The 576,716-nt window shown below is 45.9% G+C and overlaps 1 protein-coding gene and 1 long non-coding RNA gene across 2 annotated transcripts; both read left to right on the forward strand.

Annotated features, from left to right (window-relative positions):
• The first annotated feature begins 51,633 nt into the window (after nt 1-51,633).
• On the forward strand, nt 51,634-452,818 carry CHRNB2 (cholinergic receptor nicotinic beta 2 subunit). Its single transcript, XM_069652039.1, has 6 exons — nt 51,634-52,550; nt 211,754-211,899; nt 379,288-379,332; nt 379,767-379,876; nt 387,227-388,202; nt 447,377-452,818. The coding sequence occupies exons 1-6, from the start codon at nt 52,508-52,510 to the stop codon at nt 447,545-447,547; spliced, it is 1,491 nt and encodes a 496-aa protein (XP_069508140.1). The 5' UTR covers nt 51,634-52,507; the 3' UTR covers nt 447,548-452,818.
• Nucleotides 452,819-520,596: 67,778 nt separating this feature from the next.
• LOC138564981 (uncharacterized) lies at nt 520,597-553,336 on the forward strand. The gene is made up of 2 exons (XR_011300955.1): nt 520,597-520,731; nt 552,846-553,336. It is a non-coding gene; the product is annotated as an uncharacterized lncRNA (long non-coding RNA).
• The last annotated feature ends 23,380 nt before the right edge of the window (nt 553,337-576,716 follow it).

Raw genomic sequence — 576,716 nt, forward strand, 5'->3', positions numbered from 1 at the left:
TTTAGCACGTAAGAATTGGCTGTAAGGCAGATTGTTCTTTAGGTGTTTCGGGTGAAAGCTCCTGTAGTGTAAGCTATTGTTGACATCAGTGGGTTTGGTAAATAAATTAGTGACAATCACTGCATCTTTAAGTTCAAGTTCAAGTTCAACATTAGGTGATCCAATCTCCATTGTAAATTTGATCCTCTCATTGACTGTGTTGATATACTGTAGGAATCTTTCAAGTTGTGCCTTGTCTCCTCTCCAAATTACAAAAACATCATCAATATATCTCATCCAGCATATCAGTCTGTACTATATTTCAAAATGTATACACTTCTTGTTTAAGGACATGGCACTATATGACGATCAACAATTGATATTATTGCTGAATATAGACTGGCATGCATTAATAAATCTTATGTTTCTTGAAATCAATTACTAAGTGATTTGTTTATTACTATTGAAAATAAGCACTCAGTGAATACTTGAGTGACTATGACTTTATAAGTATAACACAATTGGTGATGAACCAGTAAGCTATTTTTTCAAAAACTTTTCAAAACACTTTTTTTACACCTACTCTGGTTTATTGTATTATAAACAATTTATTTTCAAATGGTTACATTGACATCTATTCTAAAAAACTTGATCTACTCTTTGTAAATTACTGTTTGCCATTGGCAATAACCCGAGTGTGCAGGGGACGCGAGTGTTCCAAAGCCCGTGGACACTTTTCTTCTCTTGTTATGTACCACTACCTAGTGTCAAGGCAGTGTTTTTCTCCTCTGCATCTCACTAAATCTTTATGAGGATTACAAAAATCAGTATTTAGATTCTGGTGTGCATACTGTGTCCATCTTTTTCTTAAATATATACAATTCTACAGCTGTAACACAAATATTATTAGATCTCATTAAAGTGCATCAGCTATACTGTCAAAATGTCACACAGATCAATAAAGAGGAAACCAGCAGTAGAGAGAGGAAGAAAAGCAAGATGGTTGAACAATTGGCAGAATACTGGCCCCTACCAACTAGGCACAGTTAGTCTGTGTGGAGATCCCCCCACCTGGGCAACCTGTAAAGCAAAGATGTATCACAAGCCCAATCCATATATTGTTCTATGAGTCTTATTTCCCTCTACAATAGTTCTACAGCCCCAATGTACCTGGAATTGTAGCATTCATCGACAGGAAATCGACGGCCCTTCTTGAGTGCCCTCCCTTTAAGGCAGGAGGCACGGGTCATCGAACGTCTGATGGAGAACAGGGTGAACTACGGCCGTGAAGTGGCAGCTTCTTTCCTAGTGGTGCTCGTCGACGACGGAGCATTGGCGTCCTGCAAGGAAGAGGCGTGCCGGGCACCTCATTGACGATAGTTCTGGACCGCAAAGAGATGATGAAGAACTGTGGCCCAGCAAGGGCGTCGAGTCGTCGGCATCTCTGTGGTCTTTAGGTGGCGGGAAACCCACTGGCGGATGCTCCTCGGTGCATCGACGGTCAGGCCTTCTCCAGCGGGATAAAGTGGGCGGCGATGCAGACGAGAGCGTCCTTGGCTCAAATGAAGTTCTTAGGCAAACGGGAGCACGGCGGCTCCGGTCGGCGATGGCGGTCGTCGACAGTGGCGTACAACAGTCCGGGCGCTTCTCTTTGGGATTCCACGGCAGTCCCCTTCTCCGGTTGGCAGCCTGTCGCAGGTCTGTCTACCATGGAGCTTTGGCAAAGGTCAGCTGGTGCACGATGGTCCCTCGTAGCTCGGGAAGAGGGCGCCTTACCAGGTCCTCTCTGGGTCAGTCCTTGGAGACACAGCAGCTTTCAGATTGTGAAGGAGAGCAACAGCAATTCTTCTCGTCCAGCAGGGCTTCAAGGTTAAGCTTCAGTTTTACTCCAGTTACTCTTCGTAGTGGACTTCAGCTTCTGAACACCAATTCTAGCAGTGAGAGGCCCCCAGATATACTAGTTGATCTCCCATTCATTCTGCTGGGTCACACTCAGGCAACCAATCGGACAGAAGGGCATTGATGCAGGCAGGCATCCAATCAGATGCATACTGCATTCAGTACAAACAAAACACCTTTGGGGATGTAAGAGGATTATGAGCCCTCTTTTTGGCACAACCTCTATACTTTGTAGGCGAAGCCTAGAACAACAGACAAAAGAGTGCCAAAGGGCTTGATTTGATCCCTTTCCAATTAGTGTCCCAATGCTTGTAGCATTAATCACCAGTTACTGATTAAATTCCAAACAAATTTACAAAAGATATATATCATTTATTAGTCTTCATCATCATTAAAATAACTTTGAGTTTGTTCATAGTCAACATTAAAAACTTCGACAACCAGACAACTAGTATAAAGTGCAAATTCTAGTAACATGTACCTCTTCACAATTTGAGAGTAAAACAGCAGAATAATCAAAAAAATATATAAAGTATTCACCACAGATACCAAGAAATAATAAACAGTGTGAAAAACAGGAGTGAATAAAGATTGCGGTCACTCCGGGGTAATGTTGTGCAAATGTCACCAAAATCAACCTAATCACTCACTACATTCGTTCTAATACTGCATTCAGGCCATTCACTCCTCTCCAGACACTCACAACAAGTTATGTATATTGGGACAAGTACCCAGCCATTCAACACTCCACACAGCATTCATACAAGTTTCGGGGAGGGCTGTCTCAGTCATTGTGTCAAACACCAGATACTAGACACCCACAACACAGAATGCGTATTCGTCACGCACTCCAGTCACCCAGGTCCCACCCACAGGGTGTACCCACAACATACAGTCACTGGGAAGACTCCAGCCAGTCTGGCCTGGACTTCACAACAACACCATATATGGAACTTCCACCCAACAGCCAGTCAGGGGGAAGGGACAGAATCAGGGCTTCCCAGGACTTTGGGAAAACAAGGTAACAGGCAATAGAAAGCAAGAGGCCATGGGGGCCATCTTGTTTACTATCAGGAATCAACGGATTCCAATGGCAGGGCCTGGGTATCCCAAAATGGAGGATACTCAGAGCACCTGTCAAATTCAGCATGGAGCTGCCACCAGCCCATAGCCTGCTCTGTGGGCCACACACAGGTGCTCGAAAACATACACTAGGGGCACAGGGTTGTACCCCCACCCATGGGTGCCATAAGGGTATCCCATGGGTCTGTACACCAAACCAAAAGAGAGAGCTGCACCGCCAGGAGTACCACATGGACTCCTGCGTGGAAAACACGACAGAACACACGATAAAAAGCAGTAAAGGACAAGGTAACGGAGGCCCTGTCCCTCCGATGCATTTCCAGCATCACAGTCACCCCCCCCAGACTGAGGTTAGGGGGCCTAATCTCCCACGAGATAGACACCCTCATCCAGACGGTCAACATACCTTCTGGAAAGGCCATCTGCGTTATCGTGACTCTTCCCTGGTCTATGCTCTATGGTGAAGTCTAGCCCTTGCAGGCTAATGGACCACCTGAGCAGTTTTGGGTTTTCCCCCTTCATCTGCATAAGCCAATTCAGGGGCTTATGATCTGTTTGGACCTTGAAGGTAGACCCTGTAAGGTAGGGCCTAAACCGCCTAAGGCTCAAAACTATGCTAAAACATTCCTTTTCAACAGTAGCCCACCTAAATTCTCTACCCTTGAGTTGTCTACTGATGAATATGATAGGATGTTCCCTTCCTTTGTCATCTAACTGGGACAAGACAGCTCCAATTCCGGTGTCGCAGGCATCTGTCTGAATGATTAAGGATCGACTGTAGTAAGGCGCACACAACACTGGTGCCCTACACAGACTTTCTTTCAAGCCATCAAAGGCCCTCTGACAGACTTCAGTCCAATTACCCTTCCTAGGTTGTTTGGGTGAAGTCAGAGCTGTCAGGGGTGCAGCTATGGTTCCATAGTCTGCATTAAATTGCGATAGTACCCAGTGAGGCCCAAAAAAGCTCTCACCAGGGTTTGAATAGTGGGAGTCTCCCAGTCACGTACATCCTGTACCTTACTGGGGAGAGGTTGGATTTGACCCCCTCCTACCTCATGACCAAGATATGTGACTTTCCCCTGAGCTATCTGGCACTTGGTGGCCTTGATAGTGAGGTTAGCCCTTTTCAGGTGGAACTGTAGACGGCAATGTCGTCTAAGTAAGCCACACAAAAGGCTTCCAGCCCACTGAGCGCATGATTGACCCATCTCTGGAAGGTGGCAGGGGCAATCTTCAACCCAAATGGCATGACCCTAAACTGGTAGAGTCCCTCTGGTGTTGAGAACGCCGTCTTTTCCTTGGCATGGTCCGTCAGAGCTATTTGCCAATAGCCTGAGGTAAGGTCAAAGGTGCTCACAAATTTGGCAGCACCTATGGTGTCCACAAGCTCATCAGCCCTGGGCAATGGGTGCGCATCAGTTTTGGTGACGGCATTGACTCCTCGGTAGTCCACACAGAACCTCCAATCCTTGGTACCTGCCTGGGAACTTGCCTTGGGGACAAGGACCACAGGACTGGACCAGGGACTGGTTGAGGGTTCAATAACACCCAGATCCAACATCTTGGTGACCTCAGCCTGGTTGTGGTTCTTAACTGTATCTGACATACGGTAGCACATGCTTTTGACAGGCACACTGTCAGCAGTGTCAATTTTGTGCCTTGTAAGGCCTGCTGTCAGTGAAAACAGAGAGGCATACTGCCGGAGCAAAGCCCTGCAGGCCTTCTGCTGCTCTGTCATAAGATCGGGAGAGAGATGTACTCCCTCCACTGAGCCATCCTGAGGGTTGCTATGCAGCAAATCAGGAAGGGGCTCAATCTCATCCTCTTACTCTGAAGCTAGCAAGAGACATGAGACTTCTGCCGCCTGTGGAAAGGCTTGAGCCTGTTAACATGGAATACATGAGGGGCTACCCCAGGGACTCCCATGTCAACCATATAATTGACTTCGCCCATCTTGTAGATGATCCTGAAGGGTCCAGTCCACTTGTCTGCCAAAGCTCTAGGCCTGGTAGGCTCCATCACAAGGATTTCCTGTCCCGGAGTCCAATCCACTTGCAAGGCTTTAAGGTCATGCCAGTACTTGTTCAATTCTTGGCTGGCCTTGAGATTTGCTGTTGCCTGACCCATCATCTGTGTCATCCTCCGTCTGAGGCCTAACACATAGTCCGCCACTTGCTTGGCGGGACCTGGAGGGGTGGCCTCCAAACCTTCTCTGATCAAGGCAAGGGGCCCCCTCACGGGATGTCCAAAGAGTAACTCAAAGGGGCTGAAACCAACACCCTCTTGAGGTACCTCTCTGTAAGAAAACAGCAGACGTGGCAGGAGGAGGTCCCATTTCCTCCTTAGGGGCTCTTCCGAAACACCTGCATACCCTTGAGAGTGTTATTAAATCTCTCAACCAGACCATTGGTCTGGGGATGGTAAGAGGTGGAGAACTTGTAGGTTACCCCGCACTCTTTCCACATGGTCTTCATGTAACTAGGCATGAAGTTGGATCCTCTGACAGAGACAACCTCCTTAGGGAATCCAACATGGGTGAAAATGCCCAGGAGAGCCCTGGCAACCACCTTGGCAGGGGTATATCCTCAGGGTACCTGGTGGCATGATCAACCAAGACCAGGATGAAATGATGTCCACCTGAAGTGGGAGGGTCAAGGGGACTGACAATGTTGATGCCCACCCTCTCAAACGGTGTGCCAACCACTGGCAATGGCTGCAGTGGGACAATTACACTGCCTCCAGTCTTGCCAGACAACTGACAAGTTGGGCAGGTCCTACAGTGGGACTCCACGTCTACTCCCATCCGGGGCCAGTAGAAATGGGCAGAGAGCCTCTGCTTAGTCTTCTTGGTCCCAAGATGACCAGCTAATGGCACCTCATGCGCCAACTGCAGCAGGAAGGGCCTGTAAACCTGGGGTACCACCAACCTCTTGAGGGCACCAGGTTCAGGCTTAGTGGGCTCACTAACAAGGAGCTCACCCTCCCAATAAATCTGGAAGGTCCTAGCACTTCTCCTTGTGCCTGGGACAGGGCCTGTTTCCTCAGACCCTCAAGAGAGTGGCACTCTCTCTGTCCCTTACAGACGTCTGCCCGGGAGGGTCCCCCTTCAGCTAACAAGCATTGAAGGTTGGGATGATCCTCCGGGTTGAGAGCCTCTCCCACAGGACAGTCTTCTGGCTCTTCTCCCACAGGAGTTGAAATGGGATTCACCACTGGAACCAGCCTGTCCGGAGCATGGATCCCAATGGGTGCTGTCGGAAAAGCGGGAAGAGCAGGGGCTCCCTCCACAGAGGTGGCCTTCTTACTCTTCCGTTTCCTTCACGCCTTGGGTTTCTCCGTCGGCGAGGGTACCGGACTCACAGCCGGACCCTATGTGACCTGCGATCGGGTGACCGCCACAGCAGCCATGGGTAGACCATCTGTGATCAACCCCAACTCGACCAAATCGTTCCCTAACAAAATGTTCGCAGGCACATTGTCCTGAACCAGGACCGGAAGCATCTCTGTCTAGTCTCCAAACGTAATGTTGACTAAGGCTACAGGCGATAATTTGGGAGGCCGACCAGCTAACCTGGTGGTTCTCAGAGGAGCACCTACATAGTCCGCTGGCTTGCGCAGGGTCCTGTCCACCACTGTCATGCTTGCCCCAGTGTCTCTCAAACCAGTAGAAGGCTGGCCATTCAAGAGGACACTTATCAAAAACCTACGAGTGTTCTGTGGGATAGTCGCCAGTACTTCTGCGTACTGTCCCAGACCCCAAGGGACACTAAGAAAATCTCTACAGGAGTACCGAAGGTGATCCCAGTAGAGGAGGGGAGGACAGTGGCCTCCACCTCAGGTACGGAGTAGGGGTAGGTCAGGCTGACAGCCTGGACTCCAAGTGCCTTACCCTTACACTTGGGGTCACCCCTTCGGTGATCCAGAGCCCCACAATCCCAACATGTGCCGGGAGTGCGGGGTACGGTACTGGAACCACTGGGATCCTGCTTTACAGCAGGCAGACCACTACTCTTACTCCCACCCCCAACAGACTTATCCCCACTAGGTTTTTGGGTCTTCGGAGAGGAAGGTTTTGGTTTACCCGACTGTAACTGCTTTTGGGATTCCTCAGCTTTCTGCGAGGCCCCCTTTTGTTTGTCCTTGTCCTTCCCACTGGAGTCCTTAGGGGACACCCGGTGGGAGACCCACTTGTCAGCCAACCTAGCCAGCTTAAAGGGGTCCAAAATGTTCAGGTCAGCAACATACTGACGCAGCTCTGCTGAACAGGCTTCCGAAAAATGCTCAAAAAACAAGAGGTGGGACAATTCAACTAAGTTTTCACTTTGTAACCATCAATCCACCCCATCATGTTCATGTGCGCAGCACTCACCCAGTCAATCCAAGACACATTCTCTCTTTTCTTAAAATCCCTGAACCGTTTAAGGTATTGGGTCGGTGTCTTGCCAAACTTGGCAATTAAAGCAGACTTCATGCACTTATACTGACCCCTTTCTTCCACACTCATTTTCAGAATACGGTCATATCCGGTTTGAGGCACTTTGCTTAACAAACACTTAGCCCAATCTCTCCTATCAACATCATGAATTGCACAAGCCATCTCAAACGCTTCAATCCATTGGAGGATATCAGAACCCTCTGCATACACACCAACCAAATCTTTCATAAACTTGGTTGCTGGGGATCTGACACTCTCAACTGGCTTCGCTGAAGTCTCCACTCGAGCTTTCTCTAACTGGATTCGCTGACATTCAGTGTCCTTGTCTATGAGTTCAAGATCCCTATTCTTGAGTTCCACTTGCTGTGCCAACTCCTCTTTCTTAAACTCAGCATCTATTTCCAACTCGCGATATTCAAAGGCCAATTTCATCCTTAATAACTCAAGCTCCAAGGAAGTGCTGGGGTTTGGAACAGAGGCAGCAGGATTGGTGGCATTCCCAGAATCAGATTTGGCGACAACCCCTGGGGTAGAGTCCTCATTGGTTTCATCCCTCCCTTCAAGAGTTTCACAATCAGTCTGGTAGTCCACCAGGGCAGCTTTTAGACTTATCCACAAAGTCTAACTCCCTGGCTTCGCAAGCACTCTGGAGAGCCTCTAAGCTCATCCGAGTCAATTTACCATTCGCAAGATTCCATTGCTTGTAATGCAGTTATCTTGCACACAACTAAACCTTAATTTAACATAGTGCAGATATCCTTCGTAAGTGGCACGGTTATACACTGATTCTGAAAACCATAAGCATCCCACTGCTGCCACCAGTGTAAAGACTGGAGGGGGGATCTGTACTTCTGCTCTCTATACGGTAGAGGAGAGGCACAGAGGACCCCAGCCAAGATTCTCTATAAGGTAGCAATGGACGAGCAATCAAGGCCTGGATTCTCAGGGGGTGATGCAGGTTGGTTCTTAAGTACAGTGTAGTCCCCAAGCCCCCACAAAGGAATGCCCACACACTGTATTGGTTAAAACACAATCTTTATATAATTATTAGTCAAAGTTATGTACACTATCACAATAACTCACTTTGCGCTCAGAAAATCAACAATGGTAAATATATACAGTTCTACAGTGGTACCACAAATATTATCAGATCTCATTAAAGTGCATCAACTATACTGTCAAAATGTCACACAGATCAATAAAGAGGAAACCAGCAGTAGAGCGAAGAAGGAAAGCAAGATGGTTGAACAATCGGCAGAATACTGGCCCCTACCAACTAGGCACAGTTCTGTGTGGAGATCCCCCCACCTGGGCAACCTGTAAAGCAAAGATGCATCACAAGCCCAGTCCATATATTGTTCTATGAGTCTTATTTACCTCTACAATAGTTCTACAGCCCCAATTTACCTGGAATTGTAGCGTTCGTCGACAGGAAATCGACGGCCCTTCTTGAGTGCCCTCCCTTTAAGGCAGGAGTCACGGGTTGTCGAACGTCCGATGGAGAACAGGGTGAACTACGGCGGTGAAGTTGCAGCTTCTTTCCTAGCGGTGCTCGTCGACGACAGAGTGTTGGCGTCCTGCAAGGAAGAGGCGTGCGGGGCACCTCGGTGACGATAGTTCTGGACCGCAAAGAGATGATGAAGAACTGTGGCCCAGCAAGGGCGTCGAGTCGTCGGCATCTCTGTGGTCTTTAGGTGGCGGGAAACCCACCGGCGGATGCTCCTCAGCGCGTTGACAGTCGGGCCTTCTCCAGCGGGATAAAGCGGGTGGCGATGCAGACGAGCGCGTCCTTGGATCAAATGAAGTTCTTAGGCAAACGGGAGCACGGCGGCTCCGGTCGGCGACGGCGGTCGTCGACAGTGGCGGACAACAGTCCGGGCGCTTCTCTTTGGGATTCCGCAGCAGTCCCTGTCTCCGGTCGGCAGCCTGCCGTAGGTCTGTCTACCAGGGGTCTTTGGCAAAGGTCAGCTGGTGCACGATGGTCCCTCGTAGCTCGGGAAGAGGGCGCCTTACCAGGTCCTCTCTGGGTCAGTCCTTGGGGACACAGCAGCTTTCAGATTGTGAAGGAGAGCAACAGCAATTCTTCTCGTCCAGCAGGGCTTCAAGGTTAAGCTTCAGTTTTACTCCAGTTACTCTTTGTAGTGGACTTCAGCTTCTGAACACCAATTCTAGCAGTGAGAGGCCCCCAGATATACTAGTTGATCTCCCATTCATTATGATGGGTCACACTCAGGCAACCAATTGGTCAGAAGGGCATTCATGCAGGCAGGCATCCAATCAGGTGCATAGTGCATTCAGGACATTAGCTCCTCTCCAGACACTCACAACAAGTTATGTGTATTGGGACAAGTACCCAGCCATTCAACACTCCACACTGAATTCATACCAGTTTCGGGCAGGCTGTCTCAATCTTTGTGTCAAACACCAGATACTAGACACCTACAACATAGAATACGTATTCGTCACACACTCCATTCACCCAGGTCCCACCCACAGGGTGTACCCACAACATACAGTCACTGGGAAGGCTCCAGCCAGTCTGGCCTAGACTTCACAGCAACACCATATATGGAACTTCCACCCAACAGCCGGTCAGGGGGAAAGGACAGAGTCAGGGCTTCCCAGGACTGTGGGAAAACAAGGTAACAGGCAATAGAAAGCAAGAGGCCACGGGGGCCATCTTGTTTCCTATCAGGAATCAACTGATTCCAATGGCAGGGTCTGGGTATCCAAAAATGGAGGATACTCAGAGCACCTGTCAAATTCAGCATGGAGCTGCTACCAGCCCATACCCTGCTCTGTGGGGGGCACTAGGGGCACAAGGTTGTACCCCCACCCATGGGTGCCATAAGGGTACAGACAGAACACACGATAAAAAGCAGTAAAGGACAAGGATACGGAGGCCCTCTCCCTCCGATGCTTTTCCAGCATCACAGGTGGACACTCCCATCCCCTGCACACCTATGGTACAGTCTAAAATGGCAGTCAACATTTTGTTTTAGTCTTTAGTTATAAGCAATTAGTGTTCTTTTTCTTGTTCGTTCTTTGTTCTCTCAAAGATACAATGGCCCTCATTAGAACACCGGAGGTAACCAATGGCGCTATTAGCACCATGGTTGCTGCAGGTATTGTAATGAGTCCGCCAATGGTAAATGGGGAAATACCGCCCATTCCAAGGTTGGCGGGGTGGTAATTCCCCATTTACCATTGGCCCTTCCCCATTCCCATTTTTGCCCCATAGGGCTCAATGGGACTGGGGAAGGCGGTAATTACGGTACCGCAAATTGCGGTACAGTAATTACCTCGGAAGTCCCTTTGCGGGTCCCTAATTTAACGGCTGGTCCAGACCAGCCGTTAAGGTCGGGAGCCGCAAAGGAACCTCATAATCAGGCGTTAAGGATTTAACGGCGCCGACACCTTTTACGATGCCGTTAAACCCTTATCGCCAGGGTCGTAATGACCCCCAATGTTTTCTAAGGTCAAAGTTTCATTCAATATTTTATAGTAAAAAAATATAAAATGATAATCAATTTTCAAACAAATAGTATAAACATCAAATTAATAATGCTCAACGCATTTCGGAAAAATCCCTTCTTCAGGAGTTAATTGTGAATTCTTCTCAAAATTTCCAGCTATATTTACAAAGTTAAGTCAAATAGATTCATCAATGTTCATAATGTTCATTCCAGGACACTCTATGTACATATATGTCTGTTCCTTATATGGGATTTAAGAATCTTTTCACCTGATTGGACTGTGAGATGGGTCGTCTTTCAATTTAATTCAGTATTCGTGGTTGGGTTGTGGTAATCTTCCTAGTTTACAGAGAAATTATAAATGGCTATAAAACTCTGTTCCTTATTTAATCACTCTGTCATTCTACAACATCAGATTGTATTTAGATGCTTACCTATTCAAGTGTAATCCTTCCTTTAATTATCATCAACCAATGTTGGCAGAAGTTCATATTCAATACCACCCTATAAGAGTAGGTGTACATCTCATCAATATAGAATCTATTGGCATCATATTAATTATTATCTATCAATTCAAATAATTGTGTAAAATTAATTCACTCAAGTCTCTGTGATGGTACTATATATATATCCACTCTAAAGTCTGATGTTTAGTTCTGATGTAAATCTCTCAGTGGTCTGAAGGAAACCTCTGCTTGTGATGAAATGAAACATCACAGAGTTGATCTAATACAGCTTAACCTCTATGTAGAGACCAAGTACAGTGTCTAGTCTCTTGTAAAAATATGTGGGCAATGCTCAGTCACTTACCAGGGAATCTGCATGTTCATAAGGAATATGTTCCTCGTGTGTTGAGCTTTTACATTAGCGGGTTGGCTAAAGTTAGACAGGATGACCAGCTCTTTGTGAGCTACACTGGTCATAGGAAAGACAGGCTGTTACCTAACAGACCTTATCTCGATGGATCATTTTATGTATCACTGAATGCTACACTTTGGCCGGCATGGATGTCCCTGATGGTTTGAGGGTGCATTCCAAGAGAGGAGTTGCTACTTCTTCAGCTGTTCAATGGGGGAGGGGGTGCCGTGCAGGACATTTGCATTGCTATAACCTGGTCTTCGCTGCATACCTTTACAAAGCATTACTGCCTTAATTCTGTGTCGGGTCAGGGGGCTAATTTTGGCAAAGCTGTTCTCCACAGCATAAATCAATAGGAAATTGTTTATTCCCGCCTCCATCTACAAACTGCTATGGGAGTCTATCAAGGATGAGGAACCTGTGATAGGACACAATCCCCTAGAAGAACAAATTGCCTTCCTCTGGTAATTTTCTTTCTGATGGATGTTCCTCCCATGGATTCCTCATCGCCCCCCCCACACCACTGCTCTGTTTTGGGGGGAATTCCATTGTTTACGTCTTCCTCTTTTTCAACGTCTGGGTCTCTTTGGCCTTCGAGAGAAAAAACATTAACTGAGGCAACAGGCACGGTGCATGCAACGATGCATTGCGTTCTGTGCTGTTGAAAAGTTTCCGAAGTTGCAAGCAGGATGTCGGATTGTTTAAAGATGAGGAAGCGGTGGGAGGAACAGCCATCAGAAAGAACATTACCATGGAATATGTATTTTGTTCTTTTCACTCTTAAGAGGCCTGAAGTTGTTGCCTCTTGGCAAATTGTTTTGGCACTACATAAAACTGCGATCTGCTATGATTAAAAGATAATGAAAATAGTATGCTTTTTTGGCATATGTCAGGTTTGTTGACCTAATTTCATTGGCAGATGTCAGCCGATGGCATCCATATTCCTCCTAGAGTAGCTGACATGTTTGCAATCCTCAGATATGGCGTGGAGGGTAGGATTTATAAATGAAAATTATTATCCTATACAAAACAAGCGACATTGAAAAGGCATTTGTCTATTTCGTGTGTGTGTCACTCAGGAATACAGGGAGAAAGGGCATTCCAAACAAGATCCTGTGGAAATATATCTCTTGTTTCCTCTAATTGAGTAGTTTATGGCAGAAGTCTGAAAAATGATAACGGTGGTGACTCAGACAGTTTTTCCCATACCCATGCCAAAAGGAATAGCCTATCCAATGCTTGTTTTGTTTCAATACAGCACTTCTTTATGTGGTCAGTGTTTTATGCACTCCCAATGCTGACACTAAAGCGAACTTGGGCACAGAGACCAACGGTGACTTGCCCAGGATCACACAATTTTGGAAATGTGGGGGGAATTCAGCTTTCCAGTTTCAAAATTATGCATGTGCGCCTTGAACGCTTGACGCAAATATCCCATACATCCGTTCAAATCTCATACAAATCTGAATTGTCATATCAAACAAACTTACCAAAGCTTCCCAGTCAAATATTTCTTGTGTCATGGGTAGAAATGTTTGGCATTGTTTATCCGGGGACAGGATGCAACATACTTTTTTTCATTGATTTGTGCTGTCTTTTAGAGAACCATCAGCCAGGGAATTATCATGTTTTGTAGTCTATGCTTTGGCTAACTTTTCTGTCTAACAACCAAGGCTCATAAGTGAAGCTGACAATGTACAAGATTATGGAAACATGTTCGGCAAAACAAGAATAGTTCCCTTATAGAGGAGACATTACCACAACCGGGAATTCATATCTTCAAAGGTTAATGCGGGAAAAACATTAGCGGTGCCTCTGTGTTATTATACAATGTGGAATGTAAAAAATAAGGCAGGATGCATGCTGTGAATTTAGATATGACAAGCTGACACACTTAATCGAACAATACATGCTTGTAGATTTCAAAAGAGATGTTGAACTGCTTAATTGTTTTAAGTGAAGGAGGCCAGACCTGTAAAAGCCTGTTGCCAGCCTCGGGGGCTGCAGACAGCTGTTGCATTTGCAGGTTCATTCCACCGAATGTTTACATCATTCTGATGTAAAGGAGGTGAGAATTGCCCTACAGGATGGCCTGACTTATGGGCCGGCAAGCGAATGGGAGGCACCACGGAGAAGGTACAGCAGCTCCAGGAGCCCTGTCCGATTTGGCAACCCACAGAAGAAAACAAACGTAACAAGCATTGGCAATGCCAACACTTTTAGCTTTTGGGTAGGTATGGGATAAGCATTTTCCATGCTCTGCCATTATGGTACTAACTGGCCGGTATTGGTAGCAGCTGCAAAATGGTGCGAGTACCCAAGGTTATAATAGTGTCTGGTACATGCATTTTTAATACCAATACACAAGCCAAACCTGTTGGCTTTGCCGATGCCTGCTTTCAACAGGACTGCAATGAAGTGCAAACATACTGGCACAGATCAAGTGGCTGAAGGCATGGTTGGTTAAGACCATTTTTATTACACCAGTATTCTATTTACAACTCAAATTAAGCCACTATCTTTCAGAAGGCTGCTTTGAAATAACACTGACAGGCACTTCAAGCACAAACTTCGATGTCACTTCTTGATAAATCTAGCTCAAAGAGATCCTAGCAGGCTGTCTGTTGGGCAGGAATGGCCATAGGGGAAAACATGGCTGTGGGAAGTCAATGGGTGGTAAATAATTAAACAGGACCTGCAAGCTTTGTATGCCTCATACTTCTTTTCCCCAATATCTGTACTCCAATTCATTAGTAGTGCGGTTTATAGATGGCGCGTTAGTACCGCTTAATAACCAAAACTAAAAGTGAATGGTCACTTCACTGGAGGAACCTTTAAGGAAGACATATATTGTTTTCAATTGCTTAGGTGCATGCCAATCCAGCCAAAGTAGATCAGAGATCAGGATTGCAGAAATTAGGATGGTACATTCTAAAATGTCTGAAGGAGAAGGGCATGTTTATGCAAGATAGATTCAGAGATAAAGTAGTTTGTGGCTGTGTCATGGACTCAAGATGTGCTCAAACGGACCCCTGAAACGTGTTGGCTTTTTGTCCCTGGGGGTATGTTCATCACCTACAAAACAATTCTGGGATTGGCCATGAGTGGCCAAGAGGGGCCAACCCAAATCACATCCACTCCACTGTTGAGATGCTCCACCTCTTATAAAACGCAGAAGACTCACCACGTCTACAAGCGGGATAAAATCCACCAAATCCATGCCGAACATGGCCACTTCTATGATATGATAGGTTATTTATACGCGCTTAATACCTGGAACTGGGGATTGAACCTGTGTTGTCCCGTGCCTTTTTGCTTCCAAGGCGAGCACGTTGCCCCTGAGCTATCCTCCCGTGATTTGGGAACTACACTGTGTCGATGCACACAGGCTACTCTTCAGCAGCTGACACCGAGCCTGCACGCAACTACGGCAAGGCCGTTACATTGCACAGAGCCTCATACGCAGACGTGCCTAGGGACCGACGAGAACAAAGACTGGCAGCCTGGCTGACACGGATAAACCTCTTCAGACAGCAGTTCCGTGCCTGGATTATCCTAATGAAATCTGAAAGGGAATTAACATCATAGGGAGAGAAAGCTGCCACGCTGTGACGCTTAATTTTCGGATCTTATCAGCGCGCTCGCTGAGTGATCTTTTAATTCCATCTCGTCGCCATGTTGAATTGCAGAGGCTCGCCAGGCTGAGGGAAGCATGTCCGCCTCATCATAAATCGCTGTCTCAATTAGCTGCCGGCAGGCAAGAGGCCCCCACGCCGGACGAATGGGGGCGTGGGGCACGTGCTCGCAGGGCCATAGCACGATGGATTTCGATCTCCTTATTAGAGGCCGCGGCAGTTCGGACTGATGGGATTTGGGGCTCTGTAGCGTAGTAACGGCATTCTTCACGGCAGAGCCATTACGTCGCTCTTACTGTGTCGCTTCGATTTTTCCGAACGATATTCGCGTTTTAGGCTGTCTTTGTTTTCGTTATTTGCAGAGATCGATGTGTGGGCGCTGACTATTGGAAAACTCATCGGCCTGCAAACATAGCCAGCGATCCAATTGTTCCCCAAAACGTTTTTCACAGAAACAGAGACAACAAAATAATGCAGGGATTTAATAAAAGTGGCTACATTCTGTTGAAAAAAGACTATCACGGAGAAGGGCTGGTGGGGGAGAACAGTAGGGGAGGGCAGAGGTTCAGGGGGTGCCCCTCTGAAAGGGGTGTGGCCTCAGGCTGAAGTGGCGTGATTCTTAATCCTGCTGGTGTAAGCAGTTACACATTTCCTCAAGATCGTCAGCTGCACTGCATTGTTAATCACTGTATGGCGTTTCTTTGTTCTTTTAACTTAAGGGCTCCAAAAAATAACCAATATTTGATTTCTCAATCTCCACCATAAACATTTTTTAGGAGCGATATTTTTAAAAGGCCATTATTTTTATCTGGCCACAATATTGAGCACTCTTTATTTTTTCTATGCTATTTCTACAATGAGGTGTTTTAAAAACAATATCACATGCAACCACTGGAAGCCAGAGACTGTGAGCACAACCTTTTCATGGAATGGGTGCTCACTGACACTGTTCCAGCGATTTTAAGTGGCAGCAGTGAGCATGTGCAGTCCAGGAGTTGCTAAATGGTGCTGGGACTGGATTAAAAAAGTCTCCTAAAACTACCTGCAAGGGCTAAAGACTTTACTTCCAGAGAAGGGAACTATGAAAGGAATAGGAATAACACATTATAGAGAGATGTTTTTGATAGAGGTGACTCCAGAAAAAGTAGGTCATGGATAGGGTTTACATAAAGGACAACTTCGCCTATAGCCTATAAATGCATGCGACTGCTGTCCATAAGGTGGTGTGTGAGCAAAATCGGTAAGATGATTCCAAGTAAGGCCTAGGGACTTTCCCGGCAGTGGCAGAGTGTGACAAATCAACTTCCAGGGTACCAGGGATCCAGGGGTGAATATCGTTTTCTAAACTGTGAATCAGCCCCACACGTCTAATACACCAGAAAGGAACTGAACAGATTGGAATAACAAGCAAAAATGTAAACCACCTTGTCCAATTTTGGTAACGTGGATGGAATGGCAGACTTATATCCGAAAGGTTGTGGATCGTTGGTTAGTTGCAACACAGCGAAAATACAATTATTACTCAATGAAAGAAGGGACTGTCCATTCAAGGTTGTCTCAAAAATATCTACTTTATTTATATCATAACAGACAGTTCTAGCAACAATACGAAATACAATTCACCCTGTAAAGGAATGCTTTGGACAGACAGTTTCAAAGAAGGAAAAGGGATGCACCCTGGATACTGACAGGAGGGTAGTCTGTATGGTTAATAACCACAACCGTTTAAGGTTTCTTGGCTTCAGCACAAAGGGACAATGGGTCTTGAAGGTACGCCCCTGCACGCTCACTCCAGAAAAAATATAACCTGTTAGTGGAAAAGGACCAAGACAATGCTTGCAAGGATAACAAGTATTTATTTCTACAAAGTAGAAGTGCACCAGCAAAGAACTCTGCAGTTGCTGAACGTTCTGGGCTCTGTAGGCACGTGCAGCACATTATAAGCACAAACAACATTACTGATGAGGTAATTGTATATAGTACAATTGTACAATCCTAATTGGAAGAGCTCTGCACATGTAAGGCCTGCTCCATATGGGATGCCAGGCCATTGGTCCATCTTCATCTGTCCATCTCCGTCCACTTGGGCACTGCTGGGCCCGTCATCCGCGGTGAAGTTGGCCTAGCAATTATTTGGCTACTAACACAAACAATGTTATTTTATCATTGTAACTGTGCACCGGGCAGATACAGAGGTGAGCTAGGGGGGAGAGCTGAGGTCACACTAACTCACATGCACCACTAATTTCCCAGACAGATCAGCAACTCCCAAGCTCCTCCACCTTCGTTTTGGACTATAATTTGCTGCCACCCTGCACCTCAATGCACAAATCACATGACCCATTTGTGAAGGTGCAATAGCCTTGCCTTCTGATCTTAGTGATCAATCAAGGGGTTTAATGTATTTGTGGTCGGTGGTCTGGGTTTGGATGGCCCTGTGGCATGCATGGGTCTCAGGATAAAAGCATTGCAAAGCTGTATTTCTCTTATGGGGATCATTGGGGACAGGAGGGCCTTGCTATCTGTCCTGTGGGGTGGTACTGCCAAAAGGCGTGCTGCTCCTTTCTCATGAACTTGCAGGACACATTATTCCATGGGCGTGAGGGCCTGTAACTTTTAGAACAATGGAGGATTTGGTGGACTCTGTGAGACATGCTGGGGTGGGGGCAAAATCTGCGGTCATGCAAGGGATCTAATACTAACACACATAATAGTGTTCCCTGCACTTGGGCCTAAGTTCCAAGATGGCTGCCATTAGCTAAAATGGCATTCACACCTGCATCTACTCTATAGACTCTAAAGCATGCACTAGAGTGACTGTGCACCCCTCTCTGTGTGCATCTCCCTCCCCCTACTCCCTGAATGTGCTCCCTAGCGTTTGTTTCTCATTCAATATTGCCTGGGGGGTGGGAAGACCCTCTCTCCTTCCCAACTTTGCCCCTTTCGTTAACCAAATTAACCAACTCCCCTGCAGTGTCATTGGCAACTAAGTTCCAGTATATGTTTTCCTCCCTTCTTTGCAACCTCTCCCTCCTCTGAGCTTCAAAATCTGTCTGGGACCCGCCATTCGGAACCCATGCTTTGCAAACATGCCATAAACTAGCTCCAGACCGGGCATACGCTTCTGGGGTGCATGTCATGTAAATGCATCCCCCATCTCCACCTGGGTCCACCCAGTGTTCAGTGTAATTTTTGGGCTCTGGCGGGGATATGGTAGTATGGTGGTTGTGCCGAGGGGTTGTAATGGATGCTCTAACTCTATCATGTGAGGTATGTTTGGGTCATTTGTCTGGGTACCACTTTCTGCGGTACCACAAGGTGTTTTGGATGTTACCCCAATTGAAACCATCATCATTGCGCTATTAGGCACTGCTATGGCACAGCACCGGAGACCCATTTGGCATGTGCAGAAAATGACCAACACAAAGACAATCACAGACACTAGCATCTTTATTGTCCCTACCCAGAATAGTGCCTAAGAAAAAATGGTGTAAAACCAATCTTCACTCTGTATTCCTGCTTCTTTCTTCATGCGCATACATAGATTGTGTACGGCTCCAATATGTGTGAGAGGGAGCAGTTCTCTGCATTTTCAGGAGGCGTGGATGTGCAGCTTGAGCCCCCAATCTTTTTGCACACGCCTCCTTCCATTGCTGTTATTAAATCGAGGACATATACCTTCTGCATTGTCATCAGCATCAGGACGCGCAAGCAGATCTGATGAGTCTTTGGACGGATAGTTAGCTGTTTTCTTCCTTCGTAGATTCTCACTTTTTTCTTTCCTCAGGAGGATGCAGAACTGTGGCTCTGGCAACAGGTTTCTTGTTTGCTCTTCAGTCATTGGGAAGGTGGTTGGGGCAAAAGTGGTTGTTGGCCCCTTACAGATGCTCTTCTGGGATTACAAGTAGAGCTGAGTGCAGCATTGCTGGCGAACAATAGCCCCTCCATAGGGGTGGGAGGTGCAAGTACGCTTGTTGGTCGTACACTGAGTAGTAATCCATCACTTCCGCCGTAACTCTCTTGAGATCAGGAATACGCAAAGTCTTGTTGCAATGTTCATTGGCCCCTACAAATATAGTTCCAGCACTATAAAAGTCAAGTTCACATCTTTCTTCTCTATGCACCTTCACTTGTTTTTCTATTGCTTCAATCCATGTTAGCTTTGTAATATGTTCAGTCCAAAATGGTGCATATGTCGCTTCTACCCGGGCCAGTGCCTCCTCTTCATACCCTATCGGGCCTTCTGCCATGCAGCTGATTGTAGTTTCCTGCCACTTATTATTCATGTACTTAAGTCCTTGTATTGCCAGCTATGACCTTCTTAGGCATTGGAGGCTTTTCGGATTATTGTTTCATTGTAGTTTGTCAGGGTCGATAACTTTGAGTCATAGATTGAGTGCCTGGAAAGTGCCTGTGAGCCTACATAGCGCAAGATGGACTATGCATTGGGCTTCTAGATTTGGTATTTCCTGTGACACTAGAACCTTGGGTGATCCTGACACATGCTGTATCAACGAACACACATAGCAACTACCATTCACTTTGCCTCTCCCCATTGAGCTCATGTCCGTGTACCAACTGTTAGACAATTCTGGGTGATGCACATCTTCTATGGCATCGAGACCAAACCCGTGGTAGGCGTCGTATTTCGCCTTTCGTGCTTGTCTCCTTGGGTGCACCTATGTATCCATTAATAACACCACTATTATTTGCATCAGTACGGTTTGTGTTATGAAAGGCATTGGTGAACCTTGAAAATAGTAGGGGCCTAATAATATATTCGAACAATCTGGTGTGTGTATTGTTATCATGTAAAGAATTATTATTATAGAGAGAATTGTTGCCATGTTGATGCTTAAAGTTGGGCATTAGTGACAATGCATATCCAGTTTCATTGGGGTGTGCATTTGATCTATTATATACAGAGGAATTGAAAAATGCTCCCCCAACCCCCTCTTTTATATACTACTCTCATATAAAACAAGCTCCAAAATAAATACCTAAAGTAAACATTCAAATAGCGAATATACCTGCTATAAAATGCATTGCACACATTTAAGAACACACAAACCTGGACATAATACTACAATTATAATACTTTCTAACATATAATGAGTCATTTGAGAGCGCTGGATCCATCCTTTCCAGTATCTGAAAGGCAAAAATGTGTACACAAAAAAGAAAGAGAGAGAGAGAGAGAGAGAGAGAGAGAGCTACAAAGAGAGGGTGGTTGCAAGAAAGTGCCTCCTGTGCAACTGTAACGTTCTCGAGCAGCTGTGCATGTGCACAGGTTAGGGCCAATTGAAATGTGTATGCTGGAAGTGAAAAGTGAAATGATCTACATATATACCAGCATTCTTTCAGGTTGCTGGGGCAATGTGCGAGGGTGCTTTTCAGACGTCATATAGGTGTATTCAATAACAGAGCTTCTTCACCTTAACCGCAAGAGAAGTAGAGAAAACTACCTCAAACGGTCCATTAAACCTGGGGCTGTCCCACCTACGGACAAAGGACCTTATGCAGACAAGTTCTCTGGGCAAGAGCGGGTGGGTGGGTTTAGTTTCATTATAAATGAAAGTAAACTAAGTGCAGCTCACGGAACAGCCCAGTGGGGTGAGGCAGGGTGCCTCTCATTGTACGCAATATTCCCGTAGTGAAACTTTGGCACGTGGTGCAATGAATGACCAGGCTTGGTAAACGTTCCTGGAGATATGGAACACACCAATCCTCCTGGATGTCAGCAGCAATGTGGTGTATAGAGTTGTGTGAGGGATGGTGCAGCTGGTCAAATGCTACTGTTAGCAGTTTGTGTGGCATTACCGTTTTCCTAGTGCATTCTTGCCTCCATAGTAAATCAGTAGGGGATTGCTTACACCCTCCTTTTGCCCATAACCTCTTTTCTTCCTTTAGGGCCCTTCGTTGTTATTCAATTATTTGTGTTGTGGGCAAGGTATTGTGCGGAGCAGGCGGTTGTTCAGTGGTGGGGCTAATAACATATTCAGCTTGTGTGGGCACTGGGAGATATGCTGCAATTTTGGCTGCTGTGTCTGCAGCAGCGTTTCTGAGTGACAGTATTGTAAGTGTGGGCGGCACACTTCACGACCGCCACCACAGAAGGTTGCGACAGTGTGAAAATCAATCAATCCAATAATGCGGCATGCTGTACTGGGGACCAGTCCACCCTACTAAAACCCCTGCTCTTCCATTGTGAGAGGCCGGCGTGCACTGTTGTGGTGACGTACGTCGGGTCGGAGTAAATGGTCACGTGACACCCCTGCATGACTAAAAGTGCTTTGATAAGCACTATGAGCTCTGCTACCTGAGCCAAATAGTGCATTGGTAGTCTTTTTTGGATCAATGTTTCATATTGGCCCTCGACTAGGCACATAACCGCTGCCACCGTATGTTTTAGGCCAGTGTCCTGGTCATTTCTCGCAGATCTGTAAGCGGAGAGCACCCCCCTCGAGTGGGCTGTCCTTCACATTGGGAATGTCATTCTCCTCCCCCTCGTACGTTGCACAGTAGTGTGTGGCCGAATCGTCATCAGTGCACATTTCTGTTATGAACGTTGCGAGATTGACTGTTTTGCACCATACAATTTGTATATTTGGGCTGGAGAGAATGACCTCATATGCAGATGCTCTTTGGGTACTTAGAGTAGATTTTGGTCGTTCAAAAATGGCAAAAATGGCAAAAATGGCATGTTCCACGTAGAGTGTAATGGAGCAACCATTACAATGGTGGGACTTTTCTCAATTGCAAATGTCGCTGCGGCAAGTGCCTGTTCGCAAGCAAACTCCCCCTGCATCACTGAGTCTAGCATGCCACTGTAATAAGCCAAAGGCTTTTGGCCCATTGTGCCTTTCTGTGTTAATACGCAGTTATGAGCTGGCTGTTAGAGTGTGTGAATAAGTAGAATTCCTGTGTATAATCTGGGGTCGCTAGCACAGGGGCAGTAGAAATCACTTCTTTGAGGTCATGGAAGCTGATGTAGTATTTTTTCAGTCCACACTATTCTATTGTCAGTCTTTTGTGCTTCTTTGAGGCTCTGTAAAAGCGGCCTGGTATATGCTGCATAATCAAGTACCCAGGCCCTGCAATAATTGCACAACCCTAGGAATTTCTGCATCTCCTTCACTGTCGTGGTCTGTGGGGTGGCGCACACAGAGGCAGCACGGTCTGGGATTATTCTTTTATCATTTGCTGATATTAAATGTCCTAGATACAAAACCTCTTGTAGACAGTACTGCAATTTTGCCTTCTCAACCTTGTACCCCTTGCAAGCCAGAAGCTGCAGGAGTGTAATGGAGACTTGCATGTAGCGCTGCTCATCGTCACTGCACACCAGCATGTCGTCCACGTACTGGATGATCGTGCTAGACACTTGTATGTTGCCCAAATCTGCATGGAGTATTCTGTTGAACATATTGGGGCTCTCGCAGTACCCCTGAGGCAATCTTGTGTGTTCGAACCTCCTACCCCCATGTGTAAAAGCGGTGAGGTACTATGAGTCTGGGTTTAATGGTATTGAGAAAAGGCATTTTTGACGTCCACTACCATGAAATGTGTTGCCTTTTTGGGAATGCTACACAAAATCGTGGCAGTGTTAAGAACCACATGAAACTCTTGCTGTACCACATCATTTAGGGGGTGAAAATCATGGATCATTGTCCAATTACCCCGTTGCCTTTTTTAATGGATAAATAGCTGTGTTAAATGGAGAGGTAGATGGTACTATTATCCCTTGTTTGAGGAGGGCACTTATGATATCCCTGATTCCCTCTTCCGCCTCTCAGGAGAGTGGATACTGGTTCACTCAGGGTAGTACTGCTCTGGATTTTAGTGTTATGTGTACTGAGGTCACACCTTATAAGAGCCCTACATCATGGGGGTTAGTGGTCCCCAATATTTCAGCCACCTGCTCCAAATATGTCTCAATGAACTGGGGCGGGGCCGCGAGGACTATCAGGGTCATTGGACCTCTCAGTACTGTGCCATTATTTCACTGGGGATGCAGATCGCTAGCACTATTTCTCCGTCCTGTGGCTTGTCCTCTAACAACTCTGTGTCAGTCACCTCCTTCAGAGGCACCGTGGGGTCAATGTAAAGCACTGTGTGCCACTCGCACCCTTCCTGGTCAGTCCTTATCACAACAATCATTTTGGCAGAAATCACCAAACCTTGCAAATCTAGGGACAGTATTGTACCTGCCGCCATTCGGGGGACACTACAGGGTCAAATATGAAATCTGTGGTCACTCGCCAGCACCCTTTGCCAATCTAAGCCCCCCAAACCGCCTTTCCACTTCTAAACCCACCTCTCCCATGTTACTGCCCTCCTTGTTTCCACTCCGGGCTGAGGTGTTGAGGCGCCCTCCCTACTGTTTTTGTCCTCCTGGCACCCATGGGTGGGGGTACAACCCTGTACCCCTAGTGCATGTTTTTGGGCACCTTTGTGTGGCACACAGAGCAGGGTATGGGCTGGTGACAGCTCCATGCTGAATTTGACAGGTGCTCTGAGTATCCTCCATTTTGGGATACCCTGTCCCTGCCATAGGAATCAGTGGATTCCTGATAGGAGACAAGATGGCCCATATGTTTTCCTAAAGTCCTGGGAAGCCGTGACTCTGACCCTTCCCCTGACTGGCTGTTGGGTGGAAGAACCATATATGGTATTGTGGGGAATAGTCCAGGCCAGACTGGATGGAGCCTTCCCAGTGACTGTATGTTGTGGGTATACCCTTGGGGTGGGACCTGCGTGAATGGAGTGTGTGACCAATATGAGTCCCTGTTATGGGTGTCTGGTATGTGTGTGTGTGACACAAAGAATGAGACAGCCCTGCCTGAAACTGACATGAATACAGTGTGGTCTGCTGAAAGGCTCTGTGCTTGCCCCATTCCACATTCCGTGTTATGGGTGTCTGGGTGGAAGTGAATGGCCTGAATGCACTGTGAGCCAGATTGGTTGCCTGGCTGCATGAATGCCCTTCTGACTGATTGCCTGACTGAGCTTGGCTCAGCAGTTTGAATAAGGGACAGATCTAGGTATCTGGGGACCTCTCACTTACCAAATTGTTCAGAAGCTGAAGTTAAAACTTGAAGCTGCTGATCCTTGAGGCCCAGCTGAAGACGAAGGTTTGCTGCTGCTCACTGTTGACAGAATCCAAAAGCTGCTGTGTCTGTCATGGACTGACCTAAGAGAGGACCTGTTTAGATGACTTCTCCCCAAGCTACGAGGGAACATTGTGCAGAAGCTGATCTTCATCAAGGCACCCTGGAAGTCAGTCCATAAAAAGGCTGTCGACCGGAGACTGGGTCCGCCAAGAAACTTTGAAGTAAAGCACCAGGACATCGAGGCCGTCAACGTCCTGGATCATTGTCCAATTACCCCGTCACCATCGACCGAGGTTCGGAGGATCGCCGTGACCTCGTCGACCAGACCTGCAACACTCCACCATTGCCTAAGAACAATTAAACCAAGGACTTGCTATCACTGTCGACTGCTTTTCCCACCAGAGAAAGTCGAGATCACCGACAACCAAGGAGAATCTGATGGTGGGTTTCCCGCCACTTGAAGTCTACAAAGATGCCGACGAGTGGAGCTCCAGTCATGGTTGAGTCCTGACTGTCGACACCAATGCTGACACCCGACACCCGCTGCCGGGCCTACGTTCATCACGAGTCCTCTTTGTGGCACCAAACTCTGTCATCGAGGTACACTGCAGGCCTCGTCTACGCAGGATGTCCACGACCAATCGTGGATGAGCACCGCGGAATTCGAAAGCTGCTGTCCTGTCAATGTGGTTCACATATTCGTCACGGCATCTCAACGACAGTGGCTCCTGCTTTAAAGGGAGTCCGCTCACAAGGAATCCGTCGACGAGCCATCGATGAAACTCTGCTAAACTCAGGTACATTAGGGTAGTGGAACATTTTTTACCATTTTACCAGGAAACAATACTATTTTAACATTAATGGACTGGGCTTGTTAATACACTTTATTACAGGTTGACCAGGTGGGGGATCCTCACACAGAACTGTGTCTTAGTAGCAAGAGGACCATTCTGCCATTGTTTAACCCAACCTGTCTTCCTTCCTACATCCTATGCTGATACACATTACTGTTTGATTTGTATGCCATTAGAAACAGTCAGCAGTTGGTGCATTTTAAAGGAGTCAACAGTGATGAGTGGTACCACATAGACATTGGGCCTCGTTACAAGTTTGCCGGTCCAGTAACAACGGTGCCGGTAAGCTACCGGCACCATTGTTACCGGACCGGCAAACTATGAGTCTGCTCGCGGGTGCCTGTCAGCCCGCCAGGTCTGACCTAGCGGGTGGAACGGCACCGGCGAGCAGACCATGTCGGAGGCACAGGCACCATTCATGAATGGTGCCGGTGTATCAGACTGCCACATTCCCATTGAGCCCTGTGGGGCTCAAATGGGAATGGGGAGAAATTATTACTGGCACCCGGCCATGGGCAATTACATAGAAAGGCATGCATACATATGTTTGTTTTTTTACTTTTACAGCTGCGACACTTCTTCCTATGGAAGGGATCAGTGGACTACACACCGGCCCACCCAAATTGAGCATACTAAAATAGAGAACAACATCCAGGTGAGTATTGTCTCTGAAACATGATAGATAGATATTGATTCTATAGAACCAGAATTCAAAGAAATTGTTTTGTACAATTCTCTATAGGAATGAGCAAGAGTATAAGGACAAGATTGAACTAAAAAGCTCCTGAGGAAGGGATTATACTCCCGAAACGCGTCGAGCGAATTTATGTGAAAAATGAACACTTGGATTCTACACAATTGTCTAAGAAATTGTTTTTCATATGTTGAACTAACTATGCTATGAGAACAAGAAATTGAGTATATGTTGAAATACATACTTTGATCATGAATAATTTTGAATAATATTTTTGGTTTAAATTGAATCGTAAGGATTACATTTTTTCTTTATATTTTATTAAAATTCTTACAACAAAAGAAATGTTCTGTAGTTGTTTAACACACATAGGGTGTGCAAGGGACGGGAGGGTTCCACACATTTGTGGACATCTGTTGGTTTGCATTGTATATACCACCCAGTGTCAGGGTTGGTTAATCTCTCTTGCACCCCATTAAAATCCACAAAACGTATTACTAACATAATTAAAATAAATTGAGGTGTGCACCTAGGCAACAAGGGACCGGTAATTGCCCATTGTCAGGTGCCGGTAATAAAAATGACTGCGGGGGCAGCTGTGCCGGTTTTTCCAGCACGGCTACCACTGGACTCATAATGAGGCCTATTGTATATATTTGTCATATTAGATTTGCGAAAGTTCAACGTGTGTTATTAATTGTGTATATATATTGAACCTTATTTTTATATAAAGAACTGTGTTAGCACATAACATAGTGTGTGGACATTCCTTTTTGGGGGGCTTGGGGTCTACACTGTACTTAAGAACCAGCCACCATCACCTCCTGAGATCTTAAGCCTTGGTTTCTCGTCCATAGCTACCATATAGAGAACTTGAGCTGGGGTGCTCTTTGCTTCTGCCCTGCCATATAGAGGGCAGGAGTACAGATACCCACTCCAGTCTTTACACCCACTCTCTTTCATCTCAATATGTACATCCTTTATTGCAGTACTGTTCAATCTATATAAAACGTCCCCCGCTCTCCACTCATCTAGCCCACTCCCCTTCGCTTCGCTCTGTGATGCTGGTAATCTTGCTAATTCTGTTCACGCTGATTCTGATGCTTTTCTGATTACTTCTGTCCTTTGCACTCCTGAGGCGGAGCAGTTACGGGAGTGGATATAAACGAGGGCAGAGGAGCCGTGGCTGCGGTTGACACATAGGTTGGGTTAGTGTATCCAATTGCTGGGCCGGCTGCCAATGGATAGATCCCTTTATATTCTGTCTGTGTCTCACTTCCTTTTGCTGGCGTGTGTCCTTCTGAGGTATACTGTGCCCCCTACCCCATCTGTGTCTTCCACATCCTCAATCATCTTCCACAAATCTAAAATGTATTTTCTGTTCTGTAGTTGCTTCCCCTTGTACTTTGCTGCTAGAAATGTAGTCATATGCTCCAAAATGCCCTAGTTGTGAGTGCCCTGCTCTGGCCAGGAGCAAGGCATCCCCCCTCGTGTTTTAACTACCCATTGCTTATGGTACTTCTCAGTTTTCTCCCGGTACAAGGGCAAAGCCTTGTGCATGCATTCTAAGGGTATCTCACCTCCCATTACAGCTATGTTGTGCGGTCTAAAGCATCCCAGCGCTTCTAATCGTGCGCTGCCCACGCTGCAAATGTCACAGTTAAGAATAAATTCATTGCTCCTACTCCCCATCAGTCCACGTTACTTTTCCTTCCCCTGCCTTTCACACACCCACTCTCCCAATCCACTCACTCAACACAAACCACTATTTTAACAGCGCCCCTCCTCGGGTCTTCATCTTAAACAAGAAAAAATTGCAATACACTAAAATAACATGGCAAAACACCAACCACTACTGTAGCCAAGCCCACTAATTATGCAGGGCTCCTATTTGTCTCCTTTTTCCTCTGGTACACAATATAAGTGGTACCAACTTCTCCCCAATTTCAGGGAGGCTCCCTACACTCCTGTTTTCCTTTCCGTAATGTCCTCCTTAAAAAATCAATAATGATAAAAGCCAAAAATCACACCCACACCATACAAACAACCTCGTAATCCGCTCACGCGCACACCACTCTTCCCCATATAACACTCCCTTCTTGTTATCACTTGCAAGGGTATACTCACATATGTAGAGCGCCAGGGGACCACTCCGGTGGTGATAGTGCGCGGTACAAATTTCCTTAAACATTAACATTAACATGTGTGTTCACCCACACTCCTCAGTCATAGGGTTCCAACAACGGCCTGCACTCTCCCTGGAGCCGCACCCCGCTTCAAAGAGCAGACAGGACTTCTGTAAAAACGGCTCCTGTACACCTCTGGGAATGACGCGTCTGGGGGCTAGTCACTGCAGGTGGGTGTGGCCCCTTCAGAGAAGTAGCCAGGAAGCCTACGTCAGTATGGGGATCACGTTGGGTTCACCAAATGAAAGCACCCCACTGCATCTCACTCCTGAAAAAATACAACCCACTAGGGAAAAGGGCCCAAGACAAGGATAACAAGTATTTATTTCTACAAAGTAAAAGTGCATCAGCAAAGAACTTGCTGCCGCCGAACGTTCTGGGCTTGGTAGGGACGTTCAGCACATTATATGCACAAACAAAGTCACTGATGATACAATTATATATTGTACAATTCTACAATCCTAATTGGAAGAGCTCTATACATGTAGGGCTGCTCCATATGGGATGCCAGGCCAGTGGTCCATCTTCATCTGTCCATCTCCATCCATGTGGGCGCTGCTGGGCTCGTCATCCGCGGTGAAGTTGGCCTAACAATTAATTGGCTACTAACACAATGTTATTTTATCGTTGTAACTGTGCACCTGGCAGATACAGAGATGAGCTTGGGGAGTGCTGAGGTCACACTTAGGCACATGCTCCACTCATTTCCCAGACAGATCAGCAACTCCCAAGGTCCTCCACCTTCGTTTTGGGCTATAATTTGCAGCCACCCTGCACCTCCCTGCACAAATCACGTGACCTATTTGTGAAGGCGCGATAGCCGTGCCTTCTGATCTTAGTGATCGATCCAGGGGTGTAACTGTTTTATGGTCGGTGTTCTGGGTTTGGATGGCCCTGTGGCATGCAGGGGTCTCAGGATAAAAGCATTGCAAAGCTGTATTTCTCATGTGGGGATCACTGGGGGCAGGAGGGCCTTGCTATCTGTCCCATGGGATGGTACTGCCAAGAGGCGAGCTGCTCCCTTCTCATGACCTTACAGAGCGCATTCTTGCCTGGGCACGAGAGCCTGTAACTTTTAGAACAATTAAGGATTTAATGGAATCTGTGAGACCTGGCGGGGGTGGGGTTGATGTCCGCGCTCATGCAAGGGATCTAATACTAACATACATAATAGTGTTCGCTGCACTTGGGCCTAAGTTCCAAGATGGCTGCTATTAGGTAAAATGGTGTTTACACCTGCATCTACTGTATAGCCTCTAATGATGGACTAGAGAGATTGTGCACGTCCCTCTGTGTGCACCCCCCCCTAGTCTCTGAATGTGCTCCCTAGCATTTATTTCTCATTCGATATCGCGTAGGGGTGTGGAAAGACCCTCTCTCCTTCCCAACATTCTTAATGTGTCTCTAGGGGCCTTCTGCAAAGGACCAGGTGGAAAAACCACAATGTACCTTGTGCTGTAGGTGTTCTTGGTGTTCGAGAGGGTTGAGTCCGCTTCAGGACGCTTTTCAGAGCTCTGTGATAGATTATGAGTCAGGCGTCAGCTGTGGGTAACCGGCAGCAAGTTGGTTCGGCGAGCAAAGCTGGATGAACGGCTGCACGCTGGCTTGCACGGCCGCAAAGGATCAGGAATCGTTGTCTCAGTGCTGAACGGTGGTTCTGAACACTGGCTGAGATGTAACGGATGTCTTATAGTGATAGTGGCTTGACAATGGTCAGCGTTGCCATCAGTTGCAGATCGAGGAACTCGATTGGCTTGAAAATGTCCTTTAAGGAGGACATCAGTAGATGCTTTTTGAGGCACTTCTCCCAGCTTCTTCAGTGGGCTTGTGTAGTCCTTTAAGGCGGACAGCCCACAGCTGTGGAGTGTGTTGCAGGCAGCTGTCTTTTCCTTGAGTGTAGATTCAGAGACCTTCTGGAACTTCCTATGCAGGAAGCTTGCTGCAGAGCCTAGTAGGGGGATGCTGTGTTCTGGTTGGGTACTGGTTCTGGAGCGGCTGGAGGGTCCTCTGAGTTCTGTATCTCCCTCTGTTCCCTAGGAGATGTTTAGGGAAGGGAATTGCTTCCCTCTTTAGATATCCTGGCCTTCCTTCACTGGAAGAAGATGTAAGGGGGACTGTACCTTCAGCCATGGTCCAAGGTGAGTTCTTCTTGCTGCTTCTTGCAAAGTCTTCAGATGATCTGCTAGAAAGGGGCTATGTCCTCTTTTAAAGCCAAGTGGGCCATAGTAATTGGTGTAGGCTAAGTCTACCTTAATGAACCAATCGTGGGGTCCCTACCAACAATCTCCTGTATGCATGAGGTCATAACCAGAGTGCTTTGCAACAGGAAAGGTAAAGGGGGGATAACAGGAAGAAGGTGTGCCCCAGAACTAAAATGGGAGGATCCTTCTCTCAGCAGAAAGATCTCTGGGTACACTCCCTTGTGATACTAAGTCCCACCCATCTTCTGGTCTGCTGTGATCAAAGAGTCTCTCTAGTTAATGGCTCTCTCTCTATTGTTTCTGATTAAAGTGTCAGGTCTCCCTTGAAGCTGCAGCGAAAGCAGACTCCCTGGCTCCTGCAAACCGCATTCTCGTACCTTATCAATGGGTCCCCTCTAGCGGGGTGGCCTACTGTTAACACAGATCCAGACATGACAGCTCAGTGGCATTGATACTGAGAGGAGGGAGCTGGCCTCAGGGTGACACAGTTGCATATGAAAGGTTGTTGGGTTTTCTGCCTGCTTTGTTATCCTCTGCAGCGAGGCCCCATGTGGGCGTGTTTGAAATACCCCCTGTTGGTATGCAAATTGCTGCCACCAACTGCAGGGCCTAACACAAGGGCAGGGTGGATCCATGGAGCCTTTGTTAGTTAATCAGGCTGACAAGAGCAGGAGGAAGGTTGGCCTTCCGCCTTCCTGGAGATAACTTTGTTCATTCCTCGGCTGTCACATTCCCACTAAATATGACAGGGGCGGACAGTGCCTGTAGGCGTTGTCCAGCCTGTAATACATGGGTCTATGATTTGTCATGTTGGGAGCATAGGAAAATGTGTGTGGCTCAGCCCCACACATTTTCCTGAGGTTGGTTTTCCATCATTCCATTCCATTAAAAATGTCAGAAAAGCCCAGGCGAGCGCACACCCACCGTGCGGATAATCGAATTCCTCAGACAGAGTTTGCCATGATCCTCACTAACACTTATACATCATGCTAGGTTTGGTTTCCACAGAAATGCTACAACTCGATTCTTATTATGCAGTGGTTCAAGTTGAGGCCTTAATCGATTGAAAGTCTAATGCTATAATTCACCACATCTGTTGCGGGCCCTTGGCTTCCCGAGGCTTCATAAATCTTGGTGGCCATCTTTAGTCCAGTTGAAAGTCCCGCCCTCCTTTCATAGCTTCTCCCTAGCTATTTGTAGCTCCTCAGCATCCTCGCAGACTCTGGCAATGCTGGTGTACTCTTTGCTGTAGATCTTCCCTTAGGGCGCGTGCGTGTCCATGGGAATGCTTGCTGACAGGAGGGATTCCAAAGATCTTCAGAGGCTAGGTTACTAAGCTCTGAGATGGAGTCTGGACTAGGATGGGGAGTCTGAGACTCTCCTCCCATGCCACCACCACGTAGCTCAGGCCTCGGGAAGCCAGGTCCTGGTAGACCAACTTCTGGGGTGTTTTTCAAAGACAGTAGACAGTGTGACCTGCCCCTTCCTGCATCCTCTGCAATGTATCCACCAAACGATCATCCTAATCGAATAACTGATACCCACACGACTGTAAAATCACACCCACCCCATGCTCGTGTATGCGCACCACCCAAATCTAGCCCCCACACTTCGCCCACTTGATACCACCGACTTCCCACCTTCACACGACACTGTACACTAAACCAGCCTCCGCAGCACCTGAACATATTGACAATCCAAATACACGTCAGGTATGTGCCCTACACGTAGCCACATCCAGGCCATGTGCTCCGGCCTGCTGATCACAGACACCCAGCAAAAACTAAAACAGATATCACACACAACACGTACATTCACTCATCTCCTTTCATTTGCACACAAGCAACAGTAACTTAGCTTCTGTCTGCATCGCACAACCAAATCCCACTGTAACCTTTACTCTGCCTCTCTGTTTACACTAACCTACCTGCACCCTTTTCTTGCAGGACCCAAATCGGCGAGAGACCATGACAGTGTCAGAAGCGCTTCAGCTGTGTTGAGCGCTTTGAAACGCGTGCCTGCGTAGAGGCGCTATATAAATAAACAATACAATACAAGCTGCTCTAAATAAAATTTAGCAACACCTAATCACAACACCACATCACATAACACAACACATATACCCTACTAGGCAAATGCCACAACACAGCGCACTGAATCACAACTCAATACCCAACATAATACATTGCACATCACGTACCACCACACGACCACAGAAAATACTATCACACACATACCATATAATGCACATTACACAAAACACAAGACACATAAGAAACAAAACTCGTAACACACAATGATCATACCGTACAAGAGACACCACGCTATTATACACATTGCACAGCATAATACAATGCACAAACCACAACTGACACACAACTAACATGCACATGTCATAGAGCGTACATGCCACACTCAACATAACACACATGCTACTCAATGCACATACCACAACAAAATGCACAAACCATACAACACACATACCACATTACAAAAAATGAACACACATACCACAAATTCCCCAAATCAAACAATGCACATACCACAACATACACCCCAGGACACATATACAAAACACACATACCATTATAGTGCAAATACCACAAGAGCAATAACACAGCATGCATACTACAACACATGTACACTGAGTGCAACACTGAGTGCACACACCAGATCATGCAGGCAATTGCAGCACAGTGCACAGAAATGTCAGCATTCACACAATACACACACAGAAATTAAACATGCACAGACACCCCATACAGTGCACAACCACAAACTACACATTGTACATACCCACCCACACTACACAGCATATGCACCTAAACCACATAGCACATATGCACACACCATGCTACAGCCACACACACCTACAGCACCCACGGGCAAGCAATGCAAGAGGGTGGAAATAACTGCTTGATGCACAATGGCCAAATACATTCCCAAGAATCCAGTACCTAAGAGAATCCTCTTAGAAACGCCTTAATTGGGCAGTTCTAACATGGCACGAAACCCATGCCTATCCCATTTAGTTGATGGGGCTTATTAATATGCACGAACTAGCATGTCCGCTAATGGCTATGGTTTGGGGGGGCCTCTATTCATCATTGGGAAGTATTTCTCTGCAATGCAGTGTTTTCATGCACATTTAAAAGATGGAAAAGACAGTGTGAAAAGATTTCATCACACGAAAGCTTTGCATGGTCTTTAAATGTGTAAAAACCGCATGCAAAGTCTGTGTGATCTCATTTTAGGTTATGCCTTCATAGAATGTGGGGGAAAATGCCCAACCGCTCAAGGACCAGATGAAGTGCTCTGCGGACCCCCAAACAACACAGGAGCGCCCCAATAAGCCCATAAATGCCCATACAGACCCAATTCAATATCAGCTGGAAGGGAAGCAGCAACAATACTATGGTTCACAATTTCTTCTACTTTTCATCACTGCTCTTATACTGTCCCCAACTGCCGTGACAACTGATATGCCACCAACCCCACCTGCACGCTTTGCCACCTACCTCCATGACTGTTGTGCAGTTCCTAGCTTCACCATCTGCCCCTGCTACTTGCCACACCCACACCTCTCCCCTTCCCCCAAGTACCCTCCTCCTGTGTAATCCGCTGCCATCTACAGGCAGCCAATTCTGTGCTCCCGTGACCATAACCTGTTTCCCTCTCTCAGCCAGATCAGCTGGCACGCCATCGGGCAGCCACCAGGGCAATGTCCAAGGGCAGAAAAGCAAGGTTCTCAGTTGATGAGCTGAAGGGCCTGGTGGATAAGGTTGTGAAGGCGGCACCATGCCTCTTTGAGAGGCAATATGGTGCTCAGTTTATCTGGTCTTTCCATCTAATGCCATTGCATCTAATTCCATTCCATCGAAATGTTTCCATCTAAAGAATGTCCATCAAATGCATATTTTTGGGGGGTAAAGGGTTAATGTTTGTTAGGTGCAATATAAAGAGTAAATTACAGGGGTTGGGGGGTGGACATCCCCCAAAAAAAAGCATTAGATGCAAAGTTTGTAGATGGAAAAAATTGGACTGAATGGCATTAGATGGAAAGACCATAAATCGGTGCTCAGTCAACATTGTAGAAACCCCCCAAAGCAGCCAGGCTGACATCCAGGAAAGCTGGCAGGGCATCCCGAGGTCTATGCAAAAGCTGGCCTCTGATCAGCACAAGTAGTGCCTAATCACCATAGGTGACTCCCCTGCCCCCAGAAATACGGTGATGGGAGAACAAAGCTATGACTGTCATCAACATGTCCAGCCTTGATGCAATTGGAGGACTTGGGAATGGAACTGAAGGTGTGTACATCAAATGCATGCATGGCAACAGACAGTGAGGTTAGTTGGCATGTGTGCAAGTGGCCAACAAAACCCATGCACGTTTGCACATGCACTGAAAGCAGTAAATTGTAAGGGGCCAATGTTCCCCTCTATTAGGTATGCTGATCTCCCTCTGGATCTCTTCTCTAAATACCCCCCCAGGAATATGACACCCAGCATGCTTCTTTGGATTAATCACAGTCTCAGGGATACAGAGCCCAGCCCACTTCCTTGCCACAATTACAGTCACTGGGATATAGCACCCAGGTTGCTATGTATATTCCTTCCTGGGGGGGGGGGTGGCACCTGCTTCACTTTTTACTGCTCCAGGGAATATGGGGCTAGCTCACCCATCGGGGATATAGTGCCCAGCTCGATGTAAAGGGATATACTGCCGAGCTCAGGGTTCAGCTATATTAAGCCAGCTCCCTTCTCACGGGTATAGTGCCCAGTGCACTGTCCAGCAGGTCTTTAAGGGATGTCCAGCGTTCCAACCTCTCTGGCCTAGTGGTCCTAACTCTTACCAGAACTCTAATCTCCTTCAGCTCTGCAGTGCAGCCTAGGTGAACCCGGTCCTTGCTCAGTCTTCCCTAAGTTTTGGCTGCCATGATCGCCGCAAGGATCCACTTGGTCCTTGGGTGGCTGTTTCTCCCACTTCTGCGTCTATCTCTAGTCCTTATATAGGCCTTTGGTCCTATGGAAAATCTCAAGAGGCCCTTGTATTAGTTACTTACCATGTTCCTTTGTGTGACGCTTACGAAGAGGCTATGTGCCCTAATGCTAGCATTATCTATTGATAATCTAATGCTATATTTAGTCACCAATATTGTGTGTCCATGTCTTCCCTTAATGTTCTAAACATTGGCGGCTAACTGCAGCCCAGGCGAAAATTCTGCTTCCCTCGCTCAGCTCCTCTCTAGCAGCTGCTTTTAGTTACTTAAGAACCTTGCAAGCTTTGGCAGCACTGGTGTCCTCTGTGCTGCAGATCTTGCCTTAGGGCTTGTGAAATGCCTGTGGGGATCCCTGCCATACAGAAGGGATGCTGCAGAGCTCTCCTGGCATCAACACATTTGTTGTCCATGTTCCCAATGTGGGGGTCTGTGACTCATTTCTCCCAAGGAGTCTGTCTATGATACAGAGCACTGCAGCACTACATCATTCTCCACAAGGCTTCTTCTCTTTACCTCCTGATTGCTTGATTTGGGTTTCCACGAGAGTCCCCAATGATATATCGGACCACACGGGGAGAGCTGCACATAGGTCCTGGTAGGCCAACTTTCCTGGGTGTTTGAATTCACGCCTTTTCTTGGGCTTGGGACAGTGTTTCGGCACATGGCTTAGACACTTAAACCAGGTGGAATTGTTCCCACTTGGCCACGTTCCGCCAGTGGAGGAATCTTCTAGCCTCAATGGTATGTCTTTTTCAAAGAGAGTAGACAGTGCAAACTGCTATGTTCTACATCCTCTGGGGCTTATCCACTAAACTCTGACACTAACAAATTAACTGGCACACACACAACTATACAATCACACCCATCACCTGCTCAATATAATACTACCTGCGCCACACAAATCGAGAACTTATTAACCCAAACTTTGCTCAATTGCTACCACTGACAATCACTTCCTCACATAACATACACTAAAAAGCAAGCAGGCAACAGACTGCAGTCTCACTAGCCCATCCACATTTTGACAACACAAATACACATGAAGTACATGCTCTACCCACAACCACATCCAGATAATGTGCCCTGGCCTGCTGTGTACTGTGGTAGGTCAGAAGGAGAAGACCGACTATAAGGTATCGTATCCAACTTGCTTTTTTCAAATAACAAAGAAAACTCCTCACTAACACTAGTCTATGAGATGCCCTACCTAACAAAACTAAGCTAGGGTGCTCATCGTCAGATGAGAAGTCCAAACATAATAGTCTGTCCTCCATCAAAACTAACCTAAGATGACCCTACCCCTAACTCTTATGCCTCTCTCTGTTCACTTGAGATCTCCCTGAAGAAACTTTTGAAATTAGGATCTAATTCCTGGAGTACCCACAAATTGCTATTTTCCAGACTTTCCACTACAGCACCACATAAAGGACAAAACCTTGAAAGAAGTGATCCTCTCTTCTCCATCACTGCCTCCTGGTGCTGTCAAAAACGGTGCACACATGTTGCTCCACAGTACCTTAGGGAGACAGGTCCGCCTCCCTTTCTGGCTCTTTTGCTCACAAAGGGACCTACTGCCTTCTTCATTCTAGCAAGATTGGCTCGTTTCACTGAGATGACATCAATATCACTGTTGTGCCGCACTTATGTAATTAGGTCAGCCGCTCACAGTGTTAGGTTCACCACTTTCCTCCAACAAAGTCCCGGTTAGCGCTTCTCTGGCCTGCACTGCTTAATTCTTATGATGCCACCTGGATACTGGCTCCTTCGCGGCCCCTCGCGGACACAACTGGCTCCTGCAGTTACTACTGTCCTTCCTTGGCCTGGGTTGGCTGTCCCTCGCAGACTCAAAACTTAGGCTTGAATGCCTCACGCAGCAAAGTTATTGACTGCCCCTTACAGACTCGGTGGGCCCTTGGCCCCGCAAAGTCGCTGTCTGCCCCTTGCAGACCCGATAGACCCCCAGGACCTGGTGCTGTCTCCTCACAACAGTGTCTGGGCCTCACTGGCCCCACTGCAGCCAACAGCACTCCTAATGTCTCTGTCTGCCCCTTTCAGGCCCGATAGGCCCCCAGGACATGGCAATGCCTCCTCACATCAATGGCTGGCCCTCAATGGCCCCACTGCAGCCTGCGGTGCTCCTACCTCGAGAGCATCCTTGTTGCCATTGTTGAGTTGGGTTCCTGGCCAAGAACGACACCGACACCAGTGTAGGAACAGGATACATCTTTACTGAGTTCCTGCTCCGGGTACACGGTACAGGACTACATTTAGGCCACATCAGGTAAGTTACATGGACAGACATCCACCGGCATCCTCTCTGTCAACCCATCTTCTCAACAGACCTTCACAGAACCATTCAGAACATAACATTCTCACACACAGCATTCCATGTCAGTCACTCCTAGCATACATGCAAACAGGGCAGGCACATGGAAAGACAAGACACAACAACCATTTAAGTGTTTTGTGATTCTTTTCATCAAAGGATGGTAACATCAAGGGAGCGGAAGACAGTTGCTCATCTCCTGTTCACCAGTGGAACAAGTGTCTTTATGTCAGAGATTGCCTTACACTCTTCCTTTGCACCCGGGCTACATCCCTCTCAATCTTGGTGCCACCTCCACCCGCCTCTTCGCTCTATCTAATATCACCTCCAATCTCCTCTGTATTTGATCCTCCTTTATCTCATACTTGGCCTCTTGTGGTACCTGCTTATTGGCTCCTTGTTACTTTTCACCTCCTTATTCTCCTCTACCTCCTTACACCCTTTCTGGTATTTCTCTTCACTGTGCCATTTTTCTCCTTCACCTCTTCCAAAAGCCTTGTGAGATCCATCCTTACCATCTCTTTATTCTCCACTACCTCTAACCCAGGGTTGTACAACTCTAGGCCTCGAGGGCTGGAATACCAGCAGGTTTGCAGAAGTTGCCTCATTAATATTCATGAGAACAAATGTGCAAACATTAAGAATCATATGCAAATTTATCTCATGAATATTAATTAGGGGTATCCTGAAAATCCAACATGTTTCCTGCTCTCAATCCCTGGAGATAGACAACGCTGTTGTAACCTCACTGCCTGCTCCATGGTCATCTCTCTCCGGCCTCCTTCCTCCTGCCCTCTGGCCACCTTGTCATAATCTGTGTGGGATTGATTATGGCTATTAGTGTTGTGGTGAAGGGCGGTGATGTCACTAACATTCTAGGTGGAATGTTGGTGTGGGGATGTCACTGGGACTCTAGGTGGAATGTTGGTGTAGGTTTGATTGCAATGTTCTACTGAGGGCAGTTAGACCTAAGATACTGGACCAGATGGATGTCCCAGTGCTTTCTCTACTTACTAACTAAGAGAATAAAACCTACATGTAAACTACTTACCTTCTGGTGTTCCTGATTGGCGAAGGAGGCTTAGTTTACCACACACCTCTCTCTAGCTTCCTGTCTCCTGCCCTTGCTCCTTCAATTCTTTCATCCAGCTTCCGCCACCACACATTCTCTACCCCAAACTCCCACTCTGCAACTCCGGAAACTCCCTTTCACTGTTGTGCTGGGAGATGGCCCTTTTATAGAACTGGCACTGAATGTCTGAATCCTGATTGGCTGAAGGGGTCATGTGACGGGCCTGGGCATGCTCAGTGCCAGAGATGCTTTGTAGTTCGGCCCTGCTGGAGGAAGTATTTTTGTACTGCAGCTGCTTTCTCTTGTCCCATTCCAGAATGTTCTCTCTGTTGGCTGTGCTACAGCTGCTGCTTTAATTCTCTGTTAATCGGAAGGTTTCCTCTGTATGGATCTGGATTGGGATGCCTCCTGTAGACCACAGGTGAGTGAGTGTGCTGTGTATTTTCATGGAGGAATGGGAAGGTTGAAAAGCCACTCCACGTGCATGTTGGGGTTTGTGGATATTTCTCCCATTGAGAGGAGGACCTGCAGGGATCACTTTCTCCATCGTCACTGCACCTGTACAGAAGACATGAGCTCTCCCCCCTTGCAGTTCCCACATGACTGTGCCGTGGCCGTGGTCTTCCCAAACGTTTTCCTGACTCCAGAACTGGAACTGTGTTTGCCTAGTCTGGTCTGGATTTCCCTTTTGGAGAAGCAAGCATTTAAGGGAGATGTCATTTTCCTTAGACTGGCCTGTTAACCGGGTTTGGATTACCTGGCCTTGGAACCTGTTCTTGAACTCACCTCCTGACTTTAGGGACCCAGCTAGGGTCCCTTCAAAGTCCTATTGCTTCCGGCTCCGTAGTTGACTCTCCTGAGTTTGGTCCAGATCTTGCCTCTAAAACCGAGGGGAATTCTGAGAGGAGTCGTTTTTGAATTTTGGATTTCCTAATTTAGGCAGCGTGGCATGGCATGGGGATGTAAACCTCTGTGTTACAGCAGGTTTCGAGGACCTGAGAATGTCGTGCCCATGTGACAATGACCGCGAGGTCACTTCATCACAAATTACACCATTGACTGAACGTAACTCCTGACCAGCTCCACATTAGATACAGAAGAAGAAGCAATGGGCCTCATTACAGGTATGGTAGTATCAGTAAAAAGTGGCAGTAACAGATTTACCACCACTCCAAACCCCAATACCACCACCTCTTCATCACTCGTAATATGGCAGATTTACCAACAAAATGAGTGGCAGTAATGGTAATGGATTGTTGGAAGCGGCTACGCCTTGTGGTGCGGCTTGACAGTTCTTTGTGATTACGCTACCAGGGCCTTTCCTCTAAGCTGCCGAGTTGTTGCAGTTGTGCTCCCGAGCAGCAGAGCGAACGTCAGAGTGAAAGTCGTAGGAACTCAAAGACCAGTATTGCTATTGGTGTTGGTTCTAGTTCTGGTGTTGGGCACCCGCTCCCCAACAACGCTTCATGATCTTAGGTAAGCAACATGCTCTTGAACTCGGGATAACTTTACTTCATTGGTAGTGACTCTGAGTGTTGGTGGCCTGGGGGGTTGTTACACCTTGTTTGACAGCTGTGCAAGGGGCTATGGTGCGCTATTATATCCTCTAAGGTACTAATTACCTGTATGCCTGGTGCCTATTGCAAGGACAGTGCTAGTGACAGCACTTGTTAGTGTGGCAGAGTGTTCTGGTGTGTGTAGAAAACCACTGTTGTTTCCTGAAGTGTGCTAACAGTGTGTCTTCACTGTCTGCTGTTCTGCTGGAGAAGTGGGAGGAGCTGCTACATAATACCGGCCACCCCGTGGAGCGAAGTGTGGCGGAGTGTCCCGGTGTTTCAGCTTTACGACGTGTAGAGGCAGCATCCTCTTGGATTTTCCTATGGATGACCAGCAGTTTCCAATCTTCTCCCCAAGGATTCGACTGCAGGTTAAAACTATGGTGAGCGGAAAGGGTGGACATTTATCAACTGCTGCCTTTGTAAGAACTAAGTCTGGGTCCTCTGCTATCCAGGAGCCCATATCAAAGCCTCCTTTCCCAGCCCATGCAGCTTACATTTGTGCTTGGCCCAATGCTGTAAAAAAGGGAACCGAATTCAACAGGCTCACATTGGCCTTGAAAAGGAAGATGGGGTCATCCACTACAAAAAGGGGGCGAACGCCAGCTGCAGAAAAAGTCAATTAGCCCTAGACGGGCGCTCGACCTTGCTAAGGACTTGGCATGTGTAAAGGAGGGCCAGCCTTCAAACACTCTAGAACTCACGGATGCAGAAATCCTGACGGTTCTAAGAGCGCCTGAACAAAGTGGGGGGAAAACTACTTAGAGGTCACCAGACTCGTTAAAGACCACGCAGGACTCGATGGTGTCAAGGCAGGAAGAAGTCAACGATCTTAAGGCCTCAAGCAGCAAATGGGCAACACTTGCTGCTTTGGAACTGTAAAGGGCGCCTCTTGGGGATCTTCTGTTTTCATTATCTACCAAGTGCCCCCTGCCAGAAGAGTCGCCAGGTCTGATTAAGGGCAAAAGCGTGGAGCCAGAAGTTATGTTAGCCTTGGCCCTGAAGGGGTCTTCTATTTGTGAGGTCTGGGCTACTGAACCAAGCCCTATCAAGGGCAATAACTTACCCCTTGGGAAGGGCTCAACCATGGGGGTTTAAAATATTGCGTCTATCTTAGAGCCAGTAAACCATCATGATGCTTTTATTAACCTGATATCCCTGAGCAAAGATACACGGATAGCATAGCATAATGGGGAGCCAGAGGCCCCACTTGAGGTCTCGTCCTCCATTTCTTCTTTGGAAGACCTTGTTTCTCGCTAAGAACTTTGAAAGGACCTACACTCATCCTCAACTCCACCGCATTTAATACACATCGCTCCTTGTTGGCTGCAATAACAACAAGCCTGTCGCCTTTCTTGAAATTGTACGACTCACTGAACGGAAACCTTAAGGACCACTCAACCCTATTGGCCCTTATTAACTCCAAATTGATTTATATGTAGAATTGCATTACTTCCCTGTAGTCAAGAGTTGACCAGGAAACTGAGTGCTCCAATCGAATCCAACAAAATCTTTCAACCGCACTTCAATTAGAAAGAGAGGAAAAGAAGCATCTTATGAACTCCCGTTTAGAACTACCATCAACCACCAACAAACCCCCCACGCAAGACCAGAAGATCATAAGAACGGATAAGGCGGTGACGAACGTGGGAAAAGAGACCACCCATGATCCCCCCATTGAGTTGGCAGTTAGTTGCAAGGAACCCCTGATGCGACAGCCCCTAGCACTAGATTAAGAAATAGAAGCTCAAACTACTTCTAGAGAGATCCACAGTAATGGGGAAAAGGAGGTGGCCCAGGCCAAATTTGCTGTTAAAGAAATGTTTCCTGAATCTCAATCAGGGGTGCGGGGGGGGGGGGGGGAATGTTTCCTTTACTATTTTCCAAAGGAGAAAAAAGCGTAAACGGCTAGACGTTTCCTACAAGGGCAGAAACTTACGATAGTTACCAAGCCATTTTTAAGGGACCTTTCCACACTCCCCGCAAAGGAAATCCTGAGCGAAAGAGTGCTTTTTGGGAGGCTGCGGGAGCAGAGCAAGCCGACTGAGGAATCAAAAATTAGAGAACTGCTGCTCTGCACTCCCCGCCTTGTTGGAAGACTTCCCAGGTCCCAAGGTTGGGGTCGACCCCAACATGTCTCTGTGGACGGTATACGATGGCTACAACAGCGAGGCGAAACCGAGGTCACCTACAGAGACTAGGAATTTCTTGAGGGATGAGGGTTTCCTATCTCTTTGTGTGGCCCTAAACAAAAATAGATCAGGAGTACAGTTCCAGACACTGGAAGACCGAAGGAGATTAACGGATCTTAAAAGCATTCTCCACTCTATTTTGCCCAAACGGAAAATGGAGGTGGCTTTGAAGCAGCTTCATACCAAGGATGGAAAAGCGTTTGAAGATCAACCTATTCACTTTTTCAAGTTTGAAAAAGGTGGAAAAAGACCTCCTAAGCGACCAAGAGGAAAAGAGACGCTCTCTCAAGCTAAGACTCGACAGGTTGCTTTCCACCAATGATGGGCTGAATCGAGCCAATGTAATAAAGTTGTTTCATCATATCCCTGATTTCCATTTTTTCTTCTCAGAGGACATAAAAATTGTTGACTTTTAAATTCAAGATCCATCAAATCATCACTTCATAGACAATCTCATCTATTGCTCCCATGGGGCTTTGACTTAAGCGAGCTCCCAGTACGAGAAAGCCTGACTAAGCCACGGGGGCATCCTCAGAACAAGCCCAAAAGCAGCTCAGCAGATACACAAAGTGAACTTTATAAAGGGACAGTGAGGTCCGGTCAACACAAGCAGAGTGCATGGCTACAAAATCTCCTAGCACAGTATCTATATGGGAGGGTCCTCTGAAAGTAACATTTGAAAGCTGGCATTTTGGGGTGCAAAAGATTTCTTTTTCACAAATCGACGAGAGACTGGAACCGAGAAACAACCAAAATGGAAAAAGGAAAAGCTCTCGATCTGAATTCACAACGAACACGTGGATTGAGCATAGGCTTTTGGAACACAAGAGGGTTCTCACATCTGGCAAGGGACAAGTACATAATCTCGGGAGAAATGGACATCCTTTGCTTACAAGAAACTTGCTTATCAACTTCATCTGTCTACGATGGCTACAGTTCTTACATCAACCCTGCATTTGTGGGGCAGAAAGGCAGGCCTTCTGCAGGCCTACTTACATTGCTAAAAAATGGAAGGGGTTTTTGCGTGGTTGATTACAAATGCCCAAATAGATTTGTCCAGGCTACTTGTGTGAGAATGGGAGGGCCCCCCAGAAGGGCCCCCCCAGACAACCATGCTTGGTTGCTCATCATAAAAATGTACTGGAACCCAAAGCGGATTGAGTCAAGCCGGTTTTTGCAGTCTGTTAACACCCTTATTAATGAATTCCACAGTAGGTTTTTGATTGACTTAATTTGTGTGGGTGGGGACCTTAATATGCCTTGTATGGGTCGAAGGGGAGAAAGGTTGGAGAAAACAGTGGCAGGCATCGAAATCAGAAACAAGAGGGCGGTGGAGTGGCTTGAGCTAATGGAAGCCTGTGACCTACATGTGGTCAAGGGTTATGATGAAGGGGGTGGTTACCCGGCTCCTACCTGGACAAATAGGGTGTATTTCTCCATGTTGGATTATGTTTTTGTTTCCTCCAAATCTTAACAAGCGAGTCATCTCTCTAGGAATCCATCCAAAAAAATGTAACGATCGTTCCTTCCTCAGACTCGTGATCCAAGAAATAGTGCCGCCCACACTGAAGGAACTCTGTAAATTCCCCCTGGAGATTTCCAAGGGAGGCAATAGGCTATGGTTAAGGAGGGAATACGTAAGAGCTCTACAATCAAACTTTGAAAAGTTGGTGGGTGGAAAGGATGGACTGAACTATATCCATCTGCTACACAAATTTAAAGTAACGAGTAACTCTTCGAAAAGTAGGGGAAGACCTCACATCCACACTTACGATGCCGAAATAGCAAGAGAGAAAAACTTCTTAAAAAGAGATGTAGGAGCTCTAAAACAAAAGAAGGGGGTAACAACAACTAGCTTGATCGCACTGAGAAAGCAAAAATGTAGGAACTGGGCAGCTGCTTATAAAGCTAAACTGCTACAGGCAGACTCGGAGGCCATGCTTGCCACGATAGTGAAAAGAGACACGTGTGCCACATGGGATTTGCTCAACCAATTGGGATCTGGGAAATTGATGCCAGTATCTAACATGGTACCAGAGGACAAATGACTAGCCCATTATGAGAACATCTTTGGCAAAAAGGAAGGGTCGTCTTTGTCTAACAACAAGCAAAAGGGGAGGTAGTCCCTATATTTCGACGAGAGTGATTTACTCACACTTAACAAGGCTAGTAGGTCCAGGGCCCCGGGCCCTGACGGAATCACAAACATGATGTTGAAAGATGTGCCTGAAGAATGGGCGGCCTTTATAAATCCCCTGTTCCAAAAAATCATGAGTTCAGAGACTATCCCAGAAATCATGGAATTCTGCAGTGTTCGTCCCGATCATCAAGGGAGGCGATAGGGCGGATTCCGAAAACTATCACCCTATCGCCCGCCTGAATGTGCTGGGGAAGATCTTTGGGGGGGAGGTCCTGCTATCCCATTTACAAAAATGGATAGCTATTGCTGACAGAGCTGACCCCAGACAAGCAGGATTCACAAAGGTTGTGGGTACAGATTTTAATTTGTTCCTGCTAAACATCTTGAAGGGCAAAGCTATGGAACAAGGGACCCGAATTTACATGGCCTTTGTAGATGTCCAAAAAGCATTTGACAGTGTAAAGAGGGAGAAGCTCTGGAGAGAAATTGAGGGGTGGAGCTGTCCTGAGAACCCGTTAGCAGCTATTAGATCATTATATTTTGATACAAATATCAAAATCAGGCTTAACGCGGAAGGGCTTCTGTCCTCCATTTGAAGAACCTGGTATACTTACCCAGTGGAATGATCACTGTAGATCCCTACTAAAATCGTTAGGCTGTACCACTGAACTTCTATTGACTAATCCAGATAAAGTCAAAGGGAAGATTTGGGAGCAAGACTGGATAAAAAAAACTTGAGGACAGAAACACCCATCGGTGGCAACGAGCACTGAGAAAAGAACACAAGGCATTTGGTACACGGCCTCTGTACTTAAAGCTCTTTCCATCTTCGTGGTACAGAGCTCAGTTCATGAGACTGAGATTCAATCTGCTTCCCACCAATTAAATTTTGAAGCAATATGGCAAATCAGAGGAGGATGTATGTAGGTTTTGCAAACATGAAGGCCAGGTAAACCCTGCGGCATATCTCAGTGGGCTGTCGGGGATTGGCTGAACTTAGAACCAAGTTCTTGGGAGAGTCCCTAAAAACAAAACAATGCACGGAGGCAGAGAGCTTTTGAATGCGTCTTTCGGGTGGAAAAGACTTTGGGTTAATTTGTGTTTCGATACAGTTTTTAAAATAAGTGCTCCATTTTCAATAAGAGGTGGACTTAATAGCTGAACGAATGTGTCTTAATTTGTGCTGATTGGTTCGGTCAGGGGATCAATTTGACAAGTTTTAAAGGAATTGATAAAAGTTTGTAATAAACTATGTAATCAATAAAAATTTAAAAAACATGTTTTAAAGTAATGGTAAACAATTCTGGTGAAATCATCAGAGAGATTCATAATGAGGCTCCATGTTTGTGTGAGGCCTAAGGTCAGAGAAATGCTGAACTTTACAGGTATTTACAAAGATGTGCCCAAGAATTACCTGCCCAGAACTCCCAAGGCGGAACGGTGAAGAGCAGAAACCGTACAAAATGCAGGATGTCTCAACATAGCTTGGCCATTTTACTTTAAGCATGGAGAGTGAATGCATTCTAGCCTTATATAGTTTGTGTAAATGTTTTTCTGTGGGAGGCAATATACAGAAATGTGCCTGTGTTCAATATATCGAATAACCCAGAGAAACGTTACAAATATCTAATCAACTCACATGGTAATATTTAGTTAAGCCAGTGATTGCATACAAAATGTGTTCCTGGTGGGATTCAATACTAAAGACTTGTTTTAAAAACCGACAAGTTAGCACTTGGTAACACATATTACATCTGTATTCCATTATAAATACCATCCCTGTCAATGACTGTCTTTTGAGGTCCTACACAAGTGTCTAATTTGTCCCACTTATCCCAACTGCACAGACATTCTCCCAACTGCATACGTTGTGTCCAACTGCATATTTTGTGTGCAACTGCATGATACAACAAAACGTCTGGCCACATTCATTTGCACGACTGCTGCATCACTGCACTATGCCACTCAACCAACTATGATGAGCAAAGACCATGGCCCTCATTACAACCCAGGCCTTAAGGGGTTAACGGCGCCGTAAAAGGTGGCGGCGCCGTTAAACCCTTAACGCCTGATTACGAGGTCCCTTTGCGGGTGGCACTTTAACGCCTGCTTTTAGCAGGCGTTAAAAAACCAATCCGCAAAGGGACTTTGGTGCTAAGTACGGTGCTGCAAATTGCGGCACCGTACTTAGCGCCTTCCCCATTCCCATTGAGCCCTATGGGGCAAAAATGGGAATGGTGAAGGGCCATGGCGGCATGGGGAATTACCGCCCCGCCAATGGCGGAGTCGGTAAGTTACCGGCATGGATCATGGTGCTATTAGCACCATGGTCCAACGCCTGGGTCGTAATGAGGGCCCATGTATTCACCATCACCAACCAAACCAACTGGTTTGGAAGAGAAACAGCAGCCTAGTAGCTATAACGAGGTGAATAATGCAAGTCATTTTTGGTTTTGGCACATATGTGGCTTCTTAAGTGTCAGCTTATGACCAAAACAATGCTACGGATAAGAGAGAGAAGGGAAAGGATGTTGAGAAGCAGAATATATGGTTGACATGGTAAATACAACAAAACTGCAGCACTCTCTCCCAGCAAAGTCACAGTCCTAGACTTTATCACAGTCCTAGTGAAAGTCCTAGTCCTCATCACAGTCATAGTCCTTATCACAGTCATATTCCTTGTCAGCCCTTATCCTTATCAGCCCAAGTCCTCGTCACAGTCCTAGTCCTTATCCTCTTCACAGTCATAGTCCTTATCACAGTCGTATTCCTTGTCAGCCCGTATCCTTATCAGCCCAAATCCTCGTCACAGTGCTATTCCTCATGACAATCATTGTCATAGTCCTAATCCTCACAGTCCTAGTTCTCATCATGTCCTTGCCATGCCCATACTCCTCTCAACAGTCAAAGTCCTTGTCACAGTCCTAGTACTCATCACAGTGCTGGTCACATTTATAGTCCTTGCCACAGAACAGACTTTGCCCTCGTCACAATCCTAATCATCATCACTGTCCTAATCATCATCAAGGTCACAGGCACGGTTTATGTTAATTAATTCCCAGTTTATTTTTCGCTGCTTTTTTTGCCAAAAAATGTTTTGCTGAAAAAAATCACCTTTATTTTTTATTTGGTGGGGGTTCCCCACAAGCTCCCTTGCCCTATGATTTATTCCCTATTCACCACCCCACCCTACACCTTATATGCCCTCCCCCTACCCCATATGTTTTGATGTTTTTTTCGGCAAAACATTTTCGGCAAAATGTGCCGTGGAAAGAAAAACGGGCGATGAATGAACGTCATACCACACACACGACCCTTATCATGGTCCCCGCCCCTGTTCTCATCAGAGTCCTTGCCACAGTCCTAAATCCAGTGCTCGAAGTCTACGAATAGAAGTAGTGGCACTATGGTCCCTGCTGGCCTGCCCCCGTCCCTACAAACCCCATCGCCACTCCCCCTCCCACGCGCTATCCAAACCCCCAAACAAACACACCTGCTGTTGAAGGGAACGTTCAGTGCAGCGCACTGAAATCCAAGTTTGAACTTCGCCCCACACTTTTATTTGAAAAGTAAACTATTTCGGAACGGTTTCTTTTTAAAATAAAAGCATAGGAACAGTAAAACTTAGGGGAGCACCGTTCCCACCTACTTCGAACACTGCCTAAATCACAGCCTCAGACCTCGTCACAGTCTTAGTCCTCCTTACCTCATTATAAGTTTGCCGGTCTGGGTACTACGGTACCAGTAAGCATGTCGGTATCGTAGTTCCCGGACCGGCAAACTATGAGTTCTGCTCGCGGGTGCCATTGCAGCCGCCTGGTCTAACCTGGCGGCCACAATGGCACCTACAAGCAGAGCATGTTGGATGCACCGGCACCGTTCATAAGGGTGCCGGTGCATCCGGCTTCCCCATTCCATTGATCCCTATTGGGCTCAATGGGAATGGGGAAGATTTTTTTCGGGCGCCCAGGAATGGGCAAATACCAGATCCGGCAAGGCTGTAATGACCCGGTAATTGCCCATTTCTGGGCGCCGAAAAAAAATATACTGGCGGCAGCCTCGTAATGAGGCCCAATCCCCATCAGACTCCAAGTAAAAGTACTGGTCAGAAATCTTAGTCCAAGTCCTTGCCACAGTCAAGGACCAAGCCTTCATCATAGCCCTAGTCCTCATTTCAATCCCTGACCGTCTTAGTCCTCATCAAAGAACTAGTCTCCCTTTAATTGCCCCTCGCATCCAATCTTAGTCCGAGTCTCAGTCACATTCAGTCTCAGGCAGTGTCTATGTCATAATCACTCTGTCAGTCTCTCTTTCTGTCTCTCTCACTCTGCCTCTCAGGCTGCCTCTATCTCTCTCTCCCGTCTCTCTCAGTATTGCTTCATCTTACTTTTGTCTTTACCTTCCCTATGTCCCTCTTTGCACCTCTTTGTCTCTATCTCTCTCACACTCTCTCTGCGTCACTCTTTCTCTCTTGCTTGCTTTCTCTTTCCTCCCCTCTCACTGAGGAGCATGGGAAGGCCATGAACAACATCAAGGTTACATGGAGTGTTTGGTAGGGTGCTGGACACCAGATGCATAAAATGTGAGGCACTCTATGGGAATGTAGCTTGGTTATGCCGATACACCCACCCACTAAAACATCATATGGACCTGCATGTGATAGTTCCACTTTTTGTGAGTGAGTGAGTGAGTGCCAGAGCCATGCTGTCTGGAGGATTTGATGTATGCATGAAACGTTAGCTTTGTTATTAAGTGTGAGCCACGTGGGCAAAAACTGAGTAGAGCAGCTGTTTCAGCTGCCCCATAGGTAAATGGTAAGGAATTAATATTTCTCAAATGTGCATGGACTAGAAATGGGTATGTAACTTTTACGCTATTGGATCCGCTTTACATCTGTTATAACTAACATGTGTACATGAATGTTGAGGCTCTCTTTGCATGGCTATGGCTGGTAGGCTGGACCTGGGTCTGGTTAAAGCACAATATTATCATTTTACGGAAAAACAGTTGCTATCAAGCAGTATGTGCCCTCCTGCACCTGGTCTTATATATCATGTATGTCTGTATTCTATTTTGAGTGGTAAGACCTATTTTTGGCCCAGTAGTGAATGTATTGTTTGGCGTTACACCGTTCTGATGGACACTGTGTATAGTTCATGGTAATTTGGGCTTTCAGGTGTGTTAACATTACTGGTGATGGCATGGTGTATGGTGCAGACATCAGACGCATCCTAGGGGCCCCTGTAGCAGGCAGTGCAAGCTGCAGACTTTGTGCATCAGCTGCCGATATAAAATGTTAGGAGCATTTAATCTGCCAACAGTGGCTAACAGCTTTCATAACAAAAGGCACATGATGAGTAGCTCTTCCGCCTGCATGTTCTTTGAGCTTGGCCAGTTCTTTATGGGGACACCACAGGTTCATGCCTATTTATATAAAAGGCAAGGCACACTAAAGGATAAAACTATTTCATTTGGCAGAGTTGGTTTGTATCTAGAATAGACTGAATTTGCACTGTGCCATCCCTGGTCACTTTGGCACATGAAAGACGTAAGATCCCGGCGGGTGAGAGGCAGGGCGAATATAGGTACTGCACCCTCGGGCCCCATTTCCATCAAGAAGCCATTTAAGGGTCCAACCAGAAGAAGCACCTGTTCTCTAACTCATTGGAGAGTATTGAGGGGGCCACAGAGGACAAGCTGGATCTTAATGCTCCTGCTTAGACGTGATGCAATGTCACCTCTAACGGCCGTGGATATGGTTAGCAGTCCTGGCATATCTGGAGCATCCTGCAAGTTGTGCTCAAACAGACCACAAGGCCATTCCAAGAAATAATCACATCCCTGCACCCATGCTGTATAACTGTCTGTAGTAATCTGGTTTACAGATTAGCAGTGAGTGTGAGGTCATCTGCAGTGGAATGTTTGTGTGGAAGGTTCTGCTGGGTGACGGTTGGTGAGAAAGAGAGAGAACCTGTGAGGAGTGAAGATAGGTGTGGGGGTGAGCCCGGTGTTTCCCTTGTCATCTTGTGTCCCCCACCATCCCCGTGTCTGGTGGAGGAGTACAGGACAAGGACAATAAAGAACCTGAGAACTTACTTGAAGTACTGGTGGTCCATCATTGTTAAACTGTCCTTAGTTTCTTCACTGAACTGTGCCTTCAATATTCGATCTCAAAGCAGATCTGAGTTTCTGTATTGTTTTTTTAACAAAAGTCTGGCCTCTGGCAGTATCGCTTGTGCATTAGGAGGGCATTTGACTTTATCCATGCCTGGAAGACTGGCGGCCCGAGGCGACAGAGAAGAAACCTGGGGACTCTAGAGACTCCGCTGAAGAGGAATTGCCAAGTTCAGCAGGACTTTAGGGTTCATCATCAATGGGGGCCAATGGAAGGGTAATCCATCTCAGGAATTCCTAGACCCAGGAGCCAGATTTCTCCCAACACAGGGTAAGGTACTGTGGCCAGAGGCACAAGCCGAGCAAGCCAAGCATGCCCCTGATTCTGCGATGAAGAAGAGTAGGACGTGGAGTAATGAGGATTACCCACAAGTGATCTGTTCATTATCAGTACATTCTGTAAATAGTAACTGTTATTATTACATGTATTGTGAACATACTGTGTAATTTATAAAACCAATGTATTTGTGTTTTATGTTTTTGTACTTTGATATGTGTGAGAAGTTGCTAAGTAAACTGTAACACACTAATAAAAACAAAATTATCATGGGCTGGCTAACGTACTCATCAGCACGTGGGGAAGTGTGTAATCATTAGAAGCAGGGTTAGAAACAGGGCTCATCGGCACCAGTGGTAGTGGATAGGGCTCATCATCAGGGGCAGAGGGCTCATTGTCAGCAGCCAGGCCAAGGGCAGAACTCAACATCAGCACCAAGGACAGAGCTCAACGGGAGCACCAGGCAGAACTCATCAGCACCAAGAGCTCGTGGAAAGAGCGCCCCCTCAGCACCATGGCTAGTGCGCCAGGGACAGGGTGCATCGTCAGCACCACGGGCAGGGTGCAAGCGCATGATCGGTATAAGGACAGACCTCTTCTTCAGCAAAGGGGAGCATCATCAGCAGCACCATGGACAGGGACGCATGTAATCACACGCACTGAGATCAACACCGGGAACACCGGCCTGAGCTCCTCGTCGGTAGCAAGTGCAGTGGGTAGAGTTCGCCAGCAGAAGCAGCGGCAGGTCAGCTGTTCACTGGCTGCGCTCTCAGAGGGGGAGCAGGGGGAGCACAGGGGGCTGGCTCCTCTGATGCTCTCCACTACCGGCTCGGATAGGCTGCAACATCCTGGCCGGCCTCTCTCCCTCCCTCCTCAGCGGGTTGTGCGGATCCATCGCCCCACACCCTGCCTTTGCCCCCACCCTCCCGCCTCTCACCTTGGGGAGAGGCTCCTCCGACGGACTGAGCCCGCCCCTTTTCTTCAGTCCTGCGTGGATCTCTTCTCCATCACTCCGAACGGCCGGTCTCTCGTGTGGGCCCTCTGCTAGCCCCCCCCATCCCCCACCCCACGCAGGCTGAGTGGATCCCGTTTCTGTGCGTACCCCCTGCCCCCAACTGGCTCCCGGCAGGCGTGTGCGTGTTTTCCCGTGGATGCGCTCCTGTCCCTCGCCAGGCTTGGGGTCTGTTGCTGTGGATCTCGCTTGCTCTGGAGACTGTGGATCCCCCTTCCCTGGGGGCTGCACCCCCCCAACCCCGCTCCCCACCGGCGTCCCCGGGGACAAGGCTTGCGTGGACCGTGGGAGCTGCGGCGCGGGTGGGATGCCCCTCCCGCAGTGAAGGTCCCTGCTCGCAGCAGAATGTCTCCCCTGCTCTGGCTCTGCCTCTGTGGATACCTGAGAAGTAAGTGTCTGCCCTCCCTTATACCCTTATACTGGTAGATATACCCCTCTCCGCACTCCCCTGCCCCCGAAGCACTCACTCCATCGATGCGAACCTGATCGCAATTCCAGGGTCTAACATTACCCGGCCTAATACAGTCTTTATGTGTTTGAACATGACATAATCTGGCAGGTGTGGTGGAAAGGAGATACTAGGTTGCAATCTAATGTGGCATACTATCATTTAACACAGCAGGCGAAATGATACAATACAAATGCACATAACGACGGACCATGACATAATCTGAGGTAATGCAACATAATCTTGCTGTTTTTTCCACAGCGCCCGGAAACTTCCTTTAAGCGGCACGCGGCGCTATATAAATATCGCCGTTGCTGGTGACACCCTTTTGGGCTCTGGGGACTGGATATCCTGAGAACTCGCAGACCCTCCCCACCCCCCACCCCCCAACAGTCGTTCAGACTGCTATTCGTATTATTAGGGGGTGTAGGGGTGTACAGAGCCGCGTGGATCATGCCGGGCCGAGGTCGGTGCTGTGCAGCGGGCCTGCCCGCTCTCTGTACTGCCCAAGGGCGAAGGGACATGCCAGGTTCCCTGTGAATACGGGGTCCAAGGCGGGCTGCGGGTGCGCTGCGGGTGCGCTGCTGAGCGGCGCGGAAGCCACCGGACCCGGCTCTGTCCGGGATGCGGAACCGCACCGGCCGGTTCCGCGTAAACGCATCGTTTGAAACTTGCATTTTTACTAAAATATGCGAACGCATTCTGCAGCGTGGACTCGGGGTGTCATTAGAGCCGGAGAGCCGCCTGGAAGTTATGCATTAGAAGCCTGTTTGTTGGCAGCCCCAAAGGGCCTGGGTGACAGCCTGCGGGGAAAGTGGGTCATTGAAAGCGCTGCCTTGTGTTGGAAGCGCTGCCTTGTGTTGGAAGCGCTGCAAAATCCATTGCACTCTGGACTCCTGCGGGGTATTGCAGAGGCACGAAATGCCCCAGCCCCCTCCCATCCCCCCTCCCCTGTCGTGTGGAATTCTATGGACACACACGTGTGTGTGTGTATGTGTTTGTGTAGGCAGTGCCTCTGTGCGTGGTAAAAGAGGGCTCGCATTGTTTACGTTGTGTGTCCGGGGGACTGGGGCCGATGTTGTGATGTGAATGTGTGTACGCAGATATTGTGCCCTCTGCACATATATGTATGCGAAGAAGTGCACTTTGCGTGCTGTCATACGGGGAGTGGTCATGCATTATGCTGTGCATGGTATAGACACATATGAGGGGAGGCCTATTATGCCGTATTGTTATGTGGTATATCGTGCAGTGCAAGAGTTGGGATTGCTGCCTTTTCAGTACATGATATTCGTGTGTGCAGTGAAGTTTTGCACTTCAGATGCGCCCGTTGTGGAGTGATGCAGTAAGATGATGTTAGTATGCGCAAAGACGTTTTGTGCCTATTGTGTCTATGTTGTGTGGGGCGCTTAGCCCGGCATTTATATGTTCAGTCGGGGTGTATGCCTTGTGTGTGTATGTATGTGTATTGAGTTTGGGCAGTGAGCATTAGGTACATATGCAGTATGGGGCAGTGTGTTCATTGTGTATATGTGGACTGGGGAAGTGCGCATGTCTGCATGCGAGTAGGCTTGCCTGCGCATTGTGTTGATGTGGCGTGCGGTGCTGGGTTTATTGTTGGTTTGTGGGTTGTGGTAATGTGCCTCTTCTGTGTATGTATGCCGAGTGGCGTAACGAGGCCGGTGCCTGCCTCGAGTAGCGCTCTGCGCGGTGCTCAGGTGCTTGCAAAGTGCAATAGTGTAGCTCGGGTCATAGGTTGTTTCTGCACGTTATGTTAGACCGTTTTTATGTAGCACAAAGTATGCAATGTTCCTGCATTCTTGGAGAGGCTGGCGTCTCTGTGAGAGGGACATAGTTCTTTTCAGCTGGTTAACCTCATGTGGTTTCAAGGTTGTGTTGTATACAATGTTTGGGTATGTGGCACAGGGTGGTCCGGCTTTGGGCCTTGCACAGCGCCTTGCTGCCCTTGCTGGTATAAGTTACTTCATATCATGATTATCTTTCGATGTGGAGTGAAGCAGTGGGAGTGCTTGTCTGTACGCAGGCTTAGAGAGCATGTGTTGTGTGTGTGCGAAGTAAGACAGTAGGCTTGATTGTGCATATTTGCAGATGGGCTGCTGCTTTCTAGTGTTTATGTGTAGTGGGGTAGTATGCTTTGTGTGGTATGTTGTGGGGCAATGGCGTGGACTAGTGTGCTTAGGTTTTCGTGGAGGGGAACATTGTAGATTGTGTGCGTGATGCATGGAGTGGGCCAGTGTGCATGATGTGTTATGCGGGGTGTACATTGTGTAGTATGTAGCTTGTGATGTGTGCATATCATGTGGAGCATTGTGTCCAGTTTTCATGTGTACCTATAGAGAGGGTGGTGTGTATGTGTCTGTTGAGAGGTACTTGGTAAGTGTCTGTGGACTGAGCAGTGTGCGTGGGATGGTACTTTGGGAGTGGAGTGGTGCACTGTTTAGCTTTGTAGAATTTTGGTTTATCCGGCAGGGGCTGGGGGGTTGGTGGCAAAAAAGTCCCAATGTAACCAGTGGCATAACACAACATTTGGGGGCCCCCCTGTGAGCCATGCTGAGGGCCTCCCCCTAACAACTCAGCAACAATTCACGGGTTGCGCCACACTCCCGGCCGGCCTAGACTCCCACGCTTGTGCAATACGCGCGAACGTGCTACTGCAGGGATACTATGCACACTGCACTAGGAGAAAGATATACATGTGTGTTGTAATGCATTATACCGCACACTTTCTGAGAAAAATTGGTTAATGGGCCAGAGTGTTTGCAATTGTTTTGTAGGGTAACACCAATCTACAGTAAAGCATGCTAGGCCACATTTAGACACACCTAGAGTGGTTGCACCAAAATGCCAGTCGAAGCAATAACACTTATCATGGTTATTTGATCACAGATGCCCAGAAAAATATACAATGCTGCAGGACTGCTTAATCAGAGATGCCCAGTTAAAAAAAGTCAAACCAAACTACGAAATTACTAGACTGGCTCCACCAAAATGCCTCTCTAGCCACTAATACCACATAACAAGCCTGCTTAGCCTGGACATGAATGACCATTATGATGTATCGCACCCCGTGTCCCAACCCTCAAAATAAGCTTCTCGGCCCAGAATTACCTCCACGTCCCTTTTTCTTGTCCTAGAGCTTACGTATGAGACTCATTGCCCCATTGGTAATTACTGGGAGGAGTAAGAGTGGGACTACAAGAAAAGGAGACTACAGGTAACTAAGCCATGCCTTACCTCCATTTCCCTCTACCTAATCCCAGTACTTGTGTATGAGTCAAAGTGCCTCATACACAAGTACTGGGACGAGGAAGACAAGGGCTATGAGTAATGATGTTCACCAATAAGAAACCAAGGTATTAAACATAACACCATTGAGCTGGCTGGGCTTCAGCCCCCCCCCCCACCTTGACATTTTGGGCTATGTTGACTCTACCTGACTGACATACAGAGCCATTGCCGGACAGAACAGGACAAAGATATTACACGGCACCTGGGTTACGCTGTTAACAAAGGCCCAGCAATTACTAAAGTAACGCATTTCAGTGTTAGTACCTGCATTCAAATGCATAATTCTTTAGGTAATTGAAATCTTGGTGTGGGTTTAGTACTTGCATGCCAGGGAATTCATTGGAAGGGTAGAGAGGGGACAGAGGGCTGCTTATTCTCACAGCAGTCTATATGTAGTTGCTTTCAGACTTAGAGAGAGGTAACTGCTTGTAACATTTAAGCTGCACTAGGTTTGTTTCATTAGTAGAATGCATAAAGAAGTTAGATGGACCACACAAATAAGTTTGCCCCTCCCCACCGCCTGTGAAGTTAGCACCTCTCCCAACATTTGAAGGGCTATCACCCCCTCTGCCGAAATTTAGGTTTCGCTGTGCCCCTGAACACAAGTACACACACCGTTCAACATACCCACACACACACCCAGCCACCCATACATTTAAGTGTGCACCCTTTTACCATACACTCACACAGGCAGCTACCTATACATTTAAGTGTATACCCTTTCCTCATTCAGGCACACCCAGGCAGCCACCCATACATTTAAGTGTGCATGCTTTCACCATACACTCGAACACACACACACATGTCATGGGGTTGAGGGATCCCTATTGCTTCAAAAAGAAATGGTTTCTTTTTGCAGTTACTCTGACTTCATAAAGTAATTATTTCCGTTAAGGACCAAACCATAATGGAAATAATGTCTTTATGAAGGCAGAGTGACTGTCATAGAGCTCCCCCACGCCATGACATGGAGGCCTCCATCTTAGAGGCTTCCATGTCATGTGGGGGAAAGGGGGACCCTCGGACCTCAAAAAGAAACAGTTTATTTTTGTAGTCACTCTGCCTTCATAATGAAATTTGTTCTGTTACGCTGTGTTTTGTCCAAGTCCTGTTACGCCAGCGATGTAAACATATGGGGACTTACACACAACTGGCCTTTCCTGGAGGAGGGGGGCTCAGCACCCGCATACTTGGTGCCCCTGGCAATGTGTGCGGTATGTTATGGTATTTTACTTGGTACGAATCACCACTGTCATTTTCATGGTCTCTAGGCGCTCCGGTAGATTTGAAAAGGAAGGAAGGCTTGGGTGCGGGGTTAGCTATTGGGATGGAGAAGGAGAGCGCAAGAGAGCTTTGTCATGTTGGAAGATTCATGTCGGAAAAACCGGTCAGTGTTTGTTCGGTATGCTTTGGTTGGTGAGGGTTCGGTGCTGTTTTTGTGTGTGAGTGTGTGCGGTGTTGTTTGCGTGTCTGTGGTTTAGTTTTGTGTATTGTGTTGGGTTGAGTTGGCTGTTGCAAAGTGTATGACTGTTTGTGGTGATTTCAAGTTTGAGCTGTGGTAGCGGTATGCGTGTGCTCAGTTCTATCTACCTATGCTTAGTTGTGGATGTGCAGAGTGGTGTGGGACAATATGCTTGTGTTTGTGAATTGGGCCAGTATGCTCATTTGTGTGTGCTGCATATGTATTGGGGCGATATTTGTGGTTGTGCGTACCATGTATGATGTGCCTGTGTTGATGTGACAAACGACCGTCCGTATCAACCAAGAGCATGTGCGCAACATAAGATGACGTTTCCTTAACCTCTCAGTGAAGCATGCTAGGAACCACAGGGAAGTCAAGTTCTCACCTGCGAGGGTGATTGACATGTGAGTGACAGGGCGTGGTACGCTAGTCAGTTCAGTCCTATTGTTCCTGTGACTCGCAACGCAACAACGCCTCTCAAGATCAGCCTGGCGCCTTTCTAGCGAGCCCCAGGCATGCTGCTGGTGCGCAATACTTTGCAGGCAGAACCATGCCATTTACCACGTCTGAAATCTGCCTATGTTTGTGATAACCTGTTACTCAGTGACTACAGCTCCTATAGAGGCCCTCTATATCTAAGGCTACACACAGCTTTCCTTATGATTTCCACACATTATTTTCAAAGCAGTGGTAAACGTCAGTCACACAATATGCGCCATTCTTTAAACGGCCTTTTGATTAGTCTGTTTAAGTCTTTCAAGAAGGAATAGGTGTAAAAACGTATAGGAAATGGTTTAGGCTCGTATCAATTGCCAATATATATATATTTTTTTTTTGCGAAAGGGAAACTAAGCAATAGTAACCCTAGAGGGTATGCACTCCACCCAATCAGCCGTCAACAATTAAGGCTGCACCCTATACAAAAACCTTCCAGACGTAAGTCAGTTCCTCATTATGTCCAGTTTATTAACTTCTTCACCATTTAAAAGTAAAACGAGAGAACCACGGTGCGACGCGTTTCGCAGCGTCCTAGCTGCTTGTTCACAAACAAAAATTCACACCACACAGTGGTGATCATATAAGAACACCTCATCTCCATGGTTTATGCTCCACAGTTGTCTCTTTTCTCTTTCACCAATATGCAACACGAATCGTTGTGTACAATGTAAAGTATAGAAACCATGGCAGCCATTTTACAATGGTTTGCATGCATCCAGTGGCATATAGTCATGGGTACAGAAACCCTATACCTAAGCACATAACATCAGGTAGGGAGTTACCCAAATATGTCCACCATGTTCCATATAGCTCCAAGTTGTCACCCAATTATTCCAAAACCGAACATCATTTCGAATTACTTCGTTTTAAAGTGCTTAATGCATGGAGATTTTAGCAGCCACAATTAGTATTCCCACAATAAAGTGCATAGTGCAATTATTATACAATGCATCAATTTTACTTACTTTACTTAGTGCATAAATATTATAGCTGCCATAATTATTATTACTATGATAAAGTGCTAAATGCAATGACTCTAAAAATTCTCTTATTCAATTTTGGTTGATCTATACATAGAACATTGGGAGAATTGGAAAACTTTTTTTCCTACACGGTGGACATACAGTAAACCTCCCTGTTCAAACTCAATGCACACAATTTGTCTGGTGCACGTGCGTCATACTTCCAATTATTTGAAGAAAATGCTGACAATGAAAGTGCATAGTGCTGACTTAGTCCATAGGATAAACAGTTGTCGAACCCAAATTCCCTAATATACTGGTATTCATGTGCTCTCAGGTTTTGGTACAATGTACTTTGGTTTGGGACAACTGTGTATACAACTAAAAGACCACAACGAGATATTAAAAACAGTTGTTAAAAGGCATAAAAGAAATATCTTAAAATGCTAAAATACTAAAGTGCTAAAACACAAAATACATGGAAGGAGTCTAGCAGCTAATTAGTTCAAATTCATATTCTGTAGTAAAAGGCAATCTTTTGCAAAATCTGTATATACTAACAGTACTTCATCGCGATGAGGACATATGGTACAGGAATAAATCCTCTGGCTTATACATTCAAGTCCCCAAATACATTTACAATTCCTCATCAAGGTTATGTCCCCTTTATTTTTTGGTATCGAGGTCTAGAATAAACCTTGTTTCCATTTGTCGAAGTTCAAGTTCTCGATTACCCACTCTGGGATTTCCCTTCACGTGATGCAAACCAAAAAATCTCAGACTGTCAATCTTCCCTTCATGAATTTCTCTAAAGTGTACTGCCATCGGGTACGATGCATCAAAGTTCTTTATAGCTCTCATGTGCTGTAACACTCTAAGTTTTAATTTACCAATAGTGCTCCCAATATACCAAAGATCACAGGAGCACATGAGAGCATATACCATGAATTCTGTGTTGCATGTCATTCTCGTCTTTAATTCAACCGTATGGCCTAAGATCGGAAGTACATAAGTAGTTAGTTTACGGCATGTTGACATGCCTTGAACTCCGTACACAGAAACCATTGATATTACCGGTTCCATGTAATAATGTTGCCACAAAAATCTCGCCATGCAAAAATATCGCCGAAAAATTGTCGTTTTTTGTGGCGACATTATTGCATGGAATATGCGGGGGACACCCCGGCAACCCCCAAACTTAATTGTTTGTCTTTTTACAATTTTTTTTTGCCCCTGTCGCCATATATATGGTCACCCAAATAATATCGCCACAACATTTTCCCGGCGATATTATTTACGGCGACCATATATATGGCGATATTATTACCTGATACCATATTACCAGTCAGCCAAGCGGCAGGGTTGACGTTTTGGTTATCGGGTGCATAAAACTGCTGACAAGTAAATCCTTGATGGAACAAGATTTTCTAAAAGTAATATTCACTCTTTCCTCGAGATGGGATGACAACATTTCATCTGACCGTGTTACATGCCAATGTCACTGAAGTATCTTGCGTACAATATTAGAATGTGTGCCATATGTGAGAATGAGTCGAATCACGTTATCTTTTTCTGTTTCTTCTGGTGTTCGATTTGTTAGAAGTAGAGTCGTTCAACTCAAATTCCGGGCTCTTAGATACGCTCTTTCCAGTATGGCTATATATATATATATATATATATGTAGATAATGATTTGTTATTTATATAGTGCTTTCGCCACAGTGCTGTGCAAAGAACATTTGTGCACGCCACGCATTTATCACTCAACCAAAGTAAGTTGACCCTCGGTTGGGTGATTCCTTGTGTACACACATATAATGAAATAAAGCATTCTTAAAACTTTAAATACTTGTACCTTGTTGCACAACTAGATCTTAGAAATGATCCGGCCATGTAACTAAATTGCGGCTGCAGCGCCACTGAACCAAAGAGTTGTATCCTGGCAACTCATTTAATCTCACGGGGCCTTCCCTTCCCAAATTGCCGACCCCTAGAAGCCATTTAGTGTACCATGAGCACTACTGCAAGCCTCGCTACAGTGTTGCTCTATAAATCATTGGGACTATTCATATAATGTACACCACAGTGCCATTTGTTTCTCAGCTCACACACGGAAATACGGCATGTTTTGTATTCTGTTTAATGATATGATATGATATGATATATGCCATTTGTAACGCACCTGTACACAGGTGTTTCTGGGCGCGACAAGACAAGGAGCGGGAAACAGGAGGAGGACAAAACAAGGATCTTACTAGGCCTTGTGTGATTCAGATTGCGCAAGTGCCGGGAAGGGGAGAAGTGCCAGGGGGGGGGAGAAGGCAACTGCTGCGAAGAATTTACGTTATATAACCATATCCTACTTGCACACCTGAAAGGCAGCACATGAAACATCTCAGATTTTGTTATCTGCAGTTTATTTCTTATGTTCATAGGCTGGAATTTGCCCCATTGAAAACACTCCCAATTGTGGGGGCAGAGGGTGGGGGATAACCAAACTCTGGTACATGGAGTTACAGTGATTTACCCATGATTGCACAATATGGTCAAGTGGAGGAGCCGGGACTAGATTCCAGGTCACTTGAGATCACAGTCACCAACCTAATCACAAGATCCCGAAGAGGTAGAGGCTTAGTGATCTCTCTGGCAGAGAGGATCTCTCAGGGTGCCAGCGCTTCTGTAAAGCTGGTAGGGCGGCTGTCGAGAAGGGGTACATTCCGCCAACGCATTACAGTATACTCACCCTTCCCCGCCAACATCCAAGTCCTGCTGCCTTCGTGGCGAGGCCCAGGCAGTACAGTATTGCACTCTTCTTGGTTTAGAGTACCCAACAGGTGGCATACCTCCCAACTCATCACACCTGGTGGGTGTTCATCCTCATGGCACGCCTTTTACTTGTCCCCTCCACCATGCCCCAGTACACTTCAGTGGGCACTCACCCACTGCAAAGACGATTCGATAGCTAGAGATTTACGATATGATGCAAGCTACCTTGTATCCAATGGAGACATGACGTGAGAGGAAGGCATTTGATGAGACTATTTGGCGTGCAATACAATTACCTGACATATGAGGCAGATATATGGCCGTTTGATTGTGCTAGCTGACAATGAGCAGCATTCAATGTGGGAACCTGGCATTTCATGTCAATAGCTGGGATATGATGTATACCTGGGCCTTTGGTGGTACTACGGCTAAGCAATGCGAGTGGCTGCCATTGTGGAAGTATTTGGCCATTTTATGGGAGTTCATGGCTTTTCATGGAGATGCCCGGCATCTGATTACAGTACCTGACATTTAGTAGTTTTGCATTTCGCAGTTTCTTCTGGAATTTTTTGGGCTACATGTGGAGCAGCAGTTATTCCCAGTTCACGGCACAGTGAATTCTGCCCTATTATATGTCCAGAATTAGCCCAGCCCAGCCATCGTGATGTTGATTAGGCACTTGCAAACGTCACTCGTGATGTCATTTGTGATGGGATAGGATATAAGGCTTTGGTCCAAGATGGCATTATGGTTGTATAGCTGCTATGGATATACCTTGAATAGCTAAGGCCTACCTTAACTGCGGGTTTCCCAGGACAACAGTTTCTTAAAGGGATGTTTTCTTAGATTCTTTGCACTTAATGTAAGAAAAGTTGTTTTCCAGACTGGCTGCTGCCATCACCTGGGGATTGGGGGTCGGGGGGGTGGTTATGGATTGCCCATCACGCTGACGGGAGTTACTGGCTTCCCCCATCAAGCCAGGGGGAGTGATTTGTATGCGCAACTCTGGCCATTGGTCCAAGGCAGCCTTTGCGCCTCTGAATATGGGAAGATTTTGTGGTCAATATCCCTTTGTGTTCGGACTGTCAGTAGCTCTGCACCATGCGCTCCCCACTCTCCCTTCCTCGTCTCCATTATCAGGCGACGTCTCCCAGTCTTATGTTTAGGAGCTGGCTCCAGGCGCAGGTGCATGTATGACAGACTTCCTTTAGCTTCCCTGGCCACCTAGCGCAGGCATGGCCGAGTGAGCGAAACAGAGTTCTTAGGGTGGGAGTGGAGTGGCTGACATACGAATAACATAGGAGGCCACAAATAGGTATTTCTTAAATACTTGATATCTATTTTAATGATGGTGCAGAAAATAAAATTATTGTAAGATAATAAATAGGCCGGTGCTGGAAGGTTATTGGTGATGGCCACACGTTGACATACAGTGCTTGAAACTCGGTCTTGGTAATCTGCTGGCCCGGTGGTTCGGCTCTACTGGCGACAGGGGTACTCGGTGCAGGGGTGGGTGCAGGCTCACATGTGAATGTTCGTCAGTGCTTGAGTGCTAAACCGAAATGTGATGGTTGGATGGTTTTGGATTAATCATAATCACTGATATTGTTCTGGGAAACCTTACATGTAATTGATTTTTAGTCCACCTGCACCATTAAAAAAAGAGAACATGCATATGCAAATCAGCGTTAGTTCTGCGACCAATGAGTGTAGCCCATCCCAAACTGTTTGGCCATGTCGCCTCTGCACAGGAACACAAGCAGCTACAGACTAGATATCCCTCTGCCGGGCCTCATCGGTGAGGTGCTGCTAAGCTGCATGTGGCCCAGTGAGCCAGGGGTCTACATGGGAGTATACCCTGTCTCATTCATAGATGTACACTGAAAGCAAAAACGTGATGGCCGGAAGGTTTTGAATTAACCACCGCCACTGCCATTGCTCTGTGGAATCGTCCATGCTATCATTTGCTAGCCATCTGCGCTGATCGACCACATCCTCTTTGCGTGTGAACAGAAGCAGCCCCACATATGTTTCAGCCTTTCTAATGCACAGTCAGACTGAAACATGTCTGGGGTTGTGTAGTATCATGCTAAGGGATGTGACATAGCAGTTTAGGCGTGTCCTCCTGCCCCCGTCCCACCCTCTTTTAGGGTTAGATAAACGATGTAATGGAAAGCTGCCCAGAGCAATTGACAGTGGTTTGCTTAAGAAATATGCCCTTAGTGCCACGGGCTTCCCCATATGCGGGTCGCCACTGCTGCACCTCCCTTGGTGACACCTGAAGAGGGTGAAGCATGCCTGTGGCTGCTTGTGGTCTCCTGCAGAAGGAATGTGAGCTGCTAGGTTGGGGTTGATAGTCGCTTTCGGGGAGGGGAACAGCTAGATTTGCACATGGTTTTTCCACTTCTTCAGTAGTTTTGGGGGCTGAAACTGAGGGGTTAGAAGGCCGCTAATAGCATCTGGATGCGTGGCTAAGTCAAGTATTTTCCTGCCATTCATTTTCGGTTTTGCGGGTGCAAAACCTTTGCACCACAATGGCGCTGGTTCTTGTGTTATTACTTGCTCTTACCCTGATGAAGACCACTTTCCCCAAAAAATATTGCAGAGTGTAGTGGTTGAAACATGTCGCGTCCGACATCATTTTATTCATACAAGGTGAATTGGACTTTGATTACAGGTAAACAAAATGGACGATCAATCTATAACCGTTTATCATGTGCTGCTGTGTATAATATTTTCATGATGTGATATAGACATTAGCCTTTATGTGCTTCTACTTAGTGTTGATGTGTGTCCTGGCATGAACGTAGTATGAGTGTAGATGAATGTATGTGATTTACTTTCATGTTTGTGTGCCATCCAGCATGAATAGTTACTGTTCTTTCCTGTGTTAAGTGAAGCTAATGTCTTTTTTTACATCATTGTATTAAAGATGATTTAGTAGGAATGATTTTTCTTCTCACAGTGTTATTTGCAACATTATATGTAAATATTGGGGTGCTTTATATTCTGTTTTCTTTTTGTTTAAAATTCCTATTGAAACTTTTCTGAGAAACCCCATGTCCACAAAAATATTGATTGCCCATTGGTTCCTGGAATGGGCCACCCCTGTGACTCTCATACACATTTAAAGTGAAACGGTGGATGGATCGGCCACAACCAAGTGAAGGCACACTCTTGATTCTAACACACGCTTTTCACAAAAGGTTGATGCAAATCATTGCAACCGTACAGGCTGCAACTGAAATAGAAACTGAATAGGAAACACGCACTCTGAAGCCACCCTGGAGATGCATCAACGCCAGGGAGTGGGGGTGTGGGGGGGGGGGCTGATGGAGCCATGTAAAGGGAAGAGTGTTCCTCTGGCCTGCGGCTGTGTGTGCTTCTGTTAGCAGGCGTCTGTATCTTTCCTGGAAGTGGCTTATTTTGGACTGGGACTATACGAAATGCAAATTAAGCTAAGCTCTCCCACCCTTTGTTGCTCGAGATATGCTCAAATTCTGTGAACCTTCTGCCAATAGGCCCTCACCCCCCACCAGCCCTTCCATACATATGTTGCTGGGCTATTTGCTGAGACCCCCACAATCTCCCAGCTGGCAGGAATTACTGGGGTGGATTCCACGAGCAAATAGCCAGGCTCTAGGCCCCAGCTCTGATTGCCTGAGAAATGGCTTAGAAGTGCTGTTGTTTGCCCTGAGAGGAAAAGACCACGGAGGTCGCATTGTGAACAGAACTTGTGCATGGTAGTTTGAAGCGTCAGACTGTTCTATGCAGCCCCTCGACAGCTCTATGCTGCCCCGTGCACACCAAGAAAGGATAAATTGGGGTTCTCCATGTTTCAAATGCCTGGGAACTCTTTCTCCCATCCAGGCCTCCCAGAACCCATAGCAAAGTATTTGGGGGAAAGGGAGGAGTTCCCAGGCAGCACCTTGCCCTTCCTCTATCAGTGTCTGATCCTTGTTCCACAATGTGTACAGTGTTCAGATAGGCCGAAATACACCAATAAAGAAAAAATACTCAATAATGGAGTAACTCCAAGTGCATGAGAAAACCCAGCATTATTCCAATACAAACTGTCACCGGAAGAGCGTACAATGGACAGTCTCAAAATGGCATTAGGAAAAACAAGGTTTTAAACCAAATGTACGTCATAGCTGATGTCATAGTAATCATGAAAAACGTGTCTCTTTTTTAATTGGTTAGTGGAATATAGGACATATAGTTACCTATAGGTGAACGTTTTACTATTGGACCTTATACAACTAATATAACTCCTCCTAGGTTCATCCTACCCCAAATGATACATTTCAAACTAGCATGCTATTGGTTGACACTTTACTACACTTGTCGATAAGAAGAACGCAATTCGATTGGTCAGTGGTTTGCTCATCCAACCTCAAGCACTTTTATGCTGTGCCAAGGTACGTGGTGGGTAAGGGGAGGTAGGCAAACCGCTATGATCCAGTTTAAGGAAGGTACTCCCTTCGTGTTCCCAGGCCTGAGGCCTCATCTGCCAGTCTGTTTTTTGCCTTGGCATGTTGTCTCAGTGTCTGGATGTACTATCGAATTGGCAGGTGTACTATATAATTTGGCCTAGAATGAACTACCATTGTTTCAGTCACGTGGTAGAGGACCGCTGTTCAGAGCTCAATTTCATTTATTTATTTGATTTTCTGCTGTTCTAGTGTATGTGTGCTTTCCTTCAGTGGACACTTTGGGGAGCTGTGTACTCATTTGTTATGGGATCACATGACGTGGTAGCTGCTTGCACCTGGCATTCAAGGATACTATTTCTCACTGCTACCAATCAAAACAAATTAACTTTAATCATTTCATGCTGTGTGTCCTGGGAAACCTTATCTGGTGCGATTTCAGCTTCTAAGCCGAACTCCCCTCTGCGCACTGACCTTGGTGTTTGGGGCTGCTGTCTGAGCCTCGTGAGGCTTAGAATTTCATGTTAAACAATTTTATATCTGGATGCAGCATTTCAGAATTTAGGCCTTACATGATTTGGTCTGAGTAATGGCAGCACTTTGGTTATTTCTCCATCATGTTAATGTTCTTTGTGTGTTTTGCATGCATGTCACAATTCATTTTTCTCTGCTTGTATATGCTGCAACCTCTCTCTGCCTAGTCATGTCAATACTACTTGCATTACCCCGTCTGGGTATTCTGAAACCCTCCTACTTATGTGAATGCAAACTACTTGTTTCCCTGCTTGTGTCGCACAACCTATTTTAGAATTCAAGGCGGCTGCGTAACCCTTAGTGTTTCACTGACTGTTTATTTACCGGTTCTCAGTTTATATCTTCGTTCATGCTCAGGGACGGGAGGAGGCGTGGCCAGACCTGGTGCAACTCTCATCTCCATTATCACACTCTCCCTCTGGTCAATTTATTGACCACACCTCCATTCTCCTTCATCCTGTTATACTCATACTGAGGTATTCATACTTTGTACCACCCCTCCCCCTCAAGCTACCTCCTTGTTCTATGTACTCCTCTGGCCCAACTGCCATAAAGAAGCAATCCCCATCTCCTTCACAATTGACCCAGTGCTGGGTGTAGTTTTCAGGGTCTGAAGGGGGGGTCGAACCTGGTACCTTGGGGTCCAATAGGTCTGCCGATGGCGTGCATTTGATGTGGTTCATCTGTTTGAGTGTGGATGTGTACCACATTATCTTTACCCAATATCACTGTCATCATGTACTTCCCTACAACCTTTTTCCCAGCTTTCCTACACTGTGCTAATATTTGCAGGACGCAAAGACCTGTTAGTACCAATACCAGAACTGCTATTACAATTTAAATGCATTAGCTAGCCAGCTAGGCACCCATGAGAACAGAGCTGTAAACTAGTCCATCCTCATCTTCAACTTCACCAGTTTACTGGACCATTTTTGTGTGCACATTTTGCAGGGAAGCTATCGCTTCTGTCAAGCTCCCATTCTGCTCATCGTGTGCTGCTGTGAATGTGCAGCAGCTTAAGACAATTATTTCACATACGCCACCCTCCATGGGAGTGAAGAGGTCAAGGACGTACCTATTTTTGAGGGTCATCAATATGACAGTTCTCAGCTTCTCCTTACTAGCATTGGGCCTTTTTTTCATGGCGTTTATGGCCTGCAGTAACTCCCATCTGGTTATCTGCAACCATTTGAAATTTGTGGCCATTTGCCAACCGGGGGTGAGAAGAGACACAAAGTATATTGATGCCTTGCTTAACAGCCTGTGTTCAGATGGGATAGCGTCCAATGCGTCATTGGATGTCGTTGAAAAGTAATTCTCTCTTTTTGTGCATTGTAGCATGTATTATACACTTTGGGCCTCATTACACGGTAGGCGGTGAGCCATAGTGCTATTAGCGCCATGGCTCATGCCGGTAAAATACCGGCACCGCCTTGGCGGAAAGGGGATTTACCGCCCCATTCCAAGGTTGGAGGGGCGGTAAATCCCCTTTCCGCCATTGCCCTTCCCCATTTCTGCCCCATAGGGCTCTATGGGACTGGGGAAGGCGCTAATTACGGCACCGCAATTTTGCGGTGCCGTAATTAGCTCCGAGGTCCCTTAGCGGGTTGGATTTTAACGCCTGCAAGAAGCAGGCGTTAAATCCTCCAACCCGCAAAGGGAGCTCGTAGTACGGCGGTAAGGGTTAACGGTCGCCGTTGCCATTAACGGTGACCGTTAACCCTTACCGCCGTCCGTGTAATGAGGCCCTTTATCTTTTCATTCCCTTTTTACCATAGGGTACATTCAGATTTGCACCACATCACTTTGAGGCATCACTAGTGCTGGTGCATGTAATCATGCTAGTGAGCACGTGCCACCCCAATTTGGCTGGAGCTGCATTTATGCCCATAAACCACAGGCCTAATAGTGGTCCATTCGTACTGCTGTGCCTAATTTCATGCCTGGCATATCCATGATGTGTTTGCATCCTATATTGTTCCCTAACTGCACTGTGCCATTATTTCCGAAACACAGCAATGGATTTTCTATCCTTGTTATGTGCACTGGCCCTTTTTCATCCTCCAACTGTGTTAACAGTCTGTCATATTTTTTCCATTCTTCGAGGCAAATCTTATTACAATATTCTACAGGTCCCCACGAGTACCCTATGACTGGTTCTGCTCTACATCCTACTGTCCCTTCTACCCAGCCTCGAGATATAAACACCTCACCTGATCTGTGTAACTGTTGTCTGTGCCAGCAAAATGGTATCTCTTTTCCTTGATTGTCAGTACATTTAAACAATGGATGGCCAGTTACTGTTATTTCGCCTCTTTGTGGACCTGACAATGTATATGTCATAACCTTGTTTACCATTGTCTTTTCTTTGATAGAATTATCATCATAAACGGAATCTGCTTTTGTCATCCATTTTATGGAAGCCAAACTTCCCTGGAATTGCTGCCTTATTTTTCATAATGCGATGTGAGATAAGCAATGTGCTGTAGTTACTGGTATTTCCTCGTCCACAAACAATCTGGAGACCCTCACGGCGCATGCAAGGAGTGAGCATTCAAAACAGTTTTATCCGATTTTTCCCTTCCCACCATAGTCATATGCCTGTACCAAAGGTTATACATTTTCTGAATATAACCTTAAAAGACGTCTCTCAGGAGGTATTCGCCCATTATACGCATCTCTCCTAACTCGTGTCATCTCTTTGCTCGTATTAACATCTACATTTATACTATTATTACTCATGTTATCTACATTAATACTATTATCACTAAAACATTTTACTGCCATTGTGTAGGCAAATAAAAAAATTAAAAGAATAAAGCGCCAATCATCATGGCAATGGAGTCCATTTTCTCCAAATGTATTTTCCACTGCACAAGTTGAGATATCAGAGAGACCATCACTTTTGCTCTTGAGAAGTACATTCCTTTGTCGTGCATCATCCAATTTTGCATTCCTGGTCAGCCCTCGATCTGATCTGTGTTCTGGTTACTTCTTCTTCTTCTTCTTCTTCTTCTTCTTCTTCTGGCTCCTCTTTGTCCGACAGGGGGGGCCGAGCCTATGTATTTTTTTTACATCACCTATGTGCACCCATGCTTTCTTTCTGTGCACTTTTACTGTGGTGGGGGTGGCATACTGGACAGAATATGATCCCTCAAACGTGGCTTTGCTACTTTTGATTGAAGTTCCTTATATATATCAAGTCACTGGGGAACAATTGCAAGGGTGGTATTGCAGCATTTACATCTGTAATTTCTTCTCTGTTGTCGTCGGTTGCTTCTTGGGCCCCCTGCCGCAACCTTATCTGTTGAGAATTTAATTTCAGACATTTAATCATGGCAGTTAAATAATCATGCATCTCATACCCAACACAGTTGTAGAACTCTCTGCGTCCAATCAAGTGCACGTGGGAGGAGCAATGGGACACACATTCTTCTGCCCATCACTATTTCATGGGGCGTGAGGTGTCAGTCTGAGCCTTGCTGATTATGTAAGGCAAAAGGAGCCTGGGGAAGGCAATGCAACCAATTTTTCTTTAGTGTATCCTTCAGTTTTGCAATGCATTCCTTCAGCAGGCCATTTAAATGTTCCACATCACCATTGGCCTGTGGGTGATAGCCAGAACAAAGCTTTTGCTAGAGGCCAAGCAGAGATGCTACTTCTGAAAACAGTTTGTTTACAACGTGTTGTCTGTTATCTGACCGCAGCACTTCGCACACTCCCCATCAGGTGAACCCCTCACCTACAAGGAACATAGCAGCCGACTTGGTGTCTGCATGGGTACATAGTCCTGCTTCAATCTAGCATGAAAAGGGACACACCACCACAATCAAGTATTGGTAATCATTACAAATGTGGAGCATATCGACTGCTTGTTCATATGGAAAATGTCCTCTCATCACTGGATCTAAGCTCCCACTGTAATATGCCATGGGTTTATACCCCATTGAAGTTTTTTGGAAGAGCACAGCCATCATCATGTATCTATTTGAGTATGAGAATAAATACAATTCTTCCTTGTAATCTGGTATGCCTTGCACAGGAGCTGTAATTATCGCTTGTTTCAGAGCCTCAAATACATTGATTATCTTGTCTGTCCATATTACAGGGCTCTTCTCTTTCTGTGCTTCTTACAATCCTTCTAAAAGTGGGCGAACATACATGCTGTAGTCAAAGACCCACATGCAACAATAATTACACAGCTGCAGAAATTGCTGTAAGTCGTTCACTGTCTCTGGACGCAGCATTTTTGCAATTGCTTTTGCTCTGTCAGGCATCACCCTCCTCCCTTCCTTTGATATAATCTGTCCCAAATGTAGTACCTCTTCCTGGCAATACTGCAATCTTTCTTTGTCCACTTTATATCCTTTCTCAGCCAATATTGTTAATAACGTTACTGAGTCTATCCCACACTCTTCCTCTGTGGTGCTGCACACTAGCAAATCGTCAACGTACTGTATAATCGTACTGGGTGTTTGTACATTGTATTGTATTTGTATTGTATTTGGTTATTTATATAGCGCTCTTTCCCCCACTTGTGTGTCCTCAATGCTCTTTTTTCTCAGTTGGAACGCCCTTGGAGACTGTAGTCGATGTGGTGGAAAATTCTAGGGAGTTTAGCTTAAGAGATGCATGTGTGCATGTTGCCGTTCTAGGACTTGGGTGGCTGGCAAGGCTCGAGTAAGCAGCTCCAGACGTGGGTGGGTGCTGTTGCGGGTTTGAGATAGATTGCTATTGATGAGAGAGTCTATGTGAGGCCAGCTATATCGGGTTCCTTTCGGGTGGTAGTCGCTGCATGCTAGTGCCAGAGGTGTTGAGGTACACCAGGTGTTTCAGTCTGGATGGCTATGTGTGATGCTAGACCGGATGTGCATAGCCATATCCGTATTCTATCATGCATGGATGCTTGGCCGTACCGTAAACTGCAAAATTGTTCGGTTGGTACGTTAATTGTCCAGGTCTAGATTTGAGGGTCCTATGCCAATGGGCCTGGGTTTCACAACGCTGCATGTTTCAGCATATAGTAAACAAAGATGGAGGCTACACATAGATTTGAAAATCCTGTATAGTGGACGAGAGGCCTAGGTTTCACAATGCAGTAAGTTTCAGCATATAGTAAGCAAGGATGGAGGCTACGCCTAGATTTGAGAATCCTGTATAGTGGAAGAGAGGCCTAGGTATCACAATGCAGTAGGTTCCAGCATGTAGTAAACAAAGATGGAGGGTACACCTAGATATGAGAATCCTGCATAGTGGGAGAGAGGCCTCGGTTTCAAATGCAGTGGGCTTCATCATATAATAAACAAGGAAGGAGGCTACACCTAGATTCAAGAATCCTCTATGTAGTGATAGAGGCCTAGGTTTCTCAACACCATAGGTTTCAGCATATAACACAGTGGGATTTTGTAATATAACAGTCATCAATGGTTTGTTATACCTAGATTTGGGAGTACCTTTGTAGTGGGAGATTGCTAATATTGAGAGTTCCCGGAGTGAGCGATGCAGGTTAATAGTTGCAGTGATTCCTTAGTGAGGGGCGTGTGCTACCCCAGGCTACTTATCTCATTGTTTGCGGTCTCTCATGTTGACCGCCGGGCGGGGGCGGGGTGAGAATGTTGCGGGTGTGCCAGAGCGAAAACTGCTGGCTTACCTGGAGTGCTTGTCGGTTGGAAGTGTTGTTGTGGGTGGGTTGACAGTGTTTAAGGTGTGCCACAACGAAGGCTGCTGGCTTACCTGGAGTACTTGTGGGGTGAGGGTGTTGTTGTATGATTGGTGGTGGTGTGTCAGGTGAAAATGCTGCGATAGCTGCCGGCCCCTGTGTTGTGATTGATGTAGGGGAGTTTATTAGTGGTGTATTCTCTGGGTGTAACGGATTAGGAGCATTGGGAAAAGCCAGGTTTTAAGGACCTTCCTGAATTTCAGGTGGATTTCAGTGTTGCGAATGTGTAGCGGTAGGGAATTCCAGATGATCAGCGCTTGGACGGAGAAGGAGGAACCACCAAGCCTTGTGGAGCTGTGGGGTGGGATCACTAGGCGAAATGCTGTGTGAGATCTGAGGTTCCTGAAAGGTTGGTAGGGGACAATTGTGTCTCGGAGGAATTCTGGGCTGGTGTTGTGGACTGTGCAGTGGTTGATACACATGGCTTTAAAGGTGGTGCACAATAGGGAGCCAGTGGACGACTCTCAGGGTAGGGCTGATGTGTTCTCTGGTGGGCAGGTTAATGAGCAGGCGTGCTGCCGCATTTTGGATTCTTTGGAGTTTTTTGTAGTTGGGATGCTGGGGCTCCTAGGTAGAGGCAGTTAGAGTAGTCTAGGTGGGACAGGATGATGGAATTAATGGCCAAGAAACGGTGAGGATAGGTGAGGTAGGGGAAAATCTGCCTGAGAATCCATAGGTGGAGGTCCATCAGTAGAACTCTGTTGAAGACACTGGGGGATTCACAGTACCCATGTGGGAGTCTTGTGTGGTGGAGTCGGATCCTGCAATACTTATACGCTGTGACATACTGAGAGTCTATGTGCAATGGAACGGAAAAGAAGGTGTTTTTTAGGTCATTTACTGTCAAATGTATGGCATTAGGTGGTATGTTACACAGAATTGGGTTGGGCACAACTGTAAATTCTACCTCTACGATATTGTTTAAGGGGTGTAAATCATGTACGAATCACCAAGACCTGCCGTTCACTTTTTTCACTGGGTACACTGCTGTGTTGCATGGGGATTCAGATGGCACAATAATCCCTTGCCACATCAACTCAGCAATTGTTTAATAAATGCCTTCATCTGCCTCACTTTACATTGGATACTGTTTAACTCAGGGTAAGATTGCTCCCTTCTTCAATTTTAATCGTACTGCTCCAATCCCTTTCAGCAGACCATCATTGGAGGGGCCGCTATGCCCTAGTACACTTGGTACTTTTGCCCGAGCTAGCCCTTTCTAGCCAACATTATTATCTGAGGTGTTCACCTGTACTGTATTTGCATTTGGTATGGAATGGAAATTATCGCAAATCACTTATTCATCTGTATCGCTATCTTCAAATAGCTCATCATCTGTCATGTCGCTCAACCGCTGTGTTGCATGCAGTGCTGTGGCCATGTACCAGCTAACACCTTCCTCATCTGTCTCATGTAACACTATGTCCTCTCACACAACTGCTGGTTCTAAATATATCATTATGATTTCCCCTTATGCCACATTTGTGGGCAATTTCTGTTCTAAACAAAAACTCTGTGGGTAATCTTCATAATTTATCCTGTATTCATGGAAGCCATCCTAACAACACCTGTACCCCATAAAGCCAAGGACCTGGCACAGCCCTCCTGTTGAATTGGGGCACCATTGCCTCTGACGCTGCATGTCCTTCGTGACCCGGGCCCAGGCTCCAATAGAGTTGCAGGCTCCCCCTGGAAGCAACTTCAGTCAGGTGGTGGTCTACCTACCTTTCTCCTTTGGAATCAGGAGGAAACCTCTGCCCCTCCCATGTCCCCTGAAGTGGTGGGCTGCTGAGCCAGCTAGCACCTCCACCAGCCTTGCAGATGTTTACCCAGGGAAAGGAATTAGCTGCTGTCACCTAGCCTTCTCTCCTGCAGCAAACTGAGTCCACATACAGCCCAACAAGCTCTTCCAGGGACCTTCCCCTTTTCACCGATGCCTGACTCCTCCGCTTGGGACCGAGATGTTCTGGCATGCCCTTATCCTTGGGCCGCTGATGTCTGTGTTCCTTCACAGTCCTTACTCGGCATATGGTGAACACAGCCCAGGGTGACAACACAGAGGTCCCACTTATGAGGCTTCCCTCCGTAGCACTGTGGATCTGACAGCAGCCGTCTCCCTGTGCCAGTGATGGGACTCCTCTGCCCGAGTTTGGGGCTTCCGAGACCACACCCCATGGTGCACCAGGGCAGATATTGCACCCTTCTCGCTGGGATCGGCCAGGATCCTACCTTTTGCAGGCTCCCACTCCTCCCGTTGTCTTACCGGGGAGACCCCACCTGTAATTTTGGGAGGCTGTCACTTGGATCTCCTCTGCGTTTCCCGCTCGGGCGGTGCTCGTGCAATGCTCCCTCACTGCGGCCCCTTATCTGTTCCTTTGGTGCAACCAGCCTAATCCTCGGGGTTGCCTCTCCCTCCTTCTGTTCAGTGCAGAACCTCACACTCATGTTTGCAGGCAGTTTATGGAGTCCCTCGTGATGGAGCCTCGCTGCTCACGTCGTTCCCCTCCCGTCCGCCATTTTGAAACAACTGGCTTGATGATTTTAAGACAAAATAGTGTTTATCCTTCCTTTGATTGGGCACTAGACTCCGGAAAACAGCACAGGTGAATTATAGCCCATGTGTTTTCCTGCTGTTCCCCACATCCTATTTGCACATATTTATGCTCTTGTTCTCTGCCTCCTTTTGAGAGTGAACTTCTCACGCATTCTGCATAATGTGTTTTAATAGTGATTTCGTATTTATTGATATATTGGTTCATCCCATGTGGTGCACTTGCTTTGCAAATCATGTTCATGGAACACCAATAACTAGCTTAGTTTTTGAATGGGGAATTTGCAGACAGCTTTGTGTAAAGCTATAAAAGTAAATATGCATTAAGTTCCTATCTGGTTAAGTGACAGAGTGTGGTTATTGGAAACCTGAGCCCCAATGGCGCCTCCCCCTTGATAAAATGACGTTGTCCTGGGGAAAGCACTGCTTTACAATGCCTCATTTTCCTTCATTTCTAGTTGCCATTTTAGTTCTGAAAAGGAGAGCATTTTTCAACTCCACCCTAAAAGAAAAAGGGCCTCATCACGACTTGGGCAGTAACGCCGGCGGTATTACCCTACCGCCGAACTCCCTGGCGCTAATAGCGCCGGATCACGAGTTCGGCGGTAATGTTAATCCCCATTCCCCATTGAGCCCATTCAGGAATGCCTCATTCCCCATTGGGCTCAATGGGGAAATTTCGCGCTAATACCGCCGGCAGATTTCCCGCCGGCGGTCTGAGCGCGAATTTTCGGTGGATTTCCCCCCAGCTAAGAGCTGGGGTGAAATCCGCCGAGGTCCTGATTTGGCGGACCCTTAAATCTGCTGGTAATAGCGCTACCGCCGGATTTAAGGGTTACCGCCAAAGTCGTGATGAGGCCCAAAGGCTTAATCATGAGTTTGGAAGTAAATTGGCCCAAATCCACCAATTTACTGTCACAATTGTTTACCGTTACCACCACTTGGTCCTGAAGAATTACCACAGGGTTATGAATGGTGGGACAGTGGCATTAGTCCACATTGTTGGAGTTGGTAGGACTCCATAGGGATTTTTGGTGGATGTGGTAAATCTGCCAATTTTGGTGGTAAAGTGTAGGATTTACCTACAGCATGTTGGTAAAGTGGAGGGGTTACCTCAAGCTTTTTGCTGCAGATGAATCGTCCACTTTACCTCCAAACTCGGTGCATTATAAGTGGCAGCAATTCCATTACCACCAAAACAATTATGGAATTACCACCACTCTTTTACTGCACAGTCAAACTTGCAATGCACATTTATGGTTAATTGGGTGAGTATTTATATATTTACTCCTATGAGACTAGGATGCCAATATTTTTTCAGGCGATTAATCATAAACTTGGAAACCTATCTTGACATCATTATTTGCTTGCTTGGTGTGCAAACGTGGCAGCCTTGCATTTCTCTATTTTCAGCATGCCCTGCAGAAGAGCGGTTTAAAGCTGGTGGGTCAGGCCAGATCATTGCAGCCAGGACACGTTAAGCAACGCCCTAGTGATAAAGCCCTTGACAGATTAAGACGCCAAGAGTCCGAACAGGACATGGAGGCATTGCAAGTATTACGGGATGAACTGCAGGCACTACGGTTGGGTGCTGCCTTGTTGAAACAAGAAAATAGCTGCCTCCGAGCAGCAATAGCACATGACGTTGCAGCAACAGCCTCCCCTTCTTAATACAATTAGTCTCTCTCAGCCGGTTTAGGACCAATTTCAGTTAGCATCAACTATCGAAGACTTTCCAATGTGCACAGGGTTTGGCTTGACCCGTTGCAGGACCATTTCCATTTCACAATTCCTTTTTACATTTTCCCCACCTTTCAGATTGATAGGATGGACAGAGACCTTGGAAAGAGCTCCTACAGCGCCGGACCACTCTGTTTATGGTATCTGTCTTGGCTTCAAAAGTTCTCTCACTCATCCGCTGTTTAATTATATTTGCGTCGCTTGTCACATACCCTTCACACACTGTTCTCTGCAGTTTTCTCTATACAATATTGCTGCTTGCAACCATGGCTTTAACACAGACTGTTCTGGTATCAGAGTGTGCGTTCATGCTCTGCTTTTTATCTGTGTGATGGAAGTCAGGTGTGTGTAACGATCAGTCATTTCCTGACCCTGCCTGACCATTGTATTGGGACATCTCAGGTATATGGCTCAGGTGTTAGTCTATTTTCTCTCACAGTGAGCGGTCATTGAGAAAATGTTTGTGTCGAAAAAAAAAGGGAGGGGGCTTGGGCTCCTAAGTATCCGACCTGGTAGGATGAGGAAAAGGTGTACAGGGAAGGGGATATCGCGTCTCGCCCTCCGGCGTCCCACTTCCACTCCCAAAAGAACCCTCATCCAGGTGATCCTCCCACACTGGTACACCCCCAGGAACTCGAGTCCTGCCCACCTGGATGACAAATCCCTGGGGATTAGCGGGTGAGACGCCTTCAGGTTTCTCACACTAGGAAACCACTGATGCCGGAAGATCACTGCATGCACTATTTAAGGCTGCTATTCTTTCTCCTTAGTGTGTCTTAACGCTCTGTGAAAAACCTAAGGGTGTTCTCACTTATAGGTGTTCGTCCTTTTTACGGATCTGCCCGGGTGCGAGGCTCTTCCCACCAGGCTGCAGACCCAGGATCGCATGGAGGTGCACTCCAGCCTGGCGAGGCTCTATTCATCATGGCCGCCACTGCCTGACCATGTCCTGCTTCTATTTGCCTGGAGGCAGATGCGATTGGTCTACTACCTACTGTAATCATGCAGTCAATGGAGCCGAATGGCGAACGCTGGCCTCCACCTAAGGTCCGCACATAAGGGGCAAGACAATTCCTGTCTGAGTCTGTCCGGGACCTGGCGGGCTCTGGCGGTGCTTCCCTACCACCTACCATGGCTGCAAACACTGGTTCGCTCCTTGCCACACGCTGTTAAGACTACCACCTACCATTTATGCCAATATCTAATGCAGCATTATGTTCATTTGAGCACATCCCCCATCCTCACCCCCTGCGACCGTTGCCTCGTCTGTTGCACCCACTGCATTGCTGTCTCTATGCTGGCCGACCACATTGCCAATTCCTCCCTATCATACAGGCATATGCAATCACTACCCTACCTATTCACATCCGCTGCTACTCTGTCCCCCTCCTGACTCCTACAGTAATTAGACAATTCACCTTTGCATCTAGTGCCCCACCTACAAACTTTGGGTCACACCCTCACCCGATCACAATCGTATCCCTTGCACCCGTTGTCCACCTTGCTCCACACTGAACTGCATCATTTGGACCTCCGCCTGATACAACAGTCTCCTGATCTAGATCACGTTACTCGGCTGCCATACCGCCATAACCTACTTTATTGTAAATGACAATCCTCTACTCCTACAAGAAAGACACTATACCTGCTACATTGTATCTGCATATGCTCTAGCCACTTTTAATGAACCAGTGCTCACCATGTTCTATGTATGCAGCCTGATGTAGTTCCCCGTAACATGAGGAGTTGCTTTCCCAGTCTGTATATCTGCACCTACCATGTCCAATGCGTGCAACCTGATGTAGCTCCCCGTAACATGAGGAGTAGCTTTCCCAGTCTTTATATCTGCACCTACCATGTCCTATGTATGCAACCTAATGTAGCTTCACCGTAACATGAGGAGTAGCTTTCCCAGTCTGTATATCTGCACCTACGATGTCCTATGTATGCAACCCAATGTAGCTCCCCGTAACATGAGGAGTAGGTTTCCCAGTCTGTATATCTGCACCTACAATGTCCTATGTATACACTTACTGTAACTAGCGCCCAGATGCCTCAGGGTTTTGTGCGCTGTAATAAATGATAAATAAATAAATAGAGGGGACTTACAAGCTAGGGAGGATCACCTGTGCAGGGGGCCCTTTCGGAATGCGGCAGGAACACCCTCAGGCGAGACATGGTATCCCCCCCTTTCCAACACACCCCTACCCGACATTTCCTCCACCTTCATAGGCTGTTGTGAGTCCTGTCACATTGGCCCCTCCCCAATTTCAACAGGTAGCAAGATAAGGGGGAATCATAGGAGAAACTGATAAGGAAACATTACAACTCCCATAATCCCATTCCCCTACTTAACTAACCAAAGGCTGAGACGAAGAAGATCATGTTGGGAGTCATGAGGATTACCCATAGGAATCTATGGGCAATGGATTCCTATGGGCAATCTCCCTTTTGTCCCGTTAACAAGGTCAGGCAGAGTCAGGCAGGGCTGGGCAACCACTCACACCTGACTCCTGTTAATTCTCCCAGCAAGTATAAAAGGTGAAGCACAGAGACACACTTTGAGCAAACTGGGGATGCTGGATGGTGCACAGAGGCCAGGAGGGAAGAACAGCAGCTGGAGGAACCCTGGAAGGGCTGCAGGAATAAGGACTGCCAGATCACTGAGCCTGTAAGTACTGGGGAGGCTGCCGTGTGGCGAGGGAGCTGTGACTCCAGGGAGCCAAGCCAGGGGCAGCTGGTATTGCCTGGTAGCGCACAAGCCTGAGCTCCTTCTCTTGGTAATATACTGGAGCCCGGGCCTTTGAGGGGCAGGTGGTGAGACCCTGACCTCAGAGACATCCCATTGAGACAATCTGCTACTCCCAAAACCACCAGAATGCCATTAAGGGAGCTGGCGAAGTGGGAGTAAAAGAAGAGTGGGGCATTGTGGAACTTGAAGTTGGAGACATTGCTTTAAGAGAAAGATCGCTTTGAACTTTGTTGATTGTGTTATGGAACTACCAAGACCAAGAGACACTGTGGCAAATACCATAAGGGAGAGATAAATTGAAAGTCAAAGTGGTCCTGCAGAGGTCTATGGAAAAAGCCTTGCACATTCGAAAGTCTTTGATATCAGTGGAAGGTTTCGAGCCTGACTGAGGGAGACCTGGAATATGAAATAAGATATGGGAAGGGAACCCCTAACGAATGTGAATAAAGCTTGGGGAAGAGAACTCCTGCAAGTGCTTTGATTGTGAGGTCCAAGCCCGACTGAGGGAGACCTACGTGATGTTGAATCAGGTACTCTTAGTGTTGAAAGGTCTGAGCCCGACAGAGGGAGACATATGTGAACCTTTGTTGAACTGTGAAATAATTTTGGAAGACTGGAAAAAGTAACTTTAACGTCGAAGGCCAAGCGGGCATCTACCCACGTTTTAAAACGCCTTCTTTTTGATAAGCTGAGCCAGAGTGTGTCATCCTGTTTACGGGGGCTGCCTTACTCTGTGCTGTCCAATGTGGGGAGGAGAGCTCACCCAGCCACCTTGATCTTTTAGGTCAGAACACTGAGTTTCCTTTGCATACACATTCCCCTTTACACACTTTGGGCCTCATTACGAGGTTGGAGAATAGCGCCATGGCTGCCTCCAAAACCTTACCAACTCCGCCCTGGTGAATGGAGCAATTACCGGTCCATTCCAAGTTTGGCGGGACCGGTAATTCACCATTCAACAGGGCCCTTCCCCATTCCCATTTGAGCCGCCATAGGGCTCAATGGGAATGGGGAAGGCGCTAATAACGGTACCGCAAATTGCGGTACCGTTATTAGCTCTAAAGTCCCTTTGCGGGTCCTGTCCTTAACGCCTGGAAAAACCAGGCGTTAAGGGAGGACCCGCAAAGGGAACTCGTAGTAGGGCGGTAAGGAATTACCGGCACCGGTGCCCTTACCGGTACCGGTAATCCCTTACCGGCCACACCGTAATGAGGCCCTTTGTGTATAAGAGATAGGGCAGGCATTAGGTTTTGTTAGTATAGGCCATTTTGATTTAACAACGACTGACTGGGACTGTGTTTTCTTTATTATTTGATGGTATAGACTACTCCCATCATAGCTATAGGGCAAAGTAGGAGTTTATCCAAACCCCAAGAAATGTAATACATGTTGAACTTGCATCCATTGTCTTGTCATCTGTACTGTTGATACCATGAATTCCTTACAGCTCCCATGGTTCAGACTCACTACTCTTCCTTTCCATGGTCTTTCTGGGTTACCTCCTTGCCTTATTGCTTGATGACTTGCTGTCTTCTCGTACCTGCCTGTTTGCTGTCCCTTCAGCCCTCTTGCTAGTTGCCTCTGTACTGCTAGCCTGCCTTTGATACCTCTACCAAAAGCACACAAATGCTCCGAGCGCGTTCCCTCTAAATCCCACTAAATCAGGGTTTATTGCCACTAGAGCAACTGGCATTTGCCGGTTTGCAGCTTCAGATTCATCCCAAATATAACAAGGCTCTAGGTCCTGTGCTTAACCTTCTGTCAACCGTCTATTGTAAAAACAATCCGAGTGATAACTCGAACATTAAAATCTATGTCTCTTTGTAAACACGTCTCAGACATACATGCCCTTCTCCTTCTTCATGATTTAGATGTCTTATGTCTGACTGAAGCCTGGTTGACTCAGGCGAGTGGCCCCATGGTTGAGATGGCTGTTCCTGAAGGATATCATATTATCTGTAATAACCGTGCCCATGGGCATGGGGATGGAGTGGCAGCTATCGTCAAAAAACTATTTGACTTCTTTGAGAAACCTAGTGAATGTGAGAATTGTGAAATACTCCACTTAAAAATCAATCCTACCCCATGTAACTGCCTTAGTATCATTATAGTCAACCGACCCCCCGGGGAGATGTCAGATTTTAATGAGAATTTAATTCAGGTGTTAAAACAACTACATGCCCCAACTGTTCTACCTTACTAGTGGGGGATATGAACCGTTGGCTTCATAATCCAAAGAACAAGGAGGCAATCAGTTTGGAAAGAGCACTTAATGAGATTAACTGACAGGCTGAGAATAACAAACCCACGGGCAACTCTGGCAATATTCTGGACTGGATCATTTAAAAAAAATCTGAAGGTTGAAATACAAAATACTGTTCCCTGCATATGGTCCGGCCATAGCATAATGAATTTCATGATCCAACTGGAGGAGACCGCCCCCAAAAAAAACAATTTGGCTAAAACGCTTTATAGCTGTAATTTTAAGAAAGTCAAAAGCTTGCATCTTCAAAGTTGCCTTCAAGGTATTTGTCACACAGTTTTGCTGTTGGCAACTACGGCGTCATTGGTCCCTGTGTGGGGTTCTGTTTCCAGGAGAAACGGAGAAAACAAGAAGAACCTGTGTCAACGGTCTAGTCGTTGCACGTTGTCATCAAGATCACGTGACTGATCATCTGACCCCTTTTAAGGAATCCGGAACTCTGTTCCGATGCGTCGCTACTACTATTAGTGGTGCTCCGTAAGTTCGCTCGCGAATAGAAACTACCCAAGTCCAACTGCTTTCTCTAATTTCTGTCCTGTATTAACGTTCCCTTGTTTCGCTCCTTTCCTTTCCCTTTCTTCCAGCAGCCTCGAGAACTCCCTCGTCCCGACTAGCTGAGCCGATTGCTCTGCTCTCTGTATAGGGCAACCCATCCGCCTAGCGGAAGTAAGTGCATTCCTAGGTCAGAACAGGTACCCCCTTCTTCCTTCTATTCGGACTTACCATTCTTCCCTTTTCAGTCACATTCCTCTGTGTTGGACTCTCCCCCCGTAAACAGCCGGAGAAGTTACATTCCCAAGGTTGTCACGTTTCCGGACCCGACGTTAGTATCAGACTTGATACCTGCATTTCATGTACTATCTCCTCAGTCTCCTTTCTCCCACTCACCTGTGCCTCTCATAATATAGATCTCCTGTTCACGCTGCTACCTAAGGAACGAGGGACCCCAAGTTCCACCATTTCCGAAGCAAGTGATCATCCTCAGCAAGACGAAGGATTCCTGTCATCCAGGGTTTTTTTTCCCCAGAGGGTTTCCCTGGGATTCGTGTTCTCCCCTACCAATTCTTATTATTTGGTACAGGGGGGAGCAGGAGTTTCGGGGGGATCCTTCCGGCGACCGTTGCAGCTCCAGATCCATTGACAACCGAACAGGTTAGTGTTTTTCCACTACGGAATTCAATTTGAGATTTCCTAGGCTTCTGGCTGGCATTTCCTGACAGAGTATTTACTCTAGGGGTTACAGTATTATTTCCACCACAAGTGATGCTGATCCCCCAGTACTTAGTGAAAACTTACAACAATGCCATGATAAAAATGCTGGATGAAATAGACCCATTTAAAAAGAAACTTGTGAGAGTAAACACCAACCATAAAAAATGGTATTCCCTTGATCTCGCCCCTCTGAAGAAACAGAAAAGGCATATCCTATCGCCCCTAACAAAGCTAAATGGAAGTTATTAGAGAAAGCCTATAAACACAACATCATTAGGGCCAAAAATAACTTCTTCAATGAAGAAATATCCAGGGTAAAAAAACTATTCAAAGAAACTCTTTGAGATTCTTAAACTTAAGGAGAATCGCGATGCCCAGGCTTTTGCTAAAACACGTAAGGTGGCCCATGATAATATTAAGCAAGAGTTAAAGAGTGGTTCCAATACTCTGACAATGACAACCCCGCCTTCATCTCACCACAAGGGGCAATCTCAATTCATGTTTAAACATGTGTCTAATCAAGAAATGGTCTCAGTGCTGGCTTGAATGCATCCTACATCTTGCCCAGAAAATGTCATCCCTGCCAAGCAAGTGTTGGACAATAAAGACACATTTAATCTGTTCTTTGTGAGATTGGTTAACTCCTCCTTTGACAAAAACATGGTCCCAGAAATAAAGTCGTGTCCATCACCCCACTGGTAAAGAAAGTGGATCTTGATCCTAAAGATGCAAGAAACCTTAGACCCATTACCAACTCAAACTTCCTACTCAAAGTCTTAGACAAAGTGGCTACCAGCCAATTTCAGACTTTCTTAGAAGCCACATAAGTATTGCACCACAAGCAATCTGGGTTTGGAGCACATCAAAGTACAGACACAGCACTGTTAGACCTGCAGACCAACATGCTTGAGTGCCTGGACGGAGGGAAAACTGTCCTCTTAGTCCTTCTCGATCTGTCCACGGCATTCGATCTGCTTCATCACGATCGTCTGCTATACTCTTTGAAAACACAGGGAAATGCGCTCCCCAGGCCGCTAGTTGGATTCTTTCTTTTTTGTCTAACAGAAAATCAACTGTGTGCAGGGAGAAGGCCTCCTCTAAATCAGCTTCTATTATCTGCGGCGTTCCTCAGGGGGCCTGTATCTCACCAACTTTGTTTAATTTGTATATAAGACCTCTCTGCAGTCTTTTAGAATCTCGGGAGGTCTTTTTTACCAACTACGCAGACGACATACAGCTAGCTGGTCCTGGAAATCAGTGGGAACTACGAGGTAGACACGAAGAATCTTAATACCATCTATAGGATCATTGAAAGGTGGATGTTGGAAAATTGGCTCTGTCTCAACGGAGCTAAGACCGAACCTTTGATATTCGGAAGTGCTGAGGCTAGAGCAAGATTATGGTCGCAGTACTCATCTTTTAGTATTAAGAATTGTACCATCCCAGTGGCCGGAAAGTGAAAACTTTGAGCGTACTTCTCGACTCATCACTGAGTGCCGAAACTCAGTCCAACTACATATCAGGAAACTGCCAATATCACCTGAAACTGTTAAAGAACATTAAACCTTTTTATTTTACGAGGCAAATTGTTCATTGGTGGCAAAAGCTCTAATTCTCTCGCGCCTCGACGATTTCAATACTTTGCTGATAGGGGCAAGTAAAAAACCTGCATCGACTCCAGACCCTCCAAAATGATGCAGTCCGCTTTGTTAAAGGAACTCCACGACGCAAACACATTACTGCCGCTAGGCAATCACTACATTGGCTCCCGGTCCATGCTCGGAACCAGTTTAAGACCGCCTTGTTGGGACATAAATGCCTGTACGGTAAGGTTCCAGCTTATTTAAAGGCTGGCATTACCTTACATGTGGCTAAACGTACCCTGCGTTTCACAAATACGGGTCTGATAAATTCCTACAAGGCCAGAAGGGCCAGAGGACTGGGTAAGGCTTTTCCCTGTCAGGCTGCACAATACTGGAACTTCCTGCCAAGTATCCAACACTTGGAAAAAAATATGATAACTTCTCAGAGATCCTTGAAAACGCTAATCTTTAGTTAGTCTCCCTATTCCTAGTGGTATTTTCTTCCTGCGATAAGGTGATGTTTCCTGTGGAGTCCCGTTCTTATATGTTTGTCCCCTTGTGTTTTTGTCCGCCCTGATGCTTGGTGGTTCCCAGCGTGTTATAAATAAATAAATAAAAAAGCTTCCCCCAGCCCTCCTTCTTTTCCAGATCTGCCAGAGCACAGGCGACCACGCAAGTGGCAGCAGTGCGCGGTGCAAAACCAATGAACATTACCGTTAACATTTATTGCAGCATTTTTGCCTCATTAAGAGGCCCCACCAAAATGACACAATAACTTACATTTTGTGCTGCAGAACTTGCATTTTTTCATGCCGCAAAATATTTCATGCCGCAATATCCTGGAGGGTTTGCTGAAGGTAACACAGATCTCTGCAGCAGGTGAACTGACCCCCTGTGCTATCTTATCAGACAGCGGTGTGTACTTCATCTGCCTGCAGAAATATGTTGACGAAATGTTTTTAAGAGGACTGAAAGCAGCTCAATAGTGCGATGTTAGTGCGCCCTGCACGACAGCAAAGGTGAGCATTGGAAGGGTTGTGTTCATGTCTGAGGACCGTGCCACCGTACGGCACAGTACAGTACAGAGATAACACTGCAGAGATCCGAACAGAGTTTCATTGCAGGGCTTTACGGATGTCTGAGTACCTGGCAGGCTAGTGCATACTGCAGGCCTGGGTACTGGCGCTTTGTTAGAGAAAGAGGACTCTCCTCACTGCTAGGGTAATAGTGCACATTGCAAGTCAGGAATTAAGTGAGTTGTGAGAGTTAGTTCTGAGAGTATCTCAGTGGTCCGCCACAACTGCACACTGCACGTTATGGCTGCAGTGCACGGGGACATCTCTGTATGTCTGTGTAAGTTCTGGCATTATTTTTCATAATACAGGGCAGGAGTCAGCCTGATAGCTCTGCTCATTTCCCAGTAATAGCATATCTACGTACACTGTCTCTGAGGCTAGCACTGCAAATAAAGGGGCTAGGTGGGTGTCTCAGTACTGGGATCCTAGATAGAAGTGCGCTGTAAGAACTCGTTGGGTGCTTTAGTATTGGGAGACAAGTGCATACTGAGTGCCAAAAAAGAGGTGCATTGCAAGAGCTCTATGGATGTCTCAGTCCCAGAGTGCATATGAGGTCAGTCTAGAGGTGCTTTATGAGAGTGTTAATGTGAATGAGTCCTAGGTCACTGTCGTGCTAGGTCAGTCTAAAAGAGTCCTCTTATACTTGAATTAGTCCAGCCAAGTGCTTTTCAAAACATTATTGTGTAATTCCACGCTTATCCATTATGTTCAGGAAACAATTTTATTCATGAAATGAGATCCACATAGTTACAGCCAACACGTGCTTCGACCCACCCGGGTCTTTGGTACATCTGTCAGCAGGAAGCACATAAAATGGGCAGCGATGGTCCAAGAATTTTATTGCAACAAGATAACAGTCGCCTGTCTTCCTTATTTTGAGCTTCGTTGCTCCATTTGCAAGACAGAGCCAGCGTATCTACATATTTATAAAAATATCATTGACACCTGCCGACTTAACAAGAGCACTGTCCATCAGTTAAGTAATCAAAAAACCTGAAAGTCAGTATGGTATAACAAAGACTGTAGAAGCTTGAAGTCCACGCTTTTGAGAATAGCAAAGGGTCTGAATCGAAATAATGCAGATCTGGGTCAAGCAAAGCCCCTATCCAAAAATGCCCTAAAAAATGCTTAAGCGGCATGGAAGCCTAAACGCTGGCAACAACAGGATGAGGCAGCTGAAAAACCAAAAAAAAAGGGAATTTTGGAAGATAGTTTCGTCTGGTACCCTCATCCCGAAACCCCACAGAGATAAATCGAACGAGTTCCCTGCTCTCTCAGCCTAGACCGACCACTTCTCAAGGCTGTACGGTCGCAGGGGAGACAGAATTGATGTAGAAACAGACAGCTGCCTATATCCAGCTTATGTAAACAATCGATCCTTCTTTCCGTTCTACGTCGATGAAATAAAGGAAGCCTTGTTTTCCATCCGTCCTGGGAAGGCTCCTTGACCCGACCAGGTGGTAACAGATATATTTCGGGCAGAACACCAAATATGGGTTCCTGTGTTCACTAAAATCTTTAACACACTCATGGCTAGATGGAAATTCCCAACAGCTGGAAGAGATCTATAATAATTCTGATTTTTTTAAAAGGAGTTAAACTAGATCCAAGCTGTTACAGGCCAATATTCCTGATCGATGCCACTGCAAAATGGCTAGGCAGGGCGATTTATCTCCATATAACAAACGGCGCAAATGAAAATTGCATACTATATGAGGACCAATATGGGTTCAGGGCTGGGGTCAGCATAGTGGAACAAATCCTGAACCTTAGTTTGTTCCTAGACAAGTATACTAAATGTTATGGCTGTCCAGTCTATCTGAGGTTTATGGATCTTAGTCAAGCCTTTGATAGGATAAATCGCGAAAAGCTGTGAAACCTATTTCAATCGATGGCCTTGCCAGCACCTATCTTGAAAATATTGATTTCCCTACATACAGGCCTGAAAGCAGCAGTGAGGTTGGAGAATGAACGAATATTTTCTTCATCATTCGACCTTCTATGAGGGGTCAGGCAAGTGTGTGTCATGGCCCCTGTATTGTTCAACCTCTATGTCTGCAATTTGGCGAATGAATTAAATGTAGCCACAAAGGACACACCCAGAGTTAGGGGGAGAAATATTACTGTCTTGTCTTATGCTGATAATGCAGTTTTTCCAGCTCGAAACCCGCTAGCATTACAGAAGCTTGTCCATGCCTACGTTAAATTCATGGACAGCAGAGCTCTGTCAGTAAACACAAAGAAATGGCAACTTATGTGCATCAGCAGGCAGACCAAAAATCGACCCCCTCATTTTCGCTTCCGGACATAAACTCGGTTGGGTGGAACAATGTACTTATTTAGGGGTTACCTTCAATAGTAGGGCAAATTGGGTTGACCGTTAAGCCTACACTTGATATTTACCAGGCTAAGCCTCTTGCATCATGTATTTATGGTGCAGAAGTGTGGGTCTTGTCATCCATTCAATCGATGCAGGCTAAAGAAAATAGCTTCTTGTGGAATATTTTGGGGGCTGTAAAGAGCACTTCAATTTATTTGCCCCTCTAAGAATTAAGCTTGAATTACATAGTTGATCTTATTAGTTTAAGACCCCTATTGTTCTAGATGAGAATTGAGAATATGGTCTCATACCGAGACTCATTTAACATATGAGATCCTGCAAGAACTCATATCTTCAGATATCTTTAGGAATATTAATTGGTTGAATAATCTGTGAAACATTTTGGGAGTCTTGATTTGTTAGGTTTCTCTGCTCCTCCGGCAAGCGTCTCTAGAGCTGATGTTGCAATGGTTAATGTTAAATGTTAAAGGTATTTCTACCACGCAACGTCACCAACGGAATTGGTCCGCAGGTGCTCAGACGGATCTGTAAAACAAGAAGGCGGGCGGGTTAGGTTAGTCGGGTGAAGAGGGAGTAGCAAAGTGAGAGAAGTGGTGTGCTGTTGGTGGCTTCAGTTCGTTTTTCACTGTGCGCTGAGCTTTGGTGTGAGTATTGGACCGGTGCAAGACCTTGTGTGCTGTTGGTGCGGTTTGTGTTTTGTTTGTTGTTGTTGCGGTGTGGTGAAGTGCATGCGGTTTGCTGGGCCAGAAATGGTTGTGTGGATTTTCGGGTGAATTAGGTTTGCAGAGATTTGAGCTTGAGTTAGTAGGTTATATTTCCTAGTACTTGCATGGTGTGGAAGAAATATATGGAGTATCGAAGGGATCTGCATGGCCGCATTGAGATAAAGAATTGGTCGGTCTTCAGGTAAAAAGATTTTGGTTGCACTGGACTAAATGCTGATTATATGCATTGCTTCCACCATAGGCGAATAAGGAGTATTTTGCTTCACCTTAGGACTAGCCATTTTCTATCATTGATCAAGGGTCACGGTAAATAACTACACAGAGCCGGATTTAACAATTTGCTGCCCTGCAATGTGATTATATTTTATGACATGGTCGATTTGATGTTTTTCTGTCCACTGTTTGATAAATCAAAGCAAACAATTTTAATACCAGCTTTAAGGAAGCCGAATTGCAGGTCGACAAGAGGCAAAGTGACTTATACTCTCTTTGACATTTAGAGAGGTAGCAGCGGCTGTGTATATGTTCTTAGAAGCTACAATACAGCTGCTTGCGGACAATTTGCCCATATGATTATGTTTGCAAAGATATCTATTGTTTGGATTTTTAATGTACTTTGTCTTTTTCTTCTTCCTTTTTAAATAGTTGTAATAATTAAATGTATTTCCAATGTTTAAATGTGTACAGAATGTTCTTATGTTGTCTTTTATGGAGTTTCTTACTTCGAAATAAAGATTAATTAGTTAATTCGTTAATTCATTCATCTGGGTCTTTCCCAAGGCCAAAAGAGTAATTATCTCTAAGATAAAGTGTGATGCTGGTCGTACCAATTCCTTAGTGTTCCTTCCTCTGAATATTCTCTTAAGGCGGGTAATTCTTCTTCTGAGAGTTTAGGGTGATTGATAATTGCTCATCATATAAATCCAAGGGTTATAGGATCAATTTCCAATTGGGTGGGTTCTGCTATATTCCATCTAGTTGTATGACTGTTCGTGTAGGTTCCAACAGGGCATCTGTATTTATATGAGGATGTATTCACATCTGGCCGCATTAGGCCCTGTCCTGGCATTCCGATTGATGATTGTGTGCTTTATGAGAGCACTGGGGATTATTAAGTACTGGGGAATCAGGGCATACAAAAATCAGGCAAGATGCACATAGTGTGAGCACTGTGACGCCGTGGGGCAGTGATACAAGTGCCTACCACAAGTTGCGAAAGAGGTGCATTTAAAGGTCTGTGCAATTGTCTCAGGACTATAATACCAAGTTGGACCAGAAGTCCGGCTAGAGGTACATTGTGAGAGGTTTGTGGATGTCCCGTGCTGGAATACAGGCGCATTCGGCAGTTCAGCAAAGAAGTGTTTTGCAGGAGTTCTACGCATGCATCAGAACACGCAAACACATTTAAGAGGCAAATCTGAATAGAGGTGCATTTTGAGAGGTCCCTGGATGCCTTAGTGGTGTGGCCACACAACATTAATAACATTTTTATAGCAAATCACAATGATCAGACAACAAATGGACAAAATCAATACATAACAGTGTCTCTGCTTATTAAAGTGCATTTGATAATATATCCATCAAAGTGGCTGACCAGTCTGAAGGTCAGTATAAAAAGAAATTACATGTCTGTGAGTAACAAAAGGTTAAATAGTCAGCACCCTAATATAAAATTAATATGTAACACCTGCAGGTGCGACAGTAGATGTCCATGTCCACTCGCAAAGTCAACCGTGATTAACCATGTAGCTCAACAAAAAGAAGAAATCAAACCTATCCCTGTGTGTGAATATAGTTCAGGCTAGTAGCCTAATTTGGAAGGAAGATTTGAGGAAGGTATGTACCCAAATTTGACCCCATCCAGTAAATAAATGTATGTTCCTATTTGTATCTTCATAGCGGTCAAAACAAGATCAAGGGGTAACTGTACAACTGGTACACCAAAATCCAATCTGATACACGTCCTGGTGAAGGCCTGAACATGAATTATTTAAGAAGAATGCCGGGAAGGGGCGTCACTTCAACTAAGGGCCGAAACACCTTGTGTCGACTAGATATTGCTAAAGATATCCTACCCAATTTGTGGAATGAAAAAAACATACCTAAACTGCAGGAAAATCTGAGCATGCTGAAGCCAATGTAAGAATTGTGATTAAAATTGAAAACAACTAGACCGAGAGCTGCCAAGAAGAAATATATGCTAGGCCTATCTGTGTGCCCATTCCTACCTGCAAGAATAGAATAAGTTTCCAAAAGAAAATGTACACTCCTTTGTGTACTGTAGACACAGCACTCTAATACACTAACCCCATATTCTTCGCACTTTGATGGATGTATTATCAAATGCACTTTAATGAGCAAGGAAACCGCTATGCATTGATTTTGTCAATTTGTTGTCTGATCATTGTGATTTGCTATAAAAAATGATATTAATGTTGTGTGGCTATTTGTGAATTTTTGTAGAAAGTATGAACTACTTCTATCGTTGTGTTGAATGCCACAAATGATTTTAGATTGATATGTTTTCTGTTTTGAATACATTTACTGTATGAACAAATAGAGGCGAAGTGCAGTATTTGTTTTTTATAAACTGCACCCTTTCATACCTAGGTTATCTCACTTGCACAAGAGAGGGAGGGGTAGCCTTACACTCGCTTGTGTTTTCTGTCAAAATATTAGCCCTGTTCTTGAGTAAGGCCCCGCCTTGAACAAAAAAATAGGGGCTGACCCACTGTTTATGAAGGTGTGGAGAGATTTACATCTGAAATGAACTAGCCGATAAACTCAAATATAGGTGGTAAATGTCCATTGACATAACCAAATTCGGATGCACCGGCCTCCTGAAAAGATGGCAGCGTAAAGATGACAACAGGGACATGTATGTGATTTTGGGAACCAAAAAAGAAACGGCTGCAAATTAAATAAACCTTTTTTAAATCAGAAATTAAGAGTGTGGCCCGCTTAGCTGAAATGTCAAATATGACTACGTTGAAACCAATGTCCTTTAAAGCGAGAGGTTGAGAAGGGAGCCTTCAGAAGTCCTGGCATTTTCTTTTGAATGTATGACTGATGTATGTAGAGCTGGGGCTGGAAAAGGTTGTATTGCTCATAGCTGCCTGTTCTGTGTTGGTTTTTATTTTCTCATTTCTGTTCTTCTTACTATTTTGTTTGTGATTGTATGGGTGATGGTGTTGGGTGACGTGGACCTCTCCAGTTAGCATGAGCTTGCGTTTGGAAAAGGGTTCGATACTCCTCTGGGTCAACTCATACCTTCATCCTGCTGAGGTCTTCAATTGCGACCCACACATATGGGTAATAATAATGCGAACTATAAACACGTGTCTCCAATCGCTCTGAACAGGGAGTTACCGGTATGCACAGCCATATATAATACCAGATAAATAATAATATATGTGGATAGGCTTTGGGTTATTACGGTTCACTAATTGTATTCGTCATATTTTAAAAACGTGTTTAAAGGGCATGTTGCGCAGCACCGGCTATGGCGTGTCAGAAAAAAGCCTTGCTTCCCCTGAATCATGTCCTAAGTGTTTCATTCGCATTTGCTGCCTCTGAAACGCTGGCAGTCCGCTGGGATTGGATGGGGCCAGTCACCTGTCAGTAGACGTGATTTCCAGACCGGCAGTGCCACCAAAAGTGAGGACGGGCTGTCCCCGGGTTTCAGAGCAGCCTGCTTGTCAGGAAATCAGCCCGATTGTGGCCTACCTCTGGTGTAGGCCTTAAACCCGAACTGAGACCTATACGGGGGCTCCGAGTCGCAGAAGCGAATGCCCAGAGTCCCGTGGCACCCCGCAGAGGGCAAGAGCGACAGCTGAAGCATGATATCTCCCCATGAATATTTCAGAGGCTGTAACCAAGAAGAACAGCGAGAGTTACTTGAGGTGATGCAGATAGTGCGGCGTGAGGCTCCGGCTTCTGACAAGGAAAACAGAAGTCATGGTCGGACCGTTTGGGGAGAAAATAGACGTTTCAATCGAGGCACGAGGGGCGTTCGCACCGGCACTAAACGACTGAACTGACAGCATAGCATATAATTGTAAAACCACATCTTTTGTGGTATGCAAAGAACACGGTAAATATATACTATACGTGGTGTAAATTGCAAACTAACAAGTGCATCCAGTGAAAATATGCAGTTTTTGATAAGGCCTCTGTGCTCGCTCACACCTGCACAATTTTCCTTACAAACACAGGTTCCCTTCTGGCTGCTGCAGGCACAGTTTATTCTGGCCTTGCTTTCCGATGCTGTGGCAGCAGTCAGCACACCACAGTGTCTTTAATGGTAGTAGTTAACTTACAGGTGCTCTGTAACAATGTCACAGTCTCAGGATTCTGTGCTGAGCCAGGGGGTCCTAGCTGTGCCTCAGAAAGAATTAATATGATTCCTTCCAGGGCCATTCATGTCCGCCCCCCCCAGGAATAGCCACACGAGCACACCATGTGGGCCATCAAAGACTCCACATGGGAGCCGCCGACCTTTACAACTGTTATTTTCTAGCCCATCTCTGCTGGAGCCACCCACCCTTTTTTTCTCAAGCTCATAGTATATTCTCAGTAATACAGTTTCCGGTCTCGTGACCACATTTCCTTTCCATTCTTTCTTGAGCCTTGTGGCCGGTCTCTTAACCTTTCATTGTATTCCTCCTCCATACACTTCTGCCTTCTGAATGCTTTGGTCACCCTCCCCTCGTTTACCCCTTGTACCCCATGTGGTGCAGGTGCCGGCAGGCATGGAGTGCCGGCCCCTACACCAAAGGCCCACAATGAAGGTCCCTGTCTGAGCCTGTTGGTGTACATGATGGAACTCCTCCATGTACTTCCACTCCTGGACTTCCACAGAAATGGTTCCCCTTGGACTTCCTCCCACCCTGATAAACAGGCTCAGTGTGCCCCAGCAAAAATGTCCATTTGTGGTGTTTCCATCCTGCAATCATGGGCTGATCCCATCATGCAGCTCGCCTGCTCAGCTGTGTTTGCCTGTTTAATGCCTCTCTTCTCAGGCCACCAGTGCCCTCTCCATCCCTATCTAATGACCAGGCTGCTTCTGCCTCTCCCTCGTAACCCCGTCCTTTCCTACTATATGCCTCACACACTTCACTATGAGAAACTCTGTCAGGCGCGTTCGATAGTCTTATTGTTCTGTTTGTTCGTCTTTACCCTCCCATCCTTCTCCCCCTTTCCTCTCTTCATGTATAGCTCTTGCATTATTGAAACCACAGTCAGGCACATACAATAATATTTTCTTTTATGTTGTAAACTTTTTGTGTTCCTTTTTGTATTATGTTGTACCTCTAAATGCATAGCACTTTCCCATTCTGAATGTTCCAATGCCGATTAAGAATGTCAATTACCTATTTCTTTTTTCTTAACTACTCACCCTCCCTGCCTTGGAGCGCTTTGAAACTCTTGTTAAGTGTATAGGCGCTATATAAATGACCAATAAATAAATAAATAATCTCTTGGCAGCCAGTACCCTTGTGGTTGGTGGCATGGAAGCACCAAGTAACTCTGCGCCTGAAGCCTGCGTGACAAACAGATGGAAAATAAGCAATATGGTAGCCACCCAAACAATCAAGAATTCAAGAAGTAAGGGTAGGCAGGTGGCTTAGGGATTGTGGCGCACAATAAGGAGGAACTTTCACCTCTGGACGCTGATAATTAAAGATCTCCCTGAGGATACCGCCCCTTTCCGCGACAATTTCCACTAAGGCCCCCCCTCCTGACTTACTTCCTTTCTTGGAGTCCCACCTCCTCCTCCGAATTGTCCCCACTCACTCCAGGAGTTTCATGGACCTACTTCCCAGCACAAATCCACCATTTCCCCACTCATCCGTAATGCGAGATAGGGAGTAATGCTGCATGGTTGTGAGCATCACTGCTAAGAGCAGTGTCCACCATGGTCTCCTTGCAGATGGCACAGGCACAGGCAGATCCTGTAGTCCCAAGAATGTTCAGCCAATCAGGACCCTTATGTCTTCCAGACTTGCTCCATGAGACACGCAAGTGAAATCCTTCAAGTCAAGGCTAGTGTGGCATTCCCTGCCCTAGTCATTGGCACATTGTGCAGTCACCCAGATCCTACGCGATGGCCTCCCCACAGGCAGATGATGCCTCTGCACTTACTATAAGGGTGACAAGACATCCCAGTTTTGGTGGGACTGTCTCAGTCAGTGCAGGAAATGGAACAAATGTACTGGGGGATCCCTCTCATACTTGGAGATCCGGGCCGTGGCCCCAGGCGAGGTCACACAATACAGTATCTCTTCATAAAACCCAATCCTGGCAATTTACAAAAGCGAAGAGCATTATGGGAACATTAGAATGTCCATAATGGAAGTTGGGCTGTGCAGTTGTGATTGGTCACACTACTCACCCTAAGAAAAGAAATTCTGTAGATTGCAGGACATATATACCAGTTTGGACTGCTACAACAAGCGAGTGAGGCTTTGCTTGTTGCTGTATTCAGTGTCCCATGCTGAGTCTATTGAAAGTGTCTGCTTGCTGAAGTGTGGGTTTCCTGTGCAAGTGATAACTTGCCCTCAGGAGAGATCTCACAGTTAGAATCCTGTTCTGAAGCCAAGTTATCACACGCACAAGCAACCTGTGCTTTAATGAGCAAAGGACTCCGCAGCTTTGCAGAGTCTTCTGAAAGCAGCCTCCTTGTTGAAGCGCGGGTTGCACATCTGTGTAATAACACTGCATGAGAGAAGATCTGTGAGTGTTATGGGCAAGTCCCTGGCTCTGAGCATTGGGCAGCGGTCGGCAAGGCTTGTCTTGCCGCCACGCTTCGCAGTCTTGTTCTGGCCCATTTCATGTGCTGGTCCTGGTATTTGTCCCTTGGTCCCTGCGTCCCATTGGTTTTTAAAGTTTTAAAGCCCTGTGCCGGGATTTGAGAGACTGGTGGCTAAGGTCACGTTATTTGCAGGGAACTGATTAACAAATCCTGAAATCAGGCCAGGCACCGCTCGCGATGCTCGATTTTCGCACCCCATACCACCCCCTCCTCCATGGATTCTCTCTTCCAATGAAAGTTCTGTGCTTACAATACACACCCGTAATTTGCGCTGGAACAGGCCACCGACACAGAAGTAGGGATATAGTTTAATTCGAGTCATATTTGTGTTTTAGCCTTTCTTTTGTGTTGTCTGCTGAAACGGTAGTCCTCTTTCTATGTTGATGGCCCGTCCTCGATTTTTATTGCAAAATCTGCTCACCCTACTTTATGGTAGCTAAGATCGAGAGTGGAGTCTGAGGAGCTGTTTCAAATCAGAAGGTCCTTTTTCCAGCTCTACCCCTGACCTTCCCCCTCCCCCCAACCCCCACTAAGCCCTTTTGGTCCATTCAGATGCACTCCTGAAAACAAACAAACCGCCTCATGAAGGGGCAGGTAGTCAACTTGTTTCCCATGTAAGCGTGAATGCTGGGTGATAACAGCGTTGATAGCAATTGCATCTGAAAGCCCAGAAAGGCACAGCTAAAGTTAACTACACAAATCGGAGTCTTCTCTTAAGACAATTAACCAAAAACACAAAATGAACACCACTTTCCAGGTCAACTGGCACATTTATTTCATGGGTATTTGCTTGTTGGCACAGACACAAGATATTCTGCATGTCTGTGGCAACTGATTTTGGTGTGTGCCGTTAGTCTTCTAGGCACTTTTATAGCTCCACCCCCTCCCCTGCCCCCTTGTTACTGATTACGCGTCTTTATAAGGTTTTGTATATTTGTAACTTTTGGTTTAGCATGTGAATTGTACACTTTTCAAGTCATCTCTATTATACATATTGTTCTAATGCCATGTCTGTTTTGTGTATGCTGCAAGGATGGCAGCGTTGAAATAAACATTTGTACGTTGAGAAAATATTGTTTTAGCTACTGAAAGCCATACAATAATAGATGTTTGCAACTTTGATAGCTCTGGATTGTACAGATATGCTTCTAATCCCAGCTCCACTATTGAACTAAAGTGTGATCTTGGGGAAATCATTCTACCTTTCTCTGCCCTGTCTGCCAAATAGAGAGGCCCTAAAATGTAGTCATTGTCACAGGATATCTATCTATCTATCTATCTATCTATCTATCTATCTATCTATCTATCTATCTATCTATCTGTACATAAGATGAAAGACTCAAGGCTAAATAGACTACAGCGTGGCTCCATATATAATGAGTGACTAATCATGTTTTCCACATCACAAAATAATGTGTCTCTGTTCGCTCATCGCAACTCTTTTGGTGTAACTTGCCATTATGTCCTTGAGCATCAACGATTGACCTAACTTTCCGTGATGTCAGTGCACATGTACATTAGGGGGCCCTGCGTGTCTTTTGCCTGGCAACTCCTAGCACTGGCCTGCAGCCAGGTTTTAAACCTTGACAGGTCACCTCAGCGCCAGCATTCAGGGGGTTTCAAATTGCGGATCAGCAGTTAGAAATGCTAATGAGGTTCATAAATAATGACTGTTCATGAATTAGCGTGCCTATCGCTGAGAGCAGTAAGGGGGAGTGATTTTCAAACTACACCCTTGTCCATAGCCGGGTAGCGAGCTGCAAAAGGGGTACACACGCCTGTCACCCATCTTGAACGAGTTGCACCCTCCGAACAAGCTCAATGATTTCTATCGACTTAAGTGGTGTCAGCCTTCCAGGAAGCCTTCACCACCCACTCAAAAAATGGTCTCCCCTTGACTACAACGGGATCACCTTTGAATACAGTAGTAGAACTGGTATAAGTAGGGGAGGGAGAATCCAGAAGGGGAGAATATAGACGAGTGGAGCAATCAGCGATTGGTGAGATGTAGTATTTAGGTCCTTCCTGACGTGTTGGATGTTGAGGCCCAATCGTATCTGCAAAGGTAGCCTGTGCTCTATTTTTCCCTTTTGCAGTTCTTTGTTTCCTGTTGTTTATGGTTCAAGGTTGTGGCTTCCAATGGTGCGCTGGCCTCTAGAGATGGTGAGTTTATCCGCTAAGTAGAGTGGTGGTTTGGTTGCGACCGATCTTTAGGCGATGCAGGCTGTCTTGAGCATGACGTCTGCTTGAAGGCGCAACCAGTGCAGCTCTATTTGAGGTTGGGGTGATGTGGTTGAATGCTCTTCGTCCTGCAAGCACGCTGGATGACTACTAGAGGGGCCAAAGTGACATCTGGTACTCCTATGAGTAGGTTGCTGCCACCGTCCATGTGGGAGATGACCAGGGCTTGAACAACTGTTCCAAAAATCAGGGCATGGATAGAAGGCTTGACTTTGCTGATGAGTGCAAGTTGGTACCATGCTGCTTGGGTGCTCCTGGTGATGTATAATATCAAAGGTCACTTCCAGTAGTAAAGCCAAGAGATTTTGCACTGGGCGAGAGCAGAGGGATAAATCCGATGAGCTATCAGTGAGCCAATTCTGGATTTGGACATGATTGGTGTGGTTTAATGGGAGTGTGCATTCAGCCTTTGTAAGGTTGAGCTTCCGATAGGTGCTTGAACATCCAGACTGGAATTGAGTTGATGGAAGTGGATGATGTAACTGATCTTTAGGTAAAGCTGTGTGCCATTGCATATTGGTATAACTTGATCTCTTGATATCAGTATTGGCGAGGAGTCCTCCACAGATTACACTTATTTATTTATTTATTTATTTTATTGTGCATTTGTTCGGTGCTTATACATCAAGTACGTTGTGTTTCAAAGCACCCACAGGGCAACAGTGAAGGAACATGGGAATGAAATGCAAATATAACAATGAAAGATAGAGGCGGACCTACTAAGTCTTGTGAGCATTCAGAACGTGCAAGAGAGAGAGAGAGAGAGAGAGAAGGGATGAGGGGGGATAAGTGCTAGGAGTACCACGGAGGAAAGTGCTAGGAAGCAAGCAGCTGTTAAGTGACTTGGTGAGAATGGTCAACTGCCAATAAATAAGTGCAAGCCTGTGATAGCATAGGCAAGTGGATGCCTGGGCAAGTGCTGAGACCAGGGGGAGGCTGAGGCAATTGGGTGTGGGAGGCCAGGACCCGGGTGGACACATAAGGGCCCTGAGTACCAATCCTAGCAACTGTGGGGTTTAACAGAAGAGGGAGGGAGGGAAGGAGGAGGTGAAAAGGAAGGTCTTGAAGAGCTTCTGGAATTTGAGGAGATCCAGCTCAAGACAAAGAGGAAGATGGGGCTGTTCCATAGGAGGGAGACAGCCGAGGAAAGAGATCGGCCACCAGCTTGCTGTTTAGTGAAGTGCTTGACACACAGAGAGTTGGTTCCAGAAGAGCGTAAAGATCTGGAGGGGGAGTATTTAGTGAGAGCCAGTTGTAGATAGTGTGGTCCCTGACCCCAGAAAGCCTTATGGATGATGCAGAGGGATTTGAATTTTATCCTTTCAGCAGCCGGGAGCCAGTGGAGAGATTTTAGGGCAGGAGAGATGCAGTCCCTGGGCTTGAGGCCAAGGATAAGTCTTGCAGCCCTATTCTGGATTAGCTGGAGGGGTCGTAGGGAAGAAGACGGTAGGTTAAGGAAGAGGCTATTGCATTAGTTTAGCCTAGAGAGAAACAGAGCACTAGAGAGATTGAGCTTCTGGTGGAAAGTGAGAAAAGGAAGTATTCCTTTGAGGTGGTGGAGTTGAAAGTGGGCCTTCTTGGCAAGGTCCTGAATGTGAGGGAGGAAGGAAAGAGAGGAGTCGAAGATGACTCCAAGATTTTTGGCTTGAGATGAAGGAGAAGGGGGGAGAGCCCTATGGAGGGTGGCCAGAGCGAAGGGAGGAAAGAGGGAGCGGGAGTCCCAATGGGAGGGATCTCAGTCTTGCTGGCATTGAGGCAGAGATCATTGGAGGCACACCAGGACTGGATGGCAGATAGGCATTCAGGAATGACGAAGAAAGTAAGGAGAGGATCAGAAGGAAGTTTAAAGAAGAGTTGTGTGTCATCTGCATAACACTGGAAGTTAGGGGAGAAGGTGGAAATGTGGTGTGCGAGTGGAGCAGAATAGATCTTAAAGAGCCAGGGAGAAAGGTTGGAGACCTGGGGTATGCTGCAGGTGGAGATAGAGGTGGGGGAGGAGAAGGAGCCCAGAATGACATAGGAATGATGATTGTTGAGGAAGGAGGTCAGCCAGTCCATTGCCCGCTCAGACATACCTAGGGTATTCTGGAGCCATTTTATGAGGATGGAGTGGTTGACCGTGTCAAATGCAGTGGAGAGATCAAGTAGATTGAAAACAGCTGGAGAGTTAGAATCAAGAGATGCGTGCAGCTCTTCACAGGTGTTCAGAAGAGCAGTTTCCGTGCCTCTGGATGCTCCGAATCCAGATTGATGGTTGTGTAGGCAACCATCAAGTTCAGTATGCTGGGTAAATTGGGGGAAGACCAGCTTCTCCAAGAGTTTCCCAAGGAAGGGGGTGATGGAGATGGGGCGGTGGTTGCCGTGCAAGATGGGTCTGAAGAAGGTTTTTTCAGGAGGGGGCCCACAAGGAAGTGCTTAAGGGAAGAGGGTAAAGATCCCGTAGAAAAAGAATGGTTGCAGAAATCAGCAAGTGCAGGGGCCAGAGAGCCAGTATTGTTCTTAATGGTTCTGGAGGAACAGGGCGAGACCTGTTTGAAGGAGACCTTTATGGACCAGACAACTCTGGTGACCTCACAGGTGTGATAGGAGATAAGGAGGGGAGAAAGGCAGAGGGGAGATGGGAGGCCAAAGGAGGCCGGGAGGCAGGGGAAGTAGAGGGGGAAAGGGAAGCAAGGGTGCTCAGGACATCCTGAGTTTTTGCAGTGAAGTATATCGCCAGTGTATTGTAACTGGACCTTTGAGGGAAGAGGTGTGGTGGAGACTGTGGAAGGGTTGGCTAGTTCCTTGCAGATTTGAAAGAGTTCAGCCATGTTGTTGGATGCACAAGAGAAGCGAGCCTGGATGTGGGCCCTTTTCTTGGAGTGAAAAGAGAGTCAGTGTTGCCTTTGGAGCAGGCGACTGGCCAGTTTGGCAGAGGGTGAGCCTGAGATCCGCCACTTCCGTTCCACAGCTCTGCACTTGTGTTTCAGGGCTGAAAGTTCAGAGTTGTACCAGGTATTACACTTGGAGGCATGTTTCAGGCAGATCCTCATGACTAGGGCAAGAGTGTCAAGAGTATTAGTGATGGCAAGATGGAAGTTGCTGAGAGCGGAGTCAGAGGTAGCGTCTGCAGTTGGAGGAGAGAGGGGATGAAGGTAGAAGGCCAAAGGCAGCAGCTGACACTTGTTTCATCATACGGATGTTCACAGGGCAGGTTGAGGTGCGGTCAGAGGGCAGAGAGGTCCCAGGTGAGAGGAGAGGAGAGAGTGATCTGACCAGGAGAGTGGGATGGTGAGTGAGGAGATTAGCAAACGATCAGTGTGGATGAAGGCATCGAGAGTGTGTCCAGCTGAGTGAGTAGGACAATGGGGGAGAAAGGAGAGGGAGAGCGAGGTGCAGTGGTCACAGGAGAGAGTGGATGCCCTGATTGAGGAGTCAAGGTGGATGTTCGAGTCACCCATGAGAAGGAGTTTGGAGGTAGTTGTGAGGAGAGAGGAGGAGAAATCAGCCCATTCAGAGGGGAACATGGTGGTAGAGCCAGGTGGCCTGTACATAGTGGCAGTTGTCAGGGAGGAAGTGGGAGAGATGACCAGCCTGCAGACCAGGCTTTTGAAGGAAGTGTAAGGCTGGATGGGTATGAGGGAAGAAGGGCCCCACCCAGGGAAGATCAGGGCAACCCCACAGCCACCCCGGTTAGGGCGAGGCTTGGAGAGGACCTTATAGCCATCAGGGAGAAGGGAGTCAAAAGCAGTGACTGAGCTGGTATTGAACAAAATCTCGGTAAGAGTGAGGATGTCGAGGTCAAGGTCTTCAAGGAGGAGGCAGATGTCAGCGGATTGTTTGATGACAGAACAAGCATTAAGTGTGGCTAGATGCAAGAGGTTACTGCCTTTGAAGGTTTTCGGCGCAGGGGTACAGGGGTGTGGTACAACAGTCAGAGGAGGGTGGACAGAGAGAGAGGAAGGAGTAGCATGTGTGGGAAGGAAGTTGATGTGGGACGGCAAGCGCCGGTCAAAGAGGAGGAGATTGGGTTGAGGATCCTGAGCCATGATAGTGCCATTGTGATAGACATTAATGATACACCTGGATGATGAGAAGCCCACCATGAGTACATCCCATCTAGTGCCACCATTAATGGGTGAAGATATGAGAGGAGAGCGAGTAGAGATAAGATGAGGAGTCCATGGATCCGGAGAGGGGACAGAAAAGAAGATATCAGTAAACAACTGTGTGGAAGTTGTGCTGACATAGGTGTCTGCGATTGGTAGGCTGGGTTTAGTGGTCAGGATGTCTTCTTTAAGCTTTTTACTTCCAGACTTCATTAGAGAGAGGATAGGTGATAGTATAGCTTTTAGAATAGATAGGGGATATGGTGAGTGCCATAGGGGCAGCACAGGATAGGTTGGAAGATAGAAGAGGGACTGCACTGCACAGCACAGCACAAGCACAAACTCGCCAGGCAGCCTAGAAGCCAGAGAAGCGTGACACAGAGGCAATGGAAGCACTTTAGTAACAGAAATTGGATGCAGACATGTTAAACACACCATGATTTACATTTCCAAAAACTACAGCAAAACAATGCAAAATGGGGTGCACAATGTTAAAAAACACACCGGGATTCAAATGTCCAAAAAGCACAGCAACATAATGCAAAATGGGGTACAGGATGTTAAAGAATACACCAGGATCTGAATTTCCCAAAAAAACAATAATACAATGTAAAATGGGGTGCAGCGATGTTAAACATACCAGGATTCACATTTCCAAAAAGCACAGCAAAACAATGCAAAATGGGGTGCAAGATGTTAAAAAAAACACACCAGGATTTGAATTTCCAAAAGCACGGCAAAACAATGTAAAAGGGGTGCAAGATGTTAAAAAACACACCAGGATTCGAATTTCCAGAAAGCACAGCAAAAAATGCATAATGGGGTAAAAACATACACAGAATTGATTAAGGAGATAGGATTTGTTTGGGACTGAGGCAGAATGGGCCTGATCACGACTTTGGCGGTAACCCTTAAAATCTGGCGGTAGCGCTATTACCGCCGGATTAAAGGGTCCGCCAAATCATGACTTCAGCAGATTTCGCCCTAGCTCTGAGCTGGGGGGAAATCCGCCGAAAATTTGCGCTATTACCGCTGGCGGGAAATCCGCCGGCGGTAAGAGCGTGAATTTCCCCATTGAGCCCAATGGGAAATGGGGCATTCCCGAATGGGCTCAATGGGGAATGGGGAATTACATTACCGCCGAACTCGTGATCTGGCGCTATTAGCACCGGGGAGTTTGGCGGTAGGGCTAATACCGCCAGCGGTAATACCGCCGGCGTTACTGCCAAAGTCGTGATCAGGCCCACACCCAGGTTCAGACAGCTGTGTGGGTTAGTTAAAAGACATAACAATGTCCAGGACAAGACTCACCGATGTTCGTGGTGAGAGAAGAAAGTACCAGGCACAAGTTCGAGGGGAAGTAAGGCTGCATGCTGGGTGGCTGTTCCATGTTGCGGGGGAACAGGCATGGGGTCCCTCAGTGCCCTCCGAGGCCCGGACAGGCACATATGTATAAGTAATGACTGTCAATACATGGTATGCGCTTCAGAAATAATTGCAGGCATTCACTCTCAGCCCTCCAGTAGTGTGTACGACCTCATATGGTATGCACCAGGGGCCACCTGCGCCGCGGCGCTGCTGCCGAGTGCCCGCTCTCCTCGTTTCTTCAGTGACTCTCTCGCCGCAATCTCTCTCTGCTGCCCCACTGCCACAGGCCTCCATCGTCACCGCGGCTCCCGGCAAGCGGCGCAGCAGTAAGCGGCATTCCAACAAGGGAAGCAGTAGTCCATCGTTGATACAGCAGCTCTCCCATCCAGCCACAGCGGTCGCCGTTCCTCACGCTGGAATCTGTTTGGACCCATCTGGATGGGTTGGTCTCTGTTGGAGCAGTATATGCTCTGAACTACTGCAAGACTGTTCCATCAAACCCCATTTGTGTGGTGAGGATTTTGAGGAGAGCTTCATGGCCATTGGTTTCCAAGACAGCATTGAGGTCATGGAGGGCGAGTAAGGAGAGGTGCCCCTTGTTCAAGATTTGCAGAGTGTCTTTGATAACTTGGATGGTGGCAGTCTCTGTGCTGCATCCTGGCTGGAAATCAGATTGGTAGCCCTGTATGTGATGGTGCTGTGTGATCCTTTTGTGATACTGGATGGTGTTCACAGTCGCTTTATGAGGAAGGGTATGTGCCGGATGGGGCAACAACTGGCTGGGTCATTTGGGTCCAGTGATGGGTTCTGCAGCTGAGGGAGGATGTGTCCTGTTTTCAGTACATCTGGGAAAGTCCCTTGTGTGAGAGATGCATTGATGATGTTGAGAAGTGGTGTAAGTGCTTCACCTTTGATGACCTTCATAAGGAATGTGGGCAGAATGTCATCTCTTTAGTTGCTGAGTTTGAGGGCTGTATGATTGTTGGGCAGGTCTGGAATAATGGTCCTGATTTTGGTCCATCTTAATATTTTCTTGGCTGATGTGGATGGGATGTCTGACAGCATACACTGAACAGTTGATGGCATGCACACTGGATTCAAGTATTTCCATAGGCGTTTCTGGCATGGTGCAAAGTACTACTAAACGAAAACTAAAAAAGAGGTGTGAAAAGGTAGATGACCCAACCATTTTGCAAATTTGAGATGACCAAGTACTTAGTCTGACATCACCTTGTCTAGATGCCAGAGAGCACTGCTTATGATAACCTGTGCCTTTTCAGCAATAAAATGTTGTCCATGGAACTCTTTGTAATTAAACCACTAATCCTATGCCTTTCAGTCGGATTCTTAATATACGTTCGTGTCAAGCATGATGCATGACACTTGACAGGTCTGATAATTTGTAGCATAGAGACTAGTAATCAGATGGCAACATCTGAAAGTGTTATCAAATGTTAGTGGCCGAGGGGGAAATGTAAGAATCCTGGGAGCCAGCCAGCTATGGACCCTGATGGCTCTCAGGTTCCCATGTGCCACGCAGGGTGCCATCTCTGCTCGCCCATGCTCTGTCTCTGTCCCTGCTCTCTCTCCCGAATCTCTTTCCCCCACTCTCTGCTTACCTGTGCTTGTCTCTCATCAACCACCAGACTCATATGTCTGCTTCCTCTTTCCTCTCCTGCCACATCAATACCCTGGCGTTACCATGCCCTATCAGGAATGGTTAAGCGGCGCCATGACTGTATATGTAATGTATACCTTTGTTCGGTTTTATGCCTTTCTAGCATTCTTTTCATTTGCATTTGATGTACAACTCCAAACCGGGCCACTACAGACCTTCTGTGAGGTGCCTGTTATCTCTGGGGACAACAAGTCTCTCCATCAGTGGCTATGGTAGGACTCAATTATGTGCCCTCAATGTTCTTTCCACTTCTATTGATAGCTCGTCTCTCGCTTATCAGAGTCAGAACATTGTTGCCCAGTGTGCTCTTCGTTGGCCACAATTATGTGCCCTCAATGTTCTTTCCACTTCTATTGATAGCTCGTCTCTCGCTTATCAGAGTCAGAACATTGTTGCCCAGTGTGCTCTTCGTTGGCCACAATTATGTGCCCTCAATGTTCTTTCCACTTCTATTGATAGCTCGTCTCTCGCTTATCAGAGTCAGAACATTGTTGCCCAGTGTGCTCTTCGTTGGCCACGTACCTTGTATTCATTGACTCATTTTGATTTGATTTTGATTATTTATATCACGCACCAAGACAGACTTAACTGTATCCGTGCGCAGATGGAAAAAAGAAAACCTCCCAAATGAGATACTGAGCAGATCATGTACACACGCTATCCCTGAGCTTGGACCGTTCTTGGTCCTCCTCCAATTCACACAGCCATTCTTCCTTTGTTATTGTCAACTCTGTGGTTATTACTTTTGCAACTATGCTTTTCTCCTCTGCAATCTGATCTGCCTCTACCAGTGGTAAAGGCATGCGTCACGGGAAATCTACGGTTGCATTCTGTGCCTCTGGGGTGTATTTCGCTTGATATGTATGCTCTTGTAGCCATAAGCACAGTCAATCAACACAGCCGGTGGCCAAGGATATCTCTTTGTTAGCACTTCAAAGAATGTTTTGGTCAGGGCCTATCCCGGCCGTTTCCCCAAATATACTTCCAGAAGTATTGCTTGCCCCATACACTTGCTAGTGACTCCCTTTTAATAACGGAGTAACAGGGCTCTGCATCACTAACTACTCTGGATGTGTGCAAGATAATCCTTCCCCTTTCTTCTGTTGGTTGTGATAATGCGGCATCCAACCCTTGGGTGCTCACTTCAACCATGAGCAATACTCTTAAATGTAGCTCGAAACCTTCCAATTTGGGAGCCCGACAGATTTCTTCATTTGTTCTCTCAGCAGCTCCCTCACATTAATTAGACCATTTGAATGACACACTCTTTCTTTTTAACGTCCACAAAGGGTGAGTCAACACTGCAAACTTCTTCAAAAATTTGCTCTGAACTTCAGCCACGTCAAGGAAGGAATGGACCGCCTCCTTGTTGGTGAGTATCAGTGCTTGCTTTATAGCCCTCATGAGGTCTTCATTTGGTCTGTACCAGGTACCAACCACAAGGTGACTCAAGTATTTTTCTTCCTTCACACAAAATGTACATTTTGTCATAACACTTCGTCTAGTTTGGTGCGATGTTTCTTCCTGCGTTTCCCATATGTCAGGACGTCATCCTGGTACACCAGTGTGTTGGAATGTTCTTAGGCAGGTGTGTCATTACTCTTTGAAAGACAGCCGCTTCAGAGGCCGGAACTAATAGTATTCTATGGTAGCAGTACAATCAAAAGGTTGTTATAAAGGACGTTAGGTGTTTACTATGCTTCCTTAGAGGGATTTGGTGGTATGCTGTGGATAGATTTTATATATATTGAAATTCAACTTTTCGCTAATAATGGCCATTTGTGAATTTGTTCACTATAATATTCTTGTTTAAGTCTCTTAGGTCCACACATATCATGACCTTCCTATTTTCCTTTCTTTCCACAACTATGGCACTCAGCTATTCATTCGACTCAATTGGTTCAGCAATGTTTTCTTTTACCAATCGCTGTAACACTTTTGCCACCCCATCTCTAAGGGTTAATGGAATACTTACTACCACAGGGTCTTTTTTAAGTTGATCCTATGTTCATTACCCCTGAGGTTATCAATTTTAGTGCAAAATATTTTAGGGTATTTCCCTTGTTCATGTTCTTGTGTAGCAAAGGCGCTTATGACCTGTTTGGCACCACTAGGTTTGTGTGTCATGCTTGATGCATCCTGATTCCTCCAAGCAATCACACTGAACCCTTTCTTTGCTACATGCACCTTCATTAGAGCAATGTGGTCCTTAAATGATGATACTGTTTGGACCTATCCCATCATTGGTGTTCTCAAGCCATCAAATCCTCCTAGATGCCTTATGTCCCACATCTTTAAGTGTGCTTTTATTCTTCTCTGTTGTAGTTCCTGCCTTCTATTCATTATGATAATCGCATCGGGCAAATACTGCCCACCATTAAGTTTCCACCTTGTCCATAAAATGATAGCTTGGAGATTGGTTACTTGGATGACGGTCTTCTATGGCCCCTCATGGTCCTGACTTGCTTGTAGTCCGATCTGTCTTGATCTTGTATATATGTGGTTTTCTTCGTCTGATGGCATACCACTGTGAAGTGCCTCCTCGTGCCGCAGGTCAAACATCTTTGTTTTGCCACTGGCTATGAGTGTGAATTGATGAAGTGACCTATCTACCCCATTGCCCGCATTCAATCTTATCTACTTTAGATTGTGTCTTTGTATTTGCTTTTTATTTCTTTCCACTATGTTCTGGTGCCTTCTGGATGACATTAACTTGTACTTGGGTTTCTGCAATCATCTTCTTCTCCTTTAACGCCCCTATGCATTGTTCTTTATCTCCTACTTTCTTGCCAGTAGCAATTCTTTCTTCTGGTGTGGGGTGGCCACACATCCAAAGTCCTTCCAGCACTGCGGCCACTGTGGCCATGCATGCCTCAAATATGTAGGGCAGTGCAAGTTAATGTAACCCTGATGTGTAGTTCTGAGTAGTTATTTCAGGGCTTTGTCATATGCATTCATCTTCTCTGTGGACAACTCTGCAGGAGTAAGTGGCGCTATTTTGGGAAAGTGCCTTTGACTCTCCAAAGCCAATGCATGAATAATTGAGGGCTTGTTTAATTGGTAGTAAGGCCCTCAGGATCCACAGCACTGGGCTCACTGTTCCAGTAGTCTCCCCATTTCACTCATAGGATGGTTGATTCTGTAGGGTAGGGAGAACATTCTCTGGTGTGGGCAGTCATTGTTTGCATATGTGTGTAATTTCTATAATAGTCTTGCAGATGGGATATGGATTGCAACAACCCTTCAAATATTGTGAAAGGAAGAGTTGTGGGTTTGTAGATAGACTATAAGGTTGTCTTGATGGGTTCTTAGTCACTTTACAGTACATTTGGTGGTGGGTACAAGGTGCATGTCACAATATGCCTTCGGGCACATGGTGGATACTGTCTGGATCAATGATGAAGAGCCATGCAACACTATAGCGGTGTGTAATAAAGTCAGCATCAAAGGTATGTCAATTGGGTCATAATTGCATATGATAGGACACCCGTAGCATACATCACAATGTGGTCTTTGGGCAAAAGCACAGGAGGGGGGTCCACTCGTACGTGCGCTGTGTGCGCACCTAGGAGGAGGCTCAACGCCGTGATGCATAACTCACCATCGTTTGCTGGGTGAATTGATGCATAACTCTAATAATGTAAAGGATGGCACCTGCATGCGGGGCTTGAACTATGTCATTGAAAAAAGTTTGAAAAGGAGGTGGGCGAGAACAGTGCTGAGTACAGTGACGCCAACTGCGATGGAAGAGCTGGTAGGTTTCCTTCGCTGCTGGCAGGAGCAGATGGCATCTTTGAATGCTTCTTCCCGTAAACATTCTGGGCTTCTCCAAGGTTGCTCGCCATGGAATCGCAGCTCGTCGCCAAGTGTAGTAGGTAGTAGTCTCTAGGTCATGTAGATAAAAAGATAATTTATTGATTGAAAGGACACTGTTTCAAGCTCTTCAAGTTACTGCTAGTTACCAAATGCCCTAATTTTCCCTCTATGAATCCTGGCTCCCCTTACAGTCCCGCTCTAGAAAGCGACCCTCTGCCATAGGCTTGGCACAGGAACAATTGATAATGCAATAGATGTCAAACTGGTAGAGCGTAGACTTGCAACACTCTTGAGTACCTTAGTCCTGGTCATGAGACATTGCTCCATGTTATTCCTCTTCCCACACTTGTCATTCAAACTACTTGATGTGTGCTATGTTTCTGCTGACTACGCCGTTGATACCTGTTGCTGTTACTTGCGCCTCTTGCCTGAGGGTTATTATAGTAAGCTTGACTTTCCTCGGCAATGCCTGTATTTACCAAGCCCAGTGGCTCCTTTTTCAATGTCAAGGCTTTCTTGTTGCGGCCATTGTGATGGCCATGTTGGGCTTTGACCAGCTCATTGTTGATACTGGCTGGTGACAATGGGGAATGGGCAGTGATGGTCATGGCAATGGTTAGCAGCCTCACAGAGGACCAGCTGGTGGAGGTGTGATATGATTGCATTTTATTTTTATTTATATAACGCTATACGCCAAAGGGCTGTACAGGAATAAAATAACTGGTGCAAATCTCGAGAAGGAAATGGAGAAACACAGTTTGAAAAGAAAGCAAATACATTTTTAGGCATGAGGGGAAAGCAGGTAGAGAAGAGAGGGATGGGAGAGAGAGAGGAAGCGCGTTCCAGTGTTTGGGGGTCAAGAGAGAAAAAGAATGGAAACAGGAGTTATCACAAGATGGGCGAGGAACAGTGCGTAGAAAGAGATTCAAGGCGAAGAGCGCGAGATGGGACATAGAAAGAAATAGAGAAAAGATAGGTTGGGGCAAGATTATGAAGACAAAGGAAGTTAAAGAGTAGATGTAATATGAAAGGGAGCCAGTGAAGTCAGGCAAGAGCAAAGGTGATAGAGTTGCTAGAAGAAAGGGAAAAAAGGAGATGTATAGAGGAGTTGTAAATAGAATGAAGGGAGGAGAGATGAGTAGCAAGGAGGCCACGTTGAAGAGAGGAACAGTAGAAGATACGGGAGAAAATAAAAGATGAAACTAGAATTTTAGTAGCAGGGAAGGAAAGGAAAGGACTAGTTTTGTATATTAAAAAGGTTAAACCGACAGGAGTGGGAAAGTGTACATACATGAGAAGAGAAGTAAAGGGAAGAGTCAAGAACACCAGATTACGAGCATGGTGAGAAATAGGAAGAGAAGAAGATGGAAAAGAGATGAAAGAAGGAACAAGGAAAGGAGGCAAAGCATTGGCAGGGAAAAAGAGAACTTCTGTCTTGGCGGGATTAAGATGGAGAAAGTGTGGCGACATCTAAGACTGAATAGCAAGAAGGCAAACGTTCAAGTTGCCATTGGCGTATGGTCAACATGGGGTGCTCCCGGTGTGACAGATTCCTTGGTTCTAAACGTAATCACGGAACTCCCTCACTTAAAACTGGGATCTATTGTCATTATTTACTTCCAGTGTATGCCATGAGTTGCAATCATTTTCTCAAGTTTGGGTAGAGCTGCTTCTGTGGATGTAGGTGCAGGAGCTCAACTTCAGGATACTATGGGAAGTCATTAGCTAAATATAATATCTCATGACTGACATTGAGAAGATCATGTACACCAGCAAGACCAATTTAAATTGTGTTTTGAAATATTTGCACGGCAATCGAAATGCAGAAATGTAGACTTTTGTATGGTCTGAGCTGGATATGGACTGTGATGGCCCTGGACCTATTTTCTAGCTTGTGCTGGTGATATCGAGATTAGAGGCCAAGTTTGGAGAAGAATTTCGTCTTGGTCGGATCCGCTGTGAAGTCTTCGATGGTTGGGGTGATATGTCATTGTTTCTTAATGTCTTTGTTTGAAAGCCACATGGCCACACAGATGGGCATCTATCCAGGCTGCTTGGCTTTTCATGGGATGATGCTTGGAGAGACCCAGGTGGTGGGACCAGAGACCTTCTTGAAGATACCTGGTGTTTCAGGTTTGTAGAGCTCCTCTTCTGCGCATGTAAAATAAGACCAGACAGTGGTGAAAGGATGCTGGCTGTACTAATGGGCGAATGTCAATATTGATGGGTTTACTTTTTAGGCAGCCACTGTCTGACAATAGAGAGCTACATTCTTCTGGGAGATTTTCTAGGTCAGAGGCATTTACCTGTAATTGAATGTTATCATGCCAAAGGCTTTGTTAGACCGTACAGTTCAGTAGCAGAGGTCACTCCCGCTATGAAAAATTCTGAACTTGCCATGGTTAATTGATGGGACCAACACGCCCATGAGGTGAACGGGGGTTTTGCTGCCATAGGTGAACATTGGTACAATGTAGCTGCGGACTTGGCGAGATGTGTATCGATTATGATGCTGGTAACACGCGGACTGAAGCTCCAGTATCTATGATTCTGATACCCATAGTCCGTGTGTGTGTACCTTGCATTTTGGCAGCTTCCTTCTCCTATTTTGTGCTTTTGTGACTCGTGGTTTATTTCATATATGAAGAAAACGTCACCGTCATTGCAGTCGTGTTCACTTTTGGGTATTTTGTCATTGGCAAGGGGTTCCGTTCTTGCTATAGTCGCCCTTCTCTTTGCTGCCCTTGGAGAGGTGGACTTTGAGCGGCAGACTTTCAAAAACGTGTCTGGCTTGTACCCGAAAGTGGCAGGTGGAGCCGGGAACTGGGCGTTCATTGAAGTCATGTATGATACCTGCGCAGTGCAAGCATGTCTGTTTCTTGTTGGGCTATTGTGTCCTTGATGGGTTGGCTTGCTTGACGAGCTTTCAAGCGTCTTGTGCTGGTGGGGGCGATAAATGCCACCCACGTGGCCTTTCTAAAGCTCTGTCCATGGCGTGTGCGCAGAAGTTTGCCAAGTTCGTGATTGCCAGCCATTTCCGGAACCTTCTGCGGAAAAAGGAGGAATTCTCGAAGAATGTTGCGCCGCAGCTTTACTGACATGTGCCCTTAAATGGTCTGGCCCTTTATTTGGAGTTTCCATTGACACGTTCACATGATTATGCGTGGGGGGTGGACACTTGTGTGAAAACGGTCCAGGGACTCGCTGGGGCAAAACTTGGTGTAGGCTCAATCTTTCTTAATCAGGTTGTTTGGAGGCTAGAAATATCTAGATATTTGTCAATGCAATAACATAGTTATCGCCTGCCCCATTGTTTGGAAGCATCTTGAAAAGTTTGGGTACCTCCTCTCCAGTGAGTTGCAGGAGTACTCAGTGCATGACTTCAGCATCTCCCTCCCTCTTGGGTTTGAAGTAGTGATCGCGGCAAATAGTTTCCCTGTTCTCGCAACCAACTACTGGAATGCCTTGCCGCCCGAACTCAGGACCGAGCCCTCACTATGGTCCTTCAGAAAAAAAACTGAAAACCTGGCTTTTTAACCAGGACCTCCCGATGCACAAATGTCCAAGCAAGGAATAATGCTCCAGAAATCAATGTACAAGTGTCCAAAGCAAGGTATAAATGCTAAAGCAACCAAGGCACAAGTAAGTGCTCAAGCCATCTATGTACAAGTAACCATATTATTTAACCTAGGCACAATCTATCAAGCAAAACCAAACAATGCATATGTAACCACTGGCATATAACACGTAACCTCATTCTTACGTTCATGCACAAGTTAACAAGCAAAGGATGTGCTACTGTATTCTTGAAGCAAGTCATGTATGTGTAACCGTTTTCATATGTGACCACATTCTTAAGTTAAGCGCCCAGATGCCTGAGGGCTAGGCGTGCTCTATAAATGTAATAAATAAATAAATAAACCAGCCAGAGCACCTTTCGTGATTTGAGAAGAGGCATCTGTCACCATATCAAGAGGTATCAGCCGTAGCCACAAGATGTTGTAGGGCCTGGCTGCTACAGTAGGTACTGTGGAAGCAGGGGCAGTCGCAGTGGTGGGGGAAGGCAATCCTGCATCACACAGGTTTGCGCTTGCTATCAGAGATGTGGTTTGCACTAGCATGAGTGCTGGACCAGGAGGCAAACGATGGTATGTGGCAAAACGCACAATTTACATTAGGGTGGTAGAGCCGATGGTTCAGATTTGGCCTGCAGAGCGAGTAGAAGTTCAAGGAGATGTGCGAAGCTAAGTGTGTCCGCAGGATGTGCATTCAAGGGGTGGCGTTGGGGACTGACCACATCCTTTCCAGTTGTTGTGTGCCTCACCGTGGGGCGCTTCCAGCACCAGCGAGGCAGCACTGCAGCGTACAACATAATGAGATGGAGATGCAGCGCCCAACTGTTGAAGTGTCATGGTCACCATTACCATCGGGACATGTGACTTCTGTTGACCTCCTCTGTTGCTTCTATGGGAGTTGGACAGGGCCAATTGGAGGTAGTATACACAACATGCATGATGTGCACTGAGCTTGAAATGTAGCTATTCACAGAGCCAGAATCATGCTGTCCAATACCTAAGTCACCAACAGGAGGTGCTAGGCTTTCAGTCTCACTCATGGCTGATGCACGTGTGCTACCGCTACAGGGCATCGGGTCTGTCAGGAAGCACCAGCACTCTATAGTGGAACTGCAGTTCATGCTGACCCTGCCGGATAAAAGGACTCTTAAAACACTCAATGGGCGAAGAGCACATGTTTTAATGACTTGAGCATGCTACACTGGCCTTGTGCTTTGTCCTGTGCTGTGCTGTGTATTTTTGGGAGGGTAGCTCAGGGGCAACGTGCTCGCCTTGGAAGCAAGACGACGCAGAGAAACACAGGTTCGATCTCCGGGTCCACGCTTACAAACTAAGTATTAAGTGTGTTATAAATAACCTATCATATCATATAATTATCCTGGCCCGCCATTCACTCTGCTGATCTTACTACGGATACAATGCCACATACATACAGGCAAAGCAAGCAATACATTCTACAATGTTGATTGCTCCTAGCTTGTGAGAGAGGCGAGTGCTACGCGTACAGCTTTGGTTTATTCTGTCCACAGCAATAAGAAATATAAAGAATATCTAGAAAACCCATAACCCCTCCCATCATGTGATACCCTGCCACAAGTGTCCCTGAGTGTCAACCCCACACGTGGGTCGGTCCCCCGCTTTCGTCTGCAACACTAGCCAGGATCTTCAAAGGTCTCCTGCATCAGGAAGAATAACACCACCAAACCGTCTATATTCGGCACGACCACCAAGGGGACCCAGGGACTCCCTCAGTAAAACTACTTTCCCGAATAGGATCCTTCTGTTGGAAATCACAAAGAAACACCATTAGGGAGTGAAACAAGGGAGGGTTAATACTCGCCTCTATGCCATTATCAGAACCCCAACTCTCCATTTAGGAGCAATCGACATTCTATATCATGACACAGAGCCTTCCTATTATGCACGTTCAAAGCCCCTCCGACATGGCTCATAATGTGGGCGCATTAGGTTTACAATAAAAATTTGACACTCATTTTTAGAAGGATGTCCTTCTTCCTCTCCTGAAGCATAGAGGCATTGACATATACCATATTTCGGAAATAAAGAAAATATTTTAGGATTGAACACCGTGCTAGAGACCGAACTACCAAGAGGTAGCTAGCTATATAGGAAGGGTAGGCCTAGGTTGTCTGGCCTACATCTTGCTCTTGGCCGAGGCATCCATTCTGCATCTTGAAACCAAGAAGGCCTCTCAGCTGGGTCCAGTGGATGGAAACCACCTGCAAGGGTCCTTGAATCTCCTAGTAAGTCAGCTACTAATGGGTTTGAGGACTATGTACCTGGGTCTGCTAGAGCTGGATCCACAGCTGCAAGCTTAGCTCTCTTGACCTGTTTCTGAACCTCCTCCAGGGCACAGGGTCTTGCAATTGCATGAAGTCCCAGTGCACAGGGGGTCACTGGACAGAGGAAAGCCACCACAGGGTGTCACCAGTTGCAGGGGGGTATTGTATTCAGCTTTAGAGACAGATCATGACTCCACATCTCCTTCTCCTGCCCCAAAGGTCTGTCTAGCCTGGGATATGTTTTGAATTTAGGAAGGAATCAGCCCTCCCACGTCTATCCCTAGGCATCCTTTTGACAGCAACGCATGCGGCGCGGAACTCGTTCAGCGAGCAGATCCACTAGGCAGACTGCATTTGATTCTGAATGGGCTTGACCTGGTGAAGTGGCAATTATGAATGGTGTAAAACGCCATATGTTGAAAAATATGATTGCTCTGAACTCACAGTTCCCTGCTTATGAATCTTGGGTGAAGTCGAAGTCAAACGGGGGATGTGCTTCAATTATCCGGCAGTGCAATTTTTCTGCCTGCTTTCAACTAAGCTTCTTCGGTGAAAGATAGTTGCCAAACTGCAAAGAAGCTCTCTAAGTCAAATAATGTAGAGAGAAACACATTTGGATGGGCCAATATGGGTTTCGATGTGATGCAGCTAACTCTGTTTCCTCACTGGCCATTTCCAGCAACAGATGGCCTGCTATTGATGGACACCAGCAACGTTCCCTCAACCAGGCGCACACATGTTGAGTGCCTGGTACCTGAGGCTTGAATCCAGCTTATTGACACTTTCATCCTTTCCAGGAAATCCTCCAAGTATCCAGGAATACCTCTACAAGGAAATAAAACACATTAAAATGTCTTTGTTTTTTTGTTTTTATTATTGGGCATTTGATAAAATAAAAAAAACAGCAATCTGATCGCATATTCAATACTTTAGACACAGTTTTATCTTTTCATTTGTATGTAATTTGCATAGGCATTCAAGGTGATTCTTGGAAGAGTTGGTAAATGGGCGTCAGGGCTTTTAAGAATATTCTGAACATGCGCTTTCCTGGTAAGGAGCAACTTTGATGCTCTGCATACAATACATTCTGCAGCACAGAATATATTGGTTCCTAAATGCTTTAAATCTTTTGAATGTTTTCCTTCTGCGAACCTAATAATTGCCAGCTTAAAAACAGTGTTTATAGCTGTAGTGGCACTGAAAACAAACAAGGTGTCTTCATGGGGGACAACGTAGTTCTCAGAACCATGGTTGCGTTCATAAATTGTGTGTACTTTTCATATAGTCCAAGCAATGCGGCAGCTACTGCTTTCCCCAATCCAACACGTGAGTCTTGAAGGCCTCTCTGTATTGCCTTTAACAAGGGGACACAGCTGGCTTTGCTGGTGGTCCCAATGTACCTTAAAAGCCTGTTGACTTTTCAAGGGCATCCAGCGATCTTTTTTGCCCTGTAAACTTTTCCAACAAAAGGGATATATTTAGGTGAATTTATTACCTGCATTTCTCTATTTCAATTTTAAACTTGGAAACCTAGCGAACATATTCCCTAATGCATAGTTAGTTATGTTAAAGAAAAGTAGTTGAGGCCTAGAGGTGACAAAGTATACATCCTGAGCTTTGTATTTAGTCCTGGTAGTAAGCTCAAATCTACTTTAGGAATGTTTGATATTCGGAAAGCAATATTATTGAGGATGCAGATCAAGTAGTCTGTTGTGGGAATAGATTTACATTTTCTAATGGCGGAATGATTTGAAACAAAAGTTTAATTCTTCTGTTTTAAACTGTAGTTCTTTTTCAATAAAATAAAAAAATAAAAATCTACTTTTGTCAATGTGCTGAAAGGTTGCAGTCTATGGGTCAATATAAATTACAGGCTGGGTGGGCAGCAAGAGTAGATTAAAATGACTGCAATCTGTCTCCATCCAGCGTGCATGTCTCGGGTTCTCGAGCCTGCCCTGAGGTAATAACCCTTTTAGAGGATGGTAGGAGAAGCTACCGCCCCTACTCACCCCCTCCCCATGCACAAGTCTGTTCACATTCTTGGATGCATGTTCGCCAATAAACACGTGCAGCAGGTAAGTGAGTACTCCCATCTCCTGCCAGCATCATTTATGAAGATGTGAGTCAGCCCTCTGAGATTCCCTTACCGGCCCTGCCTCCCTCATGAGGTCAGAAGGCGACACACGCTGTACAGGAAAAGGACCCTGTGGCTTGGTCCTCACGTTATCTCTCTTGTGTTTCCCCCAGGGGTTCTCTTTCCTCTCAATATGGGCTTGCGGCAGGGCTCCATCTCCACGTGTACCCCTCTGCCACAATGAACGCTCTAGCAAGCTCATGCCATCCATGGTGGCTGCTCAATAGGGGGTGTCGGAGCACCTTCCCTCCTTCCATTTTTTGGGACTCCATGGTTCTGTCAAAGTCACCGTTTCAATTAATTTGCAATATGAAGTGAATGCATTTCACTTGCTCCATAAGGCAAATGTAATCTTGGCATTTGCTTGAAAATAATCTACAAATATTTCAATTTTTTACAAATGGAGAGACTGATGTCCCCCACGCCGTGCGTAGCGTTGAGTATGGGCCAGGGCTGGGGAGAACCTGAATTGTGTGCAGCACTGTTAAGACATTCAGGAGACATGGGATTATGCCACAGATGTAATTGTGCTCAAAGGTCACTGGAAAATATTGTGACAGGGCCAGTGTTGTGGCCCTGTCAGGGTGGGGGGTCGGGGAGGAGGAGAATAGGAGTAGCTATTGGCATTGGGTGAAACTGAGATTATAATTAGAAGAATAGTAAGAGACAGGGAAGTAGAGTGAGAGGAAGGAGCTAAAGGAGGCAACAGAGGTACAGTGGTAGTTGGAGGTATGAGCACTAGTAAGAACAGGAGTAGGAAAGGAAGTAAGATTGAAGGGTGGAGGGTGAAAGACAGTTTGAGAGATTGGAGGGACAGCGACGTGGTGGGAGGGGAAACAGCTGAAAGAGACCAGTATAGTGATGGGTCAGATATGAGTGGGTGCAAGAGAAGCAAACGTGATACCGGGCGGAAGGAGTCACCATCCCTAACTCCCTAAAACTACTAAGTGTCTAGGTTAGGGAATGCCTAGAAGATCGTTAGGGAACCATGTAGCCATGGTCTTTGGGAAAACATATTTTGCCCCAGTCAGAAAAAAGTTAGGGGTTACTGATCAGAGAACTATTAACCCCCACCATTAGGGACACCTGGGTTAGGGAGGTGGGGATGAGAGCAGGGAAGCTCACTCAGAGAGGGACAGCCTTAGGGCCAATTCCCCTAGGACCCCGGTAGGCCCCCAAAGAACCTTGAAATTGGAAGCCATTCTGACAATCTGTAATTTTAATAAACACTCTTGGATTTACTCTAAGAGTCAGCACAATTCTTTGTGGTGGGCCACCCCACCACAATATGGACTGAGCTCACTGAAGGCTTCTTCACCCCTCCCTCTCCTTACGTGTCCCAGAAGGGGTGGGGTCAAAATGCTGACCAACACTGTTTTAAATTGGCAATACTGGCATGTTTTACCACAGAGAGAAGTGCTTGCCAATGGTTTACAGTAGCAATATATTTTGGGAAGAAGGATCATCAACGTGTTTTACAGTGGCAATGCTGAAATGCTTTTGGCATAGAGAACAGTCATGTGCATGTTTACTGTAGCAACACAGGCATATTTTGGGTGCAGAGAGTATAATCACATTTCACAGTGCAAATACATGTATATTTTGGGCACAGGGAGCATAACAATGTTTTGCAGTGTTAACACTGGTATATTCTGTGCAGAGAGAAAATTAACATATTGTGTAGCAGCAATACTGGCACATTCTGGTCAGAGAGAGCATGACAATGTTTTGCATTGGCAGCATGTTCATATTTTGGACACATATAGCATCAAGACATTGTAAACTGCCAACTGATAATAATGGCACATTGTAGGCAAAGGAAACACCTGCATTTCTTCAATGGCACTACTGACCTATTTTTGGCACAGAGAGCAGTATGTGCTAATGTTTTGTAGTAACAATACTGACATGCTTATAGTACAGTGAGGTTGACAATGTTTTACAATGGCAATAGTGCCATATTGTGGCCATAGAGAACAGTGTAGAACATGTTTTTCAGTGGTAATACTGGCTTATTTTGGGCACAGAGCATGAGCATCCTTTTACATGGCCGATACTGGCATATTTTGGGCATAGGGGCATGACATAACATAACAGGTGTATTTGTAGAGTACACGTACACCCCCAGAGGGATAGCCTCCTGCTATTGGCAGATACCAGATGTTTATTGTGTATGACAGTGTTTTACAATGGAAATACTGACATATACATTCTGGGCACAGTCAACTTGGACATCTTGCACAGTGGTAATACGGGCATGTCCTTGGCGCAGAAAGTATGAACATGTTTTGCAGTGGCAATGCTGGCATATTTTGGGCACATAGAGCATGCAAATGCTTACAGTGGCAATGCTATTGTATTTCAGGCAAAGTAAGCATTAGAATGTTTTACATCTGGACACAGAGTGTATGACAATATTTTAAAGTAGCAACACTGGCATATTAAAGACATTAAAGAAAATCGTGTTTACAGTTGCAATATTGCATATTATGGGCACAGAGAGCATGAACACATTTTAACAATGGCAAACCTGGCATTTATTGGGAACAGCCAGCATGCAGATATATTCTTGCAGTGACAATACTGACATATATTGTGGGCACAGGCATTTTGAAAGTGTTTTATAGGGGTATATTGTGCCTTTTAGTGAAACCTGTTGTCTGGTAAACTTGAATTGCTCCTATGCCACAAGCACCACAGTCCTACATTTGGGATGATTACAATGCGCACATTAACAGGAAAATGGTTATCCATGACATCTGGAACCCAGATCTCACCAAAACTATTTTTCAACATGGCTGATGAAACCCAACGCCAGCACTGGAGCAGACATCAGCCGTGCAGTGTTTGCAGAAAACATGTGAAGATGCTCTGGTGGTGGATTTTTCCAACACTATTTTCCTCTGGGAATCCCGGCGCCTCCTTCGTCCTTCTTCGCTCTATACTTTGCTTCAACATATCTCATTCTAGCAGATGTGCTTCCTCCGACATCACTTCTCAAATCTGGATCTGCCTCCCTTCCCCTTATCTTATCCACCCAAGACCATGTTGCATTCAACAGAGTACTGAAGGTCTTGCTCTCCTTGATCTGCTCTTCACATCTGGATTAATGGAAAGAGATCACCTTGGTGGTGAATGCTGCGCTATATAACTGTATAACTCTTGAGGTAGAAATAATATAATGCTACTTTCTGCCCATGATCAATAAAAGTTTGCCAGACAGTTTGTTACACCAAAAGGCCCTAAAAGGTTCTAAGCTCTGCTTATTTAGTGCTAAGAGACCAGCTCTGCTACTGTCCAATGTGGGATGTCCCAACTGTCTGCCTGAAGGGGAGATTGATTGAAAATCCAGAAATGAATATGCTGAGTATCTGCTCATTTTTTCACGGGGCAATTACTGTGATTTGTGCTGAATAGATAGTAAACATGGATGCATTGTTCTTATTAGGGCTGCAAAGATTTCTGTTTTCATGGGGAATTACGGCAATAGAAACAAACAGACCACAAGAGATCTCCAAGTATTTTATTTTAATCTTAGACAACATTAAGAGCTCTATTTAAATCTAGTGGTTGCACAACATAAGGTAGAAATGCGGCCCCCAAGACCATTATTAATTTCCCCCCAAGTGAACAGAGTTGTATAAGAACTACAGTCCCCTTCTGATTGTTTACTCTCTCAACTTTAGAGAACATACAAAGCAAGATAGGTAATAACATCGATTGACAATTCTTCACTCGTTGTGTTCATTTTTATAAATGGTAGAGGAACACAATTCCCATACCAAAAGATACAAAAAGACCACATTTTCTTCACATGACTATTTTATTTATGATGTTTTAGTTAGGAAACTGCATGACACAAAGTTGACATGGAGCATGTTAGTGGGTAAGTTAAGATGCAATTAAATTAATTCTCATCTAAATAAACTATTATTTATTTGGTTTCTTGTTTGGTTTAGTACATTTTAACCACTTAAGGCGTTTTATACTTGTACATAAAGAAAGGAATAATCATCAATCTTGCACACAACAGTATTTAACAACCAGCAGTAAAATATAAAATAAAAAAATACTTGTACTAATAAAAGAAATAACATCAATCTGAAACACAGGCAAAAACCAATTCAAGAGAATATAAGGTTTACAAATTCAGAAGGTCTAATATAAACTTGATAATGTACTACATTTTTGTAAAGTGATTTATCAGCGTAATGCCATTTCTGCAAAACAAGCTCCCAAATTAACTCACAAGATTCAACAAGTTTCGAAGGTTTGCCATATGCTAAAAGAAACTTTCTTCGAAGTAATAGAATGCTTTTGCATTCCAGAAGGTGGTGCTTTACAGTCTCCAATACATAGTTGCCACTAAGTCTACCGTATCTTATGTCCTGTTTCAAATCATCTCTTGTTCCCAGTACTTCCATTGTATTTACTGCGTTAAATGTTATACTTAAATATTCATGGTGAATCCAATTACCGGGAATTCCTTAATTTATATAGTTGATTTCTTTTCCACAGAGTATTGTGAATGGTACTCTCCAATTCAAGATTTGCTTGCCAAATTAATCAAGACTGGATCCTTATCTAAAGCAAAGATTATTTTTTTAGTGGTCAATTTATAACATGAATAAGAGATATTAGTAGGATCAATTTTCATACGCATTCACCAATTACTGGCTTCTTTGAATAAAACCATGGAGGCAGTGGCCCTCATTACGACCCTGGCGGATTTCGCGGTGCTAAATGCACCGCGAAGCACGGCGGAAAGCCGTCGATAGCGCCATGGGGGTTGGCGGATTTACCACCCCATGCCGACCTTGGCGGAGCGGTAAATCCCCAATCCCCATTTTACCCTTCCCCATTCCCATTCTTGCCCCATAGGGTATAATGGGAGTGGGGAAGGAGTTAATTACGCCGCCGTAAAGTACGGCGGCGTAATTAACAATGAGGTCCCTTAGCGCCATGGTTTTCTCCGCCCGGTAAAACCAGGCGGAGAAAACCTCCATGGCGCTAAGGGAACTCGTAGTACGGCGGACGGGATCCGCCGCGATTAGCGCTGGCGGAAACCCACTCCGCCAGGGTCCTAATGAGGGCCAGTGTCTTTCATGTCAAATTTATCATTATTAAAGGCAATGGCGCTTGTTAGGGAGACTTCTCTGTAAGTCTAATTTCCCAAACCTAGCGAGTCCCCCAGCAGCTTTGCTGGATTTTTGGGGTTTATTTTTTTCTCCTGCTAAGAGTGAGACTCTTTTCCTCCCACTCTTAGACATGATTTGAGGTGTTCCTTTGACTTTGTATGTGTTCTATGTTCTATGGGCTATGGGGTCCTTTACCCCATAGGGCTTCATGTGTTTTTGGTATATGGGTTACACAGCACACTCCGTGCCGTAATCCAGGGGTGTCGTAGCGACCCCCAAACATAGACTCCATACCCTGGGACTGACTACTGTCTCCCAGGGCATGTAAAGTCACCATTGGCTTTACTAGTCTCAAATTGTGAATGGAACCAGTACAAACCATCCTATTGTGGACGTACTGGTCGGGGCAATTCGATAGCCCCGGGGTCTGTTGTTTGAGGGGGCACTGTCCAGTCCCCGCCGACCGAGTTTTGGCTGGTGGCAGTGGATACTACTTTTTATATTCGATCGCGAATATATTCCTATGGGATTTTCCCATTTTTCCAGGCTACCACTTTTTAAAATAGCCTCGAACATACCGCTGGTTTATTAAATTAATATAAATTCACCGGTTGGTATTTTTTGCCAAAACTTGGTTCCAAAATGGCGTTTGTGTTCGCTTCTGTGACTCCAACCCAAGTCGAGCCCTTTGTTCCACTTTTGGCGGGCTTCTCCACAGAAGCCTCCAAAAGTGGTGCCACTCTGTCTGGGTACCACAGGGGGTGTGGGAGGGGGTTTAGGCACCCTGGACTGAATTGCCTTGGCAACTCAAGTCGCACTCGTGTGTGATTGGCCCAAGTGGTGAGCCGCCCGGCTCACCACTTAGCATGTTTGAGTGACAGCTAGGCTGGATGAATGGGGGTTTTCTGCATACAAGCAGGGCTTTGGGGACTGGAACTTGAGAAGTCGCTACAGGACCTAATGAATCCGAGGAGGGAGAAGCCGAGCCGACCTGCAACGACGACACCACTGGTGGAGCCCTGCTGGATAACCCCGCCCCAGGGCTTCCGCCAGGGGGTGGGGCGCGAGGCGTACGTGCTCCACCGTGACCACGACGCCTCGCTCCGTCTCCATGGTTACCCTTAAATACACAATTACCCACACCGCCAGTGCGCTGTACGCTGCACTTGCGGTCGAATTGTCCAACAAGTCGTTAGGTAAGTTCTGATACTCCCCAGTATCTATATGTTAGTCTGAATCGTGGAGGGAATCTCCCTGGTTCTTAAACTATGATTTGTTTCAGATTTTCACGTTTCGCTATCATGTGACGAGGCCAACCGAGCGTTCAGTAACTCAATTAAGGTATGCAGTACTTGCAAGCTTGACGAACAACTCACGTATCTTTTCGTAACGTAGAATACTAATTGAATTGCCTCTCTTTTTTCTTCTAAATTCCCATACGGATGTTTTCACGAATGGGTACGTGTTTTTCATTTATCACATTTAAATGCATGTTGCGATCATTGTCAATATAATTGTTATAATCAATGTTAATAGAACTGATAAGAAATATATCATGTTGTGCTATAATACTGCCCTGATGAAGGTTTTCACCGAAATGCATTGGCACTAACACCATAGTATTAGGGGCAATTTTCGATGTGTTATTTACTAAGAAGATTTTCATCCAACAGTTCAGAAATGTGCATTAAACATTTTCTGTCTTAACTCATTTAACTGAGATTTCTGATACCATGAGTATTTATTCAACAAACAGCAACCATTTATTGGGGCTAACTGAGAAGCGCCTTTCCTAACGAAGTGGATCCACTTTGTTTTTTGAAGATTATTGATGTTGCTAAGGCACCCAAAGGTCTCACTAAGATGTCTGGAGGCCCTGTCCAAATGGTTCCAATTCTACCAGCCCTCATTCAGTGTAATGACATGACAGTGTTGATTCCTGTCAGTGTTCAGACTGAGGTGCCTGGGAGAGTCATGTTGGGGAATGATCTAAGAACTCTAGGAGTAGTATCCAGTACCCCCAGGCCTCCCAGTATGGAGACCCAGAACCAAACCAAATTGGCTAGAGAGGCCACCTTAAGGAACCACTCTAAGCCTGTGGGAACCTCTACTGAGAACCCCACTACAAGCCCTGGTGTTGGTAAGTTGACCTCTGACCCAGGCAAATTTCAGGCTAAAATGTTAGGGAAATGGGAGCCCCAACCAAGCTCCATCATTGTCCCCCCAGTTTTAGAGTCTGTGACTCCCCCTGCTTCTGAGGAAGAGGTGGATAGACCTACTGGAACCCTAACTAGGCCTAAGAGAACTGGTTATTCTCAGTGCTGGTGGAAAACCAGAAAAGAAAAGTCTAAGGCCAAAAACCTTCAGACTGTTAGACCTTCCACAGAAGACTCCAACCCAATTTCTAGTCTTAAGGGGGAAACTCCTAAAGTAAGTAAAGGTAGATCTAAGAGGAAGGAGAAGCATGTACCTTGCTTATCTCCATCCCCTCCAACCAAGAGGCCTAAAACCCAACCTTCTCCCAACAGAGAGGTGTTGAGGACCTCTGGAGGCCCCTCTAGATCTAAGGGAATCCTTTATAAGGACCCCTTGAAAAAGCCTATCACAGGTTCAGAGGTTGTACCAACTTCTGAGGGACTGGTCAACCAGATCCCCTATAACTTTAAAAAGACTGATGTTCCTCAAAGGGTTTGTAGGTCATATAGCTTACAAAGGAAAGCCTTTGACTCTACCACTGAACATAAGTCAGGCTGTCACCACCAAAATGCTGATGGTCTCTCTAGGGTGTTTGTAACCGACTGGAGATTCATCCAGGAGTGGATTAAATTCTCCTGTCCCTTAGTCTGGGGGGGCGAGTGTTAGGGAGAATTCTCTGTAAGGCTAATTTCCCAAACCTAGTGAGTCCCCCAGCAGCTTTGCTGGTTTTTTGGGGTTTATTTTATCTCCTGCTAAGAGTGAGACTCTTTTCCTCCCACTCTTAGACATGATTTGAGGTGTTCCTTTGACTTTGTATGTGTTTTATGGGCTATGGGGTCCTTTACCCCATAGGGCTTCATGTGTTTTTGGTATATGGGTTACACAGCACCCTCCGTGCCGTAACCCAGGGGTGTCGTAGCGACCCCCAAACATAGACTCCATACCCTGGGACTGACTACTGTCTCCCAGGGCATGTAAAGTCACCATTGGCTTTACTAGTCTCAAATTGTGAACAGAACCAGTACAAACCATCCTATTGTGGATGTATTGGTCGGGGCAATTCGATTGCCCTGGGGTCTGTTGTTCGAGGGGGCACTGTCCAGTCCCCCCCGACCGAGTTTTGGCTGGTGGCAGTGGATACTACTTTTTATATTCGACCGCGAATATATTCCTATGGGATTTTACCATTGTTCGAAGCTACCACTTTTTAAAATAGCCTCGAACATACTGCCGGTTTATTAAATTAATATAAATTCACCGGTTGGTATTTTTTGCCGAAACTTGGTTCCAAAATGGCGTTTGTGTTCGCTTCTGTGACTCCAACCCAAGTCGAGCCCTTTGTTCCACTTTTTGGCGGGCTTCTCCACAGAAGCCTCCAAAAGTGGTGCCACTCTGTCTGGGTACCACAGGGTGTGTGGGAGGGGGTTTAGGCACCCTGGACTGAGTTGCCTCGGCAACTCAAGTTGCAATCTTGTGTGATTGGCCCAAGTGGTGAGCCGCCCGGCTCACCACTTAGCATGTTTGAGTGACAGCTAGGCTGGATGAATGGGGGTTTTCTGCATACAAGCAGGGCTTTGGGGACTGGAACTTGAGAAGTCGCCACAGGACCTAATGAATCCGAGGAGGGAGAAGCCGAGCCGACCTGCAACGACGACACCACCGGTGGAGCCCTGCTGAACCGTCTCACCACTTTTCCCGACGACAGAGAAGATCTCCAGTCCGGAGAGTCTTCTTTCTTTGACTGGTGGGGATAACCAGTTTGCCCGTCTTTTCGCCTTCCTGGACCATCTCGTGGCCACCTTGCCCGTGCCAAGCACCCCGGCAACCGGAATACCACAGTTTACCACTACCGTGAAGAAAAGAGTGGTACCTTGTAACCGGGAAACTCCGCGGCTGGTTTCTTCCCTGGCAGCGCAACGACCTTCAGCTTTCCTCCACGTCGAGACCGCCTCTTCCTCTGGACGAAACACTGACTTGCAATCGCTGCCAGGAACAACTGCCCCCGCTGGAGCGTTCTTCCCATTTTCAGGTACTGTGTCCCGCCTGGCTTCCCTTGCGACAGATCGTTCGGGGTGACAGTAAATCCTCGACTTTCTAACCTGGGCTAGCCTGGGACCTGTTAACTAACTTTTCCTGACTTGATCTCAATCTTTTGTGAACTTTCTACAAAGACTCTTTGGGCATAACCCCACTGTGTGATCCTGGACACATTTTGCTTGCTCTCTCTAAGAGTGGGCCTGGCATTTGAACTTCCTTGCTCTCCAGTAGACTTTGCCTAACCTGCCTCACTGTGTTTCTTTGAAAAGTATTGAAATTTGTGTGCTTTCATACCCCTGCCTTTTTCCCTCCCTTTTTTAATAACTTATTAGAGTGCCATCTTAGGTTAAGCGCTCACCTCTGTCTGAAAATAAGTGGTGTTTCTCATTAAGACTTGTCTAATATGTAATTAGGGTTGTATATATATAATAGTGACTGTGTGTTGAATTTACTTACCTCTTTGTGTGCTAGTGTAATTTACAAGTGTGTCTTTAAATAAATAATTATATACTTTTACACCAAAGCTCTGGTCAGTGTTTGCTTGTGCTACTGTATCTCTGTACCTATTGTGTATACTCTATATACTGCCTAACTCATCTTGAGAGACGTCTGACTGCTCAGCCACAGCTACCAGGTAAATCTGGGTGGTACAGACTGCTACCAATTGGGTTTACTGCCAACCACCTGTAGTCCTAAATCTTTTGCAGTGGTCCCTAAGGGAACTGCACAGGTTTCTGCCTAACAGCGCTTTAATGTAAGAGGTAATCTGGTGAGGAATTAATCAATTTCCAGAAAAGGTTTTGTTGTCGTACCTGAAGCAAGCTGGCAATACTGATAAGTCACAATTCTGTATATAAATATTCAATTGGCAAGTTGCCAGGGCATTTCAAGATGGTTCTAAGGCAAACATGTACTAGTCTCCCCAAATTTCTGCTCCATGGAGTATAACTGGAGGAATATTTGCTTTATATACATTGATGATAGGATGGAATCCAGGTGCGGCTTAGTCAGCAAGGAGACTTGTCTGAAAAGAGTGCAATGTAAATGAGGGGTTAGACAGGGATGTGTCCTTGCTCCATGGATCTTTAAGCAATGCCTGTCAGATGTGGCTGAGTACTTGAGGAACAATGGATTAATAGCTCCGAGAGTTGGAAATAATAGGATCATTTGGTTGGCATATGCTGATGATTTTTTATTGTTTGACTGCACGACAGTGGGCCTCCAGCGTGTTTTAGACACTTTTGCCAAATATGCCAATGAGAATGTTCTTATTATTAACCCAAATAAAACAAAAAATCTTTCATTCACCTTGTCCCCCTCGTGGCACATTGAAGGAACTTCGGTGTGCACCTCTACCAGTCTGACGTATCTGGGTTTCCATTTTGGGTCACATAACGGAATTAAAACCCTTTGGGATATCATATCGAATAAAGCGAAGCTCTTGGAATCTCAGATTGTGAAAATCGACCGAAAATTCAGTAGGTTCTCGATAAAACCAGCACTGATGGTCTGTCAGAGTAAGCTTGTTCCCAAATTAACATACGGCTTAGAACTAGGACCCTGTGCAGTGGAAAGAAAGTTGAATAAAAATAGAGGGCAGCATTTGGAGAAGGATCCTTGGTATTCCTAGGGCTGTTCCATTAGCTGCCATTAGGTTTGAGTTAGGCTATATATCACTTTGGGTCCAAACCCAATGAAGGATGTTAACACTCTATGCAAAAATTGTGGCTGCAATGCCGAATACCTTATATGAGATGCGAGGGTCTAACATAGAGTGCAATACATTCGTCCTACAATTCAAATAAAACTGTGAAAATATACTTCTAAACATTGATCCGGATCTGGTAACCCTAAATGACAACCCTATGTTAACCAAAAAACGGTTGTTGGACCACGATTGAATCCGAACGACAGAACATTTTCACGCATATAAAGCTCAATGAGGCATTTGGCACACAAACACAAGAAACGAGGATCCCTCTCTAAAATTCTACTCTTGTTCCCTAATCGATATTATTGTGGGATCTTGCTGAGGCTAAGATGGAATATCCTGTTGAGAAAAGATGCCCTAGTCAGAAGGAAACAAAAAAATGCCAAAAGATACTAAATGTAGGTTTTGTGAGGTGAAAGAAGCAACTGCAAAACATCTCATCCTAGAATGCAAGCCCTTGACTGATGTAAGGAATGTATTCTCAGACAGATTGAAGGTCTACTGGGATTGCTACGTCATCGACTCAATATGGAAACGTTGCCTCAGCATTCAAAATGTAGGTCAAGGGCTGGCACTCTCAGGCTTTTTAAAGAGTATTAAGATGGAGTATGGTATGAAAATGGCCTTGGCCTATATAGGTGGTCTATTATGACTAATCGTCATACCTTCCTCTTTCTACCCGATCTTCCAAACAGTCCACACCAATTTGTTGAAAACCAAACTAAAAGCCTACTTCCTCTTTTCTGAGTTACCCTCTTAATTTACCTCTTCCTTCAAGCTAACATTTTTCTTTTGCCTCTAATCACCCTCTGGCCCTCACTTTCTTCTCTGCCTCCACACTAGCACCTCATTCATTATGTTCACATCCCTAACACAGCTGGGAGTACCGCGTATCTCCACTTAAAAATGTCAAATGTTGGTTGTCCTCAATATATGTGTGTCCACCTATGTATTGTCCCCGGTGACTGTTACAATTACTCTCCTCTACAACCTGGTCAGAATGTCACTTGAACTCACCCCATTGTAAGAAGCTCACTGTTCCCGTCAAATTTGATTTCTTATCTATTGTATGTTCTTTTGTGATAAAAAGAGCATTGTTCCTCCCTGTATATAAATAAATTAATTAAATAAATAAATAAATACATGGGCTAAGTATACCCTTCTATCTAGCTCTTTACTTTTAGTTATAGTAGTATCATCGGTAGCCTGCCTTAGGCCATTAGTGTCAGGATACCCGCTAGAAAAGTGTGATGCATCTCCATGTTCAGGAGTGGTACAATGGGGCAATTTAGGGACTTTTAGGTAGCTGGACATATTCATGGTGGCAATCGTATCCAAATTGGCCACGTTCTGTATCAAGAGATAACAAAATCAATAATGGTTTCAGGCTAGACGTAGCTATGTGAAGAATGTGAAGAAGCAAGACAAAAATCATGCAGTATCTGAACCACATGAATATCTAATCACATACCAGAGCGTAAAGGCAAAGTTTGATGGAATAAGCACAGATTAGTACTTGGATTCAGATAACATCCATCACTAGTGCACAAATAAGGTTCTATGTGAAAATGCCCCCAGGAAGATGTAGTCATGTGAAAATGTAGCTAGCAAAAAGTTGTTTTAACAAATAGACTCATTCAGTACAACCAATGTCAGTGTGAAAATGTTGCCAGTAATAAGGTAGCCAAAAAACTATTTTTAAATACACAAAAGTACAAGTCTGTAATTTTAGCAATGGCCCAAACCTTTAATAAAACCCCCACAATCATCCTAACTTCGTTCCTGAACCTTCACCCAACCCTAATTACTACCCAAAACGCAAACGCTTCACTGCACTAAATTATTTGATTTGCATGCTACTCAATACAAAATCAATGGAAAATGAACAGTGAAACTAAACTCCGACCCCATTACATGCTCGCAACAAATGACACAGCCCTTGCCATGACCTTAACCCTTGCTCCAATCCTAGCCTTAGCCTAACTGTAACTCTAACACTTACCCTAATGCTTACTTTGCTCTAAACACTAGGTTTATCCTAACCCCTATCGTACGCCAACATCACTAGCCCTCCCCAACCTCCCTGTCCCTTTCTTTAACACTTACCCAAACCATTACTCTATTAGCCCTAGCCTAATCACAAAACCTATCTTTACACTTAACTCTGACACTCAATCTACCCTAACGAATAACCAAACCCCAACATCACCAGCCCTGCAGCAACCTGGCTGACCCAAACCCATACTCTAATTCTAACCAAAATCTTTACTCTAACCCGAAACTCTATCCTTACCCTAGTTCCTAGCCTAACTCTAAACCAGGTAATTACAAGCCCACAAAACCTTCCTTAACCCTAACAATTACCCTAGCCGCACTACATGTTTGGCTACTTTTCAGCTGCATTGTTTGACTACTTTTTGCTTGGCAACTTTTTTTACTGCAGAGGTATTTTCACCATTACTTTTCACTGACTACACTTTTTTCTGACAACATCACTGGATACCCAAACCATACTCTGTATACTGAGTTTTTCTTTGTAATACAGTCTTCGTTAGGGGGTCTCTATTGCTCGTGTTGGAGGACTGTCCATTCCTGTACAGCTCAGAGGAAGCAGTGCAGGATTGTATTCTCTAGTGTGCGAAGGAATACTGGCGCAAGGATCCGAATAGCTGCAGTAGAAGGTCACCCTTCCTGAGTGGAATTGCATAGGTGGGTTCCATGTGAGCGAAAAGCACATCAGTCCCTCAAACGTGGTAGTGTCATTGCAGATTCTGATGTGGGCAACAGATCTGTTCTTTATGTTGATGTATCAAGGTTGCATGTAACAGTAGGAGGGGAAAAGGATTGAATATCTTTAAGATCATCCATGCTTTTTTTCTTCCCTTTCTTATTGTTTTTGCATGGAGAAAGGTTCTTTTATTTGATGTGGACGAACTTTGCCATGTATTAGCTTTTTAGAATTCGAGTAATTGTCAATAAGATCATAATGTCCAAATCTGTTAGTGATCAGTGTAGAGGTTGCAGAATTTGTGATGATTGTTTGTGACCTTGTCTTGGGAATTGTGGAGATGTTTTTTCTTCTTATCTTTCCTGTTAGTGTTGTTACTCCTTCCATTTAGAGTGTCTTTGGAGTGGGGATAGGATGCGTATTGAACGTTTTTTCATCATTGATTATAATTGGTGTTCCATTCTTCTCGATATAGTTGGCACCATCAGTAGTCACAGCAAGTAAATCCAGAATTTCATGTTGTTATTAGGTTATCTACTCCCGGTAGATTTGCCAGATTTCTCCTGCGTTTACTAGTATAACAGCAGATTCAGGTTTTTCTTGCAGGACCCTAACAGAGTCCGAGATTACACTGGCTGATTTGTAATCGGTCAGCGTGGACTTAGATGTTCAATGATGGCGTTCAATAGAGAAGTCTGGTCAAATGTCATTTTGTGGAGATCTTCCCGCAATCTGACAGGAGATGTCAGTAAACAATCAAAGCTTGTAGTTGTGGGTGAGAAATATTGACATTTACATCAGGTGCATTATCGGCACCCGGTCCCTCAAATCCAGATAAAGTGGAGTAAGGAAAGGGATACTGGAGACTTTTATTCAGAAGGTCATTATCAGGATGGTGCTCCAGTATAGCATCTACTCAAAGTGGTTCACTTCTGGACTCTGTGTTAGGTAGATGTGAACTACATATGGCTGTGGTGGCTGAAGTAGTATTCAAAGTTGAAGGATTATCACACATAGTATTCACAATGGAAAGATTGCCACAAGGAATCGGTGTAGTCCAATTCTTTCCATCCACAAGGTTGAGAGAGGTTTCCTCAGCGGGTTTGATAGACAACAAGGAACACACCGTTGTGGTGATTTCTCTGTTTTGAGATAGGCTGCAACTTAAAAGTTTAGAAACCTGCATGTCAACAGGCGAGCATCAGCATTGTGACAGGGAGGTACTGATGCTTCAGCCGTTACAGCCACTATCGATTGCATCAGTGTGCTTTTCAAGCACGCAAGGGTGATAGGTAAAGTAACCTCAACCTTGTGGCTCTAGACTCAGGTAGCGGAGTGAAGTAGTTGGTCGTTGTAGTCACAGGAAGTTTGTATTGTTCTTTATTGCCCCAGATTGTTTGGATGTTGCTGATCTAAGTAGCCTAGGTTCATGCATTTATTTATTTATTTATTTAATTTGTTATATGCGCCCAGGACCCTGAGGTATCACAGCACTATTTATCACTGTCAGATGAAAGATTTAGCGAGGATGACAAAGCAGCTAGGACCATCAGAGTGTCGACACCTCCTGAGTATTTGTATGTTGGAAATTCAGCATCAGCGGCTGCAATGTCGCCAGCCGTCCTGTTTTTTGACAGCGTGATGGTGACAGGCTTTTGCGCGCTTCACCCGCACGCTGCTGCCGTGCCAGTTCAGCGCTGCAGCTGTCCTTATGAAGCCAGAAGGGGGAGGAGCAGTTCACAGCCTCCAATGAGCTCAGCAGTCGCTGCTCCGTCCCAGACGCAGGTAAGTTTCTGAATAAAAAATATTACTAATCAGTCATAGTAATAATGGAACTAGACAGAAAATAACTCCACAGATCCCACATTCTTATTTCAAAACAAACAATACTTCAAAAAGTGCCATTTGGTGTTGCATTTAAATGATAGCATGGTGGATTATTCTTAACTGCAGCAAGCAGTGCCTTTTATTGTTATGTTATGTTATGTTAATTTGCATTTATAAAGCGCTTTATGTATCATTGGTATGATCTCAAGGCGCTGGTAGGTTGAATGCCCTCAGGAACCGTAGTTCAAGTCAGTAGAGAGAGAGAGAGAGAGAAAGTCATAAGGTGCGTGGGTGCACCGGATAAGTGTGCAGCCGGTGTGGCAGTTGCATGATAGCTGCTTCATAGCGGTAGGTGAGGTGGTGGGGCAGTCAGTTGTATGTGTTCAATTCTGGAGGGTGGACGCCCAGACTGAATTCTGGCTGTGTTAGGCCTGAGGAGACGCATAAACTAGCGGTGTGTGCTAGCTGTGTTTAATTAGGATGATGTGGAGTATGTGGCTGGTGTTAGTATGAGAACAGCTATACCGAATGCGTCATAGTATCGCTGTGTTCTAATTGAGTGGTGGTGTATAGGAGAGAGTAAGCGTGGTGGAGTGATATGGTGGTTTTCAGTAAGGCGTTTACGATCGAGTTCTCGTCTGTACCATTTATTCTATCCATTTTATTCACTTTGTCCGTTCACTCGGTTTCATCTGTTCATACATTTTGTCTGGTTCATCATTTAGTTTACTAGTCTTTCCATCCATTCCATCATTCGATCTTTCATTTACATAGACTACTCCATCCAATCTGTTGATCTATTTCATCATTTCCATTTGTTTAGTGTGTTCCATCTGTTCTATCCTTTTTATTTGTTCGAATTGTTCCATGTGTTTTACTCGCTTCATCAGTTACATCTGGTCGATCCGTTCTATCCACTCTATCCGTTCCATCCACTCCATTTGCTCGATCCACTCCATTTGACCATCCACTCCATCCGTTCCATGCACTCCAGCTGTTCCATGTACTCCATCAGTTTCATGCACTCCCTCCGTTCCATGCACTCCCTCCGTTCCATGCACACTCTCTGTTCCATGCACTCTATTCATTCCATGCGCTCCCTTCGTTCTATGCACTCCATCCGTTCCATCCACTCCCTCCGTTCCATTGACACCAACCATTCCATGTGCTCCCTCCGTTCCATGCGCTCCCTTCGTTCTATGCATTCCATGTACTCCATCCACTCCATCTACTCTATCCGTTCCATCTACTCTATCTGTTCCATCCACCTTATCCGCTCCATTCACTTTATCCGTTCCATCTACTCCATCCGTTCCAATCTACTTTATCCATTCCATTCACTCCATCCGTTTCATCCACTCTATCCATTTCATCGACTCCATCCACTCCATCCGTTCCATCCATTCCATCCATTCCATCCGTTCCATCCGTTCCATCCACTCCATCCACTCCATCCGTTCCATCCGTTCCATACATTTCATCCACTCCATCCGTTTCATCCACTCCATTTGTTTCATCCACTCCATCCGTTTCATCCACTCTATCTGTTCCCTCCACTCCATCTGTTCCCTCCACTCCATCTGTTCCATCCACTCCATCTGTTCTATCCACTCCATCTGTTGTATCTACTCCATCTGTTCTCTCCACTCGGTTTGTTACACCCCCTCTGTTCGTTCCATCTGGTCTATCCGTTCCATTAACTCATCTGTTCAATCCACTTCACCTTTTCCATCTACTTCGTCGACTCTATCTGTTCCATCTATTCCAATCAGCTCTGTTTGTTCCATCTGCTCTATCGGTTCTATCCATTCCAGCTTTTCATTCAACTCCATCAGTTCCATCTATTCCATCTGCTCCTTCCACTCCTTCTGCTCCATCTACTCCTTCTGTTCTGTCCATTCCGTCTGTTCCATACACTCTACCTGTACCATTTACTTCATTTATTCCATCTACTCTAACAGATCGATCCCCTCTATCTGTTCCCTCCGCTCCATTTGTTTCACCAACTCCATCTGTACTGTCTACTGTATTTGTTTCGTCCACTGCATCTGTTCGGTCCATTTGATCTGTTCCATTTGTTAAAGCTACCCATTTTTCCATTCATTCAGTCTGCTCTGTAGTCTCACCCGTTCAATCCACTCATCTGTTTTATCTGTTCGACCTCTACCATCCGTTCGGTCAGTTCCATCTATTCATTAGTTCTACCACTCCATGCGTTCCATGCACTTCATCCGTTCTATGCACTCCATCCGTTCCACTCACTCCATCGGTCCCACCCTCTCCATTTGTTCTAACCAGTCTGCATGTTTAGTCTGTTCCATTTGCTGTGCCGCCAGTGCGTTTACTCCATTCTATCTGATTTATCTGTTCTATCCACTTCATCCTTTGGTTTTGACAAGTAGACATATTCCCGCTAGCTCTTCGTTCCATCCTTTGCATTCACTTTATCCGTCTGATTCATTCTGTGGGTTTGATCCGCTCTATCTGTTCTGTCAACTCCATCTGTTCCATCTACTGCCTCAGCTCAATCATCATTTCCATTCATTTCATTACTATATCCACTTTATCAGTCTACTCCATCCTTTCCACGCGTTCAATCTACTTTTCTGTTTCATTTATTTGGTCTGTACTTTATATTTCATCTGTTAGTTACATTTCATCTATTCAGGATACTTCTTTTAATCCTTCTTCCTCCAATTCTATCGGATTCTTCTTTCGTTCTGTCCACTTCTTCCGTTCTGTTCACTTCTACCGTTCTATTCACTTCTACCGTTCTATTCACTCGTTGCGTTCCATCCACTACAACCGTTCCATCCACTTCATCCGATTCATCCAATTCATCCGATCCATCCACTTCATCCGATCCATCCACTTCATCTGATCCATCCACTTCATCTGTTCCATCCGCTTTATCCGATCCATCCACTTCATCCGATCCATCCACTTTATCTGATCCATACAGTTCATCCATTCGATCCGCTTCATCCCTTTTATCCGCTTCATCCGTTACATCTACTGCATCCGCATCATCTGCTTCATCCGTTTTATCCACTGCATTCATTTCATCTGTTTCATCCACTACATTTGTTTCACCCACTGCATCTACCTAATTTCTTTCATCCCCTTGATTCCTTTCTTCCATTTCATTCATTCTATTCAGTTTATCCGTTTTAATTTACACTAGCAGTTTTTGGTTTCTGTTTGACTCGACCTGGTCTCGACGCTGGATTGTTATTTTTGATACAGCAGCCACGGGCTACTGTTTATTGTTGCTGTTATACTGTTTATGTTAAGAGTTGATCATTTAGGGGAAGAGCCACGTTTTCAGTATTTTGCGGAAAGACATGAGGTCTTCGGTGAGTCGGATGTGGGTTGGAAGTGAGTTCCACAGAGTGGGGGCCAGGGCTGAGAATGATGATCGCCTTAACCTGACTGAGTTGGTTTTTGGTATCACTAGGAGGCGGGCAGAGCTTGATCTTAGAGTGTGTGGTGGATGGTAGGGTTTCATTTTGTCTTGAAGATATTGAGGTCTAGTTTTGTGCATTGCTCGGTGAGAGATGCATAAGGTTTTGAAGGTCACCCTTCGGGCATCCGTAAGCCAGTGCAGAGTTTTGAGAGCTGGGGAGGTGTGATCTCTTGGGCCAAGTGCTAGTAGCAGTTTGGCTGCAGCATTTTGTGCTCTTTGTAGTTTAGTCAGGTGGTACGCATGGACTCCGAGGTAGAGGGGATTAGCATAGTCCAGTCTTGACATTACAATTGATTGGACCTCAGAGAGTCTTTTAGGAAAGGAGAGGTATGGAAAAATGCGCATAAGAACTTTGAGGTGGTAGTGGCAGGATTTAGAGACGTTGTTGACTTGGTGCGAGAGGGTTAGGTCAGAGTCGAGAGTGCATCGAAGGTTTTTTACTGAGGTTGAGGTTGTTGGGGAATTGCCCATGGCAGATGGCCAGGGTAGGGGGTGCGGAAGAAGTTCGGTGTTGCCACATACCATGATTTCAGTTTTGAAGGGGTTTAACAGGAGGTGGTTTGTGGTCATCCAGTGATCAATGCCAAGGAGGCAGGCAGCAAGGTCGGGTTTGCAGTTGGGTTTTGAATTAAGGAGTTTTAGGATTAGTTGGGTGTCGTTGGCGTAGTTGTAGCACAGGATATTGTGCAAGCGGATTATTCGTGGGAGGGTGGACATAAAGAGGTTGAACAGGAGGGCTGATAGGCATGCTCCTTATGGAACTCCGGTATTGAATGGTCGGGCGGGGGAAGCATAGGAGTTATTTGGTTTCTATTGTTGAGGAAGGATGCTATTCATTTGAGAGCGTTTCCACGGATTCCTAGGGAGCGGAGGCGGTCGAGGAGGATTGAGTGGTTGATTGTGTCAAAGGCGGCGGATAGGTCAAGAAGAATTAGTGCAGCGCATCCCGCAGAATCTGCAGTGTTTTTAAGGTCATGCCAGACTGAGGTTAGGGTGGTTTCGGTTACGTGTCAAGATCTGAAACCTGATTGAGCGGGGTCTGGGAGATTGTTGGCTTCAACAAAGGCATTTAGTTGGGAGTAGGCGGTTTGGTCAATGAGTTTAGCAAGGAACCCGGTGTTAGAGATGGGGCGGTAGTTTTTGGGATTGAGAGGGTCGCGGTAAGGTTTTTTTTAGAAGAGGCTTGACATGAGCGGTTTTGAACGCATCCGGAAAAATTCCAGAGGGAGTCGATTATGATGGTTCTTGCGTGTTCTCCTGCGCAGGTCGATGCAAATATTTCTTTGAGGGTTGTGGCTGGGCAGGGGTCTAGCGGGGAGCCGGATGGTTTGCGGGCAGAGAGAAGTTTGAGAAATTGGTCAGTTGATAGTGGAGTGAAAGAGTCGAAGGTCGGTTGGGTAGCGGTTACAGGCAGTGGGGCGGGAGGTAGGGTGGGTTGAGTGTGTGGTGGGAAAAACAGAATACTCTGAGCTCGAGCGCCGAAGGAAAGGAAAAGAAAGCAACCATTGCTTGGAAAGGAAGCAATTCATTTCATAAGCGGAAACACTGGCGATACTGGGATCTTGTGTTCCTGGAGAAGAAAAGGAAAGCAATCTGTACTGGGGGGGAGGGGTTAAGGGCATTCACCCCAGTGGGTTTATAAACAGGTTGAACAATAGTATGGGTTTAAAGGATAATGCACTAAAATGGACCGCTAGCTACCTCCAAGACTGGTCCATCTGGGCAAAGATTGGGGATTTCACATGCCCTGCAGAGTTCATTCTCCTGTGGAGTCCCTCACGGGTCCATCATTTCACCCACATCAGACTCTTGGCTGAACTTATTCCATGCTTTACAGCAACCTTCCAAATGATTCCTAGATATTGCTGCACTTTACGCTCAGGGAGGCGAACAATAACCCCATTACCACCTACCTGAAGGGAATACAGGGCTTTACAATAGACAATAACCTCGATTTGATGCCTGATAAAACTGAGATCATCCGTTTCAGACTACCAGACCACAGGTCCCTTCCATTCCGATGGCCTACCCACTGTGTATCTCCACCAATCGCAGCCCTGGAAGTGAACAAGTTTGGAATTATTGCCACTAGCCTCCTATCTTCTATCCCGCAAGTCATCCTCGTGTCACAAAAATTGCATTTCCAACTTCATGTGACCAAGGAACCCATCTTCTCTCTTGAATTTGCTGCAACATAAAACGTAATAGATAAACAGTATATTCTGAGCTATTATGATTTATTTGGATGAAAGTACAGCAATCGGCATTGAGGGATGGGGGGATATTTTACTGTACAGCCTTGTGATCATGGCCAAGCATTGTATTCGGGCATCATGCATGGATTCTTGACAGTGCAGCCTTGTGATCTTGGGGACTTCATATTTATTTAAGGGGTCTTCTGGAGAGTCATGTGTCACCATTTGGTCCACCTGGAGAGCTGGACACGAGGAAATTCTGGTCGATAAAATGTGTGGTTTGTTGGCCACCAGACAGATGTGAGGTGTGCTCGAACATGGGCCGAAAAGCAATGGGAGAGGGAGGGAATCATTACCGTCTATCCCTGTGATCCTCAAAAAAAACTAGAGCTCTACTGTCCCACAGGAAGGAAATCAATCAGCGTGAACAGGTGGAGGGATTCATTATAGTGCTATCTTGTGACCTTGGGCAAACAGCATATTTTGAGCTTTTGTGTCCCAACCATAGGGAGCAAAGCTGTCAGTAATGGGTGGTGGATTGGTTAATTACAGCACAGCCTTGTGATCTTAGCCAATATATTCGAAGATAGTGTGGTGTGTGTGAAGAAAAGGAAAGTGCCCAGCGCTGGAATGTGTAGGGATTCAAAGCAATTCAACTTTGTGATCTTGTACAAGCAGTATACTGTGAGCTCTGGTGTTCCAACCACATGAGGAAAGAAACCACCTGGCAGTCATTACTGGGAGTGGAGAGAGTCATTACAGTGCGGCCTTGTGATGCAGAGCAAACAGTGCATGTCAAGTTCGTGTATTTAAACCAATAGCAAGGAGACAGAAGGCAGCCAGCACAGTAGTACATCAGCTTAGACTTACATACGAACGCCCCCTTTTACATACGTATATATTCATTGTCAACATAGACACTCTCACCAACACCCACACTCTCTCCATCCCTGCCTGACAAATGGCTCAGACTTGGTAAACAATTCCAACCTCCCTGACGCAGCATATATTTCTCTCACGCTCAATCTATTTCTCTCTCTCTCTCCCGCGCTCTTCTCGTGAGCAAAAGCCCCTTCCCTTTGGGCATCTCGCAGATGCAGGAGTTTCCATGGTGACGGGCAGTGCAGTATTCATGAGTTGTGGCTGAGAGGCCGGCATGGGCGCCCTGAACTCTCTCTGCATGCTTGGTCAGAATCTCCTCGTTGTTTGGCGCTATCACGAACAGTGGAACGTGCCAGATTCTGATGACGTTATCCTGCCACAGAATGGGTCGATGGAGAATGTCTGGCTAGTGATTGGTTTGGGCAACACGTAGCCTGAGAATGGTTTTAACAAACACATTGTTACCCCACCATGGCACCCTAACCCGCTAAACACCGACCGTGGAATACCTGTTCACAAAACGCACGTCTCGGCAATACAGCAGACGCCAAACTGCACGAAAACCTAAAACCAGGCGAGATTGGGGAATAGGAGACGGCACCCAGCTCCATAACGCCAAACTAGTGGCATACGTGCGCTATATGAACAGCAGAAACATAACATATAAAAACGATCATCATGGCGTGACAAGTACAATAAAAACAATGACAGCTTTAATTCAAATTCATAATAATTATGAGGGGAACTCTAAGAATGGTATTCATTTTATAGTAATCATAATATCAATTACAATTTCGGATAAAAACCAAAATAATTACACTAACGTTTACGGTGGCTGTGCCAGAATGATCTGACATTAAATGTTATTACCACAGAAATATTCAGTTACCGGAAATGAAGCAGGAACGTGTCCCGCCTCCCGTCTCTCTGACCTGCTATGGCCGCTGGGGACCCTTTCAGTAGGAGGGGCGTCACTGTTTCCCTGAACTGGCGGAGCACGCACGCATGGGGAACGAGCGACGACCACCAAGAGCCGCAGCGAGCCCTTGGTGGATGCGGAGAGGGGGAGTTTGCACCTGTGCCCACAAAACATTGCCACTGTAAAGCACAAATTCATGCCAGCGGCAACAATATATGCTAGCGTTGCCATGATGACTGTGCCCTCAAAATATGCCAACTTGGTCCCTAGAAAGCGCATTTTCATGATTCCTGTGTGTACAATATATGCCTGAGTGGCCACTGTGAAACACACCTCCGCTTCTTAATCTACACAGTGCTCTGCTCATGTGGCCATTCTTATGCCTCGGCCCACATGTTCATGGTGTCTGTGCCCACGGTATGTAGCAGTGTTGCCCTGCTAAACTTTAAATGCACAGACAGCACATTTTCATGCTGAAAGAGTTCCTGACGGACGCTCACATCTCCTCCCCGTACACACACACACACAGCGGCACCCTTGTTTCCGGTCTGGCAAACTACGTGTTTGCCTGCCGGAGACACTGTTCCTGACAGGTCTGACCCTGCCGGGCGCAGCAGTCATGGTAAGCAAACCCATCAAGGAAACACTGGCACCGTTAGCATTAGTGCCGGTACTTCCGTGTCCCCACTTCTATGGGGATGGCGGTTAACACATTTACCACCGCCTGTCTTCCCGGCCGCCTGACTCATAATGAGCCGGTGGTACCAGGAAGTCAGGTACCAGTAAATTGTTATGGGTCTGGTGGCAACCTACCAGTAGTACCAACAGGCATCCCCTGGACACATCATGAGGCCCATTGTCTCTCTCTTAGTGATGGCCAAATGGTATTGGGGTAATGCCCTCTATAGCCCAACTGGTCAGCAGCTACTACCTGGTACACCAGCCTAACACTGCCAGACACAACCCAGAGAAAGCAGTCAAAATGGGAGTACTTTTTGCAAGTTACCCTTCACCTGAGCCTCATGTTGGACATGTGGTGAGGAAGCGAGATATTGTTTAGACCCTGAAAAGACTGAAAAGACCCTGGCATAGCCCAACTGGGTGGAAGCAGTTTTTTAACTAATGAATTAATTTATAATGCGCCGACAGCCCACAGGCATCAGGGCACAGTAAACAAAGACACGCTTAGACAGAACACGCTTAGACAGTACTGTGTTTAGTCTAAAAAAAGAAGCTGCGCTAAATACTTAATCCACTTGAAGAGTAAAGTTTTCAATGATTTCCAGGAGGATTTTACGTCAGTCTCTAGTCTAAGTGCGGGTGGGAACGTGTTGCAGAAAGATGACGCCTTTGCAGGGAATGATCTTCCTAGGCCGTTTGAGCGTTTGACACTTGGGCCCTTTATTTGTCCTTGGTTGGAGGAGCGTAGGGTTCTAGAAGGAAGAGAGGGAGGAAGCAGTGGTTTGAGGTAGTCGGGCTGTTCCAAAGATGCAGCGATGAACCATGGTGCCCATTTTGAAAAGTATGCGCTCTTGTATGGGCATCCAGTGGAGGTCCCTTCTGTGGTCTGAGATGTGGGTTCTTCTACTGACATTTTTGACAATACATACTGCATGTTTTGTATAATTTGACACTCCTTAAGGTTGAAAAGTGAGGCTCCACTTAAGGAGTTGCAGTAATCGAATCTCGTTAAAATGGTTGCTCGGGCGATAATAGCGTAATTCATTTCTGTAATGTAAGGTTGAATGTTCCTAAGTAGGCGTAGATGGTAATTGCAGTTCTGATTTACGTGGTTTATGTGAGCATCTGCATTTAAGGAGGCCTCTAATTGGACACCCAGGGTTTTTACCTTCTTTTGGACTTGGATTTCATTGTTTCCTATTTAGAAGCATTTATAGTCTGCACTGAGTTTCCCAGGCCTGCCAGGAGCCAAAGATCAGGAGCTCTGTTTTGCTGCCATTTAGGAATAGCCAGTTTTCTGACAGTCAGTTTTTGATTAGACTATAGATGTAGATCAAAGTGGTCGTGTCCTTGGCATGGTCACCACTGATTTCCATGAATAGTTGGGTGTCATCTGCATAGTTGTAAAATATGCAGCTAAGTTATCTAGCAGTGGCTCTTGGACAACGACGACTGGGCTATGCAAATAGGTCTAATCTATCCCTGCAATTTCTGCATGAAATGAACTTCCCAGATTTGGGCGTGCTACCTCAAGACTTGAACCACTAGTCATGACCTGAAGCCCCCAATCCATCTCTGTAATAGCATTCAGGATCCATTGGTTACCGGCAGATTAAAGGATACCCATGAGAGGCCCTATGAGCGCCCTCGCAAGGCTTTTTCTAATAAAGTCCCCGTCCAGCTCTTCCTTCCTGAAGAATATGCTTATTGCCAAGTGTCATCAAGATGCCTATCCTCCTTGGTGAGGAAGGATAGCTCAGGCGAAACGCGTTTGAAACCACTCGGTATGAAGCGCATTATAAAAGAACAATTATATTTATACCTTCATGTACCAACGCTTTTCAGCTACCCCCGCCCCTCCCCTCTACAAGAAGTGTTGTGCCCCTCACATCCATATCCAGGCAGAAACAAACAGGATCATCTTCCATTCTATACAAGGTTATAAAACAGCCTTTTCATACAACAATGTAGCACTTTACTCCCTACTCACCTCTAGCCTATAAAATGTTATTTGATGTAACATAACCAACAACTGCCATAATGTAACACTAGCCCTGGACCAAGGGCTGTATCCAACATTATGGACCTATAAGACCAAGCTAAAGGCCCAAGCGCAGCAGGGATGTTTATCAAGGTTTTCGGTGCCCATAATGCCTGGTAGGGCCTAAGGGCGGGTTCTAAAAATCTATTGTAAACCCAGGTGTGGCCCTTTCAAGTGAAAGAAAAAAGAGACAAAAGCACATAAATGGTGGAAACAAAAAATGCTTCTCTACCACTTTTGCTATGAATATGGGCAAGTAGGGAGCAGTTGTTACATTTTAAATCTGCTTCGGCAGTCAAGGCTAAGTAGCCGGAGGTACATGAGGGCCTGTTGACAACACAAAAAATCCCAGGGGGAATTGATATGATATGATATGGCATTAATTATGCGCCTGTACACAAGTGTTTCTAGGTGCGACAACCAGCTAATCACCCTGTACCGGCTGAACAGGGAGACCATTGCTGAGCTGCTCTTGAAAAAAGAGCTGTAGAGCTCAGTGCTCTAATGTCAGGAAGGATGGCATTCCATGCCCTGGGGGCTGCCATATAAAACGCACATTTGGAGGTCTGAGTCAGAGTGCATCTGGGGATTTTAAGTTGGTTGGTGTTATTAGATTGCAGGTTCCTCACATTGGCTTTATCGATCAGGGCTTTCTTCAAATAAGCATAGATACAGGAGGCTTTTTATCAATAGAATCCAGCAAGGTATGCATCCTGTAGTATTAATGCAGGATTATATGTAAAAGGTTCATGCAACCCAGAACAGACACAGAACTCACATTTGCTGCCTCACAGAACGCAAATGTGCTCAAGCATGGATAGAGGAGACCAATTGGAAGGAAGGAGAAAGCTACACATACCATAGCATGGATAGTGGATGCAGATTAGAAGCTAACAGGAAGGCATCCGTATCCAGAGATTAGAAGTGGGACATGGTTTTCAAATAGTGTTGCCATTAGAGATCAAAAGAATAAAGTGCCTGTGGTGTGCAATATATCAATGCTCGCTATTACAGTGGTAGCAACACTAGAGCCAGTGAAACCATTAGTGAGGCTGTTTGAAGATCACACCCTGAGATGGAAATATCTCTGAAGGGCTGACAATTTTGAAAGGTTTAGGTACTGGCAATTTCCAGAGGATAGGCAATACAAGATTAAATTAGATGCCCAGCATTACACACACTGGTTAAGGGGTGAATCTGGATTTGTGCCAACTCTGCAATTTCTTCATTTGAACACTTTCTTTTCTAATTCTTACCATGAACTAAAATAATATCATTTTATAAAACGGACTTGGAAAGTACACCAATCACACTAACAAACATGAACATTTTTCAAAACAAAATATTATAGAAGGGTGTAATACAGAATTATTCTAGCTTCATCCTCTCCATCATCAAGAGACATATATAAGTACCATTATACCAATCAGTGTGATTTAACAGATTTAATCTGATTTGGTCTTTTGCATTATAAAGCTTTATATACTTCCAAAACGCTGGCTTGTGAAATTGTCATTTATAAACGTGCAGAAAAACCTTTGACTTTTGTAACAAAAAACAGAGCATATTTTGTGTCATACCAGCAGACTTTAAAATATGCTTGCTCGAGTCCTTAACCATCTGGTCCGCTCCCTTCTGTCTACCACCCCTTCCACTCAAATGGCCTACATAAGAAGAAAGATCAAGTAATGGGCTAAACGATGCCACCGGCATGCGAGGAGGCAAACTTCACAGAAGACAGTACATTAATTACGAGATATTAGATGATTGACCAGGATCACTGTATTGTCTGCTGGCAAAGCCAGGATGCAAGCATGAATGCTTTGGTTCCAAATTCGGATACTTATTCATCTCTTGGACTAACAGTTTATACTCATCGTTGGAGGTGATTGCCTAGGTTTTACAACACCCCATATGAACAAACCAATTTCTAGACCTTTACCGTAAGGATGACATGTCCGTTTGTATAGCAACCTCTATCTGGTGCAGGTACATTGCTGATAGTAGCACCTGTTGTGCTGCAAGACCAAGTACATATGCAGGCAGGTTTATAAACTTCAGACATAGGAAAGGCTCAGCCAGCCTTACAGGAATGTGCCATTCTAGTCTTGCATAGAAACACATATCTCTGCAATGAGTGCTTAACACACTTAGCTAACTTCTGAACCATTGTGGCACTCAATTTACTAATATGCATTTCAAATTTGGTTATTGAACATGATCAACATAATTGCCACAGGAAGGAAAGAATGCTACAGGAGTTGTGCCGCAAAGAACACACAAACTATATATATCGCAGTGAACACAGAAAGAATTAAATGATAAATTGATTGAGGCAGAATTTACTTGTCAAAACAGACAGGCAATAGGTTTAGAGCCTCGGCACTATGCAATACAATATCCTGATGTGTGCTATTTAAGTCTGGTGAACAAAGGAACATTACTTCTTTAGATCAGGCAGACTTGTGAGGACCCTGGGCAAGTGCCCCTTTTGCCCTCCCATAAAAACATCTCTGAAGAGGAAGCATGAATTCTGCAAATATTGAAAGAAGCTACAGTGTAATCAGAAATTCCAAGGACAGCAAGCCTAATTCGAATTGTATTATTGGTGTAGGGGTTCCCATTGGTAGATTTAACGTTTGTTTCCAAATGCTACCCTCAATTTCCGTCTAAGGTATAAAAGCCGGGCTGGACAGGAAGCTTTAACATTGGTGCTCTTTACTTGTAGCTCCTTCAGATGTGGCCAGAGAGAATTATGTCCACAGATGGGCCACTGAGCCTGCAATTTCTCTTCAAGGTGGTGATATCTAGAAACTCTGACAATCTAGGCCTTTTCAATCAAGCATCAACAATTTTGGGATTTAACATTTTAAGGTACATATAAGAATATGTTTTAAGTAGAGGTTAATTATAAAATGATATCCCCAAAACTTAAAGCTAGACCGTCGCAACGCGGAATATCAGCTACACATATATCAAGGATAATAGGTTTGTGGAAAAGCAAACAAGGAAAGTGAGGAAAGGACAAGGTAGGAGGACACAACAATCATTGGCAAAGCCAATCATTTTGGCTTTTGCATAGGCATGGGATTGGCATTTTCCAGATACTGCCACAATAGTACTACCTTTCCATGAAATGGCAATACCTGTCAAATGATGGAAGCACCTAGGCATGTTACGGCTGAGCCTGGCAAACACCTAGCTAATGTCTATACAAGAGCAACATTGTTGCCTTTGCCGATGATTGCTTTTAGCAGGAATTCCATGCAAGGGACAGGTTCAAGGCCATACACATTGCTTCTACATTATGTGGTTGTAGGCACACTTGGTGAAACCATTTTTATCACTCCATGAGCTGATTTACAGCTGTAATTAAGCCATTACCTTTCAGAAGACTGCTTAGAAATACCACTGACATCCCGTTCAAAACATCACCTTAAAAGCTCAAAGAGATTCCAGCGGTGTGTGTGTTTGGGTGGGGGTGTGGAGGTAGTGGATGGGAATGACCAGTGGGAAAAGCATGGCCATGGCTAGTCCATGTGTGGGTAAAAAGCCAAACAGCATCCATATACTCACATCCCATCCCTCTCCTATCTTCATGTCCCATGTGAACAGTGCTGGTCTTATAGGCAGAGGTACAGCACCACATAATAGACAAAACTGAAAAAAAGGAGAGTGCAGTATGGTGATTGGGTATTGCGGAGAATCAGAAGGAGGACACAGACACTGTAAAGAAATGTTCTACTGTGTTGTCTATTAAAGAAAAAGAAGGCCTACCTTTCCCTATTACTACTGGGTGTCCCCCCACCCCATTTTTAGAACTAAGGTGTTCATCAGTCAGTGTGAATGTCCAAAGCAAGTCTGTCCGCTGTCCAAATCTAACCTATCTGACCCTGCCACTAGTATAACTAACTAAGACCAGGAGAATGCCTTCCTTCTCCTGGTTGCTGTGCTTTATTACAGGGCTTTTTTGGCTTTCTTGTTCCGCACAATAGACCAAGCGTAAATAGTCATTCACTGTCCTGTGGATTAAATGTTGCAGTTCATTTAGAGGACAAATCGTCTCTTTGTCCTCTTCCTTACAGATTGTTTAGTTCTAGTAAGGCTCTTGCTCTCTCTCCTCTTGGGCTCCAGACCCTCTTGTTCATTGTGCTCCACTCCGATATTTGATTGCTCAATTTCTCATTATACTTCACCTCTTACCAGAGTGATGTTTCATGTATGAGGCTCAACTTTCTGAGCGCACGGGTCCACACTCCCTAAGTATCTTTTTCTGTTACAATCTCATTCTTATCCTCCGGATATGTATTGGTCTTTCTGACCCCATGGGTCTGTATTCCTCAGGTTTCTCTCTTTGGTATAATTGCTTCCTTATTTCAAGGGTATGGATTGTCTTTTCTGACCCCTCTGCTCTGTGCTCCCCAAGTGTCGCTCTTTTGTATACTTTCTTTCTCATGTCCAGGGTATGGGTTGTCTTTTCTGACCCCACGGTTCGGTACTCCCCAAGTGTCTCTCAAGGTAACAAACGTCCAGCTTTATATCTTTCACCCTCTGTGGTTTTCTTGTTTCTCTCCATCTTATTAATATATTTATTTATTTTATTATTTATTTATTTATTTATTTGCCGGATTTTACAATATCAACAGAATACCAAACAAATTCAAAACATCAATTACAAAATATTCATGCATTGAGAAGACAAAAAAAAAACACTTTTTAAAAAAAAATCATTAAATCTCCCCCATATTTTATCATAAAAAGACAATTTGCATTTCAGTTTATAAACCAATTTTTCAATCCTTGAAAGCTTGTGCATTTCCTCTTTCCAATCATCAAATGAGGGAGAAATCCTACTTTTCCAGCCCCGAAGTATTAAGCGTTTGGCCACAATGGAACCCCTAATAAGACATTTTATGTGGGCAGAGCTGAGATCACAAATTCCAGAGTCATCTCCTAATATCATTGTCTTGAAATCTAAAATGGGATCCCCACCAGAAATTTGAATACAAGCATCACAAACTTCAGACTAGAAGCCAGAAACCCTGACACAACTCCATAACATATGTTGCAAGGAACCAACTGCTTGTATACAACCCCAACAGTTATCATTATCTACCATCCCTCTCTGAGGAAGTAAGATTTCAGCTCTATTTCTCTCACACATTATGATTCACGTATTTCATCTGACTTCATTAACACAGTTCTGGTTAATCAAATTAATTTCACCTCTTTAAGTATTAGTACTGGGACGAGTTTTGTTTCGCTTATAACAAGTCTCACTTGTCTTTACAGTATTCCCGTTCCCCGTATTAGCTTTGGTGTTCAGGGTCAACGTTGCTGGTACCTTTAGGACATTGGACTCTCTTTTGCATTCTTCGGGACACCACGGCTTACTTTCTGAGGCGTCTCTCTCATCCGCATTTCAATATTGCCTTCAGGATATCACTGGTGCCATGACTCGAATGGGGAGGTGGTTCCTCCCATTGGTGGCATCAGTGTCATTGCATGAGCAGGCTGCCCATCATGATTGCTTTATGGACACGCCACCATCAAACTCTCGGTTCATTCTTCCTCGGATTTTCTCCACTCTCACAGACAGGCCCTCCAGCATTTTTCACTTTCTCGTCGGAGCTGCTCAGGCTTTACGCGGGCACTGCTTTCTGCGATGCCCCTCCTCCTCTGAGCGGCCACCATAAAGGGAAGCCTCTTGGGCCATAGCAGGTGGAGAGGGTTGTAAATCCTTCATGGACTCCGAGGGAATCACTTTCAGGGAGGGGCGCTGGTGAGGGCACGAAAATTGAGAGGGCGCAGAGGGAAAAAGAAGGCTTGCCCGAGTTCCGGTGCCCACACTGAAAATAAGGGGTTTCCCAGGCAGCTGTCCCTCTTTCTTCACTGTGCCCGCCAGACGTTTGACCACCCTCCCACTCCACGTTGCTAGTTCTCAATGTGGCCAAACATTGGAATTTTTTGTGAATTTTAATGTCTGCCATTGTGTATCCGTTCACCTGCTGCAAACGTTTAAGGGGCCATCACAATGTTACATGGAGATGTGATGACCATGAACATTTCTGAACTTGCTATATGAACAACGTTATGCTATGGGTGAGGAGACCTCTCCTGTCCAATAGGCCAGCAAGCCAATGTGGATGGTTGGCTAGCCCATCGGGTTGCCCATCAGGGAGAAAGGAGGATCCCAGGCTTGGGTCTTCAACTGTCCACTTTGACATTTGACTTATCAATTCCCCTCGAGCAACTCAGACAGCTAGTAGCCCAGCAGGTTACTGGTGAGTCAGGAGGAGCTGTGGGGGACAAGGTTAAGTTATCTTGCTTGTAAGCTATAGCCATCAGTTGGGTTCCCTGTCAAGTTCTGCTTAATAATGTTGTGCCGTAAAATGTGGCCTGTTTATTTCCAAATGGATGTAATGGTTGGTTTCTTATCTGGTCTGCTTGAAGCCATGGTCATACGCGAGTGCACCCCCTATAAGTGTTTCTCTCAGGAACGGTGAGGTGCTCAACATATGCACCAATGTACCTGTCTTTCAAGCACATCCTCAACGTTGGCCACTATTGGGTAACCCCGCTTTGGACATTCTTTGAGGAATCCAGTAGAGTCTGAGGTTTGTTAGGTATTTTTTAAGTTAAGGTCCAAGGGCCGAGAGAATAGCTCAGGGGCAAAGTGCTTGCCCCACATCATTTTTCCCATCTCGCTATAGGAATGTTTTCCCACAAATCCTTGTTGCGTGAATCCCTGAGTGTGTCCCATTCCCCTGAAAGACATGTTTCAACAATTCAAGTTTGGAGCGAGACAGTGACTGGCAAAATGAAGGGCGCAAAGTCTGGGCTCTTCTTGAAACGCTCTGCCTTGACTGGTTAGAGCCATATGACACGTTTCCTTCAGGCATGCATCTCTGAATCTCGTCTCAACAGCGTGGAGCAAGCTGATTGGTTGAAATGCAGAAAGAAAAAGAAGGTAGCACTTTTTACAAAATTACCAGCGCCTGACTTCCCGGCTGCTGGAATCAAACAACGGTGTCAGTGCTCCCATGACAAGTCTGCCTACCGTGGCCGCTGCGCCCGGTAGGGTCAGACCTGTCGGGCACAGCGGCTCTGGCAGGCAGAAACAAGGGTGCCGGTGAGCTTACTGGCACCTTTGTTTCCAGACCGGCAAACTCCTAATGAGGCCCAATGAATCGATAGTTAGGTGATGGGCCAAGTGCAAACCATTCCATTTTGCAAGCCTGAGACGGAAACAGGAGGAAGCAGCCAGAATATGTAGGAGATCATATTTGAGTAATTAGAGCAGACAGCGGAACTCGAGCAGACGTTCAAGGAAAACATGTCTTCCAGTCAAGATAATAAAACGGACACTTCACAACTGGAAACTACATTTTAAACAGACTGCGTGGAATTCCTTCACCTTCTGGATCTGGTTTGGACGGTTTGTGGCTTTTAAAAAAAAACTCTGAAATAATGAGCGTAAATAATTCCCAGCTAACTCACTCGCCTCGTAACTGCGCCACTTTGAGTTTTCATGTGGAGAGACAAGCAAGGACAGGCCGCAAGCGACCATTGCTTGTCCATCAATGAGTCGCCTTCCTTGTCTGAAAGGCGCCCAACCAAGTGGGAGTTTCCTTAAGTGGGGCACTTTCAAGTGTAAACCCGCTTCTTCTCCACAAGGTGGCAGAACAGAGCAGGGAAGCTATGGCACAGCCCCTGTCAAGCATCTGGAGAGGAAGAGTGAGGCGGTCAGAGGTGTTCAGCTACTGCCCCAGTGGCGCTCTACATGCAAGACTAGGCCAGTGACTTTGATAGGTGGGTAGGGCTGAAACAGAGTCTGACATGCAAATGACTCTCTCCCAGCCCTGTCAGCCACTCTCTGTTGGGAACTCTCGCAATGTATCTCTAAACAGGTACACCATGGACTACAGTACATACAAGATGCAGGCTCTCAGCCTGTGCTGTCGGCATTCTTACGGGTTCTAGGTTACGATATTCCAATATATTTACCCGGGCATAAAAAGGAAGTGGTATAAACGAAAACTATTTGCATTTGTTTTAGCAATGTGTTTTTTTTGTTTCGTATTGGTTTAATAATAAGGTGGGAAACTATTCTTATACACCCGCCCAACGCCACACTCCTTAATGTGCACTAACCTGTTTCCAGCGGTAAAGTTAAGATGTAAACACAGAGGGACCCCTCTGTCTCCATCCTCAGTTCCCGTGGACCCAGAAGCATTCCTTCCGCCTTCCTGCGCCTTCTTTGCATTCTCTGAACCCTGCAGCTCGTGGCCGGAAGTGGTTTCCTTTTTGTTTTGACCTGATTTATTATTTTGTTAATACAGTTTCAAAGACAGGTTATTTGCGGTTAGGTATTTTCAGCTAAAGTTGTTTTTAACCTCTTCATTTTCATTATTGGTTACTTTTGTTGAGTACCATTCCTAAGGTCCTGATACATGTGTTAGTGTCAAACGCTGGACTGGCTATGGCGAGCCCAGCCATATGCAAATCTTGTAATGCAGTGCGTGGATTTCCTTCATCCCCAAATGCGTTGCCCATCTTGTCCTGACTAGTAATTTGTTCAAGTGGTTAAAGTGCTTCAGAATTTATGCGTCCGCCAAATGAGGTAATTGGAATCCATTGAACCAGAGAACTCCTCGTAATTGAGATGGCAGAGTGTTCAACATGGCTGCCTCCTTCCCTAATGGCCTTCGGCTCCCATCTACTGCTTTGCATCTGTACGCTGGAACCGCTGGATTCTACCTTGTTCTGTTGGGCCACGTGACGGATGCAACGACAACAAGCCAAAGCACCGAAACACCAATCCTCAGACCCAGCCGTCCAGTCCTCAAGCCCACAACCGTTCCCCCAACGTCATAAGTCCGGAACAGTTCAGATCATTGACTACCTTACGACATGCCACCGTCTACCAACCCCAATCAATAACGGCCGTTTCAGACTCAGAATCCCTTCATGCACCTGAGCGGGCAAACTTGCAGAGTGTCCTGCGTTGCCATTAATGGAGGCTCGGAATAAACCCACAATTCTCCAATTTCGTGGCTGTTAAGACAACACTTGACCATGGACGAACCCCCCCATGGATGCAAAGACTGCAACTCACAGACTGCGCTACTGTTAAGAGATGCCAGCCCAAAGGCAGGCTATGCACGCCCTGTGCAGCACTCCACTGCTCTTGAGCTAGTTCCGCCATTTAAACAAATACAAATAAAAGAACAAATAAAATCAATGTCATGCCACTGAGCATGCACAGTACTGGATTACTCGGGGGCCCCCCACCCAGGGTACCTCGCATTCACCCGTCGCCTGATGCCATTTCGCCTGGTGCTCCTTCTTGCCAAGAAGAAATCTTACCAATATCACCCCATGTGCCTTAATCTTCATGGGGTGCACTGCAACCTCTCACCCTCGTCATCAACCAAGACGGGAATTACCTTGATGCTGGGACATCAGCCATTGCAAAGTTTTGGAGGATCATGCTCTGGACTCCTAGGTTTGTGCCTCTAGTGCCAGGGACTAGTGCCCAGGGTCGGAATGGGACAAGAAATAGGCCCGGACACCCAAAATAAAAGAGGCCCACCCCTCGCCTAAAAAAAAAAAAAAATTGGCCCTCAAACCATCATCCGCGAGTCGCGTCAATTCATAGCTTTACAGAAAATGCTACTCATGGAGGGTTCGTGTGTCTGTTGCATGTTATGTTTTGTGTAAACACTTGAGAAAGTGATACCATTCCTTTTGTTATTTTTTAAAAAAACATCATCACATGGCTAAATACCTGTTTTGCAGAAGCAGACTCAAGGCATGTCTACTCGTTGCCACCAGTAATGAAAATAGAGTTTTCATTACTCCTCCGGTGTTCCCCCTATCCATCCCAAACCCACTTTTACACCCACCCCCTCGCCCCTAGGTGCATGCCCTATGTACAGTGCTCCATTACTTCCCAGTCAGGTTCATGTGTCATAAATCCCATGCATGCATACATACATAGATACAAGGATCCAGGTTTCAAGAAATCTACACAGGAATGAAGATTAAATGATGCTGTGAACTTGCATCTACAAAGCCAATAGTTTTGATTCTAGTAATGTGAAAAGTGCTTGAGGACGAAGGGGTGTAGAGAGAGGCAACATAAGTATGAAGGGGAAAACTAGAAAGGGCATTTGGAGGCATGGGCGAAGGCGGGGCGGGCGCCAGGATGCCACGCTTAAGGAAGCAGTGGGTAGGGAGAGACAGAGAGACGCCGACTGGGGGAGGGTGGCCTCAGCGAGCCAGAATCTGCTTGATATGCTCATGTACTTTCAGTACTGACATCATCTACACAGATGATGCTTCATGCTCAGTTATCAGCACACTAGCTCTGGGAAAAGCCTCATATGTCCATGCACCGCGACCATGCACCCGGGTATTGCCACCCAATGTTCAGCTGATAATACCACATTTCAAGTAATGGCCTCATGTGTTCGGTTACTCCGAAAATCGACCAGGTGATGCCGTTTCATACCCAGGCTCTCACATTGAAGTTAATGTATTTCAACCTGGGGCTGGGGAGGGTGGTGGGAGGGGCTTCTGGAGAGGGACATGACAGCAGTTGTGGGAGAGATCCCAGGGGGTTCAGGAATAGACAAAAGCTAGTGGGGTGGTTGCAGACACCTACCCTCTTCAGAGGGATCATTGCAATGGTAGCTCTGTCTTGTTCTGCTTTTTGCCACGATGTAAAAGGTACTTGCTACTTCTCACATCTCTGGTGAAACTGCAAAGGGCGAGTGTCAGAAAGGTTTAAGGAAGGATGGAGTGACTCTGGCATCAGGTGCCAGGCTAGCAGAGCTAAAAGTTAGCCTGTCTGATGGGGAAGCCGCCATGTCTCTTTCATTACCTCCCAGAAACCATTAAATGAGTGGATAGATAGACTGGAAGGTCTCTCTATAGGAACCAACAATGAAGACCGCATTGAAGTCCAGTGTTTCAGGCGCCCCAGGAGCTGTCGGGGATGGCGTACTGTCAAAGCATGCAACGTGACCCCAAAATAGTCCCATGCACTGACACAGTACAGGCTGAAAGTACCACTATAGAGGACATCATTGAGCGCCATTGTATGGTTGCGTGTTGCGCAGGCTGTAAAGGACACGCAGTTTAAACAATCCACCCTCTTTGCTGTGCCTGGAAAATACCAGTAAGAGGCTATAGAATAGTGTTATCCTGCAGCACTGGTCACAGTTACAGACACCACCTTCACTTCCAACCCTCCATTTTAGGTGATAACAATCACAGCTGACAAAGCGTAGCCCTACATGAACATAGCTGCACAGCTGGCTTACCAATACCTCTGGAAGGCTTGTAGGACTGGGGAAGCAATGAATGTCAGCCATGTCAAGCAGTGATGCATGAAGTGCCTAATCGGGTGTGGACCGGGAACCAAAAGAGCCCCTGGAAATAATGTTCAAACCCAACCCTTTTCCTATAGGAAAATTTAGAAATAAAATAGGTTGCCACACAAGAGGCCGAGGGTGAAGAGGCCTACCGGGAAATCTCCAGAGTTCCCTATAGGCCAGTCCAGCCCTGTGCCTAATGATGCCTGAGTCCTACCAGCTTTTGAAGGCACTGGCCTGCTCCCACATTCTCTAACGGCCAGTACGTGCCCGCCACTATGACTGCAATATTGTTCATACAAAAATGCACAATAGTGCATCAAGGCACACTAGCTTGGCTACATCGTGAGTTCTGCCTCTAACCCTCTTAAAACCCTGGTAAACAGATGACTTTCCAAGCTGCGTTCATTCAATAGGTGCCAATATTCTGTGATCACAGTTCACAGGTGCGTCTGAAGGGCTCTCACGAATAATCAATGTGCTCACCTTCACCGCACGAAGCAAATTGAAGATAAAAGCATGTGAAAGACATGAAGGGTCAACGGGAAGCACACCTTAAAATGCAACTTTGCAGTTACCAGAACACACACAAAAAACAAATAGGCCCTTGTAAGGCCGTTTTAGAGGGGACGTGTATTCTATCTAACCTCTGCCAATAAAATAGCTTTAATAGACATCGCTAGAGAGGGCACAAGGGGGCAATTGCACTGCTCCCTCCCCTAATTGGTTCTTTGACCCATTCCCCCAAGTGGTGCCCCGCCCCCTCTGGCAAAGTACACTTATTAGGAGCCCAAAAAGTGCTCCTACAGCTAGCCGTCCATGACGTGCTTACAGCCTATTTGCTTGCTTAGCCTGTTATTTCTTTTGACCTGAAGCAAACACCACTGGAACAGATGAGCCATGAATATAATTGAGGTGGGGGCCACCTTTGTTAAAAGCAGGCGTCCCACAAGCTGGGAACACTAATGTTTTCTAAATGTGCCACTCTCAATGCCATACAAACAACAAAAAGACATTTACAAAGTGAAAAATGTTTCTTAGACCTAAATGTTTCTTAGACCTAAATCGGATGGGGGCCGGTTCCTGAAGCCCACTCCTGGGCCGGACTCTGGACTCCAGCCCAGGCGTCGGCTTCAGGAACCAGCACCCACTGCCTCATCATGATTTCGGTGGACGGGCCAATCCGACCCTGCTAATGCCCTAGTGGTCTAGTGGCTATGCACTTTACTTTGGAACCTGGATACTTGGGTGTTAATCCAAGCTTGAGCACGTGGCCATATCTGTGTGATTTGGGGGTAAACCACTTCAGCTCGGTTGGCCTGAAACTGTGAGTGTGTCATAAAGGTATAAGGCTGTAGTATGCAGTGTGCTCTCTAGCGTTGCTGCAACTGGATGTTCCCAATACTCCGTATCACACCCTGCTTTCTGCAATCAGTTCTCAACAGTATTGTTCCGTCTGCAAGGCATGATGTTCCGGTTCTATGGGATATTTCTGCTTTTTAAGGCTGTACACCCAAAAGACGAATTTATTTTAGCCAATTTTGTGTAGCCTTCAAAAGCAAAACTATCACAAGTCTGGGGTCCGGGGAGATCCCCAACCCGCAGGGAACATGTTCCCCTGCCCACCCCACACTCTCTTAGAAATTGAGGAGTTCCACCCCCAAAGTACCCCTTTCCTCCGTTGCCAGGCTTCCCCCCAAAGCATTCCCCGTCTACCCCCACCACAGACACACTGATTCAGACACACAAGCACCCAAACACACACACACGTTTACATGTTTACCCGCTCCCCCGCCTCTCCCCCTCCTTTCTCCCCCACACACATTCCCACTGTTCCCCACAGCCACAGAGAAACACACAGACACACACGCACAACATTAAAAAAACACTTACCTGAGACGCCCGTGTCATATCGTGCGTCCAGGGGCGTGACAGTTCGATTTAGAAAGACGACAGCTCGGAGCAGTCGCCTGGCGGTCTTTCTAAATGGATCTTTTTTTCAATTTGGTTTTAATAATAAGACATTTTCACTCGCATCGATGTTCCAGATACGCCGGCTACAAATGTTCTCAGTAATGTCCCCCGCTGCTACCTGATGCATAGAGCAAGATCCCACTGGCCTGCGATTTTAGCCAACACCTTACAAAAAGCCTGACTACATGGATGTACCCCCTTGTGCACCTGTTGGGAGGCAGTGGCGTGTCCAGACTCTTTTGACTGGAGTGGCCCAAGTGGGGCACTGACTTACGCAGGGGTGGCATGAAGTACGAGCGCTCACACAGATAATGATCATAGTTTAGGCTAATGGGGTGGCACCTGTGGTGGCCAATCAGATTCCTGGGGTAGCACGTGCCACCACAGGCCACGCCGTGGACATGCGTCTGTTGTGGGGGTTAGTGGCAGCCCATCAGCACAGTTGTGGTGTCAACGAGCAGCCCAACAGCCTTTATATAATCCAAGTCGTGAAAGAGTTCAAGTGCCTGCCCTTCCAGACAAGTTGCAATCCGATTATACCACTTAGCAGGAAGCTTTGCTGTTACTCAGCCGTTGTCTGTTTGGCACTTGCTCTCCGGGAAAGCATGGGGACCTGCCAGCAAGAGCTGACTTCCTGCTAGCCGCCTGGCTCCCTTTCTTCAAATGTGGTTCGACGTAACAGGTGATCACAGCAGTGCATTGCTTCCGCCAAAAGTCTCTGGGTATTGTTATTTTTTATTTTAATCAGTATATCTGTCTCCCACCGGATTTACTCGCAGTTGTCAACAGGCCACATACCACCACGTGCGCGCCTTCTTCCATTGCTGACGATTTAGCAAGCAGCACTTTGCATGCTGGCTGGTAGCCCTGTTTCAAGACACACTGCTTTCAAAGACAGACACCGAAAATGTACCCACTCCCTTCCCTTTTCTCAACAAATGTTTGCCTCTCTTTGCCATATGTAGTGATTTTCCTGAGCTGGTATGTGATTGTGCTGACTGGGTGATGTCATAGAAATGGAATGTTGAGTGGAACGTGGAAGGGGAGTCATTTGAAAGGTAGTCAGTTGGGAGCCAGCTCGCCAGAGGGGCTGGTGGATGTCTTCATGTCTTGATCTAAGCTAAACTTATTAATCTGTACACAGTTCTCTTTTGATCAGTAAACTTGAGAACTATACCTGCCAGTGTCCGACTTTGATATGTGTCATCGTACTTGTCATTGGCATTTGTGATGTCAGCCGGCAGGCAATGTGCCCTTTGCAGCTGTTTAAGCCCCTTTATCCCAGCGGGCAGCCTCTGGGGGAGTTCTTTCTTTCTTGCCCTAGTGTGCAGCTGGATACAAACTACACTGCCAATGCACAATGGCTTGTTGAGCTGCCGGGCTGTGTTAAAGGATGCTTACATTGCGAAGGGTTTCATTGTCATGGCTTTAGTGGATATACGTGATCTTTTAGAAAATATTTTACCTAATGGAGAAGTGACCGAATTAGTTTGACATAAAAACAAATATCACTTTCTATTTTTTCTTCTTTTTTTGGTAAAATACGGGGGGGACCCTCGCAGCCCCCCCCCCCCGGATCTCCCCTCTTACCCCTCTCTAGCCTGACCCATAACCTTACCCCACACCTCACCTATCATGCACTATACAAATGCCACATTACCTACCATTTTCGGTCAAATAAATGCTGTCACTTCTTAGGTGAAATTGTATTCGGTGAAATCTACGGCAACAGGCATTAGTAGTGTAGTGCCTGCTCGCCTCTGTAAGGACATCTGCCATGAGAGCTGGGTTCCAATCTGACCTCATCCTATCCCTGTTGTAATTGCCTTTTTTATTGAGTTTTATATTTGTGTTTTTATTTTCCGGTCCACATACAGTACAAAAATATAGATAGACAATATGGGGTTGCAGCCCATGTACACAATGGCGGCAAACAGCCTCAAGGCTTGGTGCCAAGGAAATCTGCTGCCAAATGTGCAATGGCGACTAGGATCATCTTACCTAGTCCAGGGATCGAAGTGCCTAGGCCCAGAACCCATTGACAACCAATGCCATTTTGCCAGACAAAATTGTAATAATTAACAGTATTTTTCAAGGGGCAATTACTTTCATGGCAATGGATTTTTTCATGTCCTTCGTCTGAATTATTTAGGCTTGGGAGCAATTACTCTCAGGGCACGGAATGTTTGCATTTTTTTCATCTAAATAATTTCGGGCTACATCTATATAATGCACTTACCTGTGACACCAGCGCAGGGGCAATCCTGGGACCACCAGCAGCATATCATGAGCTACTATTAACCATTAGTACCCGGCGGATACACTTAACGTGATTGGCTCATTTCCATGTGTAATCCCGTGGACGCACATACGTGCCTGGGTTTGTTCCCGGTGTGGGGCGTGGCAGCCACTTATCCAATGAGGAGGCTCGAAACGGGGCAATCCCCGCGCAGAGCCTCCCCATGGCTGGAGGCTGCCTTCGTCCCCCACTGGGGACTCAGGTACGTTTTTTTTTCCTCCACCACCCTCCCCTGCAAACTATCCCCACTCCTCCCTCCCATCCCCACTTACCTTCTTTTTTCTTCTTTTCTCGGGAGCAAACGCGCTGGGAACACTTTTGTTCCCAGCGTGTCCACTCCCGATGGCCACCATGCAAAGGGAAAACATACTACGTTTTCCATTTCCCGGAAGCCATTTAATTTGATTTATTTTTTTCTGTTTCGAACAGAAAAAAATACCATTAGTAACCCGGTCTAACGGGCCAGGGTACTAATGGCAATAACCCCCTCGTCGCCGGACGAATACCGCCCGCGGTAATGCCTCCGGAGCTACGCCCGGGCCTGTAACTATGGGCCCCAGGGGCATTACCTAGGGTGGTATTGGCCCGCTGTCTCGTGGCTTATTGTCACATTGTTGGACCCTCCTGGCCAGCCAGCCCCCGGCCAAGCACCATGATGTGTGTGATAGGTGAGTTTGTGTGCCCCCTCAGGCTATGACATGTTCCTCTCATGCAACTGTGGGAGCATGGCTGATATGGAGTCATCTGTTAACCCCCTGCAAACTGCCCCCAACTTGATATGATATGATATGATATGGCATTTGTAACGCGCCTATACACAAGTGTTTCAAGGCTGGTGCCTTTTATCTCATGCAACCTAGTCTCTATCCTGTATGTAAGGCCTGCTGCACCTGATGGCGAAGCTCTTTCTGCACAGTCACTTGTGAGGACACACATTCATGGGATGGGGTGGCTCTCCTGCACCCTGCATGGTTACTGAGTCCATCATGTGGGGCCCTCGGCCTAAGGTCCACAGTACAGCAGCATCAGGTCAGGCGCACATATAAAACAGGGCCTTGTTGAATATTATTAGAATAGAACTACACATTTCTTTCATGCTCACTAATATCACTTGAGTACAACTCTCTACTGTGGAAAGGGAGGTCTCTGCTTCTATGGTCAGGTACATGTTGGGGTACGTGCTATTAAACCCGATTATTTGCATGGTGGCCAGTCAGGTGTACAGTAAGATGCACTCTGCGCTGTATGGTGCAATATCTCTTCATTTCGCAGTTCTTTGAAGATGTGCGACATAACCCTCCCTCCGGTCATTCTGCCAACCCATACAGTATAAGACTGTTTTAATTTTTAAAAAAATATATATAGTCATTTGGTTATCTTCTAACCTTTTACAAATGGTACACACAAATAAAGAAAAGAAAATATCAGCGAGATATATAATGAAACGTTAAAAAGACAGGTTACATAAACATCTGATTAACATCCAGCTTTTGATAAGAAAGTCGTGAAAGAAGGCAACAGATACATTTGAGAGAAAGAGAAAATCGGCAGAATATAAAATAATACATTAAAACCTTACATACATATCAAACTGATAACATTCATTTCATGGTTAAAATGTGTTGAGGATATATTAAACAATAATTCATTAAAGTTACAAGGATCTCACATAGCCTGTGATAGTGATGACTAAAGAGGTTGTGCGACCAGCTAAGCAAAGTTCCTAAAACACTTTGTTAAAATCTACAGTAAAAGATGATATATAGCGATTAATATGGATTTCTCGTTTCTTAAAGGGATCTAGACAGCGGCATAAATGTTCTAGGGTCTCCACTACCGAAGAAATTTTACAAAAGTGGCAGGTTGTAGTTAGTATAGTTATGGGGTTGTAGCGAAAAAGGATTTCTCTCGTTGGAATTCAGTTCCAGCGAAAGCGGATAAAGGTTTGCCTGATTGAGCGATGAGGATAAATAGTCAAGAAGGGTGCAATTATTGTAGCAGCTTTATAGTCTGATTTGAAATGCTTTAGCGAGACATAAGAATGCATGGTGGTAATTGTAGATGATCAATCTTGCCTGTAGAGTGTTTCCTTTACATTGTCTGGATTTATTAATAAGTCTCTAAGAGAAAGGCCTAAATCAGTAGGTATAGACAAGCATCCTTCTGAGAAAGGGCTAGATGACTTAGATGGCTAACACATTTGTTTGTTATCATGTCTTTAAGATCTTTATAACGACAAGAACTAATTTCAGAGGACATGATTTTGTAATAAAGAGACACATGTCTCCATAGCACTCTGGATTTTCAGGATTTTGATCGAGTTTACTCGGGGACCATGAGCTACTGCAAACTCGACAAAAGCTTTGAGCAAACACTGCAATCCGACTGGAGTGGTGTCAAAGATAGGGAATAACCAGCTAATTTTAAGATTGTCGTTTTCCGGGGTAGAAAGAGATGCTCCATTTAAGAAGTTTCCTTTATCACATAAGTATAGATTGAATAAACATGCTGCAAGTACGCAACCATGCCTTACTCCTTTGGTAGTTTTCATTTTTTGGGATAGGGTACTGCATGGCCTAGCTGAATTTGTATGTATGAATTGGTGTGTAGGGCTATTATTAGACGAAGAAGACCAGAAGGAATTCCCCATCTATGCAATTTGATCCACAATATATTTCAATCAACTGCATCGAAAGCAGCTGAGAGGTCTATCGTTGCCACAAATAAAGACTTCCTTACTCTGTACTTGGGATATAAGTGTTTTTAGGATGAAACCATATAAGGATGTATTATGATTTTCCTAAATCCTGTTTGCCACTTTGGGATCAAGCCAGCAGCAGATTGCCATGTTTCTAGATGTTCAAGCAGTATAGCTGAAAAGATTTTACGGTCAGCGTCTAGAATAACTATTGGACAATATTTGGGCGGGTCAGAGCATGAACCTCTCTTATAAATTGGGATTTTGTGGGCAGTGGACCAAGAAGGAGGAAAGGATTGTGTTGTTACTATGCTGGTGAAAATTATAGTTATAATAGTGGCCCAGGTTGCTGGATCTCCTTTGAAGAAGATATTGGTAAGGTTGTTGGGGCCAGGAGCACGAGATGGACTGGTGCGTTCGATAATACGGAACACTGATGCATAATCAAAGGTTAAGATCCAATCTTCATGGTAATTGTATTCGATTGCTAATGGAGAGTTCCTGACAGTTGTAGGGCCAGCAAGACGTTTTTCAAAGTGTGCAACTCTGTAATTGGAGCAGTTCTGAGTTCAGATTGGGTGTGATTTATTATGCAAGGCAGATAACATAGATTTCCGCATCATGCTGCATAAGTGATGCTCTATGCCCTTTCAGCCACAGTGTGTATCTATATTTAGCATATTTTATTTATTGATGAAGTTTTTCTGAATCCATTGTGATGCATCTTTCTTAGGGCTCTGACCTCAGCTTGAAGAGATCATTTGCGCTGCATTATTTCGCTGTTGTAAGAGTGATTGTGATTTTTGTTCAATTTTAGGTAATGAAAACTGGATTTATTAGGAACATATAATATTCCCCCCACAAACTCTTCAAAATTAGACTGGACAATTGAGTCAAATTGACAATCTAATGATGTATGATTAACATAATAATGTACTTTCAAGTTGACTTTCTGCACTCGAGTTGCATACCATCGAAGACAGTTTCCCGCTTGATTAATCGTCAGTGAAGGAGGAGAGGTTTGGGCTTAATTACTAAGAAGAGATGAAAATGAAAAGATGAAAGATAGATAACTATGATCGCTAAGATTATTATTGCATACCGCCAACATTATGCAACAATAAAAAAATTGGGAGGGTTGCAAACATATAACCTAAAGTTGAATATGTCTTGCCATTGGTCCAGGTGGGTTATGGGGTATATCGCCTATGGTCGAGCTATTGAGCATTACCAAACCTAGGTTTTCAAGCCTTTTTAATCACATTTATCAGGGATTATGGTTCATTGAGTGGTAATGAGTCGATCCAGTCAGAGGTGAAAGGGGGAGACATCAGGCATTGAGGTCAACCATTATGTTTACTTGACCCAAAGTGTTATGCTCGAGCCAGGTATTCACATGGAAACAGATTATATCTATGAAAATACTCAGTCTACTCAGGCCTGAATGCCAATAGATATTGAGTATGAAGATGTCCTAAGTAACGTCGAGTTTGATCTTGACATGGGTTATCAAGATGCCGAATAAAAGAGAATGAGCAGAAATTAGCGATATTGGGCTACATGTTTTGATCATCGTTAATAGGCTTGCCAAATGGCCTGCCTGAGAGGCCCTTTTGTTCAGGTTGGCACGCAATTGCATATCCGTCAAGGGCAGGGATTTGTAGCAACCAAGTTTCCTGTAGAACTATGAGAGTATGTTTTTTAATATAGATTACTTACTCCTGGATTGGATATGAAGGTTTTATGACCCCTGGTGTTCCAACAAAGGACGGGAATATGTAGATCTACTATAGGGACATCTAGAACGAGAGAATACCTTCTGGGGTATGTTTGGAAATGGTGATCAAGTCGTTTTTGTTGAACAGAATTGTGAATTTGTGCTACTATTGCGCAGAGAATGTTTTTGCCTTAGTTGCTCATTTTCCTTAAAAAGAGCTACAATCATGCCTTTTAAGGATTTTTCTTTAACAGTATTTGTCTAGTGTGGTAAAGGAGTCTCAGTGTGGACGGATAGGTCAAAGCCCATTCTTCTAATAGCATCTATTTCTTTAAAAAGGAGATCAAACACATAACTCGATGGGCCCTATTTCTATCTGCAAATAAAACACGATCAATGTCATTTCTGGTAAAAGAAGTCAAAGAAGTTAAGGAGCAAAACAATTCTAACACAGTAGATCGATTTAAGGTAACAGATTTTGGGTCGTATTGTCGCATAGGAATTGTTCAAGTGATTTGTCCTTAAATCGCTGTTGGTTTGATTAGTCAGTTGGTTAAGCACAATAGGACCCAAGGGTGTTCTTGCTCCAGCGATGACCCATTTTCTATTGGGAGCTGAAGGACTTGAAGAGGATGATGAACCGGATAATTTCTGTCGCAACCGCAAGGTCGTCAAATGGGGTATTTCGGTTGATGGTTGGGTTGCTGAGGCAGCATATGCTTGAATTTCAATGTGGAATGAATATTTCTGGAATGTTGATTTAAACAAAAGGCAGACCATGCTGTTAAAAGGTCCAAGTTAGAAGTAGATTTGGTATATTGGTTCTGATGCTTGTCTCTAATGTTAGAGCACTCCTTAACTTCAGGCATAGAGTCATTTTGCAGTTTCGATGGAAATCAAATAGGATCAAAAATGGGTGGAATTTGGTAAAGGTTTGATTTGATTGGCACACGATGCCGATGTGCTGGTAGACCCGTACCCGCCCATGAGAGTTCTGTCGCACGAGTTGGAAAAGGAGCAGCTTTTGGAAAGATGTGAAGTCTGATAGGAAGTGCCACCTCCTTATTAGTGCAAGGGATGTGATTGGGCTGGCAGTCAAATAGGTCAGAAGGCAAGATGGAATTTTTATTGAAAGAATTATGAGCCGCGTTAGGTGGAATAGGAAGAGGATTTTTTTTTTTTTCATTTGTCTGCTATTTCCGTTTTTTTAGGAACATGCGGACAACATTCTTAGAGGACTGTTGAGTTTTATTGGGCATAATAATATTTTTGGTTTTCCGTTGGTGTTTTCCAATTTTTTTTCATCAGGCATCTTAAGAGACTTTTCAGCAGCAATCCTTGGAGTGTTTAGAGTATTCTGTGGATCACCCCATTTGAGATTGGTGCAACCATTTTCATCACCGCTGTTGATTCTTTTAAATGAGTCAACTGAATCAGCAGTTGGTGTTTGCTAGTTCATTGGGCAATCAGATGATAGCATACATGGACGCTTGGGCTCAGGACCATTAGAAGAAGGCAAAACAGGGAGCAAAGGGATAGGTAAGGAAGCAATAGGGGTGGACGCTTCATGTTCCATGAGCTGAATCTCAGTAGTCAAGTCAATTTTTGCAGATTCAAAGGTTTTAGGGGACTGATGTCCAAAGCATCTAATGTGATTGCTCGCAGTCGAGTATAGTTTCACATTTTCAATACCAATGATTCTAATAAAACAGAATTCATCTTGGTTTCAGATTTTAAAGATTCGTAGAGTGAGACTAAAATTGCAAGCACTTGGTTGATTTCTCTCAGAGCGTCAGGTATGGAGAAATCGTCTGGTCCAGAAGAGTGTTTAAAGGCAGCAGGTAGGCGCCTGGCGAAGGAGAGATAGTGGATGCTGATGAAAAAGAGGAAAATGAAGAGTCCATAACGACTTCAGATTTATTATGGGATTCATTATGAGGTTCGACGAGAGGTGAGTAGAATAATGCTGATGGAGGCATGAGAGCAGCATGAACATTTAGATGATTGGAAAAAGGGTATTGATGCTGCTTGCTTCACACTTTTATCACCTGCTCCAATAGGAGTCGCATTATGAGAGAAATGGGATCTTGCGGTAATGGGGGCGTGACCGCGCGCAGCATATCTTGATCAGAGATTGGTAGATGTTCCAGTGGAAAGGTGGAGGGCGAGTCCATGCCAGGCAGAATCCCGCTCCCCAAAAGCATGTTACAAGTTGTGATTTTAAAAGGCTGATTATCTATGTAAATGAAATATAGCAGGTTGGGATCAGGGCTATGGATCGGGTAGCGCACACCTGAACCCGCAGCCACACTCCCATAAGTCCCAAATTTTTAGCCAAGGTTTATTTTAATCTGTTTGCTTTTACATAAGATAAGGGATATCAATTGGTCGATGATTAAAACAAAGAAAGCAATTGACTGACCTCCTTATAGGCGAGAGTGTTGTTACACACGCTGATTTCTTCCATGATTTGTATGCGTAAAACAAACACTGGTTCTGATAAGAAATCGGGGAACAGCAGTAAAGTGTTGTCGTTCTCCAGTTTCCTCCGGAAAGCGACTGAACACTTTGCTGAAACACTTCTCGCAAGGTTTTAAAGGAAATCAGTCTCAAAGGTGCAGGGATCCAAAAAGGCAGTGGATTCAGCATACGGCACAGGGAGCACACACGCGTGTAGGTAACAGCGAGATTTCCTCCGGGAACGTTCAAACATGACTGAAATGACGGTAGATTATAGCACACACATGCTGTACACATCACTAACATAGGTGTTGCCCCTTTGTACTTAATAAATGCCTTGCCATTCTGTCTAGGTTGCAGAATTATAATGCCTGCTGATGGCGGGCACCTCACTGTTTTACTTGTGCAGCTGGTTACAGGGCATGCGCTAGTCCTACTGGTTTTAGAAGTGCAAGCAACAGTTTGACAAGCAATCCCCTTATTCTACAACTGCGACCAGAACGAGTGGGGCGGTGCAGTAAAAACCGGCAATAATGCGCCAGTAATACCGTTATGGCTGCATTACTGCACTGCCCAACTATGAGTAAGGTGCTAAGGTGGAGGGAAAAACCTCCAGCAAGAAGCTGGAGGTAATTCCTCTGCCTTACCGTCCAAAAACGGCAAAATCAGCGGTAGTTCCACCAGCAGAATTACTGCTCGTGGTAATACCACTGAAATACCCCATGGAATCCTGTGGACTCCAATTAATGGGGACTAACATGGCCTACCACCACTTGTAATCAGGCTTTTATTCCGCTGGACCAAGTGGTGATAACGGTAATACTATTACGTGGTATCTTGGCAGATTTACTGCTGAGATCCACCAAACTTGTAATGAGGCCCAGTGTGTATTTTAGACAGAGCATTAGGTGTGTGGTATTTCTCTTCATAGCATACAGTTTCAGGGTGGTGGTTGAGCTCTGGTTGCACGGTAGTCTTGTGGTTTTGGAAAACATTTGTACAAGGTTCGGCTTGGCAAATGTTTTGACTTCACCTCCCATCAGCCCTGGCCAGCGTAGTCAATGGGAAGGGATCATGAGAGTGTTTGTCCAAAATATCTCGAGATCCGCATGGTAAAGCCATTTCCTAATTATTCTTTGTGGAGAGGAGTTTGTTCCGCACCCAGATGATAATGCCTCATGTTCCCCTGATGTTTAGTAATGTCAGTTGACGTGACCTTTTAAGGTTTCCTGCAGGTGTGCACACCTGGTACTCCTGATCAGAGCCGGAGATGCACTGAACAGTTCTTTTATTTAAAAATGATAATGGTCTGTTTGTTAGTTATATAGCATTTTCGCAAAAGCCCTTTACAGAGAACATATTTACTTAAAATTATCACCCAACCAAAGTTGGTACTCCTTTATCGGCATCCAAAGGATGAATGGCTGAGTTGGCCCTGCCGGATTTCGAACCAGCGACCTGCAGATCACACACTGATCACAGCAGTGAGTGCTTAACGCGCTGAGCTATCTTACTGGCTAATTATTATTTGCAACTCTTGTTTGAATAGAAATATATAAATAAATAAATAAATAAATAAATAAATAAATAAATGCATAAACAAATTAATGAGTGAGCCCACATTTATGCTAGGCCCACAGGGAGTACATTTCTTGCATGCTGGACTAATGTGGACGAGAGAGGGACTTGCTTGACTAAAGGGGGACTAACGGGAGAAGTAGTGCTGACAAAGGCATGTCGGGATGCAAAGAAGGCTATGCATGCCATTAAAGCATTCACCATAATAGACGGTTACTGTTTTGAAAATTGCATTATTATTACATTTCATGGTATTTGTCGGGTATTTTCCACTGTGGTTCTGGTGCGGTAATACCACTGTGTGCTACCTTTGTCCAGTTTTCCTCTGACCTTCATTCCTCCTATTGTCTCACATCCTCCTCTCCCAATAAATATTGCACTCCAATCGCCTAAAGTTGTTAGGTAACCTCCACCTATCCACTCTTCTCTTACTTCCATTTTGTTTCCCCACACCTTTAATAGAGCATCTCTCCCCATCGCCGCTTCTCACCCTCTTTGGTAGTAGGCTCTTCATCGCTCTATCATCTCTCTTCATTGCATTTTCTTTCTATTTCTCTATCAGTCCATCTCCATCAAACTTACATCTTACCCTCTGGCCAGTACTTGTTCTACCCCTAAGACTACCCCTCCTTCATCTCTTTATCCACCAAGCTTTGCATAGCTCCTTCCTTTTATCTTCTAACTCTGGTTGCCTCGTACTCTTCTTTCTTTTTTTCTTTTTCTTTCTTTCTTTTATTTACTCTTTCTTTTTATTCTTTTCCTTTTTTTTTCTTGGATCCTTTCTTCTTTCTTTCTTTTTCTATTTTCTTTCTTTTTCCTTATTTTCTTTATTTTCGTTTTTCTTTATATTTATTTTTTATTTCTTTGTTCTTTCTTTCGTACTACTGTTATTATTGTTTTTTTTAAAGTACCTCTTTCTTTAGTTCTACATCTCCTTCCTCTGCTTTATTTATTCTTAATTTTTTGTCTAGTTCTTTTCATCCTCTTTCTTCATCTAGCTTTGTAAATGTTTATTTTCTTTCTCTTTCACTCTGTATATCTTATTTCTTTTTCTTCACTTGTTTCCCTCTCCCTCCCTTCCTTTGGTACTCCAGTGACCTCTTTCATTGCTTATGCCTTTCTTTCTGTCCCTATCTTCCTTCACAGTTTTGTGATCCTGTCTTCCTCCCCAAAAGCCTTTTGTTCTCTTTCATTGACTACCATTCTCCACTTTTTCTCTTATTGGTTTTCTTTTTCCTTGCCCTGATTTCTCTTGAGCTATCTCTATTATCTCCTATATCTTTCTCTTTTGCCCCTCTTCGTCTCTACTCCAAGACCCTGGCAGTCTCATCTTTTTCTGGCATGTTTGTGACCCTTTGTCCTGGGACCTAGGCCTCAGATCATAGATGGTTATTTTACCATGAAGCTGGCGTTTATTGGATGGCCTATAAGCCATGCTAGGAGCCTGATCAGCAAAACCTTTTCCTGAAAGGGTAGTTGGGAATCGGGGGTCAGTGAAAGAGCAGTGACAGAGGTGGTTTCTAATGTGGCACCTTCAGTCTGCATCACAGTTAGTAGTTGCCACTGAATATTTTCATTAATATCTCCCTCAAATTAGTACAAGTGACCAAGTGTAAGCTAGCAAGCCCTAAGTAAGCAGTGGCCCCGGTAGGTTCCCCCACTGAAAATATTTGTAAACTAATATGATATGATATTTTATTTGTATCGCGCTCGTAGACAAGTGTTTCAGAGCGCGAGGTTGAAGTGGTGAATTTGACAACACATTTTTGTAAAAAATGTTCAATCCGTCAAAATACCATTGGTTCTGTAGGGTATCACAAGAAAACAACCCAGTAGATGCCTGATCACCAGCAGTACACAGGAACATTTTACAACATGTTAATTATGACTGTATGCCCGATATATGCAAGCATTTCCACCAAATTACTTTCATGAAGCTGTGCCCAAAAAATATGCAAGCATTAATACTGTAAATCAATTTGACGTGGCACCCACAATATAAAGTAGCATTGCTATTTTTATGGAGTTGCGTTCATTATATATGCCAGTGTTGCTACTATATGCAGCATTCATGATGCTGCACCGACAATATAAAGCAGGATCTGTGGCTCAGTGGTCTAATGCATACCCCACTGGAATCTATGATTCACCTCATGAGCAGAGGTTGGATTTTTAGCAGGTTCAGTCAGCCCTTCATCTTTCAGAGATTGATCAAATGAGTACCATTGAAATGTGGAATAATAAACATGTTATTCAACACCTAGAAACCTCCAGGTGAACTTTGCAAACATACCTTTTATGTTACATAATATATGTCAGCATTGCCAAATTATATCACTCATCATGCTGCACCCTCAATATATGCCAGCATTCCAACTGTAAATCACTTTCACCATGTTGCATTCACAATATAGGCCATCATTGCCACTTATATCTTTGTGATGCTGCACCCACAATAAATGCCATGATTGCCACTTCATACTCCTCATGCACACAATGTATGGGAGCATTGGTAATGTAAATCACGTTGATGTTGCACCAACTGTATTTGCCAGTATTGCCACTGTAAATCACTTTTCATGAAGCTGGGCCCACAATATATGCCAGTGGTTTCATTGCAAAACACTTTAATGAAGATGTGTCAATATCTGCCAATATTGCCACTGTAAATCCCTTTTCATGAAGGCACACACACAATATGTGACCCCATTACCACTATATGTCACATTCAGGATGTTCTTCCCTTAATGTGTGCCAGCATTTCCACTGTATACCTCTCTCATGAGGCTGCACCCAAACTATGTGGCAGGACCTACTCTGTAAATCCCTTTTAATGAAGTTGCGCCTGCAGTATTTGCCAGCATTTCCATTATATATAATGTTGGTGATGTTTTACCCACAATAGATGCCAGCATTGCCACTATATATAACATTCATGATGCTACACCCACAATATATGCCAGCATTCAGACTGTAAATCAAATTCCTTATGCCATGCCCACAATATATGTCAGCATTCATATCCATGATGTTGCATACTCAATTTATGATGGCATTGCCACTGTTATGTAGCGATAACTTACCACCTTCAGGCATCTTACAGCATTTTGCCACATACTGCAATGCCAGCAAAGAGCAAGGTTCAGAGAGATGCAGTAGACAGAGTCTGCATCAGTGCACATGGGAATACCTCTAAATGCCCTGCTATGTAGATTTGATGTGTAGGTGGCCCTGAGGAGACTGTCAAGTTAAACAATCTTCAATGTGTAAGTTCCTAACTGATACCAGCGCCCTGCGCCTGCTCTGCTGGCAGCCCTCCTGTGCTGTCAGTTTTCTTGTGGGGCTCCGCTGCTGTTGTGCAGACAGCGGCCTTGTGGAGAATCCTCTGCATATACCAGTCCCTCACTACCTTCTCCTGTGCTGCAGCAGACTTCTTGCATTTAAAAGGGGGAGCATGGTAAGCTACAAATAAATGCGACAGACCCTTGGAACTACTAGTTTACACAAAAAGCTTCAGATTGCAGAGAATGGAGGTCAAGTGGCTGGGGTTTGGGGGTCGAGTGGGGAGGTTAGAGCTAGTCCAGACAAAAACTGTTATTCTATTCATTTAATGCAAGTTAGAGGTTAGAATGTACCTATGTCTAGGAGGATTGACAGCAAGTCCAAGTGCTGGTGGGAGGGGCACAAGGAGGATCCAAATAGGTATGCGTTTGAAGACTGTTCCTTTTCCAACAATTCAGTCAGACCCATTGCCATTCTATCCACTGTAGGAAGTTCCTACTAAAACTCAGTGGCCTTCTCGCGAGATCGGGCAGGCTAGAATATTGTTCATTTTATTCAGTGAGACGAGGAGGCACAATTCTATCCAATCAAGGGGATGGGGGGTCATCATCAAATTCGAAGCCAATCAGGTAGAGTCTATTTAGTTCATCAAAACCTAGGCTGTCTGCCAGTGACAACCTGCCATTATCACTATGCCCTCCTTTACTTTACCCAATTACCATATTCTGGGGGACCGTCTCTGTGCTCTTCCCTTGTGCCCAGCGAGCATCTTCAGCACCCCTTTTCCATCCCCGAGTACCAGCCCCATCACCAACAGCCATTAAGGTAAGGGTTGACTTGCAATGCAGTGTGATCTCTTTTGTTACCTTCGTTAGCAGACCTCCTGGGACAGTGCAAGCACTGTGTAGCCTGGCTGCTGTACACTAAGTAGGAGAGTACTGGCAGTTTTCAGCAGAGCAGCCTGACTGTTAATGGGACATGACCATACCTTCTCAGCAGGACTGCTTTACTCTTATGTTAGTACTTTATTGACGGTTCATTTACAACCAACAAGGTATTTTGCACCGGTCCGCTATCTAGGAGGTAGCCCAGACTAAACCAAATTAGGAACAGCTATGCCTTCCATGGCCTTCAGACTCCATCCACGGTGGTCGGTTTATAGTGATAATTTCGAAAACAATAATGTCGAAAGTCATTATTTCGAAAAAAAAATGTCCCAAAAAAAATGTTGCATTTTTTTTTCAATACTTTTTTTTTCGAAATGGGGGGGGGGTTCTCCCCCCAACCCCCGTTTTTTGGATTTTTTTTTTTGTTTTAACCCTTTTCTTTAAACTCCCGGACCCCAAAATAAATATATAATTTTAAAAAACGGAATTCGACATTTTTTTTTTCGACATTTTTCTTTCGACATTTTTGTCATTCGACATTACTTTTTCGAAATTATGACTGACCACCACGGTGGTCCAAAGGGGACATTCTTCTAATTACTGGTGGCCACAGTCAAAATGGCTGTGAAGTCTTTTCTGACTGTGGCGTTGGGATATGCACTATTTTGAAGACCTTGATGCCCGATGGGGAAATAAGATGTACATTTTGAAATTGGGGGCACATAAAGGCTATTAATGATACAGGGCCAAATTCTAAAAAAAAATGGGCACCTCATTGGAGATGGCAAATTCACATAGAAAACACCAGAAAATGGGCAATTCGAAAAAGTGTGCAAATTGTGCACAAAAGAGGTGTAAACAAGAGGGCATTTAATGGCACATCTGATGAGATGAGCACATTTTTGCAGCATCTGTCAGATGCCAACTTGTTCTCTGCAAATGCTGACATGAGCATCACTTTGTGCCAAACAGGTGTGCATCTCCTCAGATACCCCAACAAACAGTGCGTCTACCCTAATAAACACAAGCAATGCATTTCAGACCAATGGTTTAATATTCATTCTCTTTTTTTGTCTTATGTTAATAATAAGTCTTAGAATAAGACAATGCATATTTTTTAACTTCTACTTTGTGGGGAGTTTGTAAAGTACGTCAGTTCACATGGGAATACGTGTATACCTTTTAAATGTCTCAGGTGATAGTTTTGCTATGCTATTTAGGAATGTCATGGAGCAATGTCTATGATTGTGTCGATGTAGATTAGAATTATGCATTTAATTCACATAATTGTGTAAAAAAACGGACAGTGTGATGGCTAGAGCGCCACATGGAAAGTGTTCTACTTCGTGATGTCTTCTCTCTGCTGTGCAAGTGTTCATGTATAATGAGACATGACTATATACACCCCGGAACATGTAGGGCGCATGTTGAAAGCCTTGCGCAGGGCCTGTGACTGTGAGGATAATGATATCACCACTGTGACGCCACTGGTGATCTGGAATGAGCCATTGGCAAAGTAATACAGGGCAGACAGTATCTTGACTAGTGGTAGCCTGGCATGGGTTACCATGTGTGAGGTAGGCCCCCCTCACCATCTCGAGTATGATATGGGGAGGGAAGCAGTACCTCTGGGTGACCTCTCCATCAGCCAATTAAAATACAGTATCCACCCACATATCAATTCCCTTCTCATCAGTTGGTGCAGCATCATGTTCCCTTCTGAATTGGCCATTTTGGAAGTGTGTACATGTCTCCCTGTGCCCTCTTGTTGGTTGTGATTGGGTTGCACTGTGTGCTTCTTTGTTAGATAGGTCACTTCCACTCTTTTCTGGCCACTTGCTCTACTTTTAATTGTTGAAGGGTATTTTTTGGAGCAAAGTCTGTGGTCTGCTTTTGTGAATCAGGATGTTGGTGCATCTTTGCTCACGTTCTATGGTCACACCCACTGTGTCTGCTTAAATAGGTGTATTTGCATGCATTCCTACCACTTTGCGTACTTTTGCTCACATATTGCACTCCTTTTATACACAAGAACATTTCAGAGATGCGCACTTCTGTGAATGTGGCACACGTGGAACAAGAAATGTTCAACATCATGAACGAGCTAAGAAACCCAACAGCATGCAACAACACACCCATGCCATCACAAAAACTATGCAATGGCCTTGAATCCCACTCCAAAAACAAAATCACAAACATCCAGCAAGTCATTAAGAACGTGCGTAAATACATCAACAACCACCATACCATCGGAACCATCTACAAGACTAAACAACTACTCACCAATTTCAACAGAATAATTCAACATCCTAATGAGCAAAAGCTTCCGAGGCGGTTCTCCAACAGACCCCTGCTCACCAGACATATACAAGACTATACTCACCTAGAAAACACCTCCACAATATTTCCTCAACCACTCACTAGCAACAGTAGCTGTACCATGAGCCTTCAAATCCGCATACATCAAGCCACTCCTTATAGACCCATCAGGGATTGCAGTAGACCTAACCAACTGCCGACCAATCTCAAACATCCCATACCCAGTGAAACTCCTAGAAAGCTACATTTCCGAACAAGTCCTGGAATATGTAGGAAAAAATGAGATAATAGACCAGACTCAAGTCAGCTTCAGACCCATGAGAGGAACAGAAACAGTATTACTATCAATATGGGATGATCTAAAAACCAACGCAGACTCTAACGTCAAATCAGCACTAATACTACTTGATCTATCAACAGCCTTTGATACAGTCCACCACGAAACACTCATCAAAAGACTCGAAGATATAGGAATCAGCAACACAGCGTTACATTGGCTGAAATCCTTCATGACAGAAAGAACGGAAACAACTTGGCTAACCCCTGTAAACTTAATCCCCCACACAACAACTTGCAGAGTCCCACAAGGCTCATCCCTCTCACTATTCAGCATATACATGACTCCTCTCGTCAACCTCATCAAAAGACACTGCCTCACCTGCTACAATTACACAGACGACACACAAAACATCTACAAAATGAATGCTAGCAAAGAACAAAACACAGCCCCTGCCAACTGCCTGACAGAAATAAACCATTGGATGAGTACCAACAGGCTTAAACTCAACCCGGACAAAACAGAAATCATGATCGTGCCCAATGACCCTGCCGAACAATCACCACATTCCATGGCCTACTGAATTGGGAAACCAACCAGAGTCATCCAACGTGGTCAAAAAACTCAGAATATTTATGGACGACATAACACTTGAGCTGCAAGTCAATGCAGCAGTAAAGAAATGCTTTTCCATCTGGACACAACCAAACTGATCTTTCCCTTTTTCGCCTTCCCACATAGACCACTCATTGTCATTTCTCTTGTCTTGTCAACAACATCTGTCTCGAAATGCCAGGCTACCTTATCAAAAAACTGCTATGAATACATAAAGCAGCAGCAAGACTACTCCTCAGACTACGAGAGAACCCATCACACCAGCACTGAGAACCCTACATTGGCTACCGGTCAAGAAACACATTTTCTTCAAAACGCTCTGCATAACACACAGAGCAATCCATGGACAAGGAGCAGAATTCATACAGGGAAAAATTCCATCACCAAACCAAACCGAACACTAAGGTCCAGCAACAACACTTGCCTAAACAACAGTCAAAGCGGAAATTTGGGGGAGCAGCGTTCTCCTGCATAGCGGTGAGACTTTGGAACTGGGTCCCAAAGGAAATTTGAACAACCAGAGATCACCTAAAGTTCAAAAAATGGTTATAAACATGGCTCTTTAATTCACCATGCTAAAGAGGAAACATCATCGAAGGGAAACTGCCAACACATCACAATAGAAACACCAAAAACAAATGAAACTTGATGAACTAAAACAGAACCAGCCAAAGAAATAAAGCCTTCTACCGCAAATCATCACATAATAATATTAACTCGGCAGTTCAACATAACCTTGCACAAAAGGACTCAGACGCTAATACTCTGCATCCTCATCCTCAAACACTGAACAAATCACACTCATACCTCTGCCACAGAGAAAGAAACCTAAAACCACCACAAAATATGCACCCTCCTCAACACCCAACAGAAAATTAAACCAATCCCACACAAATCACCCCATACACACTCATGCACCAAACACCTCATGTCTACAAACTAAAAACAACCCAGCACACAGTGACCGGCTTTTCCGAACTGACGCTACCACCAGCACATCAAAGCCTGCTTGTGCTTTTCCCTCTCAATCCCACTAACTAAACCCTCAACCCTCCTTCCTTTTCAGATCCACCAGAGCTCCTGGAGACCATGAAAATGGCAGCGGTGCACAGTATAAGTCACACTAACATAACATCTATATATGACGCATTTGTGGTGCATCTCACTTTTTTTATTATTTAGAATCTGGCCCATAGTATTCATTATTTATATCACAACTTTTTTGAAAGAACTTTTTACCTGTATTGAGAATGGTGGAAACCTTTTCTGGGGTGAGGTGGATCCACTTCTTTATGGGGGGCAACGTTTCTAAAAAAATATTACGACTATTGCTGTGCCAAAAATGTTAGTTCTGGTATTGTTTAAGAACTGTCCTCCCTCCTTCTACGCAATGTTTCTGGCTAGATACGACTCTCAGAGGAATGGTTTACAAAAGGCACGGCTCCACTTCTTCTTCTTCTTCTTAATTATCGGAAGCGTGGGCGGACCCACGCAGGCGCTTCCCCATCCTATAGGATGATGTGCACCGTACCCACTAATTATTATTTGCCTCCATTTAAGCTCACAGCTCCTCCCACCTCCCCGTCTGTCTCACAAAATCCAACATCACACTACTCCTCCTCCTGCCTCTCTCCCCACCACCCCCCAGTATAATCCTCTCACTCAGCTCAGCCACTCCCAACGCATTCAACCGAACCCTCATCAATTCTCTCTCCGTAACATGTCTTTCACACCTAATCAAAAAATGTCCCACCGTTTCAGGTACCCCACACACCGCACAATCCCTTGATTCACGCTTCCCTATTCGAAATAGACAGTCGTTCAGCCCCACATGACCTATCCTCAACCGATTCAGCATCACCTCCTCCCCCCTTCTCCATTCTGAACTCTCTGCATCCACCTTCACTGACACTTTCCCACGAACACCGAACATCCACCTGCCCTTCACCCCATTCACCCACCTCTCCTGCCATTCATCCAGGACCCGTCTCATCATCACAGCCTTCACCTCATCCACACTCAAAGGTAACCTCACATCAATCGCTCCCCTCCTCATACCCTCACCCGCCGCCAGATCCACCAACTAATTTCCCAAAATGCCACTGTGACTGGGAACCCACGCTAACTCCAAATCCATACCCCCACGCACACACCGATCAATCTTCATCCTAATGTCCAAAATCACATCCTTCCTATCACCATCCCCTGCCACAATCGCCTGTAACCCACTCAATGAATCTGAGAACACCACCACTTTCTCATACCTCAACTCATACACCCTGTCAATCACCATTGCAATCGCCACCAACTCAGCCGTACAAATAGACACATCATTCGTCAGTCGTCCTATTTTATACTCCCCAATGCTTTCTAGATAATACGCCATTCCCACTCTCCCAGACATAGGATCCTTTGAACCATCCGTAAACACCTTGTATCCTTCCTTTCTTGCCACATACTCCTGACCCAAAGCTTTAATCTCACCCCGCATACCTCTCTTCTTCGATACCACATTCGCCAACTCCAAACACACCTTTGGAGATCTCATCATCCACCTCGGCCTTCTCTCCAAATCCGTATCTGTCACAATCATCAAATCACCCACACCCCACTGCACTCCCTTCTCCCACATGTGAAACCCAAAAGTGCCCCCCTTCCTCCTCCACCGATCCCTGTAATAGTCAAACCTCCAGTTATACTTCAAACATTCACGCACCGGATGAGCCACACTCTTCGCACTACACTTCACCCACCATCTCATATTTAACGCATCCCTCCTCAACCCCAATGGCATCTCTCCCACAAGCACCTGAACCGCATTCACTGGGGAGGACCTCATCACACCCGAACACACTCTCAATGCCCTCGCCTGCACTCTATCTAACCGCAACTTCTGACTCGACGTATAACCCACTGAAACCTGACACCCAAAATCCATCACACTCAAAATCAACCCCTTATACAACATTCGTAAACACTTCTGTTGCGCACCCCATTCTTTCCCAGTCACCGCCCTCAACAAATTCAGCCTGCGTTTACACTTATCCACCACACCATCTACTTGCACATTCCAATTCAACTTTCTATCCAGAATCACCCCCAAGTACCGAAACTCTTCCATGCTCTTCACCCTCACACCTTTCAAAACCAAATTCAACTCCTGCTGCACTCTTTTCCTTGAGAACACCATACTCACACTCTTATCCACAGACACCGAGAAACCCCATTTCCCACACCACTCCTCCATGCGTACAATCGCAGCTTGCAACCGTCTCTGTACCAACAACAAACACCAGACCACACCATCATCCGCGAAGAAATCCACCTGACACCCAATTCCTGCCAAAGCTCGAATCAACCCATCCACCATCGCATTAAACAGCATCGCACTAATCACACTCCCCTGTGGTGTCCCATTCTCCATCTTCCAAACTTCAGACAGCACCCCCCCTCACTCTCACCTGAAATGTCCTATCTGCCAAAAATTCCTTGATCCACCGAAACATTCTTCCTTTCACACCCATCTCCAACAGTCTCACTAACAACCCTCCCTTCCACATCATATCATACGCCTTCTCCAAATCCAAAAAGAACGCTCCCACCAACTCTCCATCACATAATGCCTCCTCCACCCCAGTCACTAATCTCACTAATGGGTCAGCCACCGACCGATTCCTCCTGAACCCACTCTGAAAGTCACTCAAACATCCATTCGACTCCAAATATAACCCCAATCGCTCAACCACCATCCGTTCCATAATCTTACACAACACAACAGTCAACGCAATCGGTCTATATGACTTACACTCTGTAGGAACCTTGCCACCCTTCAAAATCGCCACTACAATCGCTCTTTTCCACATCTTCGGCAAAACTCCATTCTTCCAGATCTCATTAAACAACGCTAATACCTCCAACTTACATACCTCAGGCAACTTCTCCAAAAATACATACATAATTCCATCCACCCCAGGGCTAGACCACTTCCCCTTCCGAATCGCTCCATTCAACTCTACCATCGAAAATGAAACCTCATATTGCTCCTCCCAAGGCCCAACATTCGCCACCACCTCTCGTGTTTCCTCCTCTACCGCACCCATTCGTATCCTCACCTCTTCTGGGAAGTTCCTTGAACTGTGAATCCCCGCAAAGTATTCCCCCAACAAATTCGCCTTATCCCCATCCTCACTAATCACCTCTTCTCCTTTCAACAACACAGACATACCACCCTGCGACCTCATTAATCCGGACATCCGCTTGAACTGTTTCCAAACCTCACTCACACCAGAATCACTCCCCAGGGACCCACAATAGCCTCTCCAATATCCTCTCTTTCTTTCCCTAATCACCCTCTGCACCACCGCCTTAGCCTTTTTATATGCCACCAAATCCACCAACATTCCCGTTCTCACCGCTCTTGCTCTAGCCTTCTTTCGTGCCGCCACTGCTCTTGAACATTCCACTGACCACCAAGGAACCTCGATCTTCCCACCCTTCCCCTTCTCAACCTCCGGAATTGCTGCCACAGACGCTGCTTTCATTCCCTGCACCAGATGCTCATTCCATTCATCCAATCCCCCCTCTCTTCCCCTTGGACCAATCAAATCCCGACACACTCCTTTGTACACCTCCCAATCAGCCTTCTTAAAATTCAACCGACTCCCAGTCATACGTGATCTGATCCCTACCTCACCCCTTACAGTTACCAAAATAGCAGAATGATCACTCCCCATGTCTCCATCCTCACGCACCTTCCAATCACATTCTCCTGCAATTGCAGCAGTCACCCTGGTCAGATCCAAGCACGCCAGCTTCCCAGTCCTCACATCCAACCTCGTACCCGACCCATCATTCAGCAATACCAGACTCAATTCATCCGCCATGTCTTCCAACAATTCTCCATTCATATCTGTCCTATCACTACCCCACAACGTGTTGGCACTGTTAAAATCGCCACACAAAACACACGGTCCCACATGTCCTCTTATCACTCCAGTCAACACACCCACTTCCACTACCTCACACGGATTATAATAATTCAGCACCAATACTTCCGATCCTCCTACCCGAATCCCTACCCCAATCGCCTCTACTGCTCCATCCACCACAATCTCCCTTGCAATCAACCCCTTTCGAACTGCTAAAGCCACACCCCTCCTCCCCTCCAACCTATCCTTACGAAACAACTCAAAACCTGGTATCACAAATCTCAAATCACCCCTCAACCACGTCTCCTGAATACAAACCACGTCAACATTCAACTCCTCACACAACACGGCTTTCAACTCCTGTCCATTCCTCAACAAACTCCTCGCATTCCACTGCAAAATCCTCATGCCGGCACCCCATTCAGCTTCCGCACTTTAGCAACCTTCTTAAACACATCTTCTTCTGATACATCTACAACATTCAAAAACCTTCTCCCAGCTTCCACTACTCCTTTCGTAAGATCTGATGAACTGATGGACGCATTCCCCTGAACGAGATCCAACACATTCACTATAAAACACAAAAACTCAGTTTTTGGAACAACCACCATTTCTACACCTTTCATCTCACCCAACACTTTCTTTCTTCCCACAACCTCATCCACCACCAACTTTTTCTCACTCACCTCACTCACTACCCGTACCGGTTTCACCTTTGCAACAGCCTGCGCATAAGACAGACCTTCCGCCGCCCTCACCTGTACCACTTCTCTCGCCACCCTGTAACTCTCACATCCCCTAAACGCGGAAGAATGCTCCCCCCCACAATTCACATATTTCTCCGGAGTCCCCACCTTACATTCCTTTATATCATGCTCTCCACCACACCTCCCACAATGTCTCTCATTCCTGCATGCTCTCGCCACATGTCCAAATCGTTGACATTTATAACACCTTAATGGCATTGCCACATATGCTTTCACACGATACCTCTGATAAGCCATCTCCACCACCTCCGGACACTCCGTTCTCTCAAATCTCACTGCCACAGTTGTAGACACCACATTCCCATGTGCATCCCTCCTCCCCAACCTCCACGCCTCCACCACCCCTACTCCTGATAGTTGCTCCTCCACCTCAGACATACTCATAACCACTGGCACTCCATACAGCACTCCCTTACAAGACACTCCACTTTGATCAAACACTCTTACCGCATGCCTACCCAGACAATGCATCTCCAGAATCTTTGCTTTGCTAACAGCATCCGACCCCTCCACCAACAATCGACCCCCAGCCACCACTTGGACCCGGGAAACATCTCCCACTGCTGCCTTCAACCATCTAGCAATCTCCGTTGGATTCACCCCCAGAAACGTCTTGTTACGATTTTCAGGTTTCAACACTACCTTCCACACACTATCAGACTGCATCTTCTCTTCAGACATACTGCTCACTGAGGCTTCCAGCCCCTCCAATACGCATTTTTCTGAAGCCCCCGACCCTGAGATGTCCCGGACCAGCCCCCCTTCATCATCCCTCTGAGGGGATCTGCTGCGATGCCGTCCCTCATTTCTCCCCTTGCCACCCTCCACAGGTGTACATTTCACAGAAGAAGCCTTCCCCCTCTTTGTCTCCTCCTCCTCCACCCCCCCTTTCTTTCCAACCTTCCCTTTCCCCTTACCCAATCTTACCGCCTCCTCTGAGCACTCTCACTCCTTGCATCCGACTCCAGAGACCGCTCCTCATCCTCGAACCCAGCAACCTCCACCCAGTCACCGCTCCACCCTGCCTGAGTCCTCCTTCTCTGAAAGTCTCCTCTCCTCTGCAACAGAGCCTCCGTCCCTAGTTCCTGGTAGGGGGAACGGGCCTCTGCTAGCGTCCCTCCACCAGTTTAGGGACTGTTTGAAGGAAGGCGTTTTTCTGCTCTCGGCCACGATGCTCGATATTGCGGTTGGTTTCTTTCCCGCTCCGGCCGCGCAAGCTCTTGCCCTGCTGTCTGTGGCGCTACTGCCGTGTCGGCCGGCGCCACCTGCTGACCCGACGTCCTGTTTCACTTTCGCTTTCAATGCAGATGTCTGGCACCGTTCAATCTCACCTCATCTCCCAGGACTCACTCACGGCTCCACTTGCCATCTATGTTTCCAGGCGTGTACTTTCAACTGCAAAATGCATTCTGGGAGTTGCAGTGCGGAAACACAAAGGTGTGTACAAGCAATTGCTTTAGTCCTACGTCTATGGCCTGCCCCGTTGCTTTTTTTTAAAAAGTCTGGTCACCCTACATCAGTGTCACGTTTATCTCAGTGAGAAGGGTATCACCTCAGTTGCGTTCACCGCAAGGAATAAAGCGGAGCTACGTCCAAGAGTGAAAAACAGAAAGGCAGCCATTTAATCTGCTTGTAATAACTCAATCACACCGTCACCGCTCTTCGGCAGAGCCCCGGTAATGGGCCTCGGGAACGTGCTCGTAAGTGGAGGCATTATTGACCAGAACTGCCTATTAGTCTGCGTTATCTGTTGGCGGAAACCCAGCTTACAAATGGCCGCCTGTCAGCATACGACGCTCTGGCAAGATGCCCCGTCATCACTGGAGCAATCTGATGAGCATTACATGGCATGCTGTGCTAGCACAATATATCACTGTAGTGCCCAGGGAAAGGGGTCTACTTTTGTAGGGATTGACCTCACATTGGGTTGGGGCGTTCTCTGCATCTGCACCACAGGGAGGGGCTCATGGACCAGGATTTTCGTATGCACCGAATGCCTACAGTTCTGGTCGCCAGGGCCTTCAGACTTGTAAGGTGCATGAGGGTGGCACTGTGTGGGTGGCTGCACTAAACAACACGCATTGTTCTAGCCAACAGTTTTGGCTTTTGTATAGGGATATGATAGGCATTTGCCAGGCACTGACATAATGGTACTACCTGGCATTAAGATGATAACAGATGGCAAACGGCGTGAGTACCTGGGTGCATGATGGGAGCAGTTCTGACATTGGGCCAGAACTTCCCGGATTTGGTATCCGGCAAAAAATGTCTCGTATCCAGCGAACTCCATGTGCACGCTGTGTCTATCTTAGAATGCTGTAGTGCGTTGTGTAAGCCTTGCCGTTGTGCCGGGATTCGAACGGTGGCCCCTCGGCTCAGAGGCGAAACACTTCCCCACAAGACCACTTGCGTGTTTTAGCAGGAGCTTTGTGGAATTCCTTGTTAATGCTGCACTCTACAGGCTGTATTAATGGACATTTTGTTTAGCTTTATAACGGGTGCACATTTTATACTTTGATAAACAACATAAGAAACTGGGCTATTTTCAAGGTGTACATGATACATTTTTTGGAGTGGCTGAGATGCAAATATTTATGGGGATGAGTAAAATACCTCACTGTCTGCCCATCCCTCCTACCCTCTGACGTGCCACCACCTATACTCATCACCCACCCTCCCCCCACGGGTGGGATCCCCCAATAAAAACAGTCAATTTCCAGCACTGGATGGGAGTAGCTGGCAAATGCCTATCTAAATCATATTGGAGTCAAAGTTATTTGCTTTGCCAATGCTTGGTTTAACAGGAATTCAGTACAAGGAACAGATGTGAGGACACGCTTATAGCACCAAAATGATTACCCAATACATCCCAAAATCAGGCTACCTGCACACTTTTTTCCCCCGCAGATTCTGATTTCATGTAGCCTAGTTACTCATATGTGTCACTATTATTTGAGTCAATCTAATTCACTGTATCTTGCATGCAAGAGACATAATCAGTGGTAAGACCTTCGGACGCACGCATATCTCTGCCATAGGTGTGTTAACCCAGTGTAGGTGCACTGTAGGTGCATACTATTTATAATTGAGACAACTACAAGTCACAGAATGCAAAGTGTTGCTGGCTGTAAAGATAAAAATGTCTCAAGGTTGGCCAGTTCACAGCTTAGGTCATCACTTCGCCAAGTATTTTCTTTACAGAAAAGGGTGATATGGCATTGTGGCAATTTAAGACATCCCATACACATTTAGAACTCTGTAAAATAAGAAAAAGAAACAGAGAAATCTTTAGGTGTTTCATGCTCAGTTCTGAAGTAACCTTTTGTAGGATGCCTACATGCACACAGCAAGTATCACGATTTAGCCAGGCACCACAAGCACTAATACGGCAGTATGAATGATGACATTTTCATGACCAGTTAACACTGATATTCCTAACATAGGTCATGTATTTACATGGACTTAAACACTTTAGAGGAAGGGCGATATCCTGTAGGCACATTAAACGTTTGCTAGCGAAGCAAAACTGAAAGTCTTGCACTAATATGTGCAGAGCAAATGGCACATGCCTGTGGGAAAATACCACAGGTGCATGAAAGATAATATCACCTGGTTGCCACAGCTTCCCACGTATGAACATTATTACATCTATAAACATCAGTCAGCAGCATGCCCCATTCATTGAACCTAGCAGTTTCTGACGTTTATACTGGTTGTAGGAAAACATGGCTGAGGGCCTCCTTGGCCGAGGTTTTTTCATCACGCTAGCAGCTGATTTACAGCTGTGATTATCCCATTACCTTTCAGAAGGCTGCTTTCATGGATTCACATGCTCTTGAACATTCCTCATCGTCAGGCTGGGAATCCTCTGTAACATGAAAGCAGTTTCCCTTTACATTTTTAAATTTCTGAGCACTTTAGTGCTCTATTATAATTAATCTGGGTCATACTACCCACATCCAATTAGACAGGTCCCCTTAGCCCGTACCGCTGGTGGCCATCTTCGGATTTCTTACTGCACGTCAAGTGTTGGGAGTCCTTGAGAATTCTCTCTTCTAGAAATATGGCAATGTTTTCTCTATTTTTGCTATTTAATCCATCTAACCCTCAAGTTTGGTGCTGCATTGCTTCTTGCCCACAGCGGTGAAGGTTCGGCCCATTCCATTGCCTCTGGCATTCCTATCTTCCATCTGAGGCCCTTCGGGAGTCAGAAGAAATGACAGACACGAGGAAGAAAAGCCTTTTCAAATCCTCTTTGCTATGTAACCTGAAGAACGTTTGCATCGAAGATCTTCATGAGCAGTGTCTTAACTGTCTTTACCCAGACCACGACTTAACCAGCATTGCCATCTGCCAGTTCTCATCCAAAACCCACAAGGACTGCCACCGCTGGTTAGTGGCCTGGTTGGGTGAAGGTGCTGGGGCCTCTGACTCAGCTTCAGTCTGTAGTTGTGCCTTCGCCAATCAGAGCAGACCCCTAGAGCATACTCCCTCTTCCAAGAGGTTGAGGTCCCATGGAAAATCTTCCCAGAGAAAGAAGGCAAAAAAGGGACATGGGTTGCTCCTTCATCAACTGCCTCTTTGACGTCGCAATCTACACCTATGGCCACCTCGTTGACCACTTCAGTGCCCAGAATGCCTTTGTCGATAGTTTCATCATTGAAGCACTCATCAGAAAAGTGGCGCACAACCACTACAGTTCTTTCGTCAACTGCATCATCGTCGATGACCCCATCGATGACCCACAGTCACCCTAAATCCTTGTCAATGACAAAGTCCTCTTCGGCGACGACCAGCACGCCGTCAACCACCTCGTCATCAACCAAGACAACTATGTCTACGAGGAAACCCGTTACTTCCGCCCCCTCGACCTCTTCCTCGAAGACCGCGTTTTCTACAATCATGTCTTCTTTACCTTCTGCCCATCACCAACCACGTCTGCATCGTCAACGACTCCTGTTCAAAGGCCATTATCCACGTTTCCAAGGGGAGTTGCTGTGGATAGAGAGGGCCTCTCTGCACTGTCTTATCTTCCAAGGCTGACTTGTGCCCAGCCACTTATTCTTTGGCTCCTTATGCACCGCCTACAGTTCCATATCCTTCCATGGCACCTCCTGAGCAGATACCGCAAAAAGGAGTGCATTCAAAGCAGAAGAGGAAGTGGAAAAGTTGACTCCTATTGCCAACATGCCTGCCCCAGCTCCTCCAAAGCAAAAACGTCCTCTACTTGCTCCTTCACCAGTGACACCTAGCCCAGTGGACACCGCTTCCGGCTCCAGAGGTGTGTTAATGGATACATTGTCCACATTTCTGATAGTGCTTTAACAAGTGTAGGCATTTTTGTTCCTGTATGTTCTCCCTTTAAAAGTACAAATTAGATTCATAGACTTCCACCCCACTAAGGGATCAACCGTACCAGCACTGGCCAGGGAAGAACCATGCGCCACTCCCTCAAGGGCATTTAGCACTGCGGGGGACACTACAGGAACAACCAAACACGTTTTTGCTCCTTGGCAAACTTGGCGCCCTGCTAGGCGTGCTTCCGTCGCGGGATAAGTTGTAGGCATAGTTGGGCCAAAGGCAGGTGCTGCACGGGCACATTCCAAAGGCACCACTGGAGATGGGTTAATAGGTGGAACAGTGGAGGGCACAATGGGTCGAGGAAGTGCTGTGGGCTGATGTATGCCCCATTCTATGGGAGTTTGCGTAGCACCATCCACCCCCGCGGCCCAGACACCGCTCTGCCTGAATTCATCGACCCTCTCAAGGTGGTTGCTGAATAGATGATAGACAATTTGGCCAGAGACTCCAAACATTTGTCCATGTGTCCGGCCTCAGCCCTTATTGGTTCGTTCAACCCCCGGACGGCTGCTGCCAAGTCCAAAGGTCTCTCGTCCAGGCATGCCAATCGTGATGAAAAGGGGGAGAATGTCATAAATGAGTCTTCTAAGCCTAAAGATACGCAGCTAGTGCCACCAGAGCTTGTGCTAGCCCCAGGGCTCATACCTCGGCTGCCCAGGACAGGGAAGGGTGGAGCAATAGGACAGCTCTCATTCCGGTCCAGCATGCATGACCCCTCCCCCACAACAGAGCCTCTCTCCTCTGTGATAATATCCATCACAACGCGGATTGCAGTAAAAGGCCCAATCCTAGGATGCATTATTGCCTGCACTGACTGGATAGAGGCCAGGGAGGGCAGTGCCCCTTCCGGGACTGGGCAGTCCACAGTTCCATTGTCCTCTTCATCTTCTGGGCTCACAAACTCTCCACTCTCAGCTGCACTAGACTCGGCGTACCCTGACTCTAAAACAGCGTTCAACGGTGCGGGGGCAGACTCCAAGCAGTTTTCCAGATACAGACGATCAATAGAGCATTCTAGGACTTCCAGAATTGATCGATCGGATCTGGGGAGGTCATTTGTTTGGGGTACCTCTAATTGGGTCTCTTCAGATGAATAACAGGGGTTGGAACAAGATGCAGGGGATCCACAAAATGTACTGGGAGTACAGGCCATACTCCCAGGCCTCCGTGCAGGGTCCTGCAACTCCTCAGAGAAGAGAGGGAGAAGAATATATGGAATGGCTGGAGTAGACTCCGACGCCCTACCCAATGTTATAGGGTCTTGGGTGCCCTGACTGCCCCCCTAACCATCTGTCTGGCAATCAGGACCTATTCCCGTTGCTATTGGTGTAGTTGTTCCTATTGTTGCTGCTGCTGTTGCGGCCGTGTCTAATGTAGAGTTTTTTTTTTGCTTCTCAATGCCCACCTGATCGTGGACTGCATCAGTTTATCGCTCCCCTTCGCATTTGCCGCGGCCGCCAACGGTTTGCCGTGCCCACGGCCAGGCCGAGTGGCTAGCACGCTCTTCGGCCTTGGTTTCAGCGCCATCCGTCAAATGGTAGTTGGCCAATAAATCGATATGTACGGAAACAAAAGGCCTTAAGGCCTTAAGGCGAAATGGACTTTGAGCTGACTTTAAAATGGAAAATCAGCGGCCAGATCTGGACATCCCAAATAGACTAGGTAACCAAATTGGGGTGAAAAGTTACCTAAAGCCCTGCAAAAACCAAATGGATGGTAATAGTAAATGGCAGGTGTAAATGAAAGATGATTGCATGTCACCGTCGTTCAGAGCTAATAAGTAATGCCTAACCCCCACCTCCAATGCCAAGAAAGGAGATAGAGGAAGGATAGAAGAAATTGAGGTGTCAGTCTGAGATCTAAGAACTAGGGGTTACCACGACTCCACGACTCCGCCGCAGAATGAAAACAGTAGAAGGAAGAGCGGAAGCCAGGAGGCCGGAAAGCCACAAGAAGCTTAACAAAAGCTCACAGTCGGCCCAAACAACATAGCCATAGGTCCACAAAACCACGTACCATGTGAACTGCAATGCATATGCCGGTCCAAAGGAGACTCACTCCTCGCTCCACATCTCCTCTTCCCCGCCCAATTTTTTTCTCGGACAAACGAACGCTGGATGCTGACGCTGGATGCTGAGCGGCACAGACGGCACACAGACCACACACCGCGTCTCCAGGAAAATGCCAGGGAGCGCTCGAGGAAAGGACCTCACTCCTCGCTCGTTGCTCCACATACGTCACGTCAAGCTGCACTACCCAAACGTAGCTGCTTCCGACAGACCTTGCATTTCAGTGGCTGCATAGACAATGGTTGTCTTTACCATGGGAAAGCAGGTCAGTGGCTGCATAGCCATTGGTTGTCTTTACCATGGGAAAGCAGGTCAAGTCTCAAGCTTGCCTGACTTTTGAGAAGGGGACTCGCTTGAAATTAAACTCGCTCTTTGAACATCTGGGGAGCCCACTGCTTACTGTTGCCTCTGTGAGGGACGTTAAGGGCATATTCTCCAAGCGTAATCCATTCATGGATTGCCTGGGAAGCAAAGTAGGCTCTCTCGCTTGCAAGATGGATTTGCTGCAGGAACGGCTTGATAACCATGGCACCGCTGTGATGGCGGTTGACGCAAGAGATTGAAACCTTGAAGCTTATCAACACTCTGCGTCGTGGCTCTTACACTGACTTGAACCCACAGTGAGACACTTGCTGGAAAGAATGAATACTCGGAAGGTCAATGAAGTTTCTCTTGCATCCGGATTGTCGGCATGCTGGAATCATTGGGAACCACCAAAACTGCTTAATTTGTGAAGACTATGATTCAAGATCTGCTTGAGAAGCAGTGACTCTCCCCGCTCATTGTTATAGAAGGAGCCCGTCGCTCACTCAGACCCAAGTCACAGCGGAGTGCCTTGTCTCTCCCTTTTAACGCTAACATTCTCAATTTTAGGACAGAGACCAATTCCGTGGCTGGCCAGGGAAAAGGGGACACTACAGTACTAAAGCTCATCAACAGGTATTCACCAAGATTTTACAGCTGCGACCAAGCATTCTGCAGGTCTTTCAACATGGTGAGAACGTTTCTGCAGAGGCGTTGCTAAGGGAGGGGAGCCTAAGGGGCTATAGCCTCAGGTCTTTTGGTTGTAGCCCCGGAAAGAAGCTCAGGGGTTATAACCAAAAAGGTTAGCTAGCCCCCAGTCCCAACAGTCCCAAAATTAGCGTAGCCCCGGATCTTTTCCAGACCTAGCAACACCCCTGTTTCTGTGAAAAAGAAAGCCTCATTCCAAGTTCTATCTGGTCTGGGTGAAGGTTGACAGGAAACTGTACCTCTTTCCGACATCAGGGGATGCAATGACATTCTTGGCTACACATCCTCAGAAGAAAGTCTGAACTTTTCCTGACCATCGCCCGGCTGGGTCACCCTCATCATCCCCTTCACCAATGCAGCCGTGTGAGAGTTGAAAAGTGTATTGTTGGCTTTTTGTTCTTTATTCATTTGTGTTTGTAATTCCACGTACCCTGTCGATTGCCATATTCCAGCATTGTGATGGTGTGTAATATTGTGATCACAGCAAGGTTGTTCAGTTACTTCATGGCGTTGTGTGGTGGGCAGAGGGAGTTTTTTGATGGCTGCAGCAGTGGTTGCCTGTCATCATTTTTGGTTTTCTTGAGTGCGTGCTCAGGACAAATGGCTGTTGTATGGCTCAGATCAGTTGGCAAAGGGTAGGGGGAATGTTTTATTTTTCTTACACCTCAACATATGTGTTGTCAATTGTACGTAGGCTGCTGTTTCTTAATTTTAATCTTTCCTCATTACTGTTTCTCTCCTCTCTACGGTTATCCATTGGTAGTTTGAGCTTCCTGTCTCCTAGGCTTGGCTCATGGAATGTCGTGGGCCTTAATCACCTCATTGAGGCCAGAAAGTTTTATCGTACCTCGGTCGCCACCGCACAAACGTTGTCTTTCTGCGGGAGACACATTTGCCTGCAGACAGACAGCAAACCCTCGCTCGAGCATGGGGTCGCCGTGTTAATTTCCCAACCACTCTAGGCCTTCCAAGGAGTGGCCACCCTGATGAATCGTTAGGTGACCTTCAATGTCTCGACTGGCTACACATCTCCAGGGTTGTTTTTGGCTGGTAGCGGCTACCCTTGGGAAGACATATGTTCTCTTAGCTAAATTAGATGCAATGGAAAATAAATGAAAAGGCAGGCACACGTGGGCGAATCCTCTGCTGACTGGGGACCATTGGATGATATTGAAACATCACTGGAGAACTTTTCTCAGGCAACTAAATGTAACGTGGATTTTTGTTAGTAATGCCACCACAAAAAGGTGATTGGACGTGTTCTGGCTTTCATGGGATCACAGTTGGCATAAAGATCCTGCCGACATTCAACAGATCGAATGCTGGTGGTTTTTTCAGGAAAAGGTTATCAATGAGAGCTTCTTTCCCTGTTATAAGGTGCTCTACTCTACACTCACAGTTTTGGAGGTGAGAATTGTTGTTTTTCTTGATAGGCCTTCACGTCTCTTGCTTGAGGCGCATGCGGGTGAGGCTTTAAGTGACCCGATTACCGAGGCTGAGATCCGTAGGCCCATCGATAGGCTTGCCATGGGTTAAGCTGCTGGATCGCCAAGATCAATTCCTGATCCCTCAGCCTTCTTGCTTTTTTGATTCTTCACCAGCATCATCCCATGGCCCAAGCAGCATCGCTTATATTAGCTGCCGAAAAGGGACCTCTCCCCCATCCTTAGACGAATGGGTGTCTGCAATACCTTTCTTTCTATGGTCAATCCGGTGCACACAGATCCACTAGGTAGTGTATGCACAAACTACCTAATCTCCAAACCCTTGGCTCTGGAGAGAGGGCCTGGGGATAAATGGCCCTCCTTCCCTTGCCCCTTGCTTTTTAGTTTTGGCTATTAGGTGGCGCTAAAGCACCACCTATAAGCCAAAGCTATTGCATTAGAGTACAGCTAGGGAGAAATGACATATAAGGAGGAACACAAAGCTTGTAGGTGTTGTTTGGTTATTTACCCACCCGTTGACTGCCCATGGCCATGCTAATCCTATGACCATATCCACTCACTTTGTGCACCTCCCTGCCCAAAACACATCCTCCTGGGAACTCTTTCAGCTAGCTCTAGCAAGCCTTACCATCACACCTAGTGCTTGACGTGCCTGCAAGCGTTTTTTCAAAGCAATGTTCTGCTAGTTAATTACTTAATTGGAACTGTAAACGTGCTACTGGTGTAATAGAAAATGTCTTAATCAGGTCTGCCTTCAGCCTCTCGATTTACAGGTACTATGCATGTCCTTCAATGAAGTCCTGTTAAAAACAAGCATGGGCAAAGCCAACAGTTTTGGCTTGTTTAGGCATTTGCCAGACACTACTGTTATAATGTTCAGGTACTCGCACCACTTTACAACTGATACCATCGATGGCCAGTTAATAACACTAAAGCAGTGCCTGAAAAATGCCTTTCCTACGTGTGTCCTTCACTGAAGGCCTGTTAAAAACAAGCATTGTTAAAGCCAACAGTTTTGGCGCGTGCATAAGTATTAGTCATTTGCGAGGCACTGCTATTATATGCCTTTCCAATGCCTACACAAAAGAAAGCTAAAACTGCTGGCATTGCCAATGCTGGTTGCTATTGGGAGTGATCCACTCGCTGCTATTGTCAGAGAATTCCATATTGATGGAAGAATTTCTGTTAATTCCCAAAAACTGCTTCTCTCATGATATGCTTACAATATTTTTATATTTGTCCGGCACCCTCCACATAATATTGCTATGCTCTTTGATGTGGTTGAGGGTTTTGGTGGCTATTCTGGGCTTTAAACGGTGGCGACTTCCCTCTTTGTGGAGGGACCCCCTGTTACGTGGAGAATTTAAGGTTTTTGATACTTGGGGGTTGACATAAACAGAGACAGTATTTGCATGCTGGTTTAAGATGCTTATTGGTGACATATTGTCTATTAAAAGTGTATATTCCTTTGTTTTTTTAATTTGTTTCTTAATAAACCAATTAACATCCCAAAGGTCTTTTACTCAGAATTGTGCTGTATACTTCTATGTCTAAGTTGGGTGGACAAACTGGCTCAGGTAAATTGGAACTGGTTAAGCAAATAATTTACTGTAGGTGACCTGGCGCTCTCTGATTTGGAATTGTATTACTGCGTTTTTCAGGCCTTACATGTTTTCTACTGGTTTGATCCAGTTTTGGAAAGCCCACATGTTCTTTTGAGGCATTCTTCGGTATCATCGGATGATTTACAGCCGTCTTATTAGGTGTTGTGATGAATCTTGCGGAGTCCATACCGTTCAGTTTAAAGTCTCCTCCCATGTGGTCCGGGGATAGCAGTCGCTACCTTATACTGACCCTGGGGATGGTAACATGAGGGAGGATCACATGGAAGGAGATGGCTGTCAAGGGAGAGTGGTGACTCCAACAGGAGCAACGCAGTATTCTTCCCTTTACTGTGAAGAGGATCCCCTGATTCCAGAACCTCTAATGGCATATTGTCATTATTCAGAACCCTTCAATTGTAAGAACTTAAACCCTACCTCTGTTAATGCCTCTAAAACACATTTGACATCTGATGTTTATGATGATTGTAATGTAGATAAACGTTTTCCATTATGTAACTTGAAACAGTGTGAAAATCCTTTGGAATCCAATTCCCCGAAACCCTTGAGTACTGGGACGAAAAAGAGGAGCAGGGAGTTAAAGTGGAGTAATACTAATATCAAGTATAATGTGCTGCCAAGTTGTCAATCACTCAATCAGCTGCGCGGGACATTTAAACACAAAAATCACCTACAGGTTAGAAAAGGTGAAGAAATCGAAGCAAGCTGCAGAGAGCGCGGAGTGGGAAGTGGACCTGCAGGCAGAGACAGAATTATAGAGGCAAGCCACGCTGGGAAGCGGAGATGCACGCAGGAAGCCGCCGGGAGGTGCAAGGTGCCGGAGAAGAGGAACTCTGGTTATCTCGTAGTAGGAGCCATGGAGGGACCAGAAGATGAGAAATCTCCACTACAGCAGCGAAGAGTATGTGGTCCTGTGGAATATAAATGGTTCCATCGGCAGAGCAGTAAAAAGCTGACACAAGAACCAAGAGAGTTTTGGCCAAACAGGATAAGCCTACGAAACAGAACATCTCTGCCACAGCTGCACGTAGAGCCAGTGAGTTGGCCCAAAGGAGTTGGGGGCCCCAGGGTATACTCACAAGTTATTGAACACTCGGGTACCTATTTTGAATATCAACCAAGTAGATTTGAAGCACAAGGGCAAAAAGGGTACAACTCCCTGGATGTGAAATGTAAGTTTGGGGAAACTTGGAAACCACATTGCCATAAGCCAAAAGACTTTAAGGAAGAAATATAAGGGCAAAACCTGTACAGTTCTTATGTGAAGTATCAATTTGGGGAAACCTGTAACAATGATTGCCAAAAGCCAATCTATGTTAAGAAGGTCGTTGACAGACAGAACTAGAGCAAACCACCATTTGTGGGATGTTATTGTGGTGGAAGTTGGAACAAGTTTTAAATGCAGCCAACAAAGGTTCAACCAGCGAAGAAGTACAACTGAGTAATACTTTAAAAGGAAAGGGAACATTGCAGACACACCTGACACAAGATGCACATCAGGTAGTGAACCTTTTTGTGAGGTGATATTCCTGGCAGGTGTGTAAACCAGGATATATATTCAGTTGGGGAGTTCCTGGCAGGGGAGTATAGCAGGAAATCCAATCTTGTGTTAAAGGGATACTTTGTCATATTTATTTATTTATTGCTCACTTGTTAGGCGCTTATACCGGAATAAAATACTGTTTCAAAGCGCCCAAAACATTTATTGAAATGGAATATTCGCTTTGTCATGCTTAGAATTAGGAAAGACTTGTTCTTGCTAAATTCCAACCAGGGTGTGGAAAGGATATTTGTTTGGTCATTCTGAAAATCATAAAAGACTTTCTATTGGTATATTCCAACATGTGTTGTAGAAAGGAGGTTTTAAAGTAAAAGAGACAATTCTATTATCTTTAATAGAACTTTGGTGAAACAGAACATTCTAAACACTTTTCTTAAAACAGTTCAGGGGAAGGGACCAAACCCTGAACATATATATGTTATTGCACACTTTTGACACAAGGTCAATTTGCTTTAGTTTTAGTTTCATAGGCAGGGACATTCTCATTTAGATAGGGAAAGATAGGCCTTTATCCAACCTCATTTTCCTTTAATAAACATGGTTAATATTGAGAACATTGCAACTTTGTGTCTGCCTCTCATTGCTAACCCCTCACAGTGTCTTGTGAGACACATTTTGGGATGTCCCCCTGGCCCACAGAACTTGGTTCCAACTTGCACAAGAAGGGGGGTTGGAATTCCCATACGTCCCTTCCTTGCACATACCCAGGGTTCTGGGATTGGACCTCATTGGTGAAAAGCCATTTGGTGTTAGATAGGCTGGTGATCTTTCTTAATGTCTCTTTTTCTCACTGGAGAAGTTTAAGGCTTATAGACGTTTCTGTTCCCTCAATTCCCTCAATTCCTGCAGCGATCGCCCGCTTCACCTTTTGAAGTTCCTCACTTCTCTGTTTGCTGACGTGGAGCCGGCCTATCCAAGATGGCGGCTCTCACATTGTGCACCTGAGTGCTCCAACGCCGTTGCTTTGATAGGTTGAGGCATCACCATACCGGCCTATTGGAATGCCGGCAGGCTTTGCCGGCCCTCCTCCAAAGGCCCACTCCTGGCCCCGGCCTCCATCCACGCATCATTGGTCACAGCTGCTGGTCTGCTGCAGCACTTCCTCCCTGGCCACCGGGAGCCCCCCGCAACATCAAATGGAACGAAGGGCATCAGCTGCTGTGCGCACAATTGTGTGTTCTTTTTTCGACAGAAGTGCTTTTGCAACATCAAAGGAAGTACGTTAAGGCCCTCTGGGCTATTATAATCATTGTGCAAGTTCGCACTTTCATTGATAAGAAACTTTCCTTGGTGCCATTAACCATCGTTGAACATTTGCTGAAAAAAGGAAAAAGCATTATTGAAAAGGAATTTGTGTGTGGGAGTGCCAGCTTCACCTTTTGAAATTTCTCACTTCTCGGCTTGCTTGTGTGGAGCTGGCCACTCCAAGATGGTGGCTCTCACATTGTGCACCTGAGTGCTCTGACGCTGGGGCCTCTGATAGGTTGAGGCCATCACCATACCAGCCTATTGGAAAACCGGCATGCTTGGCCGGCCATCCTCCAAAGGCCCACTCATGGCACTTGCCTCCATCCACGCATCATTGCTCACAGCTGCTGGTCTGCTGCATTGCTTCCTCCCTGGCCACCAGAAACTCTCCGCAACATCAAACGGAAGAAGGGCATTAGCTGCTGTGCGCACAATTGCACATTCTCTTTTCTAGAGAAGTGCTTTTGCAACATCAAAGGAGCTAAGGTAAGCCCCTCTGGACTATTATAATCATTGCGCACGTTTGCACTTTCATCGATAAGAAACTTTCCCTGGTGCCTTTAACCATCATTCAGCATTTGCTGAAAAAAGAAAAAGCATTATTGAAGACGAATTCCTGTGGCGAGAGCCCTCTTCACCTTTGGAAGTTCCTCACTTCTCTGTTTGCTCGTGTGGAGCCGGCCACTCCACGATGGAGGCTCTTACATTGTGAACCTGAATGCTCTGAAGCTGTGGCCTCTGATAGGTTGAGGCCATCACCATACCGGCCTATTAGAAAGCCGACAGGCTTGGCCAGCCCTCCTCCAAAGGCCCACTCCTATGGCCCCTGTCTGCACCCTGTCCGCTGCCGGTACGCTGTCTGGGGACTACTTGCACCACTCTCACTTGGAGCATTCAGGATGCAGCTCCCACGCTCATCAGTGGAACCTGCACTACCATGACTTTTTCACCTCCATAGCAATGGGTAAGTCCCCTCCAATCTGGACACATTCCTACCCCTTTGACTCTCCCTCCTTCGATCTATCTCACCTTGTCCCCACACTTACAGCCTGTGATTCACTGTGTTTCCACCTACTGATCCAATTTGAATTTAGTTGTGTTGCCACCCACTGATCCAATTTGAATTTAGTTGTGTTTCCACCCACTGTTCCAATTTGAATTTAGTTGTGTTTCCACCTACTGTTCCAATTTGAATTTAGTTGTGTTTTCACCTACTTTTCCATTTTGAATTTAGTCGTGCCCTCGTGGTTCTATTGCGTGCTTTCTCTCTTGTACTTAGTTGGCCCACTGACTGCATTGTGCTACTCTGACACGTTGCTCCTATCCTGCCATCACCCTCGGCTTCTCCCCCACACCCCCCTCTACATCAAGCATGGCGCTCTCTGTTTCTCCTATCTGATCCAATTGTTTCTCCATTAACTATCCTTCCCTTCTCACTAAGTCTGGCAGGAAGAAGTTCAAAAGGGATATCTTGGTCTCTAACCCTGGTCTCCCTATCACAGACACTTATACTAGCGCCTTCTCCAGACAAACCATCACTGACATCCTCTTTGTCTTTCCCTCACCAGATCTATGGACTCTTCATATTATCTCTGTGCTCTCTCCTTTCTCTTCTTCTCCCATTAATGGTGGCACCCGCTGGGAGGCCCTCCTGGCCCATTTTGACTCCTCTAAGGTCATCATTAATGTCTACCTGAATGGCACCGTCTTGGTCAAAGGCCCTCAGGCCAACCTCCTTCTCTTTGATAGACGCTTCCCAAGCCTCATCAATGTCCTTTCTTCTCTGCTGTCCCCTCTCTCCATTACTCTGCTTCCCTCCCTCCCCCCTCTGACTCCCTCCGGCTACCTTGCCCTCACCTTCTTCCTCTCCTGCCCCCCCCCCTCGGACTCTATCTACACCTCCTTCTACTCCTCCGCAGGGCCTACCTCTGGTCTGTACCCCTCCCCAGAAGTCCTTCAAGGATGGCAACCTTCTCCATATTGCCACTCTAAACGCTCGCTCAGCCTTCAAACACTTCTCTGACATATGTCTCCTCTTAGAAAACTTGACCTTGATGTCCTCGGTCTCACTGAGACATGGTTCATGACCAGCTCTGTCACAAGTTTTGACACTCTCCTCCCTGATGGCTACAAGACCCTCTCCACACCCAGATCCAACCGGTCCGGTGGGGTTGTAGCCCCGATCTTCCCTCAGTGGTTTCTTGCCTCTGTCATTCCTATGCAGACCTTCTCCTCTTTCGAATGCCTTGTCTGCAGGCTTTCTCGCTTTCCTGGCCGCTCTCTTACTGTGGCTACCATCTATCAGCCACCTGGTTAGATCCCCTCCTTCCTGAGTGTGCGGTCCTCTCGTCCTCCCTCCTGGCCTCAACCACTCAACTCCTCCTTCTTGGTGACTTCAATATGCATCTGGATGCTCCCTGTTCCTCCTCTGTACTCTTTCGTGACCTCTGCAATTCACTTCTTCTTTCTATTCTCCCCTCTGGCACTACTCACTCCGCAGGGCAAACTTTGGATGCTCTGATCTCCTCCGACCTCCCCCTCTCCATTCCTCAGATCACTCCCCTCTCCTGGAGTGATCATTCCCTCCTTTCCTCCCATCTCTCCCTCTCCACCCCACAGGCCAAGCCAACTGCAACACTGCCACCTACCTTCTCGGTCATCCGACCCATGAAACATGTGTCAGTTGATGCTTTCACCTCCACTTTCTCTTCACCTCCTCCTCCTCTTCCTCCTCCTCTGGCTGACTCACATCCTGACACAGCCCTTTCCATGCTCTTCTCTTCTATCTCTGATGCTCTGGATGTTCCTGCCCCTGTCATGAGGATCTTCTTGAAGCTTGAAGCCAAGTGCAACTCTTGGTACCACTCTGACCTAGCTACCCTTAAACGTAAGTGTGGGGTGGCTGAGAGGAAATGGCATGCTTCTCGTACATCCTCTGACAAACTGGCCTGCTGCCTGCTCCAAAGGCATTACCGGCTCCTTGTCCGAACTAAGAAGAGAGCCCACATCCAAGCACGCGTCCCTGAGGCCTCCAACAACTCGGCCAAACTCTTTAAAATCTGCAAGGAGTTGGCCAACCCTGCTGCTGCCTCTACTTCTCCTGTCGCCTCCCAAGCCTTTTGCACAGCACTTGCATCTCATTTCACCTCAAAAACCCAGGACATGCTGTCCACCCTCCAGTCCTCTCCTCCTCTTCCCCCTTCGCTCTCCTCTACCTCTGGTCCTCCTACAGCTGCTCCCCTCCCACTTTCTCTTCCTTTCCTCTTTTCTCCCCTGACAAGGTTTCTAGACAAGTCCGATCTATGAAAGTTTCATCAAAACAGGTTCTTCACTGTCCGTCTAAAACCATCAAGGACCACATTGACACTCTTGCTCCTGCTCTGCCCAACTTCTGTAACCTCTGCTTTGCCTCTGGAGCCTTCCCCACACCTCTGAAGCACTCTCTTGTGCACCCTCTCCTCAAGAAACCCACAGCCGACCCCTCATGCCTGGCTAACTATTGCCTGATCTCCATCACTCCTTTTCTGGGCAAACTGCTCCAACTGGCCATCTCCCAGCTTAATCTTCACATCGATTCTGTTGGTTGTCTCGATGACAATCCTGCTCACCCATCTCTGTGATAACCTGGGCATCACCGATCAGGTCCTGGCCTGGTTGACCTCTTTCCTCTCTGATCGACCCTCCCAGGTCCAACTTGGGTCCTTCCTTTCCTCTATCTAACTCTGTACCTGTGGTGTTCCCCAGGTGTATAACCTCTTTCCCTGGCTTTTCAACCAATACCTGGCAACCCTTGTCCACTGCCTTGTCGCTCTATGCTCCAACTTTCAGTGCTATGCGGATGACACTCAGCTCGTCTTCAGACTTCCTTCTGGCACCGCCTCTCCTTCTCTCATCTTTGACTGTCTTTCTGCTATCAAGGAGTGGTGTGCCGCCAATGATCTGTGCCTTAATGCCAGCAAGACTAAGATTCTCATCATTGGCACACCTGCATCCTCCTTTCCTGTCACTCTCTGGCCGGCCTCCCTTGACCCTCTTCATGCTCCCACCTGTGAGGCTAAGAACCTCTTGGTCATTTTCGACTCCACACTCTCCTTTTCTCCTCACATCTCTGAGGTCTCCAATAAGTCATACTACCAACTGCACCTCCTCTGAGGTATTCTTCATTTCCTCTCCTTCCCTCAGAAGCTTACTGTCTCTCAAGCTCCAGTTCTCTATAGGCTTGACTATTACAACAGCCTCTTTCTAAATCTGCCTGCTTCTACTCTCCGTCCTCTGCAACTCATCCAGAACAGGACTGCGAGACTTGTCCTTGGCCTCAAGCCCTGGGATCATGTCTCTCCAGCCCAGACATATCTTCATTTGCTCCCAGTGGTTGCAAGGATCAAATTCAAGACCCTTTGCATTGTCCACAAGGTGTTCTGGGGCCAGGGTCCAAAATACCTTCAACTCTTCCTCTGTAAATACCTTCCCACTCGAGCTCTTCGCTCCTACACCTCCAACTTCCTCAGGGTCAGTCGCTTCTCCAAGCAACAAGTTGGCATAGAGCCTCCCTGCCACTCTAAAACTTGAGAAAAACCATCAACAGTTCCGGAAACACCTCAAGACCTTCCTCTTTGATTCTGCCTTCGCTCTTCCTCTCCCCTGCTGATCTGTCTGCTTCGGTACCCTGCACCTGGTTACCCTCAGACTTCCAGCCCAGGTACCTGCTGACCCATCCACTCACCCGCACTGTCTGCTGGCAACCCTGGCACTTGGCTCTGTATCTGTAACCGTACAGTCCCCTTACCTGCACTTATTGGACAGCCTTTGCCTGACGTTAAACCCTGCACTTGCCACCCTGCTGGCTGCACTATCAGGTGTTGTGTTTAATCCCTTGCTTATTAAGATCGTTGTTTTATCCTCCCTTTTTTCTCCATGCATCGTCGCACTCTGAAACACTTGTGTATGAGCGTGATACAAATAAAATATCATATCGTATCTCAATATTTTTTATTAGTGCTGATCAATAGGCGTTTTGTTTGCAGACAGAAAAAAGACATCTCTATGAATTATAGACACACACACTTTTACATTTTAAATTCCCACGTTGGGTTTGTCACATGCCTCAGAGCCTACACAGGATATTCCTGAGGTTTCAGATAAATGCGCCAGATGCGACATGCCGAGCACAGATTTCCTTCACCTAGCTTGGTTATGGTGCACGTAGGGCTCTTCTGCTTAGTGGGGAGCTGGTGTCATTTTCCCCTTTATTTGGTATCCTGAGGTTTGCTTGAGACCTTCTGAGAGGTTGTCACCATTTTGTTGACTTGGGACTTCTGTTGGCAAGAAGAATGCTTGGTTTCGTAGTCCTAATCTCGCTTGTGGGAGTGGCTGAGGGGGTTGTATACTAATTGACCTTTTCACAATTGACTTCGGGAGAATTGACATCGGGAGAATTGACCTAATTTAGAAGGTCAATTAGGACATATATGTGGGGGAAACCCATTCCAAAACCCCCTGCAACCCCCCACCCAATCCCCTTATATTATTTATAATCCAAAATCAACCCAATACAGATATAAAATAACTAAAATAATATAAAGGTCAATTGTGCAGAAGGTCATTTAGGACCACTATAATTAGGTCAATTGTGCAAAAGGTCAATTGTAAAAGGTCAGTTTGGGTAATACCGCTGAAGGGATATGGCATATTGCAATTTCATGGAGGTGACCTATTGTTCCCTGCAGCTGTTAGACCAAGGAACAGATGGAGCCTCTATTGTTACTTTGCTTTGAGTCATTCTAGGAGTGGTGTTCAGGAGCTGGTTCGGTTGGACCTTGTCCTTGTCACTACCCAGGGCAGTAGAGAGTCAGGCCATTCTAATATGATGATGCCATTGGCTGTGCTCGGTGCCCAAAAATGCTTATATGTGTAGTTATCCATGTTGAACCAGGACTGAACCATCCACCCCATGGCACACTTAGGAACTAAGTAACAGCAAACATATCATTCGACACAAAGAGGACACAACAGGAGGATCTCACCTTGAAGACCCTTTTCCAGCACATGCTGCCGACTAATCACTTAAGCCAAAATGTGGATTACTCCACAACCATGATAGCAGCAGCCGACAGGAGCAAAGCCTATTTCGTTGACAGTCAAACACTGCTCAAGCATGCTGCCAGAACCAGTAGCCCCAGACTTCACAAAAACATGTATGGAATTAATGGGTTCTTCATTGCTACTATAGAATGACTCAAAGAACACATTGGTGCCTTCAATGCTGCAGCCTCCCCTCTCACAATCCCACCACACCAAACATAACTATGGCCTGCCTCCTAAGGACCGTGCCGACATTTTAGCATCACTAGAATCTACCTCAAACAAGGGTGATGCTCTACCTGTCGACATCAAAAAACAGATCATGTGCATTCCTCTCACCCACTCCTCCAAATAGTGAATTCCCCACTCAATCAAGGCTTCCTTCCAAGCAGCCTATAAACAGGGCTAAAACAAGCACTTCTCTAAAATTCGAGACAAGATGATCTCGCTAGCTACCGGCCAGTCACTATCCTCCCATTCATTGGCAGAATCATTGGCACAGCAGCAGGCAGCCAACCCTGGGATCAGCTCAGCCATCTAGGTCTACTCTGTGACTACTGATCGGGATTCATGGGCGGATGCAGTCTGAAGACCACTACCATCCAGGTCATAGACATTGCTCTTCAGCTGCCTCCTGGAACTCCTTGGCCTCTCTGCCATGTTGGACAGGGTTGACAATGTGACATTAATCAGCCTTCTCACTAGTAGAATGGGTTTCACAGGCGCAGTCCGCAACCGGTTTGCCTCAGATAGATACCAAGCAGTCCAGACGGGCTATTCCTGGTTAGACCATCATCTGGTCAAGTGCGGAGTCCGACAAGGCTCAATCTCCAGTGAGCCAGTTATCTTCAATCTCTATAAGGTGCCTCTGTGATCACTTCTCGTCAGCCCCTTGGCCACACACGTATCCTCCCCACCCCCCAGGGGCCATTGGAAATGATGCTGCATGCTTCAACACATGATCAAAGAAAGTTGACCGCATTTCCCCCATCAGAGATCTGTACTGGTCACCTATCCCAGCCATGATACTCTTCATGCTGCCACAAAACATACCAGCCCTGGAAATAAGCTGAATAAAATAAAGTATAGTATTTGGAGAAGGATCCTTGGTATCCCTAAGGCTGTTCCTATAGCAGCTATCAGGTTTGAATTAGGCTATACATCACTCTGTGGCCATGTCCAATGGAGGATGTTAACACTCTATGCAAAGATTGTGGCTCCTATGCCGATAGCAGGGGTTAGAGTCAGGACTTATTGGACTTGATTTCTTATGCCACGCTTGGCAGATTTGAATGCTAGGGGACAAACCCTCATAGAAGCGACATCAGTGGCCTTCTTTATTGTAATTGCACAATGTAAAAGAGCTGAAATACTAACAGACTTGGCTGTATATGTGAAATAGGCCCAGCCTTGAAAAGGACCGAAGTGGGTCAAAACACGTGTTGGCTACCAGGAGGGCCGCACACATGACTAATTTATGCTGTATTAAATAACTAGCTCAATAGGGGCTCAAAACTGACTTCCAGGTTGTTTTTTTAATTATACATATTGTTGTAGGCTTCTAATATTCAGTACAGACTTATTGATCTATATGGGTTTATATTCCTGAAATTGTATGGAGGTGCAGCAGACTGGGTCTCACAAACCCGTCTCTTTTCTATTCTATATATTCATTACCTTAGCGCGCATTACCTGGTTAATCCCACAATACATATATTTTGAAGAGGTCACTGATACTCCCCCATTGATGGTGATGGGATTAGGATCTCTGGGGGGTGGAGGGGCAATCGGGATGAGTAGAGTTTTAAGAGTGGTATATAAAAGTAAGTAGATTTCCTTCGTAGCAGAGTTTAGGATTCAGAAAATAAGGTTGTATGATAGTTCGGAAGCTCCTGATTATAGTCCAACGGTGTGAGGGTGAAGGCACAGGATGGATATTTCTCTGGTGTCTGTGAACAGGTGGTGGGGCAACACAAATGAGAATGTCTCCGAAGGAGGTGGTGTATGCTAACATGAGGGTGGTGAAGGATTGGCGGGTGGGTAAGGTGAGTATGGTGTGGGCCCTAGTAAGCAGTTGGTGGACCACCAGGTAATGGAGAAGATCCAAGCTGAGTTAGGTAGGAAACCAAATATTCTCTCATGTCAACCTGTAGACTTTTCATCATGTTTTATGGGGAAAATAATTTCTTAGTCCAAGACAGGTGCAGGGCATTGCTTCCAGAGGAGCCTCAATTCAAAACCTACCCTCATTTAAAAATGCTGTAGTTCCTCCCAGCTTTCCTGTCTTTAAAATCTGGCAGTTTGGGGCTGTGGAGTTATTAGGGAAGGGTCTGCCCTCCTGTTCCCTTGTGCATTGGTTGAACACACCCAAGCAGTGCAGGAAGGTCTGAAAGCCTGAACACCCCTGAGCATAAGGCATACTTGGATCACTAGAACATTGCACAACTGCATGCTGGCCTTATAATGGACAACTGGCTTTTCTAGCCTGCCATGCAATGTTTTACAAACTTTACTCTAAGGTAATTCTCTCGCAGGGAAATAGTAAATTCTGCATTCGCACCCATGCAGGTATGGGACTCTGAATGATGAGCTGCACTCACTCCCTATTCCCTTCTGTTTCCACTGTATTCAAGTTGCACATAGTGCTTTCAAGTGATAATACTGGCATTCACTGTGGATACATATTCATGAACGTGTTACAGACAGGAACTGCTGGCATATTCTGTGGGTGTGGCTTCATGAAACAGACATAACATGCTTTAGTGGGTTATTGCTGACCTGGCACCATTGGGTTTTTTCATGTGTTACCCTAGAGATCCAGTCGTATATTGTATGGCTTTCTACCAATTTCTCTCAAAACCTATGCTGCAAAAGGCACTATTTCAACCCATAACTTTAAAAATGTTCTCGGGAGGAGGGGAACCCAACCTCACTCCCCTCCGGCCTAGAGGCTTGCATAACACACCACAACCCTGCAAATGCTTTAACACGAGGGTTATGCGCAGCGCTCTGCGGTTATCATCAATTAAACAGGATACTGTAACCCACTGCAAACCTGCTGCCAACTCAGACTGCACTCTACTTTCTTGAGTGCAGTCTGTTGTGAGCACCGGTTCATAAAGTGGGTGCAGGACTCGTGGCAGGTAAGTACTTAGTACTTAGTACTTTTATTTGTATCTTACAAGGTGTCATGGTCACTGCGCAGAGCGCACCACGCGCTAGTGTTCTATGTCTTGCGAGCCTTCCAAGTCTCGCGAAATGTCAGCTCAACAAACCTTCTTTTCTTAGATACTTGGCAGCATTGGTCCATAATGAAGTCATTATAGCGAGATGGTTTTCCTTCTCGTTCTGCTGGATCACGCACTCTTGCCGCTGTCACCTGTGCTTGCCTTCATGAATTCTCCGGCTGTCAGTGGCGAATGCTTACTTTCCTCAGGTGACCCTGCCAGCCAGCTATTCTGCGCACTATGGTCATGTGTCTCTTCTATGCTTGCTCTGTCTGCTATCTCTTCCTTACCTTTCTCACACCTATCCTCACCAATGGGATTCATATGCTGGCCTATGAAGGAAAATGTCTCTTCAGATTGCGTCTTCTCCGTATGTTTTGGCATGCAATGCCACGCTCCCCATAGTCCACTTTTTCCCGTCCCTAGCAAACAGGATTGGTTCCTGTCACTGCCACCCTCGTAGGTTGATGGTACTTGCACCCAGTCGTTCTGTCTTTGTGTGGCATCATTTCCAATATGTTCGCAAGCCCTGCGACACAACCTTCTCATCTGGCCAGCCACCCTCGATCCCGTTCTCTACCTGCAACATAGTTCGATCCTAGTCATTTCCTCTGCCCAACCTAACAGTGCTGGCCCCTTTTCAAAGAAATATATCTCTGTTCCGCCCTTCCTCCCTTCCAACTCTAGCGAGCCTTTAATTTATCCCAGCAGCTGAATGCCGGTCCCTCCAAATACTTGGGATTGTTCTCCTGCTTTGTGGACTGCAACCTTGTGTTCTCCGATCATTGCTTTATATATCGGCAATATGGTGACATCTGATCATGAGTTAGCCATGACTCTTGCTTCTTTCCCATCTGCCCTGAGTATTCACTGGGGTGCTTTCTCTTCTGCTTGTTCCCACGATCCTCATCTTGCATGCACTTCCCTTTCAGGTGATTCTCCATGAGAACTTCTGGCGGCTCTACTTTCCACTGCTGATATAGTCCTAACCCCTTTGGCAGAGTGCCCTATTCTTCTGCAGGCTGTGCCGCCTTTCTTCCAGCTGGACACATCCTCTCATGTGATAGGTGCCTGCTGCTGCTATGGCATCTTTTCCAGTCCTTCACTAGTGCCTTTCCTCCACCTTGACCTCCCCTGAATGGCAACGCATATATTTCACTGGTGGATATGTTTCCCGGAATTTCTTTTTGCCTCGGTGCTGTTTCTTCAGCCGCCCTGGTAATCTGAATCGCCTTGTCCAAGGTGACTTCTTTTTCTTGCATGAACCTATCTTGCACTTTCTTGTTATTTGTATGCACAGTCAACATGTCTCGAATCATGTTCTCTGCAACATTCCCAAATTCACACTGGTCCACCATCTCGTGCATTTCGGTGGTATAATCGCCTACTGGTTCTGCGCTGTCTTGTTTTCTCATATAAAATCGTAAAACTGTGCAAATCAATGTTCTGTTTATTGGTTGCTTCTCCGTGGACATCTTCGTCATCCACACTTCTTGTGGTTTCTGGGTGTAACCATGCACATATGCACTGCTCTTCCACACCTATTGCGTTCAGCAGCATGGCGTTCTTCCCTTTTGGAGTGCACCCTGTTGCCACTAGTGCTTCTACTCATGTGCCAAATAACGGTTCCCACTGAGGCCATGGTATGACTGGCCTACCTGGTGTTGGCAGAAAGTGTGGCAGTGGTCATGTTGCTCCTTGCATCTAGTGTAGTAATGATTTCCTTTAATGTAGGTCTTCGTAGTGCTGAGGGCCCCGCCTTATCATCAATTATGATGTGTGTACTGCTTCATAAATCAGGTGCAAGGCTAGTTGCAGGTAAGTACTAAGTACTTTCAATTGTAAATTACAAGGATTGCGTTTGCATACATACTTTAACAGCCGAAGTGGCTTGCGAGCAGTCTTTTCTCTTGCTTTGTACGTTATGGCTCCTGCGCACAGAGCTATGCTAGGGTGACTAGACATCCCGATTTTGCCGGGACTGTCCCGGTATTTGGTGCCCTGCCCTGTCCCCCTTTCCCAAGATTATTTTTCCACTGGAAACTGCAGTGGTCCCGGTTTTTGGTAGCAGGTCTTCGTAGCTGGCAGGCAGGAAAGCACAATCTCACACAGAAGAAATTCTGCATTTTACAAATTAGGATAGTGGTAGTTTGTGATAAATTAATTATAATGTGTCTTTCTTTGAACAGTAACACTTAAACCCCCTTCTCCTCTAAACAGGGCTGGCCTTAGCGGCAGCAGCGCCCTAGGCGAGGTTCTACCTCCTCGCTCCGGCACCTCGCAGGGAGCTAATCACTGGAATAGGGCGCTGATGCTAATGCATGAGCACCCTACTTCAATATAAACCGCCTCGCTCCCGCGTCGGGGCGAGGCGGTAATTATGTGAATAGGGTGCTGATGCTTTGCATCAGCACCCTATTGTTATTAAATGCGCCCTGCTGCTGCGGGCGCATTTAATAACAAAAGGGCACCTGCCGAGACTTCTCCCACTACGCCAGCTCGGGGGAGCCCTTGAAAGACTCCCCCGAGCTGGTGTGGTGGGAGGATAATGGCGCCCTGGGGGGGCATAGCTCCTGGGCAGTCACCCGGCCCACCCTGCCCTAAGGCCGGCCCTGCTTCCAAACGCAAGTGAAGTGAGTTGATAGCCACTTTCAAGAGTTAGTCCTACTTTTATGTTGGTTGTCCTGTCCTGCTTTTTACTTTTTAAATCTGGTCACCCAAGTTATGCACGCTCGCCTTCCTGGTCTCGCAAGCCTTCCTAGTCTCGCAAGACGTCCGTTTCACACAGTTACAATCATTTTGACACTGCACACGTTCAGCAATATCACACAGTGTGATGAAACACCCAGCATGCCAACCATGCACATAGTAAACGCATTCATGATGTTGTTATGGAAACTTGTAACACACAGATCCAGCGCCTTGCTGCATTGCACTTCCAGACACTCCACAGCGCTATAATACCATGCCTATGTCTGTTTCTCACTTCCAAGCAACATAACTAAATGGCTCCAGTAGCAAGGCCCACATGGACATCTATTATCCACTAATGTTCCGCCAACGCACCACAATCATGACCTACAATAGTGCCTACTTTTCCAGTATTGAGCCTCATAGGCAGCTCTGCTGATGCTCCATTGGCTGCTTCACTTCGCTGCTTCAGAAGAGAGACTTATATAAAGGCTGATTCATGGACCCCCAACTTTGAGATGTAACTTCGTGCTACATGTTACTACTGAACTCAGCCGCAACATTAAGGAACCTCAATCCTGACACAGAACGAATCTACTATTGTAGAACTATGAACCATACTCATCAGTGACAAAGTACCCCAACCTCGATCTCAAATTCATGGCACCTCTCACATAGTAGTACTTTATACTCTTTGGGCCTGATTCATGGACGTGCTTTATAATGGCGCAATCCCATAGAAAACCATTCTGCGAATCAGGCCTTTTGTGTCCCCTTTCACTCATGTTCCGGCACTCTGCTGTATCCCACAGAGAGCACCAAAATGACCTCGCCAACAGCATGCCCGCCCTTTGCACCTCCAGCTCATCTTGTCAGCCCAGTAATGGAGTACCTTTGCAGCCCTGATCTGCTGATGTTAGTCTACTGCAGCCGCACTGCTTCATTTAAGTACACCAACAGCACATTTTCTGTTATCAGGTGGTGCTTAAGCACCACCTATAAACTGAAACTATTGCATTGGTCTACAGTTAGGAGAGCAATGACATGTGCGGAGGAGGCACACACAGTGTGTGGTGCTGTTTGGTCAGTTATCCGCCCATTGACTGATAATCCCTATGGCCATTCCCACCCACTACCTACTACCCACTACCCACTACCTACTACCTACTACCTACTACCTACTACCTACCCTAAACACACCCTCCGGGATCAGTAATTCATGAATTCATCTTTTAATAGCAGAGATCACTATCTAAGCACAGGACCGGGATTCGAACCTGTGTTGCTCCACGGTGGCTTGCTTCCAAGACCCGCGCGTTTCCCCACCCCCCAACAACGTCTGCCAGTGTTTTTTCTAAGCATTGTGCTGAGTGTTGATGTCTTAATTGCAGCTGTAAATGGCTACGGATGTGACATTCAGCCACTTCATTTTGTATCTCTTCCATGCACTGACATCCTGTTAAAAAGAAGCAACAACAAAGCCGACAGTTTTGACTTGAGGTAATATATAAGCCTTTGACACGTACTGACATTATATGGCAATGTAGTAGCATATGAGTGCCTCCCATACTTACAAAAAAGGGTGGGCTTTGCCAATATGTGTTATCATCTGGAAATATAAAATCTACACTGCTCCTTTAATGCACTTCTTGATATCTAGCCAATCTGGAACCCCAACACTAGTCTACCAAATTGTACCTATAAGCCTGCGGCACAAGTCTGACATGTGACTGACTCCGCCCAGGCCCTACTTGCCTCTCAGAGGATAAGCCTGTGCGGAAAACTTCCTTACACACCTACCTGCCTGGATCTGACACAGTCTAATTGAAATATGTTATGGTATCTGTTATTTATTAAGTGCAAACTTGCGCCCCCTGAAGGCCTGGTGGCGCTGACTGGCCATCCTAGCTAAACATCTTCCCAGCCAAATTCAGGCTGTTAGTTCTAAAAGGATCTTTGCAGGAAATAAGAATGTTTTCAAAAGTTTTAGAGGTCCATAAAATTGTGCTTGAACCGAGACATGAGCCCCCACCGCCCCATTTCTACCAGCGGACTTTAGGAAGTGTTGGTTTTCTGAGCGAAGAGAGTGCCTGGGGCGTAGCTCGCCTTTCCTTGGAACACGGCCTTGTGTACTGAAGGCAGGCCTCGGCCATAACATGTTCAGGGGAACCATTGACAGGAATCAAGCAGCGCCGCTCTACTGCGCCCGCCCAGTTTTTCCCGCTCTACTGTGTCCGCCCACGTTTTTCCGAGGGTGGACGCTATCACCCCTGTGCCTTTTCATCGAATAAAAACACTTAGCTGTACACAATTAAATGCGGCCTCATACTCAGCCACAAGACCACACAAATCTCTGACCATGAAGCTGTAAAATAGGCTAGCTCATATCGACTGTCTGCTAGAGAGCATGTGTTTTTTTAGAGATTGTTAGGTTTAAAAGCAGCACACTACTTAGCTGGAAGGGTTACAGGAACATCTGTTCTCCTGGCTTATTAAAGGCAAAGGTTTGTCCTGTACAGTTTCTTCAATTGGGAAAGACAAATTGAATGACATTTTCTTTTTTCTCTTTAGGATATGTTTACATGCTGTGACGCCACTTCCCATTTCGTATATCGGAGTCTCCCCCTTTTTTTTTTTTTTTAGGACTTGAGCCCTAGAAGCCAATGAAGTCACTTTAATGCTGGAATAATATGGGATCTTTTAGGCGGCCTGAGGAGAACTCTCCCAAGGGAGCTCTGGATTCTTAGTCAGATGGCCGTAAGCTATTTATGCAGACATAAATAGATGAATTTGGAAAAATCGATTTGTGACATTTGCCGATTGAACCTGATGTTATGTTATGTTACTTTGCATTTATATACCATTGGCATGGTCTGAAGGCGCTGGTAGGTTGAACGCCCTTGGGAACCGAAGTTCAGGTCAGTAGAGAGAGTAGAGAGAGTCAAAAGTGCGTGTGAGCACCGGATATGTGTGCAGCTGATGTGGTATTCATGTGATAGCTGCTTCTTAGCGGTAGGTGTGGTGGTTGAGAGATCAAGAGTATGTGTTCGTTCTGGCAGGATTTATCCAGACCGATTGTGGCTGCGTTAGGCCTGAGGAGAACGCCTGGCTGGGGTGTTTAACCAGCAGTGTTTAGATATAGTGATGGGGAGTATGAGGCAGATGTTGGTATGAGAACAGTTATACCGAATGGTGTCGTAGTATCACTGTGTTCTAATTGAATGGTGGTGTAAAGAAGAGAGTAAGCGTGGTGATGGGTTATATGCTCTTCAAACGTTCCATGCATTCCAAATCATTTCATGTAAGTCGCACAATTCTTTGCACTCCAGTCCGCTCCATGCACTCCAGTCCACTCCATGCACTCCAGTCAACTCTATGCACTCCAGTCTGCTCCAAGCACTCCAGCCCGCTCCACACATTCTAGTCTGTTCCACGTACTACAGTCCGCTCCATGCAATCCAGTCCGTTCCATGTAATCCGATCCGGTCAGTGTATTTCTAAGTTGTTTTATCCACATATTTCCCTTTCCATCCACATATTTCACCCGTTTCATCCACATACGTCACTCGTTCTATCAACATACGTCACCCGTTCCATCCACATACATCACTCATTCTATCTACGTATGTCACCCATTCCATCCATAAACTTCACTCGTTCCATCCACTCTAGGCACACAGCGGCTCTACGTAGTCATCCGCTCAACGCACTCATCTGCTCTACGCACTCATCCGCTCTATGCACTCATCCGCTCTATGCACTCATCCGCTCTAAGCACTCATCCGCACTAGGTACTCATCCGCTCTAGGTACTCACCCTCTCCATGCACTCAGCCACTCTCATGCACCCCTCCACTCTCACGCACCTCTCCGCTTTCACGCACTTATTCGTTCTTACGTACTCGTCCATTCTACGTATTCATTCACTGGACACACTCCATCGTTCTTACACACTCCTCCGTTCTACACACTCTTCCGTTTTGTGCATTCTTCCGCTCTGCATAGTCTACCGCTCTGCACACTCTTCCGCTCTGCACACTCTTCTGCTGTTCACACCTATCACGCTCTGTGCACCTGTCACGTTCTGCGCATTCATCCGTTCTGCGCACCTATCCGTTCCCGACACATCCGTTCCCGACACTCATTCGCTGTATGCACTCGTTCCTTTCACGCACTCGTCTGCTATAAGCACTCATCTGCTCTACAAAGTCGTTCGCTAATACACACTCATCCGCTCCATACACTCATCCGCACAAAAACACTTATCTGCTCTATACATTCATCTGCTCTGTAGATTCATCTGCTCTATACATTCATCTGCTCTGTACATTCATCTGCTCTGTACACTCATCTGCTCTATACACTCATACACTCATCCGCTCATACACTCATCCACTCATCCACTCAGTATACTCATCCGCTCATACATTCATCCGCTCAATACACTCATCCGCTCAAAACACTCATCCGCTCAATACATTCATCCGCACTGCACATTCATCTGTTCTCTGTACTTGTGCATTCTACATACTTCTCCGCATTCATGCTCTCATCTGCCTTATACATTTGTCCGCTCTACACACTCATCCGCTCTACACTCGTCCCCTCTGCACATTCATCTCTATGCACTCCTGCGTTCTATACACTCCTACGCATTTACGCACTCATCTGCTCTACGCACTTGTCGCACTCGTCCGCTCTACAGATTCACCCGTTCTACACCGTATCCGCTCAACACACCCATCCGCACAACATACTCATTCGTTCTATATACTCATCCGGTCAGCACACTCATTTGCTCAACGCTATCATCCGCTCAGCACACTCATATCTTCCACGCACTTCATTTATTCAGATGATTTCGTCCGCTCCGTTGACTTCGTTCATTCCTCGTGCATTATCAATTTCAGGCCGTGTCACTAGTCATACGCACTGGATCAGTTCCGTGCTCTCTATCAGTTTCATACACCACACTCTTCTCATGTACCTGAATCGTCTATTCTGTGTTTTCCATTTATGCCATGCACTCATACAGTGTCATCTAACTGTGTATTCATTAGTCTCTTGTATTCATCTTTCCGTCCTCTACTCTTTATACCTTTCGCCCATTTTGTTCATTTTATTCATTGCACTCGTTACAGTCTCTTGTATTCATCTTTCCATTCTCTTCTCTTTATTCATTTTGTCCATTTTGTTCATTTTGTCCATTGCATTCATTACATCTATTTCATTAATTTAAACCTCATTACTGATTTTGTACGATTTCTTTTTTTATCCACTTCACTGCTTCGAACTACTTCACTCGTTCTATTCCGTTTGTCCTTTCAGTTTACATTAGCGGTTCTTAGTTGTCGCTTTCTCGCATGGATCTTGATGTTGTATTGTTATTTGTCTTATTGTTATTCAAGATCTAGTAGTTAGTTGGGTTGGTGTCTTTGATATGCTGTTATTTAGACTAAAAGCAAACAAGTAAAGACATTTCTTTTAGCCTGGAGAATTTGGGAGAATCATATTTTTACTACTGTATTCATTTGTGTAGCAGTGAGATCTAGGAGTCCAAAGTGACTCCCAGATTATTCACTGTGTCAGCAGCAGGGATCCCAGGGTGCTTAGCCTGAATGATGGCTGCCAGTCATGTAGTCACGAACCACGCGGAAGAAACTCTGTTTTGCTGGGAGTGAATTTTAGACGGTTGCTATGATCCATCTATTGCCCAATGGATGGAACATAAGTGTTAAGAGACAATAAAACGGCAGAAGTTGCTGAAAAACCCAACGACGTAGCAGGATATAACATGTCTTTTTTTATCCACTGGACATTGCTACTTGTAGTTTTACCATGCTGAACATGAAATCACCATTTCTTTGCCTTTGGATTTTGCAGGAACTCTGGCCACGGACACCGAAGAGAGGCTGGTGGAGCACCTTCTGGACCCATCTCGCTACAACAAGCTGATCCGGCCGGCCACCAATGGCTCGGAGCTGGTGACGGTGCAACTCATGGTCTCACTGGCCCAGCTCATCAGTGTGGTGAGTCCCACCTTCTTTGACCCCTTTCCTCGCTGCTCTCTGCTTGCAGTGGTTTTGGATGGCGGCGTTCCTTTTTGCACAGCAAACCTGTGTCTCAAACTCCTCTCCCAAAACCACACCACACACATCTTGCTTCCTTCCCCCCTCCCTAGAAAGGACACAATATAGAACTAAGGTTGACAAAATATGAAAGTTCCTTATGGCAGGAGTTCATCCCCATTATGTGGCTTCTACTATAGGGCCCCCCAACTTCTCATCACTTCCAGAAAAGTCCTCATACATGGACATACTCTTGCTGGAGTCCTCTGGTTCCACCCAGGGGCTCTAGCCCTCTTTACCCACAGAAGAGGACTTCCCCCCACAACCCGCTGCACATTTGCCCAGAGGAAACTCCTAAATAAACTTCCTGTCCACGGCTATTAAACATTGTATATGATGATCTGCCTGCTTGCCGATATCTAAACCATGTCAGAAACCTTCTCACACAATGCACCGAGGCCTCCAACATCAAGAGGCGCTCTTTGCAGAACAAAGAGACACTGGAGAGAAAGTTGCGTGACTTTCCTTTGCACCACACGTCCCCTGCCCCAAACTTGATGCCAAAAGCTATCAAAGCCATCCACTTGAAAGCACCTCAGAACAACTGCGAGTCACCACTTCAGAACCTCATTGCAATCAATCAGCACCCGCACCATAGCTCTGGCTTAGCTCCTGGCGGACACTGCGATGAATGCGCCCCTTGTTTTAGAGAAAGGGAGCATGATTACAATTCAAAACACTAACACCAACCCTGCAGAACATGGCCCACTTCACCACCAAAGCGTTGCCCACCTGACCGCCCTTAAAACCTTGAACGATCGCAAACCTTGCTGCACAACATAGCCTGCACCTCCAAGGCAAGAAACTCAGACCACTGCCTACTGCCCCGCTGTTTCAGTGCATAGCAATCAGCTCCCAGTTTTTATGGAAGAAGTCTGATAATTTAGCCCTATGTGTTGATAGTTTACAGCTCTTTTAAATGGTCTCCCGCCTAAAATTTACTTTCCCCTAAAGCAAGCCAGTGGGGGGAAAAAGAAGCTTCCCTTTTCCGGTACGACGTCCTTTCATCACCTGCAATTGCAACGCCAGCCATTTCAAAGTGTAAATTATAACGAAAACGTTCATCACATTTTTAAGGGGGCGGTTGTGTGGGAAAGGGCAGATAAGCGGTTGGGGGTAGGGAATAGGTAAAGATGGGTGGGGGAGGGGATTTTAGGGGTACACGTTCTAATGCCTGGCGTTGTAATTGCAGGCGAGGAAAGCACATGGAACCCTTTTCCTGTTGCATAATCTCCCTCTTAACTGATCTCAAATGTTGGACGATGTGCTTCAGTGTCCTACACTCGATGCTGTTCTATAGAATTTGAATCCTTTCCTCCCCTTTGCACCATTACTCTACACCAAGGCAGCCAAATCGTCCAACTACTAAAAATGTAAAAATGCAGTTAGGTCATCAGGGGACTATCAGTGGGGCTGAAATGTTACTTGATCAATGTGGACATGAAATAGGCTTTCCATCACTTAAGATTGACGGAGGCCGAGGGGTCATCCTTCCACTCCAACATATACCTCAGTGGTTTGTGATGGTTCTTGCAATGCTACTGTTCTGCATGCTTCCCCCAACTCCCAACAGAATCCCCAGACAAACTACGAAGAGCCCAAAACCACAGCCTCCGAAGGATGAGCCACATCTCCCTGGTGGTGACGTCCGCACACTAGCTACTGATGAAACAGTGCATTGATTTCGCAACTCTATGCTTGGTGCATGGCTCCTTCCTTGGGCTCGCCATGGGCTATCTTTCCAAAATACTCTCTTATTTTCTTTTCACTATGCATCGTTCAGACCAGGTCAAGATATATTGGGTGCATATCCCTCAATTTGCAAGGCTGCAGGTTCTTGAACTAACTACCTCCCAAAGCACATCCATATGCCGGCACACTTACCAATGTGTCGAAGATTTGCTTGTTCGGCCCTGCCTACGGACGCCGGCTGATAATCTGTGTCCTCTGCTCCCTCTAAGGTCTAAACAAGAAAGATAACATAACATACATGAATAAGGCCGGCCTCTGAAGTTACCACCCCAATAAAGACCTTCCCTTCATCCAGAAAATTGTTGTGAATGCTGTGGCAACGCCACTCCAAGATTACATCTGAAAGGGTAAACTTGTTGGCCCTACCAAGCACCCTTTGTTGAGAAGGCAACCCACAATATAGCCAAACAACTTCTGGTAGCACTCAATGCCACAGAAACCGCCCACTACTCTACCTGCCACCGGCCGTTGACGCCACTGAGCACAGTGTACTAGTAAACCTCTACAATGTCTGCAGGATTATGCGAAATGCTACCTTCCAATGACTCATCCCTTTCCTCAGCCATAGACATGTACTGGTGTGCTCTGGAAACTCTGCCCCATGTCTGACCACCCTCCACTGAGCATCCACTGCGGCTCTGTGACTTCCACTATATTATTTAAACTTTGTATGGAGTCCTTAGGAGAAATAATTGCCAATCACGGTGTTGCCATGCACCATTAGGGCACTAGTACTCTACAGTGCCTTTACATCCAGCTGTTTTTCAGTGATGAGCTGCGCATTGTGGGATTGGAGGTGGCTGGGAAATTCTCTGATCAGGATGCAAGCGCGATCCAGAGCGTGGGAATCCTAACTGAGAATGCACTGCTTTTTGGGATCTACAGGATTGAGGTGCAGTCTAAGGGTTGGTAGAGAGAGTGTGAGGTCATGCATGAGTGTTGCACTCGATTATAATACACCTCATTGACCAAGGAAATCTGGATTCTAGGCTCTGCTGAATAGAAATAAGACGAAAGAGGTCAGGCGACGTGGGCGCGAGTCATGGATAATCGACGCAAATGGGTTCCATGTAATAATGTCTCCGCAAATATGTCTCCTGACAAAAAAAGTAGCTGTTTTTCACTGAAAAATATTACATTGAACAAGCGGGGGACACCCCCGCGAACCCTGAGTTTTTGCTTTTTACAAGGGGAGCAGGGGACATCCCCGCAACCCGTCCCCATACATAATGTCACCATATATAATGTCGCCAATGGCTTTTCCCAGCGACATTATGTAAGGGGACATTACGTATGGGGACATTATTTCCTGATACCAGCAAATGGCCATGATACCCAGGACGAGTCCTGAAAAATGAAGGGGAAAGAAAGTGGTCATGAGGCGTGGTCATGAATCTGGATTGCAGCCTCAGAGGAATAACTATTTCTTACACTGGGTAGAGCTAGGACTCCAGCTCAGTGAAGGAGCTGACACTGCACGGTCCTTCGCGGATAACCTGTAAATGAGCTCCTCCAAAATTAAGCAGCTGCACCCTTTTCTACCCACGCCATGGTTGGTTGTGACAGTCTGTTTTGGCAGAGGAGAGAAGTGGGTTGTGGGGGTGGGTACAGAGAATGTGAGGTAGTTGTTGCAGGCGCACCCAGCTAGTCAAATTATGGGTGCTGCTTATTCGGTGGCGGCCCAGACCCTGAGGAGGTCTTGGTGGCTGATGCTCTAGCGGTGATGCACGCTAGTTGAGTTATGATGAGAGGAAGGTGAAGGTATTGGGGGTTGGGGATCCAGGATTATAAAGCAGTGTGAGGTCATCCACATTGTCTTTATTTGGGGGCTGCTGCTTTGATTACCAACTCACTGGCTCCTCAAGCTCTCTGAGATGGAATGATAATGTTTATTAACTGTTGTTTTGATTGGTTGCATTTCAACAGGGTCGTGAAATGATTCGTCCATTCATCAAAATGCTGCCTGGGACCACAATGGGTCGTGCAACCACAAGTTGTGTAATGGAAGTGAAAGAAAATGTTCCGAAAATAAGGGAACAAGTACCAAATGGAAAGGAAAGAGAGTGGTCATGAGACGAGGGACCGTGTGCCAAATAAAGGATAGACAATAAAAGTGGTCATAAATCCAGGTATCAAAGCCCAAGGAGAAATAACTATTCCTTACGCTGGGGCAGAGCGTAGACACCAGAAGAATGTGTCATAGGCAAAGTGACAAATTAGCCTGCTCATTAACCACTTGGTTGCTTGTTTTAAAACCAGGTATTTTGACCTCTGTATTCATTTCATACTCGATAAAAAATGTGGTAGAATTTGTATCCCAATGTGGTTTTTACGATAGCGCTGCCCAGACTTTGTGGGCGAGGGTCAGCATGCTTTACTAATGATGTAACTCTGAGGAGGAGACTACATGGCACGCTGAGTCACTGGCAGTCCTTCTTTGATTTCCACTGCACTATTGTAGTAGAAAGGCCCCCACGGAAGAGTCAATAGAACCCGGACATGGGGCAGCCCCGCAGCGAGTGGGCAAGGCGACAAATTATCCCACGCTTTAGCCACTTGACTGCTTCTTTTTATACCAGATAGTTTTATATCTGCATTCATTTTCTACTTCATTTAAAAGCTGGTAGGATTTGGATCTAAACTTGTTTTTTTAGGGATAAAGTGCCACAACTTTGTGAGAGAGTCAGTGGCAGATTTAAGCCGAAGAGCTCTGTGGGCAAGATTGACAGAGGAAAATGGGTAGGCAGAGATTAGGGTGGGAGGAGTTAATGGCTGCCACAGGTGGGACATTGCAGAACTTTAGCAACATATGTTGCATGCATCGTAGGTTCTCTTGTGTGCTATTCGTGTTGTGTGTTCAGAGTTATGCTCACCTCACCAGATCTTGCTGACATAAAGTGGCTTGTCCAGGATCACTCAATTTGCTCAAGTGGGAAAGCTGATTTACCCTTCTACCTGTTCATCCCTTTGAAAGTCTTCTGCTGGCACACACTCCCTCGTCATTTTCCATAAGACCCTCAATCCCCTCAGCTTCCATTCTCTACAGCTTCTCACCCCACATCCTTCTCACCTTCAATGCACAACTCTCATTAGATTCAATGCACTCTCCTCTTTCCTACAAGGAAATCTGATATTGACACAGCATAAAAAATGAAAACTGTTCTCTGCAGAACTCTAACAAAAGCCTGAGTGGTGAATCCTAATTCCCTAAGAATAAAATGTGTGCACCTTTTTTTTCAGCATATATGCATAAACTGACCTAGAAAAAAAACTGTACGAAGTCAGAGCAAAAGAGAAGAAAGACAAGTACTGTAGAAACATCAATCTGCTGATCTTCCCATCTGGTCTCCCCTTTCTGCTCCATCCCCTCTCCCTTCAAATGTTACACCCATTCACCTTCCACTGAGTACCCCTTATCACCATTCCCACTTACCACCACTCCAACGCACGTCCACCATGTCTTCAAGGCCCGGCGGGAGAGAATCAAGGTTGTGCCTCTTCTCCTCTGCGAGGACTGAGTAACGAGGGCCCCAGCCCATATTCCATCTCGGCTTCTGAGCGCTCCGACAATATGTCCCTGAGCATTGTGGCTGCTCCCAGCAGGCTGCTGCGGAGGAGGGGCTACTGGTCCGGGCATCTTGTTGTGAAGGACAGACCCACCCAGAATACTGCATCATGGAATGGGACATTTTGGGGCTTAATAAATAGCACAACATTGTAGTTTTGCAGTACATTTTGAGGGTGTGAAGGAGTACTACTATGCTGGCGAGAGTGCCATGATGCACAGCAGCAGCACTTGGAAATGTAACCAATATCCTCAGGGCATCATACACATGTGTTACTTTGCATGTTTAATATGAAGGGTTCCTGTTATTACATATGGAGAAAAACTAGTATATTATATCTTGAATGAGGCTTTCTTTAGAATATTGTACACTGAGATCTGAAACGCTTCCCAAGGGCGCACATACTTTTGGCAGGTAAGGTGAGGGGGGCCCCCACAACCTATGCAGTAAAGTTTTAAAAAGAAAAGGAATAAAAGCACCCTGCAGCACCCGTTCCCATGTACGTAAGTGAAGGGAACCGGCGTCGCAGAGGAATGGAGGAGTCTGCGGCACACAGCGAAGTGTTCCGCCAAAAGGTCATTTAGGGGTGGGGAGTTGCGGCGTACCAGAAATGTCAGCGGGAGAAAAAACGGAAGTCGCTTTCATTCAAATTACTTTCGTTTTTTTCTCCCTCTGACATTTCTGATTCGAACAAATCATTGACAACCCATTTATTACAAGTGTGAAGAAGCCCATTCGTCAAGGCAATGGATATCACGATGCATCCACTTTCTTGATACTGCCTTAATGCCTCTGGAAAAAGTTCTCCAAATACTACGTGGGAATGAAACTTGTGAGTCAGGATGCCGCACTAGGACACTTATCCACGGATCGCTCGAAATCAAAATGTTAGCACAAGTTCACCAGTCTGAGTAAACCAAGGACAGAACTCCGTCAGTGTCCATCAGTCTCGAACTAGGCCAATGGGCGAACCAAAAATGCAAAATGCCGGTGTGGGGCAGTTTTTTTTAAATCAAAGTGGGCCACTTTTTTCGTCAATGTGGGTCAGTTTGATGCGTTACTTCACTATGTGGCTAATAGTTTTGACCAGTGTTGCTGAGTAACCTTTCTTTAAAAAGCACAATTTTCAGCACATTTCATTAAAAAAACTTCCCCTTGGGTACTATTCAAACAGTGTCATAAAAGGAATGAATAGCTATTTGCAACTCTGGGCCACTTTTTCTTTGGTGCCCGAGACAGTTTTATGGCCCACTCCGACCCTGCTGTCCATCGGAACACTTTATGTACATGGATACTTACCCGTGCTTGAATGAAAATAGGCAGACATGTGTGCTATAATTTGTGATGAAAAAACCAAAGAAGAGTATTTTGGGTTTTTATACTTTTTTAACGACGGTTGTTAAAATTATAATCAAAGATTTGTTCAGAATTTCTTCTGGGTGTGGCAAGTGTGAGATATAGGAATGTGTCCAGAGGGGAATCTATGTCTATTATACCAAAGAAAGAAACCTGGCATATCCCCTTGGTATTCTGCTCATTTAGAGGATAGCTCAGGGGCAACGCGCTCACCTTGGAAGCAAGATGACACAGAGCAACACAGGTTCGATCCCTGGGTCCACGCTTACAAACCTCTGGGTATTAAACGCATTATAAATAACCAATTACATTAGAAGCAGGTGCTGGGTGTCCGCTGTTTGTAGTACTGCTTGTTTTTACATCAGGCATTACACATTTGGCAGGATTTGCATCCATCCGGACTCGGCCTTTAGGGGTGCCCCAGAATGTGTGGGTGTGTAACAGCATGTTTTGCTCCAATGCAGTGGTCGAAGTGTACCAAAAGGGGTAGTGGAAATATGTTCCCAGCTGGCTGGCTCCCTCTCTCCACAAACCCCCTCGCCACGCCCCTCTCCAACTCGCCATACAAACCCCTAAACAAATGCATCTGTTGTTTGAGGGAACGTTCAGTGCAGTGCACTGAAGTGCAAGTTTCAACTTCTTCCTACACTTTATTTTAAAATGAAACCATTCCAGTACAGTGTCTTTTTAAAGTAAACGTATAGGAACAGTAAAACGTCATTTAAAAAAGTCGAGGATCACGACTCGCAACCGCTCCCCCTCACTGCTCCAATGGAACACTCAGGAGGAGATGACAGGCACGCCGCTCGCCTTTATTTATTCTCACTGCACTATTGCCGTGCATTCTCGACCAGGAAGAGTGCATATCATCCGGGCACGGGGCGGGCCTGGAATGGGTGAGCAAGGCAACACATGATTCCACCCCTCAGCCTCTCGTTTTCAAGCAAGGTCGTTTTATCGCTATAACAGATTTATACTTCATTTTAAACTTGGTAGGACATTCATCGAAAATTGTTTTTTAGGGATAGAGTTCATGGGTGAGGTGCAGCATACTTGGCTGTTTATAAAACTATCAAGAGGAGATTATACAGCACCTGAGTCGATGAAGGATAGCTCAGGTGGAACGCGTTTGTCTTAGAAGCAAAACAAAGTGTCAACACAGGTTCGAATTCCAATCCCACACTTAGAAAGCACTCGAGGGTATTAAGTGCGTTATAAATGACAATAAAATAAATCAATAAAATGATTATCTTGTTTTCCCTGGACTGTTGCAATAGATAAATTCCATGAAAGAGTCAATATACCCCGAACATGAGTCAGCTGCGCAGTGAGCGCTCTGGGGGCGTGCCATGGATTCTGCCGTGGTTTATGGTCATAATCTCGAGAAAAAAAAATCTCAAAAAAAAAGTCGCATTTTTTTAATGATGTTTTTTATTCGAAATGGGGGGGTCCCCCCAACCCCCCTTTTTTTACATTTTTTTTTACCATTTTTTTTTAATCCCGGAACCCAAAATAAATATATAATTAAAAAAAGAGAATTTTTTTTTTCGATATTTTGACTGACCACCTTCTGCCATAAGGCTAAGATTGCAGATCTGCTATTTTACTTCTCGTTTGAATATTGCTTGTATGACACTGTGAAATCCAGACAGAGAACCTAAGCCACCCAGTTCCCCTTACAGACACTTCTCCACTGAATCACGCAGTGGCACCAATTTAAGATCTTTAAGCTCCATGCTATTGAATTCCAGATTAATGGTACATGACTTAATAACAGATAATGCTTTGGATATGCTCTGCCTCACTGAGATATAGCTGTCAGACTCCGATCTTTTTATGGTTATTATTTGTTAACACCAAAATATAACATCATAACCCACTCACAGTCAGGTAGAAGGACTGGAGGTGTGGACGTTATCAATAAACGAGTTAACAGCCCCTCTATATCAGGCACAGGATTTTTTCTGATAATCGTCCCATCACACACCAACACCTCTTTTTATTTAAATAATTGTTATTGAAATTGTGTAAATGGAATAATAGAATTCAACAAAATATAATAATATTTAGACACATTGTTAAATCTAATGCCAATGTTAAACAAAATATAATCTTGTTGAATAACAGCGATTCATTATCCTTCAATAAACTGATAAACAACATAACAGATGTGGCAAAAAACATTATAGAACCATGCGGAGAGGGGGTTAATAATACGAGATCTAAAATAATATTGTTATTCTGTACGAGTTCGTGGAGGTTTAGGGACATTTGAATTGCGATCAAAGTGTTGAATTCCAAAAATCGCATGGTTGTAATAGAAAACTTCAATTAATGGAACCCACGATATGGGCTCCGTTCTCCATCCTTTGGTAATTCCCCTCCATATCTTTCTGCTCTTGTGTCTTTTTACTCCCCTTCCTCTTTGCTTCATTCTCAATCTCTTCTTCTTTTAACTGTTCCACGCTCACCTTGGGCTCAGTCGCGTTTTCGTTAATTTTCTCTACTTACTCCTTTACAATGGAACGCGCTTCCACTTTCTTTTCGCTCTATTTCTTCTTATTCACTTTTTCGGGCTGCTCTTAAAGCCCATCTACTAAATCATGGCAATTTTCACTGTGGTCATTTTTAACTGGACTGTGATGTGATTGATGTTTTGTACAGCGCTTTGGCGCATACAAATATACTATCATTCAAATTTGTGCTGCTGAAGAGCTAAACTAGCAATGCAGGATTCAATTCTATGAGCAGCACACAATAAATTACGCCATTCATTAATGTTAAGGTTGTGTGCGTCTTGCCAATGTTAAATAATATCCTGGAATAAATAAATAAAATATATTTGATGAATTAATAAACGTAAGATCTGATGAAGCAACAGAATTAGTTACAATATTTTCCAGTGTTAGAAGGGTGCAGAATTTAAATATATCTGGCAATATAGGCCATATCAGTGACCAAAATCAGGTTGTCGAGAAACAAATATAGAAATACGTTGGGGGTAGAAAGAGCTCTATGCATTATAAAAATGATGGATTTTGTTATATTAGCTGCAACGTTGATATTAAAGATTCCGATCCATAATTTCTTCCAACATTCAATCAGAAGATCAAAGGACCCATCCGTTTCCCAAGACAGTTCAGTTTTAGACAGTTCTTCTATTGTCTTTTGCATGAACAAAGAATTATAAATAAATGACGCCCTGGTTGAAGTAGATTTTTTAAATATATCTCTGCGATGTGGAATCATTTTGGAATAAGAATCAGAGCCAATACCTCTTTTAATATATTGTTGAATTATAGACCCCCTGTCTTAAAAAAACTCTTTTGTCACCTAACTTTATGAAGCAGCAGAAGAAATGTTACTGTCAAACCCAAGAGTAGTAGTCTTGGGTGCCATGAACTTCTGGTGCAAACATACTAGTGAAGCAAATGTAGTATATTTAGACATGTTCCTTGATTATCTGTGCTTCACCACTCTGGTGGAATTTCCAACCCACAGGGTAGGCTGGACACTGAATCAGGTATTCACTTCAGACCACCAACAGATCCCCTTGTCTATCCCAGAGGTCCCTCCATTACCCCGCCTCCCCCGACCACCCCAGCTTCTCTTTGCCATACTGTTACAGTCTCACTCCTGGAAACTGGTTACAGGGAATCTGCATAGCTGCGATTAGCACCTAGGAGCAAATCGCAGTAGCAACACTATAATGGCAACCCAAATGACATCCCGGGGGATTTGTCAGATCGAAAATCAAAGATGAGATATCTCCCGTCAAGAAAGTCAAGCAAAATAATAACAAAGTCATGTATGGGTGGATTCTGCAAGTGATTAATTTATTATGTTAAACAACGAGGAATGTGAAGTAAAATGGCAATCAACTCATGATACTGCAGGTGAGTTTCAATTTAGAAAGAAGCTCCGGATATATATCGTCCTTAAGGCAAAAAAATAAAAAAATATGCTTGTCTATGAAAATTGAAAATGCACACAACTCCTCACTAGTAAATGATCGAAGTATCATTGTGCCATAGAAAGATATTTTGGACAATTTATCTGCCTATTTCTCTGAGACAATTGTGAAAGTTCAGAATTTGCAGTGTCTAAGGACACCTCACTTGCTGTTCCTTTACATCATTTTACAGTTTTTACTCCAGGGGAAATAGGCACTTTATTACCTTCTGCTAAATGCTCTTGGTGCCCACTTCATATCTTACCTTCCTAGAACTGCTAAAGATATCCCCCAGCCCTGCTGAACACCGAGAAACACATATAACCTGCCTCTGACAACTGGATTGCTTCTGGAACAAAGGAACCTTCTCTGAATATAAAACATCCAAGACATTTGTGGCCAATTTGAAAGTTTATTGATCATGCACATTTGTTGAGCAGCATGATCTCCCGGGTATGGCACAGCTGGGGGTTAATCAGGGTGCGGCACTGATCTAGTTAGCACAGCAGTGCTCAGTCAGTTGAGGGAGGTGACTGATGTAGGAGGACGCAGGGCACTCCGCTCATGAGTCCTATCTGCAGTGTGTGATACTCTCGGCCAACCCATCCTCTTGGGTCCCTTGAATCCTATGGATTAAGGGGCACAGCCCCCAAAAGGATTTGCCTCTTTTTGGTTGTGTGGTCTGCAGTCTGTACAGGGGGGCCTTTTCTCATCAGAGCCTAGACCACTAGTGTATGGAATCCCGCAAGGATCATCACCACCGTCACCTCTTTGCAATCTTTATTTTCATCCACTTGTCTAAATTATTAGACAGCTTATTAACTAGGCAAACGACACATGAATCCTAGTGAGATTGTCTGGAAATAGGGAGAGTGTGTCACTAAGACTAAGAGAATGCCTGCCAGGAATAAAGAGTTGGGTGGATGCAAACACATTAAAGATAAATCCTTATAAAGCAGAATTGTTGGCTAGCAATGCAATTGCGCATCCGCTGTGTTCTTTATTCTGGCCTGCATCATTTGGCGCTTGTCTGGTTCCATCATCTTCTGTGAGGGCTCTCATCATCCTCAGGGACTCACATCTCACACTCGAGCCTCAGGTTTCAGAGGTGATAAAGTCCTGCTTTTTTCAACTGATAAAGATAAAGCATCAACCACTTTTTTGTATCCTTTCCTCACAAGGTCATGGCAGTGAATGCCTTAGTTTCTCAAAGCCATGACTTCAGAAATAATATATATATATATATACATGGGAAGTAGAGACACGTACGGCCTGACTGCAGAGAGGTCGCAATGCAATGACTAGGTTGCGTCTTAAAATCAAGAAATGTGAGCATGTGTCACCTTGCCTAAATTTTCATTTTAATGGCTACCGGTCAGGGAGTGAGGGGTGTCCAAAGCAATGTGTGCGATCCATCAGGCTATCTTTGGACAAAGACCAATTATCCTTATTTAGTATCAGACACATGACACCTAATCCAAGACACGGGTTAAAACAAAGAGGGCTAGACCAGACACCTACTGCTCCTAAAACAAAGAGGGCTAGACCATCACTGCTCCTAAAACAAAGAGGGCTAGACCAGACACTTACTGACTGCTCCTAAAACAAAGAGGGCTAGACCAGACACTTACTGACTGCTCCTAAAACAAAGAGGGCTAGACCAGACACTTACTGGCTGCACCTAAAACAAAGAGGGCTAGACCAGACACTTACTGGCTGCACCTAAAACAAAGAGGGCTAGACCAGACACTTACTGACTGCTCCTAAAACAAAGAGGGCTAGACCAGACACTTACTGGCTGCATGTAAAACAAAGAGGGCTAGACCAGACACTTACTGGCTGCACCTAAAACAAAGAGGGCTAGACCAGACACTTACTGACTGCTCCTAAAACAGAGAGGGCTAGACCAGACACTTACTGACTGCTCCTAAAACAAAGGGGGCTAGACCAGACACTTACTGGCTGCTCCTAAAACAGAGAGGGCTAGACCAGACACTTACTGACTGCTCCTAAAACAAAGAGGGCTAGACCAGACACTTACTGGCTGCACTTAAAACAAAGAGGGCTAGACCAGACACTTACTGACTGCTCCTAAAACAAAGAGGGCTAGACCAGACACTTACTGACTGCTCCTAAAACAAAAAGGGCTGGACCAGTCACTTACTGGCTGCACCTAAAACAAAGAGGGCTAGACCAGACACTTACTGACTGCTCCTAAAACAAAGAGGGCTAGACCAGACACTTACTGGCTGCACCTCCCTAAAGTAAAGAGGGCTAGACCAGGTTTTAGATCTTTCTTGGGCAGCAAGAAAGCGGAACTCTTCACCACTTTCCATCGGGAAGGAAACATCCTTAGCTTCCAAAAAAGGTATTAGCTGGCTTTCTAGAGAGGGGCAGGGCATCTTCCTACGTGCTGGGTAATTATTTGCCTTTTCAGTGCCTTAATGACTCTCATGTGAACTTGTGTTCTTTCTACAAATGCAACGAAAAAATAGACATCTGATGCTGTGCGGTCATTCACACATTCCTTGTAGGTTAGCTCATGCCAAAGTAAAGGAGCCTTTTCTACCAACACTAAAGTTTCCATGGAGTGTTTTGGGGGGTTGGATGGGAGTGGGTTCTGGGCAAGCCGTAGTTTAGAGAGAATGTGAGGAAATTGTTTCAGGCACATCAAGTCTGTGACATTGGGATTGCCAAAGTGATAAAGTGTGCGCTGTCACTACCAATGAAGAGGAGAGGAATGTTTATGAGGGACCAAGAATGAAGAGGTGTTCATGTACCTGCACTGACCTTCTGTCTCCCTGGCGCATGCCAGAATATAACCCTGGCAGCAAGTACTCGAAGCAATACACACTGACAAAGACCCTTGCTGCATCCGCAGGTACGTCCCCACCAGAGGCCTTTGGCCTGCATTCTTGTTCTGCACATTTCTTGGCTGCATCTGCACTGTGTCAGGGCTGCACACGGCGTGGCAGTGCTTTCTTCTCTGTGGCATGCTGGCGAGGAATGCCAGCTGGAGAAGGATGTGGTGGTGCATCTTTTTGATGATTCTGGAAGATCGTGTTCCCTTTTAGAGCTCTTGCCTGTGCACCCATACAGCACGAGAATTCTTGTCACGTGACACCGCCATCTTTAGTTGGGCCAAGAACAATCATTTTTGCATACCAGTCACCCATGTTGCCCTTGGCATTCTCCTTGCCATGCACATATTGCTTGCGGGCATTCTATCTTTAACTGAAGTGTTGCAATCACATCTGTTTGTCGACCATTGGCTGTTGCTATTTCATGATCGTATATTTCCAAACACCTGCAGCATGTCTCTTCTGCCCCATCACTCTCCAGTTGACCATGCTCAGGTTCTGGGACCATAAGAGAGAATTTTCAGATTCATAATTAATATCTAGGGTATCCCGACATTTAATTGCAAACATTACAGAGTGGTACATAACAGAGTGGACAATAACACAAGAAAAAACACAGAAAAGATTAAATAAATATAGAAAGGGAAGTGGGGTAAGGGGTTAAAATGGGTGGGGATGGGATTGGTGTGGCGTTATAAAGGTAGAAAATAAGGGGGCGCTTGGGGGTAAACCCCCCCCCCCAAATAACAATAAGAAATCATTGTTTTTCAGTGTTTTGCCCGCGATTAAATGTACCATTCTATAATTGTGGTTGGTAAAATCACAACCATATCTAGCATGTCAGTTCTTCTCTCGTGTCCTCCTCACACATGCCGTCGGCCGAGGTTCCTTTTTCCTTTCCATCCCGTTCTGCAGAAATAACAACTTCTAGCAGGTCTCACACTGCTCTGGGTGTGTTATTCTTGCCCTCCTTTTGCATTTCAACCCCCTGGAACCCAGCAACCTTTGACCGCGTGGATCAAGGTGGATGAGAGAATTGAACTCCTCGTTGCCCTCATTGGCTTGAAGATTATGACAGAGAGACACAATTGCTTTAATACTGTGCAGACCCTCACATCCACAATATCGTTTTCGAAATCCCTGAAGATGGCTCTGACACATACGAAGACCAGTCCAGCTGACTGCTGTACACCAAAAGGGAGTGGGGGGTGCATGTCTCACTCCACTGGGCACACTTTTGTCATGAGACTCAATGCTCGCATGAGTCGTATCAACCACTGTGACTTCCACATAAATTCTAGTGAAGAAGCTTTCAAATCTTAAATCTGATTGCAGGATATGAGTATTCCAGCTTTAGGTACAAGATACTTCAATAATGACTCCAACCAGACTGAGTCCTTGCCATGGGCGGAGCCTCCGTGATGGCAGACTTCCAGCAGATGCCATGGACTGTGCAAGCCAGAACCGTGCTCAACAGTAGGTGTTTCCTTGTGAAGGGAACTGCCCGTCAGTGGGTCAAATACGCAAGGAGAACCATTTCCACAATGTATGCCAGGCATTCAAGACCATTCAAGACCAGGAGATCGCCGAGAGGCGGTGGTCGAGAGGGAAATACCAGGTTCTCTTTAACAGTTAGATAGGATGCTCACCTGAAACAAACGATTTGCAGGTTAGAGGCTGCAGAACAAGGTGACACAATCGCTGAATTCTTGTTGTGCGATTGCCCATCAAGCAGGCCAATATTCATGCTTGGGAATGGTGCCGCTTTTAGGAAAGATTTCTCTTTTTGCAGCTTGTGCTGGAGGGCAGAGCAACCTCTGAACGGGCCCATGAGATTCCGAGCTCGCCCTCCGGCACCTTAAAACGAGATAGCAGCACCTTGAGGAGGATGGGGTGCAAGATTCTCTTACTCCAACACCAATCAATAAGGACAAGTCAATGGTTTGGCAAAGGGAAGTCCGTTTAATGACAAGTACAAAAAACGGGGAAACAAATGGAAATCATTAGAGCTGCGATCGCCTGTCTCGCTTCAACTTCCAAATTCTTCATGCAAACAGTAATTTTTATAGCAAATTCTCGTCATCATTGACATGTAGAACTCATAAGTTTGACATGCAATTCTATTGGTCGGGAAAGGTAACTTAAGTATAGGTGCTATATCTGTATATGGTAACAGAGCGTGAGGATTGGATAACTTTTATCGGGTGGGCGTCTACGCCCATCCCTCTACATCACTCGTGATAGACGTCACTACAAGTACGACGTCCCATTGGTTTTACTAGCTATAGGACCCTAGATTATTTGGTCCATTGTGATTGGGTGGGTTACACCCCTAGGCATAAATCTTCACTTTAATTAGCAGCATGCAGAACGGTCACCCAGATGCGGAGTGCCCGAAGATTCACCCTGCCTCCCTTCCATTAATCAGCGCTTTAGAGCTATGTGTCAATTAGTTGGCTGAGGTTGGCCTCGAAACTGTAGCTTCTTATCAGGAAAGGTTATGGCACCCTGTGGTTTGGGTGACATCAGACGTTGGTACCTCTTCGCACTTGGCTGATCACGTGTCCGTACACCGTGAATCTGCTTCATTCTCCCTCAATTTGTGTATTTGATTCTTTGTTCGGCCTCACCACCTGCCGGGCCTCCTAATCTCGACCTTCACGGGGCAGGCTTCTATGCTCTTAAGTTTCGTTTCTTCGGAGTTGCCGCTCTCCTACCTTCCTGGAGTTGACCTCGAATTCCTAGGCATTGAGCCACTTCTTGCTGAGTTTCGATTCTGCTCTTTGTCTGGCTTTGAGCTAGTATATGAATCCTGGCCTGTTTGTCCTCCACCATCCAGGGCTTAGTTCTGCTTTTATAAAATGGAGTCGCACTTGTATAATGTGCTTCTTGAGGTAGATATATAATTGGCGCTTGCCGCTCTATCCTTCTACTAAGCATTGCAAGCAGTATCGTTTCCTTAGCTTCTTGCGTTCCAAGCTTATTTACAGGCATTTGGCCAGTTGCATAATTCAATCCTGGTTACGTCTCCTTTTGATCTCAATGTCGTCTCTTCTTCAATGTTCATTACATCATTATTCGTAACATATTATCTTTGGGAGACTTCTTTTGATCCGCGTTTTGTTCATCTGTGCTTCTGTCTGGGCCCTTGTGTTGTTCACCATTTGCATTCAAATAAGGCCCTCTGGGTCCCTTCGGGGACAGTTTGTAAGTAGTCTTAATTTCGTGTCAACTGCTGGTATGGTTGTCTCAATAGATACCGTGCAGCCCATGGTTGTCTGGTTATTGGCGCTTCAATAGGTATACAAGTCCTTCTGATGGGCACTGGACAGAGCCCTACTGTGGCTCTCTGTCGGTTTATTTTCTCCTTATACGTCACATATCTTGGTGAGTATGCTTCTGGCATCTCAAAATGGGTGGCTGGAGTGCAGGCCATATCTGGGACCTCCTCTACACACCCCCTCTGGTCGGTTTATCAACCACTTCTTCTCCCTCCTTTAGGTTACTTTTACTTGGATCTTCTGCATCCAATTCTTTGTCTTCTGCGGTTGTACATGATGGTGTAAACGTGTGTTTCTTTGGAGTCCATATTTTTATTACTCCTTTCAGGTTTCCTGCTGTTTTTACATGTTCGTCTTTGTTCCAGGTCATAAACTGACACTGACCATTTGGGCTACAATAGATCCATTTTCCTTCATAAAATTTACGTCTTCTGGTATACACAAATGTTGTTCCGCCTGGTGCAAATTCGCTGGCCTTCAAAAGTCTCTTATTTCTTCATCTGTTAAGTCTGTCGGCTTCCATCCTGGTTTGGCGTCAATCATGATCTTCATCCCAATGGCTTTCTTCGCACATTTCTGGCATTGGGTGAGGATTATCTTGATAACACAAAATCCTAGTAGTATCATGAATAGCAGGGCTCCCAGAAACTTGAATATGTCTGCCATCCATTGTGGGACCCATGAGAATAGTGTTCCAACCCAGCTGTCATCATCAACTTCGTCAGTTTCATTGGCCATCTTGTTCTGTAGGTTTGTCAGCAAATTTATGGCTTCTGTTAAGGCTCCATTTTCTTCGTCATGAGAAGGTATAAATGTGCAACACGATTCTCCAATTTTTGTGCAAACACCTCCATCCGTCACCGTGATCATGTCAAGTACATATCTGTTCTGAAGGGTCATCAGTCGGATTGCTCTAAGTTCTTCCTTAATAGCATTGAATCCTTTTATGGTAGTGTTGATGGTCTGCAGTAATTCCCATCTGGTTATCTGCAACCATTTAGTATTTACTCCAACTTGGATCCATGGCATGAGGATCGTTGTGAATACTGATGAGGTGAGGCTGAAGAGCCTGTGTTCATACAGGACTGCATGGAATGCCTCTTCCAATTTGGCCGAAAAGTAGTTTTCTCTCTTCATTCGGGATACCAGTTCTGCAGATCTCCTTTTCCTCAGGTGGGCATCTTCTTTTGGAAAGCTGTCAATGTTGAGGTCACTCTTCGGGATCACTAGTGCAGGAACGTGGACGTTCACTATTTTGCATATGCCTCCCCAATTTCTCGGCAGCCTTATGTATGCTTTGGATACACACGCCCAGTAATGATCCATAATCACTGCAGTTTTGTGAGTCATTCTTGGAGCTTCGAAGATGCATCCGCAGTTCTGATTCTCTCCCATCTTCCTCATGCCATTGTTCCTGAAGCATAATTTTGGGCTTTCCAGTGGCACTATCTGCAATGGTCCCCCTCTATCTTCGACCCAGGTTAGTAACTTTACCAACTTTGGCCATAGAGATTTGCACAGTTTTTGTGAGTTTTTTACTGCTTCTTTGCAGTCTCCAAGGACCATCCACGCTCGGCATATCACTACTCCTTCTTCCCATCCATTTGGTGAAAGCACTGTTCCCCAAATCTGCATTTGGCCTCTATTCTTCCAAATTTGGGCTTCTTCTGGAGTTGTTCCTTGGACGTTCAGTCTCGGGTTAATGTCCCATCTTGTTCCTGCTCCTTTCACTTCTGGCTTTTCATACCTGATCACGTGCTTCCTGGTATGAGCTCTGTTTCTTGTCTTAATGTCCTGCACATAATCATCTTCATCGGGATATGCTGTTTCAGTTGCTCATATCAGTGAGACATCTTTTCCCATAAACTGTCCTCTGGTGTTGCACATTGCTACGTGTGACAAACAGTGTGCTGTCGGGACATCAATTTCTACAGCCACAAAGATCTTGGATTTTCCCATGTGGTACGGTCGAATTGCACACACGAAGCATTCTCCTTCCGACTTTTGTCTTCCAACTTCTTTCATGTGCTGGTACCAAATGTTGTTCCCCAGATGCGCTGTGCTGTCCAGGTAATCGTTCAATTCATTGTTGTCTTCATGTGGGCTTCTCTTGATTCTTAGTGTCTTCCTGTAGTTTGCTATAACTACATATCTAAATGCGTCTGTGTGACTTTTCCCTGCTGGGGGATTCTCAGGCATTCTGGTCGATGGAGCATGTTTCCTTCTCTGCATCGATGTGGTAGATGGAGGTTTCGCAATTCTCACCTTCTCTTCTTTCATCCTTTTCCTGCCCTCTATAAGTGTCTTTATTACCCTCAGCCTGTCACCGGCCCCGTGTATGGCTGCATCATGGGTCTGGTACTTGTTCCTTGTGTTAGAACTTGTGTGATTATCGGTACAGTCTCTGCGGGTTTGGTTTCCAAGGTCCTCATGTAGCTTCTTAGCTTTAGCTATGAAGGGGAATAAATGATCTATCAGCATTTGTGTCCTTGCAGTGAATTCTCAACAGCTGCTTCTGTCTTTTTAAGGGCTCTTGTTAGGTCTTCTTTAGTTGGCGTTTCTCTTGATTCTTCTCGGTTTCTCTCATTGTTTTCTGAGGCTGATTGTTCAGCAGGCGATCTTGTGCTCTCTGCTACCTTTGCTTGAGGTTCCGTAGCCATTGACACTTGCCCTAGTTCATGTGCATTTAGTGTGTGGGTGCGTGTAGTGGTCAGTTCTATGTTTTCATTCATTCCATACTGACCCTGTCACCAGCTCTTCTCTTCATTTGTTAACGAAATGTGTGTGTGTCACTGCTCAGTACGTTCAATTTCAGATCATTTACCTTACCATTTGATTTTCTCGGGCCTGGAATAACTATATAGGGTCTAGGTGCTTGTGTGGGACTTGTGCGTACATTATCATGTGGGTGTACTGCAATTGGACCGCTTCGTGCACCAATAAAGAATGCAGTTCTGATTGTTAATGACAAAAAGACAATGATAATCACCATGCATATACATGTGACCGTGCGGTAAAACAAGTGGCAGCATTTCCTTCCAGGGAAGCAGGGGCGCCCCTCTGCTGGTGGGATGACCAGGTTTCTGTTCTGGGCCCCCATTTTGATTATAGCAAAATGTCAATGTTCTATTCTTTTCATTCACTCCATTGTTGGTTCTCGAAAGTTAGTGTCTTAAAGTGTCTGGTGCTTTGTAAGTGTCCCCCCTCTTGCGGGTGATGATTGTCTCTGGATATGGGATACAGTTCTCTTGCTAGACTATAGAAAAAGATTAGGCTAACACCTTTGGCGAGTCACATTCATTGTGCATATTCAAAATAGGTGAGATTCCAGTCCGCCGCCCGAATCTGCTTCAGTCCTGAGGACATGCTGGACTCTGTTCAATGCAAAAAATAGAAAACTAGCAATCACTCAAAATTAAAGTTAAAAATAAGTAAAAAATAAAACGGTGAAGTTCTCGTCTCTGCTTCCACGATCTGTCCCACGGCGGAAAGATGAAGTGCTTTGACTCTGTCTCCTGGATCTGTCCCACGGCGGACGGTTTCACTGGAATCTCCTCATGTAGTCTCTCTGAAAGTTGGACAGCTCCACTTGCAGCATGATACCGTGGAGGAGCGCTCCCATCTGTGCGACGTTAGCCGGATCTCTGATGAAGGAAATGACATCAACCTCGCAGGTGTCCCCATCATTTCCAGGAAGTCCATTACTAGGCGAAACAGGATGTTGTGTTCCAGCCGGCTGTCCTCAGGTGACAGGGACATTTGTCCTGCTTGGTGGGTTCTGGATCACTGGCCCTTCCCTTGACGTGAACAGTCCCTGAACTTTCCTGCAGCGTGGAATGCTACTAGATAGTTCAGTTTGACCCACAGCTGGTTCAAAGTTCAGTGTTCGTTGGATCTCTGATAAATGTAAGTGTGTCAGTGGTTCTTCCGACGATAGCTGGGCACTCTTCTATGATGCGGAAGAAGAGTGCATTGACGAGTTCATCTATAGTTGCCTGTGGTGGAAGCATTTATGTCCTTATCACTGTATTCGGGTAACTGAATGTAGGCTTCTGCGATGACAATTAAAAATTGCCAGATTACTTTCTTATTGGCAGGATCTTGAATAAAGTCTGTGATGCTGGTGACTCTCCCTACAAGTGACGGATATGTTTCCAGCACTAATTGGAAACAGGACAATACATCCCTTGTGATATTTCTGCTTGGTGACACCATTGATACTGCGAGGTAATGCCCTGCTCTTTGATGAGTCGGGATGCTGTGTTTAGCCTTTAGGCGAAAGTCTTTAATCACAATCTATTTGGGTCTTGTTTTCTTCGACGCTTCAGTATGATTGTTTTACAAGCCCGAGTCATCAAACGTGTTGTGGTTTAGATGCGCAATTGTCTTCATCACCCTACAACTGAGATGCATAGAATGTCCGTTATGTCCTTATCCCCTTTTTGCTTAGAGGAACTGTCCATTTTAAGCCACAACTTGCAAACGGGTTCTTTGTCTTTTCTGCTCATGCGTCCTTCATCCTCGTAATGGATCTCGTCTGCACGTGTTGAGGTTCTTCCCTGTTGTCTATAGTTTCTTTGCGGTGGGGTGCAGCTTGGGGGCTTTCTCCGATAGAGGGTTTAATGTCATTCAGAAAAATCCATGTCTCCTGCCCTGCAGTTTAACAACTGACGGAGTGCAGTCCACTACGATAAAAGGCCCATTGAATCTTGGCTGTCCCACCTTTTCCTCGTGTGATATTTTACCAACACGGCATCTCCAGGGAAGATGAGAGGTACATGTAGACCGTGACCTGCGTCTGCCTCAATGCCTCCTGCTGTGTCTTGTGCTGTGCTGCACCCTTTTCGTCGTCGCTGTAGTTGGTCTGAAATGACATTAAAGGTGGATGTCATACAGTTCAAGTATTGTGACAATTCGGTTCCCAGGACCACTTTGTTGGCTGGACATCACATCTAGCTCTATCTCTTGGGGTGAGAGGGGTAATCATTCTCCTTCCTGTGACTATCTTGTACAGCGAAAGATGATGGTCGGCGCCTGGTTGGTTCTGAAGAGCATACAATGCCAGTGGAAGGCAGTGCAACCATCCCCTCTTTAGAGTAAGCTTCAACTTGGCTATCCTTTCCTTTAACAAGCCGTTGAGCCTCTCACACAAACCATTACCTGCTGGATGATACGCCGACGGGAACTTGTGCTCTCTACCAAGCAGCAAGCTGATCTGTTCAAAGACTGAGTTAACAAAATGAGCCCCGTCGTCTGATCTCATCACCTCGCACACCCCCATCTAGGTAACACTTCCCTCACCAGGAATTTGGCTGCACAGGTTGAGTCTGGGTGTGTACAGGGACCTGCTTCTATCGATCTAGAGAATGGACACACCACTACAATTAAGTACCTGTACCCGTTACACACTTGGACCATGTCGGCGTAGTCAATATGTAAGTGCTGAAAAGGGCCCTTTGGCCGGGGGAGGACTCCTCTCACTACTTTTAATGTGTGCCCAGCGGTGAATTGCTGGCAGATTATGCAGTTCCCCATAAAGAATGCAACATGCTCTGCTAAATTTGTTATGAACCAGTCTTCCGCGAGCGTTGCAGTTAGATTCTCTTTTGACATATGTAATGGGTAATGTAATTGCTCCAATGCTATTTTCAGTAGGGCTACAGGCATGACTGGTTTACCAGTGCTGTCTTGCCGCCACAATCCGTCAGAGGGGTTTAATGAACACCCTCGACGTTTCCAAAGGTTCTTTTCATCTCGCAGTGCCTCCCCTTGAAGCTCCATCAATTATGTCTGCCCCATGTTACTATAGGCTTCGGGTGTGGTTCGTGCTACCATCATTCGTTCATGGGTGCACGCCACTTCTACCTCCATGATCGTCTCACTTTTGGAGGCCATAAGCTTGGCTTCCGTGTCTGCTGCGTGATTTCCGCACAACACAAAATCTGTCCCGTGAGTATGGGCGGCGCATTTCACAACTGCTATGCCCACTAGGTGTAGTGCCTTAATCAGCCTGTCCAATAAGGCTGAGTGCTGCACTGGCGTGCCGTCCGCTCGGAGGTAGCCCCTCGTTTTCCAGCAAACTAGGCCTGCGTGTACTGTGGATGTCACATAGGCGGAGTCACTATACACTGTTACTTCCTGGTCTGCATGATTCTCAATGGCGAGTATCAACGCCAGCAACTCTGCAGCCTGTGCTGAGTAATGAGATGGTATTCGTGCACTGCCGAGTACTCGAAATTCTCTGTTTGCTATGTGTTTCATCACAGCAACGCCTGTGTATCTGTGTCCGTCTGCTTGGTAGATTCTCGAAGAACCGTCAATGAAAACGATCTCTCCTCCTGCTAGGGCGTTTTCTTTTACCCTTGGGATTTCCTCATAGAATTCCTCATAGTTTGCACGGTCATGTATCGGTTCTCCTTCAGTGACTGGCTCGGCTATGAATTTAGCTGGGTTTACTGTTTTACATCAAACTATTTTGATTGATGGGTTACATATAATCACCTCATAGGCAGAAGCTCTTTGAGCTGTCAGCATACCCTTCGGTTTCTCTAAGATGGCAAATAATGAGTGCTCGAGGGATAACGTCATGGAGCATGCCATTGCAATTGTTGTCGCTTTCTCTATGGCAAACGTTTCGGCAGCTAAGCTTTGTTCGCATGGGAATTGGCCTCTTACTACTGGGTCCAGATTCCCACTGTAATATGTCAGGGTCTTGTACCCCAACAAGGTTTTTTGGGCGAGCACTGCCGTCATAACACTGCCATTCATGTGCGAGAAAAGGTAGAATTCTTCAGCATAATTAGGAATCCTGAGGACTGGAGCTGTACAAATCGCTCTCTTGAGTTCTGTAAACACTTCTTCCATTGTCTCAGTCCATTCAATCTTTTCCTTTGTCGCCCGGGCCTTCTTTAGGGCCTGGAGCAAGGGCTTGGTATACAAGCTGTAATCGAAGACCCATGCTCTAACATAACTGCACAGACCTAAAAAGCTCTGCATTTGCTTTACCGTGAGTGGCTTTGCCATGTTCATGATAGCTTCAGCTCTTTCTGGGGTTACCTTTTTCCCCTCGTGCGAAATCAACTGGCCTATGTAAAGCACCTCTTGTTGACAATATTGCAGTTTTTCCTTGTCAACCTTATAACCCTTCTAAGCCAGTATAGTCGGTAGCTGAACTGAATCGCGCCTGCATTGTTCTTCTGTCGTGCTGCAGATCAGAATGTCATCCACATACTGCAAGACAACACTTTCCACTGCAATATTGCTCAGGTCCATCTGGAGGACTCTGTTAAAGATGGACAGGGACTCACAGTACCCCTGTGACAACCATGTGCTTTTCAGACGCATTTGTCTGAATGTGAACGACGTCAGATCTTGTGAATCACGGTGCAACGGGATTGAGACAAAAGCATTTTTCAAGTCAATCACCGTGAAATATTTTGCCCCGATGGGTATATTACATAAAATCGTGGAAGAATTTGTGACAAGAGGAAACTCGGATTCAACAATATCGTTTAACGCTCTTAAATCTTGAATTAAACACCCTGCCTTTGATTTCTTAACAGGAAAAATCACTGTGTTACAGGGTGACTCTGACATCACGAGGATGCCCTGTTCCATCATGGCGGAAATAGTCTTTGCGATCCCTTCATCCACCTCTCTGGACATGCGATATTGTCGCACTTTTGGTAAATTTTCTCCTGGTTTCAGTTTAATTTTCACTTTCCCACCCCCTTCAGGAGGCCTACATCATAGGGTCCTGTGGTCCATACTGAGACAGGTACCTGGGCCATGTCGTCATCAAAGTATTCAGGACTTATCAGTGCCAACATCATTCGCTGGGGCACTTCTCTTTTGATCATTTTCACCCAAAATATGAGACTCACTTCTACCCTTGTCTCTTCTGAGTCAGGCTGTTCTTCAAACAGATCGTCATCGGTGACGTCAGTCACTCGATACCCTTCTTCAATGGTGATTATTGCACCCCATTGTCTTCCTTCATCATCGTAGCCTTCAACTAATACTATCCTACTTTCCACTGTTGCAACATATATCATCAAGGGAAATATTTGTCCCTTCTCTTCATACATTGGTATTCTCGGCCTGAATAAAATTTGTCCAGGGTTCTCCTGACCTTGTCTGCGAGGTCTGGTAATCCCGCCATTAGTACACATATGCCATATGTGAAAACCTCAGGTTCCAGTGGTATAGCTCTCATGGCTTCGTGTCCTGAATAGGCTCTGATCATATCGCACACGTTCGAATAATGCATTCCCGGGGTAGAGCATACTATGCCCTCCTCTGTAAACGAGATGGTCATATTCCATTTTGTCATTAGATCTTGACCCAGAATGTTTACTGGAGTCTGACGCAAATAAAACAAAGGTACATTCAATTCACATTCCCCTATGGAGACTGGGAGTGCGTTTGTATAGGGAACTCGACTGTGAGCTCCTGTAAATACCTGAGTATCTATAGCCTTGCCGGACAAGGAAAATTTGTCTTCTCGTATGCACGAGTGTGTTGCCCCTGTGTCAACTAAGAAGGAATATTCTTTACCCCCTATGGCGACATTCACCCTAGGTTCCCTACTATCGTCTGGTGTCACTTATAGGATAGAGCACATCAGGGTGCCCAATGAGCTGTCCTAGTTCATATATAAGTTAGGTCCACTGTACACTTGTGGATTTTCGCCATTCCCGGGGTTGCCTCCCCTCGCAGAGTTTGCGCCCTGAGACATTTGCAGTGGTGCCTGTTGGAATTGCCCGTGTGGCAAGTTCCCCATGCTCGGGGGTTGAACCCCCGTCATTCCACAGAGCCAACAAACCGGCGTGGGTTGGGCTGTTTGCCCATATGATATATCTGGACTGCCCATCTGCACGTTTTGAAAGCCTCCTTGATTACTCTGAAACCTTCCCTGATTACTCTGCCATCCTCTTCCTCTCAATCCCCTTCCCCTTGGGTATTGGCCTATGAATCCCTGGTTATTCTGCTGTATAATAGCCACCTGTTGTGCGTTCTGTTCAGCTGGGCTAGTCAGCATGGCTCCTTCGAGAGCATACTTGGATAATTTCTTTTGCACCAGCTTCACTTCCTCACCTTTACGAGTTACCTCCTTTTTCCCATTCTTTTCTTGCAACAGTCTGCAAAAATGTGCAATTGTCAACTGTATTTCGGCCCAAGGTTTAGCCTCAACCCCTACCAATTTCTTAAGCTGTTTTTGTACAGGCTCTGGTAACCCATGGCATAAAGTGTGGTAAAACACAGGTATGGATTTTGTCCAAGATTCATGCGTTTCGAGTACCCACGCATCTCGGAAATTATGGATATAAATTAACGGATCTTCTGACTCCTTCATTTTGTGAGTCATTATAGCTCCCATATCGGAAGTATCTGGGTAAAGCACTCGTAGCGCTTTCCATACTGCTGCTCTGCAATTATTAAATGGCGCTCCGTGGTGGGCAGTGTTAATTATGGTAACATCAGGGTACCCAGCCCGTGCCCATACATCGTCTACTCTCTCACTGAGTATGGCAATCAGGAAACCTTTAATGTCCCCTATAGCTAACGTGACACCCCCTGTCATTTTTTCTAACTCGTGTATCCACTTCCCCGCTCGTGATGTCAACATTGGAAGCTTGTTTTTCAAGTTCTCTCGATCCATGTGTGGCCACGGAATACATTGTGGTCTCGCTCCCCCTTTTTCTAGAAGCGCAAATTGGAACACGCAGACTCCCTTCTCTTTCCCCATAGCTCTCCTGTCTACCGCTGGGGTAACATTCCCGCATCGCCGTCTACCAGACAATGTCCTCAACCTGTCCGCATAGGCGGGAGCCGGCTCCCCCTCTGACCATGGGGTGTTCCTTCGTGTCGGTCAGACTGTGTAGTAGACTCTGATGCCCTTGGTGCGGACTCGCTAACGTCTGACCATTGTACCCCTTTGTCCCTTGGGAGCCGCTTTTCGCGCTGTCTCCCTTCTTCATTTGCCTCGCACTCCGTCTCCTCTCCGTAGTCTGACATTGATTGTTCCCAATTCACGCAGCTCCTTGCGTCATCTTCGTTCTTACTGACTTCCAGCCTATCCAGGGAGTCTCTTGCTCCCACTACTTCGGGTGACATCATCAGTGTCATACAGCTGAGTGCTTTCTAAGCGCTCGTCTTCCCTTTCCCCTTGGGATACTCGTTCTAACCCAATTTCATCATATATTTTGGCAATCGTCTCCCTGATGCTTCTGGTGTCGAAGTCATCTTCAATATACGCCCCACTGGTGCCTGGTACTGAATCGTACGCAGGGAACAATTCTTCAATGTCTTCCCATTCTACAACAGGATTGGGCTTTTTAACTTCCCGCTCCAGATAGTCGATATCGCGTGCCCTCTGTCTACACTTATGTTCAATATCATAATCGAATTCATTGTGCTTCCTTGCTTCTTCTCTGCCCTTATATTCTTCCATTCTTCTTTCTTTTCTACGTTCATTTGCCCTTCTAACTTCCTCATCTTCTCGTCTCTTTATTTTTCTTTCATGTTCCCTTTGCTCTTCTTCCAACCTTTGCAGGTTCTGCCTGTACTTGTCATAGGCTGCGCACTGCTTGCGATTGAGCGGCTTTCCTTGCTCTTCGCAATATAGCTTTTCTCGCCTCAGCCTATCCTTTCTCTTTATTCTTTCGTCCCTTACTTCGTCCCTTACTTCCTTTTTGTTCTCTTTCTCCCTTCTCTGTGCCTCATCAGACCTCTCTCTCGGTCTCACATCATCACTTCCCTTACCATCGAGTTTCAACAATATCTGTCCTCCCATCCATTCGTCTTTTGTGAATGCTATCTCATCAGTTCTGTCTTCACTTCCTTTTCCTTTCGTTCCCTCTCTCGCCTTATCGAGAGGTGCACTTGTCTGCGCCTGATCCTCCTTTTCATCATAGCGTCTCTCCTTGTCCCTGGGGACTGCTGAGGTGAGATTCTTATCCTGATCCTTCCCTTTATTTTCATCACTACTATATGTAGGTGACTCATATGCGGGGTTGCTGTACCCTGCAGCTGCCTAGAGCTCTCTTAATGTGTAGAGTCCCTCTGACTTACTTCCCTCGCTTTCTGTTTCAGGTGGGGCTGGTGGCACGGTAGGCGCCTCACCCCCCTCGGTGCATACATTTAATATCCAATCTGTAGGTGGCTCCTCTTTCACCTGTTTGAACATTTTCCAAAGTTCTAGAACAGTGAGGCGTTTCTCTAGTTTCTTGCCTGTATATGTGGCATGCAAATAAGTCGTCATATGTTGTAAGACGGCTTTAGATAAGGACCCATTCTGTGGCCACGGCATAAACATCTTGTGGGCGGTGCCCTTAACCCACTCTGCAATGTATTTCTTAAGCTTGGGTGCATGTTTAGGCAATTGTTTACACAATTGAACTAGCAGAGTAATATCTTCCATGCTCAATCTGTTTTGGCAGTACTTTCATGCAATTTCACCACTCCCAACAATATGAGCGGGCACCAAATGTCGCAAGCTCCAAACCACTCTTCTCCCGCAAAATTTTTATATCACCAATTCATTCAAGAACATCAATTCATGTGTGATCCCCTCTTAAATATAGGATCACGAAAAACCCTTAATTTCAAACAACATGGAACCAAATTTTCTTACATGTGACACATCAACAGAACATGTATGACGAACGTTAAACAGCCTACACAGACTAGACAGACACCAGCTGGACACAGATATCTCTGCCTTCTAATCAATACCCCGACATGGAGTTTAAACAAACTCCTTTTATGACGTCTTTAATCATCATAGTAGCCTAGTCTTTCCCTATTATGTGGGACTATAAGTTCACGTTTCTTCTGACCACTCTATTAAAGCGCAGGAACAAGGTGAATCCTTTACCTCGGGTGTCCTCCACGGTATCCTCACTCTTCTCAGGTGTCTGCCCTGGTATCCTCTGTTTTCTCTCGGGTGTCTATCCCGGTATTCTCTGTTTTCTCTCGGGTGTCTATCCCGGTAACCCCTGTTTTCTCTCGGGTGTCCTATCCTGGTAACCTCTCTTTTTATCTCGGGTGTCCTATACCGGTATACTCTCTTTTTATCTCAGGTGTCCTATCCCGGTATACTCTCTTTTTATCTAATTATCCTAGAGTCATTATTCCCTTATGTATATATTTACACAGTCTTCTCTACTTCTGATTATTTTGGTTTCTCCGCCTCCCTCCGTTACCTTTCCCTTACTTGTTCTAATGCCTAAGGACATTTTCCAAAGCATCAATTTTTTGTTTACTCACCGCTCGCATCGTTCCTCTCTGAATCTTCGGGATCACTGCCTCCTTTACCACATCCTTCGGTCTTTTCGTCCGATCGGCTGCCCGTAGGAATGAGAAGGGTTATGCTCTGTAAGGCAGGTTCCTTCAGACCCACTGCAGTTTTTGATGGACGTACACTATCATTGTCCACGGTAAGCTTCTCAGTCTACTCAGCCAAATGGCAAAGGACTCGTGATATTGCTGAAGGCCTAGAGTTACTTTGTGTCGACGGTCAATAGGTGTATTATTAATAATTGATATTCACTAGTTGATGGTCAAAACCATCCTCGTCACTACCAAGTGTGCTGGAGGGCAGAGCGACCTCTGAACGGGCCCATGAGATTCAGAGCTCGCCCTCTGGCACCTTAAGACGAGATAGCTGCACCTTGAGGAGGATGGGGTGCAGGATTCTCTTACTCCAACACCAATCAATAAGGACAAGTCAATGGTTTGGCAAAGGGAAGTCTGTTTAATGACAAGTACAAAAAACGGGGAAACAAATGGAAATCATCAGAGCTGCGATGGCCTGTCTCGCTTCAACTTCCAAATTCTTCATGAAAACAGTACTTTTTATAGCAAATTCTCGTCATCATTGACGTGTAGAACTCGTAAGTTTGACATGCAATTCTATTGGTTGGGAAAGGTTATATCTGTATATGGTAACAGAGCGTGAGGATTGGATAACCCTTATCGGTTGGGCGTCTACTCCCATCCCTCTACATCACTCGTGATAGACGTCACTACAAGTACGACGTCTCATTGGTTTTACTAGCTATAGGACCCTAGATAATTTGGTCCATTGTGATTGGGTGGATTACACCCCTAGGCATAAATCTCCACTTTAATTGGCAGCATGCAGAACGGACACCCAGATGCAGAGTGCCCCAAGATTCACCCTGTCTTCCTTCCATCAATCAGCGCTTTAGAGCTATGTGTCAATTAGTTGGCTGAGTTGCCGCTCTCCTCCCTTCCTGGAGCTGACCTCGAATTCCTAGGCATTGAGCCACTTCTTGCTGAGTTTCGATTCTGCTCTTTGTCTGGCTTTGAGCTAGTATATGAATCCTGGCCTGTTTGTCCTCCACCATCCAGGGCTTAGTTCTGCTTTTATAAAATGGAGTTGCACTTGTATAATGTGCTTCTTGAGGTAGATATATAGTTGGCGCTTGCCGCTCTATACTTCTACTAAGCATTGCAAGCACTATTGTTTCCTTAGCTTCATGCGTTCCAAGCTTATTTACAGGCATTTGGCCAGTTGCATAATTCAATCCTGGTTACGTCTCCTTTTGATATCAATGTCGTCTCTTCTTCAATGTTCATTATATCATTATTCGTAACATATTATCTTTGTGAGACTTCTTTTGATCCGCGTTTTGTTCGTCTGTGCGTCTGTCTGGACTCTTGTGTTGTTCACCATTTTGCCTTCGAATAAGTCCCGCTGGGTCTCTTCGGGGACAGTTTGTAAGTAGTCTTCATTTCGTGTCAACTGCTGGTATGGTTGTCTCAATGAATACCGTGCAGCCTTGTTGGTTATTGGCGCTTCAATAGGTATACAAGTCCTTCTGATGGGCACTGGGCAGAGCCCTACTATGGCTCTCTGTTGGTTTATTTGCTCCTTATACGTCACATATCTTGGCGAGTATGCGTCTGGCATCTCGAAATGGGTGGCTGGAGTGCAGGCCATATCTGGGACCCTCCTCTGCAAGTTTTCCCTTCATAGTTCCTAGGGACCCCCATTTTTTGCGCTCTTTTTAAACTTGTTATGACTTTTTGAAGGGAAGTAAAACCTTCAGCTTCACTTCCCTTGCCTTTTACTCATTTGTTATAGGGAAGCTGCCTACCTTAGTATAGCGATTAGTCCGCCATTACATATGTCTGATACCACCACCTATGACTACTGGTACGAAAAAGGCATTTACACGTAAGGGCAAATTCCTTGACAAGCTACAATTCTAAAACATGCAGGCAAATTAAAAGTGTGCCTTCTGTACCCTGAAGTTGACAGAGGGTGTGCTCCCAGGATCAAATCAGCCATGTAAATGGGACTAATTCACATACTATCCAAAATGAAGTTTGAGGACTGGAGGGATATCAACTTTTTTACCTCTGCGCCCTTTTTGACTTTTAGATTTTGTGCTGGTGTCGCAAGCGTGTGAAAAAAGAAGGAGTTCCTCTACTCCATACACAATTAATAGGTTGGGGTTTTCACACTGACTCCTGCACCACTTAGTATTCAAGAAATACTTAATGCCAATACTCGGTGAAAAATTGTTCATGAATTTAATGCATGATCATAAAGAGTGTGCCCTTCCTGAGACACTTGTTTCGGCATCACTTGTGCCTTTTTCAAATCAGGGTGTTACTTAACATCATGGGTTAAATCCCTCCTGAAAATTCACATGCTCCTTTTACTCTCGCGTCGGCTGCCATACTATGCAGACTCATGGCAATCCAGCTAGAAGTTGGGTAGGCATGGCAGGCACTTGCTGACAAGCTATTTCCAACAATCTTCACTCAAACAAGACATCGTCAAGCCTGTCGGCTGTCCCACTCTTGTGTGTTTCCCATTGTCCATGCACCAAAGCAGGACTCCAGTGGAAAAAATGTCATGTGTTGGCATACGGCTACCAAATTAAGCCAGAGAAAGAGAGACACCTTGCTCCCCAAAACAAGATTCATCACCTCGATGTTGCTGTTTTTTCCCAACCTTTATTGCGTGAAAGGATATCACCAAGTGCAGCTACACCTTGGACCCCACTAAATTACTATCTTAGCCAGGCACAAAGGCCTTTTCAGTTACAAAAGACTGAGTTTTGGGATGTCCTCAAAGTGTTTCAGGAGGAAATAGGGAAGGTCATTCAACATAGGCTAAACTGTCTCCACTGTTAGGATTTTGTAGTAATTGATGAATATTATAGGTGTCCGGAACATGAAATAGAATCATCTACAGCTGCTGGATCAGTCATTACAGCTCAAAACAAGATATTCTCTGCATATGGAGTACCAAGAGAAGGTCTGGCTATGGGCCACCAAGCAGATTACATTGGTTTTCGCCATTGTAAGATCCCTTAGCTGTGGTCTCAAGCAAATTAGCCAGTGGACATGTTTGTGCGAAACATTTAGAAGATGAGATATGTAATTTCACTCATGGACTGCTGGCACAGTGCATGTCACCTGCTGCAAGATTATCATAACATTCCATTTGTCGCTACCTGACAGTGTTTGTCAGAACTCATGTTTAGACGTGTGGAGCGTACAAGAAATCCACATCTGCTAACATATGCCTAGATACCGTGGGATGGCTAGCAGTTCAGACAAAGAGACACATATCAAAAGAAGAAAATTGTTCTGCTGATCATCGACATGCAGCAGAACCATCAGCGTTGGGTGTGAGTGACATCATTCCAGTTAAGCAAACGACTATGCACAAGGCACCTTGAAACACTTCTTGCTGTGTAGGCGCAATGTGACGGATCAAAAAGGTGAAGTCAATCAAGGGAAAATGTCCGTCCACGTGCTGGGGAACGAGCGCGTCCCTGTCATTCTCTGGGAGCAATGAGCTACGGGACAGGAAGTAGGATAGGGGATAGGGAGGAGGCAGGAAGACAATAGGAGGGATAGTGATGGCGCGGGAATAAGGAAGTGTGCGCGCACCTGCACTGGCTGAGTGGCTTCTTAGCACATGCCAGAGCATAACAAACACCGGCTCTCCAGTCTATTAGAGCTAACTCTCTAGCCTTCTGAGCCCATTATGGCAATTAGAGTGCCGTATGGGCATCACTGAGCGGGCACTGCCGAGATGGCATCACCCTCAGCGCCATGCAGTCCTAGTTGGCAGAAGTGCACTGGATATATCATGCTCACAGCCCTGTGATTACCCGTTCAGAGGGTTGCGAGCACTTATATATAAAGCGCGCTGTAGCAAGCGCGCTGTAGCAAGTGCTGCAATTTAATGTAAGTGCCAGAAACGAGAAGCATCTATGAGGCTTTCCCGATTTTTTTTGCCAGAATACTCCTTTTTGCCACATTTATTTTTCTGATTTCTAACAGTTTTGTTAACTGCAAATTGCGGGGGAGATACCACGCATCCCCCTTCCACCCTAACCCCTCCCCCTTCTATATGCCTCACCCCAACTTACCATCTGCATTTTTGCTCCGAAACAACAGGATAAAAGAGTAACCAAGAATATGCAACAATACATCATTAAGCCCGGTATCTCTTTTTAATTGTAAGATTTGTAAGAAAAATACTCTATAGATTTGCAGAAAAAATCCAATGGCACCGCATAGGCTTGCTTTTTATTCCTCCCACTCGTTGTGTTCCCAGCATTGGGGTCCAGAGCAAGCATCCTTTGTTGGTCTCCAGTCTGGCCTTCCTCGGTCCCTTTGGAGACTGCAATGCTCAGACCTTCATCGGTTTTCCGCACTCACCTCCTGGGGTGCCTCCTCTCTTCTCCTCAGCAGCCCTGCCTCTGATTACTCTGTGTGATGAATGGGGGTGGGAGTGACCAGTGCTAGAAGTGTACCGAACGAAGTAGTGGCACTGTGGTCTCGGCAGGGGAGAGGGTAGGTGGAAGCCTAGTGCGACATGTGACAAGGTATTGCGGCCGGGGCATTGCAATAGTCTAGTGACTAGTAACTAAGGCTCCTGTTACAACTTTACCCTTGCACAGGGACATGAATGGACACAGCCTCTATACAGAATGGTGACTATGGCTGTAAAAAGTAGTGGAACACCACTCCCAACCATTCCCACTCACTTTGATCACTGGGAGTGACAGATAACAGAGAGAAGAGGACCAGAAAGGAGGCCAGGAGAGGAACAAGGCACGGAATGGGTCGAGAAAAGTAAAGAGGTGAGATGAAGTGACGATGGGAGATGGTGAAGAGAAGTGAGGGTAGGTGAGATGATAATGGGCGAGTGGAGGATCAGCAAGGAGAGAATATTCTCAGATGTGAATGGCTGGGATTATGATGGGTGAGGTGAGGATGCGAGCAAGAATTGGTGGGTGAGACTGGGTGTAGAGAAAGGGTGAGGTGATAACCGGTGATGGTTCAGTGAAGTGAGGATGGGCCATGTGAAAATCAGCGAGGCTAGTGGAGGTGAGAATGGGCGAGGTGGAGATGATTGCAGTGAGGACAGGTGTGGGGAGAATTGGTAAGATCTGGATGAGTGAAGCGAGAATGGGTAGGGTGATGCTGGAAGGAGAGAATATCTAAGAGGAGGATGTTTAAGGTATGGGTGGGTGTGAGCAGTCTGGGTGAGGATGGGGGATGGATAGGTGAGGATGGGTGAGGTAAGGGGGGAGTGGGTAAGGTAAACTGAGAATTAGTGAGGTGCTGATGGTTCCATGGGATAATATCCCCGCATAAATGTTGCCATACAAGAATGGCGCCATTTCTTTGCGGCGATATTACCATATGGAACCTGCGTGGGACATCCCTGCAACCCCATATTTTTTTAAGGGAGTGGGGGACACCCCCGCAATCCCTGCTCCCATTTACCCTATATATTGTCCCCATAAATAATGTCCCCCGTGCAGGGTCGGACTGGGACAAGAAATAGGACCCGTCACCCAAAAAAAGTGGCCCAGCCCTCGCCTCAAAAAAGTGGCCCACCCCTCGCCTCACGACCCTTGACCTCTGATGACATCATCGGAAGTGATGTCCCAGGAAGCGATAAAACACAACCTTTCACCCCTTGACAAAACAGGAAGTGGTATCAAATAGCATTGTTCCTAAGTACACTAAATTACTGTGAATCCAAGCAGACGTTCAAGGCCAAATGATAATATGTATAGCACTTACGCTTAAGCTCTTTTTCATAGAACAAATATGCATACAATATCACCCAACCTGTGTTGGTACTCATTTATCGACCTAAGAAGGATGAAAGGCTGTTTGGAAAAAAAAAAAAACATTTTGTTTTTCTTTTTTTTTTTCTCCAAACCGGCACAGGCATGGCCAGAAACTGGCCCCCACACCCCAGGGACGATTTCGGCCCTGCCCCTCTGCCGTTTCTCGCCGACTATATGTATGGCGACATTATTTATGGGGATTACCTGATACCGTGCTGATGAGGTAGAGTGGATGTGTGAGGTGGCAGTTGGTCAGATGAGAAAGGGTGAGGTGAAGATGGGTGAAGGATAGGTGAGGTTGGGTGAGGATGGGTGAGGTAAGGATGGATGAGGTGAGGATGGTTGAGCTAAGGGCGGGTGTGGAGAGAATGGGTGGGAAAGGATGAGAATGGGTGAAGGGTAAGGTAAGGGCAGAGGCAAAGATGAATGAAGGATTGGTGATGTGTGGATGGGTGGGTAAGGCAGGAGTGGGTAAGGTAAACTGAGAATTAGTGAGGTGCTAATGGGGTAGAGTGGATGTGTGAGGTGGCAGTTGGTTAGGCGATATGAAAAAGGGTGAGGTGAAGATGGGTAAGGATGGGTGAGGTGAGGATGGTTGAAGTAAGGGCGTGCGTGGGAAGAATGGGTGAAGGATAAGTGAAAATGGGTGAGGCAAGCATGGGTTAGGTGAGGATGGGTGATGGATAGGTGAAGTACAGATGGGTGATCTGAAGCAGGAGTGAGTAAGGTAAATTGAGAATCATTGAGGTGAGGGTGAGGTAGAGTGGATGTGTGAGCGAGCAATTGGTGAGATGGGATCGGGTGAGGTGAGGATGGATACTCTGAGGAGCACGTGGGTAAGTAGGTTGAAACAGAGGCAGGAAAACACCCGCACAGAGCATAGAGCAGTTTTATGTAGTTGTTTGTTGCTGTCCCTCCTAAAGATCTATTCTGTTCTCCACCGCCCTGGCTGCGTTTTGCTCTTTCTAATCGTGGGGGGGGAGAAGTGTATGGTTGTGAGGGGGTGAACGCTTGCTGTCACTGAAGGGTACAGTGTGTAAACTTTCCTTATGTAATAATTTGTTATGATAAGTAATAGATGGTTGCCCGATGTATGTCATTCTTGAAAGCAAAACGTTTTTTTTAGTCAATTGCGATATGAATTATAAGATGAAATTTGGTGTTAAGTGTGATGATATTTTTTTGTATTTGGATACTTGATATGTTTTAATTTCGTAAAGGTCTATTTTAAACCATATGCAAATAAATAAATAATAATAGTAAACACTCCTTATGAGAGTGTAAAAAAAGAAAAAACTAAGCTGGCTCATGGCAGGGTCCTGTGGTCTTATCTTCCCATCTGGAAGGAGGAGGGAACTGGCAGACACAATACAATAACTTATAAAAACAATAATACAATCATGCTTTATTGGCGAGCAAGCATTGCCGAAGCTGAATTGAAACATTTGTATCATATATTTATTGAATATTATTCAGACACATTGGGGTAGTGTCTGATTTGTTTGTGGTTTATGTCCATTTGTGTAATTAAGGTCTCAAGCTTTTCTTGTTGTCAGGCTCCCCTCGATGGGTTAGCGTATTTGGGTGTCTTATGTTGTGCCATGTTGCTAGGTATTCTTCCATTTTGTCTACCACTTTTTCATTTTCAGCTAAGAGGATTCACATTTCTGTTAGCCTTTGTTTTTTTAAAGTTTGTAGTCTCTTTCCCCAAGTTCTCAAAATGAAAGTCTTCTTGTGTCTTTGTATTTAGTGCAATGGAATGGGAAGTGTGTTTCACCTTCAATACGTTCCGTGCGGCACTGGTGAGAGATCTGGTCTTCTGTAAGCTTTCCCCACAGGCCATCCCCACCCTCTCCGGTCCCCCAGTGTTGTTCCCTTGTGCCCCCCCCCCCTTCCTGCACACAGGAATATGTCCTGATACATTCTGGTTTCACCATCACCGTCTTGTGGCCAATGCTGGATTTTACTTTTATGGACTTCATCGATTCACGGTGTGTCACCCTTTCTGAACTCTCATGCTGGATTTCCTTTGCATCTTGTACTCATGGTGGCCCTGAATCATGTTGTTCCCATCTTCATCTTGTATACTGGCTTGCAACAGTATGTGTTACTACTGACTTCTGCAATTGTATTCGCTCTCCCCTATTGCTTCTGCACTCTTATTGACTGCTTACTCTCTGTTCTCTCCTCCCCTCTCCCTTTTCCTATCTCCTCCCTCCGCTACTTTCTTTCTTCCATGCACTTACTCTATCAGAATTATCCCTGGACCTAGTATGATAGCAACCTCGTCTGTCGTTACCCCATCCCCTTACTGCCCCCCCCAGCACTATCTGAAATGTTGTCAGGCCTAGTACGACAGTCGCTTGTTTTGTTCCTCCCCTCCCTTTCTGCACCCCTTTCCATTACCTTTTGTTTTTCTCCGGCTCTACCAGAAATGTCGTCAGGCCTAGTACGGTAGTCGTCTGTCTGTTTCCATTTCCTTCCCACTCTCTCCCTCCCTTCCTTTCTATATCTTAGCTCTTGCACTATCTGAAATGTCGTCAGGCCCGAGTACGATGGTTAATTTCACATCCTTACTGTTCATGGCCTGTGAGAATGTCGTTGTATTTTCCCTTGTTCCCTCCCTTGCCTTGAAGCGTTTTGAAACACATTGTGTATAGGCGCTATATAAATAAACTATCATATCATATCATAAGGTTGTCTCTATTGGTTTCAGTCTTCAGTCTGTGGTCGCTCACTTGGTATCTGGTCATCTTGTCGTTCTTTGTTTGTGTGTGAGATTTTATGCTGTTAGTATATAGTCTGCAAGGCTGTATCCTCTCTCTAGTAGTCTATACCATGTCATCTTGTTCTGTGTCACTATCTGGGTTTGCCAGTAGATTATTCAGCATTCTTTAGACTATGCGTATATGAGTTTTGTTCAGGGTTTGTGGCCCTTCTGGTTTGCCATGTGGTTCCTTTTAGGATTTAACATCTCTTTCTTTGAGATGTGCCCAGCACTTCATAGACTGATTTTTTGTGTGTCTAATAGTAGGGAATCCCTCCCAGGTTCAGCTTTGCCTGCGTTGCTGTGTGTGTTTCTGTGGGTTTTAGGTATCTGCAGAAAAGTAGCTGCATGTTTTCTATTGAAGTCTTGTCCAACTTGAGAGATTCTTGGTTGAGTGTGTCCCAAGACCTCGTGTTCGTGTAGGAGAATTGGCTTAATGATAGATTCATATAATGGTATCCAGATTCTTACAGGTGGCTCCAGTCTAAGCAGTTAAGATCTGGTCCCATAATATGCTTGCACGCCTTTGTCATGTACTGCTTTTGTGGCTCATGGGAAATTTCCTGCGACACTACAGATGCGCCCCAGGTATGTGTATATCGTATGTTCTTAGGTTTCCCTATTGAACTAGGAATGGTGTTGCCTACAGTTGTGTGCAGCTTTGTTTTGGAAAATAATTATTTTTGTTTTCTGTTCTAATGTTTATGACCCCTGGTTACAGTATCGTTCCAAGACAGCCAAGTTTTTTATAGTCCCTCCTCTGTATTTGATAGACGGATCAAATTATCAGCATGAAGGAGGGTGTTTATCTTTGCGTCCCTTAGATAGGCCTAGTGTTTAACCTATCTATCACATTAGGAGCTTTGTCATGTATAGACTGAACAAAATGGGGCTAATCATATTCAACTCCCTGCTTTTGTTTTAATGAGTCTGGTTTCATGCTCTTTATTTCACCAATGCATTAGGCCTGGGGGTACATTTCCTTAGCAATTCTGTATGTCTAGTTATGTTGTGTTGTGTGTGGGATGTATAAAGCCCAAACATAGCTGGAAAGCAACAGAGCGCTGTACAAAGGGGACGCACCCAGGGGGTTTCAAGCAGGGTGCAGGGGTAGCAAAGGAGCTGGGATAGGTAAGAGGAGCAGGGGATGGGGGAACTCCAAAGCTGGAGAAATAGCATTGAGGGTATCTATTTTGTATTTATTTGGGGCTTATATAGCACCTTAATCCAAAGCGCTTAACATAGCAACAAATATAAAAAGCGGTAGAATAGTAAACAATGAGAGCTTGACAGAGGGAGCCTCAGATCAACCCTGCTGGATCAGATGAGATTTCAACGATTTGCGGAATAAAGAATAGGTAGCGATAGAGGGTAGAGAAAGAGGAAGAGCACAAGGGGGGCAGGTACTACAAGACGAAACTGGGAGCTAGAGCAAAGGGAAAGGAGGGGGGAGTATAGAATGAAACCAGTGAGGAAAGGTCATCCGGGGTAAGACCGTAGAGAGATTTAACGACAAGGGATAGACAGTTGAATGTGAGTTGTGCATGGAAGGGAAGCCAGCCAAGAGTGAGAAGAGCAGAGGATATAGAATCACGTAAGATCAACCAGAGAGTACATGAATGGCGGAATTGAAAACAGATTTTAAGGGAGCAAGTCGAGAGGTTGGGAGACTGAAAAGTGAAGTGGAAAAATGGAAGAGACGTGAAAGAATTAGTGAAGATATAAGTATCTTAGTTGCATCGAAAGTTAACAAAGACAGAACTTTGGAAATATTGAATAGATGATTGCGGCAGGCACGAGAAGAGATTGAAATGTGATATTGAAATAATAGGGCAGAATCAAAGTAGAGTCTCAGATTTTGGGCAGTAGATACAATGGGAAGTTGAGAAGGGGGAAATGAAATAAATGAAGGAGGGATAGGGGAGGGAATGGTGGTAGAAGGGAAAAAGAGTGCTTCATTGTGAGGTAGTGGCAGGACATCCATGATTTGGTGGCCGATAAGCATGAAGACAGCTGAGTATGAATGTCAGATGAGAATCAAGAGAAAGAAAGAAAAAGTCTACCCCACTAAATATAGTGGGGTAGACCATAAGAAGAAATCACTTTAGCAAGAGGAGAAGTATAGAGAGAGAAGAGAAAAGGTTCCAACACCGATCCTTGTGGGACACCATGAGCAAGAGGATGGGGGTCCAAAGTTGTCCCTCCCCAAGAAACAGAGAATGTCTGTTGGGGCACGTAAGATTTGAACCAGAACAGAACCGGAAAAACCAAAGGATGAAAGGAAAGTTAGCAAGAGCAAGTGAACAACAGTGTCAAAGGCAGCAGAAAGGTCTTATAGAATAAGAATGGAACAATGCTTAGAGTGACGTTTCATGAGTAACCAGTTTAGGACTGAAAGAAGAGTGGTTTCTGTTGAGTGCATAGGACAGAAACCTAATTGAAATCGAGGGAGAATTGAGTTCTTAGACACAAACGAGTAAACGTGTAGATAGACAAGACGTTCAAGTAGTTTTGAGAGGTATGGAAGAAGAGAAATGGGACAAAATTTAGAAAAAAGGGAGGGGTCAGCAGAGGGTTTCTTTAGAATAGGAATGATGGAAGCATGTTTGAAGGAGGAGGGAAAGTTGAGGTTAGGAGACAAATATTAAAGGATGTGAGATAAGACTGGAGAGAGAGATATACCTTGGAGATGAGAGCAGAAGGAATGGGTTCAGTAGGTGCGGCAGTGGGATGAGCATGGGTCATCAGAAGAGAAATGTCTTTGTCTGTGATTGTAGAAAAATGAGAAATAGAGGTAGTCGTAGGCAAAGGAGGTGGAAAGGGTGATGTTGGTGTGGGAGAGGAAGAGGAGTCAATCGCAAGACTGAGAGAGGCCACATGGGAGGAGAAAAAGAGCAATGTCAGAGGCAGAACGAGAAGAGTTAAACGAGTGGTCCAAAGTTGGAGGGAAGAGGAGATGAGAAAGGGTTTGTAAAAGTGGAGTGGAGTGATCACCGATTGGCAATATGTGCTTTGAAGAGTAGGGTCTTCAGGTTTGTCCTGAGGTTTCAGATGGTTGTCCTCCCTCCAAAGCATGTTTGTTTCAACGACCTTCATTGATTGCTCTGTGAGCCAGATTGAGTGAAATGCTTTTTGGAAGACCACCACTCATACAAATATTGATCCTTTGGGAATTCCACAGAGGTATTTGTCTATCCGTGTGTTTACCATGTATATGCGGTCTATTGTTCTGTGTTTGGGGAGGAGTCTTATTTGGCTCCTTTGCAATATATCTACATCCTGTAGGAATGCCTGTATTCTTTTATTGAGGATGCCAGAAGAGCTTCCCAATTGTGCTCCCCACAGATACCCCAGTAGTTATTTTAGTCGTGGTGGTTACCACATTTATGTTATGGGGCGATTATGCCTCCCATCCATCCTGTGTGGAGGTGGTGACCAAATAGGTTATGATTGAATAGTTTTGCGAAGGCCTCTTGTAGTTTTGCCATGCTCAGTTTTAGCATCCCACTTAATGTGGAGTCTACACTACTGGAGGTTCCAGATTCACCTTTTGAAGGTGGTCTTTGGTTTCTTCTAATGTTATTTCCATGCCCAGTGGTGCCTGTTGATCCACTATGGAAGGTTGTATGTGTTTAGCTTGTCCCCGTGTGCATTTTGTTCTGTGTTTAGTTGTTCCCTTGGTATGCTTCTATATAGATCCTAAAGTGCTTTTCACCAATTATCCCACTTCTGAGGCCTAATTTGTTCTTCCTTCGTTTTTTTTTAATTTGTTCCATCTCTCCCAAAATGTGTTTGCTCTTAGTGATTCCTCTATTTCTGAGAGTTGTTTTGCTTCATATATTCTTTTTTTTTCTAGTGGCGAGTGCTTTAAATCTGCGCTGGGTGTTCTGGTGTTCTTCCCTTATGGTTGTGTTCTCAGCATCTATGTATTTTGATTGGAGCGATCTCTCAGATTAGTGTGCAGAATTTTGCAGTCTGTGTTAAACCTATTCTTTGGGGGGTTTATTTTTTGTTTTCTGTGGCACTCAGAGTTAGTGATTTTTGGTTTTGGCGAATGTTGGTGGCGCCTGCGCCACCCTAATGCCTAAACCATTGATACAGTACAGAGGAAGGGGGCCCTTAACAGAAAATATCTGGCTGGCACAGCAACAGACAACCTCACAGCATGGATGACCTCCCCAAATTACCCACCATTCCCCGCCATACTACCCAATTAATTCTTCTTTAACAATATTTCCTCCAATAAGGATCTTTGTAAGAAGCAAGCTCGGTGCTCGGTGCTGGGATTTTGCTTTTACCAGCCGCACAGTGATTTGCGTTGTTCCTCCATGTTTGTCATGTGATAGCAGAGCATTTATTTTGTGTACTTATGTGAGGTGTGAGTGTTATCTGCTTAAGAGGTGAGTTGGGGGACGGGAATGCGCCTGGTCCATGTATTGGGGTAGATGGGCAGGCGGTAGCCCCTGGAGCCACAATATCTCTCTGCCGCTGCCCCCTCATATGTGGGGGTGGAAAGGGTGGTTAGTGTACCTTTAAGAGTGGTAGTCCCGTGCCGTAGAAGAATTAATGGTTATCCACAAGGTTAATGTGTGGAGTTTTGTGAGGTTGTGCATTTAAAGAGAGGCTGGGTCGGGAGTGTAATAACAGCGGAAATAGTTCTGAGGAAGGGGATGCAGTGGGAAAGTGGTTCGGGTGTTTCAGGCAGGATCATTTCCCAACCCCTAAACATGTTTGCCATTGAAAGCATAGTTTTCAAATGTGTGCCCACTCTGCAGATGACAAACAAGGCTGGCCAGCAGCAAATATTCCCTTCCCTCCAGCCAGAGTCCTCTCTTGTAGTGCATGGACATGTATGTTGCTATGGTAGCGCTGTGACCCCTGATAGGTTGACTAGCAAAACTCTATTAAGTCCATCAATAACTTGATTAGTGTCAAGACCTTTTCTTCATATCTTGATTTATTCTCAAGATCAACATGAATACAGCCGACACGTGTTTCGACCAGAGAGCCGTCCACACACCATTCCAAAATCATATCAGTGCAAAACATAAAATGTTACATATCCATGTTGTAAATGGGCATCGAGTGGGGTGAACGAGCAAGGGAGATAAGACAAAATTAATTCTGAAAAGCACCAACATTAATCGTGTATGAACTGCCAGTTCCTACCAAGGTGTGGGTAAAATAAAGAACCATAAGTGTGCAGTATACCCTCCCCCATGAACTCGGTATATGTATTACAAGATAGCTATAAGCTTACCTAGTACTTTCGTCTATAGTGTCTGGGTGTTCCTGTATTAAGAAACCAAATTAATAGCACCTTAATGAACAGTGTGGTGATCTGAAGAAAGGTGATCTGTAATCAACAGAGAGGACGATATCCTGCTGAAACCACCAGTGGACTCATGCTATATTGGAGAGCAGTGGATTAAGATTGCCTGATCCCAAATACAAGAGTGATTATTAAAGAGGATGTTGTGGCCTCCACACTCTTCTCTCGTTTTGAGAATACCAGCGGACTGACTGTGGGCTGCATAACAGATGGATAAGAAATGTCAGTGTACGTAAGAGCCAAGGCAAAAAAGTATATCAGCGATTGCAAACCTTGTAAGGGACATTGCCCAGAATGTCTGTACTTCCTCCAACAATTATAAATTGGAGATGATGCCTCTCACCCTATATATACTGAAGCAAGACTTCGCTTTTTGTCCTGATGAAGGTTGGATCAACATAAAGGCGAGAGTTGTGACGCACCATGCATAGACAACCGAAACACGCATCGACTTGAATATCTGCTGTGGTATACACAGACAGACACACCTGTATCTATGAAAGGGTGCAAAAACACTGTGTTAATGAATTATGTTAGATGGTCATGTATGTGATGTTACCATGTTTTCATTTAGCAAAGAGAGATGTTTGGTATGTTAATGTTATGTTAAAGGCATTTATAAAGCTCACCGTCACCTACAGAGTTGGTCTCCAGGCGCTCAGGCGGATCTGTAACAAGAGGGTGGGGGTAGGTTAGTCGGATGAAGAGGGAGAAGAAGATTAAGAGTGGTCTGCTGTTGACGGCTTCAGTTCGGTTTTCACTGTGCCCTGAGCTTTGGTGTAAGTGTCGGAATGGAACGAGGCCTCGTGTGCTGTTGATGCAGTTTATGTGTTGTTTGTTGTTGCAGTGTTGTGAAGTCTGTGCTGTTTCCTGGTCGAGAGATGGTTGTGTGGTTTTTTGGGTAAGTAAGAAGAGGTTTGAGGTTGGGTTTATGGGTTGTATGCCCTGGTTCTTACCGATCTTGTTTTATTTGGGTGGCATATCTCTGGGCACTCTTAGTAGCTGGTTATGATTCTTGGCCATCTATCCGACGGGTTAGATGTCACGGTGCATCATTGATTGTTCCTGGTAGTGTTGTCTTTCATATGAAGGTATAAGTGTGTATGTGTGATGGGGTAATTGAATTTTGAGCATTTTTATATGCGAAATGGATTAACTGTGTTATTCTTTTTGCTGGACGGTACTCCCTTGTTCTCTTTACAATTACTCAAATTCAACCTCTGGACTTTGTCCATGGAGCCATGTTCTGCCTCCAAGTTGCTGCTTCCTAAGCACGTGTACTAAACCAGGTGTATATTTCCCACATAGCACCGTCTGACCAACAACAATGATCTTCTATGGGCTCACAACAGACTGGCAAACCTTTACGAAAGTGTGAAAAAAGGTTTGTAGGTGCACACCACTTATGTTTTAGGGGATTTGTAGTATGTATATGGTTATTTAACACTTTTTTAAGGTACGGGGAGGAAAAGTGACCCTGGCACAGGGCCACCAACACACATATGTAAAGAAAAGAAAAGAGGATCCAAAGGTAGGAGCCCTCCCGTCCCCTGCACACTATTACTATTCCATCAACAGATGGTTCTTCCAATTTTGAGTACATAGTTTAATGCTGATTAGCATTACGTAGGTCTGTAAACAAGAAACTGGACATTCATTTAGTAAAATCACAATGATTTAATAAACATAACAAGTTTTTTTTCATTTGTTCTTTCAATGCAGAAACCAAATCAAATCAAATATCAACACATTGTGTTGGTGATTATCGGTAATCCATATATACAGTTCAGATAGAGAGACTGACGCATTTCGGGATAGACATCCCTTCTTCTTGAGCCAAATGTTTGAACTGTAAAACAGCAAAGCGAACGGAGAATATATCAATCCCGTGTTATTTGGATAAACATAAGAAATATGTACAAAAAGTATGAGTTCAAGGTAACATTGCAGAGAAATCTCAGTGAATCCACTTATTAGGGATAGATAGATATGAACATAATGTAAGCAAATTATAGCTTATTGTTTGGACCCATTACAAAGCAAAAGCGTCTGTTGTGACCAATATGTAATTATGCATTCAGTTCACCCATATCTTAGATATCCAAGTCTAAAAACTCTTCTCTAAATATATTTATAATGCTATTGCTTGTATGCAACATTAAATCATGTTGAGTGTTGGAATAGGCGTACCTTAATTGAAATGAATGAAGATACTCCTTCTTCTGGAAATGGTGATCTATTGTGTTATGAATCCTCACACATCAAGACTGGAAGACTCTCCTGTGCTGAGGCTGAAATCCTTAATGCAAAAGTTCAGTGTATAACATCCCCTGCAGTCTTTACAACTTCAGAAAAGGGCTTTCTGCATGGCAATGTAGCGTACTTTAAATAACAGTAGCCATCTGCGTCCCTTTGAGCTCCAAGAGCTGGCACTGAGGTCAAACCATTATGCAGTGTTTACACAGTGACAGGAGCATTCAGACTGCAAGTACTAACATTAGTATGTGGTATGCAAATGCCCTCAGGCAATGGGTACATCTCTGCAGGGAGTAAGCACTTTCAAAGAGGGCGCATGTACATTTTGTGTGTGAAACACTGGGGAATTACTTTTTAAGTTGTTGCTTTCTTATATGTAAGTGTTTGAGCAATTTTGAGTAATGTGTTTCAGTGCCGTGCTGAAGCCAGAAGGCTAAACAGTGGGAAGGCCCAAAAGGAACATGGAAAGCACAAGCAGACATCCCTATCCCCTGCCACAGTGATTGCATGCAATACCCCACTGATCAGGCCCAACAAGCAACACCCATGAACGCACAAAAATACCATCTGTGCTGTTATTGAACTGATTTTCTGATAATGTATTCCTTTCATGGTTTACACAAACATCTTCTATAGACAACAAAAAAGAGGACATGCAATAAAGAATCTATGTACATATTTTAAAGTGTGCTTTTCATTTACAAAGTGTTTTTCTTGTCTACACGCCTTTATTTATTAAAAAGGCAACCATGTGTCTCTGTATTCGGCTCGGGTTGAATACTTGTCCAACTATTCGGTATTCAGCCGAATACTTAAATCTACTATTTGGTGCACCCCTTTTAACAAATTACATGCTTTATGTATAGTGGGATAAAGTTACAGGTGACCAAGCAAACTAAATTTGGGGCACTAAATAAGACCATCTGATCAATGTGGTAGTCGGAATCGGCAGGTGCAACACACTTTATAAGGCCTGAAGGTGGGGGTAAACTGAAGCAGCTAACGAAGGAAGAGTGTGGGCTCCAGAACAATAGGGCCTAAAAGCCAGGCTTGGAATGGAATGCTCCTAATGGGGAAAGGTTTATCATTGCCAGCTGGGGGTAGAGAGAAGAACCCCAATCTGCTGTGTAAGAATCTGGTTCTAGTGGGGGCGAGGGAAGGCTGGGGTTCAGGGTGCCAGGGCATGGGCAACGAAGGTACTAGGTGGGCGATGCTGAGCCTGTAGTGGCATTGTGTGTACCTGGGCAGCATGAATCAGAATCATGAGCACCTTTCCCCTTACTGCATGTTGTAAGCACTACTATCTGGGATCAAATTCTCCTTTCTTCTCATTCTCTTGCACACCCACAGCCCTTATTGCATCCTCCTTTAAAACGTTGCACCCTCCCCCTCCTTCTAAATGTAAAATGCAAATAACCACAGTAAACGCCAAAACTATTGGCACTGCCAATGCTTGTTTTACAGTAGGGGTGCGCTGGGTGATAAGCACATTTTTTCTCACAGCCTTAGAACCCATGCCCGTGCAGAACGCCATGCCAAAGGCTGTCAAGTCCCCCCACCCCCACCTCCACATCCGACCGACCCCTTGTACTTATTTGGCAGAAATGCCATGAGGCCATGAGCCCTCCCTGGCGCTGGGCGGCCCAATAAAAGACGCCGGCCCCTCATGTTGGGCCCAGTTGGCTGGCCCATTTTCCTTTTGCATTTTCACACCCTCTTCACTTTGAAGGGAGAGGTGTGCCCATCCTTTCCTTGTAACACGCGGTCAGTTTGCACCTTGCTTTGTTCTTGTCCTTCCCATGGGAGGTGGGCGTTGGAATCGTACAAAAATGTCGACCTGGGAACTGCGAAGGCCGAAAATGCTGACTTTTTTTCTTCTTTTTAACCCCTCCTTTACACCATATATATATGTGGGGGGGGGGGTAAATGTATAATATTAATTTGGGGATTTGCAGGGGGTCACCCCCTGCATATATATGTGGTTTAAAGGGTTAAAAAAAAAGTTGGCATTTTCGGCCGTCGCAGTGATCACATAGATCCGTGGGCATCTGTTAGTCGCCATCCTTTTCCCAGCCTCCCCCTTCTCCCACAGTCACCCATTTGTCGTGCTGCCCCCATCTTAATACCGGTGCCCCTTAACTCCATGCCTGGCGTCAGCCCCAACACTGGGCAGACGAGTTTGTACAAAATCTCATACTGACATACAGGATATGTTTTGTTACAGATCCGTAGAAATTGAGAGTGAGTGGCAGGGTTGGACTGGGACAAGAAATAGGCCCGATAAACCAAAAAAAGTGGCCCACACATCGCCTCAGAAAAGTGGTCCACCCCTTTCCTCACGACCCTTGACCGCTGATGACATCACCGGAAGTGATGTCATTTGACCCAACCCCAAAGTGACATCCCGGAAAGTGATGACCTTACACTCCTTGACAAAACAGGAAGTGGCATCAAATGGCATTGTACCCACGTTCACTAAATTACTGTGAATCCAAGCAGACGTCCAAGGTCAAATGATAATGTTATTGTATAGCATTTACGCGTAGCTCTTTTTTATATAACAAATGTGCATACAATATCATCCAACCTGTGTTTGTACTCATTTATTGACCTAAGAAGCATGAAAGGCGTTTTGAAAAAGAAAACACAATTTGAAAAAAATATATTTTTTATTTCATTTTTTTTTTCTTCCAGAAACAGGCCCCCAACTCCCAGGGAGGATTTGGCCGAGGGGCCAATCCGACCCTGGTGAGTGCCTTTCATACTTAACTAGCAATGTGATAGGAAAACCTGCTCTGTTCCCTTGTCAAATGCGTATTTGTCCTGTTCACGCTCAATTGTGAAACATAATTTGAATGAAATGTGTATATTTCACTTCAGGAAATGTTCACTTTATGTGATGTCACTTCCCATTGCGCACGTCAGATCCCCCTGCCCCCAACACTTTTATTTTTAGGACTTGCGCGCACTGTGCGTAACTCCCTCCAGCAGGGTCAGCCTGCCCTTCACTGACTGCCGACGGTATGACACCTTCTGACCTTCTACCACATCTTTACTCCATCCCGAGGAGTCTGCAGCTCTCATTCGCTGCACGCCCTTAATGGCTTCTCCCTGGAGGCGCAGTAATTGCTGGCAAAGGCGGCAGGAAGTCTCTCTGAGCGCTCCGTTTGAGCGACCCCCCCCGTGTAATCGTCCATGTCATGTTCCTAGGAGATTCAGCGGCAGCTGGGTTATATCTTTGAGGATTCGGTGTTCCTTTTAGTGCTTCATAAATCACAGTGCATGCATCCGAGGAACACGGGTTGCTTCCGTGCTTTTTGGGAGTGTCGCTTCATTTCGCAGGACACGCTAAAGGGCGCATGGCTTCCCGGCAAGCTCTGCGCTACACTGTGCGCTCCTTAGAGCCCAACTTCTGCTTGTATTCTGTCTTTATAGAATGGTGTGACGGAGTTAGATACTAATGACTTCTTAAATAAGTTAAGGAGCAGATTTATGGCCGAAAGCCAGGTTTGACGGAAGAGTGAATGAATTTATTGTCGCGTTAACGGATCAAAGGACCGGATAAATGGCGCTGTGCGCAAGTAGCCGAATACGGTAACGGATCCCTGTTGACTAAGTGGCGAGTTAGTGGACTCAAACAATTAACAGAAAAATGGCTACATTCATAGACGACTAATTGACCATGCTCATCGCGCAATTAAAACATTAGCTAATTAGTGGATGAATGAACTAATGGATTAGCGATTGAATAATTTACGGAATGTATGGCTGTGCTAGTAATGATGGGTGAATGAAATACTGGAGGAATCAGTGGGCAATATTAATATATAGATTAATGAGCGAATGGATGACGACGGATCAATTAGGTATAACCAGGATGAATGCATGCACTCATGTATTTGATTAAGAAGTAAGTTAAGCATTTCATTGATGTATTTATAAGTGGGTTGCTGAATGAATGTTTTAATTATTGGAAGGGTTGGGGAACTTTGTGCCTCATACAAGAGTGCTAAAATGACAATCTCAGTTGTTCAGGATGCCAGCAAGTGCAGGGGCTGAAGGCAGGCCAAGGTATCCAGAATTTCTGTACACTCCTGGCTAGGATGTATTTCACGCATCAGGCCCACCTCAATAAGCTAGCCCTCGCTCATTTACTTTCTTTTTGAGTGGCTGAAACTATATAAACGAATATGGCTTTCATGCCCTGCCAGGAGGGCAGAAATGGCTCAGGATGTGGGCCAATAAAGGCCATGTCCGCCTGACTGGCAGGGCATTAAAGCCATTCGCACCCCAGGGTTCGCCCAGGGTGCGAATGGCTTTCACAATTTTTCTTTGGGAGATACGTATTCCTTGCGCAGCCCATTTCCCGTTAAAAAAAGAAAACAAAAGATGGCCGCCGCCACATGGAAGAGGGACATAGTCCCTTTGCCATGTCTATGTCGGTGGCCGAACGGGAGGAGCGCTGGGAAAGTGCAATGCTCCGATCCCGAGGGTAAGTGGAGGGGGTTGTAGGGGAATCTGGTCTTTTTGGGGGAGGGGAGGCAACAGGAAGAAGCTCCCTGTTGCCAGAGACGCTGAGTACGGGGGGGGGCTCCGGGGCCCGAGCCCCCGCGCCACCGGCAAAATCAAGTCGGGGCTGAGCAACCCCCGGCCGGAGAGAAGTGATGCAGCATCGATGGCCTTTTACATCGATACTGCATCACTTCTCTCCGGCCGGGTAAAAGTGCGAACATGTCCAATTAAGCCCTCCCCTCTAAGACACATATTGGTCTATGGTCCTAGAGGGGAGGGCTTAGGGCAGAGGTATTCAAACTGTGGGGCGCACTCCTATGGTGGGCCGCAGCCTCATGCCCAGGGGGGCGCGCATCCACAGTTTGAAACAAAAAAAAAGAGGATAAATTACCAAAGGATCGGGCTGTTGCTTCATCAACAAGCAGCTGCCCGATCCACGGCCCCTGCAACACATGCTTAGTGCGACAGGGGCCGGGCCTTTGTGAGGTCTCAGGCTCCATTAACAGCCTATGTATGAAGACAAAAGAAGTTGTGTGCTTTTTATTTTCTTCATGAATAGGCTCCTAATGGAGCCTGAGGTCCCACAAAGGCCCGGCCTCTATCTCACTATGGGTGGTGGCAGCAGGGTAGTTTCTAGCCCATTTGGTGCCCAGGGTGAAACACTAGGAATGCGCCCCCCCACCTCGCGCCCCACTCCCACCGCACCCCGCGCCCCACTCCCACCGCACCCCGCGCGCCACTCCCAAACTCAATATAACACTGCACAACATTGGGACACGGGGACCAGTGGGGGAACACATTGGGGGAAGGGTACCAGTGGGGGCACAACGTTGGGACACAGGGACCAGTGGGGGCACAACATTGGGACACAGGGACCAATGGGGGCACAACAGTGGGACACAGGAACCAGTGGGGGCACAACATTGGGACACGGGGACCAGTGGGGGCACACATTGGGACACAGGAACCAGTGGGGGCACACATTCGGACACAGTGGGACACGGGGACCAGTGGGGTCATATATTGTGGCACGGGGACAAGAGGGGGCACAAATTGTGACACAGGGATCAGTGGGGGCACAACATTGGGACACGGGGACCAGTGGGGGCACACAGTGTGAAAAGGGGACCAGTGGGGCAGGGGACCAGTGGGGGCACACACTGGGACACGGGGACCAGTGGGGGCACACATTGGGACACAGTGGGGGCACACATTGGGACACGGGACCAGTGGGGGCACACATTGGGACACAGTGGGACACGGGGACCAGTGGGGGCACACATTGTGGCACGGGGACCAGTGGGGGCACACATTGTGGCACGGGGACCAGTGGGGGCACACATTGGGACACACATCGCCCGGGCCAAGAAACGGCCTGGGTGGCAGCAGTGGTGTGGAACTGCCCAAGTGTTCGCAATTTGGAATATTTCGGTGAATGCCGTTTTTTATTTTGCACACTTTAATTCTCTCTTCATCCGTCTACAGTAACCACAAACAAGCACTGGCAATGCCAACCGTTTGGGCTTTTGTGCAGGCAGGGGAAAGGCACTTGCCAGGCACAGCCATAGTGGTATTAACTGGCCATTGATTGTAGCAGGTGCAAAATGGTGCGAGTACCAGGGCCCAGGGCCGGTGCAAGGAATTTTGCCACCCTAGGCAAACTGTCAGATTGACGCCCCCACTCCAGATTCTAACTGTTCTCAATCAACCGTCCACCCACCAACCCCCGCCCCCCCACAGCCTTGTGTTCACGAAATGTGTATTGCCCTGAAGGAGGGGGTGACTTCTAGGCCAGCATGCATAAAAAGAAATTAACAAACGAATGTGGGGCAGCTTAAAATAGCAGCTCCAGGTGCCCTGACAGATTTGGCACCATACCACGAAAACAAAAGAAACAAGCATTGGCATTGCCAATGGTTTGGGTCTTTTTGTAGACATGGGAAAGGCATTTGCCAGGCACTGCTGTAGTGGTATAAACTGGCCATTGATGGTAGCAGGTGCAAATGGTGCGGCTACCTGGGCATATAACTGCAGTGCCTGGCAAATGCCTAGTACCTATATACAAGTCAAAACTGTTGTCTTTGCCAAGGCTTGTTTTAACAGGACTTCAGTGAAGGACACCATAGTGCTTATAAATTGGGTGGCTGTGGGCAGGTCTGGTAAGACATTCTTATTATATCAGTAGCAATAAGGGGTGTTTTCAATGAATGTTGAAAACCAGGAAAGTGGGAGTTTTTAAAACATGGAGAAAACCATGGCTACAACATTTAGACGCAAGTGCTTCCATCAGTCCCAAACATCACTTGGGTGCAGGGTGAGCCTGGGTAACTGCCTTTTAACATTGTACACTACTTTACAAGAATTTCTGGTAAACTACAATGTTAAAAGCAGTTAACACTCTTCCCCCCCCCAAGTCTGAAACCACACTTGATTGCATTATACTTCAGCGAGGATTGCATTATACTTCAGCAGAACATCTGATGTGTCCACTGAAAGGTTTAAGATTAAGCTACATCCCTAACTCTATCTGGTTAACCAGAGGTAACATCTTAGCAAATGTCACTTGTGGCTGGTCAATCTATAGCAGCACTATTGTAAGTTTGAATTGTTGATGTTTTACTGAACTATGGCACCACACAAGTCTTTCCTGGTAGTTTTTAATCGGGAAACGTCTTTACTTCTCGTTTCCCTTGAATTGGGAACTTATTTTTGGTGGTGGTGGTGGTACTCCACCTTGCAGCTGTACCTTCTGTTTAGCAAGCATTTTATTCTCCCATCCTAGTTGTGTTGCTCTGCCTTTTGAGGGAGGGCTACTACAACCTGGACGATTATAGAGCAGTGGAGTAGGGGCAGTGATGTCTTACTGGAATGCAACTCGATGGCTTAAATCTCCTTCTTACTTGACTTTAGTATATGCAGTGCATGCTAGGCAATGTTTTCATTGTTCTGCGCTGCGCGCGCCCCCACACCCCCGTGCGCTGTTGCACCAGGTGGGCGACTACATGCAAATTTGCGGACATATAACTGCCAGTGATGTCACTTCCTGTTCCCCCCCCCCCAGGAAATTCATAAGTCGGCTCCCCTGCCTGTTGCCTCCCTGCATTGAAAAGAAAAATGAAAAAAGCACCACTGGGGAAGGGCCTCGGTGGCCTTGACAGCGGGTGGGGATTGTGTATTCTCACCTGCTGATTGGCTGAGCGGCCTTCCCCAGGTGCGAATGCCATATTTTTTTAAGCTCTCATTGGATTCCTCAGATCGTGTAGTAGGACAAGTTTCTATGGCTCTTGTCTACGGGTCTCACAATGACCATGAATTTGGGCCCCTATGGTATTTCTCAATTTGGCTACAATGCGAGTAACGACATTCTTGCAATGTACTTGATGAAGCCTTCACTTATGATATGAGTGATGCCATGAAGGCAATCCTCTGGGTGAAACTGTTACAATTATAGTGATCTGATATTGACTAAACAACCAAACACCCGTAGTTCAGTTTCATTGACAGAGCTGGCACTACATTTGTCAAGTCCTCTCTGCCCTTCCCTCCCTGTACTCTTACTCCTCCCTATCTTTCCTCTTCTCTTGTGCCCCCTCACCTTTGCACTACACCAAAATAGTGAGCATACATGGATAGTGCAGAAAATAAATAATTTAGAACCTCAGCAATAGAAGAGATCAGATCAGGATTGACTTACAAATGCGCTTAAACAAGCTGGAGCCTCTCTCTTTGCTTTCATTTTCTGGGGACCCAGAGGAGCACAAATACATCTTTTGAGAACCTCAAGGGCATGTTTTGAGGCTGTTATGATGACCGCAAATATCTCTGCAAAGGACCACAATTCCACCTTCTGATCATCCTATGGGGACCTTTTGAGAAGCTCTGGGGCTCCTTGTGACAGTCCCAAGAGCATGACACTGAGCATCTTCTGCAGACACTGAGGGCATCTCCTGAGGATGTGGAGGGCATCGTCTAATAGCCCAGCAGACATCTGAGGATCTCCGGGAATCTCCTGGAGACCAAAGGCGCATCTTCTAAGGAGCTGAAAAGCATCTTTTGAAAACCCAGAGGGTCTGCCGAGAATTACTACAGCATGTTCTTAGGACCATAAGGACATTTTCTGATGACTCTGGAGGAATCTCCTGAGCACCTTTGGTACACTTTTGTGCAAGCAAAGGACATCTTCTGAGGATTAAAGGAATTTTCTCTGAATTTAGAGCGATTTTTCTGAGGATGTCAAGGGGCCCCTTCTGATGCCCAAGGCCACCTTCCTGGGAATCTATGTATATCCAATAAGGATCTCAAGGTGATCTACTAGGTAGCGTCTTCAGGTCAGAGTTCAACTTCTGAGGACCTTGACAGTGCTGTCACCGTCTTTGTATATTCATGTGCAAGAACGTATGTAAATGGTTCAGATAGGATAGAAAGCCCCCCACAGACCTTGCTTCAGCCTCAGAGTTGCCACTCTCAGAGCCACTGCTAAGTGGGCAAAAGAGCAAAATACTTGACTGAAAAAATTGATCCTTTGCATAGCAAAAGAAAACAATGGATATTCATTGTCGTAGGTGAATACGAAAAAAGATGATATTGTAATGGCGAAGGAGGGCTGTGTAGCTCAGGAAAGAATTTGATAAGTGGCAAATGAGGGCATGGAAGCTTCAACTCACAAAGCCTGTAATGTAACTGGCCCAGAGTCAGAGCCTTGGACATAGGTCCACTGAGGATTATTTCTCCTACAGTATTCTTGCAAAGCAGCGTGTTTCTGTGTGGCATGCAGAGGCTATGCTAGAGTAAGTGTGCATAAATTGTGGAATAGGGTTGTGGCCCCTGCTCATGTTGTGTCCTGTAGGACAGACTCTAAGTTCTCCTGCAACCCGTGCCAACCCACACCACTGACCTCATCAGGCGTGGTTTCCAACTTTTCCCTACATCTGCCATAGATCAGTTTAGCCCATCTTCAGGCGCTGGTCCACATACTCACCTGGCACCGCGTGAGAGGCTAGTAGTAAAGTGCACCATACGAAATGAAGAATGTACCCAAAGTGCACGGCATGCCCACTGTGGCAGTGCCCTTACATGGACAGGGACACCGTAGGATCACCTTCCCATAGAAGCAGGCCAATAGATGAGACATCTTAGTGGGAAGTGGCAAGAGGAAGGGAAGTTCTTGATAGAATCCCCCTCTGAAAGCCCCCCTCTACATTCGTAGTATGAGGCCCGGCTGAGCAAGGTAAGCTAAGAAACAGCTAATATGGAGTAGGCAGCTGATCTGCTGACTTCCTTTTGTCATCCTCATGTTCATGGTTTCCCCACCACCAGAAGGTGCATTTCCCCGCTGTGCCGGTGTGAGCCGGTAGAGTTATGGTAAAGGCAGGGCAGGCGCTGTATTGGCTTTACTTGCTCGCCTATTGTTAGCACAGGTAGAGAAATAAAGGCTAATTTGGCATGAGGGGAGGAGGGTACACAAAAATACTGTGTAGCACAGTAATACTTTCAATGAAGGAATACCCACACACAGAGGTATAGTTAATCTAGGCTACCAGACATTTGGTCAAAAAAAATTGGTCGACTGGACAAATGGTCGAACCAATTTGGTCGAAAACCAAATGGTCGAATTTTGTTTTTTTTTTATTTTCACCCCTTTTTTTTGAGGGGGGTGGGGCTTTTTTAAAAAAACGAAAACCCGAAAAATATATATATAAATAAAAAAAAAATCGACCATTTGGTTTTCGACCAAATTGCGTCGACCAAATGTCTTTCGACCAGTTTTCAGTCGACCAAATGTCTGGACACTGTTAATCTAGTTTACATCTCACTGCTGGTAGACAGCTTTATAAAAAGCTATGCCAAAGGTAAATTTGAGAACACCCCAAGTTCTTAAGGGGATGTATTTGAGTATTTGTGAGCTCCTAGCCACCATGGTGAGGGCCAACCAATGGGTCACAGTTGGTTTCATGTTCACTGGGGTTAGGTAGCATCAGTATTCAGAATGGCCAACTGGAGGAGCTGTGAACCAATACCTGTTGTACTGTGCTACAAGGGAGCGATTGGTAGGCTTCTGATTGGCTGAGTGGTATATTTTCCTGATGCTTCGTATCTAGGATGTGGTAAATAGGTCTTGCATTGGGGACAGGTCCGGCACCTGTTTAGGAACTCCTGATCATTCAGTACCCAGTGGTCGGAGAAACCTTTCAGGCTTCTCAGCTGTTAAAACCATCAGACATCACGCAGTCCGTGATCTTCATGCGTTTCTGACCAGTGCTGTCATAGTTTCAGATCTGGTTAGGGTCATAGGTTCCAGGCGCAGCCTTCCGAGTGTGTTTCCCTTGACACTGAGGAGAGGCCGCCAGTAGAGTTTATAGCAGACAGAGCAGCTGGGGTGCACTCAAGACCAAGCGCTGAAAGTAGAGCATGGTGCAGAGTGGTGGCAAAAGTTATAGAAGGACAAGAGCACCTCGGGTAAGTGAAACCCTTTGAATAGCTTATTCTGTTGGTCGCAAACTCTGCCAGGTGCCAGTGCATCTGAGCTTTGGTGTGTAGCTTCTCCGTCACAGGTTATACACAAGGAACTGGCAAATAGCGTTATATGAGGGAAGAAGAATTTACACCTTTCAACGTGGCTGGTCCTGATAAGTCAGGGACAGGGAGTTTCAGTCTTGGATTTGCAGCAGTAGAGGAAGCCCAGTGCTGCTGTCCCAAGGATCGTAACATCATCAAGAGGGGACTTGGAAGGTTTCAGGTCAGTGCCTTCATCCATGTTCAGGGGCTCAGCCCCAATGTTCTGCCCGTACCTTTCATAGGGAGTTGTGGCTGTGGACTGGATGAGCCACATGCCCCGATTCACACAGTTGAATTAATTCAAACATTTTGGTGGGTGCTGCCACATTCAAACTCCTCAGGCTTAGCTCCAGGCAAAGACTTAAGATCTTTGAATCCAAACACCATTAACAAGGTGGCCTTATTAAGTCATGCCTGCTGCTGTCCCAGAAATCCAAGACACACAGAACCATGACCATAAATAACTGCATTTGAATCCCTTTCACTCTCGCTTAGGGTCAATGGGCCTCATTTGAAGTTTGGTGGTATTACGGCGGTAAGTCCACCAAAATATTTACAGTTACTGCCACTTGGTAGGGCATAATTACTGCCAGATTACAAGTGATGGTAGGAGGTGTTAGTTCCCATTTATTGGAGTCCCTAGTCCAAATCCATAATTCAGTGGTGTGGTAATTCAGCAGTAATGCAGTGGTAACTGTTACCGCTGCATCTTAAGCAATTTTGGGCACGTCGCCAAACTCATAATGAGGCCTAATGTCTGGCTGCAGTGCTCTGCACAGGATTTCACACAGGGGTCACCTGTAGGGACACTGCTTGGGTACAACCAGGACTGTATCCCTCAAATTAGAAAACAAGGTTCCATCTACCAGTACAGCCCCAACAGCAAGCCATGCAAGGGTTCTTGGAGATAGAAAACAGTGTATATGGTGTACCCTAAATCTGGGTCTTCGGTCCTCTCCGACAGGGTGTCATGCACATGCCTGATGGACCTTTGTATTAGAACTCCTCAAGGAAAATGGCAGAAAACTAGTCAAGGTAAAATTGAACTATACGGGGACACAGGTCCAGAAGAAGGGAAAAGAAGGATGATTGGTCACACAATGTATGAAACCCAGAATGGACTTTGAATTGATATATTAGTGTCAGTCTATATAATGAAACTTGATGAATTTCCATACCCTACATAGTTTGGTGTAACATGATCATATTTTATGGTAAGTAAACATCATTTGCAGCTTCTGTATAGACAACCTTACAAGATCCCTTTATGAGTAATGTTTGTATTGCAGCTGTTCTTGTTTTATGTGTGTCTCTGCTAGTGAATAGCTATTAGAACATTCCTACCCATGTGTTAGTAGTCTGGCGCTTGGGTTAAAGGCATAACAACAGTGTATTGATAGAAGAATGGAGGCTCTTGGCTAATACCTGATTAACACATCTGAGGTTTTCACAGGCGGACTAGTCCTAATATCTGCAAGTGAAGATCATAAGGCTCAAATCCTGCGCCAGCACATATAGACCTAAGTGTGGGTTGTGTGGCTGATGTATATAGAAAATCCTTCTGGTATGCTGCACAAGCGTGGTTTGCCTTACCCTCTTGACAGCTAGAACGATAAAATCCAGCTGTGCAGCATACCAGAAGGATTGACCACCTTACCAGGGGAATCCCACCTCTAATTCTACTTGACTAATCCGAGAACTCCTGCGGACTTTACAATTGGTAATCATCTTTACCTCAACCTATCCGCGTACAAGCCAACAATCACAACCTAAAGAGACTACAGAGTCTACCCACTTAACTAGATTGGTGAAACACGAGTAGAGGGCAAGCGGTAACCACTTCAATGAAGACCTAAAGATGGCTCAATTCAATGAAGACCTAAGAGGACACTCGCAATTTACGTATATGGACAACTATATGATCAAATAGAGACAGTGTAATCCTAATTTGGACAACCTTAAGCAATCCACTAATGTGCAAAACTACTTATTCCCATTGATGAAGCATCTATTGACTTGGACACAATCATTTCTGAGTGAAGTTGATTCAAACTCAATTTAGCATAAGTCTAACCTGAAACTCTACAAAGCATCTCCGAATAAAATCAATTCAGACTCAATTTAGTATCAGGTTAACCTGAAAATCCACACTAAATCTATACATTACAAAAAATCATTGTTGTAAACAGCAATTTTGCTTTTTTTATATACAGCAGCCACACAAACCACAATTAGATATATATGTGCTGGTGCAGGATTTGAACCTTATGATCTTCATTTTCAGTTATTAAATATTGGGCAGACAAAACTGACTTTATTAACCGTGTCAACAATAGTATTGTTATAGTTCGTCACAGACTTGTCCTATGTCTGCAAAGAAAAGATATAGTCCTAATATCCGTATCATCTTGCACTGGTTGGTGAGCTCTTGCTTAATGGCGCTTCCACTCCATAGACACTTCTTTAGTTACAAGCTCTTATTTTTTTGAAGATTCTATACATTATAAGGTTAGTTTCTTTGCAAAGGTATGTGACTGGTAATAGCACTGCTGCCAATTCCTCTGTTTGAGTTAAAATACCTCTGATATTGGTCAGAAGCATCAGTTCCTAGGTAGAAGTGATGCTCTTGTCCCAAATGCCCAGTCCAACTCCAACGAATGCAGATTGTGTCAGGAGGCTCATCAAATGGAATCCATAAGACACTTGATGATGTAATTACCAGCAACGCCGGGAGTGAGGAGTGTATATCTTCTACCTTTGTTTTCCGCTAATGACCTACGTGAAGAAGAGGTTTGGTGGGCCCGCCTCATCTCCGGAGAAAACACTAGATGGACAATTGCAGTGGTAAAGATTTTAAACAGCGCTTTCGAGAAAATAAACACTCTGTGAAGTTGGTGTGCAGGCGAAGTGAACATCCACCAAATTCAAAATCTACTCTGAAGCCGCAAATACAAAAGTTACTTTTGAACCCCACAATTCCAGATCTTGTAAAATCCCTAGGTTGGCTAAATACAAGTAAATAAAAAAATAAAATTTTAAAAAATGCTCTGTAATGGAAGGTGTGGTAAACACATTCCCTATTACCCAAAAGTCCTCTTTACTACATTGGCCCCACTGAAAAAGCCTTCTCATTCAGTACAAGCAGTGAAAGTGATGCCTGGTGAAGTACCCACAGAAAAAGGTAAAGATCAAACTGCCGGTCATCTTTCAGCAACTAGGAGACAGCCATTGGGGGGGCTGTTGGTGTCTGTACTGTGTGTGGGTCCTTGTTGAAACCAGAGGATGAGCGTATGAAGTCACATGCAGCTGTGTTGAATTGGTTTTTACATGTTTTATTTTTCGTAACAGTGTTTGTCCCTTAGCCATTTGGCTGCTTTTAGTTTGTGCATACACATCCTAATGTATTGGGCTTTTTGTTTTTAAGTTATGTATACATGTATGTTCAGTTCTCAATGGGGGAAAGTCAAGCAAACTGTGATGAGCTGGTTTCCAAAACATCTCTACTAGCATTTATAAAACAGCTGGATCAGCAAGTGCTCAGACAACCAGTCATTTAAAAGGCTAACATCTGTAATACTAGTTTCACACACTACATGTTCTCTTCACAGCAATATAGTAAATACCACAAAGCGATCCCAGGATCTCTGTGATGACCAAGATCGAAGCATCTGTGGATTGAAAGAAGAGTTTTTGTCTCCGAAAGGGAGCTCTGCTAATCAGACTCACTTTCAAAAATGCACCAAGCTGAAAGTTATAGTGCACACATGTAACTCTGCTGAGACGGTCTACTGATATCCCTCAGCAGCTCTGCAACATGGCAGTTACAGAGTAAGATGTACATTCCTGTTAACAATCTGATGGAACCCAAAGTTCATTGCGGCATCTAAAGATCACCACTGAGGGTCCATTATCTTTAACCCTGGGTAGCCTTGACCCTATTATATAATTGTGTACTTCCAGGGTCTAGTGGCGGATTAACATTGAAATGACAGTGGCCTCTGTGAGTCTACAATTAAACTGGCAAAAACATGCATGCGTCATTTTATTTTCAGTGTGATTTCTAGAGGCCTTCCTGTCAGCGCCTTCTGTGTATTCACCGTTGAGGGCAGAGATTCATCCAAAACAGGCCATTTAACTCAAGCCCAGATAAATAATTGAGGGAAGCCTGCAACATCAGACACAATGGCTGGCTTGTCCCTGCATAGGGTTCAGTGCAGAACTAGCACCTCTCAGGACTGATCTACATTCTACTGGGTGGGCTGAAAGGGTGATGCCCACCGCTGTCTTCACTGCAGATCTCTTCCCTCATATAGAAGAGGGCCTGGAACTCTCACCAATTTCTTTCATCTGGTGTATGGAGCCATAGCAGGCCACTGCCACACCTTGCCTCTCACTATCTCCTGGGACTAAAATGGTCAAGTATGATGGTACAACCAAGAACAGCCTCCACTCAACCCTCTATTGTGGCCATACATAGCACACAATATATAAATGACCTGTTTGATGATCATTGGCAATGTGAGGTTTTACGTGGTTTCTCAATAGTCAACCATGAATGACCAGGAGTGTCCATGCCGGAACCAGGCTATGTTATGTTGGTTGCTTCTATAGTGCTTAACACTGTTGTCAATGTCGCTTAAAATAACCAAAGATGAAGAGATGAGTATTAGAAGCATGTAGGAAGAGGCGGGGATAACATAATGCTATGGTATGTCATTACCAGTGGGTTGCCTTAGGGCAGGAGGGGATCTAACTCAAGCCACAATAACTGAAGATTGGTCTGTTGATTTGCTAAATAAGCAATGTAACATATAGGGCCCGATTCATGGAATTGTTTTGCATGGTTCAAAGTGACTTTGCACTGCCGACACAAACTCTGATTCATGAAACTGTGCAAAGTGTATTTTTGCAGTGCAAAGACTTGTCCTTGGCCTCAAGCCCAGGGATCGTATCTCTCCAGGACTGAAATCTCTGCACTGGCTCCCAGTGGCTGCGAGGATTAAGTTCAAAACCCTCTGCATTGTCCACAAGGCCTTCTGGGGCCTGGGGCCGCAATACCTTCAACTCTCTCTTCCTAAATATCTTCCTCCTCGAGCTCTTCGCTCATCCGCCTCTAGCTCCCTCAGGGTCAGTCGCTTCTCCAAGCAATTAGTTGGTGGTAGATCTCTCTCTTCGGCAGGAGCCTCCCTCTGGAACAGCCTTCCTACCTCCCTGAAACTTGAGGAGAACCATCTCTGGTTCCGGAAGCATTTCAAAACCTTCCTCTTTGCTTCTGCTGTCTCTCCCCTCCCCCCTGCTGAGTTCCTGGCTGAAACTGCACTGGTTACCTGGGCACCCTTTCTGATCTCGGGCCCAGGCACCGCCAGTTGCACACCTGCACTGCCTCCATGGCAACCTCTGCACCTGGGGACTGTTTTCTGTATCCATACAGTCCCCCTACCAGCACTTATGTCTGCACTTACCTTGCACTTGCCACCAGCTGGCCGTTTTTATGCATCTTATTTATTCTACTATCCCATGTACTGCACTTCCCCTCTCCGTTCCCCCACGCACTTTTCACTTTCCCCCTTTCCATGCACTTGCGCGATCTGAATGACACCTGGCCTAGTAAGATTGTTGTCTGTCTTCCCTTTGTTTCCCCTCCCTTGCCTCATCGCGCCTTGAAACACTTGTGTATAGGCACGTTATAAATGCCATATCATATCATACTGCATAAATGACTATGCACTTACTTTGTACTGCACAAATATACTTTGCACTGTTCCATGAATCATGGTTTGTGTCAGCAGTGCACTGTCACTTTGAACCGTGCAAAAAATTCCATGAATTGGGCCCCTAATGTACATAAGAGCAATTGAACATATAGCAACTGTTGCTCAATCTGTGGCCCTCCAAATGTTTTTGACTTCAACTCCCACTATCCCTTGTTATGTTAGGTTATGCTATGTTAACCTTTTTATATATTGCATCACATTCCCACGATAGTGGTTTCAGAGCACCTAGCCTTGTCCGTGGAATGGTGCATTGTGCCCCTGTTTGGGGTTTTCAGACCTTGGACTGCTGGAGGAGAGAAAATAAGAAAGGGGAAGATAAGTGGATGGGAAAGTAGGAACAAAATGCTACACACCCTGGGAGGGATGCATGCGGTGGGTGAAGAAGGTTGTGTGCTAGCATGGGTGCATGTCAGTTCTGTTAGGTGGGCCGTAGTTCTGGAAAAAGTGAGGAGGCGGATATGTCTTACGGTGTGTGGTGCGGAATTGTAAATTAGTAGACCATGTAATGTTGGATGCAAGAGTGTGCTTGGGCAATCTTGGAAATTTGGTGGCTTATTTGCAGGTGCATCACTACACGTTGTACCCCAAATCAAACTCCACAATTTTTGTTTTATGACTGCCAAGTCTGAGCCAAGAGTATGATAGTCAAAAATAGACTGTAGGGGAATGGAGTGGTCAAACTAGTACAGTAAAATAGAAATAGCCTGGCCCGCCAGAAAAATACTCGTCCTTTTTGCATAGACTTGCATAATAGCCTGGCACTTAAGCGGTTAATAAGCATTTTTTCCATGTCATCTCATGGTCGATTTCATTTTAGTTCCCTGTGGGCCAGGGTGGCTCCTTACTTGGGAGTTGGCCATCAGAGTATAATAATACATAGCCATCAATAGTGCGAAAATTTAACCCGAGTTACCTGTGCTGGCAGAGTTCATTGGACTGTGTGAAAGGGGATGATGGATAATGTGCATCAACCACTGTAGTTTGAGAAAGAAGGGCCCGTCGCCTGTCCTCCTGTATGCAGTGACTGCCTGCCAACCACTGTTATGTTATGTAACTTTGCTCTGTGTGTCGCCATAAGGCCATGACATGCTTTGCTTGTCCAGTGTTTAATGCCGAAATAAGGCCACCTCACAGCGCTGAGGAGCAGTGGAGGAATCTCTCAGGTTGCAAGCCAACAGCGTGAACACTGCAGCATCCAATGATCACCACTGAAGCCCCAATAGCCAGCCAAGCAACCAGCCAAAGTGGAGACAGTGAGCAGGAAACAGAAGTGAATGGGCGACAAATTCGAATCACAGGTGAGAGAAAAACCAGGAAAAACAACAATTGCAAAGTCTGTGTATTTCACAGGAAGAGGGCCCGCTACTAGAGATTGTACTTCTCTCACCCTGCTCAGGTGAAGCAGTGCATAGGGGTAACATTAGAACACATGTTTACACAGAACGGGCGATGAATGCATGGCACAGTCTGCAAGTAGAAAAGGTGGAAAAGAAAACTCTAATTGAAAGTGAAAAAGATCTGTTACAGAAAGAAGGCAGCAAAGCGAATGAGTACATTAGGGTAAAGCCACGCCACCGACGCAAGAGGGTTTGTGTCGATAGTAGCCCCGCTGGATGGGCTTGGTGGTCCTCATCTGCTGTTGGATTCTACACTTCGACGCTCGGATGAAGGCACACAGAATCGGACAGCGTCTTATAAGCTGGAGGGCAAGGACTTTATTCTAAAAGCCGCATAGAGATGTCAACTCTTCGGCTCCATCTCGTATCCAGACACTTCGTACCAGAGGTGCGCGCATATCCCAAGACAGGTTCACGAGCTGTTCCGGCACAAAGGCTTGATTTGATTGGATGAGAAGGATTGGGGTCTCTCTCTCTATAGTATCTCCCACGTTCACTCTGGATAGGGCCTCCACTCTCAGAGCACTGAAGAATCTGCCTGGAGCCCCAACTCAGGCTCGCGAGCATTCATGCAAAAAGGATTCGTCCTGTGTGCGGATGTAGAAGGAACTGTCCTTGCTTGTAGGCGGTTTCAGGCAACCCTTCAAATGGTGACACCAGGCGCATAATCTTTGGCAATAGGTTGGTTAATATTTATGTGGCAATTGACCTCAATGTATTGCCGGAGTGAAGAAATCCAAACCATGGAATTTGAACTGAGGTCACATACATCTGGGTGCAACACTGTATTTACGACAGTGAACACAGTCTTCTTGACTGTATTCACTTGACCGTATTGACAAACCTCTTGACTCTCCTCCTTTGGCTTCAGTGGATCCGTCCTTGCATGGTTCACTTCCTATCTATCTAACCGCACCTTTGCCGTTTCTTGGGGCGGCTGCACCTCCCCTTCCTTCCCTCTCGCCCACAGCGTTCACCAAAGCTCCGTACTTGTCCCTTTTCTCGTCTCTTTGTACACCTCTCTTCTTGCTCCTATCATCTCTTCCTTTGGTGTATCTCATCACTTCAATGCTGACGACACTCAGCTTTTTTTCTATTTCTCATCCTTCACCCCCGACATTCATCACAAACTCTCCTGCCTCACTGCCATCAAATCCTGGATGACCTCCCAATTTCTTACCCTAAACAGAGGGAAAACAGAAGTTCTATTTTTTCCCGTTAACGTCCTCCCCCCCTTCTCCTCCTCCTCCTCCTCCTCCTTCCATTCTCATTCCTCCCTCCCATCTTCCTATCTCCCTCTATGCCCACAATCTTGGTCTCCACTTTGACACTAATCTCTCCTTCGCTCACCACATCTCTCTTACCTCCCGGGCCTGTTGCTTCCATCTATATAACATACGCAAAATGTGTCCCTTCCTTACTGTCCACGCCACTAAACTTCTAATATCTTCCTTAATCCTCTCTCGTATTTTCTATTGTTCCATTCTCTTCTTTGGCCTTCCTTCCTCATGTCTAGCCCCTCTTAAATCAACCTACCATTCTTCCATCCACTCTCTCTTCTTCTTTTCCATAGGGACTCTATCTCTTCATCTCTTACCTCACTGGGGTTGGCTCTCCTTTGACTCTCAATTCAAGTACAACTTGCTCTATTTTACACAACCCGTCAACCTTTACCCCCTCTGACGGCCAAAATCCAAATGAACTTTTGACTTTCGAACGATGTGTCCTGAACGATTTTGATCGTCTACAGAAGAAAACTAGCAAAATCAAACATAACCTATCTCTTGCTGAGAAACAGGCACTAACATGGCTACAAAATAACACAAATGTCATCATCAAACCAGCAGATAAAGGCGGAGGCCTAGTGATCATGACTATGAACCAATATAAAAAAATGGCCCTAAAACTACTCCACGACTCAGAAAGTTACACAACACTTCGAAAAGACCCCACTCGGGAAATATCCAAGAGGGGACAAGAAATTTCAGAATCTGTAAATTTGGCATTACAGCGTGACTGGATATCGAAAAAAGAAGCAGAATTCCTTATAAGACCTAAGGGTAGGACCGCTTGTTTCTACTCTCTGCCCATAATACATGAAGACCCTCTAAACCCTCCGGGACGCCCCATAGTCTCAGGATGTGGTTCAATCATTGAACCACTATGCAAATTTATAGACACTTTTTTGCAACCAATAAGCATCAATACTCCAACCTACCTTTGGGATACTACGCACACAATAACAATATTTGAAGACCTGGAATTTAATCCAACCGAACAACTCTTGGTCAGCATGGACATAAAATCTTTATACACCAGTATCCCCCAGGAAGACACCATTGAGTGCATAAGGGAGTGGCTAACTACTGATCCTCCCAATACAAGGACCCCTGCGAACTTCATAGTGGAAATCATGTCCATTGCACAACGCCGAAACTTTTTTACCTTCGACAATACTACCTGCCTGCAAACTAAAGGCACCGCAATGGGTGCAGCCTTTGCGCCTAGTTTGGCCATTTTGTTCATGGCCAAATTTGAGAGGGACTTTGTATTTTCGGACACCAACAATTGGCCAAATTTGAGAGGGACTTTGTATTTTCGGACACCAACAATTGGCAAACTCACATTAGCCACTGGCATCGTTACATCGACGATGTTATTTTCATCTGGACCGGTAGCCTACTTGAACTCACCAACTTTTGGATCTGGCTAAATACCTGCAACCCCGATATCCAGTTCACCATTAAACAAAGCAATTCTGAAATAAAATTCCTGGACCTAACAATTCGCTCCAAAGATGCAAGACTAACATGTGACCTATATCGTAAAACTACAGCTCGCAACACTCTATTACATTACACTAGCAACCACCCAGCCCATACCAAAAACAACTCACCATATGGACAATTTTTACGTATACGTCGGAACTGCTCCTCCCCTGAGGACTACAAGCAACACGCACAACATCTGACCACACGCTTAACAGCACAAGGCTATCCAAAAAAACAGCTAGATCAAGCTAACAAGCGTGCCCAGAGCTCAAATCGAGACACACTCCTCCAACTACATCAAGAGAACACAGGTCCTCAAGACGAACGATTAACCTCTGTAGTTACTTTTGGAGCCCACACCTCGAGAATCAAACAGATCATCAATAAGCACTGGCATATAGCCCAGCTGAACTTACCTGCGCCCAGATTTGCCTACAAACAAGGCAAAAACTTAAAGAAACACCTTGTCCACTCATTATTTCAACCAGTTCCAAATGTCACTTGTACCCTTCGACCTCTACATGGCCATCATCCCTGTGGAAATTACGTTGCCTGCCAATTTACTAAGAAAACTAATTTCTTCTTAATTGGCACACGAAAATGGACACTTTGGGACCTTACAAACTGTAAAAGCCAAAATGTTATCTACTGCATAGAGTGTCCCTGTGGTCTTAGATATATTGGTCAAACTACACGAGCAGTCAATACCAGAATATCGGAACACAGATCCAAAATTCGCTGTAAAAACCTATCAGCGCCCTTGGTTGAACATTTCCTGTCTGCCAACCACACTACCAACAGCATTCTGTGGTGGGTGGTTGAGAAAGTCAAGGGAGAACCTGATATCAATCATAGCCTCCTGAAGAAAGAAGCACGATGGATCCATAGGCTGCACACATACCATGGTGGTCTTAATGAGATTTTCCAACCTTTGTTATGAAAGGTTCACAATGCTGGCTCCAAGGACTCTCTCTCTTCAACCATTTGCTATTTGCAACAACCTCTGAATCACCTTTTTATCTTCAAAAAAACTTTGGGATGTAGCAAGCAAACTCACATTACCACTTATCTCGCCCACACTCCGGGGCCACAGGCCTCCCTTCCTTTCATTAATTAATTATTTATCTACATATTTCAGTCGAGACAAATAGGCTGACAAGCAACCAATTCAAACACCTAATTTGTGCTTGGTCCACAATTCATAACTCACTTGTACCGCTCAATCGCATTCACTGTCTACTGTATACTTGACAATTCGCAAGAACTCGGCAGGGAGCATGCACGGGTACCATGACAATGAGTGTATGCACATCACTCAGGCTAGCGTGCATGCGTGGCTTCCTCAGCAACTAGCACAATGCTAGACTAACGCGGCGCGCAGCCCCACACTTCCGCATTCTCGGAAGCTCGGCTACCGTGACAACGAGTGTATACATATTACTCAGGCTACCGCGCATGCGCCGTTTCCTCAGCAACTAGCATAACGCTAGACCAATGCGGCGTGCAGCCCCCTACTTCCGCATTCACGGAGGCTTGTTAGTGCGATCCAGTCGCACTCAGGCAGAGCAGACTCGAGCGGCTGCCGTCTCTCGTGCTGCACTGAAACAATAAGGTGAGCAGTGGGTCGCCTGACCGTGCGCGCACACGTGTTACTCTGGTCTTCCTGACCAGTTCACGTGTGTGCGCCGGTCCGCGCTTCCCTCTTCTTTCAATCTACTGATATATCACTCTCACGGCACCTAATTCCAGCTCGCATGCAGCATGAGAATCATCTGCACACGGATAAGCTTGAGACTCATAATTCACATCATTCAAAACACAACATTGGGTGTTTGCTCCCTCGGAATGTAGCTAACTCCATTTCTAGCATCTGATACCAGTAGTCCAGACTTCTTGAACACTATGATAGTCACTTATATGGGCTACTCACCTTGGGTTTATTCACTACTACTTCATGCACCAGCCCCCAGCGGAGCGACTATAAATTTCACAAAGTTCCAACAAAAGTTTAGAATGTTCGATCCTGCCCCTATACAATTTTTCTCTCCCCTTCCCCTTTTTCCGAATTTACTTCCTATATGCACTCACCGCCACCCGAACTCAAATGTGGCCTACGGTGCCTGTGCACTACTTACCTTTTGATCTTGATGCCATGATTGTTATGATGGCTTACTCGTCACCAATGGCTGTCCTCCATGACTTCTCCCTTTTACAGCCTCGAGATTACCTGTGAAACTTCTGCATTCACTGTAAAGTTTATTCACTCGACCCAGCACCTGCACAACTGGCCCTGGCGTCTGGCGACCTTTTCCCTATCCAATGTGTGGGTGCACCAATGCGCTTGAGATAATGCGCACCAGCAAGTAAGTTTCCCAACCGGCAGCCAGGAGAACTAACTCAGTATTACCTTATGCCCCATTAACTAGGGCATTCGTGGCTCACTACTCACTCATATTACACCAATGTTATTTTATACAGGGTCTCTGACTCGGAGCCCTGATGAAGGCGGCCTGTACATCCATCTTTGACCGCCGAAACGTGACGATTATAGGGAACAGTGATCTACCTGTACTACAGCTTGTTGTAACTTCCGCTACCAACTAGCATTTAATCACGCTCACGTTGGCATTTGATCAGATATCTTGCATCGAAAGACCCTGCATAACACATTGACGCTTTCATCAAAAAACTCTAGCCCCACTAATGAGGAACTAATGTACCAAAGAAGGGGGTTTCATGATGCAATGAACTTTTCACTATATTGCACATACATGTATATTTTGTTTTTGTTCTTTGTTATCAAACTCAATTTGGAGCATTATTCGTTTTGAGCTGTCTGATTATGTTCCAAATAGATGAAACGTGTTTGTATTATCTTGTACTATCTGTTTATAACTTGTCTAAAAATCTGCAGATGTCTTTTTTAAAATACATTTCTTATCAACTTTTGGTTTAAATGTTGTACTGTTTTGTTGAACTGTTTTGAACCAACCTCCCGAGTGAGTGGTAAAGATTTATTGAGCTGCTGATTTATTTTTGGATTGCTAGAATTAAGCAACTCACTTCTGTTCTAAATAGCCTGAGATATCAGGCTAAAGAATTGTTTTGTCCTGCTTTCCTTGAATCCCTGTGGTTACAGTTACAACAGTGAGGGTACTCTTCTAGTTTTTATATCAACTTCCTCTATCTTATCTTCAAATCTCTCTACGAACTTGCCCCTTCCCATCGCGCATCCCTCCTCTCCTTCTATTCTCCCTCTCATTCTCTCCGCTCCGCTGATCACTTCCGACTTACTGTACCACAAGCCTCTTGTGCACAATCTCGTTTCCGATCCTTCCAACTTCTTGCTCCTCTTCACTGGAACCTTCTTCTCTCTCTCTCCGCTGCATTACTTTACTTCCTCCTCCTCCTTCGGCTCTTCTTTAAAAACACACCTCGCTGACTGTTAACGGCTGATTCTGAACACCGTCCCACACTGCGCAAATTTGTATTACTGACTGTTTTTTTGTAAATTGCTCTTTGCTACATCATTCCAAAAACAAAATGGACTCATATTGCTTATGTTATGTACTGCATATTGTTCTCTGTAAAGCGCTTTGGTTAAATGCGCTACATAAAACTCAATAAATACATATACAAATACCACAGTGCAACTGCCCAGGCCGCCAGGAAAAACTAAAGTACTCAAAAGTTGAATTAGCAGATGAAAGGTTTGAGGTTTGAGGGAGATGGGTGTGCCACCTGATTTTATTCAGGATCTTGGATTAAAAATCCTTTGAGAATAAAAAGGGTTTCAAGTTTTGCTCACTGTTTTTTTACGTGATTTCAATGTGTGTAAAAAGCACTTTCTGACATCTTCCTGCACATGTAAATCCACACATATGTACATGTAATCCTCCACCGACATCTGCGCATGTAGGCATGACTTCATGTTACAGTAAAAAGGAAGTCGCGAATAACAACCCGGCAGCCATCCTAAGAGGAAACATAATGACAGGGCCGGCTTGTCCGTATTGAGCAACTGCACAGTGGCTGGCAGCGCAGGGAAAAGTAAGGAGAGAAGAGCAGGGCTCGCTATCCCTGTAGGACTTCCACACACAAGCGCATGCCCAGTAGGTCATGCCTGGTTGGGGCAATCCACCCTCCCAGCCAGGCGTGATCCTTTGGGCATACTGGAGGGGTCGTTGCAGGGAGAGGGGGTTTTCCTGCGCACCCTCCTCTTATTACGACCGAATTGCAAGCGTTAGGGCCCAATTCTGAGCTGTGTGTAAACTTACAAAAAGCGCTGTCCCGTGGAAGAACAGCAATTTTCCTAAAAGCACCATATGCTGTGAATGAAAAAATGTGGTGTACGAACTTCAAAGCCTCAAGTCTTGCGTGTGCCGTTTGCACGTGTGGGTTCGAATCGCATCCTATTCGCCAGTTGTAACACCATGGTTATACGCACTTCTAATAAAACACTGGACACCAAGTTCGTACGTCTATCTCCTTTATCGACTATTTCCTCCATGCCCGTTTCTTCTTTATCCCCTCCCCAGCCCCTTCTTCACTTCGCAATCCCTGCCTCTTGAGGGGGCCGCGTCAGCCGTAGCAGCCGTCATGAATGCAGCGCCTTGCAGAGCCCTACCTCTGCATGTAAAAGAGGAGATTTAAAATACGACACCTGTGAAGTGTTGTTTACATCTACTGCACAACCCCCACAATCCCCTTGGCCCAGGCTGGCAACAGCACTTTTCTGATTTACTGAAGGCTCAATATTTTATTAAATCTGAAAAGTGGCATCCTTTTTCGAAATCCTCGCGGACACACTGCTGCACGCGCTGCCACCACAAGAATTGATTTTATAAGCTTTTGCAGCAGGCCACTATGACAGCTCGCCTCCAATCCTTTCACTCATCCCAGCATGGTGTTACGGTAAACTGGAGGGGACACTGCCGGCTTTCCGTTTTGCTTTTCCCCACAGCTCAGAATCAGCCCCCGAGACAGTCGTTTCAGAGCCCGGGGCATGCTCAAACTTAACTGCCTGTGGCAAATCCATGGTTCCCTGTGTGGAGCAACACGGGTTCCTTCCTGGAAGGCAGAGCTGCCTAGGGATAGGCCAAACTGTCAATTAAGTTCCTTTGCGTGCGTGTGTGTGTGTGTGTAAGAGGGTGAGGTGGCCGTGCGCGTGTGTGTGATAGCGCAGGTGTCTGAAAGGGTGTGGGTGTGCGCACCAGTGCATTTGTGTTGTGTTTGTGCATATGTATCTGCATGGGGAGAGGATGTCTGGGGCAAGACCGATTTATTTATTTCATAGGCACTAGGGTCATGTATTAAGAATGAATGAGAAAGGCTAGCAACCTGTTTCATTTCTTACGGATACTCAACACAAGTCTTCCAGTGAAAGGTAGCATTCTGATTCTTATTGGTAAATCCTAAAGCTTTAGATGATCTGATTAGCGCATGTTCTAGAACTATGACGTCATCTGCATTTGCCATCCACAGCATTTTAAGGTGTCCCCACGTGGGTGAAAAGTTCCTTGCCATTATTATTGCATCTCGCATGTCTGCATATAGGTTACATAAAGACTGGGCCAACGCGCAACCCCTGCCTTTGGCCCCTAGCGATGGGCGTGTCCTTCGTGAATGAGCCCTCAGCACTGAGTCTTACCGGTACTAGCGTCTCAGAGTAAAGCGTCATGAGTTTTAATAGGCCTTCAGGGACCCCCAATTTTTCAACTTCAATCAGAGCTTGTCTTGATGAAGAAGGTCGAATGTGGCTGTGCAGTCTATGCAGGCAGTGTTGAAAGATAGTCCTGCTTCCCACTTAACTTTTTTTAACAAGTAAATTATCAGACAATTTACAGAAGTGCGCATATTTTTCATTATTCCCATTTGGAATTTAGTGAGGCGATCCAATTCCCGAGCCCACATGATGAATGCCTTCAATGTGAGGGCAACAGATAATTTGCTGCTCGCATATAATAATGCAAGTTGTCTGTGGTTTTTAGGATTTCGCCTGTTACGTCTCTTGGAAATGGCTACTTAATGGGATCTACGACGAGTGGGAGGGATCTTGCATAACGTTACAGCTCATCTGCACATATTTCTGGACTAGCCTTGATCGTAACGATGGCCAGCCCATCTGGAACCGGGGTCCCTATTTATGCAGCCCCCTATTTATGTCTTCCGTATCATTTCAAGGGAATTCACATGTTACAGTTTCCGGGTCTTGCCATCTAAGGCTCTTCCCCCTGCACTTAATGGCAGCATATAGAGAAAGAAAGTGGTTACCCAAGGTCTCTTGCAAAACTGGTTTTAACTGCGCCTGATTATGGGGGGTTTCTAAATCATATGAAATCTTCCAAAAATTCACAGTACAAGCGCCGCTTGCTTATATGCTCTAATCCAATGCTTACATTTCTGCTTAATTTTGGTGTATAAACTATATATATATATATATAAAAACTTAGTTAAAGGGACGGTATGGTTAAGTTGCACTACTAAAAACCTATGAAATTCAGTAAAAAAAGTTTGTTAAAGGGACGTTATGGTTTCAGGTAAAACCGAAAAACCCCAGAAATTTGCAAGTTATGGTAAGCTAAGGAACCATAACTCGCGCCATCACCGTGCATTGCTAAGACTAGCACCCAGGACATCAAAGACATTCCGGCACCAAAATGGAGGTGCCCTAAGGACACCATACCTATTTTTGCTGATCTTGCTGCTCTTGCTGCTTCCCATCATCAAACCTGATGGCATCTATGGTTGCTGCTCCAGCTGGTGCTACTTGTGCCTCAGCACCACCCCCATCCCCAATAGAAGTGACAAATAAATAGTGCAGGGCCCTGTGCATTTTTTTAGAAGTCCGCGAACAGTTCGCAGACATATAAAGTTTTGGGGTGCTGCCCTATCAAAACCATTGCACTTTTCTATGGGAGGAAGTGGTGGCTCTGAAAAGGTGGTGTTTTTTTGTGTTTGAAAAACTTCAAATGGTGAACCCCTACTGCAAAATTGTTTGCTGTAATTCCAAAAAAGGTCACAATGCATTTTGTACATTTCTCAGAAAAATCTGATTGCCAGCATAAGTAAGATGGACTCCATCTCTGCGAAAAATGTATGTGTTACGAAACATAATATTTTCATTGTGAAAAGAGGACATGCCAACATCTCTTAAAAAGGCACAAACAGCCTTATTGACATGGCGCCTCGCGTTCTCCATTTGTGGACCAAATGAAGAAGAACGCAGCCACATTTGTCTCTGCGCGATACAAGAAAAATTTACTTGAGAATTTGGAAACATGTCCATGACCTTCCCATGTCCTTCTTTCATTGCAAATTGCAAAGAAATTCCAGACACATGTCCTAAACCTTTCCCGCCACAATGAATTATAATTATGTCTGGATGATGCTGCGTCTCCAAAGTAGCACAGAGAGGTACCAGGTCCAGCCACTTCATTGCACGCACTCCATGCCAATGCACTTCCACATGAGGGAATCCAAGATCTGCAGCTACTCCACAGCGTTCAGCATGCACCTCCAACCAGTGTATCCATGAGTCTTCCAAAATCCAGATAATCTGTTTCCTGAAACACACAGCTATAGCTATCTGTTCGTCTCTCAGGAAAAAGACTTTCTGACAAACTCTATCCTTACACAACACACCCAGTAAACTTTATTGACCAATCCCTTGCGCTACTCATTCTCATTTGCATGCCTCTCCACCCCAAAATCCCCGTATGTAATACGCAGTGTCCACTGACTACCGCCATGTCTGTGAACATATCGAAAATCTGAGCGTGGGGAATTTAAATTTAAATAGTGTGCCCCATTTCCCCTTTGAGGTTGGCTCTGAAAAGAGCCGTTTTTTTCGGGGTTTTTTTGCAGATGCTTGACAGACACCTGTTATTTTATATGTTTTCTTTTTCTTACTTTACTCCTAAAATCTTCCCATAACCTTCTCCAAAGCAACCCTTACATTCCAGAGCAACATGGCATTTCCCATAAAAGATAAAGAAATGCCAACTTCTTTGAAATAAACAGCATTACTGGAATCAATATTCTCATTATTACAGAAGAACATACCAGCTCTAAGCATGAAAGCACACATGCCTCGGTTGATTGCACAACTAGCAATGTTTTGCTGAGGACAAAAAACAGAACTATTCTCCCATATTGCCCTAGGTACTAATCCAGAAAAAATAAGTTTGGCATTTGGAAGAATGTTCATTACTGCTTGAACCAAGTGTTCAAAATCTGCCAACAATGTAGGGGCACTGACATATCCCAGATGGAAAGCACCACAGTGCAAAACTATCACATGGGGACTGTTCATCCTGCCCATATATTCACAAACTTGTACAATTCCCTGTACATTGCAATCAGGCACAGTGCTCCACAACACCTCCACTCCTTTAACATCAAAATTATATGCCACATGTCTGCATTGAGCATACTGTTGTAAACCATGCACAAACATATCTCCAAGCACCAACACCCTGACTTGCTCCACCTCTGCCATCTTCACTACACACAGCCTCTTTCAACACAAATCCACAACCTCAACACCCGATTGGGTAATTCCTACAGTCCCCTTTCCATGCTGGATTTGCTGGAAAATGTGGCGTGCTGTCCGCGGACAGCCGTGGTGTAACCTCAGAACTCTGAGACAGCACTTCTACCCCTTCCACATCACTCTCTGTACCATTCCCTCATTGGATACAGCTAAACAGTCACACAACCATTCACCAATCACATCCAAGACCTCTACATCTAACTCCATCATCAGAGTTCAGCACTTCAAATGTACTGTTGATCACTCTGAGTACAAGTCTCATATCATTGGAAAGCACCTGCTACAAAAACTACTGTACAGGTCTCCAAGATGCCTACTTGCAGCTGCATGCATATGCACATGCATGAATACAAACCACAGGTATGCACATTTTATGCAGAGTACATGTACAACTCTTATAAATGCATATAAACAGAGTAACTGCCACTTAACCTGTATAACCTATAAAATTAACTTACTATTATTGTTCCCATCTGCTATAATCAACTGTCACTTCCAAACCTGTCTGCTATCTAAATTCTTTTTTTACACACACAACTATCTAAACAATTATAATATTAAAAGATTAGACAAATAACAGTATAATTGTAGAAAAACACTTTTTAGTGTATTATAAAATTACACACAGCCAGGATAACTTCATAAATTTTTATACACTCACACAGATAGACACTATCATTGAAAAGCTCCCAGCTGAAATAACACCACTGCGTGTATCCTTCTGCTTTATTACCCACATCTTCACAAACACATTCATGTTATGCTTTTCTATACAGTTTCTGCCATTTACCTTACAATAATTGCAAAACAAGTACATCATTATTTCTTCTATCTCCTAACATGCAATAACACAACCTTAAGAAAACAAGTGAGTTTCATATACTTAGTATTCTACTCATGTGCAAAGCATGTTGAACTAACCTATTGTAAGTAGAATATTAAGGCTGCACATAGTCAAAGGAAACTGCATGCACACACTATGTTCACTTATCAAATAACAATACTACTACAAAAATATAAAAATAAATGTCTAAATTAACATCAGTGCTATAAACACACACAATAACTAACATCTTTCTTTTACAATTGCAGTGAAGACCACTCACCTGAAAAGCAACAGCATCTGAAGTACAAACAACAACTCAGAAGAAACCTGCTCATTCCAAACAAAAAAGTAAGTCCAATACTACCATAATATTCTTACTGTTACTGAAACACACTGTGGGGTTGATTCATGGAATTTGTGCACCGAAAAACGGGGATTTGTGCACCATTTTGCCCACAAATCCCCATTTGTTAAACAGGGATTTGCAGGCACATTGGCACACAAATCCCTGTTTTTCAGTGCACAAATTCCATAACTCTGCCCCTAGAATGTTAGTATTGCAGAACAAAGAACTGTTTTAATTCTATACCATTAGATTTAGTATTGGTGCTTCTCCTCACCAGTAGCTTACTTTGTACTGTCATCTGAACCCCAGTATAGTAACACACAAACACAAGAATACCCTTCCCAACTAGTTGTAGCTACCCAATGCACAATCACACACCACCACATACATCCTTACCATCATACTCAGACACTCATGCACACAGCACACATACATTGCAGAACAACCCAACCTATACCTTCTTATTTTTCAACAGACCCCAAAGAATGCCTACCAAAAAGCAAGTCCATAGACAGCAAAGCAGAAGTAGAGCAAATGAAAATAAAATTGTCCAAAATAAGCATCCATCTCTAGCAGAATTTGTATAAAAGGTTCAAACAAAAGATCTAATAGAGTCATTACGCAAAACAAAACAAGCTTCCAGTACAAAAACATTGCCTCCTCTTTCAAAATGTAAAACGAAACAGAAAGTGATTAACAAGAATTCAGCTATCACTACTGCTAACACTGCTCCTATAAATCTTGATGTAGTGGCAAGTAACCATACCAAAAAAGTATTTTACAAAAAATGTTCCGCACAGAGTCCTTCAGAATCTTATAAAAACAGGAGAGAAATCATGCACAACCCTTAAAATCTACCATAGAAACTGAATCTTAGAAGCTCTCATAGACAGTGCAATCCTTCTCAAAAGGAAGTTATTCATTTTAGTGTTAAACAGAATGAAACCACTAACAAAACTAACTACTAAATTACAAAAAGACTTCTCAATAAACAGAATGTCAACACAAATAACTTCTTAAATATCTGTGGAGGTGAATGGAGTCACACCACGAGCACAGAACCATATTTCAATGAAGAAGCATACAAACAAAAGCAAACAAACACAATTGCCATACGTAATAGCAGACGAGGGTATGAAAAACTTAATAATACCATTATGGAACAAGATACGCTGCTCACAAAAATATCCCCAGAAAATTCAGTATCACCTCTCCATCAGACTGAACCAAAACGTCCAGCGTACAAATGGCCGTGCACGTGAATGTGTAAGATTGGCAAAAAATCTTTCAAAACTTTATGCCAGTTCCTCAATCAATATGTAAAAGGCAAAGACAAATTCAAAATGAAACTTCTACAAAATATGGATACTTGTCCAGTGCGTAAACACACAGGATGACAAGGACATTCACTATCCTGCATTTCAGGACCTAATTGCAAAAGCACCTGCCATCATATCAAAATGATATCAACACATCATTCAACTATAAGAAATCTAGCCCATAAACTGTACTATGCTAAAAGTCCAGCTTTAGCATTAGACAATTTAAATAACAATCTTCTACATGGTACAGCCAAAGACCTACTCGAAGAAATAGAGCATATCCAGAGAAAATATTTTGGAAGTGAAAGCCACTTATAAATTTACTAGACCATCCCTTTAATACTTTGCAGTTACTGCACTGTAAAACTTGACAACAACCAAACTCCTTCACGTGCTATCACACATAACTTGGAATTATTCCCACTACCAAAACCCTTGCAACAACTCAATTTATATAAGAGCATCATAATTCACACAGTGCATCCATTTCAAGCAATAATACACCTTCAACCAAAAACAGCAAAATGTCCTCCCTCAGAATTAGTGAAAGGCATTTGTGGCAAAGTAGTTTATTTACCAGTAGATCTGAAAGAAAATGTACACACTCTAGGAGTGCAACGTCCAATAGAGCAATCCTTGATTGTCTTAGTAAATGGTGTACCTACAAAAGACAAAAAAAATTGACAACTCGTAGACTTACATAAAGTTAGACAAGCCTTACAATATCTAAAAGACAATAATGAATACTACAAAGAAATTAATATTGAAGAAAACCTGAGGGAAACCACTGAAATAATTCAGGAGCCACCAGAAACTGGTCAATTTGAACTTCTAGACCCTGCTACAGTATCCAATATTTTAGACCATTATACAATTCATCCATTACACTCTAAAGACACCTTGATTGATGCACTAGAAACGTACCAAATGAGACAAAGCAAAGGATCACCAATCAGCATATGGGAAAAAAGTATAGAAGCACATGCTTTTCCTCTACTCTTTCCTACTGGGAAAGGAGGAAGGTACAATGATAGACCCACTCAGATATCAGCATCAGAATACAGCTCGTTACAAATGTATTCTGAAGATCCCATATTTAGACAAAGGGCCTCATCACGACCTCGGCGGTAACCCTTAAATCCGGCGGTAGCGCTATTTCCGCCGGATCTAAGGGTCTGCCGAATCAGGGCCTTGGCGGATTTCAACCCAGCTCTGAGCTGGTGTGAAATCCGCTGAGAATACGCACTCATACTGCTGGCGGGAAATCCGCCGGCGGTATGAGCGCGAAATTTCCCCATTGAGCCCAATGGGGAATGGGGCATTCCCGAATGGGCTCAATGGGGAATGGGGACTTCCAAGTCCGCCCAACTCGCGATCCCGCGCTATTAGCGTCGGGGGCTATGGCAGTCATGCTAATAGCCCCCGCGCTAATACCGCCGGCGTTACCGCCGAGGTCGTGATGAGGCCCATAATGTGGAATACATATTCCACCTACTCTTTGAAAGTGAACTAGCAACTCTATGCTATGGAGTTGCAAACACATTGAAATCAGGTACCCATTTTCAAAATATGTCAGCAACGCAATTACTACAAAAAGTACAAGAAAAAGATGGGGTTTTACAATCAAGCATTACATATCTGTTAGCAAACATGTGTGGTACCAAAGCAACTGGTTCTGACGTAACGAAGATGTACGTTGTATGATAAGAAACCTTGGCCCACCCACTTGGTTTGTTACATTAAGTTGTACAGAATATGCATGGGAAGATTTACATGATTTCCTACGCATATCAAACAAAAACAAAACAAACATAGATATACTAACACCTGGAGAACTTTGCTCTCTAGATCCTGTTAATGTTTCAAGATATTTCCATCATCGCTTCATTGCTATGCTACACTTTATTTGTAATAAAACTGTTCCTCCCCTCGGAGAAGTGCAACACTTCTTTTGGAGAAAATAATACCAAGCCAGAGGAGCACCACATATCCACATGCTTATATGGTTTAAAAATGCTGCTAAATGTGGTCAAGACAGTGGGCTTCATTACACGTTATGCGGTAAGGGATTACCGGCACCGGTAAGGGCGCCGGTGCCGGTAATCCCTTACCGCCCTATTACGAGGTCCCTCAGCGGGTCCCGTCCTTAACATGTGGTCAGACCACACGTTAAGGACGGGACCCGCAGAGGGACTTCAGAGCAAATAACGGTACCGCTAATAGCGGTACCGTTATTTGCTTCTTCCCCATTCCCATTGAGCCCTATGGGGGCTCAAATGGGAATGGGGAATGGTAATTGGCATGGGGACTTACCTACCTGGACTCAGAAGGCAGTAGGGGGTAGCCATGGCGCTAATAGCGCCATGATTACCTCCTACCATGTAATGAGGCCCAGCGATTCCAATGTTTTACAGTTTATCGATAAATATGTCACTTGTGAAATTCCTTCAGAAGCAACAAATAGTGATCTTCATGCACACATTTTACAATTTCAAAGACACAAATGTGGGAAATATTGCCGGTGAAAATACAAAAACAAAGGGAAATACTACACCAAATGCCGCTTTGGTTTCCCTAGACCAGTTATAGCAACAGGTCAAGTAAACAACTTCATGTCTTCAGTTAGACATAGGGCCTCATTACGAGTTTGGAGGCAGCCATGGAGCTACCAGCTCCATGGCTGCCTCCAAACCGGGCTCCTTTACTGGGTTCCTGCAATGGGGATTTACCGGGTCATTCCGACATGGGAGGACCCGGTAAATCCTCCTTGCAGGAACCATTCCCCATCCCCTTTTAGGCCCCAATAGGGCTCAAAGGGAATGGGGATGGATGTAACAATGGGCACATTATAAGTGTCCCGTTGTTACCTCCTTCTTCCCCTCGCGGGACCGGTAAAGCACACCTGGTTTTACCAGGCATCCGATCCGGGTCCCGCGATGGGAACCCTGTAGTCAGCCCTGACGGAATGAAGCGGGCTGGTCCTGTACCGGCCCCCTTCATTCCGTCAGCACAAGCCTCGTAATGAGGACCATAGTGTTAAAGGAAATTACCTAAGAACACCTATTACATAAAAAGAACAGAAGAAGCAAAATATATCAGATTACAATGCAATCATTGCCTTCTTATGGAATGCAAACATAGATGTGCAGTACATTGCAGAAAATTCCACTGTAGTTGCACGATATGTTACAGCCTACTTAACCAAAGCAGACAAAACAGAGCTTCAAGACCTCTGGGATGACCTATCATCAGACAAAACACTATCTGAGAAACTGTACAGTCTAGGCATAAAAATGCTCTCTCATAGAGAATGTGGCTCCTATGAAGCTGCAGACCGTTTACTGCTTTGTATGAAAAATCTGAAAATATAGTATGGCTAAGTCTTGGTCCTGCTAAACCTAGAAAAAGAGTTCTCAAATCATACGACGACATAGAAACAATAGCCAAAAATGATCCCAACAGCCAAGACATTTTGAGAAACAATTTACTAGACACATACTACCCAAACAGGAGTGCCACTTTGGAAACCATGTGCCTCATTACAACTTACCTGGTATGGAAACAATGGTGGCGGTAAACCCGTCGCCACTGTTGTTTCCATACCGGGTGATCACGACACCTGCAGACGGAGGCGTCAATCCCACCAGGTCTGACCTGGCGGGTTTAACACCGCCCACCTGCAGGCGGACGAGGAGACACCGGCACCATCACGAGATGGTGCCAGTGTTTCCATGATCCCCACCCCCATGGGAATGGGGATTTACACCATTCCACCTCCGGAATTCCCGGGTCACCGGGGTTGTAATGCCTGGTAATTCTGGGAATCACGGAGGCGGAATGGTAGTATGAGTCTGGTGGTAACCAGGCAGTTTTACCGCCTCGGTTACCGCCAGACTCGTAATGAGGCCCCATGTGTCTATACCACATAGCCCAAAACTTCACATACAAAAATAATATAAAACCAGTTGAAAACAAAGGTAGATACAGAGTGACAAATTGTGAAGTCAGCTTAGTGAAACGTACCAAACGAAGCTTAATTAATCATATCAAATTGCCATTAAAAACTCCTCAACAAAAAGAACTAAATTACATGTCCCTGCTACAACTTCTTAAACCATGCAGAAAAGAAGAAGAGTTACTAGATATCTATGACTCCTATGAAGACCTTTCAAAGCAAATGAAAGCACTATAACCGATGTACACAGTACAAAACAATGTTGCACAATGAACAGCAACACGAAGAAGAATTCCAGGCCCAACTAGATAAGGACACTCCCGACAGTAGTCAACCTTCTGTAATAGGAAGCCAAGAACCACTAGGACAGCCACTAGTAGCAAATGAGGCAGAATTAGCTATGACAGAAGTAGAAAACACCATGTGTCACTATGAAGAAAATACAGAAGGCTTAACTGTACTGCAATTAAAACTGAACAATGAGCAGCGTAGCATTTTTCAAGAAGTAACAAAAGAAATTGCACATGGTGTACAACATGAAAATAAAGAATGTACCTGCCAACATTACAAACCTATACTACTATAGGTCAGTGGTCAAGCTGGTTCAGGCAAAGCATTCTTAATCAAAATCATCAGCAAGTTCCTTCAACAATTGACAAACAACAAACTGTCATCTGTTGTAACTGCCCCCATAAGGTTTAGCTGCCTACAACATAGGCGGTGTCACTTTACACCGATTACTACTCCTTCCAGTAGAACACCAAAACAAATTAGAATATTACAAACTTTCTACAGAAGCTGCAATGGAACTATGCAGAGTGTTAAAACAAATGAAAATGCTGCTAATAGATGAAGTGAGCATTGTCTCCAACCTAATGTTGGCTTTGACAAGAAGTACTCAAAACAAACTACGAAGAGCTCTTTGGAGGAAAACACATGATTGTTTTCAGAAATCTTCTTCAATTGACACCAGTGAAAGGTGAACCTATTTTTAAAACCTTAGGACACAAACTCTGCCGTAAAAATGTTGGCAGCATAGGAAATGTCAACCTTTGGCAACATTTCCAATACAGAGAATTAACAGAAAACATGCGCCAGTCTGCAGACCTCACATACGCCAACATTTTAAAAAGTATTAGAGTTGGTGTACTATCTCAAGAAGCACAAGCAGTATTAAAAACCTGGCACATCCATGCACTCTATGGCCATAACTCATGTGCTACTGATTTCATGGAACAATTAGCACACATAAATATCAATTGTATGTCCTTGATGCCAACTCTTGCAAGCTGTTCCAAATTCAATGAAACAATGTTGAAAAAAGAAATGCAACCAATAATAGAAATTTGCTCCACAGACAAACTGGACGTACATGGTATGACACTACCCATGTGTCAACAAGCCACAACAAGACTAAATACCTTAGAAAACTCTATCTCCAACACAGCTGGTTTGGAGAAAATATTAAAATTATCTTTAAACTGTAGAGTAATGCTTAAACGCAAACTTGACGTGGAGCAAGGACTAACTAATGGAGCACTTGGTACAGTTGTTGGCTTTCAAACATACCCATGTGACAACAACATTCAGTTTGTCAATATTCTCTTTCACAAACTATCAGAAGTAAAAAGGATAGGATGCTCAACAGCTCGATTCCTTCTTTTCAAAGACATGTATGTACGCAGAGAACAATTTTCTCTAACTTTAGCATACGCAGTCACCATTCACAAATCACAAGGTCTTACCATAGATAAAGCATTGATAGATATTGGGAACACAGTCTTTAAAGAAGGCATGAGCTACATAGCACTATCACGCTTACGTACACTTGACGGTCTATTTCTAATCAAGTTTGATGCAAGTAAAGTAAACGCTGATATTCCTTGCATTTTAGAATACAATAGACTACGTTCACTATACACCCCCATCTAAAACCCTATCCTGTTCCACAAAAAGCAAAATGTTGTAAAATAAAACTACTTCAAACAGAAATGCAACAGGATCTCACTGCAAATCCTCCAAAGAGGGTAAAAAAAGCTAATACTTCATTAATTACTACAACCAAAGAAGAATCTACTACTCAAAGTAACCCAGGTACTTCTTCAAAGAAGCAACACACACTCTGGAGAAATGACTTGGACAAAGAACTATCTGGTCCATTCGAATTTTCAAATATAAATGGTGTAAATTGCTACGCAAATGTAGCAATAAATATTCTATTCCAATTGCCATCAATTGTTGACAACATTTACTTACACAATACAGACCAATTGGGTTTTCAAATGTTAGTCCTTCATAGAAATGCAAGCAACAATCCTGACAACACATACAGTGTTCATGGAATAAGACAAGAATTGGACTACTGTGCTGGAATGGTGAAATTCACTATAAACTCACAAGAAGATCCACAAGAATTTCTAATGTACTTACTACAAGTACTGGAAAACAAAAACATACCTATAAATGAAATCTTCCAGATTTCATATATGTGGAAACATACATGCACTCTCTAAAACAATATGGCACATGAACTAATCCCTAATGAACGCTTCGTGTATGTATCCATAGCTAACTGTGAATCCGCTCCATTTCAGCAACTTGTACAAAATGCAAACCATGGCAGATTATGTACTACCTGCAATTCAGATAATCACTCCACCTTACAAATACAAACACATAGTAAATACGTAATATTAATGCTTCTACGTTACAATGCAAATGGTACCAAAAACAACTGCAAGCTGACTGGATTCATACATGGTCAAGTATCACTTGGTAAGTAAACCTTCACAACAATAGGTATAATCTACCACACAGGAGCCACAAACAATGCAGGTCACTACACTGCATATATAAAAAAGAATTGTGGATGGTTCGAATGTAATGATAATACCATTACTCTAAAGCAGAGATTACCAGCAAATCTTATAAACGCTTTTTCTTAAAACCAGAATTTAATAACTAATCTGCGCATAAACAATAATGAAACTGCAATTAGAAAACTATAAACAGTTAGAATACGCAAACAGGTATCTAACTGCCCCAAGATTCTGCAACAACCAAACAGATAAATCAATACCACTAAATTATAAGAAGAAATAAACAGTTAGAATACGCCAACAGGTATCTAACTGCCCCAAGATTTTGCAACAACCAAACAGATTAATCAATACCACTAAAATATAAGACGAAATAAACAGAATACGCCAACAGGTATCTAACTGCCCCAAAAATCTACAACAAACCAAAAGATAGATGAGTAACTTGAAAATATAAAAAAAAACTATAACCAGTTACAATACACCAACAGATATCTAACTGCCCTAAGATTCTGCAAGAACCAAACAGATAAATCAAGAAGAAATAAACAGTTAGAATACGCCAACAGGTATCTAACTGCCCCAAAAATCTTCAATAACCCAACAGATAAAGGAGCAACTTGAAAATATAAATAAAAACATATTACCAGTTAGAATATGCCAACAGGAATCTAACAATCTGCAACAAGCCAACAGATAGACCATTAGCCAGAAACAACAAATAAAAACTGAAAAGAAAGAAAGAAATGTATTGTACCATAACAAAAAAGGTTTTTTTTAATCCAACATGGATTTGTTTTTCCACAGACCCAATGATTTAAGAAACAAAGACAGAAACTGAGCAAATTGCACAGTACACTGGTTTGCAAACTACTAAATAAGAGGGTCGAAATAATGCAGAAATGCCTATAATGCAATGCAATAACTCATTATAAACTACCTACACTAACATGATCTTTTCTTTTGTGATCACATTTGTGATGTCATATTTGATGTCCTGGGTGTTAGTCTTAGCAGTGCACAGTGGTGGCGTGAGTTAAGGGTGCTTAGCTTACCATAACTGGCCAATTTCTGTTGTTTTTCGGTTTTACTTGTAACCATAATGTCCATTTAACAACGTTTTTTCATTGAATTTCATAGGTTTTTATTAATGCAACTTAACCATAACGTCCCTTTAACAAAGTTTTTTCAGTGAATTTCATGGATTTTTACCAGTGCATTCTATTTTCAAACAACTTACTAATATCATACTTACCCAATATAGCAATATTTGTGTCCAATTTCCAAAGTGTCATCTTAAAAGTCTGCCATTTCCCACCTTCTAGTATCATGTGTAACACTTCTATACACTTTTTGCAACTATTTCAACTGGTTTTGCATCCGTAGATGTCTACAAACATCTGACTTCATTATGGACCTTCCGAACAGTGCCACATGACCATACCCTTGCACGCGGCATGATGACGTATCCGGGAACCCGTCCCACTTAACGATAAAATCTGTGCTTCGTGGACAGCTCGGAACTGCATTTTCTACTGATCTATGAACTTTCAACTTCAAAATTTCCCTTGCACAGCTCCTACACCTAGTCTTACTCATTATCCATTAAAAATCTAGTACACAGTACATACTTTTAGCAAAACTACTATTTATCTTTAAATGGCATCAGCTAATGCCATCTCTCCTCCCCAAGAGCCACCACCACTGCTGTAATCAAGGAGCATGAGAAACACTGCCCCCTACCTTAGAAATAACCCCCTGTCCACCTGCCCCTCCATATTAGTGTTTGGTGCCTCTTCCCTCATTTCTCTCCCCACCTTTCATTCTAAGCTCTCCTGCCAAAAAGTAAACAACAAAAGAAATGTTCCTTTAGGAAGCTCCTTTCACAGTTAAAAAATAGAACTAAATAAAAAACGTATAGACTCCATATACTTTACATTTCTCAGTAAAGTACATAGGGCCTCATTACGAGAATGGAGGTAGCCATGGAGCTATCAGCTCCATGGCTACCTCCGTTCTGGGCTCCATTACCGGGTTCCTGAAATGGGGATTTACCGGGTTACTCCGACATAGGAGGACCCGGTAATTCCTCCTTGCAGGAAGCCATCTCCACTCCCATTTGAGCCCCCATAGGGCTCAATGGGAATGAGGAGGGAGGTAATAACGGGCAGATTACATCTGGCCCGTTATTGCCTCCCTCTTCCCCTCGCGGGACCCGGAAAACACGCCTGGTTTTACCAGGTGTGCGATCCGGGTCCCGCGATGGGAAGCTCGATATCGGCGCTCCTGGAATTAAGGGGGCCGGTCCCGTACCGGCCCCCTTCATTACGGGAGCGCCAGCCTTATAATGAGGCCCATAGACTCAATAAGATTTTCCAACATTTCCATTTGCATTTTGTGTTATGCTAATGGAAATATTGTGGCATTCATCCCCCATTCCAGAGACTGGAACGGTGGATACCGGCCCAGCAGCTCAAGTTATCAGCCCAAGCGAAGCAAGGGTGGATAACAAGGTCTCCGGACCATTATCCCCCATTCCAGCCCCTGTAATGGGGGATGAAGGCCATTAGCACCCTATGTTCCCAAAGCGGGAACCCGGGGTGCTAGGAAGGAAATTCCTTTTCCAAGATGGCTACCATACCATGGAAAGGGAATGCAGGGTTCCATACAGGGGCCCTCTTCACTTTCCATCGCAGCCTGCAGAAGGCAAAAAGAGAACCCTATGACCATATTACCACAAGCACATTTTTCATCCCTTTCAAATCTATCCCAATTTCGAATAACTTTACCACAAAGCCAGTCCGAGGGGGACATGGCCACTTTAACCCCATGTGTTGCTCCTCGTGGTCATGGCCAGTAGCCAGATTGTCTGGATCATGACCTTATTCATGACCCAGACAATCTGGCCACTGCCCATGGCCCCAGGCTACACCTCAGTCACCAGAGGTATATCACTATTTTTTGTACCTAAATTATGACACTTGTCAAGAAATAAAACATGGGCACCTTTGAAAGACCATGCTTTCAGGTCCTTGCCGATGCTCCTTACACATGTTTGCTGGAAATCCACCCATGTTTTATTTTTTCAAAAGTGCCAAATGTATGCACATACAATAGTCATATAACCTAGCCGCCACTTGACAAAATCCACTCAGACTTTAAAAAAACATTTATATCTAGATCTATAATCTTTTTACAAACCTTTGTGTAGATTCGTCAAATGGCACCACATTTATAAGCCTTTACAATATTTTGGGGCTCCCCCTCTAATTTTTCCCCCTCTTGACAAAATCCCACCAAACGTTGCAAAAACATTTATATCTAGATCTATAATCAGTTTGCCAAATTAAGTGTAGATTTGTCAAATGGCACCTCATTTATAAGCCTTTACATTATTTTTGGACCCCCCCTCTAATTCTTTCCCCTCGTGACAGAATCCCACTCATTCAGAATCAGATCAGGAATATAATTGCAAAATTTCATGCAGTTTCATTAAGTGGCGCCAAAGTTATAAGCCATCCAAGAACTGCTTTTCACCAACCCTGTAATGCAGAGGTGTCCGCGAACTTCACAGGACTGTTTGTGAACATCTGGACTGTTTGCAGACTTTTATGGCGACAAACACCTGTTTTTTTTTGCTTCTTGCAGCCATACTCCATCCCATCCTCATCACCCCTCACCTCCCCAGAGATTATTTGATAAATTTGACAAGTGCAATGTTGTGTTTTTTAATATGTTTTTATCGCAATGTCCACGGACAGCGGCCGAAGTCCGTGAATCCAAGATGGCAGGCGTTTCCAAAAATCTGACACACTTCACGCTTTTCACCATCCAATCAGTGGGTGCGTCTGATGTCCGCGGATAGCACGTTGCCTTCAAAGCCAATCAGAGTCCGGTCCGCGGACCGGACCCAGCTATCACTCATTTTTTTGGACCTACTTTTTGGTTGTTTAATGTAAACACGTTAGTAATACAAACACATAGTAAATACATAATACTAATGCTTCTACGTTACAATGCAGATGGTACCAAAAACAACTGCAAGCTGACTGGATTCACACATGGTCAAATATCACTTGGTAAGAAAACCTTCACAATAATAGGTATAATCTACCACGCAGGAGCCACAACCAATTCAGGGCACTACACTGCATATATAAAAAAGAAATGTGGATGGTTTGAATATAATGATAGTACCATTACTCTAAAGCAGAGATTACCAGGAAATCTTACAAACGCTTATTTGATGTTCTTAAAACCAAACTTTGATAACTAAACTGTATTTAAACCCTAAGTAAACTTGTGTTAAAAAATATAAACTGTTAGAATACTCCAAAAGCTATCTAACTGCTCAAAGATTCTACAACAACTAATCAGATAAATGAATACCACTAAATTAGACCAAAAAATACACAGTTAGAATACGCCAATTGGTATCTAACTGTCCCAAAATTTAACAGTATCCAAATAGATAAATCAATACCACTAAAATATATAAAAAAATAGACAGTTAGAATACACCAATTGGTATCTAACTGCTCCAAAATGTTATAATATCAAAACAAATAAATAATATGTTACTGCTCCAAAAAAATACAACAAGCCAAAGTATAAAGCATTAGCCAGAAACAACAAGTGAACACTGAAAACAAACAAACAAATAAACTGTAGCATAACAGAAAAAGGTTTTTTTTAATCCAACATGGATATTTTTTTCTCCCACAGACCCAATGATTTTAGCAACAAATAAAGAAACTGAGCAAATTGCACAGTACTCTGATTTGTAATCTACTAAACATGAGGGTCCAAAAAAAAGTATATTGATTATACAATGTAATAAGTCATTACAAAATACTAATACTAACATGCTATTTTCTTTTATCACAGAAATTAACAAGAAATACATGTACTCCGGTTACTAGACCAAACAGTAAGTATACAATAATAAGGAGAACCATAGCAGCATATCACATCCATAGTATCTAATACCTTTGTTCCTTATACATTTGTTTTTCACCCAAAGTTATAAGCAAATATGAATGTGATATGCTGCGGTGGTTGTTTCCAAATGGCCATGCACCCAAGACTCTATGCCCTGGAAACAACCACCGCAGCATATCACATCCATAGAGTCAAACATTTCAACTATGGTCTATGGAAACTTTTAATGTCCGCGGACATTATGAGTGTTCTTAGAACACTTTCAACTTGCCAGCGAACAATACGGACAGTGTTTTCAGGCCCCCCCTACGAACATTTCAGAACAATGCGATAGTTCTTAGAACACTTTCAACTTGATAAAGAACAATACGGACACTGTCCTCAAAACACCCCCATTTTGTTTATTTGCGAACATTTCAGGACACCATGAGTGTTCTAAGAACACATTCAACTTGACAGAGAACAATACGGACAGCGTCCTCGGGACACCCCCATTTTGTTTATTTGCGAACATTTCAGGACACTGCGAGTGTTCTTAGAACACATTCAACTTGCCAGCGAACAATACGGACTACAACCTTCAGGACACCCCCTACGAACATTCCAGGACACCGCGAGTATTCTTAGAAACGTCTTCAGAACACCCCCATTTTGTTTATTTGCGAACATTTCAGGACACCGCGAGTGTTCTTAGAACACATTCAACTTGACAGAGAACAATATGGACAGCGTCCTCAGGACACCCCCTACGAACATTCCCCGGACACCGTGAGTGTTTTTAGAAGCGTCTTCAGAACACCACCATCTTGTTTATTTGCGAACATTTCAGGACACCGCGAGTGTTCTTAGAACACATTCAACTTGACAACGAACAATACGGACAGTGTCCTCAGAACACCCCCATTTCGTTTATTTGCGAACATTTCAGGACACCATGAGTGTTCTAAGAACACATTCAACTTGACACAGAACAATACGGACAGCGTCCTCAGGACACCCCCATTTTGTGTATTTGCGAACATTTTAGGACACCGCGAGTGTTCTTAGAACATATTCAACTTGACAACGAACAATACGGACAGCGTCCTCAGGACAACCCCAATTTGTTTATTTGCGAACATTTCAGGACACTGCGAGTGTTCTTAGAACAGTTTCAGTTTGCTTGCGAAAAAAACGGACACATATTGAGTCCTCAGAACTGCCCCCATTCAGTTTATTTAGAACATTTCAGAACACCCGTAATGTCCGCAGACAAATCAAACACAAAAAGAACGTCTAACACATAAAAAAACACAATTTTCATCCTATCTCATACACTCCCACCCTCCCCAAACACTCCTACACACCAACACACTCTACTAAATACAAATTTTCAACAAAGTTTCACTGCGCTGTCCGTGGACGACCGCAAATCCAAGATGGCGGGCGCTACCGAAAATCTGACGCGCTTCACGCTCCACGCCATCCAATCAGCGAACACGTTGCATGTCCGCGAACATCACGCAAGCCGATTGGCCAATCAGGACACTGTCCGCAGAGCGAACAGGGAAGTGTGTCCGTAGACCGAACACAGATATCACTAATTTTTTTTTACCTACTTTTTGGTCATTTTAAAAAAAACTACTGGACGGATTTTCACCAAATTTGCAAAAGCACGCTTTCAGGACCAAGCTGCTGCTCCTGGTCCAAATTTGGTGAAAATCCGTCCAGCGGTTTGGGCTGTAGGCGTGAGCAGAGGTTTTCTCCATTCAGTCTATGGAGAGAAAAAAAACGCAGGACCCCCCCTATAAGTTTCCCCCCACTTGACGAAACCTCACCAAACGTTTCAAGATAATTCAGAGCGGCCCATATACTTTTTCTGCAAAGTTTAGTGAGGATTCGTCCAGGGGAAGTGAAGTTATAAGCCGCCCAAAAAGTGCTCTTCCTATGGGTTTAGCAACTTAACCACAACTACACGGCCGCTACCGCGGGCCGTGTAATATATATATATTTCTGAGGCTTGTGGAATCTGCTTAGATCACATGCTGTGCATAGGTCGACATCTAGTGGAAGCTGCGGAGTATTACAGTTTGTTTTTCGAAACTCGAAAATGGGCGTCGACACAGGCGTGCCAGTAATACTATCCCTAGTGTGACGTCCACTGTACCCAAGATCCCTCACGCGTCTAGGATCCTCAGATTGTTTTTTTCCGCCATACTGGTCGGAAGCATCTTGCGGAGTTCCCTGGCCTTAGCCATACTTTTGCTTATTATTGAAGTTTTAAAATTATTTATTAACATCCTTCCCCACCCCAACGTCGACCCTCGACACTCGACGACGGCTGGAGAAGACATCGACCGTCGGCTGCTGCACGACGGATCTGAGCCTCGGAAGGCCGCTGGCCTCGGCCCGGGCCTAGTAGGCCGCTGGCCTCGGCCCTGCAAGTAGGGAGAGTGGGGGGTGGTACATACTCTTCACTCTTGGTATATAGGTACACCGTTAGGTACACCTTATATATTTCCTACACTTACCAGCCCGCTGCCTCAAGGTGCGTATGGAGGGTACCCCTTTCCAATTCTGCCCCAAGTGCAACCGCAAATACCCTTGGGTCGATAGGCACGCCACGTGCAATCTCTGCTTGCCGAGGGACCACCCCGAAGCGAACTGCAGAGAGTGTAGTAGGTTTAAGCCTAAGACACTTAAGGACCGTTCGACAAAGCATTGGGCCCACCACGCCAGGCAGGCGGCCATGGCAGCAGAGGGCACCTTCAGCGATGGCAGCGACGCCGTACTTTCGGACGGCGAGGGCATTACGGCGTCGAAAGACTGCCGAGCGCAGGTCCCCGACCTCGGAAGGTTGTCCGGCAGGGCGGCTATGGGGAAGACCCCCGGCGACGCAAGCGCTACACATCCTACACAACTAAGCACACTAAGTCCAACCGAATCTCGACGACGTCGACTTCTCGGAAAGAGGCACAGATAGAACGGTCCGACTCGGTGTCCTCTGGGCGCTCTCGATCGAGATCGCCTCATGACGCAAGGCAATCATCCACTCTTGCCAAGAGTGCCTCGCTCCCTAGATTAACGGAAGTTCGATCGTCGGAAGACGAAGACGACTTCCACCCCCAGGCCGCGCTCCAGGAGACCGAGGCCGCAGTTATCACCAGCGAGGCCCCACGCTCGAAACACACAGATACCTCCCCAGACCCTCGACGACAGCCGTCGAAAGTCTCTGGGGCCTACAAGGGGCAGGGAAAACATTTTTCCACGCATGGGGAGGGGGGGAAACAGCGGAAAGCACAGCCTTCCACTCCTCTAAAACCATCCTTCCACCCTAAGCAGACAGACAAACACAAATCTACTGGGACATCAACATCCAGCAAGGGTACCCTTGAGTCCCCTAAGTTGCCTACTAAAGTCACTACTAAAGTCATACCCTTTTCCAAAGTATGGTCCAGTGAAGACATAGACAGGGTCATGTCAAGGATGTCTTCCTTAGCTGATTTTTATGAAAAAAACCCAGAACATTTCCTTTCGTATGACCCTCAAGGGGCCACACCCTCAGGCTCCTCTGATCCTATCCCCCTAAGTAAAAAGGCCCGGTTCGAAAGACCTGAACCCTTCGAGGTGCAGCCTTACTCTACTCCATACTCTACTCCACACCAGGAGTTTGAAATTATGGAGGAACAAACCGGGACTGAATACTATGCGGATGATGAGGACCTGGAGGAGATAGAAGATGAGCAGGAAATTTACAGAGTAGATTCCCCGGTAGAGAGCGAAGCCCCAGTTACCGACTCGCCAGTCGATAACCAGCCCCTCCTTAATGAAGTTCTCGCTCGCGCAGCAGAACATTTTCACATCGACACCCACGGGGTACAGGAGGAAAGGGACTTCGCAGAAGAGTTGGTGGGAGAGAGGAGGCCGGTCGCTCAGACCATCCCTATCCTTAAATCCATCCAACGTAGAATAGATCCATCCCTGGTGAATCCTAACCTCACCAGAGCCGTCAACCCCAGAGTCAAAAAACTTTTTCGGGCAGCCCAGTCTGACACTCTTTATATAAGAGGACATCTCAAACCAGACTCCCTAGTGGTTACCAACACTCGGAAGAGGGCTGGGACACCCTTATCGTCATCAGAAGCTCCTCCCGACAAGGAGAGCAAAAAACTGTACGGGTTTGGCAGGAAGGTAGCCTCAACGTCCGCCTACCAAGCAAGGATTGCAAACTCCACCACCCTGTTGGCAAGTTACAACTGCCATCAATGGGAAGAGGTTGCGGCGCTCATAGCCTCTGCTCCTGAACCGTTAAAGGGCCAGTTGGCTCGGATCTGGGCAGAAGGGAGAGTCGTGTCTGGTTGCATATTAAAAGCAACTTTCGACGCCGCGGACAACGCAGGAAGATTGATAGCAGAAGGTACTGTTATCAAGAGACATGCGTGGTTACGGCAGTCGGGGTTCAAAACAGAAACCCAGGCTTCATTAATAGACAAGCCGGTGGAACCCGATCTATTGTTTGGGAAAGCGGTCGAAGACGCACTTAAGAATGCCAAGGACGAATACGAGACTCTCAAATCCCTTGGCCAGCTTACCAACAAACCCCCTAACCAGAGGGGGTACAGTAATTTTCGTCGCCCACGCGGCCATAATTCACAAAGAGGCAACTATGCCCAAGGACAGGGTACACAATGGAACAACAACCAGCAGTCTACCCAAAGTTACGGCAGGGGTAACAAGAGAGGTCATGGAAGAGGCAGAGGCAGCCCCAACAAGGGAGGTGGCACGCCTCCACCAAAGCAGTGACGCTCAGTTCAGGGTCCCTTCTCACGCAACCCCAGTAGGGGGACGCATTTCCAACTTCACCCAGGCTTGGGAAGGGATCACCTCAGACAGATGGGTGCTGTCAACAGTGTCCACAGGATATTGTATAGAATTACTGCAGCGTCCCCGGAACCACCCTCCACGACAAAGAATACACTCCTTAGAACATCAGAAGATCCTTCTCGAGGAGATCACCATTCTGCTAGAAAAGGACGCGATAGAACTCGTCCCAGGACACCAGGTAAACAAGGGTATCTATTCAACTTACTTCCTTGTGCCAAAGAAAGATTTGACAATGCGCCCAGTATTGGACTTACGGCCTGCCAACAAGTATGTCAAGCCCCAAAAATTCCGTATGACCACGCTACAAGAGGTAATCCCCCTCCTAAAAAAGGGGGATTACATGGCAACCTTGGATATGAAAGATGCTTATTTTCATATTTCCATGCTCCCAGCGCACAGGAAATACTTGCGCTTCAAGGTGGACAGTCGCCACTACCAATTCAAGGTACTGCCCTTCGGGATAGCTTCAGCACCAAGGGTGTTCACCAAGGTACTGGCGGTGGCAGCTGCACACCTACGCAGGGAGGCAATCCCAGTGTACCCTTATCTGGACGACTGGCTCATAACGGGGGAAACCCCAGGAATTTGCAGGTCAAACATTCAGAGGACTATCGACTTCCTCCACGAATTAGGCTTCTCTATCAACGAGAAGAAGTCAAGTCTGGTGCCAAGCACTTCAAAACAGTTCCTAGGAGCAATCCTAGATACTCAAAAAGGGTTGACCTTCCCTTCGGAAGAGAGAATTCGGAATATACTACTGCAAATTCCACATTATCAGTTAGGTCAACAAATAACGGTACGCAAAGCAATGCGGTTACTGGGCATGATGGCGTCATGCATTTACCTGGTCCCCCACGCGCGTCTGAGCATGCGTCCCATGCAGGAATGGTTGGCGAAACAGTGGTCTCAGGCAAGTGGTCAGTGGGACGATCTAGTGGTCGTTTCGCCAACACTCGTACAGAGCTTACACTGGTGGACAAGAGAGAATCTCGCAAGGGGAAAACCCTTTTACGATCCAGAAGTACAGGCAGTGGTGACTACAGATGCATGCCTGACTGGGTGGGGAGCTCACCATCTCCACCACACAGCTCAGGGTCTCTGGTCTCACTCAGTAGCCAAGAACCACATCAATCTGCTAGAGCTTCTGGCAGTATTCCGAGCGCTTCGGGCGTTCGAGCCCCATCTGCTAAACTTGTCGGTGCAGATCCGGACGGACAGCACGACAGCCATGTTCTATCTGAACAAACAAGGAGGGACTCGTTCGCCAAATCTGTCCAAGCTTGCCCAGAAAATCTGGATATGGGCACTCAGACGGAACATCTTCCTGTCATCACAACATGTTCCAGGGGAGCTCAATTCCTTAGCGGATGCCCTAAGCAGAGACTCCCTCCCAGAAGAACACGAATGGGTCCTTCACAGAGATATCGTAGAAGATCTCTTCTCTCGGTGGGGTTTCCCCACTATAGACCTATTCGCCACAAGCGAAAACAAACAATGCCCAGGATTTGCATCCAGGTTCCCCCAGCCAGACTCCCAAGGGAACGCCCTGTGGATGAACTGGTCAGGGATGTTTGCGTACGCTTTTCCACCAACCCCTCTCATCAGGAAGGTGGTGTACAAGATGAACAAGGAATCGATGACGCTCATCCTAGTTGCTCCCATGTGGGCGAGACAACCATGGTTTCCACACCTACGCAGGATGGCAGTGTGCGAGCCCATCAAACTCCCAGCCTGGTACAACCTACTGTCCCAGCAGCAAGGTCAAACAGTGCACCAGGAACCCAACTCAATGAACCTGGCAGCATGGCTCCTGAGGTCATAGAGTTTGGCCATCTCAATTTACCACAGAGGTGTATGGACATCCTAAAAGAATCCAGGAAACCAAACACAAGGCACTGTTACTTTGACAAGTGGAAGAGATTCGTTATTTGGTGCCAGAATAAACAAATCAACCCAGTTGATTGCACTCCTTCCAACGTTGTAACATACATGCTCCACCTGCTGGACGCAGGTTTGGTTTTTAACTCTCTGAAAGTACACCTGGCAGCCCTCTCGGCTTACACCACATCCCATAACAAAGTATCGTGGTGGAAAGTGCCAGTAGTTAAAGCCTTCATGGAAGGAGTAAAGAGACTTCACCCTCCTATTTCGAACCCACCGCCAGGATGGGACCTCAATGTGGTGCTAGCTAAGCTCATGGACCCCCCTTTCGAACCCATGCATAAAAGTAGTCTCAAACACCTGACTTATAAAATGGCCTTCTTGGTAGCCATTACCTCTATAAGAAGGGTCAGTGAAATTCAGGCTCTGTCAGTGCAGGATCCTTTCTTTACTATCCACAAAGACAAACTGGTTTTACGCACACACCCTAGGTTCTCACCTAAATTTATATCTAAGTTCCATGTAAACCAGTCCATCGAGCTTCCGGCTTTCTTCCAGAACCCGCAAAGCTCAGCTGAGGTGAAACTACACACCCTTGATGTGCGTAGGGCGGTCCTCTACTATGTAAATAAAACCAGACCGCTAAGGAAAACAGATCAACTGTTTGTCTCCGTAGCTACAGGCAGAGAAGGGGATCGCGTCTCTAAAGGCGCGATCTCGAAGTGGATTATCAACTGTATACAGCTGTGTTACTCTCTTTCTGAAAAAACTCTGCCTTTTACGCCAAGGGCCCATTCTACTAGAGGCATTGGGGCCACTCTGGCTTTCATTGCAAATGTTCCCCTCGACACCATTTGCAAAGCAGCTACTTGGAGCTCTATTCACACTTTTACTCAGCATTACTGCATTGACACTCATTCCAAGACAGATACACAAGTGGGACAAGCGGTTCTAAGACACCTGTTTGCTCATGACCCTTCGCACATCCCACCTCCTTCTTCTGGTACTGCTCGCTAATCTATGCACAGCATGTGATCTAAGCAGATTCCACAAGCCTCAGAAGGGATACATTACTCACCGTAATCGTATTTCTGATGCTTGTATCTGCTTAGATTCACATGCGACCCACCCTTCCTCCCCTCCGAGAGAAGGCGCATGATTGCTTGTAGTCTTACCTCTGTCTATCTGCTTGGATTATCTGTACTCACGCTTCTCCTCATGCTTCCTCATGTCAGAGAAAATACAATCTGAGGATCCTAGACGCGTGAGGGATCTTGGGTACAGTGGACGTCACACTAGGGATAGTATTACTGGCACGCCTGTGTCGACGCCCATTTTCGAGTTTCGAAAAACAAACTGTAATACTCCGCAGCTTCCACTAGATGTCGGCCTATGCACAGCATGTGAATCTAAGCAGATACAAGCATCAGAAATACGATTACGGTGAGTAATGTATCCCATATATATATATATATATATTCAGTAAAAAACGTTGTTAAAGGGACGTTATGGTTAAGTTGCGCTACTAAAAACCTATGAAATTCAGTGAAAAAACTTTGTTGAAGGGACGTTACGGTTCCAAGTAAAACCGAAAAACCCTTGAAATTCGCCAGTTATGGTAAGCTAAGCAACCATAACTCGCGCCACCACCGTGCACTGCTAAGACTAACACCCACGACATCAAAGATGACATCACACATGTCATTGATGGCATCACTGATGACATCACATGTGTATGTACTTTTCATGAAATATGTGTACAAGGGATTCTTATTATAATGTTGCAAAAAAGTGTCAAGGATCATTGCAATAAATATACCCTAATTAGTGAATGGAACGATGCATTGATATAAATAGCATTCTATTATGGGGTTCTATCTAGTATACTAAGCTACTAATGCAGAAACATAGCATTGTGTGCAGCGTACAAGTTGAAGGTATAATATTCGTAATGTTAATATGTTGAATAATTAAATGATAATTGTTTTCTTAATAGATTTTTGTGTACTGTGAAATATGTAATAAGTAGCTAATAAAACCCATGTATTACATAATTGCATTACTATAGACAAAATACAAAGAGACAAGAACACATACCAATATGGGTATATACAGGGAAAGTGAAGTTAGCAAAAAAGCACAAGTGGTAGCAGAAACAAGTTCAGACCCTCCAGGATATTGCGGCATGAAATGGAAAATTTTGCGGCACAAAAAAGAAAAAATTGCGGCACACAACTTCATTTTTTGCGGCATTATTTATTGTCGAAAAATACATCATTTAACATCTTTTTTATCCAAAAACAGAGAACTTGAACAGTACAGAGTGTTGCACATTGAAACAGGAATGTTTGAGGTGATGTGGAGAACTTTTAACAAACCTTTGAGCTAACTTTATCGAGCAATAGCATCAAACTGTGAGCCTGAAATGCCCGTCATTGTTTTTTCAAAGCAGTCTTCTGAGTTAATGCCTTCTGCCACTTGATTTATAAGCACTATAATGGCACTGATTGCATAGCTTTCTGAGCACCCCCGTCCATTCCTGAGCTACATCAGTTTCAGTACTTGGTCTCAATCCCATCTCACCTAATCACATCAGTCCTGACTTACAGCTCCTCTTTTATTCTGTGGGTTCCTAAATATAGCTCTACCAGTCGACCTCAGTCCTGACTTTCAGCACTCTACGCAACTCCTGCTTTGGTACCTTCATAATGCTGCCCAGCTATAACCCCTGCATTTTCAGTACTGGGATGTAGACACATACAGGCACACACGCACACAGCTCTGCTGATCTCCCTAAATTCTAAAATGCGCCCCTTCTGCTATCCCCCTACTGAGATCCTCTCACACAGGTGCGTCCAGGCACACCTGTCCCTAGTTAAGGTAACCCTTATGGTCCGTTTCTGGAAGCCCATCACTGCTTCACTACCACTCTTTAGTCATGGCATGTGAACCCAATGTGTACGGGCTGTCCTCCGGGGTTAGGTCCACACATTTCAAAACAATGACATTGAAGTGGAGCTAAACACCCTCAAAGCCTAAATTGGCAGATAAGTACCAAAATCGAAAATTTTAAAAGACTGGGGAGTGAAGCGTTGGGTATAGATAGTGGGTGAGTGCAGTGAAGAAAGAGGAAATCCAAAGATGGCATGGGGGTGGTGGGATACCTATAAAAGTAAATGGAAGGTGTATCTTAATTAAAGATGACAACGTCGATACGATAATCTCAAAAAGACTCAGTCTCCCATCCAAATGAGCCATGAGAATCCTCCCTTCAGCAGAGGACAGGAGCATCCTCTGCAGGCCATCTGGCTTGCCTCCAAGGCTGAAGGCACTTCCCTCGCCAGCATTCGTCCCCCAGATCTATACTCCCAGTCCGTTGCTGCGCACTGCTAGAATTGTTTTGCATAAATCTGGGCATTTATGTAATTCCTTTAGCTCTTAGTCTTCACTGTGGGTCACCTGTGTCTGAAAATCACCTCCTTCCCAGTTCCTATTCCAGCTTTCTACCAGATTCACTGCCTGCTCCTCTGGAAGCACTCTCGAAACCGCATAACACTCTGAGGTGCTCCCACAGTCGGTCCATCGCTACTAGTGTTCTGTGAGTTGCTCCCACAGCCTTAATCCTTTGGGGAAGGGGTCCCTCAAGATACTTCTTAAGCTCAAGGGATCCAGTAAGCACTCTTGCCAGTAATCCTGCCAGGTTTCCTGGCACCTTAAATCCTTTAAGTCATTTAGTGCGGTGGACAGGCCACATCACTGGTGAGGGTCACAGCACAGCTGTGGCAGCAATGCGCTTTACAGGAGCTTGCTGCCATGTGAAGAGGATATGGGATACTGCTGTTGCCGAAGCTTGGTCTCGGCAAGCTTGGTGTCAGTGCAGACCCTCCCTAGAATAACTCTGTTACACTTAATCAGGTCCAGTACCTCTGCCAAACACAAAACGTGGGTTCCTTCCCAAAGATAGTTTCTATGAGTTTCCTTCACTGAAGTCCTGCTAAAAACAAGCATTTGCAAATCCAACAGTATTGACTTGATTTTAACATAACTGTGTATAGGTATTGCCAGCTGCTGCTATGGTAATTAATTGCAAGGCCTTTGTCATTTGTGTCCCATTCTGTCTGGCCACGCTCTTTAGGACAGCCAGGCTGAGTCACCACAGCCTAACATTTTGGGGTGTGGAGGGGGGAGAGGGCTACAGCTCGATCAGCTCCATGGAGGGGCTTGAATTCAAAGGTGTCAACCCTGGTTCACACCTTTGAACTGAAGCCCCTCAGTTTATTTGCTTTTTGCTCAGTGGAGTTGTTAACCTTTGAGCTGCTGCAATTGGCAACCCCTCTGTGGATGCTATAAATCATTAAATGAGCGTGAAAAAGATACATAAAGCTAATGTGGCTTTTTTGCGCTCATTTAATGATTTATAGCAGCCATAGCGGGAAAAGGCAAATTTAGCATTTTTTTTGCAAATCACAAAATCGCCATAAGCTGGGTGGTCTGTATAAGAACCTACTTGTAGGATACGTCTACAAATAAAATACAATGTTTAGTTTCTGACTGTTACTGAAGAAAACCATGTGGCCTAGATATGTCAGCAAAAGAAAAAAGAGTGAGCCAGACATGTGATGTCATCAGTGATGTCATCAATGACATTTGTGATGTCATCTTTGATGTCGTGGGTGTTAGTCTTAGCAGTGCACGGTGGTGGCGCGAGTTATGGTTGCTTAGCTTACCATAACTGGTGAATTTCAAGGGTTTTTCGGTTTTACTTGGAACCATAACGTCCCTTTAACAAAGTTTTTTCACTGAATTTCATAGGTTTTTAGTAGCGCAACTTAACCATAACGTCCCTTTAACAAAGTTTTTTTACTGAATTTCATAGGTTTTTAGTAGCGCAACTTAACCATAACGTCCCTTTAACAAAGTTTTTTTACTGAATTTCATAGGTTTTTAGTAGCACAACTTAACCATAACGTCCCTTTAACAATGTTTTTTTACTGAATTTCATAGGTTCATAGTAGCGCAAATTAACCATAACGTCCCTTTAACAAAATGCAAACCATGGTAGATTATGTTCTACCTGCAATTCAGATAACCGCTCCACGTTAGTAATACAAACACATAGTAAATACTAAATACTAATGCTTCTACGTTACAACGCAGATGGTACCAAAAACAACTGCAAGCTGACTGGATTCACACATGGTCAAATATCACTTGGTAAGAAAACCTTCACAATAATAGGTATAATCTACCACGCAGGAGCCACAACCAATTCAGGGCACTACACTGCATATATAAAAAAGAAATGTGGATGGTATGAATGTAATGATAGTACCATTACTCTAAAGCAGAGATTACCAGGAAATCTTACAAACGCTTATTTGATGTTCTTAAAACCAAAATTTGATAACTAAACTGTATTTAAACCCTAAGTAAACTTGTGTTAAAAAAATATAAACTGTTAGAATACTCCAAATCTATCTAACTGCTCAAAGATTCTACAACAACTAATCAGATAAATGAATACCACTAAATTAGACCAAAAAATACACAGTTAGAATACGCCAATTGGTATCTAACTGTCCCAAAATTTAACAATATCCAAATCGATAAATCAATATCACTAAAATATATCAAAAAAATAGACAGTTAGAATACACCAATTGGTATCTAACTGCTCCAAAATTTTATAATATCAAAACAAATAAATAATATGTTACTTCTTCAAAAAAAACAACAAGCCAAAGTATAAAGCATTAGCCAGAAACAACAAGTGAACACTGAAAACAAACAAACAAATAAACTGTAGCATAACAGAAAAAGTTTTTTTTTTTAATCCAACATGGATTTTTTTTTCTCCCACAGACCCAATGATTTTAGCAACAAATACAGAAACTGAGCAAATTGCACAGTACTCTGATTTGTAATCTACTAAATATGAGGGTCCAGAAAAAAAAGTATATTCATTATACAATGTAATAAGTCATTACAAAATACTAATACTAACATGCTATTTTCTTTTATCACAGAAATTAACAAGAAATACATGTACTCCGGTTACTAGACCAAACAGTAAGTATACAATAATAAGGAGAACCATAGCAGCATATCACATCCATAGTATCTAATACCTTTGTTCCTTATACATTTGTTTTTTACCCAAAGTTATAAGCAAATATGAATGTGATATGCTGCGGTGGTTGTTGCCAGGGCATAGAGTCTTGGGTGCATGGCCAAATGGCCATGCACCCAAGACTCTATGCCCTGGCAACAACCACCGCAGCAAATCACATCCATAGAGTCAAACATTTCAACTATGGTCTATGGAAACTTTAATGTCCGCGGACATTATGAGTGTTCTTATACCACTTTCAACTTGCCAGCGAACAATACGGACAGCGTTTTCAGGACACCCCCTACGAACATTTCAGAACAACGCGAGTATTCTTAGAAATGTCTTCAGAGCACCCCCATTTTGTTTATTTGCGAACATTTCAGGACAACGCAAGTGTTCTTAGAACACATTTAACTTGACAGAGAACAATATGGACAGCGTCCTCAGGACACCCCCTACGAACATTCCCCAGACACCGCGAGTGTTCTTAGAAGCGTCTTCAGAACACCACCATCTTGTTTATTTGCGAACATTTCAGGACACCGCGTGTGTTCTTAGAACACATTCAACTTGACAACGAACAATACGGACAGTGTCCTCAGAACACCCCCATTTCGTTTATTTGCGAACATTTCAGGACACCATGAGTGTTCTAAGAACACATTCAACTTGACAGAGAACAATACGAACAGCATCTTCAGGGCACCCCCTATGAGCATTTCAGAACAACGCAAGAGTTCTTAGAACACTTCCAACTTGACAGAGAACAATACGGACAGCGTCCTCAGGACACCCCCATTTTGTTTATTTGCGAACATTTCAGGACACTGCGAGTGTTCTTAGAACACATTCACCTTGCCAGCGAACAATACGGACTACACCTTCAGGACACCCCCTACGAACATTCCAGGACACCGCGAGTGTTCCTAGAAACGTCTTCAGAACACCCCCATTTTGTTTATTTGCGAACATTTCAGGACAACGCGAGTGTTCTTAGAACACATTCAACTTGACAGAGAACGATACGGACAGCGTCCTCAGGACACCCCCTACGAACATTCCCCAGACACCGCGAGTGTTCTTAGAAGCGTCTTCAGAACACCACCATCTTGTTTATTTGCGAACATTTCAGGGCACCGCGAGTGTTCTTAGAAAACATTCAACTTGACAGAGAACAATATGGACAGCATCCTCAGGACACCCCCATTTTGTTTATTTGCGAACATTTCTGGACACCGCGAGTGTTCTTAGAACACATTCAACTTGTCAGCCACAACCCACATTCATATTTGCGAACATTTCAGGACACAGCGAGTGTTCGACAACGTCTTCAGAACACCCCCATTTTGTGTATTTGCGAATATTTCAGGACACCGCAAGTCTTCTTAGACCATATTCGACTTGACAACGAACAATACGGACAGCGTCCTCAGGACACCCCCAATTTGTTTATTTGCGAACATTTCAGGACACTGCGAGTGTTCTTAGAACAGTGTCAGTTTGCTTGCGAACAAAACGGACACATATTGAGTCCTCAGAACACCCCCCATTCAGTTTATTTAGAACATTTCAGAACACCCGTGATGTCCGCAGACAAATCGAACACAAAAAGAACGTCTAACACATAATAAAACACAATTTTCATCCTATCTCATACACTCCCACCCTCCCCAAACACTCCTACACACCAACACACTCTACTAAATACAAATTTTGAACAAAGTTTCACTGCGCTGTCCGCGGACGACCGCAAATCCAAGATGGCGGGCGCTACTGAAAATCTGACGCGCTTCACGCTACACGCCATCCAATCAGCGAACACGTTGCATGTCCGCGAACATCACGCAAGCCGATTGGCCAATCAAGACACTGTCCGCAGAGCGAACAGGGAAGTGTGTTCGTGGACCGAACACAGATATCACTAATTTTTTTTTACCTACTTTTTGGTCATTTTAAAAAAACTACTGGACGGATTTTCACCAAATTTGCAAAAACACGCTTTCAGGACCAAGCCGCTGGTCCAAATTTGGTGAAAATCCGTCCAGCGGTTTGGGCTGTAGATGTGAGAAAAAAAATTTTCCCATTCAGTCTATGGGAAAAAAAAGAGTTTTGGGACCCCCCCTATAACTTTGCCCCCCCTGGACGAAACGTCACCAAACTTTGCAAAAAAAATTCAGAGTGACCCAAATACTTTTTTCTGCAAAGTTTGGTGAGGATTGGTCCAGGGAGAGCGAAGTTATAAGCCACCCAAAAAGTGCTCTTCCTATGGAAACATCAACTTAACCATAACTACATGGCCACTACTGTGGCCATGTAATATATATATATATATATATATATATATATATATATATATATATATATATATATATATATATATATATAATATATTTGTGTGTGTGTTATTTGTGTTTATTGGTTTATCAATCAAATCTTTTACACATACACCATTAATTAAGATGTCACATTTATACATGCGTTCTTCCTCACAGTAGAAAGTATATTTTGAACTTTTCCATAATATAATCCACAGACTGCAGTTCAAACATGCTTTACATAATACTCCCTTTACAGCTATTTAAGGGAGGCCTGATAAAATAATACTTCTGACAATGCATTACTATACCAATCTAGTCTTAAAACATCATTAAGATAATTTGTCACAGCAATGCTAAAGGAGATTTGGTTCCCACTTGTAATCCTTGACCAGATCTCCTCATTACTGTTGGGATAAAAAGATTCTATACATTTAGTAAAATGTACCATGTGTTTTTGATGCAAATGGGTGACGGACAGCATCAAGTGTTCTAACATTTCTAGCTCTGGCTCCTCTTAGCAATATCTACATATAAACCCATCCTCTGTCCCACGAGATCTGATGTTTTTAATCTCATGACTGGGAAGCAAATTAAGCCAACATTTTAGAAAATTATGCCTCCAGCAACGACTGGGGGATTTTCTTAGGTATAGAAGAAAGGAGCCCATAACTTTTTCAGTTAGATGCGAGATGCAGAAAAGGTTGTATTTGAGAATTGACTCTCTGGCTTTGACCAAGTCTAATTGCTGCAACTCTTCTGGCACTTAAAGTCCGTTCAACAAGAGTCTCATTGCTCACATCCAGACACTTCAGGAATGCTCTGCGCTTCATGAAGCCAACTTTTTCAGCCAAACATTTTGTATTGGTATTCAAATCATGGAGTTTTGTATATAATGATTCACTCGGGGAATTTAACACCTTCCTCTGTAAGGTCAAAAATTTCCATTGCCTTTGAAATTCAAGGGAACTGAGTCCGAATTCGAGCCGTAAAGTCACAATCGGCACACCTTTGGGCAGATTTGGAGCCGCTTTCATATCGTGCCCTCAAGTTTGCTCCATTGGGCTTTCAATGGTATGGACTCTGCCCCGTACATCAGGGAAGGAAGGACTTTACCTCGAAAGAACATAATAAGCAGCGATATCAAGAAATTACCCTAACTATTGTCTATTTTTTTCATCTGCACTACAAGAGGCAGACTTTTACTCTGAGCTTCATTGTAGACATTAACAGGGTGTTGTTCAAAATGGATACCCCTGTATTTCCATTTCGATACCTGTTCTAACTTTGCCTCGTTCAGATACCAGGCAAAGAGGGATTTTCTGGTCTTTTTGGTGTTTAAAATTAGAATTTTTGTTTTCAGGCAGTTTATTTGCAGCTCCAGATCTCTCATGCATGTCGCAATGGTATTCAGATCTCGCTAGAGTCCTATCAGTGTTTGGTCTAGCAGAATGATATCGCCAGCATAAGCCAAGTGCCTAATCTGCCATTGGCCCAGTTTAGGGGGATAAGTATTGCAGAAGGCTAAACCTATTCCACATCCACTATATAGAGGTTAACTTAAGCGGGAGCTAGTATACACCTTTGACTTAATCCTCTGTACGACAGAATTGTTTCTGATAGGTTGACCTTGCCGTCCAAACTGACTTGGATAATGGTGTCCATATGTATATGTCTAAGAATATTAATCAGTGAGGAGGGGCATCCCATATTATGCAACTTTAACCATAGCTTAGTGTGATTCACTTTGTGGAAAGTTTGCGACAAGTCCGTTAATGCCACATTAGTGAGTTGACTCAATATCTTAATAACTTTATATTGGGCCCACGTCATAAGAAGGTTTAAGCATATTGCTCTTGTTATGGTAGTTTCTGGGGCCGTCAGAGCCATGCCAAGGGCCCACGGACTCCAAGCTCATGGAAGGCCCTAACACCTTCCCTGGTGCCAAAGAAGTCAAGGTCCACACAAGGAGCAAAGAGTTACTGTGGTTTATTATCAAAACGCACAGGGGTCATATGCTCAGACCAATCCAGGCACATCTCATTGTAATCTGGCTCGCAGGCCAGTTTTGTACAGTTGTGACGACATAACTTTCGTCACTCAGCAGGTCCCTTCCCCAAAACCTAACAGGGTTCAGGATTGGCTCCTGAGTAGTAGTTCCAGTATACAACCTATAGAGGAGAATTGTTATTGGACGTTACTGTGTCAGGTGGTGTACTTGGATCATCCCGAAAATTGCTACTTTGAAGTTGTTACATTGGGTGAGCCCTGTGATTGGTCACTAGCCCCCCCGCCCTCTGCCCCCAAACACCAGTATCCTGATTGGTTAGGCTGCGGGCCCCCAAACCTGGGACTAACTCTATTCCCAGCCCGCGAGGCACCTGTTCTTGTTACATGTATACTATGTGTCAGCAAGGTGCAACGATGTGTCTGTGATTATACAATAGTGTGTAATAGACTGATGCCATGAGAGCGTTCCATTCCCAGCATACACGGTAGCCGGAGAGTAGCAAGAATACTGCTGCAAAGAAGCCGCTGTCTAGCCGTGGGACAGCTGCTTGTTCCCAGCCTCTGAGCCTTGGCCGGATACCAGTTCGGCCAAGACACCTGTCAGAAGACCATCTCTTCGGCCCCAATTACTTCAAATTAGCTTGTATTTTGCAAGGAATATTCTTCGCAGCAGCCAGTTTCACCTTGGTTCTTGTGTCTGGAATGTCACTCTCAACATTGTGGCCTTGGCTGCCGTTGCTCTTGCCGTGGCTATTCTGCTTGCACAGCGTCTTGCGGTTTGAGATCTTCGTGAGACGTTCATTGCCTACTATATTTTCCTAAGGCCTGCACGGCCCTCCAACAAGTGTTTTCCACAGTGTCCATAGGTTAGTGTATGTCGTGGTTGACCAGGTCCCTTGGAGGCTCCTGTCCTTTCATAGAGTTAATTGCATATAAGTGTCTGCAAGCATATACACAAGCTCTTCTTGCTTCTTGTGTTTCTGCATTGCTGTAGGGAGCCTAAGCAGCAAAATAATAAATGTGTAGACGGTATGTATATGTCACCATCCTCTAACTCATAGGGCTGTATGTGTGTTCTTCGTGTAGGTTGGTGTGTGGGTGTCCCGAATGTGCAAATTGCACGTGTGCTTCCTGTCTAACACAGCTATGTCATCATGATGTTTCTAACGACTTGTGGCATGGCGTTTCGGGTTGATGCCACTAGTCAAGAAAGTCCATACGGTTGTCTCCAGCTCTGTCCTGTGCCTCCTTGTCCACCCTAGGCAGAGTTTGCATTGTAGAATGAGAATGTGGTCGGCCTGTAGGGTAGCTTTCGCGGTAGTTGTCCACAGCTGGAGCAGTAGGGATTGGCATGAGCGCATAGGATTGGCGCCCATGTTGTTGCAGGTGCTTCTTCCGGTCAGGGGGTCGTCCAGGACGGAGGATCTGTTCGGATTTTCCCTCTTCACTCTTAATTCGGCTCTTATTAACCTTTTGTGTCCCTAATGAGAGGATCAGTTTTAATTAGATTGTGATTTGCGATCAATGAATGCTGAGTCACGGTTTGGTAAGTGTCAGAGAAGGTGCTGGAGAGGAGTGCAGTCAAATTTTTCAAATCAGTGTTGGAAAAACGATAAAATAAGCCTCGCAGTTCCTAACCATTATGCTAATGTTCCGGAATTTACAAGACACCCTATTTTGAGTCTGGTTGACTGCAAGTTCTATTGTGCAACCTGATGTGAAACCTTGTTTACCGTAGATCTTATTGGTAATGTTAAATAGTTATGATCACTAACATAAGACAATGACGCTGTCATGTCATCGCATAAGTTGTAAAAGCCAGAAGAAGCGTATATCTAATCGATACTCAAACAGAACATGTGTACTATTTACATAGCACACACTACAAGTTGAATTGCTGATAAAAGGCATTATTATTATCAAATTCAATTGTCCTCAAAGTATTGGCTCGATGTGGAGGCGAGAATTAGTTATCGCCTTCTCTTCATCACCTTCAAGAGCCTAATGGGTATTATGCCCCGCTGCTTGAATGATCTTATTGTGGTCAAGACTACCTCTCGTTCACTCAGATCTAACGAAGCCAAAATGCTAGGGGTTCTGAGAAGCAAATCAAAAAGGGAGCGTTTGCAACTGCAGTACCGAAGGCCTGGAATAGCCTACCACTGGATCTCAGGCTGGAGTCAAAACTGGAGCCTTTCAAGAAAAAGTTAAAAACTTGGTTGTTCGACTAATTTGATCCCCTCATCTCTTTTTCCCCTGATTTACTGCTGCAGATGTACTTTCGTACTTGTTTTATGTTGTGTTCGTGCCATCATGCCTCCGGGGCCATTGCTGCGCATTATACGTTTATTAAAGTAAAAGTAAAGTAAATAGGATAAAGGGCTGTGTGAGCTTTGTCAAGATTCGAACATCTGCTGGCAGGTTACGCACAAAGTTCAGAGGCAAGCACTTCACTCGCTGAGCTATCCTATTGGGCCTAACTAACACCAAGGATGTGCAAGAAGAGAAAGCTTATTCGGACATAGAAAAAGAGCTGAGCGATGCTCACACTGCAGCTCGGCAAACTCCTCACCTATAATTACTGTCACAGATAATGTATCCACAAGTCAATTTACCAGACAAGAAGTGGCAACCCACTGTCAAGGTGGCAACATCAATTATGTTAAAGAAAGCTAACAAAATGAATACTCTAAAGAGACAAAAACGCTCCAAGGATGGCAACTGCGCGCATGGATCCTGGCGATCAACCAGGAAATGAAAGGCTGGAGTACTGAATAGATCCCCAAGCCAAAATGGTGAAGTAGTGAGTGCTTACAGGAAAGAGGAAAGGGCATAGGAATGTTATACAGCCGCAGGAACGCGCGCAAAACAGCACACCACACGAATGAACAATGGATAACCAGATAACCAGAAGGCAGAGAAAAACTAAGACTGCCGTCACTGCCTTCCAAACTCCCGCACCCATAGAAGGAAGAAAAGGAGAAAAGGGCTAGCAATCGAAACAGGAATACATCCCAATCAGAGCAATCTTGAAACATGAGCTCACTGCAAATGAGTGCTAGATCAGAAATTTGGGCTACACAGGCACACTATGCTGGTTCCTGAAAAATCATGCTCAGGAACACAATATTGCCAAACAGTGTCATTCAACAAAATCAGAAAACACCGAAAAGCAAAGCAAACTCGAATTTCTGAAAGCCTCAGGAACAGATGAGAAGGTGGTCAGTCACAACAGCGTCATTGAACTGCAAGGACTGGCGCCTTTACGCTGCCTAGTGATCAGTGACAGCACCCACCAGCCAGTGGTGTTCAGCTTTCTACATCTATCCTTCGCCTGCAAGGGTGGAGAGGAAACTGTCTGCAAAGGATACTGGCAAATGTAGTGCTTGGAATACAATTCATACGGACTACCACAGTCATGATACAGTTACAAATAAGAAACAACTTCCTATAGCCTTATGCACAGGTTCTGCAAGCACACAGCAAAACTCCACTGGCCCTAATGCATGCATGCTATGCTAGCGGCGGCACAGGTGCCGATCAACATGTATAGTCTGGAGAAAATGGCAGAGTCATGTATAGCCCCCGAACATTCATTAACTGCGCTGAGAACATACAGACTCACTGAACTAAATGAAATGAATTAAATCAATACCTTTATCTGATTAACGAGGCACTCACATTACACATGGTTTGTTTACTGAGTATTAATTGTATTCATGTTGATGTTTAGGAAATTGTAATGCATTTCCTGGAAAGCTTAATAATGAAAATATTATCTACAAGTAACACCACCAGCAGTGTTAATGCCATGAGAGGCTGACAAAGTACTCCACCATCCACATCAGCACCTCAGTGGAAAACCCCACTGACCTCATCTACTCTGCCCAGGTCCCACCAATGATATCAAGAATTAACTTAAATCCATGTGGGACCCTCCCCGAGACATCAGAAACATAGCATATTAAACACCACTTTTGCCGCCATCCCACACGTCAACAGCACATACGTCTCACAAATGACACCACCAAATGTGCCAGGTCAACAATGTCAACTTCACCTCGGTACCACAACGAGCACCACCATTAAAAAAAAAACTTTTCTTACCAAATAAGGACATCAGCAACAAGTTAACTCCACTAGTGTACTAACAAGAACACTACCAACCACATCAAGCCCAGCTGGTCTGAATAAGACTGCCAGCCAAACCTGAGTCTCACCAAGGGCACACCAAATCATGTAAATCCCCATTCTGGACCTATACATGACAATAAACATCAACCCAACCTAGGCATCACCAAGAATACTACCGGTTGTGGCAACCCACCTGAACACCATCAAGAGCACAACTAACTATGTCAACTTCAGTAAGTGACACCAAAGACAGTGGCAGACACAGCAACCCAGTCAAGGCCTCACCACGGACAGAACACTCACTGTGATTCCCAACTATGACCACACCAAGCTGGTCAGCCCCACATGGTACCTTCCAAATATGTAATCAGCAGGATGAACCAAACTGTGGACTTAAAGACACACCATACCTTGTCACTTCATAGATATGCAATTAACCATGCCCGTCCTCCCGAGATTCTCTGTAGACTCCTTAAATCGCTTCAACCACGCCTGGTTCCATCCAGGGAAGCCATCTCTGCCATGCCCAACTTGGCCCCACTAAGGAGACTGCCCAAAAGGCCCCCAATAAGGATACACCCAAATGTGTCAAAAACCTTAGCCCCAATAAGGAAATGATCAGCTGTGTTAACCATCCCTGGATCCATCTGAGAACTCCCAAACCGTGTCAGTCCACAAACAGCCGGCTTTAATCCCATCAAATACACGACCAGTGGTATCAGCCCATGTTGATTAAAGCAAGAAACCACCAACCATGTCATCCACACATGGACTCCACAAATTACATCAGCCACAACAACTCCACTCACCTGTGCTTCACCAAACACACAACCACTACATCAACCACCCCCTGACCGCATCAACAGCAAATAAAACTTAGGCAACTACACACAGTTGAGACCAACAAAGAATTCAAGCAGCCACAAGAACCCCAACTGTGCCCCACCAAGGATGAATCACATCTTGTCGGCCTTACATTTAATCCACCCGAGACACCTTTGGGCCAAGCCAAGAGCAATAAGTAGGAAAACTGACAACACCAAGAAATCCACAGTGAACCACCGGCATGCCACAAGATCCTACACACCCACCCGCATAACAAATAGGGCATACGCCACACCCTGTCTCGATATCAACATGCCCAAAACCTTTGCCTGCTAAACAATGGTGGTAAACTGTGAACTGTTATCTGGCTCTAGGAATTATATGTAGTGTGTGCAAAATCTCTGCAAAGTGTTCTCAATCTTAAATCCCAGGCACAGGCCACAACAGAGCAGAACATGTTAGTAAATGAATAATATTTACTTTAAATGTTTCTTAAGTCTTTATTTATGTATGCCACAGATGTTCTTTCATCTCCAGCTTTTCCTCTTAATTACACATAGCTGTTTCTTTCATGTAGGCTGACTTTGCGACAAGACTTTGCCACAGTATTCCTGTGCACGTGAGGTTTTGGAAGAAATGTTGCAAGAATACATTGTAATTTGTCTTTCTTGTTCCTTCTTGGTGTGCATCCATTGAGGGGTGGGGTATGCATCTTAGTATTTTTGGTTTTGACAAAGATGGTGGTGCTTTAGTGGCACTTTAGTCCATGGGTCTAGTCCTTCTGCTTCATCATCATCCTTAACCGTCATCATAGTCCTTCATACCAGTCCTTCAACTTCATTACACATTCTCCTTCATCATAGTCCTTCCCCTTCTACTTAATCCTGTGTAATGGCCCTTCTCCTTTATCCAGGTAATTCTCCTTCGTCATAATCCTTTCTCCTTTGTCATATTCTTTCATCACAGTCCCCTTTCTATTTTTGCTAGTAACTCTCATTCAACGTAGTCCTTCTTCATTATAGTTCTACGCCTTCATCATAGTCCTTCTGCTTCTTAGTCTTCCTCCTTCATCATAGTTTTTCTCATTTGTCACAATCTGTTTTCATAATAGTCATCTTGAGATGGGGGGTTAGCTCAGGCACAACGTGTTTGTCTTGGAAGCAAGACAACGCAGAGCAACACAGGTTTAAATCCTGGTTCAGCGCATTATAAAAGATCAATTAATCAATTATTTCATCATAGTTCTTCTCATTCGTCTTAGTCCTCCTTCATCATAGTCTGTCTTTGTCAATTACCTTCTACTTTATCACAATCTTTTATTATAGCACGTCTACATCATCTTAGTCCATCTTCATTATACTTTTACTTCATCACTCTCCCTATACTTTTGTCACAGCCCTTCTCCTTCACACATTCCTCATCATTTGTCACAGACCTTCTCCACAGGCCTTCCCCTTTGCCACAGTCCTTCTTCATCATAGTCATTCTTTGTCACATTCCTTTGTCATATGCTTTCATTGCCAAAGTTCTTGATCTGTGTCATAGTGTTTCATCAAAGTCCTTCTCTTTTGTCACAATATTCTCCTTCGTCACAGCATCCCCCTTCATCACAGTTCATCTACTTCATCATAGTCCTTTATCAGAATCCTTTTACTTCCACAGCATCTTTCTCCTTCATTGTGATCCTTTATGGTTGCAGTATTTCTCCATCATCATTAGTCCTTCCTCATCATCATAGTCCTTCTTCACAGTCCTTTTCTTTTATCACAGTCCTTCTCCTTCTTCACAGCTATTCGTCTTCAGTGCAGTCCTTCTCCTTCATTTCTATCCTTCTCTTTTGTCACAATCGTTTTCTTTCATCAGTCTTTCTCCTTCATTACAGTCATTTTCCTTAATTGCCAGTCTTTCTCTATCATCACAGTCCTTCTCCTTCATCACAGTGTTTCCCCTTCAACACTGTCCTCCAGCACAGTGCTTCACTTTTAGCACAGTCCATCTCCTTCATCAATCCTTCATGACAGTTCTTCTCCTTCATTGCAGTCCTTTTTCCTAGTCATTCTTCTCTGTCCTAGATCTTCATTCATCACAGCCCTTTGCCATCATCATAACTCCTCTTCTTTTGTCAGTTATTCTTCACAGTCCTTGTCCTTCATCACAGTTCTTCTTCATCACATTCCTTTGTCACAGTCCTTCTCTTTCATCACAGTCCTTCATCAGTCATGCTTCTTCCGCATAATCCTTCTCCTTCACACAGTCCTTCCCCTTTGTCATAATTCTCTTCTTTAGTCACATACCTTAATCACAGTCCTTCTCCTTCATCAGTCTTTCTACTTCATTACAGTCCTTCTTTGCCATTGTCCTTTGTCACAATCTGTCTCCTTCATCACAGTCCATTTCCTTTTTCATAGTCATTCATTATTTTCCAATCTATTGCATCACAGTACTTTGTCATCATTTTATTACTTCATCACAGTCCTTCACCCATCCTTCTCCTTCTTCACAGTCCTTCTTTGTCACAATAATTTGTCAAATCAGTCCTTCTTAATCACAGTCCTTCTTCATCACATTCCTGTGTCATGGGCATTATTTGTCACAGTCCTTCTTTTTTGTCACAGTCTTTGGTCAGAGTGCTTCTCCTTACTCACAGTTATTCTCGTTTGTCCGAGCCTTTCTTTAAACATGTGATCACAATACTTTGTTATAATCCTACTTCTTCATCATAGTCCTTTATCGGGCCTTTTCCTTCTTCACAGTCCTTCTTATTTGTCACAGTCCTTTTTCATCACATTCCTTTCTTACATGCCTTGTTTGTCACAGTCCTTTTCCTTTGTTGTAGTGCTTCATCACAGTCCTTCATCACAGCCCATTTCCTTCCATGCAGTCCTTCTCCTCCATCACGCTCCTTTGTTACTGTCTTTCTGCTTCTCAATCACAGTCATTCTCCTTCATTGCATGTCTCTCCCATCGTCACAGTCCTTCTACTTCATCACACATACCATCTTCTTCATGACAGTCAGTTTCAGTTGGTACAGTCCTTTTCCTTCATCGCAGTCCTTCTCCTTTGTCACAGTTATTCTCCTTCATCACAGTCCTTCTTCTTTGTCATGGTAATTCATCATCCATCTACATCATCACAGTCCTTCTTAGTTCATTCATTCCTTTTTCTACAGTACAGTCCTTTTCCTTTTTTACAGTCCTTCTCCTTCATCACAGTCCTTCTCCTTTGTCATCATAATTCTTCATCCATCAAATCATTGCAGTCCTTCATACAAGTTTTTTGTCAGTCCTTGTCCGTCTTCAGTCCTTCTCCTTTCTTACCGTTCTTCTTCCTCATATCTCTTCATCACATGCCTTTGTTGTCATAATTCTTCATCATAGTCCTCTTTTGCCACCCTCATCCTTCACCACAGTGCTTCTCCTTCATCAGAGTCCTTCTTCACCACAGTCCTTCTTCTCCATCACTTTCCTTTGTCATATTCCTTCTCCTTCAGCACAATCCTTTGCATTTGGCACAGTCCTTTTCCATTGTTAATGTCCTTCATCACAGTCCTTCTGCTTCTTCAGTCCTTTAACACACTCCAACTCTTTCATCATAGCCCTTCATGACAGTCCTTTCCCTTCATCAAAATCTTTCCCTTTCATCGTTGTCCTTCTCTTCACAGCCCTTCTTCATCACAGTCCTTCGCCTTTGTAATAGTCCCTCATCCTAATAAGGCTGTCTCTGGTACAGTCTCTATCATTCACAGACTTTCTCTCTGGTCCCACTCTGTATTGCTTAATTTATCTTTTCTTCTTTTCCCCCTCCATATGTCCATCTTCATCTCTCTTTCGGTCTTGCGGTATTGCTTGCTTGGCTGTAATGTATGAGAATGTTGCTTTATTATGCTAAAATAGCCCCCCACCCCAGTCTACATATGGATCTGCTTGTGTTATTGTTACATTTCACTTCTGGGGGGCCCTGCATTGTTGTAGCGTTCGAGGCATTCTTGTAACTTGCTTTGTAACTATGCATGTAACATACCGACCGTGACAGTGTATAGCAGCTCCTTTGAGTGTACTGGGGGTAAATGGTAAGGCAAGAATGCTGCAATATTTCGAAGTTAGAAATGGGCGTATGTCCTTCAAGCTATCGGATCTGCCTCACATCAGTTGTAACTAGCATGGTTACATTAATGTTGATGCCCTCTTTGCCTGTGCATAGTTGGTAAACTGGTGCTCGGTCTTGGGACAGCACGATATTCTCATCTTTCTCCAAACAATAGTTATCAAGCAGAACACACCTTAAAACACATGAGGCCTCATTATAAGTGTGCCGGTCCAGAAACAACGGTGCCGGCAAGCTTACCGGCACTGTCGTTTCTGCACCGGCACACTACAACTCTGCTGGGCGGGTGCCGGCACCCGCCCACAGATTTTTCACAGGAGAACCGGCACCGTTAGCAACGGTGTCAGTGCTCCCGTGTCCCCATTCCCATAGAGTCCTTCTGGACTCTATGGGAATGGGAATGAACGAAATTACTGGTGCCTGACTTCCCAGCCGCCGGACTTGGAATAGCCCGCTGGCACCGGGAAATCAGGTGCCAGGAATTTTGTTACTGGTCTGGCAGCAGCCCGCCGGTAGCACCAGCAAGGTTACCACTGGTCTCTTAATGAGGACTATGGTCTCATGTATGCTGCATTCCCATACAGAGGGTTACAGTCCTTTTTGTCCCAGTTGGAAACCATTTGTTAAGGATTGCACCGTTATGTTGGACATTAATTGTGCAAATTAATAAGAGGGGTCCTGTGAGTCCCTCTGCCAGACATTAGTCCTGGTTACAAGACCCTTACCCAGATTATTTAGCTCACCATCTTTCACAGAGGAGAAATATCCAAAACATATCAGTCTTTGTCCTGCCCTGGGGCAGGCCAGCACTGAAATGCTAGGCAATTCTCCCCTGACCAAGAGTACCAACAGCAACCCCAGACATGTATTTCGGTCTGGTTGGACCTCATCAGTAGGGTAGAACAGTATATTAAATAGCTTTGGGTTTTCGCCCTAAGTTAAAAGGTAATCTAGACGTGTAACCCTTGCTCACTGTTCTTAGAGAGGCACAGCTCCACCTCACTGACGAGGCCCAACCAGGCTGAAACATGTGTCTGGGTTGCTGTTGGTACTCTTGTTCAGAAGAGAATTACCAGGCATTTCGGTGTATGTAGTGGACATTTCTCTTCTGTGAAAGGATGGTGAGCTAAAGACTCTGGTTGAGACTCTAACCCAGGATATAGGCCGGTAGTAGAGAAACTCCAAGAACCCCCCCTTGTTTTTGCATATTAAGTAGCTTTGGGTTTTCACCCTAAATAACAAGGGTAATCCAGCCGTGGAACCCTTGCTCACTGTTCTTAGAGAGGCACAGCTCCACCTCACTGACGAGTCCCAACCAGGCCAAAAAACGTGTCTGGGTTTGCTGCTGGTACTCTTGTTCAGAAGAGAATTGCCAGGCATTTTGGTGCTGGACTGCCCTTGGCCAGGACAAAGACTGGTATGTAGTGGACATTTCTCTTCTGTGAAAGGATGGTGAGCTAAAGACTCTGGTTGAGACTCTAACCCGGGATATAGGCCGGTAGTAGAGAAACTCCAAGAACCCCCCCTTGTTTTTGCATATTAAGTAGCTTTGGGTTTTCACCCTAAGTTACAAGGGTAATCCAGACGTGGAACCCTTGCTCGCTGTTCTTAGAGAGGCACAGCTCCACCTCACTGACTAGACCCAACCAGGCCGAAACACGTGTCTGGGGTTGCTGTTGGTACTTTTGCTCAGAAGAGAATTACCAGGCATTTCGGTGTAAGTAGTGGACATTTCTCTTCTGTGAAAGGATGGTGAGCTAAAGACTCTGGTTGAGACTCTAACCCAGGATATAGGCCGGTAGTAGAGAAACTCCCAGAACCCCCCTTGTTTTTGCATGTAAAGTAGCTTTGGGTTTTTCCCCCTAAGTTACAAGGGTAATCCAGCCATGGAACCCTTGCTCACTGTTCTTAGAGAGGCACAGCTCCACCTCACTGACGAGTCCCAACCAGGCCAAAAAACGTTTCTGGGTTTGCTGCTGGTACTCTTGTTCAGAAGAGAATTGCCAGGCATTTTGGTGCTGGACTGCCCTTGGCCAGGACAAAGACTGTTATGTAGTGGACATTTCTCTTCTGTGAAAGGATGGTGAGCTAAAGACTCTGGTTGAGACTCTAACCCGGGATATAGGCTGGTAGTAGAGAAACTCCCAGAACGCCCCCTTGTTTTTGCATATTAAGTAGCTTTGGCTTTTCAACCTAAGTTACATGGGTAATCCAGACATGGAACCCTTGCTCACTGTTCTTAGAGAGGCACAGCTCCACCTCACTGACGAGGCCCAACCAGGCCAAAACACGTGTCTGGGGTTGCTTTTGGTACTTTTGTTCAGAAGAGAATTGCCAGGCATTTCGTTGCTGGACTGCCCTTGGGCAGGACAAAGACTGATATGTAGTGGAAATGTCTCTTCTGTGAAAGGATGGTGAGCTAAAGACTCTGGTTGAGACTCTAAGCCGGGATATAGGCCGGTAGTAGAGAAACTCCCCAAACCCCCCTTGTTTTTGCATATTAAGTAGCTTTGGGTTTTCACCCTAAGTTACAAGGGTAATCCAGACGTGGAACCCTTGCTCACTGTTCTTAGAGAGGCACAGCTCCACCTCACTGACGAGTCCCAACCAGGCCGAAATACGTGTTTGGGGTTGCTATTGGTACTCTTGTTCAGAAGAGAATTGCCAGGCATTTCGGTGCTGGACTGCCCTTGGGCAGGACAAAGACTGATATGTAGTAGACATTTCTATTCTGTGAAAGGATGGTGAGCTAAAAACTCTGGTTGAGACTCTAACCCGGGATATAGGCCAGTAGTAGAGAAACTCCCAGAACCCCCCTTGTTTTTGCATTAATTATGGCCTGAGTAATTGGAGCTTAGAGGTGTGCTGTAATATTGATGATGCCTTGCTAGATGGTGCATTGATCAAAGGTTTTTGATCAAAGTTTTTTTTTTTGGCTTTCATAGCAGGCTGTGCAAGCTGCATGTTTCATGCCACAGCTAAAATGTTAGCAATATTTAGACAGTTAGCAGACACTCACCTAATAATAGTCACAGGATGACCGGCCCTTCAATTTGCATATTTCATTTATCTGAGCCTCTTCTTTATGGAGCCAACAGTGGTGGAAATGGAAATAAATTGGTGGGGGATCCCACAAGGGCCGGGGTGGGGGCGGAGTTAGGGGAGGCGGTGCCCGAGGAGGTAGGGTGAAGGGGGCAGAGCTGGCAGTTGACCGCCGATCAAAGGAAATAATAGTTTCAAACTGCGCTATTTCTTTCATGCTGCTTCTTTTCCAAGCTATATATCAATTCCGCTTGAAACCACTTCCGTGGCACTGTTTATGAGTTAATTCACTATGCGGATAATAGTTTTGACCAGTGTTGCTAAGTAAATATTCCTTAAAATGCACAATTTGCATCCCATTTTATTTAAAAAAAACTTCCAGTTGGGTACTATTCAAACAGTGATTTCTGTTCGCCAAAAGCAACGTTTTCTTTTGCTTGAAAGAAAAAGCCACCCAACTGCTTTCAGAGGGGCGCCTGCAGCTCCCCTCTGAAAGCAGTTGGGTGGCTGCATCCTGTGTGATGTTTATAGGGGTATTTATTTATGCAATGTTTGTCGGATACCTGTATAGTTATTTATGTAATGTTTGTCGGATACATATATCCGACAAACATTGCATAACTAAATAAATAAACCGATTGTGGCTGAGGACCGGGTCGTGGCTGAGGACTGTAACTTCCTCTTGTGACCTCTTGCATGGTGTCACCAGAGGAAGTTACAGTTTGCTCGCGTGCACTTTTTTTTTCTTTTTCTGAGCAGGGGTTTGGGGCGGCTGTCTCTGGCCGGGTCCGAAGATCCGGCTACACATCTGGTGCCAGATCTCTGATCTGGTGAGAGCCAGCCAAATGACCAGCGCTGGAGCCAAAAAAAATCATACCCATGAGTATAAAATGCAAATAACAGCTGCAAAAGCCAAGTCTGTTAGCCTTGCCAATGCACGTTCGTTCCTGCTGCCCCCTTCCCAGCACTCTCTATTCTGCCCTGCTTCCCTGCTTCCCTTTTCAAAGTCATCCTATATCTCACCTGCTCTCGCGGTGCGTGTTTCCATCTCTCTTCCCGTGAAGTCACGCTTTTTGTCTCTCCTGCTCTCATCTCCTCCATGTACTGTCGTTATGAATTAGCTGCAGAGGCCGCCCAGCTCCCTGTGGGACCCGTGCACGCACGCACACGCTCACGCGGGCCTCAGGGAAGCCAACGTGCGCGCGTGCATATGTACATATCCGCAGACAGAGGAATGCAACCTGACAAGGGGCGCACCTGCGCAGGCAGCACTGGCACTGGCGCTGCAGATACTGAACCTTCACATGGACTTATCTCTGTATAGCAGCCAATGTATTGTAACAGGTGAGCAATACTCTTACAACCTCCATACCTAAATGAAACGGCCATATATGAACTTCATACACATATATCAAAATGCAATCTCTGGCTCACTTAACAAAGGGCGCAGTGCACGCGCATTTTTAAGGATGGCCAAATGGGTATTAAGTGCCCGGTGGAGCAGACATGCGCTGCTCATGTGCTCAATGGATAATATTGCTTTGGACGGCAATGACATATTCAGGCCATGCCTGCTGAAAGTGTACCTGCTTAGCAATGTTTTGAAACATTGTGGGAACATCGCGTAAATTAGCTTTACGGTGATCAAGGTACTTTAACTCTTTCCTTTCCTTCATTCCCAAATGGTTAGGCAATGAGGCTGTGCAACAGGCCCAGGTGGAAGGTGTGCTGTAAGCAAGCACAGACAAGGACAATAGTTTGGGCTTTTAGATAGACTATGCATAAGAGTTTTCCAGGCATTCGCCATTTGTCAGCTGTTGTCATATGCGAGGCTACCATTATCCTTTGTCAAGCATTCTCCTGTTGTAATCTAGTATTCACATTTTATAGGTAGTGCTACCATATATATATCATGGTTTGGCCTCAAAGTTCACGTGCTGAGTCAATTGCCCGGCGGTTCCATGAACAGCCTACATGCTCACATCATTTGCCAGCATGTGTCATCAAAGGCCAGGTACTCACAGTACTGGCCGGTATTGTTCTGAACATCGCAGGTACTCACGCCATTTTCGATCATGGTCATTTGTATCGTATTTATCGAACATTAAGGATGCCATTTCTACCAGAAATGACATACACAGGATGCATTACAGATGAATGAGGCAGTTCCTGCGTAGGGTGCCTTTACACTGCTAAGACCTTATTACACCGCCAAGCTTTTTTTCACAGCTTTTTTTGCCAAAATTGGCCAACAAACGAATCTAAAAAATATACTGGGTGGATAAGGGCATGTAAGGGGTGGGTGGGTGTGGGGTATAGGGACTATAAAATAGGGAAGGAGGTTTAGAGGGAGTCCCCCTCCCCAAAAAAAAAACATTTCTAAGAGTTTTTTTGGAGGAACATTTTCGGCAAAGAACTCTGCAAAACAAAGCCGGTGATCTAAGAACATAGAACCCTTTACACTATAGAATGGTTTTCTGAGTAAGTAAATACCACGCGGGTAGAATAATGAGACATAGACCAGGGACAGTGACTATAGAACTGACACCTTTAGGGGCCTGGTGCCAAAACATATCAATCATTTACATGTAAAATGTTTTACATATGTGGTTGTGGCATCAGGAGTGGTGGCTGGGCGGCAGACACCTCTTCTCTGCTTTGCAAGTGGTGCTTGGGTTGTGTCTTGAGCACTTCCACCTATGGGCTGCCTGTAATGGCCGCTATGAACATCCCGAGACGGGAGCATATCACTGCTGCCAGAAGAAATGCGCACTGGCTCCCCATCCGACAGCGGATCATCTTCAAAACGCTGGCTATCATGCATAAATGCCTAGCCAACACTGCACCTAGATACCTGTCGCAAAGACTCCTAAAGGCCAAATCAACTAGGCGTACACGGTCGATTTATATCAACCGACCGATTACCCCGAGAGTCAGACTTAAAAAGATTGGGGGCTTGAGCTTCCCCTTCATTGCCACTGACAACTGCAATGCCCTACCGCACAACCTTAGATCTGAAGAATCATATTGTTTTTTTGTAAATAGCTCAAGACTTTGCTGTTCGCCAAGGATGCTCCATATTCTGGACCCCTTTCCTAAGACTCCTCGCACCTTCATGTTCTGGAACAAGTTATCCCTGTTGAGATGTTTTGCGTCGCTTGTATTCCTGCAACCTGCAAACTGATGCCTAAGGGTTTGATGCACTTTATAAATGCTAACACTTTATAAATGCTAAAATAATGTCCAGGTCAGAGCATTCCAGTGGAGGGGCACAAGTAGAGAGAATAATTGGGAGGAGGTGAAGGGGGCACGGGAAGAGCAAAGGTTGAGGAGTGCCAAGGATCGCCGGGTTTGAGAGGGCCAGCAAGGTAGTGAGGGCAAGGCCATGGTCAGATTGGTCAGATTTGATGGCTAGAAGCGGGTACTTAATGTGAGAGAAGTTTTTGCATGGAGAGCCAGCCGGTGTGGTGCCCGTATGCAGAGGTGGTGGGGATTCTAGATAGGTTGTAGACAGTCCATGTGGTGAAGGAGTCAAGGGCTAGGCTTGAGGAGTAAACCAGTTTGCTGAGCAGGATAGTAGGAATCTGAGTTATGGGTCAGGTGAGGGCAGAATTTCCTTATATTGAGAAAGCAGCGGCAGTGGTCATAACGAATTGCTGAAGTGTTAGTTCATTGTCAGAGGTCTCCACAGATGTGAGTCTTGACGAATGGAGAGAGGAGGTCATGAGGGAAGGAGACGGGGGATAGGAGACTGAGGTTAGCATTGGAGGCAAGGGGAAAGATGACTTCTGTCTTGGAAGAGTTAAGCATCAATCGCCGAAGACCCACCCAGTGGTGGATGACTGTGTGGCTACTCGTGGAGCAATCAGAGATAGCAAGGGTGAAGGAAGTTAATGAGAAAAAGAGCACGGTGTCACCAGCAAGGAGATTATTTTTTTTTTTTGTTATTTTTTTATTGGTTTATACAAAACCTTAAAAAAAAAAAGAAAAAAACACAAGTCATCCATTTCCACGTTCAGAAACATACATGAGATCACGTTTCAAGATACAGACATGAGAAAGCAGGAGTCCACAGCAAGGGCCAAGGGAACCTTGACATATGACACCGGTTGAGCTTTATTTGATAACAAGCCGTACGAACCTGTACCGTCAACCTTCCTCTTCGGTATTCACCGAATCAAGGATCCCTTCAATTTCCTGCAAAAACACGGTTAGCACCCTTGTCAGTTTTGTGTTGGAGCCAGAAAACATCAGCTGCCACCATTCTTCTGCATTCCTTATTGCGTGCTCAGAAACTATTTGTCCCAGATGTTTAGATCTTTGTGATTTAAAGAATGGGCAGAATAAGACAAGGTGCTTGAGTGATTCATCGCAGATTTTGCAATACCTACATACGGTGTTCGAAACAACTTTTCCTATCCAGTTCTTTGTCCGATCTTTAGTTCTGAATAGGTTTAGGCGAAATCTCATGTATGTGGCCCTTTTTGCGTTGTCCGGGAACAAGACTACGTAGTTTTGTAGTATGTTAAATGCTCGTGCCTCAGCTGGGGCATCCTTCATTGCTTTAGTCCTTCTTCTGTCTTCACTAGTTTAAATCCAGTCTGCTTCCCAGATCTTTTTCTTCACCAGGTCTGGATTGGCCTGAAGAGTTTTGATATTCGTTCCATGAGTGGTTAACAGTTCTTGGCATCTTTTGTACCACAAGGCTAGGAGACAGTCTGGCTTGGCATTGCCAGGATTGCTTAGTATTTTAAATTGAGGTGCTGTTGCAGGCATCACAGTTTTCCTGAATAGGGTCAAGGTGTTCCACATGATCCGGGCTTCAAGCGAGATCATGCCTAACTCGTAGCGTATGCAGGATGTGGGGGTGCTGTTCGGAAGATGTAGAATTTTTACCCAAAAAATGTGTTCTAGGGTTGACCAGAATTCAGCCGAGCATCCAAAGGCATTCTCTGCACCGTATATCAAGGCTGGAACAACCTTCTTCTGATAGAAAGCTATCACTGGCTTGAGTGAAAACTTTCCATATTTTTTGTTTAGTATCGATGCTTGGGAAGCTAATTGTCGACATTTCGTCTTCGTGATCTCCATCCAGGGGCTATCATTTATATTTGTGTTAATTTGCATCCCAAGATATCTGGTGCTTTCCACCGTAGTAAGTGTTTCCTTTCCCAGGTGCCATCTGAATTTGTTATTTTTCCGGTGGCATCCAGTTTGCAAATTCTGTAGTGTTAGTATTTTGCTTTTTAAGTTGTTAATGAGCAATCCGTTGTTTTCCACGTAACGTTCAACTGCATTTATTTTGCGCTGGAGGCCGATTGGGGTAGAATCCAACAAGATCAAATCATCGGCATACAACATCCAGCCTAATGCAGAGCCGTGTAACATGGGGGAGAAGGATCGTGGCTCATTAATTGCGAAACCAATGTCCGAGAGAAAAAGGTTGAAAATGATCGCCGCCAAAGGGCAACCTTGCTTGACACCACGAAAAGTGTTAATTTCTTCTGTGAGCAGTCCACCTTGGTTAAGGCGCACTCTGATGGTGGTGGCAGAGTGGATTTCTTTGATGGCGGCTAACAGACTCTCAGGACACCCCCAGTTAGACATTTTTGTCCAAAGTAGTTCTCGATCGATGGAGTCAAACGCATGGGAAAAGTCTATCAGAGCAAGATAGACCTTTCTCCCAGCTCTAATGGCTTCCATTTTCAACAAATTTATCAGCAGAAGGTTAAGACCACAGCCGACCCCCTTTACAAAGCCTGTTTGTCTTTCATCAAGGTGACCACTATCAACAATCCATTGTGAAAGTTTTCGTTGCAGCATGGTTGCATACACTTTGCCCAATACATCCAAAAGAGCTATTGGTCGATAGTTTTTTGGCTCGAGCCGATTTCCTTTTTTAAAGATGGGCACAATTATTGCTTTCTTCCAAGACTTTGGAGATTCCCGTCTTCTACAGATTCGAGTGAAGAGTTCCTCACAAAAGTCCGCCCATAGCTCTGGATTTTGTTTTAGGGTAAAGTTAGTCAGACCATCAGGGCCAGGAGCCCTTGAGGCACTGGCGTTCTTAATTATCTGTAGTATGTTAGCTTTAGAGAAGGTCAGGTCCCATTTGATTAAAATTGGTGCTATAGGGGCCTGACAGGTACCTTTTTTGCTGTACAAGTTTTTGAAATGTGATGACCACCTTGCTGCTGGTACCATATTTGACATCAATGCGGATTGAGGAGCCCCTTCATTGTTTAGAAGTCTCCAGAACTCTGCCGAATTTTTGTTGTTCATTTTTTGCATCATTAATTCTGCATCGTTTTGGAACATAAGGGCTTTATGGGATCTTATCCAATTTTTGCATTTCTGTTTTGCGACACGTTTTTCTCACGCTGAGTCTATAGAATCTCTGAATCTCAGGAGTCTGATAGAGGCGCATAGTTCTCTCTTTCTTCTCATGATCTCAACATCGAATTTATGTTTGTTAGCAAAGCCATGGTTTCTCAGTCCCTGTTTTTTTTCCACAAACAGATGTAATAGATGTGCGTATTCGACTCCACAATCCAGTTTGATGAAAGTTTCTGAAATTGTGGAGACTTCAGCAGAGAGCAGTGTTAGCCTCACTCTGTTTGGCTCAGCCAATATCCGATGTTCCCATCGTTCTTGGGACGGTTGATTTACGGCTGACAAGGTGAGAATTACCATGTCGTGATCGCTTTGAGTCATCGGTATTACCTCAAGCCACTTGATGGATTGTTGAATCTTTTCTGAGGTGAAGAAGTAGTCCAAGATGGAATTCTGATCTGCTCGTCGCCACGTAGGTTTAGCTGGTATATCGCCGACAGAATTCCCATTGAGCATTGCTAAATTTCTAGCTTCCATTTCCCCCATCCATTTTGAAGCCACGTTGTTAGATACGTACACGACTTCGTTGTTTTTCATTTTTGTTGCCAGACAGTTGATATTCAAGTCTCCACAAATTATTATGTTTGTTGACTCATTCTCAAGTAAGAGATCGTCGATTTTAGATGAGACTAGATCTATGAAGGAAGTTGACCCGGCCTGAATGTGATTCCAGTATATATTAAATATATGGAAAAGAGTCGAGTTGTCAGTTCGGGACCCATCCGAGGCTATCGTTGACAGTAGTATAAAGGGTGATAGGTTTAGAGAGTTTGTGATACGACAACCCGAGCTCTTTTTTACAATTGTCAACAGACCTGCCATTGGTCTTCCTCTAGTTTTTTTAAAGGCTGAGTTGAAGGCCACTTCATAGGCATCCGCAGTTGGGCAGCTCGTCATCCACGTCTCTTGAAGGCAGACCACATCTAGCGCGTCCGGCCAGGGTTCTACAAATAGGTGGGAGAAGCCCCTGGTGTTCCAGGATCCGATCTTAAATTCCCGTGGCTCCTCTACCACTTGGCGTTACCGTTTTGAGGATCTGCCTAATGCTTCAGCCAGCCAGGACCAATCCTTTTGTGTTCCGCTTTGGTCTTGTGGGCTTTGCGAGTCACCAAGACTCGGATCCGTCATGCCAGCTCCTTTAATGGTGATTTTGATGGTATCCTCTGTGGGGAGTTTCCCTGGTACAGTCTCAGGGGAACTACTGGCCATTGTCTTTTTCATGCTTCCAGAACCAGGATGCAGATCACGTTCTAACAACGATTCCACGTTTCGGGGAAGCTCATTTTCCACGGTTTTGTTAGAAAACAGTGGTTCCTGATAGAACGAGTCGCGTTTAGTTTTTTGAGAGTCTGCTCTGTGATCGAATTCAGCTTGCTCAGACACTTCTGAGATGTCGAAGCCCATAGACATAAGAGCGGAGCCCGCATCCAGTACAATGTTCAGAACAATTCTGGATCTAAAGTGGAGGATGATTTTATCATTTTGGTCCTCATTTTTGAATTCCACCGTCTTGATGTCCTCAGATCGTATCGTTCTGAGAGAAGGCACGTGTTGAAAGAGGCATAGAACGTTTGTGCGATTTAAGATGAGTTTCTCTCCATTTTCTATACGTTCTAGCCTCACCTTGTGGGAAGTTTGACTTTTGTCGCCAGCGCTTTTATCCGTCCTGTTCGTTTTGCGCCATTCCTTTCTCTCACGGCCAAGCCATGTGTCGAGGGTCTCGTTTCTAGCCAGTCCTACTCTGTTTACGTTGTCTTTGTTGTAATCAAGGCCATCCGAAAATGTATCTTTTGATTTATTATGAGGCCACGGGCCCTCTTTCAGAGCATGCTTCCTTTCTAACGATGGTTTAGACAGCGCCTGAGATTGAGCAAGGACTTTTCACCTTTCTTCCAATGTTTTAAATATGGGACTTGAGGGAATTATGTGAGGCTCGTCTTGTTTAGGCTTCTTTTCGAAAAGAGTACATATTCTTGCAGCGCCAGCTGGTATCCGGTTAAGCACTGAGTCATTTCCGTCACTTGGAACTTCCGGCTGTGCATCCGCAAGTAACGCATCCTCAGCACCCATCTCAGAAACCTTATCCTCTGATTCCAAGTCTTCATACACAGACAGGTTGATTAAGTCGATGGATTGATCCTCGGTAGGTTCAGGGAGAGGGACAGATTCTACAGGCTTTGCAGACGTGTTTGCAATGGTAAGGTCTTTTTTCTTTGTTGGATCTCTGTCATCTGTCCGAGTGTTATTAACAGTTACATTGACAGTTTTTAGATTCCGATGGAATTTTCTTGAGTTGTTGCCAATTCTTCGGTTTTTAGTTCTTTGATTTTTAGTTTTTTCAGCGGTCCTGGTTTGGGCCCCTTGTGATCTGCTTTCTGGGGTACAGTTCCTTTGAATATATCAAATATTTGATTTTTGGGCTCCGTTGTTTCTGGAATTAGTATCACCTCAGGTATGCGAGGGGCGCCCGTGTCAATCAAGGTTGCCAAAGAGGAGGGTTTTTGAGGATCCAGTGTCGCCAGATTTTTAGGACCCTTACTGCTTTCCAGGACACTAGCAAAGCTCATTTGAAGAAATGCTTCGGTTCTTGTTCTTTCATGGCTGGGGCCCAAGCCCTCGTTCATAGGTTTTTCAGGCTCAGGTTTTGAGCCTTGGATACCCCGAGTATCAGGCACTGAGGGAACCGGCGAACTTTTTTCGCTACTCAGGTTGTTGGCCTCCCGACAATTCTGAGTTATTGGTGCAGTTTTTAGTGCTTCTGTGGTTTCTCTAGGATTGTTGATAGTATCCAATACACCCATGGTAGAGTGGAGCACCAGCGAGCCAGTGTCTGTGTCGGAGTTTCTCATTGAGGTGTAGGCGGGAGGTTCCATGGAAATTAGCACCTTGTCGGTTTGTTGAGCAGCTGGGTGCTCCCGGCTAGGTTGCCGATTTGAATCCTGTGTCGTCGTGTGTCGATACCTTAGCACGCTTAGAGCTTCTTTCGCAACCTCTGCAAGGAGCTTTTTATCCAATTTGTTGTTTTCTTTCTGTTCTGTTAGTGTTTGCAAAGCAGAGGTCAAGTTTGTTTTTATTGCTCCATTATCCTTTCTTTCAGCGCGCAAATCTTTTTCCATATTGATTATCTTTGAATTCATAAGCGCCACTAAGGTTGTCGGGTCCTTCACATTATCATTTAGTTGCTCGTAGAGCTTTAGAAATGGAGCAAGCGAAATTCCAGTTGCTGACATTAAGACCGATTGTAGGTCTTTGGTGAAGTTTGCATCAAGCCTGACTTCTGAGTTGCGATCTTTTTTATGTGATTGAATTTTGGATCTCCTGACTTTTGGAAAGTCACGTTCTATGATTGAAGAGGCAGTTGAACAAATCTCAGAAGAGGATGAGGTGGAAGCGTGAGAGTCACACTCACAGGTGTTGTATGCAAGATTTTGTTTAGCACTTCTGAAGTCAATTGGGCGTGTTGTCGCATTTGCCTGTCTTTGAGGGGCACGAGCCTGAGAACAGGCTATACGGGGTGAAGCCGGACAAACAACATTTTCTTCATTTTGCAGAGCGATTTTCCAATTACGCAGAGCATCAGAATTTGTGATAGACCAGTCTGCCCCTGGCTGAGTCTCATGGTTGGGCGCCATAGGCGTCCGCTGGTTCTGCTGGTCAGTTATGCTACCGTCTCCTCTAGATGTAAAATTGCAGGCTTTGTTTATTTGGGAAAAGTCTTGCAAAGTTTTGTTTACAACTTCTGTCGAGTCTCTTCTGTTTTTAGGGTGTGCTGGAGAAACGCGTACCTTGTTTAGAACAGATAAGTGCTTGTCGAGGGGGCAAAATACTTCGTCTTCCAACACAGTGTTGGGCTTGACAGGGTCCGGTTCATCCATTCCGTGTATAGAGTGGCCGTATGGTTTCTTGGTGGGCGGGAGTGATGAGGTGCGCAGCTCTGACAGATAGGCCTCTTTCCAGATTGGGTCCGGGCTGTCATCACAGCTACCGTTATTTGTGCATCCTCTCATAGTATGTGCGCGCCACCCCAAAACCATCAATTTAGGTAGTTTGTTTGAAGAAGAGTTTATGGAGTGGGCGTCAGTAAGGAGCACAGCGTTCAGAGAACTTGGGCACGGCCTTGCCGCAACCTCAGTCTCTGTGTTAGAGGCGTCAACCTCGGTCGGCACAACAAGCGTGACGACGGGCACACGAAAATCCACTCCGCGTCTTACCTCTCTCTCAGAGCTCACGGAACTGGCAGTTGGATCGGGCGCCGTCATGCTGACAAGAGAGGCAATCGAAGGCTCGGGGTGAGAGAGTCCGCTCCGAGGATCACCCGCAGGCGAAGAGGCCCCGACCCCCACCAGAACTGACCCACCATTTCCCAGGTGGGAGGGGACCCCAATCCCACGCGGTCATCCATGAAGCCACCACCCCCACGGCCGCCAGGCGCACACTCCCTCTTACCCCGCTCGGCTCTCCCATCACTCGCCGAGCATAGTGACGTCACACTTGGTGTGAACTTGCTCGCATCGATGGCCAGTTTGTGTAACACGGGGGGAGACAGGTAAGGGGGATCGAGGGGTGAGACGGGCCCTGCTAGGTGATTGTCAGTATTATCAGTATTTGACGAGTCCACCTGCAGGGTAATGGAGGCTATTGGAAATATAGAGGATGTAGAAGGTATAGAGGCTATCATTGGTGTGGCGGCATATACTGCGTTTCTCCTTGCACTTTTGTTCTTCAAACACATCAATGACGATCCCACATCTTCAGGTTCTCCCACAAAAGTTCTGGTAAACTCACTTACAGTGTCATTATGTCTAATCAGTTTTGTACTTACTCGTTGGCCAATGCTCGCGTCAGTCAGATTAGATGCTGAGGCGGAGGCGGAGTTCCAACGTCGCAGTTGCAGCCTTGTATGGGGTGGGGAAGGCAAGCGGTCTCCGCAGGTGCCTGTTTTCCCGCGTTTGTGCGATGATCCATCCATTACGGCAGGCCCGCAGGCCCTCGCCCGAACACCAGAACACCAAAACACACTGCGCACACCGCGCACTCCGCGTGTGCTAGGGGTTTTATGCTGCTTCCTCCTGGAAGCAGTAGTGGAAATGGAAAACAGACTTCCAAGTGTCCCAGAAGCAGCAGCAGCAGAAAGAGCCTGGGCAGTCTCAGGCTCACCAAAACACACTGCGCACACCGCGCGCTCCGCGTGTGCTAGGGGTTTTGTGCTGCTTCCTCCTGGAAGCAGTAGTGGAAATGGAAAACAGACTTCCAAGTGTCCCAGAAGCAGCAGCAGCAGAAAGAGCCTGGGCAGTCTCAGGCTCACCAAAACACACTGCGCACACCGCGCGCTCCGCGTGTGCTAGGGGTTTTATGCTGCTTCCTCCTGGAAGCAGTAGTGGAAATGGAAAACAGACTTCCAAGTGTCCCAGAAGCAGCAGCAGCAGCAGCAGAAAGAGCCTGGGCAGTCTCAGGTTCACCAAAACACACTGCGCACACCGCGCGCTCCGCGTGTGCTAGGGGTTTTATGCTGCTTCCTCCTGGAAGCAGTAGTGGAAATGGAAAACAGACTTCCAAGTGTCCCAGAAGCAGCAGCAGCAGAAAGAGCCTGGGCAGTCTCAGGCTCACCAAAACACACTGCGCACACCGCGCGCGTGCTAGGGGTTTTATGCTGCTTCCTCCTGGAAGTAGTAGTGGAAATGGAAAACAGACATCCAAGTGTCCCAGAAGCAGCAGCAGCAGAAAGAGCCTGGGCAGTCTCAGGCTCACCAAAACACACTGCGCACACCGCGCGCTCCGTGTGTGCTAGGGGTTTTATGCTGCTTCCTCCTGGAAGCAGTAGTGGAAATGGAAAACAGACTTCCAAGTGTCCCAGAAGCAGCAGCAGCAGAAAGAGCCTGGGCAGTCTCAGGCTCACCAAAACACACTGCGCACACCGCGCGCTCCGCATGTGCTAGGGGTTTTATGCTGCTTCCTCCTGGAAGCAGTAGTGGAAATGGAAAACAGACTTCCAAGTGTCCCAGAAGTGTCCCAGAAGCAGCAGCAGCAGAAAGAGCCTGGGCAGTCTCAGGCTCACCAAAACACACTGCGCACACAAGGAGATTATAGTGAAAGCCAAAAGATGTGATGAGTTTGCCTAGAAAGGATGTTTAAAGGGGGAAGAGGCATGGGCCTAGGACTTATCCTTGCGCAACTCCAACGGGAAGAGTTGAGAGGTGTGCGGGAGGTAGCGAGAGTTCCATGAGCTTCAAACTTAGCGGTCAGAGAGATAAGAGCCCACTTAGTCAAGCATGGCATTATTGGAGGCAAGGAACGAGGGGCTTAAAGGAGGGAGAGATGATTAAAGGCTGTGAAGAGTTCTTGTAACATGCTAATGGAGGAGAGGCGAGATGAGTTAGCAGTCATGAAATAACCAGGTACGCACACGCTTTTCAGGTAAATCCAAGTTCTCACACGTTCTCACAGTATTGGCCACCAAATGCCCAGGTGATAATATCATTGTCAAGTAAGGCCATCAGGTACATAGCACTCACTCTAACCAGGCAGTGCCGTCCAATGCCCAGGTACAACACCTTTGCCAGAGATTGCCATGAAATGTGCAGGGATCCACATCACTGACCAAGTGTTTGAATATGATCCTTGGAGAGACTGCAGTTACAGGTCTGACACATGTATGCATCATTTTCTCCAGGTGTATCTGGTGATGGTAGTTGTTGTACTTGTCTGCGTCCATCAAAACAGGGAACGGGGGATGTTTGAGTGCAAAGCAAGGAGACCTACCACTTTGGTTTATTATGCAAGAGTGCAGTTTTCTTTTGGACTGATGGCATATGAGGACCGACACACATCTTTTGGTGTTATTTGGTTATTTACCCACTAATTGACTGCCTTTAGCCATGCTAATCCCTATGGCCATTACCTCCCACTACTAGCTCCTCCTTGGTGGAAAGACATCCTCCTAGCATATCTTTGAACTAGCTCTATCAAGCAGTAAAATCAAACTGTGTGCTGTGAGTGGCTGCCAGCTTTATTTCAAAACCGTCTTCGGAGAGTTATCGGCTTAATTGCAGTTATAAATGAGTTACTCATGCAATAAACGTGTTGTTACCAAATGTTCCTTCATCCACTTGATTTATCAGCAGTATGTGTGTCCCTGCACTGAAAGTCGTTTTAAAATCAAGCACTGGCAAGGCCACCTGCAGTTTTGGCTCATGTATAGGTATTAGGTATTAGCCAGGCACTGCTACCATATGCACAGGTACTTGCACCCTTTTCCAGCTGTTACCAACTTATTGCTAGGTGGTACCATTACGGCCTATCTCATGCCTACCCAAAAGCCATAACGTTTGTCGTTGCTAAATGGACCTAGGGAGATTGGCTCTGTTTTTAGTGTTTAAATCCAAGCAGGCCTAAGCTGGCAATTACATGGCCTTACTCTCTCTCCCTGCCTTGAGCATGGCTCTGCTGTGAATATGTGGGTCTTTAGTGATGAAATGGGCACATTTGAAACTTCAAAGTGAAAATCCCAATTTACCACAGTTGATTGCTAAACATGGCATACTTAGCAAGATAACAAACAAGCAGGCCTATAATATGACACACCCATCCAACTCATTCCCTGACTCCTGGTAATATATTTTTTTTTTGTCGAACTGGAAGTTGTATGCACACCGTGCACACCAACAAGCTGCATGCCTGTATCAAACAATGATTAATAACATGCTAGGTAAAGTAGCTGCCCGGAAAATGTCCATTGGGAGATGCTCATACAGAACCGGCTGTTAGGGTCACATTACTTTGCATTGTGGTATTTGTAGTGCTGCAGTTACAGTGGGAATATAAAACTGTAAATACTGTTCAAGTGTACAGAATAAAACCAGGACTGGCAGAGCATTGCAAACCCAACAGGAGGCACTTGAGAGCTTAGATTCTGTGTAACAGGGAAAAGGTAGCATAGATGAGCAGTGTATCAACTGGGGTGGCGCTTATAGGTCACAGCACCATTTTCTGTCCAGGACAAAAAGGTATGATTTCAAAGTCACTCCCCTACCCTCTCCTCTTCTTTCCATAGGCCTGGCGTGTTTGGGGGCAGGCCACCCCTCTCCTGCGAGGTCACTGCCAGTGAAGCCATTGCCTGCGTGGTCAAAGGCACGTTGTGACTTAAGATTGTATCCACACACGCACTAACTTCTACATGTTTAGGCTTTGCGGCACAACCTGAAAATCTAGAACTTGGAACCTGGTACCTGTGGGTGGATACAAAGAAAAAATAGAAAGGATAAGGAAACAGTCGTGCAAGGCCAGCCTTAGGCAGGGGTGACTTTGGCGCCAAGTCACAGAGGCAGCCATTGCTCTGCGCTCACACAGGAAACGGCAAGGGGTCACGTGCAGCCTCCGGGGCAGCAGCAGGCAGGGGACAGAGCCCGAGGAGTCCCACGGAGCCTCTCGCTTTCTCCCAACCGCCTCCCATTCATGTGTCGTCTCTTTCAACGCCTGAAGACTCTGCGGCCCAGCACGTGAGCTCATCATTTCTCACCTCGTGATCATCAAACTGAGGAGCACAATTCTGTGGAGAGAAGCTAAAGTGCCGAAAGCTGTCGGCAGTCAAATAACCTGTCAGATAACCAGAGATGTGCATTCTCTGCTGTGGCCATTGCTCCCAGGAAAGTGAGTCAGACTTGTTTTAACTAACATGTTTCCTGGATAATGTCTTATATGTCGTCAGGTTCACTTACCAGCCACGGTTCCAGACATGCCAACCCTCCCGATTTAGGTGGGAGACTCCCGATTTTTAAATGAAAAATATTGCAAAATATTGCAATTTTTCACGTTCTCCCGTCTAAAATAATTCTATCCCCAATGCTTTCCAAGGGGGACATTAATTTCTCCCGAATTCTCTCGTGAAATCTCCCTCCCAGGTGCCTCAGAATGTTGGCATGTTCTTTTACAGAAAAGTCAAACAAATTGTAGACTGCAACGGCGGGTGGAGAGAGTCCCTGAGGATGGGTCTCTTCTACAGGTTAAGCAATAAAAGTTACGCCAATCATTTCTAGCCAATGCACAAGAACTATATGGTGGGAGGATTTGTAAGTTTGCTTGATATGATATTTCCTATTTTGTTTTGTTTTCTTTTTAAATTTACATTTGTGTCAAATTGTTGCAGGTGCATGTGTATATTTTCATTCTGGATTTAGCACATTCTCTCCGAGTGGCTCAGTTCACTTAAGTGCCAACATGGCGTTGTGGAAAAATGATCACTGACTATTCCGGTGTATTGGTGAACAATTCATTAGTAAAAAGCAATCAACAGGACCAAACGAACCGACGACAGTATGATACTTTGATGCAAGTCAGAACCTCCCTTCCTGCTTCTCTCCCTGCAAGCACCGTTCTCTTTTACCCAAAGGAACACATGCATTTCACTGGAAGGGGATGTACAGATAGGGTAAGGAATCATACTGAAACACTGCTACAAGCAAGGAACAAAGCCCCTCTAGTCTTTGATACTAGCTGCGCTCATACATGTAAGACAGTTTTATTAGGAAGGACAACATAAAGGGATACATTTAGTGGAGATGCATTTACTCCTAAAAAGGTTCATACGCGGTCTGAGGCAGGTGAGAACGCTTACAGTATGATGACTTCCATCTACTAAAGCAGCTTTTCCTAAGAAAGCGGAAGCCTAAAACACGCTTGCATAGGCCAAAAAGGAAACGCGTCAGAAGCAAGAGATGTGAAGGTGAGCATAGCTACACACGAGGTGAAGAGCCTTTGTTGCAACGACATGCACAGTTAAGCCTACAGCCTCACCTTGCACAAGAAAGTTTATGATATTATAATGCAGGAGTATTCTACGGGAGTACATACAATTTTCAATTCCAAACTTTCCCCTACAGTCAGAAGTGCATAAATGTCATGATGCCTACCCCCGGGGACCCAGACCAGGTCCAGCAACCCCGGAAGCAGGCATCAAGTTATTTTGAGCAAGCCCAAAAACCCCTGCGAGGGCTGTTTGGGTGCGGTCCTGGTGCCTATGGCGCCAGGCTAATATGGAGGGTGAGTCCTGGCGCCATAGAGCAGAACTTACCTGATGCAGACCATGCTGCAAACATACCTGATGCAGACCATGCTGCAAGAGCTCCAAGCCAAATGAGGCTTGGAAGGGACTATTTTACCTTGGGACTATTTTTTACTCGGGTGGGGCTGGGGAGGAATACTTACCTGGGACTACTTTGGAGGCTATTTAAACCACGCCTGAAGAGCAGCACATGCTTCGCGTTATTCTGCATCCAGCAGCGTAACGCCTTCGAGCTGGAAGAAAGAGGTATTTCATGCGCGCCGACCTCGCCTGCTGCAGCGCCGCGCTGACCTCACTGGCCTTCGCAGCATTCTCACGATCCACTGCATCCTTCTGCACGTTCCTGCCGCATTCCGGCACCTAAGGGGAACACCAGAACAGCAAAGGTGAGCCAAGGGAATAAGCAGAGGCAATAGTAACTACCCCCATAGACTTACCTGATTTACCGCCGGGGGTACTATTCCTCTTCACGGGTCGGTGCAGTCTCCATAGCATCCTCGCCGTACCCCGGCCCCTAAGGGGAACAAAAGAACAACAAAAGAACAACAGGGTGAGACAAAGGGACAAGCAAGGGGAATCCTTCTCACCACAATAGACTTACCTAATTTTACCGCCGGAGGCATTATTGCCCGAACTTGATATTTTCTCTCCGCACCTGAATAAGGGAGAAAGCAACAGGTTACATTCTGGCCTTATTTTATTGAACTGTGTTGGATAAGACAAATGCTTACCTGGACTTCATCAGCTACCACGAGGAACTCTTCTCTGGGGTCAAGCTGCAAACTGCAAGGAATCGGACAAGAGTGAAAGTCAGACATTTGAACTCTTACGAACTACAATGTTCTGAGACTCACCAATTCCTTCAACCAGTGAAGCAACTGGTTGTCTACGCGCCTCTGCGCTCGATGCAGGATGGAGAGCTCATCCTTTCAAACCATCAGGTGAGACTTTAAGAAGAGACATTAGAGGCGATCAGTGGGGAGAACAGCAGGGGGAGGTGGGGTGTAACTCTCAACTCCACGGGTGGTTAATTTCATTTCTCCATTTACAGAAGAATACTCCTACGGGCCAAGCAAACCAAGCTGGGTGGGCCAGTCCAGTCTGTCATCTCGGCACTACACGTCATTGGTGGAGACCGCAGCTGTCCAGTTCGAATCGATGCCCCTGTGGGAGCCAGGTGAGCGTAACAATAAAACAATGTCCACCTTAAGATGTTCTACATGAAAAGTAAACAACCTTTAGAAAAGCCATTAGTTTTGCATTTGGTTAGTCATTACACAGAGGGCCGATTCATAGAATCCAGGGCAGAAAAGGTGCAAGCGCCGCGCGCCGAGAAGAAGCGTGCGCCAGCCATGGTGCAAAGAAACAATTGCGCAGCACGTGTATTCATGAATTTCCCGAGGCATCAATAGCTGTGGCGCAAGGAACATCAAGCAGAACCAGTAACGCCCCCAACACGGCCCCACGCGCAGTAAAAAGCAAGTAAAATGCCTAACACAGCGGAAGCCCCAGCCCCATCCCTGGACCAGCATACAGCACCCCCGCTCCCAACCAAATCACTTGAAAATTTGGTGCGGACGGGGTACGCGCTGAGTTTACATGCAATTTGTCTGAGGGGTAGACGGGGTATGTGCTGAGTTTTCACACGATTTGGCTGGGGTGCGGATGGGGTATGCGCTGAGTTGTCACATGATTTGGCTGGGGTGCGGATGGTGTACGTGCTGAATTTTCATGCAATTTGGCTGGGTTGCGGATGGTGTAATCCTGTGAAAACTCAGCATGTACCCCGTCCGCACCCCAGCCAAATCGTGTGAAAACTCAGCACGTACCCCGTCTGCACCCTATTTGCTCCAAAACAACCCATGATACCCACACAAATCCACAGGAAGTATACCCCTCCTAACCGGACACCCACACCCTAGCCCCCATCAACCCACCCTGCAGGCAGATCCCACTACATGGAACAGCCCAGCCCCCATCACCCCAGCCTGCAGGCAGCCCAAACTACATGGGACACCACAGCCCTCATCACCCCAGCCTGCAGGCAGCCCCCACTACATGGGACAACCCAGCCCCCATCACCCCACCCTACAGACAGCCCCCACCACTTGGGACACCCCAACCCCCATCGCCCCACCCTGCAGGCAGCCCCCACAACATGGGACACCCCAGCCCCCATCAACCCCACCCTGCAGGCAGCCACCACTACATGGGACACCCCAGCCCCTATCACCCCAGCCTGCAGGCAACCCCCACTACATGGGACACCCCATCCCCCATCACCCATCACCCACCCTGCAGGCAGCCCCCAAAACCTGTGACACCCCAGCCCCCATCACCTCAACCTGCAGGCAGCCCACAACACCTGTGACACCACAGCCCCCATCAACCCAGCCTGCAGGCAGCCCCCACTACATGGGACCCCCCCAGCCCCAACACCCCAGCCTGCAGGCAGCCCCCACTATATGGGACACCCCAGCCCCATCACCTCAGCCTACAGGCAACCCCCACTACATGGGACACCCAGCCCCCATCACCCCACCCTGCAGGCAGCCCACAACATCTGTGACACCCCAGCCCCCATCACCCCAAAAAGGCTGGTCCTGGGTAACAAAATGCAGGCCCTGGCTATCCTCCCCCTGCAGCGTTCCACGATCACTGCTGCGATAAATGGTACATTCATCATAGCTGTTTACGCGCATTGGTTTTTCACGCGTCCTTTTTATGCGTTGTTTTTGTGCCGGTGACGCTTACGACTGCTTTTGCGTGGTGGACGTGTTTCCGGATTTGCATGTCTTTTTCTGTGCGCCGGAGAGCCCTGTTAGATTCCATGAATACGTGTTCTTAGTGTGTATGGGTGTTGTGAGGATTTTACTGCGGTACTTCCCACGTTACGCCCACATTTTCGCTTGTTGTCCCCCATCCCACGTGTTCCGGCCCCTTTTTAGGTGGCTGCGCAAGACGGTACGTGCTTCGCTGGAAGTCTTGTGCAAGGCGTTCGTGGTGTCTCAGTGACGTGTTAGACCCGCAGGGATTCAGCGCAAGTCTCGGGTAATTGCTGCGCATTGTGTTCCATGAATCGACAAACGGGTGCTTGCGCGCGTTTTGCACGCAAGCGCCCCTTTTTTCGGCGCAATTTAATTCCATGAATTGGGCCCAGAGATTCTTTGAGGAGAGAGGGAATGAGGAGTAAGGTGGAGTGAGGGAAATGTGGCAAGGGAAAGAGGAGTGGTGATGGAAAGAGGGGTGATGATTAACAAGGAAAGGTTGGAGCTTGCAAGAAACAGAATGCTGATTAATGGCAGGAAGAGGAAGGGTGGTTCAGTGCACAAGGAGGGATATAATTCACCAGACAAACTTCATTAATTTCTGTTTAGCAGATGCACAAAAACCCATTTGTCAGTAACTGAATCCCCTAGTAACTATTTGGAAATAGCAAAGCAGAGTTTCCAACAGGACACTCTGCCTTTAAGTAAAACAAACTGTGTCAGTAGAGGCAGGTCACATAAGGAGTAGAATATCTCAAGTGGTTCCATGTCAGATGTGAGTTGCTGATGCTAGTGAAACATCAAACTGGCATCTAAAAACTGGTTCCATCTTACGATAAAGGGAAACCCGGATTTATGCACGTGTATTCTATTGTACTTATTCACTGTACTTCTCCTTCATCGGAGATGTTTCACCTGGTCCCCAAATTTATAAAAGGGGGATAGGTGTGAGCCTAGGAACTATTGCCTGATATTGCTGCTCGATGTGCAGAGCAAAATCTTCTTTGTTTTTTTTGCTGAATCACCTACAAGAGTGGGCCAAAAGAAGTGTAAGGCTCGATCCAAAATAGTCAGCGTTCAGGAAAGGACTGGGTACTTCTCTGAATGGTCTTATACTATCACTTTTACAGGACAGATCAGGAGTAAAAAAGCAACCTATATACCTAGCCTTTATATCCCTAACTATGGCATTGAACCGGGTAAGTCGCAATGAGCTTTGGGAGAAACATTTGTGCTAGGGGTGCCCAAAATCATTGCTTTATCCGCTGAGGCATTTGCATTGTGACACCAACTTACAAGTGTGATTGAATATGGATGGGAGGATGTCGACTAGGATAGAGACATTCAGAGGTTTTAGACAAGGACGTGTCCTGGCTCCTTTTTTACCTAATTTATATATTTCAGATATAAAGCATACTTTCTTGGGGATACAATCATTTCCACCATCCCTGGGGGCCTCACCTGTTTCATGATTGTCTATGCGGACAACCTGGTCTTCTTAGATTACTCACCGATTGGGCTACAGCAGCAGCTGAGAAACTTGGAATCTTATATAAGAAGAAATTAATTGGAAATCAGCATAACAAAATCAAATATCTAGGTGTTTTCCAATCTCCAGACAAAACTATATTCTCTTGGTATCTAAAAGAGGAAAAACTGGAAATTGTTGACCAGATTATTGACTTGGGGTTTGTTTTCCACTAGCTGGAAAAAGAAGACCTATGATAGAAAAACCTAGCAATCCATGCTAAAAGATTTCATAGAAGATTTGGAGATTTTTCAACACTATCGCTTATTAAATTATACAAAGCTAAACTACATTGACATATGGAGCAGAGACATTAGGCACGCTTGATCGTACCTTGTGGTTAAAAGTGCAGAGTACCTTTTGGAGATACGTACTCAGCCTGACCAGAGGCGTTCCAGCACAAATCATGTGCTTCGAATTTGACCTTTTGTCCATGGAGGCAATGCCCAAATGTAAAATAATGTCCTTGGATAGAAAATGTTTGGCTCCTCCATGTGAGTCACTGTTCAACAACTACACCAGGATAGCTCAAACCAGAACCTCAAGAATTGGAAACAATTCTGTGAAGACCAGTTGAGTCTATTATATGCAACAGACCATCGTTTAATTACTCATCCTAATACACTGAAGAAAGAATTATGGCCTAAGCATTGGTGCAGGACGAAAGACGAAATATAAACTTTAAAAACCCATTTCTGGAATGGAGAAACACGTAGGGGTGATTCAGAAGTATCTAATAAAATTCCTGTATTTAAAAAGGCAACAGATATCTCTGAGATTTAGATGAATCATTTGCCCTAGGAATGAAATCCTGGGAATCAGGGCAAATACATTGAGATCAAAGAGGAATTGGAGCCTGTGATCGAAGCCTGTGATCGAAACCTTGCATCATTACGAGAGATATGCTTTTTACGCTTTACAAATGGTTTTTACTCCCTGACAACAGTTGGGTTTTGGATCAGGATTTTCCAAGGGAATAACGTTTCCCTAATTTTAGCTGTATCAAGATTCTCGTTAGATTTATTTCTAACTATATTTTAATTCCTGATATCATTCTTCTAAGTTTGTTTTAATATATGCAAATCTATGAATTAATGTAATTAATTTTCTCTTTGTATTGTAACATTTGCACAATTTTGCACTATTTGAACAAGCAAATGCTGCACAAGCTTTTTTATTTGCACTAGTAGTTTTGTACTACATTGTGCAGTAAAATGTTATAATTGTGAATGGTTTGTTTCCAAACCATAACATAGTAACATAAATAAAAAATAATAAAAGGGTTTCTACTGGATCCAGTTCGAACATATCAGTTTTTTTTATTATTCTTTATTTAACCTGAAGGTTTTTAAAAGATTTTGTATTACATTCATTCATGTACTAACTCTTCAGTCTATTTGACAAATTTTCTTTATCTGACGTTAAGAGGATTGAATCCAAAACTTTCGCTGTGGCAGTGACCCAGGTTGTGCAACCTCCTCCAATTGGCCTCGACCACCAAGTCTCCTCGTCGAAACTGTGAGCTGTAGCTAGAACCGCCTTCAGATATGGTCTTCTTATGGCCTCAACTCCTGGGCATGATAGAAGCAGGTTTCTCGTTGTTTCGACTGTGGACATATCTTTACATAATCTGCATTTGTTTGATAGCGCCAGGCCTCGTATTTTCAGAATTTTGTTGGTATGTAGCAAGTTAAGACGAGCTCTTAGAAAGGTTCTCCTCAGCTTCCGGTTAGGATATTTTTTCACAAACGGTTGAAGCACATGTAATTTGTGAGTCATGTAAGGCAGATGCGACACCAATTTGTAAGATGCAGCCTGGTCCAAGGTGTTGATCCAATCAAGTTAATTTAATTTTTTATGGATCTTCATGGGATTCTCCATTAGCTCTTTTTTGGAGCATTGAATTTGGTCCAGTTTCGCTTCTTGTTCATTGTACCATTGGTTCAAGACCGCACATGGACCTCCCTCTGCCTCGTTGTTCATAGCTTCAAGTAGCTCCGGGCGGTTCTCCAACAATTGCTTCCTTAACAGCATCATGGTGTTTCTTTCCACGATCGAGACAAGAGAAAGCTGGCTCATTTCTTGTCTTATCAAGACCATTGGCATCAAGCTGGGTAGATTCAGGACTTCCCTCCAATAATGGCTCTCTAATTTGAGCAAGATTTTTTTAGGTAGCCCTGGCATGGCTTCAGCACCATAGACAAGTGTGGGGAAGACCTTTGCTTTGTAATAATCCACAATAGGTATGAGAGAAAAGCGACCAAATTTCTTATCTATCGCTTTTGCCTGGGAGGTTAGGCTCTTTATTTTCGCCAGCAGATGTTTTTGCATTGCATTTTCTTGTTGTGAATTGTCCACCATAATATCTAGGTATTTAAATTCTGTAACCTTCTCAATGCGCTCTCCCTCCAAGGACCAAGTGAAGGTATCACTTTTCTCTCTCCCCTTTCCAAAGAATAGAATTTTGGTTTTTGGCTTGTTTATTTCGAGGTCATTTTCGGAGATATATTCGGCAAAGTTGGTAATTTGTCTCTGCAACCCTATTGCTGTTTGGTCGGAAAGGATGATATTATCCGCATACAGAATTCTTGAAATTTTCGTGTTTCCAATTTGGGGCGGGAACGATCTAACCTTATGCTCTGTTTCCTTATAGTCGCCTATAAAGCTCAGGAAAAGCGCCGGGGCCAGTGGGCAGCCTTGCTTGACCCCCTGGTTTGTCAGGATCTCTACGGATAATGACCCTTGATGGTCGAGCCTCACTTGCATTCTTGTATCTGTATAGAGTGCTATGAGAGGGTGTAATATAGCCGCTGGGCACTTCCAAGACCTTAGCTTTTCCCATAGCCTCATTCTGTGGACTTCATCAAACGCTTGGCTTAAATCGATGAAAGCCATGTAGGTTCGTGGTCCACCAGCTGAAGACTTGCTTTTTAGGATGCTCACCGTTAAGATGTTGATAGTTGTCCCCACGTTCTTTTTAAAGCCAGATTGAAACGGGTCATTGCAAGGTGCCCCACTTGCCCAGCTTTGAAAGTGACGCAAAATTAGTGATCCATAAACTTTACTGATCACATTTAGGAGGGCGATGGGCGGAAAATTCGTTGGGTCATCTCTCTTCCCTCTTTTGTAGATGGGTACCACTACAGCACTGGTCCAGGATTCGGGTAGTACATTCACTGTTGTAACTCTTCATAATACTTCGCTAATGAACCCTGCCCAGGCCTCCGGATGCTCTTTCAAGTGCATATTTGTCAGGCCATCTGGGCCGGGAGCCCTTGAGTTTTTCAATTTTTTCAGGATTTCCGCTATATCTTCATAATCGTGGAGCTCGGCCCAGGACGATATTCTTAAATCCTGTGTGTTTTTAGTTGAGACAGAGGGATCATAGAAAAGATTTTCAAAGTGCGATATCCAGGTGCCCTCACTAATGCCATTGATTAAAGAATCAGAAGTGGTCCATTCAGTTGCATTGATCAGGGCCCAGAATTCACGGGGATTTTTGCCACACACACATCTCAACATTTCCTCTGAGTCTCTTTGGTACAAGGAGTGTCAGTGTTCTTTTAGCCATGACTTGTAAATCCTTGTCTCGAGGGTCAGCGCCTGTTTGTTAACCTCAGAACTGTCTCTCACAAGTCTTCTCTTTAGTTTTCTAAGTAGGCCCCTTTTGATGACCAGAGTTTGATCGTAAATGTGAGCTGGTTTGTTGATGTGTGTTGCGCCTTTCAATCTAGGTTTCTTAAAGATGTTCAGCAAAGCGCTGTAGTCAGGTGGCGTATAGGCGTCATCCGATGACCCCAGCTGGACATATTTAGTTGTCAGAGAGATAACATTGTTTAGGCTCAGTGAGAGGCGGTTACCTTTCAAGTTGACTTCTAACTTCGGGGTGAACGTGTTTTTTCCACCGAGGTGGCAGGCCATGTTATACATAACAAGTTGTGGTCACTCACCTTGGTTTTAACAATGTTAAAGGACGCAATAGTTGTCAGAAGAGCAGATGAAACATAGATATAATCTATAGTAGCCGACGAGCTGCGCCCTTCCCATGTTGAAAGTCGGTTTGTACTGATAAATATAGTATCCAAATTGACGAGGTCTTTAGAATTCGTCAGCAGCGTCCATTTTTTGCCGCGCAGTTCGGCCTTAGTTCTAGCCGGCCCTGAAGACTTCTTTACGCATACAGTGTTCAAGTCTCCACAAACATACAGGTGAGGTTCGGAATATTCGATGTAAGCACTGTCGATTTCTTTTTCCATCATGTCCAGGAACTCTTGGTTTAAAATTGCATCAGGATTCCAACAGACGTTTATAATTATCACTGTTATTGAGACTGTTTTGTTCAAGTCTACATTCCAGTAGTTCCATTTCACTTGGACTGAAAGCATGAAGAGAGACACTGTCAGGATTTTAATCAGTTACAACCCCTTCCCACTTCTGATTGGAATTAGCAGGCCCGAAGAAGGTCTCCCTTTCTGCCCTTTTTTGGCTGGTGCAAAAGCTATTTCGAAACCATCCAGGACAGGCTTGGTAGTGGGCCATGTCTCCTGAAAACACAGACTGTCAAAAGAAGCCAGATTTACGTCTCCCAGTACTGTGAGATGCGCAAACCCGCGTGTGTTCCAAGAGCCTAGCTTAGCAGTGTAGTTGTTTAGATGACGTGTAGTGTCTTCGGAGGGTTTCTGAACAAACTTGGGTGGCTATTTTTTTTGAAGGGCCAAGGCTTTCGGAAGCCATGCCCAAAGATTTTGTAAAGGATTGGATTTTTCCTTGTCCGCATTTTGTTTTTGATCTCTTGTGACAGTCTGTTCAGATATATCAGTTTTGATAGTGTAATTCACTGGATGAAATATAACCACCCATGCACATTCCTTGATAGGAATTCAGGAGATGCACATACACCCATCTGTGAGCACCACCTGGATCCAGTACATATCATTTAGAAACATGGAATTTTTACAAGGGCACCAGGCTTTCAGGTGAAAAGCATGATCCAGCAAAGGCTAAGTACGGAAATGGGGGAATATTTCAGTTGGCGTCTATTGGATCCAGTTGTAGCATATGGGTTGTAATTATTGAATTAATCTGATAAAAGTGACCCTGGACCTTTCTTGAAAGTATTAAGCAGTTATACAGGCAAATCTATGAGCAACTGTAGCTATTAAAAACCATTAGGAAATAGTCAACTGGAATTCATACAAGAGCACCCTGCCTACAGGTAAAAAGCATAAATCAGCAGCTGCTAATTACAGCCAGGGTTGGATGTTTCCATTGCATACTTGCCAACCCTACTGATTTAGGCAATAGGCTACTGCTTTTTAAGCAGTCCTAGCAGTCCTACTGCCTACAGATTTGGGTGACAGATCCTACTGCTTTTTATCGTGGCAGATCATTTATGTGACTCTAAGGCAATTAATCTGTCTGTGCGGTGGGGGGATAAGTGAAACATTTGAGTGACAGGCTCAGATCAATCCACTGACCTGTCAGCTACACGACTCTGCACTCTTGCTGGGACAGACCTTATGTGAACCACCAGTGAAGGCAAGTGGCAGAGCGTACCACCATCACACAGCATCTGCCTATCAGACTAGGGAGGGTATCAGTCTCCATGTTGTTCAGTGTTCAACCTGCACTGCAGGAATAAATATGCACTGCGCAGGCTGCTGCTACGGAGCAGTGGCAAATGTTGCCTACCAGCTCTGTGTGATTATTTTATGTGAAGTTAGGTAATTGAATTGGGTGTTAACTTACCATTCACAATTATACATTTTAAACATTTGAGCATCTTTCCATGTTGTGCTGTTTGATGCGTTCTGTATGTTTTGTAAGTTCCTGTGATGTCGTTGGTATGCTAAGTATTATTTTTGAAACTTGAAAAAAATCCTATATCTTTTTGGTCACAGAATGTTGGTAATTGTATGCAATTGATGTCTATTGGCTCCAAATGCTGACGTACGCTTTTTTTGCCCATCAGGTGACATATTCAAATGGAAGAAAATAAATATACATCCCTTTTATGCACCATTACAACAGAATGTTGTGCAAGAGGAAACATTCACACTTTAGTCATAAAACGCAGAGCAAACATATGGCTGTATTCTTAAGGGCACTTCCACACTAAGACGCTTTTTTGTTCCTATACTTTATATAAATGCACCTTTTTTCCATGCACCTTTAAAATGCATTTTATGAAATACATTACATTTTACCAGCGCATACTCTCTGAGCATGTTTGCAGATTTGTTCCAGTTTTAATAAATGTTTCTGGCCTGTGGGCTTTAAAATTAGTTTTGTGTCTTTTTCATCTTGTAAAACTCAGACTAGGGGGGCGGGGGGCAAAGGCAGACAACCCATGGGTTGTCATGTTGCTAGAATGTGTGTTGTATAGAATATGGTGTAGGGATTTTTTCCTGGGGGCAAATATTGTTTCACTCATTGCGCTGCCTGGGCAAAATCTCGCCCAGCAGCCAAATAGAAAAACATTTCAAAACATATTTATGCCATATTTAATGAAAATAACAGGGAAAACAATTCATTTTTGGCACATAAATGCTTACAGCCCTTTTTAGCATTGATTTACTGAAGTGGAGGACCATTGCCCTGAACAATGGGTGAGAGGATGTGGATAGAAGACTAGATCGTGCAGAGGAGGTAGAAACATGAACCAGGGACAACAACAGTAGACCATGATATAGGTATGGAATAGTGGCGGAAGTACTAAGCTTTAGAATTAAGGGGTGAGGGATGGGTGCCGTGGGGTATCGTAGAGAGGTACGGGGAGATGTGTTGGCGTAGAATGCTATGCAAGTTGTACTTCAGAAAGGAGGAGAGCTAGGAGGTTGGATGTGAATACAGATAGAGTGGGAGTAGGGCAGAGCGGAAGAGCATTGCAGAGTAAGGGAGCGAGGAGAGGAAGAGAGCGGGAACAAGAGGGAGTGCAAAGGGCACGAGAGGTGGCAAGGAGGTGAGCCGAGGATGATCGTAGGGAGCTAGGGGGAGTAGGGAATGAGATGAGCCGATATGTAGAGTGGGGCAAGTCTGTGTATAGTTTTGAAGATGATGAGAATGTGTTTATACTTTGCCCTCTGCCTCATAGATAACCAGCCTAACTGACGGCGTGCTGGGGAGGTGGCGGTGAAGTGGAGATGGTTGAAGAGTGAACGGACAGCAAAGTAGAGGACTTTGTCGAGAGGTGAGAGAGCATAGTTGGGAAAGCCATTGAATGGAGTGGCACAGTATTCCGATCGAGAGAGTACTAAAGAGGCGATTAGGTGTCTAGCTTTAATTGCACCCCAGGAGCATCGAGGGAGGGTGGCAGGATACAAGGTCTTTAGTCTATGTCACAGTGGAGAGGATTAGGAGGGGGAGCACGAGCTGTGGGAGGTGATGAGGTGAGTAGAAGAATGACTATACATTGTGCAGGGGCAGCATGAGGAAAAAGTGGAATGGCGGCAGGAGGACATGTTTTCCTCTCTTTCGTCTTATGACCACCTGAACTGCTGGTCCATGAGGAAAGCAGGGGCGGTAGCACTGGGGCAGCAGTGAGGCTAGCTGCAAAGCATGGCTGGGCTGACACAATACAACACTGGCGCTTAGTAAGTGTTTCCTTTAATCGGGATGAGAAATTGGGGGAGCCTTAATGAGTCACAAAGCAATGTTTGTCGGTGGTGCCTAAGAATTGTATGGCGCAGGGGGGCCCATGTAACTCAAGGAGTGGCCTAATATATTCAGTTGAGGGTTTGAACCTAGCAAGAATGGGAGCAAAATCAATAAAAAAAAAGCTGCGTTAAATAGAATATAATGAATCAGCAGTCAAAAATGGACTAAAATAAAAATGATCATATATAAAATGAAATAAAATCAAAATATATCAATGAGGTTCCAGTGCCTCAATTCTTTTGAGATACCTCCACGATTCTTAAGTATTCAATTATTATATTCAATAATTCTGATAGCAAGACTTCAATATAATAATCTAGTGCAAAAGTCAGACAATGTATTCTCCGTATGATATTTTCCCTTCAGAGTATAACAAAACAAACTAGTTGTACTCAGCATATGATAAGCCAATCTCGGGCACTCTCGCCTCCCTCTCTTTCTCTCCTTGCTCTCGCTCTGCCTCTCTCTGTCTCTCTCTCGATCTGTCTCTCCGTCTTCCTCTATGTCTCTGTGAGTGTCTCTCTCTGCAGGCGGGTGTCACGTTGTTAGGTGTGTGTTTTTCTAGAGCCACTCCAGCTGTTGCTGATAGTAAACCAGAGGAAAAATACATTAATCTTGAAAGAGATGGAGGTGCTGTGCTTTTAGCTTACTGGGGCTTGTAGTTTCACTTTTACATTCAAGGTGTGGCCCTGCAAGTCCCAGTATTGAAAGCACTGCTTGATAGAAAAACAGGTCCTGTTGAGGGTGATCATAATAACATGGGGCTGGCTAGTAAAACATCTCTTTGTTGGATTGCTACGCTTTTAAAATGGTCGTTGGCGCCACACAACTGGGGCATCCTGTTCCCTTCGGTGTTCATTTTCCAAGTTGCTGTTACTTGGTCTTTTAATACAATTCGTTTCATTAAAGTCAATCAACACTACCAAGATATTACCCTTTGGACTACAATGGGCCGACCGCCACGTTTCAACCTCTGATTTCTTATGTCATCTTAGTGAGTAGGAAGGAGCAGATGTGGAAAGTGTCATCGCCACAGTTCAACATGTGAGGGACCACTGAGACACTTGAAACAATGTGAGAGATGCTGGTCTCAGGAGTTACCCGGCCTAGTTTACCCTTGCAGAATCCACCATAACATACTTGGGGCATCACTTGGGAAATGGGCTAATGCAACTGCAAGCCACCAAAGTACTATACAGAATGTCACCGGTCCCGAGAAGAAGCAAGACCTCTGGCCCTTTTTCGGTCTGCCTGAATATTAACCAGAAATACATTCCCAGATGGTCTACAAGAGCCAGTCTTCTCCCAGAAACATTGGCAAATAACTAACCAAATCCTCTGTGGTGGATGGACACAGCTGAAAAGGCTTCTTAAGACCTGAAGTAGGCCCTGTGTTATCTCCAGCAATATTGACACTGGGGTTCAACCAAACTTTCAGACTTCAAATAGATGCAGCTACAATAGGCTAGGGATCTGCATTGCCACATGCGAGATGGCGGGGAGAAGACGGTACTCTGCATAAGCAAAACAAGGTTCCAGAATGTGCTCGATATTCTACCATCAAGCAGGAGACATTGGTCATCAAGTGGGCAGTGGAGGCACTGGACGACATTTCAACCTCATCATGCGCGATTGATGCCTCTGGTCACGCTCAAGGACACCAACTCTTGGATCCTGACATAATTCATCATCTTACAACCTTTTCTATATTACAATGATTGATTTTCTCACTATTTTCCTGCAAAAGGAGATGAGAAAAATAAGAGGGGAGTTATGTGCTGAGGGGACTTGTTTTCCCTCCATTCCTTCATCATGCAACAGCAGCCCTGTACCGTTCCTGGAATAAAATCCCACAGTCCAGGAGCAATAAAGACAGCCAAAGGCTGGTGTGGGAGTCCATAATGAGCTGAGGAGCAGACGTGCACGTGGAAAAACCAGTGAGTGTGAGCAGGCCGACCGAGGACCAGAAAGCCACCCAATGTTAGACATGGAAGGATGCACCAGTGAGTACAAGAATCTCCGGCCCACCTGGTACTGAAGAGCAAGGAACCAAGGCAGGAAGTGGAGAGGGAGAGTAGGCTGTGCTATAGCATCATGCCGCTTGGCGTGTTGGCTGCCGGCAGGCATGACATAATGAAGGAATCAAAGGGAACCACCCTTCCGCGGTGGTACCAGTTACACTCTGCCACAGTTTGGCCATGTCGTCCTTTGCGTCGCTGCAGCTCTGCACCCCATAAAACTGGCGATGAAGGTGGCGGTCGACGTCGATTCTTTGAGTGCCTTTACGTATGAGTTTGCCGCGGCTGTTTCTATCCGTGCCTTGGGGTCGTCCTGGTGCTCTAGATCTGACAGCAACATTACACCGATCAGCATAGCCAGTGAGCCATATGCTGTAAAGCCCCAGGCACAAGGGGGTACTACTCAAAGAACAAAGAAAATAACAATAATAACTACGTCATTAATACTACAAAGGTGTAATACTCGCATCAACCAGAAGGCCTGCCATTCGACGAGGCATGGTCATGCATCCCCAACCGATGTTGCCAGGTCAGTGCCCCATTACATGGTGCTGTGTAGATTCCGTGGCCCAGAAGACTTGGGTGTTCGTGAAGCGATCTGTCTCCTGGCACGAGATCGGATCCATACCACACACCGTGGTGCTCCCACAATGCTGCAGGCTTACTTTCAATACATGGAGATAAGGTCAACACGTGGTTGCACCATGGAAAGTGCTGGCGCTAAAGAGGAGGAGGATTGGGTTCCGTTGTCTACGTCTCTGTGGCTGCATGACAGAACAACGAGGCCACGGAGGCCCAGAGACACAATACTGCATGGTAGGACACCTAAGCCATTTCACAGCTGCCCAGCACCTGAGTTTGACAAGTTAGTACCACTTGCTGGGCATTATGGAAAGAGGCTGGAACTGTACTCTGCCAATGTGCGGGTGCACAGTGATGACCGAAGGAAATCCATGCTCCTGTTCTACACCAGACGTGTTGGTGAACCAGCTGTACAAAGCTCCCCCAACTGTGGGGCCCATATACTGTCATGGGTAATCCCCTAACGAATCACTTCATTCCCATGGTCAACATCGACTATGAAAAATGTTCACGCTGTTGGGCAAGTCAAAACCTAACTGAATCCCGGGATGCCTTTTATACCCGACTCAGATTCCTAGCAGAGACCTGTGCGTGCCCAGATGAGGAAGGAGAAATAAGACGATGGATAATCCAGAAATGGTTTTCATCCCACCTGTGCAAACACATCCTAAAAGAGCCTGGGCTAACTCTCCCCGGAATACTCAAACTGGGTAGAGCCGACGAACTGGCCATGTTGCAAATATATGCAGAGCCCCGTGGCACCTTAAATCAGCCCTGAAAAATAACACCTCAGACAAAAGGGCATTCAGCCAAAGTATTGGTAGTCAGAAAAGGCACACTGGTCGAAGAGGGAGGTATAAAAAAAAATACGAAAAATTGGTAAATACTCAGAAAAAAGAAAAATAGGGAGTACAAATACTCTCATCAAAAAATAGGAAAATGACGCGCAGAGGTTTGTCCTCCTGCTTTCACACACATGGCTCCATGGATCTGTTTGGACCAGTAGTGCCACAAGAAGGAACTACTATTGTTACTGTCTGATCCGAAGAGGTGACCATTTATCTTTTAGTGTGCATGAATAGCTAGGTGCAAAGAAATATTTACCACAGAAACATTTCTGATCTATAGTTAAAACACGGTTTTACTCACTTATAAAATTCCCATTGGGAATGCGATGAACTTTTTTACTCCCTAAAATATAATTTTACTCGCAACATTAAGCAATCGGGAGTCAAATACACCCACTTCAAAATCTTATCTGGAGCACTGCATCCACGGTAAATGGCAACAACGACACTGTCAAGTTAAAATCCTGTCAGCACTAGTCCCTGTACTGACTGACACCATTGGTCAATGTGATGCCATCTGCCCAGAATTTACAGATTGCAGCCAACTCCTTGCATGGCGGAGCTAAAAATACAGATTTTCACCTATGGCGGCAACCATTTGTAGGTGCATTCCACAAGCATGCGAAGCATGATAGAATAACTACGGAAGCGACATTTTACGTCGGAGGCCAAAGAAGTGCTTCTCGGTTGTAATAGAGCTGAAGATCGGGGGTAGTGAATTTTGCTTTCAATGTTTATCAGACGGACATCGCAGTAGTTGCAAACCATCAATGTGACCACGAATATATGGTGCATGAATGTACCCATATTAGAGTATATTCTACAACATGGCAGCGAATTACAAAAACTAGGATACTCATGCCAGGAAACAACAATGAACACTTGCAAATATGGAAGTAATGGGCACAATGTTCCAAATAATCTGAGGCTGCAAAGACTCCCCGATAATCTATCGGACAAAAATAACATAATGGTGGATAAACCCTGTCCTACAGATAAAAAAAATTTGGAAAGAACTCCCAATGCTGACATTCCAACAGACACTCTTGAAGGATATTGGCAATGGCTTCCGGTAGCATTTAAGGCACAATTTAACAAACAATGTTAATAACAATAATATTGTGATGTCCTGGAATACGAGAGGTAATTCCCATTATGTTGCAGAGGAGGGAATATTGGCAAATATGCACCTTTTTTGTAGTGTTACTCCAAAACACCTGGATATGGGAAGCCTGTGACATCGGTGGGCGTAGTACGATTCAAAGATTAGACATTAAAGGACCATTGGGTCGTCCTAGAGACGGTCTGATGACATCGATATGACATCCATGGACTGGTACTGACAAAAGATGGTAAACCGATATGGTTCTAGCGGTGCTAATTCAATGTGCGAGCCATATGAACTCACCAATGCTAGTAGTTAACATATACAACCCCCCAAATGGTGCCTTTTATAAGATCAACATTCAAATTGTTATGCAAATCTTAAATGAATGTGATGCAGAGATTCTGGTCATCCTGCTAAGTGATTTCAGTGCCATTATAGCTGATTCCATCTGCCTGGACGAGGACAAGAGTAAATCAGGTCCACATATAACCCACATGTCAAATAAACATGGAAATGGGTGGAATAAATTGATCCAAACACACAAACTGAAGATAATGAATGGCAATTGCCTAAGTGATCGCACTCGAAATCCTACAAGAATAGGCAGTATCAGTATGACGACCATTGATTACTTTATAATTAATGAAGCTGCCGAGGAATGTGTGTTGGACATGACCGTGGGCAGTCGAGAAGAAAGTGATCATCTACCTCTTTATCTGTTATTAGAGATTGATATGGAAGATAAAAGCAAATGTGAATTAAATGGGAACATTGCTCTGAATAATAGAGGTAATCAGATAGCAGAACAGGAGCTTGCTACTTTCATTGATAAAATGTGAATAGAGACAGATAACTGTACTACTAATGCAATGGTAGCTTTCGAACAAGTGGTCTCACAAACGTAGGTATATTTCTACTTGTGAAAGATGGAATATAACGCATCAATATAAACCTAAGTTTGATAATGCTTGTCACACTGCTAAGGAAAACCTTCGCATCACTATAAACAAGATCATAAAAACCGAAATAGATGATGCGCATCTGAAAATTCGAGTGGCAAAGTGTGAACATAGAAAGTGGCTCCGTTGGCACAAAATAAATGAGGCAAATGAGATGTGGAGAACACTGGCCCTTCTATCGAGATCTAATAACAACCAAGGTATATGGACAGGGATGAATACATCGAAAAAGAAGACTCTTCCAATCAACAAGGTAAGTGAACATGAATGGAGTAAGCATGTCAGAAAGACACTGAGAGCCCTCAAACTCACTGATGAAATAATAGAAACCGAAGGGCACTAATGGAACTGTAGCCAATCTGTTGAAAAAATGAATATTTTAATTTCTTCTTTACCATCCTCACGCGCTATGGGTCCAGATTGTACCTGTCACGCACTTGTTAAATTATCGCCATATAAATGGGCCCATGCTCTGTATCTATTGTTTGTATGGATTGGTAAACATGGACAGGTGTCTAAAACCTGGCAAGAAAGCTCCATATTACAAATACATAAGAAGGGTAGCTGGAAGGAGCCTGGTAATTATCGCATGTTAGCGATGCTGGATATTCCAGCTAAAATGTTTGCCAAAGTTCTGCACAAAGAGCTGATACAATGGATTACAGAAAATCACATCCCGCCTCCAAATCAATCTGGATTCCGGTCTAAATCCTTGAGGATTCATAACATTACCACCCTGGTCTCTGCTATTGAGTATACATGGTTGAGATGCCAGTTGACCGTCTATGGGGCATTCATAGATTCTTCGGCCGCTTTTGATATGATCCGTAGAAATAAAGTATGGAATAAACTAAAGCAGTGGAAGATCCCGCCCGGTCTACTTAGTATGATCAGATTGCTATACTCGAACACATCAGTTAGAGTCAGATTAGACGGAGAAGGGAAAGTATCTGGACTAATATCAACTTGGTGAGGAGTTAAACAGGGGTGTAATCTAGCAGCTACACTATTTAACCTATATTAGCAGATCTACCCTTGGCATTTAATACCACCTTGTCTAATGACATAAAAATATGTCCTCTCAGAATAGGATGTTGGGCTATGCGGACAATTTCCTATTGCTAGACTATACACCGGGAGGCCTGCAACATAAACTATCATCACTAGAGACATTTGCAATTGACAATGGACTAAAAAGCAATATTAATAAAACAATGGCTATTGCCTTTTTAGGTAAACCGAATCACATAGCCCACAAAAAGCTGAGATGGTCTATTGATGGACAGTTCATTGAAGTGGTCAACTGTTACAGGGATTATTATTGATCAGAACTTGTTCTGGAAACAGCAATGGTTAGAAGTGAAATGTAAATGTAATGTATGAATGTGACTATGGCTTTGAGCCATTTTATTGGAAAACAAGCTGGGTTTTCTATAAGCACCATAATGATGTTATACCCTGCAAAAGTTGTCTCTTGTTTATTATATGGAGCTGAAATATGAGGTAAGAAAATGAAATCTGAATTAGATAGATTCGAAGGAAAACATTTCAAAATGTTACTCAGAATGCCAAAGTCGCTGGCATGTGAATATATATTTTTTTATGTAATTTGATGCGGATATTATGGAGTATAAGACCGCCATGTTGTATGCAAAATTGTGCACCTTAGATAATGAGACAACAATTGTTGAATTGACAAAAGCTGTTGATGTGATTGATAACAAGATTGTACTAAGCGCTTTAGGACATATGAGAAATACATTTCAAAAGTGAGCTAGAGAGAACGAACATGTCTGGCTTGAATACTGCACAGCTAGAATTAAACATCTTTTGAAAAATGCTAAATATGACGTTGGAAAAGAGAGAGATATGATATTGGTAGCCACTAAAACCAACAGTGGCATGTTTATTTAACAGCGGGAGAATTATTTGACTGCTTTTCCTGACCCAAAGACAGCCAGACAGTACATGATGTTTAAGTTTAACCTCTCTGACTGTCTGCAGATAATGGGTGCGAAATGGGGTATCCCGCAAAGGAACAGATGGTGTAGACTATGTGGGACTGCTCACACTGAAACAGCGAAACACATCATCCGTGATTGCGAAAATCTTGACATGATTAGATTAAAATATGTCAAGGCATATGATAATAGCTATGATTTTGGTAACATGAATGAAATTTGGGAGAAGCTTTTACAAGGTAATGATCGTAATGGTATATTCCATATGATGAATATCTTTGAGTGTTGTTTAGTAATTCGTAGACAATTATCTGAAGTTATATTTTAAGAAGTAACATATTTAGCTCTTTTATGTATCATTTTAATTGTTTTTATACTTTGAACCTAAGTCGATTGTTTTTATTGTATTGTCTTTTAAGGTGTGTGTTTTTAAAGGATGTACATATGTAAAGCCTTGATGGCTATATGCATATTAAATAAATAAATAAATAAATAAAAGGCTTAGAAAAGGGAGGGAAAATCAGATTCAGTTCAAAGTAATCACAAATAAGTTAAGCAGGACACTGTGATAGCTCCTTCCACACAGCAACACTCCTTCGCACAAAGGGCGGCACTCTGTCTTTCCTGCCTCTGCTTCACAGTACTGGAGGGGCGATGGGGTGAGGCTTCCTGGGGGGAGTGTGACATGGGGCTTTGAAAACTGAGCTCTGTTGTTGCAAAAAGCAAGACCGACAGAGGGGAAAAACACCAATCAAGCTGAAAGCACACAAGCAGGACATGGAGGGCCTTTTCACAATGCTTAGAAAAGGGAAGCAAAATCGGATTTCAGGTAAAACTAATCACAAACACCTTAAGCAGGACACTGAGACAGCTCCTTCCAGAGAGCAACGCTCCTCTCCACACAAAGGTCAGTGATCTGTCTTTCATGCTGTCTCTGGGGGTGCGCTCAGGTGACTTCCTGGGCTTATTGGATGCCTGGATTTCTTAAGAGGATTGTGGGCAAAATGGCTCCTTGAAAAGTGAACTCTTTTGTTGCAAGAATCAAGCCACACAGAGGTAAACAACACCAATCCAGCTGAAAGGACACAAAGGGCTTTTTTAAAAGGCTTAGAAAAGGGAAGGAAATCCGAGTTCAGGTCAAACTAATCACAAATCCATTAAGCTGGACACAAATGCCCTTTTCAAAAGGCTTAGAAAGGGGAGGGAAAATCGGATTTCAGGTGAAACTGATCACAAATATCTTAAGCAGGACACAAAGGTTTTTATTTTTCAAAAGGCTTAGACAGGGGAAGGAAAGTCGGATTTCAGGTAAAACTAATCACAAATACCTTAAGCAGGACACTGTGATAGCTCCTCTACAGAGCAACATAGGTGTCCGTCAGATAGGCGAGTGCTTGGAATCAAACAAGGACCTGAATCAGGTAAATGTGGTTCTCTCCCCGCCTCCTTGAGGCAGGCATTCCTAGTTGTACCCGCTAAACCAAACAAAGACGTCTGTGATTGTAAAATAATATTGATTCATATTGCTTTTACGCAAAGACTTGCAAAATAATCGTAGTTACAATTCACGTTATAATCAGACTCATATTAAACTAGGGGGGGTTTCGGATTTCTCATGTGGAGGTGCACCACAGCGTTTGTTTGCATTCCTCTGGACGAGCAGGAGGTTCCAGTGATCATGGGTCAGAAATGTATATGACTGTCTACGGGAAAGAAACGAACCGGAGAAAATGCCGAATATGGCATTGGAGAAAAAAAACATTGTAAAAATGTTGATCAAGGGGCGCAGGGGTTGCATGCGTGTCCTCATTGATATTCCGGGACTTCAGGGGTTGCGGGGGTGTCTGCCGCTTTAAATAAGCATGTTGACATTGTGGTAGGATACCTGGCAGGATAGTATACCACGGGATCTGATAAGCCTACTAAAGGATTCCTGGCAGAGGAGTATACCAGGAAGTCCACTGAAGTCATAGAAAGGAATGTACTTGCAGAGCACATGGCAAACCAAGTGAATCAAGACCAGACGGAGAGACACTCTGCATCTTCAGCGGTGATGGTATACTATTTTTGAAGAGAACGTTTGACATCTATCCATTCAAAAACAAAAGACAGGTAAGTGAAAACAGGCAAGTGGAAGCTGTGAAACTGAACACAGACCCTTTTTCCTGTTAAAATCAAAATGTCTGGCGGAAGGATGTAAGCAGAGACCCAAAGAGCTCACAGGAGGATTTCCGATGGACAAATACATCAGGTAGTCTGCTAAAATATCAAAGAGGTTTATAAGAGAACCCTAGATGGAACATCTCATTGTGAATAAGACCCCTTGGTTTGTGAACTCATTGCCAAGAAACCTAGAGATGGCTGAATGATGTGGGACATATTGTTTGTGCAGAAACTTCCCTCTAATCAGGCATAAGGAACCAAAGAAGTGATTGGTTGAAAGAGACACTTTTGCCCTCCTTAAGAAGTGGTTGCTTGAAAGAGACACTTTTGCCATCTTTGAGGAGCCATTGTTTGAAATAGATACTTTTGCCATCCTACCTGAGACATCCAGGCAGGGCAAGGGAACCACCCTCTGGATCCAAGGATTGTTTTTGTTGGATTTAGCTACTTATTTTTGAACACTTTCTACCAAACCTACATCAGAGAAACTTCCCTTACACCTTTAGTTGTTCATTTCTAATGTGAGGGTCGGATTAATGTGTTTGGACACAAGGACAGTGTATATGATTTTAATGACGAGGCACAGACTGATGTTAAGTTTTAGTTTCCTAGGTAGGGAAACTCTCTTTAGGATAGAGAAAGCAAGGCCTTTATCTAACTCTTATTTTAATAAAGATGTCTGCTGTTCAAAACACTATCATTGTGTGTCCGACTCTCATTTCTGACCCCCCAAACTACACTTTATAATGCCAACCTTGGGATGAACGACGGGCAGTCAGTATACTGGATTAAGTAGCTGCAAAAGAACTCAACCTACTAAGTTCTTTCTTCATAAACCTTTGTGCAACCCGCTGTCACATGGTTGTGTCTCAGCAGTGCCGACTCAGTGCTCCATCTTCCTGAGGTGGATAGGTTGAGTAGCATTAAGTTGGTTATTAAGAAATATTATTACAGTAAACAAGTGATATGTAGGTGTCACTTCTAAAATGAAAATGGGGAGATCCTCTATGAGGGTGGTCCTTCTAGAGGGGTATGAGACAGAGTTATCTCTACCTCGGCTGTCATAGAGCTTGTGATATGCGCCTGCAGAGGCAATTTGCTAGGAATGACAGCCATGTAGCCGAAGAGGTGATATTGTATCTGACCAATCTCCTTATGACATTCCCAACCAGGATGGAGGAATTTGGCATGACAGTAGATCGCAGACTGAGCTGTGGTAAATAATATATCCTCACCGGATGGTGGATAACCTCTGCCAATGCAACGAGGGCTCAGATTACGAACAATCATGTGGTTTTAGTGCCAAAGTCTCGAGAGGACAGCTCATCGGCAACGTGTTCACCTTTGAAGCAAAACGACATGGAGCAACACATGTTCGATTCCCAGGTCCGTGCTTAGAAACCTCTGGGTATTATCCGTATTATAAATAACCTATCATATCAAAACATGTTTTTAAAGTTATGTAAACTCCCAAAGGAAGTTTGATTCTGGGAATGATTTCACTTATTTTCAATTGGGAGTGTAGCCCCCTTTAAGCTGGTCATGTTCCTGCAACTATTCAAAGCCAAAACATTCCAGTCACCCCACACCCTTTCATTTTTCAATTATCTCAATTCCCTTATGTCAAAATTGATTTGGACATCCAAGGGCCCAGGCGTGGCCTTTTCAGTGCGCAATATGTCACTGTATGAGGGTCTGCGGTTCAGTGGATTTATGCGTCCACTACAGAAATCTGAGTTTGACCACATGATCACGGGTTCAAATCCCGGCAGCCCTTCTTCTTTCTGAGGTCGACAGAATTGGTCCTATTGAGATTGGTAGCAATAAATAGCTGCTATCTGTCTATTGTGCCAATGGAGCCTCTGTGGGAAAACCCGGGCTCTGCCAATACCTTGTACGGGTGCATGTGTGTGAAATGTAGGACGTTTGCCGTAACATATACCTTGCTGAGCTCTCAGTTCCTTGCGCATGCTCATTTATATACTTTGTAGGAAATGTGTCCAAGCCCCCTAGCTGACCCTGTAGAATTCACCATGGTGCTAAGATGTCTTGACGACTTAAAGGATCCGGCAAGAAGATGATCACTGCATTAGATTAGGCGGGCCACAGTGAGCAAAATCTCAGGCTGCCCTCTGAAGGTGATCGGAAGGCTTAATATTAAAGAAATGTCGATAAAGCCTGGGATTACATGCCCTCAGTCCAGGTTTTACCAGCGGTGTTATCTCACTCCATAGGTTCTTCAGTGACTCATCTGTGAGCGATACAGCTTGCGCCCTCACCTGAGATGGTAACACTACACGAGCACTTGAGGAAGCGTTTGCTTGCTATCTTTCCAACCTCTTTTGTGGGCTGTTCTGAAATGTTCACTATTAAAAATCTATATTGGGCATATTATCAATAAAAGAAATAGACAAAAAACGAAGTTCGCTAATTTCATGTTACTAACTTAATGAAAAATCCCAATGCAGACCACAAAAAAGGTTACTTTGAGGTGTGGTAAATGGAATTCACAAAGTGAGTTTTTGTTAATGCTCTTGTTTGTGAATAAGGCCATTATAGACGGCAGCTCTTTATTTATTTATTTATTTATTTGGCATTTATATAGCGCACATAACCCAAATGCATCTAGGTGCTTTTTGCTTGAGAATTCGGTTACATTAGGAGCATGCAGCAACAGGTTACAGTCATGGAAAGGTCACAGGCAGTGGTAGCAGATTATCAGTTACAGCATTATCTTACATTGGTTACAGATCATCTGAAATGGTAATGTATTACATATGTTACATGCAGCATTGGATGACTAGGTTATGAAATACAGGGGGATACAGACAGTAGTACCTATGAGTAGTACCTAGGACTGTAACTAAGAGCCATCTGGCACCTGTATGTAATCTTGAATCTGTGTATCCTCTGTAACAGCGCCTCGATGCCTTATGGGCTGCAAGTGCGCTTAACAAATGCAAATAAATAAAATTAAAAAAATAAATAGGTATCCACCATTAGCTGCCTGAGAATTCATCGCGCTTGAGTTAGATGCCATCTTGGGTGAAGAGCCAGGTTTTGAGGCCTTTGGGGAGCGGCCATAGTAATGGGTCTGTCCTCAAGCCTAGGGGCATGGAGTTCCATAATTTGGCAGCAAATACCGGAAAGCAAACACCGGAATTAATTAGCTATGCCTATGATCCAGCATTCCATACAGAGGGAGGGGCCTTTATAGTCGTATTTTCTGAATGCTGTCAAGCTGAGGGCAATTAATTCCCAAGCGATGATGACCTCTCCTGAGATCAATAAGACTTCAATCGCTTTGCGGAAAAATGAAACAAAATAGTTCATGTAATGCCGGTGGTTTGAGATTAGTGACCAGAATATCTCAAACCAAATTGGTGGAGCCGGGCTGAGAACGTCCCTAAAAAGGATACTAACAGAGATTAGCACCCAGAGTGGAACATTGCAATCTTGAAAGGCACTCCAGATTCAGGCCTTCTGGTCAATAATTGCGTACATGACCATTGTTCCAGATGGCTGCCAGGATACCACTCGCCACGCCAGGTGTGTGCTATCTCAACTCCACCTTCACTTTACCTAACTTGCTAGAGTTTACTATCCCCTGGCTGCCTCTTCCTCTGCCGCCAGCATCGATGTCCTTTGACTCCTCCTCTCCCATGGCCTGCACCCAGAAGAGGGACTTCCCTTGTGCCGCAACCAAGGGTCAGTTTCTCGGAGGCCATGACTAAATGTTTTTTCTCTACGGCTCTTTCCACTTATTTTAGGGTTATAGCCTACTGTGAGGACGCAGTCTTGCGAGATACATCCACCTCCGTAGCCACGAGAGACTTGTGTGTGCACATGCAGACCCCCAAGCGCACGCGAGTGGGTCGAAGAAGAGAGAAAGCGCGGACGGTGCAGGAAGCGATGCACCCCATCGCTCCTCCATGCTACGAGGCCTGAGCTGGTATCCAACCGGCGTAACAACTAACATTAGCAGCTCAGCACTAGAATGGACACTAGCAACTGTCTTGTGTACATAGTTGAATTACATTATGGTGATTAAGCATGTCACTCAAAATACTTTGTTGAGTCTTATGTGAGATGACAACACCTACTACGTGGCCAGGTGCTTCCAGCATCAAAGGGCAGCCGGTATGTACCCTGTGCAGAGTCTCCAGCTTATAGCGATTTCGCGATCCCGCAAAATGGCACAAAAATTGACGTTTTTTTAAAGAAAGCATAAAAACTGGCACTTTTACAGGCTGAGCCCCCCTTATGCGCTCTTCCGTGTGGCTCAGGTCAAGAGTCAGGTTTCTGGTCGATAATAGAGTATTATTGATTGCGTTCAGAGATCTCTGATTTGTTTTAGAGGAGTTTAATGACTACAATCAAATAATGTAGCGAAACATTCTCTAAGATGATGAAAACAATAGCCGAAAAACAGCCATCTTGCAAACAGTGGATTCGATAGATGTTAGCCCGGCAGGGGATGGCCACGTGGTGACTGTGGCAGTTGGCATGGTGCTTGATGTGGTGATGATATCATATGAAATGGCATTTATAACGGGCCTGAACACAAGTGTTTCTCGGCGCGACAAGGCAAGGAGGGGGAAGCAAAGAGAGGACGAAACAACAATCTTACTAGACCTAGTGTCATTCAGATCACGCAGGCGCATGGAGGGGGGAGGGGAGAAGTGCAAAAAGGGAGGGGAGAGGGAGAAGTGCAGGTAACGGGTGGCTAAGTGCCGGTAATCAGAGGGTGCAGCTAGCGGGTGGCTAATAAGTGCAGAGAGAGGGTGGACTGTAGGGTTACAGATACAGACCACGAGTGCTGGGGGGGCGGGGCAAGTCGAGTTGGCAGCACTAGCTACAAATTAACTCTACCGATCTGGCTTAGTAGCCAATGCCATGGTAGCTGGAGTGCACATTGATTGGAATGCTGCAGCAGCATCCCATCTGCTGATGAAATGGATATTTGTTTCTCTGTGTAAACATTCCATGCGACACCCAAGGCTTTCCCTCCTGGCAGCAGCTTCAGTATCGGCTCCTCTGTGTCGCTGCATAGAAGTAACTCGTTAATTAACTCAAGTAGTTGCGGTGAATTCATTAGCAGAATTGGACTGTTCTGGGGGTTTATTTGTAACACATTATCGCCCGGCCAGGTCATTACTGTCTGTTATGGGTCTGCACTGCGAGATGCTCTTTGGCAGCCTTGCCACGGGGTGGTTTTCCGTGTGGCGTCTGCTTGTTGCTGAAATTGGCAGCCGTCCATTTCGTAATGAAATGCTTCGAGTGGTTTCATAAATAGGTTAAATGGCGCTGGCGATAATTATGCAGATAGTGAGACTCGACTGTTTGGTGCGGCTCGGGGGAGCATTAGCTGAGGAAGGCGACGGTCTAATGGTAAGGAGGCTGATAGAACCGGCACTCTCAGGCATGTGCACCACTGTGTCACGTGGCACGAAGAACCGAAAGGCAACATTTCACACTTGGGTGCGTCTTTCGTTGGAGCACGCTTTCCTGGTTGCATTTTTGTCTTCTTATATCTAGCACGTGATACAAATAATGCAGTATTTACAACATTTCTGCATGGCTGCCCACACTAAGCACTATACTAATAGTGCAGTCATTGCTGCATACAATAATTACTGTCTGTGTGGGTTTAGCTAAGCTGCGCGCATGGTGTAAACACTTCAGGGCTTAGAGTTTGGTGTCTGAATGCCATAAAAGTAATACACATGAGCTCTGCTTGTACACTCTAGCCCAGTGGCTGACGTTACAGCGACACAAATAGTGGCGTATTTACTTTTTCTGTATGTCTAACTATAACAAGCGCATGATCAAAATGGACGAGTATGCTCGTCCCTTTTGCATAGACTTGCATAATAGCCTGGCAGTTTGCACTAAAGCATGTTATTGCAGGTTTGGAGTATGGTTGAATGGCTGTAGGCACTATCGCACAAACTGTGTGTGTGTGGGGGGGTGGGGCAGGTCTAGAGCACAGGCTTTTTGAGGGATAACCCTGCAGGGGTTAGGGGAGGTGAAACTACCACAATTGTAAAGGATGCTAGCTGACTTCTCCCACAGTGGTGGCACAGCAGTTGATGCTTTGCGTCCAAGGACGTACTCCCCGCCAAACAGAACAATAATTGCTTTGCTTGTCTCTAAAGCACAAAACAGTATTCGTCTCAGAGACATCCAGTGAACTTTCATGGAGTTCTACACAACTTCCAGAAATTCCAAAAGGCACTAAATTGAAGGCCTTGAGCTGTCACTATCTAAAAAGGATAACCTGTCTTTGCCTTGCTGCAAGTACAATGCAGGACTTAGACGCGCCACACTTGCTGCGCGGCAAAGAACTGCTCCACTGGGAGAGGTGTCGCTGTTTATGTTGGGGGGCGGGCAGAGAGGGTAAGGGGCAGTTGGAGAAGCGGGGCGACGAAGGGACAGTTCTAGAGCGGAAATGGAGGAGGCGAACCTGCGGTAGAGTTCTACGTGTCCTTCTTGTAGTACAATGTCCTTTCATCGACAGTCTTTTTTAGATGTTTTTTAACTAAACCCTTTCAACAAAAAAACTCATTGAAAAATATAGGGGGGAAAGTACCTATAAGGGGTCGGAGGATCGGAAATAGAGAAAAAACAATAGGGGTTGTGGACTTGGAGGGACCTCCCCAAAAATAAAAAAATGAAAATTCGATGAGTTTTTTCCTTGAAACATTTTCGTTAAAAAAAGCTTAAAAAAAAAGACCGTCGATGAAATGACATAGAACCCTTCTCGTCACCTGTAGCCACTCTGATCATCCAGGATTAAAACCAGAGGATCCTCCAGGGCTGTTCATGGCAAAGAGGCACCACCTCTGTAGTGTCATGACACCACATTGCATGTTAAAGATGGGAACCCAGGCCTTCCTTATAACTCATGAGGCCTGGAAGTAGTTTTTAATAGGCCGGTGTTCCAACTCTTAATCATGAAAGCTTAATAAAGGCAGATCCCCCAATTTATCAGTCCCATAACGGACATGGTGCACTAATAAATGAAATAGCAAATTGTTTGGTCTACAAACTCCAAGACTTTTTTTTCTTGACTTTTAAGTTACCATGATCAAATACTCTCCATTAAATCAGCAACTAAGGGAGGTGCAGGAGAGGGGGCAGCAAGGGTATCTGAGTGCTATCCCCACAGCACCTGGCAGTTCAGTTGCCAAACCAGCAATGCCCAGAACTGAGCTCTGGCAAAGTTAATACTCCCTAGTGATAGTACTCCCGACTAAAGTACTCATGTTAAAGGTTAGTAAGCATAACAACGGGTCACATCCTTCAACCCTGTCTAACCAGAGAGAGGGCTGCTTTTCCCTTACCATCTTACCCGAGAGAGGGCTGCCTTTCCCTTACCATCTTACCCGAGAGAGGGCTGCTTTTCCCTTACCATCTCTCTCTTTGCCTATTCTTTGGCCTAGCGTTACGTGAGAGCAAGCGGGGGAGGGGCAGAGAGACTGAATGTGTGTAATAAGCTCATGAGACCAACCTTTGTTTGCATCTTTATTTTAAAAAATGACTTCAGCCATTGTGTAGCTGTTTCCTAAATCCCCCATCAGCTGACTGGATGAGCTGACCTATCAGGGTAACTTAAGCTGTTTGCGTGCTCTATGGCCGTCTAAATCCCAAGGGGAACGGGTGATTCCAAATGCTGCAGATCCATTCTTGGTCAGTTTTGGCAACAGAAACGAGTGAGAGGTTCCAGAGGCCTAAATTGGACATCATGTGAGAGTACATAGGCCTTTTTTAAAGAATGGATTTACAAATATGTTTCCGTCTGTAATTACAATGGCAGGCCCCGCAGCTGTATTAACTAAAAGTGAAACGTGAGATTTTGTTTCTGCTAATTTAGTTTGATAACCATCCAGGGCACAGTCCAATTGTGTTTAGACACTGTTACGTCTCACTTCTCGGCACCCCAATGATTCCAGAGAAATCTTGCTCTGAAGGCCCTCTGTGGCAATGTGTCCCATGCTAGACCTTTCAAAAGCGTCACTCACTTCCAGATGTGCAGTGGCAATGTGTCTCACACAAGAACCATCTAGACTAGCGTCAACCACCTCTATACACACAGTGGCCCTGTGTCTCGTGCTAGACTCCTCTAGCACGTCTCCCACCACTATACACACAGTGGCCCTGTGTCTCGTGCTAGACTCCTCTAGCACGTCTCCCACCTCTATACACACAGTGGCCCTGTGTCTCATGCTAGACTCCTCTAGCACGTCTCCCACCTCTATACACACAGTGGCCCTGTGTCTCGTGCTAGACTCCTCTAGCACGTCTCCCACCTCTATACACACAGTGGCCCTGTGTCTCATGCTAGACTCCTCTAGCACGTCTCCCACCTCTATACACACAGTGGCCCTGTGTCTGAGGTAGACTCCTCTAGCACGTCTCCCACCTCTATACATCCCACCTCTACACACACAATGGCCCTGTGTCTCATGCTAGACTCCTCTAGCACGTCTCCCACCTCTACACACACAGTGGCCCTGTGTCTCATGCTAGACTCCTCTAGCACGTCTCCCACCTCTATACACACAGTGGCCCTGTGTCTCGTGCTAGACTCCTCTAGCACGTCTCCCACCTCTATACATCCCACCTCCACACACACAATGGCACAGTGTCTCATGCTAGACTCCTCTAGCACGTCTCCCACCTCTATACACACAGTGGCCCTGTGTCTCATGCTAGACTCCTCTAGCACGTCTCCCACCTCTATACACACAGTGGCCCTGTGTCTGAGCTAGACTCCTCTAGCACGTCTCCCACCTCTATACATCCCACCTCTACACACACAATGGCTCTGTGTCTCATGCTAGACTCCTCTAGCACGTCTCCCACCTCTACACACACAGTGGCCCTGTGTCTCATGCTAGACTCCTCTAGCACGTCTCCCACCTCTATACACACAGTGGCCCTGTGTCTCGTGCTAGACTCCTCTAGCACGTCTCCCACCTCTATACATCCCACCTCCACACACACAATGGCACAGTGTCTCATGCTAGACTCATCTAGCACGTCTCCCACCTCTATACACACAGTGGCCCTGTGTCTCATGCTAGACTCCTCTAGCACGTCTCCCACCTCTATACACACAGTGGCCCTGTGTCTGAGCTAGACTCCTCTAGCACGTCTCCCACCTCTATACATCCCACCTCTACACACACAATGGCACAGTGTCTCATGCTAGACTCCTCTAGCACGTCTCCCACCTCTATACACACAGTGGCCCTGTGTCTCATGCTAGACTCCTCTAGCACGTCTCCCACCTCTATACACACAGTGGCCCTGTGTCTCGTGCTAGACTCCTCTAGCACGTCTCCCACCTCTATACATCCCACCTCTACACACACAATGGCACAGTGTCTCATGCTAGACTCCTCTAGCACGTCTCCCACCTCTATACACACAGTGGCCCTGTGTCTCATGCTAGACTCCTCTAGCACGTCTTCCACCTCTATACACACAGTGGCCCTGTGTCTCGTGCTAGACTCCTCTAGCACGTCTCCCACCTCTATACATCCCACCTCTACACACACAATGGCACGGTGTCTCATGCTAGACTCCTCTAGCACGTCTCCCACCTCTATACACACAGTGGCCCTGTGTCTCATGCTAGACTCCTCTAGCACGTCTCCCACCTCTATACACACAGTGGCCCTGTGTCTGAGCTAGACTCCTCTAGCACGTCTCCCACCTCTATACATCCCACCTCTACACACACAATGGCACGGTGTCTCATGCTAGACTCCTCTAGCACGTCTCCCACCTCTATACACACAGTGGCCCTGTGTCTGAGCTAGACTCCTCTAGCACGTCTCCCACCTCTATACATCCCACCTCTACACACACAATGGCACGGTGTCTCATGCTAGACTAGTCAAGAGTGTCATTCCTCTCTAGATGCGCAGTGGCAATGTGCACAATGGTAGACCCCTCAAGCGTGTCACCCACCTCTAGACACACATGGCATTGTGTCCCATGTTAATTCCGTCTAGGGCGTCATCCACATAGACACACAGTAACATTGTGACTCATGCTAGACCCGTGTAGAGCATCACTCGCCTCTCGATACACAGTGTCAATGTGCACCACTCTAGACCCATCTGCAGATGTCAGTCACTCCTAGATACACAATTGCAATGTGTCCTATGCTAGACCCACCTGGAGCACAATCACCATCCAGATACATAGTGGTATTGTGTCCCATGCTAGACCCATCGAGAGCATCAGTCACCTCTATATACACAGTGGAAATGTGCACCATGCTAGACCTGTCTAGAGCATCACTCCCTTCTAGATACACAGTGGCGCTGTATCTCATGCTAGAACCGCCTAGAGTATCACTCACCTCTAGATACACAATGGCAATGTGCTCCATGATAAACCCATCTAGATAGTCACCCCCCTCTAGATACACAGTGTCATTGCACACCATACCAGACCCATCTAAAACACCACTCATCTCTAGATACATAGTGCACTTGTGTCTTATGCTAGAACTGTGTAGAGCGTTGCTCACCTCTAGATACACAATAGCATTATGCAAAATAGCTGACCCAGAGAGAGCGCCACTCGCCTCTAGATACCCAGCAGCATTGTGTCTCATGCTAGGTCTGTCCTGCCCTCACTAGTCTTCATATACGTCCACTTACCCCTATATTTGAAGTATCGCTGGGTCTCAAATGATATCTCTACCGAGCTTCCACTGTAGTTGGGTCTTACCCTAAATCCATACAGTGCAGTTCCTCAGTCTCATGTATACCTGTGTCTCACCGCCTCACACAGGTTCATTTCATTCCAGAGTCACCCACTTCTCCCATTCTGAACCCTGGGCTCTGGAGACACTATTGGGAATAGACCACAGTACTAACCAGCATTTTCTTTTCTTTGCAGCATGAGAGAGAGCAGATAATGACAACCAATGTCTGGTTAACTCAAGTAAGCTCCTCTGTGGCTATTTTACCTGTCACGTGATCCCAATTCCTCCTCACCAGCCCAGTACCTTCCCTGCCCTCACAGTTTCCTTGTTTCCATCACCGCTTCTCCTCCTCTATCTCAGTTTCACTCCTCCCATCCAAGCCTCGTTCTCCATTTCATATCCCCATTTCCCAGACCATTATGCCAACTTCCTCTGCAGTTTTGCCTCTTTCATATGAATGTTCTCCTCTTCTTCCTCTTTTCTCCTACGGAAGTTTCCACCTCTCCCATCCCAGTTTCTCCTCCTCCCACTTTCTCCTTTCCTAAACCCGTTCTTACTCCGCCCATCCACCTTTCTCTTTCCCATCTCACTTACTACTCTCCTTTATTCATCCTCCTTTGCATCAATCTTCCCTTTCTAAGCGTTACCTTTTACTCTTTTTAATCTTAAACAGGAATGGGAAGACTATCGATTAACCTGGAAACCAGAAGAATTTGATCAGATGAAGAAAGTGAGGCTTCCATCCAAGCACATCTGGTTACCCGACGTAGTCCTGTACAACAAGTAGGTTCTGTGTGATACTCATGGGGTCTGGGCAGCTCTGAGAGCCGGGGTCTGGGTAGCTCCGAGAGCTGGGGTCACTTGTACAGGTCTTTCTAAAGGACGAAGGTTAAATAAGACGTTGACCTTATCACTAAGACAGACTTTTCTTGCTTCTAATGTTTGAAACTTGTCAAGGAGTCATATTTTCATGTCTTCTCTAACTCCCAGAAACATATTTAGTATCTTCTGTATGAACCCTGATAACTGCTGAGAACTTTCCTCTGTGGTTTAGGATATCGACTTATTTCTGTTGGCCTCAGATACATAAGAACAATTACTCACTTTATTGACGTTTGTACTGGTAGTCCATGCCCCTCGTCATACACATTCCTGGAATATCCATACCATTGGTACTGGGACTCAAACATTTTTTGCAAGCACAGAAACAAGGAGCCCCCCACTCCCTCCCCCTCAACCCTCCCTGATCAAGCGTGCATGGCTTTCATACCGCAGCCTCAAGCCCTCCATGAATGTTTGGGTCCTCTGTAGGAAGGGCGATATGGACTACCAGGAAGAGTCTCACAATGGTAAGTCATTGGCACTTGCTGGCACACCTTGTCCCCTCTTTCTCCAGACTCTTGGGATAGATTGAGAAGTGCGTCCAACTCTGATTGGGGGGAGGTGTGGGCACGGTGGCAGCACACTACCCTGTTTAGCCAAAAACATTTTTGAAGAAGACCTAGCAAGAAAGTGTATCATACCTGTAGCTGGAGACCAGTCAGTAATGTTTACAGAAAGCATGCAGCGTTACTCTTGTCGCAGCTCTACCGCTGACATCTAGTTCATGTCTCTGGCGTACCCCTGGTATTGCATTGCACTCACGGCATGTGCATGCATTCCCGCCGGTTGGGTGATCCTATAAACTTTACATGGTTCCAGGGCACAAGAGACTAGCAAGCATGCCACATGAAGATTTTGGATTTTGTTTTTCTGTAGGAGGACCACCAAATGTCACAAAGAGATGATCACAGATTCTATAGTTCTTTGGTTTATAAATTTACAACCTCAGATGGTAGAGAGACCATGAGCCCCGGAAGATGGATTCCTGAAAAAAAGAGGTCAAAATAACATTTCTTGTTTGAGGTGAAGATGTGACAACATTTTAAGCAGAACATGTGAATGGGTCAGCAGGATCATGTTATTATGAAAAAACAGTGCAACTCTCACCAGTTAGCAGAGCTGGGGGCTCATCCACTCCTCGTGCCAGTACGATGGTGACCAAACACGCTGTGTGCTGGGCCAGAACTGAATGCACAACAGTCAGGTGCCAAATATAGTGTGAGTTCTTCCCACGATAAGGGGCACAGTATAATCAGTCCATCTATGTGGGTGAAGGCCCGTGGAGGCCAGCTGAGAGGCAAAAATATAGAAACTGATTCAAGGAGCATGAAAGCGAGTTACACTCAGACGTACACAGAATTTACCCCTGTACTGAAATTTTGTAAGCAGCTCCCTACTCGCTTGCAGGGCATTTGGGTTAATGATCAATAAATCCAGCTACCCATAGACAAGCTTGCAAGTATCATATTGTCAAGAGCTTAAGGAAAGGGGTGCAAAACTTGAACCCTCGGCTGGGACAGATCTGTGCTGCTGATAGGTGCAGAGGGGCTGAACACCACATCGGTTTTGGCTGGTTGGGAACACATGGTATTAGACAACAGCCTGTACTCACCCCGAAATTGGGGATTCGTTTGTTGCTGAGGTATAGAGGTGGAAACGGCGCAATTCTGTAGAAAGGCATCCCAATGGAGCACTGGCCCTTCACCATCCATGGCAGGCAGTCACAGAACTTTGAATCTTGCCAAGTCGCAAACAGATCAATTAAGTGAAATCATCATCTCCTGATGATGAATTCGACCACCTGATCATGAAGCTCTGTCCTTTGTGGCAGATCCACCAGCGTGCTCCGATGCACCAGCTTTTTGGAATTGTCCACTTCAGCCCCTTCATTGTGTTGGTCAATCTCCCAGTTTCCGAGCTCTTGGAACACACAGTTGAGTAGGGTGTGTTCCCCTTCCTTGTTTATGTAAAGCATTGCTGTTTGTGTATGCCAGAACCCTGCCACCCTAGGCAAATGGTAGACATACCTCAAAAGGCCTAGCAGATCACTGTGAGCTCAAGAATATTTATTTGATATGGCCTGTCCCCTTTCAACCACAGGATGTACACCTAACGTTGATCCAGGGTTGCATCCCAAGAGAACTGCTAAGAGTCCCTTGTTATTGATATGCTGGACTCCAGAGTAAAAAAAAAGGAACTCCCACCATGAGGTGAGATTCTACTATCTACCAGTGGAAATCTTTCAGTACCTCCTTGGTGATGGGAAGCCTCTGGGATTGGAAGCCATCCAATCAATCACAATTTGCCGCCTGTTGCAACTGGGTATTTCTCATGTGAAAGCATGCATGAAGGACCACTTGGGATTAGGGTGATATATGCTGCTAAATCCTGGGTTTAGGATCATACATGTCACAGCACAAACTGGAAACAGAGGAATGGGGTGGAAGGGCTGCACCTGAAATGGGAATACATCATTCTCAGGGGCCCTTTTTCGGTGCAAAGGGCCTGGCCCTGGCCATGCTCATTATGACCCCAAAGAAGGGAATCCTCTACATGGGAGCCAACCTGGACATCACTGGAAGGCCCATTGGAAGGAGGAGGTTTAGGAGAGAACAGATAGACCAGCCAGCCAGGTAGTGATACATGGGTGTGCCCTGCTGTTGAAGATGCATGTTTACCACGACCATGAACTTGGAAATATGTGGGAAGCTGTGCAGAGAGAAAGCAAATCACCCTGCACTGGTGATGGTTCCCTCCTGCCACTATCTACGGAAGGCGCTGCACAGGTGCCAAATAGAGTAAGTCGGACAAGCATCTTTCAGATGTAGGGTGCCCAGCCAATCGCCCTGTTGTAGGAATGAAAGGAACTGCTGCACAGTGACCATCCATAGTCCATGTCTGTAACACACTGATTGGACCAGATGAGGTTCATTATGGTCCACAAGTCTCCAGTATTTACCTCCACTTCATGGAAGTGGGAATAGAAACCATGGCGCCCAAAGTTTCCAAATCCATGATGACATTTATCTCCACCATTATCTCTGGTGACAACTGATGATAGACAGATGTGGAAGAAGGGGGGAAGTGAAGGAGAGAACATCTATACCTTGGGGTAATGATCGAGAAGACATAAGAATCTTGCTTGATGTTATGCCATGTTCAGAAGGAGAAATGCACCCTTCCTTGACTGGGATGTATTGTTCCCCAATCACAAGGGGGGTGGAGTCAATCCTTTTTCTTCACGCGTGATGAACATCTAATGGATGTTGTCCCTCTGCTTGATTTCCCTGTCAAGGGGTGGGCAGTTGCTGGGCCAGATGGGCTCTTCCCTTTTTCTGGAGTTCTGCATTGACCAAGTTGCACTAGACAGGACCTAGTGTCATGGAAGCCACCCCGGGCACATCCTGCTGAATGAGGGATCCCCACCTTCTCAGAGCATGAAGACAGCAAGAGAGCTAGAATTCATACCTCAAAGAACACTGGAGCTTCTGGCTTCAGGCCCATCAATGACTTGATTCCATACATTATCTAGTATAAGCACTTGGCCCAGGTTATCTTTCACATGATTTTGGTGATGTTATTCAAACCTATGCCACACAAAATACTATTTCAAAGCACTAAGGGGGGTTTTGGGAAAAAAGACCCCAACAACAGAAGGTGTCGGTTGACAAGAAATCTGTGGACTGACAAAGAATAAGAAAATAAATCTGTAGATGCGGATGCTTTCGCGGGCCAGTTTAAATACAATTGAGAAATAGCTGGATTTGTAATTTAGGAATAGGGAGATCAACTTCAAAATACAAACTTTTTCCATTATCCCTCCCCTCCCACTCAGTCCAGCAGACAACTACCTGACGTCCAGCCCTCTCACCCTTTCTCCCTGAAGGATGCATGCTTTGACCTCAACTTTGTGGCCCAGGTTACACGCTGGGATCTCTTCTTAATTGTCTGTATACAGGCTTGAAACGCAGCTCTGCGTCCTTTCTGCTCGTTATTGTGGACCTGCTTAAAGCTTTATAAAGCGATTCTCCATGCAACCCTAGATCCCTTTCCCATGGTCGAGGTAGCATTAATGATTTCACCTCTGTGGCCTGAGTAATCTGGTTAGAGATATCCTTAATGTACCACCTGAGAACTTGGCTCTAGGACATAACTTATTCTGGGGCGGGCCCCAGATATGCCGCCATTTCTTAACTCCGCGGGACATTCAGAGCTATTGCAACTGCTGATGGTAGACTCTCTGATGTTCATGAGGAGAGTGAGAAGGCTCGCGAGCGACACATGGATTACTTTCTAAATCCGGACCCATGCACTGAAGGCCATCCATGGTACATAACTGCAAAATGCCAATGCCAGAACAGACCCTTGCAGTGTCAACAGCAAACTGCATTCCAGCTTTTACACACTCTTACAAGATCCTGTGTCTCCGGGTCAGCAGGAGGGTGGCTTCTTTCTAGCATACATCCCATGGCACCCACTGTGTGTCGGTTCCCAAGGAAGCCACAGTAACCCTGATCCCAGGTCTCCCACTGAGCTTGCCCACAGGTAGCCCAGAGGGTTTCCAGTGATAATATTGCAGGAAATAACAACGACTGAATTTACAGAGATGAAATGATATTGGTTATTGGAGTGGGTGAAAAATACCGACCAGCAGAAATAAATATCGAAATAAAGTCAAGAAAGTGTAATGATAGGGGTGAGTTTTAGGTGTAAAAAAAGATTTAGGTTAAAATTGGGATAAAGGAGATGGAGACAAGGCGAGTTTAGGAGTAGGAGAGGTAAGGGGGGTTGGTATCCTCCAACCCCACAACAGAAAAGGTATTTTTACAATGGGCAATGTAAAAGGCATGTCAATATTTTTTCTTGCAATATTTATTGCACTTTGTAATTGTACGTCACTGTTATTTCAGAAATAAAATCACAGTAAACTAACCCAGGGGACCTCATTCCATTCATAGGTGTCTTCTGGCTGAAGGTGCCAACAGTATTTTGATCACAGGTGTCCATTAATTATGTTTAATGTTGTACTACTAAATCCTTGCACCCAGGTGTCAACCTGTAGGTTTGCGCCAGGATACAGTGTTTTCTCTCCAAGGCATTCCGCTGGTAATGTTGCATACTCCCCACGTTTCCCTGCACCCCGTGTTTTCCCTCTCTCACCTAGGGCCAATTGTTCCAACCTGTCCACTGCCTGAGATACGAGCCCACACCAGTGTGCTTTAGGACATCTCCTCACAATCACCTCCCCCAAAGGGCACCACTTCCAACGGGTACGCCCACCAGGATGCTGCCACGGACACATGTGATGGATGCTCTGAATGGCCCTCCACTAACCTCCCTGAGCTCCTACTCACAAACACACGATATGCAGATCAAATAACCCACTCACACAAGGCGATTAGATATCCCATCTCTCCCAACAGACATCGCACAACAGACCTCTCCACCTTCACCACCATCTTGCATACCATACCCCGTGCCATTGCAGCCTAGCCTCATGGGCACACGAGGCTCACCTCTGGACACAAATGCCTCAATGCTCCCAGAGAGCTCAGAGATCATACAAATGACAGTAGAACGCGGAATAGAACCCTGCCGCATAACATCATGAAATCTAGAACCCCCTAATCCTGGAACTGCAAAACGAATACAACTAAGTAGTCTTAAGGAAATAAGTCAAGAGCCACCAGTTTGTCCAAATGCTAAAAGTACAGTCTGCTGGCATCACCAAAGCAGTTTCTTCCCCCATTAGAGTCCTGGCCTTTTAACCATCTGCATCTTTGCATGATGGGATTTTAGGTAAAAATGAAACTACAAGTCCCAGAATGTAAGGTGCTGCTGCCTATAAAAGATGAAGCTGCTTTGCCTCCACTGCACTGAACCCAAGAGATAGGGCAGTAAAAGGCTGGACGTCCCAGCCTACATCCTCTGGAATTCCCTATTGCTACTGCTCCACGCCAAGGAAACTTCCAGAAATGTCCATGGAGAGGACTCATCTCTTCACCACTTCCAATGGTGACAGCAGCCCTAGTGCACCCCCCCCCATCTAGCTGCCCTGGAGCCGCATCGCTTTCCCTTTTGTGATACCCCAACTGCTTTCGGACCAGACCCACCACCATTCTCTCGCTGCTCTAGAAGGCAAGTGTTGGCCCAGTTAACTCCCCCAACTTGGAGGCTTAGCCATCATTCCGTACCTTGAGTGGAATTCCCACCGCTGTCCGAACCCAGGCCTAGTCCGGTTCCTGCTGCCGCTTGTACATCATCTGGTTGGCTTTGGGAATCGGCTTCCTTCTGTTGTACCCACCTCCCTCACAGTGTGTGTAGAGCATTAGAAATCACTACAGCAACTACATCAATACAGTCCCCTTACCTGCACTTATTAGACACCTTTGTCTGCGCTTAACTCCTGCACTTGCCACGAGCTGGCCACACTACTTGTTGTTTCCCCTTTTCAGCACTTCCCCCCTTCCCTCTCCCCTGCACTTGCGCGATCTCAATGTCACTGGGCCAAGGACGATTGTTGTCTTTTCCTCCCTTGTACCCCTCCCTTGCCTCGTCGTGCCTTGAAACACTTGTGTATAAGCACGCTATAGATAAAATATAACATAATTGGTAAACAAAAAAAGGTGTCACTCGTGGCAGGGCAGGTTTACATCCATTTCTGCTACCACAGCTCCATAAAAATGCCCTCTCTTTTTACAGAAGTCGGGAAATATAACGTCTGCATTTAATGAAAGCTAATATCTGCACCACCATGCTGATTTTTGAATAAAGTCCTTCCATGGAGCACACCCTTGTCTGCTTCATGGCATTTTTAGAATATTCCTAGTGCATTGTGGGTATTGAAAGTCTTTAGCTTCCGCTTTGCTAGCAGTCTGGGGCCTGCATGAAACAGGGGTAGGTGGCAGCAGTCAGGCTTGATGAGATAAATTGACAAAGACTGCTGATGCCCACAACTAGCGCTACTAAATGGCAAACCTCTCCTACTCTTAGTTAAGCTGCCACCTGCAACTACCCACCAAGCACAAGGAAGCCCCCGGAGGTGAGGCGCCACTGGGCAGAGGCTTTCACAATGGCATGGCCGAGCTCTTTCAGAAATCTATGGTGGTTGGGCTGAGTAGAGTTTTACTGGAGGTGACACATATTTCTGGGTGTGTCGGAGGTGCTTAATAGTTCCTGTGCTTGATTCGCTTGTGCTTGGCCGATCTTCCTCTGCAACATTAACACCTCTCTCTTTCTGTCTCCCCCCAGTGCTGATGGCATGTATGAAGTTTCTTTCTACTCCAACGCGGTGATATCGTATGATGGCAGCATCTTCTGGCTTCCACCCGCCATCTACAAGAGCGCCTGCAAGATTGAGGTCAAGCACTTCCCCTTCGACCAGCAGAACTGCACCATGAAGTTCCGCTCATGGACCTACGATCGCACCGAGATTGACCTGGTGCTGAAGAGCGACGTAGCCAGCCTGGACGACTTCACTCCGAGTGGCGAGTGGGATATAATTGCCCTACCAGGTAGGCGCAACGAGAACCCCGACGACTCTACCTATGTGGACATCACCTACGACTTCATCATTCGACGGAAGCCGCTCTTCTACACCATCAACCTCATTATCCCCTGCATCCTCATCACCTCGCTGGCCATACTGGTCTTCTACCTGCCCTCAGACTGTGGGGAAAAGATGACACTCTGCATCTCTGTCCTACTGGCACTGACTGTCTTCCTCCTTCTGATCTCCAAGATCGTGCCCCCCACGTCCCTCGACGTTCCGCTGGTTGGCAAGTACCTGATGTTCACCATGGTGCTGGTGACCTTCTCCATCGTCACCAGTGTGTGTGTCCTCAACGTGCACCACCGCTCGCCCACCACACACACCATGCCCCCCTGGGTTAAGGTGGTGTTCCTGGACAAGCTGCCCACTTTGCTCTTCATGAAGCAGCCACGACAGAACTGTGCCCGCCAGCGGCTGCGGAGGCGCCGGCAGACCCAGGAGCGGGCGAGTGGCAGCTTCTTTGCCCGGGACGGGGCCAAGTCCTGTACATGCTTTGTTAACCCAGCCACCATGAAGAAGTATGGCAGCAAGTTTGCTGACGTGTTGGACAGCGTGAATGGCTTTCGGGAGAGGGAGACCAGGCAGGGTCGACAGTGTTTCTGCGGCCTGGAAGAGGCAGTGGATGGGGTGCGCTTTATTGCTGACCATATGAAGAGCGAGGACGACGACCAGAGCGTAAGCACCAAGAGACAGAGGGGCACTGGGTCAACTATACATTGGAGGTGTGCGGGCGGCATGGGGTGGTGAGTGGGAACAAGATAGAGAACCTTTAAACCTATTGGTGCTCATTTTAAATGAGCTTGATATTTGGCAGTGGGGAGCCGTGGTGTTAGCACTGCAACGTAAGCAGCTCAACGCTGCCAAACTTTGGTCGTTTGAACGGTAGAGTGCAAAAGTGCAAGGCAAAAGGCTGCATGCAAGCCTGTACACCATCTTTTGCCTCCACTTTTGCACTCCGCCATGCAAGTGAAGTAACCACTGGCTGCCATACACACATAGCAGGCATGGTTTGCAATGGATCCCCATGGGGACCGACTGCTTTTTGCTGGTGCATAATGCAGGTGGACCCCATTCGGATCCCCTGCATTTGCGGCAGCATGAAAATGCATGCCTGGGGCAAATGCTGGAGCATTTGTATGGTAGAGAGGAAGTGCTGTGGGATACGCAAGTTGGGTTCCACCCCTCCTCTCCACAATATAAATATTAGAAAACAAGCTGTGACGGGAATCGGCGGCGTAAAAGCCTCACTCAGGGCTTTTACGCTGCCGATTCCCATTACGTGGAGTCGAAAATGAGCTCTATTCTCTTTGCAATCTCTTGAGGAAATAAGGTCTTTTGGTTATTGCTGTCAGCTATGTTTCGAGGGAACCAGTGTTATATCCTCGGTCTCCCCTTTGGAGCAAACTGAGTGACCCTGTCTAAATAGCTTTGTCTTGCAGTGCATCAAGGGGCTCACGTGTGTAGCGTAACGTAAGAAACATGCATAAAAATCTTGCGTAAGGCTTTGACTCTGGGTTCTTATATCACGCCCCATTTTCATTCATGTGTATGGCGGAGAGGAAGGGCAGAACGCAACTTGTGTTTTCGCCGCCTCCCTTCCTCTCCGCCATACAAATGCCCAGAATTTGCACTGATCTGCATTTTCATGCCAGCGCAAATGCTGAGGGTCCCTGTGGAGCCCGTCTGTTTTATGCAGGGAGGATAGCTCAGGGGCAACGTGCTTGCCTTGGAAGCAAGACATCACAGAGGACCACAGGTTCGATCCCCGGGTCCGCGCTTAGAAACCTCTTGGTATTAAGTGTGTTATAAATAACCTATCAGTACACGCTGCCTGACATGCTTTCATGTACAATTAAACATTGCATAGCATGCGAGCATGGTAGGCAACGTTTACTCATTTGCATGGCGAAGTGCAAATAGGAAAGACAAAAGGCAGCGTACATGAGTGTATGCTGCATTGTGCCATTCACATTTGTACTGCGCCATGAAAATGAAGAAAGTTTGGCAGTTGGGCCCTGGCTACGCCTGGCTGCAAAGCTACCAGGTCCCCTCCGTCAAATTACAAATTGGAGCAAAATTAGCTCCCAAATGCTTCACCTGAAGGCTTGGACAGATGTTGGTAATGAGCCTTAGTGTAAATAAAATGTGTGAAAGCCCTGCGTAGCGCTGCTACACATTCCGTTTACATCACAGCGCATTTTCACACACGGGTATGGTAGAGAGGAAGGCCAGATTGCAAGTTACGATTCCACCTCCGCCTTCCTGTCGCCATGCAAATGCTCCACGCATTGCTGCCAGCATGTCTTTTCATGCTGGCGCCAATACTCTGAATTCTTATGGGGTCGTCTGCATTTTACACCATTAAAAATCAGGCAGATTCCATAGGAATCCATTGTAAATCCCTTGCTCTACCCTCCTCCCCGCCCCCTTGCACTTCCCGGTCCCTCTCCCCTGCACTTGCGCGTTCTCAATGCCACTGGGCCTAGTAAGATCGTTGTTTTGTCCTCTCCTTGCCTCGTCGCGCTCTGAAACACTTGTGTATGAGCGCGATACAAATAAAATATCATATCAAATGCTGCTGCCTTGCGCCCATGTCAGGCGGCTTTTAGTCAGTTTGCATGGCAGAGTGCAAAAGGGTGGCGCAGAAGCGTGTACGCCACTTTTTTCAGCCTCAGTGTTACCCTCCGTTGTGCAAATACACCTATTACGCGGCAGTGACCTGCCTATGCAAAAGTGTACACGTAGCAGTTCCCCTCCATGGAATATATTGGGAGCTCCAAAGTGAGCCCCGTTGTATTAACTGGTGCATAAGGAAAGGGCCCATTCGTACCCTGATGTACAAAAAGTATGCTACCTTGTCATCTGGTACCCCGACTACCTACTAATAATGACACCGGGGCCCCCAGTTCCTCCTCTTTGTTGATGAGAGTGAACTGAATAGATAACGCCATATCATCACAAAAGCACTTTCCAGAAACACAGGCAGGTTCCAAGAGGCATCCAGTGCTGGTATCCCAGAGGCAAAGCCAATGCACTGTGATAAAAGGGACGCCCTTAGCACAACAAAGAGAGCATGCGCAACATCTTACACCCTTTAAGAGATGCGATGTCAGGTGAGTGTAGCGAGCCGCCTTCATCCAGGTCCGCAGCCCAAAGCCAGGTTTGGTCTGACTGCAGCTGGGCAAGCAATACGTTCTCAAGTCAGCAAGCTGCTTTCTGATAGGTCGGGCGAGAGGAGAGTAGCAGGATGAACTTCCACCCAACATGTGTGCCAGAAAATCATCCCTGGAGTCCAACACCACAACAATATGCCCAATTCTGAGAAGTGACCCAAAGATGCTGTAGGAATAACAAGTTAATGACTCTGGTACTCCTAGTCCGAAGGTCTTTCATGCTAAAAATAATTCCAAGACTTTCGATCGTGTCTGATAGTCAGATCTCAAAGCTGTAGACAAAGCTGAATGCAGCTTGGCTTGCAGGCCATCTTAACAGTTTTGTGTGCCGGGGGCACAAACAGCCTTGCCCCCTGAAAACCTGCCCCACCACCCTCCAAAACCCATGTCTCCCCCCTCCCCGAAACCCATGTCTCCCCCCTCCCAATCTGCAAAATGCCTGCCTTTCTGAAGCATGTGCTTGCCAAGGACCTTTCTGTGATGCAGAAGGCGCTGAGCCTTCCAGGCCACAGACGTCCTACAGAGAAGAACCCCACCCTTCGCATCCCCGAGCGAAACTCTAAACCCTACGGGCAGCAAGCAAGGGCAATGCATTTTAAGGAGCGCACCTTCATTACATGTCACACCTACCCCCCCCCCCCCCCCCGAAAAGTAGAAGTCGCCGAATGCAACTAAGGGACAGCGAGGCTGCAACAATTGCCATGAGCGCCCATGGCAACCGCACAACAGAACCACGCATACAGTGCACAGCCTAGGAACCGCAAACTGGGACACCCGTGACAGATAAATATATATAAAACACCCGACAGCAAAAAAAGAGCAGAAACAAAAGAACAAAAACAAAGAGACAGTCAAATAATACTCTAAAAACGCAAGACTGTGATCTGTGTAAGTCAGAACGCGCTGCTGGAAACGAGCACTTAAGCACAAATGGATGGGGGACACACACACAAACATAGCGGGCGCGCAGTGACGCAGAGAATAATTATAAATGCTGGAATTGGACTATGCATTTTTGATGGCTAGAAATGCACGTTTTGTTTTGCGAGTGGCAGGCAGACGCACTTTCCTCGGATTAACAGTACACCTCGCCACGTCAAACCCCTGTGGAATACCCATTGCGTTTGACCTTAGTTTCATGGCAGAGTCTGAGTCGATTGTAAAATCCAAAACATTCCATGGGTTGTATAATGTATCATTTCGAAGGGATTGTGTCCTCCGACGTATTCCTTATCTTTGATAATACGTTTCCAGCTTGCTGGCCTCGGAAATTTTTTCTGTAGAGGGCGCTGCGCGTCGACGTCCGCCGAGTCGGTGTCCCTCGCCGGCCACCGTATCGGCGTTGACGTCACCATGCCCATAAATAGCCACGCGCTGCGTCCGTTGCTCAGTTCCATTTTTTCGGCGCTTCGTGGGGCCTCGGAACGTCATTGCTCAGTTCAGTCAGGTTATCTATCTATTTCTACTCGAAATATACCTTATCGTCTCGATGGCTTCTTCATCAGAACCGAAGACACTGCGATCCGGCTTCAAGAAATGTCGAGACGGCGGTAAAAAAATGTCAATAACGGATCCACACAGGGTCTGCTTATGGTGCTTGGGATCAGAGCACCATTGTTCGGAGTGTGAGGACTGCATGTCCATGACGGCGAAAGCCTTGAAGGAGCGCAAGGGGAAGCTCGAGAGAGGTAAGTCAGCCAAAACCTCCTCGAAAGTTTCGTCTGCTGAGTCGAGGCATTCGTCTCCTCGCCGTCGAAAACATTCCCATTCTAGATCTCGAAGCAGCTCCCACCATTCGTCGAGATCGAGACACTCAAAAAAGAGACGTCGAAGGTCCCATTCCTCGTCGTCTTCTGTGTCCCCAGAAAGAGTCTCCTGTCCCACGAAACACAGTTCTCAAGCTGAGTGGGAGGAATTCAGAAAGAAAATGTTAAGCGTCTTCGAGAACGCGGCCTCGACCCCCTCGAAGACAGCTGAGGGTGATACCCCGGTTGAAAAACCCAAAAAATCAAAACGCCACGAGTCGCAGCACCTGGCGAAACATTCCACCCGAGAGCACCATGAGCCATCGGGTAAGAAGGCACCGTCTTCGAGGATTCCTTCGACGCCATCGTCGACGATTCCTTCGACGCACGGATCAGCGCCATCAACGCCGTTGTCGAAGGGTTCCTCGACGCATCGGTCGATCGACTCGACGCCATCGTCGACGGCGACGCCGATGAAAGAGAGGACCAAGGCCACCCCACAGCCAACAGTGATTTCAAGGGCCTCCGGCACGACGCCGAGACCGTCGTCGATGCCCTCGAGTAGGATCCCGATCCTCTCGAGTTCTTCGAGACCCCTTCCAGTTTTTTCAACGCCGTTCTCGGCGCCTTCGAAGCCTGTTACATTGGCGTCGACGACATTGACGTTTTCTTGTCCAATAACGACGAGTTTGGCTCCTTCTGCCTTAGAAATGGGTTTTACTCCATTTCAGAGGTCAGAATAACCTGGACTTTCTTCAATTTATGAAGAAGGGGAAGATTCTGACCAGAAAACATTCGGATTACAGAGGACCACACTGCCTACTGCAGAGGATTTCACCTCTGAGGAAAGAAGGCTGAAAGAACTCCAGGAGTCACTACATGAGGCAAGTGGGCTGGACACTTCCCCAGAAGTGGAATCAGTTATGACAGACCGAGGGGAACATGCCGAAACACCATATAGAACCCTGATGGCAAGAATAATTGAGTTTATGGGTTGGTCTGCGCCTTCACCTGTTTTGCAACAGGATGACCTAACAGATATATTGGACAAAGGCCCACAGGAGGACCCGGTGGTCCCCTTCCATGTAGCCTTACAAAGAAAAATTGCATCTAATTGGGAAACTCCCGAAGTTATCCCTGCAGTCAATAAAAGATTTTCAACCAAGTATAGGGTAGCGGCTGCTGACCCTGAATACCTGTCAAAACACCCGACCCCAGAGAGCCTGGTGGTTCAAGCGGCAACTTCATCTAGCAGTAGGACCGCTACTGTCCCACAGGATAGAGATGACAAGAGGTACGACTCTATGGCAAAGAAAGTCTTCTCTGCCTGTAGTATGGCATTGAAGTCCATCAACGCCACCTGTACGCTCGCCAGGTTCAGTCACACACTATGGGAGTGTGCTTCATCAACGGCTGACTGCATACCCGAAGGAGAGGAAAAGGAAGCCTTCCTTAACATTATTAAAGACGGCAAAGATGCCATGTGCGAATCACTTCAAACTGGCATTGATTCCGCTGACAGTATCAGCAGGGCCATGGCGGCAAGTACAACAACCGCAGGCATGCATGGTGGCGAAAGTCGGGCTTTGCACCTGATGTACAGGCCCGACTTTTGAATAAGCCCTTTGACGGCTCTTCATTATTCGGGAAAAAGGCTGATGACAGTCTGGAAAAGTTGCAGACTTCTAAAGCAGCAGCAAAATCCTTAGGAGCTGCTATCCGCCAAACTCCTTTTCGCCCCTCATGAACCTCTGGGAGAGGAAAGTCCTTTCGCTATTATTCCGCATTCGGGAAAGGCAGAGGACAGTCGGCTCAAAGAGGCCAAAGGAGATCCACCCGAGGTGGACGGGTCAAAAGTACTAAGACCGCAGCAGCAGCAGGTGCCTCTTTGCCCTCGGCATCTGCATCAGCCGCCCTCAAACCACTCTGAGGCCTTCCCACACAATACACCTGTAGGGGGCAGGTTAACTCACCATCTGACGGAATGGCAGGCTATAACGTCAGATGCTTGGGCATTGGAGACAGTTGCCCAAGGTTACTGCCTACCCTTTCTACACATCCCTCAGAGTCATCCACTGGGAACAGCTCTCTAAAAGTTCCAGATCCGCTCCTCTTGCAGGAAATTATAGATCGGTACCTGTAGCGGACAGGAACAAGGGCTGGTACTCCCCTGACTTTCTCATACCAAAGAAAGACGGAGGACTGAGACCCATCCTGGACTTACGAGAATTGAACAAGTTCCTCAGGAAGGACAAGTTCAAGATGGTAACTCTCTCTCAGATCCTTCAGGCCCTCCAGCTCCAGGACTGGCTGGTATCTCTGGACCTTCAGGATGCTTATTTCCATGTGCCAATCCATCTCAAACACAGGAAATACCTGAGGTTCGCAATTGGCGACTTTCATTATCAATTTCGAGTTCTGCCATTTGGGCTGACCTCCGCCCCGAGGGTCTTCACCAAGCTGATATCGGTAGTGGCGGCGAGTCTAAGGAGGGAAGGGATCCACGTCTACCCCTACCTGGACGATTGGCTGATCAGGGCCGCATCTTTGGAACAGGCCCAGGCCCAGCTAGATTATGTCTGCCTCTTCCTTCACAGACTGGGCTTCTCCCTCAATTTAAAGAAGTCACAGATGATACCATCACAGAGACTCCAGTTCATTGGAGCGGTCCTGGACACTTCCCTGGGAAAAGCCTCGCCACCAGAGGTGAGGGCTCAAGATATTCTACAGATGGTCACCAAGTTTCAAAATGCCCAACGTCCCCCAGTCTTCGACTTTTTTGAGGTTGCTAGGCCTCATGGCATCCTGCATCTTCCTTGTGCCAGAGGCTCGCCTGAGAATGAGATCTCTTCAGTGGGCACTGAGAATTCAGTGGTCACAATTCTCAGGGAGAATGACAGATCTCCTCCGGATTCCGGACAAGGTAGCCCACGACCTTCAATGGTGGGCCTATCCAGAGAACATCTTGAAAGGAGAACTGTTTTGGCAACCATGGCCGGAGATAACAGTAGTCACAGACGCCTCACTCACGGGGTGGGGAGCCCATGCCAACGACTTGACCATCAGCGGTCGTTGGTCTCCATCGGAGTCCAGACTACACATCAACCTATTAGAGCTGAGAGCGATCAGACTAGCGCTGAAAGCTTTCCTGCCATCAGTACAGGGGAGAAATGTCCTGATAATGACGGACAACACGGTGGCCATGCACTACCTCAACAAAAGAGGAGGCGTAGGATCACTGCCACTGTGCAGAGAGGCAATGCAGCTCTGGTTTTGGGCAATTCGGGAAGGAATCCATCTATCGGCAGACACCTAGTCGGAGAGAAGAACTTGACAGCGGACGCTCTGAGCAGGCAGGGCACAGTCTCCCACGAGTGGGAGCTAGCTCAGGAAGTCCTTCAAGAGATCTTCACCCTTTGGGGAACCTCTCAGGTGGATCTGTTCGACACAAGCGCCAATAGAAAGTGCGATCTGTTCTGTTCAAAGGAATTTCCCCCGAGAGGAGCTCTAGGAGATGCGTTCGTAGTGGACTGGGAGTTTCCACTCCTTTACGCGTTCCCACCAGTCCCTGTTATTCCTCAAATGATCAGGAGGTTGAGAAGATTCCGGAAAACCATGATCCTAATTGCCCCGGATTGGGCCAGGAGAACGTGGTACCCGGACCTTCTAGATGTCCATCTGTCCTCCAATCCGTCTTCCACTCAAAGAGAATCTTCTCTCGCAGAAGGGAGGTCAGGTTCTCCACCCAGACACCAGAACCCTCAACCTTCACGCTTGGCTTCTGAAAGGTTGGGGTACAAGGATTGGGATCTCCCTGATGACGTCATGGAGGTTTTGCTTTCGGCCAGAAGACCAGCAACAAAGTCTTTATACCGCTGCCGTTGGAACAAATTTTGCAGCTGGTGTAGGGAACAGAATATCGACCCTTTTTCATGTGGCACACCAACGGTGTTATCATTTCTACTTTACTTGGCAAACTCAGGCCTTCAAGTGGGCACTGTAAAAGGCTATCTGGCAGCGCTCTCTATCTTCAAGCGCACTGCGGAGGAACCATCGTATTTCAAAATTCCTCTAGTGGTACAATTTCTCAAGGGACTAACTAATGTTTACCCTCCAAAACCATTCCAGGTTCCCTTATGGGACTTAAATTTAGTCTTAAACTTCTTAATGGGCACTCCATTCGAACCACTTCACTCTTGCGCGCTGTGATTTCTCACGCTTAAAACTGTCCTATTGGTAGCACTAACATCTGCTAGGAGGGTGAGTGAGCTACAAGCTCTCTCCTGTAAACCCCCACATACAATCTTCCACAAGGACAAAGTTGTCCTACAGGTGAAGCCTAATTTTTTTTTTTTTTTGTTTTATTTTTGTTAGGTTATATTACAACCCTTTAAAAACAGAGAGAAAACAAAAAACAAGCCAAAGTTTCTACATTCATCTCCAATCAATGCCAGGCGTCATCTTTACATCGGTTCCCTATATCATGGCTTATGTTGCGGACGTCGAAAACGGCCCAACAGTTGAGTCCGCCGGGGCATCGCGTAAATAGTCTTTTATAATGCGAAGGAAAGAAACCAGGGCATAGAGCACCCCTCTGTTTGACCCATCAAACAGGGCTCTCCACCAGTCTTCGCGGGTTAGGCACTGAAAATTCTTTGTTATTGGGCTGAAGATATTAGCTCTTTTAGACTCAAACTTTGGGCACATTAAGATTAAATGTTTGAGAGTTTCCTTAGAGGTGGCGCAGAAACGGCAAGTGAGGTCCAAGTCCGGGGATTGAGACCAGTAGCAAAGGCGTTCTTTGGTTGTCATGACATTCAACCTGAAGTGAAGATAAGAGGCCCGAACCCACTGGTCTGGAAAACAAGCCAAGTACGAAGGTACACATCCATAAGCTCTTGCCTCGGCTGGCACTTCACGCATAGACCTAGAATTGGCTCGTTTATCACAGGTCTGGATCCAGTCATTTCTCCATATCTTTAATTTCGCGGCATCTGGGTTTTCAAGCAGCAGTTGCATCGTGATATCATACATGCTAAGTACGTCGTGGCATAGCTTGTTCCATTGAAATGCAATTGAGGGGGCCTTGGCAGACTGTAAATTGTTTAAAATGTCCAACTGGGGCAGTGTGATGTTTGCGTTTAATTTCCTGAAAACGCTTAGGAGGTTCCAAGCGACTCTCGCTTGCATAGATATGTATCCAAGTTCATATCTAATACACACTGTGGCGGTGCCTTTTGGAAGATTGAGCACTCTAGACCAGAAGATGTTTTCCAAGGAATTCCATACCTCAGACCCGCACCCAAAGGCATTTTCGCCAGCGTATATCAAAGACGGTACCACCTTCTGTTGGAAAAACATTAGCGTCGGTCTTAAGCTAAATTTTCCAAATTTTTTGTTAATTAAAACTGCTTGGCATGCCAATTGACGGCATTTGTTCTTGGCTGAATCAACCCAGGGGGCGTCATTTCTGCTAGCACTTAGCTGCATTCCTAGGTATCTAGTGTTGAACACACGCCCAATGGGTTCTTTGTTCACATACCATTTAAGATTCTGCCGAGTCGAGTTGAATCCTTGGAGTCTTTCAAGGACCATGACTTCGCATTTCCCTCTGTTGATAACCAACCCGTTATTTGTTAGGTATCTTTCTACGGCATTCAGTTTGCGCTGTAAGCCTATAGGGGTTAAGTCTATTAGAATGATGTCATCTGCATAGATTAAGTAGTCAACATGAGAGCCGTGTAGTTTTGGCGGGAAAGTGCGGAGGTCACGAAATACATCCTTGATGTCGGATATGAACAAATTGAATATGATTGCCGCAAGCGGGCACCCTTGCTTGACCCCTCGAAAGGTGTTAATAGGTGAAGAAAGGTTGCCCTTTTGGTCTAGGCGAACTCTGATGGTCGTGTTCGTGTGCAGTTCATAAATGGCGGCCAGCAGGCTTGCTGGGCAGTTCCATTTGGTCAATTTAGACCAGAGTAGATCTCTATTAATACAGTCAAACGCCTGGGACAGGTCCACGAAGGCAAGATATATCTTGGCATTGGATCGTAATGCTTCCATTTTCAATAGGTTTAATATTAAAAGGTTAATACCGCAGCCCAATCCTTTTACAAAACCAGTTTGTCTAGGGTCCAACTGATTGCAATTTGTTGACCATTCCATCAGTTTTTGTTGGAGGAGAGTGGAATAGACCTTGCCCAATACATCAAGTAGAGCAATTGGTCTATAGTTCTTTGGATTGCGGCGGTCGCCTTTTTTGAAAATGGGTATAATCACTGCTGATTTCCAGGACACGGGAGTCTTGCAGGTCATGGCAATCCTTTTGAACAGTAACTCACAAAAGGTGGTCCATGTTTCAGGGTGAAGCTTGAGCGTAAAATTCGTTAGGCCATCAGGACCAGGGGCTCTTGAATTGTGCAAGTTCTTAATGACTCTCAATATATCCTCGTAGACGAAGACCAGGTCCCAATGTGATAGTACGGGAGGCCTCCAAGCAACGACCTCGTTGTTATTACAGAAAAGGTTTGCATAAAAGGATACCCACTCAGCCTCAGCAACCAAATTGGCCTGAAGAGCATGTTGAGGCGCAAGATTGTCATTTATCAGTCTCCAGTATTCAGCGGCGTTTGAGCTCTTCATTTTAGATAACATTAACTCCGCATCATTCTGCAGCATGATACACTTGTGAGACTTGAGCCAGTTCTTGTGATGTTGTTTAAATTTTTTCACAAGGCCATGGGCAATACTGGGTACTTGTTTGCGGGCCGATCTTATCTGCCAACGTAGAAGACGTTTTCGTTTTTGCACCTCGAGATCGAATTTGTGCTTCAGAGAGAACAGACTATTGCCCATTAAGGTCCTGCGTTCACGGTATTGGGTTAGCAGATAGTCGTAATCCGTAGAATCGGAGGTCTGGAGACCCCTCAAGATGTTACTTGTTTCAGAGGAGTCCAGATTTAAACGAATCCTACCAGTTCCTGTTCTGATATGAAAGGCCCAAAGATCTCGAGGGTTTTCGACCGTTTCCGTGAATGTCAAGACCACCATATCATGGTCACTGTGCTGCATTGATTGAACAAACAGACTAGTCGTTCTCATATGAATCCTACTGGATACAAAGATATAGTCCAAGGTGGAATTGAGTTTGCCTCGACGCCAAGTGGGAGCAGCGGGAATATCACCCAGCGTTTGACCATTCAGCATCATAATGTCACGTACCTCCATTTCTAGGCACCATTGGGTTACCGGATGAAGTTCTAAGTTGTTTCCGGTCTTCTTGTAACCTGTTTCGTTCAAATGATTAAAGCAGTCGATGTTAAGATCTCCACAGACTATCAGCTCGTGAGGGGGGCCGGCTTCCATATACTCATCCAAGGACTTTGTAACTTCATCTATGAAGTTTTTAGATCCATGAGCCTCATGATTCCAATAGAGGTTAAAAATACAGATGGAAGTCGAGGTTCCAGCAGGTGAGCTACCCACCCCGACCGTAGTCACCTGAATATATGGAGAAATGTCAATTGAATTCAAAATCCGGAGACCAGAGTTGATCCTAGCAGCTACAAGGAGGCCTGCCATCGGTCTCCCCCTGGTCTGTTTGAGAGCCGGTGTAAAGGCAATTTCAAACCCTTCCAGAATGGGTTTTTCACAGAGCCAAGTTTCTTGTAGGCAGATAAGATCCAGATCTTCGGCCCAGGTGGTGTTAAACAGATGACTGAAGCCTCTTGTATTCCAGGAGCCCAAAGTAAGGGCTTTTTTGTTGTTAGAATGCCTGAGAGCCTGGCGTTAACGAGGCATGGTGTTATTTAAGGTTTCAGCAACCCACGCCCAGTCGTTCCCTTGCGCCAAAGATGAGGGGTCAGACGCTGGCCGGTCTTCAGTTGGGTGCACTTGGCTAGCTCCTTGAATTGTAATCTTGATGTTGTTTTGACTAGGTGTCTCAATCATCGGCTTCCAAGTCTTCTGTACCAGGGGTAATGAGCTTAAGTGCGAGGCTGCAAGAGCCCGCTCACTTGAGCGCGTTGGTGGGATTTTATCATCTCTGCCCGCTTCTATCGGGTTCGCAGCTTCACCCAATGTCTCTGCTGGGGGCCGTGTTGGGGCTAGTGAGATATCAAAACCTAGCGACATTAACACCGGACCGGCTTGGAGCAATGTATCAGCTATGATTTTTGATTGAACATGTAAAATAACTGCATCGTTTTTGGTTTCCTCGAGGAATTCTACAATTTTCAAGTCACCAGATTCAATAGCCCGCAGACTTGGGACCAAGTGACATAGCCACAGAACATTGTGGCGATTCATTATCAAGTCATCAGCAGAATCAATACGTTCCAATAGTACCTGGTGGTAAGAGGACGCCTTCTTCGGATATTTACTCGTAGGGGGTTCTTTTATTGATTGGTTTTTCAGTGTAGGATTTCCTTGTGGAACCCCCATGGCCTTGAATTGCGACGGGTTCATCTGAATAAGGTCTTGTACTTTAGTGCCTGAAGGAACAGACTTTAGGGCTTTGGATGGTTGCTGGCTAGTGTGCGGATTGAAAGAAAATTGAGGTTCTGGATCTTTCGATTTCGGATGATCTTTGTTACACTGATTGCAGATCTTCCGGCGTTTCTCCTCGAGCGTCATGAATGGTTTAGAGCAGCTGTTCATGTCATCTGTTAGAATTGAAGTTGGCCCAGTTACTTCACATAAAGATATAATTCTTGATGCTTTCCGGGCCGGCACTTTAGGCAGAATGGAATTGAGGCCAGGCAGATGTAAACCGATGTCAGGCTGATTGATTATTTGGGGACAGACTGCGTTCGAGGGATCTGTGGTGTTGTCAATCTGTTTAGATACCACGAGGGGGATAACCGACAACAAATTGTGCTCCGCAGTCTCGTTCGCTTTCGTGGCTACTTCATCCTCATATGTCGATATGTTTAACAACTCCTCCGATATACCGCGTAAGTCGATTATCGGTTCGATGGCCGGATCCAGATCGATGGTAGTAACATTTGACAGCGATTCACATGCGTCTTTTTTATTTTTTAGAGTTGTTTTGTTGACAGTTACATTCAGAGTTTTTAGATTGCGCAAGAATTTCCTGGGATCATTACCTCGGTTCCTTTTTTTCATGGGCATGTTTTTTGATTTTTTAGGTTCGTTGTTTCTACAGTTTGCAGTTTTCGAGCCAGAGATAGGCCGGCATGTAGGGTGTTTAAATATGTCAAAAACTGCAGCAACAGCGTCAGTTTCAGAGTTTAGTGCATCAACCGGTACCTCTATGTCAGAAACAGAACCAAGATTTATATTTGACGAGGCAGCCAATTGAGGATCATGAAGCGCCAAGTTCTCTACAGCTTGAGTTTTCAGGCGGATGGCCTGAAAATTGTTCGAGTCAGATGGAGCCAAGTCAGTGGTGGAGAGGTCAAGGTCGGCCGTTTGCGGGCCAGAAGCGCATGGAACAAGTAACAACAAAGAATGCTCTTGACCTTCTTCAGCTGTCGCCTTTTCAATATTAGCCAGCTTATCTGCGTTTCTCATGCGATCAAGAGCAGTGGCTTCTGCAATCTGGGCACACGTGGCTACAGGTATCCGAGAAGAAGAACAAACTACAGGATTATTTGAGGTTCGAGGGCTCTGTACATCTCGGTCTTCAAGAACTTCAATATAACCAGGATTGTCGACTTTTTTTTGAAAAAGGTGTAGAGCCTGTTTAGCCACTTCAGCCAGTAATTTTCTGTCTAAGAGTGCATTTTTGTTACTGTCTGTTAAAGCAACTAATGCCAGTTCCACTTGTTTGTTAGTATGTAGAGATGAGTTCCTTAGAGTCGTTTGAGACGTTTCCAGTTCAGCAATCTTCGCATATACACCACTGAGCGAAGCTGTTAGGTCTTTTATGTTGTCGTTTATATGTTCATACATTTTTAGAAAAGGAGCCAAGGCAATTGTGGTTGATGACATGATGATACTTTGAAGCTCTTGCATACTTGGAGTATAGCGTGCGTTACCAGAGCAATCCGTTGTACGGCCCTTGGATTGTCTTTTGCCCACTGGAAATCGTCTAATTTTGGGAAAAGGGCGCTCCATTAAAGATGAATCCGATGAAGACAAATCTGACTTGTCTTCAGATTGCGAACTCACGCTTGAAGGTCCATGCATACATTGATGTGAGTTAGACGATGGGTCATTTTGCGATATCACCATAGCGGGCTTCTTTTGTGAGCATAGAATGCTCGGTGAACCACTCGAGCGTCTACTTCTCCTTCTTCTTTCGATCAAATTGGTCGTAAGGAGGCTCCGCGAGGGACTTTTAGCCAGCAACACTGATGGAGACACCCCGTCCACAAAGTTATGGGACGCTCTCGTAGGGGTTGTAGCCCCTGGTAAACAGTTTTTTATTGCCGAGTTATTCAACCTGCTTTTGTTCAAGTGCTTAAGGTCCAATAAAAGTTTATTAACCACTTCTAAGGAGTTCCTGCGGTTAATTGGGTCTTTTTCTTGTGGAGTCAGCACCCTCACCCCCTCGGCATTTGCAAAGGAATCACAGGCAAAGGATTGTGAATCCAATTTTTGAGCCGGGTTGAACACTTCATTGGGTGTGAGCGCTATGTCAGGCGCACTACTTTCGTACAGCGTGTTTAGTGGAAACACTGGCGAAGGTAGCAACTTCTCATGTGCACTGTAGAATCGTGTGCGTGGGGAGCCATTGCTTGCTTCTATTTGTGTTCGAGCATCTACTGCATCGCAATCACCGGTAATCACATGGAGCACCTGGGCTCCGGGCGTCGCACCAGTGAGTTGACAAGAAGGCGTTTGCGTGATAGCAAGGTCGTAACGCGTTGAACTCATGTCATTTAATGCAGTACTGGCTGGAAAACCAAAAGGGCCATGTGTTAGGGCCGATTCAAGCGTAACCATCGGAATGGACTGTACTTCATGTGAACTAGCGCACTTGTCAGGGATCACATCACTTTTACTTTGATACGGGGAGCGGGATGTGAAAGCCTGGGGTGGGATCTTTTTTGTAGGGCTGGGCTGGGCACTAACACTGTCAGTAGCCGATTGTAGAGCAGGTGCCACAGCCACTCTCTCAGCCCCCAATACCTCTGCCGCACCTCCCATTTGCCAGGACTGAGGAAAAGGATCTCGATCCACTCGTGAAGTAGTAACCACACAATCACTTACTATCTTTTCATCGTTGTCGTTGTCGCTAGGCGTAGATGTCAAGTTCGCGGCTGGCTCATCTTGGTTCTTAGACTGTATGCAGTCGGAGACAACTGCGACAACAGAGACAACAGAGACAGGTGTGTGGAGTGCCTCCGAGGACGCCGCTGAAAGCCATGAATGTTCGGAGTCAGGGCACGCAGGTTCGCGCACACGCTTTCTTTGGGCTCGGGTCTTTACAGCGTTACTCACGATCTTTCCTTTCTCCAGAGCCATAAGAGCGCTTGTTCGCATTATGGCAGGGACTGAAGCGGGGATGAGTACGGGGATGGGGATGGGTACCGTAAGCAAGTGCCAGGGGAGTCTATGGACGCGCCCCGGCTTCCACGGACTTCCTCGGACTCCTCAGACTCTGCCAGACTCCGCGCCCGCTCCGCGGGGAGAGGCAGTTTTTAAGCTGGAAACACTCCCACAGCAACAGTAGAAAGCGAAGAGTCACTAATCACTCCTGGTCACTCCTCAGACTCTGCCAGACTCCGCGCCCGCTCCGCGGGGAGAGGCAGTTTTTAAGCTGGAAACACTCCCACAGCAACAGTAGAAAGCGAAGAGTCACTAATCACTCCTGGTCACTCCTCAGACTCTGCCAGACTCCGCGCCCGCTCCGCGGGGAGAGGCAGTTTTTAAGCTGGAAACACTCCCACAGCAACAGTAGAAAGCGAAGAGTCACTAATCACTCCTGGTCACTCCTCAGACTCTGCCAGACGCCGCGCCCGCTCCGCGGGGAGAGGCAGTTTTTAAGCTGGAAACACTCCCACAGCAACAGTAGAAAGCGAAGAGTCACTAATCACTCCTGGTCACTCCTCAGACTCTGCCAGACTCCGCGCCCGCTCCGCGGGGAGAGGCAGTTTTTAAGCTGGAAACACTCCCACAGCAACAGTAGAAAGCGAAGAGTCACTAATCACTCCTGGTCACTCCTCAGACTCTGCCAGACTCCGCGCCCGCTCCGCGGGGAGAGGCAGTTTTTAAGCTGGAAACACTCCCACAGCAACAGTAGAGAGCGAAGAGTCACTAATCACTCCTGGTCGAAAGAACGTTACCAGGTAAGAAGTAACTTGTTCTTCTACACGAGTAATGTTACTGCCCCTCCTGATCAGAATGCCAACAGTACAATTATGATTGGAAGGTGCTCTGTGCTCCCAAGTCAAATGTGGCCTTTGCCAGGGGTCAAGTAACACTCTGCTTGTAGCGGCCACTCGCGCCCAGTGAGTGATATATCCCGTTTTTGTATAGCGCTATATTCCGGATTGCTCCGGCTCCCCTCCCTTGTTTAACATAGCGCTCACAACTGTTAGTCGGTCTCTAACAGTGACAGTGGACACGATACGAGGCTCAGAGACACACTGATTCATCCAGGATCACATTGTTTGTTAGAAGGAGAAGATAGGATTAGAAAACACATCTTGGGTTTGTGAGATACGACTAGACCGCTCCCACCCTTACACTTGCTAAATGTAGAAGCGTTTCCTAGGCACTGGGCAGCCAATCAATACTGGTGTATTATTGCGATGGTCCCAGCGCATATCTGCTTAGCCAGTTCAGAGGATACGCTTGGGTCTTTCTGAGAACTCTCTCCAATCGCTTCCCTTCCATTCACTGGCCAAGAACTTGCAAACATAGATTTACGCGGCAGACCTTAATAGGCATTTCGATGTGATTTCTTTTTCAATTTTTCATGTGTACCCAGGCACTGATGGTGTTGTCATGACGATCTTCTGACTCTTTCCACAAAAACGTGTTTATATTTATATATTTGTTTTTATTAAATGAGTTAGTAAATTACTAACTTTTCATTATTGGAAGTCCTTATGGAAAAATTTATATTTAAATCATATAAAAAAGCAGACGTCAAAGAGCATCAAAATCAGATAAAAGAAGAAAAAAAAGAACATAAACCTCACTGCAAAGGAAAGAATTTATAAAAAAACGCCTTTTTCTTTTTTAATCAGCAAAGGCAAGGCAAGGAGGAAGGAATCTTGTTTTCCGCCCAGTGTCCTATAAGGCGCTTGGAGCATGGACCTTTCCATGTTTATGATTGTGGTATATATATATTTTTTTTAAATGTTATAGTTTTATTCAAAACTTTTCATTTATCCATAGAGTCATACAATTCCAAAATTCTCAATAATAATAATTTTTCAAAAAGTACATTTTAACACACGCATTATTTCATTAACCATATTCTCCCAACTTTCTTATTTTGTTTCCTTACTACATAGAATACAACTGTTAGTCCACCCTTTCAGATGGTTGTGTCCTCTTCATCATGATTATGTGATTCCAAAATTGAATTATAACAGTAGTTAGACTCCTATTATTCCCTGAGAGTATTAGATTCCATCTGTCCTGGCAATTGAGTTCGGGCCCAGGTGTTGATATAATTTCTCGAAAACCAGGTTCTTTTTTCAGCTAACGCAGGGCAAGTCATGATGATGTGATGGATAGTTTCCAGCATCTGTTTGTTCTCACAGAATCGACAAAATGCTTCCTCTTTCGAGATTTGCCTATTATTTGCCATGAGTTTCCCGTGTTTTTGGTATTGTGATTGTGGTATAAGTTCCCTCACAGTTGTATGAAGCGAAGCTGCCTGGGGAAGGCGAGGAATTTTGCAAACCACTTGGGTACCAGAAATACACCATGGTGATAGCTGGGTGAGAAGCAGAAGAAGGGGGATCAACGTTGGAATAGAAAGGTGTTTAGGGAACAAAAAGAACAACATGCTGTATTTGATGTGCTGGAATATTCTTAGGGGTGAGGGGAAGCGCCCAACCCAGAGGCGAAGGAATGGGGGAATCACAGGGAGGCAGTGGGTGTCTTGCCCATTTACAGAATACTAAGCCTGGGAGAACTGTGTGGATATAAACCCAAATGCTGAAATATTTCACGGTTTTTACGTTTTGAGATGCTCTGAACGTCATCAGTAGTTCGGCCAAAGTGTTTGGGATTGCTCAGGTCCAATAATATGATTAGGGCATGCATAGGTCGATTTTGGGATCTGTTTTGTTAGGTAGAGGCAGAAAACTAAAACAGTCTGTAGTTGAGGAATGGGTAGAGCAATACAATAGGTATTTTGTTGAGGAACAGATAGAAAATAAAAATAAGATTTTTCAGAGGCACACGCAGGACATTGAAAAACACGAGGCCCTCTTTTTTTTATCACTAGTGTTCACTCTGCCTATTGACCACTCTGCATGACATAAATGCACATGGCATTTCTTGTCAGTGTGAATATCATTGTTTGGAGGCTGGCAGGAGATCAGATTAGATTAAGGACCTGTAAATCAACATGCCATACCAAATACTTGACACAAGTAGCAAATAACAAATCTTGGAATTTATTTTAGACAAGAGGGTGTATTCTGGGTTTGTAACCGAGTGTGTCCTCTTTTTGTGGCCAGAACAAATACTAATTGCAGAGAAAAATCTAGGCAGGCAAGAGGATATGCATTCAGTGGCTGCAAACCAGTGCACCATCTTTTAGTGGCCAGACCAAAATGTGTGTTGCAAGTTGCAAAGCTGTGAATAACACATCTGAGATTTAGTTAAAGGCAGGAGAGTACATTCACTGACTGTAACTGTATCCTCTTTTTTACGGCCAGAGCAAATACCAGTTGCAGAGAAAACAATTTTATATTTGCTGGTAGGAGGAGATGACTTTCAGTGACTGTAAATCAGTGGGGCATCTTTAATTGGCTAAATTAAAAACTAGTTGAAGAGAAATGGTCTTAAATTTCCTGGTAGGGAGGGGAAGATTACATCCAGAATGTGTAGTGTAAATCAGTAAATCAGTGTGCAATCTTTTAGTAGCCAGAACAGATACTTGCTGCAAGTTGTGAAGTTGAGAATAGCAAATCTTACAATTACTTTTAGGCAAGGCATTTTCAGTGTCTGCAACTGAGTTTGTCATCTTTTTGTGGGCAGACCAAGCACTAGTTGCAAAGAAAGTCTTATATTCTTGGTAGGCCAGAGGACATTCTATTCAGTTGTTGTAATTCAGTGCATCATCTTTTTGTGGACAGATAGAGTGCTAACTGCAGAGAAAAAATATTCCATTCTGAACGGGCAGGAGAGGATTACATTCAGCTGTGTAAGTGACTGCATTTGTTTTATTACTAAAAAGAAAAGAATCACAGTCACTGAACACCTTGCAGGACATTGATGCACGTGATATTTCTTGTTAGTGAGAGGACAAGAACAACACAGAATTATTGTGAGGCAAGCAGGAGATTAGATTACATTCAGTGAGTGCAAAACCGTGTGCATCTTTTAGTGGCAATACCAAATACTTGATGCAAGTTGCATACTTGCGAGTAGCAAGTCTTATTATTTTTAGTCAAGAGAGTGAATTTAGAATCTATAACTGGGTGCATTGTCTATCAGTGGCCAGACTAAATACTAGTTAGGAGATTACATTCCGTCACTTTAAACCTGCGTGCCATGTTTTTGTGCCCAGACCAATAAGATACAACATTCTGAATAAAAAATGTAAAGATTCGTGTTAGGCAAGAGAGTACATTCAGTGGCTCTATTTGAGTCTGGAATGTACCATCTTTTTGTGGCTGCAGAGAAGTGGCCATTCTGAATGCCATCATGTTCTGGCACACATAACAGTGGCAGGGAGACAGGGAGGCATGCAGAGTAGGTTCAGCCCACTGTCTTTGAGGCAGAAGGGACAGAAGGGTTACAGGGGTATCTACTGCTGAGCTGGGAGAGGCAAATGCAGACCTGCAGGATGTGGGATGTTCCTGGTCTCCTCCAACACCACCCAATCAATCGAAACCTGAATTTACTTTTACCGGACTACTATCAAGAAGCCATTGTATGTTGGTACAAATAATTGATTCAATGGGAGGATGTAGATTGAAAAGTGAACACTGTGCAACCAGAAAACCTACATTTACAGCCAGGCTTCCCTGCTTGAGCAATCTCGGCGATCCTGTGCAGACCACTCTACCGAAATGGGCTTGATTTCCTTTGGCTGGTAAAATTAGGATCACCTAGAAGTGATTCAGTTAAGTGTGCACTACTACGCCGAATTCCTCATTTATTCATAGTGTAATGTTCTAGTTTGTGTGGCATATATCATAGTAATAGATTGTTTATTGGACTGCAGTGTTTGCTCTGTATGTGATACAATTATGGTCTTTATATAGTACACACCATAGTCTGACTAGACCTTTAGTTTGCTCAAGGCATCATTACTGGCAAGCGGTGGTTCTCAACTAACAAGAAACTGAAATGATTAAAGTTACTACAAGGTTTGATTGGTGGGGAGGGGGCTTGCCTGGAGCATTGACCTTTACCGTGTATGGACTCCACCAGCATGAGTTATTTTACCCCGGCTTGGGGGGCTTTGGTCATGGCATCTCCACTTAGTACCCAGTTTGTGAGTGGGGCATTGGAAGGGTCAGACTGGTCTTAGGTATTGGGGATGCTTGCATAGATCTGAGCCTAGATCCCTGCCACACAGGGATTCATTTGTTCTCTCTTCTCTCTCACACGATCCAGAACATATGGGTGCCGCTTGCTGCTCCCACATGCGCCTCCTGAGGTACCGGGAAAAGCTATGTCAGGGTCTCAACCTGCAAACAGCTTGTTTGCCAGTCTCCACTCCCCAATCCAGACATGAGGGCATGGGCTACTTCAATGATTCTCCTTTATAGTAGCTTCAGAAGAATGACATGCTTTGCCGGGTCATCCGAGATACATGCCACTTAGATATCTTAGAGATATCTGTAATATTTGAGCCAGACCTGCCTACTCTTACCTGACTCACTTTCTTGATGTAACTCAACTACTCTCCCTGTATGACTCATATCCTAAGATGTAATGTAACCACCTTATTCTGTAGGATTCACACTTTATTGTAATGTAACCTTACTGTTCCCATCGAATCCTAATTATGTACCTTTAGCACCGTGATACCTCTGGGTTTGGGCGCTACCAACAAATACAATAAATAAATGCATGTCTGACCTACAGAATGCACACAGTGAGCTACCTTTCAAAGTATAATGAAATCATGTATGTATCAGTTTACCTACTTAAAGCTAGGCAAGGATAACAAGGGTTTGACTTAGAAAGTGCAACTCTAGCAGGGAAGCAACGTAGCACTGTATATAGGGCACACACCAAGAGGGTTGCAGGGGGGTTGCTGGTAGTGTGCAGGGGAAGCAGAAGTTGTTGGGATGGATAGAGGGAGTACGTTGGATCTGGAGGGGGAAAAGTAAGATTGAGTGGAGCGATCAGTGATTGTTGAGATGTTCTTTGAAAAGTAGCTGGAAAAATCTAGTTCTGGGTGGGAAAGTGGAGCAACATTGGAAAAAGGAGATATACAGGGCTATGAATTAATCATAATCACTATCATTACTCTGTATAGCCTTCCATGGCAACAGTTTTTGGCCTGTCTGCACCACTGCAGAAGGGAGTCAGCCATATGCAAGTCAGTCTTGGTCTGGCACTAAAGGGACCAGCCCAGTCAGAACTGTGAGGCCATGGCCCCTCTGCACTGGAAATGGTGTGCCTGAACCATGTTTCAGCCTTCTTGGGGTCTAGCAGCTGGAGCCAGACCGCTCCCACTAGTGACAGGATCCAGTCTGATTTACACAGAGGGGCATGAAAGGCTCTCCAGAGCAATGCCAGAGGTTATGATTGATTCAAAGTTCTCCATCCACCCCTTTTTGGGCTTTAGATCGTCTCCTTAAGTGAGAGGTGTTGTCTCAGAAGTGGGTCCCTTTCTTTCAATGCCTAGGGAGTCAAGCAGCACCTCACTGATTAGTTCCAACAAGGCCAAAACATGCTTTGGGTCGCCTTTGTGACAGTGTAGGGGGACATTACCTAGAGGTTTTAACTGCACTGCTCTCATGGCTGGCCTTAAGGGCAGCAGCGCCCTGGGCGAATTGGCACCCCCCTTGCGCCCCTGGTTAACAGGGGGCGGGGCAGAAGGGGGCGTGGCCAGGATGGGCCACATTTTTTTTTAACCTCGCTCCGGCGAGGAGGTAATAACATGAATAGAGCGCGTCAGCAGCCCATTGTTATTGAATGAGCCCGCTGCCGCGGGTGCATTCAATGACAATGAGGCACCTGCCACGCCTTCTGCCACCACGCCAGCTCAGGGTAGCCTTTGAAAGACACCCCTGAGCTAGCATGGTGTGGGGGCTAATGGTGCCTTTTGTCATTAATGATATGAATAGGGCGCGTCAGCACCCCATTGTCATTGAATGAGCCCGCCGCCGCGGGCGCATTTAACAGCAAAAGCCTACCTGCCACGCCTTCTCCCACTACGCCAGCTCGGGGAGCCCTTGAAAGACTCTGCCGAGCTTGCATGGCAGGGGGCTAATCGCGCCCTGAGGGCCGTGGCACCCTTGGCGGTTGCCCGGCTCGCACCCCCCCAAGGCCGGCTCTGACTTCTCCCATTAGTGGCAGGATGAAGAGTTTGGGCTCACAGCACCATAGGTCTTCTACTGTGGCATTGCAGGCTATGGCGTAGGCTTCCCGCGGAGCACTGGCCACTTTTCTCTTCCAGGCGTCACTCTTTCAGGACCTGCCCTGGTGCTCTGTGTCCACCTTTCAGACCCTTGACACTGCCATGTCCCAAGCCCCATCCATCCTCCTTACTTTTACTCTTTATGCGTCTCAATACTGCCAGGGCTCACCCAGCTCACGGTAACACAAGCTCCCAGGAGAATCCATTTTCTACATGCTTTGGAGGGGTGTCCACTTTGCCCGTCCTCACTCCCAGAAAATCGTTGGCGGCCAGAGCTTGGGAGACTTTTTCACCACAGGGGACACCCCATGACCCCTGTTTCCCCCCCCCCCACCGCTTTCTTGTGTGAGGGTTTGCCTTCCCTCTCCCTCTGCCTCCCCTGAGCCAGTCTAATGTACCCATGCTGTCCAGATGCACTGTCTGCGGCAACATCACCACGGTATTATCTTGACCCCCGTGGGATGTTGGCCCGTTCCTGGACTAAGTTTAATTTAAAACCTTCCATCCATCACTTTTTAGTTGAGGTTGAAAGTGGAGTGTCATTGGAAAAAACAAGGCTTAGACCGCGCATCACTGAAGGTTGGTTATACAGGCACATGCATAAACACCACAAACAAGTCAGCCAGTGCCATACATAAAAGGAAAGTCAATATCAGCAAACGAACACATTGGGGTGGGAAAGACAGAGGGGTTGGGAGAAAGGCATCGCCAGCGGGGACGGAGCATGCGCAGAGCAGGTGCAACTCGCGCCTGCTCTTGAATCGTGCAGAGCAATGCATTGCTTTGATATCCGGGATTGAGGGAGAGCGATCCGGTGCCGGGAGCTGGTGCGGGGAGGGGACGAACAGGTTGCTGAGGGTAGGAGAGGGTGGGGGGGGGCTTGTGAACGGGTGCAGAGAGAGACTCTGTTTGCAAGTTAGTAGGGGGCATGCTCGGGATGATACCTCAGGAGAAACGTGCTCGCCCGGGTTCGATCCCCGCTGTTGGGAGTCGCCTGCCATGTCCATCCGGCAGGCGACCCCGGGGTGCTGCTTCCTCACAGCACCAAACAGGCCCAGCGCCTGTGGGAGTTTGGGGCCTGCCATGTCCATCCGGCAGGCCCGGTGGCACTAGGGGACATCAGCGCCATCGGGGTGGGGGCACAGCCTGCCAGGGTCCTGACCATGCAGACCTCGGTCACCGTCCCGGCACGAGGGTCCGATGGCAACAGGGCCTGCAGGCCTGTACCTCCCACATGTAGGCCTGCGGCCTACATCATCAATGAGACACGGACTCAGACCAACCTTCCACGGAGTCTGCAGCCGTTCTGTCTCACGTGCCTGCAGGAGCTCCTTTTGGGGCAATACACGTGGGAGGGACACATCCCCTTAAAGGGGCAATGCACGTAGGAGGGTCACCCACAACACCCGCGTCCGCGCTTAGAAACCTCTGGGTAAGAAGCGCGTTATAAAAAACCTATCATATCAAGGACAGTTCTGAAGACAAGGAGTAGAGACTTGAAGACTGAGCGATCTTCAATTGATCGCCAGTGGCGACCGAAAGTGTTAAATTGGGCTATTGGTTAAAGGGCCTCCGTGGAATGTCTCAGTGAGACGCGGACACATTACAGAATGAATGTGGTTTGGAATAGCTGAACACATCTATTGCTTTTCGCTTCTTGAGGGATGTAGGCTGCAAAGAGCGAATTCTGGCATTTACAGTCTTTTCTTGGCTCCCCTTATAAATCCGCTGACTCTGGGGATGCTTGGGCGCCCCGTTGGGAATTGTCGTTCTCCTCGCCTTGTAATGCATTTTAAAGGAGAGCCGCGCATAATTCGTCGCTGGTCTGAAAAATAAATGAGATAGGGCTGTTTTAGTGACACGCTGCAAAAAAGCGAATCTCTGTGCTCTGATGCATTTGTGGCGCAATGCTGCCCCCTACTGCCTTATTCGTGCTAGGCTGCTGACTAGATGTTGAATTTCTGAAATGTCTTCCGAATGTGAAATACTGAGAATAGAAATGGTAGTAACTATGTATTTATGAAGCAGGGTTTTGTAATGTGGAAAGAAGTCGAAGAGCGCAGGGGGCTGGAGGCATGGTCAGTGGGTGGAGGGGAAGGGAGGAGTAAGTAAAGGGGCGGCGCCAGCCTGGGCACTTTGTGGCAGAAGGCATCAATCTGCTGTGATGCCCAGTCACTGGATGCAAGAGCCTTTCAGATTTTTCATCTCGGAGAGAGGTGGGTGTTCTTTCTCTTAAACAGTCATGTACCGTGGCAGAGGACAGAAGCCTGGCCAGGCGATAAAGCCAAAGTCTTAACTACTGGCCTCCGTTTTTTAATGGCCCACACCTCTGTGGTGGCCCGCCTCCGGTCACCGGGCCTGGCCTCAGATGAGGTCTGGGGCACCTGACACACACAAAGGATGCTGCGCTCACTCAGCGTACGGACCTCAGGGATCACCCTGGTACCTGCGGATCACCGGAGCGATTCCTTCCCAGCTGGGGGCACCCAGCACTCGTCGGTCCAGGCCGTGGGGACACCCAGGCAGGACCAAAGCGAAAGGCCACGACCACTTGGCAACCTCCCCCCAAATGAGGACACACAGACACAAGTTGAGGCTTCCTGGGTCTCTGCTGCACTGCCTTGTGCGTGCCAGCAGAGCCCCTTTTATTAGAGAGGCGTCATGATGATGTCATGATGCTATCTCGCAATCAAACACTAGACCCACACACAACATCCCTCCTTTATTATAACAAAAGAAAAATCACCGCCGTTACAAACAGCAACCCTATACTGGGTCTAACTTGGTGCATTCTAGTCCGCGCATCCATTCTGTTCCTACGTCATCACTGCAAACACAGGGTGCATTCCAGTCCGAGCACCACGTACTAACTAATCAAAGCATTGAACTTTCAACACTGCAAACAAACAGGTGTGTTCCAGTCCGCACACCACAGGGCCTGACAGCGGGCTGTTTGAACTCAGAAAATTCTGGGATCGAACTGCCCAGTGGCGCTGCTGCAGGACAAGAAGAATATATTTTCTGCATATTCCTCCTCTCCCCCATCATACCGCGTTCTCCGTAGGTCTTCCGCCACTTGGACGGTAGCCACTCTGGGGGTATTTCTCCCCTTTGACTCACTCCCCCCGATGTCCCCGCCATGCTGGCTGGTGTTGGGGCGAGGCACACATGTGCAAAGTGATACACCTTGCCGCACCTCCCACAGATGTGTCCTTCCGCAGGGCAGTCCTACGGGTGTGGAAGATCCCACCCGCAATTATGGCATGTTGTGGCACTGGGGTCTCTCCTTGGCCAGTCTCCCCTCCTCATCGGCTATCCTCCTTGCCACTTGCCGAAAGCTGACACCTCCTCCAGCTTGACCTGCTGCATGGGGGCCTCCAGCCTGAGGTGGTGTCTGGATGAGTCCATGCCTGAGGCCCGCACCTCTGCCAGTTCCTGGGCACAGCCAAGGTCTAGTATCTGGTTGAGGGTCAGCGCTGGGTCCCTCAGGACTTGCCTGCGCAGCTTCAAAGAGCTGCAGCCGTATACGATCTGCGCCCTAATCTCATCCTCCTCGAAATTTCCCAGGTCACAGGACAGTGCAATGCCGCACAGCTTCCCGTGAAATGCATCGAGGCTCTCCCCTTCCTCCTGCCTCGCACACCTCATCCTGAACCGTTAATAGTCCCTGTTGACCATGGGTCGGAAATATTTGTTCAGGGCTGCGATGGCAGCCGCATATGACTGATTTGCGGGCCTTAGTGTATTTAATAGCCTCTGATTGGCCAGTCCGGCGGAGTACAGGAGGGTTGGGCATTTGGCCTTGTCCTTCATTTCCATTGCCTCGAAGTATAATTCCGGGTTCTCTACCCAGGCTGTCCACCGTGGTCCCAGACTGGCAGGCGCACCCACCACGTCGAAGTGAGGTAGTGGTGCGAGCTGTCCTCGACATGACCCCTCCTCGTCCGACATGATGGACCCTGGGCGGGCACAAGATGTAACTACGGCTGGTGGGTTTTAGGGTGCCTGTCCCCTTGTGGACATCTTTTAGGGTGCTGAGCACTCCCCCACGGAGCCGCTACCCTTGGGGTATGGTAATTGGTTAGTGCGGGGGTACAATCACTGTTCCTTGGCCCTTCTGTGCTGAGGTCCCAGAGGGCGTACAAGCACTCCTTGGGGAGCTGCTACCCTGTGGGAAGGCTGGGGCGTGAGTGGGCAAACCTGGGAAGGTTATTGACACCCTGTGGCGTCCCAGAACACTGGGCACTTGGGCCCTGTAGCACTGTCCAGGGGAGGACGTTCATCCTACTTACTGCCATGTCATTGCCAAATTGGGACCAAAAAGGACGAAGAGAACCAACACAATCTCTTCCTTCCTTTTCCTGATGGCCTGTTGTTCTTGGGCTTCTTTAGACTCACTGCCAATTCAGATCAGGAAGGGGAGAAGACAACCAACACAATGTCTTCCTTCCTTATCCTGATAGCCCGTTGTACTTGGGCTTCTTTGGAATCCCCACTGCGAGGGCCCACTGCCTTGTGTTGTCCCGAGGAACTCACTGCAGCAGCCTGGATCCACATACCATGCCGCTTTTCTATTACCCACTGGGCTCGCGACGAGGCCACGCCCCCTTTCCGGGCCCGCACTCAGCCCAGAGCAACAACTTCACCACGCGGCCCAGATCTTGACGGGCCGCCTGCTCTGCACGTGGGCCCACAGATGATGGGCTCCGCCCCTTTTCCTTTGTCCTGGGGCATGGCCTTGTCTTGCCACGCGGCCCAGCCGGCGGTTCCTTCGTTTCCCGGCTACCGCCGCAGATGATGGCACCCTTTTCCGATGGTAGAGGCAACCAGTGCAAGCACCAAGCATACGGTGCCCAGGCCGCTCACCATGCAGCCAACGCCGCTTCTTCAATGATCACGGCGTGGGCTGCGACCGCACACGCAGATCCGTGGCTCTGCCCCTGCAAGGTGCACACAAAAGAAAACACCTTATGGGAGCCCCTCACACGGGCATGTGAGGGGGGCGAGACCACCTCGTCGCCAATGTGGTGGCCTGCCTCCAGTCACCGGGGCGGGCCTCAGATGACACACACAAAGGACGCTGCGCTCTCACAGCGTACGGACCTCAGGGATCACCCTGGTACCTCCGGATCTCCAGAGAGATTCCTTCCCAGCTGGGGGCACCCAGCACTCATCGGCGCAGGCTGTGGGGACACCCAGGCAGGACCACAGCGACAGGCCATGACCACTTGGCAACCTTCCCCCAAATTAGGACACATAGACACGAGTTGCCGCTTCCTGGGGCTCTACTGCACTGCCTTGTGCCTTGTGCGTGCCAGCAGAGCCCCTTTTATTAGAAAGGCGTCATGAGATCGTCTCGTGCAAACACTAGACCCACACACAACAACCTCCAGTGGCGTGTTTAACTAAATCGCCTTTGAGTTAGGGTGAAAGATGCATCCAATGGACCAAAGGGAGGCAAAACATCTACCAAGCCTCCTGGGCTGAGAGGAAGGGGTTGGAGAGGTCAACAGTGTAATGGGTTTAATGGCCCCACTCAGCCACCAGTTTTCAAAACGGCCATCCAGCCCCCCATATATATTGAGGCTGGCTCTGCCCCTGAAGACAAGGGGAGAAACTCCCAATTCACAAATAAATGCTTGGAGTCGAATGTCTTTCGACGCATAGGGGAAAGGGGGTCTGTCACCTGGACTTGACCAGATGTTTTGTATTATGACTCCCGTGATCCCTCAGCATTGACGATGCCGACCAGGGCTGTTGGGAGATGTCTACACAACTGGAGAGCCAAAGGTTGAAGATCCCTGGCCAAGGAAAGGAAATGATTGTGCTTAACCTATCGGCATACAGTTTATGCTTTCAGTGACTGTTGGCCATTTCCGGGTCAAGAGGTTAGAGGTTGACAAGTTCACTGACCTACAGCAATGAAATGAATCCCACAAAATGACATGGCAGCTACCAACCCATTCTTGCTGGCCCCCTCTACCTTTAATAGTGAATGGAAGTACCCAAAAAGAGAATACCATAAAAATGTGCCTCAGGGTGAAGGCCCCCTGCACCCCGCAAGCTTCACTGTGTCACTCTGGCCCCCTCACGGAGGCACTGGGCATCGCTCCTCTGAGGAGGGGGCTATCAACTATCATTGGTATCTCATAAAAAGCTCATGCTGATATAGCAAGGCTTTCTAATCGCCAGCCTACCACAACAGGCCACCGACGAGTGGTTGCATTACAAGCACTAAATTACGCCATAGAGAACACGTTCCTTCATGACATACAACCCGGGCCCCAACCAGCAGAAGGAACAGAATCCGCCTTACTGGGCATACGAGAAAGTCTTCTCCTCACTCGGGACGCTTATAAGGAACCTTTTTACGTGTTGTCTGATGCTTATGGTATGCTCGAGCCCACCAGTCCGATCAACCATCCACACAAGCAGCTTGGACCAGGAGACATGGACCGTAAATGGGTTGAATCCCTCCATGATGAGATTTGCCAAGTCAAGCCCACCCACTTTCTCTCTGAAGTCATGTCCCCTCCCCGAATGTAGAAGCCTGTCAGCCTACAGTGATCTTTAGATTCGTAAGATCACCGTAGGCTGAGGGGCTTCTCGCAGAGGTCCCCACACGGCCTTGCCGTTCTGCACACCACTTCAGGATTCTACAAAATCCTGCATTCAGAATAGACCTTTGCACTGACCAATGAGACATATTAAAAGATCCCTTGCATTGATAAAGACCCAGGATGGTTGAAACACGTGTTGGCTGGAACTAGAACTAAACTAACCTTTATTCTTAACACAACTAGTCATGATTGAATTACTCGATACCAAATGAATCTCACATGTTGGACGAATCACTCACCCAGCAACAGGGGTTCTTCTCCCCCTGTTGTTTGTTGATCCTTTTGGTAAAGCCTTCTCTCCTATAAACGTGTTCCAAAAACGTAATACTATCACCAGCACTCACTCTCTGTACGAACTTTGCCTCAATCCACTTGGAGCAGTAATCTACCATCACAATGAGAAATCTTCTCTCCACACCAAAAAGGTCTTAATGGAAGACAAATGGTGATGTCACGAGGACCCGGACTGACATACAAGTAAAAGAAATGACAACCCGAGAATGACACTCAGAGACGAAACGCCATGAATAAGGATATCATGAACCTAAAAGGGGAGATCGATGTTGAAATACAAAGAAGCTTAAGCTGTAAACAGGATGAAGATATTCAACCAGCTAACACTTGTACATATGCTTGGAACCGCAAGAAAGCTATGAAAACAATGCGGCTTGCAATGCTAAGTAGAAGAATAGTGCGGCAAGCGCCATTATACATAATGTACCTCAAAACGCAGCACAGTATTATAAGTGTTATTCCACTTTCAAAACGAAGCAGAATCAACCAAGGTTACAAAAGGCCAAATGAGCAGAGATTCATATTCTAGCAAAACGAGAAGAGACGGCTGAATCAAAACTCGGCAGATGCAACTCGTGCCAGGAGAGCCAAGGTCATACTAATAGAAGGAATGAACAGTAGCTACATATAACTGGAACTGTTAGGATATCTCTGAAAGGTCAAGATAAGGAGGCGTAGGTAGGTGGCAAGCTGAATAAGAATCAAATGCACAAATTAAGACAAACTAGACAAATTCACGGTGTGGGTAGCACATGGCCAGCCGAGCTAGGAGAAGCATGAGTTCAAACCTATGCTTGGCATCCGACCAGGCAGAGATATCAGAACTTTCCCAGACAGAAAATGCAGTTTCGAGGCCAACCACAGTAAATGGAATGACACATATATGCGAAGTGGTGATTGATTGTAACCTTAATTGGAGAAACGCCAGGTAACCAGGGGGCACCCTGCACCTGGCTGACCATTCTGCGTGCTGCTAAGCAAAGTGGAAATGTATGCATGGGGTTGGTGCCAACCTAATCACAATGGACCAAATAATCTAGGGTCCTATAGTTAGTAGAACCAATGGGACGTTGTACTTTTAGTGACATCTACAGTAGTCATCTTTGAGGGAAGGGTTTAGACGCCCACCTAACAGTGTTTACCCAATCCCCTCACTCCGTTACCATATACAGATATAGTACCAATATTAAAGTTACCTTTCCTAACCAATAGAATTGCATATTAACTTTTGAGTGTTATATGTCAATTATGACAAGTTTTCAGTATAAATGCTAAAAATTATTTTTATGAAGCTCATTGGAGTTGAAGCAAGAAGGACGATCGCATCACTGCTGATTTCCATGACACCCCGTTTTTTGTGCTTGCCATTAAACTGACTCCCTTTGCCAAACCATTGAGTTGTCCTTATTGATTGGTGTTAATATGCAATCCCATCCATCTCAAGGGTGCAGCTATCTCGTCCTAAAGTACTTTTGGAGCAAACCTTGGCTCTATGAGCCGGCCAGTAGTCTCCGGAGTACATTGAGATTTTGTTTAGTGCCCGTGGAGGCAGGATGACCCTGGTGCGCTCTCAACCAACTCCTGCCTTAATTTCTCAGGCGGCACAAACTTGTCACCCCTAACTAACAAATCTCCTTCCACCAAGCACTCTTTCCCTATCTCCCAGAATGGTAATACTTCCTCATCCACTTCGCACTTACTAGGCCATCCCCCAACCGTACACTTCATGGCGGCCTTAAATACTCCATCAGCACCAAGCTCCTCCATCCACCTCTACTTTGATACAGCAAGGCACACGATGAGGGCCAGAAGCTAAGTACCTTATTGTTTTATCACCAGCGGCCTCCCGTGGGCACCCTCCACCATCCAGCAGTCCTTCCACTTCTCCAACCGTCACCTCACGCTCTCAGCATTCTCCCACCCACGTTCCACACACACATGTTCTAAACAAGAGCAGAGCAAAAAAAGAGGCCGCTACTACCGAAAGATGAAGCAAACACAACTAATTAAAACACAGAAAAGAGGAAGCAAAGAAAAGACCAATGGCAATAACCGACAGAAGCGACCAAGCCCTTCATGCACAACCCATCCTTCCTCCAGTGGCCACCAGACTCCAAACCCAACCACTGGAAACATTTTCGGGTGAATTGTTTAGAACATCTAAGATTGCTGGCACTAACACCAGTCGGCGAGACGTGGGAGGAGATGCGGCCTGCCTGTGCGGTAATTTGTGCAGCAAATGCACGCCAACACAATGAAGTTGCATACACACGCTGGTGTGGGTCTGCGCTTGCGTGTGTAATTCAGCCAATTTATTAGTTGGGCATGATGATGCGGACAGCCTCACCACACACCTGCCACACTCATAAATGCAACAGCCTTCCTATTTTAACGAGAGGCCACTTTATGACATCAAACATTGACTAGCCTACTACAGCTTGTACTGCAGGGATGTGTTTGCAACACTAGTCAATCATGCATACATAGGGCCTGATTACAAGTTTTGTGGTAAAACAACCTGAAATCGACACTCCGGTAACTACAGTTGCCGCATGAAGTAAATGCAGGCGTCCCATATGTTTACGCTTTTACTGCCAAGCATGAAATGACGGCAATGACCAGATGCAATAAAATCCTGACACTGCATCCGATATTAGCTCCTCAGAGACAGACTTTCGGTTGCAGTCTATGAAATATGTTGGACACGCGCTCAAGGTGTTCTGCTTCCTTTGCATCATACATGAGGATGTCATCACTGACATTGTGCGCTCCTGGGAGGCCAACAAGGGCGTTTTGGACTGTATACTGGAACATCTCACCATCTGACAAAGACACCCCAAAACAACACAATATTGATATTACCCTCTGTGCATGGAGAACATTGTTATGCAGCGAGACGCGGGATGTAGCCCCCCAAGAATGTCAACAGCTACATCATGGGAATGGGGTGGGCCTTCCCACTTGTTGGCTTTGTTGGGTAGGCACATGTCAATGCAATTCCAACTGTTTGGGCTTGGTCTCCACCAGGATGGGAGATACACATGGGATGGGGCCAGACATCAGTCCTATAATATCCGCCTGCCCCAATGTGTCTTTGCTAATTTTGGTTACTTAGAACCTTAATTCTCCCATTGTATGTCAATGGTGGGTGTCCGCTGTGAAAGCCCCTTTCAGGGGTCTTTGCACGGGATCCCCGAAAGTGAAATGTCTGACTTTTTGGGATGTGAATGGGTAAGCAGGGATGTATTGATATGAACTGGGCAAAGGCCATGCCATTCACTGATGCAGATGTGTCAATCAGGACTGGTGTGTCCTGGCCATGTATTTGTACAGTGGCTCACGGCAGAGGATGTTATTTGAACCCAGCTCCTGACACCAGAAAGATGAAAAGCAGCTCCCATCTTCAGGACTGTCTGCTTCCTCTTCTTCAGGGTGTACCTTCAGTGAAGCCACTCTTCTCCTTTCTTCCTGCAGGCCTTCCATCACAAGACCCCTGAAGTGGTTCTTGCAATCTGCAGCATTTCACTGAATGATTTTGTCTGCTGCACATGTGTCCTTTTGCTGGACATTGACCATTGCCTGCCACCGGTCCACTTCAGGAATAGAAAGAGTCTTGGGCTTGCATGGTGAGAGCAAGTTGGGGTTCTCGTGTGGCTGGTTTAGGTCTAGGTTTGACACATATTTCTAACACTTTAAGAACTTTGACTGCTTGGCAACGATTTGAAGGTGATACTTGGCTCCCTCAGACTTTGTTTCCACAGCTTTATAAATATGCAACCTTGATTCAATTGAACGTGGACCTCATCTTCTTCATCCGTGAGGGAGCAAATGAATGGCAAGTGATGCAATCGGGTGTGGAATGCACCAGGGGATTCCCTTCCATCTGATGCCCTTGTCTCATATTGAAATGTTTGTAATAAGTGTGCACCAGCGGATCAGAATTTGCTGCCAGAGCCTCTGTTGCTGTCTTGTAGGTGTTTTCTATGGGGTGTAAAGTTTAGAAAAACGTTTGAACCGTCTAACCTGCTGTGCCCTTGAGGATAGACCTTTTGGCAGTAAACTTATTTTCTAGAGCTGCTGTGTGTTATGTTCCTGTTTCTCAGTATGAGAAGGGACGCTGCCGAAGAAACAAAGGATAGGCCATACGAGAGGGAGGGAGCATGTATCCCTTTATCCCCTATCTGGTGCGTATTAACTCCCTTTCCTGTCACGTGTCTGGCACGTCATCCACGTTCCCCGATGTCATAGACAAGGAAATAGGACAGGACATTCCATCTCCCCCTTGCACACATGAATACATACAAATGTTACGCCATCTTTTCAATCCATCTGGATGGCTTCTTGATCATTCGTAGAGACAGGTTTCTTCGGACGACAGGTTCACTCTCCTCATTATCACTGCTGTCCACCGTATTGCCATCACTATCCATGTAGTCAGTGCTATCATCCACAGAGTCTGAATAGTCCAATTCTTCGTCTGTCACCATCATGTCAGTCGTTATATTCTTGAAGAACGATGAATTTTAGGTAATGATCTGACCCTGGTGTTCCGCGACAACATAGATCCTTTCACTTCCATCACCATCAGTGGAGTGGGACTGAAGGCAGGTTTCGGGCCTGTGTTTGATGTAATATAACTTAATCACCATCCTGGAAATCGACTCCTTAGCCCTTTGCCGGTGATCTGCATAAACTTTCATCTTTGACTTATTAACTTTATTAGTTTGCCTCACTCGCTCAGCCACTTCCTCACCAATCGAACCCTCTAACATCTGAGATGGTCGGGTGTGGACTTCACGATTGAACATTAGTTCTGACAGGCATACACCTATGGTGCTGTGTAGGGTGTTACGATAGTCGCTCAATAAAGTGCAAATGGCCTGTATGGATTAGCCCTTCATGATGTTGCATATTTGTATGGTACTCTTGAATCTCTCCGCGGTGCCATTGGCCTGTGGCCACAATGGTGTAATCTTCCTATGCTGAATCCCTAGGTATTCTGCAAACAGCTTGATAGCATGTCCACTAAATGGAGGGCGGTTGGCAGATTTTACTACAGTTGGAATACTGTAGTCTGCAAAAATGTTGTCAAGGACGGGGATAACCGATTGAGCCCCCGTGGACGACACCAACTGTATTTTTGGGTATCAGGATGTTTTATCAATGGCTGCCAGTACATATTTGTCATTATGAAGTGGTCCAAACCAAATAGACTGCCATCTCTTTCCATACTCTTAAAGGCATAGACGTTCGATTTCTGTGGGTCCGTGAATGTTCTGGGTGCTACCGACTTGCAAATGACACAGTTCTCAAGAGCCACCTCTATTTTGATGGCCATCTTGTAAAACCACACCTTTTTCCGCAAACAACCTCTTGGCCGATATTAACTCCTATGACCGGCATGTGCAAGTTCTATGACTTTGTCTTGCAGTGATGATGGCATCACTATTCTCTTGTCTTTCAGAAGAAAACCTTGCAGGGATATAGAGAGCTTGTCTTTCATGAGTGATAATGTCTGTAACATTATTCGCTCTTCTTCAGGTAGTGTTTCTCTGGGGTTGTTCAAACAGCGCCACCTGCCGGACAACACTCTTCATTTAATTTTAGACAGCAGACCATCAATGTTCGACTCAGTCACAATGGAAGGCATTTTGGGAGCCTTCGGAAGAGCATTGTGAACAGTATAGTTCATATATTGATCAGCCATTGACACCTGGGCACTCTCTAATGCCTGGACAGAAAATCTGCTGGGGTGTTACCTTTGCCTGGCTTGTGCACTATGTTGAATTGATATTCTTGCAGCTGTTATCTCCACCATGCAATCCTCAGCCACATCCTGGTGTTGGGTTTGCCATAGATCATCGTGAGGGCTTGATGGTCAGTGACAATCGTGAATCACTTTCCGTACAGGAACAGATGGTAGTGCTTGCTTGCCCATGCTACAGCCAAACTTTCTTTCTCCAGCTGTCTGTAGTTACATTCTTTGGTTGACAAACTCCCACTGGCATACAACACTATGCGACGTGATGACGAGGATCCAGGTTTAACTAAGCCAGGATAGCCCCCCACCCCACCAGACTGGTGTCCACCAGGAGTTTGGTTTCTACCTCTGGGTCATAATAGGCCATGCATGCCACAGATGATATGCGATCCTTGATTTCTCTGAAATCCTCCTCGGAGTCTGGTGACCACTGAAAGTCTCGTCCGATCACAGTGAGTAGCCCTAGCAGTGTGCTGATGGACGCAAAATCCTTAATATATCTAGTACAGTAATTGTCCATTCCTAAGGAGGACCGCACTGCAGATGTGGATGTTGGTTGGGACGTGTGTGGAGTTAAAAGTCTGTACTTTTTCTGCATTGGGATGGAGGCCACTGTTGGAAATTGCTGGACTCACACTTGTCTATATTTAGTGTCAATTGAGCATCATACAGCGCTATACAGACTCGTTGCAGGGTATCGTCAAGAGCTTCCGGAGTTTCCCCAAATACCAGAATGTCGTCACTGTAATTTAGGCAGTGTGGGATATGACATATCACCTTGTGGATTTCATATTGGAATATCTCAGCCGCTGATGAAACCCCGAAGAAAAGTCTCTTAAATCTAAATAATCCTGGATGGGTCATGAAGGAGGTGATATGTCAGGAGTCCGAGTAATATCCTTTTATTCAGGTCCAGTTTCGAGAATACTTTGGCTTCATGTCATAGACGCATCAAGTCCGTCATTCTGGGTGACAGATGTCTCGCTCTCTCTATGGCCTGATTTGGGGTGCGCAGGTCCACACACAGACAATTCCATCCACTGTTCTCCTTTTTGGCATTTGGCACTATTGGGGATACACAGGTTGTTGGTCCCTTAACCTGCTCAATTATGTTCTGTTCCAGTAGAGAGTCTATTTCATCTTCCACTTGAGACTGTATATTTAGTGGATTGCCTCTGTAGTGTTGTGCAACTGGTTGACAGTCACATGTATGTGTTTTATGACTTGTCTATCCTTTAGTTTGCCTAGACCTTGTATCAGTGAGGGAAATTGTTTCATTACCATGTCCTTTGCGCTTGATGTGTAGGCAGAGATAATTCGATACATAACGTGCACTAACCCCATCTGCACTGCTAGATTTGAAGCTAAAGATGCATCCCCCTGGTACATCTCCTTTGATGACATAGATTGTCACTCTTGTTTTTTGTCTTTGCAGGAGCATGTTGTTTGAAACATTCCCTTGATGTCTTGGAGCCATATGGGTACATGTCAATGTCGGGTGCCCACAGCATAGCAATGTATTGCAATCCTGCATATAGTTCTTCATTCATTACGTTGGTGGTAGCTCCTGTGTCAATAAAAAACTGACAAGCACTGCTGTTCACCTGAAGTAGTAACGTCTGACTGTGTTCTACTGCCGTCTTGTTCCCTATAAAGTATACGTAACACTCTTTTGGTCGCCACTGGATGACGAATCCGACTCCCCTAGATGCCTTGGTGACACCTTAATGTATCACACTTTATGATGCGTTTACTGCCTCTTGTACTCTTCTGGCGTAGAATTTTGCCATGACTCCCAACATCGTCCTGCCAGTTTCCGAGATCTGTTTGGGGACACATGACATCTCTCTGGTGGCCTTTTTTGCCTTGGTGCTAGCAACCTTCTCCTGTCCTGTCGAGAAGGCGCCATGTCCTCCAAGATCCTCTCGTGTCGCTTGCCCGCTATCCATATTTAAGGTTTCCACACATCGTCTGGAAGCGATTTTTTCCACCACAGGAATCACACGTATGCCTATTAGCACTTCCCTTCATGGAAGTGGGCATGTCCCTTCATCGGGAAATTCATTTCCACATCTGTTGCACTTACTCTGGGGTCCATTTCAGCTGCATTATCTTGACATACGGTTGCCGGGATCATTTGCAATATCTTGATCTTCTCCATGGCATCAGCTTGCATGTCGATGGCCAGTGCTGTGCAGGCTAGCATAAGAATTTCCTCCAATTATCCCGTTTTCTGCAGCCGCTTTGAATACGGAAGACTCTGCACCCTGCAACTTTCTGTGAACCAAGAGCTTCTTCAGTGGAGTAGTTGTCAAAGTCACAATATTTCATTCTCTTTTGCTGTCGCATGACAAAGGTATCCAGCGACTCACCCTTTGCTTGAGAAAAACATGTCTTTTATAATCCATGTTCCTGTGTTTAGAAAAATATGCATTAAGCAGTCAACTCGCCCTACGGACATATTGTCAGCTTTCTCCGGCATCTCGTATACGACACCTCTTAAGGTGGGCCCTATGGAGTGCATACTTAGTCCTTTAATGCGTCTTCTCTTATGCCCATTGCATCTATGTAAACATAGACATCTTAGAGCCACCTGGTCCATCTCAGCCCCAGGTTGCTGGGATCGGTCATGTCGAATGGTCCCAATGCTTGTAGCAGTATGGCCTCATGGACGGTGTCAGTTCTGCTGGCTAGTGAAGGAGAAAAAAGCAATGGCGTAGCCACGGACGTGTCCACATCTGACATTCTTGATTATCTTTGTATATTTATTTGTTTATATATTTTTTTTCGCCACCCTTTTGTAATGGTTGTCCCTCCACCTCAGCTTTTATCTTTCCAGCACAGGCCTCCAAGGCGTTTCAGGCCTCCGATGTGGCTCCGTCAAACACAACGATGTGCTGTTTGGCTGAAATGTGCAGCGCAGGAGGAGGAAGATCCACACCCTCCTCGACAGCTCGGGCCGGCGGTAACTCGGCATGCGTAATGCCAGGTGGTGTACCACGCAATGCAGCAACGAGCGTGGATAGCGTCTGGAGGTAATGGAGGGCACACGTCAGCCCGCTCTGCTTCATTATCGGTGTTATGCTCCTGTTTCTCAGTATATGAAGGGATGCTGCTGTAGAAATGAAGCATAGGCCATACAGGAGGGAGAGAGCACAACTCTCTTTATTCAATATCTGGTGCGTACTAACTCTGTCTTTCCTGTCAGGTGTCTGGTATGCCATCTGAATTCCCCAGTGCCATAGACAAGGAAATGGGACAATACATTACACTGTGAAACCCATTTACAGGTGTTCCACACAGAGGGCTCAGCGAGGAGCCTGCTTACTGGCACCCTGACAATGTGAAATTCCTCCATAGGTGAAATGTGAAGGAGTGACCTGCGTGGGGCGTCACACCTCGCTTCAGGGGATGCTGCAGATGAGTATGGCAGGAGATTACCTTCATCACTCATGGTTAAATGCGCACTTCACTTAGTGCCTCAGTATAGGGATGTGACGGGCACCAATGGTTGAAGTGTACGAAAGAAGTAGTGGAACCATGTTTCCTACAGTCCTGCCCCCGCTCCTCACAAACCACATCGCTACACCCCCTCCCACGCACAATACAAACCCACCAACACATGCGCCTGCTGCTTAAGGAAATGTTAATGTTATTAAAGGACATTTATGCCATGCACTATCACCACCGGAGTGGTCCCCTGGTGCTCTGGCAAATCTGAAAGGTGTGTGGTTTGCTGTGGGAGAGAGTGGTTTTGTTTGTTTATGGTGTGAGTGGTGTAAGTGGTGAGTTGAGGCTTTTTAGCGGATGGGTTGGTGGGGTTACTCTGTGTTTCAGGCATCTTTGTTGGGCGTCGCTGCCCTTGCTATCTGCAGGAGCGTTCCTTTGGCGGTTAATTTGTCTGGCTCCGCTCAAAGTGGTGGCATATCTCTGTGACTGTCTGGTGATCTGTGGGTAGGAAGGTGGCTGCTGCCTTCCCTCTGCATGGTTGAGATCTCTAAGGTTGTGGGTTGCTCTTTGGTTGTCAGAGAGGTCTGCCTCCCTGAGCTCCTGGGGTGCAGTCTCTTCCCTCTAAATCCTAAGGGTCCCTTGTTCTGTTGGGTGCTAGGTAATTATTAGCGTTCCTTCGTCTTCATCTACGCTCCCTCCATGTCTCTTGGGCTTTGCCTAGCAGAGGGTTTTAGCTTGGCAGAGGCCTGGGAGAGTGTGAATCGTGGGTTTCCTCCTTCGCTCACTACTTATTGCCACGTGCGCTTGTATCTGGCGCGTTCTATTTCTATTGGTGTCTGTTTGTTGATTCTGTCCGGTTCTGAGGTGAAGAGCCAGGTTTTGAGTAATTTCCTGAATTTTAGATGGTCCCTTGTATTGCGTATTGTTTTCAGAAGTGTGTTCCAAGTTTTTGCTCCCCGATGGTCAAAGAAGGATCCCCACGTTTTTTTCTTGTGTATGGTTTCGGTTCCAGGCGGGTGTTATTGCTTGATCTGAGTGTTCTTGTCAGTTGGTAAATGGTTATTTTCTGTTGTAGGAATTCTGCTCCTTGGCCGTACAATGCACTGAAAGTGCAAGTTTCAACTTCTTCCAACACTTTTATTTTAAAATGAAACCATTGCAGAATGGTTTATTTTTAAAATAAAAGTATAGGAACAGTAACACTTAATTAAAAGAAGTAGAGGAGCACTGCTCCCAACTGCTCACGCACACTTGGACCATTGACAGGCACGTCTTCCTCTGCATGTGGCAGCGCATTGGTTGTTGCCTTCTTGGTGGGACCTGTGGCACAGAGTGATTACTGTGAAGAGTTGCTCGCTGGTAGGGCACACGAGTACACCAGCTTGGAGCTGCTACTGACAAATCACACTTGTAAAAGTTCCCTACGGAGCGAACGACCACTGAAAGAAGAAAGCTACCAGTGGACCTGAATGCTCTGTGTGTACTGCAGAGCGTTGAGATGAAGAGTAGCCACTGTATACACAGAGAGGCACTCAAGGCCTTTCCATGCACACCTCTATTGCCAGCAGTGGCTATGTGCAGATATCCATGCTGCATAGGGGTCCACTGACCCCTCATCGCCACTTGTGGTAATGGTCCAGCAAATAAATAACCTGGGCATTTGTCCATAATCATACCAACATCATAGCTTAGTCCATTAGCTACCCTTACCACCCATTTTTGAAAAAAGGTGCGGAAGGTGACATTTTTACTTTTGTTGGCATAAAAGGCCGCAGATTTATTTTCAGGACATTGCTAACAACTACATGCTTCAAATCACTGCAAATCAGACTTTGTGAAAATATTTCCCCCTGTGCGGCGACCAGCTGACTGTTCCGTGTCCAAACCTTACTTCCCCCTTTTCCAACCAAGTCCACTCTAGGCCAAAGCTCCCCCAACCATACTTGTCTGCGCCCCACCTGCTCTTGCAGGTGTTCCTGGGCTGGAGGAATGCTGTTTTGCCGGGGGAAGCCGAGCCCTCATTGATACCTCCAGCCCTTGCCGCTAAGCCTCAAAGGGGTGCTGATCTCGAGAAGAGCGAAAACCCTTCCTGCTTTCCCACGGCTCGTTAGCAGTCTCCACAGTGCCACTGGTCACAAAAACACTGCCACGCCACAGGAGGGTCTACGCCACAGTGGCTCCCCCCTGGCCTTTCTCATAACTCCAGCAGCTTTGTGCAGAAGAAAAGATTCATTCCTACTAGCGAGAAATGCACACCGTCCCTCTCATAGTACTCGAGTGACTTTAGGTTGATCAGACCATGCCTGACCTGAGTGAAACCTCTGCCCTTGCAGAACTTGGCCATTGCCCCATTTAACGTTCTCCTCCATTTCTCTACCTCCAAATGACTTTCTGCTCCCCTCCATTCTTGCCTTGGAATAATCTTGGACCAGATGATCTCTGTATCTCCCAACCGAGAGGCCAATTCCTGTAAGATGCTCATTAATTCCCTCATTAATGGCCCTTTGCCCAAGCTTGTCTGGTCATTTCTGCCTAGATGAATGATCAACACGTCAGGCCTGTGATGCCTGCCTAACAATTTATCCACGTGCCCTTGTAGCTGGGCCCATCTCATCCCGGGCACCCCGTGCCACCAGATCCGATACTCGCCAGCAGTCATCCTCTCTCTTTCCGTCGTCCATTTAGCCTTGGCCCTTGTCACAAAAGAACGACCCACCACCCAAACGGACCGTCTCCTCCTTTGAGCTGCTGTTATTTGGGAGGGGATGAGAATGTGGTATGTTAACATTACATCTTGTCCGGTCTTATATACCTCTTGAAACATCCAGACGTTCAACCACTGATTCTCATAATTGCCTCAGGTCTCATGCCCAGCTCTGCCGCTGATGTGGCCACCCGATTCTAAATGCGTGGGTTCCAAGAACCCCTTCTGTCACTCCCATGTCTTTCAAAGCCATGCCCATCATGCTCTTGAATTGGAACCTGCTCAGGGCCGACCCATCCCTGTGCAAAAATAAAGGTGACTGTCACGCTCACCTGGTCTCCACGGGGGCATAGCTCGTGGCTGTAGGCTGCTGTCTGCACTGGTGTTGCACTGCTTCTGAAATGGTGCTTGCCCGCGCCTTCCCTTCGATCTCACTTTGGAAGACGTTTGCCTGCAACATCGAAACAAGATATTAGCCAACTGAATGGAGCCGGATTGGCTTCACCACTTTTCGATTTCCTTCTCTTCTTCTGGCTCACCTTGGGTTTTTAAAAGGTGGGCTCTCCGTCCTGCACTCTCTGTCAAGGGTGCAGTATGTACGGTCTTTCCCCAAGATCAAGTTACTTCACTGATCCGATGGGTGTTGCTGCTGATTTGGAAGAACCTGAGTAAGCAGGTAAGTCTCTATACCAATGCCTTCTTGGAATAGATGCTTAAAGTCTCTGTCACCCAAGTTTTCTAATTAGAGTTTGTTCTTTTCTTTTAGGCGTATTGTCGAGCGGCTTCCGGATGACGGATTGACTCTCCTTGCAATGTTAAGCAGGTTTCTTGCAGGTGAGTATAGCGCTATGTGAGGCGCGCCGAATGTTCGAATAGCCTTTCTTGCTGTGCGTGTCTTTTCTATTCAGCAGGTGCGGTGCGATTCCAGGAAGATGATGGAAGGACCGCTCAATGAAGTTCCTGGAAGATGCCGGCCCAGGTGAGGATAGATGCCAGTGCGGTACCTTCTTTTCTGCTTCTTCTCTGCAGATGCGGTGGTCTGGGAATAGGCGGAAGGCAGGGCCGGAATGTTCGATTACAGGTAAGGCCTTTGTCGCTTAATAACTCCTGTTCTTCTCTTTTCAATTCACAGGTGCCGATGGATAGAAAACTCTGGACGGGCGTGGCTGTAGAAGAGCTGAGCAGACACGGTGAGCGTTACGCTGCAGGAGTGCAGAATAACGCGAAGCGTGTTCTGTTTGCAGGGTGCGGTTTAAATAGCCTTGCAAGTAGTTCCAGGCAAATAGTCCCTTAACCGTATCCTGCCACTTCAGGTAAAGTAGTCCCACAGCCACACCCTGTACCAGAAGGCTCAGCATCATTAAGCTGAGAATATAGTTCCATGAGTTCAACACCTACCCAGGCCTAAATCCAGGAGATTCTAGGGTACTTCTTAGGGGCTTGATAAGCCCTTAAGGGTGCCAGTGTCAAGGGTGCTCTCACCAGATTCAAGGGTGTGGGAGCATGCACCATGACAGCACTCCCCACCAAGTCCCGCCTAATGGCGGGTTCACCCATTGGTCCTGGTTTGTTTGGGTGATTGCAGTGGAACTTTCTTAGTAACTGTGGGGCATGCACGTGTTTGCTAGGTTCCCACGATCTTTCATGTGGTCCGTATCCTTTCCAGTCTATTAAGTAAAATAGCTTTGATTTAGTGATTTTTGAGTCCAGGATCTCTTTGACCTCGAATACAGGTTCTCCATTGACTGTGATTGGTTTCGGTGGTTTCAAAACTCGTGTCCCAGGTTGCACCGGTTTCAAAAGTGACACATGAAACACATGATGAATCTTCATGTGTGAGGGTAAGTCCAATTTCATAGCTACCGGATTGATTATGGCCTTAATGGTGTATGGACCTAAATATCTAGAATTGAAGGTAAAAGTTCCTTTCACTGGAATGTGTTTTGATGACAACCAGACTTGATCTCCAACCTGATATCTTGGAGCTTCACTTCTATGCACGTCAGCCAATTTCTTGTATCTTACCTTAGCTCGTTTTAGATGGTCTGTTGCTTGTTTAAAGGCTTGAGTGATGGTAGAATGCAAGCTTCTCACTGCGGGCATTTCCAGAATTTGAGGCGGGTCAAGATTGGAAGTTCGTGGGTGTAACCCATATATTGTATAGAAAGGACTCTGACCAGTGCTGGAATGTAGGGAGTTGTTAGAGGCATATTCGGTGATCCATAAAACATCTTTCCAGCTGCTTTCCGTTTGATGCAGCATACACCTGAGATATTGCTCCAAGGTCCGGTTGGTCCTCTCAGTCTGACCATCAGTTTGGGGATGGTGACTGGTGGAAAGTCTCCCGTCAATTTGAGCTAATTCACAACATTTCTTCCAGAAACGTGAGATAAAACTGGCTGCCTCGGTCTGAGATCAGGATGGAAGGGAATCCATGTATTCTGACTATCTGTTCCAGAAATTCTCTAGCCAGGATCGAAGCTGAAGGCAACCCTTTCAATGGGATGAAATGGGCCATTTTAGAGAACAAATCTACCACCACCAGAATTGTGTTGAATCCGTTACAAGGAGGAAGGTCTGTTATAAAATCAAGAGACAGGGTATGCCATGGTGTAGGTGGAATATCCAATGGCTGTAGCAGGCCAGGTGATTTCTTTTTTTGGGCCTTGTTTTGAGCACAAACTCTGCAGGATAATACAAACTGCTTGATGTCTTTACGCCATGTGGGCCACCGAAAGTGTTGTTTAATCTTGGCCTCAGTCTTAGCGATTCCAGGATGACCTTCTACTAATGATTTGTGTTAATTGGAGATGACTTTTTCTTGAAGTTTCCTGCTGTGCAGATAGAGACGTCCTCGAAAATATGGTAACTGGTCTGAGATGGAGATGTGCGCACTTGTGGTCAGCCACTCCTTTAGGGTGTTGGAATCAATGAGATGTGTGATTTCTTCTTAGATGTCATCTAATGTTAGAGACATTGTAATGCTGAGAATCTTCTCTCCAGGAATGATGGGGACTGGGTCGAGGTTGGTGAATTCTTCATCCATCCCTATACAGGACAATGCATCTGCCTTGCCATTTCGACAATCAGGTCGGTAAGTAATTACAAAATCAAATTCAGCAAAAAATAATGCCCAGCGGAGTTGGCGAGAAGATTGAGCTTTCGCCACCTTCGGGTACTGTAGATTGCAGTGGTCAGTGATTACTGTGATCGTGTGCCTTGCTCCTAAGAGATAATGTCGCCAAGCTTTGAAAGCCGCCTTGATGGCCAACAGTTCTTTGTCCATAATAGCATAATTAAACTTGGGAGCTGTAAATTTTCGTGACCAAAAGGCTACCGGGTGGAGTTGACCAGTTTCGGGGTCTCTTTGCGAGAGGACCGCTCCCATTGCGAGGACCGCTCCCACTGGAAGCATCCGTCACCACCAAGTACGGCAGATCTGGACGAGGGTGTTTCAGAATTGGGGCTGATATGAATTTTTGTTTTAACTCCAGGAAGGCTTTCTCAGCCTCTTCAGTCCATAGGAAACGTATGTTCTTGCGCAGCTAGGAGGTGATGGGATGCACTAGTTGCGAAAAACCTGGAATGAAACAACAATAGAAGTTCGCAAATCCGAGCATGCTCTGAACTCCTTTAATTGAGGTTGGAGACGGCCAATTTAAAATGGCATCGACCTTTCGTGAGTCCATGCGCACACCATGAGGAGTTAGGACAAATCCAAGAAACGCAACCTCAGTCACATGGAAAAAACATTTTTCCAGCTTAGCAAATAGTCTGTGTTGTCGAAGTTTGTCCAAAACTGCGCGGACATGTTTCTCTTGTTCTGAACGGGAGTATACCAGAATGTCGTCTTTGTATACTACGACACACACATCAATCAATTCCCGCAAAACGTTGTTCATGAAATACTGGAACGCCGCTGGGGCGTTACAAAGGCCAAAAGGCATCACCTGGTATTCAAATAGACTGTATTTGGTGCGGAAGGCGGTCTTCCATTTGTCCCCTTTCTTAATTCGTACCAGGTGGTATGCTCCGCAGAGGCCTAACTTGGTGTAAATCCGGACATCTTTAACTTGGTCCAATAGTTCGGGAATCAGAGGTAACGGATAACTTTTTTTTACAGTGACTTGATTCAATGCACGGTAATCGATGCAAGTCCTATGGTCACCTTCCTTTTTAGGCACGAAGAATAAGGGTGAGGCCGCTGGGGACTTGGACGGGCGAATGAAACCGTTAGCCAGGTACTGGTCTAGATACTTTTTAAAATGCTGGTTCTCAGGTTCTGTGAGTGCATAGATTCGACCGAATGGAATCTGTGCACCTGGTATAAGGTCGATCTGGCAGTCATAAGGTCTGTGGGAGGCAGCGTGTTGGCTTGATCCTTATGGAAAACATCCTGATAGTCTTGATATACAGGAGGTAGTAGGTTAGTTGGGCTCATGATAGCTGCCGCTCCTGTGACCAAAGGTTCTTTAGTTTGATAACAAGTTTGAGCACATTCAACTGAGAAGGTCAGCCTCTTAGCACGCCAGTCGATGCAAGGATTGTGTGATTCTAGCCATGGCATTCCCAAAATATTTGAAATTGTGGAGCCTTGATTATATCAAACACAATAGCTTCCCGATGTCCGTCTTGGCACAAAAGTCGTAGAGTCGTAGTCGTAGAGTGAGTTACTGGGCCCGAAGCGATTTCAGTTCCGTCGACAGTGGTGACTAAGTCTGTTGTTGCCTTTTCGCAAAGGGGAAGCTTCATCCTTGAAGCCAATTCTTGATCCATATAATTTCCAATTGCTCCACTATCGATATATGCTCAGACTGCATGCATTCGAGGCGGCTGTTGGTGATTTATGAGGATCATGGGCAATAATAGGTACGAGGTCTGGGAGTCCTTCTTTTCGCTCGACAAGCGGACCTCTACGCTTGTCGGGTGGAGAAGTTTTCCGGCTCAGACTCTGCCTCAACCTTGCCAGCAACCCCTACTGCCTTTTGGGGTGGTTTCACTGGGCACTCTCGGAGGAAATGGCTGGCTGACCCGCAATTAAGGCACAACTGATGTTGTCTTCTCCTTCCCCTTTCAGCCTTGGATAATGCCCTCGCACTCCTCCAAATTGCATGGGTTCTGACACGTCGGTGACCTGGGAAGTGTTTTCCTTTGGGCGCACATATACCCGAGAATCCATTCTAGCACCATCTGCCTTACAGTTCTGCAGTCTATGATCTAGCTGGACCACCAAGTCCATGTATTCAGCACAGTCTCTGGGTGGATTAACCACTTGAGCCAAAACGTCCTTTAACTCCCCTCTCAAGCCAGGGTAAAACAGTGTTGTTCTCTGTTTCCACTATCAGTCTGTTAAAGGTTGCGATGTAAGTTAGCAGATCCTGGTTGCCTTGACGCAAAGACAAAAGTTCGATATCCAATGCCTGCCCTTGGAAGTGCCGGGCAAACAGCTTCTCCATGTCCAGTTGGAACCTCTGGAAGTCTCGCAAGATGGGATCGTCCCGATTGACCAGCGGTACCGACCAGTCTGCAGCACTGCCAGTGAGGTACGAAAGTACAAAGGCCACCTTAGATTGGTCATTTGGAAAGGCTCTCGGCCTGCATAGGAAATGTAAACGGCACTGATTCATAAAAACCGCATACCTTTTCGGGTCTCCTGTGAATCGTTCTAGAGGTAACAAACAAAGAAGGAGAAGGTTCAAGCTTTGAACCCTCCCGTTCCCTGCACACTATTATGTGTTGGAAAAACCAACTACTTTGATCTAAGGATAATAATCACTGTATGTAAATAATGATAATAAACCATAAATAAGTTTTGTAAAACCCAAAGGTATATATATTTTGTTTTAGATTACAGCCTAGATATAAAGACAAGAACAAACATGTTATTACAAAAGGAAAGAAACAATTCGAAGAAATGTTGCCAGTAGTCTGTTTTCAATTGGCGACGCGTTTCGAGGATGAACAAACACCTCTTCTTCTTAGGCCTACACAGACTATAAACAAATATATATAGATTATACACAGGTGAATTTGGCAAACTATATTGTACATTAATACCCTAACTGTCGAAAAAATTCTAAACTAGAGACTCAAGTATGACATTTTTTTCTAAATTAAAACATAGACGCTGAACACATATTCCCATGCACATCAATTTGCATAACATTGAATTATAATGACCACAAATTAAATCTTTAAACCAACATAATAAGTGCATGGTACATAAATAATGTCCCCTAAAAAAAAAGGGTGCATTAGGCTTAGGTGGCGAGGGATCCTGTGAAACCAACTGCCCGTCAACCCGAATAATGATTAACAGGTAAAACAGAAATAGTTGTAGGTGGTTCAAATTACCTGGTGGTGTAAGTTAGAGACAATGTAGGCACAATATCTATCACCTCCTGAAAGGAGCGGGGATAATGCATGTACCAAGTGCAGAAAGCTGCTTCAGAGTATGCGTGATGTCCATCTATCGAAGAATCAGCAGGAGCTAGTTCATTCTGTGCAACAAGGGGGTGGAAAGGGCACTGGTATTAAGAAGTGGTGTATACCTACGTTTTTAGCGTGGAAAAGAATGTTCTGCGATAGCCTATGATGACTCATAGAGTAATATTGATAGAAAATGCGCACTAGACCCCAATGGAAGGGAAAGCTGTGTCCCTAAATAAGTGCAAAGCAAATGTTGTGAGATAGGTAGGTCCGCCAGGTATACAAAACTTACACTGTTTAATACTGTATACCAGTTCAGTGAGAAGGAGATTAGCGTTCAAGCTAATCACAAAAAGCCATGGGCGACTGTTGAAATGGCTCGTGGTTTCCAAAATGGTTATAGTAGTAAAGCAGAGATCTGCAAGTAAAGACAATAGAGGAAAATGGGGAAAATATATATTAAAGAGGTGAAGAATAGGCAAGTAATATATCGAGAAAAAAAGTAAAATAATCTAGTGTAATATAAACGTACCTAAATAACGGAAAGAGTACGTTCTGCCGTGTTAAAGAAATCATCCGGGTGTGGAGTCTGGAAAACCATGTTTAGAAGTTTCCTGCAGATTCAGCTGTGTATGGGCACAGCAGCCGATCGATACCCAAGCATAAAAGCTGAAGCAAAATAAAAGAAATGTAGTTTAGATGGAGGCTGGAGGAATGAAGCTTGAAAGAAAGTCGCTAACATCCTATTCGTTCTCTAACAGGAGCGATCGTTCTTACCTGTTGCCGCATTAACAAGGATGCAATCCTGAGTCCGCGCAGAGGCATCAGCGACCGTTACCATGGTAACGATGTCCGCCATGATAAAGAAAATGATGCGATATACACGTGTATCGAGTGCTCCAATAGAAGTGTTTGGCCTAGTAGAGTTAAAGGAGGGACAACAATTGTCCTTCAAGGAGTCATTTCGGCGGCCATGTTTGAATGTATTTATAAAGGTAAACAAATGGATCTATATTGTGATAACGCTAAAGAGAAATGTAGATAAATATATAGATAACAGAATGAGACCCGGAGGTTTCCAAACAGGAAGAATGCTAAAAATAGAAAAGTATTTAGAAAAATATTTTGGAACATCAGATACTGAAACTAAGAAATATTAAAAATGTTTGAAAAATATCATTCAAACAAGGAAAGTTAAATGGGGAAAGTAATATGAATAATAGCAGATGAGGAAAATGTCTAGACAAGGTTAGAGCGTAGGGAAAAAGGGACAAAAGGATGGAGAAGGAATTGTCGGAACAGTCTATATTCAAGTATGCTGGCCAGCGGCGTCACATGGTCCCCCACCATACAAGCTATGTTAGAGATAACATTTTGTAAAAGGATTATGTTAATGTAGGATCACTGGTGGATTCACCTCACACAGTGTATTGAAGAAAAAAAAAATAGAAATGAATTGACATTTTTTTTTTCACTATCCTTAAAAGTTCACTACACTTGGAGTGCACCAATTTTGTTTTTTTTGCTAATCGTTCTAGAGGTGCCAAAGGTACAGCTCCTGGGAGGACCACCTGAACTGGATTGCTTGATGCAGTGGGTACTGTAGATCCCAACCCTGGTAGTGGCGTTTGCCCCGCTTGTGACTGGAGCAACTGTCTGGCGAGTTTGTCGGTGCGGTCCTTGGCTACAATCAATTCCTTTCTCAAGGCATTAGTTTCTTGTCTAGCTGAATGTACCTCGGCCCTGAGTTCCCCCAAAAGCTGGGCTAGCTGATCGGTTTCCGAAGTTTCCATGACGCCCAGGTAGAGAATTTGTGTAACGGCTTCGCGTTCTGTCACGCTCACCTGGTCTCCACGGGGGCATAGCTCGTGGCTGTAGGCTGTTGTCTGTACTGGTGTTGCACTGCTTCTAAGATGGTGCTTGCCCGCGCCTTCCCTTCGATCTCACTTCGGAAGGCGTTTGCCTGCAACGTCGAAACAAGATATTAGCCAACTGAATGGAGCGGATTGGCTTCACCACTTTCCGATTTCCTTCTCTTCTTCTGACTCACCTTGGATTTTTAAAAGGTGGGCACTCTGTCCTGCACTCTCTGGCAGGGGCGCGGTATGTACAGTCTTTCCCCAAGATCAAGTTACTTCACTGATCCGATGGGTGTTGCTGCTGATTTGGAAGAACCTGAGTAAGCAGGTAAGTCTCTATACCAATGCCTTTTTGGAATAGATGCTTAAAGTCTCTGTCGCCCAAGTTTTCTAATTAGAGTTTGTTCTTTTCTTTTAGGCGTATTGTCAAGCGGCTGCCGGATGACGGATTGACTCTCCTTGCAATGTTAAGCAGGTTTCTTGCAGGTGAGTATAACGCTATGCGAGGCGCGCCAAATGTTCGAATAGCCTTTCTTGCTGTGCATGACTAACATGTTGTGTCTTTTCTTTTCAGCAGGTGCGGTGCGATTCCAGGAAGATGATGGAAGGACTGCTCGATGAAGTTCCTGGAAGATGCCAGCCCAGGTGAGGATGGATGCTCGTGCGGTACCTTCTTTTCTGCTTCTTCTCTGCAGATGCAGCGGTCCGGGAATAAGCAGAAGGCAGGGCTGGAATGTTCGATTACAGGTAAGGCCTTTGTCGCTTAATAACTCCTGTTCTTCTCTTTTCCATTCACAGGTGCCGATGGATAGAAAACTCTGGACGGGCGTGGCTGAAGAAGAACTGAGCAGACACGGTGAGCGTTACGCTGCAGGAGTGCAGAACAACGCGAAGCGTGTTCTGTTTGCAGGGTGCGGTTTAAATAGCCTTGCAAGTGGTTCCAGGCAAATAGTCCCTTAACCGTATCCTGCCACTTCAGGTAAAGTAGTCCCACAGCCACACCCTGTACCGGAAGGCTCAGCCTCATTAAGCTGAGAATATAGTTCCATGAGTTCAACACCTACTATGAGCCTGGCGCCAGCGGCGCCAGGACGGAGTCCAAGAGATTATAGGGTACTTCTTAGGGGCTTGATAAGCCCTTAAAGATGCCAGTGTCAAGGGTGCCCTCACCAGATTCAAGTGTATGGGAGCATGCACCATGACAGTGACCCAGCCCCTGCCGGCTGCCTCTTTCGAAGGTAAGCTGCTAGCCAGCAACCGTACAAACGGTGCTTCCTTGAATGCTATAGAGGGTGATCACTTTTCCTTTCCCTATTTGATCCGTCTTAGACGTCCTTAGGTGAATGTGCACTTGATCCCCTATCATGCTGCTGTGAACGGAACCCTCTCTCCATCATTCTTACAAGTTTTAGGCAGGGTTCCTATTAAACTGTGTAGTTTTACAATATCTATGGAACACCTAGGTTCGGACCTCCTCTCTGTGCATTTCGCCCAACCTTTCATTGCCATTGTGACGTAATGCTCTTTAGTGGGGTCGGGCCCCCCCCCCCTAGTTTGTGGTAGTGTGCTTTAGCTGCCAAGTGATAAGCTATCCAGGATTGGGTTTTCTCGATCTGCCAGCCCCATCCGACAAAGGCACGTACTGGCGATCCCCCTTGATGCTCAGTCAAGAACTGCTGCTTAAAAGTCAGGAATCACTCCCAACACACTTTGTACCTCCTTCCTGTGCCTGGTGCCCATGCTGTGTCGATCAGTGAGCTCATATTTTCCTAATCATGCCCCACCACTGGCCCTTGAATGGGGCCATCCTCTCGTTTGCCTCTGGTCTGCTCTCCCGAAACCTTTTCCACTGTAAACGAGAGAAAGAGAGTCAGCTGCCATGTTCTTCACCCCTGGTATGTGTCATGCTCTTACTTCGGAGTTTAACTTGAGCAGGCTTGTTGTCAGCTCCCTGAGCAACCTTAGTACCCTCAAGTTGCTGGACGTCGCCTGATTTATGATGTGTACTACTGCAAGGTTGTCTGACCAAAGAATCACCCTTTTATTAGCCAGTGACTCCTCCCATAGCCAAAAATCCACTACAATAGGGAAACATTCCAGCAAAGTGATCTCTGGTAATGCCCTCCTCATGCCATGCCGTAGGCCAAGCCTGCCCACACCACACATTCCCTAGAATTGTCCCAAATCCGTGGGAGCCTGAAGCATCTGTGAAAAGTCTCTCTTTCTTGCTACTGGCCCACTTCTCCCGTCAAAGCAATACCCCATTGAAATCATCCAGGAAGCCATCCCACATCTTGAGGTCCTCTTTTACTTCTGCACCCAGCCGCACATGCTGGGATGCATGTTGCAGCCCTGCAGTCTTTATCTCAATGCTCCTGGCGAACACCTTTCCTGCTGGAATCAGCTTACTGGAGGAATTAAAATTCCCTGCCAGTGATTGAAGCCCCCTCAATGTGGCCTTACTTTTGCCCCTCAACTCCTTAATGGTTTCCTTAAGTTTCTCCACTTTGTCCCTTGGCAGCCTTGACTTCTCCTCTACTGAATCTATTTTGATTCCTAGGAACCCCCATCTCCTGCATCAATGACTTGAACCTGCCCATTAGTGAGCCACATTCGCCTGTACCTTCCCTACCGATGAACAGGAACTCTGTTTTGGTGCATACTCCAACAATGTGCAAAAGGTTTCAAAATATACACACGAAATTGTGCAACCCATCTGCAAGCATTTGTCATAATAGTAGGAGCCCTTGACCTTGAAACCCAGCAAATGGTAGCTTTCCTTCTTGATTGGTAGTAGCCTGAAGGCTGACTCAATATCTGCTTTCCCCATCAGCGTGCCTCTCCCCGTGGCCTTCACTAGCTCAACTGCCTCATCAAAGGAGGCCTAATTCACCTTACAGCTCTCCTCTGCCATACCATCATTTACTGCTAAACCTTCCAGGAAGGACAGGTGTTGGATGAGGCGAAACTGCCCTGCTTCTTTCTTGGGAACCAAACCTAATGGAGATACCAAAATGTTCTTCAAAGGGGGAATGAGGGGGGTACTGAAAGGGCCGGCCACCCTACCCTGCCTAATCTTAATTTTTTGTTCCACTACCTCCGGCATTTTCAATGCTGACTTTCGATTGTCTGCTTGCCTGCTTCCCATTGTGCCGTTGGAAGGGATTACAAACCCCCACCTGAAACCTTCCCAAAACAGCTTTGCATCTGCGCTATTGTGGTACGTATTTAGGAATGGGATCATTTTTGCAAGGAGTATGGGTGTGGGCAGGAGGGTGTCAATTGGCCTTAGCATTCTCTTTTGGTGTTGCGTTACTGCTCCTATTTCCCCCATCGCAAGAAGCCATGCTGTGACTCCCCGAACATTTGCCACATGCATGTTTGAATTTGCAGATTTTGCCAAAGAGGCAATAGCCTTGCTCAAATTTCGAGCATGTCGCTTGCTCCCCCTGTTGGTAACTGGGTCTACTATTCCAGGAGGAGCACCCACAAAATTATCCCCTCCTCTTGTCCCCATAAGACCACTTCTTTTTCCTATAGTAAGGCTTCTCCCCTTGTGTCTTTTCCCGGTTTTCCTTTGCTGGCACCATTTTCCCGATGTAACCTGTCTCATCCACCTCATCCCATGACATATGTTTTTTGGAAGAGTGGAGTTTGTGGCGGGACTCCCTCTCTCCTGCGCACCCTTTATTTGGTTGTTAGTTGATTTAGACCTGCAGCCAGAGTCATAGTTTGTCAAGGAAACAACTCCGAGGTTCCTACTGTCTAGAAAGATTGTGGGGGGAGTGACAAACTTTTGGACTGGAAAGGCGCTGGTTGGGTTTGATAGTCCAGTGTTTGTTTGTAGGTAGTTTGCACAAGAAAATAGATGGTCCAGGTTGTTGGTGTGTTAAACATGAGATTTATAGGTTTATTCCTTGTTATAATCAGCACCAATGAAAGACATCATTGGATGTAAATGTAATATTCATAACATGATGAAATGTTACACAGCCGACGCGCGTTTCAACCTAAGTCTTTTTCAAGGCTGTGTTTTTGGTGAGGTGGTGATACGGTATACCCAGTGTAGTGACATTCCAAGCCAATTAGTATTAAGGATATTTCATTCACATCCATTATGCATACATAATTTAGGCAGTATCATGAAACATAGACAAGCCAATTGTGATTAGGGCAAAACAGTACAGTGTGACACCCAGGAGAGGTGATTTACCATGTTGAGTGATTGCAGGTGATAGTGACAGTAAAAAATATAGTTAGTCGGACAGGGCAAATTCACAGTTTTTAGAAAATCAAGTGCAAATTCACAGTTTTAGTTTAGCAGAACGAAGAGAGACCAGTGTACCCAGGGAGAAAAGAACACAGCAGAGGATAATAGGTTAGGTTTGGGTAAGTAAGGAGCTGGGTAGAATTCCCACATAGTTTCATAGAATTGGAAGAGTTAGAATCTTACCCAATTGGGTTTGGTGGTTGAGTTTTCAGGTGGAATGGGCTGGTCCTCCCAAGTGTGGGTGCCAGAGGGCTGAATAGCCGTACTGAAAAGGAAAAATAGTTGGAGTAAGTGATAGTCACCTGGAGTTTTAGAAAAGTGGGCATTGCTGTAGTAGTAGCGTGTTGTCCGAGCATGGTGGTATTGGGATGAAAAGGCCTGTTGTGTGTTGGAGGGTTGCCAAGTCTGATAATGTGATTAGGCTTTTAATTGTTTGCGAGTGCGCGGTTAATAAGGAGGGAGCTTTAGTTACAGAAATATTTATCGTATTATGTGCACAGTATGTTGGTAAAACGTGCTTATTATAAGGCGCATTAAGTAAAGGGTCTAAGTGATTCTAGGGCTGTGAGCGACTCCTCAATGTTGGTGTCAGCCTACATAATATAAGTATTCGGATTAATGCTGCAGTCAATCAGCAATTGGTGAGCAGTACTGAATATACAGTGAGGGCTAGTGTTTGGACAGACGACAAAAATAAAGGGAGATTGGCCCCGGAGGCGTCCAAAGTGGCGCAGTGATTGTCACTAATAAAATTGGTTGGCTTAACGTTGCAGCCTGGCAGCAGCCTTTGGACAATGATGCATGTGCAATGGGGGCTCACAGTTTAACAAATTGGTGAAAATAAGGTGAAATGGTCCCGGAAGCGTCCATAGTGGCGCGGCGATTGTCCCGTGTTAGCGCTTACCTTGGCCGGGTGCGGCAATGCTGTTGTGTGGAGTCGTGGATCGGCTATCATGGTGTAGCACTTCTTCCTGTAGTTTATGGGAACAGCGCTGTGGTTGGTGCCAAAAACAAGCGATCTGATTCGCTTGTTGCAAGGCGCCCACGGATTGGCTCTTGGGCTTGTTGGTGTCATGAGGCTTGAATTAGCCTGTTCTGTACAGTTATTTTGGGCGATGTTGGGTCTTATACCCTGGTTAGTACTGCGATTCGTGGCTGCGCGAGTGCATGGTATGATAGTTCTGTTCAGGTTGTGTCATAATGGGGATTAGTCCAGTTTGGAAGGGGCTATAAAGTTAGGGGACTGTGTCAGCCCATGATGGTCTCTCTTCGTTCTGCTAAACTAAAACTGTGAATTTGCACTTGATTTTCTAAAAACTGTGAATTTGCCCTGTCCGACTAACTATATTTTTTACTGTCACTATCACCTGCAATCACTCAACATGGTAAATCACCTCTCCTGGGTGTCACACTGTACTGTTTTGCCCTAATCACAATTGGCTTGTCTATGTTTCATGATACTGCCTAAATTATGTATGCATAATGGATGTGAATGAAATATCCTTAATACTAATTGGCTTGGAATGTCACTACACTGGGTATACCGTATCACCACCTCACCAAAAACACAGCCTTGAAAAAGACTTAGGTTGAAACGCGCGTCGGCTGTGTAACATTTCATCATGTTATGAATATTACATTTACATCCAATGATGTCTTTCATTGGTGCTGATTATAACAAGGAATAAACCTATAAATCTCATGTTTAACACACCAACAACCTGGACCATCTATTTTCTTGTGCAAACTACCTACAAACAAACACTGGACTATCAAACCCAACCAGCGCCTTTCCAGTCCAAAAGTTTGTCACTCCCCCCACAATCATCCCATGACATAGCCAGCCAAATCTGCATCTTTAACCTAAAGCCCCTGTCATATTCCAGCCATAGGTCAGATAAGCGGTATGGATGGATTGCTCATATGCAAATAGCGCTCCAGCATCCTGAGGGAACTTCTCTATCACAATGGATGCCAACATTCTGAAAGCCGCTAACCAATTGTGAATGTTCTTTTCTTTCTTAGCCCTCTGTCTATCCTTCTTCTCCCTTTCTTTTTCAGAGAGCTGTCGCAAGTCAAGCCCCACTGGTTCTATAACAAGCAAGCTAAAGATTTCAATGTACTCCTTCTGCCAAATCCTCTCCTTGTATGCCATAAGGATATGCCACACTAATGCGTTTGCTGCTGCCCACACTGGCGCAAAGCCTGGCATCCCTCTCCCATACTGTGTACCATTACCCAAAACCATACCTTGCCCCTGACTGCCGGCTGGCATAGTGATCGCCTGCTGCAGCTGGCTGACCACCCCTAGAGAAATTTCCCTAGGCAAAGTGTCGGATTGACCGTGGGTGCCAGGGCTAATGGCCCCACCAAGACCCCTCAGCACCCCTCTCTGAACTTCACCCTGCTGGTGTACTGCTTCAGCATTCCTTCCCAATTGATTAAATGCACTGACATTCCCACACAACAATTGACCATTCCCACCATTGCCCCATGCTTGCAAGCACTGCAGAACTGTACCTTTGACTTGCTCCAAGGATGCAGGTCCCTCTGAGGCCACCACCGCCGTGCAGGCCGCATGCGTGCTGGGTCCACTGCTGCTACTCCTTGGAATCTCTGCATGCAAAGCCGCCGTATTGGCAACAGGCCCCTGCCTCTTCCCTCTGCCTTTGTCTCCCACAACTCCTTTCTGTGTTTTGGCTGCTTCAGTCTGCTGCCTATCCGCCTTTGCTTTTGCAGTCAATGTCCTTCTCCTTTTGGATACCGGCTCCTCTTCCTCAATGGTCCCAGTTTCCTCCTCCTCAATGGCCAGTAGCTCCTGCATAGCCTCCTCTTCTGTGTACATGGGAAACAACAAAGGGGACTGTGACCTGGTGCGTGGGCCAGCCACTTCCCCTTCGAGCTCTGTCACCACCTTCTCTAGCCAAATCACTCTGTGCCTGGCAGCTGCCATCCGTGCCATCTGTATGAATTGTTCCATGTCTTTCTACGGGCAGCTTCCTTCTGGTGGACCCCCACCTTGTGTGGACATCCTGTACTCTTGCAGCAGCCTTTGTGGCACTCGCACTGCTCTGTAGCCCCAGCAGCGGCCCTTATTGCACACGCACTGCATAGGTTTGATAATAGTCCTATCTTCTACCTCAAGTGCACTTGACACGCACTGCTCCATTGTCCCCACAGCAGCCCTTAAGGCACATGCACTGCATATGTTTTATTACAATCCTTTCCTTTTTCCCCAATCCTCTTCTTACCCCACTGTTGCCTCTAATTAGTAGCACCTGAAAATATCAAAATGAATGGCAACATGCTTGCCGACGTTCCAAATCTGAAGCTTTGTCAATATGGGCGAATCGCTCACCGCTGCGGCCCTATTGCGTTAAAAAGTTACAATTACAGCCTTTCACTGCCGCGGCCCGGAGTGCCCTTTGACGGGGAAAGTGGGGTTTGCACATCTCGAGCTGCACGCCTTCTCGCGTTACAGCGGTGCTATGCTGAATGGGACGAGCTCCCTTACTCACCTCCACTTCCCGTCCTCTCGCTCCTGCTCTCTGCAGCTGGCAGCGGCCTGAGATGGCACACGCACTGCCTCCCGGAGCTGCTGCTTCTTGCTGTCCTTTCACTGCACCCCGGTCTGCGTGGATATAGAAACGCCAGCCGTCCTCTTCTCACCATTGCCGCCGTTCCGCTCCTGCTGAGACGATGCAAGTCATTGCGGCTGTCTCCTGGCACACGCACTGCGTACAAGTTGAAACATCAAACTGCTCCTGACAAAAAACTGCTCGCTACTTCTTATCTTCCGGCGTCTTCTGGCTGCAACGATGATGCTGCCAATCTCTGCACTGTATTTATCCCCCAGCCATGCCCTCCTCTTTTTGTTGTCTTTCGCAGGCTTTACGGCCCGTGTGGCGGGCTTCCCGCCCCTTTGAGCCTTTCCTGGGCTCACCCTCTGGCTGCCCGGGCTCACCCTCGGCTTCCCGGGCTTTTGCCCCAAACACCTACTCCTTAACCAGGGTGGAGGAAGGAGGATGCTGCCCTGTTATCTGGGCGCCTCCTCGAGAGTTCCACTCCGTCGACACCTCCAAGAGGGATGCTGCTACAATGAGGATGTGTGCACGCTGGCGCTGGTCTGCGTCTGCCCACGTGTGCATGAGCCAGCCCATTTATCCACTGGACATGGTGATGCAACCAGCATCATCACGCACATCTCACACTCATGAATGTAACAGCACCTTTGCGAGTGTGTGGATTTTACACGCTGTAAGAACGCAGGCGTCACGCTCACCAACTGTTTGCTTGACAAGATCGCGCGAGTGTGTGTGTTTTACAAGCTCTAAGAAAGACTCCAGTTGTTTTAGTGCTAGTAATCACAAATAATATGCCAACAGTGAAAAAAAAAAAAAAAAAAAAAAAAAAAAAATAATATGCCAATTAAATGATATGTTGTATTCTAGGTGACTTTTTTGCAGGTGTAATCATGTCTTGCAATGCAGTGCCCTGTTGTTCACAAGGTTATACATGAATGATGCAATGAATAATTGTCTTCTTCATTCTTTTTTCCTTTCCTTTCTCCTCTCTCTTTCACTTCTCCAATGTAACTTAGTTAGCCGGATCTGGGATTGGGGACTCGCTGCTGAACTATGCAATTATGTTTGGTTGTCTTCTGTTTCGGTGGGAAAAATATTAAACAGAACATGTAAGAAATACTTTTTTGTAATACAAGAGCTTCCTAAAGTCACAGAAATCCAAGGATCTTGATAGCTCTGCTGCCACCTCAAGTGTTCCTGATTTACTTGTGTCAAGCTCTCCACACTGCCCCAGTCACTAATATTCTGTATTCTTTGCAGGTGAGTGAGGACTGGAAGTACGTCGCCATGGTGATTGACCGCCTCTTCCTGTGGATATTTATCTTCGTGTGTGTCTTCGGCACGGTCGGGATGTTTCTGCAGCCGCTCTTCCAGAACTACACCGCTAACACCCTAATGCAGCTCAATAACCCGGCTCCCAGCGCCAAATAGCTTTGACTTTGCTGGTAAAGACTGAGATGGAAACTTTGTTTCCAATGCAAGTGGTAAGAGAAAACCCCAGATAATATTTTCAGAAAAAAACAGCCTTTACAGGACTTGACCGACCAATATTATGATTGGCCTTGGTTTCAAAGGCCTATCTTTAGTGCTGGGCGTCACACTCTTATATGTAAATGGGCCAGGGGTGCCCTTGTCGCCCTCACAGGATGGTGTCTCCGGTCCGTTGGAAATATATATCTCCAAGCATCTTGGATTTCCTCTGCATGTGAATACTCAGGAGAGTTTCACCATCATTAAAGTGCACCTTCTTTCTCCTCCAAACTCTTTTCAGACGAGAAGAATTGTGCTCCAGAGATGGTACAAGCCATGATCTTTGGAAGGGCCTCCTCAGAGAGTCCATGCAGCGGGTGGAAGTATTGTGTGAGAGAACAGAAAACAGCGCCTTACTATATAACAAGGTGCCCACATCGCTAACGTGTTCTCCCTGCTGCACTTCGTTCAACATGTGGTTCATTGAGATCCTGGGCTTACTGCACCTGTCACAAGTGGTTCACCGGGACACCGTCTTTCTTCACCCGTCAATATGTGATTCCTTCACACCCTTGGTGTCTAATGGGCAACCTTCCAAACCTGTGTTGGGATCATTGGGTTCAGTACCAAAAACATTCCTAAACCTCATTTATTTAGAGCCTCCACTTCGGGTCACATACCCTCAATCCTCTGCTCCTTTTGGACGCAAGGGTTGAAGATACGCGCTGCTCCACATGTTTTCAGATCCATTTCACAAAGATAAGGACTAACATGTGCTCTGTTGAATGTGTGAAATTGGGGCTTCTGTTCCCCATCTGTGTCCCTTTCCACGTGTGGTTTTATTGGGATCCAAATCTTTAAGCTGAGACACACTTTGTGGTTTTTAGTACCATGGTGTTCAAGCTGAGCCATGGTTACTTTGTGGTTATTTGGGATCATAGTCATCAGGCCAAGACCATGGTAACATGAGGTTCGTTGGCATTCTGATCTTTGAGTTCTAGCCTGGTCAACGTGTGCTCTTTTCGGTTACTAGCCTGCAAGCTTAGACTGTCATAGAGTGGTTTATTAGGCTCCTAGTTTTCAAGCTGAACTCCTGATGAGCTGTGGTTTATTGGCATCCTAGTCTTCACGCTGACACCCCCCTGACATGCAATCTATTGGGATACTGATCTTTGAGCTGAACTCCTGTCAACATGTGGTCTGCTGGCTCACTCTTTTTCAAGCTGAGCTGTGTTATTTAGTGGCTTATTAGGATCATAGTATTCAAGCTAATTTCATGTTAATATGAAGTTTACAGCTCTTGTAGTCTCCCAACCCAACCCCAGGTAACATGTGGTTTATTTGGTTCCTAGTCTTCAAGCCAATACTTTTATAAAGTGTTTTGTCAGGATCTAAGTCTTTAAGCTGATTTCCTGTTACTATGTGGCTGATTGAGATCCTGATCGTCGAGCTGAACCCCTATTCACATGTGCGTTGCTAGCTTACTAGTCTTGAAATTGAGATTGTGTCATAAAGAATTTTTGGAAAGCCAGCCTTCATGTTGATCCCCTGTTTAGCTATGGTCAATTTGGACCCTAATATTCATGCTGTGCTACCTTCAATGTGTGTTTTTTAGGGCAACTTATTGTAGTGAGCTAAGTCATTGAAATGCAGGTTTTTGGGATTCTGATCTTTACATTCAGCCACCCCCCCCCCACCACTGCATGGTTTTAATTATTGGTCAGAGGGTACTCTTGGAGTTGAGGATGCTCACGTGATTCTTTGAGTCAACCTGAGTCTCCTTCATCAAATGATTTATTAAGACTTTGAGGCATTAAATGTATATGGTGTCTGTTGTGACCTCCTACAGAACATTGAGGTATGGCATGGACGGTAGCTCCCAATATGCACGATGGGGTTCAGCAAAAAGTCAGGATTCCTAAGGAGCACCTTTGATAATGGGGTTCATTGATAACCTAAGCTTCCTGCTGAGCAGTATTTCCATGGAGTAAATTTAACCCTGGGATGTCTTATTTAAGCTCATCGTGTGGAGTTGGGTTTCGGTTGACCACCCTATTACTTGGAGTGGGATTTTTGAGGTAAGTGAGGTCATATGTGCCACACTGAGTGTGTTTCCTAGTGGGGTATACTGCACACTCAAACTCCCTGCCTATCAGGTATAGTCTGACAGTAGGCTTGCAGAGTTATTTTCCACATGGGGGGTTAAGCGATACCTCAAGCTTCCTACATTTCATCCAGGGGTCTGGCCGATCCTGGGACTATTCAGCAATACACCGGAAGGGGGATTGTCGAAATGTGGTGATCCGTGTGCAAATCCTTCTTTACTTAATGCACTTCCAAAGTTGAATCCCTGGCAGAGTCCCTCAGAAACATTTGTTGCCTCAAGAGCCTAATGGGTGCATGCGGGAGTGTGTACTGTCACGAGTCCCTAGTGAAGGCTACTGGAAACCCTTGTCTAAATTCGGAATCTGAAAAAGTTCTTCAAGCACCCCTCTTGCCTCGAGAGCCAGACGGGCTGGCCGGAAGCCTTTGGAGGAGAAAAAGGTATGACAAGGCCAGTTAAGAAGAAACCAAGAGCTCATTTAGCACGTCTTTGATAAATCACAAAGGAATTCCTGTAGAGACTTGTGTACTTCAGTTCTCCAGCACCCCACACAGTTGTCTTCCCCGAGCGCTCCTCCTGGAAATGGATATCTCTTTGCACAGCACAACATAGAGCAGTTTTTAAGATGAGGCACCATCTGATACCTACTAAATGCTCCCAAACCAACACCCTATAACCCCACTGCTGCCATCTTCAATCATCGCTTCCCTTGCATGTTTTCCCATCCATACTGGAGGTATAGCTAGACCGAATGCAGATCTCAAGTGGGGAGGGGCCTAGAATGTCTTGAATAACTCCAATTAGTAACATGTGCCTACTCCTATGTTCTAATCCTCCTTCCTGGGGACGATGTCACACTCAAACAGGGAGTCAGCGGGTTTCCCAAAAGATTCCTTGGTAGAACTTGACCAAATTAGTCACCCGCTTTGTGACACATTTTTCAAATGAAAATAAGAACAAGCTCATTTGGCAGCTTTACATGGTCCCATGTAATAATGTCCTCACAAAAATGTCTTCTGGCAAAAAAGTCGCTGTTTTTTGCAGAGACATTATTACAATGAACATGCGACGGACACCACTGCAACACCCGAATTTTTGATTTCTGTTTTACAATGGGAGCAGTGGACATCCCTGCAACCCGTCCCCATACATAATGTCACCATATATAATGTCGCCAATGGCTTTTCCCGGCGACATCATGTATGGGGACATTATTGCCTGATACCTTTTATCTATCATATCCAGCGGAATGGGAATCATTGCTGCTTCCGTGCCCCGATTATATGTGCTTGACAAGTGCTAGTGGGCGAAATTACTGTAGGCGAAATAAAATTGGTGATTTTCGTCTTGAATATCACCCCACTTGTTTAGTGAAAAAAGGGAATTCTGTGCGCCAAAACCACAGCACCACAAACCCTAAAAATCAGAGTTTTCCCTGCAAAATATTTGACATTTCATGCTAATTTCGGCTGCACAATTATCATGAATGTGCAGATATTTGGCATGGGACGTGGCCTTATTGTGCAGGTTGAGACTCTTAGAGGTAGGCGAATGTCCCTCTAATTCCCATGAAATGTTCACAGAGCAAATTCACAAGAATTTGCCCACCCAAACATGGCATCCTTATGGAGAATGCAGGGTAAAGTCTTTTGAATGATGGAGGAGAGAAGGCATAACTTGACAGCCATCTGAACATCCAGATTGTGGCGGGTCCGCTCTGCCCCTGTGCATGTATTTGTAAATAATGTAGAAAGGTTCAATCTTGGGACTCTGTAAAAAGAAATACATATTAGTGAAACCCCTCTGGTCATGCCACGCAATGCAAAATGTCAGACAAATCTGTTTTTCAGAGGTGAGTCACAGAATTTATACCACTTGCCTTTGTATATTCACATGTGTTTCCTGGGTGCCAGAGAGAGCATAGTATTGCTTTGAGACAACCTAAGATGTCCACGGGTCTGTGCCTCAGGCACCAAACCCAGGGCAACAATTTCAAACGCATTGCCTTAGTTACAAAGGAGTGTTGATTCCAAAGCAAAGGATTGTTAAGAGCTCTGGCTGCAAAGGAAACACGTATCAAATAGTAGCAAGAGAGGGCTTAGGCCCAACGCACTCCAAGCATAACCTGTATGTGACAACCCCTACATAGGGAGCAAACAGTATTCACATCCCATGAAGCTGATGGCCTGAAGCTTATGGTAAGCAGGAGTCTGGGAACCTTTGGGAAGAAGCCAAGTAGCAGAAGAAAGCTCCTATGGGCAAAGGCTACACTGTGCTTGTGCGAACTATGAATGCGGCAAGAATATCAGGAAGCCGGAGGTGTTGGGCAGACAGTCTTATTGAGTGTTCTTGTTTGTGCTGTACATAAAGAGCTCCCCTCCACTTCTATACTATTACATTGTCCCAATAGTCTGGTGGAAGGAGGAGTGGGGAGTGAAGCACAGGTATACTGGTATTATCAATGACATCAGTTCTTTACTCGAACAGATACATATATTTGGTTCTTTCTTCGAGAAGGACCTGGATCGACTTTACTGGCATATAACCATCCTAGGGGTCACATTTATTATTCCTTTAGATCAACATACTCAGAACGCAGACAAAGTCATGACAAGGTACATTTTGGAACTGCTTTAGATGGGTTATAGTACCAAGAAGAGCTCAGACCACGCCAAGCCTTCAACCTATAGAACAGCCTTACTGCTTGGTGCTGCCAAGCATAACCATATTCCTTCCTTTGCCCCCACAAATCTGTCTCCCTAACAGCAACGTATCCTATCACACAACATGAGCCCTCTGCTGTGGTCCTCGGTGCACACCATTAAGGCATCACATCACCCCTTCCTCATTCACACATTGTTTCCTGGCTCCGGCCTGCCTCGTGCAAACGCGATGCATTGCCCTTTGCCGACAGGACTGTTGCATCTTGTAATGTACTTGTTAAAACTAATAAAACTGCTATTGGAAGTGAAGCATATCCTCGTCCAGTCTTGTAAACCAGACAAAAATTGTTCTTCCACAGTTATTTGCTCATGTTGGAGAGAATGTGGGTATTTAATGGTCTTTACAATGTTTCTATGCATATAACACTGAAAAGAAACATAGGTTAATAAAGCTTCTACATTCTACCTGCTTGTCTCCTCTTCCAAACCTTGTCTGCTTGCTGTTTGACTTATGGTCTAGCTATGGAACTTCTTATGGGCAAGACACGCTCATTTCTGCTGGAACTCCTGGAGATGGAAGACATGAAACACTTGGAAGAGATTTGAAGCCTCCAAAGTGGCCAAGGTAAAACCACCAAGGTAGCAGACTCTTTCCATGAGTTTGAAACAGTACACTACCACATTAACAGTTCCAGTTAACAAAGATGTGATCAATATTTCTGTATTACGGCTCTTATTGACCTAAGTGGAGGCATCCCACTCCACCCAATATGCAGATCGTGGTACCAATTCCATTCTGCTATCGCTGACCTTGCCAATGGATTTTCTCCTAACGTTTAGTCTCCCTGCTAAAAAACCTAAGCTCACCACTCCACCTTCCCTGCCTCCCACCTGGGCCCAAAGCACCAAGAATATCACCAAAGACTCCTTATCCCTCTACCTCGCAGCGTTGGCTAGGGAAACATCGCCACAGCAGATCCTCAAAGATTAGCAGATCTCTATTCTAGCACCCTCACCAAAGCAATTGATACAATAGTGCCACTCCTCGCCAGAAAACCTAAGCCCAAAGACCACTGCAACCCTTGGTTCACTGGTGCCCTCCAAGTACTGCGCTCTAAGAAGAGACAAGCAAAAGCTATCTGGAGAAACAAAACCTCAGAATCTCTAAAACGAACCTCCAATAAACCTGCTAATCAATATAAGCAAGCCATCATGAAGACAAAAGCAGAAACCTATCATGCCAGGATAGCTAATGCGAACTCTAATTCGCAGGAACTATTCAGAATACTGAGAGAAATCAAAACCCCCACAACACCTCCCTCCTCTGTTATCAAATACGAATCTTAGTGTACCAACATCCAGAACGCTATGAGGAATACAATGTTCCCTTTGCAGGAATAAATTGCACTAAAACAAAGTCAAACCTACCCAAGCAACCCCCCTGCCCAGGCTAGATCATTTGCCATGCCTCCCTTCAACTTTAAAGAAAACTCAGAATTGGAAACAACTAATATCATTAAAAATCTTAAGCCATCCAGATGCATAGGAGACATCTGCCCAGCTACTATCATAAAAGACTGCATCTCAGACCTAGTCCCTTTCATCACTAAGTTTATCAATGCCTCTTGCATCTCTAACCTAGTAGCTACCAGCCTCAAATAATCATGGGTCATCCCCTTACTAAAAAAACATTAGACTCCTCATTGCCCAACACTTACCGCCCCATAACCACTGTAGCTTTCCTGCTCAGGATCCTAGACAAAGCAGCCTACAACCAGATCCAATGCTATCTAGAATCAAATCACATCCTAGGAATGTGCCAATCGGGATTTAGACCAGGCCACGACACTGAATCTGTGCTACTAGACCTTAAAATACAAATGGATTTGTTTAGAGATTAAGGCAAACCGACACTCTTCCTCTTACTAGACCTGTCAGCAGCATTCGATCTTGCAGACCATAAAACCCTTTGCCATCACCTTACATCTTTTGCCAACTTCTCATTAGAAGCTGCCAGTTGGATTGCCTCTTTCCTTGAAGGGAGATCAATGAGAGTCTTCTCTGACACAGCTAGTGCTGCGCCCATCTCCATCCCTTGTGGCATACCCCAGGGATCCTACGTATCGCCATCACTCTACAATATGTTTACAAAACCCCTATTTGATCTCTTGGATGAATTAGGCATCTCATATACCAACTACGCTGACGACACACAAGTCCTCCTTCCCCTGACAGGCTCCTATGACAACGACTCCCTTATGCTCAACAAAGTATACGCCACCATCCAGGCTTGGATGGCTTCCAATCATCTATGTCTTAATGATGATAAGACCGAGATTTGGTTAGTAGGTTCCCTTGCAGTCCTAAAAAGACTCAGCATGCATTTAACAGCCTTCACGATAGATGGAATCCAGATCCCAGTTTCTGACTTGATTAAAACCCTAGGCATATACTTAGGCTTATCAATGCAGCAAGACGATTTCTTACCATGGAAAGCTGCATAACCATTGCCAGAGCAGTCACAGGCGCAAGACTGGATCACTGCAACGTCCCATTTGCGGGAACCTCCAGTCGGAACTTAAATGAACTACAAGTAATAAAGAACAATGCCCTGAGAGCACCGTTGATCATCCCTAAAAGGGAGCACATCCCAGCTGCCAGAAAACAAGCTCACTGCCTCCTGAACAATCAAAGATTAATTTTCAAGACCCTCGCAATCACACACAAATGTCTGAGCAAAGCTCCCCCACCGTATTTGTCACAGAAAATTGAGTACAACCAAACAGGCCGGATAGATCGCTCCATGCTTTCAAATTAGCCATTCCAAGAGTGAAAAGGACTAAAGGTGGAGGGGTAAGCTTCCCTTCAGTCACAGTAAACCAATGGAACGCCCTACAGACTGAGCTCAGAGCACAGGAATCTTACTGAGCCTTCGGAAAAGCTTTGAAAACCTGGCTCCTCGCCTAACTCCCTAGGAGACACTGACACTCGCCCAATCCCACTGGTAGTACTGTCTGTCTTTTGTGTCTTTTGCAATGTACTAAGCTCTTCACAAATGTAACTGCTCTGCAACAGCGTCCTGATGCCCCAGGGCCTAGGCGCTTTACAAATGAAAAAAATGAATAAATAAAAGAAAAATAATGTTCAAGTTTTCTTTTTATGTAATTTCTTTAGTATTTCATGTAGAAATAAAACCCAATGCAGCACTCAGGCTTAATGATGGGCCCCAGTGCCGTTACCACCCAATCCAGCAGGGTTTTCGATCCGAAAACCCAGGTGATAGTAGCAATATATTTAGTTTGAACGAATGTGATGCGCTTGCGATGTCCTATTCATTTAAACAAAATACTTACCTAAGATGGCCACCGTGGTGATGAAAGGGCATGTGCTTATGGCACCCGGGGACTCTGAGCCGCGGTGGTGGCACCACAGCCAAAGGAAGAAGGTAAGTGGAGTAGGGGTGTAGGGAGGGACGGGCAGAGACCAGAGGGAAGGGAAGGTTGGGGTAAAATGGCAGGGCTGGTGTGAACTGCCTTCAGGTTGCTCGGAACGCTGGCTTGGATCACAGGATTCAGCCCGCAATCTGAGCAAACTGATTGGCTGGCCCCTCTGTCCCAGGTGCTGATATACTTTAAATACTCCCACCCCACAGCATAGGAACTCCCAGAAACTTATAATAAACATTTACAAACAAAAAACAATTCTCTTTGTCACATACTTTTTTTGCACCTAAGTAGGTGTTATGATAAATAATTTCTTACATCGATATGGAAAATGGTGGGTTACCTAAATCAGACATTTCAGTACGCTTTTCCATCCACAACGTAGCATTTCTGTGTGGTGTCCTCCACAAACAGAGACTAACTGACAAAATCCAGAATGGCAGATGCTACTTATTTCCCCTGACTTTCCCCTGTCATCTGACAGGGGGCAGAACGCAGCAGATGATGGCAAAAGAGACAGAACTAAAACCCCAACAGCCAATAGAATTGAAAAGAAAGGTGAGGGAATCCACTTATTGGTCAAGGCACGAGGGAAGCAAGATTGTGGAAGAGCTGGAGGAGGACGCATCAAGCTGCTGTGCTGATAGGCTGAAGAAGACAACCTCTGATTCTCAGTACCTGGCTGCCACAGAGAGGCAGATGCTTGAAGAAACTTCTGAGAACCCTGAAAAACACCAAGCTCCTGAAAGGTGCTCAGAACACTGAAATTCACCTAGGATCAGAGACGTGTTGATATGCTGACAAGTATGAATAGCACTTAGAACCTGAGTAAACCTGAGCACCCTGATAATGCCTAGAAGCTGGGGCCTGTCGAGAGCCCCAAGAAGGTCCTTGAACCATAGGGTAGCTGAAAACCCCAAAAAACACCTGTAGCCTGAACGGTACAGAGAACCTTCCAAAGTGCATAAAACATGAGAATTGCCGAAAACCCTGAGAAGTGACTGGAACTTCTGAGGTCTTGTGAACCCAGAAACGAATCTGCAAACCTGTAAATTACAAGAAAGAGACTGAGAATATCCAAGGAATAACTATTGCTAAATATGAGCCTAGAAGACACGCTGCAACCATGAAAAAGGCTTATTATACTAGGAAGAATTTGATAAGATGGAGAGAAAATCTTGATTGTAAAGTAAATAGAGACATCAACTTTAATTCCATTTGTGGGTGTTTTATTGACACCTCACCGTCACACATGGTTTTAGAAGTGGGTTGCTAGGACTTGCCAGAAGGTCTTGACCAAGAATATTAAGGAAACTCATCTCACCTGGAGAAGCAGAAACAGTATATTAAGTAAATGATTGTGACAAATTGGATTCTGCTCTGCAGGAGTACAAGGATGAGTAGGGGTAAACATGTCCACTCGGCCCTTACACTTCTACAAACCAAGAACCAACGCAATAATAAAGGGAAAACAGGCACAGTTAAGAGGTATACCGGCATCATCTTTTCTGGTGATATGGGCCGAGGGAAGGCTATACTCTAAGAGGAATGTGAATGTGATCCAGAACTCACCCAAACAACAGATGAATACAGTTCAAAATAAAGGTAATGTCCAATCAAGGTTCTATAATACACCATCTGTAATAGAACTAAACAGAAAACACTGCACAAAAATCCCCCATTTGGAAGAACAGAGAAGATGCAACAGACTAAGGAAACTAGCACTTGGAGTGTGAGTACAGGGGTGATAGGCAAAATACAACCACAAAAAGGAAATGTCTTTAGGTGAAAGAAGTTACAATTGTGACCTAACCAAACTCTAGGGCCCAAGTGGAGCAATAGGGCAGTGTGTTGTCAACAGTACCTGGTTTCGGTTCTTTGGTGGGTTGACAGTGTTGCACCCAGTGTCAAACGTTGATGTTAGCGGAGCGAGCTCACTTCAGGTACTGTTGACTGTGTGGTGCCAAGCAGCAAGCTTTCAAAGGGGGCTTTCAGTGATGCAGGTTGGAACGGTCCCCAGGATCTCTTTGAGGTTGGGCATGGCCGAGTTGGGTTTTAGCCACTGAGAATGGTTGATGTGTGATGCGCTCCAGCGGGTTGAGTCGATGGGGGACGGTCATTGAATTGGTGATCTGGTGCTCCGATGTGTGGGCCCATGAAGCAGCCGTTCGAGGACTAGTCAGGCTAAGCTGTAGTAGTAACCCTGGCCACAGTAGGCGTGGGACTCTCTGCCGGTTTGGATCAGGTCCCGGCATCGATCAGTTCATTGGAGCCTAGCAGGCAACAGGCTCAGCTAGGGCACAATGCAGCATTGAGCTGGTTCAAGATGCAGGCGGTTTAGTTCCGATTAGTGGAGGAGCAGAAAAAGTCAGCGCTGGCATGTTCCCTGTAGTTCTAGGTACAGTAAAACAGTCCGACTGATTCAGTGCCGCAGAACAGGGAACTTCAGCTGGTCTGGTTCTTCCCAGTGCTGTTTGGCCCCCTGAAGGGACTTGAGGGCAGGGTGGTTCTGTTCAGAGTCTGCTCTCCTAGCTTTAGGAGTTATTGGTGCAGAGTAGCAGGTCCTGGTCCACAGCAAATGTCACCGCTAATGTTCCCTGGGAGTGGGTAGCAGGCAGAACTCTCATCTGCCTTGGACGGCTCCTTCGTCACCTCAGGGCAAGAGTTTTGCAAAGCGCAACTTTCCCAAAGGGGGTCCAGTGAGTCCTTCTCAGGTGTTGTTCCAAAGAGAATCTGAAGAAGGGGTGGGAGCAGTGGTCAAAGTGGGCAGGTGCGTTTGGAAGCAGAGCTCTTCTACTTTTTTTAATTTAAGCTCTACTGTTTCTATACTTAAATGTTTTTCAAAACTGTTCCAGAATGTTTTTGTTTTGGAGTAAAAGTGTAGGAAGAAGTTGAATTGGATGTGCGTAACTTGACAGAGTGCCAAGATAGGCGCGCACTACCGGAGATGGATAATATTTTGCTTAAAAGGATTAAAAAGACGACCTAAGCAGTTAAATCAGATGATTTATGATTGAAGTGAACAGACTTTTGAGTGGAATGTGGTTTAGACTGCGTGCGACACAGTGTTTAAAAAATTACAGAAGCTGTTTTCTGAAGTATAAAAAGGTTGACTAATTATGTGGTGAAACCATGATTGAAGTCTCATGTTATTTAAACACACTGTGTATGAATTATGTTTTATTGTGAGAAAAATGTTTTGGTCATGTTAGCTAGCTGACAATGGATGCTTTTTGATAAATGCATTTTGAGGAACACCCATAGGTTATTTGGCTTTATGTGTGGCAAATAATGTTTGCAGATAAGAAGAAAATTAGGCATTTTATTTTGTTCAAATGAAATGGGTTTTCTTCTGCACCATGACTAAGGAGTTGAGCATAAATGAATCAATAGACCATTTCTGCTAGTTGATAAAATATGAGAAATATACGTGGAAATGAAATTTTTGATATTTTAACATAAGGGAAGCAGCAAATATTGAAAGAAAGCATGCATATGCATGCACATGAGAAGGTATGCATGCAGATGCATACAAATGGAAAGACATTTATGCAGATGCATGTAATGGGAGGCATTTATGTAGATGCACTGACATAAGAAAGGACACACACACACACAAGCCCACATGCAGACACATATACAAAGGTACACATGATTTTATGAAAGTGTAAGTACACCATGGACAATGCATTTAAGAATGCACTTGCACACTTTCAAGCACACACCAATTAACACACAGAATGTTTTTACAAGTTAAAATGATAGCTGACATAGAGAACAGCTGACCTTTTTGGAAAAACTAGGAAGGGAAGAGATTTGCGTATTTATATTTAGAAATATTGAGATTCTTGATTTACGCAAGTGAGAATGAAGAGCAGCAATTATACTTTAACTCGCATTGTAAGCAAAGGTTGTTTAAAGTAGATAAGAAAGCAGTTTGAGAAAACGTGGGGGTAGTGTTGAGGTCGAAGGAAAAGAATGTGCCAGTTATCAGCACATTCTGTGCTGGCGCGAGGCAAAGCTTGCGAAGGTCAAAGCTGATCAAACAGAGAAAAAATTCAGGAATAATGGGAACAAATTACAAATCACAGACGAGTGAGTGCATCGCTGGCAGGCTTTGGAATCAACAGCTTGCCCCAATGAAGAATAAAATAAAAAAATAGAGGCTTGGTTCTGCCTCAAGCATAAGATCCTTGTCTAGGATAGGTTAATTTCAAATATAAATTGAAATGGGAAGAAACACATGAGTTGGGGACAGGTTATGCCAGACTAGGACAGAGCAACCTTCCGTGGGGAAGAGGAAGGTAATGCATGTAAACCAGAGGGATGTTTGCAGTCCCATGATCACAGAGGGAACTCGCCACCTTATGTGATCAGGCTAAGGTCGCTGCCATCTAGAAAGCGGAGCAGCACCATTGTTCCTGCCCTGAATAGACAAAAAATGGGAGATGAGAGTGAGTTTTGGGATTTCACAAGTTTCTTTTTTTTTTTAGAAAGGGGGAGCTAGACCACAGTATATACCTTGGCCTCAGATGGACAAGGATAATTTAAGTTGTAAACTTCCAAGTTTAACTTCTGCCGCTGGGAAATGGATACACAAATTACAGAAGAGGACAGGATGAAATACATTGGCTATCAGGGACATTAAGGGTCTCCTGATTGCCATCCTTGGATAGAGAGCTGATGACATTTAGTCCAGAGCAGGGTATGCTGGTGTTACTACGCTTAACACTGCTCATGATGGATTACCGTTCAATACTTGCAGAGCAGCAGTCTGGAAAGCGCTTACAGTGCTGTATCCGGACTCATCATATGTGGGAGCTATAATGATGGCAGGGGCTGCCAGAGCCCGTGCTGAAGCAGCTCAAGAAATTGGTGGGTCTGGCAGCAAAACCATGGTCAGAAATACAGCGGACCTTTGTGCATTATTGCAGACTCTTTCAAGAAAAGAATCGCAAGAAAGACGATACTTGGAAAAGCGAAGACAGTGCCGATAAAATTATCATAGTATGCCATTGAAGGGGCAATGTTGACTAGTGGAGACGGATTGGGTTCACAGTAAGCAGCAAGCATGCCGGAGGTGAAGAACCAAAGGTAGCTTGATCAAGGTAATAATGGATTTGTACCACAAGGTAGAAGAGGATTCTAAGATAGAGGCGTCAAGAATAATTAGGGAAATTATTCAGAGTAACCAAGGTGGGTTTCAAAGCACACAGGATAATAGTCAAAACATGCAGGAGGGGTAAATTAGGAGACCTCCTGCAGGTTGGACATGCAGTATGTTAGAGCACCTTGCACACATGTGTAGGAGCCAAAAATTCGTGAAGACATGGGCAATTTTCAAGAGGAGGGACAGTACGCCCCCTAGTGTATGGCTCACAAGACAAAGAAGGGTTTCGCCCAGGATCAGACATTGTATTAGACATAAGTGCTGGGAGTGCAGCAGGTACAGCAGTTTAGGAAAGGTGCAAAACAGATTTACTGCAGAGGGCAAGTAAGTGAGCCCCACGCAGGCTCAGCAATCTGCAAACATGGAATAAACAATGACACGCAGGAGTGAAAGTGTTGGTTTTAAAAACGAAGCAATATTTCCACAAGGACAAGGGTATGCATGCTTTCATAGTGGGACGGCCTCGCAGGGTGACGTGATGCGTTCAGAATTGTTAGTGGCACTAGGTCTCAAAGAGTGCCGAGAATTAAAATGGCAGAGGGAGAACGATTTCTGTTCTAGTGGTAGACATTGGGACTGTATGTCCATGCAGCAAAGACAGAAAGGTGAATAAATAGTAGGAGAATTGAGGATGTTTATTGAAGACTATGAATGTAGTTTTTTGCCTAGTGAGGAATTAGCAGTTTCTTGAGGAGAGTGTGTTATGATGAACATTTGGTATATATGCAACAGGCACTTGCCAGGGTTTGAGGAAAGGATTGGATGATAAAAACCTAAACATGATGATTTTATTTAGGTGATTAAGGGAGAGTGTATTTTGTTTTGGGAATGCACCATTTGAATATGGGTGTGTCTATAGTGGCATGTGTAGGGCAAAAGGCCCGACGAGACGTTTCTGGTAGAAACCAGAGGTTTTATTGTTGTAGCAAAAGAACAGTAGTATAGATAACTGTGTGACCTAATGGAAAAGTGGTGAGAGTATTTGGTGAATTTAGTGTCAGACCACGGATATTTATGAACAGGGGTGGGGGCAGATGACCTGCATGAACTTAGAATCAGCTTTAGAGTAAGGAAACATGGCGAACGATCAAGGATTGAATAATAAAAATGGATCATGGAGGACAGTAATGGTTCTCATAAAAAAGTCTAGGTTAAGTAACGTCACGGATGGCGATATATCTAGATAGGGTTTAATGGAGTATGAAGTGGTGTTTTCTTTAGGAAATCACACATTAAAAGGAAAGAAAAGGAAACATTTTAGTACATCTGACAATAATATAGCAGCATCCAGTATACATTTAAGAAAATTAGATAGAGTGTCAAAAACGCTAGGTAGACTGTGGGCCTTTTGGTATGGGTCCAATAAAATAAATTAGGAGAAGATGAAAATAAACAATTTATTTTAAACAGTATAGAAGTAAAGAGCTCAGTTTTAAAAAAATGATGTCATTTGGATGAAATAAATAATAAATTAATGAATTAATGGAAAAATGATTGGATGAGTGAATTAATGGACAGAAAAATCAAACCCAGCATAAAAGAAGCAAAAATAAAAAAATAAAAATAAACAGCATCAATGAAGACTAAAAGCCAAAATTGAAAGAATTGTGCAGTGCAATAAAAAAGAATTAGTGGATTAAATGGAGACCCAGAAAGGGGTATGGTTACCCAAAATGAGGTTAACCAGTGAAGGACATTTTTGTATGGAGCCAATTCAAAGAGAACATACAAATGGTAAGTAAAGTACAATTTTATTTTATGTCTGTAACAATGTTTGTTTATGTTACAAATGAAAATGATGGTCCTTGTGTGAACATAGGAGGAATGTCTGCATGGCCTTAAAAAAGGGGAAGAGACAGTGTATTATGACACAGGTAAGTCTTAGTGAATATAGAGAAAAGAAAAGAAAAAAAAGAGAGATAGGTACTGGTTCACACCACAGGATGTGGACACACTGTTGATAATTATTAAGAATAAAAGGACCCAGGTGAGTAACCGAAAAAGAGGCAGATAGAGACACAGTGTTTCAAGTATGTAGCCATTTTTTCCCAATATAGGTGCAATTAGGTGTAAATAGAGCAAAATGTAGATGCAAGCATGGCCACCTCAGACAAAAGTAGGACATAGCAGAAGTCAACTTGAAGGTGGGTAACCTCTATTATTTTTTGGTAGGATGCCAAAGGGGGTAAACTTGGCGAGTGTTTAGAAAAGGCAAACAATGTATTTTTATGACAGAATGGGAAAGCACATAGTACGAATTGGTGCCATAGTCTAGAAAAACAGGGGTAGACTAGATTAGTAGTGGAGTAAGGGGGATAATGTGCAGCAAAACTTTTATTTTATCTCAACAGGATGAAAATAAAGCACAGAAGAAAATGACGATGGTCCAACACGATTCGAAAGCAAGATGACGAAGGAAAGGTGAAGCATTTACAGCACAGCGGGAAGCACATGCAGCAAAGCAGAATGAAGCATTTACAGCAGAGCAGGAAGCACATGCAGGAAAGCAGAAAACTAAGTAGTAACCCTAGCATCATACAGGGTTAATGAGAAATGTGGTACTTTTATGCACCAACAAGTTAGGGAAAGCTTATGAGTTAAATGGGCTGAAAATACTGAGAAATTACTGAAAGAAAATATTTTTTTGTTAGCGGAAAGGAGAAAAAAAGTTTAGGTCAAGAAGAAACTTGACCCACTTGTCAATACCCGAATGACTTTAGTCTCTATTTTGATTCTCAACAGAGAACAGGGATCCCTACAAATGACGTCCTCTTCTGCTAGGGATGCACCTAGGAGAGGGAGAAGACGACGATGTGCCTTTTAATTGTTGGAACGATGTATTGTTTAAATGTTTTAAGTGTCTCTACATCTGAGAATGTCGATGTAGGGGAAAGATAAGTATGTCCCCTGAAGGGATATACATTTTTTGTGTATGAAAGAAACAAGACCATCAAAATAAGGGCAGAGAAAATGAGATAGACAAATTTATTTATTGCCTAGAAATATAGACACAACTGAATATGTTTATTGTAAACAAATCAGGTTCCAGCAGGGTTACCACATACAGTAAAATAAATGACAAAATTGCAAAAAAGGGAGAGAACTAGTAGCTTTGGTGTACAAAGAATCAAAATGTTTAATTGTAGTTTGTCTAGGAGGCAGCGATGTTCAGAAAATAAGATAATATAGTTTTGTCTAGGAGGCAGGGATGTTCAAAAAGTGTTGTTTAAATCAAGTTTTGCTTAGAAGGCAGGAGAAATTTTGACAGAACACTTAAAGAGGGTTTTAAGGGGTCGGGTTGAGAAGAAATGGATTGATGATAGAGACATATTTATTTGTCAAAGGAAACTCATTCAGTTTTATATTACAGGCGGACAACGAGGGACCTATGTGGCTCAGAGAATTGGCAGCATCTAAAGAGAGAAGTCACAGAGGAACCCAACCACATGCCCAATCATAAATCACATTAGTTCAAAAAATGTTCTGCGAAAGACTCCCCCATCCTTGTGTTGCCTAGCTAAATGCCTCCTCTTGTGACTTTTAAATGGAACTATGATTATGAGTGCTATATGGAAAAAGGAGACACTAAAATGCAAAAGTACCGGCCTTTGGATTAAAGGGCTTAAGGACTTGCTGCAAGGCAGCCCAAAAAAGAGGACAAATTCAACAGGACAGACGGTCCATGGATACTAAACCGAGATGAGCCGGGTGAAAAATGTGCGAGTGGAAGATGTATTGATGAGAAGAAAAATACACGTTGGGCACTGAAAATATGCATGGGCAAGATAATGGGAGCAAGGAAAAATGTCGTGGGGTGGGAGTGACGGACACAATGTGGAGTATATAAATCACATGTGAACACTTTATGACGAATGGGCTAATGGGTTACCTCAAAGCTTGACTATCTCACGAGTATCATAGTGGCTGTAAAATTATCTGAGGCATATAGTTACTTTAAAGAAAATTGGGAAATGGAGGTGGGGCCCAGTTAAAAGTAAATACAAGTAGTTTTAGAGACACTCAACCCCTTATGCTCCTAAGCTCTGCGAGTCCTGGTGAAAGTTCGGATTTCTACTGAAAATCTCACCATTAGTCAACTGTACTCTAGAATCCATTCTCTTTTCCGAACCAGAAACACCAAACACAGTGTTGACATCATTTGCAATGTGTTATGTAATGTTATATAGCTCATCTAACACCTTTGTACTGAGCATTGTGGAAAATCTATGAATGTATTTCTTCTCTACACCTACAGATGATACTATCTCTGTTATATCACAATGTCACCATTGTTGTAACTTTTTAGAATACATTTTGTTTTAATGTCAAGTGTGCTCTCCTAGCGTAATCTGATGTTGTTTCACTAGATTTTGTTTATGTGTCAACTCCCACCCAGCGCCAAAAGGGAGAGGTAGCCTTGACTCTTTCTGTACCTTTCACGTTTTAGGGACACATACATGTTTAGACTAGGAGAGTATAATGAGTTAGAACTGAAGTTGTAGAAATGTGTTAGGATACCTCTCAGGTTAAAGAAAATTATCATATAGAAAAGAGTGATTAGGTCAGAGATGTGTAGGTACATTGAAAACTGAGGAGGGTGGACATGGGTGTAGTTGTATGTATTGAGTAGATGACTAAATACTATACAGAGGGGGGAGTGTATAGGGACCTGCACCCCCTGCCGCCCCTCAAACTGAATGTAATGAAGATAGACCCACTTCTCCCTCAAACTGAATGTAGATAACTTGTTGGGCTGATCAATGTTTCTAAATGTTGTAGAAATCAGAATTGTAGTACCTTACTCTTTTTTTAAATTTGTTTTGCTCAATTAGACCTTTACAAAAAGAAGCAATTACTTAAAAATAAAAATTAATTTTTGCAGTTTTTCTTTTAAAAACGCTTAATCAACAGGCCCAAAATGCAGCATCTTGTATTTTTTCCAACCCCTTTTGTCTTTCCAATAGCCCCTTAGTGCGGGTTGCAGGGGGAATACTCTCTCCCCTCCTGCAGTGCAAGCGATATTTAATGAACACTGCAGCCAAGTCAATGCCTAGTCTGGGATGCTGAGGAAAACCCTTATTAATGTATTTTTATGTCTAGTACAGTACTCTGGATAACCACCCTTGTATAACACCCCCCTCTTAGAATCCCCCTGACCCCACTGAGCCAAGAAGTAGGTTTGTTTTGCAAATTAAAAGGTTTATTTGAGAATTTAAACAATATATATATATCACACTTTATAATAAATTAATATCTGACAGTACACTTAGACATATGATGTTGATCAACAATGGGTAATCTGGCACTAGCACACTTCTTTACAATCAATGAGGAGTTAGTATAGGATGGATAAAGTAGCAAAAATACTTTTATGATTTCAAGGGAAAAGCAATGAGGAATAAAATGCAGTACAGAAATACTTGATATGATTTTAGCAAAAGATAAGATAATCACTTTTTCTCTGGCAATTCACCCCCCTCCCCTATGCAATGTAAGAAATGGAAGGAGATGGAAAGAGGAGCACACAGTTCTCAGGAATGCAATCAAATGCTATACGAAATTCAGTTCCCCCCCAGCAAGCTTAGAGGAAACAGGTAGGAGTTTGAAACACAGGCACAAAATGCTTTTTAAATGTGGTGGCAATGGATGGGAAAATGTGCCAACTGATTTTAATTCCCTCTAGAGATTCAGGGTGAGTGGGAGATGCGTGTTGGTATTAGTTCTGGCTCACTTTATCAATGCTCTATGAGTTATTACCAGGTTGCAAACAGATTTTAACAAAAGAAAGAATGGAGCTGCTATCATGACAAGTGGAGAAATTGAGCCAAAATCGCAAATCGCGGTAAATTTCGCGAGTGCGTAAATCGTGATTGTGGAAAAAGTATAAGGAGTAGGAAGTCGGTTCTAAGCTTGTTGGAAAGCTTAGATTCTAAATTTCGTTCCTAGCCCAAACGGTTCCAGAGATACGGACGATTAAATAAAGGTAGTTTTTCAGATTTAAAGTAAAACTCAAAATGACAGGTGACAGCTTGCAGCTTCAGAATTGACAGGCGACAGTTGTGCAGCTTTAAAAATGACAGATGACACGATTTCTAGGAGGCAGTTCTACTTAGGTTAAAATAGTTTGGATTAGATTATTTTAACTAAGAGATTGGTTCTGCACAGTTCTGCTAGGTACTCACAATATAAATTAGAACTAGGCCTCGTCACGGATCTGGTCAACACGTCCGGCTGCGGTTCTGTCTGCTCGGCGGGTCAATCAGGCACCGGTTCTGCTCACAGCAATCTGGGTCAGCTCTGCTCTGCTGGTCTAGCCTCTCTGGATTCAGCGGCCTCTGGTTCTGGATACTGCTCTGCTTTCCGGTCCGGATCAAGTGGATTCTGGATGTAACACTGCTTTCTGGGTACTGGCAAGAGTTCTTGGCAAAAGAATTCAGACAGCTTGCCCGGCTGTGGAATAGTTTGCAAATGATTTTGAGGCCTGCTGACAAATACTTTTGCTTGCAGTGGGCCTTCTTGGTTCAAAGTTCTGTAGTCTCTGTTTAGCTTGGAAGTCTAAGTGTTGGATCTCTGGATGTGAAGTCGTCGGTCAGCATGCTCCGCAGCAAATGGAATTGAATCTCTCTACCTGTCCCAGCAGTCTCTTTTTATGTGTTTTGAAAATGGGTGTGTGCCTGGGCCTAGCTAAGCCTGCCCCTCTCTACTTGTCATTGGCCCAATTCTCCCCTCTCCCATGATTGGGGGAAGGAAATGGATTGTCATCATGATGAGGTCTGTTTATGGGTCAGAGGATCCTCCCCTGGTCAGTTTGCCCACAAATCTATATTTGATTCAAATACATCTTTCCCAGATATACAATTTGTTGAAATTACATGTGCACATTATATATTCCTTATGGTCCATGCTTGTCCGCCTCTGATATTCCTGGGGGCTTGCATTCAAAAATGACAACATTTTGCGCTTTTTAACTGGTTTTGCAATATCGGACATTTACCCAAAATTACACACATGTGCGCAAGGAGTATGAACATTAATTGATGAAGTGTCAGATTTTTAACATGCAGACATTTGGAGTGAGACCCTATTTTCGGCTAGCAACCCCCCAGAATACACCACAGGGTCCTAACGCCTCTCAAAATGTTCACAGAAAAATCACAAAAATAATGATATTACTTATATAATTCTGACAAGTCTGCACTATGAGTTATCTATCTTTTTAAAATGATGCCCTGGTCAAAAAGGGGTGTGGCTTCCCACATCACAGGGTGGAATAACTGGTTTATCCACTTCCCCCAAGCTCAGCTGCTAGCAGTGCCCCTCCCAGTTTCCCCTAAGAGGAAGCCACTTTACGACGCCCCCAATATAACATTTGCCTGAGTCAAGGGAGTTGCATTGTTCTGTTCCTTCCAGTTCCCAGGTGCTCCACCCCTAATCTAATCAGAGAGGTGACAACTCCTTTTGGCAAGGGGCAGCAGGATGCAGCTAGGCCTGGGAAGAGTGGCTGAACAGGTTTCTCCTGTCGGGGGTAGTTGTCAGGCAGAATTCAGTTTCATTATGCCAGGTTTCAGCTAAATGTCACTTTTTGTTCCCAGTTTTCTACATTCAAATCAAACTGCCAATTTTTACCTATACATTAAATAATTACTCCCTTCAAGTCATTTCAGAATATAGTTTTACATTGTATCCACCTCTTAGCAAGTCTTTCCCTGGTCTGGTTTTGTTTCATTTGTTCAGTTTTACACAAAAGTCTGGTGGTTTTAAAACGCCGGCTTTCTGATAGTGGTGAGTACTGGTAATGCAACCATTTTTGGGATTAAGAAAATGAATTCCCCACAGTTCTGGGTTGCTTTTGGCAATCAGCATTGCCATTCCCAATGGTTTCAGGCTACTGTGTGTGTAGCCCAATGGTGGTTTTAGGCATTGCCCTCCTGTGCTCACAACATAGGCAAAAATGGGTGGCAGCCTATTCTTCATGTTTTCCCTGTGCACTCTGTGGGGAGTTCTGGCCATCATGATGTTTTCCATGCCAGTACTGCACAGTTTTATTGTAGGGCTTGGATGCATGGGTAAAAACATCCCACAAGCCCCCCCTTTTGCGATGGCCATTCTGTCCTTTCTCAGATGGAACTCGCAAGATCTGGGATGTTCTCCTCATCTTCTTCCGGTAGATGGCACAGTTCAGCATCTTTTCCCCCATCCAGTTGGATCGATCGGTTCTCCTTGCCGGTCCTGATGGGAATATTGGGCGGTACCCCGGGCCCCTCGGGTCTCTGCTCCCGGTCCCCGGTCGTCCTCCTTGGTCAGTTTCCATGGTTTCATCTATCCTAGGACGATAAAGCAAAGCGGCAATACACATTCCTAGACATTTTTCCACCACTATTAATGGTGTGGCAAACATGTACATTTTATACATCCGAATGCATTTTGCAGTCTGATTTTAAAAACAATATATAACAGGGCACATTTGCATTACGTTACTATATTTTTGATATGTGGAATATTTTAGAGTTTGAACTGACTTACTCTGGAGCGGCCCCCTCTGGTATTGCAGAGGACTCCTCCAGTTGTTGCAGAGTGTGCCTGGGATGGCAACACTTTAGCTGATTTATATGGACCCGCTTGTCTTCCCCCTCTGCCAAACCGCCTTTGGGGATGCAGATCTTGTAGGCCACAGGGGAGATTTTGTCTATAATTTCAAACGGCCCCTTCCATGTAGGCAAGAATTTTCGCGGTTTGGCCTGGTTCCTTTGGAAATTGTATAGATAGACCCGGTCCCCCACAGTATATTCCTTCCTGGTGGTCCTCAGGTCGTAGTGGGTTTTCATGCTATCAGTTGATCTTTCTAGATTCCGCTGAGCATAGGCAAAAGCATGTTGAAGGTGTTTCCTTAAATTCTCCACATACTCATGAGTTGTGGAGGCATTTATCAGTGTCTGCTCTTGGGTCCTGTAGAGCAAATGCTGGGGAAGCACCAACTTGCGTCCCGTCATCAACTCAAATGGTGACATTTTAGTTGCAGATGAAGGGGTAGATCTGATGGCCATTAGGACCAGAGGTAATCGGATATCCCAACTTGGCCCAGAATCTGCCACAAACTTTTTTAATATGCTCACAATGGTTCGGTTGTATCTCTCCACTGCTCCAGAAGAAGCTGGCCTGTAAGCAATGTGTAGCTTCCTTTTAACCCCAGTATCTCCCACATCTTTGTCATTACTTCACTGGTGAAGTGGCTACCCCTGTCTGACTCAATCCTTTGAGGTAGACCAAAACGGGAAAAGATGTGGTTAATCATCAGGGCAGCTGCTGTTTCTGCCTTGCAGTTTGGGGCCGGGAGACATTCCACCCACTTGGTAAACAAGCAAGCATGTACTTGTTTCCTTTAGACGAGCGAATCACAGGGCCTACAAAGTCGATTTGCAAATCTGACCATGGCAGTGTCATTCCCCTCTTTTGGAGAGGCGCACGGTGTGTGAGGGATGATGGCTGAAATTGTGCACACACAAGACACCCCTTCAAGTATTGGTCGAGGTCCTGCCCCGTATGTGGCCAGTATGCAACCTCTCTTAAGATTTCCAGTGTTGTGTGAAACCCCATATGACCAGCGGTGGCCGCATCATGGGCGTGACTTAACATCAGGCTTCGGAATGAGGTAGGAACCACCCACTGATCATGGCCAGCTTTGGATTTCCTTACCAGCAAACCGTCTTGGATTCGGAACATTTTTGGACATTTCATCAACACTCTTAGGTCCTCTTTCCCAATGTAATCTGTGTACGTCAGGGGAAAGTTCTCAGGGTCCTCAAGGTGTTGGTAAAACTTACCAATGATTGGATCCCCCTTCTGAGCTGTAATCAAATCAGCATCAGGGGTCTCCCTGCTCCATTGGGCAGTTGAAAGATCATTGTGAGCATTTGTCTGGGACCTAGTGATCGCAGTGACCTGGATTTCCCCCAACAGGAACTCTATTTCTATTAGATCCCCTTGGATGGCCCCGGGTTTGGCCAGCTGATCAGCTAAGTAATTTCCAGTTTTGTCTGGTCCCTCTACTTTGGAATGACCCTTGATCTTTTTCCAGTAGATGGTCATCCCATTTGATGTGACCAGATCATCAATATTTTGGATTAACTTCCCATGTATCAGGGGTTTGTTATTAGCGCATAACATGCCTCTGGTTTTCCAGTTGACCAGGTGCTCCACGAACCCGTTCCGTACATAATCCGAATCTGTGATTATGACCAGTTCGTGCAGTTGATGCTGGACAGCAGTGAGGATGGCCTGATGCACAGCCATCAATTCTGCCACCTGACTACTTCGGGGACCAATTTTGTATCCAGCGGAGGGTTCTGGGAACTCCTGCACCCATGCATTCCATACGCCAGCCACCAGTTCTTTCTCCCTGTTGTTGTCAACATGGTAAGAGCATCCATCCACATAGACAGTGGGCATTCCCTCACACTGGTCTTCTTCAAAGACTTTGTGTGGGGAATTAAGGTATGCCTCCATGTTGTCCTTGATTTTTAGACTTTCGTCCTCGAGACAGTTTTCTCTGGCACAATCATGCAAGTCAGCCAGACCTTGCGTGAGGGGACTCTTCTTGTTTTGGCCATATCTGACCTCCACAGGAAAGCCTTGCATTGACAGAATCCAGGAAGTAATTCGGGAATTACTCACATTTCCGGCCCGGATTCTGTCACTTTGGAGATATTGCAGAGGCTGGTGTGGAGTCTCCTCTATGATGTGTTCCCCCTGGATAAATGGGCAGTAATTCTTCAATGCCCACACCGTTGCCAGGAGTGCCTTCTCACAATCGTTGAATTTTTCCTCCACAGAGGATAAAGTTTTGCTTGCATAGGAGATTACTTTATTGACCTTGTCATGCTTTTGGTATAATACTACCGTCAAGCACGTATTAGAGAACCCCGTCTCCAGGAAGAACTCCTTGTTTCTGACAGGGTAAGCTAGGCAAGGCGCTTGTGAGAGGCTTCTTTTGAGTTGTCTTACCGCCTCGGATTGTTCTGGACCCCATTCCCACTTGACCCCCCCTTCAAGAGATGAATCAGGGGTCTAGTGATCTCTGCGTAGCCTTCAATGAACTTTCTGCTGTAATTAGTCAGTCCAAGGAGGCTCCTTAGTTCCCGCAGAGTTTTGGGTCTTTCAGTTTCTGGAGTGCTTCCACTTTCTTTTCTTGGGGACAGAGACCCTGAGGAGTAATCTCATGCCCCAAGAAATTAACACGGGTTCTATACCACTGTGCTTTCTGAAAGGAAAGTTTTGCTCCAGCGGCCCTCAACTGTGTCAGAACATAACGGATCTCCGCTATGTGTTCCTCCACAGATGAACTTTTGATGAGGACATTATCTACATAAGCCAGGTTACCCCTCGCACCCAGGTCGGGCATGGCCTTATGTAGGAAAATGTTGAATTCATTGCCGGAGTTGAGGTATCCGAAGGGAGTCCGGGTCCATGTGTACTGCTGGCCCCCAAAGGTAAAAGCCAGTTTGTATTGGTCCTCCCTACTGACAGGCACGGTCCAGTATCCATTGGTCAGGTCTATTGCTGTGAATGCCTGTGACCCCTGAATCTGGGCCAGCCCTTGGTCAATGTAGGGCAGAGGCCATTGGGAGGTATGGACCCGTTTGTTGAGCTCCCTAAGGTCGGCGCAGAGTCTCCACTGGCCGTTTGGCTTCAATATTCCGAGCACCGGATTATTGAAGGTGCTGTGTACTGGACGTATTATTCCCCGGGACTCATGGTTCTTAATTATTTCAGTAAGGGACTCCATGGATGCGAGAGGCAAACGATATTGCTTCACAAACACTGGAGTCATTCCAGGGTCCGTGGGAATTGTTGTTGTGTGGATGTCGGTGCGACCACAGTCATATGAGTCTACCGCAAAGAGATCTTGGAAATCCAAGAAAACTTGTTTCAACTTTTGCTTCTGTTCCAGAGTCACACAGGCATCAGCTAGGTTGACTCTCTCTTCCACCATCTGCCTGAAGCCTGGAAAGACTTCTGGTTTGGCTATCTCAGCGGCCTCCTCCAGCTGGGTGGAGAAGTCCCTGGTCAGAGTGCTGATTTGGACTGGAGGCTTCAGGTGGGAAAGGCAGCCCTCATGGACCTGGAAAATCACCTCATCCATCCTGAAGTCACAAGTCACATCTTCCTTACCATAAGGGCAAGAAGTGTACACCAGGAAGTTCCCCCCATGCCGGGTGAAAATCCTGTCTGGTGTTGTATTGTCCTCACTGTCACTGTCAAAACAGTCCTTGGGGATTGGTCCTAACAGTTCATTTCCTAAATCAATGGAGAAATGTCGGTCATCAACCGCCATTCCAATAGTGGTGCCTGCGGCTAGAGTAATACTCTGTAAGTCGCTGTTATCCACCTCTATTGGAATGGTGTCATGTTCTATGTTGACTAATGGTGTTGGGTTTACCCCTAACCCTTGCTGTTGGAGAGAAGCATTTAGATGAATATAAGCATCAGGGTTTTGCAATTTTTGTCCTCTTTTAACTTTCACTTCCAGGGAGAATTGTCGGGTCCATTCTGGGATGGTGACTTCCTCTTTGAGCTGAATTTCAACTGCATAAGGTAGCAATTGAGCTGACCTAAATGCTTTTTCTGAATCATCAAAGCCCATGGGATTATCCGCTAATCGGGACCAAGCTTTGAAGTTTATTAGGTCCAAACTAATGGCGAAGCGATTGAGAATGTCACTGCCTAAGTAAAAGGCGGCAATGACGTCTCGCACGACCCAACAATTATGGACTATGCTCTTGTTGCCAATGGAGATTTTGAGCATACACCTGCTTGGCAGGAGATGTTTGGAATTAGGTGCTTCCAGGTCCATTTCCCATTTGTCTATCAGTTTGAATGTGGGAATGGCTGGATCTTTTGGGAGTTGGCGGAACATGGCTTCGCTGATGAAGCGCTTACCGTTGTTCACACACACTCGAGCGAGAACAGAGTCCTTCCCATCATTTAACTGAACAGGGATGAACAACTGCTCTCCAATTTTCTGAATATCAGCCAGGCTCTGAGCTGATTTCACATCTTTCTGGACTATAGGAGTGGGAGTTTCTGATTGTGGATTAGCAAAGAATTTCAGAGTGTTTCCTTCCAGTGTGGAATACCACCTTAAACTGGAAGGAAGGTTGATTTTCAGAAATAGAGAGGACCCCCCACCACCAGTCTGTTGTCCTACTGCTATTACTGTCACATCTGGAATCTGGTTGTTCTCGAAGTGAAATTCTACTTGGTCAGATTTTTGTTCAACCATGTGGCAGGTGCCGTTTAAACTAACATGGTTGACACTCTGTTTTAATTTTATTGGTCGGCTAGTCTGGGTCCAGAGGACCTTGTTTACACAATCTATTAGGGGTGACAACCTTCTCAGGAGGTCATTCCCTAGTAAACAAGGGGTGCCCTCTGGAGTCACTACTATGACCGGGTGTTTCACCTTGTGCCGCCCAATTTTAATGTCCAAGTCTGCAGTCCCCTCAACGGGAATTTCCTTCCCGTCAAAGTTCTGCAGTTGTCCAGGAAGAGAGGTGAGAGGAATTCGGTAATTCTCCCCCCTTCCTGCATTTAGTTCCTCAAAGGACCTTTTGGACAGAAGGGTAGCTTGGGATCCAGTGTCCACCAGTGCCAAAATTGTACCCTGCCCCTGTACTTGTACCGGGGCATAGTATCTTCCCTCCTTCTCCTCAAGGGGGCACAGATAATGCACATTTTTGGACAACTGGTGGGCTAACTTTCTGGTTTTGGACATGGCGAGAGAAGAGATTTGGGCAGAATTCTGTGGAGAGTCTTGGGAATCTGAAAGAAAAAGTTGGCAACTGGAGATCAGAGCCATTGTGGGTTCCCCTGGTTCCGGTTCTGGGCCGCCCCGCCCTTTTTGGAGGCAGTCATCAGGATAGGTTTGACCCTTGGGATTTTGGTATTGTCGGTTCTGGGATGGGATGATGGGCGGCAGTAGCTCAGTCTCCACATCTCCCCAGTCTGGATTGGAATCCCTTGGGACCCATTTTTCCTTGGGAGGAGTTCCCCCATCTCTGAAGGAGAAGATCCTTTTCCCAGGATCTTCTGAGGATCCCTCTCCCTCAAATTGGAAGACCTGTACCTCCTCCACAAAGTGGGTCTGTTTGGGTCCTTTGTTTCTCCTACCCCCCCTCTGCTCCTTGGGAGGCATGCTTTCAGGGGTAGGAGATTTTGTTTCCGGTTCCTGGTTTTCTAGGGGCTGTTTACAAGTTGGGAAGGAGGCTTTCTCCAAGGCTTTACACCCCCCTTCCCCTTGTGCCTCCTCCCTGGGAACCGGTGGGTTATCGGGGTGCTGCCCCTGTCATTGTTCTGGAGCACCCGGTCCAGAGTTTGGGGCATTCTGCGGTGGCATGCTCATCTGAGGATTCTGTTGAGCCCTTAGTATGTGTCCCAGATCCCGTGCCATATTTTGGACCTGGCGCTCAAGTTGTGAAACCCACTCAGACTGATACGGGGCTCTATTTTCTCCCCTGGGCTGATCCCGGGAAGGGTAGCTATCCCTTCTCTGGTAGTGCCCCTGGTTGGGAAGATTTTGGTACCCCTCCACCCTTGGCCTCCCCCCTCCCGGATTAGGTTGTCTGGGCTCAGGGAATTGGGGAAAGAAGGATGGATGATTTTGGGGCTGGAAATTGGGTGGATACCTGGGGAAAAAGTTCTGCCCAGGATTTGGTGAATTTCTGCCCTCCTGGGGGATGTTAGGAGGGAAGTTCCCCGGGTCAGGTGCTTGGCTGGATCCCCCCCCCCTTGGGCTGGAGGAATCCACACATAACCCAGGATTGGTCGGTTTCCCTTGTAGCAGGGACTTACATAGTCAGAGGAGCGGGCGACCCCATTTGTGGGACTACCTCCTCGACTCCCTTTCTGTGACTGGCCCGAGGGCCTTCTGGGCTGTGAATTATTTGGTGCAGGCAGGTTTTTAGGCCCCCCCATCTCCAAATCTAAAACGGGGGCAACCTTTACCTCTGCCACCTTGGCAGCAGCAGGGGTGCTGTTGGTTTTGGGGTTTTTCGGCGCGTTATTTTTATTTTCGATAGGCTTCTGCACCTCATAGATCCGGGTAGCCTGTTCAATGACCCAGTCTAAAGATCTTTTCTCATGAAAATCTCTCACAAGCTGGGTCATTATGTATTTGGGTAAGGCATGGAAAAACGTATTGATAAATTCTCTGCTATCCGTGCGCACCCTTCTGGTGGTCTGCGCAAAAGCACGTTTTAATTCTTGCACAAACTCTTGTGGGGCCTGATCCTCCCCACATTGCAAATTGTAGGCTGCCTTGTGAGCCTCTTGAGGATTTCTGTGAACAGAAAAATGTTTCAAGATGGCCGCCTTATAGGTGGACCATCTTAAATGATTTTGGTCCTCCAGCCCCGCAAAGAAACGGGAGTATTCTGGGGAGAATGTCCATTTGACGTACTGGATGCAGCTACTGCTGTCCTTCAAATGGAAAGTCTCCATCATTTGCTCATAGAGCTCCAGGTGTTCCCAAATGGAATACTTGGCGCTCTTATGATAAGGAGTGATGACACTCCTGATTGCCTTTATTTGTTTCAATGGGTCCTTAAGCAAGGCCCTTTTTGCCTTATTGGCCTTTTTTTTGGTTCGGGTAACCCTGGTCCATTCATCCTCTGACTCAGAAGCACTGCTCCCAGAGGTGCCCGTCTAATCTTCCAGGTTTTCCCGATTCTGCGAGCCTGGGAATGGCTGGCAGAATGTGGGGACCTGGTCTCCTGTGTCCTGTGACACTCAGAGGAGTCTTCAGATCCCTCCTTGCTACCAGGATTTGCTGGGTATCCCCCCCACTGACCTAACTGGGCAGAGGTTTTCAGGATGCCCTTAATGGGCCTACTCTCCTGGGGTTCCCCACTAAATTGCACTGTGCTTGGGTGCCCATACCCGGATACCCGCCCATCCATTCCTGGGAGGTAACGGCCTATGAGCCCCATACTTCTAGCTGGATAGTAATCTGCCATCCCCGTGGCACTGGGCTCATGTGCGCGAGGGGACATGGGGGTGGCAGAGTCCAGGGACTGGGAGAGATGAAGGCCTCTGGTACTAGGGCTCCTGAGGTTATGCTCAGGAGTTTCTCTTTCCCAGCGAACTTCATCTCTATCCGCCCCTGCTTCCTGTTGCAATGCAAGAGCCTGCGCTTTCAGTTCCTCAGTTAAGGCCTTACTAGACTCTATCAGTCTCTCCTGCATCGCTACCTGTTGCTGGAGCCTATCATTGTGCTGACAGAGAGCCTCATTTTCTCTCTGTGCCTCCTGATTGGTCCTGGAGTACTGGGCCAGTCTCTGCTGCAGGAGGGTTACCTCCTGAGCTGTGTCCCTATTGGCCTGCTCCTTTCTTCCCAGAGCATCCTCCACCCTCCTGGTGTGCTCTAACAAGTTCTGGTGTTCTTTTTGGAGGTCACCCAGTCCCTGGAGGGCCAGGTGATTTTCTTCCATTTTCCTTTTTAAGTGGCAGACTTCCTGACCTAAGGTATCCCTTTCCTGACTAAGAGCCTGCATCTGTGCCGCCAGGTCGTCCCTTTGCCTTTTGAAGGCACCAGCTTTCTGGCGCTCCTGATCAAACTCTGCCTGGGTATCCAGGTCTTTCAGAATCAATTTATTGCTTTCCTCTTTCTCTCTGTCTAATCGAATTTGCAGGGTGGCTACCTGCTCTGTGCATGCCCTGTTGAAGTCCAGTTGTAGCTCCAGCTTTTTCTGGCTCTGCAGAAGGGAGTCCAAACCTTCTTGGTACTCCTTCTGCAAGTCCAGAAATCTGGTATCCTGGTCAGCCTTCTCCTGTTGCAGTCTATCCATGTCCTCTTTTATTTTAATGATATACTGCCTACTATCATTTTCTGACTCCTGGCTCCTCTGCAGCCTCTGCTCAGAAGAGACCAGGTCAGATTGGGCCTTTTCTAACACCAGCTGTTGCCTACTTGCCAGATCGTTGCCTTCAGCACATTTGTCCTGCATGGCTCCCATATATAGATACAAATATGCCGCTATCCTAACCATCTTGTCGTGTTCATCTTTAACTTTAGGAGCCATGTATAATTCACTCAGGGCCACATGTAATGGACCCTGATCTCTCCATATATCTGACCCTGTTTCAGTGACCTGTTGCGCGATTGCCTGCAGCCAGACCATTTGGTCCTGATGAGTCCACTCACCTCTCACAAATAGCTTATGTAAGAAGTGCTCTCTGGCTATTTTCATATCTACCAAGGTTGTCATTCTGGAATTTGAATTCCTTCCTGACTTACAGAAGTTTGTATTTTATTTTGCAAAACAGACCGTTTCCTTAGAGCGTTCCTTTGAGGGGTGCTTTCACAGTGTAAAACAGCGTGGTGATCTAACCGATTATGTGTATCTGGTCAGTTGGCACACTGTATTAATCTGCACAAATGGTAAATCTAACCCAGAATCTCCCGGCTACGAGCCCCCACTTTTGTAAGCGATATTCAATCAACACTGCAGCCAAGTCAATGCCTAGTCTGGGATGCTGAGGAAAACCCTTATTAATGTATTTTTATGTCTAGTTCAGTACTCTAGATGACCACCCTTGTATAACACTCCCCGCTTAGAATCCCCCTGACCCCACTGAGCCAAGAAGTAGGTTTGTTTTGCAAATTAAAAGGTTTATTTGAGAATTTAAACAATATATATATATCACACTTTATAATAAATTAATATCTGACAGTACACTTAGACATATGATGTTGATCAACAATGGGTAATCTGGCACTAGCACACTTCTTTACAATCAATGAGGAGTTAGTATAGGATGGATAAAGTAGCAAAAATATTTTTATGATTTCAAGGGAAAAGCAATGAGGAATAAAATGCAGTACAGAAATACTTGATATGATTTTAGCAAAAGATAAGATAATCACTTTTTCTCTGGCAATTCACTCCCCTCCCCTATGCAATGTAAGAAATGGAAGGAGATGGAAAGAGGAGCACACAGTTCTCAGGAATGCAATCAAATGCTATACGAAATTCAGTTCCCCCCCAGCAAGCTTAGAGGAAACAGGTAGGAGTTTGAAACACAGGCCCAAAATGCTTTTTAAATGTGATGGCAATGGATGGGAAAATGTGCCAACTGATTTTAATTCCCTCTAGAGATTCAGGGTGAGTGGGAGATGCGTGTTGGTATTAGTTCAGGCTCACTTTATCAATGCTCTATGAGTTATTACCAGGTTGCAAACGGATTTTAACAAAAGAAAGATTGGAGCTGCTATCTTGACAAGTGGAGAAATTGAGCCAAAATCACAAATCGCGGTAAATTTCACGAGTGCGTAAATCGTGATTGAGGAAAAAGTATAAGGAGTAGGAAGTCGGTTCTAGGCTTGTTGGAAAGCTTAAATTTCGTTCCTAGCCCAAACGGTTCCAGAGATACGGACGATTAAATAAAGGTAGTTTTTCGGATGTAAAGTAAAACTCAAAATGACAGGTGACAGCTTGCAGCTTCAGAATTGACAGGCGACAGTTGTGCAGCTTTAAAAATGACAGATGACACGATTTCTAGGAGGCAGTTCTACTTAGGTTAAAATAGTTTGGATTAGATTATTTTAACTAAGAGATTGGTTCTGCACAGTTCTGCTAGGTACTCACAATATACATTTGAACTAGGCCTCGTCACGGATCTGGTCAACACGTCCGGCTGTGGTTCTGTCTGCTCGACGGGTCAATCAGGCACCGGTTCTGCTCACAGCGATCTCGGTCAGCTCTGCTCTGCTGGTCTAGCCTCTCTGGATTCAGCGGCCTCTGGTTCTGGATACTGCTCTGCTTTCCGGTCCAGATCAAGTGGATTCTGGATGTAACACTGCTTTCTGGGTACTGGCAAGAGTTTGTGGCAAAAGAATTCAGACAGCTCGCCCGGCTGTGGAATAGTTTGCAAATGATTTTGAGGCCTGCTGACAAATACTTTTGCTTGCAGTGGGCCTTCTTGGTTCAAAGTTCTGTAGTCTCTGTTTAGCTTGGAAATCTAAGTGTTGGATCTCTGGATGTGAAGTCGTCGGTCAGCATGCTCCGCAGCAAATGGAATTGAATCTCTCTACCTGTCCAAGCAGTCTCTTTTTTATGTGTTTTGAAAATGGGTGTGTGCCTGGGCCTAGCTAAGCCTGCCCCTCTCTACTTGTCATTGGCCCAATTCTCCCCTCTCCCATGATTGGGGAAAGGAAATGGATTGTCATCATGATGAGGTCTGTTTATGGGTCAGAGGATCCTCCCCTGGTCAGTTTGCCCACAAATCTATATTTGATTCAAATACATCTTTCCCAGATATACAATTTGTTGAAATTACATGTGCACATTATATATTCCTTATGGTCCATGCTTGTCCGCCTCTGATCTTCCTGGGGGTTGCATTCAAAAATGACAACATGTTGCGCTTTTTAACTGGTTTTGCAATATCGGACATTTACCCAAAATTACACACATGTGCGCAAGGAGTATGAACATTAATTGATGAAGTGTCAGATTTTTAACATGCAGACATTTGGAGTGAGACCCTATTTTCCGCTAGCAACCCCCCAGAATACACCACAGGGTCCTAACGCCTCTCAAAATGTTCACAGAAAAATCACAAAAATAATGATATTGCTTATATAATTCTGACAAGTACGCACTATGAGTTATCTATCTTTTTAAAATTATGCCCTGGTCAAAAAGGGGTGTGGCTTCCCACATCACAGGGTGAAATAACTGGTTTATCCACTTCCCCCAAGCTCAGCTGCTAGCAGAGGCAGTGCCCCTCCCAGTTTCCCCTAAGAGGAAGCCACTTTACGACGCCCCCAATATAACATTTGCCTGAGTCAAGGGAGTTGCATTGTTCTGTTCCTTCCAGTTCCCAGGTGCTCCACCCCTAATCTAATCAGAGAGGTGACAACTCCTTTTGGCAAGGGGCAGCGGGATGCAGCTAGGCCTGGGAAGAGTGGCTGAACAGGTTTCTCCTGTCGGGGGTAGTTGTCAGGCAGAATTCAGTTACATTAAGCCAGGTTTCAGCTAAATGTCACTTCTTGTTCCCAGTTTTCTACATTCAAATCAAACTGACAATTTCTACCTATACATTAAATAATTACTCCCTTCAAGTCATTTCAGAATATAGTTTTACATTGTATCCACCTCTTAGCAAGTCTTTCCTTGGTCTGGTTTTGTTTCATTTGTTCAGTTTTACACAAAAGTCTGGTGGTTTTAAAACGCCGGCTTTCTGATAGTGGTGAGTACTGGTAATGCAACCATTTTTGGGATTAAGAAAATGAATTCCCCACAGTTCTGGGTTGCTTTTGGCAATCACCATTGCCATTCCCAATGGTTTCAGGCTACTGTGTGTGTAGCCCAATGGTGGTTTTAGGCATTGCCCTCCTGTGCTCAAAACATAGGCAAAAATGGGTGGCAGCCTATTCTTCATGTTTTCCCTGTGCACTCTGTGGGGAGTTCTGGCCATCATGATGTTTTCCATGCCAGTACTGCACAGTTTTATTGTAGGGCTTGGATGCATGGGTAAAAACATCCCACAGCAGCTTCCCCTCATTTTCTTCTGGGGCAGTGGTCACAGTCTGCCGCGTACCTTTAGAGGTCAGGCCGATCTTTTTTTTTTAGCACCTGACCTACTGCGATTATTAAGGCAATATTGTGACCTGATGTCAAGAGGTTCCAAAAGTTTTCTGAGAGCAAGTATTTTATTTACGAATTTCGAAAAGTACATTACTCTTATGTCCCAGGTCGCTTTACATTGTTGAAGAAGATGCTGCAGATTTTGTTTATTTGGATCTACACAAATATTGCAGAAGGAGAGGGTATGTTGACCTTGCCCTATCACATTCAATATTTCGCCTGTATGTATTAAATGTAGGCATGCTCGAAGGAAGACGTTACTTGATTCACTGTCTGACTGCTTCTGTAGATATTTAGGTACTTCACCTAATTTTTTGTCTATGATTGGGAAGCTGTTCTTTGTTTTTACTATTCGCATTTCCAGCCCTGTTTTTATCCAATCAATTATTTCTGTTTCTTTTTTTATTTTCTGGGGGTTTTGTTTAAGTGTTTCCACCGATAGGTCTGCCTCTATCAGACTTCTCATCCCTTTTTCTTCCAGCTGTTTCAGAATCTTGGACTTATCCGACTGCTGTTGTTGCTTTATGTCCTCATATAGCGTGTTGATTTGTGGAATTATTATTAGTCTGTATAGTGAGAGAAGTGTCCAGGCCACTTGCTGTCGCAATGATTTTAGGCCAAGTTCGAATCTTAGAACTGCCATAGGTACACAATTAGGCAAGCCCGGGACCCTTTTCCATAGTTGGCTTTCCACTTTTTGCCAATCTATATTCCATAATAACGGTTGAACCTCCAGTCCATATAATATGACCGGGATTATTTTGGCGACATAGAACTTTAGTAGTGGCATAATTGATCATTTACAAAGGCCACAAAGACCTTTTTCATCTGGGGTACCGCTTTCTCCACCTTCAGCCTTATTTCCATTTCTATTTTGTTGGTTGAGGGAGAGGAATATACCATGTACCCCAGATAGACCAGCTCATCTGTTCTTGTGATGGCTTGCCCTTCAAAGAACATTTTCCATAGTGGATGTGCTTGTTCGGATGTTTCATCACCAAGACTTTGGATTTCCTTGGGTTGACTTGTAGGCCATTTGTTTTTACATAGCTGCTTAGTCCTTTCAACAGATGTTGTAAACCTATTGCTGTTCTATCCATCAGGACAATATCATCAGCATATGCGAGCCAATGGACTTTAATAGAGCTCAGTTTTGGACTCGCCATGACCCATGATTGCAAGAAGTCTCCCAGTACCGACAGGTATAGGTTGAAAAAGAATGGTGCACCCAAGCAACCTTGTCTCACGCCTTGTTCAACACTAATTGAGTTTGTCAGATGGTCTGCTTCGTCTAGTCTTACCATCAGTGAGGTGTCTTTATGCAGTTCAATTAGTATTGCCAACAGCATTCTCGGCAGCCCCCAGTTTCTCAGTTTTGCCCAGAGCTTCTCCCTGTTGACTAGATCGAATTGTAGTACCTTACAGGAAATTGCTTTAAAGGACAATCGAATTGTGGGGTCAGAATGTCATGTGCAGTAGAGAATGTGTCGGCTATTATATGTTATGATACATTATCAAAGAATCTAGGTTTAAAACTAAGCAGACCTGAAGTTACGGGTAAAAATATGGGTAAAAATAGGTTGGTCAGGCATTTTGTAATTGGTCAGCCATTTTGGGTTTGGGACAAAGTCAGGCACTCTAAGGGCCTCATTACACGGAAGGCGGTGAGCCATGGCGCTATTAGCGCCATGGCTCATGCCGGTAAAATACCGGCACCGCCTTGGCGGAAAGGGGATTTACCGCCCCATTCCAAGGTTGGAGGGGCGGTAAATCCCCCTTCCGCCATTGCCCTTCCCCATTCCCATTTCTGCCCCATAGGGCTCTATGGGAATGGGGAAGGCGCTAATTACGGCACTGCAATTTTGCGGTGCCGTAATTAGCTCCGAGGTCCCTTAGCGGGTTGGTTTTTAACGCCTGCAAAAAGCAGGCGTTAAAGCACCAACCCGCTAAGGGACCTCGTAGTAAGGCGGTAATGGTTAACGGTCACTGTTACCATTAACGGTGGCCGTTAACCATTACCGCCTTCCGTGTAATGAGGACCTAAAATGGATGCTGGGCATACCAATAAGTGAATTTCTGTAAAAGCATGCTGAAATGATGAAAGAAGGTACAGGCAGCTTTCTACTCACTTCGACTGCTGAAACATATATTACCCTTCATTGCAATAGAGGATAGAGCAGTTGTCATTGGTACTCTGGTCAAGTCTACACTGGATTATGGAAATGCATTACTATCAGGCATACCAATCTATCAGCTACAGAGACTACAGGTCGCTCAAAATGCAGCAGTAAGGCTTGTATATAGGGTTATAAAATCAGCTCCAATTTCTGAGCTAAGGAGAGCCCTACACTGGCTGCCTATAAAGCAAAGAATTGAATTTAAGATTCTTTGCCTAATTTTCAAATGTGTAAATAACATTGGCCCAGGATATCTATCGGACAAAATTAGGAAGTATGCCCCCATCCGACAACTACGCTCAGCAGACAATAATCTGCTTCAGATTCCACGCACCAGGTGTGTGAGTAAAGGGGACTGAAGATTTGGAGTTTAGGGAACAAATTACCGAGAGAAATCCGCGGAATTACAAATCTTGCAGCATTCCGCAGGGCGGTAAAGACCTATCTGTTCCGCTAGACCCTAGAATTGAACTCAATCTGAACCAGTTGCCAAGCATAAAGATTACATCTGCGCCCAGATACGATTGAATTCGTCTGGTGCGCGTTTACAAATGCAAAGAAAATTAAAATCAAATCAAAGAATTACCTCATGGTATTTCAGTGAGAGTTCAGTAGTCAAGGACATGGTGCCTGGGCTTCCTATCTCTAATCTTGACAGTGATGAGCCGTAGAGTGATGTATCATTCCAGGGAAGATAGTGAGTGTTGCATGCAGCTGTTTCAATTAGAAGATAAGGCACAGCGGATGCCCATATTTGGGCCTCTGGGACAGGAAACCATGATGCTGGTCCTAAGATTATCTCAGGATTGACGTCAGTAATGTTCCCATTTCAAAGGTCAAGTACAGCACACACAATTGTAATCCGTTACAGATTTAGGTATGACATGGGAGCTTTTATGAATCAGCAGCCCAGTCAGCCAACCCTAGAGGAGGAAGGGGCTTGTCTTGGAGTGACTGAACCAATGAGAGTGTTCTGCATCATAAATAGGGAGCTGAGCCAACCAAGAAGTGTATAGAAGGCAGGGTCTTACTCAGAGATTTAAGGAGAGTTCCAGAGATGTCTTTGATGCTGTATGGTGTGTCCTGCCTGCTGGAAGAAAATAAACTGATGTATTTGAAAGTCCTGCTTCAGCTTCCTGATTTTCTTCAGAGTGCCTTCCTTACCCAGAGATGCCAATGCCCAGAGAGAGAGGGGTTGATGGGACCCTGATTTACAGCAGATCTCTTGTTCAGGTAGTGCACAGCCGTGGTGTCATTTGAGAGGATCTGGATATACCTTTCCATGCTGTAGAGAACGAAAGAAAACTACGCACAATTGATGGCTGTGGCTACAGGAGATTGGTATGATGCTTCTTGTCCATTCTTCCCAGTGAACACAAACCAAAATATCAAAAGGGACCACCTCACCTGATCTGGGATGCATATGTCATCAGATGTGTGGCCAAGGTTGACAGAAGAGCTCTCACAGCAGCAGGCTATCATGAAAAATCCATTTGAATAGGTCTTTATGGTCTTAAATGGGAACCTGTGCAGCTTCATGACACAAGCTCCATGATACAAGCATGATGACACCTGTGCCCTGCCGTATCAGTCTCTTGGTCTGCAGCTCCTACTCTCCAGGGCAACATAGCAATTTCGGTGGTCACAGGTACCCTGTTTGAAAGCTGCTGTGAGAACTGTCACTAAAGTGCAGAGGTTGCATTAAATCTACCCCTCTGTTGCAAAACGGTAGACATTATGCTAAACTAGTGGCACAGTAATATGGAAATATAAGCCAGACCTAGGTTTTGGTATGGAGGCGGATAGTTCACACAATTATTAAAGCCACATCTGATTTGCAGCATATCAGAGTCAACCCCTGTGAGCCCAGACCAGCTACGAGAGGCTATGTGGATTCTAGGCACTCGACTGTCTGCATTGCAGTGAATGCGACAAAAGACATGAGGCCTGCCTCTGTTGACGTTCTGGGAGGTTAGGTAACCCCTTCCTGCCATGCACAATAGCTCACAACAGGAGATCTCCTGAGAGCATGGCTTCAAAGAGGAAATCCCATAGCAAAGGCCTTTGAAGTGCAGGACTAGAGAAGGGTGTGGGTTTACAAAGGCAGTCAGAGCAGTACCAAAGAGAGGAAGGATTCGTTCATCATGTTTTTCTGTGAACTTCTATTTCCTTTGTGCCTCCTACACGTCATGCATAGCAAAGCACTTTGGTATGATGCAAAAAGACACAAGTCACTTGTTACCTTAATGAGGATTGGACTTCTTAAAGCAGGCTTGCTTTTAACCAATCCCCTGTGGCTTGTTGACTTTATAAGAAAGGGGTCACCAGCCTATTTCTTTGATTCATTCCTAGACTTCAAATTCTTGTGGACCTATTTTGGGAGAGCATAGGCCTCAACCAGTGAAATGAAGGAGGAGTGTTCCAAGGCAGAGGCAAGCTCTGCTCCCTATCCATTCCCGTGGTACATTGGGGGTGAACTGCTTCTGGAGAAATATCTGCCTCTCTGCCAGCTACAATGGTACCCAGAACCTCACTGAAGGTGAGAGATTTCGGCAGGTGTTATCCAGCCTCCCCTGGTTTGGGAGAACGAGACCAAGGATTTATCTCTTCCCTTTTGGACATTGCAGTGGCTTACTGCCTTTTCCCCCTTGATAAGTATCCACAATGCTTTAATCACAAAGATCAGAAGTGTGGGTTCTATGAGAGCCTTTGCGCATGGCTTACTAGGTTTTAGTGCATTCGCCAAGTAAAACCAAGGTGGTTAATCTTATAGTCAAAAATATTCTTTATTGTTAAAATGACATAAATGTGTCAATATGTATTCATTAGTGCCAACAATCTCCGCTAGGAGGCACGTGCATGCGTTTCGCCCTTACTCAGGCTTTTTCAAGGCACAATTTAGTTAATTCCTTGCACTTTGAGTATTTACGTATTGTTCCATTGCATATCTTTACATGTTCTCTAAGTATTGTCCACATTTCATTTTCAGCATAGTTTCAAACATACATATATTTAATCACATGTTACATATTCAAGTATTGGTTAAGACAGAAACAAATCAATCTCTATATCAGAGTTAGATGCTCAGTGGACAAGCTTGGTGGTTCTTTTAATGTAAGGTTAGTTCGGTTTGGCGAACTCACGGTTTACCCTTATAATCTTGGAGTTCATTTTGTGTAGTCAACCCTCTGTGGTTGGTCTTCCATTTCGCTTTTTGATTGTTTAATAATTGTTTAGTTCAGTGTTCCTTAGTCTGTGAGTTATAAGTCCTCCGTGATTCCGAGTGTCTTCTTTCAAAGTAACAGGACTCTGCAGAAGACACTCGTAATGACGGATCATTGGATCTCTTGACATGTAGCATGAAGTTTAAAAGAAAACAACAGGCACTTCAAGAACTTAACAGGAATAATAGAAAAGTCCTGCTCTAGCATCCCCATGAAAAATAAAATGGCTATGAAGCTCTTAATTGATCCAATGTTTAGGCAACTCCTGCCCAGAGACAGCGATATTTCAAACACAGCCTCAGTGGGCCATGACAATGGGTCAATGCCACTAGCACACCACTAAGATGAGCACTTCCTGCATCTATATGCATATATAGAATATGTGGCTCACATTTAGGTGATATCAGCATTTCCAGCATTTCCTCTCAGGGGTAATGTCCTGGCACCACAAGCTTCTCAAGACCAGGCATGAAGTCCCAGGCTGTTTACAGTGGAATTTAGGATGCTGCCACATGCCTGCACAGGGATCCTTCATGCAGCAAACAGAGAGATCCGCAGGCTCTAGGCGCTGCTCTATACACCATCATTCAACTCGAACACAGCTATACCATGATAATTCGGCCTAGCTGTTCTCATACGAACACGACCCCACATACACCTCATCACCCTAAAACACAGTTAGCTGAGCACTTTCCGGCTTGCTTAGGTGTTCCTCAGGCCTAAAACAGCCAGGCCCTAGTCTAGGTGTCCACCCACCAGACTGAACACATCCAACTGATTTCATTAGCACCACACCTATCGCTATATAGCAGCTATCATCCAACAACCACACCAGCTGGACACATATCCGGTGCACCCACGCACCATACGACACATAGTAACATAACATACCATACAGAACATGGCTACAGTACTGTCTGTTATGACTAGGACCATCTTCCCTTGCGGTTGATGTTTGAAAGCTTGCAGAGGTTTGAACGCTGCCATTAGTTCCAGACACACCATGCACAGCATACTAGAGAAAATGCATTCCCCACCCTGATAGTGATGCATCTGTGGTTCGAGTGGCCTCTACTGCAGGGATGGTGAATGGGTTTCCCTTTCAAAGATTTTCTTTTGTCCACCACTGAAGTGACAATAGGAGGGCCTGTGAAACCACCACTAGATTGTCCCACTGCCCGTTTGCTTGTGACCATTGTTTCCCGAGCCACTCTTGCATAGGACGCATGCGCAGGCGGGTGTATGGCACCAGGTAGATGCAGGAAGCCATCATTCCGAGAAGAACGACTGGCTACATACGTAGGGATCTGAAATAGCATGTTTTGGACCCTCTTGTTGGAGGGGAAGACTAGGGCTTCTTTTGTCCAAATTAGAGCTCCAAGAAACTGTTTTATGTGACTTGGATCGAGATTTTACTTTTTCTCGTTGATTGAAAAACTTACCTGGAACATTAGGTGATTGTCTCTTGGGTGATTTGTAGACATGCTTGAGGTGTGTCTCCTGTTATTAGCCAGTCGTCCAGATAAACGCACATTGGAATTGATTGTCTGCACAGGTGAGTTGCTGCGAAGGCCAGGACTTTCATAAATAGCCTTGGTGCTGAGGCCATACTGAAGTGAAGTACCTTGAATTGGTACTGAGTGTCTCTGAATTTGAACCTTACGTATTTTCTGTGTGCTGGCAATATTGAAACATGAAAGTATGTATCTTTCACATCCAATGTTGCGGTGTACTCCCCTTGCTTTAGAAGTGGAATTACTTCCTGCATCCTGAATTTGTGTGGCTTGACATACGTGTTTGCAGGATGCAGATCTAACACAGGGCGTGTGGTTAAGTTCTTTTTGGGGACAAGGAAATAGATTGAATAGATACCCTTGTCTACCTCTAGCAATGGAACTAGTTATATTGCTCCCTTGGCTAGTAGTACATTTATCTCTGCTTGTAGAATGAGGGGGTGCTCCCGTGATATTCTCCTTGATCTTGGTGGATGAAAATGAGGTGTTTAGATGAATTCTATTGAATACCCTCTGGTTACGGTTGGCAACACCCACTTGTCCGATGTTATACCCTCCCATGCGTGAGCAAAAAAAGTGATGCGACCCCCTAGCGGGCAAGCATGGGAGGGGACGTGAACTTATACGTGATTTGTTGGAGGGGTTCACAGGGCCTCCGGCAGAGGCTGCACTTCTACCCCATCCCTTGCCTTGTCTAAAACCTTGTTGTTGGGAGGTTTGATAGGTTTCAGCCTGTTCCTGTGAGTTAAACCCTGGCGATGCATTTGAGGGAACGCTTGAATGTGTTGCTCTTACAAACCTTTGGCTCTGAAAGGAACGCTGGGTATTAAAAACTCCCCGTTGAACATAGGGTTTATTAGCTATTTGTCCTAATGTCTTTAAGATGATCTGTTCTTTTTTCGCTGTTTCCAGCGTTTCATCCACCGCATTACAGAATAGGGCAGAGTCCTCTATAGGCATTTTAATAAGATTTGCCTGAGTTTTAGGCTTAAACCTTGAATTGCAATGCCATGAATGGTGTTGAATGGTGTTCAAGTAAGATACCCTCAGCTATAACCCTACCTGTGGTTTCTGCTGAATCTAGAGTGCTCTTTAAAATATTTTGAGCAACCTGTTTACCTTCTTTGACTATTTTGAGTAATTGAGCTTTTGCTGGCTCTGGTATTGAATCGAGGTGGTTCTGAACTAAATCCCACTGTGCACTGTTATAACTGACAAGCAGTGTAGTGCTGTCAGCTATATGAGTGGACTATGCACCGGATGTAGTAACTCTTTTCCCTAGTGCATACCGTATTTTACATTCTTTATCAGGCGGGGTCTCTGAGTTAGACAACGGCACACCTGCTCTTTTCTGTGTTGTGGTAACTACAAGTGCATCTGGTTTAGCATGACCCCTAATATACAGGGGATCTGATGGAGAGGGTTTGAAAAGTTTTTCAACCTTTGCATTAACTGGTAAGGGACGGTGTAGTTAGCAAAGGAGCTATCCTCTTTTTAATTGAATTAATGAGAGGTATGGATTGACTGACAGCTTTTCTCTGATTTAAGATGTCAACCACAAAATCTGTCTCCTCTACAGATTCTTGGATCTGGATCTTAAAATGATCTGCAGCCATTTTTAGGAGATCATTGAATAGTAGCTGGTCGTCAATGCGGGATATATGCCCAGGTTCAGTAGCCATATCTGCAGATGGTAAAGCAAATATGTCTGGGTCATCTAGATCATAGTAGGGTCATTAGGGTCTATGCACCAGGTTCCTTGGTCAACCTCACCCTGGGCTTGATTATAACCCTGGTCTTGAAAATTACCTTGGTCCTGACAGTAGAACTAACCATCTTGCAGTGTTGTTGTGATTCTTGAGTAACGTCAATGGGCCTCATTACGACCCTGGCGGTAATCGCCCGTCATTACCGCCATGGCGTAATGAGCGTTTACGCCGTGGGACGATGGCGTAAAGAGCGCCACATCACGACCCATCGCGCACGAGCATTACGCCATGGCGGTAATGCAATTAACGCCATGGCGGAAAAGGCCCCTACCGGCATCGCTAAGCGAGCAAGGTGCCCTTCCGCCAGCGTAAGTAGCGGCCACCGTAATTTACGGCCACCGTAATTAGCGGCGGCCGTAAAAGGCCAAACCGGAAATAGCGTCATCGCGCCGGAACGGGAAGCAGCCCGTCGGCCATCTTTAAAAACACAATCCATCGCCATCCTACCAAACAACACCAGACCCAACCCTGACACCTGTCCCAACCAAACACCCACCCATCCAAGTTCCCGAAAATGCCAAAATCCGTGAAAAAGGCATGTGACCGCCAGCGCCAGGAGCGATTCAGCCGGGAGGAACTCTGCATGCTAGCGGAGACCCTGCAGGACAACGCAGGTGTTGTTTTCTCCCCTGAAATGACCAGGACAGCAATCGGGAAGAAGAAGGCCATCTGGGCCCTGGTGGCTGAGCGCGTCAGCGCGGTGGGGACCGTACCCCGCACCCCACAGCAGTGCCGGAAGCGCTGGGATGACCTGCGCATACGGGTCAGAGCCGTCATCTCAGCAAACCGCAACCTTGCCCAGGGAACCGGTGGAGGGTCGGAATCCCCCCTGAAACTCCAACCGTGGGAGGAGATCTGTGCAACCACCATCGGCATGGAATCCATCGAAGGCGTTGGAGGGATGGAAAGGAGAGCCCCGACATCAGGCGATGAAGGTAGGTGCCTCATACAAGACATGCCATAGTCACAGCAGTCCAATCATGTGTAGCACAAGGTTGCCCTAGAGTGTAAATGCAACACAAATCAATACTGCCCATAGCCACATGCGAGCACCACCCTGCATACACTGCTGGCACCCGCATACCTGCATCCACATACCACACTAAAAGGAGACAACCTGCATGGCACTGCCTGAAATCTGCCTCATCCACTGGCCAAAATAATGTCAACCATTGTCATTCCAAAGTCCGTAGACCCATCAATAACGCCCTCCCACCTTTGCTCCACCACAAGCACAGAATCACACCCAGAGGACCAGGACACCCCTGCGCCGAAGAGAGCGAAGTCCAACAACAACGTCCCTGCACCCTCAACCTCAGCTGCAGTGAGGCAGACCCCACGACAAGCAGGTCCCACTGCAGGCATACCGGAGGTCCCACCGGCAAGCACCCCTGTTGGCAGCAGGCCAGCAGCAGCTGCTCCACCTCCACCGACATTGCCTGCCACAGAAGGCAGGGGGTCAGCGGCCAGCAGCAACATCGGGGAGACAGCTGCAACAGCTGCATGTTCTGACTCGGACATGGAGCAGGAGGTCAGAAGCCCCACTGACCAACTACATTCCCCCTGTTTCTCAGACGCCAGCCCCCATGAGGGTGACACACAGGGGCACACTGAGGCAGAGGAGTGGCCTTCCACCCCATGCCCTGTCCACACTCCACAGGAGGGGAGCAGCCCCTCCATCACTCCACCTGCACTGGCCATGGGCCAGCACGGCCAGCAGTCTCTCGAGGACATCACTCAACGGCAGCATCAACTGTCCACAATGCTGGATGAGCATGCCGCGGAATGTGTGGGGGCTAGGTTTAGCATTGAACAGGCCACGGAGACACTAAGGGCCGAAGTGGCGCAGAGCACTGCCACCCTGAGGGATGCCATGCAGGCCATGTCCCGGGACATCTGTGCCGAACTTGCGGGCTTGCGTCGTGCGGTCACTGACCTCACCCACACAGTACAGGAGCTGCATGCACAGGGGCAGCCAGGGACATCCTCCACTGCCAGTTCTGCGCAGAGCAGCCGCGTGCGACGTTCCGGACGCAACCTGCGCTCCACAGCCAGGGGTGCCCCGGGGGCCGGGAGAGGGGGCTTGTGACGGCCTGTGGACACTGTCACAGGCATCTGTTGACACCTACATGGGGTGTGTTGGGGTGTGCAGGGGGGAGGTGGGAGGTGGGAGGGGGTGTGTTGGGGTGTGCAGGGGGGAGGTGGGAGGTGGGAGGGGGTGTGTTGGGGTGTGCAGGGGGGAGGTGGGAGGTGGGAGGGGGTGTGTTGGGGTGTGCAGGGGGGAGGTGGGAGGTGGGAGGGGGTGTGTTGGGGTGTGCAGGGGGGAGGTGGGAGGTGGGAGGGGGTGTGTTGGGGTGTGCAGGGGGGAGGTGGGAGGTGGGAGGGGGTGTGTTGGGGTGTGCAGGGGGGAGGTGGGAGGGGGTGTGACACGACAGTTCATAGTTCCAATACACTTTTTTCTTTCAAAAAAAGAAATGTGTGGACATTTTCATTGCGTATGTGTGCTTTATTGGTGTACAGTCCACAGTGTGCATGTCCCAGAGACACACAGTGCCCCAAGTGCAGTCTCCATGCGATAAACACCAGCCGTGTGTGCTAGAAGCAGTGGTCGATGATACTTTGGCGCATGGCACGCCCCTCCTGTACATCGCCTCCTCCATGTGGTGGCGCCCCATCTGCACCCTCCTCATCCTCATCGTCAGGTGGTTGCAGTTCTGCGTCAGGGGGCAGGGGCACATTCCGTCTGACGCACATATTGTGCAGCATGACACATGCCATGACGATCTTTGCCACCTTCTCATGGCCATACAGGAGTGCCCCACCAGACCTGCTGAGGCTTCGGAACCGTGCCATCAGGAGCGCCAAATGTCTGCTCTATGACCACACGAGTACGTGTATGTGCACGGTTGAAGTCCTCCTCGTGCTGGTTCTGCGGGTTCCGGACTGGTGTGAGGAGCCACCTCTTCAGGGGATAGGCTGCATCACCTGTATGTAGGCGAGAATGTATGTGTCAGTCATGTTGTCTGATCAGGAACATGATGTTCCACCATGGCTGGCATGGAACTGTTACCTTGGCTCACTTCTACATGCACTAATTGATTCACACAATACAACCAGTATATGCTCATTGCTGCCATGGCCTGTTTTGCATGCCATCACCCTATGTATGCAGAGGGGTTGTGTGCATTGTGAGTGCCCTTCCTCTGTCTCCGTTCTCTGTGTTACTCACAGCCAGGTGGAGTATGCATCATCCCCCCCCCCTTTCTGCCAGGTGGAGTATGCATCATCCCCCCCCTTTCTGCCAGGTGGAGTATGCATCACCCCCCCCCCCCTTTCTGCCAGGTGGAGTATGCATCATCCCCCCCCTTTCTGCCAGGTGGAGTATGCATCATCCCCCCCACCCTTTCTGCCAGGTGGAGTATGCATCATCCCCCCCCCCTTTCTGCCAGGTGGAGTATGCACTGGTACGTCATTCCCATGCCCACTTCCATGACATTGCACTCACCGAGTAGCCAGGATCTTGGGCCTGCATGTCGCTCCATGTAGCGTGGTATTGTGGAGTTCCTCAGGACCATTGAATCATGGGTTGATCCGGGGAATCGGGCACAACAATGTGTGATGATCTTGTTGGAGTCACAGACCATTTGCACGTTGATAGAGTGGAACTGTTTCCGGTTGCGGTACGGTACCTCCATGGCACGTGGAACCACCAATTCCACATGGGTGCAGTCGATGGCACCAATGCAACCGGGTATGCTGGCTAGTGCATGGAAACCCACTTTGGTGTTTGCAATCTCCTGGGCAGTCCGTGGTAATGAGATGTGGTCGTCTGTGTGCTTGAGGAGGGCATCGAGCACTTGGATGAGTGTTCGTGAGAATAATGGTTGTGAAATGCCATGCAGGTGCCCCACTGTGTGCTGGTAGGTGCCTGTGGCCAGGAAGTGGAGTACAGCCACTACCTTCAGTAGGGGGGGGATGGCGGTTGGACTTTCTATCATGCTGACGATGTCGTTGTGTGTCATGTCTACGATGGCGGTGATGGTGTCCCGGTCCAAACGGTACAGGGTGTGGATCTGCTCAGCAGTGAGGTTGTTTGGATTGGCTCTGATGCGTGGGATTGGGGGCTGCCTGCGTGGTGGCACTGGCTGTGCTGGTGGGGCTTGCTGGGCCTGCCTTGCCCTCCTTCTCCTCCTGCGTCTCCTCTGTGCTGCCTGTTGTTGTTGTTGCTGTTGTAGTAGCACATGCATTGCTATCAGGTCCTCCAGCCCCAACATTGCTAGTCGTATTGGCATCATTGTGGAGTGTGACTGGGTGTGGGTAGGGGTGGGGTGTGCTCTTTTTGTACTCCCCTGAGTCTGTATTGCCTTCACCTGTGCTGTTTCTGTGCACCTGTGGCAGCTGCATTCACTTGACATGGCCCTTTACGGTTGGTTCGCGATGGCGTTATTTGCACCATGGCGGTAAGGTACTTAGCGGCCTCGGTGATGGCGTTAGGTGCATGTCCGCTTGGGTCGGCATTTGCGTACCTTTCCGCCATGGCGCTAAGTACGGTGTGGGCGGTCGCGTGCGCGCACCCTTAGCGCAGTTAGCGGCAGCGTTAACTACGATGCCGCTATTGGCATCGTAGTTTACGGTCACGAGTCATGATCGGACCTGGCGGAAAACGATGGCGGTAACCATTTACCGCCATCGTTTTTCACTTAGCGCCAGGGTCGTAATGAGGCCCAATAACACTATGTGTAGGAGAGATATGACACTTATCTGTTCTAGAAGATATTGCAGGAGGGTCTCCCAGTGTTAAATCTAAGGTATTTTGTTTAACAGGGTATTTTTTCATAAAGGTGACAAAGGGCGCAACCTTATCCATTGTCTCTTTGAAGCGTTCCCTGGTCCATAGACCTGTTTTAGGGGTAACTGGAAGTGGAAACACAATAGCTTCAGGGTCTACACTTTTTCTTTTGCTATGCAAAGATTTTGGCAGCTCGGAAGAGCAGGTAGGTCGCAGCCTCTGGCTCTCTGCACGTTTGCCTGTGCTTTCTTTCTTTTTTTCATCCTTCATTGTGGGCCTTTTGCCTGTTTACTGGGGCGCCTGTCACGCCCTCTCAGTGCTCCCATTGGCTCTCTACCAGCCGTCATGACCGGAACCCTCACCAAAAGCACTGCAGTGCTTTAAATTGAACGGCGGGTGTTCTCGCCTAACGCAGTTTGGAAGAGCAGGCAGGCAGCAGTCTCAAACTCTCTGCACGTTTGCCTGTTCTTTCTTTATTTTTGTGTAGCCTTCATTACCGGTCCTTTTACCTGTGTTTACTGGGGTGCCTATGCCGCTCTCCCAGTCCTCCCATTGGCTCCCCACCAGTCCTCATGACCAGAACCCTCACCAACAGCATCTGAGTGCTTTAAATCGAACAGCAGGTGTTTCCTGCCTCCCTCTCGCATAACACAGCTCGAAGGATCAGGTAGGCAGCAGCCTCAGGCTCTCTGCACGTTTGCCTGTGCTTTCTTAATTTTTTTGTAGCCTCCATTAGTGGACCTTTCACCCGTGTTTACTGGTGCAGTAGGGGGAAGAGCCTAACATGACATGTGATAGGTGCCAGTGACATTGTTGTGGGTGTCTTAGTGTGTTCCAGCACCCCCGTGCACCCCTTACCCCGCATATGGTGATCCGCACACGTATCCTTGGTTCGGGCTGGGAATGGCCCATTTATTTAAGCTGCACACGGCGGAGTGCAACGTCACTCCGCCGCGTGCATGTCCTTAAAGGGACAGCACCACACTCCTCCTTTTTCATAACAACAAATAAAGAAGGTCAAATACACACATATCGGAACATCACACTGCACACAAAGAAAACGACCCCTTTAATTACAACCACCCCAGTCCCACAAGTCCTCTCCAGTCCATGGGCAGGGCTCACCAGTTCAGGGGTCCAAAACATAGTCACTTAGGTGGACAGGCTTCCCCATACCAACCCTCTGGGGATACCTCCTGCCCGCCTCATGGATTGGGCCCTCCTCACCTGAGCTCCCCCGAGCAGGGGAGCTTGGCAGATGGGCCAGGCCACTGCCCTCGTCCGGTACTTCACTCACGTCCCTTTGCTGCAGCCCCTCCGACCTGGATTCTCCACATTTCTTAAAGAAGCTGGCGTTGCGAGTGACAGAGGCAGCCCTATCTGAAGCTGTTACCATTGAGCCGTGCACCGCCACCACGTCCAGCGGGCCAGGCTCGTACATCAAGGGCAACTTCCCTTGAGGATGTCTCGTCTGACGTTTTCCTGCTCCATCCTGATACTCCTCTCCCTTTTCACTTGCTCGTTGTCGATGACCGCCGGCTGTCTCTCACCCACCTCTGGGATGAGACCCCTGGGACACCGCTTGAACATCGCCTCCGCCGGGGCCACTATCTACTATCTAGTTCTTTATCAACCAGTTCCCTCAGGTGGAACGGAACCCGCGGTGCTTCAAGGCAATTGGTTGAATCGATTCATCAATGTGGAGCCTCACCAGATCACCTGCCATGCGACCCATGCCCTCAAACAGCCGAGTGAATTTTACTAGGAGCTCCTGCACACCTTCGACGTAGACAGAGTAGGCAAAACCCACTATTCCCAGGCCCTCTGCAGCTGCGCAGCTCAGGAAGGTGTTGCTGCTGACTGTCGTAACATAGAAACGGGCCCCGATTGACGAACCTCCATGTTCCACGCTCGCCACAAATGCCCTGTCTAGAGGGATGGGCCGCTCACAGCCAAACGTGAAGATCCGTGCCTTGGGTGTCTGTAGCTGTGGCGGCTTGTCCGTGGCATCATAGTGTCCCCGCAACACGACATTGACAGATGCCCCTGTGTCGACCAGCACTGGGACAATGGACTCGTTCACCCTCATCAGACACTGTAGCTGTCTTTGGTTCTTGGGCCGCAGAGCGCTAACACTCGAGATAAAGAAAATGTTCTCCTCCTCTTCTTCTTCCTCGTCCTCTCGAGTGTCTCCTTCATCCCCTTGATCAACCTGGGCGACTTTGGGCAGGCATTGTTGTCTAAAGAACCCCGCTCTAACAGGCCCTCTCTGGACCACTACTGGCATTGGAGCTCAGCACATCAGGGCATAGTGATCTGCCGCCCCACACCAGCCTCACAACTTTCCTTGTGCTGGCCATTCATTCAGGTGTGGGAGGTCATATCCACATTTAGTGCAGGAGTCCATTGCTCTTGTGCCCTGACCATCTTGATAGCCGGTAGGACGTCTCGCCCCTCTGCCACCTTGGCCACAGCCAACTGTGCACACCTCCTCCACCTTCCTCGGGCGCACAGCCGCCTCCATTCTCAAAGCCCTCACCTTGGACACTTCCTGGCAGCGGCGAAGTACTAGTATTCGCGGCAGTGTAATTCCTGGCTCACGCAGGACCTGTCTGCACAGCTTGCCAGATGAACACCCTTGGATCAATTGGTTCCAAATCATTGTGTCTGCATTGTCCCAGGCGCATGGCAGAGCCATTCAGTGCAACCTGCCATAGAAATTGTCCAGTGACTCGTCGTCCTTCTGGCGGGCAAAGCACATGACGAAACGTTCGTAGTCTGCATTGGCGTGTGGCATAAAGTGCTCCCACAAAGCAGTCTTGGCTGCATCATAGGTGGCGTCAGCAGGCTGCAGAGACTGAAATACCTCATGTGCTGCAGGGCCAGCAGAGTACAAGAGAGTTGCCACCTTGCTGTCATCATTGGTATCTCCTGTGGCCCTGAAGTACGTGTCCATCCTGTCAATCCACATTTTCCACCTCTGACCCAGGCTGGATGGGGCACCCGAGATGTCGAATTCGGGCATAGGCGTCAGCGCCCCTTGTTGCCTCAAACTTAGTTGAGCTTGGGCAGCCGCTTGGGGAACAGGAGGCACTGCTGGATCTTGGTTGTTATCCTGCATGTCAGCAAGCCCACAGGCACCCCTTTCAAAGACAACTGGGGCCGCAACTCATGGACATGTATCGATCTTCAGCTTATGTAGCGCTGCACACAGATGATGAGTGTGATGATGTTGGCCAGGCACTGTACCACCAGACTTCTGATGACTTCCTCTACCACCATGCAACAGCCACAATGCCTTCCCAAGCACCTCTTGGAAATGACCAAACTGTGAAAAATGGAGCACCATTCACATACCCAGGAAGCATCCCAGTTCAAAACAGTTCAGAAAATGAAGGATTGCAGAAAAGGGAGTCTCTAGCCACTCCAGCGGTTCCAGAAATTGAGTAGGGTGGGCCCAGGCGATGAGCAAAGAAATTGCAGGCCTCCCCCAACTCCTCACCTCACACTCGATGTAACAAAGTGTTTAAAAAGACCTTCAGTGAAGAAATGACAGTATCAGCTCTTCCCCATCTGGGAATCCAAATATTATGGTCGGATCGGGTGCACAGGCACTCTACCTAAGAGCTGAGACCCTTCCGATCAGTTGTCTAAGATGGGTGCCAAACTGCATGGTCATCTCCCTCTCCGCGGCATTCAGGATCGAAAGACTGTATTTTTTTCAATAAAAGACTTCCCGCCCCTCACGCCTGTTCCGGGCCAATGTCCCGCTTTGCCGCCACTGTTGTGGGTGTCTCAGTGTGTTCCAGCACCCCCGTGATGCCTCCACCTCGCACACAGTGATCCGCACACATATGCTTGGTTCGGGCTCCCCGGTCTCTCTGACGCGGCCGGGAACACCCCGTTTATTTAAGCTGCACACGGCGGAGTGAAACGTCACTCCACTGCGTGCATGTCCCTTCTACAAATTACACGTGCCACTGGCAGGGGTCATATGCCATGCCAAAAAATATCATAATTGAGAAAAAAAAACTCAGATGTGCATGTCACTGCATGCCAAACAATGTCATAAAAGAAAAAACAACATTCGATCGATCGTTTTAAAATGGATATGAAGATCCATTACTGGGACTCGAACTAACGAGCTCCCAGGTGTCTTTCTTAACCACTGAGCCACCACACTGTTGCCGCAAATAAGATGTCAGTTTCCTTAAAACCCACTTCTTTCGTGCACTGTTATGTGCTTCAATGTTAGTCCTTTTTCTGTTTTAAATCAAATCCTATTCTATAATAGTAAATGTAAAGAACAGTTTCATACAAAATCTGTTACTGTCTAATGCTTAAAATGTCCAATTATATTGTTTACATTTTTTCCATAACATTATGGTAACAATATTGAAGTGTGGGCAGATTAATTCTCGGGAGGATAGCTCAGGGGCAAGGTGCTGTCTTGGAAGCAAGATGATGCGGGGCAACACAGGTTCAATCCTTGGCTCCGCACTTAGAAACCTCTGGTTATTAAGTGTGTTATAAATAACCCATACACAATTCATACTTTTTACACTTTACTGTATGAAGTGTGATAAATACAGTACAACTACATTGTACTAATAACATTTATAATTTATATTGCAGAGTGTATGCAGATTCATGAAAACATTGTCATTTACAAATGTTGCTAAATCTTCAGATTTAGGTTAAACAGCACTTACATATGATACTTTCAGTCTTGCCCAATGAAAGTTTTCAGAAGCTCTGCAAGGTAATGTAATAATGTTTCATTTGTATTGCGCCTTTTCCCATTGGTATGCTCTCAAAGCGCTGTAGGTGAATGCACTTGAGGGACTAAAGTCTATGGTATGAGAAATGTATCAGTTGCGTGTAGAATATGTGTGTGCAAATGTGGTGTGGTCTCCTTTAAGGTGCGAAGACGGGGTACGTCATTGTGCCATGTCAATAAATGCAGCATCGTGTCAGCACACATGGCAGTGTACGAGCCGGATCGAAGACCATACACACTGTGTTTGTGTCTCTGTTTAGGGCAAAGAGGGCATTCCTGCATCCAGTCCCGCTGTTCCCATCGGGACACCACATGAATTATGGTGAATATGAAGGAGGGTAGGGGTGGCCAAATCTCTACTAGCTACCCATATCGAACTGGCATGTGGATGGCTGCTGTAGGATCGTCTGGATAGTACGCGCATGCAGGAGGTTCATTATGTGTCCCGCTAGACTGAATTTTTGTCATTAGGGATAGCTGCATTTTTATGGCAGAGGTGTTGTGTGATGTGTTTTGCGAGTGGTGTGTGGTGCAGATGCGTGTGGGTGGGTAGCCTTGCCATCATTTATTTTTCATGAGCATGGAGTTTGATACATACCCGTGTGCTCTGGTTTGTTTCCTGGTTTCGTAGAATTGGCGTGCATTCTGTCCTGTTGTCTGCTGGAGTTTATTTTCTCTGCTCTCTGTACATTTTATTTGCAGGTTCATTGCTGCCCCAGCCTACCTAAGAGGTGCTTGAATAACCCAAAGCGAGGCATGGGTTTGGTGCCTGATTGAAGGTTTTGGTTGTGTTGGTAATGGAGTACTTTCTGTTGGAGGTATTCTGGGCCTGTCTTGTGGAGGGCACATGACTTTGAAAGCGGCCCGTCACCCAACAGGGAGCCAGTGGAGGACACGGTGGGTGTTATTTGCTCTCTGGAGCCAAGGTTCAGGAAGAGCCTAGCTGCAGTGTTTTGGACCTGATGGAGCTTTCTGAGTTGAAATGCAGGGCGCCCAGGTAACAGGAATTGGCAAAGTCAAGGCTGAAGAGGACGATGCCCAAGATCGCAGTGACTCTGTGAGGTTACGAGAGGTAAGACAAGATAGGTCTGAGAATGCGGAGGTGTAAATAGCAGGATTTGGCCACAGAGTTAATGTGGTGAGAGAGTGTCAGATCAGTGTCCATGGTGCATCCCAGGTTCTTTACTGCATTGGATGCAGCACAGTGAGAACTTAGGGAGGATGGGCAAGGGGCGGGTTGGGGGAAGAGAGCCATCTTCCGCAGATCATGATTTCTTTTTCTGCGGGGTTGAGGAGGAGGTAGTTGCCGGGAGGTCTGTAGATGAGTAAAAAGCTGTGGGTAAGAGATGGGTTGATGAGAAATATCACAAGGAGGGATTCACAATCTGCATTGCAGGCTTGTTGCTCATAGTGTGAGATGGAGAGCTGTGATTTGTGGAAAATGACGATTCCGCCTGATCTGCAAGTTCTGTTATAGGCAATGAATGTTTAGTCTGGGGGAATGCCTTGTGTGTGATGGGTCGGACGTCATCAGAGAACCAGGTTTCTGTGATGAAAGGGATGTCTGGACTTTCTGAGGAAATGAGGTTGTATATGTTGTGTTGCTTTTTGGCGATAGATCTGGTGTTAATGAGGATGCATGAGAGTAAGGAGCGGGGGTGGGTGTTGTTTGCCCCCGGAAAGGTGGGCTACGGAGTGCCTTTGGGGAGGTGGTGGAGGAGGGCAGGGAAAGGACCCACTGCTGGAGCCCCCATTGGGCGGTGCAGTGTGAATAAGGGAGAGTGTAGGGAGTGAATTAAGTGTGAGAGAGGGTGGAAGCAGAAGGGGAGAGGTATTTAGGGAAGGGTGAGCGGTCTCTGATGTCAAGATGGGATGGGGAGGCTCTGAGTATTCTTTGAAGGTCAGAAAGGAGGGCTCGTAATGTACGGTTCCAAAGAAGGAGGATTGGAGTGCGAGAGGGGGTAAAGGGAGAGTTTAAGAGAGGATTGCAGGTGTGGAGTCAGGAGGGTAGGGGGCAGGGGAAGGTGCAGGGTGGTGAATGGGGTCACTGAGGGGGATTGTTGATAAAAGGGGTTTGGAAGAAAGGAAGGGTGTAAGGTCTTACATGAAGCTGGGTTGCTGATTTCCAGGGGATTGTCGAGAGGGCTGAAGGGGGTTAGTGCTGTAGGAGTTGAAGGAAGAGTTGAAGATACATTCACTGGGTTGGGAGAGGTGGCGGAATTCGTAATGGTGTAGGTGAGGGGTGCATGCAAGGAACTAGGCGAGAGATGGGGAGAGGTGTGCAGAGATGAGAGGGTTCAGTGTTTCAAATTCTGTGCTTGAGGGGGTTCTTTGGTACCTGTGGCGTGTGTGTGAATGTCAGCAGGGCGGGCTGGTAGGGGTGTTGGTAAGGGAAGCATGAGTGGCGCAAAGGGATGCAAAGACTGAAGAGGTCAGGGGATGGTGGTCGCAATGGTGTTAGGGGGCAGTGTGGGACCATCAGGGCTAAGGCTTTTCAGGGGGCAGAGGGAGGTGTCTGAGCGGGGCAGTTCCTCCCAGGAAGGGCTTGATGTGTGGAGGGGGCAGGGGGAGGGGTCCGCAGAGCAGTTGGCCATGTTTCTGGTGCGCCAAAGTGCCTCTGTGATATGGGAGTTAGTTTTCATGGTGGATAGCATGTTGCGTCTGCCATGGTGGCTAGAGAGGCTAATGGCTGGGCCCTGCTCCACTATCGGTGTACTCCAGGGAGGCTAGATTAGGGAAGGAGGCAAAGCTTGAGGCACTGCTGTAACCATGTTTATGGCTACAGGGAGGTTCAATGCAATGGCTATTCTCAGAATGCAACTAGATTTAACACAATAGTGAACTCTGAAGCGCTGCTAGTGTGGGAGCGCTGTAGAGGTTCAAGTACAGCTAGAGTTAAACAGTGACTGCACTCAGAATGCAGCTAGGTCCAATGCAGCTCAGTGGCAATCAAGTTCAACACAATGCCACGGTTCAACCACCGCTAGAAATAAAGCAGATGCTCCCCTCAAATTACAGCTAGCCTCAGTGCAGGGGCTAAACTCAAAGAGAACTAGAAATAACACAGTGGCAGCTGAATTCAATGCAGATATGTTCAACAATGGTTATTGTAAAGGTGCAGAAGTAGACTCAGGACACACAGGTGGCATGCCTGTTGTTATAGACTTATATTGGACTGAAAATGAGCAAGAACCATACCTGTCCGTATGACTAAGAGGGATTTCCCTGCCTCAACCAAAACTAAAGATAATGTCAAAATGCATGTCAAAAATATAAAGTCCTTTGTCCTAGACCTATTTCCGTCCCTTAAACTTTAACAGATAACCTATAACTAAACTACACCCTGCTTAGTACATGATGACTCCCTTCTTCAGGGTGTCTCCCTTCCTCAAGCGTTCCTCAGGTCTTCTCGTGATTTGTGCCAAAGGGGTCTTTCTTTCCCCCTTGGGATTACCGTGACTTTTGCTAAAGAGTCTCTCCCCTTGGACTTCTCACAACTTGTGCCAAAGGTTCTTTGCTTCTAGTCTTCTCGTAACTTATGCCAAAGGTTTTCTTCATCTGCACTTCTTGTCCTTTATGCCAAAGATTCTCTTCCCCTGGACTTCTCATCTAGTTCTGTGGGTCCCAGACCACTTTTTCATCTCTGTAATGTATCTTACCTATCCCCAGTTCACTAACCTGCCAAGACTCTCTTTCAGTCTTTCTGGGGTGCTCTTTCACCCCCATCCCTTCTCAACTTGGCTCTATTGATGTTTGGGTCCTTGACCCCTCTTGCATCTTTGCAATCTCTTTTAACTGGGCCCGATTCACTATCCTGCCAGACCTCTCTTTCAGTGTCTTTGGGGCGCTCTTTCATCCCCTCTGTTCTCAACTTGTGTCTCTCTTCGGTCCCACTGAGACGAGGAAGATAGCTCTGCACTTCCTCTCAACCACAGCCTCTGGGGTATCTGTGTGCCTGCCCGGACCCCTCTGCATACCTTTGTACTTGGTCTGTAAGGGTTGTGTGCCTCTTCAACACCAGACAGCTTCCCCTGGGCTCTTTCAATCTTCGTTCAGTGTTCGGCGGCTGTATCACGCTGGTTTCGCTCCGCGCGTCGGGTATTGCCTGGACCAGTCAGGAGACTTTGCTTCTGCTACTGGACCCCAGATCCCACAAGCATGTAATTCATGTTGCTTTGCCACCTCTCTGTTCCAGGCAGCCGGGTCTGCCAAGAGAGCTCTAGTCAGCATTCGGCTCCCCGGCGGGAAGCTGCTCTGGGGTAGGACAGACCCCATGGGGGACACTTGTGGGTGTTTATTTCCTGACTCCTTTCTAACTTCCAATAGCTTGCATGCTCGTATCGGATCCACTTAGGGCTCTGCATCGCCCTGCTCCTCCTTGTGACAGTACTTTTGAAGTTATACATATTCACTCTTCCCTCACTCTTCCTCGTCATACTGTTAATTGTCTGATAAGCACAATGTATAAGGAAATTAGTGGAAGCAAGAGAAGAGAGGATGGGGTATCTGGGTGCTACGTATAGAACTGGAAACCTTGTGTCTTACAGCATGATAAGGTGGCTACTACATTCTCCCTCGACAGTCTTCACCACTCCTCCCAGGGACGGGATCTCCACCCATGCGATCCTCCCACTGAGTACCACCCCCAGGGGGACTATCAGGTAGCCTCCTCACCTCCCTGGCCCCATGGGAAGGGTCCCCTCCTGGGGAGAAGAGATGATATCGAGGGATTCATCACACTAAACTCAGAGATTCAGCTAAATTCAGTGGCTATACTAGAAAATACAGCTAAAATGTATACAGTGGCTATATGACATTTATACGGTGTCTGCAGTGGTAGCACGTAGCCTGCAGCCATCGACCTGCTACGACTGATCAGGTAAGTCGAATCTGGGTGTGTTGTATTTTGCTATGCTCAAAAACCTGCCCTTTTCCCCTTCTGAGAAAGTCGAACCTGGGTGTGTTGTACTGTGCTGTGCTCAAAAACCTGCATTTTTTCCACCTTCTGGGAAAGTTGAATCTTGGTGTTAAGCATTCCGGTAACTGTGGCATTCTTGTTGGTTTATCTCTAGGCTCCCACCTAGATCCCACCACAAGGCGTGCTATTTATTGTTGTGTGTTGCTTGTCCCCCTCCTGTGTCTTCCTTTGTTGTAACTCCGGCCCCACTCCTCCTCCCCCTCTGCCTCCGCATTCTGAGTTGTGTGCCACAGAGCTGTGTGTCTCTCTCTCTTCTCCCAACCCCTTTCCCTACACCTACCTATTTCGCAGCCCCTATAGTTCTCTCTGTCTCTCCCATCTTCTCTAACTGCTTCCTCTATCTCTTACCCTATCCCTCTCACTAAGTCTGGAAGGAAGATGTTCATGAGGCACTTCCTGGTCTTCAACCCAGGCCTACCTATCACTAATACCTACACCAGTGCTTCCTCCAGACAGACTCTCATTGACATCCTCTTTGTCGTCCCCTCTCCAGATCTATGGACTAATCATATGGTCTATGTTATCTATTCTTTCTCCTCCTCTCCCATTAACGGTAGCAATTGGTGGGATGTCCTCTTGGCCACTTCCACTCCTCCAAGACCATCATTAATGTCTATCTGAACTGCACCATCTTGGTTCAGGGCCCTCAGCCCCCTTTTTGATAGGTGTTTCCCACGTCTTATCAACTTCCTCCCTTCTCCTGCCACTCCTTCCACCACCTCTTTGGCAACCTCATCATCCTCCTCTGCCCACCCTTGGTCCCCTCTACCACCTCTGCAGGTTGTACCTCAAGCCTGTACCCCTCCAAAGAAGTCTTTTAAATGTGGCAACCAGCTCCACGTCACCACTCTCAACTCTCTTTCTGCTGTCAAACACTCCTCTGATATCTGTCACCTCCCCGAAGAACTCAACCTAGATATGCTTGCTCTCATTGAGACATGTCTGTCACAAGTTTTGACACTCTCCTCCCTGTGGGCTACAAGATCCTCTCCGAACCCTGAACCAACCGACTTGGTGGTGGAGTAGCCCTGATCTTTCTGGAGTGGGTCTGGGCCACTGTCATCCCTACGCAGGCCTACTCCTCCTTTGAATGCCTGGTCTTCAGGCTCTCTTTCTCTCCTGGCCTCTCTCTAACTGTGGCAGCCACCAACTATAGGCCACCTGGCCAGGTCACCCCTTCCTCTCTGAATGGGCCGACCTCTCTTCTTCACTCCTTGCCTTTACTTCTCAACTTCTCCTCCTCAGAGATCTCAACATCCACCTGGATGCTTCTAATCCATCCTCTGGGTTTCTCCGCAATCTCCGCAAGACTCTCTCTTTCCATTCCGCCCTCTGGGCCGACAAACTTTGTTGGACATACTTTGGATGTTCTGATCACCTCAGACATCCCCCTCTCCAACCCTCTCACCACTCTTCTCTCTTGGACTGACCACTTTCTACACTCCTCTCATCTAAAACTCTCTATCCCTCAGGAAAAGCCTCCCGCAGCACTGCCATCTACCTTATCGGTCATTCGGCCCATGATGCATGTGTCAGTGGATGCCTTTGCCTTGACTTTCTCTGCTCCTCCTACTCCTGCGGCTGACTCACACCCTGACACAGCCCTTTCTAATCTGAATCTTTCTATTTCCAACACCCTGGACATCCTTGCCCCTCTCATGAGAACCCAGCTGAAGCCTACCTCCAAGTGCAACTCTTGGTATGATTTCGACCTCGCCGTCCTGAAATGCAAGTGCAAGTTGGCTGAGAGGAAGTGGAGGGCTTTGGGCGCATCCTCTGACAAACTTGCCTGCCGCCTGCTCCAGAGGCAATACAGACTCTGTGTCCTGTCAAAGAAGAGAGCACACATCCAAGCCTGCATCTCTGTGGCCTCTAACGACACGGCCAAACTCTTTAACATCTGCTAGGAACTGGCCAGTCTGGTTGCAGTCTCCACCTCTCCTGTTCCCTCCCAGGCCCTCTGTATGGCTCTTGCCTCTCACTTCTCCACTAAAACTCGGGACATCCTGTCCTCTATCTCCTCTTCCTCTTCCTCTTCCTCTTCCTCTCCCTCTCCCTCTTCCTCTCTCGGACCCCCTTTTGCCATCTCGCCCTCTGCGCCTCCTTTCTCCTCTTTCTCTCTGACAACACCTGACGACGTTCTAGACAGGTCTGATCTATGAAAGTGTCATCCAAACACGTGCTCCCCTGCTCCTCCAGACCCATCAAGGACCATATTGACACCCTCACTCCAGCCTTGGCCGATTTCTGTAATCACTTTTTCGCCACTGCAAATTTCCCCTCTCCCCTTAAGCACTCCCTTGTGCCCCCCCTCGAGAAGCCGTCTGCGATCTTACCTGCCCGGCAAACTATCACCCATTCTCCATCACCACTTTCCTGGGCAAACTCTTGGAAAAGCTGGCCATCTCCCAGCTTACTATCCACACTGAATCTGTTGGTTGTCTCCATTACCATCAGTCTGGATTCAGAGCGGCCAGTTGCATGGAAACTGCTCTCCTGAACACACGTGAAGATCTGCTCTCTAACCTTGATTGCAGTATTCCTTCTGTCCTCATCCTCCTTGATCTTTCCTCTGCTTTTGACACAGTCAACCGCGCCATCCTGATCAATTGACTGTGAGAAACTGGGCATCACAGATCAGGCCCTGGAGTGGCTGCATCTCCTCAAATGGACTCTGCCCTTTCTCACTTTCCTCCAGAAGCTCACTGTCTCCAGAGCCCTGGTTCTCTCTAGGATGGACTACTGCAACAGCCTCTTTCTCAGTGTGCCTTCCTCCACTCTCTGCCCTTTGCAACTAATCCAGAACAGGACTGCAAAAATTATCCTTGGCCTCAAGTCCAGGGACGGTACCTGTCCAGCACTGAAATCTCTCCACTGGCTCCCGTAGCTGCGATGATCAAGTTCAAGACAATTTGCATTGTCCACAAGGCTTTCTGGGGCCGGGGCCTGCACTGCATCTAATGCTCTCTTCCAAAATACCTTCCTTCTCGAGCCCTTCGCTCAGCTACCTCCAACTCCCAAAGGGTTAGACGCTTCTCCAGGCAGAGAGTGGGGGGTAGATCCCTCTCCTCTGCAGGTGCCTCCCTCTGGAATGGCCTCACTGTCCCTCTCAAACTTGAGCCGTACCACCTGAAGTTCCGGAGAAGCTCAAAACTTTCCTCTTCTCCTCTGCTTTCTCTCTCTCCCTCCCCTGCTGACCTACCTGTCTGCTGTACTGACAAGTTGCTTGGCTACCCTCAGAGTCTCACTGGGTACCAGACTCTATCTTGATCAGTCACCCTTACACTGCCTCCAGGCCTACCATGCACATAGGGATTGTAACTGTAACCCTACAGTCCCTTGTCCTCCTTGCACTACCCAGAGCTGCGCTGCCCTGGCTGCACTTACTCAGCATTGCTGCCTGTTTTCCCCTCCCCTCTCCCTTGCACTCCCCCCTCCCTTTCCCCTCGCACTTCTCTCTCTCGCACTTGCATGACCTGAATGACACAAGGCCTAGTAAGGTTTTTTGTCTTGTGCTCCCTCTGTCTTCCCTTCCTTCTCTTGTCACTCCTAGAAACACGTGTACAGCGCTTTATATATATGTATCATATCAAATCTTATCATACTCAGAAATGTGGCTAAATTCAGTACAGTGGCTAGCCCCAAAAATCAGTTACAATTGTAAACAGTGGCTATAAATCCTGAGCAGTTGCTATACTCAAAAATGCAGCTAAATTCAACACGGAGGCTATACTCAAAAATGTGTCTAAATTCAAAGCAGTGGGCTTAGTCAAACAAATGCAGCTATATTCAATACATTGGCTATACTCAAGATGCCGCTAAGTTCAACACAGTGGCTATACTCAAAGATGCGGCTAGGAGGCCACCAGGGGGCACAGGAAAGATGGCTTCCTGAGCTGAGACCACTGTACCCAGCCCCGGGAAAGCTGAGGAGATATTGTGGAGAGTGGGGTCAGACCCCCCCAAAGAGACGAGATCCGAAGGTCAGAACCTGGGCCCCATCTGCGAGTGAAGCCCTGGGCTTCTGAGGTGCCCCCATTGCTGAGAACGGCCGTGGAGAACTTGCTGGCGCCCCTAACCCCCTTGTGCTGCACGCAGCTTTGGGGGAAAGTGAAACTGAGGCTGGGCTGCCGTCCCGACGACGTCCCACCGGTCTGTTCCTTCAGGTGGGGATAAGGGTCCACCGGCAGGGAGAAAACCCCGGACGCCTGGTGGGGTAGCCCATGCCCTGTGGGCACCCCGCCTCCCTATCTGCCTAATATGCAGCGCGGGGTGAGCGTTGCAGTGGCCCAACCCCCGGCCTGAAGCTGGGGAGCCTCGTGGAGGCAGGTGGTGGGCACACCGACAAATGGGAAGCGGGACCGCCGCCACTCTGCTGAGCTTGAGGAGGCAGCCGTGGGCAGATGGGTGGTACGCTGCAGCAACCCGACCTGCAACCCGAGGTGAGGGAACCTAGCGGGGCCGGACGGCAGACAGACAAACATCTGTGGAGCAAGACCGCCCCTCCTTTGCCGTGCCTGGGGAAGCAGCTGCAGTGGTTAAGTGTCCTCCCACGCTGGTTCTTCCTCCACGGCCTGGGCCGACGCGGGAGCGCACCCTTACTGGCCGGTGGGGAAAGAAGGGGAGATTGGAGCAGCGCGTGGGTGTCATGACTACTGGGTCCCCCCTCAAAAGAATTTCCAAAATTTCCTGGGTGGCCGCTTACAATTCCTGGTCTAAGGATAGGTAGGGTTGGGCTATGCTACTAGGGCTCTTCCTCATCAGCCAACATGGCCGCCTGATGTTACAACCCTAGATTGGGCAAGCGGTCTAGTTTTCTGTCACTCTGGAGTACTTAAGCCCCTCCCCTTTGTTCAACGGCACTTCGCGTCTTCAGCTGTGTTCAGCGGACGCTTACCGCGGTTCATCCCTCTGACAGGAATTCCTCAGTACCCTTGTAATTCATAGATACCCTCTCTATAGGGCCATGGTCATTGTTTTTCCCGTGCCATTCCATGAGCTCTGTGAGGAGTTGGCGTTTGTCAGTGAGGAGTTGGCGGGAGACGCATTCCTTTTGGCGTTTCGTCTGTGAGGAGTTTTCGAGACACTCATTCCTGTTCTGTCTCCTTTCCACAGCAAGTATCATTTACCTCATTAGCTGTCTCCACTGATTATCCGTTCTTAATGACGAGTGCTCTGCTTGCATTCGTTCTCCAAGGGCAAGTGTATGTTTTCACCGCCTAGTAATTGTATTAGTATTACGGAGCTGGGGGGGTTTAGTGTGGAGATTTTGTTTCAAGGAACAGAGGTGTTCCGTTTTTTCTGTCACAGTTAGGTACACAAATTCTACACATGAAGGTGCCTTAAAGGTTAAATGTTTGCGCACGTTCAGTTTTAGACACATTAGAGTGTTTCTTGCAAGGAATTCGTTAGCAATATTATTTCTGGCCGGGAATTGTCAGGAATAGCACTTTTTAGGTAGTTCCAGGAGAACCAGAGAATAACCTTACCTCTCCAGTCACAGTTGTGTTGTTGGAATAGGTTGAATGTTTTTCCACCTCACCATTAGGCATTTTCTCAACTCCCTACAATCCTTATAGGGCTGTCCCCTTGTTTGTCCACTCCTAATCTTGCCCTTCTTCAGAACATGCACCCCTGCGCAGAAGCAGGATGGAGAGCTAACCAAATCACCAACTAAGGTAATTGAGCAATACAGTTGCTGGGATTTTTTGACCTATTATATTTTCCCTTCATTAAGACGCATTCCAATTGTTCTCGTGTTGTGATTTGTTTTCTGTGGTATAGAAAGAGAGTCCAGTTGGGGTAGTGAACAACAGATAACCGCGCACCCTGAGAAGTTTCAGAATATCACGTGGTGTCCCTGAGGAGTCTAAGGTAAGCGTGACAGAACGCGAAGCCGCCATAAAAAAAATACTCCGCCTGGGCACCATGGGAGCTTCTCAGGTAGACCAGTTAGCTCAACTACTGGGAGAACTTAGAGCTGAAGTCCATGCAGCCCGGACCGAAACCGGTGCTCTTAGAAGGGAACTGGGAATCAATAGGGAACGAACTGAAGAATTGGCTAGCCAATTATTACAGAATCAGGCGGGACAGGTTCCCCTTCCCCAAAGTAATGCCCAAGCTTCCTCATCAACATCGCCCCCAGTTCCAGTCCAAGTGGTGATTCCAGGAAATATTCCCTTGGCTCCTCCTGAACGATTCACAGGGGACCCAAAAAAGTTTGCAGTGTTTTTAAATCAGTGTAGACTACATTTTCTGTGCAGACCTGGCGTGTTCTCCACCGACCAATCAAAGGTTGCCTTTGTGTTGTCTTATTTAGGTGGTCATGCAGCTGATTGGTCCATTCCTTTGGTTAATCGGGATGATTTCGTGTTACAGAACTTTTCAGAATTCCAACGAGAGTTAGAGAAACTGTTTGCTCGTCATTCACAAGGCCAGGCATTGGACAATGAGTTACTGTCACTCAAGCAGGGCAATCAGGAGCTGCTTGCATATGTAGCCACTTTTAATCGATTAGTGGCAGAAACGAATTGGCCTACAGAAAATAGAGTGACGTTGTTTTATCGTGGTCTGCGCAACGAGCTGAAGGATGTTCTTGCTCAAGTTGTCAATCCGCCTGAATGTATCACAGAATTCATAGATCTGACAATCCAGTTGGATCATCGTCTTCAGGATAGGAGAACGGATAGAGCTTGTCAGGACAATCGACCCTTTGTAGTCCGTTCAAGGGAACCAGTGTCGAAGTCAGGATTAGATGTTCACAATGAACCCATGCAGTTGGGCGGAATTCCAGGCCCTATATCCCAAGCAGAGAGAGAGAAGAGACGACAACTGCAGTTGTGTTTGTATTGTGGCAAGGCTGGTCACTTTTTAAAGGATTGTCCAATAAAACCTTCACGGAAGCCTTTAGGAGGAATTAATCTGGATAAAAATGAACAGACAGCGGAAAACTCCAGTGCCCGACAAGTCTAGAGGTCTGCTTGTCGAGCATGGAAAAGGTTGCAGCGACCTCACACTTCGTGTGTCCTATAGTCCTTTTTTGCCAGAAGAGCCCCACTGAGAGGCATGCATTAGTTGCATACATAGATTGTGGGGCCATTGGCAACTACATGGATCAACATCTGGCTAGTAAATTGGGATTCCCTTTGAGGAATAAGTTAGAAGCTGAAAATGTTTCCGGGGTGGGTGGCACACCTTTGGTGTCAGGTACCGTAACCCAGTGCACTGACCCCCTTATGATGCTTTGCCAGTTAGGACACAGGGAGAGGATCTCTTTTGACCTGATTCAAGCTCCTCAATTCCAGATCATCTTGGGGATACCTTGGTTAGAGAAGCATAACCCTGTGATCGATTGGTGTTCCCGGACATTGACGGTTATCTCCAAATGCCAGAGTATGTGTTTTTCTGCAGAAGGTTCGGAAAACGTCAGGCAGCCGAGATAACTAGCAACACTACCTTAGGTCTCATAGGTTCGTTACCAGTAGAGTACAAAAAATTCCAGGATATTTTTCAAGAAGAACGACAGGCGGAAATGTTGCCCCCACACAGACCTTATGACTGTCAAATCGATCTCATTCCAGGGGCTCAGCTTCCTTGCAGCAGAATTTATGCCCTCACTGAAAAAGAAAATGCTCATGTGAAGTCTTATCTGGATCAATACCTGGCCAATGGGTTTATCAGACCGTCCAAGTCACCGGTGGCATCTCCTCTTTTTTTTGTGCCCAAGAAGGAAGGCGATTTGCGAACCTGCATAGATTACAGAGCACTGAATCAAATCACCGTGAAGAACCGCTATCCTCTTCCCCTTATTTCGACTTTGCTGGATCAGGTGAAGCAGGCACGAATATTCACCAAGATTGATCTTAGAGGTGCCTATCATCTCATTCGCATTAAGAAAGGTGAGGAGTGGAAAACCGCTTTTCGAACGCGATTCGGGCTCTTCGAATATCAAGTCATGCCCTTCGGGCTTTGCAATGCTCCTGCTGCTTTTCAGTCCTTTATGAATGATATCTTTAGAGAACTACTGGACATCTGTGTGGTGGTCTATGTGGATGACATTCTAATTTTCTCTGCAAACCTGGCAGATCATGTTAAGCACGTGACATCGGTGCTTCAAAGGCTCAAAGAAAATTCTCTGTATGTGAAATTGGAGAAGTGTCATTTTCATGTCCCCGAAATTGAATTCTTGGGGTTCATTCTATCTTCAAGTGGAATCAAAATGGATAACAGAAAAGTTGATGCCATCCTGTCTTGGCCCGCTCCAACTTCTGTCAAAGGAATCCAGAGTTTTCTGGGATTTGCAAATTTCTATAGGCGGTTTGTTTCTGATTTCTCTCGCCTAGTTCATCCTATCACCTCACTACTTAGAAAAAACAGGAAATTCGAATGGACCAATGAAGCGGATGAGGCATTTAAGAAACTAAAGGAGCAATTTACTGCTGCACCTGTTCTCCAACATCTGAGACCCGATCTTCCTTTTGTAGTTGAGACTGATGCTTCAAATGTAGCTATGGGAGCAGTGTTGTCTCAGCGTGATCCTGGCACCCAAGAATTGCACCCAGTAGCCTTTTGGTCAAAGAAGTTCTCTGCTGCAGAATTGAATTACACCATTACGGATAAGGAGTTTTTGGCTATAATTTGTGCTTTGAAGGAATGGAGGCATCACTTGCTGGGCGCACGACACACTGTGACCATCTTCACCGACCATCGGAACTTGCAATACTTACGCTCAGCGAAGGCACAATCTTCAAGACAGTTACGATGGGCTCTCTTTCTCGCTGAATATGACTTTGTTATTACCTTCAGACCAGGAGTGTGAAATGGAAAGGCTGATGCCTTATCTCGAATTTGTAATGGGGAAGAAGCCTATGTACCGGTGAATCCTGTGGAGATAATTTCTGGAGGGAAGATCCTAGGAGTAATGAACTCAACAGACTCTGCCTTTGAAGAATTAAGAGAGGAAATTCGAACCCACCTTACGCAGGACGAATTGTTGAACTGGGAATCCAGAGGAGAAGGTTTTACAGTGCAGGAGGGCCTTCCCTTTTATCAGGAACAGTTGTACTTGCCCACGCCCCAACTACAAGAAAAAGTGGTTACAAACTATCATGATGCTCTTTTGGAAGGTCACCCGGAATCACAAAGACCATTGAGAAGATTAAGAGGTCATATTGGTAGCCTACTTAGAGAAAGGATGTCATTCAACATTTGAAAACTTGTGGTAACTGCGCTCAAAACAAAAATCAAAAAAAGAAACCTGCTGGCTTGCTTCTTCCTTTGAATGTGCCACCAACCCCCTGGCACACCATCTCCATGGACTTCATCACAGATTTGCCTCCTTGTGAAGGGTTTGACACGATCATGGTGGTGGTGGACTTGTTCTCCAAGATGGCACATTTTATCGCATTGAAAGGATTGCCGTCAGCCTCAGTGTTGGCAAACACTTTTTTGGAGAATATTGTGAAGTTGCATGGCTTTCCTACGGTGATAATCTCTGATCGAGGAACCCAATTTGTCTCTAAGTTTTGGAGAAAATGTTGCGAGTTGGCTAAAATAGATGTACGTTTGTCCACCAGTCATCATCCCCAAACTGACGGTCAAACTGAGCGAACCAATCAAACCTTGGAACAGTACCTTAGATGTATGTTACACCAACTAGAAGACACCTGGCTAAACGTTTTGTGGATAATTGAATATGCATATAACAATTCTGTCCATTCCTCCACTGGTTTGAGTCCTTTTTACACCTTGCATGGTCGACATCCACGTACCTCAGCTTACGATCCACCTGAACCGTTGGAAATGCCAGCAGTAAAATCTCTGCATGAAAAAATCACAACTGCCATAGCTCAAGCTGGAGAACAATTATCTGTGGCCAAAGAATCCCAGAAGAAATTTGCTGATGACAAGAGATGTGTTGCACCAGAGTATAAGGTGGGAAATTTGGTTTGGTTAGCCACTCGAAATCTGACCTTGAAGGGATCTAGAAAATTCCTTCCCCGCTTCCTGGGACCTTTTGCCATTGAAAAAATCATCAATCTCCTGGCCATGAAGCTAACCCTTCCAAAAACCATGAAAATCCATTCGGTATTTCACGTATCTCTTTTAAAACCTGTCTATCCAAACACACAAATTTCCGAAGCACCAGCCCCTGTGGTTGTGGAAAATGACCAGCTACAATATGAAGTCAAGGCCATCTTAGATTCCAAGATTGTGCGTAATAAGCTATTCTACTTAGTGGATTAGAAGGGTTATGGCCCTCAAGACAGAACTTGGGAACCCTGCGAGAATGTTCATGCCCCTAGGTTACTCAGAATCTTTCACCGCAACCACCCGTCCAAACCAGGGAGGGGGAATTTCAGTTTAGGAGGGGCTTTGGGGGGGAATACTGTCATGACTACTGGGTCCCCCCTCAAAAGAATTTCCAAAATTTCCTGGGTGGCCGCTTACAATTCCTGGTCTAAGGATAGGTAGGGTTGGGCTATGCTACTAGGGCTCTTCCTCATCAACCAACATGGCCGCCTGATGTTACAACCCTAGATTGGGCAAGCGGTCTAGTTTTCTGTCACTCTGGAGTACTTAAGCCCCTGCCCTTTGTTCAACGGCGCTTCGCGTCTTCAGCTGTGTTCAGCGGACGCTTACCGCGGTTCATCCCTCTGACACGAATTCCTCAGTTCCCTTGTAATTCATAGATACCCTCTCTATAGGGCCATGGTCATTGTTTTTCCCGTGCCATTCCGCAACTACTATTCCATGAGCTCTGTGAGGAGTTGGCGTTTGTCAGTGAGGAGTTGGCGGGAGACGCATTCCTTTTGGAGTTTCGTCTGTGAGGAGTTTTCGAGACACTCATTCCTGTTCTGTCTCCTTTCCACAGCAAGTATCATTTACCTCATTAGCTGTCTCCACTGATTATCCGTTCTTAATGACGAGTGCTCTGCTTGCATTCGTTCTCCAAGGGCAAGTGTATGTTTTCACCGCCTAGTAATTGTATTAGTATTACGGAGCTGAGGGGGTTTAGTGCGGAGATTTTGTTTCAAGGAACAGAGGTGTTCCGTTTTTTCTGTCACAGTTAGGTACACGAATTCTACACATGAAGGTGCCTTAAAGGTTAAATGCTTGCGCACGTTCAGTTTTAGACACATTAGAGTGTTTCTTGCAAGGAATTCGTTAGCAATATTATTTCTGGCCGGGAATTGTCAGGAATAGCACTTTTTAGGTAGTTCCAGGAGAACCGGAGAATAGCCTTACCTCTCCAGTCACAGTTGTGTTGTTGGAATAGGTTGAATGTTTTTCCACCTCACCATTAGACATTTTCTCAACTCCCTACATTCCATATAGGGCTGTCCCCTTGTTTTGTCCACTCCTAATCTAGCCCTTCTTCAGAACACGCACCCCTGCGCAGAAGCAGGATGGAGAGCTAACCAAATCACCAACTAAGGTAATTGATCAATACAGTTGCTGGGATTTTTTGACCTATTATATTTTCCCTTCATTCGGACGCATTCCAATTGTTCTTGTGTTGTGATTTGTTTTCTGTGTTATAGAAAGAGAGTCCAGTTGGGGTAGTGAACAACAGATAACTGCGCACCCTGAGAAGTTTCAGAATATCACGTGGTGTCCCCGAGGAGTCTAAGGTAAGCGTGACAGCGGGGAGATGAGGAGGTGAGTGACAGGCCCCCTCTTTCCCCGGGATAACGTGCGGGGACCTGCAGCCTCCACAGCTGACACCTGGAGGCTAGTAAGAACTGTTTGACAGCAGCCATCGTCTGGGGAAGTGACGCACTTAAGAGCAGTTAGGAGGCCCCAACCAGGGGACGTGAAAACTGTATTGGAGTCACACTTGGCCCCAGGACTTTCAGTAACTATAGTAGGACCCGTTTGGTGGGACCACCACCCACTGGGGGAAACACAGGGCTCCGCCAGCAGTGGGTTCCGGGGAGGGGAGGCCCCAGGACAACCGGGCCACCCACAGGAGGAATCATTAAATGTCCAATGGAGTAGGGAGTAGCAAGCCAAGCTGTTTGGGAAAGACACAGCGAGACACATCGCAACTGGCCACACCAGCGCTGTAGGGAACTAAACAGCAAGGGTACCAGGTGGACAGTGACCCTTCACTCGAGGAAAACCGAAGGGACAAATCAGATGTACCGGGCATCCGCCGGCGCACAATGGACTGCTTGGGCAGCGTGCCCTGGATGGACACAGACGCGCCAGAGAACTTAGCCACCAACGCATCGACTTCGCTCATATTGGCTCCTCCATTTATTTGCAGGGAGGCCCTGCAGAGGACCTGGACACTCACATTGGGTGCGGGTAACCAGTAGCCCGGGCTGACGCGGGACTGCGCCTGGGCTCTGCACCAACGGGGAGGGGAAGACAGTGAAACAAGTGTGGCCATCAGGAGACCCCCAACACCTGGCACTCCCATACCTAGACCTGGGGCTTGACAGTGAGGGTCGTGAGGCTAAAAAAGTTGGTAGAAGCACAAGGCTGTGGCGGAGGAGAATATACTGGTGCATGGACTCGCTCCCAATCACGCTGTAGCAACTCTCCCCCTTTTTTTGAACATCGAACCTCATTACCCACAGTCACTGAAGTGACCCCGGAGGAACAGACCCGCTTGCCGACAGGATTGAGCCATGAACGCCCAATGGGCTCGGGCACGCTGGGGAGAGGGTAACCTATGAGCTGGAAAGAGACCTTGGCAACATACCAGTTCCAGGCGGGGGGCGCGGAGATGGAAGTTGGCGCCTCCCCTGCGGCTGCGGCAGACCTGGGCACCATGCAAAACAACATCGAAACGATCATAGAGGAGATAAGGGGGATGAGAACGGACATGAGGGCTAAGCTGGCAGACCTCACGGTTAAGTTCACCATGTTGGAGGAACGAATGAGAGCAACCAAATGTCCACTGGAATCCCGGAGACACAGATAGAGGCAAGATTTATGGAGATACAACACTGGGAGGAGGAGCTACGCCTCAAAGTGGACGACATGGAGAACCGCGAGAGGAGGAATAATGTGCACCTCTTTGGACTGGTGAAAACAGAGGGCGAGGCCCCGCTGGGCTTGGAAGGCAAGGTGCAGAACATAATACGGATTGTCCTCAGAGCGGACGCTGGAGAAGGGGTCATGATAGACGGAGTCCATCGAGCAGGGGGGGGTGGGAGAGGTCCTCACTCAGTGCTGGCATGGCTACACTACTACAGATACAAGGCCAGGATTCTGGAGAAGGCAAAGAATCTTCAGGAAATACAATATGGAGATTCCAGAGTGGCCATCTACCAGGACCTTACACTACAAATGAGGAAAAAATGTGGGGCCCTCACTAAATGGCTGCAGGAGAAGTGGGTCAGATTCCGCTGGGGGCACACATTCTACCTGGATTTTGAATGGCAGGGGGAGAGGCACCACCTTGTTGCAGAGGAGGACATCCAGAGAGTCACATATGACCTGGTTGGAGGCCGAGCGGGATCCTCAACGGAGTGGCCTGAGGATGCCCTGGAACCCACTCGGGGTCCTAGGGTCCCAGACTCGACCAGAGGGAAACATAGGGTGAAAGGTACCCGGAAGTTTAAAAAAACGAAACATCCCCCTGCCGCCTTTGGGCGGCACCTAAAGTGAAATGAAAATGTTTTGTTGGTGTTTTGCTCACTGACAAGCCCTCTGCGGTCGTGGTGGGATTTTATAGGACCGAGGGAAAATGTATTAACCAGGTGGATGCCACGATGGGCTGGTTCTTTTGTCTATGTTGGTGACAACATCGTTGTGGCGGCTGAGGCACTGTTTAGATGGTTTTACCTGTTCTTACCTGCGGGAGAGGCGGAGGAGTTTCTTTTTCTTCTTGCTGTTGTTCTAGAAAGGAGGTACGGGGACTGGAGTGGGGTTGATTGGGGGCCCCTATTCAGGGCCATTGAGACTCACTGAATATACCGGTCCAGCTTGGGGGGTTGGGGGGTTACAGGAACCCCGTTAGACAAGTGACCTGGGGCAGGGGACGAGCCCCTGATGGTTTGTCAACCAATCCTAGCCAATCTCGGGGATGGAGAGGGACGCCTCAAAAGGGAGGGAAGGAGGGAAGGAGGGGAGGGAAGGGGGAGGGGGAGGTGTGGGGGAGGGTGGGTTGTGGTAAAGGGGAGGCAGGGGGAACAAAATGGGGGGGTGAGGTGGGTAAAGCCATGGAACTTCAGTTTACAGAAGGCCTAGGGCCAAGCAGGGCGTGAGGAAGCATTTGAGGACAGGGTAAGCGATGATAATGGTTGAAGGACGGGTGGGCACGCTTAACGTTAAGGGTCTGAACTCGCAAAATAAACAGTCCCTAACTGGCAACATGTTCCGCAAACAAAAGTTAGTGGTCCTTTTCCTACAGGAAACGCATTACAGGCAGGGGGCGGAGTCACCAATAAAGGGGAAGGAAATCGGGAGGAACTTTTGGGCTTCCCATAAATCCTCCAAAAAGGAAGGGGTGTGCATACTCTTGGGCAGATCAATTCGCCTCATGGATGTTGAGATCAAGAGGGGCTTTGGAGAGAGGTCCCTGGGAATTAAGGGTACGTGCGAGGGCATGCGGATCACATTAGCTACCCTCTATGTGCCTAATATGGGCCAGGTAAAGTTCCTGCATAGGGTGTTCAAGGTAATGGATGGATGGGCAGAGGGAGCCATGCTCCTGGGGGGGACTTTAACCTCATAATTGACCCTCGACTGGATTGGTGGTCAGCGAAGGGGGCGGAGGTAAAGGAAGTTACGAAAGACAACTTGGCCATGAGGGACCTCTTGCAAATATATGGCTGGATTGACGTGTGGCATAAAACATAGCCCAGGGGGGTTATACTTTCTCCCCCCCCCTGCACCATACATACACAAGAATCGACCTTTAACTCATATCGGAGGAGGGTGGGGGCGAGCTTGGGTGCCTAGTGTGGAGGCTATTACCTGGTCGGACCATGAACTGTTGGTGGTGGATTGGTTACTGCCAAGGACCACAAGAAATTATAGGTGGCGCTGTAACGACACCCTATTGAGGGACCAAGTATTTAAAGAATTCCTGAGGAAAGAAATGGAAGCATATTTTGAGATTAATGATTATGGGGAAATTGAGATGGCGGTGGTTTGGGAAGCGACGAAGGCTACCTTCCAGGGCCTCCTCATCTCAGAGGGGTCACAAAGGAAGTGGAAAGGACATTGATTGAGGGTAGGCTCCATGAGGAACCGAGGACTATGCAGGCACGACTCACCCGTAAATGTGAGGATCAAGAGGCACTGCTGGGAGAAATGCGGGATAAGAGACAGGCGCTGCATACGGTTCTCATTGGGGAAGTGGTCAAGAAGAAGAGGTATACGTGGCAGAGGTATTATGAAAGGGGGGACAAGGTGGGGACAGTGTTTAATTTGTGCCGGTGTTTGCCGGTGGCCAACACTGGCGCCATTTTTTCAGCACCAGCACTTTTTCTGCAGCTGCCCTTGATCACGGCTTGCTGCGCAGCAGTACCCAGGGGATAAAGGCATTCATCAAAGAAAGTTAACACGTAAGGGTTAACTTTCTTTCACGAATGCAATCGCTCACTGAGGCCATGCTGACAGTGCCCCAGCTACCTGCCAGCATGGCGCCGTGCTCTGCTCTCTCGCAATAACATTGTTGTGGGTGGACTCTTGAATGGAAGCAAGAGAGAGACTTTATCTGCTTCAGGGAACGGCTTGGAGAGAGGTGAAGGGGAGGAGGAATTTTCATAGGAAGCTGTGCGCAGGAGAAATGGTTGTATTTTTCGCCTGAGGGGGTGAACGTCACGCTGCCTGCCTTCAGACAAGCATCTGCATCAGCCTGCATTCAGCCACGTTTGAATTGGAGCGACGTGAGATTGGGGAGCAGCTGCTGCATCGATGGCTACCGGTAAGAAGCCCGACACCCCACTGTCTGTCCTTGCGCCTGGGGTGAGGGATATGTCCTATGGTGTTGTGGTAATTGGGTTGTACTTTCAGGCTATGATATAATATGATATGGCATTTGTAACGCGCCTATACACAAGTGATTCAAGGTGCGACTAGGTAGGGGGGGAACAAAGGGGAGACAGACAACGATCCTACTAGGCCAGGTGTCATTCAGATTGCGCAAGTGCAAGGGTAGAGGGGAAGGGAAAAGTGCAAGGGGGAAAGGGAGATGGGAAAATACAGTACAGGGTTAGTAGAATAAAAGATAAATAATAAGGGCCAGCTGGTGGCAAGTGCAAGGCTAGATTTGAAGAAGGTTCCATGAGGGACGCATGGGTGTGGTAGCATAAGTGCTAAAAGGTTGGAGAGGCAGCGTATGTGCACGTTTTAGGTGGGCTTGAAGAATGAGCATTCGGCTTCGAGGTCAGTATGAAATTGGTGGGATTTTGGACATTTATAAAGCCCTCCAAGCCCTAAGTCATCTGGACGCTGGTTACAATCTGTGAAACGCGCATACCGCGGGTAATAAAGCCAGTAACAGTTAGTAAATGCTGCCCATCATGGCAGGCAGCCAGGAGCAGCATTATGGGTTTGCCCAACCGATGAGGGCCTGCCTCTGTACCTCCTTGATAGGAGAGCCCTGAGCCATGCTTGCAGAGGCATGCCACGGAGGGCACGTGCACAGCAGCAAAGCGAGTCAGATGAGCAATGAGGCAGTGGCAAAGAGCACAGGCATGTTGGATCCTTGCAGGCTTTTGCTGAAACCCTCTTTCCTTGGTCCCATGGGGAAGTGCATGACCGACTCTTATGTGGCCATCGGTCTGGGTGTCACCCGTGAGCATGTAATAAAAGCAGTATTCCAGACTTGACTGTAGAGCAACTGCTGTGGGCCCCTGTGTCGACCAATCAGATCAGTGAGAGTCCCATACATCCACCATAATATTCAAATCCTGTCTCCCCCTCCCCCACCTTTACATTCTTGAACTTGTAACTCCAGGAATAAAAGTCATACCCCAAGGAAAAGGGAGGGGTGATCCCAAACCATTTTCTAGGTCATTTGGCAAAGTACGCGCCCATACCGCGTGACTCCCCCCACCTGGAGCCACAGTCAGTCACCTCGAGGTGCAGGTACTGCATAGCAGTTCGTGCACAGCAATGCTGTTACTGTCTCACGTAAGTTACTGGATAACCACATGTCAACAGGAGAACTCGTTTCCAGACCTTGGCTTTCGTTTAACAAAAGACTGCATTCTGGGAGTTGTGGTTTTGATTAGCTTTAATTTTAAAACAAAAACTGCGAGTACTCGATGCCAACGTTTATAAAAAGGTAATCTGCCAGAGTGTGAAAGGGGTGTCAAGGAGAGGTACAGACACACTGCGAAATGCTGCTGTTGTCCCGTTCAAATCATGCCGACTGTCCTGAAAAATTCGGTGTGCATTTTACTGGTATGTGTGTCTGAAGTATGGAGGTTGGTGGCAGGAAGAAAGTGGAAAACACACACAGGGTGAGAATGGCAGACAGTTTTGGGAGCGTGAAACTGGATTATCAGCATTGCAACCTGGGCCCCGGACTGTGATCCCGACAACCTCACACTTTACAGCACAAGTGTGCGTCAAATATTAAATCACAATCTGACGAACTGGGCGTGTGCCAACGGATATAATAGGAACACACATGACTACAAGTCCCAGCATGCAGAGCTGCAGTCTCCAACCTCAGACCACAAATGCATATCCTGGATGGAGTCTTACTCGTCTGTTGCAAATATCACACCCATGAGAACAAGTTTCACACCTTAAGAGAAAACGCTCAATTGAGCAACACTGCAGTATATGCATAAATACACGAGACCTTGTCCTCTCTGAATATCAGTGTGTGTGTGTTATCAGGAAGCCATTCAAACAAACTGTAAAATAAAAAAAAAACAATTAAAATAAATAAAAAATCCACAGCTCTCTAGTTTCCAGCGGCCATGCGTAAGAAGGCCACGCAGTCCCGTTATCTGCAACTTGTAGTTTTGTCTTTTCCCCATTTCAAATTTAGGAAAAATACAAGTCCCAGAGTCCAAATGGAAAACAAAAACAAGGACGGGGTGTCCTTCTCACGCATGGCCAAGGGAAACGTCAGGGTGTAGTGACCCTGCTAAGAAATGCCAAAATCTTCCCATGAGCAGTCTACTAGCCTTGTAACATATGGACCCTGGGCTTGGAAGTTGGGCTAATGGGCTAGTGCCCCCATTAGAAACATAACCGGGTTAAGAAGTAATGTAACAGCCTCGTTTGAAGTATGGTGGTGCAAGTATGACCTATTATCAGCGTACATGCGTGAGCGGCCGAGAGGAGGCACTGCTTGTCTGTATTCGTTCGTGAGCGGCATGTCCCCGAGTGAAACAGATGAACCGTGGGCAGTCTCAGCAAGTGCCTGCTGATCTCTGTTTTGGCTGTCTTTTGAAATCAACCAACCCGAGCAGAGACATGCTCTTGGTTATATATGAAAGGTGACGTGGCCTAAGTTTAATCGAGGCAGCATGCATTAGTGCACCCGGGTATTTGTCCAGAAACTGGAAGGCGAACGATTCTACGAGGAAGTGCAGAATGGGTAAGTAGGCGTGTAATGTGTGTATAGCATTACGTTGTCAGTTCACTTGCGCACCAAACATCAATTCAAACGTAACCTGACCATGTTCAACAGTAGCGGTTATGAACATGTGGGGGTGAAGTAACGTCCTTGGTAGGATCAGGTGACGCCAGGTCACCGGGCACTCCTAACCCCAACCTGGGGTGTATTGTAATGGTGCTGGGGATACAGGTTTCCTGTTTAATTCCCCCATTGGACACATTGGAATTACGCATCTGCTACTTACCACAGGGTTGTGACAAGGAAAGTCCCGGATTAGTAAACTGCTGTCCGGAGGGGACATGGAGTCATTTGGCCGCTCTGAAGCTTAGCGGTGTCAGCCCCCATTGGCCACCCCACCCCTCCTGTTGCGAGGAAGAAACATACCTAAGGACCTACCTACTAACTGACAGAAAGACAGACACTGGTTTTACATTTGGAAACAACAGGTCACAATTTATTGGAGGATACAACACGGGGGCAGTCCCAGCCCACAAACATCATGGTTCACAACCATACTTTCAAAGTGGCCCAAAAGCAGGGCAAAGTTCTACTGCTGAATGTTCTCGGTGTCCCCTTGCCGCCTCTGGCTTCCACAAGGCACCGGACATACGCTCAAGCTTTGTACTGCACGGAGAACTTCCTCCTCGGGTCACTGAATCTTGAAGGTGAGGAATCTCAAGTGTCCCTAAGGGACTCAGTGCCCTTCGTCTGATTTTGGCTTGCGTGCGGCCATCGGGAAACCTGCCCACGGTTCAAGCCGCGGCGTACTCTCCTCCCTGGCTAGGACTGCCCCGAACTCCGCCACGCTTTGGGGGTGGCCCTTCCGCCGCCCCCAATGCCCCCATGCTCCCTTCAAACTTACCATGTTACTAGCTGCACCAACCTTCAGCAGGGCCTCCAGGATGGCTGTGAGGAACAGATCGTTCCCTTTATTTGACAGATGTACCCCGTCCATCGCATAGTGGGAAGGAAGCAAATTCAGGCATGTGTGCCTCACGAAACCAAACCCCTCTGCCTTTGCAAACCTCTCAATTCCCTTGTTGAGCCTGCGTCGGGACTTCTCCATACCCCTGTGCGAGTCCGTCCCCCGCCACTGCAGCCTGGGCACAACCTCTGACCAGATGATTTCGGTGCCCGGCAACTCCTGTGCCAGGGCCCGGAGGCCGACCTGTATTTGGGCCCACAATCGCCCCCTACCCATAATGGCCAGGTCATTGCCACCTAGGTGCACCACCAGCACCCTGGGCGCAGGCTTCCACTGCAACCGTCTGTGCACCGCGGGTAACAGTGAGTGCCACCGCATCCCTGACGTGCCCAACCAGACCACTTTGCTCCTTTCCATTCCCAGGTTGAGGCCCAGGTGCCATTGGCGGGCCGCGGCCTCTGCCCTTCTTATAAAGGAATGGCCTACCATCCATATGCTCTCATCTGTGGGTACAAATCCATAAATTATTATTTGTTCAGGGCAAAAGAAAAATTGGTCAGAACAAACAAAACATGGAAAACACAAGTCCAACAACCTCAAATCCGTCCATTATTCCATGCATCAGCTCCACCCTATGTCCCACGTGGCCCGGGTTGCCTGTTCTGTGGCCTCACATAAAGCTGGAAGCGCTTAGACTGCCATCTCCCTATTCTCTGAATGGCAGGTCCAGGCATGCCCTGTAAAAAGGCAGAAGTGGCTGCACCTATATGAAAACTGTGAGAGGACCAGCCCTGCCCCTTAATCCCCACTGCCCCCAAGGTGCTTGATAAAATCTTCCTAAACTGGTAGTTGGTGAGAGGAGTGCCGTTTTCGTGCATCAGGAGGGGGCCTGGACGCTGGGCTCTCACAGTCATGTACCTTCTCAACAAAGTGACCGGGTAGCAGCTGCCGCCGCTGGATTGGTGGATTGGTGAAGTACCACCAACTTCCCTCTTCCGGTTTGGTCTGTTTTACAAAAGCGCAGTTTGATCGTTAAGACCCACTTGTCCCCCTCTGGCCTGAACTGTACATCACCCCATGCCAGTGCCCTACCAGAGAGATCTCCTTTTCCTGCTGCCACCAGTTCACTAATCCTAAAGGCCCCAAAGAATGCCAGTGAAAATGCTGCCCTGAGCAGTGCCACCTCGAAACCATCAAAACATATCATAGGCAGTGCATTCAGTAATTTCTCCAGCAAGTCAAGGCTAATGGGTTTCTGCGTGTCCTGTTTGGGCCCCTCCACCCGGCCCCATCCCTTCAAGGCTGTGTGTACCACAAACCCTTTGGTTGGATCACACAACCCTTGCAATTTGCTGTGGAAAGCAATGGCCGCCAGGTGGCCCGTTGCCCAACACCTGCTTGTTACTATTAGCCCAGACAACAAATGCCCCCACCTGTTCTTCCAGGGAAACTCCAGCAATTTCTTGATCCCTAATCATGCTGATAAACTTACCGTAGCACTGGCGGTACCGGGATTTAACGCCTGGTGTGAGCGACCGCTCCCCTTAGTTCCAGAGCGCCTGGTCCACGTCACCAGTTGCCACCATTCGTCCCTGAACGCCACCCCCTCCTTCTTTGCAGTCGGGTGTGCTGCCCGGAACTTGCGCCACTGAAATCGAGAGAGAGCGTCAGCCGCCACGTTTACAACACCCTGTACATGCCGTGCCCTGAATTCAATGTTCCTTCTTAAACATGCCTCCACCAATCTCCTGAGTAGGCTCAACACCGCAGGGCAAGAGGCCGACTGCAAGTTAATGGCCTGGACCACAGCTTTGATATCGCACCAAAAACGTACCCTGCTGTTGCCCAGTTGCCTGGGCCACAAGCATAAGGGCCAGGACAATGGGAAATAGCTCCAGAGCCATTATGTTTTTAGTCCTGCCCTTCTTGTGCCACTGCCCTGGTCATCTCTGGGCACACCACTCCTGGCCCAAAATAACCCCAAAACCTTCACTTCCTGAAGCATCGGAGTACAGCTGCAGTTCCTCGCTGGTTTGCCAAGGGCTCCTCCACAAAACTACCCCATTGAAATCAGCGAGAAAAGCCCGCCACATGCGTAGATCCTCCTTCAAACCTGCCCCCAGGCGGATGTGGTGGTGGGGCAGCGTAACCCCCGCTGTGGCCCTGGCTAACCTGCGGGCGAAGACCCTACCGGCCGGGATAACCTTGGCTACGAAGTTCAATTTTCCCAACAGCTGCTGCACCCCTTCCAATGTAGTCCTGCCTTTTGCTAAAACAGCTTCAATTTCCTCAAGCAGCTCAGACACCTTCTCGTGTGGCAGCCTGCAAGACCCCTTCCTGGTATCTATCTCAATGCCCAGGAAAGTCAGCACCTCTGTGGGTCCCTGTGTTTTCTCAGGCGCCAGTGGAACATCCATCCTGGCCATCAAGCTCTGAAAGGAAGTTAAAGCGAGCCCACAATCCTTGGATCCCTCCTGACCCATAAACATGAAATCATCCAGATAATGGATCATGTCGCCCCTTTTTTCCACCTTGCGTGCTGCCCACTCCAAAAAAGTGCTAAATGCCTCAAAATAAGCACAAGAAATTGAGCAGCCCATAGGCATGCATTTGTCCACATAGAACTGCCCCTCCCAATGAAACCCCAACAAGTGAAAGCTATCCGGGTGTACCGGTAGAAGTCTAAATGCAGACTCAATATCCACCTTCGCTAAGAGTGCCCGCCGCCCTGTGGCCGCGACCATGAGCATGGCCTGATTGAATGAGGCATAGTGTACCGAGCACCGGTCCTGGTCCAGCCAGTCATTCACAGAGTCTCCTTTTGGGTAGGAAAGGTGGTGGATCAGCCTAAACCTGCCTTTCTCCTTTTTGGGCACAATTCCAAGGGGTGAGATAATACAGTTGGGGCTGGGTGGGGTTTGAAAAAGGGCCCGCCACCCGGCCCAATTGCCGCTCCTTGTCAATTTTTTGTGTCACCACCTTGGGTTGGTTGAGTGCGGATGGCAAGTTCCTTGCCATCCGCCCTGTCAAGGGACCCCCATAGGGGATCTTAAACCCCTCAGAAAAACCTTCCCACAACAAATCCCTGTCCCCCCCTTCGTGGGTGCTCCTGCAAAAATTCCCAGAGCACCCGTTTGTCCACTGGGGATGGGCACATTGCCAGCCCCCCGTCACTGGACACCTTTATGCTGTCCCCCTGCCCTTGGAGCCCCCTCTGCCTTAAAGCAGGATGTGATAGGGTGGTTACCTCCACACTTGAAACACTGATGGGGGAACTTGCACTTGGGCCCCCAAGTGCAGGACCCTTTATTGAATGACCGACATGCCTTACCTGCCATGTGGCCCTTGTGTCCCCGATACCCCCCCCCTTTCTGTCCTGGGGGGGTGATTGAAAGGGCCGCCAGTCATTCTTCTTACTGTGCTCCCCTTTTGCATACCATGGCTTCTTAGATCCAGGATACAGCGCATCATTAGGCCTGCTGGTCCTATTCTTACCTCCCATGAAGTGTACCCATGCCTCCATATCCTTCTGATCCCAAGTAATTTCTGGTATTAAGGCCATTTTTCTCCTAAATGCCCTATCATCGTCAATCCAACCTGTGGTCCCATATTGCCTGTACTCCATCGTAATCCCCCTTTTGTATGTGATCAATGCCTGGCCATCGGTAGGGAATTTTTCTAACCAGACTGCTGACAAGAGGTCAAAAGCTAGTTCCCAGTTCTGTATATTCTCTTCTGGCTTGGCTCTCCTCTGCCTTTTCTTCTCCTCCTCCCTGCTAAGATTAAAATCTGGTCCCGCATTCTCGGTTTCTAATATGCAAAAAATGTCAAATTGCTCCCTTGCCCAAATCCTCAGCTTGAATTCCAAAGGGATATGCCATGCTGATGCAGAACTATCAGTTATTAAGGGCGCGATTGCAACCCGCTGGATAGTACCCTCAGCTCCCCCTTTGCTAGGTACATTTACCTTGGTGGTTGGGCCCCCTGTTCCCACTGGCAACTGGGTAGCCATTGTGGCAGGTGTTGCTGCTGGTGGTACAAGCGCCACTCCACTTAAGATTGTACTCGTAGTGCTGCTCTCAGCGTTGTCACCTGCCCTGCCTCCAGACTGCTGGCCTAGCTCTGAACCAGAGGCAACCACACTTTCCCCGGCTAGCACCTGTAACCCTGTGCCCCCAAAAACAGTCTGGTTCTGCAAAGCCAGAGGACTAGGTTGGGGGAGTCCAACCGATGTCCCACTGGTCCCACCGACCGCCGGCGGCTGTGGTGGTGTTCCCCACACTTCCCCCAATATTGTAATACTGTGCTGGGTGTAGTTGGTGCAGGTAAAACCAATGCCCTTAGTAATGTTAACATTTCCCCTAAAGTCTCATTCATTTTCTATTTCAATTTCATTTTCTATTTTCAATTCAAGCTGGGGAGGCACTGGAAAGAGACCGGGCTCCAGTCCCTCCCCAGCTTATAAGCAGTCCCCAGGGCGAGCCGGAAGCTCGTGCCCTAAGAACTGACTCCCCCCCCCTTCCTGCGGGAGGGGTGGAGAGACCCTGTAGAGGGGTGGGGGTGGCCAGAGGGGCGTCCCGCTATGTGGGATGTCCCTCTAGCGCCCCCTACCGTGGCTTGGAGAACCCCTAAGCGTGTTCATTGTAAGGTTTTAGCCCAGTTGCCTTCTGCGTAGCAGCAGGACCTTTGTCAGGCGGTGAAGTGTGCATGGTGCCTGTGCTGCTCTTTATGTGCAAGGCAGCACTACGGGTGCTGAGGCAGAAGATAAGAGGGCTATCCTGAACATAACCTCCACTTCAATATGAATAAGAAACACACATAGAAAAGACATGCAGTGGCCAGTGGCCATATCCTAGGTCATAGCAGGGGATATCGAGGGGGAAAGGAGTCTGACAAGGATCACAAACCTTGGCTCAAATAGTTGGATTTCAAGGTCTACACAGTAATAATGTCTTGTAGAGTTTACTTACAAAAAACACACATTTCTAATTAAAGCCACATGACGGCATGTAAATCCTTATAACAACACGTTAAGCCGAAAGAATATCATTGTGGTTTTAATGTTAAACTATAACTCCCACAATGCAAGACAATGCCAATCTGAAAAATCTAGTTACTCCCACAGTACTTTCAGTGATTTAAAGCATGTAATAAAATAAGTTGTGAAATAAACAAAGATAGATAAGTGTGCTTCTTCCACATCCATCCCACTACTAGCCTGTGTCAGCAGATGCTGCAGCGCTAAACATGTGACATGGAACAGTAGCAGTATGATGGGAAGTTGTGGGCCGATCTAGCACTGAGCCGGGCTGCTGGCACTGCAGCACCGCCGGGGCTGGCATTAGTGATCCAGGATTCTTTGGGCACTGGCACTTATTTTTTTACAAATTAAGCACTGGCGTGGGGACCATACTGGCACATAGAACTAGAGGTTGTAGGTTGGAGAGGAGGGTGGAAGGTATTCGAGACTGAGAGGGGAGGATCTCTAAAGAGGGGGAGAAGGTAGTGTGATCCTTTGCGGATTTCTATAAAGAACTGTATACGAAACGGAGGAGATTCGTGGTTATCTGGCTAGGCACCCCCTTCCCAAACTTACGGTCTTAGAACAGGAGGCCCTGGACGGGGAGATATCAGAGGAAGATGTGGAATGAGCTATTAAAAGGCTGAAGACTGGGAAGGCCTCAGGGGGGATAGCTATACGGCCAACTTTTTTAAACAATAGCAAGCCATCCTGGTGAAACCAATGGCCAAGCTGTTTAATCAGATTAGGGGACAGGACATGATACCACTGACATTTCTTCAGGCCTTGATGGTCGTGATACCCAAGCCAGGGAAAGACCCGGAGGAATGTAGTTTCTATAGGCCCATCTCCCTCCTAAACGTGGATGCAAAGATATTTGATAGAATTCTGGCAACGCGTCTGGAGAGATACCTTCCCCGATTGATCCACCCAGATCTGGTGGGATTCATGCTGAACAGGCAGGGAGCTGACAGCATGAGAAAGACCCTTCATGTGTTGACCACAAGGGTTGTGCGTGAAAAGGGGGCTCTTCTGCTGTCCTTGGATGCCGAAAAGGCCTTAGATAGGGTGAGCTGGGCCTTCATGGGGGAGGTTTTCTCATCCCTGGGGATGGGCCCGAGATTGTTGGGTTGGATGTCAGCCCTATACGCTAACACCTATGCGAAGGTTGTGGTGAATGGAAAAGAATCAGGGTTGTTTCTTCTGGGGAGGGGCACGCAGCAGGGCTGCCCCTTGTCCCCGCTTATATATGCATTGGTGATAGAACCATGGGCGGCATCTATCCGGAATGATTGGGAGATGCCACGTGTTGAAGAGTCTGGAGCAATATGGAAACTTGTTAGGCTTTAAGGTTAACCTGGGGAAGTCAGTGGCGTTCATGGCAGGGAATCTATCGGAAACCGAAGGGAAATACTTGGAGGGGCTCCCCTTTACCATACGGAGAGACAGGTTTTGTTACCTCGGGACTCAGGTGACACAGAGCCCTGGGTACCTATTCGCCAGCAACTTGCTCCCTCTTTGGTCGGCGGTGAGGCGGGATATCGAGCGGTGGGCGGGATTGGGGTTCTCATGGATGGCGTGCCTCAATTCGGTGAGAATGATAATCCTACCCAAATTCTTATTTTTTTTTCAAATGCTCCAGACTCCGGTGCCCAAGCCGTTTCTGATGGAAGTTAGATGGGCCCTGTTACGCTACCTCTGGGTGGGTAAAAATCACAGGATCTCTTACGAGGTACTAACGAGACCAAAGTAGGAAGGGGTGTGGGACTCCCAGATCTAGAAATGCATTCTAGGGCGTCTCAGTTGAGGAACTTAGTGGATCACTTCCCTCCGGGGTCTGGGAAGCAATGGGTGGCAATGGACAATGAGGTCCTAGCCCCGGTCACATTAGACGAATGGCTGTGTGTCTCCAAGACAGGCATTCCTGTCGGTCAAGTGGCACAGCGAATAGAGCGCTCGCTGTGACACCCGTGCAGAGCTTGCTAACGCAGGTTCGAATCCCGGCAAGGCCAAACTCAGCCTTTCATCCTTCCGAGGTCGATAAATGAGCACCACACACCGTGGGTAATAATAAGCAGTGCTCAGATACCTGAGGGTTTGTAGCGCTATATAAAAAAATGCCAAAAAATTCCGGGAAGGGTCCTGCAACACCCAGTGTTGGGTGTGTTGTGGTCCATGTGGAAGGAGGGTGGCAAATATAGATGGCTCACGACATGGCCTTCGCCCTTGAGTTTTATCTGGGCTCCCCTGCTTACTGACGGGATTGCAGAACCACAAGCGTATCAACAGTGGTACGAGGCTGGTCTTAGCAGGGCGGGACAGTTGTGGGTGGGAGGAGCCTTCATGTCAGTAAAGGAGCTGGAGGATGCCTTGGGGTTGAATAACCTCTCGCCCTTTCGTTACCTGCAGTTAAAGGGGGCCCTCACTGAAGCCAGATGTGGGGATACCTTTAGGGGGAAACTAACAGAATTTGAGAAATTCTTGATTTCACAGAAGGGATCCAAGGAGTGATATCTAGACTATATAAACTCTTGCTTCTGGTGACCCCGCACGGGTGAAGTGGGGACAGGATCTAGGTGAGGATATTGATGACAGGAGGTGGACCATCATGTGCAGACGGGCCAACCGCTCAACGGTCTCGCTCCAGTACCGACACCAGGCCCTGAAACTGCTGAACAGATGGCACCATCCCCCACAGAGAATAGCCCAGATTAGGGAGGGATACATCCCGCACTGTTGGAAGTGTCATACTGAAATGGGGGACTATGTACACATGTGGTGGAAGTGGTCGGTGGTACAAACGTACTGGGGAGAGGTCCTGTCCTGGATTAAGGAGGTGGATGGGATAGAAAGGGCCCCGTCCCCATGGCTCCTCCTCTTTGGGGTGGATATGGAAGGGGACCACGATGAGACACAAGGCCATATGTTTCCGGTAATGTTGGTGGCGGCCAGTTGCTGCCTGGCCCAAAGATGGAAAAGTCCACGAATGTCATGGGAGAAAGAGTGGATCTCTAAAGTCTGTGCAATTTATGATATGGAATATCTAGCTCATCTCATAGATGAATCCAGGTCTAACATTGAGGGAATGTGGCTCCCCTTTTTTGAAAAATATGGTAGGTCTGGTTGATGTGATGGGGGAATCATGACAGGAGGGACTGGATAGTATATGGGTTTGGGGGAGGGGCACTGTATTCAAAGGACATGTTGCTTGTGATGAACAATGAACTGTGGAGGCGAACACACCCAACATTTTAGCGCACATGCTAGAGCTACCCGGAATGGGGAGTTAAGAGACTTAAAGTGCATCCAATTTCTGATGTAGTAACAAACGGAACGAGCCATGGCTAAGAAGGGGGGGGATGTCATAATTGAAACTAAGTAGTATTGTTTGACTGTTACTTCATGATGTTATAACCTAAATGCCAATAAAATCTGATTTTCAAAAAAGAGGCGGCTAAATTCAAAAACAGTGAGTATACTCCAAAAATGAAGCTAAATGGAAAAATCATAAGTGCAGCATGGAGTTAAGGAAACTACTGTCATAATGCAACAGTTTTGGTAGATACAAGACAGTGTCAAGCATTAAAAATGCTGCACTGGCTATGCAACTAAAATATTCCTTTCTTACCTGGAGTTGTCTGCAGACAGCTTTTCAGGGCCTGGCTGGGACGCCCAGGGCGAGCAGGCAAACGGATGATGCAGGTGCCCCACGGAGGCGCCCTTTGCCATGGCGCTGAGCTGGCTTCCTGGGCAAAGCTGCCCTGGGGAAGCCTCCAAAGTCCGGCTGTTCCGGTCATGTGGGTAGTGCAGTGGGAAATCCACAGCACTGTGGGAAGGAAGGGGGCGAGGGACATTGGGGAGGGGAGGGTCATGGGAAGGAGCTGTGTGCTGGGCGCACCAAGCAAGAAATGGCACTCAAGTACAGGGAATCCAAAACAAGTTACCAGCAATGGAGCATACCTTTTGGAAGATGCAGCGCCAGTAGGAGCGGTGGACAAATGGGCCAAACAGAGTCTGGTGCAAGGAGAGGGGATTTCCATTACTGTGGGCCTCATTACACGGATGGCGCTAAGGGATTACCGGCATCGGTAAGGGCACCGGTGCCGGTAATCCCTTAGCACCATACTACGAGGTCCCTCAGCGGTTCCCGTCCTTAAAGTATGGCCAGACCACACGTTAAGGAAGGGACCCGCTGAGGGACTTCAGGGCAAATAACGGTACCGCCAATAGCGGTACCGTTATTTGCACCTTCCCCATTCTCATTGAATCCTATGGGGGCTCAAATGGGAATGGGGAAGGGCCTTGGTGAATGGGGAATTACCACCCCGCCAACCTTGGAATGGGGCGGTAATTCCCCCATTCACCAAGGCGGAATCGGTAAAATACCGGCAGCAACCATGGCGCTAATAGCGCCATGGTTACCGCCGTTCGTGTAATGAGGCCCTATGAGTGTTCCGGTCACCTGGGTATTGCACTGACCAATCCGGAGTACAAATGTAACATGTGCATTATGCTTTTCTTTTCATTAGCACCCTGGAAGGGGGTGCTGGCCAATCAGGAAGCTCGGAAGATGAGTTGCATTCTCTGGTTCAAGCCCGGGTTCTGAGCAGCCTGGGTTGCTGCTAGCCAGCAACCCTTCCCTTCTCTGCTCCTCCTTTCCTTCCCCGCCTCCTCACCTCTTAGTTCCTGTTTAGTTTCCCACGCGGGTGATAAAAGTGTGTAATAAAAAAAAAAAAAGAAACGTATCTTGCTGCATGGCCGGTGCTGCACAATAATTTCCCACGTTTGTTTTATTGTTGATGACGTCACAGCTGACGAGAATGAGGGCAGTGATGGCAGTCATCTAAGACACAGCAGCAATAAGCGCACTGAAAGGACAACTGACTAGAAGAGTAAATGAAGCAGATACAAAATGTCCTAAAACCAAATGTTATTTTATTGTGGGGCAATTAAACAGGGGCTTCATTTTATACATACATGGATTTTCATGTAGTCAGGAGCTGGTATTTCTTCATTTACAGCCATTGGCAGTTCCATGTGTGGTAGATGTGTGACTTGGTGGACCTCACTTAAAGAGAGACTTTTTGCCATGGGAGCATTAAGCATCTGTAGATGAAATTGGGATGATAAACCACTCAGTAAGCAAGAATGAAATCTGACTAGACCATGTAAATACATGGCGTTCGACTCCAATCGAGCTCACCTACATAGAGAGCAGTAGACCATATTCCAAGTGTCTGGGTGTGAAATCGGGATTATAGTTCACTGGCTGGGTTGAAATTAAATGAAACACAACCATTGAGATGGACAAAATAGAACTTGGAGATCACCATTATGGGATTCAAGCAGTATTGTAGCATGGAGCTTTTTGCATAAAGTTTAGTTATTAGTGTCTAAATTAAAATTTGACCATGCACAGGGCTGCAAATGTGATTTAGTGAGTATACTAGGGGTCACACAGGACTGGTCTGGGGACTTAATGTGGGACAGATTATCATTTGGCAAGTGTGTAAAAGCCCTTCCTTTTTAGATTTGTATTACTTAATAAAATGATGCAGGTAATTCAATCTGCTGATGAGATTCCCCTTTCATGAGTCCAACGCTAAAAGCACTGTTTGTATCTGTGCCTTGCTGCATCAGTATCTTGATCTGCAGGGCTTGCTCTACCAGTAGGAGTGAGCAGGTTCAGACTTTGCAGGTGCCGATTTGACAGGTGTGGAGGCAGCCAAGTATATGCAGCACAGGGGATGAATTTAAGATATGCACCCCTGTACCAAAACTATGATGATAAAAGTAGCCCAGACTGGGGCATGGTAAACTCTAAAGATAAGCTATGCATAGGTTAATGCATGCTACTACTCGTGATCATTGCAGCCACATTCAATTTGATATCAGACGTCTTTCAGCTCCTGTGAGCCAACTCAGCTGTGGAAGTTGATGTGCATTCTGACCAGACAGAACTACAAACTATAGTTTTGTTTTGTTTGTTTGTTTATTATTTAAGGGCGGCGCCCTCAACCCTTAGGTAGCTGTGCGCACAACATAGCAAGATTACTTGAGGCTTGCTTACATTTGCATAGATAAGTAAATACAGGTGCATATAATGTTGCAATTTACATAGATACAGGTCTGTGCATGGGTAGTTACAGTAATAGTTACAATTTGTGTAGTTACAGGTGTGTAAATATGCATGGGTAAAAACGTTGGTGTACGATTACTGCCTGGGACAGAGATAGTGGAGAGCGAGCATATGTGGCTATGGTTATTGGTCATTGTGCCGTAGCCAGTTACGGGTGTTGCGCCTAAAGCTGTTGTAGGATTGGTCTCTTCTTAATTCGACCGGTAAAGTGTTCCATTGCTGAGCTGCTTTTACAGGGAAGCTATTTCCACCTGTTTTTTGTAGGCGGAATCTGGGAATTTGGAGACAGTAGGAATTGACTGTTCTGGTTGGGTGTGTAGTGGGTTTTCTGGTTATTCTTTCCTTCAGGTATGGTGGTGGTGCTGTGTTATTTAAACATTTGAAGGTTAAGGTGACCATTTTGAGGAGGATCCGATCAGTGATTTTTAGTCAATTGTGATTTCTTCTGGCGTTGGAGATGTGCTCTCTTGTGGGGAGGTTCAGGGGCGTTCTAAGCGCATTGTTTTGCAGGGTCTGTAGTTTGTTTGTGATGTATTTATTGGCTCCTGCATAGAGTGCATTGCAGTAATCCAGTTTGGAGAGGATGAGGGCATTGGCTAGAATGACACAGCTAGCTGGTGACAAGAAAGGTCTACAAGCTTTGATGAGTTTGCCGGTGTAGGCAGTGGATGGGGCCAAGGAATTTACTTGTTTTCTTAGGCAGAGTGTGGAATCCAAGTAAAAGCCTAGAGTCTTCACTTCTTTGGCAACTGTGATTATGTTGCCGTCGATGTTGAAGGCATTGTAGTTGTCATTACGTTTTTTTTAAGTTGTTAGCTGAGCTGTTAAGTTTATATATGCTATGTTATGAGTATGGAACTTTACCCACTCATTATTCTGTATGAAGAATTCTGTCAGGTATGTTCCATTTAGAGTGTTTTCGTTTGAGGCAGGCAGTTTGAGAGCATCAGCTGTGCCACAGGGTTGTGTCTGCTGCCTGTTGTGTTTTCACTTCAATAAACCCATTAACTTTGAATGAGCAGTGGCTGTTTATTCAACATGAGCCAAGGATTAGGATCTCCGTTTTATCGTCGTTCAAGCAGAGGCCATGAGTTGCCATCCATGCCTGAATGAGGATGTAAATTTCATTCACTAAGGCTGTATCCGATATGGAATTGCCCGTAAGGGGGATAAGGATCTGGGCATCATCTGCATAGTTTGTGTAGGTGATACCCAGCCTATCCAATCTATCAAATAGAGGCTTAGTGAAGATATTATAAATGGTTGGCGAAACACAAGAGCCTTGGGGGACGCCACATGTTGTTATGACTGGGTCTGCAGAGGTTGTCATTGAGAAGACTCTCATGCTTCTGTTATCAAGAAATGATTGGACCCAGACTATAGCCTCACTTGAAAAGTGGGCTGCTGATGCTAGGTGTTTGCACAAAACTGCGTGGTCCACCAAGTCAAAAGCCGCCGACAGATCAAGGAGGAGTAGCATGGCTGTGTTTCCTTTATCGTTAAGTTCATCAATTTGGGCTTTGAGATCTATTAGGGCTGTCTCAGTGCCATGTTGGGGTCTGAAACCCGATTGGTGGGAGCCTAGTCGTTGGTTTGTTTCAAGGTATTTTTGAATTTGTAGGTAGGCCACTCTGTCAATTATCTTCAGGAGAAAGGGGACAGTGGTAATGGGCCTGTAATTAGTTGGGATGGATGAGTCTAAGGATTGTTTTTTAAGAAGGGGTAGGACACAGGATTCTTTTAAGCTACTTGGGACTGTGCTTGACCTAAAGGAGGCGTTAATGAGTTTAGTGATGAAGGGTGCTAAATCTCTGGCTGCATCCTTGATTATTTGGGCAGGGCAGCTGTCGCCTTTGCAGTTTGAGGGCTTTAGTGAGGCAATGATTCTTTCTGTTTCATGAATAGAATTTTTGAGAATTTGAATGGTGCTAAGTCAGGTTTGTTACTAGGGGGGGGGTGCAATAAGGGTTTCCATGAGTGGGAGAGAGGCTCTTTTTAGCGCAATTTTGGTTTGCAGTGTTTTTATTTTATTTGCTAAGGCATTTTGAATGTTGGTACACCATTGTTTATCTTTAGGTAGATTATCCGGTGGAGGTACAGGGGATTCTAGTTCGCGTAGAATCGTGAATAATTCCTTGGTGTTGGAGGATGCTTTAGCGATCTGTTCGTTATAGACCTCTTTTTACTTTGGATGATTTCCTTTTTGTATTTAGTGGCAAGGAGTTTGAGTTTTAATGTATTTTCAACCGTGGGGGTGTGATGCCATATAGCTTCTAGCTTCCTTTTTTCCATTCTGAGTTCTTTTAGGAGAGGGGTGAACCAAGTGTTCAGGTGAGCTTGTTGTTTACTCTTGCAGTTCTTAAGTGGGGCGACGGTGTCTAAGATTTTGATCATAGCTTCATTATAGTGGTCAACCAGCGTGTCTGGGTTAGAATTGTTTGGTAGGGCATTAATCACTGGAAGGAGACAGGGTGGGATGTTATTAGTTGTGATGTTTTTTCTTGATCTGGTAGGCAGAGGGGGTGCCATTATTTTTTCTTTGAATTAAGCCACTTAACAAAGAAGTAAACAATCAAGTGGTCAGCCCAGGATAGGGGGGTAATATTATTAATTTCAGTCTGGCAGTTTGAGGTGGCTACCCAGTCAAGGGTCCTGCCTTTGTCATGAGTAGGAGTGAGGCCTTTTTGGGATAACGCATGTTCATTAAGCATGTTGGCTATAGCTTGTGCTTGTTTGTCGTCAGGGTCGTTGAGTTCTAGGTTGAGGTCACCAAGGATCATTATCTGAGATGATTCTTTAGTATTACTGGCTATCAGGCTGGAGATATCCTCCTCAAACGAGCCTAAGGGCCCTGGCGGCCTGTAAATGTGGTAGATAAGACTGTTGGACTGGGAATGCTGCTGGCTCGTGATTTGGGAATTCTTCACAGATTGTGCTACCCTGGATCCCTGTTGGAGTGACTAGTAGGAGAGAGGAAGCACCGTGTGCCTCCAAACACACCTGGTTGCTGTGACTTGGACTTGGACTTTGGAACCACCCCTACGCACCGTCGACAGCCCCTCCCTCCCTGTTCAGGATTGGCCACAGTTAGTACAAAACTCCCGGGCACGCGCACCGGAAGTGTTTGCAAGTGTCAGACTGTTGGACTGGGAACGCTGCTGGCTCGTGATTTGGGAAATCTTCATGGATTGTGCTACCCTGGATCCCTGTTGGAGTGACTAGTAGCAGAGAGGAAGCGCTATGTGCCTCCAAACATGCCTGGTTATTGTGACTTGGACTTGGACTTTGGAAGTAATTATTTTAACTCTCTCACATAGTGCCATTTGCTTGTACTCGCTTGTACTCGCTTGGTCTTGTACTCGCTGTGTCTTATGATCGATACTGCAGTAACTAAATATATCCCTTCTTCACTTTCTCTCCCCTTTCCATAGCCACCCCTACACACCGTCGACAGCCCCTCCCTCCCTGTTCAGGATTGGCCACAGTTAGTACAAAACTCCCAGGCACGCGCCCTGGAAGTGTCTGCAAGTGTCAGACTGTTCGACTGTTCGACGGTGCGGCGGGTGGACGGCGGAGGGATATAAGACCAAATTTCATGAAAGTAAGCAGACCTTTGAATAGCCAGCATACGTTTGTTCTCTATTTGGATAACTGTGTTATAGGTAAATCCTGTTGTAATTGCTGGTGGGAAGTAATTGGGTCTATTGAAATAGTGACTGCATTGGTGATTTGCAATGGTGGGGAGTCTACATAGTGGGAAGGGCATCTCCGATGTGAAATCGAATGTGGCACTAGATGGAACAGTGCCCATTCAAATGCACGATTCTGGCGTGGAGGTGATCACTCCCACTTTATATGTGTCCTTGGCTAAGGAACGGGAAATGGATGGCAATACTGTTCCCTATAGCTTGCAATCATTGTCAGTTGAACATAATGACAGTGCGGGTGCTCTTTTGGGCACTCATTTATGTGCTAAAAATGGAGGGGTAGGGTCTACCCATGATGAGCTGCCTTTTTTGACACCTTGTAGAGAAAATGAATCATGCAGGAAACCACGCAAACAAACTCCGCTCACCCTTAAGGAACCCCTAAATGAAATATCTGACGTATCTATTATGGCCCCGACATTGGCTAATGAGTGGGAAAGGCGCGATTGCATCTCACTGGGACCCAGCTCACCTGTGGTGCTTCTGCCTTCTGAGGTGGAAAGCATATGTCTGCACAATCTTAATGAGACTTATGGTGCTTCCATAGCAGGGCAAGATAGTACACCAGTCGCAGTGTTACCAAAGCCATCAACTAGTTCTCCCACTATTTATTTATTTATTTATTTATTTATTTATATATATTTATATAGCGCGCAAGCAGCCCAAGGGCATTGAGGCGCTGTTACTTGCATGAGCTTAGTTACAGAGGTACAGACGTGGTAGCAGTAAATGGCACATTGCATACAAACACAGACATAGGTATCATTACAGCTTATTTGATTTGTCAATACAGATTAAGCAGTGGGTACTGTGGTTAGTATTCATGACGCTACGAATGACCTTATGAGAAGAGGATGGTTTTCATTGCTTTACGGAAAGCGAGGAGGGAGGCCTCACTTCGGATGGTGGGAGGTAATGCATTCCAGTGAGTAGGTGCGAGATATGGGAAGCTGGATCCACCCGGTGTAGCTCTTTTTACTAGTGGCACACAGAGCATGTTGGTATAGGGTGATCTGGTTGGTCTTGTAGAGGCGACGGGGTGGATTCTTTGTGAGAGGTAGTCGGAGCAGTGAGATGGATGCACTTGTGTGTCAGTGTCCGCGCTTTGAACACGATTCTCTCTTTTATTGGGAGCCAGTGGGCCAGTTTTCTGGCCTCCAAGCACTATTCTGGATGACTTGTAGCCTCTCCAGGTTTTTTTTGATGTTCCTAGAAATAGTACATTGCAATAGTCTAGCCTGGAGCTGGTGATGGTCCTGGCTATGTTTGTGCAGTTCTCTTTGGAGAGAAAAGGCCTAATTGCGTTGATAAGTTTAGCGTGATATGCAGCTGAGGAGGCAATTGTGTTGACTTGTCTGTCCATGGATAGGTTGGAGTCCAAATAGACTCCAATAGTTTTGACTGAGTCTGAGACAGGTATTTTGATGGTGTCGATGGTGAAGTGACTGAATTGGGAGTCAAGATTTTTTAGTGTGTCGGGGGAACCTACCAGTAGGAGTTCAGTCTTATCAGAGTTGAGGCATAGTCCATTGTCTGCCATCCAGGCTTGGATGGTGTTGTAGAGATTGTTAAGGGTCAAAGAGTCAGTGTCATAGTTGCCAGTGAGGGTGAGGAGGATCTGGGTATCGTCCGTGTAGTTAGTTTAAGAGATACCCATAGCGTCGAGGATGAGGAAGAGGGGTCGTGTGAAGATGTTGTAGAGGGTGGGGGAGAATACTTGCATGGTTCTGTCTTGTAGGAAGGAGGTGATCCATGATGTGGCGTCAGGGGAGAACTTGGCAGTGGAGGAGAGGTGATGGCATAGGACATCATGATCAACGAGCTCGAACACCGCAGATAAGTCAAGAAGTAGGAGAAGTGCTGGTTTGCCCATGTCTCTAGCATCGTCCATCTGGTTTTTCAGATCAAGTAGGGCGGTTTCCGTCCCATGTCTGGGGCGGAAGCCAGATTGGCGGAGTCCCAGGAGTTTGTTCTCTTCGATGAAGTGCTGAACCTGCAGGTAGGCTGCTTTGTCCAGTATTTTGAGGAGGAAAGGGACAGTGGTGATGGGTCTATAGTTGTTGGGGGAGGTGGGATCGAGAGTTTTAAGAGGGGACCCATGCTTCCTTAAGGGAGGCGGGGACTTTCCCTGTTGCAAAGGAGGCATTGACAAAGGCTGTCAGGAAGGGAGCAAGTGCTTCTTTGCAGTCCTTGATGAGAGTGGCTGGGCAGGCATCACCTTTACAGTTAGAGGGTTTGATATTCCTCATTATATTAATGATGTCTTTTTCCTGTATGGGTTTGAAGGGAAAGGGTTGAGGGGGGTCCAAGGTTGGTGGTTGGACAGGGATATGCGTATTAGGCAGGGCTTGTTTAGTAGCTAGTATTTTGCTTTGGAGGCGGCTCAGTTTGTTTTGCATGGCTGTTTGAATTTCGTCGCACCAGGCTTTGTCTTTGGTGAAGTTTTGGGGTGTGGGCGTGGGAGTCTCTAGCTCCCTGAAAATGAAGAAGATTTATTTTGTGCTAGATTGGGCTTCCGAGATTCTGTATTCAAAAGATTTGGCTTTTGCTTGGGTGATTGCTTTTTTGTAAACCGTAGAGCGGGCTTTAAAGATCAACTTATCTTTGTCAGTGTGGGATGTTTGCCACTGTGTAAGAGCTCCCTTTTTACTATCCAGCAGGGGAGCTGTTGGGGGCAGGGTTAGGACTTAATTCCCATGATAATGCGACTTTTGAGGATGATGATAGCCAATCATTTAGTAAGGATGGTGTGAATAACAACTTGGCATCTAATGACAATAAATGTACCCATCCAATAGGTAAAGAAGAGGAAAATGTGTCTTTTCCGGTCATAACATCTATCCTAAATCTATTGGACAAAGGACATGACTTGACCCATGCTTATTTGAATTCCATAAAGGATATGATCTCAGACTTATCGGGGAAAATATGCAAAATAGAGGGTTTTATGTTAGCTTATGTGACCTGTCAGTCTGAGAGAATGAACCTATTAGATTCACACATCTCAAAAATGCTTCCGTCTGTTGTAACCGGGAGGATTGACTCAAGCGCTCAGACTGGGGAAGTGTTGAAAGTTGAACCCTATGCAAAAGTGGTAGCAGAGGGGGTCAAATCAGATAACATCACTGCCGATATCTCATCTCTAGCATTATTAAGGGCCATCCAAGCAAACTCATTAAAACTGGATGATGTGTTTCGTTATCTTATTTCATAACACAGCAGTTTTAATGCCGGTAACGAGTCTGGTACACATGAGGCTGCTTCTGGCACTACAGTGCTTGTAAAGATGGAGGAGCCTCCTAACAGCCCATCACCTCTCGTTAAACTGATTGAGAATGCTGCCACTACATTAATAGAACAGGCTAGTGGCAGCTCGACTATACCGCCAGTTATAGAACAAGTGAACAATGTAATTAATTCTGAGATGGAGGGAAATGATCAAGATGAATCCAGCACGGTCTTCTTTTCTTGGAAAATGAAAGCGCACAGGCTAAGGCACTCAAAAAAGCAAATCAAAAGAAGAAAAAAAATAATAACTCAGGCACTCAAGATATGCTTAAAAACAAACAAAAAAACAAAAGGGAAATGAAAATGTAGTAAATGGTGAGCAAGAGATCAACACGAGAAGTTATGCCAACGAGTTGCCCAACGAATTAGTGATTGATTTAACGCAACTTAATGAGGAATCCAAAGCATTATTAAATCTGCTTCTGCCTTTAGAACAAAAACTGGGAATGCCCAGAGGGAAGGCTAATGAAAATCAAGGGGCAGGTCTCAGTGGCGAGGCCACCGATTTACCACATCTGCAGATACAAGGTTGATTGTCAACTTACTACCCCATAGTTATAAACAAGACAAGCAGACGGGGGAGTGCGAACAATCACAAACTAAACACTCACCCGGCTGACAAAATTTTGAGCTCTTCTAACCTTGATGTTAAAGACAAAAGTGCAGGACATATTGTAAACAATCAACCCGATCATCATGGCAATGGTATGGTAGGGAGGTGTGACGAACATGGAAGTAGTGTAGAGGCCTCCACAAGTAATATCATAGAAAAACAAAAGATTGTGTCAACAGGGAATGGTGGCTGTATCATGCAAGAAAATATCCCTAGAAATTCGACTCTCAAAGACATGGAGCCTAGAATTGAAGCGCAAAATCCTCAGAAAAACTCTGAGATAGAAATGGATGAAGTCTCCTTTACAAGGGACTCACGGTACATCTTGGGATGGCAAAGTGATCCCAAGATTAACGGTCAGTAAAGATTGAACAGATCGTTTTTGTTTAATGTCTTCAAGGGTAGCCCCCAATTGAGGACGTTACATTCTGATGACATAGAGTGGATCAGAATGGCAAACCACAAAAAACTGCGTATGATTTGTGCTCCTCAATCTATAATCATAGTACGGTTGTTGTGGGAACACAGGAAGGACTTCGGATTGCGAGGCTTGGATTTATGTTTATTTTTATTTATGCTGATGCCTTTCTGGACGAACCACCACATAGTGAACAAACTCTGCCTTGTGTGAAGAATTCCCCTTCTAGTCAGGAACAGACAGCTGATTTTATTGCTCAGATCTCAGCACTAGTGGGGGCAGCATCTAATATAACTTGGTTGGCGCCGTTGATGACCTCCATACTAGACATGGCGGCAAACCAAAAGCAGTCCTAGGCAGTCTGAATACACGGCCATCTCATGGAATTGCTGTGGGATGAAAAACCTGGGAAACTGGCTTAAAGGTCTTGATAGTATCTGGTCTCCCATGATTTTATTCATACAGGAAACTATGACTGTGAATGCATTTGTGGTGGATGGATATGCAACGTTTAGCGTACCAGCACGACAAGGAGTGGCTGGGCGCCCTACGGGTGGTGTGGCTATATTGATAAGTAATGCAATTAACCATAACTCGGAAATTATATATGCTGCAGATGGTATCTTGGCTGTTGAATTGAGTCTAATTGATGTCCCTCGTATGTATATTTAATCATATGTGTTTACTTCAATCCAGCAGCTACCACATTAGATAACAGCTTAGACGTGCTGGATGGAATTCTGCAGCATGCAATGTTGAAGAATCCAAACTATATGATATTGATCGGGGGGGGATTTTAATTCTACATGTCTCGGTCGTAGTCCCATTGGTGAGGATCCTAAAACTTTTAAACGAAAGGGGAATCTATATAATAGGGGGAAACAATGGAAGCAATATTTTAGAGATTGGAACATCGTGCGGGTGGACTTTAAACCTGGTCCACATGTAGGCACATGGATCCGAGGGGGTGTTGCATCTTATTTAGACTACTTCTTCGTTTCTTTGGGGTTAATGGGGATGGTCAGTAGTGTAGTCATAGTTGATACACCCTTCAGCGATCATGCACCTATTTTGCTAAACATCAGACTACAATCAGCACCTCTAAAAAAAAATCTGATGCTAGAATTGGTGAATCTTGAACGGGCTCAGACCTCAGTGGGATGGCATCCCAGGATTTGTAGACAATTGACATATCTGGTACATAGGGACGTGTGGAGAGTCACTGAGGGAGGAGATGTGAGAAATAATGCAGTTCTAAGAGAGGAATGGAACTCATTGGTAATTAGGAATCATATTTTCTCCCTATTGAAATGCTCCAGGCGCACCTCCACTGGACGGCAAGAAATCCATAACAACGAAATAACCATGCTTAAACGTGAGAAAAATCGCAGTCTAAGAAAGTTGTTGAGATCAAATTTGAATCCATTTTCTTATATTGCTTTAAAACAGAAAGTGCGTTTAAAATACAGAAATCTGATTAAAGCAATAAGATATAAGATTGGTCTCAATGACAATCAATGGATAATGAAAGTATTGATAAAGATGATACCCGTTGTCTATGGTCCATTTTAAATGGCAAAAACTTAGCTGAGTCCCATGACTTGGGTTCCTCAATTTCTTCTGAGATTTGGAAAAGTTATAATTGGGCCAAAATTTAAACTGCCTACTGTGTTCCATAATATCAAGTCTGAGATATTAACTTGTCACTATGCTGACGATATAACTTTTTCAACGGAGGACATTGTTGATGCCATTAAAAGCTTGAAGGCCTCTAAAGCAGCGGGCCCTGATGGCTTGCCTTCTTATATCCTCAAAGATGATCCGGTGTTTTGGGCTGCCGTCCTATATACCAAATTTAAAAACATTCTGGAATCAGATTCTATTCCCAAATCGTGGCTTAACGCGATTATAGTTCCTATATTTAAAAAAGGTGACACGAAAGATTCATCTAACTTTAGGCCGATCGCCCTAAAGGACGCATCGGCTAAAGTTTTAGCGATCCTGCTACTAAAACAAGTGCAAAACTTTATTGATTTAAATAACATATACTCAAAGTTTCAAACTGGTTTTAGGAAAAATATAGGAACTTCCCTAAATGCAATTGTAATATCACATATCTTTGCTAAATCTAAAAGAACTAATACAGGGCCGATATACATTGCAGCCCTCGATCATTCTAGTGCTTTTGACTCTGTGATTAGGGAAGTGTTATGGGCCAAACTAATCCACCTTGGGTTTCAAAAATGGTTGATACAGTTAATTGCTATGCTTCACACTAACACAACCTTTCAAGTAAGAGTTAACAAAGAAGGGACCCTTACACCACCAATTGTAACAGAAACAGGTGTGAAACAAGGCTGCAATTTGGCAGCCACGCTGTTTAACCTGTATCTCTGTGACATGTACAAGTTATGGAATGGCCTGGGTATGTTTCCGGCAAAACTTGGGAGTCTTAAGATACACTGGCTATGTTTTGCCGACAACATTGTTTTGTTTGACAGAACCCCACAGGGTCTACAGAACAAGTTAAACATCTTTTCTGATTATACCACTCAACACAATCTGGTGGCTAACCCAACAAAGTCCCAAATCATTATTTTCCATAATATTAAAAAAACAAAATCTTATTTCTGGCATATTGCAGGAATAAGATTAGAGCGAGCAAACACCAACAGATATTTAGGTTATCCTCTGGCGGATGTAAACTCATACAAATCCTGGGAGGGGTTTTTAAAAACTAAAGTACGTCCCCTGGCATCAATGATGAAGGTTATATATGGGAAATATTGTAAATTTTTGATGTTGCCTCTCATTGAATTTTATTTACTAAAGGTGGAACCTATCATCCTCTTCAGTTTGGATATGTGTTTGTTGAATGTAGAGCTTATACTGAATAGGATTCAGGGGAATCTGTGGAAACGGACGTTGGGTTTGGCTGCTTCAGTGCCGAACTCAATTGTTCGACACAAATTGGGATTACCGTCTTTAGCAGCCAGGTGGAACTGGGGACAACTCTGTAGATATGCAAAAATATTGATGCCTCCGAGAGACTCACTCTTTCAGGACCTCAATGTGTTATTGATGGGTGGCTCTTTGCACTCTTTGGAACTATTTAAAAAAAAAATGGATACAATTTTGGAAACTATTGATGTTTCCATTGAAGATCTTAAAATAGGTGTGTTTAGGAATAAACGAAAATTATATGACTTAGATTGGTCAATGACCCTGGATGCAAACACAGAATATAATACATATATGGAATATGCATTGAGATCACGAAAGAGGGAGTCTTGTTCTTTATACATCATTAAATGTCCACCTAATAGAGTTAGAAACATCTATATGAGAGTCGAGCTAAATCAGTTTCCTACATTGGAGCATATGCAGAGGTGGTATCAGGTAATTTCATTAAAAGGTGACCTGAACTGCCGATTTTGTCTATGTAAAAAGCAGTTCAAATCTTTAAAACATTTATTGGTTTACTGTTCTCACTTTGGGGAAGACAGACGTAATCTGCTGGGATGTTATTTTCCGCAGGAAACAGATATAGCAAGAATTGCTTTTTGGGAACGTTGTATGCATGGGAATAGTATGCGTATTATCTTGGCACTTTCTCGTGTATTATTCAAAATTGAGGATGAACTGACAAAGAAAAATGAGTCTATCTTTGTCTCAAGCTAATTCAGAGTATCAGATGTTTTACCTCCTTTATGAATTATATGCAATAAGAGAATTGTCGCAAGCTATATACCAGATTTGTTAATCATAAGTTAGTGGTATGTTGTCACAAAAAGTCAATTGTAAATTATTGATGATCAGAGGAGAAATATGAATACTGACAAGTATTTTTAGCAATACTATAGGGACTTGGAAATATGTTACTATTAGCTGAATTTTACCTTTTAAATCATGTAAACAAATATATGTTGTAAAAGTTTAAAATGTAAACTATAAACAATACTACCAACTGACAGGACAGGAACCTGAATAACCATGACTCTTCTTTAATAAAAAAAAATGTTTAAACTACAAACTATACTACCAACTGACAGGACAGGAACCTGAATAACCATGACTCTTCTTTGATCTCCTGTTGTGGATAGGAAACATCCTCATCTATAGATAGCTGCACCACAGTCAGCTATGCTGGACCCAGTTATCAAAGGAGCACACCCATTCAAAGGGGGTATCCTGACAACAGGTTGCTTCCTTTCTAAAGGTCTTTTCATCCTAGTGAGAATGGAGAGGGTGGGGTTAGAGTAGACAGTGGGTCTGTGTACAGTGGAGAAAGACTACTGCCATCTTGTTTTTCTCCCCCCTCTCTCTCTCTCTCCTTCCTGTTCCCTCCTCTTCTTCTAGAGCAAATCACTTTGGGTTTGATGTCAGAAGGGCAAAGTCAACTGATTTCACAAACAGTGATTGGACCACTAAGGCAGGCTAGCTTTAGTCTGATCACCTGCAGACATTTACCTTTAAGAGAAGGGGTTTCCCACCACTTCTTTTATTCTCCCATGAACATAAACCTGAGGAAGAATTCATTTGACCTCTTTTGGCAGAGTTGATCTCTCCAAAGTCCTCTGCCAGTGAGGTGAAGATTGAGCATCCAATGCAGCATTGAGCACTGTGTTTGAACCATACCAAAAAGAACCATTAGGGATGACATGCTGCTGGGATAAGTCCTGCCTCTCTTCCAGCCAAGACAGTACCCATGACCTCACCGCATTGTAGGACTCCTGAAGATTTTGACCAGTATCCCTAGTGCTTGGGAGAAAAAAAACAAGGTCCAAATCCTATCCTTGTGACCATAGACTCACAGCAACCAGAGGAACAAAACAGCCAGGAAACTTGCGTTCATAACCTGGACCCAATTAGAGCTTTGATTCAAGACCGTTCTATGCCCTGAAACCCACATGACCCATCAAGTGGCTGTTGGCACTCTAAGTCAATGCACCACTGTCCTGCATGTTTGAATCTGTTCATTGCCACACTGTGTTAGTCAAGTGTGTCATTGCCTCTGCATGAACTACATGCCCATAATTGCATCTGCCGCCTTTGAACCTACGATCAAACCGTGAGCATCTTTGCTGCCAATTGCCAATGCCATGGACCCGACCCTGGTGGCTCATCGATCCCTGACCATTGTACGCTGCCTAGAGTTGCTCAAACAGCACTGTGTATCCAGGCTCTAGAATCTTTGCCGTCAAACCAACCATCAAACTGACCCTTATGGCCCTTACCATCCACAGCTCCTAAAGTGCTTGATTAAACTGATCCAGCAGAAATGCGGATCCAGTCCCCAGTATCTTCACAGTAGAACAAACTGTTGAACCTACCCTGTCATTTATGTAGCGCCTTTTCCCATTATTATAGTCTCAATCACTGGTGGTGGGAATGCCCTCAGGGACTGAAGTGCAGAGTGTTGGAGGTCACGGAGTAGGATTAGAATACGTGTGGGCAGTTGGACAAATAAGGCTTAGCACTGCTGGCCGGGCTCTGCTAGATAGCAACCCATGAGATCAGGCATGTGGATGGGTGCTGAGAGGAGTCAGGAAATGGCGTACGTGCTAGAGGCTCACTATGTGTCCAGCGTGCCTGAATTTGTCATAGGTCTTCGCTGCATACTGATGTCAGGTGTTGAGGCATAGTCTGGTATAACTAGGCGTAACAATTATGTGATCAGCAAGACCAAATTTGTCGTAGTCATTGTTGTATTCTGATGTGTGCGGGTGGCCATGCCTGCGTCCAGTGTCCGCCGGAGTGGTGCATTATACATACCTAGCAGTTCTGGTGGAGAATTGCTGCATGTGCGCCCAGTCAGGTACTAGCTTCCTCTGTCGATTTCTGCAGCTGCAACAAAACGGTTAGCAACAGTCTATGGCTCAAAAACTGCACTGGAGGAGCACAGGCTATACATACAGGCTCTTCCAGTTGGCGCACATGGTGAATCTTCCAGATAGAGCATGCATACTAAACCTTCACAATTCTTACCTTTGTCATGGGTGGCTATCCTTATAGTTCACCCAGATACAATACCCATCGCTCCCTCAAGTCATTCCAGTGCTATTCCGGACTAGTTCTCGATTGCCTTCCCGGAGTAGTGCACAAAAAACCCTCACTTGGCCTTCTGGTGTGAGACGTGGCCATGACACACAAAATGTTTTCACATAATGGTGGTTGTGTGAACTAGGTCATGAATGGCGTTTGGTATTGTGTGATGTCGGCGGTGCCAGATTGCATTGTGTTATGTTTGCTTATTCTCTGTTCTTTCATCAGGGGTGGGTTTTGCGTAGTGTTTGTCTATTTAGTTATTTTGTTGACGGTGTGTTTTATTAAAATATATCTATTTTTCATACAACCTTGATTGGACATTATCTTTATTTTGGACTGTTAATGTTTGCTGTTTGAGTCGCTACTGAAACACATTCACACCGCTCTTGAGAGTTCAGCCTTCCCTTTACCAGAAAAGAGGTATACCTCTTAACTAAAAGCTAGCTGCTTCTATTTGTGGAGGCCCAGTCTAGAGCATCAAGAAATGAGGCCTTCCCTCTACTGGTAGCAATCAGAACGCAGTAGGGGGTTCCATCCAAGCAGAAGACAAGAACCAAGAGTGTTTACTTGTCTATATTTTAACACTATGTTGTACATATTCACTAAAAAAGTTAATAAGTACAAAATATTTCTGATTTATTCACTACTTGCAAGATTAGATGTCTGTTTTATTTAAGAAAGGGAAATAGGTTTGTATTGTTAACTGGTTATCAATTCAATTCTTTATTGTGTGACCTAGCTTCAACAAATGAAACTTTACACCCATAGAGCAAAAGAGTAAAAACACAATGGGCTTCATTCCAAGTATGACGGTCCGGAAATAGCTCTGCTGGTATATCCATACCGGAACCTTTTTCCGGACCAGTGGACCCAGGGTAGTCCGAGTTGCAATGCCGGTATGCAGGGACCCGCAGCGCCTGGCAACATTGTTGCCGGCTTCTGCAGTGACACGCGGCAGCCATGCCAGTGATACCGGCATGGCGTAAGTAAGTTTACATCCAGAGGTGCACGGTAATGCAACAACGGGCATAGACATGCCGGTAATAACATGAAAATGATGCAGGAAACACCAGCATCGCGGACCAGGCATTAAGTGGATCCTGGTGTGTCCAAACATGCCACAGGTGCACAAATTGATCACAGGTGGGGCCAATGGGCTGCGCAACAGCACAAAAGGACCACTCCTACACCCCACACCCCTTCCAAAAACACAATGCTACCACTAGCACTAGCAATACTGGAGCTGGAGGACATGCCTGATTGAAGAGGCAGTGCGATGGAGACGCATGAGGAGAAGGAGGGCCATCATGAACCAGCAAATCCCCAATGTGCAGCAGGTTGTACCCCGCACGCAGCCAACAATCCCTCGGCTAAGGGCCACCCCATTCAATCTCACCCCCGCTCAGATCCACACCGTGTACCGGCTAGACAGGAACACCATCACCACTATAGTGGAACTGATACATGTTGACCCGGTGAGCCTAATTAATATCCGTACAGCCATCCCCTCCTTGCTGAAGGTAGTGTCTGTGCTACACTTCCTAGCTGCAGGCACATATAAGCACACAGTGGGGCAGCTGCATGGAATCTCCCAACCCTGTTTCTCCAGTGTCCTCCTCCAGGTGCTAGATGCACTTCTGTCCCACGTACGTGACCACATCAGCTTACCACGGACTGCGAAGGAGGTGAATGCAACTAAAATAGCATTCCGTTCACTTGCAGGCATGCCTAATGTAATTGGTGCGGTCGACTGCACACATGTGGAGCTGGTGGTCAGGCGTGCTGTGGAGGTAGTGTACCACAACAGGAAGCTGTACCATTCCCTCAACGTACAGATACTGTGTGATGACAGCCAACTAATCACACATTGCTGTGCAAGATTCCCTGGCTCTACACATGACTCTATGGTGCTGCGCAACTCCATGCTGCCCTGCTACACGGCAAGACACGCTGGGCATCGTACCTGGCTAGTGGGTGAGTCTAACTACAAGGCCATTTGGACTATTGAATTGGGGTAGGGGGGCAGTAATCAGCACAGCCAACCTGGCTGCTGGGTGAGTGGGGGCAGTAATCGGCACAGCCAACCTGTCTGCTGGGTGAGTCTAACTACAAGGCCATGTGGAGTGTCGAAATAGGCCCAGCATGAGACACATTACCAGTGGATGTGCACACTGCATGCAACAATCCATCATTACTCTGACTGCAATATTCCGTAACCTTTACCAAACATCTGTGAAAGTGCACAGAGGCTGGATAGGCCATCAAAAGGCAAAGGTAGTTGAGGAATAAGACCAAGGTACCTTACTACCCGCAACCTGCACATTAACAAACCTCACACATAGAACGGGACATGACCATACACAGCGTTGTGAGTGCATGAAAATTTGGTAGTGTGTAGGTGTAATTGAAGGTGCAACACAGTGGTAGCATGCCAAAGCGCAAGGCCTTGACAGCCGTGTTTCCATGCATGTAAAACATACAGTGCGTACACAACTACATGTAATTTTGGCCAGCATAAAACTGAAACCACAGGTACCAGAATGCACTATATATATAGTGACCATAAATGACTAACAAAAACAAAGTCAAGTAACAACACAAGTCATGATGCTCAGCCTGAGATTTCAGTAGCTGCCGCACTTTTCACATTTCACAGGTACACTGCCTGTTAGTTCCCTTCTCATGTCTCCTTAAGGGACACCTTTAAGTAGAATGCACTTAGACCAGATTGTAAGAAATGGAAATGCTTCTACTACCGATAATACATTATTCTAATTTTGCGGGCTCACCCAATTCAGCGTTTATCATACATGAATACACTCACCCACCCTTATTGCTATTATGTCACCCTTAACCCCTCACTCATACAATCAAAATATATGTGTTCTTGTCAAATGGGTTACGATATTCAGCGATGTCTAGATGAAGGATTGCAGATAGAGACTGCATTCCATGAATACCACTACATCACAAATGCTAATCATGTAAATGTCAAAAGTACCTCTGTACAGGGATAGTCCACCTTCACTTGTAAAACATGAATGGATTGCACATCAATTGGTGTCAGTCGTACGGGCATTGCAGAGGCCAAGTTGACTGTGAATGGTCCATGTGAAAGCAACTGCGCTACACCCCCCTAAACACATCCTGCCTAAATTCCCTTCGGGTACACTGAAAAGAAGATATGCTATGTAAATTTATTATTGCCTGTGCATGTTAATCTTCTCAAATGGACACCGTACAACCTGTAGCAAATGAAATGTCAAAGAAATTGACATATACCCTTTCTCCTGTGCAGGTGATGGCGGGTATCCCCTGATGCCATGGCTCATGACCCCCATCAGGCAACCCCTCAACAGGAACGAACAGGCGTACAACCATGCCCATATACGCACTCACTGCACCATTGAGCAGACGTTTGGCTTGTTGAAGGCCAGGTTCTGCTGCCTCAGCAGATCTGGAGGAGCCCTCATGTACCGGCCAGAAAAGGTGGGCAAAATTGTACTGGTATGTGCCATGTTGCACAACATGTGCATCCGGCGCAACGTCCCCCTGACCCCTGACATGGACATTCTGCCACCAGAGGATGAGGACGAGGATGATGATGAGGAGGATAATGCACAGCGCCACAATGGCAATGATGGACGTGCCACACGGCGAGAGCTAATTCACCACTAATTTTGAGCAAATATAACAGACACGGCACTGGACAACAAGCACATTGGGCACTGGACATGGTTCACACTGGGCACTGGACACTGTACATGAATAAATGCACTCATACTGAAAGAGCTATGTCCAGTCAGGTTTTTTTGCTACACCAGATGTATTGTGACAAGATGTGAATGTCCTTACCTACCACTACCATCCCATCCTTCTATTCCCACACCCCCTCCCCAACTATCCCTCCCCACAACCACTCCCCACAACCCCTCCCCAACTGTCCCTCCCCACACGCATCACATCCTTGTCCCATTAACACCTTTTTGTCAAAGGGGTGTGCCCCTCTGCCGGGCAAGTGAGCCGCTGCGATCGACGCAAAGGGCTGCTTTGCCGGGAACTAGTGGGTGTCCTGCTGGAGGATGGCCCCAGTGGCATTGTTATGTGCCGTTGTTTGGCAATTTCCTGTACCAACACAGCTATCGACTCCACAAGGGATGAGATGCTGCCATTGCCCTCCCTCACAGGCCGTGCCAGATGGTAAACTCCCTCTGTGGATCTATCCAGAATGCGTGCAGTGTTCCTGGCGGTGTCCTGCATTGTCTGCCGCATTAGCTGCACCTGGGAAAGGTATTGCTGCACCATCTTGTGCATTGCTTGCTGACGTTCCTCCAACCTTGAGAGGCGCCCCTCTATGTCACGTACGTTACGTAGTGGTGGTTGTTGTATGGGTTGTGGGCTCAGAGGGCCCATGGGACTAAATCCAGCAGAATCCCCATAGCTCTGGTCACTGGGTATGTTCTCCACTCCACCATCATCCCCAATGTTGTCCTCTCCACCCCCTTGTGAAAGGGCCTCAGGTGCCTCCTGCTGGCGGGGGGGCCTAGGCCGCAGGTGCCTCCTGCTGGCGGGGGGGGCCTGGGCCGCAGGTGTTGTTGGCCGCTCTGTTCTGCTGGTAGATGTGCTGGTATCCTGTCTGGAGGTGGTGGTTGTCCTGCGGCAAGGCCGTGCCCTGGTGCCTCTGGATGTGGTCGGCTGTTCAGTCTTTACCAGATGATGTGGACCGTAAGGCATGGCATCAGTGATGGGTGTGGATCCGTCAGACAGACATCAATGCTAGTACTTTCAAATGTATGTGCATTGTCATGGACATGGTGGAGGGCATGGCATGGTGCACACATGCATGTGTCAGAGATTCAGTGTGGGTGCACTTGTGGTGTGGGGACATGGTGTGAGCAGTGTTTGTTGCCTGGGGTACTGGTGTTTACCGGTGTGTGTGTTAGGGGCATGCCACTCAAGATCTGTGACATGTGTCTCATTTTGAAACAATGTGTTTCACATGTTACTGCTGTCTATGGCGGTTGCTGCATTGATGGTGATTTAGCGGGATGGGACATGGTGGGTGGGACAAGTGTGCCACATGTGTCATTGATGTGTGCATCTTGACATATACTGGTGGTGAGGGTAAGTGACACTGACGTGACTTTGGCCATGTGGTAGCACGGCGGTGACAACAGCAGTAGTGCATTGTCTGGGGGATGTTTGTCTGAGTGCATGCAGATGAAATTAGTGGATGCAATACAGGGGATCTGTGTGAGTGGTGTATGGGTGGGGTTTGCAGGTAAATGCAATGTGCATGTGTGCAACAAGGTTGACGGTGGGTGGAATGCCAGCAGGGCCGCGGGTTCAACATACTTGACATATTGGCCTAGCCATTTTCATTGGGGTTACAAGGTGTGTGATGTGACTTTGGCCTTACGGGGACTCCCCGGCATCATTGGATGACACATCTCCAACTTCGGCATCTCCTCTATCGCTCCATGTGCACGATACTGCTGCACGTTTCCTCCCATGCCTGCAGTTTAATAGGGGATGGTGGTCCCCCTCCTATGGCCATGCCCTGGTAGTGCTGTGCGGCAAGGAGGTTGCACACATGGTGACGTAGATTGTCCCACCTCTTTTTACAGTCCCACTCTATCCTGGCTGTTGTCCCCACCGCCGACACCTTCCGGGCAACCTCCTCCCAGATAGCCTTCTCCCGGGTCTGTGTTTGGCGCCGTAGATCGGTACAGGATTCTTCGGCAGAGTGTTCAACAAGTGTGTCCACAAGCATGTTTAGTTCAGGTTCACTGAACCTAGGCGTGCGCTACCAAACAGCAGGTTGTCTTGTAGACATGTCTATCAATTTAGGTAGTAGCTCAGATTTTGCCTCACACTCCAGTGTACTGAGGATTGCAATGGATTGTGTTTTTATAATGGCCGCCGGTACATTTCCTGTTCTGGCGATGACGTTATTTCCGGTGCTGGTGTCACGGGTACCGGTAACAGTGGTATACGCGAAGAAGGAATTGGAGTCAGCATCAGCGAGGATGCCAGTATGGGGGGTTTTGGGCCCGTTACAGGCATGCCAGTGCAACCGTTTCCGGCATGCCGGGATGGCGTGCACGCTGACTCGGAATCAACCATTGATTCCGGCAGCAGTGCTCCACGGACACGGTAGCACCGGCATGCCAGTATTTTTCTTTTTTTTCCCGGCAAACTCGTAATGAGGCCCAATCAATGTATACATATGTAAAACAGAATAAAAGATGTAAAAAATGTACATATACAAATTCCTAATAATTTCATTACCTTAAAATAAGCTCATTGAATCAATTTTTATACTTTTTACAAAATTCATCAGAGTTATAACAAATTGATCCGTGGGCTCTGAAAGAAAATTCCACCACAACATTTCCCATGTAAACAGTGGTCAGGTCTTAAAGTATACCGTAAGAGAAATTTCCTACTGTGTGCGCTTATCTAGAATAGATATAACAACTAGCATAGTGCTTATACAATTTCAATTTTTAATGAATGTTTGAATATTCTAATTGAATGTTCTCGTTCTCGTTCGCCTTTGCCGACATGTGTTTCGACCCAAGGTCATTTTCAAGATGTGACACAGCTATATATTTAAGGTAAGTCTTTTCTGCTGTGAATCAAATGGTGCAAGTGCAATTGGTAATCCCTATGTTCATTCTGTCTCAGTCACAATGCAGTAAAATCCATTCTTTGGTGTAATTTTTCTATTGATGTATTATCAGCATCACAATAAATTGGTATTCTCCCTCTACGGAGTGTAGTCCTGGAAGGGCCGGCAGCGTTCCGCGTGGCCTTAAAGTATAGTTCAAACATTTCACTCCGCTGATAACCAAGTGCTGGGCATTCAATAATTATGTGCTTTACTGTTCCTTTACATTTCATACATAGGCGACAAGAGCCTGATTCGCCAGTCAAGGACCTTTTTGCTTTACAACAAGGTATCCAAATTCAGTTACCTTCTCCATTCTGGTTCTATTTATATACCATATGAAATTAGGCCTACCTGAAAGAATCCTATGTCGATTCATAACGAGAATCTTTGACTTGGACACATTTATGTCCAAGCCCAAGTCCCCGAAGTAATCAGTCACAGTGTTTAATGACCTTTGTAGGTCCAATGCAGTACAATCCATAAGGACGAGATTGTCCGCATATATAAGGCCCAGTCTAGGGGGATTAACCACAATACGAGCTAGAGCTACCCCTATTCAGAGGATATAAAGATTAAATAAAAATGGGGCTAACACACATCCCTGTCGTAAGCCCTGCTCGATAAGAATCCAGCCAGAGAACGATCCCCCTTGATCTGGCCTGACCTTGAGTCTAATGTCTGAATGTAGGTGTTCCAGAATATTAACCAAGGATTCCAGACAGCCCCACTCCTACAGCCTAGAGCGATCTACACAGTCGAAAGCCTTTGAAATGTGCAAAAGAGCCAAGTACAGGCTATGTCTGGTCTGCACTGCCTGGTTTGACGAAAACTTTGTCAACAAGCAATTCAAAGAAGTGCCTGCACCCTTGCGGAAGCATGACTGGTTTAGGTCATATCTGCCAGATTGCTTAGCCCCACGTTCAAGGCCTGCAAAATAAAGTGTGAGAAGATTGCGTAGGAGGCATCAAGAAGGGAGATAGGTCTCCCTTCTTGAACATCACAGCAACTATCTTCTTCCATGTCTGGGGAAACTGATGTGTAGCCAGGATTTTCTGAAATAGCATCAGTAAAACTGGATAAAGTCATGAAAGCTTGTGTTCAAAATGTGATTTTTGAATATGTTAATTAGTGATGATGTATTTGGGCAATATTAGGGATGATCCAAATCCTATATTAACGAAGGTGGGGTTTTAGAGTGCCTAATTGCAAATCAGGTTGATTCGGCCTTCTGTCTTCCTGCTGTCACCAGTTGTTTCCTCTATAGGGCCTCTGGCCTCATCAGTGGCTGGCAGAGCAGCCCCTGCTTCTGTCAGTGCTGGCAAATACCTGGGGGCGCGAACACTCTTTTTAACGATGTCTGGCCTTTGTCCAGAGCAGCGAAGGTGGTAACAAATCTGTGCATGGCTTTGATGAAAGCTTCTCCAAACAAAAGCCCTTTAGATGCTGCAGCGGCCTCATAGGACGCCTACTCCCTAAGTTTCAGGTCGATCTTTACTCAAATTAATCATCTGCACTCCGCTGTAATCGCACAGTTGGTGTTACCTATAAGACAAACCACTCTTTGTGCCCAACCAGCCAGAATATGCACATTAATAGACGTGCCCTCTTTGGCCTCTTCCACCATTTGTAAGATCTTGGCCAATGGACCTACGGAATTGAGGAGCGCGTCCTCGCGCGCTATCCATGAGCGGTCAATGCCCTTTTTCAGGTCCTTGGTGTACTTCGCCATGAATGTAAACATACGGGAGTCCACGTCCGGAGTGTCCGCTATTTTATCCGGCAGAGAAAGTCTGGGACATTCTGCCTTCAATTTTCTCCTCGCCTCCTTATTTAGAGGCGTGCACAGTCGCTTTTTCAAGTACCTTGTGACCTTCGCCGGGGATACCACAACAAGGATCTCCGGTGGAGTAGCAGGTTTGGATCGAAGGGGTCATCCTGGGAAATATCTCTGCATTTCTTAATGCTCTTATTGCACCTTTTGTACGGTTCTACTTCCTGCGGAGTGGCCGAGCTCACGGAAAGGTGAGAACTCTCAATGCTACTGGAATCCCATTGAGTGCCCTCTTGGTCTTCCTCTGGGCTAGAGGGTATGTCACCTTGTCCCAGTGTTGGGAAGGAAGCAAATCCGTCCCACCCCCCTAGGTGCTTTGGGGTGAGGCAAGCCCCATTGGAAGAACTATAATAGACCAGGGAAGCATTCTAAAGGTCCCCACACGATCATCATTTGTATGCAATTTAGATGTTTAGACATAGTGCGCATATATAAGTAGACGCCATTTTGCAGATATTCAGTAGCCATAGTAGAAGTATAGGCCCTGCACTGCCAGGCAGTATTTAGTGTGTTAGACACAGGCTCTTAGCCTGAAGGGGAAATCTGAATAGGCCCAAGCGCTGACGAGAGAGGCCCACGCTGCTAACCTTTACAGAAACTCTTCTTTGTCCTAAAATTGTTGCCAATATGTGTGTTCTAGAAAGAATGTACCCTGCAAGGCCACGAGACAGCACTGGGCGCCGTGTTGTACGTGTTATCACACACAGGCCAAAGCAGGTCTCCTACCCCCACCCAGCCAACTACAAGTTATAGCCCCTACAACTGCCCTAGTCCCAATACCCCTGAATTCCGAGATACCAGGGGATCCCAGACCACCAACCATAAACCAATCCACCATAAAAGGTCTAAGACCATGGTCGTCCCACCTTTATTTCATAGTGACATGATTTGTAATTCGAGGTACAGGGAGGGATATATTATGGATCAAAAGCGAGGGTGGAAGGATGTGTGGGTTAGTGCTGGCACCTCAAGACTCCCCCTGTGCCAGTCTTTGACTATGTCAAGTGCATTGTATAATGATAGAGTGGCACTGTCCACAAATTTAACTAATTGCTTCTTTGGCCTTGATGCCCTGGAGATGATGAGCTCAGCAGATTCCACGTGATGGAAAACGGACGGACTGGGCTGTGACCAATGGCCTGGCATACCCTATGGAGTAAGCCAACCATGTATAGGGTCTCACCAACCAGCCAGGTGGATTTCCATTATATACAATGACATAATCTATGATGCTGTGTCTCCTTTTAAGCTTCTCCTTGCACCCTTTTTGGCCAGAACATTCCATGGCAGCAGAGTTCTTTGCTGACGCACTCATCTTTGTAGAAATAAAACTTGTTATCCTTGCAAGAGTTTCCTGGGCCACGAGGAAACCACTGAAACATGCTGGCAACAACACATGCCCTACCTTCCCATGTTCCCAAAGGTGCCCCAACAAAAACGGCTCCTCACATGTGTGTGTGTGTGCACTTACCTGGGCGCAAAGGGTAAAGGCTAAACCACTGGTACACATAAGGGCCTGGGAAGACAATGTTTATACTGTATTCGGTCTTGTGGACAATCCATAGATTTGGGCTTGGGGTGTCGCAGCCACCAAGACAAAATTGGGAACCCCATGCATTTCTGAAAAGAAGACACCCGTGGGAATGCAAAGAGGTCTGACTTTCGCCAATCGCCCTAGAATGTATCACCCACAAGACCCAGCAAACTCCAAAAAGGGGAGAAAAAAACACAATTCTTAGACATTTGTCACCAGGAAACCACCGAAACACGCTGGCAACAACCCATATCCTACCTTCCCATGTTCCCACAGGTGTCCTGATGAAAACGGTACCTCACATGTCTCGGTACACTTACCTGGGTGCAAAGGGAAAAGGCTAAACCACTGGTACACCAAAGGGCCTAGGAAGGGGACATTCGTATGGTATTTAGTGTTGTGGAAAACCCACAGATTTGGCCCTGGGTTGTCGCAGCCACCATGGAAAATGGGGAACCCCATATATTTCTGAAGAGAGGACACCCGGGGGAATCCAAAGAGGTCTGACTTTCGCCAATCGCCCTAAAATGTATTACCCACAAAGTCCAAAATGAAGGGGAAAAAAATAAATAATCAGACATTTGCCACCAAGGAACCGCCAAAACACGCCGGCAACAGCACATATCCTACCTTCCCACATTCCCACTGGTGTCCCGACTAAAACGGTACAAGTCCAGCAGTGGTCCCAGGGAGCCCTGGCAGGGTCTGCATCCCTCACTGAAGGGAACAGCTGTAAATGAGCCCGGCCAGAGTTCAAGGACGGCTGGGAGTGCTGTCTCTGGCCTTGGGCCCCTGTCTCCCATGCGGGTTGACAGTCCCCAAGCCCAGCGGCGGTCCCAGGTTGCCCCGGAAAGGTCCACATTCCTACCCGAGGGAATAGTTGTAAGGCAGCGCAGCAAGAGCTCCAGGACAGTCTGGGGTGATGTTCCCGGCTATGGGTGCCTGTCTACCATGTGGTTCACTCATCCCCAAGTCCAGCGGCAGTCCCAAGGAGCCCTGCCAGGGTCCCCATCCCTATCTGGAGGGGAAACCTATAACACAGCCCAGCCAGAGGTCCAGGACGGTCGGGGGTCATGTCCCATTTGGGTGGATGGCCCCCAAGCTCAGTGACTGTCCCGGGGAGCCCCAGCAGGTTCACCGTCCCTTCACAGAGAGAAAATCTGTAACAGGATAGAGACAGGGACGCCACGCCACCAGGGCTCCACAAAAAAAGATGAAATTCATTCCATTTGTTTTGTATTAAACATTTTAATACTTTTATAATGCAAACAATGTTTGTAGTACAGAAATAAATTTTAATATAAGTCATTGTAATCTTATTAACATTCAAAATTATCAATTTAAACATAATGCACACATCTGTGCAATTACCATAATTTCTTTTACATACTTAGGCATTATCGTGGCAAGTGCAAAGCCCCGGGGCAAGTGCAGGAGAGTGGCGAGGAAAGCTTGGTACCTGTGAGGCGCTGAAGGTACACCAGGCAGCCAGTCAGCGAAACTGATCAGAAATAGAGGAGAGAGAGAGAGAGAGAGAGAGAGAGAGAGCAGAGAGGGTTGGTTAGCAGGGGAGGGGGAGAGAGAAGGAGGAGGCAAAGAGGAAAGTCTTGAGGAGTTAACAGAATTTAAGGAGATGGATGCAGCTTAAGACAGAGAGAGGCAGGGAGGCTGTTCAGAGGGAGGCACCTGCAGAAGATAAAGATCTCCCCCCAATTCTTTGCTGGGAGTGTGGCTCACCCGCAGAGAGTTGGAGGAAGACAAGCGGAGGGTTCGGGAAGGCGAGTATTTACGAAGAGAGCGTTGCAAATAGAGTGGGCCCAGGCCCCAGGAAGCCTTGTGGACAATGCAAAGGGTTTTGAACTTAATCCCTGCAGCCACGGAGAGCCAGTGAAGGGATTTCAGCGCCAGAGAGATGTGGTACCTTTGCATTGAGGCCAAGAATAAGTCTTGCAGTTCTGTTCTCGATGATTTGAAGAGGACGGAGGGTAGAAGAGGGCAGGTTGAGAAAGAAGCTGTGGCAGTAGTCCAACCTAGAGAGGACCATGGCTCTGGAGATGGTGAGCCTCTAGGGGAAGGTGAGAAAAGGTAGAATACCTGTGAGAAGGTGAAGTTGGTAGTCACACTTTTTAGAGATGTCTGTGATGTGAGATGAGAAAGAGTGAGTGGAGTCAAAGATGACCTCCAGGATTTTTGTCCCGTTGTTAGGTGGAGGTGCAGGGCCAATGAATAGAGGCCAGAGAGAAAGAGGGAATGTAGGAGCAGGGGTCCCGATGAGGACAATCTGTCTTACTGGCATTGAGGCAGAGGTCGCTTGGAGCACACCACAACTGAATTGCGCCAAGAAAGTCAGGTATGAGCAAGGTGGAGGAGGCAGATGGCAGCCTGAAGGAGAGCTCTGTGTCATCCGCGTAACACTGAAAGTTGGAGATGAAGGTGGCTATCATACGGGCCAGGGGAGGCCATGTAGCCATTGAAAAACCAGGGGGATAGGTCAGATCCCTGGGGGACACCGCAAGTAGAGAGAGTGATACGAGAGAGGAAAGACCCCAGTTCCACCTGGGATGGGCAGTCAGAGAGAAAGGAGGTAAGCCATGCCAAGGCCTGATCAGTGATGTCCAGGGTATCACAGAGAAAAGTGATCAGGGTGTTCTGGTTCACTGTATCGAAGGCAGAGGAGAGGTTGAGTAAAATGAGGACAGAGGGAGAGTTAGAATCAAGATTTGGGAGCAGATCTTCACAGGTATTCAGAAGAGCAGTTGCCATGCCTCTGGATGCTCTTAAACCAGACTGGTGGCCATGGACGCAGCCAACAGATTCATTGTGGAGGATAAGCTGGGAAATAGCCAGCTTCTCCAGGAGGTTGCCCAGGAAATTTGCCCAGGAAAGGAGTGATAGAGATCGGGCGATAGTTTGCCGGAATGGAAGGGTCAGTTTGAAGGTTTTTTGAGGGAGTGCTTAAGAGCAGTGGGGAAAACTCCAGTGGCAAGGGAGAGGTTGTGGAGGTCAGCCAAGGCTGGGGCAAGAGAGTCAATGTTGTCCTTGATAGTTTTGGAGGGACAGGAGTACACCTGTTTGGAGGAGGCTTTCATAGACCGGACTTGTCTAATGACCTCCTCACTTGGGAGAGAGAAGAAGGTGAGGGTTGGAGGTGGCCAATGGTGGTACAATAGATGTTGGTGCATTAGGTGGTGAGAAAGAGAGGGAGCATAGGATATCCAGTGTTTTTGAGGTAAAGTGTGCAACTAGGACCAAGCAAATTGCCTGGGTGGGTGCAATGGTGGAGGATGCTGATTCCTTTCAGACTTTGAAACGTTTGTCCGTGTTATTGGATGCCGCATAGATGCAGCTTGAATAAAGACTCTTTTCTTGGAGCGGATGCAGAGTCTATACTGCCTTTGGAGGAGGCGGCAGGCCAGTTTGTCACAGGGTGCGCCCGAGGAATCCCATTTCCATTCGGCTGCCCTGCACTTGCAGCCAGTTCGGAGTCATACCAAGAGTTTCACTTTTTGGTGGGCTTCATTCGTACCCTCATGACAGGGGCAAGAATATCAAGAGAGTTGCAAACGGAGAGGTTAAAGTTTGAGAGGGCTGTGTCAGTGTGGGAGTCAGCTGCAGGAGTGGAAGGAGCATAATAGGTGGAGGGAAAGGCAGCTACTGAGACTCTTTTCATGAGTCGGATGACCTTGTAGATGGGAGGCAGTGCCGGGTTTACCGATGCAAGAAGAGAAGAGAGCTTCTAGTGAGAAGAGAGGAGAGGATTATCAGTACAGGAGAGAGAAACAGTGAGAGGGATAGATAGCAGAATGTCAGTTGAGCAGAAAGGATCCAAGGTGTGGCCGTGTGGCCAGCGCTGTGTGTTGGGCCAGATGGTAAGATGGAAAGAGAGAGAGAGTCGCAAAGGTTGCAGAAAGGTCTTGAGGAATCAGGTGAGTCGAGATGGATGTTGAGATCACCCAGTAGGAGGAGTTGAGAAGAGGAGGAATGGAGAGAGGAGGCCAGGTCAGCCCATTCCGAAAGGAAGAGGGGGGCTGACCAGGTGGCCGATAGAAGGTGACCAGCAGGAGTGAAGAGCTACGAGAGAGGGAGACCCTGCTACTCCCCCACTTGGTCTGTTTGGTCTAGGAAGAGAGAGTATTTTGTAGCCTTCTGGGAGAAGTGTGTCAAAACTCGGGACAGAGCTATCCTTGAACCAGGTTTCAGTGAGGGCAAGAACATCAAGATCCAGGAGTTCAAGGAGGTTGCAGATATCAGAGGAGTGTTTGACAGCTGAGCGAGTGTTAAAAGTGGCAATGTGGAGCAGATTGCAATCAGTGAAAGAATTGCGGGGGGAGCAGGAGACAGTGGTCCCTGCCCCCACCCCCTAAGTGACGAGAGTGCAAGAGGTAGAAGGGGCCAGAGGATCCAAGATCGCTAAGGGAGCCGGGACAATAATGGTTGAGGAGGGAGCCAGTGCAGGAGGGGCCGCAGGGGGCAAGGAAGCCCCAGATATAGTGTTAGTGGGTGGCTGGTTCACCCAAGAGGAGGAGGCTGACTGGGTTGGCAATGTGTGGGGTGGTGGCAAGAAGGCCATGGTGACGGTAGAAGGGTGGTTAGGAGGCGGCAAGGGGACCAAGGTGGGCACACGTAATCTGACAGTTGTAACATCCAGTGCTCTAATGGGAGCAGTGTGTGAAGAAATGACTCTTGGAAAATTGGCAGTAGGGGTTTTGGGTCCATCACGATCGTGATAGGATGATCAAAAATGTAAAACTGGGCATGACAACACCACAACACAACAAGGAACACCTCACACTCTATTTGTGAATGTCTAATTTCTGTTGTTATCAATGGTTTGGGAGCAAATACCAAGGGGCGTCTCACCAAGTCATTGCCCATCTGAGCTAGCACAGCCCTATGCCCACAAGACTAGCATCAACCAATATATCCGACTGTTTATGAGGGTTGAAAAATACCATTGTGGTATATTCTGCTAGAGCTGCTTTGGAGTCTTCAAATGCTTTGTAACAACACTCAATACCCATTTGATGTTTTTGGAAATAAGATGACGGAGTGGGTACATTATTTTGGACAAGTTGAGGATAGAGATACCACAGAAATGTATCTACACTAAGAAAGTGCGTACTGCAGAAGGGGATATGGGATATGCAAAGTCATTGATGCCCGCCACCTTCTGAGGATCAGCTAAGATGACTTTGCCTTCGAATACAAAACAAAAGAAGTGTAACTTGGACTACATGAAAGGGCATTTCTTTTCATGTGATAAAAGTCCATTCTGACGCAATTGACTGAAAATCACTTGAAGTAACTTGAGATTTTCTTTTTGAGTTGTTCAATATATCTGGACATCATCACTCACATAATGTAGTGTATAGGCAAGGTTCCAACCCTTTCAATGTATGTTGAAAAATCTTGGTAGCCGATAACCTGAAAATGAGTGGCTTGTAAAAACTCACAATTGGGCATGAGTCTTTGTGTAAAGGTATCTGATAATAAGCGGACGGCAAATCGATTGAAGAACATATTTTAGTGTCTTTTAGATCAGCCACGATACCATCCAGTGTCGGCTGGGTAACTGTAAATCCACATTGATGCATACCTCACTGTGCTGTTTAGATTTTGTCCCAATCCATACCAGTGAAAGCCAAGGTGTGGGACATTCGACTTTCAATAATGTCTAGCCTTCCAGTGTCTGAGGTTCATCTTTCACCTTTTGTCTAACATTAAATGAAATATGGCAAATCCACAACGCCACTGAATAAATCGTGTGCAGCGTAAATGTTTGACTTTGCAGGTACGCTACCCTTTAAAATATGTTTTGAAACTAACCTCTAAACATTGGAATAAATCTAATTTTCGTATTCATTAAATAGCAATTGGATCAGTCACAGATCCTGAGCCATGTTTCAACTGAGCAAGGTGTCTTTTGACGGACTAGTAGCATAAAATGGGGTGGAAGTAGAGGAGCTGTAGTGCAAGACGTGCATATGGAAATCTTCCACTGGCAGGGGTTGTTTGACTCCATATGTGTAGAGTCGTATTCTGGGTGTTTCTAGTTTTAGTATCGGCTTCAGCCTGTGGAATTCGACTGAGGGCATCTAGTTGACTGACACCCCTGTATCTAACTGTATCAAACAGCACTGGAACACTTGATAGGATAATTAACACAGACTAGCGCTATGCAAACCAACTAGGAAAAAATGCAAAAATACACACTAGTTGAAAAAAATATGAGAGAAGAATCATGACAGAGCCTTGTTAGCACGGATAGCACAGTGATATAGTATTGGAGTATTGTCGTGAAGGGTGCTAATCCACAGTCATCTTTTATTACATTTTAATATAAATTGACTTTACATTTATTCTTCAATAGGATTCCTTTAAATCTCAGCAAAACAGGAGTCCAGGTGTTCTATGAGAATGTGATTTAAGTGATTTAGACATGCAATTGCTGAAAGTTATGTAATATAAAACAAGAGGATAAGAGGAGAGATGTGCACAGAATTAGCTGAAGCAAACAGACGGCTGATTTAAAGGTGGTAAGCACAGAGATGCCAAGTACAAGACTGGGTTTTGCGTCCCACAACCACCCACCATGCCCACATAGAAAAATCTTGACTTTAAACGTATATGTGTTTCCAGCTATGGCACCCCAGTTTCCCATTGCCCTTTGGGGGTTATTGCCCCTTGTGGCAGGCCGCTCTCCCTCTGTACTTCCTCCTCCCATAGTGAAGGTGCTTCCTGCAACCCTGTGTCCCTTGTCTAATGCATTCTTTGACTTGTTGCCTCTGCTCTGAGCCTCGACTATCTGCACTCCTTATTCCGGGGTTAAGGGCTTTCCTTCTTTCCTTATGTAGCTCCTGAAATGCCTGGCCTGTTTAATATACCTGGGGACCCCAGGCTCCATCTTGCCCATGTATCCCTGGAAATATTCTTTTTAACTAAACCCTGTCACTCTTTTCTTCTATTCTTTGACCCAATCTGGAAATTCCTCACAGTAACATGTAAAATGTGACTCGGAAGCAATGGGCCTCCCAAAATGAACGACTTATCAAAATGCAACACTTCACACACATCTATGATTCCAAATCTGCTGCATATAGAAGGACAAACATATGATATATAGATTTTAAGACAGAGCTATATTTCACATGGGCCTGCAGTATGAGAATATTGTAACTATCTTGCCAACATGGACTGGACGAGGGGGAAAAGCCATAGAATTGCTGCCATTTCTTCCATAATGCTGTGGGCCTGAGGGCAGTTGTCAATTTCATGCATGCCTTTGAAGGACAATAGAGGTTGGGCAGAGTGTGAGACATACCAGCCACAGCGACATTCAGAGGAACCAGTCTGTTGGGAAGTGTCTGGATTTTCCTCGAGCTGAGGCTTGGGGAAGTGGACATTAAGGTGAAGTAGTCCCTCCATAAAGCCTATCCCTTGATGTTGACCGGGGACCGCAGCACTGATCTGGTTGTGATGAACTTGCACATGAATCAATAAGAGAATTGCAAAGTCCTCTCCTTTGCTGATGTAATATTAAAAAACTAAAAGTCTGTCTTAGAAACCCTTAACTGTGCTTAAGATGAGATTGCAGGATGTGGTTTCTAATGAAATTTAGAAGGAAAGTAAAAATATGTCCTGTCAGACACTACAGTCATGTTTGTGTGCCAGAATATGCATGTCAGACCATCACACGGGCTGTGTAGCCTCTCACACACATGATCATCTTATCTACCTCATTTATCCCCCTTTATCCAAGGTTGCCACTAGTATCAGCTGGAAATTCAGCAGTCGAGGTGTACAGAACACAGCTTAGTCCCAGTCAGACCAGCATGTGCTGTCCAAAGCTGTGTTCAGCAGTGTGTTAGTTACTTCTGCCCAGCGTTGCCACAAACAAAGGGACTGTCTGAGGTGCAGCTGAAGATCTTTGCAGATGTAAAAAGAAAATCCTATTAAAATATGAGAGTGCGGGTGTCTGTCGCCTTTTGCTAGAGACTCCCGTGATTTTAGGGAGACTTGGAAGTTTTGTTGACAGAGAAATGTAGGGGGCACTCCATGACACGATATGGAAAACATAGACAGAAAAAAGGGACTAGCCAGAAATGCTGTCTGATGGTAAACTCCATTGAGGCAGTTGGTACTGTGATAGAGTCCAGATTTTCCATGCTACCTTTCAGGAATGTCATGATTCTATTAAAGATACAGAGGGTCATATTATGCGTACTCTTCTTTATTAAAACTGAAGCAGCAATCTCAAAAAAGAAACAAACATTCAACAAAAATCAAAGAAAACAACCGTTTTCTGTGACAATGTAGTCTTTGCAGTCTGAAACTCTATTGCCCTCAGGAATGACACTTGTCCTAGTCCATGAATCATGAAGTTACGGTCCTATCACCTCACAAGTCCTCCTCTCCACCTCCTCTTTCTTTCGCTGTCTCAATGCAGCTTTCTAATGAATGACTCCATCTTAAACAGGGTATAACGAAGAACAAAACCCATAATGAACTATACCAACTCCAGATCCGGCAGGGTTCTGCCCTGTGTTGTGTGCCTGTTCAGTGTACACACCTCCTGTCAGGTTCCCTTGGAGGTTCAGCAGATTCCCTTTAAGGCATCTTGTTACGAAGTGGCTAGTGGCTTAGCTTCATTTTGGGGTGAAGTTGGCCTGGACTGTACTTCTCCTTAACTACTGTGAGGTAGTTTGGAACCTTTGGAGAGTTTCTAAACTGCCTTTGATTCAAGTTTCTTCCAAGAGCGGTCACAGCTACAAAAAACTCCATTAAGAATAAAAGGAGAACTAAAGTAACCAGAGATCTTTAGTATTTCAAGAAATCTAACAGCAGGAAAATCCAGTGAAAACTCTATCTCAGATAAGTGACTGTAAAATGACTAAAGAATGCAACTTGTAATGACATATGATTGATGGAGAATTGATCAATTAGTTAAAATAACTTTCAAACGGAAGAGGTGATTGAGAAAACATAACACTGTCAAGTAAAGTTTAGTCTTTAATAGAAAGTCAATTCTGTGATGTTTCAAAGGTTATGAAAATGTACGCGCTGTAAAGTCACGCGATCAAAAGCAGAAAAGCAAGGAAACATAGTCCATGGCTTGCATGTGACCAAGTGTAATGTTTACCTTCCAAGGCCAGTGCGCTCTTGAGTGATCTGTAAATAGTTTGGGAGCTGCGTATAATGTGTGTGAGGTTTCGTTGTTTCAAATGCGCATTAGAAGAAAGTACATAAAGACGCGGTCCAGCATCGTGTTGTAACAGTGAAGCAATGCGTCGGGAGTTTCTCAGCCTTCGGAAACTGCGCAGCAGGGAAGCCATGTGTCAGATCAAAGGTGTTGTGGAAGCTGCCAAGGATCATTGGATATCTGTCAGTTTCGCATGATGCCGTGGGCACAAGCAGAGGTTTCAGGAAAAGTGTGTGTCATCTTTTTTCAGTTGGTTTGTTTTTTTCCTGTCATACAGTAAAATCGTTTTAAGGAGAAGGAGAACGTTGAGGTAACACAGCAATAAGGTTTCCAGTTAAACTTGTCGAATACATATACCCTGAGCAAGCTACTTAATTGCTGTTTACAAAGAGACTCAAAGTTAAAGAGACACATGTGTTTTTCTTGCAATTGACAATGGCAAACGTTTCTCAAGCATAAGGAGTGCAAGCATCATAGAGAAACAGAGATAGAGTGAAGAGAAACCTACGAGTCATTTTCTTTTTCACATTGCCCTCCAGGCTTGGGGCAGAGGCAGTAAGGTAACAAGGGAAGTTGGGATAAAATATAGGAAAGTCTACTGGTTTGTTAAGATGTCTAACCATGGAAATATTTATTGCAGGTTTCCTGAACACTGGGAGATCCTGGAGTAGGAAGTTCATGGAGGAGACCTGTTCTTTATTGTTTTATCCACTTCCCCTTTCACCCTGGCCTGGTCTGCGCAGTAGTTGTATGTGACTGACTGCTGAGTGAACCGGACTAAGGGGTCTGGCGGACTACTCATCTGCTCCTGCAGACTTTCCGCGCTGGGATCTCACACCTGCCCAGACACAAGAAAAAAGGAAATAACACAACCATGTTAACATTAATGTGGGTGGGCGATCGCCCCTATCGCTGTGCCACGCTGCTTCTTGGCTGCGCTTCTTGCATTTGCAGTAATCGTGCATCTTGCCTCACTGTGCCCTATCTACACAGATTTGAGCGATTGGATGTGTGGGATAACCCTTGACCTCTGTGTCTTTAATAGAATCATGACTTTTCAGAATGTTAGTATGGAAAACCTGGATTCTATGTCAAGACCAAAGACTGGTAGTATGCTTGTTTAAAGCTTACCACCAACAAGGCAACCTGATCGACTGGCTTAAAAGAAAAAGGCTTTGGAACCCATAGTCCCTCGCGCGGAATGCATTCCGAATCAACCAGTGTTTATGCCTGCTTTTTGCATGACCCATTTCACTCACCTGGCTAGGGTGGCATTGGGCACTGCCTTGAAAGGCTTACGGAGCGCAATGAAAACTTGACTTTCTCCCGTGGGTCTGAGATGCACGGTCTTCGTACACTTTCAGACACCTGATTGGACAAACCTTCAGCTGCTCCAGAAACGCGGGGAAGAAAGCCTTACTAATGCCAGTTTTTGTCCTTTTTTTCACGTGGAACTTAATCCCTTCTGGAGAAAAAGATTTGCTGTTTATCTCAAGTGCTCCCATGTCTGATACTCTTTTGCAGCCACTAAACACAGCAGCATCGCTAGCTTAGCCAACAGAGCTTTTCTGATCAAATCGGCATTGTCCGGCCAACTCAGGATAAGCCGGAGCACATCGTTCACATCCAACAGGTGTGAATATTTGGGTAATGGGTGGCTGGATCCCTCTCATACCCTTGAGCAGTCTGACAACTAGGGTGTATTTGCCAAATGGAGCTCTGTCAACTTGCTTGTGACCGGCAGAGATGGCAGACTTGAACATGTTCACTGTTCTATAGGCCTTAACCTGGGCAGCTAGGCTTGCCGGGATGTTTACTATGTGGATCACATCCGCTGTAGTGGGATGCTTGTCATGAGCCATACACCAGCTGAGCCATCCTTTCATCCATCCTGTAGGATTTGGCCATCTTGGGTGGCCAGGATTCTTCAATGAAGCGCTTAGCCCCTCCCAAAAGTCCTGGCTTTCTCCAGGCACTCCTGAAATCACCCTAGCTACCAGCTGTAGATTTCCCAGCATTAACAGAGGGTGCTGGAAACCTGGCCGGTCTGCCTGAATGCCTAGCTCGTCCAGTAGAAGGATCTGGGTGTCGCAGGTGAGCTCCATCATATCCGGAACAAAGCCTGACTCCTTCAAGCTGGCATCACAAGAAGTAATCTTGCTGGCTGTTGACTTACATACACCAGCGCACTCGTAATCATTGCAAAGGGGATAAAGGCGTAGTTCCTGCACTGACCCAATTGCTGTAAGAAGGTGTCTTTTGCCACTTCCTCCAGCTCTGGCCTCCAGCTGAAGAATCGTTCCAGGTGGTGGTTCAACCTGGATGCAAAGAGGTCCGTCTTGCAAGCACCTGTCCTCTTCATCAGCTCACGAAAAACAGAGCTGTTCAACTTCCAGACGCTGGAATCCCTGAAGTGTCTGGAGTTACAGACCGCCACTTGATTTCTGATTCCTTGAAGGTACTCCGCTGTGACACTCGGGCCTTTCTCCAGGCAGAAATGCCATAAATCATTGCCTAACTACGCTAACCACTTGGAGTTCGTCCCTCACATACGATAGATGTATTCTACCGCCGAGACATTGTCCATTTTCAAAATTATGCAGCATTGCACTCTGCACCCGGTTAAACATTTGTTTGTGAAGGAGACCACTAACAGCTCCAGGCAGTTGATGTGAAGCCTGGATTCCTCTAAGGACCATCACCCTCCGGTAGTCAGCTCTCTGCAGCGGGCTACACAAACCCTGCGGCTGGCATCCGACTCTATCACCAGGTCCGCAGCAGAGCCGAAAATTGACCTTCCTTTGCATGCTTCCATGTGTCAACGCCACCAGGCCAGTTCCGTGCTTGTGTCATGCAACATTGGCACAGTGTTCTCGTAAGACATTCCCTGTCAGAGGTATTGAATCTTGAGGCACTGGAGGACACGGTAATGGAGGGGCCCGGGAAAGATCACTTTGATGGACGAGGCCAAACGCACCACTATCCTCGCTAACTCTTTGAGGGGGATCTGATCTTTGGACAAGACTGATCTGATCTCCTTCTTTATATCGTTCACATAAATGCCAACATTCTGTGACCAAAAATCTGTAGGAATCTTAAAGGTTCAAAAAAATAGTAATTTGCATAATGATGACATCACAGGAAATGATGTTACATCAATTTGACCCAAGGAAATGATAGGACATGCCAACACAGGAAATGTGACGTGAACTTTGACCTTATCACATCACATCTCATGGTTCTTTTCTCCTGGTAAGTGAATGAGGGCTCGAGGGATGCACACGTGGTGAAGGGACCCATTGCACCCCGGCCTCTCCATAGAGACAGCATTGGCAAGAACAAAGACGTCGGTCCCTCACTCAAAAAACGGCATTAGCTGCTGCAGTGAGTACACAGCACTGACCAGGCCCTTGCTGACTGAACCACGAGCAATGAGATGTGCGAGTCCAGGCGTGGATGGGTCCATGATTAGTGCGCTGCTGTGCTGGACAAGAAATTTCTGGCTTGGTGGGGTGCCAAGAGGTGGGCGCACATTTTCAGACTGTTATTATGGCACAGACCTTACTGCTGTGTGTGTTTGTGAGGGCTGACTTCATTTCCCGGGGTGAACCGTGGCAGTTACTGGCCCGGAGGCAATTTCAGTTCCATCGACTGTGGTAATGACATCTGAGGTGGTTTTTCGGCAGAGAGGTAGATTCATCCTGGAAGCCAATTCATAGTCCACATAGTTTCCTATGGCCCCGCTATCAATGTATGCCCTTACTGCGTACATACGCGATGGCTGCCCTGGATCTACGAGGACCATTGGTATGATGAAATGCGAGGTCTGAGTATCCTTCTTCAAGCTCGGCAAGCGGACCTCTACGCTTGTCGGGCGTGGTCGTTTCCCGAGTCTGACTCCATATGGCTTGTATAAGCAGCTCCTGCCACCTTCTTGGGTGGTTTTACAGGGCAATCCTGTAGAAAATGTCCAGAAGTTCCACAATATAGAAACAATTGCATTTGCCGTCTCCTTTCTCTTTCCTTCTGGGTTAGGGGTCCTTTAACCCCTCCGATTTGCATGGGTTCTGAAGCATCTGCTCCTTTGGGGTTAGCGTGGGTTTTGACCAACACCCGATCTCAAACTTGGCTCAATCAGCCTTTCTGTTCTGAAGTCTGTGATCCAACTGGACCACTAAGTCTATATATTCAGCGCATTCTTGAGGTGGGTTCATGACTTGAGCCAAGACATCCTTCAGTTCTCCTCGAAGCCCTCGATGAAATAACGTGATTCGTTTTACCTCAGGCCATCCAGTTTCCACTATTAACCTATTAAAGGTCCCGATGTAGGATAGAAGGTCCTGGTTACCCTGTCGTAGGGACAAAAGTTTGTTATCCAGGGCCTGTCCTTGGGAGTGCCGGGCAAATAGTCTTTCCATGCTAGTTTGAAAGCCCTGAAAGTCCCGAAGAATTGGGTCATCCTGTTTGACTAGCGGAATGGACCAATCCGCTGCGCTGCCACTGAGATATGATAATACAAAGGCTACTTTAGCCTGGTCGTTTGGAAAGGCTCCCGGTCTGCATAAAAAGTGCAAGCGGCATTGGTTCATGAACACGGCGAACCTCTTGGGGTCCCCAGCAAAGCGTACGGGTGGAGCTAACAGAATATTTCCTGGTAAAATCACTTGCACAGGATTGCTTGATGAAACTGGGGCTGGATTCCCCCCAAACCCAGGTAGGGGTGTTTGTCCAGCTTGGTTTTGCAGCAGTTGTCTAGCGAGATCATCTGTGCGCTCCTTCGATACAATTAGTTCTCTTCTGAGGGCATTAGTCTCTTGGCGAGCGGAGTGCACTTCCGCCCTAAATTCCCCCAATAGTTGGGCCAGTTGGTCGGTTTCTGAAGTTTCCATAACGCCCGGGTGGGGATTTGTAGATAGGCTTTGCGTTGTTACACTCACCTGGCTCCCACAGGGGCGTCAAGTCGGACCCGGACTGCTGCAGCCTCCACCCACGTGATGCGTAGTGCAGCGATGACTGACTGGATCTGCCCTCCTAATCTTGTCGGCTTGACCCGTAGAAATATTCTCCTACAAGTGGAGAGATGGATTTAGCCACTTGTGGATTCAAGTGATAGCACCCCCACTGTCCTCCCCCACTAATCACCTCTGAAGTGCCCCCTCAGCAATCTCACCTTATATTCTTGAAGGATGAGCCCTCCATCCTGTGGAGTACGCAGGGGCGCGTTGATGACCAGTTACTTCACTGGCCTGAAGATATTGGAAGAGTTATAGACGAATCCTGACTCCAAAAGGTCCTGGCGAAGAGCCATAAGTATATATTTCGTAAAAGTTCAAAATGTCTGGAATTCACTCCTGTCCAATTCCTCTTTTTATCTTGCAGCTTTGACCCAATAAGAAGATTGACAACTGAAAGCGCTCCGGTAAAAGTCTGTTACCCAACACCGTCTGGTAAATAATGCCAAGGGTTAAACTTGCTGCTTTCTCCTTTTCTTACAGGTGCGGCATAAAAAGATGTGGCGTGCTGATGAATAATACCTCCGGCGGTAAAATCAGGTAAGCATATGGCGGCTAAAGAGATCGTCTCTGTCTGTTCTCTCTGCTCACCTTGTTGTTTCTTGTCCCCCTTAGGTGGCTGAATTCGGCGATGTAAAGATGGAGACAGCGCCGGATCGAAGAGATGCTGCGTGGAACGGTGAGTATGGCGCGGCGCTGCTGGTGGCGATGCGACGCTTTCAAAACAAAGTCTTTCCTCTGGTTTGAAGATGCGATGAATCCGGGATCAGGTAACAAATCAGGTAATACTCTTGTTCTAACCTTTGCTTCTTTCCTTCTTTCTAGGTGCTCCAGGTTCGAGGCGGGCGTGGCAGAAGGCTGGATGCTGCTGCTGGCACGGTGAACGTTGCGCTGCTGGATGCAGAATAACGCGAAGCGTGTGCTGCTCTTCGGTCGTGGTTTAAATAGCCTCCAAAGTAGTCCCAGGTAGGTATTCCTCCCCGACCACACCCGAGTAACAAAATAGTCCCTAAGGTAAAGTAGTCCCTTCCAGGCCTCACATGGGCTTGGATCTTCTTGCAGCATGGTCTGCATCAGGTAAGTGTGCACCTATGAGCCTGGCGCCTATGGCGCCAGGACTGATGTCCCATATGAGCCTGGCGCCATAGGTGCCAGGACTGAACCCAGACAGCCCCTAGCAGGGGTTGCTGGGTTTTCTCAAGGCAACATGATGCCTGCTCCCGGGGCTGATGGACATGGTCTGGATGCCCGGAGGTATGCATCATGACACAGACTTCTTCACCAGACACACATGTCAAGTGACAACATAGTCTCAAACATGTATACAGAGCACAGCATAACACGCCAAGTATATACACAATAGAAATATACACAAAGGCTTAAAAAATAAATCCAGACCCATGGGAAAATAAACTGTAGCATATGCAAATGCACGGGATACAATCACACAAATGTGCACCATAAACCAAAATAAACTCGAATGCACACACAAAACAACGTGAACGTTGAAATACACGCATGCAGAGAAAAACAAACACGCAAGCACACACTAACCAATACAAGCCCGGCATATTCAAACGCACACTATAACAACCCCACGATGTGAATGCATTAATCAAAACACAAATGGAAAAGGATGGAAGACAAAACCCCCGTTCAAAATGAAGTTGAAATCACAAATAACCAACGATTCATACATTCAAAGCATACAAGGCACATACAGATTAAGATCCAAAACATGGACACAAACAAGTTTAAAAGTAGTTACCTTATGACAACCAGCGTTTCGCAGAGCAGCTACTAAGCTCAGTATGTTTTGCAGCAGAGCTCAGCTGAATTCGGAAGAATTAGAAGCTGCTCACCCCCGCCCCCTCAGAGTGGAGTCGTACGAGACACCTGGCTGGCAGCTAGCTGAGAGGCACGGGATCTCTGACACTAGACTGCCTGGACCAGGGGTGCACAGGGCAGAGCCGGAGTGTCTGTTTCACGCAGGCCTGGCCGCCTGTCATCAATCAAAATGATGATATGGGCCATTAACACGCCCCTTGGATGCTGCAGTGCTCTGCTCTCTGGGCCTCAGGCAGACAGGCCTGTAAAATCCGTAGTGCTGACAGGAAAGTCGGTAGGTGGTAGGACTGCTTAAAAAGCGGTATCCTACTGCCTAAATCGGTAGGGTTGGCAGGTATGTGTTAATTTTGTACAGGGGCAGATTGAGTGCCCCAGCTTTGAGTCTGTGATAAACCGCAGGAACTCCATTCTCTGCTGTGGGCTGGTCTCGGATTTCTCCTAATGGATGATAAACCCCAGCTTCTCTAGGAGATCCGTCATTAGGACCATTTGCTCTCGCAGCCACATTGGATTCTGCGCCATGAGACGCAGATCGTCGATGTATACAATCAGTCTCACTCCTGAGTAGCTTTGTGAAGCACTGCAGTACTGAAGTTAGGCCGAAAAGGGAGACACATAAACTCCCATCTTTGGCCTCGCCACAGGAATTCTAATAATCGTTGGTGCATCTCGGGAATGGGTACTGCTAGATAGGCATCCCTCAAATCTATGCTTGCTAGCCAGTGCCCTTTCTGCAAAATGTCCTTGAAGAGTTGGATTTCCTGCATCTTGCAGTGTCTTTACACGAGAAAGGCGTTCAATTGTCTGAGATCAATCACCGGCTTGACCTTTTGCTTCTGTTTCACCAGGAAGACATTGCTTAGGAAGCTTTACGCCACCACCTGCTGCGCCGGCCTTATCGCCCTTTTCAGCTCTCCTACTTCCTTCTCCATGAGGCTTTGTTCCTCCTCTGAAATTGCAAAAGGTTGTTGCAGTTTCGCTTGTCTGGGCTCTTGAAAAATTACATACAAAACTCCTGCAGAGTCTCTGAGACCCAAGAGTCAGCAGTAAGCTCCTCCCAAGCACTTGG

The sequence above is a fragment of the Ambystoma mexicanum genome, chromosome 1p, assembly GCF_040938575.1.
Source record: "Ambystoma mexicanum isolate Mex_15411 chromosome 1p, UKY_AmexF1_1, whole genome shotgun sequence".
In the NCBI taxonomy this organism is placed as follows: Eukaryota; Metazoa; Chordata; class Amphibia; order Caudata; family Ambystomatidae; genus Ambystoma; species Ambystoma mexicanum.

What these genes read in the sequence shown, in the direction of transcription:
- CHRNB2 (XM_069652039.1), top strand. Translation starts at nt 52,508, where the DNA reads ATGTCTCCCCTGCTCTGGCTCTGCCTCTGTGGATACCTGAGAA. An exon ending in CCAATGTCTGGTTAACTCAA is followed by an intron (nt 379,333 to 379,766) that starts GTAAGCTCCTCT and finishes AATCTTAAACAG; the next exon opens with GAATGGGAAGACTATCGATT. An exon ending in GACGTAGTCCTGTACAACAA is followed by an intron (nt 379,877 to 387,226) that starts GTAGGTTCTGTG and finishes GTCTCCCCCCAG; the next exon opens with TGCTGATGGCATGTATGAAG.